The following is a 481,348-nucleotide window of genomic DNA, read 5'->3' as shown; positions in this document are numbered from 1 at the left end:
CTTTATCATGTCCTGTGTAAAAATGGTATTGAAAAATAATATTTTTCTTTTCAAAGATGAACTTTATTTACAAACAAAAGGGACCAGTATGGGGGCCACCTGTGCCCCTAGCCTGGCATGCCTGTACGTAGGTGACTTTGAGGAACGCAATATATTTAATGAGATGGCCCCATTTTTTGAGAACGTTTTGTGCTGGCACCGTTACATAGATGATATCATTTTCATATGGAACGGTTCCAGCACAATGCTATCTGAATTTCTAGAATGGATAAATCTGGGTGATCCTAATCTCAAATTCACAGCTCATTACAGCAACCAGAGTGTTGAATTTTTAGATATTAAGATCAAGGAGATTAACAGGGAGCTTCAGGTAGAACTTTTTACCAAGCTCACGGACAAAAACACCCTCCTACAGTATAATAGCAACCACCCCCATTCACAGAAAGATAATATCCCCTTGGGGGAATTTCTTAGACTGCGAAGAAACTGCACTAGCATCTCAGATTTTTACCTACATGCAGAGACCATGAAGGCAACATTGAAAGCAAGAGGATATCCTAATAAATTGATCAAAAATTCATTGAAGAGGGCCAGGTTCTATAATAGAGATAGCTTATTTGAGTCCAAGATCAGTAAAAACAATCTAACAACAGGAAAAGTGATCTTTGTAACTCAATTCTCCAATATAAGCAACCAAATCAAAAACATTGTGAACAGAAACTGGAAGATTCTGAATTATGGCACAGAAATAAAGTTACCAAAACCCCTTTTCTCTTTTAGAAGAAATAAAACAATCAGAAACTCACTAGTGAAAACCTATCCAAGAGCAACAGAAAAGCAAATCACCTTAGGGGGTGAGAAAGCAAGAGGCAATAATAAATGTGGAACATGCTCTATATGTGCCCAGTGCCTGGAAGGTAAAAACATGATGTTTGCCGGCAAATATTTAAATACAACAACATTAAACAACTGCCGTAGCAAAAATATTGTCTACCTCCTAACATGCCCTTGCGGATTGGGCTATGTAGGGGAAACCAGTAGGGAACTTCGTGTGCGTCTCCTAGAACACAAGTCCGCTATTAGAACGAAAAAGGACAATGCTCCCCTAGTAGATCATTTCTGTAAATTGAACCATAATTGTAATGATTTTAAATGGTCCATACTGGAGAAAATTACAATGAGTAGACGAGGAGGTGATATGGATGCAGTGAGAAAGAAAAGAGAACAGTGGTATATATGCTACCTGAATACAGTGGAAAAGGGATTGAACTCTAGAGAAGACTGGATGAAGTTAATTATGAAATATTGAAAAGTTAAATACCTATAGGCATAATCAGACAGGATACAGTCACTAGCATATCTGGACAGTAATCGAAGATAACATAACTCTACTAAAAATGCCACAGGACAAGATAGAATATTTGAATTTCTCTCATTCGACTACATCAGGATGTTTGTACAAATTTTGAGTGACAATTTCAAACAGGAATAAAGTGTAAAATCAGAGTGATGTACCTTAAAGATGTTATCTTTTATTTACCTTATTGGAACAATGTGTGAAGATTGTAATTATATTCTGCCACTATTATGACTATGTACTAAGCTGTTTTATATAGAAATGCACACCGCACATACGCGGGTTTTTACAACGTATTTGTGTATTTTGGGCAAAATTGGATAACGCATCGTAATTGCAATTATATCTTTTGGATAGCATGAAGAATACGCATTAAGTTGTTGCATTACAAATGCATTTCGAACAGTATCTGGTTCTTATATTGTATGTGTGGATTCGATCGACAATGTTATGATATTGACATTCTGACTGAGATTGGATAGAGATACAGAAAATATAATTATGTAGCACATATATGGAGCCCTTCAGCGAGTATATTGGAATAGCGTGTGGTAAACTGTGATTATGTTTCAACTTTGGGAGTATCAACAAAATATAATTGTTGTACACAAAAATGTAGATCGAATAGTGATTAAAACTCACATTATATGTGTGCACTTTAACAATAAAGTTGGGTTATTGACAACAGGTATACATCCGGTGTATACGCAAACGGGAGGCCGTTACAACAAGACGCGAGCAACCAGCCTAATATGAATGGTTAGATTTAAAACACCGTCATCACGTAGTTACAGATGACCCAATAGGAACGCTGAGAATGAGTTCGCGATGCGGTGATGTATTCACTTATTTACCCAAAGACCAATAAGATAGATAGATCAAAAACACCGAGATCACGTGGGGACAGACAACCCAATAAGAACGCGTATAATTAAGTAGGGATGCGTTAATGCGATCACCTATCGAATACGCACATAGGGAAACTCACACCACGTGTCTTATCTACCCAATTAAATGACAGGACAGATAAGCTAAATACAGAAGGAAAGAATACGCTAACGGGAATCACTGTAACCGAAAATAGAGACCGCCGCGAACCCGCGATAGATCAACGCAAAGGTAAGGAGTGGTGATACAGCATGGATGTTTTGTTAAGAGTAGAGTATCTGTGTCTCCACCCTACGAGAGGCGACAATCTCATTAGATAATGTACGTTTGCTTTGTTTTAGACCCACCCGAGAAATAAGGAATAATTTGAACCTTGCGGTGTTGGGCCCCGAGGTGGTATGGTCACTCGGTATCACTAATACGTATCCAAGGAAAAGAAAACCGGCAATAATTAACCGGTCCGATTATACATGTGAGGTAACTTTCAATTACAAACCGCATGAGATAACAATCAAAAAACCACTGTGAGACTATCTATAACAGTTGTTTTTAAAGATATTGAAATGTGTATTGCAATTAGGTAATTTTTTATACCCCTATTTTGATACGCAGATCACTATAGCACGGGAAGACGTTTTTATTCAATATTTCGGGCATATCAGAAGACCGTATGAGAGAACAGAGGACTTTATTTATCTGTCCACCCATACATATTGAATAACAGATATTTTCTCCATCAATAAAGAAGGTGAGCTAGAAGCAATCCTGAAACCTATAGTTACATCTTATTAACTTAGACAATGTCTGCAATGGATAAAAGTGGATTCAGGACAGTTGCAAGACCATGCTATATATCATAAGATGCTTCGGGTATAATAAGATTAGAGGACATTTGAGAATGAGTATATTAATAATAAGATAGGCTTTAAGATCCATTGCCTCCCCTGATATAATAAAACATGATGGCACCCGGATATGATGAATAAGGGTTCACCTAAGTATTCAGGGAATAATGCTAACGAACAAGTTACTAACCTTCGGTAACGATGTATCTGTAAGAAACATTAGTTAGTTAGATTCCTCACCTTAGAATATCCCCAGGCGTCAGACTGGATCCGGAAGATTTTTCGTCAGCAATACCCCTTGCGCGTCGCTAGGCGTCGTCTGCGGCTCCGCGTCCGTCGTCGGCGTCGTGCGCCGGAATGACGTCGTCGGAGTACTTAGACGCCGCCCTCGCGCGCTGACGTCAGTTCTTGTACATAGCCTTCCGCGCCAGGAACGCAGAGCCATGCAAAGACCGACACTGGTGCCAAAAATAAAATCTAGGGGCCTGAAAGGACAACCTTAACCCTAGATGTCAGTTCGCAGAACGGGGAGGATGGGTGGGTCGGTGAGGAATCTAACTAACTAATGTTTCTTACAGATACATCGTTACCGAAGGTTAGTAACTTGTTCATCTGAAAGAAACACGTTAGTTAGATTCCTCACCTTAGAATAGATACCCAAGCAATACCATCCCCGGTGGTGGGTCTGCGAACCAAGATCACACCAGAAAGTCCTGGAGGACAGAACGGCCAAAGAAGCCATCCCTCCGGACTTGGCTGTCAAGGCAATAATGCCTGGCAAACGTGTGTAGCGAAGCCCACGTCGCCGCCTGACAGATGTCCTGCAAAGGGACTCCCCGTCCCAAGGCAGTAGTAGCCGCCGTGGCCCGAGTAGAATGGGCGCGCAGCCCAACAGGAGGGTCCTTTTTAGCCAAGGAATAGCAGATTTTTATACACAAAACGACCCACCGAGAGATGGTTCGTTTGTGCACAGCTTTCCCCTTCTTAGCGCCCACGTACCCAACAAAAAGCTGGTCGTCCACCCGGAACTGTTTTGTGCGGTCCAGATAAAAGGAGAGCGCACGTTTTGGGTCCAGACGGTGGAGCCTCTCTTCCTCTTTGGAAGGATGCGGAGGCGGAAAGAAGGTGGGCAAGGTGACAGACTGCCCAAGGTGAAATGGAGTCACCACTTTAGGAAGAAAGGAGGGACGAGGCCGAAGGACAACCTTGTCCGGATGAACAGATAGAAAAGGAGGCTTTGAAGATAAAGCCTGGAGCTCACTCACCCGTCTAGCCGAGGTGATGGCTACCAGAAAAGCAGTCTTTAGAGTTAGAAGACGAAGAGGGCAATTGTGAAGAGGCTCGAAGGGAGCGCACATCAGGAATGTCAAAACCAGATTCAAGTCCCACTGAGGCATTACAAAAGGGACAGGAGGGAACGTGTGTGTAATGCCTTTGAGAAAGCGTGACACTACAGGGGACTTGAAAAGAGAAGGCTGATCAGGAAGCCGCAAGAAGGCGGAGAGGGCAGCAAGATAACCTTTCAGGGTGCCCAGGGCAGAGCCCTGCCGGGCCAGAGAAAGAAGGAAGAGGAGAACCTCAGAAAGAGGGGCGGAAAGGGGATCCACAGCCTTTGCTGTGCACCATGCCACAAATTTGTTCCACCGGCAGGCGTATACCGACTTTGTGGAGGGACGCCTGGCTGCCAGAATGATATCACAGACTTCAGGAGGCAAGTCAAATGGCATCAACTGCCGCCGCTCAATCTCCACGCATGGAGGTGGAGGCTGGACAGGTTCGGGTGGAGGACCGTCCCCTGCTGCTGCGACAGAAGATCCTCCCGAAGGGGCAGACGTATCGGGGGATCGGTCAACAGACTGAGTAGCTCGGGATACCAGTATCTTCGTGCCCAATCCGGAGCCACCAAGATGACTTGGGCCCGGTCGCGCCTGATCTTCTTCAGCACTCTGGGCAGAAGTGGTATAGGCGGAAAGGCGTACAACAGACCGCAACTCCACTCGTGACGAAAAGCGTCGCCGAGCGAGTGCCGCCTTGGAAATTCCAACGCGCAGAACTGCTGACATTGCGCGTTCTCTTCGGTGGCGAATAGATCTAACCAAGGCTCTCCCCACTGCTGAAAGAGGCCTTGCACCACTTCGGAGTTCAGACGCCATTCGTGATCCATCATGCACCGGCGGCTGAGTTCGTCTGCTCTGGCGTTCAGAGAGCCCGCCAGATGTTGAACCACCAGGGTGACGCCCTGGTGTTCCAGCCATGTCCAGAGGCGCAGAGCCTCCTGACAAAGGGTCCACGACCCCACCCCGCCCTGTTTGTTGCAGTACCACATGGCGGTGGTGTTGTCCGTGAACACCTGCACGACACTTCCCCTGACAGAGGGAAGGAAGGCTTTCAGTGCAAGCCGGATCGCTCTCAACTCCAACAGGTTGATGTGGAGACGAGACTCCGCCGGAGACCAGAGGCCTCTGATCTCCGCCTCTCCCATATGGCCACCCCATCCCAGGAGGGACGCATCCGTCACTACGACATGCTCCGGTTGGGGAAGGGAGAGGCTCTTGCCCTTGACCCACTCGCGGTCCGTGAGCCACCACTGCAACTGCTGTGCATTACCCTCCGAGATCAAGACATGGTCGGACAGGTTGCCGTGATGCTGGGCCCACTGAAACTTCAGGTCCCACTGCAGAGCCCGCATGCGCCGCCTGGCGTGATGCACTAGTAGGATGCAGGAGGCCATCAGCCCCAGAAGCCGCAACACTAGCCTGACCGAAACCCGGGATAGAGGCCGAAAGATGGGAATCAGGGCCTGTATATCCCGGACCCGCTGTTCCGGAGGATGGACCCGGAACTGCGCCGAATCGAGAACCGCTCCGATGAAGAGGAGCTTCTGAGAGGGACTCAAGTGTGACTTCGGCACGTTGATGGAAAACCCCAGCAAATGCAGGAGATCCGCCGTAGTCTGGAGGTGGGAGACGACTGCCTGGGGCGAGCCCGCCTTCAACAACCAGTCGTCGAGATAGGGGAAGACTGGGACCCCTGATCTGCGCAGATGAGCTGCGACCACCGCCATCACTTTCGTGAACACCCGAGGGGCACTGGTGAGGCCGAAGGGGAGCACGGTAAACTGAAAGTGCTCTTGGCCCACCGTGAACCGCAGGTAACGCCGGTGGGCCGGCAGGACGGGGATATGGAAATATGCGTCCTGCAAGTCCAACGCTACCATCCAGTCTCCAGGGTCTAGGGCAGCTAAAACCTGAGCCAACGTTAGCATCTTGAACCTTTCCTTTCGGAGGAAGGCATTGACGTTCCGGAGGTCCAAGATAGGGCGCAGGCCCCCCTTGCCCTTCTTGGGAACCAGAAAGTAGTGGGAATAACAACCACGACCTACTTCTGGACTCGGAACGCGCTCGACGGCCCCCTTGGCCAAGAGAGCCGAAACTTCCTCGCGGAGAAGATCCAAATGATCCCCCGAGATACGGTGGTGCTGTGGTGGCATGGCTGGAGGGGTCGTCTCGAAGGGGAGGGAGTAGCCCCTTCGGACGATTTGCAGCACCCACCTGTCCGATGTTATGGACCGCCAGTGGAGCAGGTGATGGCGAACTCTGCCGCCCACTGGCGTGGTATGGGCCTGAAAGCTCGGACTAGGAAGGCTTTGAGGCGGATGCTGCCGGGGTGGATGTGGGCTGACCACGTCGTCCTCCATTTCCGCCACGGCGGAAGCCACGTCCGCGACCGCGCGCAGGTTGGTTCTGCGGCTGGTGGCTTTGCGGACGTGAGGAGGCGCCCCTTCCTTGGCCACGAAAGGGGCGAAAAGCGGAGGTGTGCGCCCGCGGAGCCGAGAGGCCCAAGGACTTGGCCGTAGCCCGGGAGTCCTTAAAACGGTTCAGCGCACTGTCCGCCTTCTCACCAAACAGGCGAGTGCCATCAAAGGGCATGTCCATGAGGGTGTTCTGGACATCCCCGGAAAATGACGTGGACCGCATCCAGGCGTGGCGGCGGAGCGCCACCGTGGTGGAAATCGCCCGACCTAGCGAGTCCGTGGTGTCAAGCCCACATCTTATGGCGTGCCGTGCTGCATCCCTCCCATCGGCCAAAGCCTGGGTAAGACGCGTCCGGACCTCCTCCGGACACAGGGGCAGCACGTCCTCCACCGTATCCCACAGGGAATGGGAATAACGGTCCAAGAGACAGGCGGTATTTAAGGACCGCAGGCCCAAACTAAGGGACGAGAACAGTTTCTTGCCAAACTGCTCGAGTCTCTTGGAATCCCGGTCCGGCGGAGCGGTCGGGAAGGAGGACTGGGAAGTAGAGGCCTGGATAACCAGACTCTCGGGGGTGGGGTGTTGGGACAGGAAACTGGGGTCGCCCGGAGCAGGGCGGTGGCGCCTGGCAACGTTCCTATCCACAGGAGGAACTGTGGAGGGCTTGGACCAGGTGCCCTGCAGAACGTCAGTGAGGGCCTCGTTGAACGGCAGCAGAGGCTCAGTGGAGCTTGCTGAGGTTTGAAGCACCTCAGTGAGGATGTTGGTCCTCACAGCCACGGCAGGCAACTCGAGCCCAAGGGCCTCAGCCGCCTTGCGCAGCACCACAGAAAATGCTGCACCCTCCTCCGAAGCCACGGTCGGAGGAGAAGTGAATCCAGCGTCTGGCGAGGTGTCCAGTCCGCTGGCCTCCCCCAGTTCATCTGCCCAGTCCTGAGAAAGCTGTGACTGAACAGCCAGAGGGTCCTCGAACCCCTCCCAGTCGCCCCCTTCTTCCGATTCCTGATAAACAGGAGGAATGATCGGAACCGGACTGTAGAGATGGTAGGTCTCAAGCGGCGTCGGATGCGGCGTCGGCGGACGCCGTGCCGGCGTCGGGTCCGGATGAGGGCTAAACCGGGGCGTCGGCGTCACAGGCGTCGGCGTCGGTGGCGCCGGTGACGGCGTCGGTGGTTCAGGCGTCGGCGCCGGTGGAGGAGTGACAAGGTCAACCGGCGTCGACTGGGGCCCAGGCAAGGGCCCCGCGGGGACCTGCGGCGTCGAGACCGGAGTCGTCGACGGCGCCGGGGCCGGAGCCGCCGGCACGCGAGGTCGCCCAGTCGAGTCCGCGGGGCCCGAAGGCGCGCCAGCGGGCGTCGACGGCGGGGCCAGGCTCCTCATGGCCGAGAGGAAGGCACTGATCTCCGCCGGCGCCGCGTCAGCCCCAGGGACCGGAAGGTATGGGGGCGGACGCGGCACCTGCGGCTCCGCCGGAGCCGCGGGGGTGGAACCACTTGGACCCTCAGCCGAGTCGCGCGACCGGCGAGGGGAGTCCGAAGAGCGATGTCGCCGCTTCGACTTCTTAGAGTGTTTAGACTTACCCGACGACTTGGAGCCCGACGAGCGATGGTGGCGTCGGCTAGGGCTCCGCGAGCGATCCTTGGACCTCCTCCTGGACCGGGATCGCGCACGACGCGGAGCCGAGTGGCGAAGCTCCAGAAGCTTGCGGGACCGCTCCCGCCTAGCCTTCGAAGTCAGGGCCTGACAGTCGTTGCACGACTCCGCGTCGTGGTCGAGGCCTAAGCAGTAGAGGCACCGGCGGTGGTGATCGGTCACCGACATCAGTCGATGACAATCTTCACAAGCCTTGAACCCAGGCATCCTACCGGCACCAGATGTCGACAGACAAGGATCAAAAATGATCAAAAAGATTTAGTCAAAAAAGACTAAAAGGGGTAGCTCTCCCGGATCTGCGCTTACTGGCGCGGAAAAAAGAAGAACTGACGTCAGCGCGCGAGGGCGGCGTCTAAGTACTCCGACGACGTCATTCCGGCGCACGACGCCGACGACGGACACGGAGCCGCAGACGACGCCTAGCGACGCGCAAGGGGTATTGCTGACGAAAAATCTTCCGGATCCAGTCTGACGCCTGGGGATATTCTAAGGTGAGGAATCTAACTAACGTGTTTCTTTCAGATACCATTTGTTAAAAGTAATGGTTGTTATTTATAATTAAGTATATATCTATTCCTTTTAGGAATAAAAGAAACCTACCCAAGAATACAGGAGACAGCAACTAATTTTTGTCTTGATAAAGATGGCAGTAACTTGGTAAAAGCCATCGAAACGCGTCGACGCCTTTTACTGGAAACACAATCCTGAGACCAGCACAGAGTTATAAGCATAAAATTGAAACTATAAACTGTACTGCTGAGCCCAATGGATGTGTATTGGTGAAGTACATAATCAGTGTCTTACGTATGTTTTTGTCTCCATGATGCTGGTCATCTTTGGAATCTTGTAATATTGTAACTCTGTAACATTGTTTTTATCTTTTTATTGAATGATCTGTATAATGTTTTTAATGATTGTGTCACAATGAATATGTTATGATAGCCTTTTATGAATATAGGATCACAGAAAAATATTTGTCAAAATAAAAACCCTTTCTTTATATATTAGAGCAGTCAATAATTTTTTGTCCACTATAAGGAATTTGTTTGAGCAAGGGAATTCTCTCTCTTTTACGTTGGATGACTTCTGTGCAGCATATCTAAATGATATTGCTGTCTTTAGCTCCACCTGGGAGGATCATCTGATCCACCTGACAAAAGTACTAGAGGCCCTGCAAAAGGCAGGCCTCACTATCAAGGCTAATAAGTGCCAGATAGGGCAGAGTAAAGTTGTATAATTGGGCCACCTTGTAGGTGGAGGCCAGGATCAACCAATGGAGAGTAAGATCCAGACCATCAAGGACTGGTCCCCTCCAACAACCCAGACTCAGGTCCGAGCTTTCTTAGGCCTGACTGGGTACTACAGGAATTTTGTTAAGAACTATGGGTCCATAGTGACTCCTCTTAATGATCTGACATCCAAGAAGATGCCCAAAAAGGTTCAGTGGACAGTAAACTGTCAAAAGGCATTTGAAGACCTGAAGAAGGCCATGTGCTCTGCACCTATCTTGAAGAGTCCTGACTACTCCAAAGAGTTTATTGTCCAAACAGATGCTTCTGAGTTGGGGGTGGGAGCTGTGCTTTCACAACTTAATGTAGATGGTCAAGACCAGCTCATTGCTTTTATTAGCAGAAGGCTGACCCCTAGAGAGAAACGTTGGTCAGCTATTGAGAGGAAGGCCTTTGCTGTGGTGTGAGCCCTGAAGAAGTTGAGACCATACTTATTTGGAACTCACTTCAAGATTCAGACCGACCATAAGCCCCTCTTATGGCTAAATCAGATGAAGGGTGAAAACCCCAAACTACTCAGGTGGTCCATTTCCCTACAGGGGATGGACTTTACAGTGGCGCACCGCCCAGGGACTGACCATGGTAATGCAGATGGTCTCTCCCGGTACTTCCACTTAGATCATGAAGACACAACTGGTCAAGGTTAGTCTAATGTCCCTGCGTTTGGGGGGGGTTGTGTAGGAGAGTAGGGTCTGCTATCCTATGGTCACCCCAAATTTTTTGCTTTTGCTTCACTGGTTTTATGACTTAGTGTGGCTGTGGGCCTGCTAATCAGACCCACAGCCCTGCTGTTCTCACCCTAAATTAATGCCAATGCAAACTAGGTGCATTACCAATTGGAACTGGTTCACCTTACAGACCCTGTAACAGTGTACCCCTGGTACCCAGGGCATAGGTGTATCCAAGGCCTACCAGGGGCTGCAGCATGTATTATGCCACCCCTGGCCTGGCCTCACTATTTGACACAACTGGCTGATCACTCAGCTGGGGTAAGTTGGTGTAATCACCTCTTACTTAGATATAGTATATCTATATCTAACATATATGGACACATGGTAACCTATCAGTCACTCCTATGGCAGGCCTTAACAATACTGGAGGCAGAGTGCTTGGCTTCATGTGAGTTGGTGCTCTGGCATGAGCTGAGCCTGTCTGCAGCTTTCGGAACAACGTCCTTTAGCTGTTTCCATGATATTGCCATACCATATACTCTTAAGTGCATTATGGACCTCACGGTCAAATGCTAACTCTGGTTTGGCTTTATCAAAACATGTCGAGTAAGGTGTCATACGATTTGGAATACTACCCCCTCGCCAATTCTGGCGACGGGGGTAGCATTCCACCCTTCTAGAGGGACACGACATGTACCTAACCTAAAACCCGGGTAAAGTTAGACTGAGCCTCAGCATCACAAAATGGATGCTGCCACCACAGACACAAGTCTGCCCTCCAGCTGCTGGGAGTCCTTACAGCTTGGGAGGTTTGGACAAAGGGTTTCCTGTCAGGGGAGGTGCTTGCACCACCCCAGACAGGATTTTGTGTAGTGGGTTAGGGAGGGCTGAATAGATTGAGACATGCCTAGGGCACACAAGGTGTCCCCGTGCATATGCCAGTTCAAACTGGAGCTGGGGCTCTCCATCCCCGGCCCTGGCGCGAAACTGAGCAAATGAGAGGGGGTGTAACCACCCCCCTTTCCGGTCCCACCCAGAGGAGGGACCTAGCAGGTAATCCAGCCCCTAGATTTGGAATAAGAGTAGGAGCTGTGTCCCAGGACTTTAGATCATCCTGAAACTCGACTTGAAGAAGAAGAATCACTGGACTTCGACATTCTGCTGCACAGAAGACTGAAGAGAATCTCCCTTGTGGTCAAGGAGGGACCACCCTGTGAACACAGGCACCATCCAGCAACTCAACAACTGCTTTGCCGCCGCCTCCCGCCGGAGACCGAGCCCAGAGTCCGACAAGACCCAGACTCCCAGACATCTCAGAGTCTGATCCACAGTCCCTGCAAAGAAGAGACCCGTGGAGGCACCGAGAGACGTGGGACCGGCCATCTTGAAACGTCCACGACAAGCTGACTGCGCAGCACCCGAGGCATCCTCATCGTGTGCATAGGGCCCTGAGAAGCCCCAACACCGAGCAGCATTTGCACCAAAGACCAGCCCTCCAGCATCCACGATATCTGCGTGGGGCCCTTTTGCTTTTTGCCATTCGACGCGTCATCCCGGTTACTGGCCCGTTGGCTAGTGGCCATCTTGGCGACGAAATCTACGAACAACATTGCTGGTCTGGTTGCTCCAGACTGGCCCTTGCTCCTGTGAAAAGGAGCCGCCCCTCTGACCTTGCTGGTTAGAGCACCAAGCTTTCATCGACTCCTGCGCGGCTTGCATTAGCCAAGGCCTGTTTGCTCCCATCGAGAAGCCGACACCGCCATCAGCTAGAGCCTTCGTGGGACAGCTCGTGAGTGACTCCTGGACGTCGTCGACATCTTCACTTCCACGTGGCTGCAGAGACAAGCTTCACTTTTTCACCTGTTGGCACCCGACAATGCCTGGTTCCTTCCTGGTTCCACGCCGGTCACTGGCTAGTGACTCTGAACAGTGTCCCCTCTGCTTTCAGGTCTTCTACTCTTCAGACCCACCCTTGGATCCACCGGAACCCTTCTCGCCTGGCCGCCTGCAGCATCTTCATCTTCAGGCTCTATAGACCTGCACGACGAAACCCGACGCACTTTGACACCTATGCACCCGCTTCCTGTGGGTGAGGTAACGCTGGCACTCCGGTGCTCCTGTGTAGAGAAACATCTCTAGTGTCTAGGTTTCCAGTTGTTAGGTTCTGGTCCATCCGGAAGACTCCCTTTGCTTTAACTTTGTGACTTTTACGCACCCATTGAATCCAATAGGTGCACGTGTGTAACTTTCAACACTGCACACGCATCCTGTGGGCCTCCTTGTCACTAACTACTGTTAGCTCCTTGTAGTCCCAGCAATTCTCAAGGCCCTAGGCCTTCTTACTTTTCTATACGTGGTTCTTATACCACTATTTTAGTATATGGTTTAGCGGGCCACCCGGGCCCATCCATAATTGTGCAACTTTTGTATATTTAAACATTGCCTTGTTTTAACGAATGTGCTTCTGTGCTCATAAAGAGTATAGGGGATACTTTTAGTAAATAAATACATATATATTTTGAATATATATCTGTGTGGTGTCCTTTCATTTGGTATTCAAGGAGGTTACATATGGTAAAACAGCTGGCTTCACATGCCCTCAAGAGTTTAGCCTACAGACTGCACTGTCCACGCTACCACTAGGATAGCTGGTCTAAGTAGGTTGACTTCCACCACCACCATAAGGGTTGCTTGGCATGGTACAAGGTGATCACTAGAACTAGTGAGCAGTATATACCAGGCCAACTTCTCACACCTGGGAAAAAATGTTATGCGTCAACGGCGTGGAAAAGAAGAGAAATGACGTCGGCACGCCGAGTTGTGTGTAGAGCCATTCCATTGTGACGTCCTCGTCAACATGGAAGAGTTGAGGAGACATTTTTCCATGGAATGCTGCGCATTGGGTAACTTAAAAGGTGAGGAAGCCACAGGCAGTTGTTTCCATCAGAAATAGTTTTTTATTCTAACCAAAAGCAATCTTTGTTGTACACAGCATGCCACCTACAACCCAGACCAGGCTGACTGCATGTTTATGCAAGGTGTGTCACGAGCAGTGAGGATACAATAAGTCATCTTCACCCCCATCGGGCCGGTCGCGTTCATTCTGCACCTTAAAACACCAAAGGCAGTGGTACATCATAAGAACTGATTTCAATTACAAAGAACAATAGAGAGCGACAGGTGTAAAAAATTAAAATATAAACCTCTCAATCCCCCCACCATCCTCCCCTATCCTTCAGAGAGATGCCATGAAAGGTAAAATGTGTGTGCTCTGCCTGTTCAATCTTCCATGCCCCTCTTCTTAGTTTGTCAGTGGCCCCTCTGTTACCTCAGGCCAGGGGGGTCTGGGAGAAGTCTTAAAATACGCAGGTGTGTCGGGCACGTCAATTCCCTGAATTCTGTAGAGAGAATTTAGATTACTGGAGCCCACTGTGAGAAGTTGGCCTGATATATGATGTCACTAGTTCTAGTGTCCACCTTGTATCAGTCCAGACAACCCTTATGGTGATTGGTTGTAAAGTCAACCTTATAGACCAGCTATTCTAGTGGTAGCATGGACAAGAGCAGTCTTAGGCTAAACTCTGTATGGCATGTGAAGCCAGCTGTTATACCATTTGCAACCCCTTGAATACCAAATGAAAGGACACCATGACAGATATATTATAAAAATAGAATGTATTTATTCTAGTCAAAATACCCTCAGCACTCTTTATGAGATTCGAGGTAAGTACAACACAGTCTTATTTAAGCATACATAGGTCACACAGGTAAGTAATACAGTTAGGCCCTAGGGGCCACGCAAACCATATACTAAGTAAGTGATATAAGAACCACTGTCACGAACACAGGTTAGGCCTAGGCCTAGGGAATCGCTGGGGCTACACTATCCTATCAGTTGCTAGGCAGTGGGAGGCCCACGGAATTCAGGTGCAGAGTGGAAACACTCACGCGTAATGCGTTAAAGTCGATAGAAATAGTAATGTATAGAAATTAAGAGTTTTAGGACACTTCGGAAGGAACTAGGAGTTAGAGACTTGGAAACAAGACACTAGGATAGTCAATAGCCTTGTGAGCACCGGAGTACTCAAGTTACCTAGCCCACGGGCTGCGGGTGCAAAGGTGTGAACTTGCGTCGGGTTTTGTCATCGACTCCTATGGATGCCTGAAGAAAAGATGCTGACAGGCAGTCAGTGAAGAGTGTCCGGTGGATTCCAAGGATGGAATTAAGAAGGAGGATACCTGCAAGCAGAGGGGACAGAGTCTAGGTCACCAGCCAGGAGCCGGGAAGGAACCAGGAAGGAACCAGGCGATGTCGTGAAGATGCAGGTGAAGAGGTGAAGCTTGTCGCAGCAGCCGCGGGTACCAGGAGACGTTGAGGACGACCAGAACCAGGAATCGAGCTGTCTCACGAGGGCTCTTGCTGTTGGCGGCGTCGATGTCGAGTTGGGACACAACAAGCCTTGGGAAGCGCAACCCACGCAGAATGAAGGATTCGCTTCTGTTGCAGGCCAGCAAGGCCTGAGGTGCTTCTCTTTCACAGGGAAGCAAGGTCCAGTCTGGAGGAGCCAAACCAGCGGTGGAAAGTCAAGGGTTCGTCGTCACTGAGGTCACTAGCCAACGGGCAAGCAACCGGACAGACGCGTCGAGCAGGAAAATGCAGAAAGGCCCCACGCAGAACTCGTGGAATGTGGAGGGCTGATCTTCGGTGCAGATGGTGCTCGGGGTTGGGGCTTCTCAATCCCCAGAGCACAACTTCGAGGATGCCTCAGAAGCTGCGCAGGAAGCAAGTATCCAATTTTCCCAGGTAGCCGGTCCCACGTCTCTCGTCGCCTCCACGGATCTCAGCTTTGCTGTGGATGTGGATCAGCAAGCAAAACAACAGGGTTATACCCAATTGACCCTTTATATACCTGGGTATGGGACGTAGTTATATACAGAAAAAGAGTGGTATAAAGGAATTAATACATACATTATTTTTGTAAAGAGCACATTTAATTACTCTCTCTCTAGTTTATCAATCTAGCTAGAGTATATCAAAGCATTTTTAGCAGTCTACATAAATAATGGCATCTAGTCAAGAGGAAAAATAACACTGCATATATACATAAGAATATTTTTTGTACATACACACAGAAATAACATAACACAAAACAAGCTGGGGGTCGCGTAACTAGTTAGCATGGAGGAGTCTCGTTCGTTATCGGAATTAATGTGGATCAGGGTCGGAGAAATCTGGAAGTCAAGGCGCTGGTCGGGCTCTGCAGACGGTTCCTCCTAGAACTTTAGGCAAAGCAAACGGCAGGTCGCTTGATGGTGCCTGTTTGCACAGGGTGGCCACTCCTTGGCCAGAAGGGAGATTCTTCAGTCTTCTTCCGTAGTTGAATGTCGAAGGTCCAGAGTTTCTGTTCAAGTTTCAGTTATCAGGATAATCCAAAGTCCTAGGGACTCAGCTCCCACTCTTATACTAATCTGGGGGGCTGGGTTACCTGCTAGGTCCCTCCTATGGGTGGGACCAGGGAGGGGAGTGGTTACACCCCCTTCCCATTGTCCAGTTTCGCGCCAGGACTGGGGCTGGAGTGCCCCAGCACCGGTTTGAACCGGACTATGCATGGGACACCTTGTGTGCCCCAGGCAGTGTCTTGTTTCATTCATCCCTCCCTGCCCCAATACACTAAATCCTGTCTAGGGTGGTGCTAGCACCTCCCAAGGCAGGAAACCTATTGTCCAAGCCTCCCTCGCTGGAAGGACTCCCAGCAGCAGGAGGTCAGACTTGTGTCTGTGGCAGCAGCATCCATTTTGTGATGCTGGGGCTCTGGTTAACTTTAACCGGGTAGGAGGTCTTCAACATGTCTTCTCCCTCTAGGAGGGAGGAATACTATCCTCATCGCCAGAAATGGTGTGGGGGTAGTATTCCAAAGTGTTAGACACCTTACACGACATGTTTTGATAAAGCCAAACCATAGTTACCATAACCGCGAGGATTATAAGGCACTTTAAGAGTATATGGTAGGCGATATCATAGAACAGCTATAAGGACATGGTTCCAAAAGCTGCAGACAGGCTCAGCTCATGCTAGAGCACCATCTCACATGTTACCAAGCACTCTGCCTTCAGGATTGTTAAGGCCTGCCATAGGAGTGACTGATAGGTTACCCATGTGTCTATATATAAGGTAGGTATAGGAATACTACACATAAGCAAGGGGTGGTTACACGACCTTGCCCCAGCTGAGTGATCGGCCAGTTGTGTCATAATGGAAGGCCAGCCAGGGGTGGCATAATACATGCTGCAGCCCCTGGTAGGCCTAGGGTACACCTATGCCCTGGGTACCTAAGGTACAGGGCCCTAGAAGGTGATCCTTACCAATTGGGTTATGTACCTAAAGTACATAGTGTGAATTTAGAGAGAGAACAGATGGGCTGTGGGTCTGATTAGCAGGCCCACAGCCACATCTAAGTCGAAAACCAGTGAAGCAAAAGCAAAAAGTGGGGGCGAACATAGAAAGCAGACCCTACTCTCCTACACAACCCCCCCCCAAACTTAGGGACATTAAACTAACCTTGACCAGTTGAGTCTTCATGTTCTAAGTGGAAATATCTGGAGAGTCCATCTGCATTGGCATGGTCAGTCCCAGGTCTATGTTCCACTGTTAAGTCCATCCCCTGTAGGGAAATGGACCACCTACGAAGTTTGGGATTTTCACCCTTCATCTGATTTAGCCACAAGAGGGGCTTATGGTCTGTCTGAATCTTGAAGTGAGTGCCAAACAGGTATGGCCTCAGGTTCTTCAGGGCCCAAACCACAGCAAAGGCCTCCCTCTCAATAGCTGACCAACGTTTCTCTCTAGGGGTCAGCCTTCTACTAATAAAAGCAATGGGCTGGTCTTGACCATCTCTATTCAGTTGTGAAAGAACAGCTCCCACACCCAACTCAGAAGCATCTGTCTGGACAATGAACTCTTTGGAGTAGTCCGGACTTTTCAGAATAGGTGCTGTGGACATGGCCTGCTTCAGGTCATCAAATGCTTTCTGACAGCTTACTGTCCACTGAACTTTCTTTGGCATCTTCTTAGAGGTCAAGTCATTAAGTGGTGTCACAATGGACCCATAGTTCTTAACAAACTTTCTGTAGTACCCAGTCAGGCCCAAGAAAGCTCTGACCTGAGTCTGGGTAATTGGAGGAGTCCAGTTCTTTATGGTCTGGATCTTTCTCTCCAGTGGTTGAACCTGACCCCCACCTACTAGGTGGCCCAGGTACACAACCTTGCTCTGCCCTATCTGGCACTTAGTGGCCTTGATAGTGAGGCCTGTCTTTTGCAGGGCCTCTAAAACATTCCTCAGGTGGACCAGGTGATCCTCCCAGGTGGAGCTAAAGACAGCAATATCATCAAGATAAGCTGCACAGTAGTCATCCAGGCCTGTAAGGACTTGATTCACCAATCCTTTGGAAAGTGGCAGGTGCATTCTTCAAGCCAAAGGGCATTACCACAAATTCATCTCTCTCTTACCATCTTGGGTGTGAGGTTTTGGCACCAGAACTACAGGACTAGCCCAAGGGATCTTTGAAGGTTCAATGACTCGATGCTCCAACATCTTTTGTACCTCAACTTGTATGCAGTCCCTGACATGGTCAGGTTGCCTGTAGATTTTACTCTTCACAGGCACTGTTACCAGTGTCCACCTCATGGGTGCACCAGTTTGTCTGACTTGGGGTCAGAGTGAACATATATCTGTATGCCTGTAGAACTTGTCTGCAGTCCTGTTGCTCATGGACAGTGAGGCTGTCAGAAAAGACCACACCATCAACTGAACCATCATCAGGGTTCTGAGTCAGCAGGTCTGGGAGAGGGTCACTCTCTTCCTCCTGCCCCTCATCTGTAGCCATGAGTAAGCCCATGTCTGCCCTGCCAACATATGCCTTTAACCTGTTGACATGAAGCACCCTGTGGGGGCTTCTGGGAGTCCCAAGGTCCACCAAGTAGGTGACTTCTCCCTTCTGTTCAACAATAGTGTGGGGTCCAGACCATTTGTCCTGGAGTGCTGCTGGGGCCACTGGCTCCAACACCCACACTTTCTGTCCTGGCTGGTACACAGTCAGCACAGCCTTTTGGTCATTCCAAGCTTTTTGGAGTTCTTGGCTTACCTCAAGGTTCTTAAAAGCCTTCTTCATATACTCTGCCATCCTGGAGCGGAAGCCAAGTACATAATCCACTATGTCCAGTTTGGGTTGTCTGAGAGGTCTCTCCCATCCTTCCCTTACTAGACACAGGGGTCCCCTTACAGGATGCCCAAACAAAAGCTCAAAAGGGCTGAAGCCAACCCCCTTTTGCGGGACCTCTCTGTAAGCGAACAGAAGGCAGGGTAAAAGGATGTCCCACCTTCGCCTAAGCTTGTCTGGTAAACCTTTTATCATCCCTTTTAGGGTCTTGTTGAATCTTTTCACAAGCCCATTGCATTGTGGGTGATAGGGTGTAGTGAATTTGTAGTTTACACCACACTCCTTCCACATTGCAGTTAAATATCCTGACATGAAGTTGGCACCTCTGTCAGAGACAACGTCCTTTGGAAAACCCACTCTGGAGAATACTCCAAGTAGGGCCCTTGCCACAACAGGAGCTGTTGTGGTCCTTAGTAAGGGTGGGCGTAGTGGGGCTACGTGAAGCAGCGCATAGTGTGCCCAAATCTACGCACACTCGCGCGCTACGCATAGCCCCACTACGCGCCACCCGGCTCCCGCTTCCCGCCCGCCCTCCTTTTAAATCAAACCCCGCATGTAAAATAAATAAGAAGTAAAGAAACTTACCTGAAGCGCGGCGTCTCCGGGGCTCCCTTTTCCATTTCCAATTTCTTCTGACAAATGCGCATGCGCGGACGGCTGCGCATGCGCATTTCTCGCAAGAAATGCACATGCGCGGGCGTTCGCACATGCACATTTGTCAAAAGAAGTTGGAAATGAGGAAGAGGGAGCCCCGGAGACGCCGCGCTTCAGGTAAGTTTCTTTACTTTTTATTTATTTTACATGCGGGGTTTGATTTAAAAGGAGGGCGGGCGGGAGGCGGGTGGCGGCGGCAGGCAGCTACGCTTCGCCCTGCGTGTGTGTAGCGCTAGCCTGCTTCGCCTACTTCGAAAACTGCGAAGCAGGCAGCGCTGCGTACACTACGTGGGTGAAGCGTAGTGTCTCGCCCAGGGTTAGTCCTTAGGGGTATAGCTTCTGGATACCTGGTGGCATGGTCCACTATCACCAGTATGAATCTGTGCCCAGATGCTGTTTGGGGGTCCATTGGTCCTAAAATGTCTATCCCCACTCTCTCAAAGGGAACCCCCACCACAGGTAGTGGTATGAGGGGGGCCTTTGTGGTGCCACCTGATTTGCCACTGGCTTGGCAGGTGACACAGGAGCGACAAAACTCCTTGGTATCTTCTGACATGTGAGGCCAGTGAAAGTGAGGGACAAGTCTGTCCCAGGTCTTATTCTGGCCTAAGTGTCCTGCAAGGGGAATATCATGGGCCAAGGTAAGAAGGAAGCCTCTGAAACTCAATGGTATGACCAACCTCCTGGACGTACTAGGCTTGGGGTCTCTAGCCTCTGAGTACAGCAGCCCTTCATCCCAATACACTCTATGGGTACCTTGAGCATTCCCTGCAGCCTCAGCAGCAGCCTGCTGTCTGAGGGGTTCAAGAGAAGGACAGTCTAATTGTGCCTGCCTCAGATCTGCCCTTGAAGGTCTCCCTGTCCCAAGAAACTCAAACTGGTCAGGTTCCATTTCTTCTTGGACAGTTCCTTCAGGGCTCTCAGAATCGTCCTCCTGTGAGGACTGACTCTCTACCTGAGGCAGGGGGGAAGGCACAGCCTTAACCCTACTGCTCTTTCTCTTGGGTTGTGTCTGGTCCATTGTCCCAGGATCCAGCACTTGTTCAGTGTTGCACTTTTTGGCCTGTTACCTAGTCACAGCAAGGACATGTGCATCTATTCCCAGCATTTCTGCATGGGTCCTATACTCCACTTCAGCCCACACTGAAGTTTCAAGGTCATTTCCCAACAGACACTCTACAGGAAGGTCTGAACTCACCACAACTTTCTTGAGGCCAGTTACCCCTCCCCAGGAGAAGTTAACAATTGCCACACTATGGGAGGTAGTGGCATTGCTAGCGTTGGTCACTAGGTAATTCTCACCTAGCATGATCTGTCCAGGGTCCACAAAGGCAGGTGTCACCACTGTGACACTAGCACCTGTGTCCCTGTAGGCCTGAGCCATTCTCTGGTTGATCAAAGGAGTCTGTCTGTACTTGCCCAGGTTACTGGGACCCACAGTAGAGGACAAAGCTATGTCCCCATCACAGACCAGAACAGCCTGAGTGGGTATTCTGACCAGGCCAGAATCCACTTCAGTTCCTAGGGTTAACCCTATTACACCCTTTTGCTGGGAACCACCACTTAAAGCTGGACTAGGGGGTACAGTTGCCTTAGGGGCAATGGTGTTTGGGGGCCTGTTCTTTTTGGTGCACTCACTAAACCAATGGGAATTGGACTTACAATAGTTACACCAAGGTTTCTTTTGGCCATCTTTCTTTTTTATCATTTTTGGGACCACCCTCCCCCTGAGCCTTTTGGGGGCCTGGTGAAGACTTCTGGTCTTTTGATTTCTGCTCATTACCCTTCTGGTCTGCCTTTTTCTGATCACCGCCCTGGTTCTGGTTTTTCTGCTTAACTCTAGTCCTGACCCACCTATCTGCCTTCTTTCCCAATTTCTGGGGAGAAGTTAGGTCAGAGTCAATCAAGTGTTGATGCAGCAGCTGGTTTTGACAGTTGTTAAGGATGTGTTCTCTCATGATCAAATTATAGAATCCTGTATAGTCCTTAACCTTACTACCCAATAACCAGCCTTCCAAAGCCTTAGTGGCACAATCTACAAAGTCAGTCCAGTCCTGAGTCTGTGTCTTCTGGGTATCCCTGAACAACAACCTGTATTGTTCTGTGGTTAGGCCTAACCCATCAATCAGAGCACTCTTCAGGACAGTGTAATTGTCAGCATCCTCATCACTAACTGTGAGGAGCTTGTCTCTACCTTTCTCAGAGAAGGAGAGCCACAAGATAGCTGCACACTGACTTTGGGGTACCTGCTGTACTTTGCAAGCCCTCTCCAAAGCAGTTATCCATTTGTGGATGTCATCCCCACACTTGTAGGGAGGGACAATCTTGCTCAGGTTTCTATTATCATAGGCCCTGTCTCTATCCTTAGGGATATTGCTGCCACCAGTGGGTCCTAACCCACTTAACATTTGCTCTCTGGCCAGAGCAAGTCTCTCATTGGCAAGGGCAAGTTCTTCCCTTTCAATCCTCAGATTGACTTCCCTCATTCTGGCCTGATGCTCTTTTCTCTGTGGAGAAGTCATTCCTCTGTGAGAAGAGGCATTGGAGCTATTAGAGACATGGGAGTGGATAGATTCCCTGGAAGGGGATCTTCCTCTCCTGCTTCTCTGGTTAAGTCCACTTGAGGGCCTGAATGGGGGGACCCCATTCAGACTCCCATGTAGGCTTAAGTTAGCCTGGCTAAGTCTCCTAACTTGGACCTGGCTGTCTACCTCATCTCCTGAAGTCCCTGCTGACTCATCTTGATCAGGATTGTGAGGGGAGTCTTCTGTGGAGGGTAGACCCTCATTGGTACCTAAGGCACCATCCTGGGAGGCTCTCTGAGCATCATACTCTTCTAAGATCTCCACTAGATAAATGAGGGTAGGGTTTGGACCCTGTTTTAACTTTCTGGAGGTACACAATTGTCTCATCTCCTGAAAAGTTAGGGTATCATATCTAGAGGGTATCTTTCTAGGATATCCCCCTCCTGAGAGAGAATCAACTTGATCTCCTCTCAGAGACATGAACTAGTGACGGTGTGGTGTGTGCACCTACCTTTAGGAAGGTGGATATCTGACTATGGTTACCCCCAACTTTTTGCCTAGTGTCTAGCTGGTTTTTCGACTTAGTTGGCCTGAGATCCTGCCATTCAGGGTCTCAGGCTGTCTGCTCTCTCTTTAAAATGGACTCCATGTACCCTAGGTACATACCCAATTGGTAAGGATCACCTTATTGGACCCTGTACAGTGTACCCTAGGTACCCAGGGCATAGGTGTACCCTAGGCCTCCCAGGGGCTGCAGCATGTATTATGCCACCCCTGGCCTAGCCTTCCAATCAGACACAACTGGCTGATCACTCAGCTGGGGCAAGGTCATGTAATCACCCCTTGCTTAGATATAGTATACCTATATCTACCCTTAAAATAGACACATGTGTACCTATCAGCCACTCCTATGGCAGGCCTTAACAATCCTGGAGGCAGAGTGCTTGGTAACATGTGAGATGGTGCTCTAGCATAAGCTGAGCCTGTCTGCAGCTTTCGGAACCATGTCCTTATAGCTGTTCTATGATATAGACTACCATATACTCTTAAAGTACCTTATAATGTTAAACGGTTATGGTAACTATGGTTTGGCTTTATCAAAACATGTTGTGTAAGGTGTCTAACACTTTGGAATAATACCCCCATACCATTTCAGGTGATGAGGATATTATTCCTCCCTTCTAGAGGGAGAGACATGATAAAATCCTACTTTGCTGTTTAACTCTGACCAAAGCCTCAGCATCACAACATGGATGCTGCTGCCACAGACACGAGTCTGATCTCCTGCAGCTGGGAGCCCTCCCAGCCAGGGAGGCCTGGACAATAGGTTTCCTGCTTGGGGAGGTGCTAGCACCTCCCCAGACAGACTTTAGTGTATTGGGGCAGGGAGGGCTGAAAAGAATGAGACATGCCTGGGGCACACAAGGTGTCCCATGCATAGTCCAGTTCAAACCGGCGCTGGGGCACTCCAGCCCCAGCTCTGGCGCGAAACTGGACAAAGGAAAGGGGGTGTAGCCACCCCCCTTCCTGGTCCCACCCATTGGAGGGACCTTGCAGGTAGCCCAGCCCACTAGCCCAGTATATCAGTAGGTAGCTGAGCCCTGCTAAATTAGATTATCCTGAATCTGCAACTTGTGCAGAAACTCTGGACCTTCGACATTCGACCTCAGGAAGAAGACTGAAGAAATCTCCCTTGTGGCCAAGGAGTGACCACCCTGGGCAACCAGGCACCATCCAGCGACCGCTGCTTGCTTTGCGACTGATCCTACGAGGGACGACTGCAGAGACTGACCAGCGCCAAGACTTCCAGACACCTCTGACCCAGATCCACATCTCCAGCGAAGCTGAGACCCGTGGAGACGACGAGGGACGTGGGACCGGCGACTTGGGAAAAGTGGCTAGTACCTGACTAGCGCAACTTCCGAGGCTCCCTCGAGGCTGTGCTTGGGGAATTGAGAAGCCCCCATCCCGAGCACCATCTGCAAAGAAGATCAGCTCCCCACACTTCACGTGTTCTGCGTGGGGCCCTTCTGCACCTGAGTTGCTCGACGTGTTGTCCGGTTGCTGGCCCGTTGGCTAGTGACCTCTGCGACGACGAACCTTTGTTTTCAACTTGCTGGTCTGGCTCCTCCAGACTGGCACCCACTCCTCTGTGAAAGAGAAGCACCCCAGACCTTCCTGGTCTGCACCAGAAGCAAGTCCTCCATCCTGCGTGGGTTCCGCTTGCCAAGGCTTGTTGGGTCCTGACTCGACTTCGACGGCGCCGACAGCAAGAGCCTTCATGGGACAGCTCACCTCCTGGTCCTGGTCGTCCTCGACACCTCCTGGTACCCGTGACTGCTGCGACAAGCTTCACCTCTTCACCTGCATCTTCACGACATCACCGGGTTCCTTCCTGGTTCCATGCCAGCTCCTGGCTGGTAACCTAGACTCTGTCCCTTCTGCTTGCAGGTTCCTTCCTTCTTGATCCCCTCCTTGGGATCCACCGGACACTCTTCACTGACTGCCTGTCAGCAATTTTCCTTCAGGCATCCATAGGAGTCGACGACGAAACCCGACGCAAGTTCACACCTATGCACCCGCAGCCCGTGGGCTAGGTAACTTGAGCATTTCGGTGCTCACAAGGGTATTGACTATCCAGGGTCTAGTTTCCGAGTCTCGACTTCCTAGCTATACCAGAAGTGTCCTAAAACTGCTAATTTCTAATAACTTGCATTTCTATTGACTTTTACGCATTACGCGTGAGTGTTTCCACTCTGCACCTGAATCCCGTGGGCCTCCCACTTCCTAACCTTTGGTAGTATAGCGTAGCCCCAGCGATTTCCTAGGCCTAGGCCTATCCTGTGTTCGTGACAGTGGTTCTTATACCACTTACTTAGTATATGGTTTGCGTGGCCCCTAGGGCCTAACTGTATTACTTACCTGTGTGACTTAATGTATGCTTAAATAAGACTGTGTTGTACTTACCTCGAATCTCATAAAGAGTGCTGAGGGTTTTACTAGAATAAATACATTCTATTTTTATATATATCTGTTGTGGTGTCCTTTCATTTGGTATTCAAGGGATTGCAAATGGTATAACAGCTGGCTTCACATGCCATTCAGAGTTTAGCCTAAGACTGCTCTTGTCCATGCTACCACTAGGATAGCTGGTGTATAAGGTTGACTTTACAACCAATCACCATAAGGGTTGTTTGGACTGATACAAGGTGTACACTAGAATTAGTGACATCATATATCAGGCCAACTTCTAACATTGGTGAGCAGCGGTTGGGATCTGAGCTTGCTGTTGTAATACCATTGTAATCTTAAAATACTAAATTGAAAGATCACATAAGATATTGTTAGGTACATATAACATAGATTATAAATACTTAAGTCCTACTGGACTTAGTTGTTGTAGGTTGAAGGGCCGAGCACACCCTGACTACAACTACTAGAGAGGTTTAGTAGATACAACTAGTGTAGGTAGGTGCACACACCACACCCTCACTAGATCATGTCTCTGGGAGGAGATCAAGTTGATTCTCTCCCAGGAGGGGTAGATCCTAGAAAGATCCCCTCTAGATATGATACCCTAACTTTTCAAGAGATGAGACAGTTGTGTACCTCCAGAAAGTTAAAACAGGGTTCAAACCCTTCCCTCATTCAGCTAGTAAAGATCCTAGAGGAGTATGATGCTCATAGGGCCTCCCAGGCTAGTACCCTAGGTACAGGTGAGGGTCTACCCACTACAGATGAGTCAGATGAGACTTCAGAAGATAAGGTAGACAGCCAGGTCAAAGTTGGGAGACTTAGCCAGGCTAACTTAAGCCTACATGGGAGTCTGACTGGGGTCCCCCCATTCAGACCCTCAAGTGGACTTAACCAGAGAAGCAGGAGAGGAAGATCCCCTTCCAGGGAATCTATCCACTCCCATGTCTCTAATAGCTCCAGTGCCTCTCCTCACAGGGGAATGACTTCTCCACAGAGAAAAGAGCATCAGGGCAGAATGAGGGAAGTCAATCTCAGGATTGAAAGGGAAGAACTTGCCCTTGCCAAAGAGAGACTTGCTCTGGCCAGAGAGCAAAAGTTAAGTGGGTTAGGACCCACTGGTGGCAGCACTATCCCTAAGGATAGAGACAGGACCTATGAAAATAGAAACCTGAGCAAGATTGTCCCTCCCTACAAGTGTGGGGATGACATCCACAAATGGATTAACTGCTTTGGAGAGGGCTTGCAAAGTACAGCAGGTACCCCAAAGTCAGTGGGCAGCTATCTTGTGGTTCTCCTTCTCTGAGAAAGGTAGAGACATGCTCCTCACAGTTAGTGATGAGGATGCTGACAATTACACTGTCCTGAAGAGTGCTCTGATTGATGGGTTTGGCCTAACCACTGAACAATACAGGTTGTTGTTCAGGGATACCCAGAAGACACAGACTCAGGACTGGACGGACTTTGTAGATTGTGCCACTAAGGCTTTGGAAGGCTGGTTATTGGGTAGTAACTAGGTTAAGGACTATACAGGATTGTATAATTTGATCATGAGAGAACAAATCCTTAACAACTGTCAAAACCAGCTGCTGCATCAACACTTGATTGACTCTGACCTAACTTCTCCCCAAGAATTGGGAAAGAAGGCAGATAGGTGGGTCAGGACTAGAGTTAAGCAGAAAAACCAGAACCAGGGCGGTGATCAGAAAAAGGCAGACCAGAAGGGTAATGAGCAGAAAGCAAAAGACCAGAAGTCTTCACCAGGCCCCCAAAAGGCTCAGGGGAGGGTGGTCCCAAAAAGGATAAAAAGAAAGATGGCCAAAAGATACTTTGGTGTAACTATTGTAAGTCCAATTCCCATTGGTATAGTGAATGCACCAAAAAGGACAAGCCCCCAGCCACCATTGCCCCTAAGGCAACTGTACCCCCTAGTCCAGCTGTAAGTGGTGGTTCCCAGCAAAAGGGTGTAATAGGGTTAACCCTGGGAACTGAAGTGGATTCTGGCCTAGTCAGAATACCAACTCAGGCTGTTCTGATCTGTGATGGGGACCTAGCTTTGTCCTCTACTATGAGCCCCAGTAACCTGGGCAAGTACAGACAGACTCCATTAATCAACGATAGGATGGCTCAGGCCTACAGGGACACATGTGCTAGTGTCACAATGGTGACTCCTGCCTTTGTGGACCCTGGACAGATCATGCTAGGTGAGAATTACCTAGTGGCCAACGCTAGCAATGCCACTAACTCCCATAGTGTGGCCATTGTTAACTTCTCCTGGGGAGGGGTAACTGGCCTCAAGAAAGCTGTGGTAAGTTCAGACCTTCCTGTTGAGTGTCTGTTGGGAAATGACCTTGAAACTTCAGTTTGGGCTGAAGTGGAGTATAGGACCCATGCAGAAATACTGGGAATAGATGCACATGTCCTTGCTGTGACTAGGTCACAGGCAAAAAACATGCAACACTGAACAAGTGTTGGATCCTGGGACAATGGACCAGACAGAACCCAAGAGAAAGAGCAGTAGGGTTAAGGCTGTGCGTTCCCCCCTGTCTCAGGTAGAGAATTAGCCCTCACAGGAGGATGATTCTGAGAGCCCTGAAGGAACTGTCCTAGAAGAACTGGAACCTGACCAGGTTGAGTTTCTTGGGACAGGGGGACCTACAAGGGCAGATCTGAGGCAGGCACAATTAGACTGTCCTTCTCTTGAACCCCTCAGACAGCAGGCTGCTGCTGGGGCTGCAGGGAATGCTCAAGGTACCCATAAAGTGTATTGGGATGAAGGGCTGCTGTACTCAGAGGCTAGAGACCCCAAGCCTGGTGCGTCCAGGAGGTTGGTCATACCATTGAGTTTCAGAGGCTTCCTTCTTACCTTGGCCCATGATATTCCCCTTGCAGGACAGTTAGGCCAGAATAAGACTTGGGACAGGCTTGTCCCTCACTTTCACTGGCCTCACATGTCACAAGATACCAAGGAGTTTTGTCGCTCCTGTGTCACCTGTCAAGCCAGTGGCAAATCAGGTGGCACCACAAAGACCCCTCTAATACCACTACCAGTGGTGGGGGTTCCCTTTGAGAGAGTGGGGATAGACATTGTTGGACCAATGGACCCCCAAACAGCATCTGGGCACAGATTCATACTGGTGATAGTGGTCCATGCCACCAGGTACCCAGAAGCTATACCCCTGAGGACCACAACAGCTCCTGTTGTGGCAAGGGCCCTACTTGGAGTGTTCTCCAGAGTGGGGTTTCCAAAGGAGGTTGTCTCTGACAGAGGTGCCAACTTCATGTCAGGATATTTAACTGCAATGTGGAAGGAGTGTGGTGTTAACTACAAATGCCTTACCCCCTATCACCCACAATGCAATGGGCTTGTGGAAAGGTTCAACAAGACCCTAAAAGGGATGACAAAAGGGTTACCAGACACCTTTAACTCTGCCTTCTGTTTGCTTACAGAGAGGTCCCACAAAAGGGGGTTGGCTACAGCCCTTTTGAACTTTTGTTTGGGCATCCTGTGAGGGGACCCCTATGTCTAGTAAGGGAAGGATGGGAGAGACCTCTCAGACAACCCAAGCTTGATATAGTGGATTATGTGCTTGGCCTCCGCTCAAGGATGGCAGAGTACATGAAGAAGGCTTCTAAAAACCTTGAGGCAAGCCAAGAACGCCAAAAAGCTTGGCACAACCAAAAGGCTGTGCTGACTGTGTACCAGCCAGGACAGAAAGTGTGGGTGTTGGAGCCAGTGGCCCCAGCAGCACTCCAGGACAAATGGTCTGGACCCCACACTATTGTTGCACAAAAGGGAGAAGTCACCTACTTGGTGGACCTTGGGACTCCCAGAAGCCCCCATAGGGTGCTTGATGTCAACAGGTTAAAGGCATATGTTGACAGGGCAGACATGGACTTACTCATGGCTACAGATGAGGGGCAGGAGGAAGAGAGTGACCCTCTCCCAGACCTGCTGACTCAGAACCCTGATGATGGTTCAGTTGATGGTGTGGTCTTTTCTGACAGCCTCACTAACCATCACCAACAGGACTGCAGACAAGTTCTACAGGCCTATACATATGTTCTCTCTGACCCCAAGTCAGACAAACTGGTGCACCCATGAGGTGGACACTGGTGACAGTCTGCCTGTGAAGAGTAAAATCTACAGGCAACCTGACCATGTCAGGGACTGCATAAAGATTGAGGTACAAAAGATGTTGGAGCTGGGAGTCATTGAACCTTCAGAGAGCCCTTGGTCTAGTCCTGTAGTTCTTGTGCCAAAACCTCACACCCAAGATGGTAAGAGAGAGATGAGGTTTTGCGTGGATTACAGAGGTCTCAATGCTGTCACTAGGACAGATGCCCACCCAATACCTAGGGCAGATGAGCTCATTGACAGATTGGCAGCTGCCAAGTTTTTGAGTACATTTGACCTGACAGCAGGCTACTGGGAAATCAGACTAGCTGAGAGTGCAAAGGCCAAAACTGCTTTCTCAACCCCAGGAGGACATTATCAATTTGTGGTAATGCCCTTTGGCTTGAAGAATGCACCTGCCACTTTCCAACGGTTGGTGAATCAAGTCCTTACAGGCCTGGATGACTACTGTGCAGCTTATCTTGATGATATTGCTGTCTTTAGCTTCACCTGGGAGGATCACCTGGCCCACCTGAGGAATGTTTCAGAGGCCCTGCAAAAGGTAGGCCTCACTATCAAGGCCACCAAGCGCCAGATAGGGCAGAGCAAGGTTGTGTACCTGGGCCACCTAGTAGGTGGGGGTCAGGTTCAACCACTGGAGAGCAAGATCCAGACCATAAAGACTGGACTCCTCCAATTACCCAGACACAGGTCAGAGCTTTCTTGGGCCTGTCTGGGTACTACAGAAAGTTTGTTAAGAACTATGGGTCCATTGTGACACCACTTAATGACATGACCTCCAAGAAAATGCCAAAGAAAGTTCAGTGGACAGTAAGCTGTCAGAAGGCATTTGATGACCTGAAGCAGGCCATGTGCACTGCACCTATTCTGAAAAGTCCAGATTACTCCAAAGAATTCATTGTCCAAACAGATGCTTCTGAGTTGGGTGTGGGAGCTGTTCTTTCACAACTGAATATAGATGGTCAAGACCAGCCCATTGCTTTTATTAGTAGAAGGCTGACCCCTAGGGAGAAACGTTGGTCAGCTATTGAGAGGGAGGCCTTTGCTGTGGTTTGGGCCCTGAAGAAGCTGTGCCCATACCTGTTTGGCACTCACTTCAAGATTCAGACAGACCATAAGCCCCTCTTGTGGCTAAATCAGATGAAGGGTGAAAATCCCAAACTTCTTAGGTGGTCCATTTCCCTACAGGGGATGGACTTTACATTGGAACATAGACCTGGGACTGACCATGCCAATGCAGATGGACTCTCAAGATATTTCCACTTAGAACATGAAGACTCAACTGGTCAAGGTTAGTTTAATGTCCCTAAGTTTGGGGGGGAGGGTTGTGTAGGAGAGTAGGGTCTGCTTCCTATGGTCACCCCCACTTTTTGCTTTTGCTTCACTGGTTTTCGACTTAGATGTGGCTGTGGGCCTGCTAATCAGACCCACAGCCCAGCTGTTCTCTCTCTAAATTCATACTATGTACTTTAGGTACATAACCCAATTGGTAAGGATCACTTTCTAGGGCCCTGTACAGTGTACCTTAGGTACCCAGGGCATAGGTGTACCCTAGGCCTACCAGGGGCTGCAGCATGTAGTATGCCACCCCTGGCTGGCCTCCCATCATGACACAACTGGCTGATCACTCAGCTGGGGCAAGGTCGTGTAATCACCCCTTGCTTAGGTATAGTATTCCTATACCTACCTTATATATAGACACATGGGTAACCTTTCAGTCACTCCTATGGCAGGCCTTAACAATCCTGGAGGCAGAGTACTTGGTAACATGTGAGATGGTGCTCTAGCATGAGCTGAGCCTGTCTGCAGCTTTCGGAACCATGTCCTTATAGCTGTTCTATGATATCGCCTACCATGTACTCTTAAAGTGCCTTATAATCCTCGCGGTTATGGTAACTATGGTGTGGCTTTTTCAAAACATTTCGTGTAAGGTGTCTAACACTTTGGAATACTACCCCCACAACATTTCTGGCGATGAGGATAGTATTCCCCCCTTCTGGAGGGAGAAGACATGTTGAAGACCTACTACCCGGTTAAAGTTAACCAGAGCCCCAGCATCACAAAATGGATACTGCTGCCACAGACACAAGTCTGACCTCCTGCTGCTGGGAGTCCTTCCAGCGAGGGAGGCTTGGACAATAGGTTTCCTGCCTTGGGAGGTGCTAGCACCACCCTAGACAGGGCTTAGTGTATTGGGGCAGGGAGGGATGAAAGAAACGAGACACTGCCTGGGGCACACAAGGTGTCCCATGCATAGTCCGGTTCAAACCGGTGCTGGGGCACTCCAGCCCCAGTCCTGGCGCGAAACTGGACAAAGGGAAGGGGGTGTAACCACCCCCCTCCCTGGTCCCACCCATAGGAGGGACCTAGCAGGTAACCCAGCCCCCCAGATTAGTATAAGAGTGGGAGCTGAGTCCCTAGGACTTTGGATTATCCTGAACTGAAACTAGACATGAAACTCTGGACCTTGGACATTTGAACAAGAAGACTGAAGAATCTCCCTTGTGGCCAAGGAGTGGCCACCCTGTGCAAACAGGCACCAACAAGCGACCTGCCATTTGCTTTGCTCAAGTTCTACGAGGAACCGACTGCAGAGCCCGACCAGCACCTTGACCTCCAGACTTCTCTGACCCTGATCCACATCCACAGCCAAGCTGAGATCCGTGGAGGCGACGAGAGACGTGGGACCGGCTACCTGGGAAAATTGGCGAGTAGCTTCCAGCGCAGCTTCTGAGGCATCCTTGAAGTTGTGCTCTGGAGATTGAGAAGCTCCAACCCCGGGCAGCATCTGCACCAAAGATCAGCCCTCCACACTCCACGAGTTCTGCGTGGGGCCCTTCTGCATTTTCCTGCTCAGCGCATCTGTCCGGTTGCTTGCCCGTTGGCTAGTAGCCTCAGTGACGACAAACCCTTGACTTTCCACCACTGGTTTGGCTCCTCCAGACTGGCCCTTGCTTTCCTGTGAAAGAGAAGCACCTCAGACATTCCTGGTCTGCACCTGAAGCAAATTTCCTTTTCTGCGTGGGTTGCCTTTGCCAAGGCTTGTTGACTCCAATCGGGACGTCGACTCCGCCAGCAGCAAGATCCTTCATGGGACAGCTCGTATCCTGGTTCTGGTTGTCCTCGACACCTCCTGGTCCACGCAGCTGCAGAGGCAAGCTTCAAGACATCACCTGTGTTCTGCACGACATTGCCTGGTTCCTTCCTGGTTTCACACGGTCACTGGCTAGTGACCCAGACTTTGTCCCCTCTGCTTGCAGGTGTTCTTCCTTCAAGATCCACCCTTGCATCCACCGGACATCTTCCTCCTGGCTGCCTGCCAGCATCTGTTCTTCAGGCATCCATAGGATCCAGCGACGACACCCGACACATCTTCACACCTATGCACCCGTCTCCTGTGGGTGAGGTAACGCGAGTGCTCCGGTGCTCCCGTGGATATTGACTATCCAAGTGTCTAAGTCTCTAGTTGCTTCCTCCTAGTTACTTCGGAAGTGTCCTTATTCTTCCTATTTCTAATTGCTACATTCCCATTGACGTTAATGTAACCCGCGTGTGTGTTTCCACACTGCACACGCTTCCCGTGGGCCTCCCACTTCCTAACTATTGGTAGGGTAGTGTAGCCCCAGCGATTCCCTAGGCCCTAGGCCTACTCCCTGTTCGTGACGTGGTACTTATATCACTTTCTTAGTATAGGGTTTGCGTGGCCCCTGGGCCTAACTGTATTTTTCCTGTGTAACTTAACGTATGCTACTTAAGAGATTGTTGTGCTTAGACCTCTGAACTCATAAAGAGTGCTGAGGGTATATGTTAGAATAAATACATTCTAATTTTATATATATCTGGTGTGGTGTCCTTTCATTTGGTATTCAAGGGATTATACTGGTATAACAGCTGGCTTCACATGCCATACAGAGTTTAGCCTAAGACTGCTCTTGTCCATGCTACCACTAGGATTGCTGGTCTATAAGGTTGACTTTACAACCAATCACCATAAGGGTTGTTTGGACTGATACAAGGTGTACACTAGAACTAGTGACATCATATATCAGGCCAACTTCTTACAACCACTACTCCAAATCTGAGTGCAGTGCGGAAAAGAAGAAACTGATTACTGCGCACCGGAGGGGACTTATGTGACTCTACTTACATCATATCAAAAGATGAAGTCATCAAGGAGCCATGAGACGCCGTCCCCCGGTACGCAGAGGTACTGCTGAAAAATGGCCGGATTCAGACTGGCGCCTGGGGAGAATTCAAATGTCAAGGAATCTGCGGCTAGATGTCTCTATCGGATCTACTAGGTCATTTGGTCGTGTTTCATATGGTAGACCACAATAAACTACTGACTATCCTAGAGCAAAGAATGAGTTTCTGATGGCAAGCACTAAACTAGGTTGCTTAACTTATGTCCAACCGAAGCAAGAGTGTGAAAATAGGCAAATTCACATCGGAGGTAAAATCAATTCCATGTGGAGACCCACAAGGTTCCGTTCTATAACCTACTCTTTTCAACCTGCACCTAGAGCTCCTGTGCATGTTACTAGATGATGCAAGCTTTGGAATGCACTAATAAGGAGACGAAACACAATCATATCTGAAGCTATTGTCACTTCATGACATTAATTCCAGAGATGCATAGAAAAACCAACATTCTTGATGACAGAAAACAATCTAACTCTAAACCCACAGAAAACAAAATTCATACCAGTCACCAAGATCAAAAAAAATAAAGTGGGCCCAAAACTAATCCTCAAACTAAAAGCTGAAGGTTTCTCCAGATTATTTTCGACACGCAAAATTGCTAAGCTTTACAATGGACTTCTACTCACCCCAATTCCTTACATCGACAAAAGACAGCACAATCAGCAAACGCCTATCTGTATTTCTTCAAATAAGAAAAAAGAACCTCCTCTCACTAAATCAAATAAAGACAGTGGCATATATATTATTAATTTTCTGACTTGATTGTGGCAAAGCCATACTGGCGAGTATTCCAACAGTCACTCCTGCATCAATCAAGGCAGTACTCCAATCCACAGCAAGATTACTCTCAGATAAGAATACATGTGAGCATATTTCACATATTTAATGAGAACTTCATATACTACCACTAGAGTCCAAGTTCGATTTTAAACTTGACTGCTTAACCTACAAAGCTATATAGGAAATAAGACCAAGCTACTAACCAACCTGCTGACAATTTCAGGCGGCTACAGATCCCCTTGAAGCAAACTCTCTTTAAATTGGAAAATCTCTATATTCTGAATTACAAAAGCACTGAATCAACATTTCTTAGGAACTGCACTTGGAACTTCCTCCCAGTTCAGTTAAGGACACAGCCCAGCATTCTATGTTTTTTAAAAGGGCACTCCAGGTTCAATTATCGAAGATGTATCTGGGTAGATATCAAACATAGGTCCACTACCACCATACTCCACCTCATCCCTTCAGGTACCCCAACATCCTTCTACTCACCATATATCTGATGAACTGTTAATTGATTACATAGTTTCTATTACATTTCTGGCTCCAGTAAGCATTAACAGTCCTAACCCAATCAAGCTTTAATTTCACTATTTCCTATCTGCTATATTGTTCAGATAACACAACACTATATGCAATTTGCCTTTTGCTACTCATTCCTAGTTTATCTGTAAAATATAGTTATATGTAAGTAACATTAATACCATTCAGTGGAGTTGTGCTATAGAAAAGTGTTCAATAAATTAAAGAAAGTATAAACTAACGAACATAGCAAAATAGTTTTATGAATAGGACATTTGTAGGTGTATAGTTTCTTATTTATCAATATGCATCTAAAATGAATCGTGATGATCATATTCTGAATTTGTATGCTCTCATACGTGATACCATTATTACACAAAAATCTGTACGAAAATGAATATAGTTTTTACCATAGGTATGAATAGATGACTTTCAAAGCAATTTTCTTCTTTGATTACACGTTCATTTCTGAAATCGTCATCATCTTGTAGTTCATCTTCTTCATTTCCTTTCGCCTCTTTTAAACTGTGATCAATATCATGGGCTACTAATCGAATAATAATATCTTGCTTGTTTTGCGCATCTTTTAAAAGTTCTACTTTCCCAATGTCGGGATTAATAAGATCCAGAAATGAATTTCTGTACACAATCTAAAAAGAAATTACAAAACTATAATTGTACAAATACTTCAAAAGTTCAACATTTGCTATATGTAGCTATTCAGCTTCTTCATTTCATAATCAACACGACACTGAGAGGAATCAAGGCGATATTATTCATTTAATCTCAGATACATGCAAAACATTTTTAAAATATAAATGATCTTGACATAAGCTACCTCATATGTAGGTCAAGTGCCAATTTAAACATTTCTAAATGAAGTTGTTCCTTGGATACATTGAGACAAAAATCTGAAGCATGGCTTCTAAAAGCGGTACTTTTCAGCTATTTTAGGTTTCTCACTTACACTACAATTTTTTCCAAAGAGTACTCCTCAATGTGTAAGTCCTGTGAAGATGCCCAATGTTTAAATTAGATGTTTAACAGTAAAACTTAGACTCAGATCATCCAGGATGCACTCCCATCCATAGTTATAGATAGCTATAAGCCTATCATTCAAGGCTATGAAACGATAGGCACCAGTGGAAAAGACCAGGAAAACAGGACAAACTCAAGGGTCTAGCTTAGTTGGCAAGATTAGTTTTAGATGTTTGCAAAGATCTCCTCGCCCTTACATCCGTGCTCATTGCGCAATCCTACCCGACTCGGTCGGCAGTTTGTGATCCACAGCCAGGTGGGCTTGTGTCCGTGCCTCCTATCTGTGTGCCAGCCTCTCATCTGTGGTCATCGGCAGCTGGGGGTATAGCTTTGCTTGTGACAATGAAGTTGAAGTTAGCTTCTTATCCAGTCAACATCTTATTCACATGCTGAAGTTAGCTTCTTATTCGGCCAGCATTTTATTTCCAGGCAACATTTGATATAAAATACAACCTTAAATGATTCAGCTAACTCCATTTTATCTGACTTTGCATTGCCATAACATGAATATGTTGGGGTGCCGTTCGCAGTAGCTGGTTGTGTGGACTTTGACCCTCAGGATTTGCCTTCATTCCGCTGGGACTGTGAGGACCAGCAGCCTCAGTTTTCTTCACAGCTGGTGCCTCTTCCCGCTGGGCTCCCTCCCACCTGCCTGCCGCTTGATAACAGCTCACGGCCCCCGCTTCGCGGGGGCCGTTCGCAGTAGCTGGTTGTGTGGACGTTGACCCTCTGGATTTGCCTTCATTCCACCGGGACTGCGAGGACCAGCAGCCTCAGTTTTCTTTACAGCTGGTGCCTTTTCCCGCTGAGCTCCTTTCCACCTGCTTTACGTATATAACCACGCCCCGTTCTCGCATCGCGGGACGCGCGCGCGGGTGCCGGGCGAAGCCCGGGCCAAGGGCGGGCCCATTTGAGCCCGTTCGAGAACGGAGATAACGGGACGGGCCACCCTATTAACATCTGCTTAAGGTTAGTGCAATTGTGATATAGTGATATGGGACTAAAACATGCCTAACCTTGCTAGGAAATCAATTTCGGGAAGCCTAACCGTGGGTACTCTGGACCGGTTTCTTGTTAGAGCTTCGTCTGTGCTGGCCCAGGAAATTGAACTTACAGAAACAAGACTATCATTGGACATTGCACTTAGCAAAAGATCGTCCCTGGGAAGAATATCCCAGGCTAGTTCCCCCACATTTCCCTGGTGCCTGTGAATGATAATGTATTAATCTCTGGGGTAAGGGAGAAGAATCCTTCCTTAAATGTTGAAGGATGTCGGGCTAATTTGCAGGTGTCTATTGCCCTTATCACTACTTCCCCTATAACCACTGTGTCCGCACCCTTGAGTATTAGTAATTCTGGAATATTATCGCCGCCTCCCTGTGTTAGGACTAGATCTGCCTACAGTAATAAGGTCGGGGAGAATTATCAAGTAGCAAGTAAGACACATAAAAGGAAGTGGAGTGGGGCACAAACACAAACAAAAGGTAGGAAAGCAAAAATCTTGAAAACTAATGGTGTTCTGGCCCCAATCCCTTCAAGTAGCCCTATTTAATGTCCTGCTACTGTCGGTATTGATGCGGACAGGGATGCATCGAGTTCGGCAGTAGATGTATTGATAGATGAAGCAGGGCCTATCTTTTGGAGTAAGTTGGAGGCTATTTTTAAAAAAACTTAACTCCCGATATATGATAGACTGGATGTTATCGAAAGTAGGCTTGTTTGCTTAGAACTTGCTGTTGCATCGGGCCAATTGCGGGGAGGTTTGCGGGCAAATGGAGCAAACTGTATTGATAAGACTGTAGATGAGAATATAGGAGTGGTTGAAATGTCAAGTAATGTACAGGAAGGTATAAAAGATAATATTATTGCTAGGGAACATGCCCCTGTATTGTTACCAATTAATAGGCCTTCAGGTCCTAATTCTAACCCTCCCCGCTCTGGTGAAGTAGTGGAAGCAGTGGAAATGCCACGTATTGCAACCCAGGTACAAGTGGGGAGGGCTACCACTATCCCTCTACCAACATATCCCCCAGAAAGTCTACCTCGAATTGACCTTCCCCAAGAGTCTACCCCGTATGTGGTAGTTCTTGTGGGGGTCCCACAACTGGCCCAGGGGAAGGGAGAGACATACATGGATCTTAAGAACAAATGTACTTTCTGGCTTAATACAAATCGCCCGCTTCCCCCCAATGTATCTGCAGAAATATTGTTTGTAAGAAGAGTAGATTGGGTAGGGGTACGGAGCAAGTCCAAAGATGGCGATTGTATAATTATTAATTTTAGAGACAGAAGGGTTGCCGAATACATATGCAAATGGTTCTATGAAGACACAAATACTGGGATACAGTCATTGCCTCTGAGTTATTTTTATCCAGTAACAGTCCCTCCGCCTAGGAAGTTGATGCCAACTAGAGGGAATTGGAATAGGAATAATGTTATGGGCTTCCACAACTTTAATAGATTTGAGGTATTGTCGGGACTGGAGGATTGGGATTGACGTCAGTCCCCAACCCCTGAGAACTGCCTATGTAACATGAAGGAGAATGTTGACCCTACATTTGAAGTTATATCCTTAACAGTTGACGCCGATCAAGGTAGATTAGAGAATGTTACCCAGTTAGTCCAGGATTATGATGTATTAGAGCCCCCTCTATTTGTTAATGAATGTATGGAATGTTTTAGGGGTAATGTTAATACTGAAAAACCTCTTAGGAGATCTACTGGCTCTCCCCCCTTGTTATTGGTTTCCTGGAATGTGGCGGGATTGGGGTCAAAACTGAAGATGGATGACTGGGCTACTTTCATAGACATATACGATATCTGTCTCTTTCAAGAGACGTGGTTGGTGGAACATGCTTTTCGTGAGGGATATGTGAACTTTTGTGTGCCAGCGGATAGAAAGGAAAGGGGGCGACCGATGGGAGGATTAGTTATTTGGGTTAAACAGAAACTAGGTTGCAAAATACGTCAACTACCGATTCTCAACAAAGACATATTGGCGGTGAGGCTCTGCTTCCCATCAGGTGGTAATTTAGACATTTACAATGTGTATGCTAGAGGCCTCCCGGGAGGGAAGAAATCAACGGTAGTCTCCGCTTTGGGAGATTTAATTGAGGCTTTACCAGCTAACACATTGCCGCTCATTGCAGGGGACTTTAATGTTACATTTGAACCCCTGGGTTACGAGGACCAAAATATATCAGAGGAGGAAGACTCGAGATGGGGTGTTCCTCAGCTTGATCTGGTTCCTATAAAAAAATGGACCGAAGCGGCTATCCAACTTAAGGGTTTTTGTTTGGGGAACCATTTGAGAGCTGCTAATGGACGCACACATTCAGATAGGCGGGGTAGCAATACGTATGATAATGGCTGTAGGGCTAGCCGGATAGATTACATGCTTGTCCATTTAAGATTATGGCATTGCCTAAGGGACATGGCTGTTATCATGCGCTTAGAGAGTGACCAAAACCCACTTACCTCTTCTTTTGAATTGGCAGTAGTTAGATTAGGAACGGCCACCGGTGAGAGAATAGCTCCAGAAGTAGTCCTAGCAAATGATGAGCGCCATTTAAAGTGGAGCAGGGTTGTTGAGCATCCTGAGACCTTGCTTTTAATTAGGGAAGAAGTAGCTAAGGTATTGCTACTCCTGGGACCCCACGAGCTAACCCCCGAATTTCAGCTTAGTACCATTCAGGTACATGGTACACTTTTTGATAAACCCAAGGCCCACTTTTGTAAACCGGGTCAGGGAAAAATGAAAAATAAGAAGAAGGAAGAAAGTTGGTATAATGCGGTTTGTAAGCAAACCAGATCGAATCTGGGCATTGCAATAAAAAAACGGGACTCCACTCAGGTAAGAGAGGCGAGGAAGCTGTATAGGGAGGCTCAGAAGGAGGCAAAGAAAGAATGGGACAGATGTAAGTGGCAGGAGTTGAAAGAAGCTTGTAAAGCTAAGAACCCAAAATTGTTTTGGGATATATTTAAATGGGACAGGGGAGGGTGTTCTGAACGTGTACAGAATAATGCAGCCCATCATCAGTGGCTTGAATTTTTCAAACCACAATATGCATGTGACAGAAGGTATGAGTGTGGAGACATCATTCCAAACACGTTTTATAAAGATGCTACTTTTAGCTTGGAAGATGTGGATAGGGCTCTTGAGGCTGTTACTGAGGGACGGGCTCCAGGAATGGACTGTATCCCCGCAGACGTTTTCTTAAATGATAAGCAAATGTGGCAGAAGTATATAGTTTTATTGGCTAATGCAATAGCCCAGGGCGGGGTCATTCCTCCTTCCTGGAAGGGGGCAGAAATCGTGCCAGTCTATAATAAGGGGGATAAGTCAGTTGCAGGCAATTACAGGCCTATTAGCCTGATTGACTCTATGAAAAAAATGATGGGCAGGTTAGTTCTTTTTAAGATACAAGTCTGGATTGATGAAAACAACATCTTGAGTCCATTACAGGCGGGTTTTCGTAAGAAAACTAGCACAATAGATCACGTTTTTCGATTGGTAAACCTGTATTGGCGATCTGTGGTCCTGGGGAAGGGGTCCTTATATGCAGTGTTTGTGGATCTGAGAGCAGCTTTTGACCTAGTTCCACGGGCCAAATTATGGCAGGTCCTGAAAGACCTTGGGATGGCTCCAGAGCTATTGACTCTGATTGTCCGCTTGCATGAGAACACTTTTGCACAGGTGCGGTGGGGGCTACAGGGGGGGGTTACTGAAGCCTTCCCCGTTGAACGAGGAGTGCGGCAGGGGTGCGTAATGGCGCCCACCCTGTTCTCACTCTTTGTCAATGGGGTGGTGGATTACCTCTCTCTGTGCCCCACGGATGCCCCGGCGCTGGATGGCATTCGCATCCCTGTCCTCATGTTTGCGGACGATACCTTAATCATCTCTAAGACTCCCAGTGGCCTGCAGAAAGCTGTGTTTCGTTTCGAGGATTTTTGTTGCCGGCATGGGCTGGAAATAAATACAGCCAAAACCAAGTTCATGGCATTTAATGAACATAGATCCTTTAGAGGCAATATAGTTATGGATAATTGTCCCCTAGAACAGGTGGATGCTTTTACCGACCTGGGGGTAACTTTGCAAAGGGGCATGTGCTGGAATCGTCATATTGATATCGCTGTTTTAAAGCACCAGCAACAAGGTGAGTGTCTACTGCAGAAATTCAAAAGCTCACAAACAAACAAAACCTATTCGCCCAGCTCTGGAGATCTATGGGATGAAGGTATTGAGTTCGGTCTTATATGGAGCCGAACTCTGGGGCTTTGAAAACACAACTCGGTTGATCAAGGTGGAAAATGAGTTTCTAGTTGACAGGTGTCCCGCAAAGTACCCCTTTAATTCCTTTATTATGGGATCTAGGGAAAAAAGGGGTCAAAGACTTAGTAAAATTGCACCCACTGTTATATTGGTGTAGAATATGGACTACGGAGGAATTGATGCATTATGCTCGGGGCCTTATGGATATCATCAATAACGACCCCTTCCATAAAATAAAATGGCTGAGGGAGATCAGATCACTTTTAGGGAATATGGGAATGTCTGAATTGTGGAATAATCCCCAAAATGCAAGTTTCCCATCTCAAAAGATTATGAAAGCAAGATATTGGGAAATGATGCATTATGCATCCATGAAGGAAAAGCTTTCTACAAATCTTACGGGTCGGTTTTTTGTATTTAAAAATGCACCTGATTTTGAAGAATATTGGGATGCAATTGAAAGACCCTATGACCGTAAATTATACTTTAAATAATACTATAAATTATACTGAAAAATTAATATTAGAACATCTGAGAGCCATCCACAACAAAGACATGACATATGCAATCTCGAAACATATCCATACGCAACATAGGACCAACTGGGAGGACATCCGTTATTTTGGAATCGCAACTGTACCCATACATGAAAGAGGTGGCAATCGCACCATGAAACTGAGAAAATTGGAATCACGCCTCATCATTCGTTTTAAAACAAAGACCCCATTTGGTCTAAATGGGGCCGAAGAATTATATGTACATTTGTAAACTGTAAAATTCGTGGAAATATGGATACTAAATCCAATATAAATATCTCCCCTGACCCATGTAATCGCAATAGAAGAGGAAACACAGGCGATATACCTTGAACAACATCGGGTATCTGATTATTCAGATACATGTAGGGGAGTACGTGTTTGAGTCTAAACATGATACTAATCACTTGCAATCATTGAATCACGCCATTATAAACTGAAATATATTAACGACAAAATGTACTACCAAATATATAATTCTTGTATAAAACTATGATTCAAATATGTACTACTAATACCATAATGCTTTGCACTGGGAAAAATGAAACAAACACTATTTAAAGAAGAAACTAAAAACGGACTCACTATACCGTGAGAAAGAACATTTCTTGTTCGAAACGTTGGTGGGTGGTGAATGGTGGCGGGATTTGCGCTTAAAATAAATTAAGCTATCACGATCATTCTCTGGAGTGCGGTGCATCCTTTTGTTGGAAGAATTAACGACGAGGTATTGTCTGACCTCGACACCGGCACACGCTAAACTAGAGTGCATCAGCTACAGACTATTCATTTTAAACATATTAATTATGCTGATAGCACCCGGTGTCTAATTGAAAACTTCGTGGCAACCATCTGAGACAGAGAGGAGACAGAGGAAAACTATTAAACGAAGAAATCATTGACAAGTCGACAACGATTCCTTCGGAGCCTCTGAGGAACGGAATTCCTCTTTGCGATTAATTGGTGACACGAAGCAACATTTACAGAAACGTGCGAGCAGTTCCGAACCCGGAGTGGGAACATCGAGAAAGCGGAGCCGGAGGACGCCGCCGAACCGACGAACTCACCAGGTAAAGAACATGCTGGTAGCGCGATACTGTTTAATTTGAACTTAAAAGAACCATCTGCTTGATAGCATTGACGCCGTAGCGTAAAAATCTTTCAGTATTAACAATATACGTTGAAAGAACCAGAGAATGAAAAGAAGCGAAGCACAGGGCCCACAGACACAATACCACCTTAAAGTGAGCTAACAGACTTTTTTGAATCATAGAACTAATGGAGGCACGAGCTGCAAAAAGATCGCTAAAAGCCGAAACTCTTTTCACAAAAGGTACAGGAGAGCGAACTTATCAAAGAGACAGTAATGAAAAAGATCAATCTACAAAAAACATCAAACAACTTTTTTTCCATTTGGAAAAACTTCTCAAAAAAGAAATTTCTAAAAGCTGGGAAATTATAACATTGGAGAAATACATCGAGGACAACCGGATTCCCAGAGGCCTAAGAATCTTCACATTACCAAATCACCCTGACACACGCCCAGAAATGCTCGAAGAATGGGCAAATAATAGCATGAGCTGCTCAAGAAATATGGTTCTCATAGTAATTAAATATGCTAAACAAGACGTGGAAGAACTACACAGAGAAATAAAATCAGTAGAAGAAGAAATAACTGTATTAAACCAAGAAGATGAAGGCAATAAATTAAGGAAAGAAATGGAAAAGAATTTAGATAAATATGAAGAAGAAGTGGAACTACGGAAACAAAGAAAATTCAAACGAGACGAACTAGACTACGAAACAGGCTCAATTCTAACATTTGCAAAACGCTTCGATGGCCTAAAAAAACAACTACATGCAGGGAAACTTACATTGACAGAATCTGGTAAACCACCCATAAGCGAATCAGAATCAGACCTGAGTGAAGAAGAACAAACACCAAGAATTGGAGGCCGCACGACTTTTTTAGACGAGATGAAATTAATCTACTTGGATCAAAGAACTCCGAGAATAAGAGGAAGAGGACGTGGTCAGGGGAGAGGGAGAAACAACAGCCAAACCAGGGAAATAACCGAAGGAGAAATATACGCAGAGGAAAAGGAAAAAACAAAGGACTACCCCCTGCGAAACAGAATGGCAAAAAAACAGGCAAAATGAACAGCATCAAAAAGAAAGAGAATTTGATAATAAACCTCTCCGAACATACACTGACCGAAGTAGAAAAAAGTGTTTTAAACAAGGGCTTATCATTCTGCCCAGAAAAACATCATGACTTTGTCGAAATGAGAATAGATTTGTATAAATATACTAGAAAATTGAAACAAAAAAAAAGTTCTTTGCAAAACAAATACAAACAACAGAACAAGATCTATCAACAACCAGTACAAAGGACAATACTCTGTCAATCCAGGACACTACGAATCTTAAAAATATCTATGACCTGGCTTTCAATCAATGCGATGAAGAAATGACAGAGACACAAATATTGGATGACCTCAACATAGATACCAACAAACACTTAAGATCTGGAATGAAGCCAAAGTCTAAATTCTGTCCGATTCTGAGTCCAGGAAACAGAATTGATCAATTCCACGATTTAGTCGTAAATGAACTGGAAAAAATGGAAAATACCACATCACTAACTAAAAAAGAAAACCTAACAAAAAAAGAGCTCCTGGCATTAGAAGATCTGATGAAAAATGAAAAAATAACTATCAAACCAGCGGACAAAGGAGGAAATGTAGTGGTCCTAAATACATCAGACTACATCAAAGAAGCAATGAGACAACTGAGAGATGAACAAAACTATGCTCAATTGTTGACAAATCCCACCAATGATCTAACCTTAGATCTAGAAAGAAGAATCAAAATGTGGAAAACCAATGGACTTCTAAATGACGATGAAGCTCGCTTTTTACTGAATGAAAGCCCTGTGATGCCAACTATATATTTTCTTCCAAAAGTCCATAAAACATTCATCAATCCACCAGGCAGACCAAAAGTGTCAAGTTGCCAATCCCTATATCAAAACATCTCTATCTATGTAGACAAATACTTGGCACCAATAGTTAAGAACCTCAGTTCATACATTAAAGACACTGGGGATTTTCTTAGAACATTGTCTAACATGGGATGGCAAAAAGGCTTCCAATTAGTTACTATTGATGTAGTATCCCTATATACATCCATTGACCATGAAATCGGATTAAAAGCAGTAGAATACTTCTTACGACAGAGAAACATCCAAGAAAAGAAACATACGGAAATGCTATTAGGAATGGTGGAACTATGCTTGAGAAATAATATCTTTTTGTTTAACCACAAAATCTACAATCAAAAATGTGGTACTGCCATGGGAATTTCTTTTTCACCGAGCTACGCCAACCTGACCATGGGATGGTGGGAGAAATTTGTGGCATGCAAGAAGAAAATGAAGAACACACAGCCAAAATAGAACTGTGGCTAAGATATATTGACGATCTTTTTATGATTTGGAATGGAAGTACAAGTGAATTCAAACAATACTTTGACATCCTTAATACAAATGAAGTGGGATTAAAGTTCACCTACTACATCAGTTCCAAACTAATCCAATATCTTGATGTGCAGATTTACATTGAAAATGGGCAGATACAAACCAAAGTATAACGCAAACAAACAGCCACCAATAGCATTCTCCATGGTAAAAGTTTCCATCCAACTAGTCTAATAAGAAGTATTCCATATGGAGAATTCATAAGAATGAAAAGAAACTGCTCAACAGATGACATGGCTTTAACAAAACTTGAAGAAAGTAAAGAACGATTCTTGGAAAGAGGATACAAATATAGGGATGTAAAACAAGGTCTAACACGAGCTAAATCAGTCTCTCGAGAAGAAACTCTCATCAATAAGAGCAAAAAATAAACAGAAGACACCACTAGACTGATTATAACATACAGTAAGGAGAGTTTCAAGATCCGCAAAATCCTCCAAAAATATTGGAATGTCCTAGAAAAAGACCCAGATATTGGAAACTTATTAGGAGAAAAACCTAACATAACCTTTCGCAAAGCTCCTTCCCTAAAAGACAAACTTGTTAATAGCCACTTCATGTCTAAAGAAACTACAACGTGGTTATCAGCCAAACAAAAAGGATTCAAACATTGAGGGAAATGCAAGGCTTGCAAAATCGGAAAATCAGTATCAAATATCAAAGACTCTAGAGGAAAAACTTTCAATATCATCGAAAGAATAACATGCGATACAACCTATGTTGTATATATGATTAAATGCACATGTGGAATGCGCTATATTGGAAGTACCATCTGTCCACTGAAAAAACGAATATTAGAACATCTGAGAGCCATCCACAACAAAGACATGACATATGCAATCTCGAAACATATCCATACGCAACATAGGACCAACTGGGACGACATCCGTTATTTTGGAATCGCAACTGTACCCATACATGAAAGAGATGGCAATCGCACCATGAAACTGAGAAAATTGGAATCACGCCTCATCATTCGTTTTAAAACAAAGACCCTATTTGGTCTAAATGGGGACGAAGAATTATGTGTACATTTGTAAACTGTAAAATACGTGGAAATATGGATACTAAATCCAATATAAATATCTCCCCATACCCATGTAATCGCAATAGAAGAGGAAACACAGGCGATATACCTTGAACAACATCGGGTATCTGATTATTCAGATACATGTAGGGGAGTACGTGTTTGAGCCTAAACATGATACTAATCACTTTGGCAATCATTGAATCACGCCATTATAAACTGAAATATGTTAACGACAAAATGTACTATCAAATATATAATTCTTGTATAAAACTATGATTCAAATATGTACTACTAATACCATAATGCTTTGCACTGGGAAAAATGAAACAAACACTATTTAAAGAAGAAACTAAAAACGGACTCATTATACCGTGAGAAAGAATATTTCTTGTTCGAAACGTTGGTGGGTGGTGAATGGTGGCGGGATTTGTGCTTAAAATAAATTAAGCTATCACGATCATTCTCTGGAGTGCGGTGCATCCTTTTGTTTGAAGAATTACCGACGAGGTATTGTCTGACCTCGACACCGGCACACGCTAAACTAGAGTGCATCAGCTACAGACTATTCGTTTTAAACATATATATATATATATATATATATATATATATATTCACTGAAAAAACCATAGGTTTCAGACATGTTATAGTTAGCGGAAATTTTACTGATAAAAAACCAATGAAATTCCCCCGTTATAGTTAGTGCAGGCAACTATAACTCACGCGACCGCAATCCTCTGCTGATGCTAATACTGTATTTAGACACTTATTTGCCCATGTCTTCTTCCATAAATTTTTAGCTATACATATATTACAAATATTTTTTTTTCATAAAGACACATATGTCATCAGCAGAAGATTGCGGTCGCGTGAGTTATAGTTGCCTGCACTAACTATAACGGGGGAATTTCATTGGTTTTTTATCAGTAAAATTTCCGCTAACTATAACATGTCTGAAACCTATGGTTTTTTCAGTGAATTTGCAAGGTTTTTTAAATGCTAATTCCTAACTATAACGTGTGTGAAACCTATGGTTTTTTCAGTGAATTTGTACGGTTTTTTAAATGCTAAGTTATTTTACGCCATTCGTGGCGTGCACGCCCACTTAACGCAGTTCGTTCCGTGCGCGCACGGTGCGCTACGCGCACCGCGTGCCCACGTTACGCACCGTGCGCACATGGAGGACATATTATGCGCTTCCTTGTGATAGGTAATCTGTTAAATTTAATTTGTAAGTGATGACAATAATATGCCATGCACAGAGAGTGTTTTTTTTTTTTTATTAAAATTTTTAGCGTAAGCGCACCGTACGCGTACGGTAAGCGTAATCGGCGAAATTTTCAAAAAATAAAAATTTACCGTTTTTGGCCTTGGGGGATCTTTGAGGACTCAACTAACATGGCTATGTGCATGGGCGCTGTCTAAACAGCCCCTTTATATGTTTTTTGCCTTTGTTTACAGCCCCCCCCTCAGAGTGCGAGAGAGAAAATGGCGGCCGCCGCTTCCTGGTTTCGACCGATTCGAATGTTTACTTAGATGTAACAGCCAATCAGAATCGCGCTCGCGCACGCCACCGTACGCGTACGGTAAGCTTACGGTAAGCGTACCGTAAGCTGGCTCAGATATATATATTGATTTAAAGGCAATTTTCTCAGAATCTACTGAACAGATTTACACCAAACCTACAAAAGGCACTTCCTTGACCTGAGGACTACCTCTCTGCCAAATTTCTAGTAATTCTGTTCAGCCGTTCGGGCTGTAGCCCTGTCTAAAGGTCCTATGGAAAAATGCATGGGAAAAACGCGTTTTGGGACCCCCCTTTTATCTCAGCCCCCGCTTGACGAATCCCCCCGATACTTTCAGGGTAGGAGCGGAGCGTAGCGCCCCACCTATTTTGAGAAATTCGCGAGGATTCGTCGACCGGCGCCAAAGTTATTCAAAATAGAATGTTGCGGATTTCCTATGGAAACAGGGTCCTAACTATAACTACCTACTGGCGACCGCCAGTAGGATATATATATATATATATATATATATATATATATATATATATATATATATTATCTACTGGCGGTCGCCAGTAGATAGTTATAGTTACAACCAAGTTTCCATAGGAAATCTCAAAATTCTATTTTGAATAACTTTGGTGCCGGTTGACGAATCCTCGCGAAACTTTCAAAACTAATGGGGCGCTCCGTTCAGCTCCTACCCTGAAAGTCTCGGGGTGATTCGTCAAGCAGGGGCCGAGAAAAAAGGGGGGTCCCAATACGCATTTTCCCCATGCATTTTTCCATAGGACCTTTAGACATAGCTACAGCCCGAACGGCTGAACAGAATTACTTGAAATTTGGCAGAGAGGTAGCCATAAGGTCAAGGAAGTGCCTTTTGCAGGTCTGGTGTAAATCTGTTCAGTATTTCCTGAGAAAATAGCATTTAAAAGCATATCAATATCTATACGCGCGCACCGTGCGCGCACTGTGCGCACACCCTGCCGTGCGCGAGCGCAATTCTGATTGGTTGTTAGATGTCGGTAAACATTCGAATCGGTCGAAACCAGGAAGTGTCGGCCGCCATTTTGTCTCTCGCAGTCTGAGGGGGTGAAAAACAAAGGTGGAGAACGTGAAAAGGGGGCAGAGTGGACAGTTCCTGACCCCCCTAGCCTTGGTCAGGGGGTCACAGAAGGACCCCCAAGGGAGAAAAAAACAATTTTTTTTTTTTTAAATTGCGAGGTGCGCGCACCCTGCGCGCACTGCGAACCGTGGGTGCTCGGTGCGCGAAGCGCACCGAGTGCCCACAGAGCGTGCACGGTGTGCGAAACGCACCGTGCGCGCACGGTGCGCGCTCGGTGTAAAACCTGAAAAAAAAAAAAAACATAACTTAGCATTTAAAAAAACGTACAAATTCACTGAAAAAAACCATAGGTTTCACACACGTTATAGTTACGAATTAGCATTTAAAAAACCTTGCAAATTCACAAAAAAACCATAGGGTTCACACATGTTATAATTAGCTGGACATTTCACTCGTAAAAAACCAATGAAATTCCCCCGTTATAGTTACTGCAGGCAACTATAACTCACGCGACCGAAATCCTCTGCTGATGACGTTAGATATTACATCACTGATGACATATGTGTCTTTCTGAAAAATAAATATTTGTAATATATGTATAGCTAAAGATTAATGGAAGAAGACATGGGTAAATAAGTGTCTAAATACAGTGATGTAATATCTGACGTCATCAGCAGAGGATTTCGGTCGCGTGAGTTATAGTTGCCTGCAGTAACTATAACGGGGGAATTTCATTGGTTTTTTACGAGTGAAATGTCCAGCTAACTATAACATGTGTGAAACCTATGGTTTTTTAAGTGAATTTGCAAGGTTTTTTAAATGCTAATTCGTAACTATAACGTGTGTGAAACCTATGGTTTTTTCAGTGAATATATATATATTTACAAATACATAACCAATAAAGACATGGAGAAATAGCAACAGACCAGGCTTTTCTCACTATTAAAACATAAGCATGATTAAGACATATTAAAAACATTCATGTCAAACAGTTAAAGCATTGTTTGGTAGAAACAGGTGGACAACGGGGAGGCGGGTGGGACCGTGAGGAATGCATAGGCAGATATTGTATCCACCAGAAAAAGTGATTCCTCACCTTCTGAATAGAGTCCCAAAGCCATACCTCTCCCGGAGGAGGGTGTCCACCTGACTAGACAAAAAAATCTTGCAAAACAGAACGAGCAAAATGACCATCCCTCCTAACCTCTGAATCCAAGCAGTAATGCTTTGCAAAGGTGTGGAGGGAGGCCCAAGTTACTGCTTTACAAATATCAACAACAGGAACACCTCTAGCCAAAGCAGAAGAAGTAGACTTAGCTCTGGTGGAATGAGCTCTGATACCTTCAGGAGAGTCTTTCTTGGCCAAGGCATAGCAGATCTTAATACACACGATGTTCCACCTTGAAAGTGTCCCCTTGTGCACAGCTCTGCCTTTCTTTCGACCAATGTAGCCCACAAAGAGCTGGTCTTCCAGTCTCAGATCTCTTGTTCTGTCCAAATAAAAGCTGATAGCTCTCTTAGGGTCCAAACGATGAAGTCTCTCCTCCTCCTTGGAAGGGTGAGGGGAGGATAAAGGGTAGGTAAAGTAATGGACTGTCCCATATGGAAAGGAGTAACCACCTTGGGAAGGAAAGCAGCCCTGATCCTTAGAACCAACTTATCTGCATGAATGGTCAAGAATGGAGGCTTTGAACTAAGAGCCTGAAGCTCACTTACCCTCCTAGCCGAAGCAATGGCAATCAAGAAAACGTTTTAAAAGAAAGAAGCCTCAAAGGACAAGTATGAAGAGGCTCAAATGGAGAACCCATTGAAAAGGTAAGAACGAGATTCAAATCCCACTGAGGCATAATGAAAGGAGTGGGAGGAAACGTATTTGTAAGGCCCTTAATGAACCTCATGACAATGGGGGACATAAATAAAGACGGCTGGTCTGGCAAACATAAAAAAGCCGACAAAGCCGACAAATAGCCCTTAACAGTGGGCACAGCACACCCTGCTGGGCCAAGAACAGCGAAAACTGAAGAACATCCGACAAGTTGGCCTTTAAAGGATCAATGGATCTCTCTACACACCATTTAACGAATCTAGACCATCTGGAAGAGTAAACAGACTTGGTGGAGTGTCGCCTAGATGATAAAATAACATCCACTACATCCGGTGGGAGAGAGAATGAACTCAGGTTGCCCCGTTCAGTCTCCAGGCATGAAGGTGCGGGTTCTGGAGGTGGGGATGTAGAACCTGCCCCTGCGACTGCGAGAGAAGGTCTGCCCAGAGAGGAAGACGGAGCGGAGGGTGCGATGAGAGGTGAAGAAGATCTGTATACCACACCATTCTTGGCCAATCCGGGGCGATCAATATGACTTGGGCCCGAGGGATCAAGGGTATCGGAGGAAACGCGTAAAGGAGTTGTGAGCTCCAATCCAATTGAAACGCGTCCCCCAGTGCTCCCTGCATCAGAAACTGGAGACTGCAGAACAACGGGCAGTGCGCATTCTCATGGGTGGCAAACAGGTCCAACCGAGGAGACCCCCACATCCGGAAGATGTAATGGACCACCTCCGGATGAAGACGCCACTCGTGATCGGCCGAGTAATGCCGATTGAGATTGTCCGCACGAACATTCAGCACACCGGCTACATGATTTGCAAACACACAAATCTGATGGTTCTGAGCCCAGGACCAGAGCCGCAGAGCCTCTCGACAGAGACGATACTACCCTACACCTCCCTGTTTGTTGATGTACCACATCGCGGTAGTGTTGTCCGTCAGGACCTGAACCGACTGACCGCAAAGGGAAGGAAGGAAAGCCTTTAGTGCCAAACGTATCGCCCGCAATTCCAAAAGTTTGATGTGAAGCAACCTTTCCTCTGGAGACCAAAGACCAAAGACCTCAAGAACCCCCAGATGAGCACCCCACCCTAGAGTGGAGGCATCCGTGATCACTGTGGCCACCAGTGGAGGAAGCTGAAAGGGCTTTCCTTGAGACAGGTTGCCCTGCACAACCACCAAGTCAACTCCGCTGCAGCTTCTCTGGAGATTCTGACCTTCTCCCCGAGATCTCCATTGTGTTGATACCACTGCCTGCCGAGGCACCACTGGAGGGCCATCATGTGCCAGTGCGCGTGACTGGCCAACAGTATGCAGGAAGCAAACAGACCGAGCAGGCGTAGAACCTTCAGGACTGGAACAACCGCTCCATCGTGAAACAAAGGAAATATTTCCTGAATGTTGAGAATCCTCTGCGGAGGCGGAAATGCCTGACACACAGTAGTGTCCAGTATTGCCCCTATGAACAGGCAGCACTGAGAAGGCACCAGGTGAGATTTGGGTACATTTATTGAAAAACCCAACTTGAACAACAGCTGCATTGTTGCTTGCAAATGGCACATCACTAACTCCGGATAGACTGCTTTCAACAGCCAGTCGTCCAGGTAGGGGAAAACAGTAATCCCAGACCTTCTGAGATGAACAAGTTACTTACCTTCGGTAACGCTTTTTCTGGTGGCTACAGTATCTGCCTGTGGATTCCTCACCTTGTGAATATCCCCTGCGCCAGAATTCCACAGAACTTTTTTCCCCAGCTCTCTACACCAACGTGGACAACGTCATAATGCATCGGCACCGCTCGCCACTCCGTATGACGTCACCAGAGCCATAAGAGAGCCACGTCGGCGTGATGATGTCAGTTCCACCCATTTTTTCCGTGCCTCCGAGGCGCACAGGTGGACCAACGACAGATTCAAAGTATACACAGTATACAATATACAATCAAATATACACAGTACATAAACAAAAGGAAAGCTAAACAAAATAAGCATTTCCTACAAATGTACCAGAAAGCATAACAACATCTCAAACAAGACAACTTTTAAGGTATACAAAGGTGGACAACGGGGAGGCGGGTGGGCCAGTGAGGAATCCACAGGCAGATACTGTATCCACCAGAAAAAGCGTTACCGAAGGTAAGTAACTTGTTCTTCTGATGGATACATCTGCCAGTGGATTCCTCACCTTGTGAATAGATTCCCACAGCAGTCCCCACTCCCGGAGGAGGGTGTCCACTTTCCTAAACCGGAAAGTCTTGCAAGACAGAGCGCACGAAGTGGCCCTCCCTCCTCATCTCAGAGTCCAAGCAATAATGCTTCGCGAAAGTATGGAGGGAGGCCCAAGTCGCGGCTTTACAAATATCTGCCACAGGAACACCCCGGGCCAAAGCAGATGTAGATGATTTAGCTCTAGTTGAATGAGCCCTAATACCCTCAGGAGGAACCTTCCCAGCCAGGGCATAGCAGATCTTGATGGCAAGGATGAACCATCTTGACAGAGTGCGCTTGTGCACCGCTCTTCCTTTGGAATGCCCAACATAACCCACGAAGAGCTGATCTTCCAGACGAAAGTCCTTCTTTCTGTCCAAGTAAAAGCTTACAGCTCTCTTTGGGTCCAGGCGATGAAGCCTTTCCTCCTCCTTGGAGGGATGAGGAGGTGGATAAAAAACAGGGAGAGTAATAGACTGTCCCAAATGAAACGGAGTAACAACTTTAGGCAGGAAAGCAGCCCTGGTCCTAAGTACCATCCTTTCAGCATGTAATGTGAGAAAAGGGGGTTTAGAACTAAGAGCTTGAAGCTCACTCACCCTCCTTGCCGAGGTTATGGCTACAAGAAAGACCGTATTAAAGGACAACAGCCTCAAAGGACAGATATGAAGGGGCTCAAAAGGGGAGATTGAAATAATGACGGTTGATCAGGTAGACATAGAAAAGCCGATAAGGCCAAAAGATAGCCCTTGACTGTGGCCACAGCACAGCCCTGCTGAGCCAAGGAAAGGGCAAATTGGAGCACCTCAGAAAGATGTGCTTTTAAAGGGTCAATGGATCCCTCTCCACACCATTTTACAAACTTGGACCGCCTGTAGGAGTAAATGGACTTGGTGGAGTGTCGCCTGGCCGATAAAATAACATCCACCACATCAGGTGGGAGAGAGAAAGAACTCAGGTTGCCCCGTTCAATCTCCTGGCATGAAGGTGTAAGCTCTGGAGGTGGGGGTGTAGAACCTGCCCCTCCGACTGCGAGATGATGTCTGCCCTCAGAGGGAGACTGAGCGGAGGGCACGAGGAGAGGTGGAGAAGATCTGTGTACCACACCCTTCTTGGCCAGTCTGGGGCGATCAAAATGACTTGGGCCCTGTCTTGGCGAATCTTCCTCAGAACCCGAGGAATCAAGGGTATGGGAGGAAACGCGTAAAGGAGTCGTGAGCCCCAACTCAACTAAAACGCATCCCCCAACGCCCCCTGCATCGGAAACTGGAGACTGCAGAATGACGGGCAGTGCGCGTTCTCGCGGGTGGCAAACAGGTCCACCCGAGGGATTCCCCACGTCCGAAAGACCTAACGAACCACCTCCGGATGGAGCCTCCACTCGTGGTCGGCGGAGAACTGCCGACTGAGACTGTCCGCATGCACGTTCAGCACCCCGGCCAGATGATTGCCATCAGACAAATCCGATAGTCCTGAGCCCAGGACCAAAGACGCAGGGCATCTCTGCAGAGACAATGCGACCCCACTCCTCCCTGCTTGTTGACATACCACATCGCGGTAGTGTTGTCCGTCAGGACTTGAACAGACTGACCGCGAAGGGAAGGGAGGAAGGCCTTGAGTGCCAAACGAATCGCCCGCATTTCCAAAAGGTTGATGTGAAGCAACCTCTCCTCCGGAGACCAAAGACCCTTGATCTCCAGATCCCCCAGATGAGCACCCCACCCTAAGGTGGAGGCATCCGTTATCACCGTGGTCACCGATGGAGGTAGATGGAAGGGCTTTCCTTGAGACAGATTGCCCTCCACGCTCCACCAAGATAGATCCGCTGCAGCTTCTCTGGAGATCCCTAAACGACTCCCTGAGATCTCCGTTGTGCCGATACCACTGCCTGCGGAGGCACCACTGGAGCGCCCTCATGTGCCAGCATGCATGGTTGACCAACAGAATGCAGGAGGCGAACAGACCGAGCAGACGAAGGACCTTCAGAACAGGAACAACCGCTCCATTGTGGAACAAAGGGACCATCTCCTGAATGTCGAGAATTCTTTGAGGTGGAGGAAATGCTCGACACACAGTAGTGTCCAGTACCGCCCCTATGAACAGGTTGCGTTGAGAGGGCACCAGGTGAGATTTGGGCACGTTTATCGAAAAACCCAATTCGAACAACAGCTGAGATGTTTACCTGCAGATGATGCTGCACCATCTCTGGGGACTCTGCCTTCAGAAGCCAGTCGTCCAGGTAGGGGAAAACCGGAATCCCCGACCTCCTGAGATGGGCCGCTACCACTGCCATCACCTTCGTGAAGACTCGAGGTGCGGTAGTAAGACCAAACGGGAGGACCGCAAACTGGTAATGTTGCGACCCAACCGTAAAACGGAGATACTTCCTGTGCGACTTCAGGATTGGGACATGGAAGTACGCGTCCTGCAAGTCGAGCGACACCATCCAGTCTCCTTGCTGCAACGCTTGAAGAACCTGGGCAAGGGTCAGCATCTTGAACTTCTCCTGTTTCAGGTAAAAGTTCAAGACTCTGAGGTCCAGTATCGGACGCAAACTGCCGTCCTTCTTGGGAATCAGGAAATACCGGGAGTAGCATCCATGACCCCTTTCTTGCTCCGGAACCACCTCTATCGCACCTTTTTGAAGCAAAGCTAGCACCTCCTTCTGCAGAAGAAGCAGATGGTCTTCCGAGCAGTAACCTTGGCAAGGAGGGTAAAGGGGAGGAAACCCCTCGAAAGGGAAGGGCGTACCCAGTCTCCACGAGGTTCAAAATCCAAAGGTCTGTAGTAAGAGATTTCCGACCCCGCAGAAAGTGGGACACCGGACCCCCCACAGGTCTTACATGATCCAGGATGGGGGATCTAGGGCTGCTTCCCTGAAGCCTCATTGGGAGCAGAGGAGGAGGAAGAAGAAGAGGGGTTGCGTCCAGAACCTCTCCGACCCCTTTGTCTCCCTCTATAGGATCTATAGAGGGGATTCTGCTGTTGTTGCTGCTGCTGCTGAGGCTGTCGGAAGGAGCGAAATGAAGACCTTCCGAAACCCCTAAACTTTTTAAATCCAAAACCTTTAGCAGGAGCTTGCAGACCCAAAGATTTAGCTGTTACCCTGCTGTCCTTAAATCTCTGTAGGGCGGAGTCAGCTTTTTCTCCAAATAATTTTTGTCCATCAAACGGCAAATCCACCAATGTGGCCTGAACATCCGTAGAAAAGCCAGATGAACGGAGCCATGCCTGCCTTCTTGTGGCTATAGACGAGCCCATTATTCTTGCCACTGAATCTACTGTATCAAGCCCCGATTGAATCACTTGTCTTGCAGCAGCTTGAGTATCTGCGACCACCTCCATGAAGGACGCCTTATCACCCTCACGCAGCTTAGGGGCTAAAGACTTCATTGAGTCCATTAAGGCATGCACATAACGACCCAGCAAGCACGTGGCATTGGTAGATTTAAGTGCCATACTTCCTGATGAAAAAGTTTTCTTAGCTGCCTGGTCCACCTTTTTGGACTCCCTGTCCGCAGGAGACTGAGGGAACGCTCCCGAAGCATGCTTCGAGCAGGACGCCTGCACAACTAGGCTCTCTGGAGACGGGTGCGTAGAAAGAAAATCTGGATCCCCAGGTGCCACCCTGTATCTTCTCGCCACCTGCCTGGAAACCGCTGGAGAAGAAAGTGGTTTACGCCATACCTCCAAAACAGGCTCCAAAATAGCCTCATTAAAAGGCAGTAAAGGCTCAGAAGTCGAAGTAGGTGAATGCAACACCTCTGTCAGCAGGTTAGATTTATATTCCGCACAGGGTAACTGCAGAATCCAACAACTCTGCGGCCTTCTTTATAACCATATGGCAAGGAACCAATTCCTGAGGTGGAGAGGATCTAGATGAAGTATGTTCCCACTCAGGGGTCGTATCCAGGCCACTAGCCTCTTGTATCCCTTCAAACTCATTAGAGGACGTGTCCACTTCACCTTCCTCTACCTCTACTCTATACCTTTCCTTATCCAAGACCCTTTGGGCCTCCCTTCTCGAACGAATCCGTGGAGCCGGCGTGGTCGGCGTGGTACGCGGCGTCGGTGGAGCCAGAGGTGTAGGAGTCGGCGGCGCCGGACGCGGCGCCGAGGGAGTCGTCAACGGCGTCGAGGAAGGCTCCGAAGCATGATGATCCAGCGGAAGTAGCGATGGATCCCCAGACGGTGCCGGAAACTGCCACGAAGGCGCCATCGGCAGAAAGGGCATAAACGGGGCCTGAGCATAATGCTGCGGTACCCCTAGAGTATACGCCATAGGACCCACGGGACCAGTCGGTGCACCGGATGGGAAGGCAGCCCGATGGAAGATTCCATACATTGCATTTAAAAAATGCTAAGAATCCGTACCCGGAGCCGGGAACTGCGGATAAGGAACCGATCCTGGATCCATCTGCGGAGTACCTGGCAATGGCGCCGCAGTGTCCTCTACCGGAGCCGTAGGATCCTCAGGCCCTGGAGAAGGCTCCTTCCTTTGTTCCTGCTCATCTTCAGAAACAGACGACTCCACTGTAACCGGAGACGGCGCAGGTGATGGCGCCGGTGACTGCGCCGAGGACAGCGCCGGTGACCGCGCTGGAGTCCGCTTCGGCGAAGGAGATCCTTCTGGAGACTTAGAAGGAGAAGGAGACAAATCCTTACTTCGGCGTCGAGGCGAAGTCGATCTCGACGCCTTGTTCTTCGAAGACCGGTGCCGAGAGGAATGCTTCCTTTTCTTATGATGCTTTTTCGACTTCGATGAACGTGAAGTCGACGACTCCGGTCTCGACCTCTCCTTCTTTCTACCTCTCTTCTCCTTTTTGGCCTTGGCCATAAAAAGCTGCGCCTCCCTTTCCTTCAACGCCTTCGGATTCATCCTCCTGCAGCTTGAACAATCTTCGACGTTGTGGTCAGATGAAAGGCACCACAAACAATCATCATGGGGGTCTGTCATAGACATGTGGCCCCCACATTCCCTACAGGGCTTAAAACCCGACTTCCTCGTCAAAGACATAATAGATTTTCTCTAACAGTAACACCGAACAACTACAAAGTAGCAGGAGAGTACTGGAAAAACCGGTGCGCGTCGACGGCGCGGAAAAAAGGGAACTGACGTCATCACGCCGACGTGGCTCTCTTATGGCTCCGGTGACATCATACGGAGTCGCGAGCGGAGCCGATGCATTATGACGTCGTCCACGTCGGCGTAGAGAGCTGGGGAAAAAAGTTCAGTGGAATGCTGGCACAGGGGATATTCACAAGGTGAGGAATCCACTTGCAGATGAATCCATCAGAAGTGCTGCTACCACTGTCATCACCTTCAGAAAGACTCGAGGTGCGGAAGTGAGATCGAACGGAAGAACCGCAAACTGATAGTGTTGCGATCCTACCGTGAACCGGAGCTACTTCCGATGCGACTTCAGAATGGGAAGATGAAAATACGCATCCTACAGATCAATGGACAACATCCAGTCTTCCTGTTGCAGAGCAAGAAGAACCAGAGCCAAGGTCAATGTTTTGAACTTTTCCTGCCTGAGGTAAAGAGTCAAAATCCTGAGGTCCAAGATCGGCCTTAATCGACCGTCCTTGGGATCGGGAAATACCGGGAGTAGCATCCCTGACCCCTTTCCTGCTCCGGAACCACCTCTATCGCACATTTCTGTAACAAGGTAAGAACTTCCTGCTGTAAAAGCAGTAAGTGGTCCTCTGAGCACCAACCCTGGCGAGGACGGCAAGGAGGAGGAAACTCTAAAAAAGGGAGGGTGTACCCATTCTCTACAAGATTTAAAACCCAACGATCTGAAGTGATCGATTTCCAATCTTGTAGAAATTGGGACACCCGACCTCCTACCGGACCAACATGTTCTAAGATGGAGTATCTAGAACTGCTTTCCTGAAGTACCATTGGTGGCGGGAGGAGAAGTGGAAGAAGAGGAGGATTGCTGCGGAGAGGCTCCCCTAAGACATCCTTTTATTTTCCCTCTGTAAGATTTCAACAAAGGATTCCGCTGCTGCTGCTGGCTCTGTTGAAACTGTTGGCAGCCACAAAAGGAAGCACCCCTTCCAAAACCACGATACCGCTTGTAGCTGTATCCCCTGGACTGTGTCTGAAGGCCTAGAGACCTTGCAGTTGCTCTGCTATCCTTAAAACGCTGCACGGCAGAGTCAGCCTTAATTCCAAACAGTCTCGACCCATCAAAGGGCAAATCCAGCAGGGTAGCTTGAACATCAGGAGAAAATCCGGACGATCCAAGCCAAGCTTGTCTTCTTGTTGCCACAGAAGACCCCATCACACGAGCCACAGAGTCAGCAGTGCACAAACCCAATTGTATTACCTGACGGGCCGCAGCTTGAGAATCAGAAAGGTCCTCCAAGAAATTATTCCGATCCTCTTCAGGCAACCTTGGAGCTAGCTGCTTGACTGAGTCCATCAGAGCATGGATATACCTCCCATGGAGACAGGTAGCATTAGTGGACTTTAGAGCCATACTCGCAGAAGAAAATACCTTCTTTGCCGCTTGCTCCATTTTTTTTTAATCCCTATAACCAGGTATGGTAGGGAAAGAACCAGAAGATTGCTTCAAACAAGAAACCTGGACCACCAAGCTTTCCGGTGACGGATGCGAAGACAGAAAAGCCATATCCCCAGGATCAGGCCTGTACCTTCTTGAAATGGAATGAGAAACTGCAGAAGCAGACAAGGGCTTCTGCCAAACCTCCAAAATAGGCTCAGTCAAAGCTTCATTAAAAGCAGAGGTTCAGAGGCTGTAGAAGGCATATTAAGAACCTCAGTCAGGATATTAGATGTTACCTAAGCTGAAGGAAGTTGCTTATCAAGCAACTCAGCTGCCTTCCTTATTACCACATGATAAGGGGCAATGTCTTGCAATAATCCAGCCTTTGGAGATGAGAGATCAAACTCAGGAGAGGTATCCAACCCACTGGCCTCCTGTAAGCTCTCAAACTCGCCCACAGACTCAACAATCTCTCCTTCCTCCTGATCCTGTGCATATTCCTCCTCCTCAAGGAGCCTCTGCGCCTCTCTCCTAGAGCGCTGTTTAAGAATCGGCGTCAGCGCCACCAACCGCGGCGCCGGTGAGGACATCAACGGCATCGATGGAGGAGCCCCAGTTTCAAATCTCGGCATCGATCGAATCCGAGTCGGCGCCGACTCGACAGCAGAAGGAGTCCGAGGAGCCGGAGTGGAAGATCTCGGTGCTGGAAAATGCCAAGCCGGAGTCGACGGCAAAAATGGCACAAAGGGTGCTTGAGCATAGAGGTGAGGCACACCCAAGTTAAAGGCCAAAGGACCCACGGGACCCGAAGGCGCACCAAATGGAGTAGAGGCCCTGGCAAACATGCCAAACATCGCATTAAGAAAATGATAGGGTCTGATCCAGGAACAGGAAAAGGAGGATATGGATCCGTACATTCCTGAACAGGAACCATCTGAGGCTGAACTGGAGCCTGCGGAGCTGGAGACGGGGCGTCGGAGACATACCAGGAGCCGGAGAACCTTCAGGCGACGAAGAGCCCGTCGATGCCAGCGACCTTGGAGCAAAAGATGGAACCGCCGTCACCCGTGGAAATGGAGTTCGAGAAGGAGATACAAAGTCCTGCCTTCAAAGTCGCTTAGCTGGAGAAGGCAACCTCGACCTCAAAGCCCTGACCTTTGACGAACGGGCCGAGAGTCATGTCTCTTCTTAGACTTCTTATGTTTTCTTGATTTCGAAGTGTGAGAAGACAACAACTTCATTCGTTTACGACCCCTCTTCTCCTTTTTGTCTCTGGCTATAAACAGCTTAGCCTCATGCTCCTTGATGGCCTTTGGATTAATCTCTCTGCAGGTTTGGCATTCATCAACGTTGTGATCCGAAGACAAACACCAAAGGCAATCATCGTGCGGGTCAGTGATGGACATGTGACCACCACACTCCCTGCAGGGTTTAAATCCGGACTTCCTAGAAATAGCCATTAGAAATCCTCGAGGATACAACGTTTTTACTCTATAGAAAATGGAGAGTCCTTAGAAAAATCATTACGCGTCGACGGTGGGAAAAAAAGGGAACTGACGTCAGCACGCCAACGAGGTCCTCTTATGTCTCCGGTGACGTCATACGGAGTAGCGAGCGGAGCCGTGCTATTATGACGTCCTCGTCAACGTGGGAGAGCTAGGAAAGAATTTCCGCTGAATGCTGATGCAGGGGGTATTCAGAAGTTGAGGAATCCACAGACAGAAGTATCCATCAGAAATACACAGTATATGAATGAATAAAAAGGGAAAACAGGAAAAGCCAAGATCAAGACATTTCCTAACAACACGTAATAGAGCAAACAAATGACATAGAAGTACAAGAATGTCATGCACAAAAATCTTTTCGGTATAAGAAGGTAGACAATGGAGAGGAGGGAGGGTCAGTGAGGATTCCACAGGGAAATAATGAATCCACCAGAAAAAGCGTTACCGAAGGTAAGTAACTTGTTCTTCTGATGGAAACATCAGCCTGTGGATTCCTCACCTTTTGAATTGAATCCCCAAGCAGTCCCCCTCCTGGCGTAGAGCGTCCACCTACTCATACCAAAAAGTCCTGCAGCACAGACCATGCAAAATGTCCATCCCTCCTCACCTCTGAATCCAAGCAATAATGCTTCACAAAAGTGTGGAGGGAAGCCCATGTCACAGCCTTACAGATGTCTGCACCAGGGACACTTCTAGCCAAAGCTGAAGATAAAGACTTTGCCCTAGTAGAATGAGCTCTAATACCTTCAGGTGTCTCCTTCTTGGCCAAGGCATATCATATCTAGATGCACAAGATGATCCATATGGAAAGCGTTCTCTTATGGACAGCTTTGCCCTTCATACGTCCCACGTAAAGAACGAACAGATGATCGTCCAGCCTCAAGTCCTTGGTTATGTCCAAGTAGAAGCTCACTGTCCGTCTAGGATCCAGGCGGTGAAGTCTCTCCTCCTCCTTGGATGGGTGAGGGGGAGGATAGAAAGTGGGTAAAGTGATGGTCTACCCTAGATGAAAAGGAGTGACCACCATAGGCAGGAAGGCAGCTCTGGTCCTGAGAACCATCTTGTCTGCATAGATGGTTGTAAAAGGAGGCTTAAAACTAAGAGTCTGAAGCTCACTTACCCTCCTGGCAAAGGTAATAGCAATTAGAAAAACAGTCTTGAATGTGAGAAGCCTCAACGGCAACTATGAAGAGGCTCAACAGGAGAACCCATCAGGAAAGTCAGAACCAAATTCAATTCCCACTGAGGCATAATGGTGGAAGTGGGCAGAAACGAATTAGTGAGGCCCTTAATAAACCTCAAAACTATGGGAGACTTGAACAACGAAGGCTGGTCAGGCAAACAAAGGAAGGTAGATAAGCCGACTAGTAACCCTTAACAGTAGCCACAACAAAACCTTGCTGGGCCAAGGAGAGTGAAAAGCTAAGAACATCAGATAAATATGCCTTCAAGGGATCAATCAACCTCTCTCCACACCACTTCACAAATCTGGCCCATCTACAGGAATAAACAGATTTGGTGGAGTGTCTTCTGGCCGATAAAATAACGTCCACCACATCCGGTGGGAGAGAGAAAGAACTCAGGTTGCCCAGTTCAAACTCCAGGCATGAAGATGCAGGCTCTGGAGGTGGGGCTGTAGAACCTGCCCCTGCGACTGCGAGAGGAGATCTGCCCTGAGATGGAGATGGAGATCGAGCTGAGGGTGCGATGAGAGATGAAGGTCTGTGTACCACACACTTCTTGGCCAATAAGGAGCGATCAATATGACTTGGGCCCGTCTTGGCGAATCTAACTCAGAACTCAAGGAATCAAGGGTATGGGAGGAAACTTGTAGAGGAGTTGAGAGGCCCCAATTCAACTGAAACACATTCCCCAATGCTCCCTGCATTGGATACTGGAGACTGCAGAATGACGGGCAGTGCGTGTTCTCATGAGTGGCAAACAGGCCCAACTGAGGAAACCCCCACATCCTGAAGACGTGATGGACTACCTCTGGATAGAGACACCACTCATGATCGGCAGAGTACTGCGGACTGAGACTGTCAAAACGCACATTCAGTACTCAAGCTCCCCACCCCAAAGTGAAGGCATCCATTATCGCTATGGCTACCGGTGAAGGAGGCTGAAACGACTTCCATTGAGACAGGTTGCCTGGAACACTGTGATGGAATTGAAATGTAGTTTTGCTATTTTACTCGTGTTTTACCCTATATTATGTTAGCATTTATATGGCTAATACGATTTATTTACATATTGTGTGTAAGACGTAATCAGTTAAAACAGATGTCACGTTAGTTGGGTTGACATCTGTGCTACCATTTTAGTTAGAGAAGACGCCATGTTCTGCTACAATCGAAACTGTTGTTTGCTCATTTACGAGAAATGGTCCTTGGTAAGTCTAGTTTTTTCAATGCTCATGTTAGCTCGTTGGTGCATGCCTTTTCTCTAAGATCAAGGCCTTCTCCCTCCTGTCTAGAGGGGAGGATAGGCCAGAGGACCTTGAAATGTAGATAGCTTGTACCAGTCTGCGAAATCAAGACTTATGTTCTGTATCCCCATTGTATTATGACAGCTACCAGTGTTTTTCCATTGTAGGCGGGTCTTTGTGGACTCCGCAACATACATAATGTAACTAAAGTCAGTCCCTTGACAGCCATCATAGGTGGCTGGTCAGATTGGACTCCACTGCAGGGTAATTAGTGAATAAACCAGTTTGCTTGTATTCTCTACTGCGTCATCAACTCTTCATTCTCGGAAGGCTAGAAGAGGTCAAGAGTGACCCGGGTGCCCTAATTGGGCCACTTTCTTCAAACGTACCATAACAGATCTGCCGCAGTGTCTCTGGAGATTCTGACCACCTACCTGAGATCTCCGTTGTGCTGAAACCACTACCTGCGGAGGCACCACTGGAGCGCTCTCATATGCCAGCATGCATGGTTGAGCAACAGTATGCAGGAAGCGAACAGACCGAGCAGGCATAAGACCTTTAGGACTGGAGCTTCCATTCCTTCTTGAAGTAACAAAGCCATAGCCTAGATATCTAGGATCCTCTGAGGAGGCGGGAAAGCATGATTCACAGTAGTGTCCACCAGTAATGGCTCTATGAACAAGTTGCACTGGGAGGGCACCAGGTGAGATTTGGGAACATTTATCAAAAAACCCAATCTGAACAACAGCTGAGCTGTTATCTGCAGATGATGCAGCACCAACTCTGGAGACTTCGCCTTGAGCAGCCAGTCGTCTAGATAGGGGAATACTGAAATCCTCGACCTTCTGAGATGAGCTGCAACCACCGCCATCATCTTTGTGAAGACTCACAGTGAAGAAAAAAGTCCGAACAGAAGGACCGCAAAAGAACAAGTTACTTACCTTCGGTAATGATATATCTGTAAAAACATTAGTTAGTTAGATTCCTCACCTTAGAATATCCCCAGGCGTCAGGCTGCATCCGGAAAGATTTTTCGTCAGCAATACCCTTGCTCTTCGCTAGGCGTCGTCTGCGGCTCCGCGTCCGTCGTCGGCGTCGTGAGCGCCAGGATGACATTGTCGGAGTACTTAGACGCCGCCCTTGCGTGCTGATGTCAGTTCTTCTACATAGCTTTCCGCGCCAGGAATGCAGAGCCATGCAAGAGACCGACACTGGTGCCATGAATCTAGGGCCCTGAAAGGGATGACCTTAACCCTAGATATCAGTTCGCAGAACGGGGAAGATGGGTGGGGCGGTGAGGAATCTAACTAACTAATGTTTCTTACAGATATATTGTTACCGAAGGTAAGTAACTTGTTCATCTGAAAGAAACACGTTAGTTAGATTCCTCACCTTAGAATAGATACCCCAGCAATACCAACCCCGGTGGTGGGTCTGCGAACCAAGATCAAACCAGGAAGTCCTGGAGAACGGAACGGCCAAAGAAGCCGTCTCTCCGGACTTGGCTGTCTAGACAATAATGCTTGGCAAACATGTGCAGCGAGGCCCACGTTGCTGCCTGACAAATGTCCTGCAAAGGTACTCCCCATCCCAGGGCAGTAGTAGCCGCTGTGGCCCGAGTGGAATGGGCCCTCAGCCCCACAGGAGGTTCCTTCTTAGATAAGGAATAACAGGCCTTAATGCACAAAACGACCCACCGAGAGATGGTTCGCTTGTCCACTGCCCGCCCCTTCTTAGCGCCCACGTAGCCAACAAAGAGTTGGTCGTCCCCCCGGAACTGTTTCGTGCGGTCCAGATAGAAGGACAGCGCCCATTTTGGGTCCAGACGGTGGAGCCTCTCTTCCTCTTTCGAGGGATGCGGAGGCGGAATGAAGGTGGGCAATGTAACAGACTGGCCGATGTGAAAAGCAGTTACCACCTTAGGGAGAAAGGAAGGACGAGTCCTGAGAACAACCTTGTCCGGATGGACAGAAAGGAAAGGAGGCTTAGAAGATAGAGCCTGGAGCTCACTCACCCTTCTAGCAGAGGTGATGGCAACCAGGAAAGCAGTCTTAAGAGTCAGAAGACGAAGGGGACAATTATGAAGTGGCTCATAGAGAGCGCACATCAGATAGGTCAACACTAGGTTCAAATCCCTCTGAGGCATTATGAAAGGGACAGGAGGAAACATGTGAGTAATGCCCTTAAAGAATCAAGAAACAACAGGGGATTTAAAAAGAGAAGGCTGATAAGGAAGCCGTAAGAAAGCAGAAATAGCTGAAAGGTATACCTTGAGGGTGCCCAGAGCAGAGCCCTGCTGGGCCAGGGAAAGAAGAAAGAGGAGAACCTCAGAAAGAAGGGCGGAAAGGGGATCCACAGCCTTTGCTGTGCACCATGCCACAAATTTGTTCCAACTGCAGGCGTATACCGATTTAGTGGAGGGACGCCTAGCAGCAAGGATAACATTACAGACTTCAGGAGGCTAGTCAAATGGCATCAACTGTCGCTGCTCAATCTCCACGCTTGGAGGTGGAGGCTGTACAGGTTCGGGTGGAGGACCGTCCCCTGCTGCTGCGACAGAATGTCCTCCTGAAGAGGCAGTCGAATCGGGGCAGAAGTGGTATAGGCAGAAAGGCGTACAACAGACCGCAACTCCACTCGCGATGAAAAGCGTCTCCGAGCGAGTGCCGCCTGGGAAATTCCAACATGCAGAAACTGATGACATTGCGCGTTCTCTTCGGTGGCGAATAGATCTAACCAAGGCTCTCCCCACTGCTGAAAGAGTCTTTGCGCCACATTTCCTGTAATCAGGTGAGTAAAACTGTTTTTGTTATTTAGTACAATTTTAAAAGGATTTCTTAGGTTTTCCAACTCCACACTAAGAAACTTTTCATAGAAAAAAAAGTCCATGTTATCCTATGCAGGAAAATAGTGTTATTGGTTAGCAGGTAAATGTTTTGTTGTGGGAGTTGGTATTCTGGAGTTAGACTCAGGGGTCCCCAAGGGTCAAGGATGCACTCTTCTTACACCCTCAGCAGCACTAGGGCGGCCGGGTACAGAGTGCTGAGGCCCAATGTTATCCAATCGGGGATAGGGGGCCTCCTGTTGGTGGCTGCTGACGAGCAGGCCACTGGGTTGTGGGAGCAAAGCTCCTGGGCTTAAGCTCACAGCAAATGGGGGTTCAAGCCAGTACAAAAGGTGTGCCCTCAGTGGCACTCGGGCGGCCGGGTGCAGAGTGCTGTTTTGGCGTCAGGAGCCCTGTAGCTTTCAATGGGGAGTCTCCGGTTTGCAAACACACTGCAGGCTCGGGACGAAGGTCTTCTGGGTGCGACCACCACTTGGACAGGTAAGTTGGGATGTTCGGGGTTGGTTAGGCACTGTCGGTTGGGCCATCCAAGGCCGTGGGGCGTCGGGTGAAGGGTTGCCTTTGAGGTTCAGATCTTCTTACCAGCTCCTGGTAATTGTCAGGGGGACCTTCCGGTTTGAGGCTACAGGCGTCAGCTGGAGACTAGAGACAAGTCAGGGGTCACCAGATCTCTGGTCAGGATCACTGGGTAGAGCTCCTCTTGGTGTTGGGCCCCACGAACTCGGGCCTGGGCGGCGGGTACAGAGTGGTGCAGACCCGCGGATCCTTGCGGAGCTGGAGTCTGTCGTTAGAACAAATCCGGTGTTCACGGGAGACAGAGTCTTTGGGATGGAAGGCAGGCAGGTCCTCTGGGTTTCTCAAGGTTGCTGGCTGCTGGACATATCAGGATTTTGCTGGAGCACTGTTGGACCTGTCAGCCCTAGAGTGGTCTCCCCTTCTATTTTTGATCATGCCTCATTTTTTCCACCCTCAATTTTATGTTGGACTAGGTCCCCGGGCGCCTTTTCATTGCCAATCAGTGTTAAGGTGCAGGTGCTCCCTTCTCCCAAGATGGCTGCCACAGACCCCTGCTACTGCAGAGTGGTCTTTCATAGTAGCACCCTAGCTGCCAGGAGCTGGCTGGAACCCCACAACAATGTTGCGACACCAGCCCGCCTTTTTGTCCCATAGGTAGAGTGGGGAAGCTCCTGGAATGTGCTGGAACCTTCTAGAAGAGAGGTGGGGTTTTACTTTTGCCGCCTTGGCTAGAGGTCACCTGACCTAGGGCTACTTAAGTTAGTTGGCCAGTGGGGTAAAGCAGAGCTGGAAGAATCCACCAGGAGTGTAGGCGGTAGGGCCTAGCCAGGGACTTATGCCTCTGAGAGTGACAGGATTTAGGTGCTGCCTCTTAAGTGAGTGAGGGACCCTGTGAAACCCACTGATCTTGCCCAGCAGTAGGAGGACCCAGAGAACCTCTGCCCAGCCTGACTAGGAAGGACCTAGTCGCCAACTCATTCCCTACCCCCCTTTCTGTAACAGAACCTCTTAAGGGCGCCAGATACATCTGCGCCAACCAGACTTCATCTAACATCGGAGAACAGAAACTGAATGCTGAGACTGCGTGTCCAGATTGAACTCTAAATTTATATGCCAAGCGCTGAGACTGCGTGTCCAGATTGAACTCTAAACCTGATGCCAAGCCGATTGGAGAGCCTCCGGGGATTGACCAGGTATTAGCGCTGTGACCCCTGCGCTCCCTGACCTGGCCTGGGACCCCCGGCAGCGTGCTCCGCTGAGCGTGGAGCTTCCCCCCTTAATTTGAGCCCCCCTCTGTGACGTGGGAGCCAGCGCGCTCACCGCGGCGGCCCGGAGGCCGGAAGAAGTGCCCTGCAGAGTCACGAGGCCCGTGGAGAAGCCCGGGGCCCCGTCGCTGCCGTCGCAGCTGTGAGAAAAGGTGCGCGAGGCCGTGGACGAGATTCCCCCCATCGCCGCTGGCGCGGACGCCTTCCGACGTCGTGAGCAAGATAAGCCTGGAGGCTGGGAGTGACCCCGGTGCGCCCCCTACTGGTTGGGAGCCTCACCGCACCCCGAGCCTGAGTTCCCCCTCCGTGGGAGTCCCCCCTGTCATCGCGACGGAGAGACCCCGCCGAGGGATCCTTTCCTTGTGCCCCCTTGAACAGTACTGAAGCGTGGTGCCCTACGAACTGCACCGGAGCCGGGAGACTCGCTCCTCAAGTCCCGTTGCGCTCCCCGCTGGATGCTCCGGCCTGAAGTACTGAATCCTAATGATTACGAGCAGCGCTCTGTCCCTCCGGTCCCGTGTTGAAGTATTGAATGCTCTGGGTTACGAGTAGTGCCCTGCTCTACATGCTCCGCTTCAAAGTATTAAGTGTCATTGATTATGAGTGGCGCTTTGTTTTACATGCTCCGTTTCAAAGTATTAAGTGTCATTGATTACGAGTGGCGCTTTGTTTCACATGCTCCGTGTCAAAGTATTAAGTGTCATTGATTACGAGTGGCACTTTGTTTTACATGCTCCGCTTCAAAGTATTAAGTGTCATTGATTACGAGTGGCGCTTTGTTTTACATGCTCCGTTTCAAAGTGTTAAGTGTCATTGATTACGAGTGGCGCTTTGTTTCACATGCTCCGTGTCAAAGTATTAAGTGTCATTGATTACGAGTGGCGCTTTGTTTTACATGCTCCGTTTCAAAGTATTAAGTGTCAGTGATTACGAGTGGCGCTTTGTTTTACATGCTCCGCTTTGAAGTATTCAGTGTCATCCATTACGAGTATTGCTCTGTGCTAGATGCCCCATTCAGAGGTAGTCACCGCTTAGCGCGCACAGCGCTATAATCACCCCTAGAGCGCTATAGGTAACTAAACCTACTAGTGGTTAACGCGGTGGGGAAAGTGAATTGCATGTACATCTCCTGCAGTGCCAGTATATTACCTGAATTGCATGTATAGATTATGAACTGCATTTACATCTCCTGTGCGGCATGTATTTCTTGATGGATTGTATTACAACGCAAGCATTGCACTGATACCTCATGAACTGCATCTAACTAGCTCTACTTGGATAAACTTGAATTGTTTGCATAATTTATACCGTGTGGCGTCATTTATTGTGTGCGTTCCCCGTCCATGAGAGGTGCGTGTTGTATGGTTGCTTTACACACAGACCTTTGGTGGCCCGACCGCTCGTGTCACATTACCGCCCGATAGGGCCTGGAGACCCCAGGTCCTACATTGTTGGCGAGCGGTGGGATCCTAGGACCTGTGACCATACAGCACCCTTCCGTGAGGCGGAGGGCGCCACAATTAAACGCCTATTTGTTCCAGAGCTCTGAAACCGTTGATTGCTGCATTATTATTTCCACTGTCCAGACTGAGAGTGCAAGAGTCCTGGTTAGCTGATAACTGTTACCTATACCCTAGGAAATTTTCTCCTTAGTGTCTAGGTCCCCACCTGCCAGAATGGAATTACGGTTAGCTGACCTCGAGGGGTACACTGTAAAGCAACTGAGGGTGTTCGGGCAGGGGATGGGGGTGCCTGGGATGCGGAAGGCCAAAGGACCGGAACTCTGCACCGCCATTAGGGCATGGGTAGAAGCCCACCCAGAAGGGAGAGGGGATGAGGGACAGGAGGCACCAGATGCACCTCAGGAGGAGAGCGCCCAAGAAGTGATCGACATATTAAATGTAGATGTGTCTGAAAATGTGCCCCCAGGGAGACGTTCTGGGGCCAGTAGTAGGACAGGGTTTAGTAGGAGCGCGTCTCCAAAGGAGTATGAGGACAGAAGGGAAGAGAGGCAGTTAAAGTGGGAGCTGGCCAGATTGGAACAAGAAAAGGGATTGGCCAAATTGGAACAAGAAAAGGAATTAGCCAAATTGGAACAGGAAAGGGAAAACAAGAGATGGGCAATGGAGGAAAAGAAGCTGGCGCACGAGCTTCAGCTAAAAGAGCTGGAGTTACGCGCCCTCCAATTGAACGTGTCCAACAAGGACAATGGTGGCAGCATACCTAAGGAACCTCACGAGTCAAAATTCTACCTACCTAAGGAAGTAATTGCCAATTACACAGTGGGGGACGACATCATAAAATGGTTGGAGGCATACGAGGTAGCCTTGACTGCCCATGGGGTACCCGAGAGTAATTGGGGAGGTGGTTTATACCGGTATATAGCTCCCAATGTTAGGGACACCCTGTTATATTTGGCCAAGGCGGATCAGGTCAGGTATGCCCCCATGAAAGAGGCCTTGTTAAAAAAGTTTGGTCTTAACCCCGAGAGGTACAGGCAGAAGTTTTGTGGCAGCCATAAGCTGTCCACCCAGACATGGGTAGATTTTTTTGATTATGCGAGGAAGGCACTAGATGGTTGGGTGCGTGGCAGCGAGGTGCAGGACTACCAAGGGTTGTACAATCTTTTTTTAAGGGAGCACCTCTTGGATAAGAGCTTTCCGGAGCTGTGCCAACATCTGGTGGACCACAAGTTGATGGATCCCCGTGAGCTTGCGGAGGAGGCAGATATTTGGGTGAGCACCCGGGTGTCTCACAAGGGCCCCGGGGGAGATGGCTCGAAAGGCGGACAGGGTTTCCCCCAGAAGAAAGAGGGGGGAGATAAAAAGGTGGAGTTCTCGAAAGGCCCCCAAAATAAGTTTGGGAAGGGAGTAGGAACCCCACCCCCGTCCAATTCCACAAGACCCACTTACCCTGACAGGAGTCAGCAGCCAAGGATTGTGCGGTGCTACGAATGTGGGGAGATTGGACACTACAGGGGAGATCCCAAGTGTCGCAAGCGACCCCCAGCCCCAACGGGTGGGAAAAGTCCCGGGGTGAGTAGTATAGTGCTTGGGGTGGAGCTGCCCTTAGATAGGGAAGGGGAGTGGACAGGCCTGATGCTGGTTTCACTCGGGGATAGAGAGGTGGTCCCCGTAGTGTCCCTGCCCCAAAACACTGCTAAGTATCAGCAGAGGGTGAGAATTAATGGGGAGGAGGTGGAAGCTCTGAGGGACACAGGGGCCAGCATGACCACTGTCGTGCGGCGGCTGGTGTCCCCAGACCAAGTAGTCCCCGAGGAGTTCCATCCGGCCGTATTGGCTGACGGCAGTTTGAGTCACTATCCAGTGGCTCGTGTTCCATTTGAGTGGGGAGGAGTCAAAGGCCTACTGAGAGTTGCTGTGAGCCCTGCCTTGCCTGTGGGGTGCTTGCTAGGGAACGACCTGGAGCACACCAAGTGGAAAGATGTCGAGTTTCACGCTCACACCGAGATGCTGGGATTACCAGGGTGGACTTGCGTAGCCACGCGGTCCATGGCTGCCCGGCATGGAACTCACCCTGGGTTGGAGCCTGGAATCATGGCCCAACCCAAAGCCAAAGATGGAAAGAAGAAGGTGGTAGAGGACATGCCCCGTGAGATGGATGGGGAGGCCGCAGAGGTGCCCCCGGAGTCCGCGGAGGTAGATGTTGTTCCTGTGGAGGACTTGCCGACCCTTGCTGACTGGCATGTGGAAGGAGGGCCTACCCGGGAAGAATTTTGTCAGGCACAAAGGACGTGCCCCACGCTTGAAGGCATGCGGCGACAGGCCAAAGCCCAAGTGGCCAGTCAGGAGCTGGGAGGTTATCATGTGTATTGGGAGGATGGTCTCCTATACAGTGAGCCCAGGGTGCCGGTACATGGATCTTCGAGGGCCATAGTGGTCCTGCAATGTTACCGGGCCTTCCTGCTGGAGTTAGCGCACGAGATACCCTTAGCCGGACACCTGGGTCAGGACAAAACCTTTGCACGGTTGGTCCCCCATTTTTATTGGCCCAGGATGAGGATTGCCTCAGACACCTTTTGTAAGACCTGCAAGTCTTGTCAGGCCAGTGGCAAGACTGGGACTAAGTTGAAGGTCCTGTTGGAACCGCTCCCCGTGGTCGGGACCCCTTTTGAGAGGGTCGGTATCGATATTGTTGGGCCACTGGACCCTCCGACCGCAGCGGGACACCGGTTCATCTTGGTTTTGGTGGACCACGCCACAAGGTACCCAGAGGCTATTCCTCTGAGGACCATCACTGCACCGGTGGTGGCGCGGGCACTGTTGGGAATTTTTACCCGAGTGGGATTCCCCAAGGTCGTGGTGTCGGACAGGGGCACGAATTTCATGTCGGCCTACATGCAGGCCATGTGGAAGGAGTGTGGGGTGACCTACCGGTTCTCCACTCCTTACCACCCCCAGACTAACGGACTTGTAGAGCGCTTCAATAAGACATTGAAGGGGATGATCCGAAGCCTTCCAGAGGGCTTGAGGCGTAAATGGGACGTCCTCCTCCCCTGCTTGTTATTCTCCTATCGGGAGGTACCGCAGAAGGGAGTCGGGTTCAGCCCGTTTGAGTTGCTCTATGGCCATCCCGTTAGGGGTCCCCTCAGTTTAGTGAAAGAGGGGTGGGAGAAGACTTCGCAGAAGCTTCCCCGTGACATTTTCAGCTACATGCTGGCGTTCCGCAGCCAGATGGCCAAGCTGTGGAAGGCAGCCACAGAGAACCTGGAGGCTAGCCAGACCGTGATGAAGGAGTGGTATGACCGCAACGCTCGGACGGTCGAGTTGGACGTTGGACAGAAGGTGTGGGTTATGGAACCTGGGGAGCTTTGTGCCCTCCAGGACCGGTGGACTGGCCCGTACGACATTGTGGAGCGACGAGGCCAGACCACGTACGTTGTAGATGTGAAAACCCCCCGTCAGCCCCTCAGGGTGCTCCACGTCAACCGCCTGAAGCCGCACCATGAGCGATCAGAGCTTGCTCTCCTTATGGTGATGGATGGGAGCGAAGAGGAGGAGAGTGAAGCTCTTCCTGACCTTCTAGCGGTACAAGAGAAGGATGGTTCGGTGGAAGGTGTAGTCCTCTCCCCATCCTTGACCCCAGAGCAACAGAGGGACTGTCGCCATGTCCTGGGACAGTTCGCCTCGTTGTTCTCCCTCACGCCTGGAATCACTCATTTGTGTACCCATGATGTGGACACAGGGGACAGCCCCCCGGTGAAGAACAAGTCTTACCGGCTCTCTGACCAAGTGAAGGATAGCATCCAGCGTGAGGTGGCAGAAATGCTGGAGCTGGGGGTGATAGAACCTTCCAGCAGCCCGTGGGCTAGTCCAGTAGTGTTGGTGCCGAAAGCGGCCCCACCGGGTACAACGCCAGAGCTTCGGTTCTGTGTGGACTACCGGGGGTTGAACTCTGTCACGAAGACAGATGCTCACCCCATCCCACGTGCAGATGGGCTGGGAGCAGCCCGGTACCTCAGCACCATTGACCTGACATCCGGATATTGGCAGATTGCCATGGCCGATGGAGCAAGGGAGAAGACAGCGTTCTCCACCCCCGAGGGCCACTACCAGTTCAGAGTGATGCCCTTTGGGCTCAAAAATGCTCCGGCCACATTCCAGCGGTTAGTGAATCAGGTACTATCTGGCCTGGAGTCCTTCTCAGCGGCCTACCTGGATGACATAGCTGTCTTCAGTAGCACCTGGGAGGACCATCTGCAACACCTCCAGGAGGTATTGCAGGCGCTGCAACGCGCTGGCTTAACCATTAAAGCCAGCAAGTGCCAGATTGGACAGGGATCTGTCGTGTACTTGGGACACCTGGTGGGCGGAGGTAAGGTGCAACCCCTCCAGGCCAAAATAGAAACCATCTTGACTTGGGAGCCCCCCAAGACCCAAACAGAGGTCCGAGCTTTCTTCGGCCTCACTGGGTATTACCGCCGGTTCGTCAAGGGATATGGTACCATCGTAACCCCCTTGACGGAATTGACCTCAAAGAAGCAAACCTCGCAAGGTCATATGGACAGCTGCATGTCAAGAAGCCTTTGACACGCTGAAACATGCGATGTGTACTGCTCCAGTACTAGCAACACCAGATTTCAGCAAGGAATTTATTGTGCAGACCGACGCCTCAGAGCACGGCATAGGTGCGGTGCTCTCGCAACTCAATACCGAGGGCCAAGATCAACCAGTGGCCTTCATATCCAGAAGACTCCTCCCTCGGGAACGGCGATGGAGCACCATTGAGAGAGAAGCCTTCGCGGTGGTCTGGGCTCTGAAGAAGTTGAGGCCATATCTCTTTGGAACTCACTTCCTTATTCAGACCGACCACCGGCCCCTTCGCTGGCTCATGCAGATGAGGGGCGAAAACCCCAAGTTGTTGAGGTGGTCCATTTCCCTACAGGGGATGGATTTTCGGGTGGAACATCGGCCCGGAGTTGACCATGCCAATGCTGACGGTCTCTCCAGGTTTTTCCGCCTTAGCGATGAGAACTCCCTAGAGGTTGGGTAGCTCTCCCCTCTTTCGGCTGGGGGGGACGCGTGTTGGACCTGTCAGCCCTAGGGTGGTCTCCCCTTCTATTTTTGATCATGCCTCATTTTTTCCACCCTCATTTTTATGTTGGACTAGGTATCCGGGCGCCTTTTCATTGCCAATCAGTGTTAAGGTGCAGGTGCTCCCTTCTCCCAAGATGTCTGCCACAGACCCCTGCTACTGCAGAGTGGTCTTTCATAGTAGCACCCTAGCTGCCAGGAGCTGGCTGGAACCCCACAACAATGTTGCGACACCAGCCCGCCTTTTTGTCCCATAGGTAGAGTGGGGAAGCTCCTGGAATGTGTTGGAACCTTCTAGAAGAGAGGTGGGGTTTTACTTTTGCCGCCTTGGCTAGAGGTCACCTGACCTAGGGCTACTTAAGTGAGGGAGGGAACTTTTTGTAGTTAGTTGGCCAGTGGGGTAAAGCAGAGCTGGAAGAATCCACCAGGAGTGTAGGCGGTAGGGCCTAGCCAGGGACTTATGCCTCTGAGAGTGACAGGATTTAGGTGCTGCCTCTTAAGTGAGTGAGGGACCCTGTGAAACCCACTGATCTTGCCCAGCAGTAGGAGGACCCAGAGAACCTCTGCCCAGCCTGACTAGGAAGGACCTAGTCGCCAACTCATTCCCTACCCCCCTTTCTGTAACAGAACCTCTTAAGGGCGCCAGATACATCTGCGCCAACCAGACTTCATATAACATCAGAGAACAGAAACTGAATGCTGAGACTGCGTGTCCAGATTGAACTCTAAACTTATATGCCAAGCGCTGAGACTGCGTGTCCAGATTGAACTCTAAACCTGATGCCAAGCAGATTGGAGAGCCTCCGGGTATCGACCAGGTATTAGCGCTGTGACCCCTGCGCTCCCTGACCTGGCCTGGGACCCCCGGCAGTGTGCTCCGCTGAGCGCGGAGCTACCCCCCTTAATTTGAGCCCCCCCTGTGGCGTGGGAGCCAGCGCGCTCACCACGGCGGCCCGGAGGCCGGAAGAAGTGCCCTGCAGAGTCACGAGGCCCGTGGAGAAGCCCGGGGCCCCGTCGCTGCCGTCGCACATGTGAGAAAAGGTGCGCGAGGCCGTGGACGAGATTCCCCCCATCGCCGCTGGCGCGGACGCCTTCCGACGTCGTGAGCAAGGTAAGCCTGGAGGCTGGGAGTGACCCCGGTGCGCCCCCTACTGGTTGGGAGCCTCACCGCACCCCGAGCCCGAGTTCCCCCTCCGTGGGAGTCCCCCCTGTCATCGCGACGGAGAGACCCCGCCGAGGGATCCTTTCCTTGTGCCCCCTTGAACAGTACTGAAGCGTGGTGCCCTACGAACTGCACCGGAGCCGGGAGACTCGCTCCTCAAGTCCCGTTGCGCTCCCCGCTGGATGCTCCGGCCTGAAGTACTGAATCCTAATGATTACGAGCAGCGCTCTGTCCCTCCAGTCCCGTGTTGAAGTATTGAATGCTCTGGGTTACGAGTAGTGCCCTACTCTACATGCTCCGCTTCAAAGTATTAAGTGTCATTGATTACGAGTGGCGCTTTGTTTTACATGCTCCGTTTCAAAGTATTAAGTGTCATTGATTACGAGTGGCACTTTGTTTCACATGCTCCGTGTCAAAGTATTAAGTGTCATTGATTACGAGTGGCGCTTTGTTTTACATGCTCCGCTTCAAAGTATTAAGTGTCATTGATTACGAGTGGCGCTTTGTTTTACATGCTCCGTTTCAAAGTATTAAGTGTCATTGATTACGAGTGGCGCTTTGTTTCACATGCTCCGTGTCAAAGTATTAAGTGTCATTGATTACGAGTGGCGCTTTGTTTTACATGCTCCGTTTCAAAGTATTAAGTGTCAGTGATTACGAGTGGCGCTTTGTTTTACATGCTCCGCTTTGAAGTATTCAGTGTCATCCATTACGAGTATTGCTCTGTGCTAGATGCCCCATTCAGAGGTAGTCACCGCTTAGCGCGCACAGCGCTATAATCACCCCTGGAGCGCTATAGGTAACTAAACCTACTAGTTGTTAACGCGGTGGGGAAAGTGAATTGCATGTACATCTCCTGCAGTGCCAGTATATTACCTGAATTGCATGTATAGATTATGAAATGCATTTACATCTCCTGTACGGCATGTATTTCTTGATGGATTGTATTACAACGCAAGCATTGCACTGATACCTCATGAACTGCATCTAACTAGCTCTACTTGGATAAACTTGAATTGTTTGCATAATTTATACCGTGTGGCGTCACTTATTGTGTGCGTTCCCCGTCCATGAGAGGTGCGTGTTGTATGGTTGCTTTACACACAGACCTTTGGTGGCCCGACCGCTCGTGTCACGTTACCGCCCCATAGGGCCTGGAGACCCCAGGTCCTACAATCACGTTCAAGGTGGGGACAGGCCGGTAGAGCTGGGGCCAAGTCAGTCTCCTCTTGTTAGCTTTGGCACAGCTGTTCGGTCCTTCTTCTTCTTTTCTTCTTCTGGTTTCTTGTCTGAAGAAGCAAGTTTCAGGGGTGTCCCTAAATACTAGATTTAGGGGCATTACATGTAGGTAAAGGTTGGGACCAATAGGTCCCTTCCCTGGGGTTGGTACGCCTCATATTAGGCCAGCACTCCAGTGGGAGGGGGGCATAAGCCTTTCCCTGTTTGGCTGGGTCCCCCCATCTGCAAGATGGTGGGGACTGAGAGTTGTGCTTCACCTCGCCTCCCCCACCTGAGGGGTGGAGTTGGCAGAGGTGGACAAACCTCTCTCCTTCATTTGTTTTCCCTGCCGGTTCTCCTGCCCAAAGTGGGGGTCAGAACCAGTGGGGACCAGTTGCTGAAAGCAGCAAGTAGCCTGGGGAAGCTCACAAGGACGGTAAGCCTTTGAAGCTTCTCCTTCGTAGACCCTGCCCATCCTGGGGGAGGAGGCATGGCACCTGGTCCCAAGATGTGCTTTGTTTCAGGCCCCCGAGAGCAGCAGGCTTTCGACCCAGGGGTCTAGAAAAATGTCTGGTGGTGGCAGCCGATTAAAGCAGCCACTCAGCCGGGACAAAAGTGGTAGGTCTTTTTTCAGGGGGCATCTCTAAGATGCCCTCTGTGAGCATTTTTCATTATATCCCACACTGACATCAGTGTGGGTTTAATGTGCTGAGAAGTTTGATACCAAACGTCTTAGTTTTCAGTGTCGCCATTATGGTGCTGTAGAGTTCGCAATGACAGACTCCCAGCACGATATACTCTTAATGGCAATACTACAATGTCTATGAATGGACTTAGACCCTGTAGGGGTACAGGACTTACCGGTACCCACACCACTGGTATAGTGCACCCAGCTAGAGGGGTGACTGATCTTTGCGAGGGCAGTGGGTTGTAGGCATGGCACACAGAGATGTGTGCCATGTAGACTCTTCACTTTGTTCTGCACCAAAACACTCAGCCTGCAAAGATAGCGTGTGAGTGTAATGGTACAGGGCCTCTAAGGGCAGCCCTTAGAGGTCTTCCCTGGTCATAGTGCCCTTTACCAGGGGCTGACCTGTGGCCAGGAATGCCAATTGGGTTTTGTTTTCAATGCAGTTTTAAGGAAAGAACATAGGCCCTGGGTACCTGATTGGCAGGAGCCCAGGGCACACTCAGTCAAAGCACATCAGCAGTTCAGCAAAAAGTGGGGGCAACCATGCAGAAAGAGGGCTCTTTAACAGACTCGCCATCTTTGACAACTGTGACCCTAGCACATCAACTGTTTCAACTTTTATGTCTTCCGTTCTTTCTCCTCAGGTCCAAGCGTTAACAACGATTGTGCCTGTTACCTCTGTTGCTTCTCCCTCTATGGTTTTACATCCTCCGACGCCTTTGAATGCTGAGACGCCAGTATGTGGCTTTGAGGATAAAGATTGGATGAAATTCAAGGAGCGAAAACGCCCGTTAGTGCGATTTGGGTTGGGGATGAAGAGAATCAAGTAATAGTTGACCAGGCTGCGCGGTGGGCTCGTAATGCGATTTATTGTGTTGAGGATGTTTGTGAAGTTATGCAAGATTTTGAACCCTTTATACATCAACATGCCCTTAAGCATATGTCTGCTACATTGATTTGTCTTTGGCAAACACACATTGGGACAGAAGTGCCTCAAATTGTGTTTGATATTAGAGATCATGTGTATGCTACTGATTTGGAGCCAGGCCAAGTATTTGGGAAAGTTACAACTCTAGTTGCCTACAGGGGTAGACTACATGAGAGGAGCCCTACTCAGATAACTCAGTTTCCGATGCGGGAGGTCCATCCCATATATCACCTAGAAATACCTGAGTTAACGGATCAGCGTGGTAATGTCACTAGACCGGCTGTAGCGGCCCGTTTTCAGGAGTAATGGGCTCATACTCCGTGGAAAAGGAGTGAGGTTTTGGCCCTTAAGACTCATTTTCCTGACCCTAGGAAGAATCCTACAGCTTATTATAAAGAATTAACAGAGGATGCCTCTTCTACTGTAATGACTCTTGCTGATATTGAAATGTTTTTTGGTGTTTTTGTTCCAGTTGATGTTTGGAGACAGGTTCATACTCAAGAACATGTCGGGGAGTTGGGTGGTACATGGGATGTGATTAAAGGATGGGATCAGGAAAGGAAGCCAGGTGATAAACCCCGAGCCGAGATACTTGCTTTGCCAGGTCATATTATTACAGACATGCATTCACTTATTCCACCCAAGAGGGTAAGCTGGGACAAATTGACAGCTTGTCAACAGAAGAAGAATGAGAGTGTGTCTGATTTCTTTACCCGGTTTGAAGATACGTTTTTGGACTATAGTGGGAAGGATATGTCTATTGAGGGAGGAGTTTTATTGGCTGTTGATAGGTTTCTAACCTTCTCCCTGAAATGATGACTCGTTTACAGGCGTCTGGGAGGCCCAGTATTATGAACACTGAGATCAGGAGGAAAAGGATAGGACTTATAAGAAACACAAGGGTTTAAAAACAAAGGTGTTGTTGCAGCAAACGTTTAGGCGAAACAGTAGGGGACAGGGTGGTCCTTCCAGACAGCTTCCACGTACCAGTAGGCAGCCCTCAATGACACCCTTAGGGCCAAATCAGTGTGCGTATTGTAAGGAGGAAGGTCACTGGCATAGCCAGTGCCCTGTGCTTTTAGAGAAAGTTGCAGCTCCTAGAGGGCGAGGTTCTGGTGGGAGAGGTTGTGGGACTGAGAGAGCTCAGAATGCTACGGTTTCACAGGGTCTCTCTGATAATAATTACTTTGATGACCCGCGTGATGGACATTATTATAATGATGAAGACGATATGGAGGAGGTGACAGGTATGTCTTTAGCTAGGACAGCCAGGGACAGGGTGAGGGACCAGTTAAGATACCCGTATATCAGCGTGGTCCTTATGTCACAGCGGATTTGCAAGGGTCGACTAAGGAATTTTTGGTGGACACAGGTGCAACAAAGTGTTCTTTTTCTCGACATATGGTCCCTGGAGCGGCTCTGTCTAGCCACAATAATGTTTCAGTAGGTTTTCAGGTGTACAGGTTGTAAGCCCTATTTCATGCCTCCTTGCATTGACTGTTGGTCCTTTCACTGTGAAATCTCCATTTTTGTAGCCATCCACATGTGGTGTGAATTTGATGGGATGGATTTGTTGAAGAAGTTGCATGCTACTATCTATTGCTCTCCTGCAGGTGTCTATATTACTATGGGTCCGGATGTGTGTACTAAACAGTGTTTGTCTCAGGATGCACCCCTCCCAGCTGCATTTTCTGACGTCCTACCCACTCCATGGGCTACAGGTGACACTGATGTAGGACTGTTGCATATACCACCAGTTTCTATACAAGTTAAAGAGAATGCTGTATTGCCTTGCATTCCTAAGTATAAGATACCATAGACAGATTAACGGGCTCTTCTTCAGATTATTCAGGAGTTGATACAAAAGGGAGTAGTTGAAGAAACCAATATGTGTAATAATCCTATTCTTCCTATTCTTAAAAGGATACCCTCAGGCTGGAGGTTGATCCCTGAGCGCATCAGTACCTTTGTTAAAACGCCCATTCCACAAACTCAAAAAGATGTGTGCGCTTTTATAGGTATTACTTCCTGCTGTCGTCAATGGATACCTAACTATTCACTACTAATTAAACCTTTGCTTTCATTAACAACGGAAGAAGTGCATGAGCCTTTCCCTTGGATGTCTGAATTCCAGTAGTCCTTTGAGCAATTGAAAATGCTCTTTGTTCGGCTCCAGTGCTTGGCCCACCTAACTATGGCAAACCGTTTGTGCTCAATGTCCACGAGATGGCTGGCTGCGTGCTTTCTGTCCTAACACAAAAGTTTGGGGATAAGCAGAGGCCATGTGCTTATTTTTCTGCTGTGCTTGATCAAGTCGCAAGGGGACTCACGAGTTGTCCGAGAGCGGTCGCGGCTGTGGCCACTTCAATCAGACAATCGGCTGGATTCATGCTTGAAACTGACCTGACAGTTATGGTACCCCATGCTGTGGATACACATTTGAATAGACAAAGACACAGCACCTCACCAGTGCACGTCTCATGGGCTATGAATTGACACGCTTTGCTCGGCATATTGCGATTAAAAGATGTGCCACTCTGAATCCAGCCACGTTACTACCCCTCCCTTCTGAGAACGATGCAGTCGATAAACATGATTGTATCTCCCGGACGGAAGAAGAGACAGGTAGACCTGACTGATGTGCCCTTATCTGACCCCAAGGAGAACTATATGTCGATGGCTCTTGTTTTAAGTTATCAGATGGCACCACAACTGCAGCTTATGCTTTCAATACATTGCACACGGTGGTAGAGACATCACAGGTCCCCTATCAGTCAGCTCAAGCTGTTGAGCCTGCTGCTCTTATTTGAGCTTGCGAATTGAGCGAAGGGCTGGTTGTCAACATTTATACTGACAGCCAGTATGCCTTTGGGGTCGCCCATAATTTTGGGCGACTTTGGGCTGAGAGAGGGTTCCTTACTACTCATGGCACCAATATTCAACATGGGCACCTCATATTGAGGCTTTTGTCCACTTTAATGCTCCCCAAGAATTTGTGCATAATTACATGTAGTGCCCACAGGAAGGTTACTGATGATGTGGGATGAGGAAATGCTTTTGCAGATCAGGTAGCTAACGAAACGGCCTGAACAAAGATGAAACGCATTGTTGTAGCAGGTCCAACTAGATAGGTTCTGAAGTTGGCATGTTTGAGAATACCTTTGAAAGTGTAAAGGGGATACAAAGTGAAGACACAATAGAAGAGACAGTTGAATGAGGAAGGATGTTGGATCGATAAATCAGGGAAGCAGAGATGGATGTTGCCAGATGCATATGTTCTTCCTGTGGTTACAATGACACATGGTCCAGCTCATATTAGTGCTAAAGCATTTGTAAGCTGTTAGCCCCTGTGTGGCAGAATAGCAATATCTCTAGGGCAGCTACACATTTAGTGAAATATTGCATGGTCTGTATGATGTGCAATCCAGGGAAGGGTACCCCGACACCACCTGGTAATTTTGCACCACACACTTTTCCTTTTTGAAGTCCTGCAAATGGACTATAGTGAACTAATGAGATGGAATAATCTTAAGTATGTTTTGGTGGTTGTATGTGCATTTAGTACATGGGTTGAGGCTTACCCCACTAAAGAAAATACAGCCATTACGACTGCAAAGGTACTCCTGAAGGAGTTCTTTCCCATTTCGGCTTGCCCCGAGTTATCTGGAGCGACAGTGGAAGTCATTTTAATGCAAAAGAGATTCAATTGATTTGTGAGGGTCTTCATGTGAAACAAAAATTTCATGCTGCCAATCATCCACAGTCAGCGGGTTTGGTTGAGTAGTACAATGCTACTCTCAAACTGAACTTGGCAAAAATTCAGGAGACCACAGGGTTAAAGTGGCCAGATGCTTTACCATTAACTCTTTTGTCAACAAAAACGACAGGACATTCTAGGACAGGATTGTCTCCTTATGAGGTCGTGTTTTTGACGCCCGGCAAACGTCTAAGCGTCCCGAATCCTCATAGGTTCTCTGATATTGAGTACCCTGTGTTGCTTGATTATCTTGGCCAGTTAACAGAAAGTTTGTGTTCTATTCATTAACAGGTGCGGGACTCCCTATCTTTTGCACCAAAGGGACCCGGCCATGATATCCAGCCTGGTGACTTTGTCCTGCTGCGTAACTTCCAGAGGAAGAAAAGTTTGGAGCCATGCTGGAAAGGTCCTGAGCATGTTTTGTTGGTGACGCCTACTGCTGTGAAGGTTGCTGGCCGTAAGAACTGGGTCCCCGTGACACACTGTCCCTTGCCATTACCCTACTGCCAGTGGGTCAAAGACGGAATTGGGGACATGGAGTGGTGCCAGGTTTGTCCCTTTCAGAGATGCCCAGCTAACATTTATGCAAACGGATAGAGAGAATGAGGATGTGTTGAATGAGGCTGTTCCACCAGAGATACGAGGTATTTAAAAGCCTTTGTTCTCTGATCATACAGTGCCTGCTACTACCAGGTACAATTTGCGCCCTCATCTGAGGGATACTGAGTCTAAGGCGAAAAGAGATTAGGGATGGACTACATAAGACCGGTTGTACTGAGTTATAGTACCAACAGAATTAGCTGTAATTAGTGAAGGATTTTTGCTTACTTTATTCTAGTTGTTTGAACATTAGTTAGGGAAGGCCGAAGTATACCTTGAAAGTATAACCTTTTGATTGACGTGGGATACATTAAAAGTGCTTAGGACAGAGCAAGCTCCACCGCCGGTGCTCAAGAGCACCAAAGTATTGATGGACAATAGAAGCCTGTTAACAGTGATGCTCTGACGGACACTGTGAACTTGTATATTTTCTTTGCATTTTATCCCCTTTTATCATCCGTTATGCATCCCTTTGGTAGACAGGTTACTGAGGAAGAGCAGCCAGTGATTCTTGTTTGCCCAGCATGATATGGTGTGGGCACGCAAACAGAAAATAACATCTGTTGCTCTTGTGGTTTTGTTGCTAATAATATTGTGTGGGGTGTCATGGGTTTTGGAAAATGATCAGGATGTGCCTTTATGTAACAAGGGTAAGGTTATTCCCCCGACAAGAAATAAAGCACAAGTTCCTTACCTTCGGTAACGATATATCTGTAAGAAACATTAGTTAGTCATAGATTCCTAACCTTAGAATTACCCCCAGGCGTCAGACTGGATCCGGAAAGATTTTTCATCAGCAGTACCTCTATGCGTCAGAAGGTGGCGTCGGTCGGCTCAGCGTTCGTTGTTGGCGTCGTGGTCACCGGGATGATGTCGTGGCAGCTACTTAGACACCACCCTCACACGCTGACGTCAGTTCTGTACACGACTTTCCGCACCAGAAACGCAGAGCCATGCAAGACACTGGCCACTGGTGCACAAAACTAGGGCCTTGAAAGGATGTCCTTAACCCTAGAAATCAGTTCGCAGAATGGGGAGGATGGGTGGGGCGGTAAGGAATCTATAACTAACCTATGTTTCTTACAGATATATATTGTTACCGAAGGTAAGTAACTTGCGCATCTGAAAGAAACACATTAGTTATAGATTCCTTAGAACAGAACGTCCAAAGAAGCCGTCTCTCCGGACTTGGCTGTCCAGGCAGTAGTGTTTTGTGAACGTGTGCAGCGATGCCCACGTAGCCGCCTGACAGATGTCATTTAGAGGCACTCCTCTTCTCAAGCCAGAAGAGGCTGCAGTCGCCCTGGTGAAGTGTGCGTGTAGCCCGACTGGAGGCTCCTTTTTGGCCGGAGAGGAACAAGCCTTAATGAACAAGTTACTTACCTTCAGTAATGATATATCTGTAAGAAACATTAGTTAGCTAGATTATCCCCAGGTATCAGGCTGGATTCCGAAAGATTTTTCGTCAGCAGTACCCTTGCGCGTCGGTAGGCGTCATCTGCGACTCCGCCTCCGCCGTCGTGATCGTCGGAATGACGAAGTCGGAGAACGTAACGGCCAAAGAAGCCATCTCTCCGGACTTTGCTGTCCAGGCAGTAATGCTTGGCAAACGTGTGCAGCGAGGCCCACGTTGCTGCCTGACAAATGTCCTGCAGAGGGACTTCCCGTCCCAAGGCAGTAGCAGCCGCTGTGGCCCGAGTGGAATTGGCCCTCAGCCCCACAGGAGGATCCTTCTTAGCCAAGGAATAACAGGCCTTAATACACAAAACGACCCACCGAGAGATGGTCCGCTTGTGCACTGCTCGCCCCTTCTTAGCGCCCACGTAACCAACGAAAAGTTGGTCGTCCACCCGGAACTGTTTGGTGCGGTCCAGATAGAAGGAGAGCGCATGTTTTGGGTCCAGACGGTGAAGTCTCTCTTCCTCTTTCGAGGGATGCGGAGGCGGAAAGAAGGTGGGCAAGGTAGCAGACTGCCCGATGTGAAAGGCAGTAACCACCGTAAGAAGAAAAGAAGGGCGAGTCCTCAGAACAACCATGTCTGGATAGACAGAGAGGAAAGGAGGTTTAGAAGAAAGAGCCTGGAGCTCACTCACTCTTCTGGCAGAGGTGATGGCAACCAGGAAAGCAGTCTTGAGAGTCAGAAGAGGACAGTCAGGAAGAGGCTCAAAAGGAGCGCACATCAGATATGTTAACACCAGATTCAAGTCCCACGAGGCATTACAAAGGGGACATGAGGAAACAAGTGAGTAATGCCTTTTAAGAATCTATTTACAACAGGGGACTTGAAAAGAGAAGGCTGATCAGGAAGCCGTAAGAAGGCAGAAACAGCTGAAAGATATCCCTTGATGGTGCCCAGAGCAGAGCCCTGCTGGGCCAGGGAAAGAAGAAAGAGGAGAACCTCAGATGGAGGGGCGGAAAGGGGATTCACAGCCTTTGCTGTGCATCATGCCACAAATTTGTTCCACCTGCAGGCGTATACCATTTTAGTGGAGGGACGCCTGGCTACCAGAATGACATCACAGACTTCAGGAGGCAAGTCTAATGGCATCAACTGCCACCTCTCAATCTCCACGCCTGGAGGTGGAGGCTGGACAGGTTCGGGTGGAGGACCGTCGCCTGCTGCTGCGACAGAAGGTCCTCCTGAAGAGGCAGTCGAATCGGGGGATCGATGGACAGACTGAGTAGCTCGGGATACCAATATCTTTGTGCCCAATCCGGAGCCACAAGGATGACTTGGGCCCGGTCGCGCCTGATCTTCTTCAGCACTCTGGGCAGAAGTGGTATAGGCGGAAAGGCGTATTACAGACCGCAACTCCCCTTGCAACGAAAAGCGTCTCTGAGCGAGTGCCGCCTTGGAAATTCCAACGCGCAGAACTGATGACATTACGCGTTCTCTTCGGTGGCGAATAGATCTAACCAAGGCTCTCCCCATCGCCGAAAGAGGCCTTGCACCACGTCCGAGTTCAGACGCCATTCGTGATCCATCATGCACCGGCGGCTGAGCTCGCCCCCCCTGGCGTTCAGAGAGCCCACCAGGTGTTGAACCACCAGGGTGATGCCCTGATGTTCTAGCCATGTCCAGAGGCGCAGAGCCTCCTAACAAAGGGTCCACGGCCCCACCCTGCCCTGTTTGTTGCAATACCACATGGCAGTGGTGTTGTCTGTGAACACCTGCACTACACTTCCCCGGACACAGGGAAGGAATGCCTTCAGTTCAAGCCGAATCGCTCGCAGCTCCAATAGGTTGATATGGAGCCAGGACTTCGCTGGACACCAGAGGCCTCTGATCTCCGCCTCTCCCATGTGGCCCCCCCATCCCAGGAGGGACGCATCCGCCACCACTACGTGCTCCGGGTGAGGTAGGAGAGGGATCTGCCACTGACCCAATCGCGGTCCGTGAGCCACCACTGCAATGGTCTTGTAGTGCCCTCCAAGATCAGGACGTGGTCGGACAGGTTGCCCCGATGTTGAGCCCACTGGAACTTCAGGTCCCACTGCAGAGCCCGCATCCGCCACCTGGCGTGATGTACCAGTAGGATGCAGGAGGCCATCAGACCCAGCAATCGTAGGGCCATCCTGACAGAAACTCGGGATAAAGGCTGAAAGATCGGTATCGGAGCCTGAATATCCCGAACCCGCTGTTCGGGAGAATAGACCCGAAACTGCGCCGAGTCCAGAACTGCTCCAATGAAGAGGAGCTTCTAGGAGGGACTCAGATGTGACTTCGGCACGTTGATGGAGAACCCCAGAGGATGCAGGAGGTCGGCTGTAGTCTGGAGGTGGGAGACGACTGCTCGGGTGAGCCCGCCTTCAACAACCAGTCATCGAGATAGGGGAAGACTGGGACCCCTAATCTGCGCAGATGAGCTGCGACCACCGCCATCACTTTCGTGAACACCCGAGGGGCACTGGTGAGGCCGAAGGAGAGCACGGTAAACTGAAAGTGCTTGTGGCCTACCGTGAACCGCAGGTACGCCGGTGGGCCGGCAGGACGGGGATGTGGAAGTAAGCGTCCTGCAAGTCCAACGCTACCATCCAGTCTCCAGGATCTAGGGCAGCCAGAACCTGAGCTTAGGTCAGCATCTTGAACTTCTCCTTCCGGAGGAAGGCGTTGACGCTCCTGAGGTCCAAGATAGGGCGTAGGCCCCCTTTGCCCTTCTTGGGAACCAGAAAGTAGTGGGAGTAACAACCCCATCCTACTTCTGGGCAAGGAACGCGCTCGATGGCCCCCTTGGCCAAGAGGGCCGTAACTTCCTCCTGCAGAAGCTGCAAGTGATCCCCTGACATGCGGTGGTACTGCGGTAGCATGGCTAGAGGGGTCGCCTCGAAGGGGAGGGAGTAGCCCCTTCGGACGATTTGCAGCACCCACCTGTCCGAAGTGATGGTACGCCAGTCGAGCAGATGATGCCGAACTCTGCCTCCCACTGGCGTGGAATGGGCCTGAAAGCTCGGACTAGGAAGGCTTTGAGGCAGATACTGCGGGAGCAGATATGGACTGACCGGCTCTCTGTCCCCCTGCTCCACCACGGCAGAGTCCACATCCGCGACCGCGTTGAGGCTGGATCTGCAGCCTGTGGCAGGACGAACATGCAGGGGCACCCCTTCCTTGGCCACGAAGGGGACGAAAAGCGGAAGTTTGCTGGCCCTGGGACCAAGGACTTGGCCGTAGCCCTGGAGTCCTTAAAGCACTCCAGCGCGCTATCCGCTTTGTCGCCAAAAAGGCGACGGCCATCAAAGGGCATGTCCATGAGGGTGCTCTGGACATCCCCTGAAAAGTTCGTGGACCTCAGCCAGGCGTGACGATGAATCGCCACCATCGTTGCAATCGCTCTACCCAGGGACTCCGTGGTGTCAAGTCCACATCAAATGGAGTACCGTGCTGCATCACGCCTGTGAGAAGTTGGCCTGATATATGATGTCACTAGTTCTAGTGTACACCTTGTATCAGTCCAAACAACCCTTATGGTGATTGGTTGTAAAGTCAACCTTATAGACCAGCTATCCTAGTGGTAGCATGGACAAGAGCAGTCTTAGGCTAAACTCTGTATGGCATGTGAAGCCAGCTGTTATACTATTTGCAACCCCTTGAATACCAAATGAAAGGACACCACAACAGATATATTATAAAAATAGAATGTATTTATTCTAGTCAAAATACCCTCAGCACTCTTTATGAGATTCGAGGTAAGTACAACACAGTCTTATTTAAGCATACATAAGTCACACAGGTAAGTAATACAGTTAGGCCCTAGGGGCCACGCAAACCATACACTAAGTAAGTGGTATAAGAACCACTGTCACGAACACAAGTTAGGCCTAGGCCTAGGGAATCGCTGGGGCTACACTATCTTATCAGTTGCTAGGCAGTGGGAGGCCCACGGGATCAGGTGCAGAGTGGAAACATTCACGCGTAATGCGTTAAAGTCGATAAAAATGGTAGTATTTAGAAATTAAGAGTTTTAGGACACTTCGGAAGGAACTAGGAGTTAGAGACTTAGAAACTAGACACTAGGATAGTCAATACCCTTGCGAGCACCGGAGTACTCAAGTTACCTAGCCCACAGGCTGCGGGTGCATAGGTGTGAACTTACGTCGGGTTTCGTCGTCGACTCCTATGGATGCCTGAAGGAAAGTTGCTGACAGGCAGTCAGTGAAGAGTGTCCGGTGGATCCCAAGGATGGAATCAAGAAGGAAGGGTACCTGCAAGCAGAAGGGACAGAGTCTAGGTCACCAGCCAGCAGCCGGGAAGGAACCAGGCGATGTCGTGCAGATGCAGGTGAAGAGGTGAAGCTTGTCGCAGCAGCCACGGGTACCAGGAGGTGTCGAGGACAACCAGGACCAGGAGGCGAGCTGTCCCACGAAGGCTCTTGCTGACGGCGGCGTCGAGGTCGAGTTAGGACCCAACAAGCCTTGGCAAGCGGAACCCACGCAGGATGGAGGACTTGCTTCTGGTGCAGACCAGGAAGGTCTGGGGTGCTTCTCTTTCACAGAGGAGCGGGTGCCAGTCTGGAGGAGCCGGACCAGAAAGATGAAATCAAAGGTTCGTCGTCGCAGAGGTCACTAGCCAACGGGCCAGCAACCGGACAACACGTCGAGCAACACAGGTGCAGAAGGGCCCCATGCAGAACACGTGAAGCATGGGGAGCTGATCTTCTTTTCAGATGGTGCTCGGAATGGGTCTTCTCAACTCCCCAAGCACAGCCTCGAGGAAGCCTCAGAAGTTGCGCTAGTCAGTTACTAACCACTTTTCCCACGTCGCCAGTCCCACGTCCCTCTTCGCCTCCACGGGTCTCAGCTTCGCTGCAGATGTGGATCTGGGTCAGAGGTGTCTGGAAGTCTCGGCGCTGGTCAGTCTCTGCAGTCGTCCCTCGTAGGATCAGTCGGAAAGCAAGCAGCGGTCGCTGGATGGTGCCTGGTTGCCCAGGGTAGTCACTCCTTGGCCACAAGGGAGATTTCTTCAGTCTTCTTCCTGAGGTCGAATGCCGAAGGTCCAGAGTTTCTGTTCAAGTTGCAGATTCAGGTTAATCTAATTTTGCAGGGCTCAGCTACCTACTGATATACTGGGCTAGTGGGCTGGGCTACCTGCAAGGTCCCTCCTATGGGTGGGACCAGGAAGGGGAGTGGTTACACCCCCTTTCCTTTGTCCAGTTTTGCGCCAGAGCTGGGGCTGGAGTGCCCCAGCGCCGGTTTGAACTGGATTATGCATGGGCCACCTTGTGTGCCCCAGGCAGTGTCTAGTTTCTTTCATCCCTCCCTGCCCCAATACACTAAGTTCTGTCTGGGGTGGTGCTCGCACCTCCCAAGGCAGGAAACCTATTGTCCAAGCCTCCCTTGCTGGAAGGACTCCCAGCAGCAGGAGGTCAGACTTGTGTCTGTGGCAGCAGCATCCATTTGGTGATGCTGGGGCTCTGGTTAACTTTAACCGGGTAAGTAGGTTTCAACATGTCTTCTCCCTCTAGAAGGGAGGAACAATATCCTCATTGCCAGAAATGGTATGGGGGTATTATTCCAAAGTGTTAGACACCTTACACGACATGTTTTGATAAAGCCAAACCATAGTTACCATAACCGTTTAAGACTATAAGGTACTTTAAGAGTATATGGTAGGCTATATCATAGAACAGCTATAAGGACATGGTTCCGAAAGCTGCAGACAGGCTCAGCTCATGCTAGAGCACCATCTCACATGTTACCAAGCACTCTGCCTCCAGGATTGTTAAGGCCTGCCATAGGAGTGGCTGATAGGTACACATGTGTCTATATATAAGGTAGGTATAGGAATACTACACCTAAGCAAGGGGTGATTACATGACCTTGCCCCAGCTGAGTGATCAGCCAGTTGTGCCATAATGGAAGGCCAGGCCAGGGGTGGCACACTACATGCTGCAGCCCCTGGTAGGCCTAGGGTACACCTGTGCCCTGGGTACCTAAGGTACACTATACAGGGGCCAATAAGGGGACCCCTACCAATTGGGTTATGCACCTAAAGTACATAGTATGAATCTAGAGAGAGAACAGCTGGGCTGTGGGTCTGATTGGCAGTCCCACAGTCACATCTAAGTTGAAAACCAGTGAAGCAAAAGCAAAAAGTGGGGGTGAACATAGAAAGCAGACCCTACTCTCCTACACCGCGGACTCGGCTGGGGGCCCTGGGCCTATGACATCGGTGGCTGCAGCCTCGGCGCCACAGGGTCACCCTGGATCCAGACCTGATCTGGATCAGTGCCGGTCGACCTTGTTACGCCTCCCATGGTGTCGATTCCACCGGCACCATGTCCGCCACCGGCGTCGGCTGTGTCCCCAGCCGATGTCGACCCTGGCCTCCACCTCGAGGTAGACACGGAGTCGGACCGGCTTCGGATCCGACGCTGATGGGTACTTTTGTGCCCCTGTTCTACCCTGCACTTTGAGACCAGATTGGCAGCCAGAGGAGGGTGAGGAGGACTGGGAGGGGTCTGGAGATCCGTTAACAGACCAGCTGGTGTATGAGCAGGACCGGAGAGAGGAACTGAGGGAAGCCAGTGGTTTGGATACCTCACCAGACCTTGGCATGTTGTCTCCTCCTACCATGGCTACAGAGGAGGTAGCGTCACACGCAGTAGTGTTGGGTAGGGTGGCCGATGCTCTCTGTGAGAAGTTGGCCTGGTATATGCTGCTCACTAATTCTAGTGATCACCTTGTACCATGCCAAACAACCCTTATGGTGGTGGTTGAAGTCAACCTTGATAGACCAGCTATCCTAGTGGTAGCGTGGACAGTGCAGTCTGCAGGCTAAACTCTTGAGGGCATGTGAAGCCAGCTGTTTTACCATATGTAACCTCCTTGAATACCAAATGAAAGGACACCACACAGATATATATTCAAAATATATATGTATTTATTTACTTAAAAGTATCCCCTATACTCTTTATGAGCACAGAAGCACATTCGTTAAAACAAGGCAGTGTTTAAATATACAAAAGTTGCACAATTATGGATGGGCCAGGTGGCCAGCTAAACCATATACTAAAATAGTGGTATAAGAACCACGAATAGAAAGGAAGGAAGGCCTAGGGCCTTGGGAATCGCTGGGACGACAAGGAGCTAACTGTAGTTAGTGACCAGGGGGCCCACAGGATGCGTGTGCAGTGTTAAAAGTTACACGCGTGCACCTATTTCAATGGGTGCGTAAAAGTCACAAAGTTAAAGGAAAAGGAGTCTTCCGGATGGACCAGAACCTAACAACTTGAAACCTAGACACTAGAGATGTTTCTCTACCCAGGAGCACCGGAGTGCCAGCGTTACCTCACCCACAGGAAGCGGGTGCATAGGGGTCAAAGTGCATCGGGTTTCGTCGTGCAGGTCTATGGAGCCTGAGGATAAAGATGCTGCAGGCGGCCAGGCAGGAAGAGTTCAGGTGGATCCAAGGATGGATCTGAAGAGTAGACGACCTGTAAGCAGAGAGGACAGTGTTCAAAGTCACTAGCCAGTGACCGGCGTGGAACCAGGAAGAAACCAGGCGATGTCGGGTGCCAACAGGTGAAGAAAGGAAGCTTGTCTCCGCAGCCACGTGGAAGGGAAGGGATCGACGACGTCCAGGAGTCACTCACGAGCTGTCCCACGAAGGCTCTAGCTGATGGCGGTGTTGGCTTCTTGATCGGAGCAAACAGGCCTTGGCTAATGCGAGCCACGCAGGAATCGATGAAAGCTTGGTACTCTAACCAGCAAGGTCAGAGGGGCTGCTCCTTTTCACAGGAGCAAGGGCCAGTCTGGAGCAACCAGACCAGCAGTGTTGTTCATAGATTTCGTAGCCAAGATGGCCACTAGCCAACGGGCCAGTAACCGGGATGACGTGTTGAGTGGCAAAAAGCAAAAGGGCCCCACGCAGATCTCGTGGATGCTGGAGGGCTGATCTTTGGTGCAAATGCTGCTCGGTGTTGGGGCTTCTCAGGGCCCAAAGCACAGCATTGAGGATGCCTCGGGTGCTGCGCAGTCAGCTTGTCGTGGACGTTCCAAGATGGCCGGTCCCACGTCTCTCGGTGCCTTCACGGGTCTCTTCTTTGCAGGGACTGTGGATCTGGCTCAGAGATGTCTGGGAGTCTGGATCTTGTCGGGCTCTGGGCTCGGTCTCCGGCGAGAGGCGGCGGCAAAGCAGTCGTTGAGTTGCTGGATGGTGCCTGTATTCACAGGGTGGTCACTCCTTGGCCACAAGGGAGATTCTCTTCAGTCTTCTGTGCAGCAGAACGTCGAAGTCCAGTAGTTCTTCTTCTTAAAGTCGAGTTTCAGGATGATCTGAAGTCTTGGGACACAGCTCCTACTCTTATTTCAAATCTAGGGGCCGGATTACCTGCTAGGTCCCTCCTCTGGGTGGGACCAGGAAGGGGGGTGGTTACACCCCCTTTCCTTTCTCCAGTTTCGCGCCAGGACTGGGGCTGGAGAGCCCCAGCTCCGGTTTGAACTGGCATATGCACAGGGACACCTTGTGTGCCCCAGGCATGTCTCAATCTATTCAGCCCTCCCTAACCCACTACACAAAATCCTGTCTGGGGTGGTGCAAGCACCTCCCCTGACAGGAAACCCTTTGTCCACACCTCCCAAGCTGGAAGGACTCCCAGCAGCAGGAGGGCAGACTTGTGTCTGTGGTGGCAGCATCCATTTTGTGATGCTGAGGCTCTGTTTAACTTTACCCGGGTTTCAGGTTAGGTACATGTCGTGTCCCTCTAGAAGGGTGGAATGCTACCCCCGTCGCCAGAACTGGCGAGGGGGTAGTATTCCAAATCGTATGACACCTTACTCGACATGTTTTGATAAAGCCAAACCAAAGTTAGCATTTGACCGCGAGGTACATAATGCACTTAAGAGTATATGGTATGGCAATATTATGAAACAGCTAAAGGACGTTGTTCCGAAAGCTGCAGACAGGCTCAGATCATGCCAGAGCACCATCTCACATGAAACCAAGCACTCTGCCTCCAGGATTGTTAAGGCCTGCCATAGGAGTGACTGATAGGTTACCATGTGTCCATATATGTTAGATATAGATATACTATATCTAAGTAAGAGGTGATTACACCAACTTACCCCAGCTGAGTGATCAGCCAGTTGTGTCAAATAGTGAGGCCAGGCCAGGGGTGGCATAATGCATGCTGCAGACCCTGGTAGGCCTTGGATACACCTATGCCCTGGGCGGCGATGTTTGATTCTTTCCGCCTATGGCGAAAGGAAGCCAAACAGAAGGAAATTAAATTAGCAAAAAGAAATAAGAGAGAAAAAGGTATGTTGATGATGCAAGCAGCTGTACAATTTAAGGATAATGAGGAGGAACAAATGAATGAGCAGTTACATAGGCAACGTAAACTAGGGATCGATAAATGTTACCCAGTTTTACCGCACCCTCAACAAAATGTGTTAAAAGAAAAGGAGAAAGATCCCCTAATGTCACATTTGCTGAGTTCGCCACCTCCGTATGCGCAGAGTGCTACAGCACCTCCGCAACCCTTGAATGCACAGCCTCCAGTTAATGTGCCGCAAGCTTTCCTGCAGCCGCCAGCTCCTCCTCAGCCGGCGCCTACTATTGTGGCGCAGCCCCCTCAAGGGCCGCCGACTTTGCTGCCTGCATCCCCTTTGCCGTCTGCGACTTTGCCTGCCCCATCAACTGCCTCCCTTGGCGCTCTTCCTGATGCTATCCTTGCATCTGCATCTACACCTACTGTGCTTCCCTCTGTCTTTCCCCCTGTTCTTGCCTCACCCTCTCCTTCTACACGACGGAGAATAGCTAGTGCAGTTACTAGTTTCATATCGCCTTTATTTGGGTCGTCTAGTGCGACCCCTGACTTAAAGCGTAAGCAGCTGCGTAGTCAGCGGCCTGGTTCTGAAGAGAAAGAAGTATTAGACCGCATGGCACATAGATGGATTGTTTACCCTTCGAGATGTGATGTGGAGTCTGTCATGAGTGTCTTTCGTCAATTGGAGGCACCAAAGCAAAGATATGTTTTTGATCAGATGTGTGAATTCCTCGGTGAGGAATTGGAAGATCATGGTCTAGACTCAAGCCCGCCAGTTTTGTGTCGCTTACGGTTTGAATTTGACAAAGGCACGATTGTGGGCCCCAACGTTGATAGAGCAGTTACGACATTGTTGTCCTTCAGGAATGGGGATTGTCATCAGTCACTGTTCGAACAAGAGTTCGCTGTAGGGAAAAAGGGAAAAGTGCGACAATACCCTATGAGAGAAGTCCCTCCGGTATGGAAGGAAGCCGTTGCGGCTGATGCCGGTCGTGGTATTGCTGCTGCACCAGCTCATTTCCAGCGTGTTTGGGGGCATGCCCCTTGGAAACGATCTGAAGTAATAGCGCTTAAACAGACATTGCCTGATCCCTGTAAAAACCCTGCAGGATATTATAAGGAGTTGTCACAGACGGCAGGATCATGTATCATGAATCTAGCTGATATAGATATGTTGTTTTGAAATGTTGTTCCACAGCCTTTGTGGGGATTAATTCGTAATGCAGATCATGCTGCAGAGTTAGGTGACACATTGTAGGAGAGTAGGGTCTGCAATCCTATGATCACCCAGATTTTTTTGCTTTTGCTTCATTGGTTTACGACTTTCCCCGGCTGCGGGCCTGCCAATCAGACCCACAGCCTAGCTGTTCTCTCTCGAAATTAACACATGTACATTAGGTGCATCCACTAATTGGAACTGGGCCGCCTTATCAGTCCCTGTATCAGCATACCACAGGTATCCAGGGCATCGGTGTACCCAGGGCCTACCAGGGGCTGCAGCATGTATTGTGCCACCCCTGGATGGCCACCCAAATCTGACACAACTGGCTGCACGACAGCTGGGGCAAGGTGGTGTAATCACCCGTTGCTGTAGGTGTAGTATTCCTATACCTAACCCTAAAATGGACGCATGGATTCCTGTCAGTCACTCCTATGGCAGGCCTTATCAATCCTGAAGGCAGAGTGCTGGGAATCATGTGAGATGGTGCTCTGGCGCGAGCTGAGCCCGTCGACGGCTTGCGGAACCAAATCCTAATAGCCGTTCCATGGTGACGCGGGCCAACTCCTTTAAAATGCATTATAACCCTTGCGGTTATTTGCTAACTTTGGCATCGCCTCACCAACACATGTCGAGTAAGGTGTCATACGAATTGGAATACGAACCCCTCGCCAATTCTGGCGACGGGGTTTGCATTCCCCCCTTTTAGAGGGGCACGACATGGAAGTAACCTTGAACCCCGGTTAAAAGTTGACTCAAGCCTCAGCATCACAAAATGGATGCTGCCACCAGACACAAGTCTGACCTCCTGCTGCTGGGAGACCTTCCAGCGAGGGGAGCTTGGACAAAGGGTTTCCTGTCAAGGGCGGTGTTAGCACCATCCCAGACAGGGTTTGTGTATCCCAGGTAGGCAGGGCTGAAAGGAAGGTGATTGCAAGTGGCACCCCGGTGCTCACTGTGCATAGCCCAGCTCAAACCAGTTTCGGGGGCACACCAGCCCCTGAGCTGGGGCGAAGCCGGACAAAGGATAGGGGTGTAACCACCCCCCTCCTGGTCCCACCCATAGGTAGGACCTAGTCACGGGCCAGCCCCTTTTTCCTAGAATAAAGGTGGGAGCGGGTCCCCTTCCCAAATTGGATAATTCTGAATCTTGAACTACTTTCCACGAAAGGAACTCTTGACTATTCTGAAGACTCTCCCTTGTGGCTAAGGAGTAGCCACCCTGCACCAGCAGGCACCACCTAAGCGCTTGCGGTTTGCTGTACGTCTCTCCCACGGATCAAGACTGCCCAGCTCGACGAGACCCGGGTTCCCTGCCATCTCTGACCTCTACCTACATCATAAGCCCAGCTGAGATTCGTAGGTGTGACGAGACCTGCGGGACCGGCCATCTTCAGAACCTGCACGACGCTTATCTAGCACGCCCACCGAGGGACCCTCGAGTGAGTGCACCTAGGGTTTGAGAAGCCCTAACCCTGAGCGGCTCCAGCACCGAAGTCTGCCTCCCCAGCATCCACGAGATCTGCATGGGGGCCCTTCTGCTCCTTGCTGCTCACCGCGTTGTCCGACCACTCGCCGACCGGCTGGTGGCCCTCTTCACGACGCACTACGACAGACTTTCATCCCTGGTCTGGTTGCTCCAGACTGGCTCTTGCTCCCCTTCAACAGAGGAGTACCTCGGACCCTCCTGGTCCACTCCCGACACCATCTTGACTCCACCGCGTGGGTTTGCCACTGCCAAGACCTGCTGTCCCATTCTTGGGCCCAGCATCATCGACAGCAGACACCTTCGTGGGACAGCTCGCCCTCCATCCTGGTCGCCGCCGCGCCTCCTGGTCCGAGGAACAGCCGAGTCCGACGTCATCCACTCACCTGGTCGAGGTGACTTCAGCCAATACCTTCCTGGTACCCACACGATCGCTGGCTAGCGGTTGAGAACTGAGTCCCCTCTGCTTTCAGGTTTCCTTCATCACCGATCCAGGCTTGGATCTCTCTGAACATCGACACTGGTCGCCTGCCAGCAACTTCTTCTTTCAGGCTCCTGAGACTACAACGAGGACTCCCGACATCTTGCTGAACCCCACGCAGCCGCAGCCTCTGGGCTAGGTAACTCGAGCATCTCGGTGCTCCACCGTAGGTTCACTCTACAAGTGTCCAGTTCCTTTTTCGTTTAGTCCCACTGATCGGATTCCTCCGGAATCAGTGACTTTAAACTATCTAACCTTTCCCATTCCACTTGCAGTGTATATGGTTTCGTGCCCTCCGGGCACTTGTGTAAATTGTGCAACCAGAAGTATTTTCATAAGAGTTTTGTAGTGTGCTTAGCTCTCTGACTCATAAAGAGCCAGGGTAGTCTTGTTATAAATAAATATCCTTTATTTTCATAACAGCTTGTGTGGTGTCCTTTCACTTGGTGTTCAAGGGGTATATGTGATGGTAAACAGCTGGCTTAACACGCCCTCTAGAGTTTAGCCTAAAGACTGCTCGTATCCACGCTACTAGGATAGCTGGTCTATAAGGTTGACTTACAACCAATCATCAATAAGGGTCGTTTGGAATGATACACAGTGATCACTAGAATAGTGAGCACTACATATCAGGCCAACTTCTCACACACATGGGCTAATATTATTATTGCTAATGATGGACAAGATGGTGGTGCCAAGCCTGACCCTTTGGTAGCAGAACTCCCTGCTAGAATCATTGCTTACATGAAGACTTTAATGCCCGCGATGCATGTGAATTGGGATAAATTGTCTGCGTGTAAGCAGAAGAAAGATGAAACAGTGTCTGATTTCTTCACCAGGTTTGAGGAAACGTTTATTGACCACAGTGGTCAAGATATGAGTACGGAAGGTGGTCAACGATTATTTGTTGATAAATTTGTGCATAATTTGCTTCCCGAGTTGTGTAAGAAGTTAAAAGATTCAGAGAGTTCTTGGGCTGTTTCCCCATCAGCGCAAATACTGGCTACTGCACAGTATTACGAAAATAGAGATAAGGATGAGAAACATAAAGCAGACAAGAAAACGAAAGAATTAAAAACAAAGGTTCTTTTACAGCAAGCTTACCCGCCACGGGGCGGCCAGAGTAATTATCAGCAACAGCCACAGTTTCAGAGAAACGTGCAAAGGTACGAGTATTCTCAACCACGTGTTCCTGTAGGCCCTAATCAATGGTCATATTGCAAGGAAGAGGGTCATTTCAAGTATAGTTGTCCTATTCTGTTACAGTGCGCTAATGGTGCTTTTAGCACCAGAGGTAGAGGTGGTCAACAAGCTCCTAGAGGTAGGGGACGCGGGAATGTTCCCCAGAACGCGCGTCCTCTTCCATCTCAAAATATGATTAACAGTTTTGATCAGCAAGCCAATGCAACTGGTAGGACAGCTCAGTACTATAACAATGACTATTATGCAGAGGATGAAAATGTAGAAAGTAATGATCACTAGGATAGCCGTAGACAAAGAGAGGGAGTTGTTTCAGTGCCAGTGGATCAGAGTGGACCGTATGTCAAGGTGACTACAGCGGGTGTGTCAGAACCTTTTCTGTTGGATACTGGTGCTGCAAGAAGTTCAATTATGCATTCAAAACTCCCTGGCGCACCTTTGTCTTGCGACACAAATGTTTCAGTAGGTTTTTCTGGCGCCCCGGTTAGGAACCCGATCTCTAGTCCTATGCCCCTTTCTGTTGGACCTTGTGAGCTGAAAGCACCCCTTATCCTAACGACAGGTTGTGGTGAAAACCTGTTAGGATTAGATTTGTTGAAGAGATTACATGCGACATTATATTGTTCCCCCTCGGGAGTACAACTTACACTTGGTAGGGAAGTGATTTCTCCAATGTATTTGTCAAGGAATGAATTGCCAGCTGAATTGTTGTCTCTTCCGGATGCTCTTTGGGCTTCTGGTCTTAATGATGTGGGCCTTTTGGAAATACCGCCATACGTGGTAACTTTGAAAGCCAATGTTAAATTGCCATGCATTCCCCAGTACAAGATCTCTAATGAAGGTGAAAAAGCGTTGCTAGCGATTATCTATGATCTGATTGAAAAGGATGAAATTGAAGAGACAAGAGGTAACGTTTGCAATAGCCCTGTTTTGCCTGTTTTAAAACGTACTGACCCTTCACAACCACCTGTTTACAGATTTGTGATCGATCTTAGAGAGGTAAATAAGATTGTTGTGCCACAGTTTCCAGTTGTCCCTGATATAACTGCTTTGTTAACTATGATTCCAGCTTCCGCTGCTTGGTTCTCAGTGATTGATTTAAAGAATGCTTTCTTTAGCATCCCGATTGCAGAGGAAAGTAGGGACATTTTTGGTTTTAGCCTAGGAGGTCGTAGCTTCCGTTTTAAACGCGCTCCTCAAGGCTACTGTGAAAGCCCATCAATATATAGCCAAGCTTTAAAAGCACAGCTTGATGCAATTGTTTTACCTAGTGGTGCCACCCTTATCCAGTATGTTGACGATTTACTAATCGCAGCGGATACTGAGGAGATTTGTAAAGAAGCTACGGTGTCATTGTTGCGTCATTTGTCTGCCTTCCATCACAAAGTGTCTCTCTCAAAACTGCAATATTGTCGACAAGAAGTGACCTACTTAGGTGATCTCTTTTTGAAGGAGGGAAGGAAACTGACCCCAGAAAGAATTCAGGCCATTGCAAAATTGAGCGTGCCAAGTACACAGAGAGAAGTGCGTGCTTTCTTGGGTATTACTTCCTACTGTAGGCAGTGGATCCCGAGTTTTTCTTTGCTGGCAAAACCTTTAATAGCATTGACATGTAAAGATACACCGAATCTCGTCCCATGGTCTGAAGAGTGTCAGAAAAGTTTTTCTGAATTGCGTGAGGCATTATGTTCAGCTCCTGTGTTGGGCACTCCCGACTACAGCAAGCCTTTTACATTGTATGTTCACGAGAAAGAAGGTTGTGCATTGTCAGTGTTGACACAGTCTTTTGGAGACAAACAGCGCCCATGTGCGTATTTTTCATCGACCTTGGATCCGGTAGCTAAGGCCTTGCCAAGTTGTTTGAGAGCCACAGCGACAGCAGCTGTCTCTATTCGACAGTCTGCTGGGTTAGTAATGAATAACACGTTAATTGTGATGGTTCCGCACGCAGTGGAGGAGGAAAAAACATGAAAAAGGGGGTGTTCCCTTAAATGACAAGGAAAAAAGTTTAACTATCAAAAACAGTATACCCACACACCACAACAAGAATAAATTTATTCAAAACAGTTTTTAATTTTCATTTTTATATATATATATATAGATATCAACATGATTTTTTATAATAAATAGAGTAATTCTATTTGAACAATACAAAACATTTAGGAAGAATATACATAATCAAAAACATGCAAAAACAGTCTGAAACCTAGGACACGCAGTGACACTTCAAAAAAAGACACCAATTAGATCCACTCATACATCCAAACATCCCTTTTATACAGTCAAATTCATACACAAACATTCACGTCCATATCACTATGCATAAGGACAAGAAAAGCGCCGACGCGCGTTTCGGACAAGTGCCAAATAGAGGCTTCCTTCATCAGGGCGCACTTGAGATATTACACAGGCAGACAAAATAATGTCTGTGACACGGTCCTGAGAAGCGGTCCTAGTAGCAGCAAGGCTGTGGGTGGGTATTCTAGCTACCCTACAATCACGGGGCCCCTTTAAGTATGTAAAAGGTCAGCAGATTGTAAAAACATGAATATGTGGATAGAAATCCCAGGATTCCACCGGTCAAGATTTCGCACTTTTAGATAGGCCCACAGGGGATCCAGGCGTAAGAGGGAACCAGGTTTAAAAGCAAATCAACGAAAACATTCCAGGTATCTCAAAAGGAAAGATAAACGCTGATAAAATACAGGAGGTAGTACCGGAGCCAACAATGAAAAACGACCTCAATGCAAAAGAAATGAGCAATCCTTTAATTGCGGTGAGACGAAGACGGGAGACATCATGATATTGAGAAACTTCAGACCCGGGGAATAGGGGGCCTGAAGCGGCCCGGCGGTCCAAGTATAAATGGTGTCCTAGATAGAAGAGAACGCGGGACTCCTTCAAACTCCAGCAAAAGGGTTTGTCGATGCACGCAGTGGACACGTTGTTGAACAGGACCAAGACACAGCACTTAACTAGTGCTCGATTGTCAGGTTATGAGTTGACACTATTAGCGAGTCATGTACACATAAAAAGATGCAACACATTGAATCCAGCTACTTTATTGCCGATTGCAGCAGACACAGATGAGATTGAACAGCATGATTGTCTGTTCAGAACAGAAGAGGAAACAAAAGGGAGAGTGGATCTTAAAGATACTGCCTTGACTGAGTGTGATGGTACCTTATGGGTGGATGGTTCATGCTTCAAGCTTCCGAATGGTGATACGACTGCTGCATATGCTGTCACGACTTTGCACACGGTTGTTGAAACCGCACGTATACCACATAACTCGGCTCAAGCAGCAGAGCTAATTGCAGTTACGAGAGCATGTGTGTTGTCGAAAGGTATGAAGGTGAACATGTACACCGATAGTCAGTATGCGTTTGGCGTGGCCCATAGTTTTGGGCGTGTGTGGAAAGAACGTGGATTCCTGACTTCGCATGGAACCAAAATTCAGAATGGTCAGTTGGTGAATGATCTCCTTGAGTCACTGACCTTGCTGCTACAAGTTGCGATTGTAAAATGCAGTGCACACAAGAAAGTTACAGATGATGTCGGTCGTGGTAATGCATTTGCTGATGAAGTTGCGAAAGAAACAGCAAAGAATGTAAATAATCGAATGTATGTTGCAGGCCCTGCAAGATGGGTTGGTGATGTTGGAATGTGTGAAGACACGATAGAGAGCGTGAAGTCCCTTCAAGCTGAAGCCACAGAGAAAGAATTGAGCAAGTGGAGAGAAAATACGGGTAAATTGGATGAAAAAGGTTGTTGGGTCGATTTGTCAGAACATCAGCGCTGGTTGTTACCCGATGCGTATGTGCTTGCAGTGGTGACAATGGCCCATATTAGTGTAAAAGGGATTTGCAAGTTGTTGGCTCCAGTATGGCAAAATGCTGGAATTCCCAAATGTGCAGAGAATGTGGTCAAGAATTGCATGGTGTGTCCGAAATACAATCCTGGTAGGGGAACCCCACCTCCAACGTATCCGTTCGAGGTTTTGCAGCTAGATTTCATCCACATGGAAAGGTGCAACAATTTAAAATATGTACTCGTTGTTGTCTGTGCCTTCTCAAAGTGGATAGAAGCATACCCCTTAAAAGACAATACTGCCTTATCCACAGCTAAAGCCCTCGTCAAAGAATTTTTCCCTAGATTTGGAATGCCAAGAATGGTCTGGAGTGATAATGGGAGTGAATTTGTGGGTCGAGTGATGAAAGAAGTATGTGAAGGGCTAGGCATTACACAGAAATTTCACGCTGCAAATCACCCCCAATCAGCTGGATTAGTAGAGTGCTATAACGGCACCTTAAAACTTAAATTGGCTAAGATCCAGGCGAGCTCTGGTCTTAAATGGCCTGACGCTCTGCCTTTAGCACTCCTGTCAACCAGAATGACTGTGCACTCACGAATGGGACTTAGTCCGTATGAGATAGTGTTTGGCCGCCCGGCCAACATATGGGGAGTGACAAGGCCCACAAAATTCAGCGAAATCGAACATCCAATACTGCTTGACTATCTGTATGAATTGACGGCTAAATTGCGTGTTTTACACCAACAGGTGCACGATACTCTGCCTCAGGCCTCTGATGCTCCAGGACATCCCATCGATCCTGGAACGTGGGTGCTGGTGAAGAATTTTCAACGGGCAAGGAATGATGAGCCCCGTTGGACTGGCCCCCATCTCGTCCTTCTTTCTACAAGATCGGCTGTTCGAGTGAAAGGAAAGAAGAACTGGATCCACGGCGTCCACTGTAAAAGAGTCCCTTTGCCTTTGCCATATGACCGGTGGGTCCAGGAGGGGATCGCTGATTCTGAAACTGAGACCGTGCCTCGTTTTCTGCCTTTTAGCGATGCGCGTGTGAAAGGAACAAGCTCTGAGCAAGACAGTGACAATATTCTGCAAGAAGCTGTGCCACCATCAATCCGATTGGATACTACAGAGCCTGAACTTTTGTTTCAAGATCAGACCATACCCGGACGAGAACGCTATAACTTGAGGCCTAGAACTATGGACAAATAAAAAATCTTTTTCTTTGATATTTTTGACAGTACAGCTCTCTCTCATCTGAGAAACTTTCTTATTTTTGGTTTTTCTTTTTCGAACCACCATCCGGGTTCAGCTGTAGGGTCGCGGTGCCAAGACTTTGGGGTACAAGCCGGAGACGTTAGGTCAACGGTTCTGGTTAGTCTGGGGCGTTCTCTGGACTGACAGGTGTATTCCTAAGCAGAAGAAACTCACCCGCCGCGAACAGCACGATTAGAGGATGGAGTTTTTCAAGATGGAGAGACCCGCTGAGGAAATGAAATTTAAGAAAAAAATATGTAAAATAATAAAGAGCAAACGTTTTGTATTATTATGTCTGTTTGCACTAGTTAGTATGATGATGTTTACTGTGGGATATGTATTATTGTCCTCTCAAGTGCCATTTGCACCCACTGTACAGCCTATACCTCCTCCTACTGTCTCCTTACACTCTTTCCACCCTCTGCCTGAACACGAACAAGCTAGACGGTCTGAGTTTGTAAACAACTCGTTTATTCAACTCCTGCACCAGCACCAACTAGTTATGAATACCACAAATTGCTGGGTGTGCGGTTTAATGCCACATACAATTAATAAGGGTATCCCATATCTAGTGCTGCCATTTAGCTATAATGGATCATCATGGGCATTCCAGACTATGTTTCTTTTTGCATTAGATGCCTACTCCCCGCGACAACCGCGTTCCATCAGACCTAGCACAAACAATAAGGCCTTAATGAAAGGAGTTGCTGATATGAGCAGAGATATCGACGCATACTCATCTATTCCCAAGGATGAATTGCGAGCTTATGTAGGTTGGAACGCGACGGGGTATAGCATTAGTCTGGGCGAAAAACAGCGCAAAATTTCATCCCCAATTTGGGTCGTACCCCACATAGGTCGGCTCTGTTTACAAGGTAATGGTCAGAATCCAAGAGCTCAACTGGGGAAAAGTGACTGTACTGAAACGTACACTTTTCCATCACAATTTTCCCCTGCGTTTTTGGCTGCCAAGGGTACATATTTTGTCTGCAATGACCGAGCATATACATGGTTGCCCCCTGATTTCTCGGGCACATGTTATATTGCAAACTTGCTACCGCCAACATTTACTGCTGCCTCTGATTATCACAAAACCAGAGTTGTGAGAGGCGTTGTTAGTCAGGAGGATACTGCCGGTCAGGAAGCGGGAGACTTCTTTTTGGGTTTCCTGCCGTTTTGGGGACCGATGGTCAATAGTAGGAACCTGAGACAACTGACTCGTGCGGTTGAATCCACTGTTAATGTAACGGCTGGTGCCCTTGGTAATTTGACAGCTGAGCTCCAAGCGGATCGCCTCATGACTTTGCAGAACCGTATGGTTCTAGACGTTATACTTGCAGACCGTGGTGGGGTATGTAAGGTCATCCAATCTAGCTGTTGCATTTTCATACCAGATAACGCTCCAACAGTTTATCAAGCCATCTCCAAACTGCATAAAATATCTGAATCTATTCACGTGGATAAAGGAGATTGGTCACTGATGGGGTGGTTCTGGGAACTGATATCTGCCTGGGGATGGAAGATTCTGATGGTCATTGGAATGATCTTAGCCATTCTTTTCCTGTTCTGTCTGTGTGTACAGTGTGCTCCTCCGATATGTGGCCTCTGTGCTACATCGTGTGTAAGGAAACCTGTATCGAGGGACGAGCTAAGCAATAGGATGATGCTACAGCAACATCTCCATGACCTTATGAATATAGACCTGGACTCGGATTAATATGAGTATAGTTATTGCCTATGTAAGGGCAAAAGGAGGGTCTGTGGTACTTTAAATTTTGGGACCACGTAGGAGGCATGACCCTACCCTGCCTATTTCGGTATCAGCGAACCGCGAATGGCCAATGCGGTATGTACAAGTGTTTTGCATAACGTTTCATCGATAAATTCACTTTGTATACGATATTACACATTGACTTCGTGGGTTCCATTTTAGAGCGGTAGCCATCTTATGGTTGCCCTCACATAGGCTGCACATTAAGGACATGCACAGGCCTTCAGAACACATGTACCTTCTATTGACTTCTCTGTGACCTGTGCGAACTGGCTCCACTGCCCGAGGTCAGTCCGGTCTCACAAGCTCCCCTTCCTACGGCCACCTGTGATTAGCATCAGGGTTTGACACACTATACAGCCTTTCATCCCACACAAGCCCCCAACTAATCTCTTTCACACCTGACTCTGCTTCCTGCTTTATGGCCTGTTTTACGAGGAGGAGGTGCCCGTGTTTATTGGGGTCTGCTGATATCTGATGAGGGATCTGAGCCTCGCTGGGTAAATAATTGTGGGCTGGCTGAACTGGAATGTGGGATGGTCATCATGACTCTGCCTTTTCGTTTGTAATGAACAAGTTACTTACCTTCGGTAACGCTTTTTCTGGTGGATACAGTATCTGCCTGTGGATTCCTCACCTTGTGAATATCCCCTGCGCCAGCAACATTCGGAAACTTTTGTAGCAGTCCACGCCGATGTGGTCGAAGACGACGTCACAGAGACACGGCTCCGCTCGCGACTCCGCTGACGTCACCGGCTCCATAAGAAGACCTCATCGGCGTGATGACGTCAGTTCCGCCCCTTTTTTCCGTGCCTTCGAGGTACACGGACGGACTGACAGCAATATGTACATAAACAGTATACACAGTACACAATATGCATATCAACACACACAGTGTGGAGAAGAAACATCAAAGCACTAGAAATAACATAATGCCCTTGACAGTCATAAACACATTTGAAACCATCAATAGAATAACAGTCACAGAATCACTGGTATAGAAGGATGGACAACGGGGAGGCGGGTGGGTCAGTGAGGAATCCACAGGCAGATACTGTATCCACCAGAAAAAGCGTTACCGAAGGTAAGTAACTTGTTCTTCTGATGGATACATCTGCCAGTGGATTCCTCACCTTGTGAATAGATTCCACAGCAGTCCCCACTCCCGGAGGAGGGTGTCCATCCCCCTATACCAGAAAATCCTGAAGGACGGAACGAGCAAAATGTCCGTCCCTCCTCACCTCGGTGTCCAAGCAATAATGTTTTGCGAAGGTGTGGAGGGAGGCCCAAGTTGCCGCCCTACAAATGTCCTCCACAGGAACACCCCTAGATAAAGCAGACGTAGAAGACTTTGCCCTGGTAGAATGAGCCCTCAAACCCTCCGGAGGCTCCTTAACAGCTAGGGAGTAGCAGATCTTGATGCATAGCACAATCCATCTGGAAAGGGTGCGCTTGTGCACCGCACGACTCTTTCTGCAGCCAGCAAAGCCCACAAAGAGCTGGTCATCAATCCTGTAGTCTTTTGTCCTGTCCAGGTAAAAGCTCACTGCCCTCTTAGGGTCCAAGCGGTGAAGTCTCTCCTCCTCCTTGGAAGGGTGTGGGGGAGGATAAAAGGAAGGAAGGGTAATGGATTGCCCCAGATGGAAGGGAGTTACCACTTTAGGCAAAAACGCAGCCCTGGTCCGGAGCACCATTCGATCAGCATGCACAGTCAAGAATGGGGGTTTTGAACTAAGAGCTTGAAGCTCACTTACCCTCCTTGCCGAGGTGATTGCAATGAGGAAAACCGTTTTAAAAGACAACAGCCTCAAGGGACACTTATGTAAGGGCTCGAAGGGAGAACCCATAAGATAAGTCAGTACAAGGTTTCAGTCCCATTGAGGTACAATAAAAGGAGTAGGAGGAAATTTATTTGTGAGGCCCTTGAGAAACCTAAGCACAATAGGTGATTTAAACAAGGACGGCTGATCCGGCAGGCATAGGAAAGCCGACAAAGCCGATAAATATCCTTTAACTGTAGCCACAGCAAAGCCTTGCTGAGCAAGAGAAATGGCAAACTGCAAAATGTTAGACAAACAAGCCTTCAAGGGATCAATTGACCTCTCTCCACACCAGAGAACGAATTTAGACCATCTATAGGAGTATATGGATTTGGTGGAGTGTCGCCTGGCCGATAAAATAACATCCACCACATCTGGCGGGAGAGAGAAGGAATTCAGGTTGCCCCGTTCAATCTCCAGGCATGAAGGTGTAAGCTCTGGAGGTGGGGGTGTACAACCTGCCCCTCCGACTGCGAGAGGAGGTCTGCCCTCAGAGGGAGACGGAGCGGAGAGCACGAGGAGAGGTGGAGAAGATCTGTGTACCACACCCTTCTTGGCCAATCCGGGGCGATCAATATAACTTGGGCCCGGTCTTGGCGAACCTTCCTCAGAACCCGAGGAATCAAGGGTATGGGAGGAAACGCGTAAAGGAGTCGTGACCCCCAATTCAACTGGAACGCGTCCCCTAACGCTCCCTGCAACGGATACTGGAGACTGCAGAATGACGGGCAGTGAGCATTCTCGTGAGTGGCGAACAGGTCCACCCGAGGAGTTCCTCACATCCGAAAGACGTGACGAACTACCTCTATATGAAGCCTCCACTCGTGGTCGGCGGAGAACTGCCGACTGAGACTGTCGGCACGCACGTTCAGAACTCCGGCCAGATGATTTGCCATCAGACAAATCTGATGGTCCTGAGCCCAGGACCATAGACGCAGGGCCTCTCTGCAGAGACAAAGAGACCCCACACCTCCCTGTTTGTTTATATACCACATCGCGGTAGTGTTGTCCGTCAGGACTTGAACAGACTGACCGCAAAGGGAAGGGAGGAAGGCCTTGAGCGCCAAACGTATCGCCCGTAATTCCAGAAGGTTGATGTGCAGCAACCTTTCTTCCGGAGACCAAAGTCCCTTGATCTCCAGATCCCCCAGATGAGCACCCCACCCTAGAGTGGATGCATCCGTAATCACTGTGGTCACCAATGGAGGTAGATGAAAGGACTTCCCTTGAGACAGATTGCCCTCCACGCTCCACCAAGACAGATCCGCTGCAGCTTCTCTGGAGCTCCTCACAGACTCCCTGAGATCTCCCTTGTGCTGATACCACTGCTTGCGGAGGCACCACTGGAGCGCCCTCATGTGCCAGCGTGCATGGTTGACCAACAGAATGCAGGAGGCGAACAGACCGAGCAGGCGAAGGACCTTCAGAACTGGAACGACCGCTCCGTTGAAAAATAAAGGAATCATCTCCTGAATGTCGAGAATCCTTTGAGGAGGAGGGAATGCCCGACACACAGTAGTGTCCAGTACCTTGGGCACATTGATTGAAAAACCCAATCTGTACAACAGCCGAGTTGTATCCTGCAGATGGAACAGCACCTTCTTCGACGACTCCGCCTTGATCAGCCAGTCGTCTAAATAAGGGAAAACCAAAATCCCCGACCTTCTGAGATGGGCTGCCACCACCGCCATCACCTTTGTGAAGACTCGAGGTGCCGAAGTAAGACCAAACGGGAGGACCGCAAACTGATAATGTTGCGACCCTACCGTAAACCGGAGATACTTTCTGTGCGACTTCAGAATGGGGATGTGAAAATACGCATCCTGCAAGTCGAGCGACACCATCCAGTCCTCCTGATTCAGCGCCTGAAGAACCTGCGCAAGGGTGAGCATCTTGAACTTTTCCTGTTTCAGGTAAAAGTTCAGGATTCTGAGGTCCAATATCGGACGCAATCTGCCGTCCTTTTTCGGAATCAGAAAATACCGGGAGTAGCATCCCTGACCCCTCTCCTGCTCCGGAACCACCTCTATCGCACCTTTCTGAAACAACTTCAGGACTTCCTCCTGCAGGAGAAGACGGTGGTCCTCCGAGCAAGCCCCTTGGCAAGGAGGATAATTGGGAGGGAATTCCCGAAAGGGAAGGGCGTACCCATTTTCCACAAGATCCAGAACCCAGAGATCTGTAGTTACAGATTCCCAATCTTGTAGAAAATGGGTAAGCCGGCCCCCCACAGGACCAGCATGATCCGGAATGTCGAATCTAGGGCTGTTTTGCGGTGGTGAGAGGGGCTGAGGAAGAGGAAGAGGAGGAGGAGAGTTGACGGCCACGTGGGCAACCTCTAAGTCTTCCTCTATAACCCTTGGACAGAGAGCCTTTCTGCTGCTGCTGCTGCTGCTGCTGGGTTGGTCTGTAGGAACGAAAACTCGCCCTTCCAAAGCCTCTGTATCTTTTGAAAGTACCTCGCGGCTGGGATTGAAGGCCCAACGACCTAGCCGTAGCCTTACTCTCTTTGAAGCGTTCGAGAGCCGCATCAGCCTTCTTGCCAAACAACCCAGACCCATCAAAAGGTAAGTCCAATAAAGTTGACTGTATATCAGAAGAGAATTCGGAGGACTTAAGCCATGCACCCCTCCTGGTGGCAACTGAAGAACCCATGACCCTGGCAACTGAGTCTGCTGTATCCAGGCCACTCTGAATAACCTGGCGAGCAGCCGCCTGGGCATCCGATAGAACTTCATTGAAGCCCCCTCTATCCTCCTCTGACAGTTTTGGCGCCAACTTTTTAGCCGAGTCCATAAGCGCATGAATATAGCGCCCCAACAGACAAGTCGCATTTGAAGACTTTAACGCCATACTGGCTGATGAAAAGACCTTTTTGGCCGATTGGTCCACCTTTTTTGCCTCCCTGTCTCCTGGGACTTGAGGAAATGCCCCTTTCAACCTTCCCGAACAAGCCGCCTGAACTACTAGGCTTTCAGGTGAAGGGTGTGATGACAAAAACTCAGGATCCCCTGGAGCCACCCTATACCTTCTTGCGACTATCTTGGAGACTGCAGGAGCTGAGAAAGGCTTGCGCCATACATCCAGCACAGGTTCCAAAATTGCTTCGTTGAAAGGCAACAGAGGCTCTGAGACCGCAGTCGGGGAGTGCAACACTTCGGTTAAAATATTGGACTTGAATTCGGTGGATGGCAATTGAAGGTCCAACAACTCAGCAGCCTTTCTAATTACTGCATGATAGGGTGCTGCGTCTTTAGAGAGTTCGTCTGATGCTGGAGTGATCTCCCACTCTGGAGACAAATCTAGTCCACTTGCCTCCTTCAACTCGTCGAACACCTCATCGGATTCGACTAATTCCCCCTCTTCAGCCTCTTCCATCAGAAAGCGTCTCTCCTCTAGCACTCTCTGCGCTTCCCTTCTCGAACGGATCCGTACCTGCGGCGTCGGCGGCGCCGTGTTCGAATCCGATGGCGCCGGCAGCGGCGTCGAACGCGGATCAGCTGGAGCAGCCGGCGTCAAACGAAGTCGAGTCGGCGCCGGTGAAGAGGGAAGCGGCGTCGATGTTCTCGGCGCCGGCAGCTGCCAAGACGGCGTCGCTGGGAAGAATGGCATAAACGGTGCTTGAGGGTAAACCTGCGGCACTCCCAAATTGAAAGCCATCGGACCCATCGGACCCATAGGTGCACCCGAGGTATACATGGCCCGTGAAAACACCCCATACATTGCATTGAGATAATGCGAGGGGTCCTGATCTGGAGTAGGGAAAGCCGGATACTGGTCAGGTAACACCGGACTCGGGTCTGCCGGCGCTGACGGTGGAACTTGCGGCGTCACAGACTCACCCGGAGCCTGACGATCCTCATCCTGGCCCGGGGTCGGAGACGGAGCCCGAGGACTAGCTGGAGCCGGAGATGGAACCGGCGTCGGAGATGACACTGGCACCGGAGAACCAGCCGGAGCCGGCGAAGTCACCGGAGAAGAAGGCGCCGGAGGCGAAGTCGGGACTGGAGAAGGAGACACTGACTCCCTACGACGTCGAGAAGGCGACCTCGTCTTCGAAGTCGCTCCTTTATCGGAATGGTGATGTGAAGAGTGCCTCCTCTTTTTCTTATGCTTCTTGCTCTTTGAAGCATGACCCGAAGTCGACTTGGAAGCCGACCTCGACCTCGACCTGGAACCAGACCTTCTTCTTCCTCTTTTCTCCTTTTTCTTCATTCGGGCGATAAAGAGCTTTGCTTCTCTTTCTTTAAGAGCCTTCGAGCTCATCTTCCTGCAACTCGAACAACCTTCTACATCGTGGTCTGAGGACAAACACCAAACACAATCGTCGTGCGGGTCGGTGATAGACATATGTTTGCCACATTCACGGCAAGGCTTAAAACCAGACTTCCTTGTCGACATTTTTAAAAAAAGACAGAGAAATCCAGAAAAACACACAAAGTAACCAGAACAGCTACTAGTAACGATTCCCGAAATCCGTTGGCGTCGTCGGCGCGGAAAAAAGGGAACTGACGTCATCACGCCGATGATGTCTTCTTATGGAGCCGGTGACGTCAGCGGAGTCGCGAGCGGAGCCGTGTCTCTGTGACGTCGTCTTCGACCACATCGGCGTGGACTGCTACAAAAGTTTCCGAATGTTGCTGGCGCAGGGGATATTCACAAGGTGAGGAATCCACTGGCAGATGTAACCATCAGAAGAATACATATGAATGACCATATCGTAAAACGAGGAATGTGTGCCTGAAGCATGATATTTTGTATATAAGGAGAAGACTGGTTTTGTAACTTTGAGCAGTCTCCTGAGAACATACTCGTGTGTACTTCTAGGATACCTGTTACTGACTGCAGTCATAATAAAATCGATCTTTGACGCCACCACAAGACTCTGTGTTTCTGTGGTCCAAGACAGGAAGAACTCGAAGTCATAGGGTGCTACCCCTGGCACCGCTGGGGTCCTAAAAACCCCAGTACTTCAGCAAAAGCAAAGATTTGGGGTGACCATAGGATAGCAGACCCTACTCTCCTACACTCTCCACCTCGAGCTACCTACGGTGGCAGTCAGGACTAACCTGCTGACAGAGGTGCTTCAACCAGCAGTGAATTCTTCGGAGCCTGTGCTGCCATTTAATGAAGCCCTGACAGACATCCTTTTGGGCACCTGGTCCAGGTCCAACACAAGGGCTCCTGTGGACAGGAGGATTGCCCAATGCCACCGCCCAGCCACGGGCGACCTCACTTTCCTCTCCCAACACCCTACCCCTGAGAGCTTGGTAGTCCAAGCCTCCACGTCCAAGGGCATATTCTCTACTGCTCCCCCGGACAGGGAATCCAAGAAGCTGGATCATCTTGGACAGAAGATGTTTTCTTCCTCCAGTTTGGGACTGTGGTCTGTAAACACATTGGGCCCGATTCACAGAACAAACTTAAGACTAAATCCTAAACTTAGTACCATTCTGGTATTCACAGAATGCACCTAGTACTTCTGCTATTCACAGAATGAACTTACTACTTTTGCTATTCACAGAATGAACTTAGTACTTTTGCTATTCACAGAATGGATTTACGACTCCTAAACTTACGTCCGCACTCGGGCCGGAAATTCCGGCCCGGAGGCGGAGCTTCCGGCCCGGAGGCGGGGCTTCCGGCCCGGAGGCGGAGCTTCCGGGCCGGAGGCGGAGCTTCCGGCCCGGAGGTGGGGATTTCGGCCATAGCTAAATCGGCTGGAATCCCCACCTCCGGGCCGGAAGCTCCGCCTCCGGCCCGGAAGCTCCGCCTCCGGCCCGGAAGCCCCGCCTCCGGGCCGGAAGCTCCGCCTCCGGCCCGGAATTTCCGGCCCGAGTGCGGACGTAAGTTTAGGAGTCGTAAATCCATTCTGTGAATAGCAAAAGTACTAAGTTCATTCTGTGAATAGCAAAAGTACTAAGTTCATTCTGTGAATAGCAGAAGTACTAGGTGCATTCTGTGAATACCAGAATGGTACTAAGTTTAGGATTTAGTCTTAAGTTTGTTCTGTGAATCGGGCCCTGCATGTCTATTGGGCCGTTACACCCACTCCGTGTGGGACACGGTTGCGCAGGTGCTGCCTCAGTGCCCGGAGGAGGCCCGGACTGTGCTCTCTCGAGAGACGCAGCAAAGTTTACCATCCGCTGTGGGCTGGATACTGCCGACGCACTTGGCAGGACGATCTCCACGTCAGTAGCCCTTCGATGCTACGCCTGGTTGCGTTCGACTGGTTTTTCCAGAGATGTCCAATCCACACTTATGGACATACCCTTTGATGGCCGTCACCTTTTCAGCAACAAGGCAGGCAACGTGCTAGAGTGCTTTAAGGACTCTCGGGCTACGGCCAGGTCCTTGGGCCTCTCCACCACCTGCCCTGCGCAGTCTGCCTTTTGCCCCTTGTGAGAAGTTGGCCTGGTATATGATGTTCACTAGTTAAAGTGACCACCTTGTACCATGCCAAGCAACCCTTATGGTGTGGTTGTAAGTCAACCTTTTCGGACTAGCTGCCCTAGTGGTAGCGTAGGCTAAGCAGTCTTTGAGGCTAAACTCGTTAAAGCGTGTTAAGCAAGCTGTTTTACCATATGCAACCCCCTTTTATACCAATGAAAGGACACCACACAGATATATATTCAAAATATATATGTATTTATTACTCAAAGTATCCCCTAGACTCTTTATGAGCACAGGAGCACAAATCGTTAAACAAGAAAGTATTACAATATACAGAAGTTGCACTTTATATGGATAGGCCCTGGTGGCCGATCAAACCATATACTAAAATAGTGGTATAAGTACCACAACCAGGAAAGGGAAAAGGCCTAGGGCCTCTAGAATCGCTGGGCCTAAAAGGAGCTAACTTCAGTTAGTGACCAGGAGGTCCACGGGTCGCGTGTGCAGTGAGGAAAGTTACACGCGGGCTCCCATAGGTTTTCAATAGGTGCGTAAAAGTTCAAAAGTTACTGCTAGAAGGGTCTTCTGGATGGACTACGAACTTAAGACTTAAAACACAGACACTAGAGATGTTTCTCTACACTTGGGCACCGGAGTGCCAGCTTTACCTCACCCACAGGAAGCGGGTGCATAGGTCTCGAAGTGCGTCGGGTTTCGTCTATCTGTTCAATGGAGCCTGATGAGAAAGATGCTGCAGGCGGCCGGTCCAGAAGAGATGCGGTGGATCCAAGGGTGGATCGGAGTTGTAGAAGACCTGAAAGCAGAGGGGACAGTGTTCACAGTCACTAGCCAGTGACCGGCGTGGCACCAGGTAGGTACCAGGCGATGTCGGGTGCAAACAGGTGATGAGGTGTAGCTTGTCTCCGCAGCCACGTGGTCCCTGAAGGTCGACGATGTCCAGGAGTCGGTTCACGAGCTGTCCCACGCAGGCTCTCGCTGTCGGCGGTGTCGGCGACTCGAAGGAAGCAAACAAGCCTTGGCAAAGGCAGGAGTTGTGGAAAGTGAAGAAAGCTGATTGTTCTGACCAGCAAGGTCAGAGGGGCTGCTCCTTTGGAGAGCAGCAGGGGCCAGTCTGGAGCAACCAGACCAACGTCGTAGATTTCAAGGTTCGTCGCCAAAATGGCCACTAGCTAACGGGCCAGGGACCGGGCAGGCGCGTCGAGATGCAAAGTGCAGAGGGGCCCCACGCAGATCGTGGAGATGCTGGTGGGCTCACCTTTGGTGCAGATGCTGCTCGGATGTCGGGCTTCTCAGGACCCAAAGCACAACTTGGAGGGAGCCTCTGTTGTCGCGCTTGCAGCTTGTCGTGGGTCTTTCAAGATGGCTGGCTCCACGTGTCTCGGTGCCTCCACGGGTTCCTTCTTTGCAGGGACTGTGGATCGGGTGGTGAGAGGTCTGGAGGTCCAGGTCTTGTCGGGCTCTGGGCTCGGGCTCCGGCAGGAGGCGGCGGCAAAGCAGACATCGAGTAGCTGGTTGGTGCTTGCGTTAGCAAGATGGTCACTCCCTGACCATAGGGGAGATTTCCTTCTGTCCTCTGTGCAGCAGAGCATCGAAGTTCCCGTCTTCTTCTTTGTAGTAAGTTGATTCCAGGATGTCTGAAGTCTTGGGACACAGCTCCTACCTTTAAGCGGATTCTAGGGGCCAGACTACCTGCTAGGTCCCTCCCTAAGGGTGGGACCAGGAAGGGGGGTGGTTACACCCCCAATCCTTTGTCCAGCTCGCCCCAGGTCCGGGGCTGGTGTGCCCCAGGACCGGTTTGAACTGGCATATGCACCGAGGCTCCTTGTGAGCCTCAGGCATGTCTGATTCCATTTAAGCCCTACCTGACCAATACACAAAATCCTGTCTGGGGTGGTGCACGCACCTCCCCCGGCAGGAAACCCTTTGTCCACGTCTCCCAAGCTGGAAGGACTCCCAGCAGCAGGAGGGCAGACTTGTGTCTGTGGTGGCAGCATCCATTTTGTGGAGCTGAGGCTATGTCTGATTTTACCCGGGTTTCAGGTACTGTACATGTCGTGTCCCTCTAGAAGGGTGGAATGCTAACCCCGTCACCAGAATTGGCGAGGGGTTAGTATTCCAATTCATATGACACCTTACTCGACATGTTTTGATAAAGCCAAACCAAAGATAGCATTTAACCGCGAGGTTCATAATCCACTTAAGAGTATATGGTATGACGATATCTGGAAACGATAGAAGGAAGTTGTTCCGACCACTGCAGACAGGCTCAGCTCATGCCAGAGCACCATCTCACATGGAACCAAGCACTCTGCTTCAGGATTGTCAAGGCCTGCCATAGGAGTGACTTATAGGTTACCAGGTGTCCCATTTAAGGTTAGGTATAGGTATACTACACCTAAGTAAGAGGTGGTTACACCAACTTACCCCAGCTGAGTGATCAGCCAGTTAGGTCAAATTGCTAGGCCAGGCCAGGGGTGGCACAATACATGCTTCAGCCCCTGGTAGGCCTTAGATACACCAATGCCCTGGGTACCTAGTGTACACTGGTACAGGGGCTCACAGGGTGATCCAATTCCAATTGGTTATGCACCTAGGGTGCATAGTGTCAATTTAGTAGAGAGAACAGCAGGCTGGGGGTCTGATTAGCAGGCCCACAGCCTCAGTATGTCAAAAACCAGTGAAGCAAAAAGCAAAAATTTGGGGTGACCATAGGATAGCAGACCCTACTCTCCTACACACCCCCCCCCCACCAAACGCAGGGACATTAAACTAGCCTTGACCAGTCTCGTCTTCATGTCCTAAGTGGAAGTACCTGGAGAGACCATCTGCATTCCCATGGTCTGTACCTGGCCGGTGCTCCACTGTAAAGTCTATCCCCTGTAGGGAAATGGACCACCTAAGCAGTTTGGGGTTTTCACCCTTCATCTGATTTAGCCACAAGAGGGGCTTATGGTCGGTCTGAATCTTGAAGTGAGTGCCAAACAAGTATGGCCTCAGCTTCTTCAGGGCCCACACCACAGCAAAGGCCTCCCTCTCAATAGCTGACCAATTCTTCTATCTGGGGGTCAACCTTCTGCTAATAAAAGCAATGGGTTGGTCTTGACCATCTACATTGAGTTGTGACAGCACAGCTCCCACACCCAACTCAGAAGCATCTGTTTGGACAATAAACTCTTTGGAGTAGTCAGGACTTTTCAGGATAGGTGCAGAGCACATGGCCTTCTTCAGGTCATCAAATGCCTTTTGACAGCTTACTGTCCACTGAACCTTTTTGGGCATCTTCTTGGATGTCAGATCATTAAGAGGAGTCACAATGGACCCATAGTTCTTAACAAACTTCCTGTAGTACCCAGTCAAGCCCAAGAAAGCTCGAACTTGAGTCTGGGTGGTTGGAGGGGACCAGTCCTTGATGGATTGTATCTTACTCTCCAGTGGTTGAACTTGGCCTCCACCTACAAGGTGGCCCAAGTACACAACCTTACTCTGCCCTATCTGGCACTTAGTAGCCTTGATAGTGAGGCCTGCCTTTTGCAGAGCCTCAAGTACCTTCTTCAGGTGGATCAGGTGAAACTCCCAGGTGGAGCTAAAGACAGCAGTGTCATCAAGATATGCTGCACAAAAGTCATCCAACCCAGTAAGGACTTGATTCACCAACCTTTGGAAGGTGGCAGGTGCATTCTTCAAACCAAAGGGCATCACCAAAAATTGATAATGCCCACCTGGGGTTGAAAATGCTGTTTTGGCCTTAGACTCCTCAGCTAACCTGATTTGCCAATAGCCAGCTGTCAAATCAAATGTGCTCAAAAACTTAGCAGAAGCCAGTTTATCTATGAGCTCATCTGCCCTTGGAATAGGATGTGCGTCTGTCCTAGTGACAGCATTGAGTCCTCTGTAATCCACACAGAACCTCATCTCTCTCTTGCCATCTTTGGTGTGAGGTTTGGGGACCAGAACCACTGGGCTAGCCCAGGGGCTCTCTGAGGGCTCAATGACACCCAGTTCCAGCATTTTGTGTACCTCAGCCTTTATACAGTCCCTGACGTGGCCAGGTTGTCTGTAAAGTTTGTTCTTTACAGGGAGACTGTCACCAGTGTCCACCACATGGGTACACAAGTCAGTTTGACTAGGTATCAGTGAGAACATATGCTGAAATGAGTGTAGAATCTGTCTACATTCAATCTGCTGATGCTCAGTGAGGTTGCCTCCAAGGGTCACTCCTTCAACTGAACCATCTTCAGGGTTCTGAGACAACAGGTCTGGGAGAGGGTCACTCTCTTCCTCCTGTCCCTCATCTGTAGCCATGAGCAAGTCCATGTCTGCCCTGTCAACATATGCTTTTAACCTGTTAACATGGAGTACCCTGTGGGGACTCCTGGGAGTGCCTAGGTCCACCAAGTAGGTAACCTCTCCCTTCTTTTCCAGGATTGTATGGGGTCCAGACCATTTGTCTTGGAGTGCTGCTGGGGTCACTGGCTCCAACACCCATACCTTCTGTCCTGGCTGAAACTCAACCAAGACAGCCTTTTGGTCATGCCAAGCTTTCTGTAGGGCCTGGCTTGCCTCAAGTTTTTTGGATGCTTTCTCCATATACTCAGCCATCCTGGAGCGGAGACCAAGTACATAGTCCACTATGTCTTGTTTAGGCTTTTTGAGAGGTAACTCCCCTCCTTCCTTCACTAAACACAGTGGGCCTCTTACAGGGTGCCCAAACAACAATTCAAAGGGGCTGTAGCCAACTCCTTTTTGTGGGACCTCTCTGTAAGCAAACAGAAGGCAGGGTAGAAGGATGTCCCATCTTCGCCTGAGCTTTTCAGGTAATCCTTTGATCATACCCTTTAGGGTCTTGTTGAATCTCTCAACAAGCCCATTGCATTGTGGGTGATAAGGGGGGGTGAACTTGTAGTTGACACCACATTCCTTCCACATAGCTGTCAAGTATCCTGACATGAAGTTGGTACCTCTGTCAGAAACCACCTCCTTAGGAAACCCCACTCTGGAGAATACTCCCAGTAGGGCCCTGGCCACAACAGGAGCTGTAGTGGTCCTAAGGGGAATTGCCTCTGGATACCTGGTGGTATGATCCACTACCACCAGTATAAATCTGTGCCCAGATGCAGTGGGAGGATCCATGGGACCCACTATATCTATTCCCACTCTTTCAAAGGGGACCCCCACCACAGGTAGTGGTATTAGGGGGGCCTTTGTTGTGCCACCTGATTTGCCACTGGCTTGGCAGGTCACACAGGAGCGGCAAGACTCCTTGGTATCTTCATTCATGTGAGGCCAGTGAAAGTGAGGGACAAGCCTGTCCCAAGTCTTGTTCTGGCCTAAGTGTCCTGCTAGAGGGATATCATGGGCCAAGGTAAGAAGGAAGCCCCTAAATTGCAGAGGTATAACCAACCTCCTGGTTGCACCAGGTTTTGGGTATTTAGCCTCTGAATAAAGGAGCCCATCATCCCAATACACTTTATGGGTACCTTAAGCATTCCCAGCAGCCTCAGCAGCAACCAGCTGTCTGAGAGGTTCAAGAGATGGACAGGATAACTGAGCCTGCCCCAAGTCAGCCCTGGAAGGTCCCCCTGTCCCCAGAAACTCAACCTGATCAGGTTCAAGCTCTTCAGGGACAGTTCCTTCAGGGTTCTCTAGATCATCTTCCTGGGAAGGCTGATCATCACTTGGAGGCAGGGGGAAGGCACAGCCTTAACCCTCCTGTTCTTCTTCTTGGTAGGTGCTTGGTCCATTGTTCCAGGATCCAAGACCTGTGGTTCAGTAAGGCACTTTTTGGCCTGTGACCTGGTCACAGCAAGGACATGTGGTGATATACCTAACATCTCTGCATGTGTCCTGTACTCCACTTCTGACCATCAAGAACTCTCTAGGTCATTGCCCAACAAACATTCTACTGGGAGGTCTGCACTAACCACAACCCTTTTGAGGCCAGTCACCCCTCCCCATGAGAAGTTAACAATAGCCACACAATGTGAAGTAGTGGCATTGCTGGCATTGGTCACCAGGTAATTCTCACCTGGTATGTACTGTCCAGGGTCCACAAAGCCTGGTGTCACCATAGTGACACTGGCACATGTGTCCCTGTAGGCTTGAGCCACTTTTGCATTTATTAAAGGAGTCTGTCTGTACTTGCCCAGGTTACTGGGGCTCACAGTCAGGGACAAATCCATTGTCCCCATCACAGATCAAGACTGCCTGTGTCAGGGTTCTGTCTAAGTCAGATTCTCCTTCAGTTCCCATAGTGATTCCCACTACACCCTTTGTCTGGGGACCAACACTGCTAACAGTAGTACTGGGAGCCGGTGCCTTAGGGGCAACAGTGTTGGGGGCTCCACCCTTCTTACAATCACTAGTCCAGTGAGTTGTATTCTTGCAAGATTTGCACCAGGGTTTCTTTGGACCTTCTTTCTTCTTCCCTTTAGGTTGTTGGGACCCACCCTCGTTAGTACTAGTTTGGGGCCCTGTTGAAGACTTCTGGTCTTTAGATTTCTGATCTCCACCCTTTTGGTCTGTTTTCTTCTGATCACCCCCTTGGCCCTGGTTCTGGTTCTTTTGCTTAACCCTGGTTCTGACCCATTTGTCTGCCTTCTTTCCCAATTCTTGGGGAGAGGTCAGATCTGAGTCAACCAAGTGTTGATGCAGTTGCTGGTTCTGACAGTTATTTAAAATCTGTTCTCTCATCATCAAATTGTACAATCCTGTATAATCAGATACCTTACTTCCCAGCAACCAACCCTCCAAAGCCTTAGTGGCACGTTCAATGTATTCAGACCAGTCCTGAGTCTGTGTCTTCTGGGTATCTCTGAACATTAACCTGTACTGTTCAGTGGTTAAGCCTAACCCATCAACTAGGACACTCTTCAGGGCTCTGTAGTTCCTGACATCCTCCTCTCTAACAGTGAGGAGTCTATCTCTGCCTCTACCTTCAAAGGAGAGCCATAAGATTGCTGCCCACTGGTCTTCAGGAACCTGCTGCACTTTGCAGGCTCTCTCAAGAGCAGTCATCTACTTGTGGATATCATCCCCACTCTTGTAGGGGGGCACAACCTTGGACAGGTTCCTATTGTCAAAGACCCTATCTTTGTCCTTAGGGACAATGCTGCCACCAGTGGGTATAGACCCACTCTCTCTAGGTTGCCTAGCCTTGTTCAGTTTCTCTTCCATCAGGGCTACTTCTAGCTCCTGTCTCCTGATCCTCAGCTGAGCTTCCTTCATTCTGGCCTCATGCTCCCTCCTCTGAGGGCTGGTCATCCCCCTTCTGGAGCGACCTTGAGAGCCTCTAGAGGCATGAGAAGCATTAGAGTCACCTGAGTGATTCCTCTGCCTCCCAAGCCCCTGGTTAAGTCCTCTAGGGAGATCCAATGGGGTGATCCCATTGTCAGTCCCCAGTAGCCTTAAGTTAGCTGGGCCACGTATAACACTTGGCACTGGGCTAATTCTCCCTTCATCCCCACTACCATCTGTATCAGTACCCTTATCACTTTCATCCTCTGTAGTATGATTCTCATCTAAGGGGTGACTATTGGAAAGGGGTACCTCAGTAGCATCTTCAGAAGGGGGGCCTCCTGTTCCAGTCCCTAAGGGGCCTAACTGGGAGGCTTTCTTGAGAGCTCTCTGATCTTCATCAGCTTGTAAGAGTTCTCTGAGTTCAGCAGAGGTAGGGTTCTTGGGCTGTTTAAGGCCCCTGATATTTGCCAACTGCCTGAGCTTATTTTGATTTAGGGTAGCAAAGATGGTTGGTGCCCTCTGGGGGTCACTCTCGACAGAGATGGGTACATTGGACCCCTCTGCCCCAGCCATTGCTCTTAAGTGTGGGTGGATGTGTTGCAACTACCTACACTTGGGTTTTCCTACTAAACCTATCTAGTAGTTGTAGTCAGGGTGTGCTACTCCCTTTGCTCTACAACAACTAAGTTCAGTAGAACTTAAGTATATCTAATCTTGTTTTATATGTACCTAAAGGTACCTGTATGATCTTTCAATTGGTAACAAAGAGATTACAGAGGTAAAACACAGCAAGCTCAATTCCAACCGCTGCTCATCAATGTGAGAAGTTGGCCTGGTATATGATGTTCACTAGTTAAAGTGACCAACTTGTACCATGCCAAGCAACCCTTATGGTGTGGTTGTAAGTCAACCTTTTCGGACTAGCTGCCCTAGTGGTAGCGTAGGCTAAGCAGTCTTTGAGGCTAAACTCGTTAAAGCGTGTTAAGCAAGCTGTTTTACCATATGCAACCCCCTTTTATACCAATGAAAGGACACCACACAGATATATATTCAAAATATATATGTATTTATTACTCAAAGTATCCCCTAGACTCTTTATGAGCACAGGAGCACAAATCGTTAAACAAGAAAGTATTACAATATACAGAAGTTGCACTTTATATGGATAGGCCCTGGTGGCCGATCGAACCATATACTAAAATAGTGGTATAAGTACCACGAACAGGAAAGGGAAAAAGCCTAGGGCCTCTAGAATCGCTGGGCCTACAAGGAGCTAACTTCAGTTAGTGACCAGGAGGTCCACGGGTCACGTGTGCAGTGAGGAAAGTTACACGCGGGCTCCCATAGGTTTTCAATGGGTGCGTAAAAGTTCAAAAGTTACTGCTAGAAGGGTCTTCTGGATGGACTACGAACTTAAGACTTAAAACACAGACACTAGAGATGTTTCTCTACACTTGGGCACCGGAGTGCCAGCTTTACCTCACCCACAGGAAGCGGGTGCACAGGTCTCGAAGTGCGTCGGGTTTCGTCTATCTGTTCAATGGAGCCTGATGACAAAGATGCTGCAGGCGGCCGGTCCAGAAGAGATGTGGTGGATCCAAGGGTGGATCGGAGTTGTAGAAGACCTGAAAGCAGAGGGGACAGTGTTCACAGTCACTAGCCAGTGACCGGCGTGGCACCAGGTAGGTACCAGGCGATGTCGGGTGCAAACAGGTAATGAGGTGTAGCTTGTCTCAGCAGCCACATGGTCCCTGAAGGTCGACGACGTCCAGGAGTCGGTTCACGAGCTGTCCCACGCAGGCTCTCGCTGTCGGCGGTGTCGGCGACTCAAAGGAAGCAAACAAGCCTTGGCAAAGGCTGGAGTCGTGGAAAGTGAAGAAAGCTAATTGTTCTGACCAGCAAGGTCAGAGGGGCTGCTCCTTTGGAGAGCAGCAGGGGCCAGTCTGGAGCAACCAGACCAGCATCATAGATTTCAAGGTTCATCGCCAAAATGGCCACTAGCCAACGGGCCAGGGACCGGGCAGGCGCGTCGAGATGCAAAGTGCAGAGGGGCCCCACGCAGATCGTGGAGATGCTGGAGGGCTCACCTTTGGTGCAGATGCTGCTCGGATGTCGGGCTTCTCAGGACCCAAAGCACAACTTGGAGGGAGCCTCTGTTGTCACGCTTGCAGCTTGTCGTGGGTCTTTCAAGATGGCTGGCTCCACGTGTCTCGGTGCCTCCACGGGTTCCTTCTTTGCAGGGACTGTGGATCGGGCGGTGAGAGGTCTGGAGGTCCAGGTCTTGTTGGGCTCTGGGCACGGGCTCCGGCTGGAGGCGGCGGCAAAGCAGACGTCGAGTAGCTGGTTGGTGCTTGCGTTAGCAAGATGGTCACTCCCTGACCATAGGGGAGATTTCCTTCTGTCCTCTGTGCAGCAGAGCGTCGAAGTTCCCGTCTTCTTCTTTGTAGTAAGTTGATTCCAGGATGTCTGAAGTCTTGGGACACAGCTCCTACCTTTAAGCGGATTCTAGGGGCCGGACTACCTGCTAGGTCCCTCCCTAAGGGTGGGACCAGGAAGGGGGGTGGTTACACCCCCAATCCTTTGTCCAGCTCACCCCAGGTCCGGGGTTGGTGTGCCCCAGGACCGGTTTGAACTGGCATATGCACCGAGGCTCCTTGTGAGCCTCAGGCATGTCTGATTCCATTCAAGCCCTACCTGACCAATACACAAAATCCTGTCTGGGGTGGTGCACGCACCTCCCCCGGCAGGAAACCGTTTGTCCACGTCTCCCAAGCTGGAAGGACTCCCAGCAGCAGGAGGGCGGACTTGTGTCTGTGGTGGCAGCATCCATTTTGTGGAGCTAAGGCTATGTCTGATTTTACCCGGGTTTCAGGTACTGTACATGTCGTGTCCCTCTAGAAGGGTGGAATGCTAACCCCGTCGCCAGAATTGGCGAGGGGTTAGTATTCCAATTCGTATGACACCTTACTCAACATGTTTTGATAAAGCCAAACCAAAGATAGCATTTAACCGCGAGGTTCATAATGCACTTAAGAGTATATGGTATGACGATATCTGGAAACGGTAGAAGGAAGTTGTTCTGACCACTGCAGACAGGCTCAGCTCATGCCAGAGCACCATCTCACATGGAACCAAGCACTCTGCCTTCAGGATTGTCAAGGCCTGCCATAGGAGTGACTTATAGGTTACCAGGTGTCCCATTTAAGGTTAGGTATAGGTATACTACACCTAAGTAAGAGGTGGTTACACCAACTTACCCCAGCTGAGTGATCAGCCAGTTGTGTCAAATTGCTAGTCCAGGCCAGGGGTGGCACAATACATGCTTCAGCCCCTGGTAGGCCTTAGATACACCAATGCCCTGGGTACCTAGTGTACACTGGTACAGGGGCTCACAGGGTGATCCAATTCCAATTGGTTATGCAACTAGGGTGCATAGTGTCAATTTAGTAGAGAGAACAGCAGGCTGGGGGTCTGATTAGCAGGCCCACAGCCTCAGTATGTCAAAAACCAGTGAAGCAAAAAGCAAAAATTTGGGGTGACCATAGGATAGCAGACCCTACTCTCCTACACCCCTTTTGTGGCTACAGAAGGGGTGCCCAGTTACTTCCTGCCCAGAGCCACAGGCTGGCGCAAGCTGTTCAGCCCCAGCACGGCTGGGGACGTGGGAACCACCGCAGTGGTTCTGGAGGCCAGCGGGTGGGCCAGTCCCCCACAGCCCCCTCTGCAGCACCCTCCAAACCCTCCTAGCCCGACCTTTCAGGGCCATCAAACGCCAGTGGGTGTCAGGATCCGTCATCACCTTCCCCACTGGCGCACCATCACGTCAGACAGGTGGGTTTTTCAAATAGTCCGAAGGGGCTACTCCCTCCCCTTCGAGACTACCCCCCCAACCATGCCACCTCAGTAGCTTTGCATGTCAGGGGATCACCTGGCCCTTCGCCAAGAGGAAGTTTCGTCACTCTTGGCCAAGGAAGCCATTGAGTGCATGTCTGCCTCAGAAGTAAGTTGTGGTTGCTTTTCCCAATACTTTCTGGTGCCCAAGAAGGACAAAGGCCTGCATCCTACCTTGGATCTCAGGAACGTCAACCACTTCCTCCGGAAGGAGAGGTTCAAAATGTTGACGCTCGCTCAGGTCTTGTCTGCCCTCGACCCTGGAGACTGGATGGAAGCGTTGGACTGGCAGGATGCCTATTTCCACATCCCCATCCTGCGGGCCGACCGGCGTTACCTACGGTTCACAGTAGGCCACGAGCATTTTCAGTTTACAGTGCTACACTTTGGCCTTACAAGCGCCCCTCGGGTGTTCACGAAAGTGATGGCGGTGGTCGCAGCACATCTGCGAAGATCAGGGGTTCCAGTCTTCCCCTATCTCGACGATTGGCTGTTGAAGGCGGGCTCGCCCCAGGCTGTCGTCTTCCACCCCCGACTACAGCTGACCTCCTGCATTCACTAGGGTTCTCCATCAACGTGCTGAAGTCACACCTGACCTCCTTTCAGAAGCTCCTCTTCATCGGAGCGGTTCGGGACACGACGCAGTTTCAGGTTTATCCTCCCCAACAGCGAGTCCAGGATATTCTGGCTATGATTCCAATCTTTCAGCCTCTATCCCGGGTATCGGTCAGGATGACCCTCTGGCTGCTGGGTCAGATGGCCTCCTGCAACCTGCAGGTGGATCATGCCAGCTGGCATATGTGGGCTCTGCAGTGGGACCTGAAGTTCCAGTGGGCCCAACATCAAGGGAATCTGTCCCAATGCATCCAGATCTCGGAGGGCACTGCACACCAATTGCAGTGGTGGCTTACGAACCAGGTTGGGTCGAAGGCAGATCCCTCTCCCATCCTCGACCAGAGTTCACAGTGGTGACCGATGCATCGCTCCTGGGATGGGGCGGCTACATGGGGGAGGCGGAGATCAGAGGCCTCTGGTCTCCGACGGAGTCTGGGCTCCACATCAACCTTCTGGAGCTTTGGTGACTCAGTGCATGACAAGGGTGTTGGGAAAACGAGTAGAACCCAAGATAAAACTTTGTCTTTTAAATTTTCGGGACCCCACACCGACTTGAATGGGGCAGAGAAAACTTGGGCGACACTCAGAATGATAGTGGCTAAGTGGAATGTGGCACAATTGTGGAAAGCACCCGATACTCCACCACTGGGCACATGAAAGAAAGACATGGACTGGTGCATGGTGAGAGAGAAAACTGTATATGAGTCACGTGGTTGCCCCAGGAAATGGCAACATGTATGGGGAAATGGAACATGTATAGAGGGAACATCTGTGAGCCACCTCAAGTAATACAACAGCCTGATTCTGACATTGATTAACAATTGTATTACAGGGCTATGCAAACTTTTACCAAGCCAGAAGCTGGAGACAGTCACACAATGCATGATAAAGTGTAAGGTTGATGTTGTACATAATGCTTGAATTTGTACCTGAATTGTTTTAGCTTGTTATCAATAAAAAGACTCTTAAAAAAATATATATTCTGGAGCTTCGGGCGATTCGTCTTGCACTCAAGGCATTCCTTCCCTCTCTCCGGGGAAGAGTAGTGTAGGTGTTCACGAACAACACCACCGCCATGTGGTACTGCAATAAACAAGGCAGGGTGCGGTTGTGGACCCTATGTCAGGAGGCCCTCCGCCTCTGGACATGGCTGGAACATCAGGGCATATCTCTGGTGGTTCAACACCTGACAGGTTCTCTGAACACCAGAGAGGACAAACTCAGCCGTAGGTGCGTGATGGATCACGAATGGCATCTTCACTCGGAGGTGGTGCAAGGTCTCTTTCAGCAGTGGGGAAAGCCTTGGTTAGATCTATTCACCACCAAAGAGAAGGCACAATGAACAAGTTACTTACCTTCGGTAACGATGTATCTGTAAGAAACATTAGTTAGTTAGATTCCTCACCTTAGAATATCCCCAGGCGTCAGACTGGATCCGGAAGATTTTTCGTCAGCAATACCCCTTGCGCGTCGCTAGGCGTCGTCTGCGGCTCCGCGTCCGTCGTCGGCGTCGTGCGCCGGAATGACGTCGTCGGAGTACTTAGACGCCGCCCTCGCGCGCTGACGTCAGTTCTTGTACATAGCCTTCCGTGCCAGGAACGCAGAGCCATGCAAAGACCGACACTGGTGCCAAAAACAAAATCTAGGGGCCTGAAAAGGATAACCTTAACCCTAGATGTCAGTTCGCAGAACGGGGAGGATGGGTGGGTCGGTGAGGAATCTAACTAACTAATGTTTCTTACAGATACATCGTTACAGAAGGTAAGTAACTTGTTCATCTGAAAGAAACACGTTAGTTAGATTGCTCACCTTAGAATAGATACCCAAGCAATACCATCCCCGGTGGTGGGTCTGCGAACCAAGATCACACCAGAAAGTCCTAGAGGACAGAACGGCCAAAGAAGCCATCCCTCCGGACTTGGCTGTCAAGGCAGTAATGCCTGGCAAACGTGTGTAGCGAAGCCCACCTTGCCGCTTGACAAATGTCCTGCAAAGGGACACCCCGTCCCAAAGCAGTAGTAGCCGCTGTGGCCCGAGTAGAATGGGCGCGCAGCCCAACAGGAGGGTCCTTTTTTGCCAAGGAGTAACAAATTTTGATGCACAAAACGACCCACCGAGAGATGGTCCATTTGTGCACAGCTTTCCCCTTCTTCGCACCCACGTATCCAACGAAAAGTTGGTCGTCCACCCGGAACGGCTTTGTGCGGTCCAAATAAAAGGAGAGCGCACGTTTTGGGTCCAGACGGTGGAGCCTCTCTTCCTCTTTGGAAGGATGCGGAGGCGGAAAGAAGGTGGGCAAGGTGACAGACTGCCCAAGATGAAATGGAGTCACCACTTTCGGAAGAAAGGAGGGACGAGGCCGAAGGACAACCTTGTCCGGATGAACAGACAGAAAAGGAGGCTTTGAAGATAAAGCCTGGAGCTCACTCACCCGTCTAGCCGAGGTGATGGCTACCAGAAAAGCAGTCTTAAGCGTCAGCAGACGAAGAGGACAATTATGAAGAGGCTCAAAGGGAGCACACATCAGAAAAGTGAGAACAAGATTCAAGTCCCACTGAGGCATTACAAAAGGGACAGGAGGGAACGTGTGAGTAATGCCTTTTAGAAAGCATGTAACCACAGGGGACTTGAAAAGAGAAGGCTGATCAGGAAGCCGCAAGAAGGCAGAGATGGCAGCAAGATAACCTTTCAGGGTGCCCAGAGCAGAGCCCTGCCGGGCCAAAGAAAGAAGAAAGAGGAGAACCTCAGAAAGAGGGGCGGAAAGGGGATCCACAGCCTTTGCTGTGCACCATGCCACAAATTTGTTCCACCGGCAGGCGTATACCGACTTTGTGGAGGGACGCCTGGCTGCCAGAATGATATCACAGACTTCAGGAGGCAAGTCAAATGGCATCAACTGCCGCCGCTCAATCTCCACGCATGGAGGTGGAGGCTGGACAGGTTCGGGTGGAGGACCGTCCCCTGCTGCTGCGACAGAAGATCCTCCCGAAGGGGCAGACGTATCGGAGGATCGGTCAACATACTGAGTAGCTCGGGATACCAGTACCTTCGTGCCCAATCCGGAGCCACCAAGATGACTTGGGCCCGGTCGTGCCTGATCTTCTTCAGCACTCTGGGCAGAAGTGGTATAGGCGGAAAGGCGTACAACAGACCGCAACTCCACTCGTGACGAAAAGCGTCGCCGAGCGAGTGCCGCCTTGGAAATTCCAACGCGCAGAACTGCTGACATTGCGCGTTCTCTTCGGTGGCGAATAGATCTAACCAAGGCTCTCCCCACTGCTGAAAGAGACCTTGCGCCACTTCGGAGTTCAGACGCCATTCGTGATCCATCATGCACCGGCGGCTGAGTTTGTCTGCTCTGGCGTTCAGAGAGCCCGCCAGATGTTGAACCACTAGGGTGACGCCCTGGTGTTCCAGCCACGTCCAGAGGCGCAGAGCCTCCTGACAAAGGGTCCACGACCCCACCCCGCCCTGTTTGTTGCAATACCACATGGCGGTGGTGTTGTCCGTGAACACCTGCACGACACTGCCCCTGACTGAGGGAAGGAAGGCTTTCAGTGCAAGCCGGATCGCTCTCAACTCCAACAGGTTGATGTGGAGACGAGACTCCGCCGGAGACCAGAGGCCTCTGATCTCCGCCTCTCCCATATGGCCACCCCATCCCAGGAGGGACGCATCCGTCACTACGACATGCTCCGGTTGGGGAAGGGAGAGGCTTCTGCCCATGACCCAATCGCGGTCCGTGAGCCACCACTGCAACTGCTGTGCAGTGCCCTCCGAGATCAAGACATGGTCGGACAGGTTGCCGTGATGCTGGGCCCACTGAAATTTCAGGTCCCACTGCAGAGCCCGCATGCGCCGCCTGGCGTGATGCACTAGTAGGATGCAGGAGGCCATCAGCCCCAGAAGCCGCAACACTAGCCTGACCGAAACCCAGGATAGAGGCCGAAAGATGGGAATCAGGGCCTGTATATCCCGGACCCGCTGTTCCGGTGGATAGACCCGGAACTGTGCCGAATCGAGAACCGCTCCGATGAAAAGGAGCTTCTGAGAGGGACTTAGGTGTGACTTCGGCACGTTGATGGAAAACCCCAGCAAATGCAGGAGATCCGCCGTAGTCTGGAGGTGGGAGACGACTGCCTGGGGCGAGCCCGCCTTCAACAACCAGTCGTCGAGATAGGGGAAGACTGGAACCCCTGATCTGCGCAGATGAGCTGCGACCACCGCCATCACTTTCGTGAACACCCGAGGGGCACTGGTGAGGCCGAAGGGGAGCACGGTAAACTGAAAGTGCTCTTGGCCCACCGTGAACCGCAGGTAACGCCGGTGGGCCGGCAGGACGGGGATGTGGAAATATGCGTCCTGCAAGTCCAACGCTACCATCCAGTCTCCGGGGTCTAGGGCAGCTAGAACCTGAGCCAAAGTCAACATCTTGAACCTTTCCTTCCGGAGGAAGGCATTGACGTTCCGAAGGTCCAAGATAGGGCGTAGGCCCCCTTTGCCCTTCTTGGGAACCAGAAAGTAGTGAAAATAACAACCACGACCTACTTCTGGACTCGGAACGCGCTCGACGGCCCCCTTGGCCAAGAGGGCCGAAACTTCCTCGTGGAGAAGATTCAAATGATCCCCCGAGATACGGTGGTGCTGCGGTGGCATGGCTGGAGGGGTCGTCTCGAAGGGGAGGGAGTAGCCCCTTCGGACGATTTGCAGCACCCACCTGTCCGATGTGATGGACCGCCAGTGGAGCAGGTGATGGCGAACTCTGCCGCCCACTGGCGTGGAATGGGCCTGAAAGCTCGGACTAGGAAGGCTTTGAGGCGGATGCTGCCGGGGTGGATGTGGGCTGACCTCGTCGTCCTCCAGAACCGCCTCGGCGGAAACCACGTCTGCGCGCAGGTTGGTTCTGCGGCTGGTGGCTAGGCGCACGAGAGGAGGCACCCCTTCCTTGGCCACGAAAGGGGCGAAAAGCGGAAGATTGCGACCGCGGGGCCGAGAGGCCCAAGGACTTGGCCGTAGCCCGGGAGTCCTTAAAGCGGTTCAGCGCACTGTCCGCTTTCTCGCCAAACAGGCGAGTGCCATCAAACGGCATGTCCATGAGAGTGCTCTGGACATCGCCCGAAAATGACGTGGACCGCAGCCAGGCGTGACGTCTAAGCGCCACTGTGGTGGAAATGGCCCTACCCAGCGAGTCCGTGGTGTCAAGCCCACAACGTATAGCATGTCGCGCGGCATCCCTCCCATCGGCCAGAGCCTGGGTAAGTCGTGTCCGGACCTCCTCCGGACACAGGGGCAGCGCGTCCTCCACCGCATCCCACAGAGAGTGGGAATAACGGTCCAAGAGACAAGCGGTGTTCAAAGACCGCAGGCCCAAACTAAGGGAAGAGAACAGCTTCTTGCTAAACTGTTCTAGTCTCTTGGAATCCTGGTCCGGCGGGGCGGTCAGGAAAGAGGATTGGGAGGTGGAGGCCTGGATAACCAGGCTCTCAGGGGTAGGGTGTTGGGACAGAAAACTGGGGTCGCCCGGAGCAGGGCGGTGGCGCCTGGCGACGTTCCTGTCCACAGGAGGAACTGTGGAGGGCTTGGACCAGGTGCCCTGCAGAACGTCAATGAGGGCCTCATTGAATTGCAGCAGAGGCTCAGTGGAGCTTGCTGCAGACTGAAGCACCTCAGTAAGGACGTTAGTCCTCACAGCCACGGCAGGCAGCTCGAGCCCAAGGGCTGCGGCCGCCTTGCCCAGCACCACAGAGAAAGCAGCGCCCTCCTCCGAAGCCACAGTCGGAGGAGAGACAAATCCAGTGTCTGGAGAGGTATCCAGGCCACTGGCCTCCCCCAGTTCATCTGCCCAGTCCTGTGACAGTTGAGCCTGAGCGGCCATAGGATCCTCGGATCCCTCCCAGTTGTCCCCATCATCCGACTCCTGGTATAGAGGAGAAAGTAACGGAGCCGGGCGGTAGACGTAATGTGTCTCTAGCGGCGCCGTTCTCGGCGTCCATCGACGCCGGACCGGCGCCGGGCCCGGAGTGGGACTGAACTGGGGCCCGACGTCGAGCGGAGTCGACGTCGGCGTCGGGGTGGTACCGGTGTCGACGCCGGCGGAGGAGGCGTGACGAGGTCGACCGGCGTCGACGGGGACTCGAGAACGGGTCCCTCGGGCGCTTGCGGCGTCGAGGCCGGAGCCGTCAACGGCGCCGGGGCCGGAGCCACCGGCAGGCAAGGCAGCCCAGTCTTGTCCGCGGGGCCCGAAGGCGCACCAGCGGGCGCCGACGGCGGAGCCAGGTTCCTCATGGCCGAGAGGAAGGCACTGACCTCCGCCGGCGTTGCGTTAGTCCCAGGGACCGGAGGGTATGGGGACGTGCGCGGCACCTGCGGCTCCGCCGGAGCCGCGGGAGTGGAACCACCCTGACGCTCGGCCGAGTCGCGCGACCGGCGAGGGGAGTCCGATGAGCGGTGTCGCCTCTTGGACTTCTTGGAATGCTTCGACTTACCCGAAGACTTGGATCCCGACGACCGATGGTGACGTAGGCTGCGGCTCCGTGACCGATCCTTGGACCTCCTCCTGGACCGGGATCGAGAGGTGCGCGGAGCCGAGTGGCGAATCTCGAGAAGCTTACGGGACCGCTCCCGTCTAGCCTTCGAGGTCAGGGCCTTGCAGTCCGAACACGACTCCGCGTCGTGATCGAGGCCCAAGCAGTAAAGGCACCGGCGGTGATGGTCCGTAACCGACATCAATCGGTTACAGTCCGTACAGGCTTTAAACCCAGGCATCCTACCGGCACCGGTGTCGAGACACGATCAAAAAGGATCAAAAAAGTTAGTCAAAAATTGACTAAAGGGGTAGCTCTCCCGGATCTGCGCTTACTGGCGCGGAAAAAAGAAGAACTGACGTCAGCGCGCGAGGGCGGCGTCTAAGTACTCCGACGACGTCATTCCGGCGCACGACGCTGACGACGGACGCGGAGCCGCAGACGACGCCTAGCGATGCGCAAGGGGTATTGCTGACGAAAAATCTTCCGGATCCAGTCTGACGCCTGGGGATTTTCTAAGGTGAGGAATCTAACTAACGTGTTTCTTTCAGATGTAAGCATATCAGCGCGTTGGAATTTCCAAGGCGGCACTCAATAGGCGATGCTTTTCATTCTGAGTGGAGTTGCGGTCCTCTATACGCCTTTCTGCCTATACCACTTGTGAGAAGGTGGCCTGATATATGCTGTCCACTAGTTCTAGTGGGCACCTTGCATCAGTCCAAACAACCCCTTATGGTGAATGGTTAAAGACAACCTTATATGAAAGCTATCCTAGTGGTAGCTATGGAGAGCAGTCTTCAGGCTAAGTCTTGAAGGAATGTAAAGCAGCTTATTTTACCAGTCTATAATCACTTGAATGATCAAATGAAAAGACAACCACACCAGGTATATATTCAAAATATATGTATTTAAGATAAATCACACCCCTCTAGTCTCTTTATGAGACTGGAGTTCGAAGTACTTCAGTTACAAGTGTTTAAGCATCAGTAAAAGCACAAATACACTTTTGGGCCCTAGGGGCGTTCCAAACCATATACCAAAAAAGTGGTATAAGAACCACGACTGGAATAGGCACTAGGCCTATTGCCTCTACAATCACTGGGACCCCAAGGAACCACCCAAGGTAGTGACACAGGGGACCCACGGGAGCTGTATGCAGTGTGAAAACACAACCGCGGGTTCCTATTATCTTCTATAGGCAATGTCGCGGTTGGAATTTTAAAGATTAGGGACAAACCCTTTTGGACTTAAGAAGTTCTAGAGCTAGCACCCAAGAGAGCACCGGAGTACTCGAGTTACCTCACCCAGGGGAGCCGGGTGCATAGGTGTCTTTTGGTGTTGGGTCGCGTCGTCGATTCCAAGAAGTGTCTGAAGAGATCCAAGCCTGGATCTAGGATGTAAGGAACCTGAAAGCAGAGGGGACAGAGTCTGGGTCACTTGCCAGTGACCTAGGGCAGGATGGACCAATGCCCACAGATGTCGGGTGCTTCAGGTGAGTTGATGGGTGTCTTGACTCTTCAGCCACGAGGTCCAGGAGGCGTCGACGAAGTCCACGAGCTGGATTCAAGCTGTCCCACGAAGTCTGTCGAGTGCTGCGGTGTCGGCGACCAGAATGGACCCAACAAGCCTTGGCAACGGCAAGTCACAGGAATGCAGAGAAAGGACTGCGGTGCAGACCAGCAAGGTCTGAGGGACTCACCCAGCAAGGCTAAGTCAGGGCACATCTGGAGCAACCAGGAACGCCCAATCAGAAAAGGAGTCACCTTTGTGGGGACCTACTAGCCGATGGGCTAGTGATCGCGAAGGACCCTCGAGCGGTCGCACTGGAAGCTGGCCCACGGGTCACTCGTGGAGTGGAGGCCAACAATCTTCGGTGCAGGAGGTGCTCAAGGCTGGGGCTACTCAGAGCCCAAAGCACAACATCAAGGAGGACCAGGAAGATAGTGTTGCTGCAAGAGTTCACGGTGTCCAGGGGCCACGGTTCCACATCACCCACGATAGCCACGGGCCTCAGCTTTGCTGTGGACTCAGGGTAGCCTCGGGGAAGTCTGCAAATCCACCTCTGGGGATGCAGAGACTTCGGCGTCCGGTGGGAGCTTCAGAATTGCAGACCAGTCAGTTGCTTCTTTGGTGCCTGCCAAGCAGGGGAGTCACTCCTTGACCCCAAGGGAGATCTCTTCAGTCTTCTAGTCAGGATAGAACGTCGAAGGTCCAGGATGTACGTTGCAGAGTTTTGTCCAGGGTAATCTACAGTCCAAGGGACTGGATTCCTATACTTATACTAAGTTTAGGGGATGGACTACCTCTAACGCCCCACCTATGGGTGGACCAGGAAAGAGGGGTGGTTACACCCATTTCCTTTGTCCAGTTTCATGCCAGAGCAGGGGCAGTCAGCCCCTGCAACCGGTTTGAACTGGAGTATGCACAGGGACACCAAGTGTGCCCCCAGTGCAGGACTTCAAAGCACCAGAGAGTGCTCCCGCCCAGCCCCAATACACATCAGCCTGTCAAGGAAGGGCCCACCCGGGTCGTTCTCAGATTCTTGTCGAGCAGCCAAAAGGGAACTATTAAAAGCAGTAAAAACCAAGAATAGAACCCTAGTATGTGCAGCCAGGGGCAACTATAAGAGGGTACTAATAAAAGCAAAGGCAAATTGGGAAGACCAGTTTTGGTGCGATCTCAAAGCCGCAAGCACAAGGAAGGATGCAAAGGGTTTTTGGCACCTTTTGAGATCCAGGGAGAAACCTGCGGACACAATGATTACGTGCAATGTTCCAGAGAATGCATGGGTCGACCACTTCACCAAACTCTACTCAATGGCTCAGGAAGCGGGGGTTAGCTTGAGTGCTCGTCACCCTTACGACTCTGCCCAATTTAAGGATGAGCTTCAGTTTACACCCAAGGAAGTGGAGGGGGCAATAAACAATCTGGTCCCCAACAAAGCAGCAGGTCTGGACGGCATCCCCGGAGACCTGCTACGCGCCAATCCAGAACATTGGGGAAAACTCATTTCTGCCCTATTAAATTTTAATTTTGAAGGGGCAACTTTTCCGACTTCATGGAAGGGTGCTGAGGTCGTCCCTATTTTTAAGAAAGGCTGTTGGAACGACCCAGCTAATTACCGTCCAATAAGTCTTTTAGATACCTCACAAAAGGTGGCTGGAAAGGTAGTTCTAACCAGGATATTGCAGTGGGTGGAGGATAAGGGCATTCTCTCTGACTTTCAGGCAGGGTTCAGAGCAGGCACGGGGACAATAGAGCAATCCTTTCGACTAATGATGCTCTATTGGAAGGTTGTTCTTTTGGCCAAGGGCAGCCTATACCTCGCCTTTATAGACTTGCGGACTGCCTTTGACCTAGTTCCCCGTAGCCAACTCTGGAGAGTGCTAAACGAACTGGGTATCCCACCCTACCTGTTAAACCTGTTAATAAATCTTCACGCGGACAACTTTGCACAGATCAGGTGGGGTAGCCAGGGGCAAAAAACAGCATGCATCCCTGTAAATAGAGGGGTACGCCAGGGATGTGTTCTTGCTCCTACCTTGTTCTCCCTATATGTTAATGGAGTGGTGGAGCACCTGCTCCAACACCCAGCAGATGCACCATCCCTGGCTGGTAGAAGAATACCCACCCTTCTATTTGCAGATGACACCCTCCTGATCTCAAAATCCCCGGCAGGTTTGCAGAGTCTGTTAACTAACTTCAAGTCCTTCTGCGATGCAAGAGGGTTAGTTATTAACACTGCAAAGACCAAGTATTTGGTCCTCAATCCCCCTAAAAAACTGGCTAAACCACCGACCTTAGATTCTGTCGCGCTGGAGAGAGTCTCTGAGTTCGATTACCTGGGTGTCCGACTCTGTGACTCTATGAGCTGGAATTGCCACCTTCAAAAGATGTTGCTGACACATAAGAGGGTGGTGGGTGCCTTGCTCAAGGAACACCGCGCTTCATCCTTAAAACCCATCGCTGCTGTTCTGGACATTTACAAGGCAAGGGCTGCTAGCGCTGCTCTATATGAGGCCGAACTCTGGGGGGTTCAAAAGGTAGATCTTCTTTCCCGTTCGGAAAATAAATTCCTTAAAGATCTAATGGGGCTTCCTTATAGCACCCCAACCCTCCCCCTGTTTCTAGATACAGGAATTCGCCCATTGAGCGACCAAGCAAAGCTTCACCCTCTCCTCCTATGGGCAAGAATATGGAGAACACCAGAATTATCCAGCTACGCAGACGGCCTAACCGACGTGCTGGGTTCATCAGCCTGGGCCAAAATTCCTTGGCTGAGGGAAGTCAAGCGTCTTCTCTTCAACCTTGGCCTCGGCGTAAACTGGACCAATAGAACTGCTCCTCCTAAGTTAGAGTTGAAAAAGATCTTCTGGGCCTGGGTAGCTGGTACTAGAAATAGTGATGCCAATTTGTGTAGGACATCTATGGACTTTCTCCTGATCAAGGAAGTGTATTTCTGTGAACCCTACCTGGACATTATTTCAAACCGCAAAGATAGGGCCTTGTACTTCCAATTCAGAGTAGGATTACTCCCCGTTGGTGATCTGACATCTAAGTGGAAGGTTCCAACCCAGACAACTTCCTCCTGCCCTTTCTGTGAAAATAGGCTTGAGTCTGTACCCCACCTATTGTTTGAATGCCCGGCTTATGCAGCCCCCCGGAGCAGATGGCTCAAGCCCCTTTGCAGAGAACTTGGAACCAGGTTCCACACAGAGGCCATGCGAATATTAAAAAACGACCCACGGCCCCTTTTTGCCTGTGGGTTAGCCAAGTTCCTAGGTTGGGCTTGGCGCATTAGATCAACTAGGCTTTCCTATCTTGTTTAATCTGTTTTTTATCTAAATATTTTGGCTTTTACATAAATTATTGACACCAGTAGCGGTTCTGAAATGTTTGGCTATCTTTTAATGCACTGATGTCTTTTAAATATTTTAATGTGTACCTTGTGTATGTATGCTTTTAAGATATATCTATATCGAAATAAAGCCTTCTTGACTGACTGACATCAGCCTGTCTGCGGAGGTGGGGACACCTCCCCACGACAGGAAACCTATTGTCCAGGCCTCCCTGCCGGAGTTTCGGTCAGCAGAAGGAGGCCAGACCCGTGTCTGTGGCAGAGGCATCCATTTTGTGATGCCAGGGCTCAGGAAAGTCCTACCGGGCTTAGCCAGTGTGAACATGTCTCTCCCTCTAGAAGGGTGGAATGCTACCCCCGCTTCCAGAACTGGTGGGGGGGGGGTAGTATTCCAAAGCGTTTGACACCAAACACGACATGTTTTGATGCAGCCATCCCAAAGTTAGCATTGACCACGAGGTTATAATGCACTTAAGAGTATATGGTATGGCTGTATCACAGAACAGCATAAGGAAGTATTTCCGAAAGCTGCAGAGGGGCTCAGCTCATGCTTGGGCACCCTCTCACATAAAACCAAGCACTCTGCCTTCAGGATTGTCAAGGCCTGCCATAGGAGTTGCTTATAGGTTTATATGTGTATGCATAGGGTAGTGATATAGGTAGCCTATACCACAGTAAGGGGTGCAATCACACCCTTACCCAGGCTGCAGTAGCAGACCTGTGGTGTCATTTTGGAGTGCTTCCCAGGGGTGGCATAATATATGCTGCAGCCCCTGGTAGGCCTCTGAGGTACCTATGCCCTAGGTACATAGTATACCATATACTAGGGGTTTATAAGGCACTCCAGAATCCAATTAGATATGTACCTAATGTACATGGAAACCATTTTATAGAGAAAGCAGATAGACTGGGGCCCTGAATAGCAGGATCCCAGTCCAACTAAGTCATAAACCAGCAAAACACCAGGAAAAAGTGGGGGCAACCATATAGTCAGATTCTACCTTCCTACACCACTTCTGCCCAGAAGTGCTGAAGATGATCAAGCGCGACTGGGCCCAAGTCATTCTTGTGGCTCCGGATTGGGCACGAAGAGTCTGGCATCCTGAGTTGCTCAACATGGCCATCTATCCTCCAATCAGACTGCCTCTTCGGGAGGATCTTCTGTCGCAGCAGCAGGGGACCCGAACCTGTCCAGCCTCCACCTCCTTGCATGGAGATTGAGCGGCGGCAGTTGATGTCGTTTGACCTGCCTCCCGAAGTCTGCGATGTTATCTGGGCAGCCAGACGTCCCTCCACTAAGACGGTATACCCCTGCAGATGGAACAAATTTGTGGCATGGTGCACAGCAAAGGCTGTGGATCCCCTTTCCGCCCCGCTTTCTGAGGTTCTCTTGTTCCTCCTTTCTTTGGCCCAGCAGGGCTCTGCTCTGGGCACTCTCAAAAGCTACCTCTCGGCCATTTCTGCCTTCCTTAGGCTTCCTGATCAGCCTTCTCTTTTCAAGTACCCTGTTGTAAATAGTTTCCTTAAGGGCGTTACTCATCTCCTTCCTCCTGTTCCATTCGTAATGCCCCAGTGGGACTTGAACTTTGTGCTTACTTTTCTTATGTGCGCTCCCTTTGAGCAGCTGCATAACAGTCCTGTCAGGCTTCTTACTGTGAAAACTGCCTTTCTGGTGGCCATCACCTATGCACGCAGGGTGAGTGAGCTACAAGCTCTTTCTTCCAAGCCTCCCTTTCTGGCTGTCTATCTGGACAAGTTTGTCCTCAGAACTAAACCTTCCTTTTTTCCCAAGTTGGTTACTTCTTTCCATATTGGCCAAACCATCACTTTGCCCACCTTCTTTCTGCCTCCGCATCCTTCAAAAGAGGAAGAGAGGCTCCACCGGCTGGATCCAAAACGTGCACTTTCCTTACACTTGGATCGCACAAAACAATTCCGGGTGGACGACCAGCTCTTTGATTGGTTAAGTGGGAGCTAAGAAATTCGGGCCATACACAAACAAACCATCTTCAGGTAGGTCGTTCTGTGCATCAAAGTTCAAAGCCTGATATTCTTAGGCAAACAAGGAGCCTCCAGTGGGACTGCGTGCCCATTCCACCAGGGCGACAGCAGCTACCACTGCTTTGGGACGAGGATTCCCCCTAAATGACATCTGTTAGGTAGCTACATGGGCATCGCTGCACAAGTTCACCAAACACTACTGCCTGGACAGCCAAGTCCGGAGAGACGGCTTCTTTGGCCGTTTTGTTCTCCAGGACTTTCTGGTGTGAACTTAGTTTGCAGACCCACCTCTGGGGTGGGTATTGCTGGAGTATCTATTCTAAGGTAAGGAATCTATAACTAACTGTTTCTTTTTAGATGAACAAGTTACTTGCCTTCGGTAACGATATATCATTATTATTATTATTATTATTACAGCTTATAAAGCGCTCGGCTACCTCCAATGGAAATGTCCCGGTGCAAGTAGTGCAAAAAGACCTGTGGAAGGCAGTCAGGGAAAACCGGGAACATTATGGAAGATCGAAGAGCCATGTTTTTAAAGCTTTCTTAAACTTGGGCTCTGAAATGGTTTTCCTCAGATGTATAGGCATAGAGTTCCAGAGTGTAGCGGTTTTAACCAAAAAGGCCCGACCACCGGTCCTGGCCTTTACTAACCGTGGGATAGCCAGAAGATTCTGGTCATTTGATCTGAGTACTCTGTTCTTACTAAATTTTTGAAGTCTCAGCCTCAAATACTGCGGACCTGTGTCATTCATTGCTCTCTGTGTCAAAGTAAGTGCTTCATATTCTATTTTTCTTTTCACAAGCAACCAATGTAGACTACGCAAATGCGGGGTGATGTGATGACGCAATGGCACATTACGAACAAGCCTTGCCACCGCATTTTGCATAATCTTTAGCCTTCAGAGCAAATACTCAGGAAGACCTAGATAGAGGCTGTTTGCGTAGTCCAACTGGGAATCAATCAATCAATCAATCAATCATAGCATTTATAAAGCACGCTACATACCCGTGAGGGTCTCAAGGCGCTGGGGGGGGGGGGGAGCTGCTACTGTTCGAAGAGCCAGGTCATGAGAAGTCTCTTGAAGGTTAGAAGGTCTTCGGTTTGCCGCAGGCGGATGGGGAGGGTGTTCCATGTCTTGGCGGCGAGGTGGGAGAAGATCTGCCGCCGCTGGTCACTCTTCGGATGAGGGGGACGGTGGCAAGGGCGCAGTCTGCGGAGCGGAGCTGGCAGGTGGGGCTGTAGAGGCTGAGTCGGCTGTTGAGATACGCAGGTCTGGTGTTGTGGAGTGCCTTGTGTGCGTGGGTGAGGAGTTTGAATGTTATCCTCTTGTTGATGGGGAGCCAGTGCAGGTCTCTCAAGTGGGGTGTGATGTGGCTGCGGCGAGGGATGTGGAGGATCAGGCGTGCAGAGGCGTTCTGGATGGGTTGGAGCCGTTTCAGGAGTTTGGCCGGGGCTCCTGCGTAGAGTGCATTTACGTAGTCCAGTCTACTGCTGATGAGGGCCTGGGTGACCGTCCTTCTTGTTCCGGTGGGGATCCACTTGCAGATCCTGCGAAGCATGCGGAGGGTGTTGAAGCAGGAGGAGGAGACGGCGTTTACCTGCTTTGTCATGAAAAGGGTGGTGTCGAGGATGACCCCTAGGAGGCGTGCGTGGTCGGCGGGTGTAGGGGGTGCTCCTAGTGCAGTCAGCCACCAGGAGTTGTCCCAGGCCGAAGGGGTAGATCTGAGGATGAGGACCTCCGTCTTGTCCGAGTTCAGCTTCAGTCGGCTGTTTCTCATCCAGTCAGCGACGGCCTTCATTCCTTCATGGAGGTTGGTTTTGGCGTTCTTTAGTGAGGGAGAGGATCAGCTGGGTGTCGTCGTCATAGGAGATGATGTTGAGGTCATGCTGTCGTGCGACGCAGGCGAATGGTGCTATGTAGATGTTGAACAGTGTCGGGCTGAGGGATGAGCCTTGGGGTACGCCGCAGATGATCTCGGTGGCTTCAGAGCGGAAGAGGGGGAGGCGGACGCTCTGCTTTCTGCCGGAGAGGAAGGAGGTGGTCCAGTCCAGGGCCTTCTCTTGGATTCCAGCGTCATGGAGGCGTGTTCGTAGTGTGCGGTGGCAGACCGTGTCGAAGGCGGCTGACAGGTCCAAGAGGATGAGGGCCGCGATTTCTCCGTTGTCAAGCAGGGTCCAGATGTCATCTGTGGCGGCGATGAGGGCAGTTTCGGTGCTGTGGTTGCTGCGGAACCCGGACTGGGACGGGTCCAGGATGCTGTTTTCCTCAAGGAAGCTGGTCAGTTGTTTGTTGACTGCCTTTTCGATGACCTTCGCCAGGAATGGGAGCAGGGAGATGGGTCAGAAGTTCTTGAGGTCCTTGGGGTCCGCCTTGGGTTTCTTGAGTAGGGCGTTGATCTCTGCGTGCTTCCAGCTCTCCAGGAAGGTCGAGTCTCGAAGGAGATGTTGATGGTTTTCCGGAGATGGGGTGCGATGGTGTTGCTGGCTTTGTTGAAGATGTGGTGTGGGCAGGGGTCCTCCGGGGATCCGGAATGGGCGGTGTTCATGATCTTGATTGTGTCGTCGTCGTTAATGTTGGTCCAGGCGAGCAGGCGGTTGGTGCGGGTGGTGGCTGTTGGAGCAGGGGTCTTAGCAGTTGCCGCGGTGGTGACGGCATCGAAGCTGTTGTGGATGTCTGCGATCTTGCGATGGAAGAAGGTGGCTAGCGAGTCGCACAGGTCTTGTGACGGTGGGATGTCGTTGGTGTTGAAGCTGGGGGTTGGAGAGTTCCTTCACGATGATGAAGAGCTCTTTGCTGTTGTGTGCGTTGTTGTCTAGGCAGTCTTTGAAGGTGGTCCTTTTGGCGGATCTGATGAGGTGGTGGTGTCTGCGGGTGGCGTTCTTGTGGGCTGTGTAGCTTTCCGGTGTTGGTTCACGGATCCAGTTTTTTCCGAGTTTTTGGCAGGTTCGCTTGGAGGCCTGGAGGTCTTCGGTGAACCAGCTGGCTCTCTTGCTGGTGTAGGTGTCGGAGGGCTTCTTGAGCGGGGCGAGGGTGTTGGTGCAGTCGTCAATCCACTGTCTGAGGCTACGGGCTGCGGCGTCGGAGTCGGTCGGGTCTGCGGGTGGGCTCTGGGTGAGGGCGGTGGTTAGCTGGTCCTCGGTGACTTTGCTCCAGCGGCGGCGAGATATCTTCTAGGTGCAGTGGTGTGTGGTAGGTTTCCGGAAGGTGAAGTGGATGCAGCGGTGGTCGGTCCAGTGGAGTTCGGTGGTGCGGTTGAGGAAGACGTGGGAGCTTGCTGAGAAGATGGGGTCCAGCATGTGGCCGGCAGGGTGGGTGGGTGTTGTGACGAGTTGTCTGAGTCCAAGGTTGGCGAGGTTGCCGATCAGGGTGAAAGAGTTGGAGTCGTTGTTGTTCTCGAGGTGGAAGTTCAGGTCCCCGAGGAGGATGTAGTCCGTGGAGGCGCGGGCGTGCGTGCTGACGAAGTCGGCGATGGAGTTGTTGAACTGCACTCGGGTCCGGGGGGTCTGTAGACGAGGGTTCCTCTGAGGGTGGTGTTGGGGTCGGTGTGAATCTGGAAGTGCAGGTGTTCGGCGGTGCTGAGGGTGTCGTCGGTGTTGGTTGATACTTTGAGAGTGTTCTTGTGAACGATGGCGATTCCTCCTCCTACTCCATTGGTGCGGTCCTTGCGGGTGATCTTGTTGCCTTCCGGGATGGCTATGGTGATGTCAGGTGCCGATGAGGGGTTCATCCAGGTCTCCGTCAGGAAGGCGACGTCTGGGGTTTTGGGATTCCAGTAGGTCCCAGAGTTCCACGGCGTGCTTGCGTGCAGAGCGGGTGTTGAGGAGGATGCATCTGAGGTAGTTGGGTTCTTTGGTAGGTGGGTTGGCGGGCCGGATGTTGGTGATGCTGCAGTTCCGGCAGGAGAAGGGTCCTTGGGTCCGTTTCGGGGCAGCCAGGCAGCAGGTGCGTGATCGTCCGGCATTGAGTGCATGGAGGGTGCTGGAGTCGTAGCAGAGGCGGGCGTCGTGGCGTTCGCAGGGGCCAGGGGTCCTGGCACTGGGCGCGGTCCACGCATGGACGGGCGCAGACGGGCCTGCCTTAGGCGTGCCTTCGGCACGCCAGTGAGGCGCCTGCTGAAAACATGAGCAATTTACACTTTACCAGTTAGTTGTACATCAAATTTGAAGCCCAAATTCCTAGCAGAGGCAACAGGAAGAGGGGGTGGATTTAACTCAACGACCACCAAAGTTCTGAGAGAGGAGTGGTGGTCTGGTTGAAAAACAAGACCTCCGTTTTATCTGTATTCAACTTTAAGCAGCCCTCCGTCATTCATGAGGAGATATTACGAAGACACTGCTTAAAGTTGACAAAGGCCGTCACACTGTAATCTCTGAAAGAGAACACCAGCTGTGTATCATCAGCGTATGAGACGACCTTCACCCCGCATTGCTCAATAATTGCCGCAAGAGGAATGAGGTACACATTAAAAAGCGTTGGGCTCAGAGCGGAGCACTTCGGGACCCCACACACAAGAGGGCTAGAGGTGGAGGTATGAGGATGCAGTGTCACCTGCTGTGTACGCCCCTCTAAAAGTGAGTGAAACCAGGCCCAGACCGTCCCCGTCACCCCTAAGATTTTGAGTCCATTTAGGAGAATCCTGTGTGAGACCGTATCAAAAGCTGCGGAAAGATCCAGTAGCACCAGTGTTGGACTTGGCCCTTTTTTGCAGGGTCATCCCTGAACTTTTTGCCTTCCTCCTGCATTTTTTCTGATCTATTGTTAGCTTTTGTATGACTCTGGGCACTTTACCACTGCCGTTCAGTGCTAAAGTACATATGCTCTCTATTGTCAATTGATGTATGGATTAGTGATTGGCTTATTTGGTTTACTTGTCAGACCCTAGTACAGTGCACTGTGTGTGCCCAGGGCTTGTAAATTAAATGCTGCTGGTGGGCTTGCAGCACTGGTTGTGCCACCCACCAAAAGCAGCCTGGAAAGTGTGTCTCAGGCCTGCCATTGCAGAGTCTATATGCAGTCTGGTACTGCCATGCTGACTGGGCAAGTGCAGCCCCTTGCCAGTCCCTAAACCTTCCCTTTTCTTCATATCAGACACCCCTATGGTAGGCCCAAGGGCAGGCTGCATTGTAAGTATAAGGTAGGACATGCCCTGATGTGTGTGCCATGTCCTGATAGTGAATTACAGCCATTTTCATTTTTCACTATTACAAGGCTCCCCCTGTTGCCCATAGGCCAGAATGGGCAATTTGATTATAAATCCTATAATCCTAACTGACCCAGGGAACATGGTAGAAATTCGAGTTTAGTATGCCTGAACTCAGAATGATAAAATACATCTTTTAGTGGAGTTGGTTTTAACATTCTGTGTTTGAAAATACCACTTTTAGAAAGTAGGTATTTTCTTGCCTAACTATCCAAGCCTGCCTCTGCTAGGTTGCGTATTCCATGTCTGGTTTGTGAGTGACAGGGTGAGTCAGCACAGGGCTGAATAGAGAAATCTGCATGTAGATGGGTGGGAGGAGTTGCACCTGGGTCTGAATAGGGCTGTGCTTCCTTCCACAATGTTGACTCCACCTCCTGTGGTGCGTGTGATGTCCCTGGCCCACACTGTCAAAGGAAAGAAGGAGTCCTGTAAACCTAAGTGCTCCAAGACTGACCAGAACTGGTTTGGACTAGGCAAAGGCCTCTCTGCCTTCAGAGAACAAAGAGAATATGAGTATAAATACTGGGGCCCAGACCCCAAGACTTTAGATCACTTCTGGGAAACAAGAAGAACCTTTGCTGAGGGGAGGAACCAGAGAGAGAGACTACCGGAGGAGACTATCCCTCTGCTGTGTGGTGTTTGAGGATTGGCCTGCAGTGGTTACCTGATTGCCAAAGAAAGGAGAAAGGACTTCGTGCTACTTTCATCAACTTGTACGAAGATCTCCAACGGCTTGAACTAGAGCTTGCCTCCTGCTGAAGTCTCAGGGACAACAGACTTCACCCACCAGCTTTTCCCTGCCCCTTCCCTTGCTGGGAATTGAAGTGCCTACTGTTGAGCTGGGCCTTCTGAGAGACTGCGTGTCGCTGGGAGCTGGAAGCGCGACTCAAGACGAAGAAGTGTGTCGCCGCCGCAGCAGTTGTCATCGCATCACCGGAGAAGAGTGTCTCCGTCGCAGCAGACGCCGTCGCATCACCGGAGAAGCATGCCGCCACTGCCGCTGTTGCCATTGCATCACCCGAAGCGCCTCGCATCACCGGGGAAGAGTGTCGCCGACGCAGCAGATGCCGTCGTATCACCAAGGTGCCCCGCATCCCTGGAGAAGAGTTTCGCCGTCGCAGCAGACGCTGTCCCATTGCCAGAGAAGTGTGTCGCAGGGCCTGTCGCGGCTCAAGAAGATTCACCGAGTAGCCGCATGGCTGTCGGGCGTGCACGCATCGCCCCTTTGTTGACGCAACATCAAGAAGATGTCATCTTTGTTTCATTGCACCGGATCTTCATCGCATCACGGCGTGGCTAGCCGCATCGCCACAGAAGAGCAGTAAGAAACCGATGCATCACCTCCCCGCGCAGAGAAGAACCGACGCATCACCTCCCCTCTCGTAGAGAACCGACGCATCACCGTCCCATACGCAGCAGTAGTAAACCTACGCATCACCGACCCCCGGAGTAAGGAACCGACGCATCCCCGTTCTTGCGTGTAAGGAACGGACGTATCACCTTCCCTGCAACTCTTTTGTTGTATAGCGTTACGCATCCAAAGGTACATTGAACATAAAGTGTCGCATTTACCATCTTAAGAGAACTAAGCTATTTCTACCATTTTTAAAGTACAGAATTGTGGATTTTTGTCGTTTATGGTCTTGTGTTAAATCTATATAAAAGATACCTATTTTTATAATACAACCTGTGTGGCGTCCCTTTGTAGTTTTGTCACTATATTACTCTATGTGTTCACAAATGCTTTACACACTGCCTCTGAGATAAGCCTGTCTTCTCGTGCCAAGCTACCCAGGGGGTGAGCAGGAGTTATTTTAGGAGTGTACCCCCTTACCCTGACTAGACGCAAGGGTCCCTATTTGGTCAAAGGTACCTACCTCTGCCAACTAGAGACCCCCAAATCTAACATTGGTGGCAGCGGTGGGATTTCTGGACTTGCATTTGTGACTCTTATACAGTGATTGGTGGACACTACTAGTGAGTGCAGACCAAACGCAACCACATACATTTCGGTAGATTGTTTTTCCTGGGATTTCCTATTTTTGCCTAGATCTGCCAAGTTTAGCCACCATGAGTAAAGCAGCATCCATCGCATCCATTGATTTTGATTGGGAAGAAACTAGAAAGCTACAATGTGAAACAGCTAAAGCACTTCTGCAGGAGATTTAAAGGTGCTATGACCGGTCTCTCCAAGAAGGATGAGTTCCAAAAGGCGCTGAGGGCCTGGGTGGAAGCAAGGAATACCCCCGAGAATGTAGAGGGGGCTAAAGATGCAGATGAGCAGCTGGAAGGGCCATTGGGTCAAGGGGGGAGGAGAGCACTTTCCCCAGTAGGTAGCAGTGTTTCTTCCAAGGGCCTGTCCCCAGGAGAGCTGGAGGACAGAGAGAAGAGTAGGATGCATTAGATGAAGCTGACAGCCATGGCCCGTATAGGGTGTGCCACCGGGCAGTGACGTGGGGCGGGGGAGGGTGGCCAAATGTGATGCAGCGAGCGCAACAAAATTCGTCTTTTTTTCCGGTACTTACCTGAAATCGTCCGTATGCCGCATTTTACAACCCTCCACCCTGCCCCTCCCCCGCCCCACGTCACCGCCCAGTGGCACTCCCTATACGGGCCGTGGCTGGGAGCTGACCAAGCTCAAGTTGAGTGGGCAGTTAGAATTGGAGTTACAAACTAGGAAATTGGTCTAGAGGAAAAGAGGATGCAAATGGAGCATGAGATGAGAATGAGGGAGCTTGATATACAGCTTGAGAGACTTGAGGCCATGAGTGTCTCAACCCAGCAACAAGAAATGTGTGTAGCTCAGAGAATGAGCTTTGGTTAGTTGGAGGTGCAATCCAGCTCAGATGGTGGCGGCAATATTGACTTATTTAGTGTTGAGGGAGTAGTACACACACCCAGAGATGTGGCGCCTGACTTGGAGGGGGTTGATTTATGCCAGGAGGTTCAAGGACGTGAGGTAGCTCCAGTGGTTCACAGTGTCCCTGAGATAGATTAGGGAACTGGCCAAGATGTCCATGGTCCTAGTGTGCATCCGCTGCACGGCCGCGTCATCCGCCCCTGATATCCTGGGCGTGCGCGGTAACAGCCAGAGAAACCAAAAGAGCTGGACCGCTAAACTGTGTGCAAAAAGGTGTCTAGGAAATATGCCCCTGGAGCATTGAACACAGCTCCACAATATGCCTCCCAATACAATGTGCAAACTGGCGCGAAATAAGTAAACAGTATATTTCACAGATAAAAGGTTAACATAAGTAAAAAGACCCCTCGAGCCCTGCCACGGCTTTTAAGAGTCAAAAGCACTATATCTGTAAGAAACATAGGTTAGTTATAGACTCCTTACCGCCCCACCCATCCTCTCCGTTCTGCAAACTGACTTCTAGCGTTAAGGCCATTCTTTCAGGGCCCTAGATTTGTGCACCAGTGTTCAGTGTCTAGCATGGCTCTGCGCTTCTGGCGCAATTGAGGGCGGCGTCTATGTAGCAACTGTGACATCATCCCGGCGACCACGACACCAACGACGAACGCGGAGTCGACCGACGTCACCTTCCGACGCGCAGGGGTACTGCTGATGAAAAACTTTCCGGATCCAGCCTGACACCTGAGGGAGATTCTAAGATAAGGAATCTATAACTAACCTATGTTTCTTACAGATATATCATTACCGAAGGTAAGTAAATTGTTCGTTAGTCAGGCGATTGGGACTTCCAGTACAACGGGGTTATGGTCTGACAGGACCCTTGGGGAAACCTCCACCTGCGCCTCTTAAATAGAGATGGTGACACCAAAAAATAGTCCAGTCTCGCAAACTTGCTGTACGGAGCGGAATACTAAGTATAACCTGGGTCCTGGGCTTTCAGACTTAGCCAAGCGTCACCCAGACCTATCTCTTTTATGGTTTTAATCATTTAATTGAATTTTGTTGTGAAGGATAACAATACGCCCACCTACAACCACAGGCCGGCGGGGAACTTGCCGATGCTATCATATTTTATTGAATCGAAAACATAGATGAACGAAGGAAAGAGGCAAGGGGGGAGTCGAAAAAGAACAGAGTATAGCCAAGAGTAGAGAGAGATCCGTAGGGAAACAAAGAGACGGGGAACCACCCAGACCTATCTCTTTTAAAAGAGTATTCAGGGAGCACGTAGTTTGCGGTTTGCGGCTCATGCTGGTGATTATGGTCCCCTCAGAAGCTATTCTAGAACCATTTACATTTAGATCCCCACAGACCACATAGGGTGCTGGCCAGGAGGGTAATTCGGTAGCTAAAAAATCAAGTACCCCAGGGTCATCTAATACCGGTACATACACTGAACAGAGTGTAAGGACACCGTCCCCCACTCTGCATTCCATTATCACCCACCTACCATTCTTATCAGCTAATTTTCTCCCCGGTATGACGAAATCTCCTTTCACTAAAATCGCTACCCCCTTAGTCCTAACTTCCTGCGTTGTATAGCAAGCGACTTTTAGGCCCAGTGTATTCAATAGGTGGGGGCATGGCAAACTGCTGGGCATGGAGGACTTGAGCTAAAAGAGCTCCGTTCCATACCCTGACACTTTGCACAATATCCTGTACTTGCCTGGTCCTACGTGAGTAAGTCACACATAGTGACCACACCGTCATCCGCTTCAGTCAACACGCATACACAGACGTCACCCAATGATTACACTGACACTTTATTTGTGGGTGAAGAACTGCTGCAGGTTTATTTCATACAACATAGTATGATAATAAAATTGGGTTATCTTACGGGCGATCCAGGGCAGGCAGCCCCTTGCTGCTCCGCCCGCCTGGTGAGCCAGCACACACGGTGGGTCGATGCCCGGCAGTGTGGCACATAATTATTTACAGATCATCCACTGGGTCACGTGATCTGTCTCCTACTCCCGCCCCTTCCGACAGGGGCGGAGCGTGTTGTGGCACACCCCCGGTTGGTCAGGCCCCCCAACCGCCCGAAGGACTAACGGGGCGCCGTCGCGGTCTTCCCAGAACCCCCTTCGGCTCCTGGACCTTGGCTCGGGCACCCTTACTGTGCCGGACAGGGGTACCCTTACTGTACCGCCTGTCGCAGAGGTACCCTTACTGTACCCGTCTGCATCCAGATCGCCCTGTAACTCCGCCTGCAACGCAAAAAGAAAACATTAAACATTCCAATAACGCGCTGAGCCTGACACGTGGGGTAAGGGGAAAGGGTGGGATAACACGTGTCCAGGCTGGAGCGGCGCGCAGGGAACAGAGGAGGAACTGGGCGAGAGGGCCTCCTAAGTAGAGGGGGCAAGCCTCGCCCCCCGCCCCCAACGGCCCGCCTCCAGCTCCACACTATTGGGGGGTCATAACCTTAGTGGGCGTAGCCTCGCGCGCGAGGCAGCAGGGGGGAAGGCTCCGACGGGCGGCCACTAGGGTGCTGCCCTGCTGATGTCCCACTGCTTGGGACGTGGGCAGCGGCATAGTGACCACACCGTCATCCGCTTCAGTCAACACGCATACACAGACGTCACCCAATGATTACACTGACACTTTATTTGTGGGTGAAGAACTGCTGCAGGTTTATTTCATACAACATAGTATGATAATAAAATTGGGTTATCTTACGGGCGATCCAGGGCAGGCAGCCCCTTGCTGCTCCGCCCGCCTGGTGAGCCAGCACACACGGTGGGTCGATGCCCGGCAGTGTGGCACATAATTATTTACAGATCATCCACTGGGTCACGTGATCTGTCTCCTACTCCCGCCCCTTCCGACAGGGGCGGAGCGTGTTGTGGCACACCCCCGGTTGGTCAGGCCCCCCAACCGCCCGAAGGACTAACGGGGCGCCGTCGCGGTCTTCCCAGAACCCCCTTCGGCTCCTGGACCTTGGCTCGGGCACCCTTACTGTGCCGGACAAGGGTACCCTTACTGTACCGCCTGTCGCAGAGGTACCCTTACTGTACCCGTCTGCATCCAGATCGCCCTGTAACTCCGCCACAGCTCTGGGGAGGCTTCCGTCGCTGCCAGAGCCCCCCTTCCTCCCTTCGCTGTTATAGGTGCCCTGCCCCTGCGAGCCAGCTTTAAGTGGGCTAAATTATGGGTCCTGTTCTGTAATCCATAAATGACGGCATTAATTTGCAACATCACCCGGAAGCCCAGGGCAGACTAACAAAGGATGTCTTTTGGCCCCACTGCCGTTCAGCTTAGACGTGAATGGTGCTCCCAACTTTCTGAGCGATGCCACCACAGATCTTCCTAACGAAATTATGGGAAGATCTGGCACCTACATCTGGAGCCAGAATCGAACCATAGCTGAAATTCCTCATTCCATCGATTCCCTTCATGACCTCCCACGAAGAAAGTTTAATTTCCCCTTCGTCTACAAAGGTGATGTATTGATAGCGTCATGGTTCCCGGATTGCTGCTGCTGCGAAGATTGCATGATTTCTCGGCAGAGCCAAACATAGAACGTAACTGCTATATGGACGCCTTTTATCATGACTCCCGATAAAGCCACTATGACTGACTGAGCTGCCGAAGAATACATCTCTCAGCTCGAGGACCCAAATTTGTGAACGTTTCCCAACTCCCTGGCTCCAAGGAAAGGCTGAGCGAGAAGAGCAACACCTAAATCTGTTTCTCAGACTGGAAAAATATGGCATCGGTAACAAGGCATTGGTGAACTAGGCGCTTATGGACCTGCAATCCTGTTAAGAATTTCCAATTGGCCAAATATGGGGCCTTCCTGGTTTAGAATTGTGTTCCCAACAGCTACAGCACAATAAGCAGGGAGAAGGTAATGTGTGAGTTCACCGCTTTCCCTACGTATATAATTATATATGGGGGCAACAGCCTCTGTCTGTGTGCTCTCACCCGGCACACGGGAAACATATGCTCACTGTCCCTGGCTGCTTCATGTCACTGTCTCTGAATGGTCACTGCTACAAACCTTAGCTGGTGACAGCGCTGTTGGCAAGTGATTCGACAATCGATAAAACTGCTAACTCTGCCATGTTTACATTTTCGGCCATTGACTCCCTATGTTTGCTTCCCTTCACATTGTATTATCCTATTGTTTACTACAAACTGACCCATATCTTAGCAACATCTCCTCGCTTTAGCCTTTCTACTTGCAAATTAAGTTACATAAATTGGACGATAGAGTCTTATAATCGTCCCGCTGTTCATCCTAATCTTTTCTTGCTCTCCACTGGGACAGCGTATCCAATTTCCTCGCTTGTTGAATAGAAGCTAGCTTTTAGACTTTATTGCTGCTGAAAGGAGCTAATAGGTTTGCCTACCGTCCTGGTTATACCTTTATTGCTGCTGAAAGGAGCTAATAGGTTTGCCTACCGTCCTTGTTATACCGGTGTTGCTGCGCTATAAGTAATTCGTGGCACCAACATAGTGGCTTGAAAAGACTTCTTATTTTATCAAATAATATGTTGTGTTAATAATAATAAGTTATGATTTCGTTCACATCTTCATAGCTGGCAGTGTCTCTATCTTGCCAATACCTGGGTCACGTCTGCCTTAAATGATGACAATACATCTGGCTTTTCCGCTAGCCTTGCCCATTAACCTGTCAAATGGCAGTGGAAGGCAGCACATCTCTGGTCATGCTCATTTCAGAAGGTGTTAAGCCCTTTCCAGTACTAGTCAGTTTAAGTGCAAAATTCAATAGGTATGGTCGCTCTGCTCTGTCAATTATTACCATGTAGATGAGGGCCTGCCCTTCTGGGGTGTCAGGTTGAAGTATGCACAGGTAATTGCCACTCATTCTGGGGTGTCTGGTTGAAGTATGCACAGGTAATTGACACTCTCCCACGTGCAGTGCTGTGAAACGTTCGAAGTAGTTCATCAAATTCAGCCAGTCACCCCCCTAGGTGGAGGCTTGCACTCCCAAACTTCTGCTAGTGTAAAACCCGGTCACAACTCCAGTTCAGAGGAATTTAGTAATTCACGACACTGGCGACCCCAGGGGCCTAATACTGGACTGGGCTGTGTATATGCGGCCCAATATCACCATGACAATTTAGCTTCGAGTGGATGGGTGTTAACCGAGCCTGGCTGAAGTGCAAAACCTTTGACAATCACTCCTGACAAGATCAAGCCAGCCTTACTTCCTTTCCCAGTTCGACACAGGTCGAAGAAGAATGCCCCTTCCAGAAAGGTCATGGCCCTATCCATGAAGCCTATCCATACAGCATTGTACCGGAAATCTACAGCATTGCTTTGTAAAGCTTTTTCTGGTTCCACAATTGTTTGTGGTTGATATGCTCTCCCTCAGTTTGAACAAAATCTTAGCTAATCGTACGCCTGCCAATTCCCAGGGCTGTCTGGCTTAATGCTTTACGCCTGGAATTGCCCCACCAAACGTAGCCTTGCACTGAAACTTAACTTGGTTGTCTCAACTTTCCTTTTAGAGCTGGAACACCCCCCGTGCTCACTAAATGGACCCGCTCCTTAGTTTCCAGCACACATTGCACTTAAATGTCATCTGGCCCTGGTGCCTATCAAACAACAGTGACAGCCTCTGTCACCTACCTGGGTGTCTAGGTTACAGTTAGTTATGTGAAGTTTCCCCCATGTCAGTGCCACTATGAGTGACAGTTGAAGGCGGCCCACATAAGCATGTTGGCGGGGCAGAGTTGCGGGCATAAGCATACCTCTTATAGACTGTCGGCAGCGACCCGTGTTTAACTGTTACTAATATGGCAATGACCGTTCTACGTTAGGACTATCCCGACTCTGGTCCGACCTACCCAAGGACTGATGCACTTGGGAGCGCGAGGCCGTAGGCAATAGGGGTGGGTGTCGAGACAACAACAACAATGACAAACGACCCAAGCCCCCTTTCAGCAAAAGGTTGGAAACGAGCTACACGTGGACACGTGTGGTCAGGATCGTACTGCGCGACCCTCGCTGTAATTAGCACTCTCATATTGCGCGAACTCGACCCGAATGGTATGGCAGCGCTGTGCATGATCAACATATTTACACACATATTCGGGCACGGGAGTGAGATCATGAGCCGCCAGGTCCTCAACCCTCGGGAACCCAGGCATACCAGGTCCAGCAGCTCGCATACATAATCGGGCACGGCAATATTCATTGATTTACCCAGCGTCGCAACCCAGCGTGAACTCGATCCGAAGGTAATGGCGCGCCGTTCATGAGCACTGTATATACATGCATCATCGGGCACGTGGATATTAAATTATCTGCCCAGAGTCCCAGCGTGACCCGCCCGAAGGTGTTGGAGTGCAGTACATGAGCCATAGGTATTAACATACCTATTCGGGCACGGTTGATTGGTGATTAGCTCAAACCGTAACGAGCGCGAAATTATTCGAGCGCCGGACACAAGCACCGACCGAATAACCCATTCGGGTGCATGGGGAGTCGTAATGCCCGTAATCCTCTAATGCGCGCGAATGTGGGCACAAGCAATTCTTGTGAATAATACGTGCACTTGTATCATGTGTCTGCCTTATAGCAAGCCAGCACATAAATGTTGCATATTGTATAGCGCGAACTCGACGCCAAAGGTATTGCACCGCTTCACATGAGCACTGTATTTACGTTACACATACCGGCACGGGAAGCGTGAGAGATTCGAACCATAGAACACGAACCCCATTCCAGGTCACGCGAGCACCGCACCATATTAACCCTTGAGGTGCGTGGGGGGATTAGTAATACCCGTAATCGCCTGATGTGAACAGTGCATGTACTGGTATCATGTATCTGCCTTATCGGAAGCCAAAAGCAGACGCCCGACCAGGGACATGAAACCCTGGACCCTCAGATTAAAAGTCTGATGCTCTACCGACTGAGCTATCCGGGCCCTTAGGAATTACATGATGCATATTTATATAGTGCGAACTCGACCGGAAGGCATTTGGAGCACCTTACATGAGCACCGTATTTACATTACATCTTCACGCAGGGGGTGCTTCAGAAATTCGTACCATATTACCCGCTCCCCAAACCGGATCACGCGAGCACCGCACCAGATTTTCCATTGAGGTGCGGGGGGTTTATTAATGCCCATAATCGCGTATGTGAACAATGCACGCACTTGTGTCATTTATCTGCCATATAGGAAGTCAGCAATACATGTTGCAGAACTATATAGCGCGAACTCGACCTGAAGGTGTTGGAGCGCTTTACCTGAGCACCCTATTTACATTACACATTCCAGCACGGGGAGCTTACAAGATTCGTACCATACTAAACGATCCCCGTGCCAGGTCCATTGCGCCTGCCGCACGCAGCCCACTGCATGCCCCCCCCTCCCTCAATGGCAGCATCGCCGACGGGAGGGGGGCGATACCCTTTACCAGGGAGCGCCACAGGTGTTGCACCGCCCGCGATCAGCGGGGACTCAGGCAGCTCCCAGCCTTGCAGTGCTGGTGCATTGGGGCTGTGAACCCACGCTAGTCTCCTACCGGCTCCCACGGCACAGGGTACGCGGCTTCAAGCCGGCCGCACCCCCCTCGGAAGGGAGGTGACTTAGTGTCATGGGAACCTAATACGCCTAGCGCAACAATGCCTACATCAGAGAAGAGTTTGAAATTTGTCAGCGTATGACACTTTGGCAGCATACAAGTTTCGAGCCAAGCCTCCACCAGAAACCCCCAACTTGCAAGGAAGTGGCGACAATTTCATGGGCCCATACGATGAATGCAACGCGCATTCGTGGGCCCCGTTGTTTCCTTCACGCATCGCGCTAATGACTGGGGGAATTGGAGGGCTATTATGTATTCAACGAAGAATCTGTGTGTCGCATAGCATGCCGCCTGTTTTATTTATATAGCGCGAACTCGACCCGAAGTTATTGGAGCGCTTTACCCCGTATTTACATTACGCATTCAGGAACGGTGACGTTAAAACAGATACTTGCTTTATATTCTAATGCTCTGCCGGCTGAGCTACATCAAGCAGAAACTAAGCACCGTATTTACATACACATCCGGGCACGGGGGTTAGAAGATTTGCCCCGAGTCACAGCGCGAATCCCAGCCTAAAAGTCTTAGCCCCGGGTCATTGCTGCGTGGTGCGACCCGAAGGTAATCGGACCGCTGTGCGTGCCCCTGTTTTTAATACAACTCAAGCCGCAGGGAGATCCAATGCTTTACCCCAGGATCCCAGCGCGATCTCGTCCGAAAAGTGCCTGGGCACGGTTAGAGGGAGATTATTGCCTCGCCCAGCGGACCGTTTCCGGGCGCGGGGAAACTAAGTGCTTTGCACAGAAACCCAGTGCGAGCTCACCCGAACGTATTAGGCCGCTGTGCATGAGCCCCGTTTTTACCTATATGCTCAGGCACTGAGAGGAAATCGGGTATCATAGCGCTTTACGCAGCCCAGTTGCGGACGCCATTTCTTTTTGTTCGGCACAGGGAGATTAAGTGGTTTGCCCAGGATCACTGGGTTGTTCAGCGTTATTGCCGAGACTTGAAACCAGGTCCCCACATTCAATGATGACCGCCCGAGCCCTTAGGCCAACCCTCTCACTACATGAATCACCCAGTCACTGCGCGGGCTAGACCCAAAGGTCCTCGGAGCGCTGAGCCTGAGTACCATATTTAAAATACCTTTCAGGGCAAGGAAAGATTAATTGGTTTGCCCAGGATACTACAGCGCGCAACCGACCCAAGGCGCTTCACATGAGCACCGTATTAACATTACACCCGGCACGGGGAGCTCAGTAGCTTATTACCAATGCTTACCTTAAACATCGCGGTATTGGAGCGCTTTAGATGAGCACCGTATTACATTACACCCGGCACGGGGAGCTCAGTCCCCTATTACCTACTCGTGCTCACCCTCCACATCGAGGTATTGGAGCGCTTTACATACGCACCGCGTGTCCATTACAAAAGGACAAATTAATGCCGACTGAATCACAAAGCCGACAATGCTCCCCGACGTTAGCTTCACAATTAACTCAATTCCAGGGCACTTGGGGCAAATGTCAAGACAGCGGCCTTGTACCGTGGTCGCAGTGCGTCCTCGCGCTGTGGGAGATATGCCGCAACGGAAAGGTGCGTCTATGAAAGAGGCCGAGCCGATAAACTCAAAGGCAACGCAACTGCACTTCTTTCGCTACGTGAACATAAGCAGGCAGCAGTCTGACTCGACCCGTGCCTTTGAAGTGAATATTTTTTTTGGGAATAATAACCCTGCCACTTAGACCGCTATGCCATTCTCCTTTCCCCACTGGTAGTGGTTAGGTTGTTTGTGTCCAAGGTGTAGACACACTCACCGTAACACGTGTTTGAAGAGTTTACGCCGGGAAAACAAAAAGGGGGGGGGGGGGCTCAGTACCATAGTACGACAATACCGCCAACTGAGCCCGGACACTAGCGACCGCACCCCCGACACAGTTAATGAGAATGCGCAATTTGGAGCGCTGGACCCAACACAGTTAATGAGAATGCGCAATTTGGAGCAAATTTGGGAAAATTTGTTCTCGAGTTTGCTCCGGGACCGGGGATCGATCCAGGACCTTTAAGGTCTTTAGGCCAACGCTCTTCCTACTGAGCTATTTCTGCCCCATCGGCCCGGGCGCAAGCCACCGCACTCCCGGCCCAGTTTAAGAGAAAAGCCCACTTGCATGCGCGGGGCAGGTCGATGCTTACACCCGAAACCTAAAATCGGAAGCCGGTGCATATTTAACTAATGCCTACCCGACCCGACGTAATTCGTGCCACACCGCGTGAGTTCAACAATTCAAATCTGTTCTTCCCGCCTAAGCTGATGCTCGCAACCCGGTCTCACAGGCCGAACGCGAGTGCTCTGCTAAATAGCCACACTCCCAGACGGTGGGAAAAAACCGCGCGCTCTTTGGGCCCAAAAACCCCACCCCCCCAACAACCCCCATCTTGCTTCCCCTCCGCCCGTGGCGAGCCTCGCCACAGGGCCCCGTCAACCTGGTCATGCCCAGGGACAGGGCCGGGGCGGAGTGGGTGCTGCAAGACTTACCAGCACAAGAAGCGTGGAGGCGACGAGGATCGAGAGCCGTAGGGCCGGAGGCGCACGAGGACGACACGGACGACGGACCGATGCGAGGTAACGCGTGTCCAGGCTGGAGCGGTGCGCAGGGAACAGAGGAGGAACTGGGCGAGAGGGCCTCCTAAGTAGAGGGGGCAAGCCTCGCCCCCCGCCCCCAACGGCCCGCCTCCAGCTCCACACTATTGGGGGGTCATAACCTTAGTGGGCGTAGCCTCGTGCGCGAGGCAGCAGGGGGGAAGGCTCCGACGGGCGGCCACTAGGGTGCTGCCCTGCTGATGTCCCACTGCTTGGGACGCGGGCAGCGGCATTCCCAGGCGGCGGAACACTTCTGGAGCCACCGGCTGCAATTGGGGCTTCATAGCTTCGGTGAATCCTGCACTTTTCCGCAATGATCCTGAATGGCGCGGGAGCTGTGGAGTGACGGAGGGCGGAGCCGCGTCTGGTGCAAGGGGTTCCCGCTGGAGCTCGCGGCTCCCGCTGTGCCTGCAGCAGACGCAAACGGTCTCGGAGGGTGAAGAGAAGGTGCTGTTACTGGCCGGTATTAACGAGGGGAGCGCTGGTGACGGAGGGCTCACTGCCCGATTTACTGCGCCATAGAGTCTGCCGTGAAGACAAGATGGCGGACACAGGCGGCTGCGGGCTCAGCTTGCGCATGTAATGGCGGACACACGATGTACTGCGGTGAGTGCCCGGGCGCTTGATGTGATCACTAGCGCTGTGTAGCGTGGATGCTATGCATGACCCTCCCTATCAGGGACACACCCTGGACGAACGTTTCACAAGACTGTGAAGAGGAGGCTTGACGGGGGAGTTTATACAGGGACACCAATGCTCCTGGGCCAAACGCTGCTGCAATTCCTAATGTGTGTGGGGCGAGTCTGACTGCATAGGAACCCATCGGGGTGAACTGTGCTCGCTGCCCCAGTATAGGTGCATGAGTTAGGAGGCTACCGCTGGGACCGGAGACTTGCATTGATACCGTGGCAGCCGCTGCACATTGATGGCCCCCGCCTCCATACTCCGTGGACGAACGCGCTGGCGGCGGTGGCAGTCCCTACCTACTTACTATCCTGGCTGTGGAGCGTACCCAGGATCAGGCTGGGGGTGCGCTTGCATTTCCACCGATGTGACCGGCCCACTGACCACCATCTGCGGGGGGCCGGCGTTGCTGACAGCGTGCGCTAAGAGAACGTGCCCGGTGCATTGCGGGGAGTTGTGACCCGTGGTGCACCACTGCGGGCATAGCTTGGTTGAGCCTTTGAAATGAAAGCATCTGTGGGACTATAGCTGTGAGGTGCAGTGCCCTGGTGGCACCATAAGTGAACATCCTGGAGCAGAGACGTACATGCGGACGCCGTGGCACAATGGGATGTACTAAAAACAAAGCAGACACGGCCGCCAATGAAGATGCGCAGTTTGCATTCGACAGTGACCCCTTCAATGCTTCGGATATCGATGTGATACCTCACACGGGAACAGACCCCCACGCTGCTAAGCTGGAATTAATTTTAAAAGAGATACGCGACTCACGAACTGCGCTTGAGACGCAAATGGGGATAATGTCCACCAATCTGCGTTTACTGCAGGCGGACCACAAAAAGCTTGCCGACAAAGTCAAATTGAATAAATTAGCTCTGGACGATCTTATACCTCAGCAGACTATGCATACCTCCCAGCTAGAACAATTCGAGCGCCAACTGAAGGGCTTGCAGGATAGAGTGGACGACGCAGAAAGGAGGTCCCGCCGCAACAATGTCTGCATCCTCAGAATACCGGAGCGCTGCGAGGGATCCAACCCCACCCAATTTGTAGAGGACTGGTCGAGAGATCATGTGGCGAAGGAGGGCCTAACGGCCCTATATAGTGTGGAACGAGCGCACCGGGTGCCACCTAGACCACCTCAGCAGGGCGCACCTCCCCGCCCACTAATAGCACACATACTGCACTGCAAAGACCGTGACACAATCCTGCGGGCCGCCAGAGAGAATGCTCCAATACATTTTGAGAATAGAACAATTTCCCTCTACCCGGATTTTACCCCGACGGTTCAGAAAGCTAGAGCCACTTTTCAAGAAGTAAAGAGGAACCTGCGAGCGCGCAACTTGAAATATGCACTGCTTTTCCCAGATCGACTAAAAGTTGTTTACGGTCAAAAATCCATCTTTGACAGCTCGGAGGAAGCAGCGGACTGGCTCGAGATAACTTTCATACCGGAGACCTCACAGACCTCACTTCCGTCGGGACAACTACATCGAACCTCTCAGATGCAGACTACTGGAATTCACCGGCTGGGAAATGGCAGTGGTGTGGAAACTACAGACGCTGGCCCAACATCGGAACAGATCACGTCCAGCCAGAAAAATGCACTTCTAACAGCAGCGGCACTGGCCGCTCACGATGCTCAAACTGCAGCGGCTTCAGTGCACTCGTCGGATGCGGCCACGGTGCGCTCCGACTCTGAGACTAGTCTAACACTGTTCCCCTCGATCACCGTGCAAATTGCAAGAGACTTCTAGTGTTATGTTCCGGGATGATCTGGAGTGGTAACGTATAAGCTGCTATGCAATGTACTTTACTGATGGTGACTGCTTTAGTAGGTCTAGTGTAACTAAGCTGTATAGGGGAATGTATCAATGTAACAAGTTCATTTTTCTAATGGGCAATGTGATGGTTGTATGGACTATAGCAGTTAACGCCTTCACCCTCCAGGCAATTGTGTTATGGCATTTATTGTTTGGAGTCCATGTTGGACTTTCATTTCAAGTTTGGTCCTCTGCTGTTTTATGGGGGAACCTAGTATTGCGGAGTTTATAAGTTAACACGTGCTCGGCCCGTATGCAGCTAATATTTGCAGGGCTTAGATTTCCACATGCCACATGGCAACCATGTTACCTGCATCAAGATGGCATCACATAATAAATACACCTACTTCACCTGGAACGTGAGGGGCATGGGTTTGATTCATAAGAGGCAACGTGTCCTAGCACAACTAAATAGAAGGAAGGTTGCTATAGCTTTCCTGCAGGAAACTCACCTTAATGCTGATGAGGCAGCCAAGTTATAGAAAAAATGGAGGGGACAACTGTTCGCCACGACATACTCAGCTTTTGCCAGGGGGGCGGCGATATGGTTGCAAAATAATGACCCTTTCAAGTTACTAGAGCAAAAGATAGACATTAACGGCAGGTATGTGCTGCTCCATGGTTTATTGGATGGGGCTCATGTGGTTATGGGATGCGTATATGCTCCAAACACTGATCAAGATAGGTATCTAGCTGCACTAGGTGTAGCCTTGGTGGACTGGGCTAACTATCCCTGGGTGTTAGGGGGCAACTTTAACGCTGTACTGGACATTGAGCAAGACAGGTCTCACCCCCCCTTACACGCAACAGAAAGCAAAAGACAAGCTGAGGCACTCAGAAGGTGGGCAGAGGGTTGGGAACTGCGTGACGCCTGGCGAGCAAAAAATCCAGAGCATAGGGAATATTCCTTTTATTCACCACCACACAGACTGCATACTCGGATAGATAGGTTTCTGTGTTCTGGGATCATGTTGGGTTCCATTACTGCCGTGCTCCACATGGGCAAGACCTTGTCGGATCATAACCCGGTGGAATTAACCCTTCAATGGGGTAAGATCCCTACTCTGATACCCACCTGGAAACTGCAACCCATGATGCTGGAAGATCCACTCTTCCGTCATACCCTCTCGGAGGCGATTGCCCATTATTTCTCAGAGAACGCGGGGTCTGCTAGTACTCGCCAGCTGGAATGGGACGCCTTTAAAATGGTTATAAGGGGAGTGGCCATTAGCAAGAAGACAGGAGTTTGGCTAGCTCTAATTGAGTAGCTCACTGAACTTGACGGTAAGTTGGCTACATTGGAAGGGGAAGCGCTGGGAACAAATGAGCAATTGATGCAGCTATGGGAGGCCAACATACAATACGCGGAGCTCCTTGAGGAGCTGCGCGTTGTGGATCACCGGCTATATGCACAGAAACAGCATACACAGGTGGACAGGTCAGGACCACTACTGGCACGACTGGTTAGGAATGCTCCCTTACCCTCACCTATATTGGAAATTCGAAATAGTGAGGGTGATGTAGTTAACACGCAACTAGATATCAACACCGCATTTAGGGACTACTACGAGCACCTATATGGACCACCAACTGGACATACTAACACAGACTTTGAACCCTTCTTTGATGGGTTTATGCTTACCAAAGCTCACGCAACAGCAGAGTGACGAACTAACACGACCTATAACAGGGGTGGAAATCCGACAGGCGGTCAGAGCTCTACCACGTAATAAGACCCCCGGGAATGATGGCCTGCCGGTTGAATTTTATGTGGTATACGCCGACTTGCTGATACCTCATCTACAGTGCATTTATCACGAGTCGTTGGGAGCAGATGGGCTCCCTGCTACTACACTGCAAGCATTGGTGGTTTCCTTACTGAAGCCTGGGAGGGACGGATTGAACCTTTCGAATTATAGGCGTTTATCACTCCTTAACTCGGACTATAAAATCTTGAGCAAATTGTTGGCTAACCGTCTCTGTCAGTTTATCCCCAAACTAATACACACTGACCAATGTGGGTTTGTGCCCGTTAGGAACACAGCACTTAACATCAGACGCCTACACCAAATTATGTTGGGCACGCTTGACACGGGAACTAAGGAGGGTTGCATATCGCTTGATTTATGGCAGGCGTATGACTCCTTGCACTGGGACTATATGTTCTATGACCTCTCACGATTTGGTAAACCAGAAGAATATATTGCGTGGGTGCGATTATTATACACGAACCCCACTGCACGGGCGCACACGGGACAGCATATCTCGCGGCAATATACTCTTGCTCGGGGTACCCGACAGGGATGCCCATTGTCACCGCTGTTGTTTATCCTGGCTCTGGAACCCCTTCTGCATAGACTCCGTTCTTTCTCAAGCTGTAGGGGGATAACACGAGGTCATACATCACACGTTGTCTCCGCTTACGTGGATGACCTCATTCTCTATATCAAAGACATGGATATGGACCTTCGTCCAATGCCCTCCACCTTTGTGTCATTCCAGGAACTTTCTGACCTGGCTATCAATGCTACCAAGTCTTATGCCTATTTCTTTGATGGTCCTGCACGGAGCGGTCGGTTTATGTTTGGCCCCTGGACCTTTCATATAGCGGCCAATACCTTTCTATATCTCGGAATACAGGTCTATTGCGACGCCGCGGATCTCCTGGATGGCAACTTGACGCGCGCAATTACTGCTCTTAAATCTCAGGTCTGCTTCTGGACCTCGCTTCCCCTCTCAGTGGCAGGCCGGGTAGCCACAACTAAAATAGTGCTGTTGCCGAGGCTGCTTTATTATTTCACCAACTTGCCTATACTTGTACCCACGAGGATTTTTAAATCATTGAACTCTTTACTGATAGAGCTAGTCTGGGGAACGGGATGCAGACGTATCAGCCTGGCAAAGCTACAATTGAGAACGAAACGGGGGGGCAGGGAGTACCGGACTTACGCCCATATTGCTATGCTAGCCAGCTGCAATGGCTGGCATACTGGCTTGCAGGACGTAATTTGCAGAATTTAACATGTGACCGCGAGATAGGGATAGGGGGTCATCCACAGGCTCTTGCTACCTCAGGCCTTGCTACCAGCATCGACACCTCACTTACTACGGATAGCCGTTACATACTGGAAGAACGCAGTGAGGTACACTGGACGGACACCACCATATGCTCCCACCATCCCACTGTTGGGTGTCCACACACGAACGGGGCTGGTCACTAGCCGTGCTTTACTGGCGTGGACCGACGCGGGCATTACCACGATGGGAGAGTTCTTTTCCAAGGGTATATTAATGACGCATGAAATATTTGTACGCGAGCATAGTGCCCCCGATACACTGTTCCTACTGCATGCACATATATCCAGATATATACGCACTACATGGTCACCAGGGGGTACCGAACCTGCCACAAACACGCTACTTACCATGCAATACCTAATGGGACATGGGGCAAGCCTGACGAAATGGTTGACTTACGGGATTCGTACTGAAACAGTGATCTCACTGCGATCACTACGTGACAAATGGGAAGGGAACGTAGGCCGCAAATTTACGGACAAGGAATGGAACACCATACTGGGCTACCCTAAGAAGGTGTCTCGTAACCCTAAATTTAAATTTATCCAATTGATGTTACTCCACAGAGCCTATCTAACCCTGCGTAGACTATGTGCTATGTTTCCAGGCGCAAGTGATATATGCCCGTGCTGCTACGCACCTAACGCGGGGCTGATACACATGGTGCGGGACTGTCCGTGACTGGGACACTACTGGACGAATGTATGCAAGATAATGACGGATATTGCTCCAGTGCGTAATAAAAACACATTGGAATATTGTATACTGGGACTAGGGCCCCGTGGGAAGAAGGGTAATCCTGTGTATAGATTTGCTAATCTTGCGCTCCTACTAGCCAAAAGGACCATTACCACACTGTGGAAGGCCGCTAGGGTTCCATCTCTACAGGACTGGCATACGGAAACGGGCAGGTGGGGAAAGGCGGAAGGGGCTGAATTAAAACGAGAAGATTAGAGGCCTACGAAAAACACCGATATCGATGAGTTGGAATGCAATGATGGAGGAATATGCAGCGATAGATATATTATCCTACTGAGGGGCAATGCTATCACCTGTTGGGGCTGGGGACCACAGCCGAAGATCGCGCTGGTTCCTTGCAGTGCCAGGGGGATCCATACTACACTATAGCAGGCATGCAGGATACACATAGGACTGACTGTGGAATCGGGACACACACAGGATCGGAAATTGGGCATGTGATTGGGCCACTATTGGAAATTGTTGGCTGAGCGTGTGAGAAGGGGGAGGGGTGGGTAAGTGTTGTTCGGGTGATATAGTTGTAAGAGGAAATTACAGATTTGAGCAACCAAGATATGATATACCGGACCTTTCTGATGTAGGCGAGTGCGTTGTAAATTAGCAAAATGTTTTGCTATCAGGGACTCATTCCACAAATTCAAGACTTCTACGCAATGTTGTCTCAGGTCTCTCCTAGACACTCTGCAATACAACTGTGTACTCTTCTGACTGTGTTGTAACCATATGTAACTATGCCATGCACAAGTACGTTCATATCTCGCATTACAATGTTTGGATAATTGCTGAGTAAAGTCAATAAAAACAAATTATTTTTAAAAAAGTGTATTCGATAGGTTGCTGTCATTCCGGGCTATGTGAGTTTCCTGTAAACAGTAAAAGTCTGCTCACAAAACTTTTACGGCATAGATCATTCACCCCTCTAGCTGGGTGCACTATACCAGTGGTGAGGGTACAGGTGCATGAGCTCTGTACCCCTACAGTGTCTCAGTCCATTCTTGGACATTGTAAGTGCATTGCTGCCATTAAGAGTATATGGTGCTGGGGGTTGTCATTACGAACTCCACTACACCATAATGGCTACACTGAAAACTGAGAAGTTTGGTATCAAACTTCTCAGCACATTAAACCCACACTGATGCCAGTGTGGGATTTATTGACAAAATGCACACAGAGGGCATCTTAGAGATGCCTCCTGAAAACTAAACTACCACTAGTGTCGAGGCTGAGTGGCTGCTTTCAGCTGCCACCACTAGACATGTTTCTGGACCCCTGGGTCGAGAGCCTGCTGCTCGCTGGGGCCTGAAACAATGCACATCCTGGGACAAGGTATCAAGCCTCCTCCCCAGGATGGGCAGGGTTCACGAAGGGAAAGCTTCAAAGGCTTGCCGCCTTTGTGAGCTTCCCCAGGCCACTTGCTGCTTTCAGCAACTGGTCCCCACTGGTTCTGGCCCCCACTTTGGGTGGGAGAACCGGCGTAAAAAACAAGTGAGGAAGAGAGGTGTGCCCACATCTGCCAACTCCACCCCTCAGGTTGGGGAGGCGAGGTGAAGCACAACTCTCAGTCCCCCGCCATCTTGCAGATGGAGGACTCAGCCAACCAGGGACTGGCTCATGCACCCCTCCCACTGGAGGGTGGCATAATAGGGGGTGTACTCACCCCAGGGAATGGACCCATTGGTCCCTGCCTTTTACCTACCTGTAACGCCCCTAAATCTAGTATTTAGGGGCACCCCTGAACCTTGCTTCCTCAGACAAGAAGAAACTACAATGAGAAGAAGAAGAAGGACTGAACAGCAGTGCAGCAGCTAACAAGAAGAAGACGCCCACTGACCAGCCCTACCGGCCAGTCTCCACCTCGAACCTGGTCCTGCAAAATCCCAGTGTGTCCTGCAGCCAGCAACCTCGAAAACCCCGGAACCCGCAAATCCACATCACTCTGCACCCGCCGTCCACGGCCCGAGCTCGAGTGGGCAAACACTACGTGGAGGTCACCCCGGCGATCCTGACCCGAGATCTGGCGACCCCAGACCTGCCGCAAGCCTCCAGCCGACGTCTGCAGCCTAAATCCAGAAGGTCCCCCCAACCGCGACCAGGAGCTGGTAAGAAGATCTTACCCCAAAAGGCACCCCTGCACCCGACACCCCACGGCCTTGGGTGGCCAAACTGACAGTGCCTAACCAACCCCTAACTTCCCAACTTAACTCTCAAAATGGTGGTCACACCCAGAAGACCTTTGTCCCCAAGCCTGCAGTGCCTTTGCAAACCGGAGGTTTCCCTTTGAAAACAACAGGGCACCCGAAGTCAAAACAGCACCCTGCACCCGGCTGCCCTGTAGACGCTGAGGGTGCACCTTTGGTGTTACTTTGTTTCCCCATTTGCCCTGAGCTAAAGTCAAGGAGCTTTGCACCCACAACCCAGTGGCCTGCTTGCCAGCAGCCACCAACCGGAGACCCCCTATCCCCCTTTGGATAACATTGGGCCTCAGCACTCTGCACCCGGCCGCCCTAGTGCCGCTGAGGGTGTAACTAGAGTGCATCCTTGACCCTGGGGGACCCCTGAGTCTACCCCCAGAACCTCAACTCCACTACGAAATACTTACCTTAAAACCAATAGTGGAGTTTGAAAACCTAAAGAAATTCTTTAAAATTACACTAACTAACAAAAATGATTTTACTTACCTGTTTGCAGGAAATGTCCCAGAGTAGTATCCAGGAATACTACTCTGAGTAAGAAAAGTAATTTCAAAAGTAACTCACCAGTAATTTTACTGAAAAGCCCATTCAAGTCTATGTACTGTATTTACAAAGTATTGCATTTCTCTGAAACCATACTATTAGTCAAAACAAAGTGCATATACAATTTCAATTCAAACTGTTTACAAACTGCATTACTACTGTAAAGTATTTATTGCTTACCTGTGCCAGGCTTGCTTGGTTCTAAAAAATAAAATAACTAAAAGAATATTCTTATACAATTATATAAACAATTGTTCTGAAGTTCAGTCTTTGAGTGTGTGAATTCATTTGCTGACTGTGTACCAGAAATACTTAACACTGTCCTCTGATACTGCCTTTCTGCTCGACCACACTACCACAAATAGAGAGTCAGGTGCTATCTAACACACACACACACACACACACATATATATATATATATATATATATATATATATATATATATATATATATATACATATATATATATATATATATATATATATATCTCAAGGGGTAGCTGTGTAGAGCAGCTAAGGTTTATCCAGGAGGGGTGTTAAGCAGTGAGTAGGAAAAATACTTTATATTTGTGCCAAAATTTTATATAGCGCAAACTTGACCCGAATCGGGTATCAGAGCGCTTTACATAGCACCAGTTGCATTACATGAGGACACATTCATTTTTCACTTGGTGTACTTAGTACCTGGAGGTGTCAATTACACACAAGGAATACTTAGAAAAGAGATAAGTAGCATAGAAAAACACTGGGGGGAAAAACCATACACTAAAATAGTGGAAAGCGGAAGGATTACCAAAACAGGTCTAGTACCCAAGGTTGGAGAACCCCAGGGGAAGCGGCTAACCACCCAAGGTGAGTAGCCAGGGACCCCAAGGCACCCAGGTGCAAAGTGGTAACACAGGATCAGATGTACATAGGACAACACTGGGTAAATCGCGGTTGGAAAAATAGAGTTCTAGGATCCTTCCTGAAGGAAAGCAAAGGAAGCGCTTGGATCAAGGATGGTAGGAGAGTCACCCAACCCGTGGATATACAGAAGATGCGGATACCTGCACTAGGGAGCCCGGGTGCATTGGGGTGACGTGATGTGTGAAACCTCCATAGACGCCAATGGAGGGTTGTGAAAGTACAGCAGCTAGAGTGTCTCGTGGACCAGGCCGGTGGAACCAGGATGAAGAATTCAGATGAGATGAACCTGAAAGCAGAGAGGGCAGAGTCCAAACCACCCGGGGTGACCAAGAGGCACAGGAACACAATACCAGCCCTGGTTGAAGGTTCTTGTTGTCGCACGGTGAAGAGGAGATAGCAAGTGTGGAGACCAGGCTACATTGACGAAGCCCAGGAGCCTTACATGATCTGTCCCACGTCGGTCGACGAGTGCATGAAGGTCAGTGACTGGCAGGACAGCCAATAAGCCTTGGCAAATGCAAACAACGGTTCACGGCCCTCCTCAAATAGGTGAGCCAGCTGGAATCGGTGGAGTCCCTTAGGGACACCTCTGGCAGTAGGCGCAGGAGGTTGCAAGAAAGACCCAGCAATACACAAGAGATGAAGGCCCACGATGCAGAGGATGCAGGCAGGGTGACATTCATGGAGCTGTGCAGTGTTGGAGGCAGGGGCTACTTGGAGCTTCAAGGTCTTAGATGAAGAGAGACAACAAACCTTGGTGACGACAAACAGGCGCGCTGCACAGGTTGGCGGTCTATGTCAGATGGAGAGGGATTACAGTCTCCCAAATCTGAGGGAAGACTGATCAGGCCCCTTGGAAACCGATAAAACACCACCTGTGTTGCTGAGCTGGGCGATGTCCGTGGGACAACAGGCTCAGCAAACCGGTCGTTGAGTTGCCTGCGGAAGCCGGGAAGTGACTCCTTCATTTCAAGGAGATCCCTCCAGGCTGGGATGCGGTGACTCGGAGGATGCATGGCCACGGAGTTGAAGATCTTTGGAAAAGCACAGGGACGAAGATGCAGGAGGAATCTTCCTACCGGGAGCGTTCTTGTATTGGGTCGTGGCTTGAAGAATAGCAGAGTTCTATTGTCAATCAGCAGAAGGGCCTTTGACCAATCTTCAGACGACAGGCAGTCGGGTCCAGAAGTTGTTGTCGGGACGAATTTAAGGATCCACCTTCAGTCGAGCCCTTAAGTAATCCTAAAAAGGGGTAGGACCTCTTCTCTGATGACCCACCATTAGAGGGGGTCAGGGACGCTACTGAGATGTCCTAGCTAGTCAGATGCTCCCAGGGGCCAAGATTTAACATGGCAGAAACAAGTGACCACTTGGAGGAGCTCTGGGGCACCTTCCTAGGGAGGAGCTGGACAGGGGGTGGTCACTCCCCTGTCCTTTGTGTAGTTTTGCAACAGAGAGGGAGCCAAGGGCTCCTGAAATGGGATAACTGGTTTATGGAAAGAGGGCACCAAATGTGCCCTCCAATGCAGTCTGGTGCTTGGAAGTGCCCCCAACCTACCTGCTGGTCACACCTCTCCTTCTTTTCAAATCCTTTGTACAGCTTCCCCTGCTCGAGTGAAGCAGATCAGCAGGGGGGCAAAACACTGTCTATGGGCTGGCAGTCAGAGCCTTTAAGGCTACACAGGTAGGTATTGGGGGGCTCCACTAAGGAGCCCCCAGTACATGGTATCATGCTACTAACACTGGAATCGGTATAGTTGCATGGTTCCAACATGTGTGATACCAAACATGACCAGGTTCGGGGAAGTCATTATGAAGTTAGACATCCCAACTTGCCAGTATCCACTACATACCTTATAATGGCTATCCCGTCCTTAGAAAGTTCAGAACATGGAGTCTGGGGTTTGTAGGGGTACCTTTGCTAAGGCAGGGGTACCACCCACATACTTAGAACCATGCACCCTGCCCTTGGATAGAAGGGCCTACCTTGGGGTGACTTATAGGTTTTAAGTGCAGTGACCGGGATATAAGGGAATTCTTATATCCGAAGTGAACAGGTGCATGCACCTTGTCACACAGACTGAAATAGCAGCTCTGCAGACACAGTTTACATGGACTGCTATGGGTGGCACAATACATGCTGCAGCCCAAAGGAGACCTCTGCTGTACCAATGTCAAGGGTGCCTCAGTACCATATACTAGGGACTTATGATTGTGCCCCAGTATTCCAATTGTGGTGTGTACAAAGTACTTACTGGTAAATTTAAAGGCAAGAGCACTGTCACTGGGGTCCTGGATAGCACGATCTCAGTGACCTACAGTCAAAAGACACTGACAAAAAGTGGGGGTATCATTGCAAGAAAGATCCTACTTTCCTACAAACACCCTTAGAATGCCCCTATCAAATTGCGATATGTAATGCATTATAAAAACTATTCAGCGATTGGCAAACACTTACCGAAAAAAAAGTCATTCAACTCTCGCAAAACCCTATGTGTGACCTAGCGAACTGCAGGGCTGCAACCACTAAATGGTTCCATAAAAATTGCCCATAGTTTCTTAGCACACTGTTTTGGAGAATGTCTACATTTTTGCAAGATTGACAAATTTGGAAATAAGTCTCCAAATCTGAGTTTAAAGGGGCAGAATGAATAGAACACTTGTCAGCCTGCTGGGGTGGGGTTTATATGCACCCGCTCCATCACTTCCACAGTGATAGGGAGTCACCGCCAGAACTGCACAACGCCACCTGCTTCTTTGTGTGATTACTAATAAGGAAAATCTCAGGATCTAGTCTGGAACCTGGAAATATTCTAAAGGAGAGAACTTTGCAGTTAGAAGTATCCATCAAAAAAAGGTAACTTTATACTTTTTACTTTCAACTTTTAGACATTTTCCATACTATGTGTTTATTTCCTACACATGTCTTTGAAAACTGAGGAGATTTTCCAAATTTCAGTACTTTAATTACCACTTGCACATGGATCTTTCAGGTTTAAACTATGCATGCTCAAAGGCTTAAAAAATATGTTAAAAATAGTAGTGAATCACTGTCCTTTTCATGCTGAGTGGGGGTTTCCTCTGCCACCCTTTCAGTACATTGTAAAAATACCTATCAGTTTAATAAGTTAAAAGCTATGACTGCAGGACACACTGACAAGTGAATATACAATGTCTTTGTACATTTTGTGCATTTATTTTTGCTTCATGCGTTGTGAATCTGGTGGAAATATGCAAGTGTAAGTTATAACTTTTTAGGTAAGCCATATTTACATGTCAAAAAAAACATTTGTAAATTGAATTTTTTTCCATTGCCTGTACAACAATGTCATATACAACTTTTCCAGTACACAGCCATCTTAAACTACAGAAAGCCTCATGTCAAATTACTATGACAATATGATTCAACCCTCTCAATGTGTGTGCCACATTATCAGAAAAAGCTCACTGAGACAATACTCTGACAAAAAAACAGCATGGGTCAGATAATTTGTTGTTGGCTTACGTCTCTTTGAGTTACACATAAACCCTGGAAGTATGGGTGTGGAGAGTGCTGAAGCACCCCCAAAATAACCATAGTGGAGTTTAGAAGGTGATTTAGCAATAAATATTAAAATGTGTTTTTTTTGTGTCACATTTGCTGTGCTTTACAGACAGAGGTCATGTATCAGGCTATTGCCTCATTTATATCTCAGCGGTTCGACTACCAAATGTATAAAGGGTCGCCACACTGGCGACCATTTATAAAGCATTAACAGTCATGGAAGTTCCTGTCAAGGCAATCCGCTGTTTGGTGCAGGACTGAGTCAGCATTACACAACCGTATATCAAACAGTATTTTTTTTATTTCCGAAAAGAAAACCCCGAAACAGAATTTTCTTTTTGAAAAATAAAAAAGTGATGATGCCCTAGTCATGGGAGTCAACTCCCATGACATGAGGGAGCATTATTTAGTTTTTGCTGTCCCTCACTGCCAGGGTTTGCATGGTGGTGACGGACAGCAAAAAACATGGGTACAGGCCGCCCATTCTGATTTGGCGGGTGTACATGTAGCCATTTATCTGACAGCCTTCACCCTGTTGGAGAGGTTTAGCTTTGGTGGTGACGGAGTAGTGACCGTTGTAGCCAAACCAAAGGTCCAACTGCCTTTACAATCAGTGGGTTGTATATATACGCCATCGCTGTTTGGAGAGAGTATACATACCGCCAACATATAAATGAGACCCTATGTCTTCTTAGAAATTGCTGCTAATACTTATAACATTGAGACTGGTGTTTACTTTCTCTGACTGCAAAGTGAGAGGATTTTTTAAAGTGGACTATGTGACAATCTTGCTAGGGTATATGGTAGGGTATAGGGAATGTGAAAGGAGAGGCTATGGGGTAGCATTTATTTAAGACACAGCAAAGTTTAAATACCAGTAAATGAACTGTAAAAATATTTCAGAATATATCAGCAGATAAGAAATCATAAATTCAGCTCATTTAAAAAAAAATCCGAAGTATAATGGAAACAAAGATTTTTATAAAATCAAAACAAATCAAGACTCTTTATGTGTTATTGTCCAGTTGATATGTTTTCACTGAATCTCATTTTGCACACATAATTGAGTGTGCGCTATATAATTTTATCAGTAAAACTTGACATCTGTTCAAATTTAGAGACCATTTCAATGGAAAATGTGCTGCCTATAAATGACAGTGTGATACCACACTATGGTTTAGTGATATAATTGAGTGCTTCACAATGCACCACCAGTTTCATTCTCCCCTTTACCACTCTTTTGCTGAATATATTTACTATGCTGATCCTTTGTGTGACAGTTAGATTTTTTGCAGTCACTATGGCTTCAGTGGTGTAACACTGATGATCTACCAGACTAGTTTTAAAGATTCACATGTAAAAAATAAAGTGGGATAGTAATTTCAAATATATAATGCTAAAAATTAAACAAACAAACTTACCAGGTTTAAATATAGCTTTGTTTTTCTCACTTACCTCTCTTGGTCTAACATTTAATCTTCCTGATCTGTCCAAGAGGCTTCGTTTCCCCTCACCATTTTCTTTTTCTGATTTAGGAGATGTTGATTTAGCAAGAGTCACTGGTTTTACACTTTTCCCAGACACTGATGCTTTTCTTACATCTGATAGACTTAATCCTGTGCAGTTTAAAAACTGTTTCTTTAGAGTTTCGATGGGCTCAGTTTTTATAGAAATAACTCCTAGATGTTCGGAAACAATAAATGGATCTATTTTCATTGGCTTCATTTTAATATGTGGTGTTATTTTAGTTAGTGCATCTTCTATTTTCTCTAGGTCTCCAGGTGCTTGTTTGACTGCAGTTATGTCCCCAGTTGATTTTGCAAAGCTTGTTTCTGGTAATCCTGTAAGTAAATATGCTGCCACACCTGAAAGGATTCTTTCAATGATGTTGTCTTTTTCAACGCTTCTAAATAAATCACATAAACTCTGAGAAACAATGCAAGGTTGGTAGTTGGTCATTTCTCTTGCAAGTAATTTAGATATTTGTTTAAGGAACAGATTGTTAGTTATATTTTTACAAAGTTGCCCTTCCGATCCATAGATTTTCAAAATAATGTTATAAATATAGTCAATGACTGAATCACTAAAGTCGTCACTTTCTTCTTGAGAATGACACAATTCTTCAGTTGTGGTGTTTGTGTCTGGCAATTGATTAAACATTTCTATGAAAAGGGAATTTGTCATTTCTGTCACTACTTCATATAAAATACTCTTTGAGAACACGTTTCTAGTTTCTGTACATGTGACATAATTTGGCAATATTAAAATCTTCAATAGCAGTTTTGCGATGATCTCTTCTAACAATGTGGGTGATAATTTCATTCTTTTACTGGAAGAAAGAGCTTTTCTGCAGATATTGTTCTGAACTTTTTCATAAAGTTGTTCTGCGTTGAGAGTTGAAAATGACTGAGGACCAGTTTTAATAGATGTTGGATCTAGTTGGTATTCAGCAATTTCTGCACACATCAAGCATACCATTCTTTTAACAAACGTTTTATCTGTTAATGTGATTCTACGATCAATAAGTTGAGAACCAAATTCTTCTGAGATATTGTTAAAAACAGACTCAACAATTTGAAAGATAATGTTTTCATCTACTGGTTGTAAATGTTCTTCACTGTGCATAGTACCAATATTTGCAGATGACATTTCCATCAATATCAAAAATATGAATTCTCTGGTCACTTCACTGACTTCATCCACAGGTGTCAATTTGTAGTTAACACACATTGGATCTGTGAAAGTCTGTAAAAGTTTTGATATAATTCTAGAAATAATTTCTTCTATAAATGGAGAATAATAAATGCCACCTGGCAATGGAATTGTCTTTGGTCTCTCAGAGGTTAACTGAAAACCACAATTGATATCATCAGAAGATAAATAATCTGATGCTGGTGTGGAGAACGAAGAAGATTCTTCTTTATAGTCAAATGTGTATATTAAATATGTTGATGCTTCCGTAATTATTACATTTATCATATAATCAACAATTAATTCATTGTCAGTTTCAATTGCTTTCTGCAATGCTAACTGAGATCCAGCTTTCACCATTACACAACTATATATGATATTCACCACATTTTCAACATCATTCTGGCAAAATATTTGACTTTCTGTTGTATTGCTTTTAACACAGATGCCATTCTTGGAACATTCCGTTTTCAATAAACACATTAGTGTTGTGACTTTGTTATCAAAAACTGATTTTGATAACCTACTTTTGCTTCTTGCTTTGGCAAAACTAGGAAATGGGGGGAAGATTTTGATTAAAATACCAGTGATAATGGCTTCTGCTAATGAAGATGGTAGCATGTACGTGGTAGAAAAGGGTGGGATTTCCTTTCCATTATTTTGTATACCTCTTTGAAGGTTCTCAACAATATTTTCACGATTTAAATTGATATGGACAGTCAATGACCATTCTCCAGAAACACACAATTCAATATTGCCATTAAAAAGCTTTGCTAATAACATATCTGATATTGCTCTGGACAAATTATTATTGGAGTTTGACACATTAGCATTAATGAGCATGTCAGAACCACATTCCAGCAAAAGGTCATTGAAAAGAGAATTAACTATGCTATTAACATTTTTGCTATTTACTAACTGAGAACCTCCTTCATCACTTGTATTTACAGTCACAAGAGCCCCATTCATATCCACTAAGATTAAATCCAATAAATCATTTATCATTTCCTTTAATTCCTCGTCTGTTTCTGAGGAAAAGGGTAGAATCTTTAATATAAGTCCTGAAATTATCTCCTCTAGAAATAAATTATAATATGAATTGTCATGGTCTGAAAGTTGTTGCCTTTTTTGATTGCATTCGGTTAAAACACTCCTAAAATTGTGTGTGGAATGAGTTGAACCAGAGGCAGACTGGCAAATAGCTGCTCCTTCAGTTTTAAAAAGATGATCATAATTTGTAGTCATTTCTCTGACTATAATACTGCTTAAATTGTGAACATACGTTTGACTGTCTGTTCTCCTTTCTGCAAGAATTTGCATGGTAGAACCAGGACTCTTTAAAATGTATTCATGAATTGTTTCAACAATATTTTCAATCTCTTTGTCTAAATAAAAACACTGTTCTTCATAGACATCTCTAGTGATCAAAATGTCATGCTTAGAAAATTCAAGACTTGTTTCATTTATTAGAAGAACAGCTATTTCACTTAAACTAGATTTTGCAGAGCCACATTTTATTTTTGTGCTTGTTTCCAAGCCAGATAGTGATGGGAACATTTTTGATACAAGTTTGGTAACTACAGATTCTATAATTGTGAAAGATAATATTTTGGTGCCTGACATAAAATGCCCTGTTTCTTCCAGACAACTCCTATTTAATGGTAATTTTTGATGTTGATGTCTGAAAATCCTGAAATCATGTGTATCCTTAATAATTGCATTCGAATTTGTATTTCTGTAGGTCAGGTTATTTATTTTTCTATCCAAAGGTGAGTGCATATTAATTAATAATATGTCTTGAATGATTAAACTTGCAATTTTTTCAACAAGAAATGGGCTCATATTTGTTATACATTTCTGCATTGCTATTTTACTTTTGCAATGTTTCAAAATATTACAAACTGAGTCAACTACTGTATTAACAGATACTTCATAGGGCCACCATACATCAACAGAAGAAGATACAATCCATATGTGATATTTAGAGATAGCCACAATAACTGCATTTGTTAATTTTGCCAATAATGCGGTATCATTTGATAAACTGTCTTTATCTTCTGTGTGGTCTGTTATATTCTCCGAAATATGAGCCAATTTAGAGAGCAGGTGAGTGACAATTGTTATTAAAAATTCACAGGACACCATACAAACATACGATGCAGATATCTGTTTATGTGTGATAAGAATTGCAGAGTTACTTAATATGTTTTTAATTATACCGGTAAAGTCTAAAGCTGAAGGAGTGTACCAAGACAAATCTTTAGACAGACATGGCTGTAAATGATAATTAGAAATTTCTATAATTACAAGACAGGCTATTTTTTCACCTAGATTGTTTATTTCATTCTCGTTATCAAAAAATGAAATTCCAGACTCACATCTTTGAAACAGGGTATCATAAACCGTACATACTACCTTCTCCACAACATCATCATTTATTTGTGGGTAATAATCCTTCTTCAGAGCTTTTTTAGAAAGCACAATTTGCTGTTTGGCAAACTCAAGCAATAATACTCTGAGCAACTGCATGACTATTTCTTGTGTTTCATTTTCCGAAAGAGTTTTGTTTTCCATATAGTCAGCATTTTCATTATACAAGTGGATTATTTTGGAGAGAAGACCAACCAAAATGTCTTCCAAAAATATGACTGAGTATACTTTGGTAACATGAGTTAAATGTTGGCTCCTGGTTTCATTTTTTGATGCACTAACATTTCTTATTTTTTTACATGTGTAAGAAGCTGTTACTTTAGAATTCAGATGTTTGTTTGTTTGAGCTTCTCCTCTGTCAGAGGTAAACTCGCTAAGAATGTTTTGAACAATATGTTCACTGTTTACATTCATATACCAGAAAGAAGATTGAAGCCCATAAAAATAGCATTCAAGATGGTATGTGTGTATTTCAAGAAAAAGTAACTCAGACACTTCTTTAGCAATTCTATAACTATAGCCAGTTATACATTGCAATAGCACTTCTTCATCCTTAGAGAGTTGCAAAATGTTACAGTATATTGAGTCTGCTATTTCCTCAACAACATCACTGATTTCATAGAAAGGCTGCTCTACAGAACCACCTTCTGCCCCTGAAATATTTTTCTGTGCAATCTCCATAAGAACTGTTTTTACAAACTGTCTTATATTTTCATTGCAGTTTGGTTGCATGTCAGTTACAGAAAACAGAATTATTTTCCTCAACAATGTTTTCAGAATTTCCTCTACCAGTACTGATGCTTGTCTTTGCTTGCAAGTCATACTGATATTATTCTGTATTTTATTAAAAATATTGTTTGTTTCCGAGGTGGAACCCGATACAGTAGACATATGTCTATTATCTTGCAACTGCCGCTGGTAGTCAGACATAACTGAAGTTATTAAAATGGCTATTCTTTCAGCAATAATATCACTTTTATCTGATATATCCTTGTAAAGGGCAATTTGAGTCCCAGATTGACACACTGTTTTATTGTAAACGGAATCAATCACACAATCAACCAGATCTGCACTTAACGGTTTTAAAAAGTGCACTTCACTTCTATTACACTGTATTTTCATTTGTTTTTTAAGTATATTGATCATCACAGTATCCATTAATTTGGCAACTTTTTCACAGAAACTAATTTTTGTTGCATTGTTTTCAATGTTCTCATTCACAGGAAACCGTGTAATCAAAAACATTTTGGATAAAAGTTTTCTTTTAATTTCTTCCATTAAGGAGTTAGTTAAAACACAAATGTGAAAACAAGGAAATAATTCATGATGAAAACTGTGCTTAATTTTTTCAACATGGAAATCAGTAAGGGAATTTGTTTGTGTTTCAAATTCTTCTCTTTCTCCCATTTTATAGCTACATTTAAAATCACCAACATTTAATTCATGCTGACCAATGCAAAAGTAACATTCATTTATCCCTTCTTTATACACATTTGTAGAACCTGAGTAATCTCTCAATTGTTGAGGCTCCCATGATTCAATTGTATTACCTTTTGATTCTATTTCATTTAATAGCTGTTGGGGGACAGATTTTAACGTAGGAGTAATAGCCACACTAGCTATTTCATTTCTTAAGGTACATGTTTTCTGCTTTATTTCAGATGCAGATCTTTCATTCAATTCTCCGCATAATAGCATATTATTTTCTAAATGTAACTCGGCATCATTACATTTTGAAACACTACTGCCTGGGTCAGATGTAAGGTAATGTTCATTCTCTTTGAAGATTAGCCGCGAGGGTGATGGCAAAGATGTTGATTCTGTTGATCTTACATTGGAAGAGTTTTTGTTATCAGAAATCACGTTTTCCATTGGTTGTTCAAGGTTATGATACAATATATCCATCACAGAATTTCCTAAGCTTTGTGAAAAATCATCAAGTACGGAACTAGTTTCCTCATCCAGTACACTATTATTATCTATATGAAGTGTATTAAACCGTTGCCAATTGCCTTCTGTGACTGGAGGTGAATTACAATTAAAAGAATTACTCAGAAGAGTGGTAGATGTAAAAAGGCATTTTTGTAACATTTTTCTAACAAGTTTTTCAGAAACAACTTTCAGAAGTGTAATGGACGGTTCTGAAAATCCCATAATGCTAAGTATTTTGGAAGCATGGGATAATTCGTGATGAGATGAATGTCCTTTAAATGGAGTAGCACCATCAAGGGATGATATATGTGTGCTCATTTGTGCTTCAGTTTCAAAATTGTCCATATTTATATTTCTGCTCTGTGATTGGTCAGACAAAAAAGAATCCACAATTATATTAAAAACCTTTTCAACCATCTGATCTGAGTCACTGCATTTTATATTCTGATCTTCCGAAGAACCAAAACATGTTTCTTGACTTGAGCTTGTGATATCACCAGTAGAAGTTAAAAATGATAGTAATGCGGACTCTGTTTTACAGACTTCCCTTTTCTGATTACTAACATTTTTAGTGTTAGATGTTGAAATACCAGGATAAATTAGTGTATCAACAGACACAGGTGTTTCAGATCTAGAACTCTGACATTTATAATTGAGTTGTGATTTCCAGTTTTCTTCTCCTTCTGCATTAACATCTCCTCCATTTCTGATCACTGGTACTTCTAATTGACAGTTCTCAAAAATATGCACAGCTTCAAATGAATCCATGTATTTTATCTCAGTGATACCACTTCTATTTTCAGGATTTAATTCATTGCTGTCTCTAAGTTCACTCTGTGATGTCTTTCTTGGGTTCACAGAAAAATCTAAAATATCTCTAATTGTTTCTGTTGATGTAATTTCACTGCACAAAGATGCTGTTGCTGCATCGATTTTCACATAACAATTGTTTGGAATTTCTGCTGCATTGTACAAATCAGGTACAACCCTAAAGCTTCTATACAGCATTTCAACTACTGTGCTTACTAAATTATGAGATATTTTATCAAAATCATGAGACATTTTATCATATCTAAAAATGTACTTCTTTTCCCTCTCTTCTACACTTTCTTCAATATATTCCTCCAAAATACAGCTGTCCAATAAAATCCTAATAATGGCTTTTGAAACAGTTGATGAAACGTATTCTGCATTATCTGAAAATGCATGCGTATGCATTCCTTTTTTGTAGTTCAGCTCTGATAATTTCAAATTCAGAGGAATTAATTCAGCTTGACTGAAGTGTTTTATAACCTTCGGTTTATAATCTGATGAAAGTTTATCACAATCTGCTTTTAGAATAAAAACATTGCCAAGAACATTAGAAGTGATGGAGGCAGCCAGATCATCAGAAAATGCTCTTGTAAGATTAATGGATTCCTTTTTTTCTGGATGATTGAATTCATTTAACCATTTTTCTTTTACGCATTCAAAATCATGTTTAACACCAGTATTATTGATTGATGGTTCAAACAAAATACATATTTTAGTTTCACCAACACCTAAAAGTAAAAATATATGTTAATCAGAAGAACGTGCTATAAATTAACAAAAGCAAACGAGACTGGTCCATGAAAAGAAATAATTTCAGCAGTTGATTTAGCAAACATTTTCTAACTGTGTTAAAAACATTCACTTGTATCTTTGCCTTCAACCCTGTATAACACTTCTTTGCTTTTCAGCGCAGCTCTCTGTTGCACACTACACAAAGAAAAAGTTACTTACCTTCGGTAACGATGTATCTGTAAGAAACATTAGTTAGTTAGATTCCTCACCTTAGAATATCCCCAGACATCAGGCTGGATCCGGAAAGATTTTTCGTCAGCAATACCCCTTGCGCGACGCTAGGCGTCGTCTGCGGCTCCGCGTCCGTCGTCGGCATCGTGCGCCGGAATGACGTCGTCGGAGTACTTAGACGCCGCCCTCGTGCGCTGACGTCAGTTCTTGTACATAGCTTTCCGCGCCAGGAACGCAGAGCCATGCAAGAGACCGACACTTGTGCCAAAAAAGTCTAGGGCCCTTAAAAGGATAGCCTTAACCCTAGATGTCGGTTCGCAGAACGGGGAGGATGGGTGGGTCGGGGAGGAATCTAACTAACTAATGTTTCCTACAGATACATCGTTACCGAAGGTAAGTAACTTGTTCATCTGAAAGAAACACGTTAGTTAGATTCCTCCCCTTAGAATACATACCCCAGTAATACCAACCCCAGTGGTGGGTCTGCGAACCAAGATCACACCAGAAAGTCCTGGAGAACAGAATGGCCAAAGAAGCCATCTCTCCGGACTTGGCTGTCCAGGCAATAATGCATGGCAAACGTGTGCAGCGAGGCCCACGTTGCTGCCTGACAGATGTCCTGCAAGGGGACTCCTCGGCCCAGGGCAGTAGTCGCCGCTGTGGCCCGGGTGGAATGGGCCCTCAACCCTACAGGAGGATCCTGTTTAGCCAAGGAATAACAAGCTTTTATACACAACACGACCCACATTGAGATGGTTCTTTGTGTACCGCCCGCCCCTTCTTAGCACCTATGTAGCCAACAAAGAGTTGGACGTCCACCCGGAACTGTTTGGTGTGGTCGAAATAAAAGGGCTGTGCTCGTTTTGGGTCCAGACGGTGGAGCCTCTCTTCTTCTTTCGAAGGGTGCGGAGGCGGAAAGAAGGTGGGCAAGGTGACAGACTGCCCGATGTGAAAGGCAGTCACCACTTTCGGAAGAAAGGAAGGACGAGTCCGGAGGACAACCTTGTCCAGATGGACAGAAAGAAAAGGAGGCTTAGAAGATAGAGCCTGGAGCTCACTCACCCATCTAGCCGAGGTGATGGCTACCAGGAAAGCAGTCTTAAGAGTCAGAAGATGAAGGGGACAATTATGAAGAGGTTCAAAGGGGGCGCACATCAGATATGTCAAGACCAGGTTCAAATCCCACTGAGGCATTACGAAGGGGACAGGAGGAAACATGTGAGTAAGGCCTTTGAAGAAACGAGAAACAACGGGGGATTTGAAAAGAGAAGGCAGATCAGGAAGCCGTAAGAAAGCAGAGATAGCAGAAAGATAACCTTTTAGGGTGCCCAGAGCAGAGCCCTGCAGGCGTATACCGTTTCTGTGGAGGGACGCCTGGCTGCCAGAATCACATCACAGACTTCAGGAGGCAAGGCAAATGGCATCAACTGTCGCCGCTCAATCTTTACGCATGGAGGTGGAGACTGGACAGGTTCGGGTGGAGGACTGTACCCTGCTGTTGCGACAGAAGGTCCTCCTGAAGAGGCAGTCGTATTGGGGGATCGATTGACAGACTGAGTAGCTCGGGATACCAGTACCTTCATGCCCAATCCGGAGCCACCAAGATTGTAGGAGAGTAGGGTCTGCTTCCTATGGTCACCCCCACTTTTTGCTTTTGCTTCACTGGTTTTCGACTTCGATGTGGCTGTGGGCCTGCTAATCAGACCCACAGCCCAGCTGTTCTCTCTCTAAATTCATACTATGTACTTTAGGTACATAACCCAATTGGCAAGGATCACCTTATAGGGCCCTGTACAGTGTACCTTAGGTACCCAGGGCATAGGTGTACCCTAGGCCTACCAGAGGCTGCAGCATGTATTATGCCACCCCTGGCTGGCCACCCATCATGACACAACTGGCTGATAACTCAGCTGGGGCAAGGTCGTGTAATCACCCCTTGCTTAGGTATAGTATTCCTATACCTACCTTATATAGAGACACATGGGTAACCTTTAAGCCACTCCTATGGCAGGCTTTGACAATCCTGGAGGCAGAGTGCTTGGTAACATGTGAGATGCTGCTCTAGCATGAGCTGAGCCTGTCTGCAGCTTTCAGAACCATGTCCTTATAGCTGTTCTATGATATCGCCTACCATATACTCTTAAAGTGCCTTATAATCCTCGCGGTTTTGGTAACTATGGTTTGGCTTTATCAAAACATGTTGTGTAAGGTGTCTAACACTTTGGACTACTACCCCCACACCATTTCTGGCGATGAGGATAGTATTCCCCCCTTCTAGAGAGAGAAGACATGTTAAAATCCTACTTACCCGGTTAAAGTTAACCAGAGCCCCAGCATCACAAAATGGATGCTGCTGCCACGGACACAAGTCTGACCTCCTGCTGCTGGGAGTCCTTCCAGCAAGGGAGGCTTGGACAATAGGTTTCCTGCCTTGGGAGGAGCTAGCACCACCCCAGACAGGACTTAGTGTATTGGGGCAGCTAGGGATGAAAGAAACGAGACACTGCCTGGGGCACACAAGGTGTCCCATGCATTGTCCGGTTCAAACCGGCGCTGGGGCACTCTAGCCCCAGCCCTGGTGCGAAACTGGACAAAGGGAAGGGGGTGTAACCACCCCCCTCCCTGGTCCCACCCATAGGAGGGACCTAGCAGGTAACCCAGCCCCCAGATTAGTATAAGAGTGGGAGCTGAGTCCCTAGGACTTTGGATTATCCTGAACTGAAACTAGACACGAAACTCTGGACCTTCGACATTCGACGACAAGAAGACTGAAGAATCCCCCTTGTGGCCAAGGAGTGGCCACCCTGTGCAAACAGGCACCAACAAGCGACCTGCCGTTTGCTTTGCCCAAGTTCTGCGAGGAACCGACTGCAGAGCCCAACCAGCGCCTTGACCTCCAGACTTCTTCGACCCTGATCCACATCCACAGCCAAGCTGGGATCCGTGGAGGCGACGAGAGACGTGGGACCGGCTACCTGGGAAAATTGGCGAGTAGCTTCCAGCGCAGCTTCTGAGGCATCCTCGAAGTTGTGCTCTGGGGATTGAGAAGCCCCAACCCCGTGCACCATCTGCACCGAAGATTAGTCCTCCACACTCCATGAGTTCTGCGTGGGGCCCTTCTGCATTTTCCTGCTTGACGTATCTGTCCGGTTGCTGGCCCGTTGGCTAGTAGCCTCAGTGACGACGAACCCTTAATTTTCCACTGCTGGTTTGGCTCCTCCAGACTGGCCCTTGCTTCCCTGTGAAAGAGAAGCACCCCAGACCTTCCTGGTCTGCACCTGAAGCGAATTTCCCTTTCCGCGTGGGTTGCCTTTGCCAAGGCTTGTTGACTCCAATCGGGACGTCGACTCCGCCATCAGCAAGATCCTTCATGGGACAGCTCATACCCTGGTTCTGGTAATCCACAACGCATCCTGTTCCATGCAGCTGCAGAGACAAGCTTCAAGACATCACCTGTGTTCTGCACGACATCGCCTGGTTCCTTCCTGGTTCCACACGGTCACTGGCTAGTGACCCAGACTTTGTCCCCTCTGCTTGCAGGTGTTCTTCCTTCAAGATCCATCCTTGGATCCACCGGACATCTTCCTCCTGGCCGCCTGCCAGCATCTGTTCTTCAGGCATCCATAGGATCTAGCAACGACACCCGACACATCTTCACACCTATGCACCCGTCTCCTGTGGGTGAGGTAACGCGAGTACTCCGGTGCTCCAGTGGATATTGACTATCCAAGTGTCTAAGTCTTTAGTTGCTTCCTCCTAATTACTTCGGAAGTGTCCTTATTCTTCCTATTTCTAACTGTTACATTCCCATTGACTTTAATGTAACCCGCGTGTGTGTTTCCACACTGCACACGCTTCCCGTGGGCCTCCCACTTCCTAACTATTGGTAGGGTAGTGTAGCCCCAGCGATTCTTTAGGCCCTAGGCCTACTCCCTGTTCGTGATGTGGTACTTATACCACTTTCTTAGTATATGGTTTGCGTGGCCCCTGGGCCTAACTGTATTTTCCTGTGTAATTTAACGTATGCTACTTAAGAAATTGTTTGTACTTAGACCTCTGAACTCATAAAGAGTGCTGAGGGTATATGTTAGAATAAATACATTCTAATTTTATATATACCTGGTGTGGTGTCCTTTCATTTGGTATTCAAGGGATTATAATGGTATAACAGCTGGCTTTACATGCCATACAGAGTTTAGCCTAAGACTGCTCTTGTCCATGCTACCACTAGGATAGCTGGTCTATAAGGTTGACTTTACAACCAATCACCATAAGGGTTGTTTGGACTGATACAGGGTGTACACTAGAACTAGTGAGATCATATATCAGGCCAACTTCTCACATTGGTGGCAGCGGTGGATCTGAGCTTGCTGTTGTGAAACCATTATAATCTTGAGATATCAAGTTGAAAGATCACATTAGGTACTGTAAGGTACATATAAAACAAAATCTTAGAATACTTAAGTTCTACTGAACTTAGTAGTTGTAGGTTGAAGGGCCTAGCACAACCTGACTACAACCACTAGAGAGGTTTTAGTAGATACAACTAGTGTAGGTAGGTGCACACACCACACCCTCACTAGATCATGTCTCTGAGAGGAGATCAAGATGATTCTCCCTCAGGAGGGGGATATCCTAGAAAGATACCCTCTAGATATGATACCCTAACTTTTCAGGAGATGAGACAATTGTGTACCTCCAGAAAGTTAAAACAGGGTTCCAACCCTACCCTCATTTATCTAGTGGAGATCTTAGAAGAGTAAGATGCTCAGAGAGCCTCCCACGATGGTACCTTAGGTACAAATGAGGGTCTGCCCTCTACAGAAGACTCCCCACACAACGCTGATCAAGATGAGTCAGAAGGGACTTCAGGAGACGAGGTAGACAGCCAGGTCCAAGTTGGAAGACTTAGCCAGGCTAACTTAAGCCTACATGGGAGTCAGAATGGGGTCCCCCCATTCAGACCCTCAAGAGGACTTAACCAGAGAAGTAAGAGAGGAAGATCCCCTTCCAGGGAATCTATCCACTCCCATGTCTCTAATGGCTCCAATGCCTCTTTTCATAGCGGAATGACTTCTCCACAGAGAAAAGAGCATAAGGCCAGAATGAGGGAAGTCAATCTGAGGATTGAAAGGGAAGAACGTGCCCTTGCAAAAGAGAGACTTGCTCTGGCCAGAGAGCAAAAGTTAAGTGGGTTAGAACCCACTGGTGGCAGCACTATCCCTAAGGATAGAGACAGGGCCTATGACAATAGAAACCTGAGCAAGATTGTCCCTCCCTACAAGAGTGGGGATGGCATCCACAAATGGATAACTGCTTTGGAGAGGGCTTGCAAAGTACAGCAGGTACCCCAAAGTCAGTGGGCACCTATCTTGTGGCTCTACTTCTCTGAGAAAGGTAGAGACAAGCTCCTCACAGTTAGTGATGAGGATGCTGATAATTACACTGTCCTGAAGAGTGCTCTGATTGATGGGTTTGGCCTAACCACTGAACAATACAGGTTGTTGTTCAGGGATACCCAGAAGACACAGACTCAGGACTGGACTGACTTTGTAGATTGTGCCACTAAGGCTTTGGAAGGCTGGCTATTGGGTAGTAAGGTTAAGGACTATACAGGATTGTATAATTTGATCATGAGAGAACAAATCCTTAACAACTGTCAAAACCAGCTACTGCATCAACACTTGATTGACTCTAACCTATCTTCTCTCCAAGAACTGGGAAAGAAGGCAGATAGATGGGTCAGGACTAGAATTAAGCAGAAAACCCAGAGCCAGGGCGGTGATCAGAAAAAGGCAGACCAGAAGGGTAATAAGCAGAAAGCAAAACACCAGAAGTCTTCACCAGGCCCCCAAAAGGCTCAGGGGGAGGGTGGTCCCAAAAAGGATAAAAAGAAAGATGGCCAAAAGAAACCTTGGTGTAACTATTGTAAGTCCAATTCCCATTGGTATAGTGAATGCACCAAAAAGTACAAGCCCCCAACCACCATTGCCCCTAAGGCAACTGTACCCCCTAGTCCAGCTGTAAGTGGTGGTTCCCAGCAAAAGGGTGTAATAGGGTTAACCCTGGGAACTGAAGTGGATTCTGGCCTAGTCAGAATACCAACTCAGGCTGTTCTGATCTGTGATGGGGACATAGCTTTTTCCTCTACTGTGAGCCCCAGTAACCTGGGCAAGTATAGACAGACTCCTTTAATCAACCATAGGATGGCTCAGGCCTACAGGGACACTGGGGCTAGTGTCACAATGGTGACACCTGCCTTTGTGGACCCTGGACAGATCATGCTGGGTGAGAATTACCTAGTGACCAACGCTAGCAATGCCACTACCTCCCATAATGTGGCAATTGTTAACTTCTCCTGGGGAGGGGTAACTGGCCTCAAGAAAGTTGTGGTAAGTTCAGACCTTCCTGTAGAGTGTTTGTTGGAAAATGACCTTGAAACTTCAGTTTGGTCTGAAGTGGAGTATAGGACCCATGCAGAAATGCTTGGCTCCTCTACTGTGAGCCCCAGTAACCTGGGCAAGTATAGACAGACTCCTTTAATTAACCATAGGATGGCTCAGGCCTACAGGGACACAGGTGCTAGTGTCACCATGGTGACACCTGCCTTTGTGGACCCTGGACAGGTCATGCTAGGTGATAATTACCTAGTGACCAACGCTAGCAATGCCAAAAGGTTTGGCAATTGTTAACTTCTCCTGGGGAGGGGTAACTGGCCTCAAGAAAGTTGTGGTAAGTTCAGACCTTCCTGTAGAGTGTCTGTTGGGAAATTACCTTCAGTTTGGTCTGAAGTGGAGTATAGGACTCATGCAGAAATGCTGGGAATAGATGCACATGTCCTTGCTGTGACTAGGTCACAGGCAAAAAAATGCAACACTGAACAAGTGCTGGATACTGGGACAATGGACCAGACACAACCCAAGAGAAAGAGCAGTAGGGTTAAGGCTGTTCCTTTCCCCCTGCCTCAGGTAGAGAATCAGCTCTCACAGGAGGAGGATTCTGAGAGCCCTGAAGGAACTGTCCTAGAAGAACTGGAACCTGACCAGATTGAGTTTCTTGGGACAGGGGGACCTTCAAGGGCAGATCTGAGGCAGGCTCAATTAGGCTGTCCTTCTCTTGAACCCCTCAGACAGCTGGCTGCTGCTGAGGCTGCAGGGAATGCTCAAGGTACCCATAAAGTGTATTGGGATGAAGGGCTGCTGTACTCAGAGGCTAGAGACCCCAAGCCTGGTGCGTCCAGGAGGTTGGTCATACTATTGAGTTTCAGAGGCTTCCTTCTTACCTTGGCCCATGATATTCCCCTTGCAGGACACTTAGGCCAGAATAAGACTTGGGACAGATTTGTCCCTCACTTTCACTGGCCTCACATGTCAGAAGATACCAAGGAGTCTTGTCGCTCCTGTGTCACCTGCCAAGCCAGTGGCAAATCAGGTGGCACCACAAAGGCCCCCCTAATACCACTACCTGTGGTAGGGGTTCCCTTTGAGAGAGTGGGGATAGACATTGTTGGACCAATGGACCCCCAAACAGCATCTGGGCACAGATTCATACTGGTGATAGTGGACCATGCCACCAGGTACCCAGAAGCTATACCCCTGAGGACCACAACAGCTCCTGTTGTGGCAAGGGCCCTACTTGGAGTATTATCCAGAGTGGGCTTTCCAAAGGAGGTTATTTCTGACAGATGTGCCAACTTCATGTCAGGATATTTGACTGCAATGTGGAAGGAGTGTGGTGTTAACTACAAATTCACTACCCCCTATCACCCACAATGCAATGGGCTTGTTGAAAGGTTCAACAAGACCCTAAAAGGGATGATAAAAGGTTTACCAGACAAGCTTAGGCGAAGATGGGACACCTTTTAACCTGCCTTCTGTTTGCTTACAGAGAGGTCCCACAAAAGGGGGTTGGCTACAGGCCTTTTGAACTTTTGTTTGGGCATCCTGTAAGGGACCCCTATGTCTAGTAAGGGAAGGTTGGGAGAGACCTCTCAGACAACCCAAGCTTGATATAGTGGATGATGTGCTTGGCCTCCGTTCAAGGATGGCAGAGTATATGAAGAAGGCTTCTAAAAACCTTGAGGCAAGCAAAGAACTCCAAAAAGCTTGGCATGACCAAAAGGCTGTGCTGACCGTGTACCAGCCAGGACAGAAAGTGTGGGTGTTGGAGCCAGTGGCCCCAGCAGCACTCCAGGACAAATGGTCTGGACCCCACACTATTGTTGAACAGAAGGGAGAAGTCACCTACTTGGTGGACCTTGGGACTCCCAGAAGCCCCCACAGGGTGCTTCATGTCAACAGGTTAAAGGCATATGTTGACAGGGCAGACATGGGCTTGCTCATGGCTATAGATGAGGGGCAGGAGGAAGAGAGTGACCCTCTCCCAGACCTGCTGACTCAGAACCCTGATGATGGTTCAGTTGATGGTGTGAGCTTTTCCGACTAACCTCACTAACCATCAGCAACAGGACTGCAGACAAGTTCTACAGGCCTATAGACAAATGTTCTCACTGACCCCCAGTCAGACAAACTGGTGCACCTATGAGGTGGACACTGGTGACAGTCTGCCTGTGAAGAGTAAAATCTACAGGCAACCTGACCATGTCAGGAACTGCATAAAGATTGAGGTACAAAAGATGTTGGAGCTGGGAGTCATTGAACCTTCAGAGAGCCCTTGGGCTAGTCCTGTAGTTCTTGTGTCAAAACCTCACACCCAAGATGGTAAGAGAGAGATGAGGTTTTGCGTAGACTACAGAGGTCTCAATGCTGTCACTAGGACAGATGCCCACCCAATACCTAGGGCAGATGAACTCATTGACAGATTGGCAGCTGCCAAGTTTCTGAGTACATTTGACCTGACAGCAGGCTACTGGCAAATCAGACTAGCTGAGAATGCAAAAGCCAAAACTGCTTTCTCAACCCCAGGAGGACATTATCAATTTGTGGGAATGCCCTTTGGCCTGAAGAATGCACCTGCCACTTTCCAAAGGTTGGTGAATCAAGTCCTTACAGGCCTGGATGACTACTGTGCAGCTTATCTTGATGATATTGCTGTCTTTAGCTCCACCTGGGAGGATCACCTGGTCCACCTGAAGAATGTTTTAGAGGCTCTGCAAAAGGCAGGCCTCACTATCAAGGCCACTAAGTGCCAGATAGGGCAGAGCAAGGTTGTGTGCCTGGGCCACCTAGTAGGTGGGGGTCAGGTTCAACCACTGGAGAGCAAGATCCAGACCATAAAGGACTGGACTCCTCCAATTACCCAGACACAGGTCAGAGCTTTCTTGGGCCTGTCTTGGTACTACAGAAAGTTTGTTAAGAACTATGGGTCCATTGTGACACCACTTAATGACTTGACCTCCAAGAAAATGCCAAAGAAAGTTCAGTGGACAGTAAGCTGTCCGAAGGCATTTGATGACCTGAAGCAGGCCATGTGCACTGCACCTATTCTGAAAAGTCCAGATTACTCCAAAGAATTCATTGTCCAAACAGATGCTTCTGAGTTGGGTGTGGGAGCTGTGAGAAGATGGCCTGATATATGATGTCACTAGTTCTAGTGTGTGAGAAGTTGGCCTGATATATGATGTCACTAATTCTAGTGTACACCTTGTATCAGTCCAAACAACCCTTATGGTGATTGGTTGTAAAGTCAACCTTATAGACCAGCTATCCTAGTGGTAGCATGGACAAGAGCAGTCTTAGGCTAAACTCTGAATGGCATGTGAAGCCAGCTGTTATACCATATGTAATCCCTTGAATACCAAATGAAAGGACACCACAACAGATATATAAAGAAATAGAATGTATTTATTCCAGTCAAACCCTCAGCACTCTTTATGAGATTCGAGGTAAGTACAACACAGTCTTATTTAAGCATACATTAAGTCTCACAGGTAAGTAATACAGTTAGGCCCTAGGTGCCACGCAAACCATATACTAAGTAAGTGGTATAAGAACCACTGTCACGAATACAGGATAGGCCTAGGCCTAGGAAATCGCTGGGGCTACACTATACTACAAAAGGTTAGGAAGTGGGAGGCCCACGGGATTCAGGTGCAGAGTGGAAACACTCACGCGTAATGCGTAAAAGTCGATAGAAATGCAAGTTATTAGAAATTAGCAGTTTTAGGACACTTCCGGTATAGCTAGGAAGTCGAGACTCGGAAACTAGACCCTTGGATAGTCAATACCCTTGTGAGCACCAAAATGCTCAAGTTACCTAGCCCACGGGCTGCGGGTGCATAGGTGTGAACTTGCGTCGGGTTTCGTCGTCGACTCCTATGGATGCCTGAAGGAAAGTTGATGACAGGCAGTCAGTGAAGGGTGTACGGTGGATCCCAAGGAGGGGATCAGGAAGGAAGGAACCTGCAAGCAGAAGGGACAGAGTCTAGGTCACCAGCCAGGAGCCGGGAAGGAACCAGGAAGGAACCAGGCGATGTCGTGAAGATGCAGGTGAAGAGGTGAAGCTTGTTGCAGCAGCCACGGGTACCAGGAGGCGTCGAGGACGACCAGGACCAGGAGGTGAGCTGTCCCACGAAGGCTCTTGCTGTCGGCGGCGTCGAAGTCGAGTCAGGACCCAACAAGCCTTGGCAAGCGGAACCCACGCAGGATGGAGCACTGGCTTCTGGTGCAGACCAAGAAGGCCTGGGGTGCTTCTCTTTCACAGAGGAGCGGGTGCCAGTCTGGAGGAGCCGGACCAGCAAGGTGAAAACAAAGGTTCGTCGTCGCAAAAGTCACTAGCCAACGGGCCAGCAACCGGACAAGCAACTCAGGTGCAGAAGGGCCCCACGCAGAACACGTGAAGTGTGGGGAGCTGATCTTCGTTGCAGATGGTGCTCGGGATGGGGGCTTCTCAATTCCCCAAGCACAGCCTCGAGGGAGCCTCAGAAGTTGCGCTAGTCAGGTACTAGCCACTTTTCCCAAGTCGCCGGTCCCACGTCCCTCGTCACCCCCACGGGTCTCAGCTTCGCCGGAGATGTGGATCTGGGTCAGAGGTGTCTGGAAGTCTCGGCGCTGGTCAGTCTCTGCAGTCGTCCCTCGTAGGATCAGTCGCAAAGCAGCGGTCGCTGGATGGTGCCTGGTTGCCCAGGGTGGTCACTCCTTGGCCACAAGGGAGATTTCTTCAGTCTTCTTCCTGAGGTCGAATGTCGAAGGTCCAGAGTTTCTGTACAAGTTGCAGATTCAGGTTAATCTAATTTAGCAGGGCTCAGCTACCTACTGATATACTGGGCTAGTGGGCTGGGCTACCTGCAAGGTCCCTCCTATGGGTGGGACCAGGAAGGGGAGTGGTTACACCCCCTTTCCTTTGTCCAGTTTCGCGCCAGAGCTGGGGCTGGAGTGCCCCAGCTCCGGTTTGAACTGGACTATGCATGGGACACCTTGTGTGCCCCAGGCAGTGTCTAGTTTCATTCAACCCTCCCTGCCCCAATACACTAAATCCTGTCATGGGCGGTGCTCGCACCTCCCAAGGCAGGAAACCTATTTTCCAAGCCTCCCTCGCTGGAAGGACTCCCAGCAGCAGGAGGTCAGACTTGTGTCTGTGGCAGCAGCATCCATTTTGTGATGCTGGGGCTCTGGCTAACTTTAACCGGGTAAGTAGGTTACAACATGTCTTCTCCCTCTAGAAGGGAGGAGTAATATCCTCATAGCCAGAAATGGTATGGGGGTATTATTCCAAAGCGTTAGACATCTTACACGACATGTTTTGATAAAGCCAAACCATAGTTACCCTAACCGTTTAAGATTATACGGCACTTTAAGAGTTTATGGTAGGCTATATCATAGAACAGCTATAAGGACATGGTTCCGAAAGCTGCAGACATGCTCAGCTCATGCTAGAGCACCATCTCACATGTTACCAAGCACTCTCCCTCCAGGATTGTTAAGGCCTGCCATAGGAGTGGCTGATAGGTACACATGTGTCTATATCTAAGGTAGGTATAGGAATACTACACCTAAGCAAGGAGTGATTACACAACCTTGCCCCAGCTGAGTGATCAGCCAGTTGTGTCATAATGGAAGGCCAGGCCAGGGGTGGCATAATAGATGCTGCAGCCCCTGGTAGGCCTAGGGTACACCTATGCCCTGGGTACCTAAGGTACACTGTACAGGGGCCAATAAAGTGATCCTAACCAATTGGGTTATGCACCTACAGTACATTGCATACATTTAGAGAGAGAACAGCGGGGCTGTGGGTCTGATTGGCAGGCCCACAGCTACATCTAAGTCGAAAACCAGTGAAGCAAAAGCAAAAAGTGGGGGGGAACATAGAAAGCAGACCCTACTCTCCTACACAACCCCCCCTCCCCATACTTAGGGACATTAAACTAACCTTGACCAGTTGAGTCTTCATGTTCTAAGTGGAAATATCTGGAGAGTCCATCTGCATTGGCATGGTCAGTCCCAGGTCTATGTTCCAATGTGAAGTCCATCCCCTGTGGGGAAATGGACCACCTAAGAAGTTTGGGATTTTCACCCTTCATCTGATTTAGCCACAAGAGGGGCTTATGGTCTGTCTGAATCTTGAAGTGAGTGCCAAACAAATATGGCCTCAGCTTCTTCAGGGCCCAAACCACAGCAAAGGCCTCCCTCTCAATAGCTGACCAACGTTTCTCTCTAGGGGTCAGCCTTCTACTAATAAAAGCAATGGGCTGGTCTTGACCATCTACATTCAGTTGTGAAAGAACAGCTCCCAAACCCAACTCAGAAGCATCTGTCTGGACTATGAACTCTTTGGAGTAGTCTGGACTTTTCAGAATAGGTGCACTGCACATGGCCTGCTTCAGGTCATCAAATGCTTTTTGACAGCTCACTGTCCACTGAACTTTCTTTGGCATCTTCTTAGAGTTCAAGTCATTAAGTGGTGTCACAATGGACCCATAGTTCTTAACAAACTTTCTGTAGTACCCAGTCAGGCCCAAGAAAGCTCTGACCTGAGTCTGGGTAGTTGGAGGAGTCCAGTTCTTTATGGTCTGGATCTTGCTCTCCAGTGGTTGAACCTGACCCCCACCGACTAGGTGGCCCAGGTATACAACCTTGCTCTGCCCTATCTGGCACTTAGTGGCCTTGATAGTGAGGCCTGCCTTTTGCAGGGCCTCTAAAACATTCCTCAGGTGGACCAGGTGATCCTCCCAGGTGGAGCTAAAGACAGCAATATCATCAAGATAAGCTGCACAGTAGTCATCCAGGCCTGTAAGGACTTGATTCACCAACCTTTGGAAAGTGGCAGGTGCATTCTTCAAACCAAAGGGCATTACCACAAATTGATAATGTCCTCCTGGGGTCGAGAAAGCAGTTTTGGCCTTTGCATCCTCAGCTAGTCTGATTTGCCAGTAGCCTGCTGTCAGGTCAAATGTGCTCAAAAACTTGGCAGCTGCCAATCTGTCAATGAGCTCATCTGCCCTAGGTATTGGGTGGGCATCTGTCCTAGTGACAGCATTAAGACCTCGGTAGTCTACGCAAAACCTCATCTCTCTCTTACCATCTTGGGTGTGAGGTATTGGCACAAGAACTACAGGACTAGCCCAAGGGCTCTCTGAAGGTTCAATGACTCCCAGCTCCAACATCTTTTGTACCTCAACTTTTATGCAGTCCCTGACATGGTCAGGTTGCCTGTAGATTTTACTCTTTACAGGCAGACTGTCACCAGTGTCCACCTCATGGGTGCACCAGTTTGTCTGACTTGGGGTCAGAGAGAACATATGTCTGTAGGATTGCAGAACTTGTCTGCAGTCCTGTTGCTGATGTTCAGTGAGGCTGTCAGAAAAGACCACACCATCAACTGTGCCATCATCAGGGTTCTAAGTCAACAGGTCTGGGAGAGGGTCACTCTCTTCCTCCTGCCCCTCATCTGTAGCCACGAGTAAGCCCATGTCTGCCCTGTCAACATATGCCTTCAATCTGTTGACATGAAGCACCCTGTGGGGGCTTCTGGGAGTCCCAAGGTCCACCAAGTAGGTGACTTCTCCCTTTTTCTCAACAATAGTGTGGGGTGCAGACCATTTGTCTTGGAGTGCTGCTGGGGCCACTGGCTCCAACACCCACACTTTCTGCCCTGGCTGGTAAACAGTCAGCACAGCCTTTTGGTCATGCCAAGCTTTTTGGAGTTCTTGGCTTTCCTCAAGGTTTTTAGAAGCCTTCTTCATATACTCTGCCATCCTGGAGCGGAGGCCAAGTACATAATCCACTATGTCCAGTTTGGGTTGTCTGAGAGGTCTCTCCCATCCTTCCCTTATTAAACACAGGGGTCCCCTTACTGGATGCCCAAACAAAAGCTCAAAAGGGCTGTAGCCAACCCCCTTTTGTGGGACTTCTCTGTAAGCAAACAGAAGGCAGGGTAAAAGGATGTCCCATCTTTGCCTAAGTTTGTCTGGTAAACCTTTTATCATCCCTTTTAGGGTCTTGTTGAATCTCTCCACAAGCCCATTGCACTGTGGGTGATAGGGTGTGGTGAACTTGTAGTTCACACCACACTCCTTCCACATTGCAGTCAAATATCCTGACATGAAGTTGGCACCTCTGTCAGAAATGACCTCCTTTGGAAAGCCCACTCTGGAGAATACTCCAAGTAGGGCCCTTGCCACAACAGGAGCTGTTGTGGTCCTCAGGGGTATAGCTTCTGGATACCTGGTGGCATGGCCCACTATCACCAGTATGAATCTGTGCCCAGATGCTGTTTGGGGGTCCATTGGCCCTACAATGTCGATCCCCACTCTCTCAAAGGGAACCCCCACCACAGGTAGTGGTATGAGGGGGGGCTTTGTGGTGCCACCTGATTTGCCACTGGCTTGGCAGGTGACACAGGAGCGACAAAACTCCTTGGTATCTTCTGACATGTGAGGCCAGTGAAAGTGAGGGACAAGCCTGTCCCAAGTCTTGTTCTGGCATAAGTGTCCTGCAAGGGGAATATCATGGGCCAAGGTAAGTAGGAAGCCTCTGAAACTCAATGGTATGACCAACCTCCTGGACGCACCAGGCTTGGGGTCTCTAGCCTCTGTGTACAGTAGCCCTTCATCCCAATACACTCTATGGGTACCTTGAGCATTCCCTGCAGCCTCAGCAGCAGCCTGCTATATGAGGGGTTCAAGAGAAGGACAGTCTAATTGTGCCTGCCTCAGATCTGCCCTTGAAGGTCCCCCTGTCCTAAGAAACTCAACCTGATCAGGTTCAAGTTCTTCTAGGACAGTTCCTTCAGGGCTCTCAGAATCATCCTCCTGTGAGAGCTGATTCTCTACCTGAGGCAGGGGGGAAGGCACAGCCTTAACCCTACTGCTCTTTCTCTTGGGTTGTGTCTGGTCCATTGTCCCAGTATCCAGCACTTGTTCAGTGTTGCATTTTTTTGCCTGTGACCTAGTCACAGCAAGGACATGTGCATCTATTCCCAGCATTTCTGCATGAGTCCTATACTCCACTTCAGACCAAACTGAAGGTCATTTCCCAACAGACACTCTACAGGAAGGTCTGAACTTACCACAACTTTCTTGAGGCCAGTTACCCCTCCCCAGGAGAAGTTAACAATTGCCAAACTATGGGAGGTAGTGGCATTGCTAGCGTTGGTCACTAGGTAATTATCACCTAGCATGATCTGTCCAGGGTCCACAAAGACAGGTGTCACCATGTTGACACTAGCACCTGTGTCCCTGTAGGCCTGAGCCATCCTATGGTTGATTAAAGGAGTCTGTCTATACTTGCCCAGGTTACTGGGGCTCACAGTAGAGGAGCCAAGCATTTCTGCATGGGTCCTATACTCCACTACAGACCAAACTGAAGTTTCAAGGTCATTTCCCAACAAACACTCTACAGGAAGGTCTGAACTTACCACAACTTTCTTGAGGCCAGTTACCCCTCCCCAGGAGAAGTTAACAATTGCCACATTATGGGAGGTAGTGGCATTGCTAGCGTTGGTCACTAGGTAATTCTCACCTAGCATGATCTGTCCAAGGTCCACAAAGGCAGGTGTCACCATTGTGACACTAGCCCCAGTGTCCCTGTAGGCCTGAGCCATTTTCTGGTTGATAAAAGGAGTCTGTCTGTACTTGCCCAGGTTACTGGGGCCTATAGTAGAGGACAAAGCTATGTCCCCATCACAGATCAGAACAGCCTGAGTAGGTATCCTGACTAGGCCAGAATCCTCCTCAGTTCCCAGGGTTAACCCTACTACACCCTTTTGCTGGGAACCACCACTTACAGCTGTACTAGGGGGTACAGTTGCCTTAGGGGCAATGGTGGCTGGGGGCTTATCCTTTTTGGTGCACTCACTAAACCAATGTGAGTTTGACTTACAATAGTTGCACCATGGTTTCTTTTGGCCATCTTTCTTCTTATCCTTTTTGGAACCACCCTCCCCCTGAGCCTTTTGGGGGCCTGGTGAAGACTTCTGGTCTTTTTGTTTCTGATCGTTACCCTTCTGGTCTGCCTTTTTCTGATCACCGCCCTGGTTCTGGTTTTTCTGCTTAACTCTAGTCCTGACCCACCTACCTGCCTTCTTTCCCAATTCCTGGGGAGAAGTTAAGTCAGAGTCAATCAAGTGTTGATGCAACAGCTGGTTTTGACAGTTATTAAGGATTTGTTCTCTCATGATCAAATTATACAATCCTGTATAGTCCTTAACCTTACTACCCAATAACCAGCCTTCCAGAGCCTTAGTGGCACAATCTACAAAGTCAGTCCAGTCCTGAGTCTGTGTCTTCTGGGTATCCCTGAACAACAACCTGTATTGTTCAGTGGTTAGGCCAAACCCATCAATCAGAGCACTCTTCAGGACAGTGTAATTGTCAGCATCCTCATCACTAACTGTGAGGAGCTTGTCTCTACCTTTCTCAGAGAAGGAGAGCCACAAGATAGCTGCCCACTGACTTTGGGGTACCTGCTATACTTTGCAAGCCATCTCCAAAGCAGTTATCCATTTGTGGATGTCATCCCCACACTTGTAGGGAGGGACAATCTTGCTCAGGTTTCTATTATCATTGGTCCTGTCTCTATCCTTAGGGATATTGCTGCCACCAGTGGGTTCTAACCCACTTAACTTCTGCTCTCTGGCCAGAGCAAGCTTCTCCTTGGCAAGGGCAAGTTCTTCCCTCTCAATCCTTAAATTAGCTTCCCTCATTCTGGCCTCATGCTCTTTTCTCTGTGGGGAAGTCATTCCCCTGTGAGAAGAGGCACTGGAGCTGTTAGAGACATGGGAGTGGATGGATTCCCTTGAAGGGGATCTATCCCTCCTGTTTCTCTCGTTAAGCCCACTTGGGGGTCTAAATGGGGGGGCTCCATTCAGACTCCCATGGAGGCTTAAGTTAGCCTGGCTAAGTTTCCCAACTTGGACCTGGCTGTCTACCTCATCTTCTGAAGTCCCATCTGACTCATCTGTAGTGGGTAGACCCTCACCTGTACCTAGGGTACTAGCCTGGGAGGCCCTACGAGCATCATACTCCTCTAGGATCTCTACTAGCAAAATGAGGGTAGGGTTTGAACCCTGCTTTAACTTTCTGGAGGTACACAATTGTCTCATCTGAAAAGTTAGGGTATCATATCTAGAGGGGATCTTTCTAGGATCTACCCCTCCTGGGAGAGAATCAACTTGATCTCCTCCCAGAGACATGATCTAGTGAGGGTGTGGTGTGTGCACCTACCTACACTAGTTGTATCTACCCTTATGGTGATTGGTTGTAAAGTCAACCTTATAGACCAGCTATCCTAGTGGTAGCATGGACAAGAGCAGCCTTAGGCTAAACTCTGAATGGCATGTGAAGCCAGTTGTTATACCATATGTATTCCCTTGAATACCAAATGAAAGAACGCCACAACAGATATATTTTAAAAATAGAATGTATTTATTCTAGTCAAAATACCCTCAACACTCTTTATGAGATTCGAGGTAAGTACAACACAGTCTTATTTAAGCATACATTAAGTCACACAGGTAAGTAAGACAGTTAGGCCCTAGGGGCCACGCAAACCATATACTAAGTAAGTGGTATAGGAACCACTGTCACGAACACAGGTTAGGCCTAGGCCTAGGGAATCGCTGGGGCTACACTATCCTATCAGTTGCTAGGCAGTGGGAGGCCCACGGGATTCAGGTGCAGAGTGGAAACACTCACGCGTAATGCGTTAAAGTCGATAGAAATAGTAGTATTTAGAAATTAAGAGTTTAAGGACACTTCGGAAGGAACTAGGAGTTAGAGACTTGGAAACTAGACACTAGGATAGTCAATACCCTTGGGAGCACCGGAGTACTCAAGTTACCTAGCCCACGGGCTGCGCATGCATAGGTGTGAACTTGCATCGGGTTTCGTCGTTGACTCCTATGGATGCCTGAAGAAAGTTGCTGACAGGCAGTCAGTGAAGAGTGTCCGGTGGATTCCAAGGATGGAATCAGGAAGGAGGATACCTGCAAGCAGAGGGGACAGAGTCTAGGTCACCAGCCAGGAGCCGGGAAGGAACCAGGAAGGAACCAGGTGATGTCGTGAAGATGCAGGTGAAGAGGTGAAGCTTGTCGCAGCAGCCACGGGTACCAGGAGGCGTCGAGGACGACCAGAACCAGGAGTCGAGCTGTCCCACAAGGGCTCTTGCTGTCGGCGGCATCGATGTCGAGTTGGGACACAACAAGCCTTGGCAAGCGCAACCCACGCAGAATGAAGGATTCGCTTCTGTTGAAGACCAGGAAGGTCTGAGGTGCTTCTCTTTTGCTGGGAAGCAAGGGCCAGTCTAGAGGAGCCAAACCAGTGGTGGAAAGTTACAGGTTCGTCGTCGCAGAGGTCACTAGCCAATGGGCAAGCAACCGGACAGACGCGTTGAGCAGGAAAATGCAGAAGGGCCCCACGCAGAACTCGTGGAGTGTGGAGGACTGATCTTCGGTGCAGATGGTGCTCGGGGTTGGGGCTTCTCAATCCCCAGAGCACAACTTCGAGGATGCCTCAGAAGCTGCGCTGGAAGCAAGTAGCCAATTTTCCCAGGTAGCCGGTCTCACGTCTCTCGTCGCCTCCACGGATCTCAGCTTTGCTGTGGATGTGGATCAGGGTCAGAGAAGTCTGGAAGTCAAGGCGCTGGTCGGGCTCTGCAGTCGGTTCATTGTAGAACGTTGAGCAAAGCAAACGGCAGGTCGCTTGATGGTGCCTGTTTGCACAGGGGGGTCACTCCTTGGCCACAAGGGAGATTCTTCAGTCTTCTTCCGTAGTCGAATGTCGAAGGTCCAGAGTTTCTGTTCAAGTTTAGTTATCAGGATAATCCAAAGTCCTAGGGACTCAGCTCCCACTCTTATACTAATCTGGGGGGCTGGGTTACCTGCTAGGTCCCTCCTACGGGTGGGACCAGTGAGGGGGTGGTTACACCCCCTTCCCTTTGTCCAGTTTCACGCCAGGACTGGGGCTGGAGTGCCCCAGCACCGGTTTGAACTGGACTATGCATGGGACACCTTGTGTGCCCCAGGCAGTGTCTCGTTTCATTCATCCCTCCCTGCCCCAATACACTAAGGCCTGTCTAGGGTGGTGCTAGCACCTTCCAAGGCAGGAAACCTATTGTCCAAGCCTCCCTCGCTGGAAGGTCTCCCAGCAGCAGGAGGTCAGACTCGTGTCTGTGGCAGCAGCGTCCATTTTTTGACGCTGGGGCTCTGGTTAACTTTAACCGGGTAGTAGGTCTTCAACATGTCTTCTCCCTCTAGAAGGGGGGAATACTATCCTCACTGCCAGAAATGGTGTGGGGGTAGTATTCCAAAGTGTTGGACACCTTACACGACATGTTTTGATAAAGCCAAACCATAGTTACCATAACCGCGAGGATTATAAGGCACTTTAAGAGTATATGGTAGGCGATATCATAGAACAGCTATAAGGACATGGTTCCGAAAGCTTCAGACCGGCTCAGCTCATGCTAGAGCACCATCTCACATGTTACCAAGCACTCTGCCCTCAGGATTGTTAAGGCCTGCCATAGGAGTGACTTATAGGTTACCAGGTGTCCCATTTAAGGTTAGGTATAGGCATACTACACCTAAGTAAGAGGTGGTTACACCAACTTACCCCAGCTGAGAGATCAGCCAGTTGTGTCAAATTTGTTAGGCCAGACCTGGGGTGGCATAATACATGCTTCAGCCCCTGGTAGGCCTTAGATACACCAATGCCCTGGGTACCTAGTGTACACTGGTACAGGGGCTCACAGGGTGATCCAATTCCAATTGGTTATATACCTAGGGTACATGGAGTCCATTTTAAAGAGAGAGCAGCTAGGCTGAGATCCTGAATGGCAGGATCTCAGGCCAACTAAGTCGAAAAAACAGCTAGACACTAGGCAAAAAATTGGGGGTAACCATAGTCAGATATCCACCTTCCTACACAACCCCCCCCCCCCCAAACGAAGGGAGATAAGGCTGACCTTGACCAGGTAAGCCTATATTGCCTAAGTGGCCATATAAGGAAGAACCAGCACTGGCATGGTTACCCCCTGTCTCATGGTCCACTAAGCAATCCCTCACCCTAAGGGTATCAGAGGGTCTCCACCATAGGGAATCTCTACCTTTGGTGTGTCTTGGCAAAGTAAAAGGCTGGTGTTGAGATGGAGTACTGAAGTGAGTGTCCTCAAAGTGAGGCCTCAGCTTCCTCCAATCATCCTCCACCATGGATGCCTTTCTTTCCTTCACTGAGTTGCAGTGTGCTCTCAGGGTCAGCCTCTGGCTACCTAAATCTGGAGGCTGGGTCCCTTTTGTGGGCTTACTGGAGGGACAGGTCAGGTTTGGGGCCCTAAGGTCCCAGGTTTGCCTGTACCCAACAGAATCCCTCTGGGGGAGGTCCCTAACTACCTGTAGAGGGGATCCCTCAGGAATGTGTTTAACCATCACCTGGCTAGGGCTACTAGCCAGGCAATCCTCATTCTTTTGATGGGGGGTTCTTGTGGACAGGGGCCCTCTTGGGGTCCACTGGCCTCCCCGACCTCTGCAGCCCTGGGCTGACTGAGGCAGGGTAGAGAGAGGCAGGCTACCTGCACCAGACTGGGTCCCACCTTGGAAGGGGCCACTGACCTCAGAGGCTCTGCCAGGCCAGGCCTGGCTACCTCTGGGGCAGTTCCTTCACAAGGGGTGAGGTCAGATCCCTGAGGAGGCTGACCTTTTCATAATGTCTGGGGAGAGGGAGACTTTTCTTCCTCCCCACTACTCTCTGTTTGTGTGGAGTGATCCATAGTTTCAGGCTTCACTACACCTATGTCAGTCTGAGTATAGGCTGAGACCATTACAGCCTTGCCAACCCTTTCAGGGGGGCACTTAGTTTGTGTTTGAGCTGTGACTGTCACAGCTCTGCCAGTCTCTACAGGGAAGTCTGTCTGTGCCTGGGCTGTGGCTACCACTGCCCTTCCAACCTTTCCAGGGAGGAAATCTATTTGGACAGGGGTTGTGAATGGCACAACCCCACTACCCTTTTGTGAAAGGCCTACCATTTAGAATGGGTGTCTTGTTCAACTCCAGCCCAAGCTGAGAGTTCTAAGTCATTCCCCAGTAAGCAGTCTACAGGCAAGGTTGGGGACACTGCCACCCTTTTAGGGCCAGTGACACCTCCCCAGCTGAGACATACCTCTGCCATGGGATGACTGTTCTGTTTGCCATCAATGTTAGTTACCTGGTAGGAGAAACCAGGCAAAAGCTGCTCAGAGGGAACTAGCCAATGGGCCACCATCGTGATGCTAGCTCCAGTGTCTCTGTAGGCCTCAGCTTTTGTACCATTGATGTAGGGCTCCTGTCTGTACCTACCCAAAGTGTTGGGACAGGCAGTGAAGTTGGCAAACCCCATGCCACCATCACAGACAAGAGTAGTTGCTGTAGGGGAATTGGCTAAGCCAGGGTCCCCCTGTGTTCCCCAAGTAAACCCACCCAAATTTCTGGGGGCACTCCTACCACCTGGGGGATTACTGCTGACAGTAATAGGTGGTGTGGCAGGAGTAATTGGAGGAACAGTTTTGTTTTTAGCCTTTGGGCAACTGCTGTCAGTTTTCCAATGCCCAGGAATTTTACATTCATTGCAGTAAGGCTTTTTAGCTGTGGTAGAGGAGGGAGCTTGGGACCCACCACCCTGTGTGGAGTTTTGGGGCCCTGAGGAAGATTTCTCTTTTGCTTTATCCCCACCCTTCTCTTGAGGCTTGGTGGTATCTTTCTTTTGGTCACCACCCTGGTTTTAGGCCTGATCCTGGTCCTGACCCATTTATCTGCCCTCTTTCCCAATTCTTGGGGAGAGGTCAAATCTGAGTCTACCAGGTGTTGATGGAGAAGCTGGTTTTGACAATTACTTAAAATCTGCTCTCTCATCATCAAATTATACAATCCTGTATAATCAGACACCTTACTTCCCAGCAACCAACCATCCAAAGCCTTAGTGGCACATTCCACATATTCAGACCAGTCCTGAGTCTGTGTCTTCTGGGTATCTCTGAACATTAACCTGTACTGTTCAGTGGTTAAGCCTAAACCATCAACCAGGACACTCTTCAGGGCTCTGTAGTTTCTGACATCCTCCTCTCTAACAGTGAGGAGTCTATCTCTGCCTCTACCTTCAAAGGAGAGCCATAAGATTGCTGCCCACTGGTCTTCAGGAACCTGCTGCACTTTGCAGGCTCTCTCAAGAGCAGTCATCCATTTGTGGATATCATCCCCACTTTTGTAGGGGGGCACAACCTTGGACAGGTTCCTATTGTCAAAGACCCTATCTTTGTCCCTAGGGACAGTGCTGCCACCAGTGGGTATAGAACCACTCTCTCTAGGTTGCCTAGCCTTACTTAGTTTCTCTTACATCAGAGCTACTTCTAGCTCCTGTCTCCTGATTCTCAGCTGAGCTTCCTGCATTCTGGCCTCATGTTCCCTCCTCTGAGGGGTGGTCATCCTTCGTCTGGAGTGACCTTGAGAGCCTCTAGAGGCATGAGAAGCATTAGATTCACCTGAGTGATTCCTTTGCCTCCCAACCCCTTGGTTAAGTCCACTAGGGAGATCCAATGGGATGATCCCATTGTCAGTCCCCAGTAGCCTTAGGTTAGCTGGGCCACGTATAACACTTGGCACTGGACTAGTTCTCCCTTCATCCCCACTACCTTCTGTATCAGTACCCTTATCACTCTCATCCTCTGTAGTATGATTCTCATCTAAGGGGTGACTATTGGAAAGGGGTACCTCAGTAGCATCTTCAGAAGGGGGGCCTCCTGTTCCAGTCCCTAAGGGGCCTAACTGGGAGGCTTTCTTGAGAGCTTTCTGATCTTCATCAGCCTGTAAAAGCTCTCTGAGTTCAGCAGAGGTAGGGTTCTTGGGCTGTTTAAGGCCCCTGATATTTGCCAACTGCCTGAGCTCATTTTGGTTTAGGGTAGCAAAGATGGATGGTGCCCTCTGGGGGTCACTCTCGACAGAGATGGGTACATTGGACCCCTCTGCCCCAGCCATTGCTCTTAAGTGTGGGTGGATGTGTTGCAACTACCTACACTTGGGTTTTCCTACTAAACCTATCTAGTAGTTGTAGTCAGGGTGTGCTACTCCCTTTGCTCTACAACAACTAAGTTCAGTAGAACTTAAGTATATCTATCTTGTTTTATATGTACCTAAAGTTACCTGTATGATCTTTCAATTGGTAACAAAGAGATTACAGAGGTAAAACACAGCAAGCTCAAATCCAACCGCTGCTCACCAATGTGAGAAGTTGGCCTGGTATATGCTGTTCACTGGTTAAAGTGACCACCTTGTACCATGCCAAGCAACCCTTATGGTGTGGTTGTAAGTCAACCTTTTCGGACTAGCTGCCCTAGTGGTAGCGTAGGCTAAGCAGTCTTTGAGGCTAAACTCGTTAAAGCGTGTTAAGCAAGCTGTTTTACCAAATGCAACCCCCTTTTATACCAATGAAAGGACACCACACAGATATATATTCAAAATATATATGTATTTATTACTCAAAGTATCCCCTAGACTCTTTATGAGCACAGGAGCACAAATCGTTAAACAAGACAATTATATAATATACAGAAGTTGCACTTTATATGGATAGGCCCTGGTGGCCGATCAAACCATATACTAAAATAGTGGTATAAGTACCACGAACAGGAAAGGGAAAAGGCCTAGGGCCTCTAGAATCACTGGGCCTACAAGGAGCTAACTTCAGTTAGTGACCAGGAGGTCCACGGGTCGCGTGTGCAGTGAGGAAAGTTACACGCGTGCTCCCATAGGTTTTCAATGGGTGTGTAAAAGTTCAAAAGTTACTGCTAGAAGGGTCTTCTGGATGGACTACGAATTTAAGGTTCAAAACACAGACACTAGAGATGCTTCTCTACACTTGGGCACCGGAGTACCAGCTTTACCTCACCCACAGGAAGCGGGTGCATAGGTCTCGAAGTGCGTCGGGTTTCTTCTATCGATTCAATGGAGCCTGATGACAAAGATGCTGCAGGCGGTCGGTCCAGAAGAGATGCAGTGGATCCAAGAGTGGATCGGAGTTGTAGAAGACCTGAAAGCAGAGGGGACAGTGTTCACAGTCACTAGCCAGTGACCGGCGTGGCACCATGTAGGTACCAGGCGATGTCGGGTGCAAACAGGTGGTTAGGTGTAGCTTGTCTCCGCAGCCACGTGGTCCCTGAAGGTCAACGAGGTCCAGGAGTCGGTTCACGAGCTGTCCCACGCAGGCTCTCGCTGTCGGCGGTGTCGGCGACTCGAAAGAAGCAAACAAGCCTTGGCAAAGGCAGGAGCCGTGGAAAGAGAAGAAAGCTGATTATTCTGACCAGCAAGGTCAGAGGGGCTGCTCCTTTGGAGAGCAGCTGGGGCCAGTCTGGAGCAACCAGACCAGTGTCATTGATTTCAAGTTAGGTCACCAAAATGGCCACTAGCCAACGGGCCAGGAACCGGGCAGGCGTGTCGAGATGCAAAGTGCAGAGGGGCCCCACGCAGATCGTGGAGATGCTGGAGGGCTCACCTTCGGTGCAGATGCTGCTCGGATGTTGGTCTTCTCAGGACCCAAAGCACAACTTGGAGGGAGCCTCTGTTGTCGCGCTTGCAGCTTGTCGTCGGTCTTTCAAGATGGCTGGCTCCATGTGTCTCGGTGCCTCCACGGGTTCCTTCTTTGCAGGGACTGTGGATCTGGCTGTGAGAGGTCTGGAGGTCCAGGTCTTGTCGGGCTCTGGGCTCGGGCTCCGGCGGGAGGCGGCGGCAAAGCAGACGTCGAGTAGCTGGTTGGTGCTTGCGTTAGCAAGATGGTCACTCCCTGACCATAGGGGAGATTTCCTTCTGTCCTCTGTGCAGCAGAGCGTCGAAGTTCCCGTCTTCTTCTTGTAGTTAAGTTGATTCCAGGATGTCTGAAGTCCTACCTTTAAGCGGATTCTAGGGGCCGGACTACCTGCTAGGTCCCTCCCTAAGTGTGGGACCAGGAAGGGGGGTGGTTACACCCCCAATCCTTTGTCCAGCTCGCCCCAGGTCCAGGGCTGGTGTGCCCCAGGACCGGTTTGAACTGGCATATGCACCGAGGCTCCTTGTGAGCCTCAGGCATGTCTCATTCCATTCAAGCCCTACCTGACCAATACACAAAATCTTGTCTGGGGTGGTGCACGCACCTCCCCTGGCAGGAAACCCTTTGTCCACGTCTCCCAAGCTGGAAGGACTCCCAGCAGCAGGAGGGCAGACTTGTGTCTGTGGTGGCAGCATCCATTTTGTGGAGCTGAGGCTATGTCTGCTTTTACCCGGGTTTCAGGTTCTGTACATTTCGTGTCCCTCTAGAAGGGTGGAATGCTAACCCCGTCGCCAGAATTGGCGAGGGGTTAGTATTCCAATTCGTATGACACCTTACTCGACATGTTTTGATAAAGCCAAACCAAAGATAGCATTTAACCGCGAGGTTCATAATGCACTTAAGAGTATATGGTATGACGATATCTGGAAACGGTAGAAGGAAGTTGTTCCGACCACTGCAGACAGGCTCAGCTCATGCCAGAGCACCATCTCACATGGAACCAAGCACTCTGCCCTCAGGATTGTTAAGGCCTGCCATAGGAGTGACTTATAGGTTACCAGGTGTCCCATTTAAGGTTAGGTATAGGCATACTACACCTAAGTAAGAGGTGGTTACACCAACTTACCCCAGCTGAGTGATCAGCCAGTTGTGTCAAATTTGTTAGGCCAGACCTGGGGTGGCATAATACATGCTTCAGCCCCTGGTAGGCCTGAGATACACCAATGCCCTGGGTACCTAGTGTACACTGGTACAGGGGCTCACAGGGTGATCCAATTCCAATTGGTTATGTACCTAGGGTACATGGAGTCCATTTTACAGAGAGAGCAGCTAGGCTGAGATCCTGAATGGCAGGATCTCAGGCCAACGAAGTCGATATATACACGAAAAAACCCTCCATGCAGAAAAGGTAAGAGGCCACTGCGGGGAATCTTAGAAACCTTTTAATGAAACAGCAAAAGCATATTGCATTTCGGCATTAGTAGCCTTCCTCAGATGCCGCTGCTGCCAGGAACAAATGTGTCTTCACCCACGCCTTTGTAGTATCCTGCATAGCCCCCATTGAGGGGAGTATTCCGACCCCAATTCACATGGGCGCTCTCCCACTGCAGTCCAAGATTGACTACAGTACCCAGAAGGCACTATTGCCGACTGGATGTTGCGTGGGGAAGGAAAGAAAAAATAGAAACCCAAATAGGCATGTACTGTTCAGGGTAAAGGCGCAGTATGTTAAACAATGGAGAAGTCCCGCCTTAAAATTATGTCATCAGGCTCCCTTGGGTCCCCTTGACGTTCAAGCCCCTGCTGCAAGTTTCAGTCAGGCAGCAAGTCGAAATCACTGTGGACTCGGCTCCTCGTGTAGTCACGATCTGCACCTGGCATCAATCCCTTACTTTGCTTCCACTCGAGGCGGGCAGTAGTTATTCCAGTGCCTTGGATGAAGAGAGCAAGCTGCAACAGCTGGTGCCAGCACTAGTCCCACCACTTAGAAGAACAGGGCCTCTTTCACGCCACTGGCAGGCGCGCACAAATCCAAACGAAAAACCCCTCCATGCATAAAAGGTAAGAGGCCACTACGGGGAATCTTGGAAACCTTTTAATGAAACAGTAAAAGCACAATGCATTTCAGCATTAGTAGCATTCCTCAGATACTGCTGCTCCCAGGAAAAAATTTGTCTCCATCCACGCTTTTGTAGTATCCTGCATAGCCCCCATTGGAGGGAGTATTCCGACCCCAAGTCACATGGACGCTCTCCCACTGCAGTCCAAAATTGACTACAGTACCCAGAATGCACTATTGCCGACTGGATGTTGCGTGGGGAAGAGAAGAAAAAATAGAAACCCAAATAGGCATGTACTGTTCAGGGTAAAGGCGCAGTATGTTAAACAATGGAGAAGTCCCGGTTTAAAATGATGTCATCAGGCTCCCTTGAGTCCCCTTGACGTTCAAGCCCCTGGTGCAAGTTTCAGTTGGGCAGCAAGTCGAAATCACTGTGGACTCTGCTCCTCGTGTAGTCACGATCGGCACCTGGCATCAATCACTTACTTTGCTTCCACTCGAGGCGGGCAGTAGTTATTCCAGTGCCTTGGATGAAGAGAGCAAGCTGCAACAGCTGGTGCCAGCACTAGTCCCACCACTTAGAAGAATGGGGCCTCTTTCACGCCACTGGCAGGCACGCACAAATCCAAACGAAAAACCCATCCATGCAGAAAAGGTAAGAGGCCACTGCGGGTAATCTTGGAAACCTTGGAAACCTTTTAATGAAACAGCAAAAGCATAATGCATTACCTCCTCGTCCAGTCTTCCTCGCCACAGTATTCACCAATGAGCCTCCGGCTCCACACAGAACTCCAAGTAACTTAGAAGAGCAGCGCTCTAGTCTCCCCTCCCTCCTCCAACATGGCCCCCAGTGGCTTCAGCCAATCCCATAAAGGGATACAAACCAGCCAGCCCGATCTGTTCTTTTTTTCTGCACTTCTCCGAGTGCTGCGTTGCCTGTGTTGACCGGTGGTGTCATCAGGTGAGTGGGGCTGGGTTCCTGCTTCAGCGGTCCCGTTATGCCCTTGGGTATTTAGTTTGGGGGTAGTAGTGTGTTTTTCCTCGATTGTTTTGTTTAAATTGTTGTGTTGTACCTCCTGCTACTGCCTTTGAAGCCGCTGGTCCTGCTTTAGCGGACTTTCAGTGGCGTTCGTCTTGTTTTTTTGCCTGTGTCGTTCGGTGACACTGACGATCCCTCGTGGTCTGCTTCGTTTCCCGGCCGCGCGTCCTGCTCAGCGGACGTAGCGCGGCCGGATGCCTTTGATCTGGGGGCCCGAGGCTCCCGGTCTCATTAATTACCTGCTATTCATGGCGCGTGTGCGTGCTGTGGGGGCGGGTGACTCCCGTAGGCATTTCTTTAACGGCTTCTTCGTGGTGAGTTCCTTGTGGTTCACATCTGTCTCGGTCCTCGCTTGCTGGGTATGTGACCATGCGCGCGGCTGTTTCTCCTCCCTTTATGGTTGGTTTGTCTGCTTACGGGTTCTGGCTGGTTTGGTTACCTAGCAACCCCGGGGCCTTTTAAGCCTGGTGTGTGTCTTCTCCTCTGCCTGTGTTATCTTCGTGCGTTCACTGGTGTGTTGCTGTTATGGAGAGTGGTTCTGTTCCTGAGTCTGCTCCTGGGGCTTCTGGTTCTGGTATCCAGATCCCGTCTATGGATGTGTTACAGCAGCTGATCAATTCTGCTGTGGCTGCTGCTCTGCAAAGTCAGACGCCTGTTCCTCCTGCGAAGCGGGCTAAGGTGGATGTGGCTGAGTCTGCTGATTCTGACATAGAGGAGGGTGTTGATGTCAGAGGTCGTTTTGTGCAGGGTGCCGACCTGAAGGAGGTGCTGGGTCACATTAGAGAGAACTTGGTGTTTCCTACTTCTGTTGTTCCTCTGGATGACGATCTCTTTGCGCAATACCAGCGTCCTGCGCCTGATTCTTTGCCTTTACACTCTTCGGTCTTGAAGGTCCTGGAGAATGAATGGAAAGATGTGGACAGAGGCTCCTTTCCACGCTTTTTGAGTAAACGGTACCCGCTGCAGGACTTTGATGTGAAATTCCCTTCTTCGGTGAAGGTTGATTCATTGTTGGCCAGCATGGTGTCTCATGGAACTGTAGTGTCTGAGGATTCTTCTCCTGCTGACCCGGTTGACCGTAAAGTGGATGGTGCGGTGAAACGCACTTTTGCGGCTGCTAATTTCTCTATCAGGGCGGCTGCCTATGCGTCTTACACTATACAATCCTTGCTGAAGGATTTTCAGTCCCTGTCTGAATTGTTGGACCAGGGGGTGGATGTTTCTTCTACCCTGGCGATGATGGAGCAACAGGTTCGGTTGCTTTCGGATGTCTCCTTTGACTCTTTAGGGGCTGCGGCTTCCGCAGCTGGGTCTTCGGTGGCTGCGAGGCGTCAGTTGTGGCTTCGTTCGTGGAAGGCTGATGCTGCGCAGAAAAATCTCCTGATGAAGATTCCTTTTTCTGGGGTTAAACTTTTTGGGTCCCTGATGGATGACATGGTTAAGAAGACGGCGGAGGACCGTAAGCTACTGGCTCCTGAGCGAGCGGGTCACTTCCGTTCATTTGGTTCTCAGAGAGCTTTTGGCCCTTCTCGGAGGGGTCGTGCTGGTCAGCCCTTTCGTGGGAGGGGGCGTGGCCGGGGTGCTCCTTCCTTTGGAAAAACCCGGTTCTCCGGTTCCTCTTCCTCCTCCACTCCTGCACCTAAGTCGTGACTGGATCGCTCCTGGTATGGGTCCGGTTGGGGGTCGCCTCCGTTTCTTCCTGGAGTCTTGGAGACGGTCTGTTTCGGACAAATGGGTGCTGCAGGTGGTTTCAGAGGGTTTGCGGATTGGATTTATCCTGACTCCCCCAGACTATTTCAGGGCTACTCCTTGTCCCAGAGATCCTGTAAGGAGATTGGCGCTTTTGGACGGCGTCGACTCACTGGTGGTAAAGGGTGCGGTGGTTCCTGTTCCCATCGATCAGTTGGGGTTGGGCGTGTATTCCATCCTGTTCCTGGTGTCGAAGCGCACTGGAGATCTTCGCCCTGTGATGGACCTGAAGTGGGTGAATACTTACATCCCTCACAAAAAGTTCAAGATGGTTTCCCTTCCGTTGATCCTTCCTCTGATTTCTCAGGGCGACTTCCTTGCATCGATAGACTTGAGGGATGCTTATCTCCATGTCCCGGTTCATCCGGATTCTCAGAAGTTTCTCCGGTTTTGCGTGATGGGTCAGCATTACCAATTCCAGGTACTGCCTTTTGGACTCTGCTCTGCTCCCAGGGTCTTTACTAAGGTTCTGGCTCCTCTTATTGGCCTTTTGCATGGGGAGGGCATTAGTGTGTTTCCTTATCTGGACGACATTTTAATTTCTGCTTCTTCTCTTCCCAAGGCGGAGTTGCATGTCAAGAGGGTGTGCCATGTCCTGGAACGTCATGGGTTCCTCGTGAATGTACCGAAGTCCTCCCTGGTTCCTGCACAGGAATTGACTTTCATTGGGGCTCTGTTCAGGACTCAGTTGGGTATGGTGTTCCTTCCTCCTCCCAGGATTCTGTCCCTGATGTCTGCTGTTCGTGCCCTGTTGGTGGGACTGTCTCATCCTGTGAGCCTATGGCTGAGGGTTCAGGGTCTGATGTCGGCGTCGTTGTTGACGGTGCCGTGGGCTCGCCTTCACATGTACCCGGTGGTATCGCACATTTTGTCGCATTGGGACCCCTGTTCCCTAGATATGACTATTTTGATTCCTATGTCGGAAGAGGTTCGGGTGGTCCTGGGTTGGTGGTTGGTCGAAGGTCATCTGTCCAGGGGCCGCCCATTTCTGATTGTTCCCACCCGCGTGGTCACTGCAGATGCCAGCCTGCTGGGGTGGGGTGCTACTCTGGGGGATTCAACGACTCAGGGGGTTTGGCCTCAGTCGGTGTTGTCATGTTCCTCCAACTACAAGGAGCTGAAAGCCGTCCTTCTGGGTTTGTTGGATTTCTCGAGTCTGGTTCAGGGTCACCATGTGCAGGTTCGAACGGACAATCAGGTTGTGATGTCCTATATAAACCATCAGGGAGGGTGCAGAGTTCAATCCCTCAGTTGCCTCAGCCGTCGGATTTGTGGTTGGGCGGAGTTGAATCTGGAGTCCCTGTCTGCCGTTTATCTTCCTGGCACGGAGAACACTGTGGCGGATTGTCTGAGCAGGGTGTTTCCCTCCATGGGCTCTTTGTCCCTGACGCCTGTGATTTTCAGGAGGTTGCGGCGGATGTTTGGTTGTCCGATTGTCGACCTCTTTGCTTCCCAGGACAATTTCAAGATCCGTTGCTATTGCACAATTATGCCTTGCCGGGATGCTTGGAGGGTGGATGCCCTGTCGTTCCCTTGGCCGAAGGGTCTCTTGTATGCCTTTCCTCCTGTTCCCCTGATTCCGGCGGTCTTGCAGAAGATCAAGAGGGAGGGATCCTTTGTGCTTCTCATTGCTCCGGGTTGGATGCGTCGCCCTTGGTATCCCCTGCTGTTGGAATTAGCTGTGTCTCCGGGGTGGGCCTTGCCATTCAGTCCTTACCCTCTGTTGGGCCCTCCTCTTCCTCTGCCTGTGTTCCGGTCCTTGGGTCTGCGGGCCTGGCTCTTGAGAGGGATTCGTTGATGCGAACTGGCTGTTCCTTGGCTGTAGCTGGGGTCATTCAGCAATCCAGGAGACCTTCCACCCTTAAGTCCTATGCTAAACACTGGGATAATTTTGTTTCTTGGTGTCTGGGTCGCGATCTGTCGGTGGCTTCTTTGGATCCGGCTCGCATTTTGGATATTTTGTATGATGGGTTTGTGCTAGGCTTGGCCATTTCGACTCTTCGGGCTCAGTGGGCTGCGATTCAGGCGTTCCATGTCCTTCCTTTGATTTCTGTTTCACCTTTGGTTGCTAGACTTTTTAAGTCTCTATCTTTCCAACGCCCCGTCCTATTATGTGTCCTCCACCTTGGGACCTGCCTTTGGTTTTGCGCTCCTTGCAATTGGCTCCGTTCGAGCCTTTGGAGTCGGTGGAGTTGAAGTTTTTGACACTCAAGGTGGTGTTTCTTGTGGCGATTGCTTCTGCCAGACGTATGGGGGAGCTGGGTGCATTCCTTCGTTCTGCTCCCTTTTTGTTGGTTTTGCCGGACAAGGTGGTGTTGCGCCCTCATCCTACGTTCATTCCAAAAGTGGGTTCTTATTTTCATAGGTCTTCTGAGGTGGTGCTTCCATGTCTTTGTCCTGATCCTTCCTCGGATGAGGAATCCCTGTTGCACCTCTTGGATGTTCGGCGTGCTTTATTGATATATTTGTCGCGCACGTCTTCGTTTTGCAAAGTGGACAACTTGTTTGTCAATTATGGTTTGTCACGTCGGGGTCTGAAACCCTCCCTCTCGACGATCAGTCGCTGGATTAAGGAGGCCATTTTGTTGGCGTATCCTTCGGTTGCTGAAGTTCCCTCCCTTCCTGTTCAGGGGCGTTCCACCCGCTCTGTTGCTGTGTCTTGGGCCTCCTTCAAAGGGGTGTCCATGGAGGATGTTTGCCGGGCTGCTACTTGGTCTTCACCTCATACATTCATGTCCCATTACCGCCTCCAGGTTGGGGGTGGGGGTTCTGTTTCATTTGCATCTTCTGTGTTGACTGTGGGGATGCCTTGAGGGGTTGTATTTGATTGCTGTACCTCTGTATATTAAATCTGGTTTCACTGCACGTTGCTGTGGTCTTTTCCTTACATGAAGCTGATTGCTTTGGTATCGGCTCATTGGTGAATACTGTGGCGAGGAAGACTGGACGAGGAGGTAATGCCCGGATTACTTACCGGTAATCTTCATTACTCCGAGTCCTAGTCTTCCTCGCCACAGTATAGTTTCCCTTCCCTCCCGGCCCTGGTGGTGGCTTCATGTCTGCGGCTTTGATTATCAGATCGGGCTGGCTGGTTTGTATCCCTTTATGGGATTGGCTGAAGCCACTGGGGGCCATGTTGGAGGAGGGAGGGGAGACTAGAGCGCTGCTCTTTTAAGTTACTTGGAGTTCTGTGTGGAGCCGGAGGCTCATTGGTGAATACTGTGGCGAGGAAGACTAGGACTCGGAGTAATGAAGATTACCGGTAAGTAATCCGGGCATTTCCTCAGATGCCGCTGCTCCCAGGAAAAAATGTGTCTCCACCCACGCTTTTGTAGTATCCTGCATAGCCCCCATTGGAGGGAGTATTCCGACCCCAAGTCACATGGACGCTCTCCCACTGCAGTCCAAAATTGACTACAGTACCCAGAAGGCAATTTTGCCGACTGGATGTTGCGTGGAGAAGGGAAGAAAAAATAGAAACCCAAATAGGCATGTACTGTTCAGGGTAAAGGCGCAGTATGTTAAACAATGGAGAAGTACCGGTTTAAAATTATGTCATCAGGCTCCCTTGGGCCCCCTTGACGTTCAAGCCCCTGGTGCAAGTTTCAGTCGGGCAGCAAGTCGAAATCACAGTGGACTCGGCTCCTCGTGTAGTCATGATCTGCACCTGGCAGCAATCCCTTACTTTGCTTCCACTCGAGGCGGGCAGGAGTTGTTCCAAGGCCTTGGATGAAGAGAGCAAGCTGCAACAGCTGGTGCCAGCTCTACTCCCGCCACTTAGAAGAACAGGGCCTCTTTCACGCCACTGGCAGACATGCACAAATCCAAACGAAAAACCCCTCCATGCAGAAAATATATATATATATATATATATAAATCTGATCATTTCCAATGATTTTTCAAAGTACTCTAATGGAATTGTTATGTATGGCTTTCATTGAAATTCATAATTCCTTGCTAAGACATCACAACGGTTGTTAACAAAGCTGGTTGCAGGAAAGTGGGTTTCTGTGGTAGTAACCCCGCCCCCTTTTTGCCAGATATTTAATGTACTTTGACTTGATGTGCCCTCGGTCCAGGCCAATCAGGTTTCCATGGCCTGTGTTCTTTCCCGAAACTCTACCTTTGGATCCACAATTGACACATCTCTGGTCACAGGTAAGCCTCTTGTAAAAGGTATGTGTGTACCAAGGGCACTGTGACCAGGGAAGGCCTCTAAGGGCTGCAGCACCTATTGTGCCCCCCCCCCGAGACCCTGAACCTTGAAACCCACACATTGCCACTGCAGGATGTGTGTTTTGGTGCAAAGAAAAGTGAAGAGTCGACATGGCACATATCCCTGTGTACCATTCCTGCAACCAACTGCCTGTGGCCTAGGTAAGTCCCTCCTATAGCAGTACATGCAACTAAGACACAGGTCCTGTGTGCTGGGTGCCTATCCCTGGATATACGCCACGCCTTTGATACTCTGAGTTGGTTTTATATGCTGGCGGTCTTGACCAAGTTCGGTCTACCTCCAGAATACTGTAACTGGATAAAATTACTCTATACCAATCCAAATACCACAAAGCAAGGGTTTTATGTACAGGAAGAAAATGGCGCACACATTCAATATACGCAATATTAATACAAAAAACAGTAAGGTATGGTGCTCAACAGGGAGGGGACAGCCCTCAACCCCTCAATCCGTATGGGAAAACCCACACTTAAAACATGAAACAACAGTCCCGTGCACTCATACAGATATCAGTTCCACAAAGTCTGTGTGTCATTGGTATGACATGAAAAATGCTGATGCTTCGCAATTTTTGTGTATCCTTTAATGGGTCATCAGGCGAGAACACAAAAGGCCAGCCGACACGTGTTTCGTCAGAGAGAAAGTCACACTCTGACTCTTCAGGGCTAAAAGACCGGAAGTAATCCAAAATATCAAGAAATGTATGATGCTCATGCGTCCCATCAAAACACGGATAGTCGTTCAATCTGCCTTGTATAGCTTAAGGACTTCATATATCGCTATGGTTTACAATCCTACAGAGAAGAGATAATTATCCCCGTGAGTCACGTCCATGCAGAATATGTACTTCACAGATCCTTCGAATGTATCTCAATCTATTTTCCTAAATCACAAGGTGCTTAGTATCACTAGGAGACACGTGTGCGTGTCTACCTCAACATCTCTCCGACACGGGTACGTGTCCTGGCGCTTCCCTACTCTATACCAATCCTACAGCCTGCGCAAAAACCGGTTCCATTATATGACCAGCGTAGATTTATTGTGGCATGCAACAGGGTTGTCCCCTGTCGCCTTTATTGTTCGTCCGGGCACTCAAGCCCCTAGCCCAATATCTACGGCAGTCTATTGTCCCCTATGGTATTCCCATACAAGGTACAATACATTCGGTGTCACTCTACGCAGATGACCTGTTATTATATTTCCGGGACTTAAATGAGACATACACGTAGTAGCAGACGTATTTTCACAGTTCGGGGAGCTATGCCTCCAAGTCCACACCATATTCTTTCAATAATACATATGATGCCTGTGAGAAGTTGGCCTGATGTATGATGTCACTAGTTCTAGTGTACACCTTATATCAGTCCAAACAACCCTTATGGTGATTGGTTGTAAAGTCAACCTTATAGACCAGCTATCCTAGTGGTAGCATGGACAAGAGCAGTCTTAGGCTAAACTCTGAATGGCATGTGAAGCCAGCTGTGATACCATATATAATCCCTTGAATACCAAATGAAAGGACACCACAACAGATATATATATAAAGTAAAGTGTATTTATTCTAGTCAAACCCTCAGCACTCTTTATGAGATTAGAGGTAAGTACAACACAGTCTTATTTAAGCATACATTAAGTCACACAGGTAAGTAATACAGTTAGGCCCTAGGGGCCACGCAAACCATATACTAAAGAAGTGGTATAAGGACCACTGTCACGGAAATAGGATAGGCCTAGTCCTAGGGAATCGCTGGGGCTACACTACACTAGCAACAGTTAGGAAGTGGGAAGCCCACGGGATTCAGGTGCAGAGTGGTAACACTCACGCGTAATGCGTAAAAGTCGATAGAATTACTAGCAGTTAGAAATTAACAGTTTAAGGACACTTCTGAAGCAGCTAGAGAGTCGAGACTCGGAAACTAGACCCTAGGATAGTCACTACCCTTGTGAGCTCCGAAGTACCCAAGTTACCTAGCCCACGGACTGCGGGTGCATAGGTGTGAACTTGCGTCTGGTTTCGTCGTGGACTGAAGGAAAGTTGCTGTCAGGCAGTCAGTGAAGAGTGTCCGGTGGGTCCCAAGGCTGGGATCAAGAAGAGAAAACACCTGCAAGCAGAAGGGACAGAGTCAAGGTCAGTAGCCAGTGACCACGTGCAACCAGGAAGGAACCAGGCGATGTCGTGAAGATTGCAGGTGAAAGTGAAGCTTGTCGCTGCAGCCACGGGGACCAGGAAACGTCGAGGATGACCAGGACCAGGAGGCGAGCTGTCCCATGAAGGCTCTTGCTGTCGGCGGCGTCGAAGTTGAACTAGGACTCACCAAGCCTTAGCAAGCGGAACCCACGAAGAACGGAGGACTTGCTTCTGGTACAGACCGGGAAGGTCTGGGGTGCTTCTCCTTTGCAAGGAAGCGGGAGCCAGTCTGGAGGAGCCAAACCAGCAGTGAAGATTTCAGGATGCGTCGTCACAGAGGCCACTAGCCAACGGGCAAGCAACCGGACAGACGCGGCAAGCAGGAAAATGCAGAAGGGCCCCACGCAGGACTCGTGGAGTGTGGGGGGCTGATCTTCGGTGCAGATGGTGCTTGGGGTTGGGGCTTCTCAATCCCCGGTGCACAACTTCGAGGGTGCCTCAGAAGCTGCGCTGGAAGATACTAACCACTTTTCCCAGGTAGCCGGTCCCACATCTCTCGTCTCCTCCACGGATCTCAGCACGGCTGTGGATGTGGATCAGGGTCGGAGAAGTCTGGAAGTCAAGGCTCTGGTTGGGCTCTGCAGTCGGTCCCTCGTAGAACTTCAGCAAAGCAAAGGGTAGTCTCTTGATGGTGCCTGTTTGCACAGGGTAGTCACTCCTTGGCCACAAGGGAGATTCTTCAGTCTTCTTCTTTTGTCGAATGTCGAAGGTCCAGAGTTTCTGTTCAAGTTGCAGGTTCAGGATAATCTCATCTCCTGGGGCCCAGCTACCACTCCCGTCCAAATCTGGGGGGCTGGGTTACCTGCTAGGTCACGCCTTATGGGTGGGACCTGGGAGGGGGTGGTTACACCCCCTTCCCTTTGTCCAGTTTCGTGCCAGGACTGGGGCTGGAGGGCCCCAGCACCGGTTTGAACTGGACTATGCATGGGACACCTTGTGTGCCCAAGGCATGTCTCATTCCTTTCAGCCCTCCCTGCCCCAATACACTAAAGTCTGTCTGGGGAGGTGCTAGCACCTCCCCAAGCAGGAAACCTATTGTCCAAGCCTCCCTTGCCGGGATCACTCCCAGCAGCAGGAGGTCAGACTTCTGTCTGTGGCAGCAGCATCCATTTTGTGATGCTGAGGCTTTGGTTAGAGTTAAACAGCAAAGTAGGATTTTAACATGTCTCTCCCTCTAGAAGGGGAGAATAATATCCTCATCACCAGAAATGGTGTGGGGGTATTATTCCAAAGTGTTAGACACCTTACATGATATGTTTTGATAAAGCCAAACCATAGTTACTATAACCGTTTAAGATTATAAGGCACTTTAAGAGTATATGGTAGGCTATATCAAAGAACAGCTATAAGGACATGGTTCCGATAGCTGCAGACAGGCTCAGCTCATGCTAGAGCACCATCTCACATGTTACCAAGCACTCTGCCTCCAGGATTGTTAAGGCCTGCCATAGGAGTGGCTGATAGGTACACATGTGTCTATATGTAAGTTAGGTATAGGAATACTACACCTAAGCAAGGGGTGATTACACGACCTTGCCCCAGCTGAGTCATCAGCCAGTTGTGTCATAATGGAAGGCCAGGCCAGGGGTGGCATAATACATGCTGCAGCCCCTGGTAGGCCTAGGGTACACCTATGCCCTGGGTACCTAGGGTACACTGTACAGGGTCCAATAAGGTGATCCTTATCAATTGGGAATGTGCCTAGGGTACATGGAGTCCATTTTAAAGAGAGAGCAGACAGCCTGACACCCTGAATGGCAGGATCTCAGGCCAACTAAGTCGAAAAACCAGCTAGACACTAGGCAAAAAGTTGGAGGTAACCATAGTCAGATATCCACCTTCCTACAATGCCCACCTTTTGGACTTTGGTCAATTGCAGTTTAGAGTACAGCCAGTGACCTTTAAATATTTAGGGATTTACATTTACAGGACTGCCATAGACACAATAGCTGAAAACGTAGTACGGACCGTCAACTCCCTTCGGTCCCAAGTCTCCTTCTGGAATACTTTACCGCTCACGGTGGCAGGCCGTCTTGCGTTCTCTAAAATGGTTAAGCTGCCCAGGCTCCTTTATCAATTTGTAAATCTTCCGGTTATCCTTCCAGCATGGATCTTTAAAACACTAGACACCCTATTAATCTCTTTACTTTGGGGATTGAGCAGACATAGATTGGCACGAGCCAAGATGCGGCTTCCCAGCACTGCAGGAGGGATGGGAGCGCCTGATTTTAAAGCATATTGCATAGCTAGGCAATTGCAAAGGCAGGATTATTGGCTAGCGGCCACAATTTATTTGAGATAGCGTACTCTTTAGATCATCTTGGACGTGGTACCTTACAGACATTGCTCTGCTCGGGGACAGATAAATTGCAAAACCCTCCCTTTCTTTTACACATAGCGCTTCACTATTGGAAGCAGGCTCATAAATATACAAAAATATCCAATCCATATGCCCTGAATATCCCACTTTGCGGCTTACCCACAATGCGAGGACTAGTAAGAAGGACACAAATTCGAGTTTGGACACAGCAGGTGATTGAGACAATTGGAGATTTTTTTCAAGACAGCAACCTGATGCCACATGAAGAGTTTGTACGCACCAATGCAGTACCTGACACTCTGTTCCTTACCCATGCCACGATTGCACACTACATTCGCAAATACTGGCTGGTGGATCAAAGAGAACCTCCCACCTTTCATCTGCTGAAATCCCTTCACATAATGGGATAAGGCCGTCACCTTGTTCGTTGGTTGTATCATGGGCTGAGAGAACATTTGAATATCCCCTTGGGACCTCTTAGGCAAAAATGGGAAACAGTTTTATCACGTGACTTATAAGATAGGGAATGGACCCTAATAGTAGAACATCCTAGAAAGGTATCTCGTAACTGCTGTTTGAAAATAATACAATTATTTATTGTGCATAGAGCTTACCTCACCCCGAAAACGCTACACCAAATGTATACTGCCGCCTCCCCGAACTGCCCCAGATGCCCTGCACAAGACGCTGACTTTATTCTTATTTATTTTTTAAAACAGATTTTTACTGAGTTTCAGAAAACATACATTTAATCCTGCAGTCCCTGGCCTGCTCAAGGGAGGAAGTCAGCATGCAGTGCAATAGATATCGTGACAAGCTGATTACAAAGTCTCATCCAACCCCCTACAAGGCACTCGTGGTACAGCTCAGTCCGTCTGCATGCTTGATTCAGCCCAATGATATGAAGCTACAAATAGAACCCCTGACCCCCTCCTCTCCCACGTCCGAAACACCCCAAGAGGAACCCCCCACCTCAACCACCCCCACAAGCATGTCGTCAGTTACTTAGATATGCAGGAAGGCAAACAAGTCTCCCGTATCACCTATCAGTCTCCCTATCTCTCAGGCCGAGGTAGTGAGGGGATCAGAGACACAGGGAGAAGCTTCGTATCACGATCACAGGAGTCCCAGCTCACACTGTCCTTCAACAGATGGGAAAGGTTGCTCAAGGGGCCCATGCCACATCCCTCTCATCAAGGGTATCCTCGTCTTCTATAGCTGGATGCTTCGCCAGTTCCAGGAGTGCCACCCATGCCCGGGCCATTTCCAGTGACTTCTCGCTCCCATTACGCTGAGACATTTCACCAGCTACGTCTTCCAGCACACTAGCTAGGCCCCTGCCTCGCTTTCCAGTGGGAAGTAAGTTCTCTCTAGAATTGAATGAGCTGGAAGCGCACATTCCAAGATCATTTCCACGGCCGCTCTACAATCACCTCCCAAGGTTTTTCTGCAATGGGCTCCCCCAGATCCGCCTCCCACTTGAGTCGCAATGCCGTCAGGGGCTGCCGCAGATCCTGGGTGATCCGGCGGTAGAGACAGGTCACTGCTTTAATGGTGCCCGCTGCCATCACTACATATTGACAAGCGAGAGACGTATCTGACTCCAATAGACCCTTTCGCCCGTGCTTTCTAATAGCCACTGTCAGGGCCGCGTGCAAGTGAAAGTACCCCAGCGGGAGATCATGTCGCTCCCGGAGGTCATTAAAAGGGAGAAGGTTACCATCCTCATAAAGGTCACCTATTGCCGTAACACCCGCCTCTTCCCAGGCAAGCAACTGGTTCCAATCTCCCCCATGAGGCAACGCCGCACACATCCTCAGCGGGATCTTGGGCGCATAAGGAGTCTTAACGTGTGCCCTCCTGGCCAGGCGTGCCCAACACTGGCTCACCGTGCGCAAATCCGGTGGCAGTAAGTCACCTCTCAACAGGCCCGTAACAGCACACAGGACAAATGGTGCCAGCTCGGATCCGACCCAGCCTGGTCCTCCGGGCGCCGAATATGGCCCGCCACCAACTTCGTAAGCCATTGAAGCTGCGCGGCCTCCCTCTGCCCTGGGCCGCTGCAGAGTGGTCAAAGCAACCCTCTGTCTCCCAACCCCCAAATAAATCCCGTAATCAAAGTATTAAGCTGGGCAAAGAGTTTACCCGGGATCCAAACAGGGAGCGTCCCAAAATAATATAGAAACCTGGGCAGGATGACCATTTTCACCAAGGCAACCCTGCCTGCAACAGATAGGGGAAGAGTCCCACAAAAATCAAAACAGGTCTTCGCTCCGCGCACCGCCCGCCCCACATTGCCCTCCAAAAGATCATCAGGAGCATGGTAAATTCGAGTCCCCAAGTATGGCAAACACTGACATTCCCACAGAACGTCCCCTGCCCTCGGATGATCTATTCTGTCTGGTCTAGTAGGAAACAAACACGACTTGGTCCAATTTACCCGGAGTCCCCCCACCCTCCTCAGCCTTATCACCCTCCACGTGCGCCTTATCCGTGTAGGCCTTAAAATCGAAACAGTGCAATCTCTCTATTTGAACTGCTAGTTCTTCACGAGCTTCAAGCAACGCTGCCTGTCGGTCTGGACGCTCTGGGCGCTCCCTCTCCGAATTGCGCACCTTCTGTTCTGCTTTAAGCACGTCCTGCAGCAGCACTTTGCGCACTCCCACTACCTCTCCTATGCAGTGCCCCCTAACTACCGACTTAAAAGCATCCCATTCGACCACCAGCGAAGATGCCGTGTTAGCATTAACCCTAAAATATTCATTGATGGCCGACCCAATAGTAGCACGGAACACTGGGTCTTCTAGTGTGTCAGGTCGAAGCCGCCAAGTGGGGATAGCAGGGCGATCTCGCAGCCAGTGTAGAATTGTCAGTAGTGGGTTATGAGCAGACGATGTGCTAGATAAGTATTCACTATGTGTCATCGTCCCGTGGACATTTCGGGAGCTAAGGATTGAATCTAACCACATATGTAGGTCATGTAACTATGAGAAATAAGAATATCCCCTGTCAAACGGGTGGTGCGCCGTCCAAGTATCAGTCAACCCCCACTGTTGTTGCCAATCCTGCCACACCGCAGCCACCTATGGATCGGGGAATCCGCAAGGGGGGATGAGAGCGATCCAGGAAGACATCCGTGATTCAATTGAAGTCGCCACGCAGGAGTACCGAGCCAGTCAGCAAGGGGAGCCAATTTCCCAGAGAGGTGTATGCCTAAACGTAGGTCCCGGGCTCACTGTGCCACTGGAATAAAGCTATCCTGGCCTAAGAGGGGTGAAACCCCGAAACCGGTCCTAGGATGCTTGTTTCCGGTCCAGAGAGGACCTGGCTTGGCAGTTCAGGCTGGACTGTTCCCATGAGGCACAGGGTCAAGACTGATTTGCATATGGCCAGGTCTAAACTGGGGTGGCATGGTGAGCAAAAGAACGATGGATTTAACCCAGATCTCTTGACTAGGGGAGAATGTTTTTATTTGTTCTGCATTCCGTCCATCAATTGTGTGTCTTTTGCTATCCCGCCCTAAGTGCGCCGGGTTTGCCTAGACGTAGGTCCCGGGCTCACTGTGCCACTGGAATAAAGCTATGCTGGCTGAAGAGGGGTGAAACCTCGAAACCGGTCCTAGGATGCTTGTTTCCGGTCCAGAGAGGACCTGGCTTGGCAGTTCGGGATGGACTGTTCCCATGAGGCACAGGGTCAAGACTGATTTGCATATGGCCAGGTCTAAACTGGGGTGGCATGGTGAGCAAAAGAACGATGGATTTAACCCAGATCTCTTGACTGGGAGAGAATGTTTTGATTTGTTCTGCATTCCGTCCATCAATTGTGTGTTTTTTGCTTTCCCACACCAGGGTCAAAGGCAGGACCCCCCGCCACTCATCAGAGGCGCCTCCCAACTCACAAGTCGCGGCAGTGAAAGGCGATCTCACCGCGGCCAGCGCTGAAGCGGGAGCAAGAATCTCGCCGTGTTCCATTAATCAGGCACCCACGTCATCGGGGGGAGCCCCCATCAAGGCACCAGGTATTCCGCTGCAGGATGGGGGATTAGGGGCCCCCGTAGTATCGCATGATCAATGGCAATGGAAGGAGGCCACGGACGAGCTCCGAGGTCCGCTTCCGACTACATCGGCGTCAGGCCACGCCCCCACAAGACGCTGACTTTATACATATGGTATGGTTCTGTCCGGCGTTACATGCGTTTTGGAGTGAGATCATATAGAATCTGTCAGTTTTAACAGAACGCACAGCCTGGGATACTGTAGAGGCATGTCTATTGGGTCTTTTCCCACTTCCCAAGAAATCTAAGCTGCTGCGCCGCTTCGCGGGATTAGCCCTGATGATTGCAAAAAGGCTGATTACACAGCGTTGGGAATCTCTCACGCCACCACGTGGGGGCAAATGGAGGGAGGAGGTCATCCGTTGGGCTACAGCACAGAGGGAGGCACTACAGCGGGAAGAACACAGGGGAATACGAAAACGTCCAATATCCCTTGACTGGGCGTACTTGATAGAATTATTTAGAACAGATATAGAGGAAGCCTCAGAGGATTCATAACTTCCGCAAATACTTAGTGGTTCGGTTACTTGATTCCTCCTCACATAGCGGCTCAATTATTAGTAGATGTCCTTTATGTGGATGGCCCATCCCCTCCCTCTTTTTTTTCTTTGCCCCTTGCATTACTACAGTCCTCCCCCTTCCCCTTTTCCTCTCTACCACAATCGGTTGTACTTATCACATGGTACCATTTACCGGAGGGAAAAATGTGGTAATTATACAGCGGCAATTGTTTTGTTTTGTTTTGATGTGGGTTGGGTTTATAGGGGTGGGATAGGGTAGTTGGTGCTGCATTGGGTTTTAGTCAATATATACTTTAGATATACAAATTATGTTGTAATGCTTTAACGAAAATGTACGGGATTCAATCTTGTTTGAATAATATGACTATGTATATATGTCAATAATGTGCGAATTGAATTGGTAGTATGAAACATATATAATTGATAAATCGCACTAAAAGAAAAAATGCATATGTGAAATAATATCTAAAAATGTAATGTCACACCTAAAGCAAGATGCACTAGACTACAGGTGAGGGTTCAGTTGCATAAACACTGTACCCCCACAATGTCTAAGTCCATTATTAGACATAGTAAGTGCAGTAAAGCCATAAAGAGTATATGGTCTGGGAGTTGGTCATTACGAACTCCACAGCTACATAATGGCTTTACTAAAACCTGGGAAGTTTGATAGCAAACTACTCAGCACATTAAACCCACACTGATGCCAATGTGGGATTTAATGTACAATGCATACAGAGGGCATCTTAGAGATGCCCCCAGAAAAACGATCAACCCTGGGTTGGTTTCTGAATGACTGCCCGCCACTTACCACCACCAGACAAGTTCGATACCTAGGCATATCACTCCGAGTAGTTGATGTAACTAAAAAGTAATCCAAAGTAATGTCAATGTATATTGAACTGCTTTGAAAGCAAATACAAACCTGTAACGATTCCAATTGCAACCACAACTGTATTTCTGTGTACAGACTTGCATTTGAAAGTATATCTTACCTACCTGTGACAAGGTCTACTTGGTTCTAGAAATTAAACAGACGTATACCTTTTGTATACTTGCCTATTTGGTCTGATTCAGTCTCTGAGTCTGTGCCATCAGTTCTTGTTTGAGAGAATACAATAAATGTTTAACACACCTCCTCATAAGCCTAACTTCTCGACCACATTACCACAAATAGAACTGTAAGTAATTATCTAATTTAGCCTCTGTTATACCTCTGGGGATCCACTTGACTCTCTGCACACTATACCTCACTTTGGTATAGTATACACAGAGCCAGCTTCCTACATCATGGGTGGGGTTTAAGGCTCTGCAAATATTGGACTAACTTAGTCAACATCTGATCACAAGACAAGAATCAAAAAATTGACTTCAGTACAACTCAGTTTTTGAATTGAGTATTTTACAAATTTCTAAAAAGTCAGGATAGGGACTTGGATTAAGTCCCTAGAGAACAAGTTACTTACCTTCGGTAATGATATATCTGTCAGAAACATAGGTTAGTTATAGATTCCTTACCTTAGAATTACTCCCAGGCGCCAGACTGGATCCGGAAAGTTTTTCGTCAGCAGGTCCCTCTGCCCGTCAGAAGGTGGCGTCGGTCGACTCTGCGTTCGTCGTCGGCATCATGGTCGCCGGGATGACGTTGCGGCAGTTACATGGACGCTGACCTCGCGCGCAGACGTTGGTTCTGTATACGACTTTCCACGCCACAAGTGCAGCGCCATGCAAGACACTGACCACTGGTGCACAAAACTAGGGCCCTGAAAGGATGTACTTAACCCTAGAAGTCAGTTTGCAGAACCAGGAGGATGGGTGGGGTGGTGAGGAATCTATAATTAACCTATGTTTCTTACAGATATATCGTTATCGAAGGTAAGTAACTTGTTCATCTGAAAGAAACAGTTAGTTATAGATTCCTTACCTTAGAATAGATACCCCAGCAATACCAACCCCGGAGGTGGGTCTGCGAACCAAGTTCACACCAGAAAGTCCTGGAGACTAGAACGGCCAAAGAAGCCGTCTCTCCAGACTTGGCTGTCGAGGCAGTAGTGTTTTGTAAACGCGTGCAGCGATGCCCACGTAGCTGCCTGACAGATGTCATTTAGGGGGACTCCTCGTCCCAAAGCAGTATTCGCTGCCATCGCCCTGGTGGAATGGGCTTGTATCCCCACTGGAGGCTCCTTCTAAGCCAAAGAATAGCAGGCTTTGATGCACAGAACGACCCACCTGGAGATGGTCTGTTTGTGCACGGCCGACCTTTCTTAGCGCCCACGTAACCAACAAAGAGTAGGAAAAACCGCAACGGTGGAGCCTCTCTTCCTCTTGTGAAGGATGCAGAGGCGGAAAGAAGGTGGGCAAAGTGATGGTTTGGCCAATGTGGAAAGAAGTAACTACCTTGGGAAGAAAGGAAGGTCTAGTTCTAAGGACGACCTTGTCCGGATGAACAGCCAGAAAGGAAGGCTTGGAAGACAGAGCTTGCAGCACAGTCACCCAGCGTGCAGAGGTGATGGCCACCAGAAAAGCAGTTTTCAAAGTGAGAAGCCTGAGAGGACAGTTATGTAGTGGCTCAAAGGGAGCGCACATAAGATATGTCAGAACTAAGTTCAAGTCCCACTGGGGCATTATGAAGGGAACAGGAGGAAAAAGATGAGTAATGCCCTTAAGAAATCTATTTACAACAGGGGACTTGAAAAGAGAAGGCTGATCAGGGAGCCTGAGGAAGGCTGAAATGGCCGAGAGGTAGCCCTTAAGAGTGCCCAGAGCAGAGCCCTGCTGGGCCAAAGAAAGGAGGAACAAGAGAACCTAAGATAGAGGGGCAGAAAGGGGATCCACAGCCTTTGCTGTGCACCATGCCACAAATTTATTCCATCTGCAGGTGTACATCTTCTTAGTGGAGGGACGCCTGACTGCCAAGATTACATCACATACTTTGGGAGGCAGGTCAAACAACGTCAACTGCCACCGCTCAATCTCCACGCAAGGAGGTAGTGGCTGGACAGGTTAGGGTGGAGGACCGTCCACTGCTGCTGTGACAAAAGATCCTCCCGAAGAGCCAGTCGGATCAGAGGATTGTAGGAGAGTAGGGTCTGCAATCCTATGATCACCCCAGATTTTTGCTTTTTGCTTCATTGGTTTACGACTTTCCCTGGCTGTGGGCCTGCTAATCAGACCCACAGCCTAGCTGTTCTCTCTCTAAAATTGATGCACATGTACCTTAGGTGCATTTACCAATTGGAACTGGGCCACCTTATCAGTCCCTGTACCAGCATACCTTAGGTATCCAGGGCATAGGTGTACCCAGGGCCTACCAGGGGCTGCAGCATGTATTATGCCACCCCTGGATGGCCACCCAAATCTGACACAACTGGCTGCATGACGGCTGGGGCAAGGTGGTGTAATCACCCTTTGCTTTAGGTATAGTATTCCTGTATCTAACCCTAAAATGGACACATGTATTCCTATCAGTCACTCCTATGGCAGGCCTTATCAATCCTGAAGGCAGAGTGCTTGGAATCATGTGAGATGGTGCTCTGGCATGAGCTGAGCCCGTCTGCAGCTTGCGGAACCAAGTCCTAATAGCTGTTCCAGGATAACGCGTACCATATACTCTTAAAGTGCATTATAATCCTCGCGGTTATTTGCTAACTTTGGTCTCGCATTATCCAAACATGTCGAGTAGGGTGTCATACGAATTGGAATACTAACCCCTCGCCAATTCTGGCGACGGGGTTAGCATTCCACCCTTCTAGAGGGACACGACATGTATGTAACTGTGAACCCCGGTTAAAGTTGACTCGAGCCTCAGCATCACAAAATGGATGCTGCCACCACAGACACAAGTCTGACCTCCTGCTGCTGGGAGTCCTTCCAGCGAGGAGAGCTTGGACAAAGGGTTTCCTGTCAGGGGCGGTGCCACCACCATCCCAGACAGGGTTTTGTGTATCCCAGGTAGGCAGGGCTGAGAGGAAGGTGACTGCAAGTGGCACCCCGGTGCTCACTGTGCATAGGCCGGCTCAAACCAGTTCCAGGGGCACCCCAGCCCCTGAGCTGGGGAGAGACCGGACAAAGGAGAGGGGTGTAACAACCCCCCCCTGGTCCCACCCATAGGCAGGACCTAGTCACGGGCCAGCCCCTCTTCTTAGGATAAATGTAGGAGTGGGCCCCCTTCCAAAATTGGATAATTCTGAATCTTGAACTACTTTCCACGAAAGGAACTCTTGACTTTTCTTGAAGACTCTCCCTTGTGGCTAAGGAGTAGCCACCCTGCACCAGCAGGCACCATCTAAGCGCTTGCGGTTTGCTGCACGTCCATCCTCCGGATCCAGACTGACCAGCTCGACGAGACCCGGATTCCCTGCCATCTCTGACCTCTACCTGCATCATCAGCCCAGCTGAGATTCGTGGGTGTGACGAGACCTGAGGGACCGGCCATCTTCAGAACCTGCACGACGCTTACCTAGCACGACCACCGAGGGACCCTCGAGTGAGTGCTCCTGGGGTTTGAGAAGCCCTAACCCTGAGCAGCTCCAGCACCGAAGTCCAGCCTCCCAGCATCCACGAGATCTGCGTAGGGGCCCTTCTGCTCTTTGCCGCTCACCGCGTTGTTCGGTCACTTGCCCGTTGGCTAGTGGCCCTCCTAACAACGCACCACGACATTTCCGCCGCTGGTCTGGTTGCTCCAGACTGGCCCTGGCTCCCCTCCAATAGAGGAGCGCCCCGGACCCTCCTGGTCCACTCCAGACGCCATCTTGACTCCACCGCGTGGGCTTGCCTTTGCCAAGGGTTGTTGCCCCAATCCTGGGTCCAGCATCACCGACAGCAGACACCTTCGTGGGACAGCTCGCCCCTTCTGCCTGGTCGCCGACAACGCCTCCTGCACCGAGGGACAGCAGAGTCCAGCGTCACCCACTCACCTGATCGCGGTGACTACCTCCGGTGCCATCCTGGTGCCAACCCAATCACTGGCTAGTGATTAAGAACTGAGTCCCCTCTGCTTTCAGGTCATCTGCATCACCGATCCAGGCTTGGATCCCTCCGAATATCGACACTGGTCGCCTGCCAGCAACGCCTTCTTTCAGGCTCCATAGACTTCAACGAGGATTCCCGACGTCTTTTGAACCCTATGCAGCCGCAGCCCCTGGGCTAGGTAAACCGAGCATTCCGGTGCTCCAACGTAGGATCACTCTCTAAGTGTCCAGATCCTTTTTCGTTTTCAGTCTAGCTGGTCGGATTCGTCCGGAAACAGTAACTTTAGAAACGCTAGCATCCATAGACTTCTTCCCGCATCCCGCGTGAGAGTGCACACTCTGCACCCGATCTCCCTAGGCCTCCTGCTCCTGACCTTAGAGTCCAGTAGTGTAGTCCTAGCGATCCTGAAGCCTCTGGATCTGTTTACTTACCTGCTAGCAATTCGCATTCCACTTTTAGTGTATATGGTTTTTCGTGCCCCTCGGGCATTTGTGTAAATTGTGCAACTTGAAGTATTTTCATAAGAGTTTTGTATTGTGCTTAGCTCCCTGACTCATAAAGAGCCAGGGTAGTCTTGTTATAAATAAATATCCTTTATTTTCATAACAACTTGTGTGGTGTCCTTTCACTTGGTGTTCAAAGGGTAACTGTGGTGGTAAAACAGCTGGCTTAACACGCCCTCTAGAGTTTAGCCTAAAGACTGCTCTTGTCCATGCTACTAGGATAGCTGGTCTATAAGGTTGACTTACAACCAATCATCAATAAGGGTCATTTGGTATGATACACAGTGATCACTAGAATAGTGAGCACTATATATCAGGCCAACTTCTCACATTGGTGAGCAGCGGTTGGGATTTGAGCTTGCTGTGTTTTGCCACCCACGTATCCTAAGAACATCAGTTGAAAGATCACATAAGTACCCAGGTACATATAACTTAACTTAGAATACTCTGAGTTCTACTGAACCAGCTGTTGTAGTGTAACAGGGCCTAGCACACCCTGACTACAGCTCTCAGCAAGGGATCAGTAGGTAAACACATAGTGTAGGTAGGTGCATCACTTACACCTCACTAGAAAGCATGTCTAACCACGGAGAGTCTTCGGAGACTCCCCTAGTGGTCATTGACCCTCCACAGGTCACGTCAAGATATGCAGCTCTTAGCTTCCAGGAGATGAGACAACTGTGTCACACCAGGAAGCTAAACCAGGGTTCTAACCCTACCATCACATTTCTGATAGGTCTCTTAGAGACTTATGATGCTAGGAGGGCCTCTAACACAGGCCCCCCTAATCCTGATGGGAACATGCCCCCCTTAGAGGGAACCCTTGGTGACCCTGACCTTGGTCTCCATGGTGAGGAGGAAGAGGAAGAGGAGTTAGCAGGGGACGAGGCAGACAAAGGTCCAGTAGTAGTCAGTAGGCTCACAAGGGCCAACTTAAGCAGGCATGAGAATGGGACTGGGGGAGCCCCAGGCCCACTCTCAGGCAGGCGTAACATTGGGAATGGACGAGTCAGGTCTCTCTCCAGAGGCTCTAACAGATCTGTTCGAACCCATGTCTCTCAGGCATCTTCTCGGGGAGGAATGACATCCCCTCAGAGAAGGGAGCATGAAGCTAAGATGAGGGAAGTCAATCTGAGGATTGAGAGGGAAGAACTTGCCCTTGTCAAAGAAAGACTTGCCTTTGCCAGAGAGCAGAAATTGAGTGGGGCAGACCCCACTGGTGGCAGCATTATCATTAGAGAGAAAGACAGGGGTTTAGACACTAGACACCTGAGTAAAATAGTGCCCCCCTTTAAACAAGGCGATGACATCCACAAATGGATGACTGCTTTGGAGAGGGCCTGCACTGTCCAGTGCGTCCCCCCAAGTCAGTGGGCAGCTATACTGTGGCTCTCCTTTGAGGGTAAAGGTAGAGACAAGCTCCTCACTACTAGAGCTGAGGATGCTAACAACTACCAAGTCCTGAAGAATACACTGATTGATGGGTTTGGCTTAACAACTGAGCAGTACAGGTTGCTGTTCAGGGACACCCAGAAGATTCAGTCTCAGGATTGGGCTGACTTTGTCGATTGTGCCACTAAGGCTTTGGAAGGCTGGTTGCTGGGTAGCAAGGTTACTGATTACACAGGATTGTATAATCTTATCATGAGAGAACAGATTTTAAACAACTGTCAGAACCAATTGTTGCATCAGCACCTTGTTGACTCGGATCTGACCTCTCCCCAAGAATTGGGAAAGAAGGCAGACAGATGGGTCAGAACAAGGGTCAAGCAGAACCAGACTCAGAACCAGGGTGGTCAGAAGAAAGCAGACCAAAAGGGTAGTAACAAGAGTGAACAAAATGACCAGAAGTCTTCGACAGGCCCCCAACAAACCAAAGAGGGTGGGGGTCAGGCTTCACAGCAGAAAAAGAAGACTCCAGAAGGCCAGTCAAAAAGGTGGTGCCAATACTGTAAAAGTAAGACTCACTGGTTTAGTGAGTGCACCAAGAAAGGAGGGCAAACTCCTGCCACTGCAGCCCCTAAGGCACCTGCACCCCCTAGTACAGCCAGCAGTGGTAGTGCACCTCCCAATGGTATAGTTGGGTTAACCTTGGGAACTGAGGGGTGTGACGACTTAGTTGGCACACTCACTCAGGCTGTCCTTGTCTGTACAGGGGATATGGATATATCCCCTGATGCCAGTCCCAATACTTTGGGCAAATACAGGCAGACACCTTTGATCAATGGAAAAGTGGCTCAGGCCTACAGGGACACTTGTGCCAGTGTCACAATGGTGACACCTAACTTTGTGGACCCTGGACAGATCATGCTAGGTACAGATTACCTGGTGACCAATGCTAGCAATGTCACTACCCACCATAGTATGGCAATTGTTGATTTCTCCTGGGGAGGGGTAAGTGGCCAAAAGAAAGTTGTGGTTAGTTCAGACCTCCCAGTAGAATGTTTGTTGGGCAATGATTTGGAAATATCACAATGGTCAGAAGTGGAGTAAAGGACTCACATGGAAATGTTAGGCTTGCCAGCACATGTCCTCGCTGTGACTAGGTCACAGGCCAAAAGATGCCCCACTGAACAGGTGCTGGATCCTGGAATAATGGACCAGACACCTTCCAAGAAAAGGAGCAGTAAGGGTAAGGCATCGCCTTCCCCCTTGCCCCAGGTTGTGGATCAAGTCTCAGAGGAGGCTGACCTTAAGGAACTGAGGGAAACTGAGCCTAAAGAGCTTGAACCTGATCAGGTTGAGTTTCTGGGCTCAGGGGGACCCTCCAGGGAAGACCTAGGGAAGGCACAGTTAGACTGCCCCTCACTTGAACCCCTCAGACAGCAGGCTGCTGCTGAGGCTGCAGGGAACGCCACAGGTGCCCACAGGGTATACTGGGATGAGGGACTCCTGTACTCTGAATCAAGAGACCCCAAGCCTGGTGCAACCAGGAGGCTGGTCATTCCCTTGTCTCAGAGGGGCTTCCTTCTTACCTTGGCCCATGAGATTCCCCTTGCAGGACACTTAGGCCAGAATAAAACGTGGGACAGACTTGTCACACACTTTCACTGGCCTCACATGAATGAAGATACCAAGGAGTTTTGTCGCTCCTGTGTCACTTGCCAAGCCAGTGGTAAGTCAGGTGGCACAACAAAGGCCCCCCTTATACCACTACCGGTGGTGGGGGTACCCTTTGAAAGAGTGGGGATTGACATTGTCGGTCCAATGGAACCCCAGACAGCATCAGGGCACAAGTTTATACTGGTGGTGGTGGACCATGCCACCAGGTATCCTGAAGCTATTCCCCTTAGGACCACTACAGCACCTGTTGTGGCAAGAGCCCTAGTTGGAGTGTTCTCCAGAGTGGGCTTCCCTAAGGAGGTGGTCTCTGACAGAGGTGCCAACTTCATGTCAGGATATCTGACTGCAATGTGGAAGGAATGTGGTGTCAACTACAAGTTCACCACACCCTATCACCCACAGTGCAATGGGCTTGTTGAGAGATTCAACAGGACCCTCAAAGGGATGATTCATGGACTACCTGAAAAGCTCAGGCGTTGATGGGATGTCCTGATACCCTGCCTCTTGTTTGCTTACAGAGAGGTCCCACAGAAGGGGGTTGGCTACAGCCCTTTTGAGCTTCTGTTTGGGCATCCTGTAAGAGGACCCCTTTGTTTGGTAAAGGAAGGATGGGAGAGGCCTCTCAAAAAGCCTGCATCAAACATTGTGGACTATGTACTTGGTCTCTGCTCCCGGATGGCCGAGTGCATGGAAAAGGCATCCAAAAACCTTGAGGCCAGCCAAGGATTACAAAAAGCTTGGCATGACCAAAAGGCTGTCCTGACTGTGTACAGGCCTGGACAGAAGGTGTGGGTGCTGGAGCCAGTGGCCCCAGCAGCACTCAAAGACAAATGGTCTGGGCCCCACACAATCATTGAGCAAAAGGGAGAGGTCACCTACCTGGTGGACCTTGGAACTCCCAGGAGCCCCCTCAGGGTGCTCCATGTGAACAGGCTCAAGGCATATGTCGACAGGAAGGACATGGGCTTGCTCATGGCCACAGATGAGGGACAGGAGGAGGAGAGTGACCCTCTCCCAGACCTGCTCACTCAGAACCCTGATGATGGGTCAGTAGATGGTGTTATCTTTTGTGGCAGCCTCTCTGAACATCAGCAAAAGGATTGCAAACAAGTTATTCAATCCTTTAGACATATGTTCTCTCTGACACCCAGTCAAACCAATTGGTGTACCCATGAGGTTGACACTGGGGACAGTCTGCCAGTCAAGAGTAAAATCTACAGACAGCCTGATCATGTCAGAGACTGCATCAAGACAGAAGTGCAGAAAATGTTGGAGCTGGGAGTCATTGAGCCCTCAGATAGCCCCTGGGCTAGTCCAGTAGTTCTAGTGCCAAAGCCTCACACCCAGGGTGATAAGAAAGAGATGAGGTTTTGCGTAGACTACAGAGGCCTCAATGCAGTCACTAAGACTGATGCCCACCCAATACCAAGAGCAGATGAACTTATAGACAGATTGGCTTCTGCCAACTACCTAAGTACATTTGACCTGACAGCTGGGTATTGGCAAATCAGGTTAGCTGAGGATGCCAAGCCCAAAACAGCATTTTCTACCCCTGGTGGGCATTATCAGTTTGTGGTAATGCCCTTTGGTTTGAAGAATGCACCTGCCACCTTCCAAAGGCTGGTGAATCAAGTTCTCACTGGGTTGGATGACTTCTGTGCAGCATACCTTGACGATATAGCTGTCTTTAGCTCCACCTGGGAGGATCACCTGGTCCACCTGAGGAAAGTGTTAGAGGCACTGCAGAAGGCAGGTCTCACTATCAAAGCCACTAAGTGCCAGATAGGGTAGACACAGGTTGTATACCTGGGCCACCTTGTAGGTGGAGGCCAGGTTCAGCCATTGGAGAGCAAGATACAGGCCATCCAGGACTGGGCTCCTCCAACCACCCAGACTCAGGTTCGAACTTTCTTGGGCCTGACTGGATATTACAGGAAATTTGTCAGAAATTATGGATCCATTGTGACCCCACTTAACGACCTGACAAGTAAAAAAATGCCAAAGAAAGTTCAGTGGACAGCAAGCTGTCAAAAGGCATTCGATGACCTAAAGCAGGCCATGTGCACAGCACCTATCCTAAAGAGTCCAGACTACTCCAAAACATTCATTGTCCAAACAGATGCTTCTGAGTTGGGTGTGGGAGCTGTTCTATCTCAGCTGAATTTTGATGGTCATGACCAGCCCATTGCTTTTATTAGCAGGAGGCTGACCCCCAGAGAGAAGAATTGGTCAGCCATTGAGAGGGAGGCCTTTGCTGTGGTTTGGGCCCTGAAGAAGTTGAGGCCATACTTGTTTGGCACTCACTTCAAGATTCAGACCGACCATAAGCCCCTCTTGTGGCTAAATCAGATGAAGGGTGAAAACCCCAAACTACTTAGGTGGTCCATTTCCCTACAGGGGATGGAGTTTACAGTGGAGCATAGACCTGACACTGATCATGGCAATGCAGATGGGCTCTCCAGGTACTTCCACTTAGAGCAAGAAGACTCACCTGGTCAAGGTTAGCTTATTGTCCCAAAGTTTGGGGGGGGGGTCATGTAGGAGAGTAGGGTCTGCAATCCTATGATCACCCCAGATTTTTGCTTTTCGCTTCATTGGTTTACGACTTTCCCTGGCTGTGGGCCTGCTAATCAGACCCACAGCCTAGCTGTTCTCTCTCTAAAATTGACGCACATGTACCTTAGGTGCATTTACCAATTGGAACTGGGCCACCTTATCAGTCCCTGTACCAGCATACCTTAGGTATCCAGGGCATAGGTGTACCCAGGGCCTACCAGGGGCTGCAGCATGTATTATGCCACCCCTGGATGGCCACCCAAATCTGACACAACTGGCTGCACGACGGCTGGGGCAAGGTGGTGTAATCACCCTTTGCTTTAGGTATAGTATTCCTGTATCTAACCCTAAAATGGACACATGTATTCCTATCAGTCACTCCTATGGCAGGCCTTATCAATCCTGAAGGCAGAGTGCTTGGAATCATGTGAGATGGTGCTCTGGCATGAGCTGAGCCCGTCTGCAGCTTGCGGAACCAAGTCCTAATAGCTGTTCCAGGATAACGCGTACCATATACTCTTAAAGTGCATTATAATCCTCGCGGTTATTTGCTAACTTTGGTCTCGCATTATCCAAACATGTCGAGTAAGGTGTCATACGAATTGGAATACTAACCCCTCGCCAATTCTGGCGACGGGGTTAGCATTCCACCCTTCTAGAGGGACACGACATGTATGTAACTGTGAACCCCGGTTAAAGTTGACTCGAGCCTCAGCATCACAAAATGGATGCTGCCACCACAGACACAAGTCTGACCTCCTGCTGCTGGGAGTCCTTCCAGCGAGGAGAGCTTGGACAAAGGGTTTCCTGTCAGGGGCGGTGCCAGCACCATCCCAGACAGGGTTTTGTGTATCCCAGGTAGGCAGGGCTGAGAGGAAGGTGACTGCAAGTGGCACCCCGGTGCTCACTGTGCATAGGCCGGCTCAAACCAGTTCCAGGGGCACCCCAGCCCCTGAGCTGGGGAGAGACCGGACAAAGGAGAGGGGTGTAAACACCCCCCCCTGGTCCCACCCATAGGCAGGACCTAGTCACGGGCCAGCCCCTTTTCTTAGGATAAAGGTAGGAGCGGGCCCCCTTCCCAAATTGGATAATTCTGAATTTTGAACTACTTTCCACGAAAGGAACTCTTGACTTTTCTTGAAGACTCTCCCTTGTGGCTAAGGAGTAGCCACCCTGCACCAGCAGGCACCATCTAAGCGCTTGCGGTTTGCTGCACGTCCATCCTCCGGATCCAGACTGACCAGCTCGACGAGACCCGGATTCCCTGCCATCTCTGACCTCTACCTGCATCATCAGCCCAGCTGAGATTCGTGGGTGTGACGAGACCCGAGGGACCGGCCATCTTCAGAACCTGCACGACGCTTACCTAGCACGACCACCGAGGGACCCTCGAGTGAGTGCTCCTGGGGTTTGAGAAGCCCTAACCCTGAGCAGCTCCAGCACCCAAGTCCAGCCTCCCAGCATCCACGAGATCTGCGTGGAGGCCCTTCTGCTCTTTGCCGCTCACCGCGTTGTTCGGTCACTTGCCCGTTGGCTAGTGGCCCTCCTAACAACGCACCACGACATTTCCGCCGCTGGTCTGGTTGCTCCAGACTGGCCCTGGCTCCCCTCCAATAGAGGAGCGCCCCGGACCCTCCTGGTCCACTCCAGACGCCATCTTGACTCCACCGCGTGGGCTTGCCTTTGCCAAGGGTTGTTGCCCCAATCCTGGGTCCAGCATCACCGACAGCAGACACCTTCGTGGGACAGCTCGCCCCTTCTGCCTGGTCGCCGACAACGCCTCCTGCACCGAGGGACAGCAGAGTCCAGCGTCACCCACTCACCTGATCGCGGTGACTACCTCCGGTGCCATCCTGGTGCCAACCCAATCACTGGCTAGTGATTAAGAACTGAGTCCCCTCTGCTTTCAGGTCATCTCCATCACCGATCCAGGCTTGGATCCCTCCGAATATCGACACTGGTCGCCTGCCAGCAACGCCTTCTTTCAGGCTCCATAGACTTCAACGAGGATTCCCGACGTCTTTTGAACCCTATGCAGCCGCAGCCCCTGGGCTAGGTAAACCGAGCATTCCGGTGCTCCAACGTAGGTTCACTCTCTAAGTGTCCAGATCCTTTTTCGTTTTCAGTCTAGCTGGTCGGATTCGTCCGGAAACAGTAACTTTAGAAACGCTAGCATCCATAGACTTCTTCCCGCATCCCGCGTGAGAGTGCACACTCTGCACCCGATCTCCCTAGGCCTCCTGCTCCTGACCTTAGAGTCCAGTAGTGTAGTCCTAGCGATCCTGAAGCCTCTGGATCTGTTTACTTACCTGCTAGCAATTTGCATTCCACTTTTAGTGTATATGGTTTTTCGTGCCCCTCGGGCATTTGTGTAAATTGTGCAACTTGAAGTATTTTCATAAGAGTTTTGTATTGTGCTTAGCTCCCTGACTCATAAAGAGCCAGGGTAGTCTTGTTATAAATAAATATCCTTTATTTTCATAACAACTTGTGTGGTGTCCTTTCACTTGGTGTTCAAAGGGTAACTGTGGTGGTAAAACAGCTGGCTTAACACGCCCTCTAGAGTTTAGCCTAAAGACTGCTCTTGTCCATGCTACTAGGATAGCTGGTCTATAAGGTTGACTTACAACCAATCATCAATAAGGGTCGTTTGGTATGATACACAGTGATCACTAGAATAGTGAGCACTATATATCAGGCCAACTTCTCACATTGGTGAGCAGCGGTTGGGATTTGAGCTTGCTGTGTTTTGCCACCCACGTATCCTAAGAACATCAGTTGAAAGATCACATAAGTACCCAGGTACATATAACTTAACTTAGAATACTCTGAGTTCTACTGAACCAGCTGTTGTAGTGTAACAGGGCCTAGCACACCCTGACTACAGCTCTCAGCAAGGGATCAGTAGGTAAACACATAGTGTAGGTAGGTGCATCACTTACACCTCACTAGAAACCATGTCTAACCACGGAGAGTCTTCGGAGACTCCCCTAGTGGTCATTGACCCTCCACAGGTCACGTCAAGATATGCAGCTCTTAGCTTCCAGGAGATGAGACAACTGTGTCACACCAGGAAGCTAAACCAGGGTTCTAACCCTACCATCACATTTCTGATAGGTCTCTTAGAGACTTATGATGCTAGGAGGGCCTCTAACACAGGCCCCCCTAATCCTGATGGGAACATGCCCCCCTTAGAGGGAACCCTTGGTGACCCTGACCTTGGCCTCCATGGTGAGGAGGAAGAGGAAGAGGAGTTAGCAGGGGACGAGGCAGACAAAGGTCCAGTAGTAGTCAGTAGGCTCACAAGGGCCAACTTAAGCAGGCATGAGAATGGGACTGGGGGAGCCCCAGGCCCACTCTCAGGCAGGCGTAACATTGGGAATGGACGAGTCAGGTCTCTCTCCAGAGGCTCTAACAGATCTGTTCGAACCCATGTCTCTCAGGCATCTTCTCGGGGAGGAATGACATCCCCTCAGAGAAGGGAGCATGAAGCTAAGATGAGGGAAGTCAATCTGAGGATTGAGAGGGAAGAACTTGCCCTTGTCAAAGAAAGACTTGCCTTTGCCAGAGAGCAGAAATTGAGTGGGGCAGACCCCACTGGTGGCAGCATTATCATTAGAGAGAAAGACAGGGGTTTAGACACTAGACACCTGAGTAAAATAGTGCCCCCCTTTGAGGGTAAAGGTAGAGACAAGCTCCTCACTACTAGAGCTGAGGATGCTAACAACTACCAAGTCCTGAAGAATACACTGATTGATGGGTTTGGCTTAACAACTGAGCAGTACAGGTTGCTGTTCAGGGACACCCAGAAGATTCAGTCTCAGGATTGGGCTGACTTTGTCGATTGTGCCACTAAGGCTTTGGAAGGCTGGTTGCTGGGTAGCAAGGTTACTGATTACACAGGATTGTATAATCTTATCATGAGAGAACAGATTTTAAACAACTGTCAGAACCAATTGTTGCATCAGCACCTTGTTGATTCGGATCTGACCTCTCCCCAAGAATTGGGAAAGAAGGCAGACAGATGGGTCAGAACAAGGGTCAAGCAGAACCAGACTCAGAACCAGGGTGGTCAGAAGAAAGCAGACCAAAAGGGTAGTAACAAGAGTGAACAAAATGACCAGAAGTCTTCGACAGGCCCCCAACAAACCAATGAGGGTGGGGGTCAGGCTTCACAGCAGAAAAAGAAGACTCCAGAAGGCCAGTCAAAAAGGTGGTGCCAATACTGTAAAAGTAAGACTCACTGGTTTAGTGAGTGCACCAAGAAAGGAGGGCAAACTCCTGCCACTGCAGCCCCTAAGGCACCTGCACCCCCTAGTACAGCCAGCAGTGGTAGTGCACCTCCCAATGGTATAGTTGGGTTAACCTTGGGAACTGAGGGGTGTGACGACTTAGTTGGCACACTCACTCAGGCTGTCCTTGTCTATACAGGGGATATGGATATATCCCCTGATGCCAGTCCCAATACTTTGGGCAAATACAGGCAGACACCTTTGATCAATGGAAAAGTGGCTCAGGCCTACAGGGACACTTGTGCCAGTGTCACAATGGTGACACCTAACTTTGTGGACCCTGGACAGATCATGCTAGGTACAGATTACCTGGTGACCAATGCTAGCAATGTCACTACCCACCATAGTATGGCAATTGTTGATTTCTCCTGGGGAGGGGTAAGTGGCCAAAAGAAAGTTGTGGTTAGTTCAGACCTCCCAGTAGAATGTTTGTTGGGCAATGATTTGGAAACATCACAATGGTCAGAAGTGGAGCAAAGGACTCACATGGAAATGTTAGGCTTGCCAGCACATGTCCTCGCTGTGACTAGGTCACAGGCCAAAAGATGCCCCACTGAACAGGTGCTGGATCCTGGAATAATGGACCAGACACCTTCCAAGAAAAGGAGCAGTAAGGGTAAGGCATCGCCTTCCCCCTTGCCCCAGGTTGTGGATCAAGTCTCAGAGGAGGCTGACCTTAAGGAACTGAGGGAAACTGAGCCTAAAGAGCTTGAACCTGATCAGGTTGAGTTTCTGGGCTCAGGGGGACCCTCCAGGGAAGACCTGGGGAAGGCACAGTTAGACTGCCCCTCACTTGAACCCCTCAGACAGCAGGCTGCTGCTGAGGCTGCAGGGAACGCCACAGGTGCCCACAGGGTATACTGGGATGAGGGACTCCTGTACTCTGAATCAAGAGACCCCAAGCCTGGTGCAACCAGGAGGCTGGTCATTCCCTTGTCTCAGAGGGGCTTCCTTCTTACCTTGGCCCATGAGATTCCCCTTGCAGGACACTTAGGCCAGAATAAAACGTGGGACAGACTTGTCACACACTTTCACTGGCCTCACATGAATGAAGATACCAAGGAGTTTTGTCGCTCCTGTGTCACTTGCCAAGCCAGTGGTAAGTCAGGTGGCACAACAAAGGCCCCCCTTATACCACTACCGGTGGTGGGGGTACCCTTTGAAAGAGTGGGGATTGACATTGTCGGTCCAATGGAACCCCAGACAGCATCAGGGCACAAGTTTATACTGGTGGTGGTGGACCATGCCACCAGGTATCCTGAAGCTATTCCCCTTAGGACCACTACAGCACCTGTTGTGGCAAGAGCCCTAGTTGGAGTGTTCTCCAGAGTGGGCTTCCCTAAGGAGGTGGTCTCTGGCAGAGGTGCCAACTTCATGTCAGGATATCTGACTGCAATGTGGAAGGAATGTGGTGTCAACTACAAGTTCACCACACCCTATCACCCACAGTGCAATGGGCTTGTTGAGAGATTCAACAGGACCCTCAAAGGGATGATTCATGGACTACCTGAAAAGCTCAGGCGTTGATGGGATGTCCTGATACCCTGCCTCTTGTTTGCTTACAGAGAGGTCCCACAGAAGGGGGTTGGCTACAGCCCTTTTGAGCTTCTGTTTGGGCATCCTGTAAGAGGACCCCTTTGTTTGGTAAAGGAAGGATGGGAGAGGCCTCTCAAAAAGCCTGCATCAAACATTGTGGACTATGTACTTGGTCTCTGCTCCCGGATGGCCGAGTGCATGGAAAAGGCATCCAAAAACCTTGAGGCCAGCCAAGGATTACAAAAAGCTTGGCATGACCAAAAGGCTGTCCTGACTGTGTACAGGCCTGGACAGAAGGTGTGGGTGCTGGAGCCAGTGGCCCCAGCAGCACTCAAAGACAAATGGTCTGGGCCCCACACAATCATTGAGCAAAAGGGAGAGGTCACCTACCTGGTGGACCTTGGAACTCCCAGGAGCCCCCTCAGGGTGCTCCATGTGAACAGGCTCAAGGCATATGTCGACAGGAAGGACATGGGCTTGCTCATGGCCACAGATGAGGGACAGGAGGAGGAGAGTGACCCTCTCCCAGACCTGCTCACTCAGAACCCTGATGATGGGTCAGTAGATGGTGTTATCTTTTGTGGCAGCCTCTCTGAACATCAGCAAAAGGATTGCAAACAAGTTATTCAATCCTTTAGACATATGTTCTCTCTGACACCCAGTCAAACCAATTGGTGTACCCATGAGGTTGACACTGGGGACAGTCTGCCAGTCAAGAGTAAAATCTACAGACAGCCTGATCATGTCAGAGACTGCATCAAGACAGAAGTGCAGAAAATGTTGGAGCTGGGAGTCATTGAGCCCTCAGATAGCCCCTGGGCTAGTCCAGTAGTTCTAGTGCCAAAGCCTCACACCCAGGGTGATAAGAAAGAGATGAGGTTGTGCGTAGACTACAGAGGCCTCAATGCAGTCACTAAGACTGATGCCCACCCAATACCAAGAGCAGATGAACTTATAGACAGATTGGCTTCTGCCAACTACCTAAGTACATTTGACCTGACAGCTGGGTATTGGCAAATCAGGTTAGCTGAGGATGCCAAGCCCAAAACAGCATTTTCTACCCCTGGTGGGCATTATCAGTTTGTGGTAATGCCCTTTGGTTTGAAGAATGCACCTGCCACCTTCCAAAGGCTGGTGAATCAATTTCTCACTGGGTTGGATGACTTCTGTGCAGCATACCTTGACGATATAGCTGTCTTTAGCTCCACCTGGGAGGATCACCTGGTCCACCTGAGGAAAGTGTTAGAGGCACTGCAGAAGGCAGGTCTCACTATCAAAGCCACTAAGTGCCAGATAGGGCAGACACAGGTTGTATACCTGGGCCACCTTGTAGGTGGAGGCCAGGTTCAGCCATTGGAGAGCAAGATACAGGCCATCCAGGACTGGGCTCCTCCAACCACCCAGACTCAGGTTCGAACTTTCTTGGGCCTGACTGGATATTACAGGAAATTTGTCAGAAATTATGGATCCATTGTGACCCCACTTAACGACCTGACAAGTAAAAAAATGCCAAAGAAAGTTCAGTGGACAGCAAGCTGTCAAAAGGCATTCGATGACCTAAAGCAGGCCATGTGCACAGCACCTATCCTAAAGAGTCCAGACTACTCCAAAACATTCATTGTCCAAACAGATGCTTCTGAGTTGGGTGTGGGAGCTGTTCTATCTCAGCTGAATTTTGATGGTCATGACCAGCCCATTGCTTTTATTAGCAGGAGGCTGACCCCCAGAGAGAAGAATTGGTCAGCCATTGAGAGGGAGGCCTTTGCTGTGGTTTGGGCCCTGAAGAAGTTGAGGCCATACTTGTTTGGCACTCACTTCAAGATTCAGACCGACCATAAGCCCCTCTTGTGGCTAAATCAGATGAAGGGTGAAAACCCCAAACTACTTAGGTGGTCCATTTCCCTACAGGGGATGGATTTTACAGTGGAGCATAGACCTGGCACTGATCATGGCAATGCAGATGGGCTCTCCAGGTACTTCCACTTAGAGCAAGAAGACTCACCTGGTCAAGGTTAGCTTATTGTCCCAAAGTTTGGGGGGGGGTCATGTAGGAGAGTAGGGTCTGCAATCCTATGATCACCCCAGATTTTTGCTTTTCGCTTCATTGGTTTACGACTTTCCCTGGCTGTGGGCCTGCTAATCAGACCCACAGCCTAGCTGTTCTCTCTCTAAAATTGATGCACATGTACCTTAGGTGCATTTACCAATTGGAACTGGGCCACCTTATCAGTCCCTGTACCAGCATACCTTAGGTATCCAGGGCATAGGTGTACCCAGGGCCTACCAGGGGCTGCAGCATGTATTATGCCACCCCTGGATGGCCACCCAAATCTGACACAACTGGCTGCACGACGGCTGGGGCAAGGTGGTGTAATCACCCTTTGCTTTAGGTATAGTATTCCTGTATCTAACCCTAAAATGGACACATGTATTCCTATCAGTCACTCCTATGGCAGGCCTTATCAATCCTGAAGGCAGAGTGCTTGGAATCATGTGAGATGGTGCTCTGGCATGAGCTGAGCCCGTCTGCAGCTTGCGGAACCAAGTCCTAATAGCTGTTCCAGGATAACGCGTACCATATACTCTTAAAGTGCATTATAATCCTCGCGGTTATTTGCTAACTTTGGTCTCGCATTATCCAAACATGTCGAGTAAGGTGTCATACGAATTGGAATACTAACCCCTCGCCAATTCTGGCGACGGGGTTAGCATTCCACCCTTCTAGAGGGACACGACATGTATGTAACTGTGAACCCCGGTTAAAGTTGACTCGAGCCTCAGCATCACAAAATGGATGCTGCCACCACAGACACAAGTCTGACCTCCTGCTGCTGGGAGTCCTTCCAGCGAGGAGAGCTTGGACAAAGGGTTTCCTGTCAGGGGCGGTGCCAGCACCATCCCAGACAGGGTTTTGTGTATCCCAGGTAGGCAGGGCTGAGAGGAAGGTGACTGCAAGTGGCACCCCGGTGCTCACTGTGCATAGGCCGGCTCAAACCAGTTCCAGGGGCACCCCAGCCCCTGAGCTGGGGAGAGACCGGACAAAGGAGAGGGGTGTAACCACCCCCCCCCCCTGGCCCCACCCATAGGCAGGACCTAGTCACGGGCCAGCCCCTTTTCTTAGGATAAAGGTAGGAGCGGGCCCCCTTCCCAAATTGGATAATTCTGAATCTTGAACTACTTTCCACGAAAGGAACTCTTGACTTTTCTTGAAGACTCTCCCTTGTGGCTAAGGAGTAGCCACCCTGCACCAGCAGGCACCATCTAAGCGCTTGCGGTTTGTTGCAAGTCCATCCAGACTGACCAGCTCGACGAGACCCGGATTCCCTGCCATCTCTGACCTCTACCTGCATCATCAGCCCAGCTGAGATTCGTGGGTGTGACGAGACCTGAGGGACCGGCCATCTTCAGAACCTGCACGACGCTTACCTAGCACGACCACCGAGGGACCCTCGAGTGAGTGCTCCTGGGGTTTGAGAAGCCCTAACCCTGAGCAGCTCCAGCACCCAAGTCCAGCCTCCCAGCATCCACGAGATCTGCGTGGAGGCCCTTCTGCTCTTTGCCGCTCACCGCGTTGTTCGGTCACTTGCCCGTTGGCTAGTGGCCCTCCTAACAACGCACCACGACATTTCCGCCGCTGGTCTGGTTGCTCCAGACTGGCCCTGGCTCCCCTCCAATAGAGGAGCGCCCCGGACCCTCCTGGTCCACTCCAGACGCCATCTTGACTCCACCGCGTGGGCTTGCCTTTGCCAAGGGTTGTTGCCCCAATCCTGGGTCCAGCATCACCGACAGCAGACACCTTCGTGGGACAGCTCGCCCCTTCTGCCTGGTCGCCGACAACGCCTCCTGCACCGAGGGACAGCAGAGTCCAGCGTCACCCACTCACCTGATCGCGGTGACTACCTCCGGTGCCATCCTGGTGCCAACCCAATCACTGGCTAGTGATTAAGAACTGAGTCCCCTCTGCTTTCAGGTCATCTCCATCACCGATCCAGGCTTGGATCCCTCCGAATATCGACACTGGTCGCCTGCCAGCAACGCCTTCTTTCAGGCTCCATAGACTTCAACGAGGATTCCCGACGTCTTTTGAACCCTATGCAGCCGCAGCCCCTGGGCTAGGTAAACCGAGCATTTCGGTGCTCCAACGTAGGTTCACTCTCTAAGTGTCCAGATCCTTTTTCGTTTTCAGTCTAGCTGGTCGGATTCGTCCGGAAACAGTAACTTTAGAAACGCTAGCATCCATAGACTTCTTCCCGCATCCCGCGTGAGAGTGCACACTCTGCACCCGATCTCCCTAGGCCTCCTGCTCCTGACCTTAGAGTCCAGTAGTGTAGTCCTAGCGATCCTGAAGCCTCTGGATCTGTTTACTTACCTGCTAGCAATTTGCATTCCACTTTTAGTGTATATGGTTTTTCGTGCCCCTCGGGCATTTGTGTAAATTGTGCAACTTGAAGTATTTTCATAAGAGTTTTGTATTGTGCTTAGCTCCCTGACTCATAAAGAGCCAGGGTAGTCTTGTTATAAATAAATATCCTTTATTTTCATAACAACTTGTGTGGTGTCCTTTCACTTGGTGTTCAAAGGGTAACTGTGGTGGTAAAACAGCTGGCTTAACACGCCCTCTAGAGTTTAGCCTAAAGACTGCTCTTGTCCATGCTACTAGGATAGCTGGTCTATAAGGTTGACTTACAACCAATCATCAATAAGGGTCGTTTGGTATGATACACAGTGATCACTAGAATAGTGAGCACTATATATCAGGCCAACTTCTCACAAGGATTGATTGCCATGTTGAGCAGCTCTGGATAACACTCTTCATGCCCAATCCGGAGCCACAAGAATAACTTGGGCCCGGTCGCACTTGATCTTCTTTAGCACTCTGGGCAGAAGTGGTATAGGTGGAAAGGCGTATAGAAGACCAGAACTCCACTCGCAACGAAAAGCGTCGCCTAGCAAGTGCCGCCTTGGAAATTCCAACGCACAGAATTGCTGACATTGCGCTTTCTCTTCGGTGGCGAATAGATCTAACCAAGGCTCGCCCCACTGCTGAAAGAGACCTTTAACCACCTCCCAGTGAAGACGCCATTCGTGATCCATCATGCACCTGTGGCTGAGTTCGTCCGCCACGGCGTTCAGTGAACCTGCCAGGTGTTGAGCCACCAGCGATATGCCCTGAAGTTCCAGCCATGTCCAGAGGCGAAAGGCCTCTTGGCATGTGGAAGAGGTGTGGCGCAGTGGCCAGGGTGCCTGACTCTGGATTACGGGGTTCACAGTTCGATTCCCGGCACCGGTGGCAGGTTAGCCCAGCACCATGTGACTCTGGGCAATAGCGCGCTTAATCTTCCCAGTGCTGGGACACCACTTCGTAGGTAGCTGTGCGCTTTACAAATACTGGTATTTCATTTAATTTCATTTCCACGACCCCACCCTGCCTTGTTTGTTGCAGTACCAAATGGCGGTGGTGTTGTCCGTGAACACCTGCACCACTCTTCCCAGGACAGAGGGAAGGAATGCTTTGAGTGCAAGACGGATCGCCCGAAGCCCCAGAAGGTTGATGTGGAGCCCGGACTCTGCCGGAGACCAGAGGCCTTTGATCTCTGCCTCTCCCATGTGGCTGCCCCATCCCAAAAGGGATGCGTCTGTCCCCACTGTGTGTTCTGGTTGGGGAAGGGAGAGGGGTCTGTCATTGACCCAATCCTGGTTTGTGAGCCACCACTGCAATTGTCGTGCAGTGCCCTCCGAGATCTGGATGCAACCAGACATATTCCTCTGTTGCTGCGCCCACTGGAACTTCAGGTCCCACTGCAGAGCCCGCATATGCCACCTGGCATGATCAACCAGTGGGATGCAGGAGGCCATGAGGCCCATCAGCCTCAGGGTCGTCCGGACCGAAACCCAGGATAGGGGCTGAAAGATCGGAATCATAGCCCGAATATCCCAAACTCGCTATTCGGGAGGATAAATCCGAAACTGTGTTGTGTTGTGTCCAGAACCGCTCCGATGAAGAGGAGCTTCTGAGAGGGGGTCAGGTGTGACGTCAGCACATTGATGGAGAACCCCAGTGAATGCAGTAGGACGGCCGTAGTCTGGAGGTGGGAGACAACAGCCTGGGGCAAGACCGCCTTCAACAGGCAGTCGTTGAGATAGGGGAAGACTAGAACCCCTGATCTGCGCAGGTGAGCAGCGACCACCGCCATCACTTTCGTGAACACCCAAGGGGAGCTGGTAGGCCAAATTGGAGAATGGTAAACAGAAAGTGCTTGTGGCCCACTGTGAACCGCAGGTAACGCCTGTGGGTCGGCAGGACGGGGATGTGAAAGTAAGCATCATGCAAGTCCAACCCTACCATCCAGTCTCCAGGGTCGAGGGCAGACAAGACCTGAACGAGCTTCAACATCTTGAACTTGAAGGACCCAGGCCTTTGTCCTTCTTGGGTACCAGAAAGTAATGGGAATAGCAACCACGACCTGCTTCTGGGGAAGGAAAGAGCTTGATGGCACCCTTGGCCAAGAGTACCAAAACTTCCTGTTGAAGAAGGGCCAGGTAATTCTCTGACATGCAATGGTACTGACGTGGCATGGAGGGGGTGTAGTCTCAAAGGGGAGGGAGTAGTCCCTTCGGACTATTTACAAAACTCACCTATCTGACGTGATGGTGCGCCAGTGGGGGAGGTGATGGCGGATCATGACTGTGAGAAGTTGGCCTGATATATGATGTCACTAGTTCTAGTGTACACCTTGTATCAGTCCAAACAACCCTTATGGTGATTGGAGACATTTGGAAGACTCCGTGATTCTGGGCTGTGAGGAAACCCCGTAACGTCACGGGAACCGCGTTGGGATTGGTGCAGGCGCGGGAGTGTTGCCCGGCAACTAGGAGTGTCCCAAAAGCAAGGCCGCGCCGAACACCGGAAGGGCTTTCCCTCTCCTCTGCCGTGCAGCCGCACCTGGAACCGAGTGCCCGGAGGACAGAGGAGCTCCCCGCCGGTGCCTGCCTCGCCCCCAACCCCAGGTAACACGTAGCGGTGTGCGCTAGGCCGCTGTGTGCGTGGGCGCCTCAGGCGGGTTGCAGGCTAGCCGGGCAGTGGTGTGAGGGTCGGAGACTGCCGGCACGTAGTAATAAGGCTGCGGGGGACTGCCGCAACTTACTAGCGGCCCACCGAAGGCTGGGGCAACTTCCCTTCAAGTAATAGCGGGACAGCGATAACCGGCATACTGTACTCAACTGCTGGGGACTGTGCTGCATGATTGCAGGCCGTTCCCTTGGAGCCTACTTGGTTTGGGGGAACTTGCTTGCACTGGGACTGCGGGCCGGAGATGGGTGGAACACTAAGGCGATAACAGGCCCCCACTCTGAGTGACTATCACGACCCGTACCTGTTCACCCCACATCGGAGCCGAGAATTACCGTATTAACCCTAGTAGGAGCCCAGAGGCGTTTTCTGCACTGTTTTGCCCTAAAGAGCAAGTTACTTACCTTCGGTAACGATGTATCTGTAAGAAACATTAGTTAGTTAGATTCCTCACCTTAGAATATCCCCAGGCGTCAGACTGGATCCGGAAGATTTTTCGTCAGCAATACCCCTTGCGCGTCGCTAGGCGTCGTCTGCGGCTCCGCGTCCGTCGTCAGCGTCGTGCGCCGGAATGACGTCGTCGGAGTACTTAGACGCCGCCCTCGCGCGCTGACGTCAGTTCTTGTACATAGCTTTCCGCGCCAGGAACGCAGAGCCATGCAAAGACCGACACTGGTGCCAAAAATAAAATCTAGGGGCCTGAAAAGGATAACCTTAACCCTAGATGTGAGTTCGCAGAACGGGGAGGATGGGTGGGTCGGTGAGGAATCTAACTAACTAATGTTTCTTACAGATACATCGTTACCGAAGGTAAGTAACTTGTTCATCTGAAAGAAACACGTTAGTTAGATTCCTCACCTTAGAATAGATACCCAAGCAATACCATCCCCGGTGGTGGGTCTGCGAACCAAGATCACACCAGAAAGTCCTGGAGGACAGAACGGCCAAAGAAGCCATCCCTCCGGACTTGGCTGTCAAGGCAATAATGCCTGGCAAACGTGTGTAGCGAAGCCCACGTCGCCACCTGACACCCCGTCCCAAAGCAGTAGAAGCCGCTGTGGCCCGAGTGGAATGGGCGCGCAGCCCAACAGGAGGGTCCTTTTTTGCCAAGGAATAACAAATTTTGATGCACAAAACGACCCACCGAGAGATGGTCCGTTTGTGCACCGCTTTCCCCTTCTTAGCACCCACGTATCCAACGAAAAGTTGGTCGTCCACCCGGAACTGCTTTGTGCGGTCCAGATAAAAGGAGAGCGCACGTTTTGGGTCCAGACGGTGGAGCCTCTCTTCCTCTTTGGAAGGATGCGGAGGCGGAAAGAAGGTGGGCAAGGTGACAGGCTGCCCAAGATGAAATGGAGTCACCACTTTCGGAAGAAAGGAGGGACGAGGCCGAAGGACAACCTTGTCCGGATGAACAGAGAGAAAAGGAGGCTTTGAAGATAAAGCCTGGAGCTCACTCACCCGTCTAGCCGAGGTGATGGCACCAGAAAAGCAGTCTTAAGCGTCAGCAGACGAAGAGGACAATTATGAAGAGGCTCAAAGGGAGCGCACATTAGAAATGTGAGAACAAGATTCAAGTCCCACTGAGGCATTACAAAAGGGACAGGAGGGAACGTGTGAGTACTGCCCTTTAGAAAGCGTGTAACTACAGGGGACTTGAAAAGAGAAGGCTGATCAGGAAGCCGCAAGAAGGCAGAGATGGCAGCAAGATAACCTTTCAGGGTGCCCAGGGCAGAGCCCTGCCGGGCCAGAGAAAGAAGAAACAGGAGAACCTCAGAAAGAGGGGCGGAAAGGGGATCCACAGCCTTTGCTGTGCACCATGCCACAAATTTGTTCCACCGGCAGGCGTATACCGTCTTTGTGGAGGGACGCCTGGCTGCCAGAATGATATCACAGACTTCAGGAGGCAAGTCAAATGGCATCAACTGCCGCCGCTCAATCTCCACGCATGGAGGTGGAGGCTGGACAGGTTCGGGTGGAGGACCGTCCCCTGTTGCTGCGACAGAAGATCCTCCCGAAGGGGCAGACGTATCGGAGGATCGGTCAACATACTGAGTAGCTCGGGATACCAGTACCTTCGTGCCCAATCCGGAGCCACCAAGATGACTTGGGCCCAGTCGTGCCTGATCTTCTGCAGCACTCTGGGCAGAAGTGGTATAGGCGGAAAGGCGTACAACAGACCGCAACTCCACTCGTGACGAAAAGTGTCGCCGAGCGAGTGCCGCCTTGGAAATTCCAACGCGCAGAACTGCTGACATTGCGCGTTCTCTTCGGTGGTGAATAGATCTAACCAAGGCTCTCCCCACTGCTGAAAGAGACCTTGCGCCACTTCGGAGTTCAGACGCCATTCGTGATCCATCATGCACCGGCGGCTGAGTTCGTCTGCTCTGGCGTTCAGAGAGCCCGCCAGATGTTGAACCACTAGGGTGACGCCCTGGTGTTCCAGCCACGTCCAGAGGCGCAGAGCCTCCTGACAAAGGGTCCACGACCCCACCCCGCCCTGTTTGTTGCAATACCACATGGCGGTGGTGTTGTCCGTGAACACCTGCATGACACTGCCCCTGACAGAGGGAAGGAAGGCTTTCAGTGCAAGCCGGATCGCTCTCAACTCCAACAGGTTGATGTGGAGACGAGACTCCGCCGGAGACCAGAGGCCTCTGATCTCCGCCTCTTCCATATGGCCACCCCATCCCAGGAGGGACGCATCCGTCACTACGACATGCTCCGGTTGGGGAAGGGAGAGGCTTCTGCCCATGACCCAATCGCGGTCCGTGAGCCACCACTGCAACTGCTGTGCAGTGCCCTCCGAGATCAAGACATGGTCGGACAGGTTGCCGTGATGCTGGGCCAACTGAAACTTCAGGTCCCACTGCAGAGCCCGCATGCGCCGCCTGGCGTGATGCACTAGTAGGATGCAGGAGGCCATCAGCCCCAGAAGCCGCAACACTACCCTGACCGAAACCCAGGATAGAGGCCGAAAGATGGGAATCAGGGCCTGAATATCCCGGACCCGCTGTTCCGGTGGATAGACCCGGAACTGCGCCGAATCGAGAACTGCTCCGATGAAGAGGAGCTTCTGAGAGGGACTCAAGTGTGACTTCGGGACGTTGATGGAAAATCCCAGCAAATGCAGGAGATCCGCCGTAGTCTGGAGGTGGGAGACGACTGTCTGGGGCGAGCCCGCCTTCAACAACCAGTCGTCGAGATAGGGGAAGACTGGAACCCCTGATCTGCGCACATGAGCTGCGACCACCGCCATCACTTTCGTGAACACCCGAGGGGCACTGGTGAGGCCGAAGGGGAGCACGGTAAACTGAAAGTGCTCTTGGCCCACCGTGAACCGCAGGTAACGCCGGTGGGCCGGCAGGACGGGGATGTGGAAATATGCGTCCTGCAAGTCCAACGCTACCATCCAGTCTCCAGGGTCGAGGGCAGCCAGAACCTGAGCCAAAGTTAACATCTTGAACCTCTCCTTCCGGAGGAAGGCATTGACGTTCCGGAGGTCCAAGATAGGGCGTAGGCCCCCTTTGCCCTTCTTGGGAACCAGAAAGTAGTGGGAATAACAACCACGACCTACTTCTGGGCTCGGAACGCGCTCGACGGTCCCCTTGGCCAAGAGGGCCGAAACTTCCTCGTGGAGAAGATTCAAATGATCCCCCGAGATACGGTGGTGCTGCGGTGGCATGGCTGGAGGGGTCGTCTCGAAGGGGAGGGAGTAGCCCCTTCGGACGATTTGCAGCACCCACCTGTCCGATGTGATGGACCGCCAGTGGAGCAGGTGATGGCGAACTCTGCCGCCCACTGGCGTGGAATGGGCCTGAAAGCTCGGACTAGGAAGGCTCTGAGGCGGATGCTGCCGGGGTGGATGTGGGCTGACCGCGTCGTCCTCCAGAACCGCCTCGGCGGAAACCACGTCCGCGCGCAGGTTGGTTCTGCGGCTGGTGGCTAGGCGTACGTGAGGAGGCACCCCTTCCTTGGCCACGAAAGGCGGAAGTTTGCGATCGCGGGGCCGAGAGGCCCAAGGACTTGGCCGTAGCCCGGGAATCCTTAAAGCAATTCAGCGCACTGTCCGCTTTCTCGCCAAAAAGGCGAGTGCCATCAAAGGGCATGTCCATGAGAGTGCTCTGAACATCGCCCGAAAATGACGTGGACCGCAGCCAGGCGTGACGTCTAAGCGCCACTGTGGTAGAAATTGCCCTACCCAGCGAGTCCGTAGTGTCAAGCCCACATCGGATAGCGTGCCGTGCTGCATCCCTCCCATCGGCCAGAGCCTGGGTAAGTCGTGTCCGGACCTCCTCCGGACACAGGGGCAGCACGTCCTCCACCGCATCCCACAGAGAGTGGGAATAACGGTCCAAGTGACAGTCGGTGTTCAAAGACCACAGGCCCAAACTAAGGGAAGAGAACAGCTTCTTGCCAAACTGTTCCAGTCTCTTGGAATCCCGGTCCGGCGGAGCGGTCGGGAAGGAGGATTGGGAGGTAGAGGCCTGGATAACCAGGCTCTCGGGGGTAGGGTGTTGGGACAGAAAACTGGGGTCGCCCGGAGCAGGGCGGTGGCGCCTGGCGACGTTCCTGTCCACAGGAGGAACTGTGGAGGGCTTGGACCAGGTGCCCTGCAGAACGTCAATGAGGGCCTCATTGAATTGCAGCAGAGGCTCAGTGGAGCTTGCTGCAGACTGAAGCACCTCAGTGAGGACGTTGTCCTCACAGCCACGGCAGGTAGCTCGAGCCCAAGGGCTGCGGCCGCCTTGCGCAGCACCACAGAGAAAGCAGCGACCTCCTCCAAAGCCACAGTCGGAGGAGAGACGAATCCAGTGTCCGGAGAGGTATCCAGGCCACTGGCCTCCCCCAGTTCATCTGCCCAGTCCTGTGACATTTGAGCCTGAGCGGCCATAGGATCCTCGGATCCCTCCCAGTTGTCCCCATCATCCGATTCCTGGTATACAGGAGGAAGGAACGGAGCCGGGCGGTAGACATAATGTGTCTCTAGCGGCGCCGAACGCGGCGTCCATCGACGCCGTAGTGGCGCCGGGCCCGGAGCGGGACTGAACTGGGGCTCGACGTCGAGCGGATTCGGCATCGGCGTCGGGGGTGGTACCGGTGTCGACGCCGGTGGAGGAGGCGTGACGAGGTCGACCGGCGTCGGCGGGGACTCGGGAACGGGTCCCTCGGGCGCTTGCGGCGTCGAGGCCAGAGCCGTCAATGGCGCTGGGGCCGGAGCCGCCGGCAGGCAAGGCAGCCCTGTCGGGTCCGCGGGGCCCGAAGGCGCGCCAGCGGGCGTCGACGGCGGAGCCAGGCTTCTTATGGCCGAGAGGAAGGCACTGACCTCCGCCGGCGTCGCGTCAGTCCCAGGGACCGGCGGGTATGGGGACTTGCGCGGCGCCTGCGGCACCGCCGGAGCCGCGGGGGTGGAACCACCCTGACCCTCGGCTGAGTCGCGCGACCGGCGAGGGGAGTCCGAAGAGCGGTGTTGCCTCTTGGACTTCTTGGAATGCTTCGACTTACCCGAAGACTTGGATCCCAACGACCGATGGTGACGTCGGCTGCGGCTCCGCGACCGATCCTTGGACCTCCTCCTGGACCGGGATCGAGAGGCTCGTGGAGCCGAGTGGCGAATCTCGAGAAGCTTACGGGACCGCTCCCGTCTAGCCTTCGAGGTCAGGGCCTTGCAGTCCGAACACGACTCCGCGTCGTGGTCGAGGCCCAAGCAGTAAAGGCACCGGCGGTGATGGTCCGTAACCGACATCAAGCGGCTACAGTCAGCACAGGCTTTAAACCCAGGCATCCTACCGGCACCGAAGTCAAGACAGATCAAAAAGGATCGAAAAAGTTAGTCAAAAAATGACTAAAGGGGTTGCTCTCCCGGATCTGCGCTTACTGGCGCGGAAAAAAGAAGAACTGACGTCAGCGCGCGAGGGCGGCGTCTAAGTACTCCGACGACGTCATTCCGGCGCACGACGCCGACGACGGACGCGGAGCCGCAGACGATGCCTAGCGATGCGCAAGGGGTATTGCTGACGAAAAATCTTCCGGATCCAGTCTGACGCCTGGGGATATTCTAAGGTGAGGAATCTAACTAACGTGTTTCTTTCAGATTGTAAAGTACTGTTCTCCAAAGCGGAATAGGCTCATCAATACTTCGAGCAGGACATAACCTACCACGCTTGAGGAACTGTTGTTTGCCCCAGTACTTCCCACCTAAGAGACAGCGACTACCAGGTATTGGTGACAATCTTAGACACATTACTTTTTGGAAACCTTATTGCTGTACGTGGAATATTCTTGCCATATTTTTGGATCTCGCCCAATTTTAGATAAAGATTCTTTTATTTTTGTCTAAAAATCGGTGTGGTGCCCTTTTGTGAGTGCTTTGGGACGCTTTTTCTGCGGACATAGTCAAGGAGAGGGCAGAGCTGACTTCACCTCACTTCACTGACCTGACAGGAGCCCCGACGCTGTGGTCGCCCCCGCCGCTGAGCACTTGCCATCGCTCAGCCGCGGAGTGGGGCGGACTACGGCTCCCAGCCTGCCGAGGGACACAGACCGCTTCCTGGTTCGACGCGCCTGGAGGCGCTTAAAAGGAGGCAGTTACCTCCGCCTCGCGGACGCGCGCGGGCGGTGCCGGGCGGAGCCCTAGGCCGGAAAAGGCCGGGCTGGGCCCCCCTCCTGTCACCCTCGGAACGGTCTCCTCAAGTAAGGCAAATCGAACTATCCGTATTGGTATTGGTATTGGTATTGGTATTTCCTTAATGATTGTGACTTAGTTAAATTGTGCTACCTGCTACAGTTTTGCTCAAGGCTCCGTGGGTGTTTCATAACTCCCCCTATACCAATTTGTTTGTCCCTCTTTTTTCCAAATACTACGAACAATGAGTATATCGGGTAAAACTCCCCTCGTAAAAAAGACTGTTAAAGGCACTTTGGATCATTTTGTGATTAGAACCGTCCCGGACATGGACAAGGAGGACTCTCTCGCTGAACGGCGTGCTGACAGGCGACGTTCGATTGACCATATTAAGAATATGCGCACGTCCCCGCACTCAACACGACCAAGCACGTCGGTCCATGACAGCATCTATATCACCCCAACAGTATGTGATTCTTCTACTATTGAAAGCACTCCATTGCTTTTCCGGGACAGAACCAATCTAATAGACCCTATTGTTGATTCTATAGCTGATTCTATTAATGAAATAAATTAAATAAGTGTCATTATCTCTACCTCTCCCTGTAATCTTCCCTCGCTTGTTGAGCCTCGAGCCCCTACTTCGCCTCCTGTGGTAGAGATAGCCCAAAAAAAGAAACGCACCCAGAAGCTCAATCTTGATATTCGCCAAGGTCCCCCGCCAACAAAAAGAAGGAGAAAGTGGGGAGGTAGAACGTTAAGGAGCAAACTAAGTAGGCCTACTCAAACTCCAAATCTAAATTCCAACCAAACTTCTGATCCTGTTAATAACCACGCACAATACACCCCATTATTGCACACGACATCTGCCCTGCCTACCCCTCAACCCATTCCATCAAAGGAGACTCCTACTACCAATATTACTGGGACTATTGAGCAAATAGTACGTTCTTTTATTCTCCCAGTAATGGAGAGACTGGACAGACTCACTGTCCAATTAGGCTCCCTAGACCAAGTAGTCAGGGAGAACATAGTAGCACATAAGGCTCAACCTAATAGTGTTCCATCATCTGTATCCCTGGTAACGGCAGTACCAACCCCTACATTTGTCACTCCAAAGAAAGGGTTACTACCATCTTCGACATCTGCCCTATCAAAGCCTGCCCTTGTCCCCGTGGAAAAGAGATGTGTAAAAAACAATAATCGATCTTCCCCCCCCAAAAGGGAGGGGTAAAGAACACGAATTCCTCTAAACCAAAATCCTCCCAGCTAAGTCCATCCCGTGTATCACAACTACCATCTGAATCCAGGGCGAATAACACACAGGGGGGTGGGAACCCTATAAACCTAAAATTTGCCCCTGATCTAGGTGTTCAAACAAAACTAGATGTATCAAGAGAGCCGAGGACTAGGCTAGTAGACCTCCCCCCGGAAGCAGCTCCGTATGTAGTCATTCTGACAGGTGTTCCACCTTTAGAGGAAGGTAAGACGGAAAATTTTACACAACTAAAAAACAAAGTGCTCTTCGGGCTCCGTCAAAACCGGCCGCTCCCTCCGTATTTCAATGGTGAAATTATTCATGTCAGGCGACTGCCATGGCTGGGCTGTCGAAGGAAAAACCTATCTGGTGACATTATCATTGTTAATTTTTCAGACCGTAGAACTGTAAGATACATCTTAGACGAATTTCAGGATTTTGGGTCAGGGGGTATTGTGACACGCGATTTGATTTTTTTCTATCCGAGATCCGCAGTAGAATTTGTACCTAATCTGGTACTATTAACTAGTTACCCTAATGAGCGTCTTATGGTCACCCATAACAACTGTCTGTTTAACAGGAATGGCTATAGGGGCTACAATTCATTCTATTGCCCCAAACCCTTCCAAGCTCCCTACGGATTTGACCATTTATCAGGTCTGGACACAAATGACTGACTGGTTCAATCACCGCAGTTTTCAATCTGTCAGCCTCACTCATCTCCTGAAATAGAGAAACAAGTACCCCAATTCCCTTCCCCCTTTAGGGCCATGGAAGAGCCCCAACCCTCATTCCAGGCTATATTAAATTCTCAATTAGACCTAGGCTCTCCAAGGGCTATGACACAATCCCTTTCTGACGATATCATAACTGGGGGGGGTTCGGCTAAACCAGACCTATCCCTCAAATTAATATTCTGGAATGTCGCAGGTTTGCGCTCTAAGGCAGATTATCCATCATGGCTCGTTACCATCAAAGATCATAATATTATCTGCTTACAAGAAACATGGCTAACTACTCCTATCCACCTGCAAGGTTATAAAACCTTCAACTCATTTGCCCAACCCTCATTATGTCGAAGAGCGAAAGGGGGCTTAGTAATATATCTCTCTAATGAACTTTTAATCATCGATACCAAAATCATTAGCAGCAATCCCTATTCCCAGATCCTTAAGTTATTACTCACTAAAACACATGTGTTCTATATAGTTAATTTTTATAATAATCTGACATCAAAGGACATACTCCCAGTCTTGGAAAATATTTCCCCACTTCTAACAGAGGAGCGTCTTAATAACCCCAGAATTAGTACTAGCATAGTCTGGGGAGGGGACTTCAATTTAAATCTCTGTAAGGGAGGTGATACAAATAATTGTGGTATTGTTGATGATCTGGGTTACAATATAACGCATTTTCCTCATACAAAACTAGGGAACACTTTGACTGAGATAATATTTAATCTTGATCTCGGTTTTGCAAACGATCTTGTCTCACCCCCAGTTCCTTTTACTCCCACGTTTAACGGCAGGGGACTATTCAGTCTGATTGACTTTGTTTTGGTTTCGCAATCTTCTAAGGAGCAGATACGTAGCTTTCGAACAGGTACCGATCCTAGTAGTGATCATTTCCCCAACATCCTCATGATCACCACTCCTGATTTGTCAGAACTCCCCAGTAAGCGTACCCTTTTAACACAAGAAACACTAAGGGTAAATAAACTAAATGGCTACGCAATTAAATGGGATAAAGTGGATGCCGAAAAGATTTCCTCAGCAGTGCTGAGTCGTACACTCCCACATATCGAAGTATGTTTAAACGTACAATTTGTCCCCGAACAGGTATTGGCCAGCTTTTCTGTCATTACATCCGAAATTAAGAGAGAGTTGTTCCGTAAAACTAAGGGTGTTAATCAAACAAAAAAAGGCTGGTTTAATCCCGCAACAAGGAGCGCCTACCTCTCACTAAAGAAAGCTCTGACCAATACCGTAAGGGACAAAGGGGAAGTGATAAGACTAAGAAAATGCTATAAGCAAGCACTCAAATCCTGTAAGGTGGATATCAAGAAGGAACTATGGGCTAAGCTACATCAGAGCTGTTCACTTAAGGACTCAGCCACCTTCTGGAAAACAGTAAGAACACCCTTTTTAACCGACCAACAAGAGATCCCACGGATTGAGGTAGCAGTGGGTGAGGCAGCTTGGGTTGATCATTATTCTAGGATTTTCGGTATCCTGGAGGATCCTCCGACAGAACCCCCCTCAGAAAGTTTGGAGATGCTGGCCACTCAAAATCATAGAAGACCCTCCCTCTCCTCTAACCTTAACCTTCATTTTGACCATACCGAGGTACTCACGGCATTGCAAGCCTCTAAATGTGGCAAAGCCCCAGGCCCTGACGGGGTCCCCGTGGACCTATTTAAAAACAACTTAGAATTATGGTCCCCCATTCTTACAAAGGTTTTCGAAGCAGCCATCAAAATTGGCCCACCAGAGTCTTGGACAGCTTCCATTCTTCTTCCTATTTTTAAGAAGGGCGACCGTAATAGCCCCGCCTGTTACCGTCCAATTTCCCTTTTGGACTCTACAGGAAAGGTGATGGGTCGGTTACTTCTTGAAAGACTCCAAGACTGGCCTGAAAGCAATCAAGTGGTCTCTGACCTTCAGTATGGCTTTCGAGAAGGACTAGGGACAGTGGATCAGGCACTAAACCTTTCATTATTGATAGGTAAATATGTACTGGCTAAAAAGGGGAGGTTGCATTTAGCCTACGTCGATCTTTCGGCGGCCTTTGATTGCGTCTCCCATACCAAACTTTGGAAACTCCTTCTAACTATGGGGGTTGATACCCCTTTGGTGAGTTTCATTCAGAGTCTCTATACAGGGGCCTCAGCAAAAGTACGGTACGGTTTTGGGGGGGAAGTCACAACATCATTTCCAGTAGCTAAGGGTGTCAGACAGGGATGCGTACTGGCACCCTTTCTTTTTAACCTATATACGAACGGTTTGGAGGCTGCGATGTTGATAGGAAGCCAGGATTTGCCCATGATTGATCATCGTCCAATACCCGCGCTGCTTTATGCAGATGACGCGGTGATCATGGCCAGGACCCCGCGTCAACTCCAACTACTTCTTGATAGATACTGTGACTTCATGGCAAGCCTAGATCTAAAAGTAAATATAAAGAAAACGTTTGTCATGCATCTGGGGAAACGTCTCAAATATTCCGGCGGTATCCAGATAAATAATACCATCCTGGAGACCGCAACTTCCTATCCCTATTTAGGTATTTTGATAGACAATTCCTCTAGTTGGGGTCCAGCCCTTCTGGCCAGAAAGATGGGGTTTCTTAGAACTACAACAGCCTTGGTCACATTTGCGCAAAAACTAGGCCAGCGTCCCCCGCGGGAGTTGATTCAGATCTATAGGGCTAAGTGCCGCTCAGTGGCAATGTATGGGGCCGGGGTTTGGGGCTACGTTAACACGGAAATTATCCAAAAAGTAGAAAATGGCTTTTTCCAGTATCTTTTGGCTACTCCCAAAAGTTCGCCAACCCATGGTTGCCATATGGAGTTGGGGAGGATTACATTTCCGACCTTATTGCTATCCAACCAATTCTCCTATGGCATCGCATTTGGGAAACTAAAGAGTGTAAAATGACTCGTTTGCTTATCTCTGATTGTCTTACTCTGGAAAAGTGGAAAAACATTCCATGGTTGCTTTATGTCCATAATCTTTTGAGAGACGTAAACCTGGAGACTTTTTTCAAGTTCCCTGAGACTATAATTGAAATGTCACGTGAAAAACTGAAAAATGTGTGCTTATCACATTTACGTGAGCTTCGTTTAACAACTGAGATTCTCAAACTCACAAACCTCCATCTTGTTTCAGTACAAGTCTCATTTGGGATCCAACCGTATTTACTATCTAGTGTTAACTCTTATGAAAAATATCTCCTAACACGATTTCGGTTTAATACTTTCCATCGGCTGATAACATTCCCAAAGACAAAAGATTGGTCTAGTAACCTAACCCTTTGTCCTTGTAATGAACAATCAGAACAATCTCCATTGCACGTAGTCTTTTTTTGTAGCTATTATGAATTCCCACGTAAGAAGTGGATCATTCCCTTATTAAAACTCATAGGTTTACGCCAGTGTCGCCCGGCCCTTCTTGCTTTACAATGTTTGGACACTGAGTGTAGCATTTTGCCAATAGCCCGTTTTTAGGTCTCGCGAGCCAAAGGCTCGAAGAGACATTTTATATGTGGGATTTTCAAAGTGCTACCCACACTTTTGGCTGGCCTAAACCTTGAGTGCACGAGATCACATGCACGTGCACAGCTGCTCCTCTGCTAATTGCATTCCCCCCTCCCTTCTCACCCAGTCCTTTGATGCTCTGCTCGATTACTTTCACTTTCGCCGCTTTGACCCTTGCATTCCCCCCTCCCTTCTCACCCAGCCCTTTATTGATCAGCTCCAAACTCCGATACATTGCTCTCAAGTGACCATCTGTCAGAGGAAACAAGCAGCAGGCACTTAAATGACCTCTATACATAATTATGCTTTATTATATGCCACATCATTTTACACCACTCAATGCAACACAATTCCACGCCATGCTACACAATTCTATGTCACATAATTCTACTCCACATCACATAATGCCACTCCACATCATGCCACATAATTTGACAGAACACCACATAATTCAACAAAGTGTAACATAATTCCACTCCTCCCTACATGACTCCACTCCACACAATGGCATTCCACATCACACAATTGCACTCCAAGTTACACATCTGCCCTTCATGCCACACAATTGCTCTCCATGCTGCACAATTCCATGTCTCACAATTCGACTCCACACCACAGAATCCCACGCAACCAAGTTCCACGCATCATAATTCAACTCCACACCACATAATTTCATGCCATATATTACCCCTCCAAGTCACATAATTCCACTCCACCTATTTTCAATCCACTCCATACCACATCATTTCACCCCATGCCACATAATTCCACACCACTCAAGGCCTCGCAGTTCCATGCAACACAATTCCACATCTCATAATTCCACTCATGCCACAAATTTCCACTCACACAATTCCATGCCACATAATTCTACTCCATACCACATAATTCCACTTCAGTGCACAACATATAATTCCACATCATGCCACATACTATGCCACATAATTTCACTCCCTACAACATAATTCCACTCTGTATCACATAATGCCTCTTCCCTTTCGTGCCACATAATTCAGATCAACATATTTCCACTCAACTCAATTCCTTGCCATGCGACACAATTGCACATCACATAAATCCATGCCACATAATTCTACTATATGCCACACACTTTCACTCCACACCACATAATTCCACACCACGTCACATAATTCCACTCCACATCACTTAATCCCACTCCACACAATTGCACTCCATGTCACACAGTGGCACTCCTCACAATTCCATGTCTCAAAATTTCACTCCATGGCACACAATTGCACGCCATACAATTTCACACCACACAATTCCATGCCAAAAAATTCTGCGCCACTTAAAGCCAATCCATGGCATGTAATGCCATGCCACACAATTCAAATCAACATAATTCGGCTCCATGCCACATAATTCCACGGCACGTAATTCCACTCAACACCACACAATTCATTACCATGTCACATAATTCCACTCCATGCTATATGATTTCCACTCCACTCAGTGACACTCCATGTCACCCAATTGCACTCCACATCAAACAATTGCATTTCACGCCACACAATTCCACGTTGCACAATTCCACTCCAGTCAACACAATTACACTCCATGCAACACAATTCTGAACCACACAATTCAACTCCATGCCACCTAAGTGCACTCCACCCTCATATTTCAAATCCAAGCCACATAATTCCACTCCATGTCGCATAATTCCAATCCTCTCAATGCCGCACAATACCATGCCAAACAATTCCATGCAACACAATTCTTCTCCACATAATTTCACGCCACCTAATTCTACTCTACACCACATAATTCCACTAGTCAACACCCCACAATTCCATGCCACACAATTCAACTCCATCCCACATCATTTCACTCCATGCAACATCACGACTCCACATCATGCTACATAATTCCACTCCATGAGACATAATTCCACTCCATACCACATAATTCCACATTGTACCACACTGTACCACCTAAATTGAATCTCCCCAAACCAACATAATTTCACACCACACAATTCCACACCAGACAATTCCATGCCAGACCATTCCATGTAACATCTCATAATTCTACTCCACGGAGCATAATTCCACTCCTTACCACCTAATTCTATGCCACACCACTTGATTTCACACCATGTCACATAATTCCACTTCACGGCACTGAATTCCTCTCCACACAATTGCACACCACGTCACATAATTGTAGTTCACGCCACACAGTAACATGTCTATCTCAGTGAATGCAAAAAAATTCCACTCCACATAATTCCATGCCACATAAAGTGCTCTCCACTTCTCATAAATCCACACCACATAATTCCATTCCATGGCACACAATTGCATGCCACATAATTCCATACCTCACCCCATAATTCCACACCACATCACATAATTCCACTCCACCCACATACTTCCTCTCCGCAGAATTGCACTCCATGTCACACAATTGCATACCACGCCACACAATTCCATGTCTCACAATTTCCCTCAACACCCCACAATTCTAGGCCACACCACACAAATCCACACCAATTAATTCCATGCCATACCACATAATTACACTCCATGGAACGTAATTCCATGCCACATAATTCCACTCCACTATTAATGAATCCACTCAATAACATAATTCCACTTAGCGGCACATAATTCAAGTCCACCACATAATTTCATTCCATGCCACATATTTCCACTCCATTCAATGACACATACTTCCATTCCTCTCAACACAATTCCATGCCACACAATTCCATGCCACACAATTCCACTCCACACAATTCCACACCACACCATATAATCCTACTCCACGCCATGCCAACTAATTCCACACCACATCCCTTAATTCCACACCATGCCACATAATTTAACTCCAGGTAACATAATTCATTTCCATACAATTGCAGTCTATGCCACACCACGCCAAAGAATTCCACATCTCACAATTCAGCTCCATGCCACACAGTTCCAAGCCACTCAACATACTTTCATGCCACATAATTTCACCCCACACATCATAATTTCACTCTGCATATTTCCACTCTACTTGACAACACGTAATTCTACTCCCCTCTACATTGGCTGAACAAGCATTTGCAATGCAATAGGTCTCGCATTTACGCAAGTTTGAGCTACTCACATTACAAATAACAATGCCTTTTATTTTTGTTTTCTTTTTTAAAACTTAAATAAAAGGCAGTGTCATTTACAATGCCAATAGCTTAAACTCGCATGAATGCGAGACCTATTGCATTGCAAATGCTTGTTTAAAGGTTTGTGTTAAATACCGTGCAAACTATGATTAACTATAAAATGTTTGAGTGAGATTGGGATCCAAACTGAAAGAAATAATGTGTAAAAATGTGTTTTTCCTATTATTCAAATATAAGATTTACTGTGATTTATATTAATTCTTTTAAGCTTTTTTAAAAAATTCTGTTTTAAATTATTTGTATACTTTTATGGACACAAAATTTGTATCCGAATAAAGTTTTAATTGATTGAAATTGAAATTGATTGGTTGTAAAGTCAACCTTATAGACCAGCTATCCTAGTGGTAGCATGGACAAGAGCAGTCTTAGGCTAAACTCTGTATGGCATGTGAAGCCAGCTGCTATACCATTATAACCCCTTGAATACCAAATGAAAGGACACCACACCAGATATATATAAAATTAGAATGTATTTATTCTAACATATACCCTCAGCACTCTTTATGAGTTCAGAGGTCTAAGCACACCAATTTCTTAAGTAGCATACGTTAAGTTACACAGGAAAAATACAGTTAGGCCTAGGGGCCACGCAAACCATATACTAAGAATGTAGTATAAGTACCACATCACGAACAGGGAGTAGGCCTAGGACCTAGGGAATCGCTGGGGCTACACTACCCTACCAATAGTTAGGAAGTGGGAGGCCCACGGGACGCGTGTGCAGTGTGGAAACACACACGCGGGTTACATTAAAGTCAATGGGAATGTAGCAATTAGAAATAGGAAGACTAAGGACACTTCCGAAGTAACTAGGAGGAAGCAACTAGAGACTTAGACACTTGGATAGTCAATATCCACTGGAGCACCGGAGTACTCGCGTTACCTCACCCACAGGAGACGGGTGCATAGGTGTGGAGATGTGTCGGGTGTCGTCGCTGGATCCTATGGATGCCTGAAGAACAGATGCTGGCAGGCGGCCAGGAGGAAGATGTCCGGTGGATCCAAGGATGGATGTTGAAGGCAGAACACCTGCAAGCAGAGGGGACAAAGTCTGGGTCACTAACCAGTGACCGTGTGGAACCAGGAAGGAACCAGGCGATGTCGTGCAGAACACAGGTGATGTCTTGAAGCTTGTCTCTGCAGCTGCGTGGACCAGGAGGCGTCGAGGACAACCAGAACCAGGGTACGAGCTGTCCCACAAAGGATCTTGCTGATGGCGGAGTCGACGTCCCGATTGGAGTCAACAAGCCTTGGCAAAGGCAACCCACGCGGAATGGGAAATTCGCTTCAGGTGCAGACCAGGAAGGTCTGCGGTGCTTCTCTTTCACAGGGAAGCAAGGACCAGTCTGGAGGAGCCAAACCAGCAGTGGAAAGTCAAGGGTTCGTCGTCACTGAGGCTACTAGCCAACGGGCAAGCAACCGGGCAGACGCGTCAAGCAGGAAAATGCAGCAGGGCCCCACGCAGAACTCGTGGAGTATGGAGGGCTGATCTTCAGTGCAGATGGTGCTTGGGGTTGGGGCTTCCCAATCCCCAGAGCACAACTTCGAGGGTGCCTCAGAAGCTGAGCTGGAAGCTACTCGCCAATTTTCCCAGGTAGCCGGTCCCACGTCTCTCGTCGCCTCCACGGATCTCAGCTTGGCTGTGGATGTGGATCAGGGTCGGAGAAGTCTGGAGGTCAAGGCGCTGGTCGGGCTCTGCAGTCGGTTCCTCGTAGAACTTGGGCAAAGCAAATGGCAGGTCGCTTGTTGGTGCCTGTTTGCACAGGGTGGCCACTCCTTGGCCACAAGGGAGACTCTTCAGTCTTCTTGTCGAATGTCGAAGGTCCAGAGTTTCGTATCTTGTTTCAATTCAGGATAATCCAAAGTCCTAGGGACTCAGCTCCCACTCTTATACTAATCTGGGGGGCTGGGTTACCTGCTAGGTCCCTCCTATGGGTGGGACCAGGGAGGGGGGTGGTTACACCCCCTTCCCTTTGTCCAGTTTCGCGCCAGGACTGGGGCTGGAGTGCCCCAGCACCGGTTTGAACCGGACTATGCATGGGACACCTTGTGTGCCCCAGGCAGTGTCTCGTTTCTTTCATCCCTCCCTGTCCCAATACACTAAGTCCTGTCTAGGGTGATGCTAGCACCTCCCAAGGCAGGAAACCTATTGACCAAGCCTCCCTCGCTGGGAGGACTCCCAGCAGCAGGAGGTCAGACTTGTGTCTGTGGCAGCAGCATCCATTTTGTGACGCTGGGGCTCTGGTGAACTTTAACCGGGTAGTAAGTCTTCAACATGTCTTCTCCCTCTAGAAGGGGGGAATACTATCCTCATCGCCAGAAATGGTGTGGGGGTAGTATTCCAAAGTGTTAGACACCTTACACGACATGTTTTGATAAAGCCAAACCATAGTTACCATAACCGCGAGGATTATAAGGCACTTTAAGAGTATATGGTAGGCGATATCATAGAACAGCTATAAGGACATGGTTCAGAAAGCTGCAGACAGGCTCAGCTCATGCTAGAGCACCATCTCACATGTTATCTTTTTTTTTTTTTTAAATCTTTTTATTATTATCAGGACAAGAGGTCATTTCGTCAGTTCAAGATACATAGCAAATTATAAAATAACAAATCAAATGACATTGGATTGGGAACGGCAGAAACACAAAATTGAAAATTTAACATCGAAAATACTCATTCGAACATTGCAGGTACATTTTAAAGTAAAAAAAAAAACAAATAAAATTTGTTTTAAAAACAGTAAACGAAAGAAGAGTAAGCTTTCCTTTTTTTCCCCTTCCCCTTTCTTCCCTCTTCTCTACTTTTTTTTTTCTTTTCTTTTCTTTCCCCCCTTCCTTCTTCTTTCCTCCTCTTCCTTCTCTTCCCTTCTTTTTTTCCCCCCTTTCCTCCTTTCTTTCTCTTTTTCTTTCTCTTCCCCTTTTCGTTACTTTTTTTCTTCCTTCCCTTTCCCCTTCTTTTTTTCCCTTCTTCCCCCACATTTTTCACATAAACGATCGTCCCCAAATTCTTTCTATCTTCTGCAGAGATTTAGCACCTCTAATCTTGGCGACAGAAGATTCCATAATATATGTTTCTTTAACAAGAATCCACCACTCCATAACATGGGGCTGATTACTTAAGATCCAAGCTCTAGCTATTATCAATCTAGCACATCCAATTAAAATATTGATGAGGTCTGCTTGTGGATTGTTTGACATCGGTATGCCAAGCAATACACTTGTTGCATTAAGGATTATTGGTTGGAGAAGTATCTGGGCTAAACCCTGGCTCACTTTCGACCAGAATTCAGTAAGTCCAGGGCACGTAAACAGCATGTGTTCCAAACTTGCGGCTAAAAGATCACATTTGGGACATCTAGTCCGTTCACTATTCACATTGTTACAGGACCACTTTGAGATTCTTTCTGGAGTATAGTATAGTTGACAAATGGTTTTATATTGTTGGATCCTCAAACTAGAAGAGTGAATAGAGTGATTGAAGCTGCAGAGAGCGGCAGAGATCTGATTAGCAGTGATGTTTATACCTAATCTTGCTCTCCATTTCTCTGCTATTTTCCCATAATCATCTAATTTATAAGAATTTAAACTTCTGTATCCCACACTAATAAGTGATCTAGCCTTAATAGAATAGAAGCATTTCCAAATATCAGAGTCTAAGATGTTTGACATCTTCATTTTGCGTATCAGATAATCATAAATTTGGATGTATTTGAAACGTGAAGTTTCAGGTAATTTATAAAGTGTTTTAATGTCTCAAATGCCATAAAGCCGTCATTACCGTATAAATCACCCAGTGTTTCTATTCCAGCCATGTTCCAAGCTTTAAATGTCCCATCATGAAATATTCCTGGCAAGCCAGGGTTCGCCCATAAAGGTAGTTGAGGATGAAAAAGCGTAGTATTACATTTAGTTAAGATAAGTTGCCAGATTTTAACACTGTCTCTAATAGTCCTAAACTTCACTCGCTTGAAGTAGTTTGGATCGTTCACTTTAGCTAGAAACATATTGGAATCCTCACCCAACATAAATTGATAACAAAAATATTGTTGCCTGTTCCGAATAAACAAACTACGGAGACGGCTAAGGAAAGCTAAAAAAAAATATAATCTAAAATCAGGAAAGTTCAGCCCTCCTTGGTTAAGCGGCAATTCAAGCAAAGTAATTGATCTTCGAGCCTTCTTATAGCCCCATATAAAACTACTGAGGATCCCGTCTAACCGTTTAAAGTAAGTATTATTAACCAAGAGTGGTATGGACCTGAATAGATACCAAAATTTGGGTAGTATACTCATTTTGATTAAATTAATCTGACCAGAAATACTAAGTGGTACCTTATGTCACTTTTTTAGAGTAGTGGCAGTTTCTTTAATAAGAGCCTCATTGTTAGACCTGTCAGCCCTTTGGGTGGTCCCTCCTCATCATTATTTATTTTGTCCCACTTTTGCCTCAAACCCTGTTAGTATTTTTCCTTTTTGGGAACCACCAGACTTTTTAGTGTTGATGCAGGGTCAGGGAGCCATTTTCCCTACCCCTGGAACTTCTGTCTGAGGGCCTGAGACACAAAATGGTGGCCACCCATTGTCACCTGTGACACCACTGGAACCTACTAGTACCTTCCAGAACATTCTGTCGTACTTTAATATTCGGGACCGCGTAGGGGACAGGGCCCTACCCCTGTCTATCTTGGTATTAGCGAACCGCAAATGGTAAATGCGGCATGTACGAGTGCTTTATATATCGTTCTAGCTATGAATGCACTGTGTACACGTTATTCTGCTTCAACTACGCGGGTTCCATTTTGGAAGCAGTGGCCATCTTGTCATTGCCCTCACATAGGCTATAATGGAGTAAATACGGGCCTCTCAGTACATGGGCTTTCCCTCTGACTTCTCTGTGACCTGGGCAGCTGGCTCTGCTGCCCCGGGTCAAACCGGTCTCACGAGCTCCCCTTCCTCCGACCACCTGTGATTAGCATCAGGGCTTGACCCTTCATAAAACCCTTTCATCCTACACAATCCCCCGGCTAATCTCTTCCACACCTGCTTGCCCTGCTTTATGACTTGTTTCCCAAAACAGGAGATGCTCATGTTTATTGGGAGGTCTATTAAAGGTCTATTGACATACGATGTGGGATCTGAACCTTACTGTGTAAATCATTGTGGGCTGGCCGAACTGGAATGTGGGATGGTCATCATGACTCTGCTTTTTCGTTTGTAATGTATACCTTTATATGGCCATATCGTAAACCAAGGAATGTGTGCCTGGAGCATGATATTTTGTATTTAAGATGAAGTCCGTTCCTATGATTTTCAGCAGTCTCCTGAGAACATACACGCTGTTGTACTTCTAGGATACCTGTCATTGGTCTGCAGCCAATAAACGAATCTTTGACTTCACCCAGAAGACTCTGTGTTTCTGTAGGTCCGGAACAGGGTGAACCCAGAAGTCATAGGGTGTGTGCCCCTGCACCGCTGGGTCTAAAATACCCAGTACTTCAGTTTGGCGCCCAACTCGGGACGATTTCAGCGGTACCAGTCCAAGCCAGAGGTTCGTGAGGAGCTTCGTGTGGAAATTCTGGAGGAAGGCCGCCACTTCATCGACCCCTGCATGTCGACGTGGTCCAAAAGTTTTTTCTGCGAGGTTCTCCGCGTCCCGACGGCTACGAAGGACTGCTGCCCTGATTAATCGACCTGTTTTGGACCCTTGACGAGTTTTGAGAGAGCGAAACAATCGAGAGAGTCTTCTGGTGACGCCATCGATCAGCAATATTCAGTTAAGTATTATTGGAGCGTCTCCTATCTGTTTTTGGTATCCTTCGGGATCGTTTGATTTGGTAATTTGGTACTTTGGAGTTTGCAAACGCCAAAACCAGAGGACTCGTGTATTCACGAGAATATCGTAATCGATAATCCTTTGACGTTTGGATCTAGACTAGTGAGCAAAGATGCCTGGTTCTGGACTATTTGGTAGATTATTCTGTTTGGGTTGTGGAAAAGATTTCCAGCTAGAGGAATCATGTCCGGTTCCTCCGGTTGGAACTCCAACTTATGAGCTCTATGTAAAACATGGCGTAGGCCCCATTGCATATAACGAAGTGTGGATCCACTACACCAGGAAAGATGGTGTTTTAAAATGGCCCCAAAATGGTAGTTTTGATACCGATATTTTAGATAATTTGGAAATTAAATTGTTTAAGAAGAAAGCCCGGCCGGCGATGTTTGACTCTTTCCGCTTATGGCGAAAGGAAGCCAAACAAAAGGAAATTAAGCTAGCGAAAAAGAATAAGAGAGAGAGAGGTATGTCAGTAATGCAAGCAGCTGTACAATTTAAAGACAATGAAGAGGAGCAAATGAATGAGCAATTGCACAGGCAGCATAAGTTAGGGATTGACAAATGTTACCCAGCTTTACCACATTCTAAACAGAATGAGTTCGAAGAAAAGGAGAAAGATCCCCTGATGTCACATTTGTTGAGTTCGCCACCCCCGTATGCTCAAACTGCCACGGCGCCTCCCCAGCTTGTAAATATGCCGCCTGCAGTGCATATACTGCAAGCCTTGCCGCTACCGCCAGCTGCTTTGCAGCCGGTTCCTATCCCTGTAGCGCAGCCCTCTCAAGCACCGCCAGTTGTGCTTCCAACTGCCCCCGCACTTCCTGCGACTTTGCCTAATACAGCAACTGCCTCCCCTAACACTCTTCCTTCCACTACTCCAGTACCTGTCTCTACATCCTCTTTTCTTCCCTCTGTTTTTCCCCCTGTTCTCGCCTCAGCTTCTCCTTCAGCGCGACAGCGCTTAGCTAATGTGGTTACTACATTAATGTCTCCTCTCTTTGAGTCATCTGGTGCGACTCCTGGTTTACAGCGTAAGCAATTGCGTAGCCAATTGCCTAACCCCGATGAGAAAAAGGTAATAGATAACATGGCGCGTAGATGGATTGTTTTTCCTTCACTGTATAATGTGGAATCAGTTGTTAACGTTTTCCATCAATGGGATGCCCCAAAACAGAGATATGTGTTTGAGAAAATGTGCGAAATTCTCTGTGAAGAATTGGAGGATAGTGGTAAAAATCCGAACCCGCAGGAGTTGTGTAGAGTGAGGTTCGATTTTGGAACTGGTACAATTGTGGACCGCAAAGTAGATAAAGCAGTTGCGGTTGTATTGTCCTTTAGGAATGATGATTGCCAACAGTCATTGTTTGAACAAGAGGTCCTTGTGGGGAAAAAGGCAAAAGCGCGACAATACCCTATGAGAGAAGTTCCCCCGGTATGGAAGGAAGCGGTTGCAGCTGCCGGTGGTAACCCCGCTGTGGCAGCGCATTTCCAGTGTGTTTGGGTGCATGTTCCATGGAAGCGCTCTGAGGTGTTAGCGCTTAAGCAATCCTTGCCTGATCCCCGTAAAAACCCAGCAGGTTATTATAAAGAGTTGTCACAGACGGCAGGGTCATGCATTATGAATCTGGCCGACATAGACATGTTGTTTGGTAATGTTGTTCCACAGCCTCTATGGGGATCAATTCGTAATGTAGATCACAATGCAGAACTAGGGGATACATGGGCTAACATTGTTGCTGCTGATGCTAGACAAACTGGTGGTGCGAAACCAGAACCTTTAGTAGCTGAATTGCCTGGTAGAATCATCACGTATATGAAGACGATAATGCCTGCGATGCGCGTAAATTGGGACAAGTTATCTGCATGCAAGCAGAAGAAAGATGAGACAGTGTCAGACTTCTTTACTAGGTTTGAAGAAACGTTTATTGATCACAGTGGGCAGGATATGAGTACTGAGGGTGGCCAACGGTTATTTGTGGATAAGTTTGTGCAGAATTTACTTCCTGACCTGTGTAAAAAGTTAAAAGATTCAGAAAGTTCTTGGGCTGTTTCTTCTTCAGCGCAAATACTGGTTACTGCACAGTATTATGAAAACAGAGATAAGGACGAGAAAGATAGAACAGAGAAGAAAACGAAGGAACTGAAGACAAAGGTCCTTTCACAGCAGGCCTATCCGCCACGTGGAGGTCAGAATAATTATAGGCAACCCCAAGGTGTTTATCACCAACCCCAACAGTTTCAGAACAACCAGCAAATGAACGGGTATTATCAACCACGTGTCCCTGTAGGCCCCAACCAATGTTCATACTGCAAAGAGGAAGCTCATTTTAAATACAGTTGCCCTAAATTAATGCAGCGGAACGGTAATGCGTATGGCGCAAGAGGTAGGGGTGGTCAGCAAGCTCCTAGAGGCAGAGGGCGTGGAAATGTTCCCCAGAACGCGCGTCCTCTGCCGCCTCAAAGTACCATCAATAGCTTTGATCAGCAAGCTAACGCGATTAGTAATACGGCCCAGTATTATAATAATGATTATTATGCAGAGGACGGTGATGCAGAAAATAATGATTACTAGGACAGCCATAGACAGAGAGAGGGAGTTGTTTCAGTGCCAGTGGACCAGAGTGGACCGTATGTTGAGGTGACTACAGCAAATGTAACGGAGCCTTTTCTGCTAGACACTGGTGCTGCAAAGAGTTCAATCATGCATTCAAAACTCCCTGGCGCACCTTTGTCTGGCGATATAAATGTTTCAGTAGGTTTTTCTGGCGCCCCAGTTAGGAACCCGATTTCTAGTCCCATGTCACTTTCTGTTGGACCTTGTGAGCTGAGAGCACCCCTGATTCTGACAACAGGTTGTGGTGAGAATTTGCTGGGATTAGATTTGTTGAAAAGATTGCACGCTACACTGTATTGTTCTCCTTCAGGAGTACAACTTACATTAGGCAAGAAAGTGATTTCCCCAATGTATTTGTCTAAAAATACAATGCCACCTGAATTGTCATCCCTTCCGGATGCCCTTTGGGCTACTGGTCCCAATGATGTGGGCCTCTTGGAGATACCGCCATATGTGGTGACTTTAAAGGCTAATGTCAGACTGCCACGTATTCCCCAGTACAAGATCTCTAATGAAGGGCAGAAAGCATTGTTGGACATTGTCAGCGACTTGATTAATAAGAGTGTGATTGAAGAGACAAGAGGCAACGTTTGCAATAGCCCGATTTTACCTGTCTTAAAACGAACGGACCCTTCACAGCCACCTGTTTACAGGTTTGTGATTGATCTTAGAGAGGTTAATAAGATTGTTGTGCCACAGTTTCCGGTTGTCCCCGATATAACCGCCTTGTTAACAATGATTCCAGCCTCTGCTGCATGGTTTTCAGTGATTGATTTAAAGAATGCTTTCTTTAGTATCCCAATTGCAGAAGAGAGCAGAGATATTTTTGGTTTTAGTCTGGGAGGCCGAAGCTTCCGCTTCAAACGCGCTCCACAGGGCTACTGTGAGAGTCCATCAATATATAGTCAAGCTTTGAAAGCGCAGCTTGATGCACTTGTTTTACCTAGTGGCGCTATCCTGATTCAGTACGTGGACGATTTACTGATCGCCGCGGATACTGAGAAGATTTGTAAGAAGCCACATTGTCACTGTTGCGCCATTTATCCGCTTTCCATCACAAAGTGTCTCTCTCTAAGCTGCAATATTGTCGACAAGAAGTGACCTACTTAGGTCATCTCTTATCGAAGGAGGGAAGAAAACTGACCCCAGAAAGAATTCAGGCCATTGCACAGTTGAGTGTGCCAAAAACACAGAGAGAAGTGCGTGCTTTCTTGGGCATCACTTCATACTGTAGGCATTGGATCCCTAGTTTTTCTTTATTGGCAAAACCTTTGTTAGCCTTAACATGCAAAGACACACCGAATCCTATCCCATGGTCTGAAGAGTGCCAGAAAAGTTTTGTGGAATTGCGTAATGCATTATGTTCAGCACCTGTGTTGGGTACCCCCGACTACAGTAAGCCTTTTACATTGTATGTTCACGAGAAAGATGGATGTGCGTTGTCAGTGTTAACACAGCCTTTTGGCGACAGACCGCGCCCATGCGCATATTTTTCATCTACCTTGGACCCTGTAGCGAGGGCATTGCCAAGCTGTCTGAGAGCGACAGCTGCTGCAGCGATGTCTATCCGACAATCTGCTGGTTTGGTAATGGACAACACATTGATCGTTATGGTTCCACACGCTGTAGACACATTATTAAATAGGACCAAGACACAACACTTGACTAGTGCGCGGCTATCAGGTTATGAACTTACACTGTTAGCTAATCACATACACATAAAGAGATGCAATACGCTGAATCCAGCCACATTGTTGCCAATTCCAGCAGACTCAGATGAGATTGAGCAACATGACTGTCTGTTCAGAACAGAAGAAGAGACGAAAGGGAGAGTAGATCTAAAAGATACTCCCCTGACTGAGTGTGATGGCACTTTATGGGTAGATGGTTCATGTTTTAAGCTCCCTAATGGTGACACGACTGCTGCATATGCTATCACGACTTTGCACACGGTCGTGGAAACTGCACGAGTGCCACATAATTCGGCCCAAGCAGCAGAATTAATCGCCCTCACGAGAGCATGTGTGTTGTCCGAAGGAATGAGAGTGATATACACAGATAGCCAGTACGCCTTTGGCGTGGCTCATAATTTTGGGCGACTGTGGAAAGAGCGTGGGTTCCTGACGTCGCATGGAGTTAAAATTCAGAATGGCAAGTTGGTAAATGATCTCCTTGAGTCACTGACCCTACCGTTGCAAGTTGCGATCATGAAATGCAGTGCGCACAGGAAAGTCACAGATGATGTTGGACGTGGGAATGCGTTTGCTGATGAGACCGCGAAAGAAACAGCACAGAATGTGAAGACTAGAATGTATGTTGCAGGCCCCGCAAGATGGGTTAATGATGTGGGAATGTGTGAGAACACAATAGAGAGTGTGAAGTCGCTTCAAGCTGAAGCCACAGAGGAAGAGTTAAGCAAGTGGAGAGAAAGTATGGGTAAGTTGGATGAGAATGGTTGTTGGATTGATCTGACAGAACATAGGCGATGGTTGTTGCCTGATGCATATGTGCTTCCAGTGGTTACTATGGCACATGGAATGGCACACATCAGTACGAAAGGTATATGCAAGTTGTTGGCTCCAGTATGGCAGAATGCTGGGATTCCCAAGTGTGCAGAGAATGTGGTCAAGAATTGCATAGTATGCTTGAAGTACAACCCTGGTAGGGGAACCCCAACTCCGGCTGGTCACTTTGCACCCCCATCATGTCCATTTGAAGTTTTGCAGCTGGACTTTATTCACATGGAAAGATGCAACAACCTGAAATATGTACTGGTGGTTGTTTGTGCTTTCTCAAAATGGATAGAGGCTTATCCTCTGAAAGATAACACTGCCCTATCCACAGCCAAAGCCCTTGTGAAGGAGTTTTTCCCTAGGTTTGGGATGCCAAGAATGGTGTGGTGTGATAACGGAAGTGAGTTTGTGGGTAAAGTGATGAAGAATGTATGTGAAGGGCTAGGGATAAAGCAGAAATTCCATGCTGCAAATCACCCCCAATCAGCTGGATTAGTAGAACGCTACAATGGAGCCTTAAAGCTCAAGCTGGCCAAAATCCAGGCGAGCACCGGTCTTAAATGGCCTGACGCTCTGCCTTTAGCACTCCTGTCCACCAGAATGACCATACACTCACGAGTGGGACTTAGCCCTTATGAGGTCGTCTTTGGCCGCCCGGCTAATGTATGGGGCGTGCCAAGACCGGCGAAATTTAGTGAGATAGAACATCCAGTACTGCTCGATTACCTGTATGATTTGACTGTTAAACTGCGTGTTTTGCACCAACAGGTACATGATACTCTTCCCCAAGCCTCTGAACCTCCTGGACACCCTATCAACCCTGGTACGTGGGTGCTAGTCCGAAATTTCCAGCGCAAGAGCAACGACGAGCCTCGCTGGATCGGCCCTCATCTTGTTCTTCTTTCGACAAGATCAGCAGTGCGAGTGAAAGGGAAGAAGCACTGGATTCATGGTACCCACTGCAAAGTAGTCCCCTTGCCTCTGCCATATGACCAGTGGGTCAAGGAGGGTATCGCCGACTCAGAGACAGACATTGTACCTCGTTCCGTACCATTCAGTGACGCACGCTTAAGAGGCACAGTTTCAGACCAAGAGAGTGACAATATTCTGCAGGAAGCTGTGCCACCATCAAATCGACTGGACACCACTGAGCCTGAACTTTTGTTTCAAGACCAAACAGCACCTGGCCGTCTCCGCTATAATTTAAGACCAAGGCCCATGGACAAATAAAGATTTCCTTACTATTTCCTCTTTTTGACATTTTTGCTCTCCCATCTAAAGGACTTTCTTGATTTTTGTTTTTCGAACCACCATCCGGGTTCTGCCGCAGGGTCGCGGTGCCAAGACTTTGGGGTACAGGCCGAAGACGCTAGGTCAACGGTTCTGGTTGGTCTAGGGCGTTTCCCTGGACTGACAGGAGTACCCCTCAGCAGAAGAAACTCATCCGCCGCGAGCGGCCCGAGTAGAGGATGGAGTTTTTTAAGAGGGAGAGACCGATTGAGGAAATGAACTCTAACGCAAGGATGTGTAGAATTGTAAAAAGTAAATGTTTTGTCTTTTTGTGCCTTTTTACACTGTGTAGTATAATAATGTTTATTGTAGGATTTGTGTTCTTCTCCGCTCAAAAGCCCATTGCACCCACTGAACAGCCTATATCTCCTTCTACTGCCTCCTCTCACTCTTTTCACCCTTTGCCTGAGCACGAACAGACCAGACGATCAGAGTTCGTAAATAACTCGTTTATCCAGCTCTTGCACCAGCACCAACTGGTAATGAATACGACCAATTGCTGGGTGTGTGGGTTAATGCCCCATACCATTAACAAGGGTATTCCCTACCTGGTGCTGCCGTATAGTTACAATGGATCGTCATGGGCATTCCAAACCATGTTTCTCTATGCTCTAGATACATATTCCCCTCGCCAACCGCGTTCCATCAGACCTATCACCAATAATAAGGCTTTGATGAGAGGAGTTGCGATATGAGTAGGGATATTGATGCATACTCATCCATTCCCAAAGAAGAGTTGAGACCTTATGTAGGATGGAACGCGACGGGGTATAGTATTAGTCTGGGTGAAAGACAGCGAAAAATCTCATCTCCAATCTGGGTCTTACCCCACATGGGTCGGTTCTGCTTACAGGGTAATGGTCAGAATCCTAGAGCTCAACTGGGAAGGAGTGACTGTACTGAAACGTACACCTTCCCGTCACAGTTTTCCCCTGCGTTTTTGGCTGCTAAGGGCACATATTTCATCTGTAATGACCGAGCATATACATGGCTGCCCCCTGATTTCTCGGGCACATATTATATTGCGAACTTGCTACCGTCGACATTTACTGCTGCCTCTGACTATCACAAGACCAGAGTTGTGAGAGGTGTGATTAGTAAGGAGGATACTGCCGGTCAGGAAGCGGGAGACTTCTTCCTGGGTTTCCTGCCGTTTTGGGGACCTATGGTCAATAGTAGGAACCTGAGACAGCTGACTCGTGTGGTTGAATCCACAGTCAATGTAACGGCTGGTGCCCTTAGTAATCTGACAGCTGAGCTCCAAGCGGATCGCCTTATGACTCTGCAGAACCGCATGGTTCTAGACGTTATTCTTGCAGACCGCGGTGGGGTATGCAAGGTCATCCAATCCAGTTGCTGCATTTTCATACCAGATAATGCTCCAACAGTGTATCAAGCCATCTCCAAGCTCCATAAAATATCTGAAGCCATACACGTGGATAAGGGAGATTGGTCACTGGTGGGGTGGTTCTGGGAATTGATATCTGGCTGGGGTTGGAAAGTTCTGATGGTCATTGGAATGATCTTAGCCATTCTTTTCCTGTTCTGTCTGTGTATACAGTGTGCTCCTGCGATATGTGGCCTCTGTGCTACCTTATGTGTAAGGAAACCTGTATCGAGGGACGAGCTAAGTAATAGGATGATGCTACAGCAACATCTCCATGACTTTGCGAACATTGACCTAGACTCGGATTAAGATGAGTATAGTGATTGCCTATGTAAGGGCAAAAGGAGGGTCTGTCGTACTTTAATATTCGGGACCGCGTAGGGGACAGGGCCCTACCCCTGTCTATCTTGGTATTAGCGAACCGCAAATGTTAAATGCGGCATGTACGAGTACTTTATATATCGTTCTAGCTATGAATGCACTGTGTACACGTTATTCTGCTTCAACTACGCGGGTTCCATTTTGGAAGCAGTGGCCATCTTGTCATTGCCCTCACATAGGCTATAATGGAGTAAATACGGGCCTCTCAGTACATGGGCTTTCCCTCTGACTTCTCTGTGACCTGGGCAGCTGGCTCTGCTGCCCCGGGTCAAACCGGTCTCACGAGCTCCCCTTCCTCCGTCCACCTGTGATTAGCATCAGGGCTTGACCCGTCATAAAACCCTTTCATCCTACACAATCCCCCGGCTAATCTCTTCCACACCTGCTTGCCCTGCTTTATGACTTGTTTCCCAAAACAGGAGATGCTCATGTTTATTGGGGGGTCTATTGACATACGATGTGGGATCTGAACCTTACTGTGTAAATCATTGTGGGCTGGCCGAACTGGAATGTGGGATGGTCATCATGACTCTGCTTTTTCGTTTGTAATGTATACCTTTATATGGCCATATCGTAAACCAAGGAATGTGTGCCTGGAGCATGATATTTTGTATTTAAGATGAAGTCCGTTCCTATGATTTTCAGCAGTCTCCTGAGAACATACACGCTGTTGTACTTCTAGGATACCTGTCATTGGTCTGCAGCCAATAAACGAATCTTTGACTTCACCCAGAAGACTCTGTGTTTCTGTAGGTCGGAACAGGGTGAACCCAGAAGTCATAGGGTGTGTGCCCCTGCACCGCTGGGTCTAAAATACCCAGTACTTCAATTCTAGAACCCTGTGACAGTGTGAGGCAGGTTTAGAATGTTGGGAAGCCAGCTCAGAGTTGGCAGTTGGAGTTGGCAGTTGGCACCTGACTGGTGAAGGGAGAGGACAGAGAAACAGAAGGAGGAAGGAGTGAGGCAGCAGGGGTGGAAACCAGTGCTTGGAGTGGGGTCCAGAAACCCACCCTTGATGCTAGTCCCTACTGACCAAGCCCAGCCTAGTGCCCTGTGTGGGATAAAGACCAGAAAATCATCTTAAGGACCTGAACAGCCGGAACAGGCCTTAAAGGAGAAGAACAACAAGTTCCTAACCTGGTTGGTGGAATCCTCCTGGAGACCCGACGTCGAGAAGCCTGGAGACCTGGAGCCCGAGGTGGAGAAGCGGTGCTGACAGAAGGCAGACGTCGTACCCGGAGCTGCTAAAGGTTGAGTGAGGGCGCCGACGGAGGTCGTGGAGAGACACCGGAGGTCGGGTAGAAGTCACCTGAGATCGAGGTGAGGCGTCGACGGGGGAGTGAAGTCCGCCCTCCGGAGTCGCCGGAAGCTGAAGTGAAGCGCGCAGGAGGTCGGGAGTGGAGATCGCACTCCGGAGTCGCCTGAGGTCGAGGCGAAGCGCGCAGGAGGTCGGGAGTGGAGATCGCACTCCGGAGTCGCCTGAGGTCGAGGCAAAGCGCGCAGGAGGTCGGGAGTGGAGATCGCACTCCGGAGTCGCCGGAACCCGAAGTGGAGTCGACGGAGGTCGGGAGTGGAGGTCGCACTCCGGAGTCGCCCGGAAGCGGGGGAACCGTGACCCTGTGACGCCGGAACAAGACATCGAGCCGAGGCCGCCCAGCGACATCAATCCGGAGCCGCCTCACGGCATCGACCCGGCGTCAGGTAAAGCAGATCGACGCAACATCGAACCGAGGCCGGCCCGCGACATCGAATCGGAGCCGCCTCACGGCATCGACACGGCGTCAAGTGGAACAGATCGACGCGACATCTAACCGGAGCCGCCCAGCGACGTCGACCCGGCACCGAGCGGAGCCGATCTTCGTGAAAAGGGCAGTAAGTGTTAGAAAGGGCATCTGAGGCCCTGTGGAGCCCTATAAGACCATTCTTGGGGCTAGAGGGGTGTTAGGACCAACCTGAGAGTGCTAGGGGGTGAACTGAGACTGGTGCAGGGACCTGTGTGAGGGACTGTGTAATTGGAAGAATCAGAACCTTAGGTTTCCCTCATTCTACCTCAGCTTAGGCCCCAGCCTTGACCACTCTAGGTAGGACATCCCCAGGCCACCCCAGTGACCACAAGCTGTACTTAGGCATGGTAAAATCAATCTACCTCATAAATGTGATCTGATTTGCAATTGTTATTGATTGCTTATATTATTTATTGAAGGAGTGTTATTTATTGTCTGATTGTATTTATTCCTACCTGGTATTTATTGTCTGACAGTATTTATTTGCCCTATGTATTTATCACACCTCTATTTATTCCTTGTGTAGTTATGACCTAATCCTATTTATTGCACATGCAAAGTGTTATTATTTAATTGACCTGCTATTTCTGAAGAAAATCCTTTTGTATTGTATTTGTGTCATAACCCTGCAACTAAGAGAAAATTAAGATAAACACAAAGAGATTCTTTCATAAATTTTTACGGTGTAGAGTCGTTTTTGGAACGGATGAACGCATGGTTATTGTGAGGGTGTGACGTACGCTTAACACGGTGCCTGACCCCCGACCGCTCGAGTCAAGCTACCCCTTGTGTGTTGGGAAACACCGGGTGACTGCTAACCTCGGTTGCCCGGGGTTTTCTAACATAATTGGTGTTCAGCGGTGGGATAGAGCTGTGCTTGCGTCCACTCGACAATAACTGTGGGTAGTCCATAGGCCTACACCGGGAGTTTTCTCACAGCGGACTTCCTAATTCTGAGTTTTGTTTTTCCAAATTTACTCTGGTGGTGGGAGGAGGTATTATAAAAGGTACCCCCCTGCATAGCTTCTGTAAACACCTGTCTTCTGATCTGAGTGGGCAAAATGGAGTTTGTGTTAGAAGATGTGGAAACTTATACTGTGGCCCAACTCAGAGAGTTTTGTCAGAGAGAGGGGGTGTTTTGTCCCCAAGGTGCAAAGAAGGGTGAGCTCCAGACCAGCTTGAGGGCTTGGGGGGAGGCACGACGAGAAAGTAAGGCTGAGCAGGAGGACAGGGATGGAGAGCCTGATAACGAGGGGGCTGGGTTGTACCAACCTGAGGTGGGGAACCTAGTAGCGGGGCCCAGAACCATTTCCAGGAAGGGCAGCACTGTCTCTAGCGGGGGCTTATCTGAAGCAGAGTTAACTGACCGGAGGGAGAAAAGACAGCTCACATGGAAGTTAGCGGAGCTGGAGAAAGAAAAGGAGGGACAGAGGATGGCTCACGAGTTGAGGCTGAGGGAACTAGATCTCCAGATCCTACAAGTCGGGGCACACACTGTTCCTAATGGTGGCAGCAAAGACAAAGAAATCACCAGGGAACCCAAACCCTATCTGCCAAAAGACATAGTAGCTAGCTATAGTGCAGGGGATGATATTGCCAAGTGGCTAGCGGCCTATGAGGTCTCTTTAAGGGCCCATGGGGTGCCAGAGAAGTACTGGGGAGGGGGATTGTACAAATACATGCCTCCAGCTGGTAGGGATGCATTATTGGCCCTAGAGCAGGATGAGCAGACCCACTACCCCACCATGAAAGTGGCGCTCGTAAGAAAGTTTGGACTAACACCCGAGAAGTACAGACAGAAGTTCCGGGGTAGCCACAAACTGGGCACACAAAATTGGGTGGATTTCCTGGACTATGCAAAGAAGGCATTAGAGGGTTGGATTCAAGGCAGTGAGGTGAGGGACTACGAGGGGTTGTTTGATTTAATGTTGAAGGAACACCTGCTCGAAAAATGTTTCCCTGAACTGCGTCAACACCTGGTGGATAGCAAGCTGACCAATCCCCGGAAGCTTGCTGAGGAGGCGGACATTTGGGCTAGTACCCGGGTGTCCACAAGGGGGACTGGAGGGGATACTCAAAAGGCCGGACAGGGCGCCCCCCAGAAGAAAGAGGGAGGTGAAAAGAGAAAGGAGTTCTCTAAAGGCCCCCAAAATAACTTCCAAGGAAAGGGAACAGGTTTCACCCCTAGGGCTAACCCACCCAGAAACCCTAATCCTGGCCAGAGTCAGCAGCCAAGGGTTGTCCATTGCTTCGAGTGCGGTGGCGTCGGACACTATAAGGGAGATGCGAAGTGCCCGAAGAGACCACCCCCTCCCATTGGAGGAAAGGCCCCCGGAGTAGCTAGTGTAGTGCTCGGGGAGGAGATGCCCTTAACTAAGGGAAGGGAGTGGGCGGGTGTCACCTTAGTGTCCCTGGGAGAACGGGAGATGGTTCCTAAGATCCAGGTGCCCGCAAATACCGTAAAGTATGGGCAGTGGGTCACCATCAACGGCCAAAGAGGGGAGGCTCTGAGAGACACAGGAGCCAGTATGACTATGGTACGTAGTCAACTGGTGTCTCCAGAGCAGGTAATTCCCGATGTACTCCACCCAGCCGCGATGGCTGACGGCAGAACCGGCCACTATCCGGTGGCCGAGGTTCCCTTTGAATGGGAGGGGGTTGCAGGTTCACTTCGAGTTGCCGTAAGCCCTGCCGTGCCAGTCGATTGTCTGCTGGAGAATGACATGGAGCACAATGCTTGGAAGGAGGTGGAATACCGGACTCATGCTGAGATGCTGGGTACACCTGACTGGGCCTGTGTTAGCACAGGGTCCGCGACTACCCGGAGAGGGAGTTCGTGTCGGCTGGAGCCTGGAACAAAGGCCCAGCCAGCTGCCGACCAAGGGAAGAACCGAGGACAGGAGGAGCCTGCCTCGGCATCCGCGCCCCGTGTGACGGATAGGCCACCGCAGGTGGTGGACCAGGAGTCCGCGGTGGGGGATGTTACCAAACTGGAGGACCTACCCATCCCGGCCGAGTGGCACGTGGAGGGAGGGCCGACCAGGGAGGAATTCTGCAAGGGCCAGAGGGAGTGCCCTACCCTTGAGGGACTGAGGCGACAGACCGAAGCCCAGGCAGCAGGGAACGTTGAGGGGGACTACAACCTTTACTGGGAGGATGGCCTCCTCTTCAGTGAACCCAAGGCACCCCTACATGGTTCGTCACGAGCCTTAGTAGTCCCTCAACGTTACCGAGCCTTCCTTCTGGGGTTGGCTCATGAGATCCCCTTGGCAGGACACCTGGGGCAAGACAAGACATTCGCCCGTCTTGTCCCACACTTTTATTGGCCTCAAATGAAAGTGTCGTCCGACACCTACTGCCGGACATGTGTGTCTTGCCAAGCCAGTGGGAAAACAGGGGTGAAGCTGAAAGCTCCCCTGGAACCACTTCCTGTCGTTAGCACCCCCTTTGAAAGGGTGGGCATCGACATTGTGGGTCCGTTAGATCCGCCTACTACAGCTGGTCACAGGTTTATCCTGGTTCTGGTGGATCATGCCACACGGTACCCAGAGGCCATACCTCTAAGGACCCTTACTGCACCTGTTGTGGCTAGGGCCCTGATGGGAATCTTTACCCGAGTGGGTTTTCCCAAGGAAGTTGTGTCCGACAGGGGGACCAACTTCATGTCAGCGTACATGCGGGCGATGTGGAAGGAGTGTGGAGTGACATACCGGTTCACCACTCCGTACCACCCCCAGACCAATGGTCTGGTGGAGAGGTTCAACAAAACCTTGAAGGGCATGATCAGAAGTCTGCCTGAAAGCCTGCGGAGGAAATGGGACGTCCTCCTACCCTGTCTATTGTTTTCCTACAGGGAAGTGCCACAGAAGGGAGTGGGCTTCAGCCCCTTCGAGCTTCTGTATGGGCACCCTGTGCGTGGACCTCTCAGCCTGGTGAGAGACGGATGGGAAAGAACTCCCAGGAAGCTTCCCCAGGACGTGGTGAGCTACATGCTGGCCTTCCAGAGCCAAATGGCTAAGTTGTGGAAGCAAGCTTCTGACAACTTGGAGGCCAGCCAAGCAGTAATGAAGGCGTGGTATGACCACAACGCTCACCCGGTGGAATTGGAGCCTGGCCAGAAGGTGTGGGTGATCGAACCAGGAGAGCTTAGCGCCCTCCAGGATCGCTGGTCAGGACCCTTTGAGGTATTGGAGAAGAAGGGTAAGGCTACCTATTTGGTGGATCTTAAGACCCCTCGTCAGCCCCTGCGGGTGCTGCATGCCAATCGCCTCAAACCCCACCACGAGAGGCCCGAAGTCATTTTGATGATAGTGACTGACGGAGCAGAGGAGGTGGAAAGCGAGCCTCTCCCCGACTTATTTGCGTCTCAAGAGAAGGATGGGTCGGTGGAGGGAGTGATTCTCTCCCCATCTCTTACTCCTGAACAGCAGGAGGACTGCCGCCAGGTCCTGGGACAGTACTCTTCGTTGTTCTCCCTTGTTCCGGGTAGGACTCACCTGTGCGTCCATGATGTGGACACAGGAGACAGCCCACCTGTGAAGTCCAAGATCTACCGGATGTCGGACAAGGTGAAGGCCAGCATTCACAGTGAAGTCACTAAGATGCTGGAGCTAGGAGTGATCGAACCTTCCAGCAGCCCCTGGTCCAGTCCGGTGGTGTTAGTACCAAAAGCTGCACCACCGGGTGCCCAACCGGAACTGAGGTTCTGTGTGGACTACCGGGGACTGAACTCAGTAACCAAGACTGATGCTCATCCGATCCCGAGGGCGGATGAATTGATTGACCGGCTGGGAGCTGCCCAATATCTAAGTACCTTTGACCTTACTTCGGGGTACTGGCAGATCTCTCTGACTGATGGAGCAAGGGAAGGGTCAGCCTTCTCCACGCCCAATGGCCACTACCAGTTCTGTGTGATGCCCTTTGGGCTCAAGAACGCACCTGCCACGTTTCAGCGTCTGGTGAACCAGATCCTCACTGGAATGGAGAGTTTCTCTGCTGCTTATCTGGATGACATAGTCGTCTTCAGTAACAGCTGGGAGGATCACTTGCATCACCTGCAAGCTGTTCTCCAGGCCCTGAGACAAGCTGGTTTAACGATCAAGGCCAGCAAGTGCCAGATCGGGCAGGGGTCGGTAGTGTACCTTGGACACTTGGTGGGTAGGGGAGCGATGCAACCCCTCCAGGCGAAAATCGAGGCAATTATGGCCTGGGAACCCCCCAAGACTCAGACTGAGGTCCGAGCTTTTCTGGGCCTCACGGGATATTACCGTCGCTTCGTGAAGGGGTACGGTACCATTGTGGCCCCCCTCACGGAGCTTACGTCCAAGAAACAACCTCGACGGGTAGTCTGGACGGAGGCTTGCCAGCAGGCCTTTGTGAGACTGAAGCAAGCCATGTGCGAGGCCCCGGTCTTAAGGGCCCCAGATTTTTCCAAGAAGTTCATTGTCCAGACGGATGCATCAGAACATGGCATTGGGGCAGTGTTATCGCAACTCAATGAAGAGGGTCTGGATCAACCCGTGGTCTTCCTATCCCGGAGACTACTTCCCAGGGAACAGAAGTGGAGTGCAATAGAGCGTGAAGCCTTTGCAGTGGTATGGGCTCTGAAGAAGTTGCGGCCATACCTGTTTGGCTCGCACTTCCTGGTTCAGACCGACCACCGACCCCTTCGTTGGCTGATGCAGATGAAGGGGGAGAATCCCAAGTTGCTAAGGTGGTCTATCTCCCTACAGGGAATGGACTTTCAGGTGGAACATCGGCCTGGAGTGGACCACGCCAATGCAGACGGTCTCTCAAGGTATTTCCGCCTTAGTGATGAGAACTCCCAAGGGGTTGGGTAGCTCTCCCCACTTTCAGCTGGGGGAGACGCGTGTTAGACCTGTCAGCCCTTTGGGTGGTCCCTCCTCATCATTATTTATTTTGTCCCACTTTTGCCTCAAACCCTGTTAGTATTTTTCCTTTTTGGGAACCACCAGACTTTTTAGTGTTGATGCAGGGTCAGGGAGCCATTTTCCCTACCCCTGGAACTTCTGTCTGAGGGCCTGAGACACAAAATGGTGGCCACCCATTGTCACCTGTGACATCACTGGAACCTACTAGTACCTTCCAGAACATTCTAGAACCCTGTGACAGTGTGAGGCAGGTTTAGAATGTTGGGAAGCCAGCTCAGAGTTGGCAGTTGGAGTTGGCAGTTGGCACCTGACTGGTGAAGGGAGAGGACAGAGAAACAGAAGGAGGAAGGAGTGAGGCAGCAGGGGTGGAAACCAGTGCTTGGAGTGGGATCCAGAAACCCACCCTTGATGCTAGTCCCTACTGACCAAGCCCAGCCTAGTGCCCTGTGTGGGATAAAGACCAGAAAATCATCTTAAGGACCTGAACAGCCGGAACAGGCCTTAAAGGAGAAGAACAACAAGTTCCTAACCTGGTTGGTGGAATCCTCCTGGAGACCCGACGTTGAGAAGCCTGGAGACCTGGAGCCCGAGGTGGAGAAGCGGTGCTGACAGAAGGCAGACGTCGTACCCGGAGCTGCTAAAGGTTGAGTGAGGGCGCCGACGGAGGTCGTGGAGAGACACCGGAGGTCGGGTAGAAGTCACCTGAGATCGAGGTGAGGCGTCGACGGGGGAGTGAAGTCCGCCCTCCGGAGTCGCCGGAAGGTGAAGTGAAGCGCGCAGGAGGTCGGGAGTGGAGATCGCACTCCGGAGTCGCCTGAGGTCGAGGTGAAGCGCGCAGGAGGTCGGGAGTGGAGATCGCACTCCGGAGTCGCCTGAGGTCGAGGCGAAGCGCGCAGGAGGTCGGGAGTGGAGATCGCACTCCGGAGTCGCCGGAACCCGAAGTGGAGCCGACGGAGGTCGAAAGTGGAGGTTGCACTCCGGAGTCGCCCGGAAGCGGGGGAACCGTGACCCTGTGACGCCGGAACAAGACATCGAGCCGAGGCCGCCCAGCGACATCAATCCGGAGCCGCCTCACGGCATCGACCCGGCGTCAGGTAAAGCAGATCGACGCAACATCGAACCGAGGCCGGCCCGCGACATCGAATCGGAGCCGCCTCACGGCATCGACACGGCGTCAAGTGGAACAGATCGACGCGACATCGAACCGGAGCCGCCCAGCGACGTCGACCCGGCGCCGAGCGGAGCCGATCTTCGTGAAAAGGGCAGTAAGTGGTAGAAAGGGCATCTGAGGCCCTGTGGAGCCCTATAAGACCATTCTTGGGGCTAGAGGGGTGTTAGGACCAACCTGAGAGTGCTAGGGGGTGAACTGAGACTGGTGCAGGGACCTGTGTGAGGGACTGTGTAATTGGAAGAATCAGAACCTTAGGTTTCCCTCATTCTACCTCAGCTTAGGCCCCAGCCTTGACCACTCTAGGTGGGACATCCCCAGGCCACCCCAGTGACCACAAGCTGTACTTAGGCATGGTAAAATCAATCTACCTCATAAATGTGATCTGATTTGAAATTGTTATTGATTGCTTATATTATTTATTGAAGGAGTGTTATTTATTGTCTGATTGTATTTATTCCTACCTGGTATTTATTGTCTGACAGTATTTATTTGCCCTATGTATTTATCGCACCTCTATTTATTCCTTGTGTAGTTATGACCTAATCCTATTTATTGCACATGCAAAGTGTTATTATTTAATTGACCTGCTATTTCTGAAGAAAATCCTTTTGTATTGTATTTGTGTCATAACCCTGCAACTAAGAGAAAATTAAGATAAACACAAAGAGATTCTTTCATAAATTTTTACGGTGTAGAGTCGTTTTTGGAACGGATGAACGCATGGTTATTGTGAGGGTGTGACGTACGCTTAACACGGTGCCTGACCCCCGACCGCTCGAGCCAAGCTACCCCTTGTGTGTTGGGAAACACCGGGTGACTGCTAACCTCGGTTGCCCGGGGTTTTCTAACACTCATAATTAAGGATAATTATTTCATTAATTTTAGAAGAAATTTTGACACCAATGTGAGAAGTTGGCCTGATGTATGATGTCACTAGTTATAGTGTACACCTTATATCAGTCCAAATACCCTTATGGTGATTGGTTGTAAAGTCAACCTTATAGACCAGCTATCCTAGTGGTAGCATGGACAAGAGCAGTCTTAGGCTAAACTCTGAATGGCATGTGAAGCCAGCTGTGATACCATATATAATCCCTTGAATACCAAATGAAAGGACACCACAACAGATATATATATAAAATAAAGTGTATTTATTCTAAGCAAACCCTCAGCACTCTTTATGAGATTAGAGGTAAGTACAACACAGTCTTATTTATGCATACATTAAGTCACATAGGTAAGTAATACAGTTAGGCCCTAGGGGCCACGCAAACCATATACTAAGTAAGTGGTATAAGGACCATTGTCACGGAAATAGAATAGGCCTAGGCCTAGGGAATCGCTGGGGCTACACTACACTAGCGTTAGTTAGGAAGTGGGAGGCCCACGGGATTCGTGTGCAGAGTGGAAACACTCACGCGTAATGCGTAACAGTCAATAGCAATAGTACAGTTTAGAAAACGGTAGATTTAGGACACTTCCGGAGTAGCTAGGAAGTTGAGACTTGAAAACTAGACACTAGGATAGTCACTATCCTGATGAGCACCGGAGTACCCAAGTTACCTAGCCCACAGGCTGCGGGTGCATAGGGGTGAAGATGCGTCGTTTTCGTCGTCGACTCCTATGGATGCCTGAAGAAAGATGCTGACAGGCAGTCAGCGAAGAGTGTCCGGTGGATCCCAAGGCAGGGATCAAGAAGAGAAGAAACCTGCAAGCAGAAGGGACAGAGTCAAGGTCACTAGCCAGTGACCACGTGGAACCAGGAAGGAACCAGGCGATGTCGTGAAGAGTTGCAGGTGAAGGTGAAGCTTGTCGCTGCAGCCAGGAGGACCAGGAAGCGTCGAGGACAACCAGGACCAGGAGGCGAGCTGTCCCACGAAGGCTCTTGCTGTCGGCGGCGTCGAAGTTGGACTAGGACTCACCAAGCCTTGGCAAGCGGAATCCACGAAGAACAAAGGACTTGCTTCTGGTGCAGACCAGGAAGGTCTGGGGTGCTTCTTCTTTGCAGAGAAGCGGGAGCCAGTCTGGAGGAGCCAAACCAGCGCAGAAGATTTCAGGGTGCGTCGTCACAGAGGCCACTAGCCAGCGGGCAAGCAACCGGACAGACGCGGCAAGCAGGAAAATGCTGAAGGGCCCCACGCAGGACTCGTGGAGTGTGGGGGGCTGATCTTCGGTGCAGATGGTGCTTGGGGTTGGGGCTTCTCAATCCCCGGTGCACAACTTTGAGGGTACCTCAGAAGATGCGCTGTAAGTTACTAGCCACTTTTTCCAGGTAGCCGGTCCCACGTCGCTCGTCGCCTCCACGGATCTCAGCTATGCTGCAGATGTGGATGAGGGTCGGAGAAGTCTGGAAGTCAAGGCTCTGGTCGGGCTCTGCAGTCGGTTCCTCGTAGAACGGTCGCAAAGCAAAGGGTAGTCTCTTGATGGTGCCTGTTTGCACAGGGTAGCCACTCCTTGGCTACAAGGGAGATTCTTCAGTCTTCTTCTTTCGTCGAATGTCGAAGGTCCAGAGTTTCTGTTCAGTTTTGCAGGTTCAGGATAATCTAAAGTCTTGAGGCCCAACTCCCACTCTTATACTAATCTGGGGGGCTGGGATACCTGCTAGGTCACGCCTTATGGGTGGGACCTGGGAGGGGGTGGTTACACCCACTTCCCTTTGTCCAGTTTCGCGCCAGAGCTGGGGCTGGAGTGCCCCAGCGCCGGTTTGAACTGGACTATGCAAGGAACACCTTGTGTGCCCCAGGCATGTCTCATTCCTTTCAGCCCACCCTGCCCCAATACACTAAAGGCTGTCTGGGGAGGTGCTAGCACCTCCCCAAGCAGGAAACCTATTGTCCAGGCCTCCCTGGCTGGGATCACTCCCAGCTGCAGGAGGTCAGACTTGTGTCGTGGCAGCAGCATCCATTTTGTGATGCTGAGGCTTTGGTCAGAGGCTAACAGTTGAAGTATGATTTTAACATGTCTTTCCCTCTAGAAGGGGGGAATAATATTCTCATGTCCAGAAATGGCATGGGGGTATTATTCCACAGTGTTAGACACCTTACACGACATGTTTCGATAAAGCCAAACCATAGTTACCATAACCGTCTAAGATTATAAGGCACTTTAAGAGTATATGGTAGGCTATATCATAGAACAGCTATAAGGACAAGGTTCCGAAAGCTGCAGACAGGCTCAGCTCATGCTAGAGCACCATCTCACATGTTACCAAGCACTCTGCCTCCAGGATTGTCAAGGCCTGCCATAGGAGTGACTGATAGGTACACATGTGTCTATATGTAAGTTAGGTATAGGAATACTACACCTAAGCAAGGGGTGATTACACGACCTTGCCCCAGCTGAGTGATCAGCCAGTTGTGTCAAAATGGAAGGCCAGGCCAGGGGTGGCATAATACATGCTGCAGCCCCTGGTAGGCCTAGGGTACACCTATGCCCTGGGTACCTAGGGTACACTGTACAGGGGCCAATAAGGTGATCCTATCCAAATGGGTTATGCACCTAAAGTACATAGTATTAATTTAGAGAGAGAACAGCAGGGCTGTGGGTCTGATTAGCAGGCCCACAGCCACATCTAAGTCGAAAACCAGTAAAGCAAAAGCAAAAAGTGGGGGTGAACATAGAAAGCAGACCCTACTCTCCTACACAGCCCCTTAACCTTCCCTTGGCTTCCTGTAAGCTCCCCTTATGATAGGGTGTATTGTATGTGTAAGGTAGGATATGCCCTGATGTGTGTAGCATGTCCTAGTAGTGAATTACACCCAATTTCGTTTTTCACTACAGTAAGGCTACCTGTTCTCCATAGGCCAGAATGGGAGGTCTGGGTTATTACATTCTATAGTCCTAATTGACCCACAGAACATGGTAGAAAAACGAATTTAGTATGCCTGAGCTCAGAATATTAAAATACATCTTTTAGTGAAGGTTATTTTTATATTCTGTGTTTGAAACTACCACTTTTAGAGTATAGGTACTTTCTTGCCTAAGCCTTCCAGTTGCTCTGCTATTATGTGTATTGGCTGTCTGGATTTGGAGGGACAAGGCAGGCTGAGTCAGACCTGGGTTGAATAGAGAGATCTGCCTTGGAGTGAGGGGAGGGGTAGCTCCTGCACCTGAATAGGACTGTGCCTGGCAAGGTGAATTCTGGCTCCAACTCCCACTGTGCGTCTGAGGGCAGACCCCTGTAGGAGAGTAGGGTCTGCTTTCTATGTTCACCCCCACTTTTTGCTTTTGCTTCACTGGTTTTCGACTTAGATGTGGCTGTGGGCCTGCTAATCAGACCCACAGCCCAGCTGTTCAATCTCTAAATTCACACTATGTACTTTAGGTACATAACCCAAATGGTAAGGATCACCTTCTAGGGCCCTGTACAGTGTACCTTAGGTACCCAGGGCATAGGTGTACCCTAGGCCTACCAGGGGCTGCAGCATGTATTATGCCACCCCTGGCTGGCCTTCCATTATGACACAACTGGCTGATCACTCAGCTGGGGCAAGGTCGTGTAATCACCCCTTGCTTAGGTGTAGTATTCCTATACCTACCTTATTTATAGACACATGGGTAACCTATCAGTCACTCCTATGGCAGGCCTTAACAATCCTGAAGGCAGAGTGCTTGGTAACATGTGAGATGGTGCTTTAGCATGAGCTGAGCCTGTCTGCAGCTTTCGGAACCATGTCCTTATAGCTGTTCTATGATATCGCCTACCATATACTCTTAAAGTGCCTTATAATCCTCGCGGTTATGGTAACTATGGTTTGGCTTTATCAAAACATGTCGTGTAAGGTGTCTAACACTTTGGAATACTACCCCCACGCCATTTCTGGTGATGAGGATAGTATTCCTCCCTTCTAGAGGGAGAAGACATGTTGAAGACCTACTACCCGGTTAAAGTTAACCAGAGCCCCAGCATCACAAAATGGATGCTGCTGCCACAGACACAAGTCTGACCTCCTGCTGCTGGGAGTCCTTCCAGCGAGGGAGGCTTGGACAATAGGTTTCCTGCCTTGGGAGGTGCTAGCACCACCCTAGACAGGCCTTAGTGTATTGGGGCAAGGAGGGATGAATGAAACGAGACACTGCCTGGGGCACACAAGGTGTCCCATGCATAGTCCAGTTCAAACCGGTGCTGGGGCACTCCAGCCCCAGTCCTGGCACGAAACTGGACAAAGGGAAGGGAGTGTAACCACCCCCCTCCCTGGTCCCACCCATAGGAGGGACCTAGCAGGTAACCCAGCCCCCCAGATTAGTATAAGAGTGGGAGCTGAGTCCCTAGGACTTTGGATTATCCTGATAACAGAAACTCTGGACCTTCGACATTCGACTACGGAAGAAGACTGAAGAATCTCCCTTGTGGCCAAGGAGTGACCACCCTGTGCAAACAGGCACCATCAAGCGACCTGCCGTTTGCTTTGCCTAAGTTCTACGAGGAACCGACTGCAGAGCCCGACCAGCGCCTTGATTTCCAGACTTCTCCGACCCTGATCCACATCCACAGCAAAGCTGAGATCCGTGGAGGTGACGAGAGACGTGGGACCGGCTATCTGGGAAAATTGTCTACTTGCTTCCAGCGCAGCTTCTGTGGCACCCTCGAAGTTGTGCTCTGGGGATTGAGAAGCCCCAAGCCCGAGCACCATCTGCACCGAAGATCAGCCCTCCACACTCCACAAGTTCTGCGTGGGGCCCTTCTGCATTTTCCTGCTCGACGCGTCTGTCCGGTTGCTTGCCCGTTGGCTAGTGACCTCTGCGACAACGAACCTTTGGCTTTCCACCGCTGGTTTGGCTCCTCCAGACTGGCCCTTGTTTCCCTGTGAAAGAGAAGCACCTCAGGCCTTCCTGGTCTGCAACAGAAGCGAATCCTTCATTCTGCGGGGTTGCGCTTGCCAAGGCTTCTTTGATCCAAACTCGACATCGACGCCGCCGAAAGCAAGAGCCCTCGTGGGACAGCTCGCCTCCTGTTTCTGGTCTACCTCGACGCCTCCTGGTACCCGTGGCTGCTGCGACAAGCTTCACCTCTTCACCTGCATCTTCACGACATCGCCTGGTTCCTTCCTGGTTCCTTCCCGGCTCCTGGCTGGTGACCTAGACTCTGTCCCCTCTGCTTGCAGGTACCCTCCTTCTTGATTCCATCCTTGGGATCCACCGGACACTTCACTGACTGCCTGTCAGCATCTTTTCTTCAGGCATCCATAGGAGTCGACGACGAAACCCGGCGCAAGTTCACACCTATGCACCCACAGCCCGTGGGCTAGGTAACTTGAGTACTCCGGTGCTCACAAGGGTATTGACTATCCTAGTGTCTAGTTTCCAAGTCTCTAACTCCTAGCTCCTTCCTAAGTGTCCTAAAACTCTTAATTTCTAAATATTACTATTTCTATCGACTTTAACGCATTACGCGTGAGCGTTTCTACTCTGCACCTGAATCCCGTGGGCCTCCCACTGCCTAGCAACTGATAGGATAGTGTAGCCCCAGCGATTCCCTAGGCCTAGGCCTAACCTGTGTTCGTGACAGTGGTTCTTATACCACTTACTTAGTATATGGTTTGCGTGGCCCCTAGGGCCTTAGTGTATTACTTACCTGTGTGACTTATGTATGCTTAAATAAGACTGTGTTGTACTTACCTCGAATCTCATAAAGAGTGCTGAGGGTATTTTGACTAGAATAAATACATTCTATTTTTATATATGTGAGAAGTTGGCCTGGTATATGATGTTCACTAGTTAAAGTGACCACCTTGTACCATGCCAAGCAACCCTTATGGTGTGGTTGTAAGTCAACCTTTTCGGACTAGCTGCCCTAGTGGTAGCGTAGGCTAAGCAGTCTTTGAGGCTAAACTCGTTAAAGCGTGTTAAGCAAGCTGTTTTACCATATGTAGCCCCCCTTAATACCAATGAAAGGACACCACACAGATATATATTCAAAATATATATGTATTTATTACTCAAAGTATCCCCTAGACTCTTTATGAGCACAGGAGCACAAATCGTTAAACAAGAAAGTATTACAATATACAGAAGTTGCACTTTATATGGATAGGCCCTGGTGGCCGATCAAACCATATGCTAAAATAGTGGTATAAGTACCACGACTAGGAAAGGGAAAAGGCCTAGGGCCTCTAGAATCGCTGGGCCTACAAGGAGCTAACTTCAGTTAGTGACCAGGAGGTCCACGGGTCGCGTGTGCAGTGAGGAAAGTTACACGCGGGCTCCCATAGGTTTTCAATGGGTGCGTAAAAGTTCAAAAGTTACTGCTAGAAGGATCTTCTGGATGGACTACGAACTTAAGACTTAAAACACAGACACTAGAGATGTTTCTCTACACTTGGGCACCGGAGTGCCAGCTTTACCTCACCCACAGGAAGCGGGTGCATAGGTCTCGAAGTGCGTCGGGTTTCGTCTATCTGTTCAATGGAGCCTGATGACAAAGATGCTGCAGGCGGTCGGTCCAGAAGAGATGCGGTGGATCCAAGGGTGGATCGGAGTTGTAGAAGACCTGAAAGCAGAGGGGACAGTGTTCACAGTCACTAGCCAGTGACCGGCGAGGCACCAGGTAGGTACCAGGCGATGTCGGGTGCAAACAGGTGATGCGGTGTAGCTAGTCTCCGCAACACCGTGGTCCCTGAAGGTCGACGACGTCCAGGAGTCGGTTCACGAGCTGTTCCACGCAGGCTCTCGCTGTCGGCGGTGACGGCGACTCGAAGGAAGCAAACAAGCCTTGGCAAAGGCAGAAGTCGTGGAAAATGAAGAAAGCAGATTGTTCTGACCAGCAAGGTCAGAGGGGCTGCTCCTTTGGAGGGCAGCAGGGGCCAGACTGGAGCAACCAGACCGGCATTGTAGTTTCCAAAGTTCGTCACCAAAATGGCCACTAGCCAACGGGCCAGGGACCGGGCAGGCGCGTCGAGATGCAAAGTGCAGAGGGGCCCCACGCAGATCGTGGAGATGCTGGAGGGCTCACCTTTGGTGCAGATGCTGCTCGGATGTTGGGCTTCTCAGGACCCAAAGCACAACTTGGAGGGAGCCTCTGTTGTCGCCCTTGCAGCTTGTCGTGGGCCTTTCAAGATGGCTGGCTCCACGTGTCTCGGTGCCTCCACGGGTTCCTTCTTTTCAGGGACTGTGGATCGGGCGGTGAGAGGTCTGGAGGTCCAGGTCTTGTTGGGCTCTGGGCTCCGGCTCCGGCAGGAGGCGGCGGCAAAGCAGACGTCGAGTAGCTGGTTGGTGCTTGCGTTAGCAAGATGGTCACTCCCTGACCATAGGGGAGATTTCCTTCTGTCCTCTGTGCAGCAGAGCGTCGAAGTTCCCGTCTTCTTCTTTGTGGTAAGTTGATTCCAGGATGTCTGAAGTCTTAGGACACAGCTCCTACCTTTAAGCGGATTCTAGGGGCCGGACTACCTGCTAGGTCACTCCCTAAGGGTGGCACCAGGAAGGGGGGTGGTTACACCCCCAATCCTTTGTCCAGCTCGCCCCAGGTCCGGGGCTGGTGTGCCCCAGGACCGGTTTGAACTGGCATATGCACCGAGGCTCCTTGTAAGCCTCAGGCATGTCTGATTCCATTCAAGCCCTACCTGACCAATAAACAAAATCCTGTCTGGGGTGGTGCACGCACCTCCCCTGGCAGGAAACCCTTTGTCCACGTCTCCCAAGCTGGAAGGACTCCCAGCAGCAGGAGGGCAGACTTGTGTCTGTGGTGGCAGCATCCATTTTGTGGAGCTGAGGCTATGTCTGATTTTACCCGGGTTTCAGGTACTGTACATGTCGTGTCCCTCTAGAAGGGTGGAATGCTAACCCCATCGCCAGACTTGGCGAGGGGTTAGTATTCCAATTCGTATGACACCTTACTCGACATGTTTTGATAAAGCCAAACCAAAGATAGCATTTAACCGCGAGGTTCATAATGCACTTAAGAGTATATGGTATGGCGATATCTGGAAACGGTAGAAGGAAGTTGTTCCGACCACTGCAGACAGGCTCAGCTCCTGCCAGAGCACCATCTCACATGGAACCAAGCACTCTGCCTTCAGGATTGTTAAGGCCTGCCATAGGAGTGACTTATAGGTTAACATGTGTCCCATTTAAGGTTAGGTATAGGTATACTACACCTAAGTAAGAGGTGGTTACACCAACTTACCCCAGCTGAGTGATCAGCCAGTTGTGTCAAATTGTTAGGCCAGGCCAGGGGTGGCACAATACATGCTTCAGCCCCTGGTAGGCCTTAGATACACCAATGCCCTGGGTACCTAGTGTACACTGGTACAGGGGCTCACAGGGTCATCCAATTCCAATTGGTTATGCACCTATAGTGCATAGTGTTAATTTAGTAGAGAGAACAGCAGGCTGGGGGTCTGATTAGCAGGCCCTAGCCTCAGTATGTCAAAAACCAGTGAAGCAAAAAGCAAAAATTTGGGGTGACCATAGGATAGCAGACCCTACTCTCCTACAATATATATATGTGGTGGTGTCCTTTCATTTGGTATTTAAGGGATTGCAAATGGTATAACAGCTGGCTTCACATGCCATACAGAGTTTAGCCTAAGACTGCTCTTGTCCATGCTACCACTAGGATAGCTGGTCTATAAGGTTGACTTTACAACCAATCACCATAAGGGTTGTTTGGACTAATACAAGGTGTACACTAGAACTAGTGACATCATATATCAGGCCAACTTCTCACAACCCCCTCTTTCTGAAAGGAAGGATGCAGCCTGGTAAACAAAGTGCTCCAGGGCTGGGCAGAACTGGTTCTGGCTGGGTTCAGAGACTTGTGACCCCTAAGAACAAAGACTTTGGGGGTATAAATATTTGTGCCCAAACCCCAACAATTTGTATTGCTCCTGGAGAACAAGAAGAACCTCTGTCCGTGTGACTACAGGAATCTGCAGGAGAAGGACTGTCCTTGTGCTTGTGTGCTGTTTCTGGGACTGGCCTGCAGTGGTTACTACTGGACTTGGAAGAAGAGGAAAAGGACTTTGAAGGAACTTTTATTTTGTGGCTACAGCAATCACCCAAGGGCTAGAAGAGAGCTAGCCTCCTGCAGGAGTCTCAGGCACATCAGACTCCACCACCAGCCTCCTGTGTCCTCCCAGAGAGGATTCCTATCTGCAGGTGAGGCTCCTGTGAGTTCCAGGGCCTCTGGTTCTACTGCTGAGAAAAGAGTGCTGAAAATCGTTGCTAATCCCCGTTAGCGGGCCGCTGCAGCTGGTGAGCGTGAAAAAAATCGTCGCTGTGCTGTCGCTGAGCGCTCGCTAACCCCGAAGATTATCGCATCATCCATCAGCGGGCCTGAAAACGCCCGCTATCCCGAAGATCGTCGCATCACCCGTCTGCGGGCCTGAAAACGCCCGCTATCCCGAAGTTCGTCGCAGCACCTGTCTGCGGGCCTGAAAACGCCCGCTATCCCAAAGATTGTCGCATTGCTTTTTAGCTGGCCCCAAAGCGCTCGCTAACACCAAATCATCGCATCAAGCTCATTTCAACGCGGACGCTGAGCGTTCGCCATTTTCCCCGCATCGCATCAGGATCGTCGCTCCCTCGCGGAGCGCCATTTTCTTTCATCGCAGCAAGATCGCACACGCAACAGGCTCGGTGCATCAGCCTCCCTTAGCGGCAAGGATTTTATCGCATCACCGGCTTAGCGTGAAAAAGTTTGTCGCTTTGTCCTGCCCGCAATCCAGCGCATCATCCTCCCTTGCGGTAAGGATCCAACGAACAAGTTACTTACCTTCGGTAACGATGTATCTGTAAGAAACATTAGTTAGTTAGATTCCTCACCTTAGAATATCCCCAGGCGTCAGGCTGGATCCGGAAAGATTTTTGTAGCAATACCCCTTGCGCGTCGCTAGGCGTCGTCTGTGGCTCCGCGTCTGTCGTCGGCGTCGTGCACCGGAATGACGTCGTCGGAGTAGTTAGACGCCGCCCTCGCGCGCTGACGTCACTTCTTATACATAGCTTTCCGCGCCAGGGACGCTGAGCCATGCAAGAGACCGACACTGGTGCCAAAAAATCTAGGGCCCTGAAAGGGAGAACCTTAACCCTAGATGTCGGTTCGCAGAACGGGGAGGCTGGGTGGGTCGGTGAGGAATCTTTATTCTAACTAACTAATGTTTCTTACAGATACATCGTTACCGAAGGTAAGTAACTTGTTCATCTGAAAGAAACACGTTAGTTAGATTCCTCACCTTAGAATAGATACCCCAGCAATACCAACCCCGGAGGTGGGCCTGCGAACCATGATCACACCAGAAAGTCCTGGAGAACAGAACGGCCAAAGTGGCCATCTCTCCGGACTTGGCTGTCCAGGCAATAGTGCTTGGCGAACGTGTGCAGTGTAGCCCACGTCGCCGCCTGACAGATGTCCTGCAAGGGGACTCCCCATCCCAGGGCAGTTGTCGCCGCTGTGGCCCGGGTTGAATGGGCTCGCAGCCCAACAGAAGGGATCTTTTTCGCCAAGGAATAGCAGAGTTTAATACACAACACGACCCATCACAAGATGGTGCGCTTGTGCACAGCTTTACCCTTCTTCGTCACCTACATATCCAATAAAAAGTTGGTCGTCCACCCGGAACTGTTTTGAGCGGTCCAAATAAAATGACAGCGCACGTTTTGAAGGATGCGGAGGCGGAAAGAAGGTGGGCAGCGTGACAGATTGCCCGATGTGAAAGGGAGTCACGACTTTAGGAAGAAAAGAAGGACGTGTCCGGAGGACAACCTTATCCGATGAACCGAAAGGCAGGGAGGCTTAGCTGACAGAGCCTGGAGCTTACTCACCCACCTAGCGGAGGTGATAGCCACCAGGAAGGCAGTTTTCAGAGTCAGTAGACGAATGGGACAGTTGTGAAGGGGCTCAAAGGGAGCGCACATCAGAAAAGTGAGAACAAGGTTCAAGTCCCACTGAGGCATTACGAATGGAACAGGAGGGAACATATGAGTAATGCCCTTAAGAAAACGTGAGACAACAGGGGACTTGGAAAGAGAAGGCTGATCAGGAAGCCTTAAGAAAGCAGAGATTGCAGCAAGATAACCCTTCAAGGTGCTCAGAGCAGCGCCCTGCTGGGCCACAGAAAGAAGAAAGAGAAGAACCTCAGAAAGAGGGGCAGAAAGGGGATCCACAGCCTTTGCTGTGCACCATGCCACAAATTTGTTCCACCTGCAGGCGTATACCGTCTTTGTGGAGGGACGCCTGGCTGCCAGAATGACATCACAGACTTCAGGAGGCAAATCAAATGGCATCAACTGTCGCCGCTCAATCTCCACGCATGGAGGTGGAGGCTGGACAGGTTCGGGTGGAGGACCATCCCCTGCTGCTGCAACAGAAGGTCCTCCTGAAGAGGCAGTCGTATCGGGGGATCAATGGACATACTGAGTAACTCGGGATACCAGTACCTTTGTGCCCAATCCGGAGCCACCAAGATGACTTGGGCCCGGTCGCGCCTGATCTTCTTCAGCACTCTGGGCAGAAGTGGTATAGGCGGAAAGGCGTACAACAGACCGCAACTCCACTCGTGACAAAAAGCGTCTCCGAGCGAGTGCCGCCTTGGAAATTCCAACGCGCAGAACTGCTGACATTGCGCGTTCTCTTCGGTGGCGAATAGATCTAACCAAGGCTCTCCCCACTGCAGAAAGAGACCTTGCGCCACGTCCGAGTTCAGATGCCATTCGTGATCCATCATGCACCGGCGGCTGAGTTTGTCTGCTCTGGCGTTCAGAGAGCCCGCCAGATGTTGAACCACCACGGTGATGCCCTGATGTTCCAGCCATGTCCAGAGGCGCAGAGCCTCCTGACAAAGGGTCCACGACCCCACCCCGCCCTGTTTGTTGCAATACCACATGGCGGTTGTGTTGTCCGTGAACACCTGCACGACACTTCCCCGGACAGAGGGAAGGAAGGCTTTTAGTGCAAGTCGGATCGTCCTCAGCTCCAATAGGTTGATATGGAGCTGAGTCTCCGCCAGACCAGAGTCCTCTGATCTCCGCCTCTCCCATATGGCCCCCCCCATCCCAGGAGGGACGCATCCGTCACTACGACATGCTCCGGTTGGGGTAGGGAGAGGAATCTGCCGCTGACCCATTCGCGATTCGTGAGCCACCACTGCAGCTGGTTCGCAGTGCCCTCCGAGATCAAGACAGGGTCGGACAGGTTGCCTCGATGCTGGGCCCACTGAAACTTCAGGTCCCACTGCAGAGCCCGCATCCGCCACCTGGCGTGAGGTACCAACAGGATGCAGGAGGCCATCAGCCCCAGAAGCCGCAGCACCAACCTGACCGAAACCCAGGACTGAGGCCGGAAGATGGAAATCAGGGCCCGAATGTCCCGGACCCGCTGTTCCGGCGGATAGACCCGGAACTGCGCCGAATCAAGAACCGCCCCAATGAAAAGAAGCTTCTGGGAGGGACTCAGGTGCGACTTCGGCACATTGATGGAGAACCCCAGCGAGTGCAGGAGGTCGGCCGTAGTCTGGAGGTGGGAGACGACTTGCTGGGGCGAGCCCGCCTTCAACAGCCAGTCGTCGAGATAGGGGAAGACCGGAACCCCTGATCGGCGCAGATGAGCTGCGACCACCGCCATCACTTTCGTGAACACACGAGGGGCACTGGTGAGGCCGAAGGGGAGCACGGTGAACTGAAAGTGCTCCTGACCCACCGTGAACCGCAGGTAACGCCGGTGGGCCGGCAGGACGGAGGTGTGGAAATAAGCGTCCTGCAAGTCCAACACTACCATCCAGTCTCCAGGGTCTAGGGCAGCCAGAACCTGAGCTAAAGTGAGCATCTTGAACCGGTCCTTCCGGAGGAAGGCGTTGACGCTCCTGAGGTCCAAGATCGGGCGTAGGCCCCCTTTGCCCTTCTTGGGAACCAGAAAGTAGTGGGAATAACAACCACGACCTACTTCTGGACCAGGAACGCGCTCGACGGCCTAGAGGGCCAAAACTTCCTCTCGTAGAAGATGCAAATGATCCCCCGACATACGGTGGTTCAGCGGTGGCATGGCTGGAGGGGTCGTCTCGAAGGGGAGGGAGTACCCCTTCGGACGATTTGCAGCACCCACCTGTCCGACGTGATGGAGCGCCAGTGGAGCAGATGATGGCAAACCCTGCTACCCACTGGCGTTGAATGGGCCTGAAAGCTCGGACTAGGAAGGCTTTGAGGCGGATGCTGCCGGGGTGGATGTGGACTGACCGGCACGTTGACCTCCAGTACCGCCTCGGCGGAATCCACGTCCACGACCACGTGCAGGTTGGTTCTGTGGCTGGTGGCCGGGCGGACGTGAGGAGGCGCCCCTCCCTTGCCCACGAAAGGGACGAAAGGTGGAAGTTTGCGGCCGCGGGGCCGAAAGACCCAAGGACTTGGCCGTGGCCCGGGAGTCCTTGAACCAAGCCAGCGCACTGTCTGCCTACTCACCAAAAAGGCGAGTGCCATCAAAGGGCATGTCCATGAGGGAACTCTGGACATCCCCCGAAAATGACGTGGACCTCAGCCAGGCGTGACGCCGAAGCGCCACCGTTGTGGAAATCGCCCGACCCAGTGACTCCGTGGTGTCAAGCCCACACCGTATGGCGTGCCGTGCTGCATCTCGGCCGTCAGAAAGTGCTTGAGCGAGTCGTGTCCGGGCCTCCACCGGACACACGGGCAGCACGTCCTCCACCGTATCCCACAGAGAGTGGGAATAACGGTCCAAAAGGCAAGCGGTATTTAAAGACCGCAGCCCCAAACTCAGGGACGAGAACAGTTTCTTGCCAAACTGTTTCAACCTCTTGGATTCCCGATCCGGAGGAGCGGACGGGAAGGAGGATTGGAAGGTTGAGGCCTGGATAACCAGACTCTCGGGGGTGGGGTGTTGGGAGAGGAAATTGGGGTCGCCCGGGGCAGGGCGGTGGCGCCGGGAAACGTTCCGGTTCACAGGAGGGACTGTGGAGGGCTTGGACCAAGTGCCCTGCAGAACATCAATGAGGGCCTCATTAAACTGCAGCAGAGGCTCAGTGGAGCTTGCTGTCGGTTGAAGGACCTCTGTGAGTACGTTAGTCCTCACGGCCACAGCAGGCAACTCCAGCCCTAGGGCTTCGGCCGCCTTGCGCAGCACCACTGAAAAGGCTGCACCCTCCTCCGAGGCCACAGTCGGAGGAGAGATAAAACCAGCATCCGGGGAGGTATCCAGACTGCTGGCATCCCCCAATTCCTCTGCCCAGTCCTGAGAAAGTTAGGCCTGAGCGGCCATAGGGTCTTCAGACTCCTCCCAGTCACCCTTGTCATCCGATTCCCGATAAACAGGAGAAATGATCGGAGCCGGGCAGTAGATGAAGCGTTCACCAATCGGCGCCGGGAGCGGCGCCGGGTGGCGCCGCGCCGGCGTAGGGCCCGGACCGGGGCTAAACTGGGAAACGACGTCGTCCGGGGACGGCGCCGGAGGTGGAACTGGTGTTGGCGCCGGAGGCGTCGTGAGGTCGACCGGCGCCGACCGAGATCCAGGCCTGGATCCCTCGGGGACTTGCGGCGTCGGGGCCGGAGCCGCCGGCACACAAGGTCGCCCGAAGGCGCACCTACAGGCGTCGACGGCGGAGCCAGGCCCCTCATGGCCGAGCGGAAGGCACTGACCTCCGCCGGAGTCGCGTCAGTCCCAGGGACCAGCAGGTATGGGGACGGACCCTGACCCTCAGCCGAGTCGCGCGACCGGCGAGGGGAGTCCGAAGAGCGATGTCGTCTCTTGGACTTCTTGGAGTGCTTCGACTTACCCGAAGACCCCGACGAGCGATGAAGATGGCTGCGGCTCCGCGATCGGTCCTTGGACCTCCTCCTGGACCGGGACCGAGAGCGGCCGAATACCGAAGCTCGAGAAGCTTACGGGACGGCTCCCGCCTAGCTTTAGACGTCAAGGCCTGGCAATCGAGGCACGACTCCGCGCCATGGTCGGCCCCCAGGCAATAAAGGCACCGGCGATGGTGATCCGTCACCGACATCAGGCGATGACAGGCGTCACAGGCTTTGAAACCAGGCATCCTACCGGCACCAGAGTCGAGTCGATAGACCAAAAAAGTTAGTCAAAAAATGACTAGGGGTAAGCTCTCCCGGATCGGCGCTTACTGGCGCGGAAAAAAGAAGAACTGACGTCAGTGCGCGAGGGTGGCATCTAAGTACTCCGACGACGTCATTCCGGCGCATGATGCCGACGACGGACGCGTAGCCGCAGACGACGCCTAGCGACGCATAAGTGGTATTGCTACAAAAATCTTTCCGGATCCAGCCTGACGCCTGGGGATATTGTAAGGTGAGGAATCTAACTAACGTGTTTCTTTCAGATGCATCACTGGTTAGCGTGAGGAAATTTATCGCTACAACTCCTTAGCGACATTTTTGTTGCTTTGCTACGGAATCCAGATACTTTGTGAGTAAAAGGGTCGCAGAGACCACTGCATTGAACTGAACATCATTTTTTGCACCTTGAACTATTTTTGCAGCATTTTTAAAGTAACCCTATTTTTCTAGTATTGTGGATTTTTACTGTTATTGGTCTTGTGATTATGTCTATATAAATATACCTATTTTTTATAACTACTTGAGTGGTGTCCATTTGTAGTGTTCCTCATTGTATTACTGTGTATGGTCATAAATGCTTCACACACTGCCTCTGAGATAAGCCTAGCTGCTCGTTACCACGGGGTTGAGCAGGGGTTATCAAAGGGTGTAGGCTGCTTACTCTGACTTAGGAAGAAGGGTCCCTACTTGGACAGTGGCCAGCCATTGCCAACTAGAGACCCCCACGTACTTATTACGTACCAATTACTTACCTACTGTGTGAGCATGAGAACAGTGTGCAACAAGTATAGAAAGAAGAAAAAACCAATCCATGGTGACCCAACAGCAGCACGAAAGACAGCGTCCGCACCGCGGACCAGAACACGTATGACAGAAAAGAACATGGCAGTAGCCCAAAAGGTAGCCCCACAAGGGAAAGGGGACATCCCCCCAGGGGACAGAGAACCCAAAGGACCTGCAAGCAAAGCAGCAGGCAGAGGAGACCGCAGCCTCATGCAAAAGCACAAAAGGGAAAGAAGGCCGGAGCGGACAAGGACCCACAACAGACCCTCAGACAACCCTTTCAAAGCACACCGAGACCGCGCAGAGCGAGGAACCCAGGCACCGCCCAGAGAGCAAGGGAGGAGAATCCTCAGGAGCAGGGGAACAGATAAGGCACAAGAATCCATCCACACAAAAACAGCCAGAGCACGCATCCGTCAGGAAGGAGGCGAGCTGGATAGCCGAAGAGGGCAAGTCACCCAAGAGAGACGAGGACAGAAAACAGGAGGGCAAGTCACCAGGAAGCACAAGCCACCAAGGAAGCCTAGAGCAGAAGACCCAACCTTAAAGGGGCCAGGGCCCCAAAGAGGCAAGCCACCCAAGGGAGGCTGGAACAGAAACCCAGCAGGACGGGCCCTCGCAGAACGGGGAGGAAGGGCGGGTCGTGAAGGAATCTGCGGCTAGAATCGACACCACTACCGAAGGTAAGTAATTGGTACAGCTGATAGAGATTACTAGCCGCAGATTCCTTAACGTAGAATAGATACCCTAGCCATACCCAGAGGGGAGGAGGGACTGCGAGAGGAGCCCCCCCCCCAGCCTAAAGGAACAAAGAGCCCCAACAGGGGAGCCAGCAAGAGGCAAGGAGGACAGAACCGTCCCACAAGGTAAGGGGCCGCAGAAGGCTGGAGGAATGAAGAAGACTCCCCAAGAAGCCAAGACAAGGGCCAGCAACAGAGAGCACGACCCCCACACCCCACGAAGAGATAGCGGAGCGGAGAGGCGCCCCACAGGAAAAGACAAGAAGAAAAGAGCAGAGGCACACACTGCTGCCCACGGAGGTGGAGCACAGCCCCGACAGCGCACAGACGGACCTCGGCAGAGGCCAAAAAAGGTGCACAGAGCACTCAGAGCGCAAGGCGAAGCCGAGGCAAAAGAGCTCAAGAAGAGGACCCAGGAAGGGGTGGCCCAGCGGTACAACCCGGGACGGACACGTAACACCGACCTACCGAAGCCGACATAATGGAACACCAGAAGGAAGGCAGCAGCGCCAGAAGAAGCCAGGCCAACCGTCCCATCAACAACCAAGACGGAACCATCAAGGAAGGGCCCACAGGTGGCACGACCGAAGGTCGCCATGGATCTCGAGCCAGAGAAAGAAAAAGCAAAAAGAAAAAGGCTGCCCTAGGCAGCATACAGCGACCTTGTGGAACACAAGTAACCCGAGAGGGCAGGTGCCGCTGCCCAACAGAGAAGAGGACTATACAATAGCCAACCAGTACCCCACCTGGAGTAGAACACGTCCCCCAAAGAACACCAGGGGAAAAAACCTCTTAGGGGCAAAACCCCACGGCAGAGGAAGAATCAAAAAGGGCCCGCAGACAGCACCTTAGGCGGCTTACCAGGCAGCCAAGTCGCACAAAAAAAATTGAAGGGCCGCACCAGCGGCCGAGGGCAACGAGAGGACAATCAGACCTCAAAGGCCCACTCCAACCTAAACCAAATACATACGCAAGGCCGAAGGGCCCACCGAGAGCAGAAGGGCCAATAAAAGGGCACCAAGACAGGCTTCACCAGAACCAGACTATAATGAAAAACAGCACCCCAACGGAGCAAGGGATAACATCTCCCAAGGAACACACAGAACGACCACCGAAATCAAGGAAGAGGAGGAGGAGGAGGACGGAGGCCTGCAAGAAGCCGCTGAATCGCAGAATCTGCGTGAGCGTTAAACAGAAGCACTCTGTCAAAGGGCAAATCAACCAAACGCTCCTGGATATTTTCTGGGAAGACCCCATCGCGCAACCAGGCATGGCAGCGGAGGGCAACCGAACACGCCATAGCATGGGCAAGACAGTCCGCGATATCCAAAGCTAAACGTAGAATATACGATGCCAACTCGTGACCATCAAGCACATGGCTCCGCAAGTCCGCCACAGCGTCCTCTCCGGAGATGCAGGGCAGAAGGGCCTCCGCGGTATCCCAGAGGGCAGAGGTAGCTCTAGCCAGAATACAGAGCGTGTTGAGCGCACGCAGAGCGGCACTCGAAGAGGGAAAAACATTATGCCCCCAAGAGTCTAACCAACGGTCCTCCCGCGACAGTGGGAGCAACACCAAGGGAAAAGTCAAAAAGGCAGCCTGAAGAACAGGGCCCTGGGCGGAGGGATGGGAAGAAAGGCAAGCGGGCCCATGAGGAGCCGGCCGGTGGCAAGGAAGCAGCGGCGGAGGCACCGGATCCCCAGAAGCAGGGCGTCCCCATGCCCCCAAGAAGGAATCGCTGAGCGAGGCTTCAAAAGGAAGCAAGGGCTCCCCCCACCGGAGCCCTGGTGGAGGACCTCCAACAAATGATCAGGAGGCACCTGCGTGATCGGAAAGCCCACCTGTAAGATCCCAGCGGCCCTGGCGATAGCCCGGACAAAGGCGACGTCCGCTTCAGAGGGACCCTGCAAAGGCGAGAGCAAGTCGTCTGTGGGCGAAGGCTGCAGGGTGAGCCGCCGGTCCCCATGCCCCGCTGTAGGGAGGAGAGGCTCGCCCAGAAAGGACGGGAACCCCACTGACGAGTGAGGAACCTGAGGGTCCTTCCGGAGAAGAAGTGACAGCCGCAGGGGCAGCCCCACGCAAGGGGCGGAACAGCAGTCCCGGGACCAGCGGCCGCGGGGACGGGGTAAAGCGAGCCCCAGAAGGCGCCGGAGAGAAAGTAACGCGGCGCCCGGACTCCGGCGAGGAGCAGATCAAAAGACGGCAATCGTCCGGAGACGAAGGAACGTCGGGGGAAGAGTCGACGTGCCAACGCCGAACTGGCGCCGGAGAGACCTCGACGGGAGCCGGGGCATCCATCACCGGGGCCGGAGCGTCCGGTGTTGGCGCATCCCCCCGAGGGGCAGACCCACCTCCAAAATCACCTGTTGCGCAGGTAAGGTTGAACTAGGCGAGGCCAAGGAGCAGCGCCGAAACGGCACCGGCAAGACCCCGGAGGGGTCCAACGCCGGCGGAGAGGGACGTTGCGAGGCAATCTCCGACCCGGCCTCAACCCGCGGAGCCATCCGGCCCGGGGAAGAAAGATGCTGGTGCCGGCCCGGAGCCAGCTCGGCCTCCAGGAAGGCAGCCGCCTGTCCAGAAGGCCGAGGGGAACCCGGGGACGAGCTCCGAGTCCCGGCGAACCCCAGCGACGCCACAGGGAATCCCGCAGGGCTTTGCGGCAAAGCGGGAGTGCCATGGGTCTAGGAGGGGAACCCCGAAGGGCTGCAGCTCGGCGACACCACATCACCCGCTTCTGAAGCCGCACCTGGCAGCGCCGGGGACGGATCCGCTGGCGACTTCACAGCCGGCCCCGCGTGAGGCGAGGGGACTGCGTAAGTCTCAGGGGGAGGGGTGGGGCGGAGGGAGGCCTGCAGAGCCGTAGCGTAGGCCTCCATCTGAGCCCTGGACACCCCTGCGCCAGGGAACGGCGGATAGGGGACCGACATCCGAGGACGCACGTCCCAAGAGGAACCTGCGCCCCCGCCAACCGAGGACCAGTCCCCGGAGACAGACTTACCCACCGGCGAGCGACGGCCAGGGAGCCGCCGGCGCAGCCGAAAGTGGTGATTCTTGGACCCCTCCGGGGACAGACGCGGGGACAAGACCAACCTGGACAGGCGGGCCGAAAGCAGCTTCATCCGGCTCTTCCGCCTGGATTTGGGCTTGAGCTGCTGGCAGGCGTTGTGAGAAGTTGGCCTGATATATGATGTCACTAATTCTAGTGTACACCTTGTATCAGTCCAAACAACCCTTATGGTGATTGGTTGTAAATTCAACCTTATAGACCAGCTATCCTAGTGGTAGCATGGACAAGAGCAGTCTTAGGCTAAACTCTGTATGGCATGTGAAGCCAGCTGTTATACCAAATGTAATCCCTTGAATACCAAATGAAAGGACACCGTAGGAGAGTAGGGTCTGCTTTCTATGTTCATCCCCACTTTTTGCTTTTGCTTCACTGGTTTTCGACTTAGATGTGGGTGTGGGCCTGCCAATCAGACCCACAGCCCTGCTGTTCTCTCTCTAAATTTACACTATGTACTTTAGGTGAATAACCCAATTGGTTAGGATCCCATTATTGGCCCCTGTACAGTGTACCTTAGGTACCCAGGGCATAGGTGTACCCTAGGCCTACCAGGGGCTGCAGCATGTATTACGCCACCCCTGGCCTGGCCTTCCATTATGACACAACTGGCTGATAACTCAGCTGGGGCAAGGTCGTGTAATCACTCCTTGCTTAGGTGTAGTATTCCTATACCTACCTTATATATAGACACAAATGTACCTATCAGCCACTCCTATGGCAGGCCTTAACAATCCTGGAGGCAGAGTGCTTGGTAACATGTGAGATGGTGCTCTAGCATGAACTGAGCCTGTCTGCAGCTTTCGGAACCATGTCCTTATAGCTGTTCTATGATATAACCTACCATATACTCTTAAAGTGCCTTATAATCTTAAACCGTTATGGTAACTATGGTTTTGCTTTATCAAAACATGTCGTGTAAGGTGTCTAACACTTTGGAATAATACCCCCATACCATTTCTGGCAATGAGGATATTATTCCTCCCTTCTAGAGGGAGAAGACATGTTGAAACCTACTTACCCTGTTAAAGTTAACCAGAGCCCCAGCATCACAAACTGGATGCTGCTGCCACAGACACAAGTCTGACCACCTGCTGCTGGGAGTCCTTCCAGCGAGGGAGGCTTGGACAATAGGTTTCCTGCCTTGGGAGGTGCGAGCACCACCCTAGACAGGATTTAGTGTATTGGGGCAGGGAGGGTTGAATGAAACTAGACACTGCCTGGGGCACACAAGGTGTCCCATGCATAGTCCAGTTCAAACCGGCGCTGGGGCACTCCAGCCCCAGCTCTGGCACGAAACTGGACAAAGGAAAGGGGGTGTAACCACTCCCCTTCCTGGTCCCACCCATAGGAGGGACCTTGCAGGTAGCCCAGCCCACTAGCCCAGTATATCAGTAGGTAGCTGATCCCTGCTAAATTAGATTAACCTGAATCTGCAACTTGTACAGAAACTCTGGACCTTTGACATTCTACCTCAGGAAGAAGACTGAAGAAATCTCCCTTGTGGCCAAGGAGTGACCACCCTGGGCAACCAGGCACCATCCAGCGACCGCTGCTTTGCTTTGCGACTGATCATACGAGGGACGACTGCATAGACTGACCAGGGCCGAGTCTTCCAGACACCTCTGACCCAGATCCACATCTCCAGCGAAGCTGAGACCCGTGGAGGCGACGAGGGACGTGGGACCGGCGACTTGGGAAAAGTGGCTAGTACCTGACTAGCGCGACTTCCGAGGCTCCCTCGAGGCTGTGCTTGGGGAATTGAGAAGCCCCCATCCCGAGCACCATCTGCAAAGAAGACCAGCTCCCCACACTTCACGTGTTCTGCGTGGGGCCCTTCTGCACCTGAGTTGCTCGACGTGTTGTCCCGTTGCTGGCCCGTTGGCTAGTGACCTCTGCGACGACGAACCTTTGTTTTCATCTTGCTGATCCGGCTCCTCCAGACTGGCACCCGCTCCTCTGTGAAAGAGAAGCACCCCAGACCTTCCTGGTCTACACCAGAAATAAGTCCTCCATCCTGCGTGGGTTCCGCTTGCCAAAGCTTGTTGGGTCCTGACTCGACTTCGACGCCGCCGACAGCAAGAGCCTTCGTGGGACAGCTCACCTCCTGGTCCTGGTCCTGGTCGTCCTCGACGCCTCCTAGTACCCGTGGCTGCTGCAACAAGCTTCACCTCTTCACCTGCATCTTCACGACATCGCCTGGTTCCTTCCTGGTTCCTTCCCGGCTCCTGGCTGGTGACCTAGACTCTGTCCCTTCTGCTTGCAGGTTCCTTCCTTCTTGATCCCATCCTTGGGATCCACCGGACACTCTTCACTGACTGCCTGTCAGCAACTTTCCTTCAGGCATCCATAGGAGTCAACGACGAAACCCGACGCAAGTTCACACCTATGCACCCGCAGCCCGTGGGCTAGGTAACATGAGTACTCCGGTGCTCACAAGGGTATTGACTATCCTAGGGTCTAGTTTCCAAGTCTCGACTTCCTAGCTATTCCAGAAGTGTCCTAAAACTGTTAATTTCTAATAACTTCCATTTCTATCGACTTTTACGCATTACGCGTGAGTGTTTCCACTCTGCACCTGAATCCCGTGGGCCTCCCACTTCCTAACCTTTGGTAGTATAGTGTAGCCCCAGCGATTCCCTAGGCCTAGGCCTATCCTGTGTTCATGACAGTGATTCTTATACCACTTATTTAGTATATGGCTTGCGTGGCCCCTAGGGCCTAACTGTATTACTTACCTGTGTGACTTAATGTATGCTTAAATAAGACTGTGTTGTACTTACCTTGAATCTCATAAAGAGTGCTGAGGGTTTGACTAGAATAAATACATTCTATTTTTATATATATCTGTTGTGGTGTCCTTTCATTTGGTATTCAAGTGATTACATATGGTATAACAGCTGGCTTCACATGCCATTCACAGTTTAGCCTAAGAATGCTCTTGTCCATGCTACCACTAGGATAGCTGGTCTATAAGGTTGACTTTACAACCAATCACCATAAGGGTTGTTTGGACTGATACAAGGTGTACACTAGAATTAGTGACATCATATATCAGGCCAACTTCTCACATTGGTGAGCTGCGGTTGGGATGAACAAGTTACTTACCTTCGGTAACGCTTTTTCTGGTGGATACAGTATCTGCCTGTGGATTCCTCACCTTGTGAATATCCCCTGCGCCAGCATTCCACGGAACTTTTCTTCCCCAGCATTCCACGTCGACGTGGGCGACGTCACAATACATCGGCTCCGCACGCGACTCCGTACGACGTCATCGGAGCCATAAGAAGCCCACGTCGGCGTGATGACGTCAGTTCCACCCATTTTTTCCGTGCCTTCGAGGCGAACAGGTGAACCAACGACAACTCCAAGTATACACAGTATACAGAATACCAATACATATACATAGCATACAAAAACAAAGGAATGCTAATCAAACAAGCATTTCCTACAAATGTACAAGACAATATACAAACATTTCAAACAAGACCTATTCCATGGCATACAAAGGTGGACAACGGGGAGGCGGGTGGGTCAGTGAGGAATCCACAGGCAGATACTGTATCCACCAGAAAAAGCGTTACCCAAGGTAAGTAACTTGTTCTTCTGATGGATACATCTGCCAGTGGATTCCTCACCTTGTGAATAGATTCCCACAGCAGTCCCCACTCCCGGAGGAGGGTGTCCACCTTTCTATACCAGAAAGTCTTGCAAGACAGAACGCGCGAAGTGGCCCTCCCTCCTCATCTCAGAGTCCAAGCAATAATGCTTTGCGAAAGTATGGAGGGAGGCCCAAGTCGCGGCCTTACAAATATCTGCCACAGGAACACCCCGGGCCAAAGCAGATGTTGAAGACTTAGCTCTAGTAGAGTGAGCACGAATACCCTCAGGAGGAGTCTTACCAGCCAAGGCGTAGCAGATCTTGATGGTCAGTATAATCCATCTTGACAGCGTGCGCTTGTGCACCGCTTTACCTTTAGAACGACCAACGTAGCCAATAAAAAGCTGGTCATCAATACGAAAGTCCTTGGTCCTGTCCAAATAAAAACTCATAGCCCTCTTCGGGTCAAGGCGATGGAGTCTTTCTTCTTCTTTGGAAGGATGAGGGGGTGGATAAAAAACAGGGAGGGTAATAGACTGCCCCAAATGGAAAGGAGTAACAACTTTTGGCAGGAAAGCAGCCCTGGTCCTGAGAACCATCCTTTCAGCATGTAAGGTAAGAAAAGGAGGTTTGGAACTAAGAGCTTGAAGCTCACTCACCCTCCTTGCCGAGGTTATGGCCACAAGAAAAACCACCTTAAAGGACAACAGCCTCAAAGGACAATTATGAAGAGGCTCAAATGGGGACCCCATTAAAAAGGTCAAGACAAGATTAAGGTCCCACTGAGGCATTACAAATGGAGTAGGAGGAAACATGTTTGTAAGGCCCTTGATGAACCTCAGAACAACCGGAGATTTAAACAACGAAGGTTGATCTGGAAGGCACAGAAATGCCGATAAGGCCGAAAGGTAGCCCTTGACCGTGGCCACAGCACAGCCCTGCTGAGCCAAGGAAAGAGCAAACTGAAGCACATCAGAAAGATGAGCCTTTAAAGGGTCAATGGATCTCTCTCCACACCACTTTACAAACTTAGACCACCTGTAGGAGTATATGGACTTGGTGGAGTGTCGCCTGGCCGATAAAATAACGTCCACCACATCAGGTGGGAGAGAGAAGGAACTCAGGTTGCCCCGTTCAATCTCCAGGCATGAAGGTGTAAGCTCTGGAGGTGGGGGTGTAGAACCTGCCCCTCCGACTGCGAGAGGAGGTCTGCCCTCAAAGGGAGATGGAGCGGAGGGCACGAGGAGAGGTGGAGAAGATCTGTGTACCACACCCTTCTTGGCCAGTCCGGGGCGACCAAAATGACTTGGGCCCGGTCCTGGCGAATCTTCCTCAGAACCCGAGGAATCAAGGGTATGGGAGGAAACGCGTAAAGGAGTCGTGAGCCCCAACTCAACTGAAACGCGTCCCCCAACGCCCCCTGCATCGGATATTGGAGACTGCAGAATGACGGGCAGTGCGCGTTCTCTCGGGTGGCAAACAGGTCCACCCGAGGTGCCCCCCACGTCCGAAAGACGCGACGAACCACCTCCGGATGGAGCCTCCACTCGTGGTCGGCGGAGAACTGCCGACTGAGACTGTCCGCACGCACGTTCAACACCCCGGCCAGATGATTTGCCATCAGACAAATCTGATGGTCCTGAGCCCAGGACCATAGTCGTAAGGCCTCTCTGCAGAGACAAAGAGACCCTACTCCTCCCTGTTTGTTTATATACCACATTGCGGTCGTGTTGTCCATCAGGACTTGAACTGACTGACCGCGAAGGGAAGGGAGGAAGGCCTTGAGTGCCAAACGAATCGCCCGCAATTCCAGAAGGTTGATATGAAACAACCTCTCCTCTGGAGACCAAAGACCCTTGATCTCCAGATCCCCCAGATGAGCTCCCCACCCTAGGGTGGAGGCATCCGTTATCACTGTGGCCACCGATGGAGGTAGATGGAAAGGCTTTCCTTGGGACAGATTGCCCTCCACGCTCCACCAAGACAGATCCGCTGCAGCTTCTCCGGAGATCTTGATCGACTCCCCGAGATCCCCGTTGTGCTGATACCACTGCTTGCGGAGGCACCACTGGAGCGCCCTCATGTGCCAGCGTGCATGGTTGACCAACAGAATGCAGGAAGCGAACAGACCGAGCAGGCGAAGGACCTTCAGAACTGGAACAACCGCTCCACTGTGGAATAAAGGGACCATCTCCTGAATGTCGAGAATCCTTTGAGGAGGAGGGAATGATCGACACACAGTAGTGTCCAGTACTGCCCCTATAAACAGGTTGCGTTGAGAGGGCACCAGGTGAGATTTGGGCACATTGATTGAAAAACCCAAGTCGAACAACAGCTGAGCTGTCACCTGCAGATGACGCTGCACCATCTCCGGGGACTCTGCCTTCAGAAGCCAGTCGTCCAGGTAGGGAAAAACCGGAATTCCCGACCTCCTGAGATGAGCAGCCACCACTGCCATCACCTTTGTGAAGACTCGAGGTGCAGTAGTAAGACCAAACGGGAGGACCGCAAACTGATAATGTTGCGACCCAACCGTAAAACGGAGATACTTCCTGTGCGACTTCAGGATTGGGACATGGAAGTACGCGTCCTGCAAGTCGAGCGACACCATCCAGTCTCCTTGCTGCAACGCTTGAAGAACCTGCGCAAGGGTCAGCATCTTGAACTTCTCCTGTTTCAGGTAAAAATTCAAGATTCTGAGGTCCAGAATCGGACGCAATCTGCCGTCCTTCTTGGGGATCAGGAAATACCGGGAGTAGCATCCCTGACCCCTTTCCTGCTCCGGAACCACCTCTATTGCGCCCTTCTGAAACAAGGCTTGAACTTCTTTCTGCAGGAGAAGCAGGTGGTCCTCCGAGCAATAACCTTGGCAAGGAGGGTAAGGGGGAGGAAACTCCCGAAAGGGAAGGGCGTACCCAGTCTCTACGAGGTTCAAAACCCAAAGGTCGGTTGTAACAGCTTTCCAACCCCGTAGAAAGTAGGACACCCGACCCCCCACAGGCCTTACATGATCCAGGATAGGGGATCTAGGGCTGCTTCCCTGAAGCCTCATTTGGAGCAGAGGAGGAGGAGGAAGAAGAGGGGTTACGACCAGAACCTCTCCGACCCCTTTGCTTCCCTCTATAGGAGCGATAGAGGGGATTCTGCTGCTGTTGTTGCTGCTGCTGTTGTGGCTGTCGGAAGGAGCGAAAGGATGACCTTCCGAATCCCCTAGCCTTACGGAAAGTTGAACCTTTAGCAGGAACCTGCAGACCCAAGGACTTCGCCGTCAACCTACTGTCCTTAAAACGTTGAAGGGCAGAATCTGCCTTCTCCCCAAACAACTTTTGTCCATCAAAGGGCAGATCCACCAGCGTGGCCTGGACATCTGCAGAAAACCCTGAGGAACGGAGCCAAGCTTGTCTCCTTGCGGCAATGGACGACCCCATAATCCTCGCCACAGAGTCCGCCGTATCCAGCCCAGACTGGATCACCTGCCTGGCAGCTGCCTGAGTGTCCGCCACAACCTCCATGAAGGACGACTTATCCCCCTCAGGCAACTTAGGGGCCAAAGTTTTTATAGAGTCCATCAGGGCATGAACATAACGCCCCAGCAAGCATGTGGCATTTGATGACTTCAACGCCATACTTCCTGAGGAGAAAGTCTTTTTGGCCGCCTGATCAACTTTCTTTGACTCCCTATCAGCAGGAGATTGGGGAAAAGCACCCGAAGCATGTTTAGAACATGAAGCCTGCACCACTAGGCTCTCCGGAGAAGGATGCGTGGATAAAAAATCCGGGTCTCCTGGCGCAACCCTGTATCTCCTTGCCACCTGCCTGCAAACTGCCGGAGCTGATAGAGGCTTCTTCCACACCTCCAACACTGGTTCCAAGAGAGCCTCATTGAAAGGTAACAAAGGCTCCGAAGCCGACGTCGGGGAGTGCAACACCTCTGTAAGCAGATTGGACTTGTATTCCACAGAGGGCAGCTGCAGATCTAACAACTCCGCGGCCTTCTTGATCACAACATGGTAGGGCGCCAATTCCTGTGGTGGAGAAGACCTTGCAGAAGCATGCTCCCACTCCGGGGTGGTATCCAAACCACTTGCTACCTCTATACCTCCAAACTCATCTGAAGAAGAGTCGACTTCACCTTCTTCCACCTCAGCCCGATATCTTTCCTCCTCCAAAACCCTTTGGGCCTCCCGCCTCGATCGGATCCGGGGAGCCGGCGTCGTCGACGTCGTACGCGGCGTCGGTGGAGCCAAAGGCACCGGCGTCGGAGGCGCCACAGGTGGAGTCGGCGGCGCCGGATGCGGCGTCGATGGAGTCGGCCTCGGCATCAAAGAAGGCTCCGAAGATTGACCATCCATCCGAGGTCGAGCCGGATTCCCAACCGGCGCCGGAAACTGCCAAGAAGGCGCCATCGGCATAAAAGGCAGAAAAGGAGCCTGAGCGTATTGCTGCGGCACTCCCAGAGAAAACGCCATCGGACCCACGGGACCTGCTGGTGCTCCGGATGGGAAGGATGCTCTCTGAAAAATGCCATACATGGCATTCAGAAATCCTGAAGGATCCGTACCTGGAGCCGGGAATTGGGGATAAGGAACTGCCCCTGTATCCTCTGTAGGAGAGTAGGGTCTGCTTTCTATGTTCACCCCCACTTTTTGCTTTTGCTTTACTGGTTTTCGACTTAGATGTGGCTGTGGGCCTGCTAATCAGACCCACAGCCCTGCTGTTCTCTCTCTAAATTAATACTATGTACTTTAGGTGCATAACCCATTTGGATAGGATCACCTTATTGGCCCCTGTACAGTGTACCCTAGGTACCCAGGGCATAGGTGTACCCCAGGCCTACCAGGGGCTGCAGCATGTATTATGCCACCCCTGGCCTGGCCTTCCAGTTTGACACAACTGGCTGATCACTCAGCTGGGGCAAGGTCGTGTAATCACCCCTTGCTTAGGTGTAGTATTCCTATACCTAACTTACATATAGACACATGTGTACCTATCAGTCACTCCTATGGCAGGCCTTAACAATCCTGGAGGCAGAGTGCTTGGTAACATGTGAGATGGTGCTCTAGCATGAGCTGAGCCTGTCTGCAGCTTTCGGAACCATGTCCTTATAGCTGTTCTATGATATAGCCTACCATATACTCTTAAAGTGCCTTATAATCTTAAACGGTTATGGTAACTATGGTTTGGCTTTATCAAAACATGTCGTGTAAGGTGTCTAACACTAGGGAATAATACCCCCATGCCATTTCTGGACATGAGAATATTATTCCCCCCTTCTAGAGGGAAAGACATGTTAAAATCATACTTCAACTGTTAGCCTCTGACCAAAGCCTCAGCATCACAAAATGGATGCTGCTGCCACGACACAAGTCTGACCTCCTGCAGCTGGGAGTGATCCCAGCCAGGGAGGCCTGGACAATAGGTTTCCTGCTTGGGGAGGTGCTAGCACCTCCCCAGACAGCCTTTAGTGTATTGGGGCAGGGTGGGCTGAAAGGAATGAGACATGCCTGGGGCACACAAGGTGTTCCTTGCATAGTCCAGTTCAAACCGGCGCTGGGGCACTCCAGCCCCAGCTCTGGCGCGAAACTGGACAAAGGGAAGTGGGTGTAACCACCCCCTCCCAGGTCCCACCCATAAGGCGTGACCTAGCAGGTATCCCAGCCCCCCAGATTAGTATAAGAGTGGGAGTTGGGCCTCAAGACTTTAGATTATCCTGAACCTGCAAAACTGAACAGAAACTCTGGACCTTCGACATTCGACGAAAGAAGAAGACTGAAGAATCTCCCTTGTAGCCAAGGAGTGGCTACCCTGTGCAAACAGGCACCATCAAGAGACTACCCTTTGCTTTGCGACCGTTCTACGAGGAACCGACTGCAGAGCCCGACCAGAGCCTTGACTTCCAGACTTCTCTGACCCTCATCCACATCTGCAGCAGAGCTGAGATCCGTGGAGGCGACGAGCGACGTGGGACCGGCTACCTGGGAAAAGTGGCTAGTAACTTACAGCGCAGCTTCTGAGGTACCCTCGAAGTTGTGCACCGGGGATTGAGAAGCCCCAACCCCAAGCACCATCTGCACCGAAGATCAGCCCCCACACTCCACGAGTCCTGCGTGGGGCCCTTCAGCATTTTCCTGCTTGCCGCGTCTGTCCGGTTGCTTGCCCGCTGGCTAGTGGCCTCTGTGACGACGCACCCTGAAATCTTCTGCGCTGGTTTGGCTCCTCCAGACTGGCTCCCGCTTCTCTGCAAAGAAGAAGCACCCCAGACCTTCCTGGTCTGCACCAGAAGCAAGTCCTTTGTTCTTCGTGGGTTCCGCTTGCCAAGGCTTGGTGAGTCCTAGTCCAACTTCGACGCCGCCGACAGCAAGAGCCTTCGTGGGACAGCTCGCCTCCTGGTCCTGGTCGTCCTCGACGCTTCCTGGTCCTCCTGGCTGCAGCGACAAGCTTCACCTTCACCTGCAACTCTTCACGACATCGCCTGGTTCCTTCCTGGTTCCACGTGGTCACTGGCTAGTGACCTTGACTCTGTCCCTTCTGCTTGCAGGTTTCTTCTCTTCTTGATCCCAGCCTTGGGATCCACCGGACACTCTTCCCTGACTGCCTGTCAGCATCTTTCTTCAGGCATCCATAGGAGTCGACGACGAAAACGACGCATCTTCACCCCTATGCACCCGCAGCCTGTGGGCTAGGTAACTTGGGTACTCCGGTGCTCATCAGGATAGTGACTATCCTAGTGTCTAGTTTTCAAGTCTCAACTTCCTAGCTACTCCGGAAGTGTCCTAAATCTATCTATTTCTAAACTGTAACATTGCTATTGACTTTTACGCATTACGCGTGAGTGTTTCCACTCTGCACACGAATCCCGTGGGCCTCCCACTTCCTAACTAACGCTAGTGTAGTGTAGCCCCAGCGATTCCCTAGGCCTAGGCCTATTCTATTTCCGTGACAGTGGTTCTTATACCACTTACTTAGTATATGGTTTGCGTGGCCCCTAGGGCCTAACTGTATTACTTACCTGTGTGACTTACTGTATGCATTAATAAGACTGTGTTGTACTTACCTCTAATCTCATAAAGAGTGCTGAGGGTTTGCTTAGAATAAATACACTTTATTTTATATATATATCTGTTGTGGTGTCCTTTCATTTGGTATTCAAGGGATTATATATGGTATCACAGCTGGCTTCACATGCCATTCAGAGTTTAGCCTAAGACTGCTCTTGTCCATGCTACCACTAGGATAGCTGGTCTATAAAGTTGACTTTACAACCAATCACCATAAGGGTATTTGGACTGATATAAGGTGTACACTATAACTAGTGACATCATACATCAGGCCAACTTCTCACATTGGTGAGCAGCGGTTGGGATCTGAGCTTGCTGTTGTAATACCATTGTAATCTTGAGATACTAAATTGAAAGATCACACAGATATTGTCTAGGTACATATAACATAGATTATTATACTTAAGTCCTACTGGACTTTGTAGTTGTAGGTTGAAGGGAGTAACACACCCTGACTACAACTACTAGAAAGGTTTAGTAGATACAACTAGTGTAGGTAGGTGCACACACCACACCCTCACTAGATCATGTCTCTGAGAGTAGATCAAGTAGATGCTCTCTCAGGAGGATCAGGTCTGCAAAAGATCCCCTCTAGATATGATACCTTAACATTCCAGGAGATGAGACAGTTGTGTACCTCCAGAGGAATAAAACAGGGTGCAAACCCTACCCTCCTTCAGTTAAGACAACTCCTAGAGGAGTATGATGCTCAGAGGGCATCTCAGGAAGGTGCCCTAGGCACAGAGGAGGGTCTACCCACCACAGAGGAGTCAGATGGGGCTTCAGATGGGGAGGTAGACAGCCAGAGCCAAGTAAGGAGACTTAGCCAGGCTAACTTAAGTTTACATGGGAGTTTGCATGGGGTCCCCCCATACAGACCCACAAGTAGGCATTCACAGAGAAGCAGGAGGGACAGATCCCCTTCAAGGGAATCCATCCACTCCCATGTCTCTAACACCTCTAATGCTTCCTCTCACAGGGGAATGACTTCACCTGAGAGAAAGGAGCATGCAGCCAGAATGAGGGAGGCTAATCTGAGGATTCAGAGGGAAGAACTTGCCCTTGCCAAAGAGAAGCTTGCTCTGGCTAGAGAACAAAAGTTAAGTGGGTTAGAACCCACTGGTGGCAGCAACATTCCTAGAGATAGAGACAGGCACTATGATAATAGAAACCTGAGCAAGATTGTCCCTCCCTACAAGTGTGGGGATGACATCCACAAATGGATAACTGCTTTGGAGAGAGCTTGCAAAGTACAGCAGGTACCCCAAAGTCAGTGGGCAGCTATCTTGTGGCTCTCCTTCTCTGAGAAAGGAAGAGACAAGCTCCTCACAGTTAGTGATGAGGATGCAGATAATTACACTGTCCTGAAGAGTGCTCTGATTGATGGGTTTGGCCTAACCACTGAACAATACAGGTTGTTGTTCAGGGATACCCAGAAGACACAGACTCAGGACTGGACTGACTTTGTAGATTGTGCCACTAAGGCTCTGGAAGGCTGGCTAATGGGAAGTAAGGTTAAGGACTATACAGGATTGTATAATTTGATCATGAGAGAACAAATACTTAACAACTGTCAAAACCAGCTACTGCATCAACACCTGATTGATTCTGATCTGACGTCTCCCCAAGAATTGGGAAAGAAGGCAGATAGATGGGTCAGGACTAGAGTTAAGCAGAAAAACCAGAACCAGGGCGGTGATCAGAAAAAGGCAGACCAGAAGGGTAATGATCAGAGACAAAAAGACCAGAAGTCTTCACCAGGCCCCCAAAAGGCTCAGGGGGAGGGTGGTCGCAAAAAGGATAAAAAGAAAGATGGCCAAAAGAAACCATGGTGCAACTATTGTAAGTCCAACTCACATTGGTTTAGTGAGTGCACCAAAAAGGATAAGCCCCCAGCCACCATTGCCCCTAAGGCAACTGTACCCCCTAGTTCAGCTGTAAGTGGTGGTTCCCAGCAAAAGGGTGTAGTAGGGTTAACCCTGGGAACTGAGGAGGATTCTGGCCTAGTCAGAGTACCTACTCAGGCTGTCCTGATCTGTGATGGGGACTTAGCTTTGTCCTCTACTGTAGGCCCCAGTAACCTGGGCAAGTACAGACAGACACCTTTTATCAACCAAAGAATGGCTCAGGCCTACAGGGACACTGGAGCTAGTGTCACAATGGTGACACCTGCTTTTGTGGACCCTGGACAGATCATACTAGGTGAGAATTACCTAGTGACCAACGCTAGCAATGCCACTACCTCCCATAGTGTGGCTATTGTTAACTTCTCCTGGGGAGGGGTAACTGGCCTCAAGAAAGTTGTTGTTAGTTCAGACCTTCCTGTAGAGTGTTTACTGGGCAATGATCTTGAAACTTCAGTTTGGTCTGAAGTGGAGTATAGGACCCATGCAGAAATGCTGGGGATGGATGCACATGTCCTTGCTGTGACCAGGTCACAGGCCAAAAAGTGCAACACTGAACAAGTGCTGGATCCTGAAACTATGGACCAGTCACAATCCAAGAGAAAGAGCAGTAGGGTTAAGGCTGTGCCTTCCCCCCTGCCTCAGGTGGTGGATCAGCCCTCCCAGGAGGATGATTCTGAGAGCCCTGAAGGAACTGTCCTAGAAGAACTTGAACCTGATCAGGTTGAGTTTCTTGGGACAGGGGGACCTTCCAGGGCAGATCTGAGGCAGGCTCAATTAGACTGCCCCTCTCTTGAACCCCTCAGACAGCTGGCTGCTGCTGAGGCTGCAGGGAATGCTCAAGGTACCCATAGAGTGTATTGGGATGAAGGGCTACTGTACTCAGAGGCTAGAGACCCCAAGCCTGGTGCATCCAGGAGGTTGGTCATACCACTGAAGTTCAGGGGCTTCCTTCTAACCTTGGCCCATGATATTCCCCTTGCAGGACATTTAGGCCAGAACAAGACTTGGGACAGGCTTGTCCCTCACTTTCACTGGCCCCATATGTCAGAAGATACTAAGGAGTTTTGTCGCTCCTGTGTCACCTGCCAAGCCAGTGGCAAATCAGGTGGCACCACAAAGGCCCCCCTCATACCACTACCTGTGGTGGGGGTCCCCTTTGAAAGAGTGGGCATAGATATTGTAGGACCAATGGACCCACAAACAGCATCTGGGCACAGATTCATACTGGTGATAGTGGACCATGCCACCAGGTACCCAGAAGCAATTCCCCTGAGGACCACAACAGCTCCTGTTGTGGCAAGGGCCCTGCTTGGAGTATTCTCCAGAGTGGGCTTTCCAAAGGAGGTCATTTCTGACAGAGGTGCCAACTTTATGTCAGGATACTTGACTGCAATGTGGAAGGAGTGTGGTGTTAACTATAAGTTCACCACACCCTATCACCCACAGTGCAATGGGCTTGTTGAGAGATTCAACAAGACCCTAAAGGGAATGATAAAAGGATTACCAGACAAGCTTAGGCGAAGATGGGACATCCTTTTACCCTGCCTTCTGTTTGCTTACAGAGAGGTCCCACAAAAGGGGGTTGGCTACAGCCCTTTTGAGCTTTTGTTTGGGCATCCTGTAAGAGGACCCCTGTGTTTGGTGAAGGAAGGATGGGAGAGACCTCTCAGACAACCCAAACTAGACATAGTGGATTATGTACTTGGTCTCCGCTCCAGGATGGCAGAGTATATGAAGAAGGCTTCTAAAAACCTTGAGGCAAGCCAAGAACTCCAAAAAGCTTGGCATGACCAAAAGGCTGTACTGACTGTTTACCAGCCAGGACAGAAAGTGTGGGTGTTGGAGCCAGTGGCCCCAGCAGCACTCCAAGACAAATGCTCTGGACCCCACACTATTGTTGAGAAAAAGGGAGAAGTCACCTACTTGGTGGACCTTGGGACTCCCAGAAGCCCCCACAGGGTGCTTCATGTCAACAGATTGAAGGCATATGTTGACAGGGCAGACATGGGGCTACTCATGGCTACAGATGAGGGGCAGGAGGAAGAGAGTGACCCTCTCCCAGACCTGTTGACTCAGAACCCTGATGATGGCTCAGTTGATGGTGTGGTCTTTTCTGACAGCCTCACTGTCCATCAGCAACAGGACTGCAGACAAGTTCTGCAGGCCTACAGACATATGTTCTCTCTGACCCCAAGTCAGACAAACTGGTGCACCCATGAGGTGGACACTGGTGACAGTCTGCCTGTGAAGAGTAAAATCTACAGGCAACCTGACCATGTCAGGGACTGCATAAAAGTTGAGGTACAAAAGATGTTGGAGCTGGGAGTCATTGAACCTTCAGAGAGCCCTTGGGCTAGTCCTGTAGTCCTTGTGCCAAAACCTCACACCCAAGATGGTAAGAGAGAGATGAGGTTTTGCGTGGATTACAGAGGTCTCAATGCTGTCACTAGGACAGATGCCCACCCAATACCTAGGGCAGATGAGCTCATTGACAGACTGGCAGCTGCTAAGTTTTTGAGCACATTTGACCTAACAGCAGGCTACTGGCAAATCAGACTAGCTGAGAGTGCAAAGGCCAAAACTGCTTTCTCGACCCCAGGAGGACATTATCAATTTGTGGTAATGCCCTTTGGTTTGAAGAATGCACCTGCCACTTTCCAAAGGCTGGTGAATCAAGTCCTTACTGGGTTGGATGATTATTGTGCAGCTTATCTTGATGATATTGCTGTCTTTAGCTCCACCTGGGAGGATCACCTGGTCCACCTGAGGAATGTTTTAGAGGCCCTGCAAAAGGCAGGCCTCACTATCAAGGCCACTAAGTGCCAGATAGGGCAGAGCAAGGTTGTATACCTGGGCCACCTAGTTGGTGGGGGTCAGGTTCAACCACTGGAGAGCAAGATCCAGACCATAAAGGACTGGGCTCCTCCAACTACCCAGACTCAGGTCAGAGCTTTCTTGGGCCTGTCTGGGTACTACAGAAAGTTTGTTAAGAACTATGGGTCCATAGTGACACCACTTAATGACTTGACCTCCAAGAAGATGCCAAAGAAAGTTCAGTGGACAGTAAGCTGTCAAAAAGCATTTGATGACCTGAAGCAGGCCATGTGCAGTGCACCTATTCTGAAAAGTGTAGACTACTCCAAAGAGTTCATTGTCCAGACAGATGCTTCTGAGTTAGGTGTGGGAGCTGTTCTTTCACAACTGAATGTAGATGGTCAAGACCAGCCCATTGCTTTTATAAGTAGAAGGCTGACCCCTAGAGAGAAACGTTGGTCAGCTATTGAGAGGGAGGCCTTTGCTGTGGTTTGGGCCCTGAAGAAGCTGAGGCCATACTTGTTTGGCACTCACTTCAAGATTCAGACAGACCATAAGCCCCTCTTGTGGCTAAATCAGATGAAGGGTGAAAATCCCAAACTTCTTAGGTGGTCCATTTCCCTACAGGGGATGGACTTCACAGTGGAACATAGACCTGGGACTGACCATGCCAATGCAGATGGACTCTCCAGATATTTCCACTTAGAACATGAAGACTCAACTGGTCAAGGTTAGTTTAATGTCCCTAAGTTGGGGGGGGGGGGGGTTGTGTAGGAGAGTAGGGTCTGCTTTCTATGTTCACCCCCACTTTTTGCTTTTGCTTTACTGGTTTTCGACTTAGATGTGGCTGTGGGCCTGCTAATCAGACCCACAGCCCTGCTGTTCTCTCTCTAAATTAATACTATGTACTTTAGGTGCATAACCCATTTGGATAGGATCACCTTATTGGCCCCTGTACAGTGTACCCTAGGTACCCAGGGCATAGGTGTACCCCAGGCCTACCAGGGGCTGCAGCATGTATTATGCCACCCCTGGCCTGGCCTTCCAGTTTGACACAACTGGCTGATCACTCAGCTGGGGCAAGGTCGTGTAATCACCCCTTGCTTAGGTGTAGTATTCCTATACCTAACTTACATATAGACACATGTGTACCTATCAGTCACTCCTATGGCAGGCCTTAACAATCCTGGAGGCAGAGTGCTTGGTAACATGTGAGATGGTGCTCTAGCATGAGCTGAGCCTGTCTGCAGCTTTCGGAACCATGTCCTTATAGCTGTTCTATGATATAGCCTACCATATACTCTTAAAGTGCCTTATAATCTTAAACGGTTATGGTAACTATGGTTTGGCTTTATCAAAACATGTCGTGTAAGGTGTCTAACACTAGGGAATAATACCCCCATGCCATTTCTGGACATGAGAATATTATTCCCCCCTTCTAGAGGGAAAGACATGTTAAAATCATACTTCAACTGTTAGCCTCTGACCAAAGCCTCAGCATCACAAAATGGATGCTGCTGCCACGACACAAGTCTGACCTCCTGCAGCTGGGAGTGATCCCAGCCAGGGAGGCCTGGACAATAGGTTTCCTGCTTGGGGAGGTGCTAGCACCTCCCCAGACAGCCTTTAGTGTATTGGGGCAGGGTGGGCTGAAAGGAATGAGACATGCCTGGGGCACACAAGGTGTTCCTTGCATAGTCCAGTTCAAACCAGCGCTGGGGCACTCCAGCCCCAGCTCTGGCGCGAAACTGGACAAAGGGAAGTGGGTGTAACCACCCCCTCCCAGGTCCCACCCATAAGGCGTGACCTAGCAGGTATCCCAGCCCCCCAGATTAGTATAAGAGTGGGAGTTGGGCCTCAAGACTTTAGATTATCCTGAACCTGCAAAACTGAACAGAAACTCTGGACCTTCGACATTCGACGAAAGAAGAAGACTGAAGAATCTCCCTTGTAGCCAAGGAGTGGCTACCCTGTGCAAACAGGCACCATCAAGAGACTACCCTTTGCTTTGCGACCGTTCTACGAGGAACCGACTGCAGAGCCCGACCAGAGCCTTGACTTCCAGACTTCTCCGACCCTCATCCACATCTGCAGCAGAGCTGAGATCCGTGGAGGCGACGAGCGACGTGGGACCGGCTACCTGGGAAAAGTGGCTAGTAACTTACAGCGCAGCTTCTGAGGTACCCTCGAAGTTGTGCACCGGGGATTGAGAAGCCCCAACCCCAAGCACCATCTGCACCGAAGATCAGCCCCCCACACTCCACGAGTCCTGCGTGGGGCCCTTCAGCATTTTCCTGCTTGCCGCGTCTGTCCGGTTGCTTGCCCGCTGGCTAGTGGCCTCTGTGACGACGCACCCTGAAATCTTCTGCGCTGGTTTGGCTCCTCCAGACTGGCTCCCGCTTCTCTGCAAAGAAGAAGCACCCCAGACCTTCCTGGTCTGCACCAGAAGCAAGTCCTTTGTTCTTCGTGGGTTCCGCTTGCCAAGGCTTGGTGAGTCCTAGTCCAACTTCGACGCCGCCGACAGCAAGAGCCTTCGTGGGACAGCTCGCCTCCTGGTCCTGGTCGTCCTCGACGCTTCCTGGTCCTCCTGGCTGCAGCGACAAGCTTCACCTTCACCTGCAACTCTTCACGACATCGCCTGGTTCCTTCCTGGTTCCACGTGGTCACTGGCTAGTGACCTTGACTCTGTCCCTTCTGCTTGCAGGTTTCTTCTCTTCTTGATCCCAGCCTTGGGATCCACCGGACACTCTTCCCTGACTGCCTGTCAGCATCTTTCTTCAGGCATCCATAGGAGTCGACGACGAAAACGACGCATCTTCACCCCTATGCACCCGCAGCCTGTGGGCTAGGTAACTTGGGTACTCCGGTGCTCATCAGGATAGTGACTATCCTAGTGTCTAGTTTTCAAGTCTCAACTTCCTAGCTACTCCGGAAGTGTCCTAAATCTATCTATTTCTAAACTGTAACATTGCTATTGACTTTTACGCATTACGCGTGAGTGTTTCCACTCTGCACACGAATCCCGTGGGCCTCCCACTTCCTAACTAACGCTAGTGTAGTGTAGCCCCAGCGATTCCCTAGGCCTAGGCCTATTCTATTTCCGTGACAGTGGTTCTTATACCACTTACTTAGTATATGGTTTGCGTGGCCCCTAGGGCCTAACTGTATTACTTACCTGTGTGACTTACTGTATGCATTAATAAGACTGTGTTGTACTTACCTCTAATCTCATAAAGAGTGCTGAGGGTTTGCTTAGAATAAATACACTTTATTTTATATATATATCTGTTGTGGTGTCCTTTCATTTGGTATTCAAGGGATTATATATGGTATCACAGCTGGCTTCACATGCCATTCAGAGTTTAGCCTAAGACTGCTCTTGTCCATGCTACCACTAGGATAGCTGGTCTATAAGGTTGACTTTACAACCAATCACCATAAGGGTATTTGGACTGATATAAGGTGTACACTATAACTAGTGACATCATACATCAGGCCAACTTCTCACATCCTCCTGTGGAGTCACCGGCGTCGGCTCCTCAGAATCCTCCACCGGAGCCGCGGAGTCACCAGGCACCAGAACAGACTCTTCCTGCTCCTGCTCCACATCAGATTCCACCCGACCCGGAGTCGAAGCCTTGGACGGCGCCGGCGACGGCGTCGGGGAACGAGCTGGAGTCCGCTTCGGAGAGGGAGACTTCTAAGACTTATCAGGAGAAGGCGAAGGAGACAAGACCTTGCTCTGACGTCGACGAGGCGAAGCCGACCTCGACCTCTTAGACTTCGAGGACCGACGCCGAGAAGAATGCTTCCTCTTCTTATGGTGCTTCTTCGACTTCGACGACCTCGAAGTCGAAGGCTCTCGCCTGGACTTCTCCTTTTTCCTCCCTCTCTTCTCCTCACCGATCTTCTTCATGAAGAGCTTGGTCTTCCTCTCCTTCAGCGCTTTAGGATTCATGCTCCTACAGCACCCGCACTCATCCACGTCATGATCAGAGGAGAGACACCATAAACAGTTCTGATGCGGGTCCGTCATGGACATCAGGCCTCCGCACTCCCTACAGGGCTTAAAGCCCGACTTCCTCGTCGAAGACATACCGATTTTAACAAAAATACACCACTAGATTACAAAGTATCTAGAGAGCACTGGGAAAAAACCGTTGCGCGTCGACGGCGCGGAAAAAAGGGAACTGACGTCATCACGCCGACGTGGGCTTCTTATGGCTCCGATGACGTCGTACGGAGTCGCGTGCGGAGCCGATGTATTGTGACGTCGCCCACGTCGACGTGGAATGCTGGGGAAGAAAAGTTCCGTGGAATGCTGGCGCAGGGGATATTCACAAGGTGAGGAATCCACTGGCAGATGTATCCATCAGAACTGAGCTTGCTGTTGTAATACCATTGTAATCTTGAGATACTAAATTGAAAGATCACATAAGATATTGTTAGGTACATATAACATAGATTATAAATACTTAAGTCCTACTGGACTTAGTTGTTGTAGGTTGAAGGGCCTAGCACACCCTGACTACAACTACTAGAGAGGTTTAGTAGATACAACTAGTGTATGTAGGTGCACACACCACACCCTCACTAGATCATGTCTTTGAGAGGAGATCAAGGTGATTCTCTCCCAGGAGGGGTAGATCCTAGAAAGATACCCTCTAGATATGATACCCTAACTTTTCAGGAGATGAGCCAATTGTGTGCCTCCAGAAAGTTAAAACAGTGTTCAAACACTACCCTCATTCAGCTAGTGGAGATCCTAGAGGAGTATGATACTCATAGGGCCTCCCAGGCTAGTACCCTAGGTACAGGTGAGGGTCTACCCACTACAGATGAGTCAGATGGGACTTCACAAGATGAGGTAGACAGCCAGGTCAAAGTAGGGAGACTTAGCCAGGCTAACTTAAGCCTCCATGGGAGTCTGACTGGGGTCCCCCCATTCAGACCCCCAAGTGGGCTTAACCAGAGAAGCAGGAGAGACAGATCCCCTTCAAGGGAATCCATCCACTCCCATGTCTCTAACAGCTCCAATGCCTCTTCTCAGAGGGGAATGACTTCCCCACAGAGAAAAGAGCATGAGGCCAGAATGAGGGAAGCTAATCTGAGGATTGAGAGGGAAGAACTTGCCCTTGCCAAGGGGAAGCTTGCTCTGGCCAGAGAGCAGAAGTTAAGTGGGTTAGAACCCACTGGTGGCAGCAATATCCCTAAGGATAGAGACAGGACCTATGATAATAGAAACCTGAGCAAGATTGTCCCTCCCTACAAGTGTGGGGATGACATCCACAAATTGATAACTGCTTTGGAAAGGGCTTGCAAAGTACAGCAGGTACCCCAAAGTCAGTGGGCAGCTATCTTGTTGCTCTCCTTCTCTGAGAAAGGTAGAGACAAGCTCCTCACAGTTAGTGATGAGGATGCTGACAATTACACTGTAGTGAAGAGTGCTCTGATTGATGGGTTTGGCCTAACCACTGAACAATACAGGTTGTTGTTCAGGGATACCCAGAAGACACAGACTCAGGACTGGACTGACTTTGTAGATTGTGCCACTAAGGCTCTGGAAGGCTGGTTATTGGGTAGTAAGGTTAAGGACTATACAGGATTGTATAATTTGATCATGAGATAACAAATCCTTAATAACTGTCAAAACCAGCTGTTGCATCAACACTTGATTGACTCTGACCTAACTTCTCTCCAGGAATTGGGAAAGAAGGCAGATAGGTGGGTCAGGACTAGAGTTAAGCAGTAAAATCAGAACCAGGGCGGTGATCAGAAAAAGGCAGACCAGAAGGGTAATGATCAGAAACAAAAAGACCAGAAGTCTTCACCAGGCCCCCAAAAGGCTCAGGGGGAGGGTGGTTCCAAAAAGGATAAGAAGAAAGATGGCCAAAAGAAACCATGGTGAAACTATTGTAAGTCAAACTCACATTGGTTTAGTGAGTGCACCAAAAAGGATAAGCCCCCATCCACCATTGCCCCTAAGGCAACTGTACCCCCTAGTCCAGCTGTAAGTGGTGGTTCCCAGCAAAAGGGTGTAGTAGGATGAACCCTGGGAACTGAGGGGGATTCTGGCCTAGTCAGGATACCTACTCAGGCTGTTCTGATCTGTGATGGGGACATAGCTTTGTCCTCTACTATAGGTCCCAGTAACCTGGGCAAGGACAGACAGACTCCTTTTATCAACCAGAGAATGGCTCAGGCCTACAAGGACACTGGGGCTAGTGTCACAATGGTGACACCTGCCTTTGTGGACCCTGGACAGATCATGCTAGGTAAGAACTACCTAGTGACCAACGCTAGCAATGCCACTACTTCCCATAATGTGGCAATTTTTAACTTCTCCTGGGGAGGGGTAATTGGCCTCAAGAAAGTTGTGGTAAGTTCAGACCTTCCTGTAGAGTGTTTGTTGGGAAAGGACCTTGAAACTTCAGTTTGGTCTGAAGTGGAGTATAGGACCCATGCAGAAATGCTTGGGATAGATGCACATGTCCTTGCTGTGACCAGGTCACAAGCCAAAAAGTGTAACACTGAACAAGTGCTGGATCCTGGGACAATGGACCAGACACAACCCAAGAGGAAGAGCAGTAGGGTCAAGGCTGTGCCTTCCTCCCTGCCTCAGGTGGTGGATCAGCCCTCACAGGAGGATGATTCTGAGAGCCCTGAAGGAACTGTCCTAGAAGAACTTGAACCTGATCAGGTTGAGTTTCTTGGGACAGGGGGGCCTTCAAGGGCAGATCTGAGGCAGGCACAATTAGACTGTCCTTCTCTGGAACCCCTCAGACAGCAGGCTGCTGCTGAGGCTGCAGGGAATGCTCAAGGTACCCATTGAGTGTATTGGGATGAAGGGCTACTGTACTCGGAGGCTAGAGACCCCAAGCCTGGTGCGTCCAGGAGGTTGGTCATACCATTGAGTTTCAGAGGCTTCCTTCTTACCTTGGCCCATGATATTCCCCTTGCAGGACACTTAGGCCAGAACAAGACTTGGGACAGGCTTGTCCCTCACTTTCACTGGCCTCATATGTCAGCCCTGCTGTTCTCTCTCTAAATGTACACTATGTACTTTAGGTGCATAACCCAATTGGTTAGGATCACCTTATTGGCCCCTGTACAGTGTACCTTAGGTACCCAGGGCATAGGTGTACCCTAGGCCTACCATGGGCTGCAGCATGTATTATGCCACCCCTGGCCTGGCCTTCCATTATGACACAACTGGCTGATCACTCAGCTGGGGCAAGGTCGTGTAATCACTCCTTGCTTAGGTGTAGTATTCCTATACCTACCTTATATATAGACACATGTGTACCTATCAGCCACTCCTATGGCAGGCCTTAACAATCCTGGAGGCAGAGTGCTTGGTAACATGTGAGATGGTGCTCTAGCATGAGCTGAGCCTGTCTGCAGCTTTCGGAACCATGTCCTTATAGCTGTTCTATGATATAGCCTACCATATACTCTTAAAGTGCCTTATAATCTTAAACGGTTATGGTAACTATGGTTTGGCTTTATCAAAACATGTCGTGTAAGGTGTCTAACACTTTGGAATAATACCCCCATACCATTTCTGGCAATGAGGATATTATTCCTCCCTTCTAGAGGGAGAAGACATGTTGAAACCTACTTACCTGTTTAAAGTTAACCAGAGCCCCAGCATCACAAAATGGATGCTCCTGCCACAGACACAAGTCTGACCTCCTGCTGCTGGGAGTCCTTCCAGCGAGGGAGGCTTGGACAATAGGATTCCTGCCTTGGGAGGTGCGAGCACCACCCCAGACAGGAGTTAGTGTATTGGGGCAGGGAGGGATGAAAGAAACTAAACACTGCCTGGGGCACACAAGGTGTCCCATGCATAGTCCAGTTCAAACCGGCGCTGGGGCACTCCAGCCCCAGCTCTGGCGCGAAACTGGACAAAGGAAAGGGGGTGTAACCACTCCCCTTCTTGGTCCCACCCATAGGAGGGACCTTGCAGGTAGCCCAGCCCACTAGCCCAGTATATCAGTAGGTAGCTGAGCCCTGCTAAATTAGATCAACCTGAATCTGCAACTTGTACAGAAACTCTGGACCTTCGACATTCGACCTCAGGAAGAAGAATGAAGAAATCTCCCTTGTGGCCAAGGAGTGACCACCCTGGGCAACCAGGCACCATCCAGCGACCGCTGCTTTGCTTTGCGACTGATCCTACGAGGGACGACTGCAGAGACTGACCAGCGCCGAGACTTCTAGACACCTCTGACCCAGATCCACATCTCCAGCGAAGCTGAGACCCGTGGAGGCGACGAGGGACGTGGGACCGGCGACTTGGGAAAAGTGGCTAGTACCTGACTAACGCGACTTCCGAGGCTCCCTCGAGGCTGTGCTTGGGGAATTGAGAAGCCCCCATCCCGAGCACCATCTGCAAAGAAGACCAGCTCCCCACACTTCACGTGTTCTGCGTGGGGCCCTTCTGCACCTGAGTTGCTCGACGTGTTGTCCCGTTGCTGGCCCATTGGCTAGTGACCTCTGCGACGACGAACCTTTGTTTTCATCTTGCTGGTCCGGCTCCTCCAGACTGGCACCCGCTCCTCTGTGAAAGAGAAGCACCCCAGACCTTCCTGGTCTGCACCAGAAGCAAGTCCTCCATCCTGTGTGGGTTCCCCTTGCCAATGCTTGTTGGGTCCTGACTCGACTTCGACGCCGCCGACAGCAAGAGCCTTCGTGGGACAGCTCACCTCCTGGTCCTGGTCGTCCTCGACGCCTCCTGGTACCCGTGGCTGCTGCGACAAGCTTCACCTCTTCACCTGCATCTTCACGACATCGCCTGGTTCCTTCCTGGTTCCTTCCCGGCTCCTGGCTGGTGACCTAGACTCTGTCCCTTCTGCTTGCAGGTATCCTATATATATGTATATGGGGAGCTGGTCTTCTTTGCAGATGGTGCTCGGGATGGGGGCTTCTCAATTCCCCAAGCACAGCCTCGAGGAAGCCTCAGAAGTCGCGCTAGTCGGTTACCAGCCACTTTTCCCAAGTCGCCGGTCCCACATCCCTCGTCGCCTCCAGTGGTCTCAGCTTCACTGTAGATGTGGATCTGGGTCAGAGGTGTCTGGAAGTCTCGGCGCTGGTCAGTCTCTGCAGTCGTCCTTCGTAGGATCAGTCGCAAAGCAAGCAGCGGTCGCCAGATGGTGCCTGGTTGCCCAGGGTGGTCACTCCTTGGCCACAAGGGAGATTTCTTTAGTCTTCTTCCTGAGGTCGAATGTCGAAGGTCCAGAGTTTCTGTTCAAGTTGCAGATTCAGGTTAATCTAATTTAGCAGGGCTCAGCTACCTACTGATATACTGGGCTAGTGGGCTGGGCTACCTGCAAGGTCCCTCCTATGGGTGAGACCAGGAAGGGGAGTGGTTACACCCTCTTTTCTTTGTCCAGTTTCGCGCCAGAGCTGGGGCTGGAGTGCCCCAGCGCCGGTTTGAACTGGACTATGCATGGGACACCTTGTGTGCCCCAGGCAGTGTCTAGTTTCTTTCATCCCTCCCTGCCCCAATACACTAACTCCTGTCTGGGGTGGTGCTCGCACCTCCCAAGGCAGGAAACCTATTGTCCAAGCCTCCCTCGCTGGAAGGACTCCCAGCAGCAGGAGGTCAGACTTGTGTCTGTGGCAGCAGCATCCATTTTGTGATGCTGGGGCTCTGGTTAACTTTAACCGGGTAAGTAGGTTTCAACATGTCTTCTCCCTCTAGAAGGGAGGAATAATATCCTCATTGCCAGAAATGGTATGGGGGTATTATTCCAAAGTGTTAGACACCTTACACGACATGTTTTGATAAAGCCAAACCATAGTTACCATAACCGTTTAAGATTATAAGGCACTTTAAGAGTATATGGTAGGCTATATCATAGAACAGCTATAAGGACATGGTTCCGAAAGCTGCAGACAGGCTCAGCTCATGCTAGAGCACCATCTCACATGTTACCAAGCACTCTGCCTCCAGGACTGTTAAGGCCTGCCATAGGAGTGGCTGATAGGTACACATGTGTCTATATATAAGGTAGGTATAGAATGAATATTTATTTATTTGTTGATTAATTAAAACCATTACAAGAAAGGACAAAAATAAATACAAACCAAACACATTACCTAATTGAACATTCCAGGATACAATACATAAAGTTGACCACAATCAATTAACTTTTTCCAGTTCGGGATAATTCAACATTATTATTTAATTTTTAAAATAGTTTACAGGACGTGGCAGTTTTCGGGGATAAAGTGCACGTGTGCCATTCGATAAAAATAATAAACAATATAAATGGAACATTTATCTAAAAGTGGTACTCTAAAAACAAACAGTTAGTACATTATCTAAAAGTAGTACTATAAAAGCAAACAATTAAAGTGCCATAAAGATAATTCATCATCACCTTAAAAACAGCAACATCATCATTTCACAGCCTTAACAAATTCAACATATACTTTGGGTGTCAACCTTACATAATTTCTTTTCCACTGTAAGTATAAATTTTACAAATTGGTGTATAATATAGACGTTGACACCACTTAGGCAAAATATTAATGCCGATCTACAAGTCCTAAATCCCATTTCTTTAAAAATAGGTTTTAAAATTATTTTCCGTTCCTTCATCATTTTTGGGCATAGTGTTACCATATGCAGCAAGGTTTCGTCATACTGCCCACACAGCCGACAAATATTTTATGCCCATTTGGACTCCCATTTAGGGGTTCCATCTTTGGTTGGATAAATTCCAAACCTTAGTAACATAAATTTCTTCTTAATTAAGGGTTTTTGGTGATGAAAAAGTAAATAAGGTTGGGCCATCATTTTGTCGAAACAATTGGCAATAGACCAAAAGTGTTTTTTTTTTCTCAGCTCATATTTATCCGACAATTCTGACATCAAGGCATCGGTTGAATTAATTATTTTTTTATAATCCATTTTACTCCTTGTTTCGTCTTCCAATTTGGGACATTCGAATTTTAGGAGACACTCAGCTAAATAATCCTGCCAGCTTCTAGAGTATTCACTGGTCGAAATCTCGCTCCAACACATATTGGCCAGCGTGCCCTCCTTGGCTCGAGATAATGCCAATAGTGTTTTTACAAATGATTCTAAGGTAGGTATAGGAATACTACACCTAAGCAAGGAGTGATTACACAACCTTGCCCCAGCTGAGTGATCAGCCAGTTGTGTCATAATGGAAGGCCAGGCCAGGGGTGGCACAATACATGCTGCAGCCCCTGGTAGGCCTCGGGTACACCTATGCCCTGGGTACCTAAGGTACACTGTACAGGGGCCAATAAAATGATCCTAACCAATTGGGTTATGCACCTAAAGTAAATAGCATACATTTAGAGAGAGAACAGCTGGGCTGTGGGTCTGATTGGCAGGCCCACAGCCACATCTAAGTCGAAAACCAGTGAAGCAAAAGCAAAAAGTGGGGGTGAACATAGAAAGCAGACCCTACTCTCCTACAGGCGTCACAGTCCGTGGAGTCGTGGTGTTCGCCCAAACACCACATGCAGATGGGGTGGGGGTCCGTCACCGACATCGGACGCACACACTTATCACAAGTTTTAAAGCCCGAAGGCATTGCACACAGTTCTCCAATAAAAACGTTAGGGAAGGCCTGAAAACAGGCGAGCAGAGTAATCCAGATCCGCGTGGCACGCAGAAAAGAAGAAAACTGATGTCAGCGCGCCGGTGGGGGTTATGTGACCTCACTGACGTCATGCCCATGTACGACGTCAGGGCGGCATCCCGTGGTGCCGCCCTCCGGCGTGCAGAGATGCTGTGGGAAAAAGAGTTTTCCAGATCCAGTCTCACTCCTGGGAATGATTCTATGTTAAGGAATCTGCGGCTAGTAGTCTCTATCAGATCTCTTGTTTACTAATTTTTGCCGACGACCTTGCTGCTAAATGTGGGGCTTGGTCGGGGGTGGGCATCTCCACTAGCTGGGGAGGCCCTGGTCAGCATAACAAAAAGCAGGAAGCCTTTGAGGATCACCGCCTTTCTATGGTGTTCCTGCTTGGGGGTAGGTGAGAAGCACCTCCACCCGGAGAAGGCTTTGGTTCTGACCCACAAGAGCAAAATGCCCTCAACTCAGGGAGTCAGAAACACATCTAGAGATGGCAGACTGGTACAGACCAGTCAGGCACACAGTAGTGGTTTTGATAGGTTTGCAGGGGCACCTCTGAAGGCATTTACTAATGAATCCAAGACTGGCATCATTGTGGGCACATTAATCTGAGATGTTTGGTAACAAATATCTTGGAATTCAGTAAAGCAATCATGAAGCTGTGGAACTTGTAGTGACAAGCTCCCAGTCCATGTAGTCAGCATGGCTTCAGCGTACACATATAATGTCTAAGAATGATGTTAGACTCTATAGGGGCTTATCTGCTCATGCAGTTATGCCCTCACAAGAGGTATAGTGCACCCTGCCTTGGGGCTGTAAGTCCTGCTGCATGGGTGACTTATCTATGCCTCTTGCAGTGCTGGAAGGCGTGGCAAACAGGGATGTGTGCCAGGTCAACTCTTCATTCTTTTCTGTACCAAAACATGCAGGCTGCAGTGGCAGTGTGCACGTGTTTGGCGAGGGGTCCCTTAGGGTGGCACAATACATGTTGCAGCCCTTAAAGATCCCCTCTGCTCACAAGACCCTTGGTAACACTAGTACCTTTTACAAGGGACTTACATGTGTGGCAGACGTGTGTCAATTGTGGAAAAAAAGGTACAGTTTTGGGAAAGAACACAGACACTGGGCACATGGTTAGCAGGAACCTAGTGCACATTCAGTCAAAGATACATCAGAATAAGGCAAAAAGTAGGGGGGTACTGCAACAGAAACCCACTTTCCTAAAAGATTGATGGTCCACAGGTCTGGAATAGGACGAAGACCTTTGTTCTTTTTGGGTATAGAAAAGTAGCGGGAATAACAACCACTGCCTACTTCTGAAATCGGAACACTTCCTATAGCCCCCTTTGCCAGTAGAGCTGTAACTTCCTTTTTGAGCAAAACACAATGATCTTCTGTCAGCCGTTCTTGAGATGGTGGCAAAGGAGGAGGAAAAGATAGAAAAGGGAAGGAGTGACCTTCCCCAATGACCTTTGGAGGTGATGTTGACTTCTCCCTCTAACTGGACACCCATTGTAACAAGCTACTCACCTGAAAACCTGGTGATTTCGATGGGGCGATGCTGGATCCCTGGACTCCTTCCAGGGGGTCAGTGCTCGACACCAGGGTGTAACACTGTATCAATCACAGACCACACGGGGAAAGGGGGTTGGGATTCGGAAAGACACAAGATGCTGTGATTCTCCCCCCGGTGACTGCAGTGAAGATCATAAGGCCCCACATCCGTTCCTGTGATGCACCTGGTCAGGAAGTACCTGCAAGGCACAAGGGTACAGGCAAGTACATGTTGCTGAGGTTGTTTTTCTTTCTTTATATTATATAGCCCATTAGTAGTAACCCATACCTTACACAGGCATTTACAAGGTACTGTCTTTCCGATGACTGAGTCTTCTAAACTTTCCTTTGGGTTGGGGATTGGATCTCACCAAGGTTCTCATAGTATGGTATGGTTGAATACTTAAGATTTCCTAACACAGCGTTCTAAAATAGTTCTGTGATTTGCTTTGTCACAAGCAGTAGTACGCTTGGCAAGTTAACCTTTTGAGACCAGCCAGCTTAAAAACTAGAGGAAAAGCACTCAAGGAGGGTCCTGAATAACTGGAGTCTGATAGAGCCCTGTCAGATGAGGTTAATGAGTGTTTACAAAATTTTGTCTCAAGAAAAGGATTTGTTCAAGAAGGTTACTGAGTTCAGCGTATATATGTACATATGAATTATAACAAGAGTGCCTTGAAGCTGGAAATGTATTTTTGTTTTCTTTAATCTCTTTCCTTCTTGTCTTTTCAGAATTCCTGATTCAGCCAGAAGCTGTTGAGTGCAGTGGGAAGCAGGAGAAGCTGGAGCACTGTTCTGGAGAAGTGCTGAAGAGGAGTTGGTCACAGGAAACAGGTGAGTGAATAGAAGGGAGACCAAGCAAAACTAATGGGCTAAGGCGGTCTATTTATAGCAACTGCTAGCTGCCTATTAGAGCACATCACCAGGAAAATACAAGAATTTGCTACCAGCTGGGTCATGCTTTTAAGTGGTGGTTCTAATCAGCAGGAAACACTGTCAGCATCATGGAATGTTCAGACCAGCTCCAGAAAATGTTTGAGGCTAATTGACAGGAACCTCCAGCAACTGCCATAACAGAAAAAGCAATTAACTTCTATTGAAAACAGGTACACCCACTGGGTTAATGGAAGGTTGGAGCCTACTAAATGGTTCGGCTGCTCACTAAGTTTCCAGACACCCAAACATCAAATTTGAGAAGGCCAATGATTTTCACTGCATCACCTGATTGAAAAGAACACACAACTACCCGTACTTGAGAATATATATGCCTAACAGGAAGGAGGGTAATTATCATTTAGAATGTCTGGCTGTTGCTAGGACTGTGATACACATGATCTTGCAGACCCCAATTAGGTATGTTTAGACCCTGCAGCTCCTGGAGGGATTGGTGGCGTACAACTTCTGGCTACTATTCCCAAGGGGTCGGAATGCACCACGTCCTTGCACAACTTGGGAAGCCTGTGCAGAACGGTGTATGGGGTATGGCTGACTTGGTTGAAAACCCCTTCCATTGCCATGAAAGGGGTGAAAGGCAGCCGGGGGGTAAGGAGTCACCGAGAGGGCCAAGGACCTGGCCGTAGCCCGAGAATCCTTAAAGCGCTCCAGCGCAGAGTCTGCCTTTTCTACAAAGAGATGAGTCCCATCAAAAAGCATATCCATGAGGTTGAAGCATGCCTATGAGGTTGGCCTGGTCATCCCCTAGAATCCAGATGTTCTTAGCCAGGCGTGACTTCGTAAGGCCATCATCGAAGAAACAGCTCTATCTAGCGAGTCAGTCATATCCAAACCACACCTAACGGTGAACTTTGTTGCATCTCTCCCATCTTTCACTGCCTGAGAAAGCACAGCCGGGGCCTCCTCTGGGACCTGTGGCAGCACTTGTGCAACTCTTTCCCAAAGGGTTTGTGTGAAAAAACCCAAAAGACATGCAGTGTTCACCAAACACAATGCCAGGTTGGGGGAAGTAAACATCTTCTTCCCAAGTCCATCTTGCCTCTTGGCTTCCCTGTCCGGTTGGGCTGAAGGGAATGCACCGAGTAATGTTGAGGCTTTGACCAACAAGCTCTCAGGGGTAGGATGTTGACTGAGGCAACCGGTGTAGGGCAATGGCATGCTATAGTTCTGTTCACAGGAACCCTATACTAGGCTTGGACCATGAAAATAGAAGTACGTTAATGCCTCATTAAAGGGTAAAAGGGGTTTAGATGAGGGAACCCCAGGCTGAAGAACTTCAGTCAAGAGATTAGTCTTGACTTGCAACGATGGCAGCTCCAAGCCAAGAGCCTCTGCTGCCCTCCCTACCATCATAACATAAGAAGCCCCTTCCTCCGTAGCCACAGTAGTTGGAGAGAGCATACCAGTATCTGGAGAGCTGTCCAGACCACTGGCCTCAGCAAGCTCCTATTACCAGTCCAAATCCTCACCAGGATTGTCTAACAGTTTTTCTAAAGGGTCCAAAGACCCTTCTCCCTCTTCTCCCATGCCTGAAACCTCTTCAAAATATACAGGCAATGACGCCAGTGTCTGGGCTCCTTAGGCGTCAGAGTCAATGTCAACCTACATTGATTTTTATTTTGTTTGTAAACAGATTTTATTCATCAAATTTCAAGTACACAAGTAAGACATTAGGGGTTAGAGTGTAGAACGTGTGTCCAATAACAGATGTCGATAAGTATGGCTGTTGGGCGCACATTCCTGGTGCAGAGTCCACCATGTGTGGCCCATGTGGAAGCTGTTAACATGGTATGTTGTTCGATTCCGAGTTCTCAGGGAAGCTCTGCGTCGTTATGGTAGGAGATCGGCATCTCAATAATTTGTCCCAGTTCGAACTCATTGACATCACAACAAACAATAAGAATAACAAACCTTCCCTTCCCCTCCCCCCTTATACAACTCCCCCCACCCCCACCCCTCCACGCATGTCGCTCAGTCATCAATAGCTCTGTGGAGAATCGTACCCAGTAATGTCAACCTACATTAATCCGACTCAGAGTCATCAGGAATCAGAATGGGGCTGGCATGTTGGCACAACCGGCACCGATCCAGATCAGATCCATGAGACCTCCCAGGTGCCGAGGCCGCAGCCGTCAGCGCAGAACCTGATGGGGCCTCTCTTGACCCCACAGGGCCCGTAGGTTTACCAGAGGGGTTGACCCACTCAAATACTTGTAAAACTCTTTAACTTGAGTGAGGGTCGCTCCGGTTCCAGGAAACCGCGGAAGGCGCAGAGTCGAACCTGGCTCCAGCTCTGCAGAACAGTGCCTGGAATGTCGATGTTCCTCCCTCGTCTTGTCAATCCTCGATGGACAAGTTGAAGGCGAAATCTACTTAGACTTCTTTTTCTTGTGCCTCTTCTCTGAGTGTTCTGAGGACCTCGAGTGCGAAGAAGAAGACTTGGGGCTCCTGGAGTTGTCCAGCAACCTTCGCTTCCTCGATCGGTATCAGGACCTCCAAGGAGTTGCGCTCAATGAAGTCGCCCGCCGGGTCGCAAGGAGCTTCATGCCTTTGGCACCATGGCCTGGCAGTCTGAGCACAATGTCAATTTGTGGTCGCGCTCAAGATACCATAAGCGCACAAGGTGCAGGGTCGGTGACCAACAGGATGTGGTGACAGGTGCCACACAGTTTAAAACCTACCTTTCTAGAGGTAATTCCGTCACCACAAAAATAAAAGATTCTCAACAAAATTTTGAAAAAAGTGTGTCAAAAAGTGAGAGAGGTGTAGCTCTTCTCCAGATCAGCACTAACTGGCGTGGAAAGAAAAGAACTGACGTCAGCGTGCCTGTGTAGGTGACTGTGATGTTCCATCCGGCGCCAACGACATCGATGTCTCCATGAGAAGCACCACGGAGCCACCCGGCGGCACGCAGGGGAAGGTTTCTGGAACCATTCAGACACCTGGGAAATTCAAAGATAAGGAATCTGCAGCTAGAAGTCTCTGTCAGATGTCAGTACAGCGACGAGAGCTTCTCATGGCTCTGATGATGTCACACGGAGTTGGTGCAGAGCCATGGCAGTATGACGTCCTCATTGATGTGGGAGAGCTATAAGAAACGTTTCTGGGAAATGCTGGCGCATTGGCATATACAAAAGGTGAGGAATCCACCAGTAGATGTATCCATCAGAATCGTAGATATTTTGACTTTTACCAAAGGCTGATCTACAGGTAAACATGGTGAGATCCCACAAGTGGAACAGAATGAATTGAAGAACAAAACAATTTCCACAAGGTACACAGTTGTAAATGCTTAACTGCCTCATGCTCATATGATTATAGGAAAAGAAATACATAGCTTAGTCATTAATATCCTGTGTATCAGTGATTACTTTGTCTCACCTCTTGCGTTGATGCAGACCAGCTGCTGAAGAACAGACGTAACAATTGTATTTGCCAATGACATAATTTCTGATGGATGTAGTCCTTCACAGTCAACTGACTTCTTCAGAGGATTTTCAGTCTGAGAGAGATGATTTTCAAAGTTACACAAAACAGTGTCTGCAATATTTTCTGCAATCATGTCTATTTTCAGTGGTGAAACAGTTGCTTGATAACGGATGCCCTGTTCCATAACTGGTGAAGCCATCTTATTACTTTCTACCTTACTGTGAAGTGTGCAGTCTGAGACCATTCTATTTTGGGGTTCTGTGTGATATGTATGGAGACCAGCCTCTGCTGATTCACTTGTTGACAAACCAGAGTATTGTCTTTGCTGGGAGACATCATAGATACTTCCTTTGGAAATGACTGACCAATGCTTGTTTTCATGGTTTGACGTTAAGTTACTGACTTCTTCTTTCATTTGGGAGTCTAACTTTAATGATCTTAGAAGTGATGAAATATGTTTTTCTACTTTGTATTTATTTTCTTTTTTGAAATGCACTGTTTCAGCAACATCTTTAACACATGAGGACAGGCCATGAGTATAAATGTTTGAACCAGTGGGCACAGAAGCCAAAGATTTTGTTATGGAGCCAGATATGGGTTTGATACAAGATTCTGGTGCTTTTGAATTTCTAAAACTATGTTCTGAAGGACATACTTCTTGTTGTTCACTTTCTTCTTTATAGTGCCTTACCATTTCAGAAATAATTTGGGGAGCATTATGTTCCCTGACATACGAACTGGGTACATTTAAGGAAACGTCCTGTAAATGACTGTTGCAGAATGGTGGATTAGGTGTTGTAGTTTCTCTGCCAGACTTATTGATAGCTTTAGTTTTCACCATGATATCTAACTCTACTAAGCTGTCTACATGTTTCTCATGTATGACTCTTAGTTGCTTGCCTAGCTGTTTGTACAACCCTGGTTCTGAGAAATTATCAGGAAAATGTTCTTTTGTATCAAAATTAATAGGAGGATTAGTAAAAGATTTGTCATAAAGTTCACTTTTTGAAGGCATAGGACTGAAACTTGACTCTTCTGAAACACACTTATCAATAATATCTGGAATAGTTTGAATATCTGACTCTCCAAGTCTATAAAATGAAGAGATATGTTGGCAAGAAACAAACTCTTGCTCTTCTTTTTCTTTCAGACATTTAGCTGTTTGAGTTACTTGTTTAGAAATGGAGTGCGAGTTATTTGAGCTCAATGTCATATCCTTTATGCACGATTTGAAATGAGATTGGTTACAAGCTAAATTATTGCATGCAGATATTTTTTGTGGACTATCCAAGCTGGATGAAAAATGTTCATACGGGGTGATCTCAGTTTTTTCTTCTACTGTTCTAGCATTAACTTTTTCGCTGACATGATATGAATCTCCAACATTTTTCTTAAAACGTAACACTGGACTAGCGTGGATATATCTACCAGAAGGTGATGGCTGAATTAAGGAAATATTTGAAAGACACTCAGTAATGGTGCTCTGTTCTTTATCTAATACTGAGGACCTAGGAGCTAATGTAGGATATTCACATCTAACATGCTTATGAAAATGCTGTTTTTCTTCACCTGTATCTAACACGGTTTCAGAGACATGTTTACTATTACATGCTTGGTTGTTTTCATCTTCAAATGTAAGACTGCTTGCAAAAATATTTTGTACAGTGGGTACAGATGTTGGTGTATTCGTCAGTGGACCGGATAGAGTCTTTGCCGATGTACGTGGTCCTGGCTGGAGCTCCAATTCTAATCTGTCGAAGGCAACTGATGGGTCATCCTCCAGAGAATAATTCCCTATTCCATTGTATTGCCTGGATTTAGAATTGTGTTTATTAACATTTACTTTAAGACCAATGGATGAAATATCATGCAGGTAGTTACGGGAAGATGGTGAATTCTGGGTCACCAAAGTACACATAGACTTTGCAGTAGTGTTCTTTTTGTGTGGTCTGGCTAACTGCTTTCTTCTTTCGGATGAAGCTTTAGTAGTAATGTCTAATTTGTCTTCACTTTCCAACTCCAATACCTCAACAGTTGATAAGAGATGTACACAAGGAACAAACTTTTCTTCTACCATATCTTCTTCCGTGTAGATTTTGGTTCTGGGGAAGTACTTTGAATCACAGTGCAGTTCCCTATTTGGTAATGGTGACATACTTGAGGACATAACAAACACATTTTCTCTAGACTTTGTCACTGCTTTTTTTATATCAGATGCACATTTGGGGTTTTGGTCCAGTACGGGTCTATTATGAAAGTCTACTATCTTTAAAACTGATGACGGTTGTTTAGATAGTACAGCTGTTACAGCTGTTCGATTTTTGTGATCACCTTCTGCACACGTTGTCTCAGGAATATGCTGTGAAAAATAGCTTTGCGGAAAACTGCAGGTGGTGCTTTTATTGTTATTAGTTGAGAACATATCAAGAGTGTAATGATCAAAGGAAGATTGTATAGAGGATACCGTTTTTGTGGTAGACTGGTTCATGCTACTTGACGTGGCTTTTGAGTACAACTTTTGAGGCAATGGAAGAGGTTCAGATGAAAATACCATTTGTTTTCCATGGTTTTCTTCTGAATAAGATATCGATCTGGGCACATACTGGAAATCAAAATAATTATCAGAAATATATAATTCAGGTTTTCTGGAGAATGCATCTTTCACATAATCTGTAGAGAAATATTGCATGGAAACCCCAGATTCTGGTATAGATCCAGCAAGAATATCTGATTTAAATGTGCTGCTAATTTCTACAGAATCATCAAGTGATGGAATAAATTTAGACTGTAACACTTTCTGCTTTTCCATTTTCTTCAAAAAAGGTACGTCTCCTGAAACATGTTGACCTGCAGAATCAAGTGTGGAGCACTTTAATTTAAAACTGTGAGACAGACTGTCATATGAATGGCTTTTAGGTGATCCTGACCAAAGAGGAGGTGAATTCAATGTAGATGTTTCATTGCCTAATTCTGGTTTATTCTCCTCATCCAATACAATACCAGATAAAGATGAGTGCCCATGTGAATCTTCTTTGTACTTATTTACTTCGTCTGAATCAAAAAGCAGTCCAGAAACATTCAAAGAATTACTTCTGCCCTCTTTTGTATATAATTTGTTGATTATCATTCCTTCATCCTGAGAAGGATACTTGCAAATACTATCTGCAACTAGCAATAATATATTTGGAGAAAGTGCATGTTCTTTTATTTCAGTGATAACGGTGTTGTAAAATGAACTGCATAGCTTTAGAATGTCACTGATTAGTTCACCTGCAACAATATATTCTGAAATGGTGCTCTCTGGGGTGATCTTCTCCAAGCTAATTTGTTCTTCAATTTCTTTCTTGACTTTTGTAAGAATGCAACTGACTATCAGGGTAGCATATACACTCATTTGAGCTTGAAACGGTTCATTGTTTTGTATTTTAGTTTTTATGATGGTATTAGTTAGTTTTCCCATAATGGAGAAGTCATGTAATAGCTCTGATTTAGTGTCAGGTGTGTTATTTCTTTGTTCAGACTTACTGTTAATTGTCCAAGGTGGTAATCTTGATAAAGGGGCTACTTGCGCAGAAATACACTGTCTTGATGCATTTTCATTGGTAGAGACAATATACTGAGTTGCATTTTCTATTTTGTCACGACAATGATGCTTAGCAGCAGGATTTAACTGGAATGTAACAAAATACTGCAATTTACATGTAACATTTTTGATAGTGTCTACAACAAGTCTGTCAACATCAAACATCACATTTCCTGCTCTATTATTATTAATATTACAATACTGTAGTTTATGCAGCGAAGTGCAACTTGACAAAATAGATGCACTAGCCTCATTTTCTTTAGAGTCACAGGCTGTTTTATTATTATTGAAGTTATAAGACAGTAGTTCAGCAACAGAGGAGCTATTAGAGGACACAGATTCATCTAAATCCATTTTCCTCTGTAGGTATGTTTCAACAGCAGCTCTGACAGAGTTATGATCTGTGGCATTACTCAAATCCTCTCTAACAGATTCCACTGGTACATTTGCTCTGAAACAAAAATATAGTTTTTCTAGAACAGTTTCTACAATTTCATTTGCTACTAACTTGGTTTCTGACTTAAAAATTGAATCTGAATCTGACACCTCAGATAATGACTCAGCAGTGACATCAACTGGTGGAAAATTGTATGTGAACTTGCTACTGATTTCCTGGAAGGAGGGCTCTTTGAAAAACGAAAGCAATGAAACAGATTGATCTAGAGATTGTATTTTCTGAAGAACTGCACTAACAACATTTTCAGCTATCTGAAGAATGTCATGTTTTTCATTCTCTATGGCATTTCCCAGTGGATTACCAGATAGCTGACTGCATGTTTCCTCTATGGGAACAAAGGCATCTGGTTTAGTAAAACTGTCAAAGTAAACACTTTCAGATTTCTTAGTATTGGAAACATCACACTCTTTATTTTCAAAAGAATATAACTCTTGATTAAAGTCTTTTTTTAATTCATCATTAAATGCAGGCTTGATGATGGCTTTTTGGTCTAAGTGGTAATGCATTACAGGAGCTTTAATTGGCAAATCCATGTTTGATAGTCCTTCAGGTGTGTTAAAAATCCTTTCTGCCATTCTGTTTTGCCGGAAATATTTAAGCTCATAATCAGAGTCAAATAGTGATTTGTTTATGTCATTGGAATTATTGCCGATGGGAGAGATATCTGAAATGCTTAAAGTCTGATCTAGAGGCAAATTCGATTCTTGCAAAGATATTGCCTTTTTCTGAAGTGCATTTGGATACCTCGATTCACCACACAATTCCAGTAAAATGGTATCAACTATGTTACTCGCATTTTTGGTTTCATTAAAAGGTAAATTGCTCTCACTACAAGACCTTCCGTGAAAGTTTTTTTTCTTTATTTCTTGTTTAATCATTCCAAGGATGTGAGTAATGACATCTTTTGCATACAGTTCTAATTCATGTTTCGATAAATGATTCTGAGCAAGACCGGATTCATAATAGTCTCCTAAAATGTGTGCTGGTACAAATAAGGAATGTTTGTTGGTTATAAAGTCAGCTGGAATATCTTCATTGCGGGTCACAGGTTTGGTATATGCAGCACTGCTAGATAAGTTCTGGAATTTTGGTGTTGACAAGTGCTTTAGTTTATTACTGTGCTGTGCATTAAAATAAAATGAACTTTGTGGATTATCTTTCACATGCAACTCAGATCTAGGATCTGGTTCAAATTTAGGTGAAGCAAAACATGCTATTTTTCCCATTACTGATTGGACTAACTCATCACTAAGAGAAGCAAATTCCAGTGAATGAGCTCCTTCACCAGCAAGTTGTAAGGAAGACAGTGTACCTGCTACCTGCTGAGCATTTGAATTGCTGGTGAAACAAAGTTTTCTTGTTGGTTTTTGCAGCAACATTGCTTCGTCATCTTTGTTTCTTGCATCAGCTGAATCTTTCAAGTAACACTCTCTATTTGTTAATATTTCCTCATTACGATAAATGTGCTCAGTAACCGTTTGTGTTCCCTTGCTTCTGCATTCACTTTCATTGATAGCCAAATATACTTTTTCAAGTACAGTTTCAACTATATCATTAGCTACAGACTGAACACGCAATTTGGAAGCAGCAGATGCTAGACCGCCAATTGCTTTATTTTCTTCTGAAAATTGATCCTTGTTAAAGCATAAGGGAGAATGAGGCTGGTGTCTAGCATCTATCATTAGTCTCTGATGCACCTCATTTAAAACATTTTCAACTGGGTTTAGTAATTGAGATGAGTTTGAAATGTCACTTGATATTTCTGGGTAATCCTGTAAATTTGTTAGAGTGCTATTTTTGACAGATGTTTCAACATTTTCAAAAGCTTCTTTGTTTATATCAACTATTCCATGAGCTTTAGCTGTAGTGACAACTGCAGATTTTTTGAAATTTTCATTAGCTAGAGCATCCAAAATGTTGTCTACGAGATCACTTGCAGCGACATTGTGTTCAAGTGAAATATTTACACCTGAATATATATGCTGAACCTCTTGATCCAAATCATTTTTGATGGCTCTCAAAATTGTGCTAGTCAATTGTTCTGCATAGGTACTTAATGTATTTTTGGACATGTGTATTGCTGAAATTTCTTCATCCTCTTCTCTAACATGCTTGTAAATGTTTATGTTATTATTGGGCTCCTTTAAGTCTGAAGGCATTGTTTGGTGGAATCTAGCTTTCTGAATCTTTTGATTGGTAGAACATTTTGGATTGTGGCACTGTCTTATTTCCTGAGTCACACTTTTAGTTAGCAAAGTATCTATACCTAGGTTATCATCACTATATGGCAAATCTAATTTTTGTGTAGCAAAGGACTCCAACCTCATGAAAACGGTTTGAATGATTCTTTCAGCAGCAGCATTAAGGTCAGATGCAAATCCTTCCATTACTGAATCTTCGAAAATCTTATGTGGACTATCGGTTGAGGTCAAACAATGTTCCTTGGATGGGGATGATTCCTTTGCAAGTGCACCCACAGTAAAAATCGTTTTCAAATTTTCAAGCACTATTTCTACCATATCATGTGCAAAGATATTTATGTCTGATTTTGATAGCAGTGGTATCTGCATTGTTTCTACTGCAAAGTCAGTAGTCGCTTTGGACAGAAGCACATCTTTTGAAGGATTTTGTCTGTTCTCCAACAAGGACTGATCATTATTCAAATCAGCTGTTACTCTTTGAAACATATCATTGAGAATAGTTTCCACATAGTCAGCAATTTGGAATTCAAGTTGTTCTTTGTATTCAGCTTTTTTCCGAATCATTTTTTGCAAAACACTATCTTGATGCTGATGTACATAAGTTTGCAATTTAAAAGATAAGTCTTCTTTTACTAAGAGCGGCAATGATTTGTCTTTCTCCAAGCCCAGCACATTTTTGGTTTCTTCCACATCTATAACTTCACATTCTTTAACATCAACAATTGGTTGCTTGCTGAAAGGTTGCACCAACACACAATCTGTCTGGTCAATCAATTTTACTGTTAAATCAGAAACATTTGTAGGGTCTTTTTCATTTAAAACATGAGTGACAGGTAGTGGAATTTTGCTTTTTGTATCAGATGTAACATTATCTAAAATGGTATCAACTACTTTAGCAGTTGCGAAATGCTCATACAATGAGGAATTGTTCACCCAGGAGACCACACATTGAATTTCTTTATCTAATCTACTTTTTAGAATAATCAAGATTTCATAGGTTATCTCTGCTGCACAATGTTTTAATTCCTTTATTTCAGACACAATCATAGATGAAAGAGCTGTTTTAATTTTATGTTTTGATAATGATGTACTATACTGGCAATAATCTGCTCTAAGTCTTGAATGTTTATGTATGTGTGAACTTTTATGAAACTTGTCTTTTACATTTTTGATTTCACTGACAACATGTAAAGCAGATTCCAGCTTATAAACAATAAATGACTCTAACTTGGTTATTATGGCATTATTTAGATCCTCAACAATGACTGAAAACTCCTCAGGTGGCTCATGCTGCATTTTTGCCATGACCTTGCTTCTCTGCTTCTTAGGTGAGGACAAACTCAAAGTACATTTAGTCTTACTTACGGAAGCATCAACTAATGAATCAGAGTTTGATGAGGAATGAGAATCACTAGTTTTTATTTCAAAGAGTGAGGCAATCAATTTATTTTTGTCCTTGTTTTTCAAATCATGTACTTCAAAGAAATCAAAAAGAATTTGTTTTCTTGTAAGTCCTGCCTTTTCCGTAGAGACTATGTAAGGTAGCCTCTGAAGCACAATATTGACGATTTCGTTGGCAAAGTAAGTAATGTCAGACTTTGAAATAGGCATTTCTATGCGAGGCACATTTAATAACGTACATACACCCTTAGATAGTGGTAAAATATATTCATGTTGGGTAAAAAGTTCCTGCCTTCTTTGATGTGTAAAACAATATGGTAAAAAATTTACATCTGCTATTAGTTGTTTAAATATTGCATTTAGGAGATCTTCAACTGCATTATGTAAAGTTAATTGTTCTGTTTCACTGAACTCAGGATTTCTTTGCATCATCCTTCCCAGGAAGCCTTCTTTTATAATGCTATGAGGATATGGCATGGCCAATGAAGGATTTATTGGGTAGGTTTTAATTGGCTTCTGACATACTGCACCACGTTTCCTCTTTTTATTGGAATATCCCACAATTTGCTGTTGATTTTCTTCACCTTGTTTCTTTTTTTCCAATAAAAGGCCAGCTTTAGCAGAAGTTAGAATGAGGGACTCTTTAATCGTAGCAGAAACTAAGTAATGCACATCATATAGTTCTTGCTCTATAAGGTAATCCCTATCTAACTGTGTACTCAATTCTTTTTCAGGAAGTTTGTAAATAGATTTCACAGAGTCTAAAATTGAACTAACAACTCGACTTGTGAGTATATTCTCATGAAAAGATGAAATGCTTGGTGGTGACAATATGGTTTGCACTTTCCTGCCCAATTTATGCTTAATGTCTTGTAAAATTGTATTGGCGACTTCCTTTGCATAAGAATTTAATTTAGCATATGCTAGATTACCTTTTGAGAATTCCTTCAATTTCCAAGTTTTTATGTTACTGGCAGATTCATTAAGATTTACTACACATTCTGAGTTTTCTAGTTTGGCAGGCTCAAACATTTCGTATGATGATAAGTGCTTCTTTTTTTCACCCAACTCTTCATGAAACGTGGAAAGAGGAATTGAGGAGGATGGTTTTGGTTGAGACTGATCTTCTGGGCAAAAGAGAGATTCAACTTTTGTTGTGGCAAAATATGTTAGTTCTTTGAAGACCGTTTTGGCAATATCTTCACTAATGATGGATGAACTGGATGTGAGCTGTGTTCCAGCTGTTAGGCTTGTGGAATACAAAGAAATGTCATCTTTTCTAAGTGACTCTTTTTGTGTTTTTGATGGATTTGTGCCTTCTTCACTGTCACCTTCTATAATAACAGTTATATCTTTATGAAGCTGTGCATCTTGTTCTTGCCTACTTACATCATTCAAAATTAAAGTATTTGCTTCATCTGTAATAATATTGCTCGCTAATGAACAATGATTGTAGTTAGAATCACTTGACAAGTTAGTTTCTTCAATATCTTCATTTGTAACTACAGCAGAAAATAATTTCTGAAATATAATTCTAAGAATGCCTTCTGTTACTACTGCTAATTCAGATTCAGAAACAAAGGCGCCTTGTGTTTGATCATTTAATTTAATAAATGCTTCTGAAACTAACTGTTTGTAAGATTTGCTTACTTTACTAGGATGTGTAAGAGGTAGGGCCAGAAGAAGCAGATCTGTAAGTATCCCATGAAAGAATTCATTTAGAATCACTTGAACAAATTGAATTATTTCAGATGATTGTTGATTCTTGATGTCCACTTCAATTTTTTTGAAAGCCGTTTCTAAAATACACCCTTGTATATTAGTTGAAAGTTTTGGAATTGAAATTTTCTGTGCATATTGATCTAAGTGGTAAATAGTATCTCTCTCTGAAACCGAATCAATGAGATTTTGAATTGATTTTTTTCCTTCATCAGAATTAATAATACCCAAGACGATACTCTGACTACTGCCTTCTAATTGTTCCTGAATAACTTTCAAAATAAGATGAGAAATCTTTTTTGCATTTAGATGCAATTTAGACTGTAAAGGGTATTTGACTGCTTTAATTTGCAGAGGGAAATCAAAGTGCTGGTTTAAATAACAGGGCAGGTTCTCATTTGTATTTTCAGCTGGACATGAAGCTAATCTAGCCGAACTAATTTGTTCTTCTGGTAGAGAAAGATTCACATCAACTTGTTCCGCTGTTGGAAAAGAAATTTCACTGAGGGATTTTCTTTTTTCTGTGGGATGAAAACATTTAAGTTTTGAGATAGCAAATCCCTCCAACCGACAGAGAACTGTTTTAAGAATTTCTTCAGCTATTCCTGGGAACTTTGAGTGAGACAAGTTTGTTGTGGGCTTCATTTCTAAAGATTCTGTCTGCCAAAAGGATTGGTCCTGGCCACCAGTTAATCCCTTTTCAAATACATTGCATTGTTCTGGTGTAGATATGTCGTAATTGCCTTCCTTACTGTTCATTGGAGAACTGACAGAGAGAGCGTGCATGCCAATCTGTGTGATATTGACATTTCCAGAGGAAATGTCATTTTTTTTCTCACAAGTCACTGAAATAGGTTTATTCATCTTAATTGCTTCATTGCAAGCAAGGACTGCTGCACATAGCGTTTCAAAAACATCTTTTACAATTTCTTTTGAAATATAATCAATTTCAGATTTCAGGAGGTCATTGTTTACATTGTCAATTTCAGTCTGTAGTTCATCACTTTTCAGTAAATAGGGTTCTGAACATATCTGTGTAGGTTTCCTGGAATATGTAGCAAAATATGTGTCATAAGGATGTTCTAGACTTGCCATTATTCTCAAGAACATGTCATGTACAATCTCACTGACATTGTGTAGCATCCAATGTTTGGTTTTCTCGCTGCCTTCTCTAAGAATCTCTTTAACTATTCCATGCAGTACACATTCTCTTGAATTACATACTTGTGATGAAGAATATATTCCCCGGTGACTGAGAAAAGTGTATTGGTCCTTGCATTTTTCATTGGCTATAACCTCAAAAACATTACTGACAAATGTACTTATGAAGTTGCTATCACTGTGCAAAGGTTTGCTGATACTCAACTCTGTTTTTGCTTGTAAAGACTTACTTGGTGGTGCAGGACGTTCTTTAGGGACATGTTTCATAGCAGTATCTGTGGTATCGGACTCATCAACATTTTTCTCCTTTGTTTTTAAAATTTTATCTTTTTGTATTAGATCAGTAATATGTAATTCATTATTGATGGCACTTAAAAGTGTGCTAGCTACTTTTTGGGCATATACATGTAATTCTGATAACAGATCAGCATTTGGTAAAGTGTCAAATGACATTTGTAGAGTATTATTTTCTTCTGTGGTTTGTTTCTGTTGGATGTTTTCACTGTGGCCTCCAAAAATATAACTTGACTTTAACTTCAAATTCACAAAATGCTCTAGTTTAGTTACAATTATTTGAATAATTTCTTCCGAAATGCTCTGTTCTTTAAATGTCAAAGCACTTGATGAAGATTCGTATATATAATTTGGCGCTTCTGTGCAAAGTGCGTTATATTCTTGTGCTGCCAATATGGGCAGTTGCTTCACATTTGTAGGAATAGTAGGTCCTTTTTCTTCTCTTAAAATATCTGGTACTTGTTTATGAGGCATAACTTGAATTTTATCTTCTTTTTTTATATCTGTCAATACTGTTTGGTTATCTGCAATAGACATTCTAAGTTTTGCACCACTATGTGCATCACTTATAGAAGTGACATGAAGCAATGTAAGGACAGTCTCCAAAATATCATGCACAATGAACCCGACTTCAGATGGTGAAATTAGATTATTTTTGATCATTTCATTATGCCATTTCAGACAAGAGACGTTTAAATCAGATTTCTGTTCAGGAAGTAAAGTTTCTTCACTACTGACCAATGGACTATATTTGCACATATCTTTCAGAAGTTGTGACACAACTTCATTGATAACATTTTCAGTGACTTTTAATATTTGACAAATCTCTTCTTGACTATTTGCAAACTGATGTTGCATATATAATCTAGCCAAAAAACAATCTTTTGTGTTTAAGGTCTGATTATATGTTTCAGGTTTTGCGTCAAGAAAATCTGTCTCACTTGATAAATACTGCTTGCTAAATTTAGGTCTTTTTCTGGAATTTTGATCAAGAATTTCAACATGTAATTCTTCGGAAAAATTCTTTTCAGGATCTATTTTTTTCTTTACTGTTGTTTTATTATTTCCTGTAGATATTGTTGCAATGTCTTGATGATCTTCCTCTGAATATATTACCATTCCAGGAACATTAGCAGGCAAAATTGTCATCCGCTGTTTCTCTTCTAACTTTGTTACTTTGCAAAGAGGAATTTGCTGCGTCAGTTTTTCAATACCAAGCGCATCTTCTTTGTGGGATTTTTCTACTAATACTTTATCAGTAGATGGACTTTCATATGTGTTTGCTTTGCCATTGTCTCTAAAAGAATCAGGATCCAGTTTGTTTAACATTTCAATAGGAAATCCACTGGGAGCAATATCTTTTTTAGAAGAACATGCTTGGTGGTGTGCTGTCTCCTGTATTTTGTTCACATCAAGGTCACTTACAATAAAATTTAGCACAGAAGAAATTAATTCCTCAACCCGGAGATATACCTTTGATTGTGCATTTTCTATTTTCAATGCTGCTTTATGTATTTCTTCTTTTACAACCTGTTTTGCAAAATCTGACTTAATAGATTCTTCAGCATAGAATTCAACTGCAGGTGACGTAATGGTATTTGGCATTATAGCCTGATTACTTGTATTGCTTTCAAATGGTTTACAATGTTGAGTGGAAGCTTCAGTTGGTAATTCTATATCATTTAGTAGCCCCTGTTTAACATTAGCAAAATTTTCCAGTTTTACTAAAACCATGTCAACTATCTCATCTGCACTTTCCGTCACGTAAGAGGGCTTTTCAGACATCTCAGCAAGAAATGTTTTATATGATACAATATATTCAGACTGGTTTTTAGCATTGAGATAATCCTTTGTTAATAAACCAGTGTATTCATCTAACACAACACAATGCAATTTATCAAGAATATTATCAACAATGTCATCAGCGGTTGATATAACTTCAAGTTTTGATTTCAAGTTTTCCAGTCCTGTCTTTTCTGTAATATCACACAGAGGCCCACCTTTTGATGCTCCTTGTATTTGGCAAGTGTTTTCTATATTTGTGCAGGTTTGATTATTGGTCTTGGTCACCTCAGCTCTGCAAGAGTTTTGCTCACTTATATCTGTTGTTATTTTTCTAAAAACAACATCTAAAACATCTTCAGCTGTGTTGGTTAAGTCAAATTTCAAATCCTGAAAGACCTTAGAAATATGATCTCTCTCCGAGGATGATTTATCACTTGGAATAACATTTACTTGATCGAAATGTACAATATCATTTTCCAGTCCTTTATGATATTGATGTGATGGAGAAGGTCCTGTTAAGCAACTGTCTTTTTTTAGCCCTTCTGAAACAGCATTTGCTTTTAAATTCAAAACTTGTATTTCTTGTCTTCTAACTTCAGGTTGAAGTTCAATTGCATCAGTGTCCAATATAAGTGGGGGAATCTCAAGTTGTGTATCCACCGTGGGCTTGATTGATGGTTTTGTCGAAGTATCCATCTGATCTTCTTGGAAGAATATAGCTACACTGTCTGATCCAGGTAGTCCTGTACGCTTGGGGGAGTCCGTTGGAATCTCAGTTATATCAACAATATCAGTAGATTGTAATGACGTTTTTTTAAAGAGCATATTATCCATCGATGTTTCTCTTTTTACTTCATGAATAGAAGCCACTTCATTTTCAAATGATTTATCTTGGTATTTCAGTTCTGAATCTGTTAAACTGACTTTCGCAGAGCTTGACATTGGAAGAGTTTCTGATATCTTACTGCTTTCTTCACTGTGTGGACTAGACATACTAAAGTCAACAGATGGAATTCCTGATTCTTCTGATAATGTGTAGACTTTAGAATGTAGTTTTTCCTCATACATTGTAAGTGCTGGATATAAAATACTCATCACAGTGCCCACTACCCAGGTCACTACATTCTGAGCAATACGTTTTAGTTCTTCAGTAGATACCTGATATAAAAAGAAAGAAAACAGAAACATCAATTTAACATTTTAGAACACTGTGTAATGCTACAAATATTAAAGCAATATATTGTACATATCAAAGGATTCACTACAAATCCCTTTCTTTATAGGAAAGACTGAACAAAAATGTTCTGTGGCTAAATGTTTTTTGCTCATTATGTGCTGCTGATTATGCCCATAAAGCCCAAAACAAGAACAAGGACTGATGCAAATCAAAGCCTGCCCTTAGTTAAAACGTAAAAGTTACTTCTTCGGTAGCGCTATATCCGGTAGAGACACAGTCTAGCCGCAGATTCTTCAATTTTGAAGTCTAGATGAACAAGTTACTTACCTTCGGTAACGATGTATCTGTAAGAAACATTAGTTAGTTAGATTCCTCACCTTAGAATATCCCCAGGCGTCAGGCTGGATCCGGAAAGATTTTTGTAGCAATACCCCTTGCGCGTCGCTAGGCGTCGTCTGCGGCTCCGCGTCCGTCGTCGGCGTCGTGCACCAGAATGACGTCGTCGGAGTACTTAGACGCCGCCCTCGCGCACTGACGTCAGTTCTTATACATAGCTTTCTGCGCCAGGGACTCTGAGCCATGCAAGAGACCGACACTGGTGCCAAAAAATCTAGGGCCCTGAAAGGGAGAACCTTAACCCTAGATGTCGGTTCGCAGAACGGGGAGGCTGGGTGGGTCGGTGAGGAATCTAACTAACTAATGTTTCTTACAGATACATCGTTACCGAAGGTAAGTAACTTGTTCATCTGAAAGAAACACGTTAGTTAGATTCCTCACCTTAGAATAGATACCCCAGCAATACCAACCCCGGAGGTGGGCCTGCGAACCAAGATCACACCAGAAAGTCCTGCAGAACAGAACGGCCAAAGTGGCCATCTCTACGGACTTGTCTGTCCAGGCAATAGTGCTTGGCGAACGTGTGCAGTGAAGCCCACGTCGCCGCCTGACAGATGTCCTGCAAGGGGACTCCCCGTCCCAGGGCAGTTGTCGCCGCTGTGGCCCGGGTGGAATGGGATCGCAGCCCAACAGGAAGGACCTTTTTTGCTAAAGAATAGCAGAGTTTAATACACAACACGACCCATCGCGAGATGGTCTGCTTGTGCACAGCTTTACCCTTCTTCGCACCTACATATCCAACAAAAAGTTGGTCGTCCACCCGGAACTGGTTTGTGCAGGCCAAATAAAATGACAGCGCACGTTTTGGGTCCAGACGATGGAGCCTCTCTTCATCTTTTGAAGGATGCGGAGGCGGAAAGAATGTGGGCAGCGTGACAGATTGCCCGATGTGAAAGGGAGTCACGACTTTAGGAAGGAAAGAAGGACGGGTCCGGAGGACAACCTTATCCGGATGAACCGAAAGGAAGGGAGGCTTAGCTGACAGAGCCTGGAGCTCACTCACCCCCCTAGCGGAGGTGATAGCCACCAGGAAGGCAGTTTTCAGAGTCAGTAGACAAAGTGGACAGTTGTGAAGGGGCTCACAGGGAGCGCACATCAGAAAAGTAAGAACAAGGTTCAAGTCCCACTGAGGCATTACGAATGGAACAGGAGGGAACATATGAGTAATGCCCTTGAGAAAACGGGAGACAACAGGGGACTTGAAAAGAGAAGGCTGATCAGGAAGCCTTAAGAAAGCAGAGATTGCAGCAAGATAACCTTTCAAGGTGCCCAGAGCAGAGCCCTGCTGGGCCAAAGAAAGAAGAAAGAGGAGAACCTCAGAAAGAGGGGCAGAAAGGGGATCCACAGCCTTTGCTGTGCACCATGCCACAAATTTGTTCCACCGGCAGGCGTATACCGTCTTTGTGGAGGGACGCCTGGCTGCCAGAATGACATCGCAGACTTCAGGAGGCAAGACAAATGGCATCAACTGTCGCTGCTCAATCTCCACGCATGGAGGTGGAGGCTGGACAGGTTCGGGTGGAGGACCGTCCCCTGCTGCTGCGACAGAAGGTCCTCCTGAGGAGGCAGTCGTATCGGGGGATCGATGGACATACTGAGTAGCTCGGGATACTAGTACCTTCGTGCCCAATCCGGAGCCACCAAGATGACTTGGGCCCGGTCGCGCCTGATCTTCTTCAGCACTCTGGGCAGAAGTGGTATAGGCGGAAAGGCGTACAACAGACCGCAACTCCACTCGCGACGAAAAGCGTCTCCGAGCAAGTGCCGCCTTGGAAATTCCAACGCGCAGAACTGCTGACATTGAGCGTTCTCTTCGGTGGCGAATAGATCTAACCAAGGCTCTCCCCACTGCAGAAAGAGACCTTGCGCCACATCCGAGTTCAGACGCCATTCGTGATCCATCATGCACCGGCGGCTGAGTTCGTCTGCTCTGGCGTTCAGAGAGCCCGCCAGATGTTGAACCACCAGGGTTCAGCCATGTCCAGAGGCACAGAGCCCGCCCTGTTTGTTGCAATACCACATGGCGGTGGTGTTGTCTGTGAACACCTGCATGACACTTCCCCGGACAGAGGGAAGGAAGGCTTTTAGTGCAAGTCGGATCGCCCTCAGCTCCAATAGGTTGATATGGAGCCGAGTCTCCGCCGGAGACCAGAGTCCTCTGATCTCCGCCTCTCCCATATGGCCCCCCCATCCCAGGAGGAACGCATCCGTTACTACGACATGCTCCGGTTGGGGTAGGGAGAGGGATCTGCCGCTGACCCAATCGCGATTCGTGAGCCACCACTGCAGCTGGTTCGCAGTGCCCTCCGAGATCAGGACATGGTTGGACAGGTTGCCTCGATGCTGGGCCCACTGAAACTTCAGGTCCCACTGCAGAGCCCGCATCTGCCACCTGGCGTGAGGTACCAACAGGATGCAGGAGGCCATCAGCCCCAGAAGCCGCAGCACCAACTTGACCGAAACCCAGGACAGAGGCCGGAAGATGGGAATCAGAGCCTGAGTGTCCTGGACTCGCTCTTCCGGCGGATAGACCCGGAACTGCGCCGAATCGAGAACCGCTCCAATGAAAAGGAGCTTCCTGGAGGGACTCAGGTGCGACTTCGGCACATTGATGGAGAACCCCAGCGAGTGTAGGAGGTCGGCCGTAGTCTGGAGGTGGGAGACGACGTGCTGGGGCGAGCCCGCCTTCAACAGCCAGTCGTCGAGATAGGGGAAGACTGGAACCCCTGATCTGCGCAGATGAGCTGCGACCACCGCTGTAAGAGAGTAGGGTCTGCTTTCTATGTTCACCCCCACTTTTTGCTTTTGCTTCACTGGTTTTCGACTTAGATGTGGCTGTGGGCCTGTCAATCAGACCCACAGCCCTGCTGTTCTCTCTCTAAATTTACACTATGTACTTTAGGTGCATAACCCAATTGGTTAGGATCACCTTATTGGCCCCTGTACAGTGTATCTTTGGTACCCAGGGCATAGGTGTACCCTAGGCCTACCAGGGGCTGCAGCATGTATTATGCCACCCCTGGCCTTCCATTATGACACAACTAGCTGATCACTCAGCTGGGGCAAGGTCATGTAATCACTCCTTGCTTAGGTGTAGTATTCCTATACCTACCTTATATATAGACACATGTGTACCTATCAGCCACTCCTATGGCAGGCCTTAACAATCCTGGAGGCAGAGTGCTTGGTAACATGTGAGATGGTGCTCTAGCATGAGCTGAACCTGTCTGCAGCTTTCGGAACCATGTCCTTATAGCTGTTCTATGATATAGCCTACCATATACTCTTAAAGTGCCTCATAATCTTAAACGGTTATGGTAACTATGGTTTGGCTTTATCAAAACATGTCGTGTAAGGTGTCTACCACTTTGGAATAATACCCCCATACCATTTCTGGCAATGAGGATATTATTCCTCCCTTCTAGACGGAGAAGACATGTTGAAACCTACTTACCCGTTTAAGATAACCAGAGCCCCAGCATCACAAAATGGATGCTGCTGCCACAGACACAAGTCTGACCTCCTGCTGCTGGGAGTCCTTCCAGCGAGGGAGGCTTGGACAATAGGTTTCCTGCCTTGGGAGGTGCGAGCACCACCCTAGACAGGATTTAGTGTATTGGGGCAGGCAGGGTTGAATGAAACTAGACACTGCCTGGGGCACACAAGGTGTCCCATGCATAGTCCAGTTCAAACCGGCGCTGGGGCACTCCAGCCCCAGCTCTGGTGCGAAACTGGACAAAGGAAAGGGGGTGTAGCCACCCCCTTTCCTGGTCCCACCCATAGGAGGGACCTTGCAGGTAGCCCAGCCCACTAGCCCAGTATATCAGTAGGTAGCTGAGCCCTGCTAAATTAGATTAACCTGAATCTGCAACTTGTACAGAAACTCTGGACCTTCGACATTCGACCTCAGGAAGAAGACTGAAGAAATCTCCCTTGTGGCCAAGGAGTGACCACCCTGGGCAACCAGGCACCATCCAGCGACCGCTGCTTTGCTTTGCGACTGATCCTACGAGAGACGACTGCAGAGACTGACCAGCGCCAAGACTTCCAGACACCTCTGACCCAGATCCACATCTACAGCGAAGCTGAGACCCGTGGAGGCGACGAGGGACGTGGGACCGGCGACTTGGGAAAAGTGGCTAGTACCTGACTAGCGCGACTTCCGAGGCTCTCTCAAGGCTGTGCTTGGGGAATTTAAAAGCCCCCATCCCGAGCACCATCTGCAAAGAAGACCAGCTCCCCACACTTCACGTGTTCTGTGTGGGGCCCTTCTGCATCTGAGTTGCTCGACGTGTTGTCTGGTTGCTGGCCCGTTGGCTAGTGACCTCTGCGACGACGAACCTTTGTTTTCATCTTGCTGGTCCGGCTCCTCCAGACTGGCACCCGCTCCTCTGTGAAAGAGAAGCACCCCAGACCTTCCTGGTCTGCACCAGAAGCAAGTCCTCCCTCCTGCGTGGGTTCCTCTTGCCAAGGCTTGTTGGGTCCTGACTCGACTTCAACGCCGCCGACAGCAAGAGCCTTCGTGGGACAGCTCACCTCCTGGTCCTGGTCGTCCTCGACGCCTCCTGGTACCCGTGACTGCTGCGACAAGCTTCACCTCTTCACCTGCATCTTCACGACATCGCCTGGTTCCTTCCTAGTTCCTTCCCGGCTCCTGGCTGGTGACCTAGACTCTGTCCCTTCTGCTTGCAGGTTCCTTCCTTCTTGATCCCATCCTTGGGATCCACCGGACACTCTTCACTGACTGCCTGTCAGCAACTTTCCTTCAGGCATCCATAGGAGTCAACGACGAAACCCGACGCAAGTTTACACCTATGCACCCGCAGCTCATGGGCTAGGTAACTTGAGAATTTCGGTGCTCACAAGGGTATTGACTATCCAAGGGTCTAGTTTCCGAGTCTCGACTTCCTAGCTATACCAGAAGTGTCCTAAAACTGTTAATTCCTAATAACTTCTATTTCTATAGACTTTTACGCATTACGCGTGATTGTTTCCACTCTGCACCTGAATTCCGTGGGCCTCCCACTTCCTAACCTTTGGTAGTATAGTGTAGCTCCAGCGATGGCCTAGGCCTATCCTGTGTTCGTGACAGTGGTTCTTATACCACTTACTTAGTATATGGTTTGCGTGGCCCCTAGGGCCTAACTGTATTACTTACCTGTGTGACTTAATGTATGCTTAAATAAGACTGTGTTGTACTTACCTCGAATCTCATAAAGAGTGCTGAGGGTTTGACTAGAATAAATACATTCTATTTTTAAATATATCTGTTGTGGTGTCCTTTCATTTGGTATTCAAGGGATTACATATGGTATAACAGCTGGCTTCACATGCCATTCAGAGTTTAGCCTAAAACTGCTCTTGTCCATGCTACCACTAGGATAGCTGGTCTCTAAGGTTGACTTTACAACCAATCACCATAAGGGTTGTTGAACAAGTTACTTACCTTCGGTAACGATGTATCTGTAAGAAACATTAGTTAGTTAGATTCCTCACCTTAGAATATCGACAGGCGTCAGACTGGATCCGGAAGATTTTTCGTCAGCAATACCCCTTGCGCGTCGATAGGCGTCGTCTGCGGCTCCGCGTCCGTCGTCGGCGTCGTGCGCCGGAATGACGTCGTCGGAGTACTTAGACGCCGCCCTCGCGCGCTGACGTCAGTTCTTGTACATAGCTTTCCGCGCCAGGAACGCAGAGCCATGCAAAGACCGACACTGGTGCCAAAAATAAAATCTAGGGGCCTGAAAAGGATAACCTTAACCCTAGATGTCAGTTCGCAGAACGGGGAGGATGGGTGGGTCGGTGAGGAATCTAACTAACTAATGTTTCTTACAGATATATCGTTACCGAAGGTAAGTAACTTGTTCATCTGAAAGAAACACGTTAGTTAGATTCCTCACCTTAGAATAGATACCCAAGCAATACCATCCCCGGTGGTGGGTCTGCGAACCAAGATCACACCAGAAAGTCCTGGAGGACAGAACGGCCAAAGAAGCCATCCCTCCGGACTTGGCTGTCAAGGCAATAATGCCTGGCAAACGTGTGTAACGAAGCCCACGTCGCCGCCTGACAGATGTCCTGCAAAGGGACTCCCCGTCCCAAAGCAGTAGTAGCCGCTGTGGCCCGAGTAGAATGGGCGCGCAGCCCAACAGGAGGGTCCTTTTTTGCCAAAGAATAGCAAATTTTGATACACAAGACGACCCACCGAGAGATGGTCCGTTTGTGCACAGCTTTCCCCTTCTTAGCGCCCACGTACCCAACAAAAAGCTGGTCGTCCACCCGGAACTGTTTTGTGCGGTCCAGATAAAAGGAGAGCGCACGTTTTGGGTCCAGACGGTGGAGCCTCTCTTCCTCTTTGGAAGGATGCGGAGGCGGAAAGAAGGTGGGCAAGGTGACAGACTGCCCAAGATGAAATGGATAGTTAGTAACGAAGGCACAAGGGCACCCAAAGCAATTGGTCAGGGACCTTGGGAAGTTGCGTATTATAAGAGACAATGGTCCCTGAAAGCAAAGGAGTATATCAAGCAATAATCAATATAGCCACAATAGGTACTATATTATAGCCTATGTCCAGCCGGACAAGGCAGCTTTAATAAGCAAAATGTCTTTCAATGATCAAACAAAATGTAAGCAAAGTATTGGTGGGACACAAGCCTGTCTCCTATGGCTTACATATCAAGAGGACATACATTTTTGAAAAAACAAACAGGCAATTGAAGCGATGTTTCTATAACGAGAATAACAGGTAGTGAAACATCCTGGTATAAAGCTAGTCACCTTCACGACATTTTATACACACAAGTAGTCATAGTGTAAGGTGAACAACATAGTCGACGACGTTTCGATCCTTACTGGGGGGGTGTTAGGATCATCATCAGGACTGATTAGTATAATTGCCTATAAAAATGCCTGAATTAACAACAATTAACACAAAAACCAACATGGTACAATAAAGAAAGGGGGAAGAATGGGGGGAAAAATTGGAAAAAAACATAATAGTTAAGGTTAAATAAATTAAAACAGAACATAAGACAGTTTATGTCAGAACACGAGCTAATCATGATCAGAATGACTTTGTGAATTATCGGGCACGGAGCGATAGGGAAAAATACAGTGGAACATGCTTCGTGGCAGGTCGTGTCAGTGATGAAAGGTAGTGGTTACCGCGAGTGTTAAGGGATCTCGTCGGTGGAGAAGTACGTGGTCGTTGTCATGCTTAAATGGAGGGCGTGTCTGAGACCGAGAATTGTGAATACCGCAGGTGAGAAATGGCGGGTTCTCTACAGTGGAAACTGTATCGATTGAGCATTGCGTGAGTGGCGAGTGTCCGAACAAAGGAACAATTTACCTCATGCTGTCAAGGATTACAGCAAGAATGATATGTCGGCTTGGTTATTGAAACTAAGCGACTATTAAAAGCACGGAATCGGTCTGTAATGAAAAATTAGAAGGTCAAAATCAGGACCGAGGAGTGCGGAAGTACTGTGCAGAAAGGGTAAAGGGCTTACCTAGGTCCGCGATGGTAAATGTCAACGCGGTAGCGAAAATCTGCCGAAAAAATATAAGGCAAATTAGGGGGAGAGACCACATCGTGATTAGGTGGTTGGGAGCCGGCGGTTGAAAAACGAGAATCATACCTTAATGTGATGATGGAGACGCGTTCCTGGGGAATCAGCGGGGCAACGTATCGGTCAATGCCGGATGGGTTGTGGTGAGGGAGTGCCTAAGCCGAGGAGTAACAAATTTTGATGCACAAAACGACCCACCGAGAGATGGTCCGTTTGTGCACAGCTTTCGCCTTCTTAGCACCCACGTATCCAACGAAAAGTTGGTCGTCCACCCGGAACTGCTTTGTGCGGTCTAAATAAAAGGAGAGCGCACGTTTTGGGTCAAGACGGTGGAGTCTCTCTTCCTCTTTGGAAGGATGCGGAGGCAGAAAGAAGGTGGGCAAGGTGACAGACTGCCCAAGATGAAATGGAGTCACCACTTTCGGAAGAAAGGAGGGACGAGGCCGAAGGACAACCTTGTCCGGATGAACAGACAGAAAAGGAGGCTTCGAAGATAAAGCCTGGAGCTCACTCAACCGTCTAGCCGAGGTGATGGCTACCAGAAAAGCAGTCTTAAGAGTCAGAAGACGAAGAGGACAATTGTGAAGAGGCTCGAAGGGAGCGCACATCAGGAATGTCAAGACCAGATTCAAGTCCCACTGAGGCATTACAAAAGGGACAGGAGGGAATGTGTGAGTAATGCCTTTTAGAAAGCGTGTAACCACAGGGGACTTGAAAAGAGAAGGCTGATCAGGAAGCCGCAAGAAGGCGGAGATGGCAGCAAGATAACCTTTCAGGGTGCCCAGGGCAGAGCCCTGCCGGGCCAGAGAAAGAAGAAAGAGAAGAACCTCAGAAAGAGGGGCGGAAAGGGGATCCACAGCCTTTGCTGTGCACCATGCCACAAATTTGTTCCACCGGCAGGCGTATACCGTCTTTGTGGAGGGACGCCTGGCTGCCAGAATGATATCACAGACTTCAGGAGGCAAGTCAAATGGCATCAACTGCCGCCGCTCAATCTCCACGCATGGAGGTGGAGGCTGGACAGGTTCGGTTGGAGGACCGTCCCCTGCTGCTGCGACAGAAGATCCTCCCGAAGGGGCAGACGTATCGGGGGATCGGTCAACATACTGAGTAGCTCGGGATACCAGTATCTTCGTGCCCAATCCGGAGCCACCAAGATGACTTGGGCCCGGTCGTGCCTGATCTTCTTCAGCACTCTGGGCAGAAGTGGTATAGGCGGAAAGGCGTACAACAGACCGCAACTCCACTCGTGACGAAAAGCGTCGCCGAGCGAGTGCCGCCTTGGAAATTCCAACGCGCAGAACTGCTGACATTGCGCGTTCTCTTCGGTGGCGAATAGATCTAACCAAGGCTCTCCCCACTGCAGAAAGAGACCTTGCGCCACTTCGGAGTTCAGACGCCATTCGTGATCCATCATGCACCGGCGGTTGAGTTCGTCCGCTCTGGCGTTCAGAGAGCACGCCAGATGTTGAACCACTAGGGTGACGCCCTGGTGTTCCAGCCACGTCCAGAGGCGCAGAGCCTCCTGACAAAGGGTCCACGACCCCACCCCGCCCTGTTTGTTGCAATACCACATGGCGGTGGTGTTGTCCGTGAACACCTGCACGACACTGCCCCTGACAGAGGGAAGGAAGGCTTTCAGTGCAAGTCGGATCGCTCTCAACTCCAACAGGTTGATGTGGAGACGAGACTCCGCCGGAGACCAGAGGCCTCTGATCTCCGCCTCTCCCATATGGCCACCCCAGCCCAGGAGGGACGCATCCGTCACTACGACATGCTCCGGTTGGGGAAGGGAGAGGCTCCTGCCCATGACCCAATCGCGGTCCGTGAGCCACCAGTGCAACTGTTGTGCAGTGCCCTCCGAGATCAAGACATGGTCGGACAGGTTGCCGTGACGCTGGGCCCACTGAAATTCAGGTCCCACTGCAGAGCCCGCATGCGCCGCCTGGCGTGATGCACTAGTAGGATGCAGGAGGCCATCAGCCCCAGAAGCCGCAACACTAGCCTGACCGAAACCCAGGATAGAGGCCGAAAGATGGGAATCAGGGCCTGTATATCCCGGACCCGCTGTTCCGGTGGATAGACCCGGAACTGCGCCGAATCGAGAACTGCCTCGATGAAGAGGAGCTTTTGAGAGGGACTCAGGTGTGACTTCGGCACGTTGATGGAAAATCCCAGCAAATGCAGGAGATCCGCCGTAGTCTGGAGGTGGGAGACGACTGCCTGGGGCGAGCCCGCCTTCAACAACCAGTCGTCGAGATAGGGGAAGACTGGAACCCCTGATCTGCGCACATGAGCTGCGACCACCGCCATCACTTTCGTGAACACCCGAGGGGCACTGGTGAGGCCGAAGGGGAGCACGGTAAACTGAAAATGCTCGTGGCCCACCGTGAACCGCAGGTAACACCGGTGGGCCGGCAGGACGGGGATATGGAAATATGCGTCCTGCAAGTCCAACGCTACCATCCAGTCTCCGGGGTCTAGGGCAGCTAGAACCTGAGCCAAGGTTAACATCTTGAACCTTTCCTTTCGGAGGAAGGCATTGACGTTCCGGAGGTCCAAGATGGGGCGTAGGCCCCCTTTGCCCTTCTTGGGAACCGGAAAGTAGTGGGAATAACAACCACGACCTACTTCTGGACTCGGAACGCGCTCGACGGCCCCCTTGGCCAAGAGGGCCGAAACTTCCTCGCGGAGAAGATTCAAATGATCCCCCGAGATACGGTGGTGCTGCGGTGGCATGGCTGGAGGGGTCGTCTCAAAGGGGAGGGAGTAGCCCCTTCGGACGATTTGCAGCACCCAACTGTCCGATGTAATGGACCGCCAGTGGAGCAGGTGATGGCGAACTCTGCCGCCCACCGGCGTGGAATGGGCCTGAAAGCTCGGACTAGGAAGGCTTTGAGGCGGATGCTGCCGGGGTGGATGTGGGCTGACCACGTCGTCCTCCAGATCCGCCACGGCGGAAACCACGTCCGCGACCGCGCGCAGGTTGGTTCTGCGGCTGGTGGCTGGGCGGACGTGAGGAGGCGCCCCTTCCTTGGCCACGAAAGGGGCGAAAAGCGGAGGTGTGCGCCCGCGGAGCCGAGAGGCCCAAGGACTTGGCCGTAGCCCGGGAGTCCTTAAAGCGGTTCAGCGCACTGTCCGCCTTCTCACCAAACAGGCGAGTGCCATCAAAGGGCATGTCCATGAGGGTGGTCTGGACATCCCCGGAAAATGACGTGGACCGCATCCAGGCGTGGTGGCGGAGCGCCACCGTGGTGGAAATCGCCTGACCCAGCGAGTCCGTGGTGTCAAGCCCACATCGTATGGCGTGCCGCGCTGCATCCCTCCCATCGGCCAAAGCCTGGGTAAGACGTGTCCGGACCTCCTCCGGACACAGGGGCAGCACGTCCTCCACCGTATCCCACAGAGAATGGGAATAACGGTCCAAGAGACAGGCGGTGTTTAAAGACCGCAGGCCCAAACTAAGGGACGAGAACACTTTCTTGCCAAACTGCTCGAGTCTCTTGGAATCCCGGTCCGGCGGAGCGGTCGGGAAGGAGGATTGGGAGGTAGAGGCCTGGATAACCAGACTCTCGGGGGTGGGATGTTGGGACAGGAAACTGGGGTCGCCCGGAGCAGGGCGGTGGCGCCTGGCAACGTTCCTATCCACAGGAGGAACTGTGGAGGGCTTGGACCAGGTGCCCTGCAGAACGTCAGTGAGGGCCTCATTGAACGGCAGCAGAGGCTCAGTGGAGCTTGCTGCGGTTTGAAGCACCTCAGTGAGGATGTTAGTCCTCACAGCCACGGCAGGCAGCTCGAGCCCAAGGGCTGCGGCCGCCTTGCTCAGCACCACAGAAAATGCTGCACCCTCCTCCGAAGCCACAGTCGGAGGAGAAGTGAATCCAGTGTCTGGCGATGTATCAAGACCACTGGCCTCCCCCAGTTCATCTGCCCAGTCCTGTGAAAGCTGCGACTGAACAGCCATAGGGTCCTCGAACCCCTCCCAGTCTCCCCCGTCTTCCGATTCCTGATAAACAGGAGGAATGATCGGAGCCGGACTGTAGAGATGATAGGTCTCAAGCGGCGCCGGACGCGGCGTCGGTCGACGCCGTTGCGGCGTCGGGTCCGGAATAGGGCTAAACTGGGGTTGGACGCCGTCCGGAGTCGGCACCAAAGGCGGCGGCGTCGGCGGCACCGGAGGTGTAGGCGTCTGCGCCGGCGGCGCCGGTGACGACGTTGGTGGTTCATGCGCCGGCGCCGGTGGAGGAGTGGTTAGGTCAACCGGCGTCGACGGGGGCCCAGGCATGGGCCCCGCGGGGACCTGCGGCGTCGAGACCGGAGTCGTCGACGGCGCCGGGGCCGAAGCCGCCGGCAGGCAAGGTCGCCCAGTCGAGTCCGCGGGGCCCGAAGGCGCGCCAGCGGGCGTCGACGGCGGGGCCAGGCTCCTCATGGCCGAGAGGAAGGCACTGACCTCCGCCGGCGTCGCGTTAGTCCCAGGGACCGGAGGGTATGGGGACGGGCGCGGCCCCTGCGGCTCCGCCGGAGCCGCGGGGGTGGAACCACTTGGACCCTCGGCCGAGTCGCGCGACCGGCGAGGGGAGTCCGAAGAGCGATGTCGCCGCTTGGACTTCTTAGAGCGTTTGGACTTACCCGACGACTTGGAGCCCGACGATCGATGGTGGCGTCGGCTAGGGCTCCGCGAGCGATCCTTGGACCTCCTCCTGGACCGGGGTCGCGCACGACGCGGAGCCGAGTGGCGAAGCTCGAGAAGCTTGCGGGACCGCTCCCGCCGAGCCTTCGAAGTCAGGGCCTGGCAATCGGAGCACGACTCCGCGTCGTGGTCGGGGCCTAAACAGTAGAGGCACCGGCGGTGGTGGTCGGTCACCGACATCAGTCGATGGCAATCCTCGCAAGCCTTGAACCCAGGCATCCTACCGGCACCAGATGTCGACAGACAAGGATCAAAAGTGATCAAAAAAGATTTAGTCAAAAAAGACTAAAAGGGGTAGCTCTCCCGGATCTGCGCTTACTGGCGCGGAAAAAAGAAGAACTGACGTCAGCGCGCGAGGGCGGCGTCTAAGTACTCCGACGACGTCATTCCGGCGCACGATGCCGACGACGGACGCGGAGCCGCAGACGACGCCTAGCGACGCGCAAGGGGTATTGCTGACGAAAAATCTTCCGGATCCAGTCTGACGCCTGGGGATATTCTAAGGTGAGGAATCTAACTAACGTGTTTCTTTCAGATTGGACTGATACAGGGTGTACACTAGAATTAGTGACATCATATATCAGGCACACTTCTCACATTGGTGAGCAGCGGTTGGGATCTGAGCTTGCTGTTGTAATACCATTGTAATCTTGAGATACTAAATTGAAAGATCACATAAGAATTTGTTAGGTACATATAACATAGATTATAAATACTTAAGTCCTACTGGACTTAGTTGTTGTAGGTTGAAGGGCCTAGCACACCCTGACTACAACTACAAGAGTGGTTTAGTAGATACAACTAGTGTAGGTAGGTGCACTCACCACACCCTCACTAGATCATGTCTCTGAGAGGAGATCAAGGTGATTCTCTCCCAGGAGGGGTAGATCCTAGAAAGATCCCCTCTAGATATGATACCCTAACTTTTCAGGAGATGAGACAATTGTGTACCTCCAGAAAGATAAAACAGGGTTCAAACCCTACCCTCATTCAGCTAGTAGAGATCCTAGAGGAGTATGATGCTCATAGGGCCTCCCAGGCTAGTACCCTAGGTACAGGTGAGGGTCTACCCACTACAGATGAGTCAGATGGGACTTCAGAAGATGAGGTAGACAACCAGGTCAAAGTTGGGAGACTTAGCCAGGCTAACTTAAGCCTCCATGGGAGTCTGACTGGGGTCCCCCCATTCAGACCCCCAAGTGGGCTTAACCAGAGAAGCAGGAGAGACAGATCCCCTTCAAGGGAATCCATCCACTCCCATGTCTCTAACAGCTCCAATGCCTCTTCTCACAGGGGAATGACTCCCCCACAGAGAAAAGAGCATGAGGCCAGAATGAGGGAAGCTAATCTGAGGATTGAGAGGGAAGAACTTGCCCTTGCCAAGGAGAAGCTTGCTCTGGCCAGAGAGCAGAAGTTAAGTGGGTTAGAACCCACTGGTGGCAGCAATATCCCTAAGGATAGAGACAGGACCTATGATAATAGAAACCTTAGCAAGATTGTCCCTCCCTACAAGTGTGGGGATGACATCGACAAATGGATAAATGCTTTGGATAGGGCTTGCAAAGTACAGCAGGTACCCCAGAGTCAGTGGGCAGCTATCTTGTGGCTCTCCTTCTCTGAGAAAGGTAGAGAGAAGCTCCTCACAGTTAGTGGTGAGGATGCTGACAATTACACTGTCCTGAAGAGTGCTCTGATTGATGGGTTTGGCCTAACCACTGAACAATACAGGTTGTTGTTCAGGGATACCCAGAAGATACAGACTCAGGACTGGACTGACTTTGTAGATTGTGTCACTAAGGCTCTGGAAGGCTGGTTATTGGGTAGTAAGGTTAAGGACTATACAGGATTGTATAATTTGATCATGAGAGAACAAATCCTTAATAACTGTCAAAACCAGCTGTTGCATCAACACTTGATTGACTCTGCCCTAACTTATCCCCAGGGATGCGGAAAGAAGGCAGATAGGTGGGTCAGGACTAGAGTTAAGCAGAAAAAGCAGAACCAGGGCGGTGATCAGAAAAAGGCAGACCAGAAGGGTAATGATCAGAAACAAAAAGACCAGAAGTCTTCACCAGGCCCCCAAAAGGCTCAGGGGGAGGGTGGTTCCAAAAAGGATAAGAAGAAAGATGGCCAAAAGAAACCCTGGTGCAACTATTGTAAGTCAAACTCACATTGGTTTAGTGAGTGCACCAAAAAGGATAAGCCCCCAGCCACCATTGCCCCTAAAGCAACTGTACCCCCTAGTCCAGCTGTAAGTGTTGATTCCCAGCAAAAGGGTGTAGTAGGGTTAACCCTGGGAACTGAGGAGGATTCTGGCCTAGTCAGGATACCTACTCAGGCTGTTCTGATCTGTGATGGGGACATAGCTTTGTCCTCTACTATAGGTCCCAGTAACCTGGGCAAGTACAGACAGACTCCTTTTATCAACCAGAGAATGGCTCAGGCCTACAGGGACACTGGGGCTAGTGTCACAATGGTGACACCTGCCTTTGTGGACCCTGGACAGATCATGCTAGGTGAGAACTGTAGGAAGGTGGATATCTGACTATGGTTACCCCCAACTTTTTGCCTAGTGTCTAGCTGGTTTTTCGACTTAGTTGGCCTGAGATCCTGCCATTCAGGGTCTCAGGCTGTCTGCTCTCTCTGTAAAATGGACTCCATGTACCCTAGGTACATAACCAATTGGTAAGGATCACCTTATTGGACCCTGTACAGTGTACCCTAGGTACCCAGGGCATAGGTGTACCCTAGGCCTCCCAGGGGCTGCAGCATGTATTATGCCACCCCTGGTCTGGCCTTCCAATCAGACACAACTGGCTGATCACTCAGCTGGGGCAAGGTCGTGTAATCACCCCTTGCTTAGATATAGTATGCCTATATCTGCCCTTATATATAGACACATGTGTACCTATCAGTCACTCCTATGGCAGGCCTTAACAATCCTGGAGGCAGAGTGCTTGGTAACATGTGAGATGGTGCTCTAGCATGAGCTGAGCCTGTCTGCAGCTTTCGGAACCATGTCCTTATAGCTGTTCTATGATATAGCCTACCATATACTCTTAAAGTGCCTTATAATCTTAAACGGTTATGGTAACTATGGTTGGGCTGTATCAAAACATGTCGTGTAAGGTGTCTAACACTTTGGAATAATACCCCCATACCATTTCTGGTGATGAGGATATTATTCCTCCCTTCTAGAGGGAGAGACATGTTAAAATCCTACTTTGCTGTGTAACCTCTGACCAAAGCCTCAGCATCACAAAATGGATGCTGCTGCCACAGACACAAGTCTGACCTCCTGCTGCTGGGAGTGATCCCAGCCAGGGAGGCCTGGACAATAGGTTTCCTGCTTGGGGAGGTGCTAGCACCTCCCCAGACAGCCTTTAGTGTATTGGGGCAGGGTGGGCTGAAAGGAATGAGACATGCCTGGGGCACACAAGGTGTTCCTTGCATAGTCCAGTTCAAACCGGCGCTGGGGCACTCCAGCTCCAGCTCTGGCGCGAAACTGGACAAAGGGAAGTGGGTGTAACCACCCCCTCCCAGGTCCCACCCATAAGGCGTGACCTAGCAGGTATCCCAGCCCCCCAGATTAGTATAAGAGTGGGAGTTGGGCCTCAAGATTTTAGATTATCCTGAACCTGCAAAACTGAACAGAAACTCTGGACCTTCGACATTCGACGAAAGAAGAAGACTGAAGAATCTCCCTTGTAGCCAAGGAGTGGCTACCCTGTGCAAACAGGCACCATCAAGAGACTACCCTTTGCTTTGCGACCGTTCTACGAGGAACCGACTGCAGAGCCCGACCAGAGCCTTGACTTCCAGACTTCTCCGACCCTCATCCACATCTGCAGCAGAGCTGAGATCCGTGGAGGCGACGAGCGACGTGGGACCGGCTACCTGGGAAAAGTGGCTAGTAACTTACAGCGCAGCTTCTGAGGTACCCTCGAAGTTGTGCACCGGGGATTGAGAAGCCCCAACCCCAAGCACCATCTGCACCGAAGATCAGCCCCCCACACTCCACGAGTCCTGCGTGGGGCCCTTCAGCATTTTCCTGCTTGCCGCGTCTGTCCGGTTACTTGCCCGCTGGCTAGTGACCTCTGTGACGACGCTCCCTGAAATCTTCTGCGCTGGTTTGGCTCCTCCAGACTGGCTCCCGCTTCTCTGCAAAGAAGAAGCACCCCAGACCTTCCTGGTCTGCACCAGAAGCAAGTCCCTTGTTCTTCGTGGGTTCCGCTTGCCAAGGCTTGGTGAGTCCTAGTCCAACTTCGACGCCGCCGACAGCAAGAGCCTTCGTGGGACAGCTCGCCTCCTGGTCCTGGTCGTCCTCGACGCTTCCTGGTCCTCCTGGCTGCAGCGACAAGCTTCACCTTCACCTGCAACTCTTCACGACATCGCCTGGTTCCTTCCTGGTTCCACGTGGTCACTGGCTAGTGACCTTGACTCTGTCCCTTCTGCTTGCAGGTTTCTTCTCTTCTTGATCCCAGCCTTGGGATCCACCGGACACTCTTCACTGACTGCCTGTCAGCATCTTTCTTCAGGCATCCATAGGAGTCGACGACGAAAACGACGCATCTTCACCCCTATGCACCCGCAGCCTGTGGGCTAGGTAACTTGGGTACTCCGGTGCTCATCAGGATAGTGACTATCCTAGTGTCTAGTTTTCAAGTCTCAACTTCCTAGCTACTCCGGAAGTGTCCTAAATCTATCTATTTCTAAACTGTAACATTGCTATTGACTTTTACGCATTACGCGTGAGTGTTTCCACTCTGCACACGAATCCCGTGGGCCTCCCACTTCCTAACTAACGCTAGTGTAGTGTAGCCCCAGCGATTCCCTAGGCCTAGGCCTATTCTATTTCCGTGACAGTGGTTCTTATACCACTTACTTAGTATATGGTTTGCGTGGCCCCTAGGGCCTAACTGTATTACTTACCTGTGTGACTTACTGTATGCATTAATAAGACTGTGTTGTACTTACCTCTAAACTCATAAAGAGAGCTGAGGGTTTGCTTAGAATAAATACACTTTATTTTATATATATATCTGTTGTGGTGTCCTTTCATTTGGTATTCAAGGGATTATATATGGTATCACAGCTGGCTTCACATGCCATTCAGAGTTTAGCCTAAGACTGCTCTTGTCCATGCTACCACTAGGATAGCTGGTCTATAAGGTTGACTTTACAACCAATCACCATAAGGGTATTTGGACTGATATAAGGTGTACACTATAACTAGTGACATCATACATCAGGCCAACTTCTCACATTGGTGAGCAGCGGTTGGGATCTGAGCTTGCTGTTGTAATACCATTGTAATCTTGAGATACTGAATTGAAAGATCACACAGATATTGTCTAGGTACATATAACATAGTTTAAAATACTTAAGTCCTACTGGACTTAGTAGTTGTAGGTTGAAGGGAGTAACACACCCTGACTACAACTACTAGAGAGGTTTAGTAGAAACAACTAGTGTAGGTAGGTGCACACACCACACCCTCACTAGATCATGCCTCTGGGAGGAGATCAAGTAGATGCTCTCTCAGGAGGGGCAGGTCTGCAGAAGACCCCCTCTAGGTATGATACCTTAACATTCCAGGAGATGAGACATTTGTGTACCTCCAGAGGAATAAAACAGGGTTCCAACCCTACCCTTAGACAGCTAGTGGAGCTTCTGGAGGCCTATGATGCTGAAAGAGCTGCCAGGGATGGTGCCATAGCTGTAGATAAGGGTCTACCCACCACAGATGAGTCAGATGGGACTTCAGAGGAAGAGGTAGACAGCCAGGGCCAAGTAGGAAGACTTAGCCAGGCTAACTTAAGTTTACATGGGAGTTTGCATGGGGTCCCCCCATACAGACCCACAAGTAGGCATTCACAGAGAAGCAGGAGGGACAGATCCCCTTCAAGGGAATCCATCCACTCCCATGTTTCTAGCATCTCTAATGCTTCCTCTCACAGGGGAATGACTTCACCTGAGAGAAAGGAGCATAAAGCCAGAATGAGGGAAGCTAATCTGAGGATTCAGAGGGAAGAAATTGCCCTTGCCAAGGAGAAGCTTGCTCTGGCTAGAGAGCAAAAATTGTGTGGGTCAGAACCCACTGGTGGCAGCAACATTCCTAGAGATAGGGATAGGTCTTATGACCATAGAAACCTAAGCAAGATAGTCCCCCCATATCAGAATGGGGATGACATCCACAAATGGATGACTGCTTTGGAGAGGGCCTGCAAAGTACAGCAGGTACCCCAAAGTCAGTGGGCAGCTATCTTGTGGCTCTCCTTTTCTGACAAAGGTAGAGACAAGCTCCTCACAGTCAGTGATGAGGATGCAAACAATTACAAAGTCCTGAAGAGTGCTCTGATAGATGGGTTTGGCTTAACCACTGAGCAATATAGGTTGTTGTTCAGAGACACCCAGAAGACACAGACACAGGACTGGTCTGATTTTGTGGATTGTGCCACTAAGGCTTTGGAAGGTTGGTTAAATGGCAGCAAGGTGCAGGACTATACAGGATTGTACAACTTGATTATGAGGGAGCAGATCCTTAATAATTGTCAGAACCAGCTTCTCCATCAACACCTGGTAGACTCAGATTTGACCTCTCCCCAAGAATTGGGAAAGAGGGCAGATAAATGGGTCAGGACCAGGATTAGGCCTAAAAATCAGGGTGGTGACCAAAAGAAAGATACCACCAAGCCTCAAGAGAAGGGTGGGGATAAAGCAAAAGAGAAATCTTCCTCAGGGCCCCAAAACTCCACACAGGGTGGTGGGTCCCAAGCTCCCTCCTCTACCACAGTTAAAAAGCCTTACTGCCATGTGTGTAAAACACCTGGGCATTGGAAAACTGACAGCAGTTGTCCACAGGCTAAAAACAAAACTGTTCCTCCAACTACTCCTGTCACACCACCTATTACTGTCAGCAGTAATCCCCCAGGTGGTGGGAGTGCCCCCAAAAATTTGGTTGGGTTTTCTTGGGGAACACAGGGGGATCCTGGCTTAGCCAATTCCCCTGCAGCAGCTACTCTTGTCTGTGATGGTGGCATGGGGTTTGCCAACTTCACTGCCTGTCCCAACACTTTGGGTAGGTACAGACAGGAACCCTACATCAATGGTAGAAAAGCGGAGGCCTACAGAGACACTGGAGCTAGCATCACTATGGTGGCCCATAGGCTAGTTCCCTCTGAGCAGCTTTTGCCTGGTTTCTCATACCAGGTAACTAACATTGATGGCAAACAGAACAGTCATCCCATGGCAGAGGTATGTCTCAGCTGGGGAGGTGTCACTGGCCCTAAAAGGGTGGCAGTGTCTCCAACCTTGCCTGTGGACTGCTTGCTGGGGAATGACTTAGAACTCTCAGCTTGGGCTGGAGTTGAACAAGACACCCTTTCTAAAATGGTAGGCCTTTCCAAAAAGGGTAGTGGGGTTGTGCCAATCACAACCCCTGTCCAAGTAGCTTTCCTCCCTGAAAAGGTTGGAAGGGCAGTGGTAGCCACAGCCCAGGCCCAGACAGACTTCCCTGTAGAAATTGGCAGAGCTGTGACAGTCACAGCTCAAACACAAACTGAGTGCCTTCCTGAAAAGGTTGGCAAGGCTGTAATGGTCTCAGCCCACACTCAGACTGATATAGGTGTAGTGAAGCCTGAAACTATGGATCACTCCACACAAACAGAGAGTAGTGGGGAGGAAGAAAAGTCTCCCTCTCCCCAGACATTAGGAAAAGGTCAGCCTCCTCAGGGATCTGACCTCACCCCTTGTGAAGGAACTGCCCCAGAGGTAGCCAGGCCTGGCCTGGCAGAGCCTCTGATGTCAGTGGCCCCTTCCAAGGTGGGACCCAGTCTGGTGCAGGTAGCCTGCCTCTCTCTACCCTGCCTCAGTCAGCCCAGGGCTGCAGAGGTCAGGGAGGCCAGTGGACCCCAAGAGGGCCCCTGTCCACAAGAACCCCCCCTTCAAAAGAATGAGGATTGCCTGGTTAGTTGCCCTAGCCAGGTGATGGGTAAAAACATTCCTGAGGGATCCCCTTCACAGGTAGTTAGGGACCTCCCCCAGAGGGATTCTGTTGGGCACAGGCAAACATGGGACCTTAGGGCCCCAAACCTGACCTGTCCCTCCAGTAAGCCCACAAAAGGGACCCAGCCTCCAGCTTTAGGTAGCCAGAGGCTGACCCTGAGAGCACAGTGCAACTCAGTTAGAGAAAGAAAGGCATCCATGGTGGAGGATGATTGGAGGAAGCTGAGGCCTCACTTTGGGGACACTCACTTCAGTACTCCATCTCAACACCAGCCTTTTACTTTGCAAAGACACACCAAAGGTAGAGATTCCCTATGGTGGAGACCCTATGATATCTTTAGGATGAGGGATTGCTTAGTGGACCATGAGACAGGGGGTAACCATGCCAGTGCTGGTTCTTCCTTATATGGCCACTCAGGCAATAGAGGCTTACCTTGTCAAGGCCAGCCTTATCTCCTTTCGTTTGGGGGGGGGGTTGTGTAGGAAGGTGGATATCTGACTATGGTTACCCCCAACTTTTTGCCTAGTGTCTAGCTGGTTTTTCGACTTAGTTGGCCTGAGATCCTGCCATTCAGGGTCTCAGGCTGTCTGCTCTCTCTGTAAAATGGACTCCATGTACCCTAGGTACATAACCAATTGGTAAGGATCACCTTATTGGACCCTGTACAGTGTACCCTAGGTACCCAGGGCATAGGTGTACCCTAGGCCTCCCAGGGGCTGCAGCATGTATTATGCCACCCCTGGTCTGGCCTTCCAATCAGACACAACTGGCTGATCACTCAGCTGGGGCAAGGTCGTGTAATCACCCCTTGCTTAGATATAGTATGCCTATATCTGCCCTTATATATAGACACATGTGTACCTATCAGTCACTCCTATGGCAGGCCTTAACAATCCTGGAGGCAGAGTGCTTGGTAACATGTGAGATGGTGCTCTAGCATGAGCTGAGCCTGTCTGCAGCTTTCGGAACCATGTCCTTATAGCTGTTCTATGATATAGCCTACCATATACTCTTAAAGTGCCTTATAATCTTAAACGGTTATGGTAACTATGGTTGGGCTGTATCAAAACATGTCGTGTAAGGTGTCTAACACTTTGGAATAATACCCCCATACCATTTCTGGTGATGAGGATATTATTCCTCCCTTCTAGAGGGAGAGACATGTTAAAATCCTACTTTGCTGTGTAACCTCTGACCAAAGCCTCAGCATCACAAAATGGATGCTGCTGCCACAGACACAAGTCTGACCTCCTGCTGCTGGGAGTGATCCCAGCCAGGGAGGCCTGGACAATAGGTTTCCTGCTTGGGGAGGTGCTAGCACCTCCCCAGACAGCCTTTAGTGTATTGGGGCAGGGTGGGCTGAAAGGAATGAGACATGCCTGGGGCACACAAGGTGTTCCTTGCATAGTCCAGTTCAAACCGGCGCTGGGGCACTCCAGCCCCAGCTCTGGCGCGAAACTGGACAAAGGGAAGTGGGTGTAACCACCCCCTCCCAGGTCCCACCCATAAGGCGTGACCTAGCAGGTATCCCAGCCCCCCAGATTAGTATAAGAGTGGGAGTTGGGCCTCAAGACTTTAGATTATCCTGAACCTGCAAAACTGAACAGAAACTCTGGACCTTCGACATTCGACGAAAGAAGAAGACTGAAGAATCTCCCTTGTAGCCAAGGAGTGGCTACCCTGTGCAAACAGGCACCATCAAGAGACTACCCTTTGCTTTGCGACCGTTCTACGAGGAACCGACTGCAGAGCCCGACCAGAGCCTTGACTTCCAGACTTCTCCGACCCTCATCCACATCTGCAGCAGAGCTGAGATCCGTGGAGGCGACGAGCGATGTGGGACCGGCTACCTGGGAAAAGTGGCTAGTAACTTACAGCGCAGCTTCTGAGGTACCCTCGAAGTTGTGCACCGGGGATTGAGAAGCCCCAACCCCAAGCACCATCTGCACCGAAGATCAGCCCCCCACACTCCACGAGTCCTGCGTGGGGCCCTTCAGCATTTTCCTGCTTGCCGCGTCTGTCCGGTTGCTTGCCCGCTGGCTAGTGACCTCTGTGACGACGCTCCCTGAAATCTTCTGCGCTGGTTTGGCTCCTCCAGACTGGCTCCCGCTTCTCTGCAAAGAAGAAGCACCCCAGACCTTCCTGGTCTGCACCAGAAGCAAGTCCCTTGTTCTTCGTGGGTTCCGCTTGCCAAGGCTTGGTGAGTCCTAGTCCAACTTCGACGCCGCCGACAGTAAGAGCCTTCGTGGGACAGCTCGCCTCCTGGTCCTGGTCGTCCTCGACGCTTCCTGGTCCTCCTGGCTGCAGCGACAAGCTTCACCTTCACCTGCAACTCTTCACGACATCGCCTGGTTCCTTCCTGGTTCCACGTGGTCACTGGCTAGTGACCTTGACTCTGTCCCTTCTGCTTGCAGGTTTCTTCTCTTCTTGATCCCAGCCTTGGGATCCACCGGACACTCTTCACTGACTGCCTGTCAGCATCTTTCTTCAGGCATCCATAGGAGTCGACGACGAAAACGACGCATCTTCACCCCTATGCACCCGCAGCCTGTGGGCTAGGTAACTTGGGTACTCCGGTGCTCATCAGGATAGTGACTATCCTAGTGTCTAGTTTTCAAGTCTCAACTTCCTAGCTACTCCGGAAGTGTCCTAAATCTATCTATTTCTAAACTGTAACATTGCTATTGACTTTTACGCATTACGCGTGAGTGTTTCCACTCTGCACACGAATCCCGTGGGCCTCCCACTTCCTAACTAACGCTAGTGTAGTGTAGCCCCAGCGATTCCCTAGGCCTAGGCCTATTCTATTTCCGTGACAGTGGTTCTTATACCACTTACTTAGTATATGGTTTGCGTGGCCCCTAGGGCCTAACTGTATTACTTACCTGTGTGACTTACTGTATGCATTAATAAGACTGTGTTGTACTTACCTCTAAACTCATAAAGAGTGCTGAGGGTTTGCTTAGAATAAATACACTTTATTTTATATATATATCTGTTGTGGTGTCCTTTCATTTGGTATTCAAGGGATTATATATGGTATCACAGCTGGCTTCACATGCCATTCAGAGTTTAGCCTAAGACTGCTCTTGTCCATGCTACCACTAGGATAGCTGGTCTATAAGGTTGACTTTACAACCAATCACCATAAGGGTATTTGGACTGATATAAGGTGTACACTATAACTAGTGACATCATACATCAGGCCAACTTCTCACAAGAACTACCTAGTGACCTAGCAATGCCACTACTTCCCATAGTGTGGCAATTGTTAACTTCTCCTTGGGAGGGGTAACTGGCCTCAAGAAAGTTGTGGTAAGTTCAGACCTTCCTGTAGATTGTTTGTTGGGAAATGACCTTGAAACTTCAGTTTGGTCTGAAGTGGAGTATAGGACCCATGCAGAAATGCTTGGGATAGATGCACATGTCCTTGCTGTGACCAGGTCACAGGCCAAAAAGTGTAACACTGAACAAGTGCTGGATCCTGGGACAATGGACCAGACACAACCCAAGAGGAAGAGCAGTATGGTCAAGGCAGTGCCTTCCCCCCTGCCTCAGGTGGTGGATCAGCCCTCACAGGAGGATGATTCTGAGAGCCCTGAAGGAACTGTCCTAGAAGAACTTGAACCTGATCAGGTTGAGTTTCTTGGGACAGGGGGACCTTCAAGGGCAGATCTGAGGCAGGCACAATTAGACTGTCCTTCTCTTGAACCCCTCAGACAGCAGGCTGCTGCTGAGGCTGCAGGGAATGCTCAAGGTACCCATAGAGTGTATTGGGATAAAGGGCTACTGTACTCAGAGGCTAGAGACCCCAAGCCTGGTGCGTCCAGGAGGTTGGTCATACCATTGAGTTTCAGAGGCTTCCTTCTTACCTTGGCCCATGATATTCCCCTTGCAGGACACTTAGGCCAGAACAAGACTTGGGACAGGCTTGTCCCTCACTTTCACTGGCCTCATATGTCAAAAGATACCAAGGAGTTTTGTCGCTCTTGTGTCACCTGCGAAGCCAGTGGCAAATCAGGTGGCACCACAAAGGCCCCCCTCATACCACTACCTGTGGTGGGGGTTCCCTTTGAGAGAGTGGGGATAGACATTGTAGGACCAATGGACCCCCAAACAGCATCTGGGCACAGATTCATACTGGTGATAGTGGACCATGCCACCAGGTATCCAGAAGCTATACCCCTAAGGACCACAACACCCCCTGTTGTGGCAAGGGCCTACTTGCAGTATTCTCCAGAGTGGGCTTTCCAAAGGAGGTCATTTCTGTCAGAGGTGCCAACTTAATGTCAGGATATTTGACTGCAATGCGGAAGGAGTGTGGTGTGAACTACAAGTTCACCACACCCTATCACCCACAGTGCAATGGGCTTGTGGAGAGATTCAACAAGACCCTAAAAGGGATGATAAAAGGTTTACCAGACAAGCTTAGGCAAAGATGGGATATCCTTTTACCCTGCCTTCTGTTTGCTTACAGAGAGGTCCCACAAAAGGGGGTTGGCTATAGCCCTTTTGAGCTTTTGTTTGGGCATCCTGTAAGGGGACCCCTGTGTTTAGTAAGGGAAGGATGGGAGAGACCTCTCAGACAACCCAAACTGGACATAGTGGATTATGTACTTGGCCTCCGCTCCAGGATGGCAGAGTATCTGAAGAAGGCTTCTAAAAACCTTGAGGCAAGCCAAGAACTTCAAAAAGCTTGGCATGACCAAAAGGCTGTGCTGACTGTTTACCAGCCAGGGCAGAAAGTGTGGGTGTTGGAGCCAGTGGCCCCAGCAGCACTCCAAGACAAATGGTCTGGACCCCACACTATTGTTGAGAAAAAGGGAGAAGTCACCTACTTGGTGGACCTTGGGACTCCCAGAAGCCCCCACAGGGTGCTTCATGTCAACAGATTGAAGGCATATGTTGACAGGGCAGACATGGGCTTACTCATGGCTACAGATGAGGGGCAGGAGGAAGAGAGTGACCCTCTCCCAGACCTGTTGACTCAGAACCCTGATGATGGCTCGGTTGATGGTGTGGTCTTTTCTGACAGCCTCACTGATCATCAGCAACAGGACTGCAGACAAGTTCTGCAATCCTACAGACATATGTTCTCTCTGACCCCAAGTCAGATAAACTGGTGCACCCATGAGGTGGACACTGGTGACAGTCTGCCTGTGAAGAGTAAAATCTACAGGCAACCTGACCATGTCAGGGACTGCATAAAAGTTGAGGTACAAAAGATGTTGGAGCTGGGTGTGAGAAGTTGGCCTGATGTATGATGTCACTAGTTCTAGTGTACACCTTATATCTGTCCAAACAACCCTTATGGTGAATGGTTGTAAAGTCACCCTTATAGACCAGCTATCCTAGTGGTAGCATGGACAAGAGCAGTATTAGGCTAAACTCTGAATGGCATGTGAAGCCAGCTGTTATACCATATATAATCCCTTGAATACCAAATGAAAGGACACCAAAACAGATATATATACAAAATAAAGTGTATTTATTCTAGTCAAACCCTCAGCACTCTTTATGAGATTCGAGGTAAGTACAACACAGTCTTATTTAAGCATACATTAAGTCACACAGGTAAGTAATACAGTTAGGCCCTAGGGGCCACACAAACCATATACTAAAGAAGTGGTATAAGGACCACTGTCACGGAAATAGAATAGGCCTAGGCCTAGGGAATCGCTGGGGCTACACTACCCTACCAACAGTTAGGAAGTGGGAGGCCCACGGGATTCAGGTGCAGAGTGGAAACACTCACGCGTAATGCGGTAAAGTCGATAGAATCACTAGCAGTTAGAAATAAGCAGTTTTAGGACACTTCTGGTATAGCTAGAAAGTCGAGACTCGGAAACTAGACCCTAGGATAGTCAATACCCTTGTGAGCACCGGAGTACCCAAGTTACCTAGCCCACGGGCTGCGGGTGCATAGGTGTGAACTTGCGTCGGGTTTCGTCGTGGACTTCTATGGATGCCTGAAGGAAAGTTGCTGACAGGCAGTCAGTGAAGAGTGTCCGGTGGATCCCAAGGCCGGGATCAAGAAGGAAGGATACCTGCAAGCAGAGGGGACAGAGTCTGGGTCACTAGCCAGTGACCACCTGGAACCAGGAAGGAACCAGGCGATGTCGTGAAGATTGCAGGCGAAGAGGTGAAGCTTGTCGCAGCAGCCACGGGTACCAGGAGATGTCGAGGACGACCAGGACCAGGAGGCGAGCTGTCCCACGAAGGCTCTTGCTGTCGGCGGCGTCGAAGTCGAACTAGGACTCACCAAGCCTTGGCAAGCGGAACCCACGAAGAATGGAGGACTTGCTTCTGCTGCAGACCAGGAAGGTCTGGGGTGCTTCTCTTTGGCAGAGGAGCAGGAGCCAGTCTGGAGGAGCCAAACCAGCAGTGAAGATTCAAAGGTGTGTCGTCGCAAAGGCCGCTAGCCAACGGGCAAGCAACCGGACAGACGCGGCAAACAGGAAAATGCAGAAGGGCCCCACGCAGGACTCGTGGAGTGTGGGGGGCTGATCTTCGGTGCAGATGGTGCTTGGGATTGGGGCTTCTCAATCCCCGGTGCACAACTTCGAGGGTACCTCAGAAGCAGCGCTGGAAGATACTCGCCACTTTTCCCAGGTAGCCGGTCCCACGTCTCTCGTCGCCTCCACGGATCTCAGCTCGGCTGTGGATGTGGATCAGGGTCGGAGAAGTCTGGAAGTCAAGGCTCTGGTCAGGCTCTGCAGTCGGTCCCTCGTAGAACTTCAGCAAAGCAAGGGGTAAGTCTCTTGATGGTGCCTGTTTGCACAGGGTAGCCACTCCTTGGCCACAAGGGAGATTCTTCAGTCTTCTTCTTTCGTCGAATGTCGAAGGTCCAGAGTTTCTGTTCAAGTTGCAGGTTCAGGATAATCTAATCTCCTGGGGCCCAGCTACCACACTTATACTAATCTGGGGGGCTGGGTTACCTGCTAGGTCACGCCTTATGGGTGGGACCTGGGAGGGGGGTGGTTACACCCTCTTCCCTTTGTCCAGTTTCGCGCCAGGACTGGGGCTGGAGTGCCCCAGCACCGGTTTGAACTGGACTATGCATGGGACACCTTGTGTGCCCCAGGCATGTCTCATTCTATTCATCCCTCCCTGCCCCAATACACTAAGGCCTGTCTGGGGTGGTGCTCGCACCTCCCAAGGCAGGAAACCTATTGACCAAGCCTCCCGTGCCGGGATCACTCCCAGCAGCAGGAGGTCAGACTTGTGTCGTGGCAGCTGCATCAATTTTGTGATGCTGGGGCTCTGGTTAACTTTAACCAGGTAAGTAGGTTTCAACATGTCTTCTCCCTCTAGAAGGGAGGGATAATATCCTCATCACCAGAAATGGGATGGGGTTATTATTCCAAAGTGTTAGACACCTTACACGACATGTTTTGATAAAGCCAAACCATAGTTACCATAGCCGTTTAAGATTATAAGGCACTTTAAGAGTATATGGTAGGCTATATCATAGAACAGCTATAAGGACATGGTTCCGAAAGCTGCTGACAGGCTCAGCTCATGCTAGAGCACTATCTCACATGTTACCAAGCACTCTGCCTCCAGGATTGTTAAGGCCTGCCATAGGAGTGGCTGATAGGTACACATGTGTCTATATATAAGGTAGGTATAGGAATACTACACCTAAGCAAGGGGTGATTACACAACCTTGCCCCAGCTGAATGATCAGCCAGTTGTGTCATAATGGAAGGCCAGGCCAGGGGTGGCATAATACATGCTGCAGCCCCTGGTAGGCCTAGGGTACACCTATGCCCTGGGTACCTAAGGTACACTGTACAGGGGCCAATAAAGTGATCCTATCCAAATGGGTTATGCACCTAAAGTACATAGTATTAATTTAGAGAGAGAACAGCAGGGCTGTGGGTCTCATTAGCAGGCCCACAGCCACATCTAAGTCAAAAACCAGTAAAGCAAAAGCAAAAAGTGGGGGTGAACATAGAAAGCAGACCCTACTCTCCTACACTGGGAGTCATTGAACATTCAGAGAGCCCTTGGGCTAGTCCTGTAGTCCTTGTGCCAAAACCTCACACCCAAGATGGTAAGAGAGAGATGAGGTTTTGTGTGGATTACAGAGGTCTCAATGCTGTCACTAGGACAGACGCCCACTCAATACCTAGGGCAGATGAGCTCTTTGACAGATTGGCAGCTGCCAAGTTTTTGAGCACATTTGACCTGACAGCAGGCTACTGGCAAATCAGACTAGCTGAGGATGCAAAGGCCAAAACTGCTTTCTCGACCCCAGGAGGACATTATCAATTTGTGGTAATGCCCTTTGGTTTGAAGAATGCACCTGCCACTTTCCAAAGGTTGGTGAATCAAGTCCTTACAGGCCTGGATGACTACTGTGCAGCTTATCTTGATGATATTGCTGTCTTTAGCTCCACCTGGGAGGATCACCTGGTCCACCTGAGGAATGTTGTAGAGGCCCTGCAAAAGGCAGGCCTCACTATCAAGGCCACTAAGTGCCAGATAGGGCAGAGCAAGGTTGTATACCTGGGCCACCTAGTCGGTGGGGGTCAGGTTCAACCACTGGAGAGCAATATCCAGACCATAAAGAACTGGACTCCTCCAACTACCCAGACTCAGGTCAGAGCTTTCTTGGGCCTGACTGGGTACTACAGAAAGTTTGTTAAGAACTATGGGTCCATTGTGACACCACTTTATGACTTGACCTCTAAGAAGATGCCAAAGAAAGTTCAGTGGACAGTGAGCTGTCAAAAAGCATTTGATGACCTGAAGCAGGCCATGTGCAGTGCACCTATTCTGAAAAGTCCAGACTACTCCAAAGAGTTCATAGTCCAGACAGATGCTTCTGAGTTGGGTGTGGGAGCTGTTCTTTCACAATTGAATGTAGATGGTCAAGACCAGCCCATTGCTTTTATTAGTAGAAGGCTGACCCCTAGAGAGAAACGTTGTCAGCTATTGAGAGGGAGGCCTTTGCTGTGGTTTGGGCCCTGAAGAAGCTGAGGCCATACTTGTTTGGCACTCACTTCAAGATTCAGACAGACCAAAAGCCCCTCTTGTGGCTTAATCAGATGAAGGGTGAAAATCCCAAACTTCTTAGGTGGTCCATTTCCCTACAGGGGATGGACTTCACAGTGGAACATAGACCTGGGACTGACCATGCCAATGCAGATGGACTCTCCAGATATTTCCACTTAGAACATGAAGACTCAACTAGTCAAGGTTAGTTTAATGTCCCTAAGTTTGGGGGAGGGGGTTGTGTAGGAGAGTAGGGTCTGCTTTCTATGTTCACCCCCACTTTTTGCTTTTGCTTCACTGGTTTTCGACTTAGATGTGGGTGTGGGCCTGCCAATCAGACCTACAGCCCTGTTGTTCTCTCTCTAAATTTACACTATGTACTTTAGGTGCATAACCCAATTGGTTAGGATCACCTTATTGGCCCCTGTACAGTGTACCTTAGGTACCCAGGGCATAGGTGTACCCTAGGCCTACCAGGGGCTGCAGCATGTATTATGCCACCCCTGGCCTGGTCTTCCATTATGACACAACTGGCTGATCACTCAGCTGGGGCAAGGTCGTGTAATCACTCCTTGCTTAGGTGTAGCATTCCTATACCTACCTTATATATAGACACATGTGTACCTATCAGCCACTCCTATGGCAGGTCTTAACAATCCTGGAGGCAGAGTGCTTGGTAACATGTGAGATGGTGCTCTAGCATGAGCTGAGCCTGTCTGCAGCTTTCGGAATCATGTCCTTATAGCTGTTCTATGATATAGCCTACCATATACTCTTAAAGTACCTTATAATCCTAAACGGTTATGGTAACTATGGTTTGGCTTTATCAAAACATGTTGTGTAAGGTGTCTACCACTTTGGAATAATACCCCCATACCATTTCTGGCAATGAGGATATTATTCCTCCCTTCTAGAGGGAGAAGACATGTTGAAACCTACTTACCCGGTTAAAGTTAACCAGAGCCCCAGCATCACAAAATGGATGCTGCTGCCACAGACACAAGTCTGACCTCCTGCTGCTGGGTGTCCTTCCAGCGAGGGAGGCATGGACAATAGATTTCCTGCCTTGGGAGGTGCGAGCACCACCCTAGACAGGATTTAGTGTATTGGGACAGGGAGGGTTGAATGAAACTAGACACTGCCTGGGGCACACAAGGTGTCCCATGCATAGTCCAGTTCAAACCGGCGCTGGGGCACTCCAGCCCCAGCTCTGGCGCGAAACTGGACAAAGGAAAGGGGGTGTAACCACCCCCCTTCCTGGTCCCACCCATAGGAGGGACCTTGCAGGTAGCCCAGCCCACTAGCCCAGTATATCAGTAGGTAGCTGAGCCCTGCTAAATTAGATTAACCTGAATCTGCAACTTGTACAGAAACTCTGGACCTTCGACATTCGACCTCAGGAAGAAGACTGAAGAAATCTCCCTTGTGGCCAAGGCGTGACCACCCTGGGCAACCAGGCACCATCCATCGACCGCTGCTTTGCTTTGCGACTGATCCTACGAGGGACGACTGCAGAGACTGACCAGCGCCGAGACTTCCAGACACCTCTGACCCAGATCCACATCTACAGCGTAGCTGAGACCCGTGGAGGCGATGAGGGACGTGGGACTGGCGACTTGGGAAAAGTGGCTAGTGTGAAAAGTTGGCCTGATGTATGATGTCACTAGTTCTAGTGTACAACTTATATCAGTCCAAATACCCTTATGGTGATTGGTTGTAAAGTCAACCTTATAGACCAGCTATCCTAGTGGTAGCATGGACAAGAGCAGTCTTAGGCTAAACTCTGAATGGCATGTGAAGCCAGCTGTGATACCATATATAATCCCTTGAATACCAAATGAAAGGACACCACAACAGATATATATATAAAATAAAGTGTATTTATTCTAGTCAAACCCTCAGCACTCTTTATGAGATTAGAGGTAAGTACAACACAGTCTTATTTAAGGATACATTAAGTCACACAGGTAAGTAATGCAGTTAGGCCCTAGGGGCCACGCAAACCATATACTAAGTAAGTGGTATAAGGACCACTGTCACGGAAATAGGATAGGCCTAGGGAATCGCAGGGGCTACACTACACTAGCAACAGTTAGGAAGTGGGAGGCCCACGGGATTCAGGTGCAGAGTGGAAACACTCACGCGTAATGCGTATAGTCGATAGAAATAGTACAGTTTAGATATAAACAGTTTAAGGACACTTCTGAAGCAGCTAGAGAGTCGAGACTCGGAAACTAGACCCTAGGGTAGTCACTACCCTTGTGAGCACCGAAGTACCCAAGTTACCTAGCCCACGGGCTGCGGGTGCATAGGTGTGAACTTGCGTCGGGTTTCGTCGTGGACTTCTATGGATGCCTGAAGGAAAGTTGCTGACAGGCAGTCAGTGAAGAGTGTCCGGTGGATCCCAAGGCTGGGATCAAGAAGAGAGGAGACCTGCAAGCAGAAGGGACAGAGTCAAGGTCACTAGCCAGTGACCACCTGGAACCAGGAAGGAACCAGGCGATGTCGTGAAGATTGCAGGTGAAGGTGAAGCTTGTCGCTGCAGCCACGAGGACCAGGGAATGTCGAGGACGACCAGGACCAGGAGGCGAGCTGTCCCACGAAGGCTCTTGCTGTCGGCGGCGTCGAAGTTGGACTAGGACTCACCAAGCCTTGGCAAGCGGGACCCACGAAGAACGGAGGACTTGCTTCTGGTGCGGACCAGGAAGGTCTGGGGTGCTTCTCTTTTCCAAAGAAGCAGGAGCCAGTCTGGAGGAGCCAAACCAGTGGTGAAGATTTCAGGATGCGTTGTCACAAAGGCCACAAGCCAGCGGGCAAGCAACCGGACATACGCGGCAAGCAGGAAAATGCAGAAGGGCCCCACGCAGGACTCGTGGAGTGTGGGGGGCTGATCTTCGGTGCAGATGGTGCTTGGGGTTGGGGCTTCTCAATCCACGGAGCACAACTACGTGGGTGCCTCAGAAGCTGCGCTTGAAGATACTAGCCACTTTTCCCAGGTAGCCGGTCCCACGTCTCTCGTCGCCTCCATGGATCTCAGCTCGGCTGTGGATGTGGATCAGGGTCGGAGAAGTCTGGAAGTCAAGGCTCTGGCCGGGCTCTGCAGTCGGTCCCTCGTAGAACTTCAGCAAAGCAAAGGGTAGTATCTTGATGGTGCCTGTTTGCACAGAGTAGCCACTCCTTGGCCACAAGGGAGATTCTTCAGTCTTCTTCTTTCATCGAATGTCGAAGGTCCAGAGTTTCTGTTCAAGTTGCAGGTTCAGGATAATCTAATCTCCTGGGGCCCAGCTACCACTCTTATCCAAATCTGGGGGGCTGGGTTACCTGCTAGGTCACGCCTTATGGGTGGGACCTGGGAGGGGGGTGGTTACACCCCCTTCCCTTTGTCCAGTTTCGCGCCAGGACTGGGGCTGGAGTGTCCCAGCACCGGTTTGAACTGGACTATGCACGGGACACCTTGTGTGCCCCAGGCATGTCTCATTCTATTCATCCCTCCCTGCTCCAATACACTAAGGCCTGTCTGGGGTGGTGCTCGCACCTCCCAAGGCAGGAAACCTATTGTCCAAGCCTCCCTTGCCGGGATCACTCCCAGCAACAGGAGGTCAGACTCGTGTCTGTGGCAGCAGCATCCATTTTGTGATGCTGGGGCTCTGGTTAACTTTAACCGGGTAAGTAGGTTACAACATGTCCTCTCCCTCTAGAAGGGAGGGATAATATCCCCATCCCCAGAAATGGGATTGGGGTATTATTCCAAAGTGTTAGACACCTTACACGACATGTTTTGATAGAGCCAAACCATAGTTACCATAACCGTTTAAGATTATAAGGCACTTTAAGATTATATGGTAGGCTATATCATAGAACAGCTATAAGGACATGGTTCCGAAAGCTGCAGACAGGCTCAGCTCATGCTAGAGCACCATCTCATATGTTACCAAGCACTCTGCCTCCAGGATTGTTAAGGCCTGCCATAGGAGTGGCTGATAGGTACACATGTGTCTATATGTAAGTTAGGTATAGGAATACTACACCTAAGCAAGGGGTGATTACACGACCTTGCCCCAGCTGAGTGATCAGCCAGTTGTGTCATAATGGAAGGCCAGGCCAGGGGAGGCATAATACATGCTGCAGCCCCTGGTAGGCCTAGGGTACACCTATGCCCTGGGTACCTAGGGTACACTGTACAGGGGCCAATAAGGTGATCCTATCCAAATGGGTTATGCGCCTAAAGTACATAGTATCAATTTAGAGAGAGAACAGCAGGGCTGTGGGTCTGATTAGCAGGCCCACAGCCACATCTAAGTCGAAAACCAGTAAAGCAAAAGCAAAAAGTGGGGGTGAACAAAGAAAGCAGACCCTACTCTCCTACAGCTAGTACCTGACTAGCGCGACTTCCGAGGCTCCCTCGAGGCTGTGCTTGGGCAATTGAGAAGCCCCCATCCCGAGCACCATCTGCAAAGAAGACCAGCTCCCCACACTTCACGTGTTCTGCGTGGGGCCCTTCTGCACCTGAGTTGCTCGACGTGTTGTCCGGTTGCTGGCCCGTTGGCTAGTGACCTCTGCGACGAACGAACCTTTGCTTTCATCTTGCTGGTCTGGCTCCTCCAGACTGGCACCCGCTCCTCTGTGAAAGAGAAGCACCCCAGACCTTCCTGGTCTGCACCAGAAGCAAGTCCTCCATCCTGCGTGGGTTCCGCTTGCCAAGCCTGTTGGGTCCTGACTCGACTTCGACGCCGCCGACAGCAAGAGCCTTCGTGGGACAGCTCACCTCCTGGTCCTGGTCGTCCTCGACGCCTCCTGGTACCCGTAACTGCTGCGACAAGCTTCACCTCTTTACCTGCATCTTCACAACATCGCCTGGTTCCTTCCTAGTTCCTTCCCGGCTCCTGGCTGGTGACCTAGACTCTGTCCCTTCTGCTTGCAGGTTCCTTCCTTCTTGATCCCATCCTTGGGATCCACCGGACACTCTTCACTGACTGCCTGTCAGCAACTTTCCTTCAGGCATCCATAGGAGTCAACGACGAAACCCGACGCAAGTTCACACCTATGCACCCGAAACCCGTGGGCTAGGTAACTTGAGCATTTCGGTGCTTACAAGGGTATTGACTATCCAAGGGTCTAGTTTCTGATTCTCGACTTCCTAGCTATACCAGAAGTGTCCTAAAACTGTTAATTCCTAATAACTTCTATTTCTATCGACTTTTACGCATTACGCATGAGTGTTTCCACTCTGCGCCTGAATCCCGTGGGCCTCCCACTTCCTAACCTTTGGTAGTATAGTGTAGCCCCAGCGATTCCCTAGGCCTAGACCTATCCTGTGTTCGTGACAGTGGTTCTTATACCACTTACTTAGTATATGGTCTGCGTTGCCCCTAGGGCCTAACTGTATTACTTACCTGTGTGACTTAATGTATGCTTAAATAAGACTGTGTTGTACTTACCTCGAATCTCATAAAGAGTGCTGAGGGTTTGACTAGAGTAAATACATTCTATTTTTATATATATCTGTTGTGGTGTCCTTTCATTTGGTATTCAAGGGATTACATATGGTATAACAGCTGGCTTCACATGCCATTCAGAGTTTCGCCTAAGACTGCTCTTGTCAATGCTACCACTAGGATAGCTGGTCTATAAGGTTGACTTTACAACCAATCACCATAAGGGTTGTTTGGACTGATACAGGGTGTACACTAGAATTAGTGACATCATATATCAGGCCAACTTCTCACAACCGCCATCACTTTCGTGAACACCCGAGGGGCACTGGTGAGGCCGAAGGGGAGCACGGTGAACTGAAAGTGCTCCTGACCCACCTTGAACCGCAGGTAACGCCGGTGGGCCTGCAGGACGGGGATGTGGAAATAAGCGTCCTGCAAGTCCAACGCTACCATACAGTCTCCAGGGTCTAGGGCAGCCAGAACCTGAGCTAAAGTGAGCATCTTGAGCCGGTCCTTCCGGAGGAAGGCGTTGACGCTCCTGAGGTCCAAGATCGGGCGTAGGCCCCCTTTGCCCTTCTTGGGAACCAGAAAGTAGTGGGAATAACAACCACGACCTACTTCTGGACCAGGAACGCGCTCGACATACGGTGGTTCAGCGGTGGCATGGCCGGAGGGGTCGTCTCGAAGGGGAGGGAGTAGCCCCTTCGGACGATTTGCAGCACCCACCTGTCCGACGTGATGGAGCACCAGTGGAGCAGGTGATGGCGAACTCTGCCTCCCACTGGCGTTGAATGGGCCTGAAAGCTCGGACTAGGAGGGCTTTGAGGCGGATGCTGCCGGGGTGGATGTGGACTGACCGGCACGTTGACCTCCAGTACCGCCTCTGCGGAATCCACGTCCCAGTGCAGGTGGGTTCTGCGGCCGGTGGCCGGGCGGACATGAGGAGGCACCCCTTCCTTGGCCACGAAAGGGATGAAAGGCGGAAGTTTGCGGCCGCGGGGCCGAAAGACCCAAGGACTTGGCCGTGGCCCGGGAGTCCTTGAACCGAGCCAGCGCACTGTCCGCCTTCTCACCAAAAAGGCGAGTGCCATCAAAGGGCATGTCCATGAGGGAACTCTGGACATCCCCCGAAAATGACGTGGACCTCAGCCAGGCGTGATGCCGAAGCGCCACCGTGGTGGAAATCGCCTGACCCAGCAAGTCCACACCATATGGCATGCCGTGTGCATCTCGACCGTCAGCAAGTGCTTGAGTGAGTCATGTCCGGGCCTCCACCGGGCACAAGGGCAGCACGTCCTCCACCGTATCCCACAGAGAGTGGGAATAACGGTCCAACAGGCAAGCGGGATTTAAAGACCGCAGTCCCAAACTCAGGGACGAGAACAGTTTCTTGCCAAACTGCTCTAACCTCTTGGATTCCCAATCCGGAGGAGCGGACGGGAAGGAGGATTGGGAGGTTGCGGCCTGGATAACCAGACTCTCGGGGGTGGGGTGTTGGGAGAGGAAACTGGGGTCGCCCGGAGCAGGGCGGTGGCGCCGGGCAACGTTCCGGTCCACAGGAGGGACTGTGGAGGGCTGTGACCAAGTGCCCTGCAGAACGTCAATGAGGGCCTCATTAAACTGCAGCAGAGGCTCAGTGGAGCTTGCTGTCGGTTGAAGGACCTCAGTGAGGACGTTAGTCCTCACGGCCACAGCAGGCAACTCGAGCCCTAGGGCTTCGGCCGCCTTGCGCAGCACCACTGAGAAGGCTGCACCCTCCGAGGCCACAGTCGGAGGAGAGATGAACCCAGCGTCCGGGGAGGTATCCAGACCGCTGGCATCACCCAATTCCTCTGCCCAGTCCTGAGAAAGTTGGGCCTGAGCGGCCATAGGGTCATCATACCCCACCCAGTCACCCTCGTAATCCGATTCCCGATAAACAGGAGGAACGATCGGAGCCGGGCAGTAGATGAAGCGTTCACCCATCGGCGCCGGCAGCGGCGCCAGGCGGCGCCGCACCGGCGTCTGGCCCGGACCGGGGCTAAACTGGTGAACGACGTCATCCGGGGACGGCGTCGGAGGTGGAACCGGTGTCGGTGCCGGCGAAGGAGGCGTCGTGAGGTCGACCGGCGCCGACCGAGATCCAGGCCTGGATCCCTCGGGGACCTGCGGCGTCGGGGCCGGAGCCGTCGACGGCGCCGTGGCCGGAGCCGCCGGGACGCGAGGTCACCCATTCGAACCTGCGGGGCCCGAAGGCGCGCCGACAGGCGTCGACGGCGAAGCCAGACCCCTCATGGCTGAGAGGAAGGCACTGACTTCCGCCGGAGTCGCGTCAGTCCCAGGGACCGGCGGGTATGGGGACGGACGCGGCTCCTGCGGCTCCGACGGAGCCGCGGGGGTGGGACCACCCTGACCCTCGGCCGAGTCGCGTGACCTGCGAGGGGAGTCCGAAGAGCGATGTCGTCTCTTGGACTTCTTGGAGTGCTTCGACTTACCCGAAGACCCCGAAGAGCGATGAAGATGGCTGCGGCTCCGCGATCGGTCCTTGGACCTCCTCCTGGACCGGGACCGAGAGCGGCGCGGAGCCGAGTGCCGAAGCTCGAGAAGCTTACGGGACCGCTCCCGCCTAGCTTTCGATGTCAAGGCCTGAGAGTCGGGGCACGACCGCGACGTGGTCGGCCCCCAGGCAGTAAAGGCACCGGCGATGGTGATCCGTCACCGACATCAGGCGATGACAGGTGTCACAGGCTTTAAAACCAGGCATCCTACCGGCACCAGAGTCGAGTCGATAGACCAAAAAGAGTCAAAAAGTTTGTCAAAAAATGACTAGGGGTAAGCTCCTCCCGGATCGGCGCTTACTGGCGCGGAAAAAAGAAGAACTGACGTCAGCGCGCGAGGGCGGCGCCTAAGTACTCCAACGACGTCATTCCGGCGCACGACGCCGGCGACGGACGCGGAGCCGCAGACGACGCCTAGCGACGTGCAAGGGGTATTGCTACAAAAATCTTTCCGGATCCAGCCTGACGCCTGGGGATATTCTAAGGTGAGGAATCTAACTAACGTGTTTCTTTCAGATCTGGACATTTTTCAGCAGTACCTCTGCGCGTCAGGGGACAGCGTTGTACGGCTCCGCGTTGACTTCGTCTCCGGACATGACGTCAGTGGGGCCATAAAAGTCCCCTCCGGCGTACAGACGTCAGTTTCTTCTGTGAAGCCGTCCGTGCCAGAACATGGACCCACTACAGAAACTGGTTGTGGAAACAATATGCCGAAAAAGATAAAAAATCTTTGAAACATTAATAAAGAAACCACATCAAATGGTATATTTATACTAGATGTGAATTTTATATAACACCCCCCAAAAAATCAACAAACACAGGGCTACATGAAACTCTACGCCCTGGTGAATAACCCCTATATTAGAGAAAAACTATGCCCTCTATAAACCATTCTGCAGTGGTAAGAAAAGACAGAACCTACAACAACAAGAACAGGTTGTGTGTTAAATCACACAATTACGTGTAAATTGACAGCAGCAATGTAAAGGTATGGAGGCAGCAAGACTTCCATAGAAAGAACAAAGACATTAATACTACTTGCTGGTGTGTGATCCAGAGGAAAGAGAGAGAGATAACACACCCCTACTCTACCAACCACATACATTTGGAAGTGGGTGTTATTTCAGCATCTAATCAAAAGCTAAGTGGCCATGTCAAGCGATTTGTTTACTCCCAAAATAGATTGAGATAGTGATCACTGGTATACCAACTCATCACTGAAAGGGAATAACCCTTACCTCAAAGGTCATTCGCAGAGCGGGGAGGATGGGCAGGGCTGTAAGGAATCTGCGGCTAGACTGTGTCTCTACCAGATATAGCATGCTGAAGGTAAGTATCTTTTACAACTAATAAAGACATCTAGCCGCAGATTCCTTTACTTCGAATTACATACATAGCTATACCATACTGGAGGAGGGTCTGCAAACAAATTCCACAAAAGTTCTCAAGGAGAACTTGGCAGTCAACTAAAGACTGACCAAGAGCATGTGGGATATAAAAAAGAGCTGTCTCCTAATAGAACCTATGACTTCTGTCATGGAGCATACAAATAAAAGCAACTGTACAGGCCCGAGAAAATCGGTCCTTGAAGGGTAAGAGTTAAAAAGGCTTCAAGAATTATCTAAGCTTTAAGAGTCCTCTGGCAGAAGACAGACATGACCCCTTTACCCTTAAAACAGAAGAGAGAAGACTAGAGGACCAAAAGGGTCAAATGCCTGATAGAAGACACATAACCTCTGCTGCTTCTGAGGATAAGAAACATAAAAAGAGATGTCCTACTGGAAACCTAATAGCACCTTCAGCACCCACTACCCAAAGGAAATATGAACAACAACCCTTTGTCATTATTACTATAGTGGAGACAACATGAAGGATCCACAATCATTTAATGACACAAAAGATGCATATATAGACATAAAGAACAAGTTACTTACTTTCGGTAACGCTTTTTCTGGTGGATACAGTATTTGCCTGTGGATTCCTCACTTTTTGAATTACTCCTTGCACAGCATTCCAAGGAAACTTTTTTTGAAGCTCTCCCATGTCGACGAGGACATCACAATGGCACGGCTCCGCTCACAACTCCGTATGACGTGACCAGAGCCATAAAAAGACCTTGTCGCATGCTGACATCAGTTCCACCCATTTGTTCCATGCATTTGAGGTGAACGGGTGGACCGACAACAAAATTGGAGTATAGACAGTATACAATGTATACACAAATACACACAGTATATAGAAAAATAGGAAAAGCTAAAGAAACAAAGCATTTCCTAATCACCAACAGTAAAGCAAGCAAAAGACATAGGAAAACAACCATGTCAAATATAGAAATACTCATTCTATGATTTATTTTTTACGCATAAGAAGGTGGACAATGGGGAGTAGGGTGGGTCAGTGAGGAATCCACATGCAGATACTGTATGCACCAGAAAAAGCGTTACCATAGGTAAATAACTTGTTCTTCTGATGGATACATGTGCCTGTGGATTCCTCACTGTGAGAAGTTGGCCTGATGTAGGATGTCACTAGTTCTAGTGTAAACCTTATATCAGTCCAAACAACCCTTATGGTGATTGGTTGTAAAGTCAACCTTATAGACCAGCTATCCTAGTGGTAGCATGGACAAGAGCAGTCTTAGGCTAAACTCTGAATGGCATGTGAAGCCAGCTGTTATACCATATATAATCCCTTGAATACCAAATGATAGAACACCACAACAGATATATATATAAAATAAAGTGTATTTATTCTAGTCAAACCCTCAGCACTCTTTATGAGATTCGAGGTAAGTACAACACAGTCTTATTCAAGCATACATTAAGTCACACAGGTAAGTAATACAGTTAGGTCCTAGGGGCCACGCAAACCATATACTAAAGAAGTGGTATAAGGACCACTGTCACGGAAATAGGATAGGCCTAGGCCTAGGGAATCGCTGGGGCTACACTACACTACCCAAGGTTAGGAAGTGGGAGGCCCACGGGATTCAGGTGCAAAGTGGAAGCACTCACGCGTAATGCGTATAATCGATAGAAATAGTACAGTTCTGAAATAAGCAGTTTTAGGACACTTCTGGTATAGCTAGAAAGTCGAGACTCGGAAACTAGACCCTAGGATAGTCAATACCCTTGTGAGCACCGGAGTACCCAAGTTACCTAGCCCACGGGCTGCGGGTGCATAGGTGTGAACTTACGTCGGGTTTCGTCGTGGACTTCTATGGATGCCTGAAGGAAAGTTGCTGACAGGCAGTCAGTGAAGAGTGTCCGGTGGATCCCAAGGCCGGGATCAAGAAGGAAGGATACCTGCAAGCAGAGGGGACAGAGTCTGGGTCACTAGCCAGTGACCACGTGGAACCAGGAAGGAACCAGGCAATGTCGTGAAGATTGCAGGCGAAGAGGTGAAGCTTGTCGCAGCAGCCACGGGTACCAGGAGACGTCAAGGATGACCAGGACCAGGAGGCGAGCTGTCCCACGAAGGTTCTTGCTGTCGGCGGCGTCGAAGTCAAACTAGGACTCACCAAGCCTTGGCAAGCGGAGCCCACGAAGAATGGAGGACTTGCTTCTGGTGCAGACCAGGAAGGTCTGGGGTGCTTCTCTTTTGCAGAGGAGCAGGCGCCGGTCTGGAGGAGCCAAACCAGCAGTGGAAAATCAAAGGTGTGTCGTCGCAAAGGCCGCTAGCCAACGGGCAAGCAACCGGACAGACGCGGCAAGCAGGATAATGCAGACGGGCCCCACGCAGGACTCGTGGAGTGTGGGGGGCTGATCTTCGGTGCAGATGGTGCTCGGGGTTGGGGCTTCTCAATCCCTGGTGCACAACTTCGAGGGTGCCTCAGAAGCTGCGCTGGAAGATACTTGCCACTTTTCCCAGGTAGCCGGTCCCACGTCTCTCGTCGCCTCCACGGATCTCAGCTCGGCTGTGGATGTGGATCAGGGTCGGAGAAGTCTGGAAGTCAAGGCTCTGGTCAGGCTCTGCAGTCGGTCCCTCGTAGAACTTCAGCAAAGCAAAGGGTAAGTCTCTTGATGGTGCCTGTTTGCACAGGGTAGCCACTCCTTGGCCACAAGGGAGATTCTTCAGTCTTCTTCTTTCGTCGAATGTCGAAGGTCCAGAGTTTCTGTTCAAGTTGCAGGTTCAGGATAATCTAATCTCCTGGGGCCCAGCCACCACACTTATACTAATCTGGGGGGCTGGGTTGCCTGCTAGGTCACGCCTTATGGGTGGGACCTGTGAGGGGGGTGGTTACACCCCCTTCCCTTTGTCCAGTTTCGCGCCAGGACTGGGGCTGGATTGCCCCAGCACCGGTTTGAACTGGACTATGCATGGGACACCTTGTGTGCCCCAGGCAGTGTCTCGTTTCTTTCATCCCTCCCTGCCCCAATACACTAAGGCCTGTCTGGGGTGGTGCTCGCACCTCCCAAGGCAGGAAACCTATTGTCCAAGCCTCCCTTGCCGGGATCACTCCCAGCAGCAGGAGGTCAGACTTGTGTCATGGCAGCAGCATCCATTTTGTGATGCTGGCGCTCTGGTTAACTTTAACCGGGTAAGTAGGTTTCAACATGTCTTCTCCCTCTAGAAGGGAGGGATAATATCCTCATCACCAGAAATGGGATGGGGTTATTATTCCAAAGTGTTAGACACCTTACACGACATGTTTTGATAAAGCCAAACCATAGTTACCATAACCGTTTAAGATTATAAGGCACTTTAAGAGTATATGGTAGGCTATATCATAGAACAGCTATAAGGACATGGTTCTGAAAGCTGCAGACAGGCTCAGCTCAAGCTAGAGCACCATCTCACATGTTACCAAGCACTCTGCCTCCAGGATTGTTAAGGCCTGCCATAGGAGTGGCGAACAAGTTACTTACCTTCAGTAACGCTTTTTCTGGTGGACACAGTATCTGCCTGTGGATTCCTCACCTTGTGAATATCCCCTGCACCAGCATTCCACGGAACTTTTCTTTCCCAGCACTCCACGTCGACGTGGGCGACGTCATAATGCATTGGCTCCGCACGCGACTCCGTACGACGTCACCGGAGCCATAAGAAGCCCACGTCTGCGTGATGACATCACTTCCACCCATTTTTTCCGTGCCTTCGAGGCGAACAGGTGAACCAACGACAGCTCCAAGTATACACAGTATACAGTATACCAACATATATACACAGCATACAAATAAAAGAAATGCTAAACAAACTAGCATTGCCCACAAATGCACAAGAAAATATCAAAACATTCTCACAAGACCTCTTTCATGGTATACAAAGGTGGACAACGGGGAGGCGGGTGGGTCAGTGAGGAATCCACAGGCAGATACTGTATCCACCAGAAAAAGCGTTACCGAAGGTAAGTAACTTGTTCTTCTGATGGATACATCTGCCAGTGGATTCCTCACCTTGTGAATAGATTCCCACAGCAGTCCCCACTCCCGGAGGAGGGTGTCCACCTTCCTATACCAGAAAGTCTTGCAAGACAGAGCGCGCAAAGTGGCCCTCCCCCCTCATCTCTGAGTCCAAGCAATAATGCTTTGCGAAGGTATGGAGGGAGGCCCAAGTCGCGGCTTTACAAATGTCTGCCACAGGAACACCCCGGGCCAAAGCAGATGTAGATGACTTAGCTCTAGTTGAATGAGCCCTAATACCCTCAGGAGGGGTCTTACCAGCCAGGGCGTAGCAGATCTTGATGGCAAGGATAATCCATCTCGACAACGTGCGCTTGTGCACCGCTCTTCCTTTGGAATGTCCAACATAACCCACGAAGAGCTGATCGTCCAGACGAAAGTCCTTCGTTCTGTCCAAGTAAAAGCTTACAGCTCTCTTTGGGTCCAGGTGATGGAGCCTTTCCTCCTCTTTGGAAGGATGAGGAGGAGGATAGAAAACAGGGAGAGTAATGGACTGCCCCAAATGAAACGGAGTGACAACTTTTGGCAGGAAAGCAGCCCTGGTCCTGAGAACCATCCTTTCAGCATGCAAGGTTAAAAACAGGGGTTTAGAACTAAGAGCTTGAAGCTCACTCACCCTCCTTGCCGAGGTTATGGCTACAAGAAAGACCACCTTAAAGGACAACAGCCTCAAAGGACAGCTATGTAGAGGCTCAAATGGGGACCCCATCAGAAAGGCTAAAACAAGATTAAGGTCCCACTGAGGCATTACAAATGGAGTGGGAGGAAACATGTTTGTAAGGCCCTTGATAAACCTCAGAACAACCGGAGATTTAAAAAGTGACGGTTGATCTGGAAGGCATAGAAAAGCCGATAAGGCCTAAAGATAGCCCTTGACCGTGGCCACAGCACAGCCCTGCTGAGCCAGGGAAAGAGCAAACTGAAGCACATCAGAAAGATGGGCTTTTAAAGGCTCAATGGATCTCTCTCCACACCATTTAACAAACTTAGACCACCTGTAGGAGTAAATGGACTTGGTGGAGTGTCGCCTGGCCGATAAAATAACATCCACCACATCCGGCGGGAGAGAGAAAGAATTCAGGTTGCCCCGATCAATCTCCAGACATGAAGGTGTAAGCTCTGGAGGTGGGGGTGTAGAACCTGCCCCTCCGACTGCGAGAGGAGGTCTGCCCTCAGAGGGAGACGGAGCGGAGGGCACGAGGAGAGGTGGAGAAGATCTGTGTACCACACCCTTCTTGGCCAATCCGGGGCGATCAATATAACTTGGGCCCGGTCTTGGCGAACCTTCCTCAGAACCCGAGGAAGCAAAGGTATGGGAGGAAACGCGTAAAGGAGTCGTGAGCCCCAACTCAACTGAAACGCGTCCCCCAACGCTCCCTGCATCGGATACTGGAGACTGCAGAATGACGGGCAGTGCGCGTTCTTGTAAGTGGCAAACAGGTCCACCCGAGGAGTTCCCCACATCCGGAAGACGTGACGAACCACCTCCGGATGAAGCCTCCACTCGTCGTCGGCGGAGAACTGCCGACTGAGACTGTCCGCACGTACGTTCAGCACCCCGGCCAGATGATTTGCCATCAGACAAACCTGATGGTCCTGAGCCCAGGACCATAGACGTAAGGCCTCTCTGCATAGACAAAGAGACCCCACTCCTCCCTGCTTGTTGACATACCTCATCGCGGTCATGTTGTCTGTCAGGACTTGAATCGACTGACCGCGAAGGGAAGGGAGGAAGGCCTTAAGCGCCAAACGAATCGCCCGCAATTCCAGAAGGTTGATGTGAAGCAACCTTTCCTCTGGAGACCAAAGTCCTTTGATCTCCAGATCCCCCAGATGCGCACCCCACCCTAAAGTGGATGCATCCGTTATCACTGTGGCCACGATGGAGGTAGATGGAAGGGCTTTCCTTGTGACAGATTGCCCTTTACGCTCCACCAAGACAGATCCACTGCAGCTTCTCTGGAGATCTTGATTGACTCCCTGAGATCCCCGTTGTGCTGATACCACTGCTTGCGGAGACACCACTGGAGCGCCCTCATGTGCCAGCGTGCGTGGTTGACCAACAGAATGCAGGAGGCAAACAGACCGAGAAGGCGAAGGACCTTCAGAACTGGAACAACCGCTCCACTGTGGAATAAAGGGACCATCTCCTGAATGTCGAGAATCCTTTGAGGAGGAAGGAACGCTCGACACACAGTAGTGTCCAGTACTGCCCCTATAAACAGGTTGCGTTGAGAGGGCACCAGGTGAGATTTGGGCACATTGATCGAAAAACCCAAGTCGAATAACAGCTGAGATGTCACCTGCAGATGACGCTGCACTATCTCTGGGGACTCTGCCTTCAGAAGCCAGTCGTTCAGGTAAGAGAAAACCGGGATCCCCGACCTCCTGAGATGAGCAGCCACCACTGCCATCACCTTTGTGAAGACTCGAGGTGCGGTAGGAAGGCCAAACGGGAGGACCGCAAATTGGTAGTGTTGCGACCCAACCGTAAAACGGAGATACTTCCTGTGCGACTTCAGGATTGGGACATGGAAGTACGCGTCCTGCAAGTCGAGCGACACCATCCAGTCTCCTTGCTGCAACGCTTGAAGAACCTGCACAAGGGTCAGCATCTTGAATTTCTCCTGTCTCAGGTAAAAATTCAAGATTCTGAGGTCCAGAATCGGACGCAATCTGCCGTCCTTTTTGGGGATCAGAAAATACCGGGAGTAGCATCCCTGACCCCTTTCCTGCTCCGGAACCACCTCTATTGCACCCTTCTGAAGCAAGGCTAGAACTTCTTTCTGTAGGAGAAGCAGATGGTCTTCCGAGCAATAACCTTGGCAAGGAGGGTAAGGGGGAGGAAACTCTCGAAAGGGAAGGGCGTACCCAGTCTCTACGAGGTTCAAAACCCAAAGGTCGGTTGTAACAGATTTCCAACCCCGTAGAAAGTAGGACAACCGACCCCCCACAGGTCTTACATGATCCGGGATGGGGTATCTAGGGCTGCTTCCCTGAAGCCTCATTTGGAGCAGAGGAGGAGGAGGAAGAAGAAGGGTTGCGCCCAGAACCTCTCCGACCCCTTTGCTTCCCTCTATAGGACCTATAGAGGGGATTCTACTGCTGTTGTTGCTGCTGGTGTTGGGGCTGTCGGAAAGAGCGAAAGGATGTTCTTCCGAATCCCCTAGCCTTTTGAAAAGCTGTACCCCTAGCAGGAGCCTGCAGACCCAAGGACTTTGCCATCAATCTGCTGTCCTTAAATCGTTGAAGGGCAGAGTCTGCCTTTTCCCCAAACAGTTTCTGTCCGTCGAATGGCAGATCAACCAAAGTGGCCTGAACATCTGCTGAGAATCCAGAGGAACGGAGCCAAGCCTGCCTCCTTGCGGCTATAGACGACCCCATAATTCTCGCCACCGAGTCCGCTGTATCCAGCCCAGACTGGATCACCTGCCTGGCAGCCGCCTGAGTGTCCGCAACAACCTCCAAAAAGGACGACTTATCCCCCTCAGGCAACTTAGGGGCCAAAGATTTAATAGAATCCATCAAGGCATGAACATAACGCCCCAGCAAGCATGTGGCATTAGATGATTTCAGCGCCATACTTCCTGAGGAGAAGGACTTCTTGGCCGCCTTATCAGTTTTCTTTGATTCCCTATCAGCCGGAGACTGAGGGAAAGCACCCGAAGCGTGTTTTGAACATGAAGCCTGCACAACTAGGCTCTCCGGAGAAGGATGCGTAGACAAAAAATCCGGATCTCCTGGTGCAACTCTGTACCTTCTTGCCACCTGTCTGCAAACCGCCGGAGATGAAAGAGGTTTCTTCCACACCTCTAACACCGGTTCCAAGATGGCCTCATTGAAAGGCAACAAAGGCTCCGAAGCTGACGTCGGAGAGTGCAACACCTCCGTAAGCAGGTTAGACTTGTACTCCACAGAGGGTAGCTGGAGATCTAACAATTCTGCAGCTTTCTTAATCACCACATGGTAGGGTACCAATTCCTGTGGAGGAGAAGATCTTGCAGAAGTATGCTCCCACTCTGGGGTGGTATCCAAACCACTTGCTTCTTCTATCCCTTCAAACTCATCCGAAGAAGAGTCGACCTCACCTTCTTCCACCTCTGCTCGATATCTCCCTTCCTCCAATACCCTTTGGGCCTCCTGTCTCGACCGAATCCGGGGAGCCGGCGTCGTCGACATCGTACGCGGCATCGGTGGAGCCAGAGGTACCGGAGTCGGAGGCCCCATAGGTGGAGTCGGCGGCGCCGCACGCGGCGCTGATGGAGTCGGCCTCGGCGTCGAGGAAGGTTCCGAAGACTGATGGTCCATCCGAGGTCGTGTCGGATCCCCAGACGGTGCCGGAAACTGCCAGGAAGGCGCCATCGGCATAAAGGGCAGAAAGGGGGCCTGAGCATAATGCTGCGACACCCCTAGCGTATACGTCATCGGACCCACGGGACCAGTTGGTGCTCCGGATGGGAAGGCCGCCCTATTAAAAATACCATACATGGCATTCAGAAAGTTTGAGGAATCTGTACCTGGAGCCGGGAATTGGGGATAAGGGACCGACCCTGTGTCCCTTTGTGGAGTCACCGGCGTCGGCTCCGCAGTATCATCCACCGGAGCCGCAGAGTCATCCGGCACCGGAGCAGCCTCTTCCTGTTCTTGCTCATCCAAAGGAACATCAGACTCCACTTGACCCGGAGTCGAAGCCTTAGACGGAGCCGGTGACGGCGTCGGGGAACGAGCTGGAGCCCGCTTCGGCGAGGGAGACTTCGGAGACTTAGAAGGAGAAGGTGACAAGTCCTTGCTCCGATGTCGACGGGGCGAAGCCGACCTCGACTTCCTGGAGTTCGAGGACCGACGCCGAGAAGAATGCTTCCTCTTCTTGTGGTGTTTCTTCGACGACCTCGAAGTCGATGACTCTCTCCTCGACTTCTCTTTTTTTCTCCCTCTCTTCTCCTCACCGATCTTCTTCATGAAGAGCTTAGTCTTCCTCTCCTTCAGTGCTTTAGGATTCATGCTCCTACAGCACCCGCATTCTTCCATATCGTGGTCTGAAGAAAGGCACCATAAGCAGTCCTGATGCGGATCCGTCATGGACATCAGGCCTCCACATTCCCTACAGGGCTTAAAGCCCGACTTCCTAGTCGAAGACATACTGAATTTTACACAGTAACACAGCTAAACTACAAAGTAGCTAGAGAGCACTGGAAAAAACCGTTGCGCGTCGACGGTGCGGAAAAAAGGGAACTGACGTCATCACGCCGACGTGGGCTTCTTAAGGCTCCGGTGACGTCGTACGGAGTCGCGTGCGGAGCCGATGCATTATGTGCTGGGAAAGAAAAGTTCCGTGGAATGCTGGCGCAGGGGATATTCACAAGGTGAGGAATCCACTGGCAGATGTATCCATCAGAATGATAGGTACACATGTGTCTATATATAAGGTAGGTATAGGAATACTACACCTAAGCAAGGGGTGATTACACGACCTTGCCCCAGCTGAGAGATCAGCCAGTTGTGTCATAATGGAAGGCCAGGCCAGGGGTGGCATAATACATGCTGCAGCACCTGGTAGGCCTAGGGTACACCTATGCCCTGGGTACCTAAGGTACACTGTACAGGGGCCAATAAGGTGATCCTATCCAAATGGGTTATGCACCAAAAGTACATAGAGAGAACAGCAGGGCTGTGGGTCTGATTAGCAGGCCCACAGCCACATCTAAGTCGAAAACCAGTAAAGCAAAAAGCAAAAAGTGGGGGTGAACATAGAAAGCAGACCCTACTCTCCTACACAACCCCCCCCCCCCAAACTTAGGGACATTAAACTAACCTTGACCAGTTGGGTCTTCATGTTCTAAGTGTAAATATCTGGAGAGTCCATATGCATTGGCATGGTCAGTCCCAGGTCTATGTTCCACTGTGAAGTCCATCCCCTGTAGGGAAATGGACCACCTAAGAAGTTTGGGATTTTCACCCTTCATCTGATTTAGCCACAAGAGGGGCTTACGGTCTGTCTGAATCTTGAAGTGAGTGCCAAACAAGTATGGCCTCAGCTTCTTCAGGGCCCAAACCACAGCAAAGGCCTCCCTCTCAATAGCTGACCAATGTTTCTCTCTAGGGGTCAGCCTTCTACTAATAAAAGCAATGGGCTAGTCTTGACCATCTACATTCAGTTGTGAAAGGACAGCTCCCTCACCCAACTCAGAAGCATCTGTCTGGACTCTGAACTCTTTGGAGTAGTCTGGACTTTTCAGAATAGGTGCACTGCACATGGTCTGCTTCAGGTCATCAAATGCTTTTTGACAGCTTACTGTCCATTGAACTTTCTTTGGCATCTTCTTGGAGGTCAAGTCATTAAGTGGTGTCAAAATGGACCCATAGTTCTTAACAAACTTTCTGTAGTACCCAGTCAGGCCCAAGAAAGCTCTGACCTGAGTCTGGGTAGTTGGAGGAGACCAGTCCTTTATGGTCTGGATCTTGCTCTCCAGTGGTTGAACCTGACCCCCACCTACTAGGTGGCCCAGGTATACAACCTTGCTCTGCCCTATCTGGCACTTAGTGGCCTTGATAGTGAGGCCTGCCTTCTGCAAGGCCTCTAAAACATTCCTCAGGTGGACCAGGTGATCCTCCCAGGTGGAGCTAAAGACAGCAATATCATCAAGATAAGCTGCACAGTAATCATCCAACCAAGTAAGGACTTGATTCACCAACCTTTGGAAAGTGGCAGGTGCATTCTTCAAACCAAAGGGCATTGCCACAAATTGATAATGTCCTCCTGAGGTCGAGAAAGCAGTTTTGGCCTTTGCATCCTCAGCTAGTCTGATTTGCCAGTAGCCTGCTGTCAGGTCAAATGTGCTCAAAAACTTAGCAGCTGCCAGTCTGTCAATGAGCTCATCTGCCCTAGGTATTGGGTGGGCATCTGTCCTAGTGAAAGCATTGAGACCTCTGTAGTCCACGCAAAACCTCATCTCTCTCTTACTATCTTGGGTGTGAGGTTTTGACACAAGAACTAGCCCACGGGCTCTCTGAAGGTTATATAACTCCCAGCTCCAACATCTGTTGTACCTCAACTTTTATGCAGTCCCTGACATGGTCAGGTTGCCTGTAGATTTTACTCTTCACAGGCAGACTGTCACCAGTGTCCACCTCATGGGTGCATCAGTTTGTCTGACTTGGGGTCAGAGAGAACATATGTCTGTAGGATTGCAGAACCTGTCTGCAGTCCTGTTGCTGATGGACAGTGAGGCTGTCAGAAAAGACCACACCATCAACTGAGCCATCATCAGGGTTCTGAGTCAACAGGTCTGGGAGAGGGTCACTCTCTTCCTCCTGCCCCTCATCTGTAGCCATGAGTAAACCCATGTCTGCCCTGTCAACATATGCCTTCAATCTGTTGACATGAAGCACCCTGTGGGGGCTTTTGGGAGTCCCAAGGTCAACCAAGTAGGTGACTTCTCCCTTTTTCTCAACAATAGTGTGGGGTCCAGACCATTTGTCTTAGAGTGCTGCTGGGGCCACTGGCTCCAACACCCACACTTTCTGCCCTGGCTGGTAAACAGTCAGCACAGCCTTTTGGTCATGCCAAGCTTTTTGGAGTTCTTGGCTTGCCTGAAGGTTTTTAGAAGCCTTCTTCATATACTCTGCCATCCTGGAGCGGAGACCAAGTACATAATCCACTATGTCAAGTTTGGGTTGTCTGAGAGGTCTCTCCCATCCTTCCTTTACTAAACATAGGGGTCCTCTTACAGGATGCCCAAACAAAAGCTCAAAAGGGCTGTAGCCAACCCCCTTTTGTGGGACCTCTCTGTAAGCAAACAGAAGGCAGGGTAAAAGGATGTCCCATCTTCGCCTAAGCTTGTCTGGTAAACATTTTATCATTCCCTTTAGGGTCTTGTGAATCTCTCAACAAGCCCATTGCACTGTGGGTGATAGGGTGTGGTGAACTTGTAGTTCACACCACACTCCTTCCACATTGCAGTCAAATATCCTGACATGAAGTTGGCACCTCTGTCAGAAATGACCTCCTTTGGAAAGCCCACTCTGGAGAATACTCCAAGTAGGGCCCTTGCCACAACAGGAGCTGCTGTGGTCCTCAGGGGAATAGCTTCTGGATACCTGGTGGCATGGTCCACTATCACCAGTATGAATCTGTGCCCAGATGCTGTTTGTGGGTCCATTGGTCCTACAATATATATGCGCACTCTTTCAAAGGGAACCCCCACCACAGGTAGTGGTATGAGGGGGGCCTTTGTGGTGCCACCTGATTTGCCACTGGCTTGGCAGGTGACACTGGAGCGACAAAACTCCTTGGTATCTTCTGACATATGAGGCCAGTGAAAGTGAGGGACAAGCCTGTCCCAAGTCTTGTTCTGGCCTAAGTGTCCTGCAAGGGGAATATCATGGGCCAAGGTAAGAAGGCAGCCTCTGAACTTCAGTGGTATGACCAACCTCCTGGATGCACCAGGCTTGGGGTCTCTAGCCTCTGAATACAGTAGCCCTTCATCCCAATACCCTCTATGGGTACCTTGAGCATTCCCTGCAGCCTCAGCAGCAGCCTGCTGTCTGAGGGGTTCAAGAGAGGGGCAGTCTAATTGTGCCTGCCTCAGATCTGCCCTTGAAGGTCCCCCTGTCCCAAGAAACTCAACCTGATCAGGTTCAAGTTCTTCTAGGACAGTTCCTTCAGGGCTCTCAGAATCATCCTCCTGTGAGGGCTGATCCACTACCTGAGGCAGGGGGGAAGGCACAGCCTTTACCCTACTGCTCTTTCTCTTGGTTTGTGACTGGTCCATAGTTCCAGGATCCAGCACTTGTTCAGTGGTGCACTTTTTGGCCTGTGAGTGTGACCTGGTCACAGCAAGGACATGTGCATCTATCCCCAGCATTTCTGCATGGGTCCTATACTCCAATTCAGACCAAACTGAAGTTTCAAGATCATTGCCCAGTAAACACTCTACAGGAAGGTCTGAACTAACAACAACTTTCTTGAGGCCAGTTACCCCTCCCCAGGAGAAGTTAACAATTGCCACACTATGGGAGGTAGTGGCATTGCTAGCGTTGGTCACTAGGTAGTTCTCACCTAGTATGATCTGTACAGGGTCCACAAAGGCAGGTGTCACCATGGTGACACTAGCCCCAGTGTCCCGGTAGGCCTGAGCCATTTTCTCATTGATAAAAGGAGTCTGTCTGTACTTGCCCAGGTTACTGGGGCCTATAGTAGAGGACAAAGCTATGTCCCCATCACAGATCAGAACAGCCTGAGTAGGTATCCTGACTAGGCCAGAATCTTCCTCAGTTCCCAGGGTTAACCCTACTACACCCTTTTGCTGGGAACCACCACTTACAGCTGAACTAGGGGGTACAGTTGCCTTAGGGGCAATGGTGGCTGGGGGCTTATCCTTTTTGGTGCACTCACTATACCAATGTGAGTTGGACTCACAATAGTTGCACCATGGTTTCTTTTGGCCATCTTTCTTTTTATCCTTTTTGGGACCACCCTCCCCCTGAGCCTTTTGGGGGCCTGGTGAAGACTTCCGGTCTTTTTGTTTCTGATCATTACCCTTCTGGTCTGCCTTTTTCTGATCACCGCCCTGGTTCTGGTTTTTCTGCTTAACTCTAGTCCTGACCCATCTATCTGCCTTCTTTCCCAATTCATGGGGAGAAGTCAGATCAGAATCAATCAGGTGTTGATGCAGTAGCTGGTTTTGACAGTTGTTAAGTATTTGTTCTCTCATGATCAAATTATACAATCCTGTATAGTCCTTAACCTTACTTCCCACTAGCCAGCCTTCCAGAGCCTTAGTGTCACAATCTACAAAGTCAGTCCAGTCCTGAGTCTGTGTCTTCTGGGTATCCCTGAACAACAACCTGTATTGTTCAGTGGTTAGGCCAAACCCATCAATTAGAGCACTCTTCAGGACAGTGTAATTATCTGCATCCTCATCACTAACTGTGAGGAGCTTGTCTCTACCTTTCTCAGAGAAGGAGAGCCACAAGATTGCTGCCCACTGACTTTGGGGTACCTGCTGTACTTTGCAAGCTCTCTCCAAAGCAGTTATCCATTTGTGGATGTCATCTCCACACTTGTAGGGAGGGACAATCTTGCTAAGGTTTCTATTATCATAGGTCCTGTCTCTATCCTTAGGGATATTGCTGCCACCAGTGGGTTCTAACCCACTTAACTTTTGCTCTCTAGCCAGAGCAAGCTTCTCATTGGCAAGGGCAAGTTCTTCCCTCTCAATCCTTAGATTAGCTTCCCTCATTCTGGCTTCATGCTCTTTTCTCTGGGGGGAAGTCATTCCCCTATGAGAAGAGGCATTAGAGATGCTAGAGACATGGGAGTGGATGGATTCCCTTGAAGGGGATCTGTCTCTCCTGCTTCTCTGATTAAGCCCACTTGGGGGTCTGTATGGGGGGACCCCATGCAAACTCCCAAGTAAGCTTACGTTAGCCTGGCTAAGTCTTCTAACTCTGACCTGGCTGTCTACCTCCTCATCTGAAGTCCCATCTGACTCATCTGTAGCGGGTAGACCCTCCCCTATACCTAGGGTACCAGCCTGGGAGGCCCTAAGAGCATCATACTCCTCTAGGATCTCTACTAGCTGAAGGAGGGTAGGGTGTGCACCCTGTTTTAACTTTCTGGAGGTACACAATTGTCTCATCTCCTGAAAAGTTAGGGTATCATATCTAGAGGGGATCTTTCTCAGACCTGCCCCTCCTGAGAGAGAATCTACTAGATCTCCTCCCAGAGACATGATCTAGTGAGGGTGTGGTGTGTGCACCTACCTACACTAGTTGTATCTACTAAACCTCTCTAGTAGTTGTATTTAGGGTGTGTTAGGCCCTTCAACCTACAACAACTAAGTCCAGTAGGACTTAAGTATTATAATCTATGTTATATGTACCTAAACAATATCTGTGTGATCTTTCAATTTAGTATCTCAAGATTACAATGGCATTACAACAGCAAGCTCAGATCCCAACCGCTGCTCACCAATGTGAGAAGTTGACCTGATGTATGATGTCACTAGTTCTAGTGTAACCCTTATATCAGTCCAAACAACCCTTATGGTGATTGGTTGTAAAGTCAACCTTATAGACCAGCTATCCTAGTCGTAGCATGGACAAGAGCAGTCTTAGGCTAAACTCTGAATGGCATGTGAAGCCAGCTGTTATACCATATATAATCCCTTGAATACCAAATGAAAGGACACCACAACAGATATATATATATATATAATAAAGTGTATTTATTCTAGTCAAACCCTCAGCACTCTTTATGAGATTTGAGGTAAGTACAACACAGTCTTATTCAAGCATACATTAAGTCACACAGGTAAGTAATACAGTTAGGCCCTAGGGGCCACGCAAACCATATACTAAAGAAGTGGTATAAGGACCACTGTCACGGAAATAGGATAGGCCTAGGCCTAGGGAATCGCTGGGGCTACACTACCCTACCCAAGGTTAGGAAGTGGGAGGCCCACAGGATTCAGGTGCAGAGTGGAAACACTCACGCGTAATGCATATAATCGATTGAAATAGTACAGTTCTGAAATAAGCAGTTTTAGGACACTTCTGGTATAGCTAGAAAGTCGAGACTCGGACACTAGACCCTAGGATAGTCAATACCCTTGAGAGCACCGGAGTACCCAAGTTACCTAGCCCACGGGCTGCGGGTGCATAGGTGTGAACTTGCGTCGGGTTTCGTCGTGGACTTCTATGGATGCCTGAAGGAAAGTTGCTGACAGGCAGTCAGTACAGAGTGTCCGGTGGATCCCAAGGCCGGGATCAATAAGGAAGGATACCTGCAAGCAGAAGGGACAGAGTCTGGGTCACTAGCCAGTGACCACGTGGAACTAGGAAGGAACTTGGGGATGTCGGGAGATTGCAGGTGAAGAGGTTGAGGAACTTCGATTTTCGATCACGATCGAATCGACCCGCCATTTTGTGACCCGCCGCCATTTTGTGTTGCCATCACTCAGGCAGCACGGCGAACAAAGTCTATTCTGCTTTTCCCGTAGCTTGGTGTCGAATTACGTCCTCGGCCTTTATTTACGAAGCTGGTGTTTGGACTAGCCGAGTACACTAATCCTTGTATGGCTTTTCTAATCCCTGTTTCAACTATCTGTAGGCTCACACTATTCTTTCCCGATCATATCTTATCGACTGGCCTTCACTGTCTCCTGCTAGCATTCTCTTGTGTCATGACTGTCCTCCCACACACACAAACGTATCTCACCACCTGCACGTTAGTTGTAATCTGTTAATGAATTAGTTCGGGGTGGAATGACAAACACAGTTGGAGGAGAGGTCTCTTCGAGTCATCTGATATTTCTATTTTCGAACCTTTCTTACTGGTTCCGCTTTGTTTTCCACTTACCCTATTGGCTCTTTTCTTCTATGCTTGGAGCGTGTGTCTTGTTAATAATTATGTATTGTATGATATTTAATCTGATGCGCCACAGAGTGAAGTGGCAGTCTCCTGAGAACCTACTTCGTGTACTTCTAGGATAACTGTACTAGCTGCAGCTAAATAAATCCAATCTTCGAACGCCGACAGAGTGTCCCGTGTCTCTGTGTAGCGAAGCAGGTGAACTCCGAAGACAGAGGGCGTACCCTGCGCAGCCAGGTCCAAAAGGTTCTGGTTCTTCAATTGGCGCCCAAGGTGGGGCGGCTTCAGTGGTACCGGTTCTGCTCGAAGGTGGTGAGGAACCTCGCAAGAAAATTCCGGAGGGTTCGCGAGCCACACTAAGCGACCCCTGTATGTCGAAAGTGGTCCGAAGGTCTTTTGCAGCGCGGTTACTCCTTCCTGACGGCTACTGGCGACCGCTGCCCTGACTGCTGCCCTGCTTTGGCCCATTCCTTTGGTGATGTATGGTAAAGCGAGACGATAGACGGGCCTCTGTTGGTGGAAGAAGACGTCCTTAGTTAAGTTAAGTATTTTCGTGGGTCGCGCCCACAATTTTGGTTCTTTGTTTGATGTCCTTAGGTTTCTTAGATTTAGTCATTGCATAGACTAAAGCTGAGGGTAAGTGCATTTGTGCTGCGTAAACTGAGTTTTACTCCCTTGAAGTTTGTGAACAGTCCAGAGACATTGCGAAATGCCTGGTCTGACTAAGTTTGGAAGAATTTGTTGTCTTGGTTGTAATAGGGACTCCCGATTTGAGGACTCTTGCCCGATTCCTTCGGTTGGAACTCCCACATATGAGCTCTATTCGAAACATGGTATCGGCCCCATTGCCTTTAACGAGACATGGACTCGATACACGAAGAAAGATGGTGTTCTCAAATGGCCAGAAAATGGTAGTTTTGACCCTGATGTGCTAGATAATTTGGAAGCAGTTTTGTTCAAAAGAAAAGCCCGGCCGGCAATGTTTGACTCTTTCCGCCTTTGGCGTAAGGAAGCCAAACAGAAAGAAATTAAACAAGCAAAACGAGATAGGAAAGCACAGGGTATGACAATTATACAGGCTGCCCAACAGTTCAAGAATGATGAAATTGACAATGCGACTGAAATTTCAGAAAGACAACATCGTATGGCAATAGATAAATGCTATCCGGTGTTGCCTGTTTTCCCTTCTGATAATAAGAAAGATATAGAAGAAGATCCCCTAATGTCCCATTTATTGAGGTTGCCTCCGCCCTATGCGCAAAATGCCAATGTACCTCAGCCGTTACAGCCTGCTCAGCTGCTAGTGGTACCTCCGCCAGTTCCGGCTCTTCAGCATTTGCCTCCTCCAATATTACCGCCCTTGCCGGTTTTACCATTAGTCTCAACTTCTTTGCCTTCATCTCCTGATCTTAGCTCTCCTTTGCCTTCTGCTCCTCCTGTAATTTCTAGTTCTTCTCCTGTTAGTTCTCCTAATACTCTGTCTCCAGTTCTAATGTCCAATTCACCGTCTGTGCGTAAGAGTCTCACAGATTCTGTCACTAGTATTCTATGTCCTTTCTTTGGAGCTTTTAATGTGTCTCCGGCTTTTGCTCGAAGACAATCTCGCAGTCAGTTCCCAGATTTTGAGGAACGAGAGAAGCTAGATTCTCTTACACGAAGATGGATCAAGAAGGGTCCACAATATAGTGTGTCTGATATTATGCCTACCTTTTTGCAATGGAATGCGCCTACGCAAAGGTATGTTTTTAATGTAATGTGCGATATCCTCCTTAAAGAATGGGAAGATGTGAGTTCGAGTCCGATCTCACAAGATTTGTTAGATGTTCAAGCCGATTTTGAGAAAGGACTTATTGTAGGTTCCAAAGTCGAGGACGCTGTAAGGACACTCATCTCTTATAGATCCTTATTGTTCTCTCAGATTTTTCTTGATTCTGATCCGTCGGTTAAACTGACGTCGAAAAATTATCCTATGAGAGAGGTTCCTCCAGTATGAAATGAAATGAAATGAAATGAAAAAGGATTTCTAAAGTGCATGGCTGCCCTCGAGCGTCCCAGCGCTAAACAATACACAAAGCCACTACCCCAGGACACCAAGAGGAACCTACAGAGGGAAAAGGTAAGTCTTCAATCCTTTACGGAATTTTGCCAAATTTGGTTCTTTACGCAGGGCCAGCGGTAAGGCATTCCATAATTGACCCGCATTACTGGAAAACCGGCGGCCACCCGTTTTCACCTTTTTACCTTGGGTATCACTACCAAGTTCCCATCATCAGAGCGAAGGGCTCGCGCAGGTTTATAGGAGCGGACCAAATCTCTTAGAATGGGGGACCCGATCCTTGCAAAGCTTTTAACACTATACAGAGGGATTTGAATTTAATGCGTGCATGGAAGGAAGCAGTTGCGGGAGTAGGTGGCAATGCACCTATTCCAGCTCATTTTCAACGTATATGGGTACATGTGCCATGGAAGAGGTCTGAAGTTTTGGCCCTTAAGCAGACTCTACCAAATCCTCGTAAGAACCCTGCAGGTTATTACAACGAATTATCGCAGAAAATCGATGCTTGTATTATGAATCTAGCAGATATTGATATGCTATTGGGTAATGTAGTCCCACAGACAATATGGGCTAAGATTCGTAGAGAGGATCACGCACAGGAACTGGGTGCTACTTGGAATGTTATAGCTGATACAGATAGAGACCAAGTGGGTGGCGCAAAGCCTGACGCTTGATCTCAGAGCTTCCTGGTAGAATCATTACGTTAATGAAAACTATGATGCCTGCATTGAGAGTGAATTGGGATAAGCTAGCAGCATGCAAACAAAAGAAATATGAAAGTGTCTCTGATTTCTTTACTCGTTTCGAAGAGACATTTATCGACCACAGTGGTCAGGACATGGCTACTGAGGGTGGACAGCGATAATTCGTGGACAAATTTGTATTCAATTTGCTTCCCGAGCTGTCACACAAATTAAAGGATTCAGAAAGTTCTTGGGCTGTTTCTTCTTCTGCCCAGATATTGGCTACTGTACAATATTACGAGAATAGGGATAAAGAAGAAAAAGAAAAGAAAGAGAAAAAGACGAAAGATTTAAAAACGAAGGTTCTCTTGCAGCAAGCCTATCCTCCACGTTATGTTCAGCCTCAGACTCAGCAGCCACCGCAGTTTCAGAGATTGTATCAGAAACCTGAGACATACATTCCGCGACCTTTGTTAGGTCCTAATCAATGTGCCTATTGTAGGGAGGAAGGTCATTTTAAGAGCAGTTGTCCGGTTTTATTGCAGCGCAATGGAGCGTTATCTGCTCCACGAGGTCGCGCTGGCCTCCAGTCAGCAAACAGAGGTAGAGGTCGAGGTATGTTAACTCAAGAACAGCGTGCCCTTCCTTCTCCCTATTCCATGAACCACTTTGATCAGCAGAATGTGAGATCTACTCGGTATTATAATGAAGACCATTATGTTGAAGGCGAGAATGAGAGTCTTCATGCTAACTAGGACAGCCATGGACAAAGTAAGGGAGTTGTGCCAGTCCCAGTAGATCAAAATGGTCCTTATGTCAACGTCACTACAATGGGTGTATCAGAGCCATTTCTTCTAGGTACTGGAGCAATGAGAAGTTCTATTATTCATTCTAAACTCCCTGGGGCACCTTTGTCTGGCTTAACAAATGTTTCTGTAGGATTCTCTGGCGCCCCTGTTCGCAAACCGGTTTCTTGTCCTTTGCCTATTTCAGTTGGTCCTTATCATTTGGAAGCTCCACTTCTGTTGACAAATGGTTGTGGTGAGAATCTGTTGGGTCTAGACCTATTGAAAAGAATGCATGCTACAATATATTGTTCTCCTTCAGGCATACATCTTACTCTAGGTCAGAAGTTGATCTCCCCAATGTATCTGTCTAAAGATCAGTTTCCTCCTGAGCTGCTTACTCTTCCAGCAGCACTTTGGGCCACGGGTCCGAACGATGTGGGTTGTCTTGAGATACCGCCTTATGTTGTCACTCTCAAGCCCAATGTTGAATTACCACGTATCCCACAATATAGAATCTCTGCTGAAGGTGAAAAAGCGCTTTTGGAAATCATTCATGACTTAATTCGGAAGGGTGTGGTTGAAAAAATGAGAGGTAACACATGCAATAGTCCCATTCTTCCTGTTCTTAAACGTACTGATCCTTCTCAGCCTCCTGTGTACCGGTTTGTGATTGATCTGCGAGAAGTAAACAAAATTGTGATTCCACAATTTCCTGTTGTTCCAGATATCACTGCCTTGTTGACTATGATACCTTCCACAGCGATTTGGTTTTCTATTATCGATCTAAAGAATGCCTTCTTCAGTATTCCCATTGCATAAGAAAGTAGGGACATTTTTGGTTTCTCTCTTGGAGGCCGAAGCTTCCGATTTAAGCGCGTACCCCAAGGATACTGTGAAAGTCCCTCCATTTATAGCCAAGCTTTGAAATGTCATCTGGATACTTTTCACTTGCCGTCTGGTGCTGCTCTTATCCAATATATGGACGACTTGTTAGTCGCCGCTGATTCAGAAGATATCTGCAAAGATGTCACTGTTGCACTGTTACATCACTTGTTTAAGCTGAATCACAAGGTTTCACCTTCCAAACTGCAATATGTTTGTCGAGAGGTTACCTACTTGGGTCATCTCCTATCAAAGGAGGGACGACGATTGACACCAGAACGAATTCAGGTGATTGCACGAATGTCTGTACCATCCACACAAAGGGAAGTACGTGCCTTTCTGGGTATCACTTCTTATTGTAGACAGTGGATCCCCAACTTCTCTTTGATTGCCAAACCTTTGTTGGCACTCACTTTAAAAGATTGAAACACACAGGGGGTGTTATTACTATGTCAGGTCTCTAATGGGCGCACTGGGGATCACGTAAGTAAATGGGCCTGAGTAAATCTGTAACGGTGCCACAGAAGAGGGAAAAATACCCCTAAAACCCTCAGATGGTGGACCAAGGTCCACTCATATAAACAAAATACCAATTGTGCACACGTTATGAGTGTAAAATGCGTATTAGCATGAAATGTCAACAACACTTATAGAACAAAACAATTGTTAAAGCAATGGGCCACAGGAAACAGGGTTGTGTTCGGTTTCGCTGTTTATGTTAGCTTTAGGAGATCCAACCAGCCAACACGTGTTTCGTCAAAGGGCATAAACCCCAGACTTCTTCAGGGCTGGAGAAAAAGCATACATGAAGTACGTATCACTAACATATTCCTAGAACCATATTACAGACATGTCATTTATAGTGACTCATTTGGTGTTTTGGTGGGAAAAGACACCATGCAAAACAGAAATTACATCCTGTTATTGGATCCAGCAATTCCTATAAGGTGATAGTACACGATACTAAATGTGATAAAACCAATAACATCCACAAAAGTTTAGAGAAAAGGATTCTATGAGAAAAATTATGATAAAATATCGGAAATAAAATATCCGCGAATTTGGATTTAAATTGCCAGCCTGACAAACACCAGGCAGTGATGTGAGAGTCTGCATGCATTAAGTCGCAGATTCTGAGACAAAAGTGAGCCGTCAGTGTGATCCAAGGTAACCACAAGTCACAAAAAGTGAAGAGAACAATTGAAACTCCATTGAATATCGACAAGAAAGATACGATCTATTCGCGTCATGTAAAGGAGGTGTACTCGTGATAACCCAAATCCGTATGTACGCATGCGGGTGGTTTATTGAAAAACCCCTACCTTCAATGCGTGTCGCAGGTGTGTCAGACCTATTCATCATAAAGAAGATTAGTAATCATTGCAAAAAAAGTCACTCGAGTACAAGGCTAATGTATCTCAACTCGCCTGTAAACCAGTTGAGGCTTACCTTAGAACCGGTGATAATTCCGACCCGGTAGGTCTTAGAAGGAAATACAAGTCGTGTGTGTCCACCCAAACATATGGCTTCTTCAAATACAGTCCGTAATTGCCACTTCTATCTATGGTGCCGAAGGTTAAAAAAAGGGGAGAAAAGTGCATCTATCAGTTGGGAACTAAGCCACCAAAGTAAAGCCTACCACACGAGGTTCTAAAAAGATCAAGCGAGCTGCTTCTTACCAAGGACGAGTACATCCCGAGAACGGGAGCTTCAATCCGTCGTGTGGGTGGCCGGCCGTGTTGTCGAAGTGCGCATATCCGGAAGTGCCTAATAACGCGTCTGTCCGGAAAAAAGACTAGAACGTGTGCGCCAGTGTAACGTGTGTGTCGATCGTACATCGATCGTGATTAGTGCAAGTGCTCATGCGTAACCAATCATGTCACGCATCCCGATTTATGTACAAGTAGCCCGCAATTTATACTTGAAGGATAGGGATTCGAAGAAGTGCAATAGACATTAATTTATAATTAAAATATGTTATTAAGCCGAAACAAGACTAGACCGTGTACGTCAGTCCGAAAGGAACGTGTGTATCGATCATACATCGATCGTGATTTGTGCAAGTGCGCATGCGTAACCTTTCATGCCACGCATCCCGATTTTTGTCAAGTTGCCCAAAATCTAATTAGAGGGTAAGGAAAGGAAGAGTATAATAATTGTACATTCATAATTTACATACGTTATTCAGGCTAGTAAACACATACAGGAATCTACAAACTAGATGTTCTGTAAGACATCTATTGACCTTAATTCAAAAACAGAATACATGAATCTTGAGGGCGGAACAGATTAAGCAACATAAGTAAATATCATTCGATGTTGATCATGTGATAAGAGGTAAAATGTTAACCACGGGAGTTAACCCGATTACTGATAGGAACAATCTCACTTTAGGGATCAGTCCCTTCACAGTGTGAGATAAACCCATAGGAAAAGTCAAGTCATTAGCAGAATTCTGCTCAACATAGGAGATGAACACACCTGTCAATGCAAAATTACTTACAGTCATGTTGACAAATATTCACCATATATGTGGTGGTTATTCCAAGTTCTTCTTAGAGAATAATATGAGACATGGGAAATCAATCCTGGTACATGCTAGTTCAGTCACATTTAGAAGTTCAATTCCGGCAGTTAATTCTCTCTTTGTGGGTCAATACCAGGCCCATGAGAGGCAAGCAAAACTGGATTCTCACTTATTGTACTTCAGATATTCAGTTACCCAGGAAATAATGCATCTCGCTATCGCTGTTGAAACCTAGGTCATGAGTACGTAAACGCATAATCCAAAATGCTTCTAGTCTCCTCAGGTTAAGTTCCCTATTACCCCCTCTGGGGTTTTGTTTGCAGATGTCAATACCGTAGAACTTAAACTTTTTGTTTACACCTTGTGTGGGACATTCCCAAATATGCAGGGCCATGGGGTATCTTGTGTCCTTATGTTTCAGAGCCCTAATGTGTTCCCCAATTCTTTCTTTCAGACTTCTAATGGTGCTGCCCACATATTTGCCCCCACATGCGCATTCAAGTACATAGACAACATATTTACTGTTACAGTTTATGTTCTCTCTTATGTCGAAAGTTTTGTTGGGGCCTTCGAAAACCCTCTTCTTGTCATCTGCCCATCTACATGTACCACAACACCCGCATTTAAAAAAAACTATCGATCTTGCAGTCAACCAAGTATCTTGGGTTGCCTTGTAGGTGTAGCTGGGACTGAGACGGGTTCGAAGTGTTTTACCTCTGCGGTAAGTAATCTGTGGTTTGTTACGTACAGATTTGGTGAGATAACTGTCACTGGTCAGGATATGCCAGTGTTTCTTCATGCTTTTTAGAAGAGCCCTACTGTAGGTGTCATAGTTAGTGATCAATCTGACCACTGTGTCTGTGCTTTTCACCCCTTTATCTAGGATAGTATTGATTTGATCTGTGTGCCTGATTCTTCTTGCTGCTCTTTGTATAGTTGTTTTCTGATATCCCCTTTGTGTGAATCTGGCACTCATGTCGTGTAGACAGGAGCTGAAATCTGTGTCCATGCTACAGTTACGTCTGGCCCTGGTGAATTCTCCAAACGGAATAGCATTGATCTGATGTGGTGGATGTGCACTATTGGCGTGTAGAATAGCATTGCACGCCGTGTCTTTCCTATACAGTCTAGTATGTAGGTGGTTGTCCTTAATGAAAATCTCCATGTCCAAAAAATTGATGCATGTCTTACTTGAGGCCTGTGTGAACTGCATATGAAGGTTATTCGAGTTCAGATATGTGTGGAATTCTACCAGAGCCTCTGGAGTGCCTGTCCAAATCATCAGACAATCATCGATGTAGCGTCCCCAATAGAGTATGTGATCCTGGAACCTGCCACCTCCAGGTCCCCATATCCAGTCTTCTTCTAGTTTACCCATGAACAAATTAGCAAAGCTTGGGGAGAATTTAGAACCCATGGCGACTCCTTTTCTTTGTCTATACCATTGTGAATTGAATAAGAAGACATTATTGTTAAGAATGACACCCATCATATTGATCAGCATCTCCGTGTGTTTCCATAAAGAAGCAGCTATTCTAAAAAGAAAGGTTTCTAGGGTCTTGATACCCAAATCAAGTTCTATGCTCGTATAGAGCGACACAACATCCATGGTCACTAAGGTCATACCTTCCTCCCATCTGAGATCTGATAGTATGTTCACAATATGTTTCGTATCTCTAATATAAGACGGTAAATTCCTGACTAGTGGAGACAGGAATATATCCACGTATTCTGCCAATCTCTCCGTAGGGCCCCCAATACCCGCCACTATAGGTCGACCCGGCGGAAAGGCAAGCTGTTTATGTACCTTGGGTAATGTATAGATGCATGGGTAGTTTGGTCTGAACACTTTAAGATAAGTCATTTCTTCTAGGGTGAGCAGACTATCATTATACCAATTAGTAAGATGCTTGTTGACCAATAACGTTAGGGGACCTATCGGGTTATATTGCAGTTGTTCATAGCATGTTGTGTCACTGAGTTGTGTCTGTAGTTCTGTATTGTAATCACATTTGTTCATCACCACTACGTTGCCTCCTTTGTCCGCCTCTCTGATTACCAAATCCCTGTTGGTTGCAAGTTCTTTCAAAGCCACCCGTTCACCTTTAGACAAGTTATCTGAGTATCTGATTCTCTTTTTCTGATAGATCTTATCTTCGAATTTGTTTAGGTCAGACAGAACTAATTTGTGAAACGTATCGATCGAGTTGTCAGCTGTCAGTGTAGGTATCCACTTAGATTTAGATCTAAGTCCACTAGTAAGTGAGTAATCAGTTTGTACATCTAACTCCTGTAGGAGTGTTTCCATATGTTGGGGTGTTTCTTCAGTGTCTGCTAATGAGAGCAGTAATTGTGTATTCATTGCATCTTGTATGCTGAAATTTACATTCAAAGACTCTATAGGTGTATGCGCCGTATCTTTATTAGGAACAGGGTTCAATTCAAAAAATCTTTTTAATTTCAGATTTCTAATGAATTTATACAAATCCACCTTAGTATTGCAAACATCTCCCTCGATATTGGGGTTGAAACTCAATCCCTTCTTTAACAGTTTCACCATATCATCATCCAGTGGCAAAGAAGAGAGGTTCATTACACCAATTTCATCTGTTGCGTTCATTATTGTTTCCTGTTCTGTCCTGACCTCAATTTGGTCCGGTAGTCCTCTTTGTCTCCCTGCCCTTTGACCTCTACGGGTTTTTCGTTTGTGGGTTCGCGAGTTGGCGGTAATCTGTTTCCCTTCCTGATTCTCAACATTTCTCGTAAAAAAGAGGAAGAAGAGGGAGTCCCTGCAGTTTCTAACTCGCTGTCACTAGTAATGGGTGTATTTAATGAGGAAGTGCTTGAGGAGGTTGAGATAACCCCTTGTTTCTTATTCATCCCTGCGTCCTTCCCTGTCTGGAAAAGGAAATCATATTTTCTTGCATACGTGTATACCCGTCCATCTCTATAATCTATCTCATCGCGTTTTAGTTTTCTCGCTTTTCTTTCTTTGATTTCATTCTGATGTTTTGCGAGAACGTCATTGAGTATTGTGTAATTCTTATCCGTAGCTTCCTTGAGGTCTAGGGCTTGTATTTCTAATTCTAAAGTCTCAATGTCTTTTTGCAGTTTGATCAATTTCCTGTCTGTGTTTTCTATAAGAATTTTCATAAGTGTTTGGGATTTATCAGTTAAGGTATCTTCCCATTTTGTCAAGAGGTCTTCATCCAAACCGTCGTATGTGGGAAAGATTTGGGATCTGAGGCCCCTGGGGACCCTATTCAGGCGCAAGTACTGCTTTAATGTGGCGCCATCCCACCATTTCGAATTTTCAGATTTTTTAAGTCTTTCTAATCTTACGAATTTGTCACGTAAGCCTTCCTTACGCGTTGGTGCATCAGTCCTGGCACTTGCTGCCACTGATTGACCTTTAGCCAGATTGTCGAAGAGTTCTTCCGCAATCTTATCTCTGTCGCTAGTCATGATGTAATCTCGTGGATGCTGCTCCAACCTGACCTTAAACAATTGAAACAAACAGGGGGTGTTATTACTATGTCAGGTCTCTAATGGGCGCACTGGGGATCACGTAAGTAAATGGGCCTGAGTAAATCTGTAACGGTGCCACAGAAGAGGGAAAAATACCCCTAAAACCCTCAGATGGTGGACCAAGGTCCACTCATATAAACAAAATACCAATTGTGCACACGTTATGAGTGTAAAATGCGTATTAGCATGAAATGTCAACAACACTTATAGAACAAAACAATTGTTAAAGCAATGGACCACAGGAAACAGGGTTGTGTTCGGTTTCGCTGTTTATGTTAGGTTTAGGAGATCCAACCAGCCAACACGTGTTTCGTCAAAGGGCATAAACCCACACACTTCTTCAGGGCTGGAGAAAAAGCATACATGAAGTACGTATCACTAACATATTCCTAGAACCATATTACAGACATGTCATTTATAGTGACTCATTTGGTGTTTTGGTGGGAAAAGACACCATGCAAAACAGAAATTACATCCTGTTATTGGATCCAGCAATTCCTATAAGGTGATAGTACACGATACTAAATGTGATAAAACCAATAACATCCACAAAAGTTTAGAGAAAAGGATTCTATGAGAAAAATTATGATAAAATATCGGAAATAAAATATCCGCGAATTTGGATTTAAATTGCCAGCCTGACAAACACCAGGCAGTGATGTGAGAGTCTGCATGCATTAAGTCGCAGATTCTGAGACAAAAGTGAGCCGTCAGTGTGATCCAAGGTAACCACAAGTCACAAAAAGTGAAGAGAACAATTGAAACTCCATTGAATATCGACAAGAAAGATACGATCTATTCGCGTCATGTAAAGGAGGTGTACTCGTGATAACCCAAATCCGTATGTACGCATGCGGGTGGTTTATTGAAAAACCCCTACCTTCAATGCGTGTCGCAGGTGTGTCAGACCTATTCATCATAAAGAAGATTAGTAATCATTGCAAAAAAAGTCACTCGAGTACAAGGCTAATGTATCTCAACTCGCCTGTAAACCAGTTGAGGCTTACCTTAGAACCGGTGATAATTCCGACCCGGTAGGTCTTAGAAGGAAATACAAGTCGGGTGTGTCCACCCAAACATATGGCTTCTTCAAATACAGTCCGTAATTGCCACTTCTATCTATGGTGCCGAAGGTTAAAAAAAGGGGAGAAAAGTGCATCTATCAGTTGGGAACTAAGCCACCAAAGTAAAGCCTACCACACGAGGTTCTAAAAAGATCAAGCGAGCTGCTTCTTACCTAGGACGAGTACATCCCGAGAACCGGAGCTTCAATCCGTCGTGTGAGTGACCGGCCGTGTTGTCGAAGTGCGCATATCCGGAAGTGCCTAATAACGCGTCTGTCCGGAAAAAAGACTAGAACGTGTGCGTCAGTGTAACGTGTGTGTCGATCGTACATCGATCGTGATTAGTGCAAGTGCGCATGCGTAACCAATCATGTCACGCATCCCGATTTATGTACAAGTAGCCCGCAATTTATACTTGAAGGATAGGGATTCGAAGAAGTGCAATAGACATTAATTTATAAATAAAATATGTTATTAAGCCGAAACAAGACTAGACCGTGTACGTCAGTCCGAAAGGAACGTGTGTATCGATCATACATCGATCGTGATTTGTGCAAGTGCGCATGCGTAACCTTTCATGCCACGCATCCCGATTTTTGTCAAGTTGCCCAAAATCTAATTAGAGGGTAAGGAAAGGAAGAGTATAATAATTGTACATTCATAATTTACATACGTTATTCAGGCTAGTAAACATATACAGGAATCTACAAACTAGATGTTCTGTAAGACATCTATTGACCTTAATTCAAAAACAGAATACATGAATCTTGAGGGCGGAACAGATTAAGCAACATAAGTAAATATCATTCGATGTTGATCATGTGATAAGAGGTAAAATGTTAACCACGGGAGTTAACCCGATTACTGATAGGAACAATCTCACTTTAGGGATCAGTCCCTTCACAGTGTGAGATAAACCCATAGGAAAAGTCAAGTCATTAGCAGAATTCTGCTCAACATAAGAGATGAACACACCTGTCAATGCAAAATTACTTACAGTCATGTTGACAAATATTCACCATATATGTGGTGGTTATTCCAAGTTCTTCTTAGAGAATAATATGAGACATGGGAAATCAATCCTGGTACATGCTAGTTCAGTCACATTTAGAAGTTCAATTCCGGCAGTTAATTCTCTCTTTGTGGGTCAATACCAGGCCCATGAGAGGCAAGCAAAACTGGATTCTCACTTATTGTACTTCAGATATTCAGTTACCCAGGAAATAATGCATCTCGCTATCGCTGTTGAAACCTAGGTCATGAGTACGTAAACGCATAATCCAAAATGCTTCTAGTCTCCTCAGGTTAAGTTCCCTATTACCCCCTCTGGGGTTTTGTTTGCAGATGTCAATACCGTAGAACTTAAACTTTTTGTTTACACCTTGTGTGGGACATTCCCAAATATGCAGGGCCATGGGGTATCTTGTGTCCTTATGTTTCAGAGCCCTAATTTGTTCCCCAATTCTTTCTTTCAGACTTCTAATGGTGCTGCCCACATATTTGCCCCCACATGCGCATTCAAGTACATAGACAACATATTTACTGTGACAGTTTTTGTTCTCTCTTATGTCGAAAGTTTTGTTGGGGCCTTCGAAAACCCTCTTCTTGTCATCTGCCCATCTACATGTACCACAACACCCGCATTTAAAAAAAACTATCGATCTTGCAGTCAACCAAGTATCTTGGGTTGCCTTGTAGGTGTAGCTGGGACTGAGACGGGTTCGAAGTGTTTTACCTCTGCGGTAAGTAATCTGTGGTTTGTTACGTACAGATTTGGTGAGATAACTGTCACTGGTCAGGATATGCCAGTGTTTCTTCATGCTTTTTAGAAGAGCCCTACTGTAGGTGTCATAGTTAGTGATCAATCTGACCACTGTGTCTGTGCTTTTCACCCCTTTGTCCAGGATAGTATTGATTCGATCTGTGTGCCTGATTCTTCTTGCTGCTCTTTGTATAGTTGTTTTCTGATATCCCCTTTGTGTGAATCTGGCACTCATGTCGTGTAGACAGGAGCTGAAATCTGTGTCCATGCTACAGTTACGTCTGGCCCTGGTGAATTCTCCAAACGGAATAGCATTAATCTGATGTGGTGGATGTGCACTATTGGCGTGTAGAATAGCATTGCACGCCGTGTCTTTCCTATACAGTCTAGTATGTAGGTGGTTGTCCTTAATGAAAATCTCCATGTCCAAAAAATTGATGCATGTCTTACTTGAGGCCTGTGTGAACTGCATATGAAGGTTATTCGAGTTCAGATATGTGTGGAATTCTACCAGAGCCTCTGGAGTGCCTGTCCAAATCATCAGACAATCATCGATGTAGCGTCCCCAATAGAGTATGTGATCCTGGAACCTGCCACCTCCAGGTCCCCATATCCAGTCTTCTTCTAGTTTACCCATGAACAAATTAGCAAAGCTTGGGGAGAATTTAGAACCCATGGCGACTCCTTTTCTTTGTCTATACCATTGTGAATTGAATAAGAAGACATTATTGTTAAGAATGACACCCATCATATTGATCAGCATCTCCGTGTGTTTCCATAAAGAAGCAGCTCTTCTAAAAAGAAAGGTTTCTAGGGTCTTGATACCCAAATCAAGTTCTATGCTCGTATAGAGCGACACAACATCCATGGTCACTAAGGTCATACCTTCCTCCCATCTGAGATCTGATAGTATGTTCACAATATGTTTCATATCTCTAATATAAGACAGTAAATTCCTGACTAGTGGAGACAGGAATATATCCACGTATTCTGCCAATCTCTCCGTAGGGCCCCCAATACCCGCCACTATAGGTCGACCCGGCGGAAAGGCAAGCTGTTTATGTACCTTGGGTAATGTATAGATGCATGGGTAGTTTGGTCTGAACACTTTAAGATAAGTCATTTCTTCTAGGGTGAGCAGACTATCATTATACCAATTAGTAAGATGCTTGTTGACCAATAACGTTAGGGGACCTATCGGGTTATATTGCAGTTGTTCATAGCATGTTGTGTCACTGAGTTGTGTCTGTAGTTCTGTATTGTAATCACATTTGTTCATCACCACTACGTTGCCTCCTTTGTCCGCCTCTCTGATTACCAAATCCCTGTTGGTTGCAAGTTCTTTCAAAGCCACCCGTTCACCTTTAGACAAGTTATCTGAGTATCTGATTCTCTTTTTCTGATAGATCTTATCTTCGAATTTGTTTAGGTCAGACAGAACTAATTTGTGAAACGTATCGATCGAGTTGTCAGCTGTCAGTGTAGGTATCCACTTAGATTTAGATCTAAGTCCACTAGTAAGTGAGTAATCAGTTTGTACATCTAACTCCTGTAGGAGTGTTTCCATATGTTGGGGTGTTTCTTCAGTGTCTGCTAATGAGAGCAGTAATTGTGTATTCATTGCATCTTGTATGCTGAAATTTACATTCAAAGACTCTATAGGTGTATGCGCAGTATCTTTATTAGGAACAGGGTTCAATTCAAAAAATCTTTTTAATTTCAGATTTCTAATGAATTTATACAAATCCACCTTAGTATTGCAAACATCTCCCTCGATATTGGGGTTGAAACTCAATCCCTTCTTTAACAGTTTCACCATATCATCATCCAGTGGCAAAGAAGAGAGGTTCATTACACCAATTTCATCTGTTGCGTTCATTATTGTTTCCTGTTCTGTCCTGACCTCAATTTGGTCCGGTAGTCCTCTTTGTCTCCCTGCCCTTTGACCTCTACGGGTTTTTCGTTTGTGGGTTCGCGAGTTGGCGGTAATCTGTTTCCCTTCCTGATTCTCAACATTTCTCGTAAAAAAGAGGAAGAAGAGGGAGTCCCTGCAGTTTCTAACTCGCTGTCACTAGTAATGGGTGTATTTAATGAGGAAGTGCTTGAGGAGGTTGAGATAACCCCTTGTTTCTTATTCATCCCTGCGTCCTTCCCTGTCTGGAAAAGGAAATCATATTTTCTTGCATACGTGTATACCCGTCCATCTCTATAATCTATCTCATCGCGTTTTAGTTTTCTCGCTTTTCTTTCTTTGATTTCATTCTGATGTTTTGCGAGAACGTCATTGAGTATTGTGTAATTCTTATCCGTAGCTTCCTTGAGGTCTAGGGCTTGTATTTCTAATTCTAAAGTCTCAATGTCTTTTTGCAGTTTGATCAATTTCCTGTCTGTGTTTTCTATAAGAATTTTCATAAGTGTTTGGGATTTATCAGTTAAGGTATCTTCCCATTTTGTCAAGAGGTCTTCATCCAAATCGTCGTATGTGGGAAACATTTGGGATCTGAGGCCCCTGGGGACCCTATTCAGGCGCAAGTACTGCTTTAATGTGGCGCCATCCCACCATTTCGAATTTTCAGATTTTTTAAGTCTTTCTAATCTTACGAATTTGTCACGTAAGCCTTCCTTACGCGTTGGTGCATCAGTCCTGGCACTTGCTGCCACTGATTGACCTTTAGCCAGATTGTCGAAGAGTTCTTCCGCAATCTTATCTCTGTCGCTAGTCATGATGTAATCTCGTGGATGCTGCTCCAACCTGACCTTAAACAATTGAAACAAACAGAGGCTCTGGTAGAATTCCACACATATCTGAACTCGAATAACCTTCATATGCAGTTCACACAGGCCTCAAGTAAGACATGCATCAATTTTTTGGACATGGAGATTTTCATTAAGGACAACCACCTACATACTAGACTGTATAGGAAAGACACGGCGTGCAATGCTATTCTACACGCCAATAGTGCACATCCACCACATCAGATCAATGCTATTCCGTTTGGAGAATTCACCAGGGCCAGACGTAACTGTAGCATGGACACAGATTTCAGCTCCTGTCTACACGACATGAGTGCCAGATTCACACAAAGGGGATATCAGAAAACAACTATACAAAGAGCAGCAAGAAGAATCAGGCACACAGATCGAATCAATACTATCCTAGACAAAGGGGTGAAAAGCACAGACACAGTGGTCAGATTGATCACTAACTATGACACCTACAGTAGGGCTCTTCTAAAAAGCATGAAGAAACACTGGCATATCCTGACCAGTGACAGTTATCTCACCAAATCTGTACGTAACAAACCACAGATTACTTACCGCAGAGGTAAAACACTTCGAACCCGTCTCAGTCCCAGCTACACCTACAAGGCAACCCAAGATACTTGGTTGACTGCAAGATCGATAGGTTTTTTTAAATGCGGGTGTTGTGGTACATGTAGATGGGCAGATGACAAGAAGAGGGTTTTCGAAGGCCCCAACAAAACTTTCGACATAAGAGAGAACATAAACTGTAACAGTAAATATGTTGTCTATGTACTTGAATGCGCATGTGGGGGCAAATATGTGGGCAGCACCATTAGAAGTCTGAAAGAAAGAATTGGGGAACACATTAGGGCTCTGAAACATAAGGACACAAGATACCCCATGGCCCTGCATATTTGGGAATGTCCCACACAAGGTGTAAACAAAAAGTTTAAGTTCTACGGTATTGACATCTGCAAACAAAACCCCAGAGGGGGTAATAGGGAACTTAACCTGAGGAGACTAGAAGCATTTTGGATTATGCGTTTACGTACTCATGACCTAGGTTTCAACAGCGATAGCGAGATGCATTATTTCCTGGGTAACTGAATATCTGAAGTACAATAAGTGAGAATCCAGTTTTGCTTGCCTCTCATGGGCCTGGTATTGACCCACAAAGAGAGAATTAACTGCCGGAATTGAACTTCTAAATGTGACTGAACTAGCATGTACCAGGATTGATTTCCCATGTCTCATATTATTCTCTAAGAAGAACTTGGAATAACCACCACATATATGGTGAATATTTGTCAACATGACTGTAAGTAATTTTGCATTGACAGGTGTGTTCATCTCTTATGTTGAGCAGAATTCTGCTAATGACTTGACTTTTCCTATGGGTTTATCTCACACTGTGAAGGGACTGATCCCTAAAGTGAGATTGTTCCTATCAGTAATCGGGTTAACTCCCGTGGTTAACATTTTACCTCTTATCACATGATCAACATCGAATGATATTTACTTATGTTGCTTAATCTGTTCCGCCCTCAAGATTCATGTATTCTGTTTTTGAATTAAGGTCAATAGATGTCTTACAGAACATCTAGTTTGTAGATTCCTGTATGTGTTTACTAGCCTGAATAACGTATGTAAATTATGAATGTACAATTATTATACTCTTCCTTTCCTTACCCTCTAATTAGATTTTGGGCAACTTGACAAAAATCGGGATGCGTGGCATGAAAGGTTACGCAGGCGCACTTGCACAAATCATGATCGATGTATGATCGATACACACGTTCCTTTCGGACTGACGTACACGGTCTAGTCTTGTTTCGGCTTAATAACATATTTTAATTATAAATTAATGTCTATTGCACTTCTTCGAATCCCTATCCTTCAAGTATAAATTGCGGGCTACTTGTACATAAATCGGGATGCGTGACATGATTGGTTACGCATGCGCACTTGCACTAATCATGATCGATGTACGATCGACACACACGTTACACTGACGCACACGTTCTAGTCTTTTTTCCGGACAGACGCGTTATTAGGCACTTCCGGATATGCGCACTTTGACAACACGGCCGGTCACCCACACGACGGATTGAAGCTCCGGTTCTCGGGATGTACTCGTCCTAGGTAAGAAGCAGCTCGCTTGATCTTTTTAGAACCTCGTGTGGTAGGCTTTACTTTGGTGGCTTAGTTCCCAACTGATAGATGCACTTTTCTCCCCTTTTTTTAACCTTCGGCACCATAGATAGAAGTGGCAATTACGGACTGTATTTGAAGAAGCCATATGTTTGGGTGGACACACACGACTTGTATTTCCTTCTAAGACCTACCGGGTCGGAATTATCACCGGTTCTAAGGTAAGCCTCAACTGGTTTACAGGCGAGTTGAGATACATTAGCCTTGTACTCGAGTGACTTTTTTTGCAATGATTACTAATCTTCTTTATGATGAATAGGTCTGACACACCTGCGACATGCATTGAAGGTAGGGGTTTTTCAATAAACCACCCGCATGCGTACATACGGATTTGGGTTATCACGAGTACACCTCCTTTACATGACGCGAATAGATCGTATCTTTCTTGTCGATATTCAATGGAGTTTCAATTGTTCTCTTCACTTTTTGTGACTTGTGGTTACCTTGGATCACACTGACGGCTCACTTTTGTCTCAGAATCTGCGACTTAATGCATGCAGACTCTCACATCACTGCCTGGTGTTTGTCAGGCTGGCAATTTAAATCCAAATTCGCGGATATTTTATTTCCGATATTTTATCATAATTTTTCTCATAGAATCCTTTTCTCTAAACTTTTGTGGATGTTATTGGTTTTATCACATTTAGTATCGTGTACTATCACCTTATAGGAATTGCTGGATCCAATAACAGGATGTAATTTCTGTTTTGCATGGTGTCTTTTCCCACCAAAACACCAAATGAGTCACTATAAATGACATGTCTGTAATATGGTTCTAGGAATATGTTAGTGATACGTACTTCATGTATGCTTTTTCTCCAGCCCTGAAGAAGTCTGGGGTTTATGCCCTTTGACGAAACACGTGTTGGCTGGTTGGATCTCCTAAACCTAACATAAACAGCGAAACCGAACACAACCCTGTTTCCTGTGGTCCATTGCTTTAACAATTGTTTTGTTCTATAAGTGTTGTTGACATTTCATGCTAATACGCATTTTACACTCATAACGTGTGCACAATTGGTATTTTACTCACTTTAAAAGATACACCTCAGCCCCTTCCTTGGACTAATGAGTGCCAAAGGAGTTTCACTGATTTACGCACTTCTCTGTGTTCTGCTCCTGTACTGGGTACCCCAGATTACACTAAGCCTTTTACGCTGTATGTTCACGAGAGAGAAGATTGTGCATTATCAGTCTTGACACAGCAATTTGGAGATAGACAGCGGCCATGTGCCTATTTTTCAGCTACATTAGATCCCGTAGCTAAAGCATTGCCCAGTTGTCTCAAAGCCACAGCAGCCGCAGCAATTTCTATCCGACAGTCTGCTGGAATGGTGTTAGATAACACTCTCATTGTCATGGTGCCACATGCAGTGGATACTTTGCTAAACAGAAGTGCACGTTTAACTGGTTACGAGCTGACGCTTTTAGCTAGTCACGTACACATCAAACGATGTAATACCTTGAATCCAGCTACTTTGCTGCCCCTTCCAAATGAGGAGAGTGTTAAGGATCAGCATGATTGTTTCTTCCGTACTGAGGAAGAGACAAATGGAAGAATTGACCTGAGAGACACACTGTTAGAGAATCCAGATGGGACTCTATGGGTAGATGGTTCTTGTTTCAAGATGCCTAATGGAGATACGGTTTCAGCTTATGCTGTAACTACCTTACATACGATTGTGGAAACTGCACCATTAGACACAATTCAGCGCAAGCAGCAGAGTCGATAGCACTGACGAGAGCTTGTGTATTATCAAAAGGGAAAAGAGTGAACGTGTACACTGACAGTCAGTATGCCTTTGGTGTCGCGTTCAATTTTGGGCGTCTCTGGAGGGAGAGGGGTTTCTTAACTTCACATGGCACTAAGATACAGCATGGCCAGTTAGTGACTGATCTCCTTGAGTCACTTGCTTTACCCATCCAAATAGCGATAGTGAAGTGCAGTGCACACAAGAAGAATAAGGATGATGTTGGACGGGGAAATGCATTTGCTGATGAAATAGCATAGAAAACAGCGAGAGATTCAACGAGTCGAATGTATATGGCAGGTCCTGCGAATTGGGTCAGAGAGAGAGGAATGTGTGAGAATACAGTGGAAAGCGTGAAAGCGATTCAGAAAGAGGCTTCAGAAAGAGAGTTGTGCAAGTGGAGAGAAAGTACAGGAATGTTAGATGAGATGGGTTGTTGGGTAGAATTATCCGAACATCAACGTTGGTTGTTACCGGATGCATATGTACTCCCAGTGGTTACTATGGCTCATGGTCCAGCTCACTTAAGTACAAAAGGCATTTGTAAACTTTTGGCCCCAGTTTGGCAAAACGAGAACATCCCAAAATGTGCAGACAATGTTGTAAAGCATTGTATTGTTTGTCTGATGTACAACCCAGGAAAGGGAACCCCCACTCCAGCAGGTCACTTTGCTCCTCCGACATACCCATTTGAGGCGTTGCAAATCGATTACATTCACATGGATCGATGCAACAACCTCAAATATGTTCTGGTGGTTTAATGTGCCTTTTCGAGGTGGATAGAAGCATACCCTTTGAAAGTTAACACAGCTTTATCCACAGCTAAAATCCTTCTAAAAGAGTTATTTCCCAGGTTTGGTTTGCCGCGCATTGTCTGGAGTGACAATGGGAGCGAATTTGTTGGCCAAGTCATGCAGAAAGTTTGTGCAGGTCTTGGAATCAAGCAAAAGTTCCACGCGGCAAATCATCCACAGTCAGCGGGTTTAGTAGAATGTTACAATGGAACCTTGAAGTTGAAATTAGCGAAGATTCAAGCAAGTACAGGACTTAATTGGCCTGATGCTTTACCGTTAGCTCTGCTATCCACCAGAACTGCAGTACACTCTCGTCTGGGACTGAGCCCTTACGAAGTGGTGTTTGGCCGTCCGGCCAACGTATGGGGAATACCTCGTCCTAAAAAGTTTTCAGACTTGCCCTATCCAATGTTGATTGACTATCTACATGACCTTACAACTAAATTGCATGTCCTTCATCGACAGGTTCAGAGTGCCTTGCCGGAGGCTTCCACAGACCCAGGTCATTCCATCCGACCAGGTGACTGGGTCTGCACCCGAAACTTTCAGAAGAAAAAGAATTTGGAACCCAGATGGCGGGAGCCCCGAATGGTCCTATTAACGACAAGGACAGCAGTTAAAGTTGAAGGAAAGAAAAATTGAATTCACGGTGTGCATTGCAGGAAAGTACCTTTGCCTTTGCCTTTTGATCAGTGGGTTCGTAGAGGGGTTGGTGACTGTGAAGGTGAAACAGTTCCACGATTTGTACCCTTTAGCGATGCACACCTGAATGGGACATTGTCTGAGAAAGAGGACAACGACATTTTACAGGAAGCAATTCCATTGCATCGCCGCTTGAATACGACTGAACCAAGAACATTGTTTCGAGATCAGAGTGTTCTGGGGAAGGAGCGTTATCACCTCAGGCCCAGACGAAAGAACAATTAAAACTTCTTCTCCCTTGTGTAGTGTTCTGTTTAGGTTGCAGGGTCACGGTAGGAGTCTAGGTCATGACCTGAGTAGTGACAATAGGTCTGCAGGATCCTCAGTGTCATAGGACGGTAGAGCATCGTGACTTCAGTGATTGAGGAAGATTGCCGTGAGCCTCCACTAGTGAAAATGGAAACTACACCAAGTAATAAAGAGAGAAGAAATGAAAAGAAGAAAGCATCTTGTAAAATAATGTTCAGTCATTATAGTATAACTCTATGTGTTTTTATATCATTATGTATTGCTTTGGCGATTATTGGTTGGATAATTTATGCGTTTCAGCCAAGAAATACCTCTCCTTCTTCCTCTTTGCCTTCTTCTACTATCTCTCCACACCTCTTTCATACGTTTCCTTCACATGAACTTGTCAGAAGAACCGAGTATTACAACAATTCCTTTGTCCAACTATTGCACCAGCATCAATTAGTGGTTAACACAACTGATTGTTGGGTATGTGGTCTTATGCCACATACTACTGAGAAAGGAATACCATATCTAGTTCTTCCTTTTTCTTATGAGGGTTCTGCTTGGGCATTCTTTGTCATTTTCTCCAATGCTTATCAAAGCAAATTTAGACGGTCCGTTGCTTCACAAATTAATTATCCGGATTTTAGTCATAGTTCCTTGATTAAGGGTATGGTAGTTATGGCTAAAATCATGGAGAACAGCAAGATTTCCATCGACGAAAGGAAAGCATACACCAATTGGAACGTCACCCAATATATGTCGAGTCTTAATAATAAAATGGGAAAGTAGACATCTTCACCAATCTAGACTATACCGCATCAAGGTAATTTCTGTTTAAAAATAAACGATCGCTCTTCTGACACTGCACTAAAGAGTAATTGCTCCTACACGTACATTTATTCCTCTCAAAACTCGCCTCCTCTAGTACCGTCTCAAGGCACCTATTTCCTTTGCTATGATAGAGCTTATACTTGATTACAAACAGGTTTCTCTGGTACCTGCTACATAGCTTTCCTTCTTCCTCCTACTTACACTGCTTCTGCCAATTATCACCGAACCCGTCTCAGCCGAGGAATCATTGACTCAAAAGACACCGCGGGACAAGAAGGAGGAGATTTCCTTAAAGGTTTTCTTCCCTTCTGGGGTCCAATGGCCAACAGCAGAAATATAAGGCAATTGGTCCGTGTCGTAGAGACTACAATAGACATCACTGTAGGAGCCTTAAGTAATATCACGGCGGAACTACAGGCGGATCATCTTATGACCTTGCAAAATCGAGTTGCCTTAGACTTTATTCTTGCCGATCGTGGTGGAGTATGTAAATTGATCGGGTCAAGCTGCTGTATTTTCATTCTCCGAGTCTATTCATCAGGACGAAGGAGATTGGTCTTTAACGGAATGGTTTTGGGGACTACTGTCCAAATGGGGTTGGAAAGCATTGACATTCCTTGGAATAATCTTGACTATTGTATTTTCTTGTTGCCTTTGTATGCACTGTGGTCCCGCTATCTGTGATCTTTGTGCTACTATGTGCATCCCAAAACCCAAACCTCAAGTAACAGAAAACATAAGGATGATGTTACAGCAACAGCTCGATGATCTCATGGCTATTGATGTGGATTCAGATTAACGTGAGTCTATCTTGCCTGAGTTCTGGCAAAAGGAGGGTCTGAGGAACTTCGATTTTCGATCACGATCGAATCGACCCGCCATTTTGTGACCCGCCGCCATTTTGTGTTGCCATCACTCAGGCAGCACGGCGAACGAAGTCTATTCTGCTTTTCCCGTAGCTTGGTGTCGAAATACGTCCTCGGCCTTTATTTACGAAACTGGTGTTTGGACTAGCCGAGTACACTAATCCTTGTCTGGCTTTTCTAATCCCTGTTTCAACTATCTGTAGGCTCACACTATTCTTTCCCGATCATATCTTATCGACTGGCCTTCACTGTCTCCTGCTAGCATTCTCTTGTGTCATGACTGTCCTCCCACACACACAAACGTATCTCACCACCTGCAAGTTAGTTGTAATCTGTTAATGAATTAGTTCGGGGGTGGAATGACAAACACAGTTGGAGGAGAGGTCTCTTCGAGTCATCTGATATTTCTATTTTCGAACCTTTCTTACTGGTTCCGCTTTGTTTTCCACTTACCCTATTGGCTCTTTTCTTCTATGCTTGGGGCGTGTGTCTTGTTAATAATTATGTATTGTATGATATTTAATCTGATGCGCCACAGAGTGAAGTGGCAGTCTCCTACTTCGTGTACTTCTAGGATAACTGTACTAGCTGCAGCTAAATAAATCCAATCTTCTAACGCCGACAGTGTGTCCCGTGTCTCTGTGTAGCGAAGCAGGTGAACTCCGAAGACAGAGGGCGTACCCTGCGCCGCCAGGTCCAAAAGGTTCTGGTTCTTCAAGGTGAAGCTTGTCGCAGCAGCCATGGGTACCAGGAGACGTCGAGGACGACCAGGACCAGGAGGCGAGCTGTCCCACGAAGGCTCTTGCTGTCGGCGGCGTCGAAGTCGAACTAGGACTCACCAAGCCTTGGTAAGCGGAACCCACGAAGAATGGAGGACTTGCTTCTGGTGCAGATCAGGAAGTTCTGGGGTGCTTCTCTTTTGCAGAGGAGCAGGCGCCAGTCTGGAGGAGCCAAAACAGCAGTGGAAAATCAAAGGTGTGTCGTCGCAAAGGCCGCTAGCCAACGGGCAAGCAACCGGACAGACGGGGCAAGCAGGAGAATGCAGAAGGGCCCCACGCAGGACTCGTGGAGTGTGGGGAGCTGATCTTCGGTGCAGATGGTGCTTGGGGTTGGGGTTGGGGCTTCTCAATCCCCGGTGCACAACTTCAAGGGTGCCTCAGAAGCTGCGCTGGAAGATACTCGCCACTTTTCCCAGGTAGCCGGTCCCACGTCTCTCGTCGCCTCCACGGATCTCAGCTCGGCTGTGGATGTGGATCAGGGTCGGAGAAGTCTGGAAGTCAAGGCTCTGGTCAGGCTCTGCAGTCGGTCCCTCGTAGAACTTCAGCAAAGCAAAGGGTAAGTCTCTTGATGGTGCCTGTTTGCACAGGGTAGCCACTCCTTGGCCACAAGGGAGATTCTTTAGTCTTCTTCTTTCGTCGAATGTCGAAGGTCCAGAGTTTCTGTTCAAGTTGCAGGTTCAGGATAATCTAATCTCCTGGGGCCCAGCTACCACACTTATACTAATCTGGGGGGCTGGGTTGCCTGCTGGGTCACGCCTTATGGGTGGGACCTGGGAGGGGGGTGGTTACACCCTCTTCCCTTTGTCCAGTTTCGCACCAGGACTGGGGCTGGAGTGCCCCAGCACCGGTTTGAACTGGACTATGCATGGGACACCTTGTGTGCCCCAGGCAGTGTCTCGTTTCTTTCATCCCTCCCTGCCCCAATACACTAAGGCCTGTCTGGGGTGGTGCTCGCACCTCCCAAGGCAGGAAACCTATTGTCCAAGCCTCCCTTGCCGGGATCACTCCCAGCAGCAGGAGGTCAGACTTGTGTCGTGGCAGAAGCATCCATTTTGTGATGCTGGGGCTCTGGTTAACTTTAACCGGGTAAGTAGGTTTCGACATGTCTTCTCCCTCTAGAAGGGAGGTGAAGAACCAGAACCTTTTGGACCTGGCGGCGCAGGGTACGCCCTCCGTCTCCTGGGTTCACCTGCTTCGATACACAGAGACACGGGACACTCTGTCGGCGTTAGAAGATTGGATTTATTTAGCTGCAGCTAGTACAGTTATCCTAGAAGTACACAAAGTAGGTTCTCAGGAGACTGCCACTTCATTCTGTGGCGCATCAGATTAAATACTATACAATATAGAATTATTAACAGAACACATGCCCCAAGCAAAGAAGAAAAGAGCCAATAGGGTAAGTGGAAAACAAAGCGGAACCAGTAAGAAGGGTTCGAAAACAGAAAGATCAGATGACTCGAAGAGTCCTCTCCTCCAACTATGTTTGTCATCCCACCCCCGAACTTAATTTATTAACAGATTACAACTGACTTGCAGGTGGTGAGATACGTTTGTGTGTATTGGAGGATGGGCATGACACAAGAGAATGCTAGCAGGAGACAGTGAAGGCCAGTCGATAAGATATGATCGGGAAAGAATAGTGTGAGCCTACAGATAGTTGAAACAGGGATTAGAAAAGCCAGACACGGATAAGTGTACTCGGCTAGTCCAAACACCAGCCTCGCAAACAAGGCCGAGGACGTATTTTGACACCAAGCTACGGGAAAAGCAGAAAAGACTACGTTCGCCGTGCTGCCTGAGTGGTGGCAACACAAAATGGCGGCGGGTTACAAAACGGCGGGTCGATTCGATCGTGATCGGAAATCGAAGTTCCTCAGACCCTCCTTTTGCCAGAACTCAGGCAAGATAGACTCACGTTAATCTGAGTCCACATCAATAGCCATGAGATCATCAAGCTGTTGTTGTAACATCAACCTTAGGTTTTCTGTCACTTGAGGTTTGGGTCTTGAAATGCGCATAGTGGCACAAAGATCACAGATAGCGGGACCACAGTGCATACAAAGACAACAAGAGAATATGATTGTCAAAATTACTCCAAGGAATGTCAATATTTTCCAGCCCCATTTGGACAGTAATCCCCAAAACCATTCCGTTAAGGACCAATCTCCTTCGTCCTGATGAATAGACTCGGAGATTATATGCAACTTGGAAATAGCTTGGTATACTGTCGGAGCGTCATTAGGAATGAAAATACAACAGCTTGACCCGATCAATTGACATACTCCACCACGATCGGCAAGAATAAAGTCTAAGGCAACTCGATTTTGTAAGGTCATAAGATGATCCGCCTGTAGTTCCGCCGTGATATTACTCAAGGCTCCTACAGTGATGTCTATTGTAGTCTCCACAATACGGACCAGTTGCCTTATATTTCTGCTATTGGCCATTGGACCCCAGAAAGGGAGAAAACCCTTAAGGAAATCTCCTCCTTCTTGTCCTGTGGTGTCTTTGGAGTCAATAATTCCTCGGCTGAGACGGGTTCGGTGATAATTGGCAGAAGCAGTGTAAGTAGGGGGGAGAAGGAAAGCTATGTAGCAGGTACCAGAGAAACCCGTTGGCAACCAGGTATAGGCTCTATCATAACAAATGAAATAGGTGCCTTGTGACGGTACTAGAGGAGGTGAGTTCAGAGAGGAATAAATGTATGTGTAGGAACAGTTACTTTTTGGTACAGTGTCAGAAGAGCGTTCGTTTATCTTTAAACAGAAGTTACCTTGATGCGGTACAGTCCAGATTGGTGAGGATTTCTCCTTTTCCCATTTTATTATTAAGACTCGACATGTATTGGGTGACGTTCCAATTAGTGTATGCTTTTCTCTCATCAATAGAAATCTTGCTATTCTCCATGATTTTAGCCATAACTACCATACCCTTAATCAAAGAACTATGACTGAAATCCGGATAATTAATTTGTGAAGCAACAGACCGTCTGAATTTACTTTGATATGCATTTGAGAAAATAACAAAGAATGCCCAAGCGGAACCCTCATAGGAGAAAGGGAGGACTAAATATGGTATTCCTTTTTCAGTAGTATGTGGCATAAGACCACATACCCAACAATCAGTTGTGTTAACCACTAATTGATGCTGGTGTAATAGTTGAACAAAAGAATTATTGTAATACTCGGTTCTTCTGACAAGTTCATGTGAAGGGAAAGTATGGAAAAGGTGTGGAGAGATAGTAGAAGAAGGCAAAGAAAAGGAAGGGGAGGTGTGTCTTGGCTGCAAAACATAAACTATCCAACCAATAATCGCCAAAGCAATACATAATGATATCAAAACACATAGGGTATACTGTAACGACTGTACATTATTTTACAAGATGCTTTCTTTGTTTCATTTCTTCTCTTTTCAACACTTGGAGTAGTTTCCATTTTCACTAGTGGATGCTCACGGCAATCTTCCTCAATCACTAAAATCACGATGCTCTACCGTCCTATGACACTGAAAGATCCTGCAGACCTATTGTCACTACTCAGGTCGTGACCTAGACTCCTACCGTGACCCTGCAACCTAAACAGAACACTACACAAGGAGAAGAAAATTTCAAATGTTCTTTTGTCTGGGTCGAAGATGGTAGCGCTCTTTCCCAGGAACACTCTGATCTTGAAACAATGTTCTTGGTTCAGTCGTATTTAAGCGACGATGCAATGGAATCGCTTCCTGTAAAATGTTGTCGTCCTCCGTCTCAGACAAAGTCCCATTCAGGTGTGCATCGCTAAAGGGCATGAATCGTGGAACTGTTTCGCCTTCGCAGTCACCAACCCCTCTGCGAACCCACTGATCGAAAGGCAAGGGCAAAGGTACTTTCTTGCAGTGCACATCGTGAATCCAATTTTTCTTTCCTTCAACTTTAATTGCTGTCCTCGTGGTAAGAAGGACCATTCGGGGCTCCCGCCATCTGGGCTCCAAATTCTTCTTCCTCTGAAAATTGCAGATGCAAACCCAGTCACCTGGACGGATGGAGTGACCTGGATCTGTGGAAGCCTCCGGCAAAGCACTCCGAACCTGTCAATGAAGGACATGCAATTTAGTTGTAAGGTCATGCAAATAGTCCATTAACATTGGGTAGGGCAAATCTGAGAATTTTTTAGGACGAGGTACTCCCCATATGTTGGCCGGACGGCCAAACACTACTTCGTAGGGGCTAAGTCCCAGACGAGAGTGTACTGCAGTTCTGGTGGATAGCAAAGCTAACGGGTAAGCATCAGGCCAATTGAGTCCCGTACTTGCTGGAATTTTCGCTAACTTTAGTTTCAGGGTCCCATTGTAGCATTCTACTAAACCTGCTGATTGGGGATGATTGGCCGCATGGAACTTTTGCTTGATTCCAAGACCTGCACAAACTTTCTGCATGACTTGGCCAACAAATTCGCTCCCATTGTCGCTCCAGACAGTGCGCGGCAATCCAAATCTGGGAAAGAACTCTTTAAGAAGGATTTTGGCTGTGGATAAAGCTGTGTTGTCTTTCAAAGGGTATGCTTCTATCCATCTCGAAAAGGCACATACTACCACCAGAACATATTTGAGGTTGTTGCATCGATCCATATGAATGTAATCGATTTGCAACACTTCAAATGGGTATGTCGGAGGAGCAAAGTCACCTGCTGGAGTGGGGGTTCCCTTTCCTGGATTATACGTCAGACAAACAATAGAATGCTTTACTACGTTGTCTGCACATTTAGGGATGTTCTCATTCTGCCAAACTGGAGCTAACAGTTTACAAATACCTTTTGCACTAAGGTGAGCTGGACCATGAGCCATAGTAACCACTGGGAGTACATAAGCATCTGGTAATAACCATCGTTGATGTTCTGACAATTCTACCCAACAACCCATCTCATCTAACATTCCCGTACTTTCTCTCCACTTGCTTATCTCTCTTTCTGTAGCCTCTTTCTGTATCGTTTTCACGCTTTCCACTGTATTCTCACACATTCCTCTCTCTCTGACCCAATTTGCAGGACCTGCCATATACATTCGACTCATTGAATCTTTCGCTGTTTTCTTTGCTGTTTCATCAACAAATGCATTTCCTCGTCCAACATCATCCGTTATCTTCTTGTGAGCACTACACTTCACTATCGCTATTTGGACAGGTAAAGTAAGAGACTCAAGGAGATCAGTTACTAACTGACAATGCTGTATCTTAGTGCCATGTGAAGTTAGGTAACCCCTCTCTTTCCAGAGACGCCCAAAATTGAACGCGACACCAAAGGCATATTGACTGTCAGTGTACACGTTCACTCTTTTCCCTTTTGATAGTACACAAGCTCTCGTCAGTGCTATCAACTCTGCTGCTTGCGCTGAATTGTGTCTAACACGCGCAGTTTCCACAATCGTATGTAAGGTAGTTACAGCATAGGCTGAAACCGTATCCCCATTAGGCATCTTGAAACAGGAACCATCTACCCATAGAGTCCCATCTGGATTCTCTAAAGGTGTGTCTCTCAAATCAATCCTACCTTTTGTCTCTTCCTCAGTACGGAAGAAACAGTCATGTTGATCTTCAACACTCTCCTCATTTGGAAGGGGCAACAAAGTAGCTGGATTCAGAGTATTGCATCATTTGATGTGTACGTGACTAGCTAATAGCGTCAGCTCGTAACCAGTTAAACGTGCACTCGTGAGATGCTGTGTCTTCGTTCTGTTTAGTAAGGTATCCACTGCATGTGGCACCATGACAATAAGAGTGTTATCTAACACTATCCCAGCGGACTGTCGAATAGAAATCGCTGCGGCTGCTGTGGCTTTGAGACAATTAGGCAATGCTTTAGCTAAGGGATCTAACGTAGCCGAAAAATAAGCACATGGTCGCTGTCTATCTCCAAATTGCTGTGTTAAGACTGATAATGCACAACCTTCTTTCTCGTGAACATATAGCGTAAAAGGCTTAGTGTAATCTGGGGTACCCAGTACAGGAGCAGAACACAGAGCAGTACGTAAATCAGTGAAACTCTTTTGGCACTCGTCAGTCCAAGGAAGGGGCTGAGGGGTATCTTTTAAAGTGAGTGCCAACAGGGGTTTGGCGATCAAAGAGAAGTTAGGGATCCACTGTCTACAATAAGAAGTGATTCCCAGAAAAGCACGTACTTCCCTTTGTGTGGATGGTACTGACATTTGCGCAATTGCCTGAATTCGTTCTGGTGTCAATTGTCATCCCTCCTTTGATAGGAGATGACCCAAATAGGTAACCTCTCGACAAACATACTGTAGTTTGGAAGGTGAAACCTTGTGATTTAGCTTAAATAAGTGATGTAGCAGTGCAACAGTGACATCTTTGCAGATATCTTCTGAGTCAGCGGCGACTAACAAGTCGTCCATGTATTGGATAAGAGCGGCACCACTCGGCAAATGAAAAGTATCAAGATGACATTTCAAAGCTTGGCTGTAAATGGAGGGACTTTCACAGTACCCTTGGGGTGCGCGCTTAAACCGGAAGCTTCGGCCTCCAAGAGAAAAACCAAAAATGTCCCTACTCTCTTCTGCAATTGGAATACTAAAGAAGGCAGGGCCCGATTCACAGAACAAACTTAAGACTAAATCCTAAACTTAGTACCATTCTGGTATTCACAGAATGCACTTAGTACTTCTGGTATTCACAGAATGAACTTACTACTTTTGCTATTCACAGAATGAACTTAGTACTTTTGCTATTCACAGAATGGATTTACGACTCCTAAACTTACGTCCGCACTCGGGCCGGAAATTCCGGCCCGGAGGCGGAGCTTCCGGCCCGGAGGCGGAGCTTCCGGGCCGGAGGTGGGGATTCCGGCCGATTTAGCTATGGCTGAAATCTCCACCTCCGGACCGGAAGTTCCGCCTCCGGCCCGGAAGCTCCGCCTCCGGGCCGGAAGCCCCGCCTCCGGGCCGGAAGCTCCGCCTCCGGGCCGGAATTTCCGGCCCGAGTGCGGACGTAAGTTTAGGAGTCGTAAATCCATTCTGTGAATAGCAAAAGTACTAAGTTCATTCTGTGAATAGCAAAAGTAGTAAGTTCATTCTGTGAATACCAGAAGTACTAGGTGCATTCTGTGAATACCAGAATGGTACTAAGTTTAGGATTTAGTCTTAAGTTTGTTCTGTGAATCGGGCCCGCATTCTTTAGATCAATAACAGAGAACCAAGTCGCTGTGGAAGGTATCATAGTCAACAAGGCAGTGATATCTGGAACAACAGGAAATTGTGGAATCACAATTTTGTTTACTTCTCGCAGATCAATCACAAACCGGTACACAGGAGGCTGAAAAGGATCAGTACGTTTAAGAATAGGAAGAATAGGGCTATTGCATGTGTTGCCTCTCGTTTCTTCGACCACACCCTTCCGAATGAGATCATGGATGATTTCTAAAAGCGCCTTTTCACCTTCAGCAGAGATTCGATATTGTGGAATACGTGGTAATTCAACATTGAGCTTGAGAGTAACAACATAAGGCGGTATCTCAAGACAACCCACATCGTTCGGACCTGTGGCCCAAAGTGCTGTCGGAAGAGAAAGCAACTCAGGATGAAACTGATCTTTAGACAGATACATTGGGGAGATCAACTTCTGACCTAGAGTGAGATGTACGCCTGAAGAACAAGTTACTTACCTTCGGTAACGCTTTTTCTGGTGGATACAGTATCTGCCTGTGGATTCCTCACCTTGTGAATATCCCCTGCGCCAGCAACATTCGGAAACTTTTGTAGCAGTCCACGCCGATGGGGTCGAAGATGACGTCACAGAGACACGGCTCCGCTCGCGACTCCACTGACGTCACCGGCTCCATAAGAAGACCTCCTCGGCGTGATGACGTCAGTTCCGCCCCTTTTTTCCGTGCCTTCGAGGCACACGGACGGACTGACAGCAATATGTACATAAACAGCATACACAGTACACAATATGCATATCAACACACACAGTGTGGAAAAGAAACATCAAAGCACTAGAAATAACCCAATGTCCTTGACAGTCATAAATACATTCGAAATCAACAATAGAATTACCGTCATAGAGTCACTGGAATAGAAGGATGGACAACGGGGAGGCGGGTGGGTCAGTGAGGAATCCACAGGCAGATACTGTATCCACCAGAAAAAGCGTTACCGAAGGTAAGTAACTTGTTCTTCTGATGGATACATCTGCCAGTGGATTCCTCACCTTGTGAATAGATTCCACAGCAGTCCCCGCTCCCGGAGGAGGGTGTCCATCCCCCTATACCAGAAAATCCTGAAGGACGGAACGGGCAAAATGTCCGTCCCTCCTCACCTCAGAGTCTAAACAATAATGTTTTGCAAAGGTGTGAAGGGAGGCCCAAGTTGCCGCCCTACAAATGTCCTCCACAGGAACACCCCTAGACAAAGCAGAGGAAGAAGACTTTGCTCTAGTGGAATGAGCTCTTAAACCCTCCGGAGGCTCCTTACCAGCTAGGGAGTAGCAGATCTTGATGCATAGCACAATCCATCTTGAAAGTGTGCGCTTGTGCACCGCACGACCCTTTCTGCAGCCAGCAAAGCCCACAAAGAGCTGGTCATCAATCCTGTAGTCCTTAGTCCTGTCCAGGTAAAAGCTCACCGCCCTCTTAGGGTCCAAGCGGTGAAGTCTCTCCTCCTCCTTGGAAGGGTGAGGGGGAGGATAAAAGGTAGGAAGGGTAATGGACTGCCCCAGATGGAAGGGAGTTACCACCTTAGGCAAAAACGCAGCCCTGGTCCTGAGAACCATTCGTTCAGCATGCACAGTCAAGAATGGGGGTTTTGAACTAAGAGCTTGAAGCTCACTTACTCTCCTTGCCGAGGTGATTGCAACGAGGAAAACCGTCTTAAAAGACAACAGTCTCAAGGGACACTTATGTAAGGGCTCGAATGGAGAACCCATAAGATAAGTCAGTACAAGGTTTAAGTCCCACTGAGGCACAATAAAGGGACTAGGAGGAAATCTATTCGTAAGGCCCTTGAGAAACCTAAGCACAATAGGTGATTTAAATAAGGACGGCTGATCCGGCAGGCATAGGAAAGCCGACAAAGCCGATAAATATCCCTTTACAGTGGCCACAGCAAAGCCTTGCTGGGCAAGAGAAAGAGCAAACTGCAGAATGTTAGACAAACGAGCCTTCAAGGGATCAATCGACCTCTCTCCACACCAGAGAACGAACTTAGACCACCTATAGGAGTATATGGATTTGGTGGAGTGTCGCCTGGCCGATAAAATAACATCCACCACATCTGGCGGGAGAGAGAAAGAATTCAGGTTGCCCCGTTCAATCTCCAGGCATGAAGGTGTAAGCTCTGGAGGTGGGGGTGTAGAACCTGCCCCTCCGACTGCGAGAGGAGGTCTGCCCTCAGAGGGAGACGGAGCGGAGGGCACAAGGAGAGGTGGCGAAGATCTGTGTACCACACCCTTCTTGGCCAGTCCGGGGCGATCAATATAACTTGGGCCCGGTCTTGGCGAATCTTCCTCAGAACCCGAGGAATCAAGGGTATGGGAGGAAACGCGTAAAGGAGCTGCGAACACCAACTCAACTGAAACGCGTCCCCCAACGCCCCCTGCATCGGATACTGGAGACTGCAGAATGACAGGCAGTGCGCGTTATCGAAAGTGGCAAACAGATCCACCCGAGGAGTTCCCCACGTCCGAAAGACGTGACGAACTACCTCCGGATGGAGCCTCCACTCGTGGTCGGCGGAGAACTGCCGACTGAGACTGTCCGCACGTACGTTCAGCACCCCGGCCAGATGATTTGCCATCAGACAAATCTGATGGTCCCGAGCCCAGGACCAAAGACGCAGGGCCTCTCTGCATAGACAAAGAGACCCCACTCCTCCCTGCTTGTTTATATACCACATCGCGGTAGTGTTGTCCGTCAGGACCTGAACAGACTGACCGCGAAGGGAAGGGAGGAAGGCCTTGAGCGCCAAGCGTATCGCCCGTAACTCCAGAAGGTTGATGTGAAGCAACCTTTCCTCTGGAGACCAAAGACCCTTGATCTCCAGATCCCCCAGATGCGCACCCCACCCTAAGGTGGATGCATCCGTTATCACTGTGGTCACCGATGGAGGTAGATGAAAGGGCCTTCCTTGAGACAGATTGCCCTCCACGCTCCACCAAGATAGATCCGCTGCAGCTTCTCTGGAGATCCTCACAGACTCCCTGAGATCCCCTTTGTGCTGATACCACTGCTTGCGGAGGCACCACTGGAGCGCCCTCATGTGCCAGCGTGCATGGTTGACCAACAGTATGCAGGAAGCGAACAGACCGAGCAGGCGAAGGACCTTCAGAACTGGAACAACCGCTCCGCTGAAAAACAAAGGAATCATTTCCTGTATGTCGAGAATCCTTTGAGGAGGAGGGAATGCTCGACACACAGTAGTGTCCAGTACCGCACCTATGAACAGGTTGCGCTGAGAGGGCACCAGGTGAGATTTGGGCACGTTGATCGAAAAACCCAATCTGTACAACAGCCGAGTTGTATCCTGCAGATGACACAGCACCTTCTCCGACGACTCCGCCTTGATCAGCCAGTCGTCCAAATAAGGGAAAACCGAAATTCCCGATCTTCTGAGATGGGCTGCCACCACTGCCATCACCTTTGTGAAGACTCGAGGTGCCGAAGTAAGACCAAACGGGAGGACCGCAAACTGATAATGTTGCGACCCTACCGTGAAACGGAGATACTTCCTGTGCGACTTCAGAATGGGGATGTGAAAATACGCATCCTGCAAGTCGAGCGACACCATCCAGTCCTCCTGATTCAGCGCCTGAAGAACCTGCGCAAGGGTGAGCATCTTGAACTTCTCCTGTTTCAGGTAAAAGTTCAGGATTCTGAGGTCTAGTATCGGACGCAATCTGCCGTCCTTCTTCGGGATCAGAAAATACCGGGAGTAGCATCCCTGACCCCTCTCCTGCTCCGGAACCACCTCTATCGCACCTTTCTGAAACAACTTCAGGACTTCTTCCTGCAGGAGAAGACGGTGGTCCTCCGAGCAAGCACCTTGGCAAGGAGGGTAAACTGGAGGGAACTCCCGAAAGGGAAGGGCGTACCCATTTTCTACAAGATCCAGAACCCAAAGGTCTGTAGTAACCGATTCCCAATCTTGTAGAAAATGGGTAAGCCGGCCCCCCACAGGACCAGCATGATCCGGAATGTCGAATCTAGGGCTGTTTTGCGGTGGTGGGAGGGGCTGAGGAAGAGGAAGAGGAGGAGGAGAGTTGACGGCCACGTGAGCGACCTCTAAGTCTTCCTCTATATCCCTTGGAGCTTTGCTGCTGCTGCTGCTGCTGCTGGGCTGGTCTTTAAGAACGAAAACTCGCCCTTCCAAAACCTTTGTACCTCTTGAAAGTACCTCTCGGCTGGGATTGAAGGCCCAACGACCTAGCCGTAGCCTTACTCTCTTTGAAGCGCTCGAGAGCAGCATCAGCCTTCTTCCCGAACAGACCAGACCCATCAAAAGGTAAGTCCAACAAGGTCGACTGGACATCCGAAGAAAATTCGGAGGACTTAAGCCATGCACCCCTCCTGGTGGCAACTGAAGACCCCATGACCCTGGCAACTGAGTCTGCTGTATCCAAGCCACTCTGTATAACCTGGCGAGCAGCCGCCTGGGCATCCGACAGTACTTCACTGAAGCCTGCCCTATCCACCTCCGACAGCTTCGGTGCCAACTTTTTAGCTGAATCCATAAGCGCATGGATATAGCGCCCCAATAAACAAGTCGCATTAGAAGACTTTAATGCCATACTGGCTGAAGAAAAGACTTTCTTGGCTGATTGGTCCACCTTCTTGGCCTCTCTGTCCCCTGGGACCTGAGGAAACGCACCTTTTGAACATCCAGAACAAGCAGCCTGAACGACCAGACTTTCAGGTGAAGGGTGTGATGACAAAAACTCAGGATCCCCCGGAGCCACCCTATATCTCCTTGCAACCACCTTGGACACCGCAGGAGCCGAAAAAGGCTTGCGCCACACATCCAACACAGGCTCCAATATTGCTTCATTAAAAGGCAACAGCGGCTCTGACACCGCAGTTGGAGAGTGCAACACCTCAGTCAAGATATTGGACTTGAACTCAACAGATGGCAATTGAAGGTCCAACAACTCTGCAGCCTTTCTGATTACAGCATGATAAGGAGCCGCGTCTTTAGAAGGTTCATCTGAAGGAGGAGTGATCTCCCACTCCGGAGACAAATCCAACCCACTTGCCTCCTTCAACTCGTCAAACACCTCATCGGATTCGACCAATTCTCCCTCTTCAGCCTCATCCATAAGATAGCTCCTCTCCTCCAGCACTCTCTGCGCCTCCCTCCTGGAACGGATCCGCACCTGCGGCGTCGGCGGCGCCGTGATCGAATCCGACGGCGCCGGCAGAGGCGTCGAACGCGGATCAGCTGGAGCAGCCGGCGTCGAACGAGGTCGAGCCGGCGCCGGTGAAGAGGGAAGCGGCGTCGATGTTTTCGGCGCCGGCATCTGCCAAGACGGCGTCGCTGGGAAGAAAGGCATAAACGGTGCTTGAGGATAAACCTGCGGCACTCCCAGATTAAAAGCCATCGGACCCATCGGACCCATAGGTGCACCAGAGGAATACATGGCCCGTGAGAACACCCCATACATCGCATTGAGATACTGCGAGGGGTCCTGACCTGGATTAGGGAAAGCCGGATACTGGTCAGGTAACACCGGACTCGGGCCTGCCGGCGCTGACGGTGGAACTTGCGGCGTCACAGACTCACCCGGAGCCTGATCATCCTCATCCTGGGCCGGAGTCGGAGACGGAGCCGAAGGACCTGCAGGACCTGGAGAAGCCATCGGCGCCGGAGAGGACGCCGGCACTGGCGAATCAGCCGGAGCCGGAGAAAACACAGGAGAAGATGGAACGGGAGGCGAAGCCGGAACAGGAGAAGGAGACACTGACTCCCTTCGACGCCGAGCAGGTGATTTAGACTTCGACGTCGAGGCCTTGTGATGAGACGAATGCCTCCTTTTCTTCTTATGCTTCTTGCTCTTTGAAGCATGTCCCGACGTCGACTTGGAAGCCGACCTCGACCTCGACCTGGATCTTCTTCTACCTCTTTTCTCCTTTCTCTTCATCCGGGCGATAAAGAGCTTTGCCTCTCTTTCCTTAAGAGCCTTTGAGCTCATCTTCCTGCAACACGAACATCCTTCAACATCGTGGTCCGATGACAAACACCAAACGCAGTCGTCATGCGGGTCAGTGATGGACATGTGTTTGCCACATTCATGGCAAGGCTTGAAACCAGACTTCCTTGCCGACATTCTCGAAGAAAGACAGAGAAACTTCGGAATAAACACAAAGTAACAGGTAAAGCTACCAGTAACGATTCCCGAAATCCGTTGGCGTCGTCGGCGCGGAAAAAAGGGAACTGACGTCATCACGCCGAGGAGGTCTTCTTATGGAGCCGGTGACGTCAGTGGAGTCGCGAGCGGAGCCGTGTCTCTGTGACGTCATCTTCGACCCCATCGGCGTGGACTGCTACAAAAGTTTCCGAATGTTGCTGGCGCAGGGGATATTCACAAGGTGAGGAATCCACTGGCAGATGTATCCATCAGAAGGAGAACAATATATGGTAGCATGCATCCTTTTCAATAGGTCTAGACCCAACAGATTTTCACCACAACCATTCGTTAACAGAAGTGAAGCTTCCAAATCATAAGGACCAACTGAAATAGGCAAGGGACAAGAAACCGGATTGCGAACAGGGGCGCCAGAAAATCCTACAGAAACATTCGTTAAGCCAGACAAAGGTGTGCCAGGGAGTTTAGAATGAATGATAGAACTTCTCATTGCTCCAGTATCTAGAAGAAACGGCTCTGATACACCCATAGTAGTGACGTTGACATAAGGGCCATTTTGATCTACTGGGATTGGCACAACTCCTCTACTTTGTCCGTGGCTGTCCTAGTTGGCATGAAGACTCTCATTTTCGCCTTCAACATAATGGTCCTCATTATAATATTGAGTGGATCTCACATTCTGCTGATCAAAGTAGTTCATGGAGTTAGGAGAAGGAAGGGCACGCTGTTCTTGAGTCAATATACCTCGACCTCTACCTCTGTTTGCTGACTGGAGGCCAGCACGACCTCGTGGAGCAGATGATGCTCCATTACGCTGCAATAAAACCGGACAACTGCTTTTAAAATGACCTTCCTCCTTACAATAGGCACATTGATTAGGACCTAACAAAGGTCGCGAAGTGTATGGCTCAGGTTTCTGATACAATCTCTGAAATTGCGGTGGCTGTTGAGTTTGAGGCTGAACATAACGTGGCGGATAAGCTTGCTGTAAGAGAACCTTCGTTATTAAATCTTTCGTTTTCTTTTCTTGCTTTTCTTTTTCTTCTTTGTCTCTATTCTCATAATATTGTGCAGTAGCCAATATCTGGGCAGAAGAAGAAACAGCCCAAGAACTTTCTGAATCCTTTAATTTGTGTGACAGCTCGGGAAGCAAATTGAATACAAATTTGTCCACGAATAATCGCTGTCCACCCTCAGTAGCCATGTCCTGACCACTATGATCGATGAATGTCTCTTCGAACCGAGTAAAGAAATCAGGGACACTTTCATCTTTCTTTTGTTTACATGCTGCTAGCTTATCCCAATTCACTCTCAATGCAGGCATCATAGTTTTCATTAACGTAATGATTCTACCAGGAAGCTCCGAAATCAAAGCGTCAAGCTTTGCACCACCCACTTGGTCTCTATTTGTATTAGCTATGACATCCCAAGTAGCACCCAGTTCCTGTGCATGATCCTCTCTACGAATCTTAGCCCATATTGTCTGTGGAACTACATTACCCATTTGCATATCAATATCTGCTAGATTCATTATACAAGCATCGATGAACAAGTTACTTACCTTCGGTAACGATGTATCTGTAAGAAACATTAGTTAGTTAGATTCCTCACTTTAGAATATCCCCAGGCGTCAGACTGGATCCGGAAGATTTTTCGTCAGCAATACCCCTTGCGCGTCGCTAGGCGTCGTCTGCGGCTCCGCGTCCGTCGTCGGCGTCGTGCGCCGGAATGACGTCGTCGGAGTACTTAGACGCCGCCCTCGCGCGCTGACGTCAGTTCTTGTACATAGCTTTCCGCGCCAGGAACGCAGAGCCATGCAAAGACCGACACTGGTGCCAAAAATAAAATCTAGGGGCCTGAAAAGGATAACCTTAACCCTAGATGTCAGTTCGCAGAACGGGGAGGATGGGTGGGTCGGTGAGGAATCTAACTAACTAATGTTTCTTACAGATACATCGTTACCGAAGGTAAGTAACTTGTTCATCTGAAAGAAACACGTTAGTTAGATTCCTCACCTTAGAATAGATACCCAAGCAATACCATCCCCGGTGGTGGGTCTGCAAACCAAGATCACACCAGAAACTCCTGGAGGACAGAACGGCCAAAGAAGCCATCCCTCCGGACTTGGCTGTCAAGGCAATAATGCCTGGCAAACGTGTGTAGCGAAGCCCACATTGCCGCCTGACAGATGTCCTGCAAAGGGACACCCCGTCCCAAAGCAGTGGTAGCCGCCGTGGCCCGAGTAGAATGGGCGCGCAGCCCAACAGGAGGGTCCTTTTTTGCCAAGGAGTAACAAATTTTGATGCACAAAACGACCCACCGAGAGATGGTGCGTTTGTGCACAGCTTTCCCCTTCTTAGCACCCACGTATCCAATGAAAAGTTGGTCGTCCACCCGGAACTGCTTTGTGCGGTCCAGATAAAAGGAGAGCGCACGTTTTGGGTCCAGACGGTGGAGCCTCTCTTCCTCTTTGGAAGGATGCGGAGGCGGAAAGAAGGTGGGTAAGGTGACAGACTGCCCAAGATGAAATGGAGTCACCACTTTTGGAAGAAAGGAGGGACGAGGCCGAAGGACAACCTTGTCCGGATGAACAGAGAGAAAAGGAGGCTTTAAAGATAAAGCCTGGAGCTCACTCACCCGTCTAGCCGAGGTGATGGCTACCAGAAAAGCAGTCTTAAGCGTCAGCAGACGAAGAGGACAATTATGAAGAGGCTCAAAGGGAGCGCACATTAGAAATGTGAGAACAAGATTCAAGTCCCACTGAGGCATTACAAAAGGGACAGGAGGGAACGTGTGAGTAATGCCTTTTAGAAAGCGTGTAACTACAGGGGACTTGAAAAGAGAAGGCTGATCAGGAAGCCGCAAGAAGGCAGAGATGGCAGCAAGATAACCTTTCAGGGTGCCCAGGGCAGAGCCCTGCCGGGCCAAAGAAAGAAGAAACAGTAGAACCTCAGAAAGAGGGGCGGAAAGGGGATCCACAGCCTTTGCTGTGCACCATGCCACAAATTTGTTCCACCGGCAGGCGTATACCGTCTTTGTGGAGGGACGCCTGGCTGCCAGAATGATATCACAGACTTCAGGAGGCAAGTCAAATGGCATCAACTGCCGCCGCTCAATCTCCACGCATGGAGGTGGAGGCTGGACAGGTTCGGGTGGAGGACGTCCCCTGCTGCTGCGACAGAAGATCCTCCCGAAGGGGCAGACGTATCGGAGGATCGGTCAACATACTGAGTAGCTTGGGATACCAGTACCTTCGTGCCCAATCCGGAGCCACCAAGATGACTTGGGCCCGGTCGTGCCTGATCTTCTTCAGCACTCTGGGCAGAAGTGGTATAGGCGGAAAGGCGTACAACAGACCGCAACTACACTCGTGACGAAAAGCGTCGCCGAGCGAGTGCCGCCTTGGAAATTCCAACGCGCAGAACTGCTGACATTGCGCGTTCTCTTCGGTGGCGAATAGATCTAACCAAGGCTCTCCCCACTGCTGAAAGAGACCTTGCGCCACTTCGGAGTTCAGACGCCATTCGTGATCCATCATGCACCGGCGGCTGAGTTCGTCTGCTCTGGCGTTCAGAGAGCCCGCCAGATGTTGAACCACCAGGGTGACGCCCTGGTGTTCCAGCCATGTCCAGAGGCGCAGAGCCTCCTGACAAAGGGTCCACGACCCCACCCCGCCCTGTTTGTTGCAATACCACATGGCGGTGGTGTTGTCCGTGAACACCTGCACGACACTTCCCCGGACAGAGGGAAGGAAGGCTTTCAGTGCAAGCCGGATCGCTCTCAACTCCAACAGGTTGATGTGGAGACGAGACTCCGCCGGAGACCAGAGGCCTCTGATCTCCGCCTCTCCCATATGGCCACCCCATCCCAGGAGGGACGCATCCGTCACTATGACATGCTCCGGTTGGGGAAGGGAGAGGCTCTTGCCCTTGACCCAATCGCGGTCCGTGAGCCACCACTGCAACTGCTGTGCAGTGCCCTCCGAGATCAAGACATGGTCGGACAGGTTGCCGTGATGCTGGGCCCACTGAAACTTCAGGTCCCACTGCAGAGCCCGCATGCGCCGCCTGGCGTGATGCACTAGTAGGATGCAGGAGGCCATCAGCCCCAGAAGCCGCAACACTAGCCTGACCGAAACCCAGGATAGAGGCCGAAAGATGGGAATCACGGCCTGAATATCCCGGACCCGCTGTTCCGGTGGATAGACCCGGAACTGCGCCGAATCGAGAACCGCTCCGATGAAGAGGAGCATCTGAGAGGGACTCAGGTGTGACTTCGGCACGTTGATGGAAAATCCCAGCAAATGCAGGAGATCCGCCGTAGTCTGGAGGTGGGAGACGACTGCCTGGGGCAAGCCCTCCTTCAACAACCAGTCGTCGAGATAGGGGAAGACTAGAACCCCGGATCTGCGCAGATGAGCTGCGACCACCGCCATCACTTTCGTGAACACCCGAGGGGCACTGGTGAGGCCGAAGGGGAGCACGGTAAACTGAAAGTGCTCTTGACCCACCGTGAACCACAGGTAACGCCGGTGGGCCGGCAGGACGGGTGTAGGAAGGTGGATATCTGACTATGGTTACCCCCAACTTTTTGCCTAGTGTCTAGCTGGTTTTTCGACTTAGTTGGCCTGAGATCCTGCCATTCAGGGTCTCAGGCTGTCTGCTCTCTCTGTAAAATGGACTCCATGTACCCTAGGTACATAACCAATTGGTAAGGATCACCTTATTGGACCCTGTACAGTGTACCCTAGGTACCCAGGGCATAGGTGTACCCTAGGCCTCCCAGGGGCTGCAGCATGTATTATGCCACCCCTGGTCTGGCCTTCCAATCAGACACAACTGGCTGATCACTCAGCTGGGGCAAGGTCGTGTAATCACCCCTTGCTTAGGTGTAGTATTCCTATACCTACCTTATATATAGACACATGTGTACCTATCAGTCACTCCTATGGCAGGCCTTGACAATCCTGGAGGCAGAGTGCTTGGTAACATGTGAGATGGTGCTCTAGCATGAGCTGAGCCTGTCTGCAGCTTTCGGAACCATGTCCTTATAGCTGTTCTATGATATAGCCTACCATATACTCTTAAAGTGCCTTATAATCTTAAACGGTTATGGTAACTATGGTTGGGCTGTATCAAAACATGTCGTGTAAGGTGTCTAACACTTTGGAATAATACCCCCATACCATTTCTGGTGATGAGGATATTATTCCTCCCTTCTAGAGGGAGAGACATGTTAAAATCCTACTTTGCTGTTTATCTCTAACCAAAGCCTCAGCATCACAAAATGGATGCTGCTGCCACAGACACAAGTCTGACCTCCTGCTGCTGGGAGTGATCCCAGCCAGGGAGGCCTGGACAATAGGTTTCCTGCTTGGGGAGGTGCTAGCACCTCCCCAGACAGCCTTTAGTGTATTGGGGCAGGGTGGGCTGAAAGGAATGAGACATGCCTGGGGCACACAAGGTGCTCCTTGCATAGTCCAGTTCAAACCGGCGCTGGGGCACTCCAGCCCCAGCTCTGGCGCGAAACTGGACAAAGGGAAGTGGGTGTAACCACCCCCTCCCAGGTCCCACCCATAAGGCGTGACCTAGCAGGTATCCCAGCCCCCCAGATTAGTATAAGAGTGGGAGTTGGGCCTCAAGACTTTAGATTATCCTGAACCTGCAAAACTGAACAGAAACTCTGGACCTTCGACATTCGACGAAAGAAGAAGACTGAAGAATCTCCCTTGTAGCCAAGGAGTGGCTACCCTGTGCAAACAGGCACCATCAAGTGACTACCCTTTGCTTTGTGAAACGTTCGACGAGGAACCGACTGCAGAGCCCGACCAGAGCCTTGACTTCCAGACTTCTCCGACCCTCATCCACATCTGCAGCAGAGCTGAGATCCGTGGAGGCGACGAGCGACGTGGGACCGGCTACCTGGGAAAAGTGGCTAGTAACTTACAGCGCAGCTTCTGAGGTACCCTCGAAGTTGTGCACCGGGGATTGAGAAGCCCCAACCCCAAGCACCATCTGCACCGAAGACCAGCCCCCCACACTCCACGAGTCCTGCGTGGGGCCCTTCAGCATTTTCCTGCTTGCCGCGTCTGTCCGGTTGCTTGCCCGCTGGCTAGTGGCCTCTGTGACGACGCTCCCTGAAATCTTCTGCGCTGGTTTGGCTCCTCCAGACTGGCTCCCGCTTCTCTGCAAAGAAGAAGCACCCCAGACCTTCCTGGTCTGCACCAGAAGCAAGTCCCTTGTTCTTCGTGGGTTCCGCTTGCCAAGGCTTGGTGAGTCCTAGTCCAACTTCGACGCCGCCGACAGCAAGAGCCTTCGTGGGACAGCTCGCCTCCTGGTCCTGGTCGTCCTCGACGCTTCCTGGTCCTCCTGGCTGCAGCGACAAGCTTCACCTTCACCTGCAACTCTTCACGACATCGCCTGGTTCCTTCCTGGTTCCACGTGGTCACTGGCTAGTGACCTTGACTCTGTCCCCTCTGCTTGCAGGTTTCTTCTCTTCTTGATCCCAGGCTTGGGATCCACCGGACACTCTCTCCTGACTGCCTGTCAGCATCTTTCTTCAGGCATCCATAGGAGTCGACGACGAAAACGACGCATCTTCACCCCTATGCACCCGCAGCCTGTGGGCTAGGTAACTTGGGTACTCCGGTGCTCATCAGGATAGTGACTATCCTAGTGTCTAGTTTTCAAGTCTCAACTTCCTAGCTACTCCGGAAGTGTCCTAAATCTATCTATTTCTAAACTGTAACATTACTATTGACTTTTACGCATTACGCGTGAGTGTTTCCACTCTGCACACGAATCCCGTGGGCCTCCCACTTCCTAACTAACGCTAGTGTAGTGTAGCCCCAGCGATTCCCTAGGCCTAGGCCTATTCTATTTCCGTGACAGTGGTTCTTATACCACTTCTTTAGTATATGGTTTGCGTGGCCCCTAGGGCCTAACTGTATTACTTACCTGTGTGACTTACTGTATGCATTAATAAGACTGTGTTGTACTTACCTCTAAACTCATAAAGAGTGCTGAGGGTTTGCTTAGAATAAATACACTTTATTTTATATATATATCTGTTGTGGTGTCCTTTCATTTGGTATTCAAGGGATTATATATGGTATCACAGCTGGCTTCACATGCCATTCAGAGTTTAGCCTAAGACTGCTCTTGTCCATGCTACCACTAGGATAGCTGGTCTATAAGGTTGACTTTACAACCAATCACCATAAGGGTATTTGGACTGATATAAGGTGTACACTATAACCAGTGACATCATACATCAGGCCAACTTCTCACATTGGTGAGCAGCGGTTGGGATCTGAGCTTGCTGTTGTAATACCATTGTAATCTTGAGATACTAAATTGAAAGATCACACAGATATTGTCTAGGTACATATAACATAGATTATTATACTTAAGTCCTACTGGACTTTGTAGTGGTAGGTTGAAGGGAATAACACACCCTGACTACAACTACTAGAGAGGTTTAGTAGATACAACTAGTGTAGGTAGGTGCACACACCACACCCTCACTAGAATCATGCCCCTGGGTGGAGATCACACTGATGCTCCCTCAGGAGAGGAGAATCCTAGACAGGTTCCCTCTAGGTATGATGCATTCACATTCCAGGAGATGAGACAAGTGTGTACCTCCAGAGGAATAAAACAGGGTGCAAACCCTACCCTTAGACAGCTAGTGGAGCTTCTGGAGGCCTATGATGCTGAAAGAGCTGCCAGGGATGGTGCCATAGCTGTAGATAAGGGTCTACCCACCACAGATGAGTCAGATGGGACTTCAGATGGGGAGGTAGACAGCCAGAGCCAAGTAAGGAGACTTAGCCAGGCTAACTTAAGTTTACATGGGAGTTTGCATGGGGTCCCCCCATACAGACCCACAAGTAGACCTTCACAGAGAAACAGGAAGGACAGATCCCCTTCAGGGGAATCCATCCACTCCCATGTTTCTAGCATCTCTAATGCTTCCTCTCACAGGGGAATGACTTCACCTGAGAGAAAGGAGCATAAAGCCAGAATGAGGGAAGCTAATCTGAGGATTCAGAGGGAAGAAATTGCCCTTGCCAAGGAGAAGCTTGCTCTGGCTAGAGAGCAAAAATTGTGTGGGTCAGAACCCACTGGTGGCAGCAACATTCCTAGAGATAGGGATAGGTCTTATGACCATAGAAACCTAAGCAAGATAGTCCCCCCATATCAGAATGGGGATGACATCCACAAATGGATGACTGCTTTGGAGAGGGCCTGCAAAGTACAGCAGGTACCCCAAAGTCAGTGGGCAGCTATCTTGTGGCTCTCCTTTTCTGACAAAGGTAGAGACAAGCTCCTCACAGTCAGTGATGAGGATGCAAACAATTACAAAGTCCTGAAGAGTGCTCTGATAGATGGGTTTGGCTTAACCACTGAGCAATATAGGTTGTTGTTCAGAGACACCCAGAAGACACAGACACAGGACTGGTCTGATTTTGTGGATTGTGCCACTAAGGCTTTGGAAGGTTGGTTAACTGGCAGCAAGGTGCAGGACTATACAGGATTGTACAACTTGATTATGAGGGAGCAGATCCTTAGTAATTGTCAGAACCAGCTTCTCCATCAACACCTGGTAGACTCAGATTTGACCTCTCCCCAAGAATTGGGAAAGAGGGCAGATAAATGGGTCAGGACCAGGATTAGGCCTAAAAATCAGGGTGGTGACCAAAAGAAAGATACCACCAAGCCTCAAGAGAAGGGTGGGGATAAAACAAAAGAGAAATCTTCCTCAGGGCCCCAAAACTCCACACAGGGTGGTGGGTCCCAAGCTCCCTCCTCTACCACAGTTAAAAAGCCTTACTGCCATGTGTGTAAAACACCTGGGCATTGGAAAACTGACAGCAGTTGTCCACAGGCTAAAAACAAAACTGTTCCTCCAACTACTCCTGTCACACCACCTATTACTGTCAGCAGTAATCCCCCAGGTGGTGGGAGTGCCCCCAAAAATTTGGTTGGGTTTTCTTGGGGAACACAGGGGGACTCTGGCTTAGCCAATTCCCCTACAGCAGCTACTCTTGTCTGTGATGGTGGCATGGGGTTTGCCAACTTCACTGCCTGTCCCAACACTTTGGGCAGGTACAGACAGGAACCCTACATCAATGGTAGAAAAGCTGAGGCCTACAGAGACACTGGAGCTAGCATCACTATGGTGGCCCATAGGCTAGTTCCCTCTGAGCAGCTTTTGCCTGGTTTCTCATACCAGGTAACTAACATTGATGGCAAACAGAACAGTCATCCCATGGCAGAGGTATGTCTCAGCTGGGGAGGTGTCACTGGCCCTAAAAGGGTGGCAGTGTCTCCAACCTTGCCTGTGGACTGCTTGCTGGGGAATGACTTAGAACTCTCAGCTTGGGCTGGAGTTGAACAAGACACCCATTCTAAAATGGTAGGCCTTTCCAAAAAGGGTAGTGGGGTTGTGCCAGTCACAACCCCTGTCCAAGTAGCTTTCCTCCCTGAAAAGGTTGGAAGGGCAGTGGTAGCCACAGCCCAGGCACAGACAGACTTCCCTGTAGAAATTGGCAGAGCTGTGACAGTCACAGCTCAAACACAAACTGAGTGCCTTCCTGAAAAGGTTGGCAAGGCTGTAATGGTCTCAGCCCACACTCAGACTGATATAGGTGTAGTGAAGCCTGAAACTATGGATCACTCCACACAAACAGAGAGTAGTGGGGAGGAAGAAAAGTCTCCCTCTCCCCAGACATTAGGAAAAGGTCAGCCTCCTCAGGGATCTGACCTCACCTCTTGTGAAGGAACTGCCCCAGAGGTAGCCAGGCCTGGCCTGGCAGAGCCTCTGATGTCAGTGGCCCCTTCCAAGGTGGGACCCAGTCTGGTGCAGGTAGCCTGCCTCTCTCTACCCTGCCTCAGTCAGCCCAGGGCTGCAGAGGTCAGGGAGGCCAGTGGACCCCAAGAGGGCCCCTGTCCACAAGAACCCCCCCATCAAAAGAATGAGGATTGCCTGGCTAGTAGCCCTAGCCAGGTGATGGGTAAAAACATTCCTGAGGGATCCCCTTCACAGGTAGTTAGGGACCTCCCCCAGAGGGATTCTGTTGGGCACAGGCAAACCTGGGACCTTAGGGCCCCAAACCTGACCTGTCCCTCCAGTAAGCCCACAAAAGGGACCCAGCCTCCAGCTTTAGGTAGCCAGAGGCTGACCCTGAGAGCACAGTGCAACTCAGTTAGAGAAAGAAAGGCATCCATGGTGGAGGATGATTGGAGGAAGCTGAGGCCTCACTTTGGGGACACTCACTTCAGTACTCCATCTCAACACCAGCCTTTTACTTTGCAAAGACACACCAAAGGTAGAGATTCCCTATGGTGGAGACCCTATGATATCTTTAGGATGAGGGATTGCTTAGTGGACCATGAGACAGGGGGTAACCATGCCAGTGCTGGTTCTTCCTTATATGGCCACTCAGGCAATAGAGGCTTGCCTTGTCAAGGCCAGCCTTATCGCCTTTCGTTTGGGGGGGGGTTGTGTAGGAAGGTGGATATCTGACTATGGTTACCCCCAACTTTTTGCCTAGTGTCTAGCTGGTTTTTCGACTTAGTTGGCCTGAGATCCTGCCATTCAGGGTCTCAGGCTGTCTGCTCTCTCTGTAAAATGGACTCCATGTACCCTAGGTACATAACCAATTGGTAAGGATCACCTTATTGGACCCTGTACAGTGTACCCTAGGTACCCAGGGCATAGGTGTACCCTAGGCCTCCCAGGGGCTGCAGCATGTATTATGCCACCCCTGGTCTGGCCTTCCAATCAGACACAACTGGCTGATCACTCAGCTGGGGCAAGGTCGTGTAATCACCCCTTGCTTAGGTGTAGTATTCCTATACCTACCTTATATATAGACACATGTGTACCTATCAGTCACTCCTATGGCAGGCCTTGACAATCCTGGAGGCAGAGTGCTTGGTAACATGTGAGATGGTGCTCTAGCATGAGCTGAGCCTGTCTGCAGCTTTCGGAACCATGTCCTTATAGCTGTTCTATGATATAGCCTACCATATACTCTTAAAGTGCCTTATAATCTTAAACGGTTATGGTAACTATGGTTGGGCTGTATCAAAACATGTCGTGTAAGGTGTCTAACACTTTGGAATAATACCCCCATACCATTTCTGGTGATGAGGATATTATTCCTCCCTTCTAGAGGGAGAGACATGTGTTAAAATCCTACTTTGCTGTTTATCTCTAACCAAAGCCTCAGCATCACAAAATGGATGCTGCTGCCACAGACACAAGTCTGACCTCCTGCTGCTGGGAGTGATCCCAGCCAGGGAGGCCTGGACAATAGGTTTCCTGCTTGGGGAGGTGCTAGCACCTCCCCAGACAGCCTTTAGTGTATTGGGGCAGGGTGGGCTGAAAGGAATGAGACATGCCTGGGGCACACAAGGTGCTCCTTGCATAGTCCAGTTCAAACCGGCGCTGGGGCACTCCAGCCCCAGCTCTGGCGCGAAACTGGACAAAGGGAAGTGGGTGTAACCACCCCCTCCCAGGTCCCACCCATAAGGCGTGACCTAGCAGGTATCCCAGCCCCCCAGATTAGTATAAGAGTGGGAGTTGGGCCTCAAGACTTTAGATTATCCTGAACCTGCAAAACTGAACAGAAACTCTGGACCTTCGACATTCGACGAAAGAAGAAGACTGAAGAATCTCCCTTGTAGCCAAGGAGTGGCTACCCTGTGCAAACAGGCACCATCAAGTGACTACCCTTTGCTTTGTGAAACGTTCGACGAGGAACCGACTGCAGAGCCCGACCAGAGCCTTGACTTCCAGACTTCTCCGACCCTCATCCACATCTGCAGCAGAGCTGAGATCCGTGGAGGCGACGAGCGACGTGGGACCGGCTACCTGGGAAAAGTGGCTAGTAACTTACAGCGCAGCATCTGAGGTACCCTCGAAGTTGTGCACCGGGGATTGAGAAGCCCCAACCCCAAGCACCATCTGCACCGAAGACCAGCCCCCCACACTCCACGAGTCCTGCGTGGGGCCCTTCAGCATTTTCCTGCTTGCCGCGTCTGTCCGGTTGCTTGCCCGCTGGCTAGTGGCCTCTGTGACGACGCTCCCTGAAATCTTCTGCGCTGGTTTGGCTCCTCCAGACTGGCTCCCGCTTCTCTGCAAAGAAGAAGCACCCCAGACCTTCCTGGTCTGCACCAGAAGCAAGTCCCTTGTTCTTCGTGGGTTCCGCTTGCCAAGGCTTGGTGAGTCCTAGTCCAACTTCGACGCCGCCGACAGCAAGAGCCTTCGTGGGACAGCTCGCCTCCTGGTCCTGGTCGTCCTCGACGCTTCCTGGTCCTCCTGGCTGCAGCGACAAGCTTCACCTTCACCTGCAACTCTTCACGACATCGCCTGGTTCCTTCCTGGTTCCACGTGGTCACTGGCTAGTGACCTTGACTCTGTCCCCTCTGCTTGCAGGTTTCTTCTCTTCTTGATCCCAGGCTTGGGATCCACCGGACACTCTCTCCTGACTGCCTGTCAGCATCTTTCTTCAGGCATCCATAGGAGTCGATGACGAAAACGACGCATCTTCACCCCTATGCACCCGCAGCCTGTGGGCTAGGTAACTTGGGTACTCCGGTGCTCATCAGGATAGTGACTATCCTAGTGTCTAGTTTTCAAGTCTCAACTTCCTAGCTACTCCGGAAGTGTCCTAAATCTATCTATTTCTAAACTGTAACATTACTATTGACTTTTACGCATTACGCGTGAGTGTTTCCACTCTGCACACGAATCCCGTGGGCCTCCCACTTCCTAACTAACGCTAGTGTAGTGTAGCCCCAGCGATTCCCTAGGCCTAGGCCTATTCTATTTCCGTGACAGTGGTTCTTATACCACTTCTTTAGTATATGGTTTGCGTGGCCCCTAGGGCCTAACTGTATTACTTACCTGTGTGACTTACTGTATGCATTAATAAGACTGTGTTGTACTTACCTCTAAACTCATAAAGAGTGCTGAGGGTTTGCTTAGAATAAATACACTTTATTTTATATATATATCTGTTGTGGTGTCCTTTCATTTGGTATTCAAGGGATTATATATGGTATCACAGCTGGCTTCACATGCCATTCAGAGTTTAGCCTAAGACTGCTCTTGTCCATGCTACCACTAGGATAGCTGGTCTATAAGGTTGACTTTACAACCAATCACCATAAGGGTATTTGGACTGATATAAGGTGTACACTATAACCAGTGACATCATACATCAGGCCAACTTCTCACAACGGGGATGTGGAAATATGCGTCCTGCAAGTCCAACGCCACCATCCAGTCTCCAGGGTCTAGGGCAGCTAGAACCTGAGCCAAAGTTAACATCTTGAACCTCTCCTGCCGGAGGAAGGCATTGACGTTCCGGGAACCAGAAAGTAGTGGGAATAACAACCACGACCTACTATTGGGCTCGGAACGCGCTCGACGGCCCCCTTGGCCAAGAGGGACGAAACTTCCTTGTGGAGAAGATTCAAATGATCCCCCGAGATACGGTGGTGCTGCGGTGGCATGGCTGGAGGGGTCGTCTCGAAGGAGAGGGAGTAGCCCCTTCGGACGATTTGCAGCACCCACCTGTCCGATGTGATGGACCGCCAGTGGAGCAGGTGATGGTGAACTCTGCCGCCCACTGGCGTGGAATGGGCCTGAAAGCTCGGACTAGGAAGGCTTTGAGGCGGATGCTGCCGGGGTGGATGTGGGCTGACAGCGTCGTCCTCCAGAACCGCCTCGGCAGAAATCACGTCCGCGACCGCGCGCAGGTTGGTTCTGCGGCTGGTGGCTAGGCGCACGTGAGGAGGCACCCCTTCCTTGGCCACGAAAGGGGCGAAATGCGGAAGTTTGCGACCGCGGGGCCGAGAGGCCCAAGGACTTGGCCGTAGCCCGGGAGTCCTTAAAGTGATTCAGCGCACTGTCCGCTTTCTCACCGAAAAGGCGAGTGCCATCAAAGGGCATGTCTATGAGGGTGCTCTGGACATCGCCCGAAAAGGACGTGGACCGCAGCCAGGCGTGACGTCTAAGCGCCACTGAGGTAGAAATCGCCCTACCCAGCGAGTCCGTAGTGTCAAGCCCACATCGGATAGCATGTCGCGCTGCATCCCTCCCATCGGCCAGAGCCTGGGTAAGTCGTGTCTGGACCTCCTCCAGACACAGGGGCAGCACGTCCTCCACCGTATCCCACAGAGAGTGGGAATAATGGTCCAAGAGACAGGCGGTGTTCAAAGACCGCAGACCCAAACTAAGGGAGGGGAACAGCTTTTTGCCGAACTGTTCCAGTCTCTTGGAATCCCGGTCCGGCGGAGCGGTCGGGAAGGAGGATTGGGAGGTAGAGGCCTGGATAAGCAGGCTCTCGGGGGTAGGGTGTTGGGACAGAAAACTGGGGTCGCCCGGAGCAGGGCGGTGGCGCCTGGCGACGTTCCTGTCCACAGGAGGAACTGTGGAGGGCTTGGACCAGGTGCCCTGCAGAACGTCAGTGAGGGCCTCATTGAATGGCAGCAGAGGCTCAGTGGAGCTTGCTGCAGACTGAAGCACCTCAGTGAGGACGTTAGTCCTCACAGCCACGGCAGGTAGCTCGAGCCCAAGGGCTGCGGCCGCCTTGCGCAGCACCACAGAGAAAGCAGCACCCTCCTCCGAAGCCACAGTCGGAGGAGAGATGAATCCAGTGTCTGGAGAGGTATCCAGACCACTGGCCTCCCCCAGTTCATCTGCCCAGTCCTGTGACAGTTGAGCCTGAGCGGCCATGGGATCCTCGGATCCCTCCCATTCACCCCCATCATCCGATTCCTGGTATGCAGGAGGAAGGATCGGAGCCGGGCGATAGACAAAATGTGTCTCCAGCGGCGCCGAACGCGGCGTCCATCAACGCCGTAACGGCGCCGGGCCCGGAGCGGGGCTGAACTGGGGCTCGACGCCGAGCGGAGTCGGCGTCGGAGGTGGTACCGGTGTCAACGCCGGCGGAGGAGGCGTGACGAGGTCGACCGGCATCGGTGGGGACTCGGGAACGGGTCCCTCGGGCGCTTGCGGCATCGAGGCCGGAGCCGCCGGCAGGCAAGGTTGCCCAGTCGGATCCGCGGGGCCCGAAGGCGCACCAGCGGGCGTCTACGGCGGAGCCAGGTTCCTCATGGCCGAGAGGAAGGCACTGACTTCCGCCGGCGTCGCGTCAGTCCCAGGGACCGGCGGGTATGGGGACTGGAGCCGCGGGGTGGAACCACCCTGACCCTCGGCCGAGTCGCGCGACCGGCAAGGGGAGTCCGAAGAGCGGTGTCGCCTCTTGGACTTCTTGGAGTGCTTCGACTTACCTGAAGACTTGGAGCCAGACGATCGATGATGACGTCAGCTGCGGCTCCGCGACCGATCCTTGGACCTCCTCCTGGACCGGGATCGAGAGGGGCGCGGAGTCGAGTGGCGAAGCTCGAGAAGCTTACGGGACCGCTCCCGTCTAGCCTTCGAGGTCAGGGCCTTGCAGTCCGAACACGACGCCGCGTCGTGGTCGAGGCCCAAGCAGTAAAGGCACCGGCGGTGATGGTCCGTAACCGACATCAAGCGGTTGCAGTCAGCACAGGCTTTAAAACCAGGCATCCTACCGGCACCGGAGTCGAGACAAGATCAAAAAGGATCGAAAAAAGTTAGTCAAAAAGTGACTAAAGGGGTAGCTCTCCCGGATCTGCGCTTACTGGCGCGGAAGAAAGAAGAACTGACGTCAGCGCGCGAGGGCGGCGTCTAAGTACTCCGACGACGTCATTCCGGCGCACAACGCCGACGACGGACGCGGAGCCGCAGACGACGCCTAGCGACGCGCAAGGGGTATTGCTGACGAAAAATCTTCCGGATCCAGTCTGACGCCTGGGGATATTCTAAGGTGAGGAATCTAACTAACGTGTTTTTTTCAGATTGTCTGTGACAGTTCTTTATAATAACCTGCAGGGTTCTGACGAGGATCTGGTAGAGTCTGCTTAAGGGCCAAAACTTCAGATCTTTTCCATGGTACATGTACCCATATACGCTGGAAGTGAGCAGGAATAAGAGGATTAGCACCTGCTGCTGGAACCTCTTCTTTCCATACTGGAGGAACCTCTCTCATAGGATAATTTTTCGACGTCAGTCTAACCGACGGATCAGAATCAAGAAAAATCTGAGAGAACAATAAGGTTCTATAAGAGATGAGTGTTCTTACAGCTTTCTCAACCTTGGAACCTACAATAAGTCCTTTTTCAAAATCAGTTTGGACATCTAATAAATCTTGTGAGATCGGACTCGAACTCACATCTTCCCATTCTTTAATGAGAATGTTGCACATTACATTAAAAACATACCTTTGTGTAGGTGCATTCCATTGCAAAAAGGTAGACATAATATCAGACACACTATATTGTGGACCCTTCTTGATCCATCTTCGTGCAAGAGAATCTAGCTTCTCTCGTTCCTCGGAATCTGGGAACTGACTACGTGATTGTCTTCGAGCAAAAGCCGGAGACGCATTAAGAGCTCCAAAGCAAGGAGATAAAATACTGGTGACTGAATCTGTGAGACGCTTACGCATAGATAGTGAATTAGACATCAGAACTGGAGACAGAATATTAGGAGAATTATCAAGAGAAGAACTAGAAATTACAGGAGGAGCAGAAGGCAAAGGAGATGATGGCTGAGAAACTGGTAATACCGGCAAGGGCGGTAGTACTGGAGGAGGCAGATGCTGAAGAGCCGGAACCGGCGGAGGTACTACCAGCAACTGAGCAGGCTGTAACGGCTGAGGCACATTAGCATTTTGCGCATAGGGCGGAGGCAACCTCAATAAATGAGACATTAGGGGATCTTCTTCTATATCTTTCTTGTTATCAGAAGGAGAAACAGGCAACACCGGATAACATTTATCTATCGCCATACGATGTTGTCTTTCTGAGATTTCAGTCGCACTGTCAATTTCATCATTTTTGAACTGTTGGGCAGCCTGTATAATCGTCATACCCTGTGCTTTCCTATCTCGTTTTGCTTGTTTAATTTCTTTCTGTTTGGCTTCCTTACGCCAAAGGCGAAGAGAGTCAAACATTGCCGGCCGGGCTTTTCTTTTGAATAAAACTGTTTCTAAATTATCTAGCACATCGGAATCAAAACTACAGTTTTCTGGCCATTTAAGAACACCATCTTTCTTCGTGTATCGAGTCCATGTCTCGTTAAAGGCAATGGGGCCGATACCGTGTTTCGAGTAGAGCTCATATGTGGGAGTTCCAACCGAAGGAATCGGACAAGAGTCCTCAAGTCGGGAGTCCCTATTACAACCAAGACAACAAATTCTTCCAAACTTAGTCAGACCAGACATTTCACAATGACTCTGGACTGTTCACAAACTTCAACGGAGTAAAACTCAGTTTTACGCAGCACAAATGCACTTACCCTCGGCTTTAGTCTTTGCAAAAACTAAATCTAAGATACCTAAGGACATCAAACAAAGAACCAAGATTTGTGGGCGCGACCCACGAAAATACTTAACTTAATTAAGGACGTCTTCTTCCACCAACAGAGGCCCGTCTATCGTCTCGCTTTACCATACATCACCAAAGGAATGGGCCCAAGCAGGGCAGCAGTCAGGGTAGCGGTCGCCAGTAGCCGTCAGGAAGGAGTAACCGCGCTGCAAAAGACCTTCGGACCACTTTCAACATACAGGGGTCGCTTAGTGTGGCTCGCGAACCCTCTGGAATTTTCTTGCGAGGTTCCTCACGACCTTCGAGCAGAACCGGTACCACTGAAGCCGCCCCACCTTGGGCGCCAATTGAAGAACCAGAACCTTTTGGACCTGGCGGCGCAGGGTACGCCCTCCGTCTCCTGGGTTCACCTGCTTGGATACACAGAGACACGGGACACTCTGTCGGCGTTAGAAGATTGGATTTATTTAGCTGCAGCTAGTACAGTTATCCTAGAAGTACACAAAGTAGGTTCTCAGGAGACTGCCACTTCATTCTGTGGCGCATCAGATTAAATACTATACAATATAGAATTATTAACAGAACACATGCCCCAAGCAAAGAAGAAAAGAGCCAATAGGGTAAGTGGAAAACAAAGCGGAACCAGTAAGAAGGGTTCGAAAACAGAAAGATCAGATGACTCGAAGAGTCCTCTCCTCCAACTATGTTTGTCATCCCACCCCCAAACTTAATTTATTAACAGATTACAACTGACTTGCAGGTGGTGAGATACGTTTGTGTGTATTGGAGGACGGGCATGACACAAGAGAATGCTAGCAGGAGACAGTGAAGGCCAGTCGATGAGATATGATCGGGAAAGAATAGTGTGAGCCTACAGATAGTTGAAACAGGGATTAGAAAAGCCAGACACGGATTAGTGTACTCGGCTAGTCCAAACACCAGCCTCGCAAACAAGGCAGAGGACGTATTTTGACACCAAGCTATGGGAAAAGCAGAAAAGACTTCGTTCGCCGTGCTGCCTGAGTGGTGGCAACACAAAATGGCGGCGGGTTACAAAATGACGGGTCGATTCGATCGTGATCGGAAATCGAAGTTCCTCAGAGGGATAATATCCTCATCACCAGAAATGGGATGGGGGTATTATTCCAAAGTGTTAGACACCTTACACAACATGTTTTGATAAAGCCAAACCATAGTTACCATAACCGTTTAAGATTATAAGGCACTTTAAGAGTATATGGTAGGCTATATCATAGAACAGCTATAAGGACATGGTTCCGAAAGCTGCAGACAGGCTCATCTCATGCTAGAGCACCATCTCACATGTTACCAAGCACTCTGCTTCCAGGATTGTTAAGGCCTGCCATAGGAGTGGCTGATAGGTACACATGTGTCTATATATAAGGTAGGTATAGGAATACTACACCTAAGCAAGGGGTGATTACACGACCTTGCCCCAGCTGAGTGATCAGCCAGTTGTGTCATAATGGAAGGCCAAGCCAGGGGTGGCATAATACATGCTGCAGCCCCTGGTAGGCCTAGGGTACACCTATGCCCTGGGTACCTAAGGTACACTGTACAGGGGCCAATAAGGTGATCCTAGCCAAATGGGTTATGCACCTAAAGTACATAGTATTAATTTAGAGAGAGAACAGCAGGGCTGTGGGTCTGATTAGAAGGCCCACAGCCACATCTAAGTCGAAAACCAGTAAAGCAAAAAGCAAAAAGTGGGGGTGAACATAGAAAGCAGACCCTACTCTCCTACACTCACCTTTTGTATTGAATCCCACAGCAGTACTGCTCCCAGAGGGGGGTGTCCACCTACTCATACCAAAAAATATTGCAGCACAGAACTTGCAAAAAGGCCGTCCCTCCTAACCTCCGAATCCAAGCAGTAAATCTTCGCTAAGGTGTGGAGGGAGGCCCAAGTTGGCACCTTGCAGATGTCCACAACAGGAACACCTCTAGCCAAAGCAGAAGAAGATGACTTAGCTCTGGTGGAATGAGCTCTTATACCTTCAGACGGCTCCTTCTTGGCCAGGGCGTAGCTGATCTTGATACACAAGATGATCCACCTGGAGAGTGTTTGCTTGTGGACAGCTTTGCCTTTCATTCGCCCAATGTAGCCTACAAAGAGCTGGTCATCCAGCCATAGGTCCCTGCTTCTGTCCAGATAAAAGCTGACAGCCCTCTTAGGATCCAGGTGGTGAAGTCTCCTTGGAAGGGCGAGGGGGAGGATAGAAGGTAGGTAAGGTAATAGACTGCCCTAGATGGAAAGGAGTGACCACCTTAGGCCGGAAAGCAGCCCTGGTCCTGAGAACCATCTTTTCTGCATAAATGGTTAAAAATGGAGGTTCAGAACTAAGAGCCCAAAGCTCACTTACCCTCTTGGCTGAGGTAAAAGTGATCAGAAAGACCATCGAAAGAAAGAAGTCTCAACGGACAACAATGAAGAGGCTCAAAAGGAGACCACATCAGGAAAGTAAGTACTAGATTAAAATCCCACTGAAGCATAATGAAGGGAGTGGGAGGAAACCTATTGGTGAGGCCTTTAATGAGCCTCATAACAACGGGGGACCTAAATAAAGATGCCTGGTCTGGCAAACAGAGGAAAGCTGACAAGTAACCCTTTACTGTAGCAACAGCACAACCCTGCTGAGCCAAGGAAAGAGAGAAACCAAGCACATCAGAAAAATGGGCCTTCAAAGGATCAATGGACCTCTCTCCACACCATTTCACAAATTTGGACCACCTAGAGCAGAACATCCGTCGGTGCTTCATTGAACTGCAGCAGAGGCTCCGAGGAGCTTACTGGCGGTTGAAGCACTTCTGTGAGGAGATTAGTCCTCACGGCCACAGCAGGGAGCTCCAGCCCGAGGACTTCGGCCGCCTTGCGCAGCACCACAGAATATGTAGCACCCTCCTCCGTAGCCACGGAGGTAGGAGAGATGAAGCCAGTGTCAGGGGAGGTGTCAAGACCACTGCCATCCCCCAGTTCTTCTGCCCAGTCCTGAGATAACTGGCACTGCTGTGCCTGAGGGTCCTCAGACCCCTCCCAGTCATCCCCGTCATCTGACTCCTGGTATACAGGTGGAAGGGTCAGAGCCGGGCGGAAGATGAACCTGTCATCCATCGCGCCGGATACGGCACCGGGCGGTGCCGCTCCGATGCCGGACCCGGACTAAACCTGGGGATGGCGTCGTCCGAAGGCGGCCCTAGGGGTGGCACCGGAGGGGTCGGCGCCGGCGGAGGGGTCGTAAGGTTGACCGGCGTCGACCGGGATCCAGGCCTGGATCTCGCGGGGGCCTGCGGCGTCGGGACCGGAGTCGACAACAGCACCGCTAGGCCTCCCAGTCGAACCTGCGGGGCCCCGCGGAGTCACGTCAGACCCAGGGACCGGAGGGTATGGGGTCGGACGCGACTCCTGCGGCTCCGACGGAGCTGCGCGGGTGGTGCCACCCGAACCCTCTGCCAAGTCCCGCGACCGGCGAGGGGAGTCAGAAGAGCGATGTCGCCTCTTCGACTTCTTTTTACTGTCCTCCGACTTACCGGAATGCGAGGACTTCGACCCCGACGAGCGGTGATGGCTGCGGCTCTGCGACTGGTCCCTCGACCTCCTCCTCGATCGGGACCTTGAGAGGCGCGGAGCCGACTGCCGGATCTTGAGCAGCTTGCGGGACCGCTCCCGCCTAGCCTTCAAGGTCAAGGCCCGGCAGTCGAAGCACGACTCAGCATCATGGTCGGCCCCAAGGCAATAGAGACGCCAGCGGTGGTGATCCGTGACCGACATCAGTTGGTGACAGGCGTCACATGGTTTGAATCCAGGCATCCCTACCGGCACCAGAGTCGAGGTCGACAAGAAATGGAACCAAAAGAGTTCAAAAAGTTTAGTCAAAAAGTGACTAAAAGGGTATGCTCTTCCCGGATCGGTGCTTACTGGCTCAGAAAAAAGAAGAACTGACTTCAGTGAGCGAGGGCGGCATCTAAGTACTCCGACAACGTCATCCTGGTGATCACGACGCCGACGACGGACGCGGAGCCGCAGACGACGCCTAGCGACGCACAAGGGTATTGCTGACAAAAAATCTTTCCAGATCCAACCTGACGCCTGGGGATATTCTAAGGTGAGGAATCTAACAAATGTGTTTCTTTCAAATAGATTTGATGGAGTGTCTCTTGGATGATAAAATAACATCCATCACATCCGGTGGGAAAGAGAAAGAATTCAGATTGCCCCATTCAATCTCCAGGCATGAAGGTGCAGGCTCTGGAGGTGGGTGTGTAGAACCTGCCCCTGCGACTGCGAGAGGAGATCTGCCCTCAGAGGGAGACGGAGTGGAGGGTGCAATGAAAGGAAAAGTAGATCTGTGTACCACACCCTTCTTGGCCAATCTGGGGCGATCAATATAACTTGGGCCCGGTCTTGGTGAATCCTCCTCAGAACCCGAGTAATCAAGGGTATGGGAGGAAACACGTAAAGGAGCTGCAAACCCCATTCCAACTGAAACACGTCGCCCAATGCTCCCTGCATCGGAAACTGGAGACAGCAGAACGATGTGCAGTGTGCGTTCTCTTGAGTGGCGAAAAGGTCCAACCGAGGGAATCCCCACTTCAGGAAGATATGATAGACTACCGGATGAAGTCTCCACTCGTGGTCGACCAAGAAATGCCGACTGAGACTGTCCGCACACATATTTAGCACTCTGGCCAGATGATTTGCAAATACACAAATCTGATGGTCCTGAGCCCAAGACCAGAGTCGCAGAGCCTCTCTGCAGAGACGATATGACCCTACACCTTTCTGTTTGTTTATGTACCATATCGCGGTAATGTTGTCCTTCAGGACCTGAACCGACTGACCGCGAAGGGAGGGAAGAAAAGCCTTGAGAGCCAAACGTATCGCCCGCAATTCTAGAAGGTTGATGGGAAGCAACCTTTTCTCCGGATACCAAACACCTTTGATCTCTAGATCCCCCAGATGAGCACCCCACCTTGGAGTGGAAGCATCCATGATCACTGTGTCCACCGGTGGAGGAAGTTGAAAGGGTTTTCCCTGCGACAGATTGCCCTCCACACTCCACCAAGACAGATCTGCTGCAGTGTCTCTGGAGATCCTGATCATCTCCCTGAGATCTCCGTTGTGCTGATACCACTTCCTGCGGAGTGCCCTCATGTGCCTGCGTGCATGATTGACCAACAGTATGCAGGAAGCGAACAGACCGATTCAGACCACATTCATCGAAGAGCACAACATCCTCGACTCCTCCCAATCCGGCTTCAGAAAAAAACACAGCATGGAAACCGCCATCCTTGCTGCAACAGATGACAGCCGCACCCTACTGGACAAAGGAGAAACAGTAGCCCTCATCCTCTTCGACCTCTCAGCAGCATTCGACACAGTCTCCCACAACACCCTAATATGCAAACTCCACGACACAGGGATCCAGGACAAAGCCCCCGACTGGAACCTCTCCTTCCTCTCTGGCAGAACGCAGCGGGTCAGACTCCCCCCTTTCCTCTCGGACCCTACTCCAACCACCTGCGAAATCCCTCAGGGGTCCTCCCTCAGCCCCACACTCTTCAACGTCTACATGGTTCCACTCGCCCCCATCGTCAGAACCTTTGGACTCAACATTGTGTCATACGCAGACAACACCCAACTTATCCTCTCCCTATCCAACAAACCCAACACCGTCAGACACAACTTTCGAGAAGGCATGGAAGCCTTCGCCAAATGGATGAAAAACAGCTGCCTACAACTAAACAACAAGACAGAAGTACTCATCATGGGCCCAAACGCCGACGCCTGGAACAACACCTGGTGGCCCTCCTCCCTCGGAAACCCACCCACCCCCACGGACCACGCACGCAACCTGGGAATCATCCTGGACTCCGAGCTCAAAATAGACCGCCAGATCGAAGCCGTCTCGTCCGCCTGCTTCCACACCCTCCGCCTCCTATGTAAGACCTTCAAATGGATCCCCCTCGAACACAGAAAGACTGTCACTCACGCCCTGATCACCAGCACACTCGACTATGGTAAAACCACTGGGCTCTCAGAGGGTTCAATGACCCCTAACTCCAGCATCTTGCTGACCTCAGCTTTGATGCTTTCCTTGACTTGGTCCGACTGTCGATAGATTTTGTTCTTGACTGGTGCACTGTCACCAGTGTCCACATCATGGGTACACCAGTTTGTTAGACCAGGGGTCAGGGAAAAGAGGCTAGCATACTGTTGCAAGACTTGCTTGCAGTCAGTCTGCTGTTGGGCAGAGAGGGTGTCTGAAAAGATCACACCATCTACTGACCCATCTTGTGGGCTGTAGGAGAGGAGGTCAGGAAGAGGTTCACTCTCTGCTTCCTGTTACTCATCAGTCACCATCAGCATGGTGATGTCAGCCCTGTCATTGTAGAGCTTAAGGCAGTTCACATGGATAACCCTTCTGGGTGTCCTGCTAGTGCCCAGGTCAACTAAATAGGTGATCTCACTCTTTCTTTCTAGGATAGGGTAAGGGCACTCCATTTATCTTGGAGGGCCCTTGGTGCCACTGGCTCCAAAACCCACACCTGTTGCCCAGGTTGAAATTCAACCAGTGCAGCTTTTTGGTCATACCAGTGCTTCTGGAGCTCCTGGCTGGCCTCAACGTTCTTGGATGCTTTTTACATGTACTCAGCCATTCTGGACCTTAGGCCAAGCACATGTACACTATGTCTTGTTTGGGCTCTTGAAGAGGCCTCTCCCAGCCCTCTTTTACAAGACAAAGTGGTCCCCTTACAGGATGACCAAACAGAAGTTCAAAGTGTGAGAAACCTACTCCCTTCTGTGGTACGTCCCTGTAAGCGAAAAGCAGGCATGGTAACAGGACATCCCATCTCCTTTTGAGTTTTTCAGGGAGACCCATGATCATACCTTTCAATGTCTTGTTGAATCTCTCAACAAGGCCATTGGTTTGTGGGTGGTAGGGTGTAGTAAACTTGCACTGCACTCCACACTCCTTCCACATGTGTGTCAGGTAAGCAGACATGAAGTTGGAACCTCTGTGTGACAGTGTAAAGCATTTGTTGCACACACTCAGCCAGCAAATGGTCTCACACACTCAATAACTAAATTCAAGTTGCAGGTATAGTATGTTCTCACTACTTTTGTAATCCAGTACTGGGTGCCTAGACACAGTACTGGGACCTTTATCCAAAACAGGTAAGTAATTACGTTTTCAGAAATTATATGATTTTTAAAGAATATTTAAAGATTGCGAAAATTGACACTTAGAAGAAATTTCACAGAAAAACAATCAATGATTTCCTACGGGAGAAAATTGGGTTACTGGTAAGTACAGTTGTAAGTATTTTTCAGAGTCAGTGCTGGGCACCAAGATCCAGCACTGGGAGCTCACCTAAGAGCAGGTGAGTATTTTTGTTTTCGTTACTCGGCTGATTTTTGGTGAATATTTTAAGTTTTGAAAAGTCCACACTTCGAAGAAATTTCAGGAAAAGCCAGTCAATGTTACCCTATGGAGAAAATTGAGTTATCGGTTTAAAGGTAAGTACTCGACTGGCAGAGTTAAGGTTCTGGGCATAGACTCAGGGGTCTCCCAGGGTCAGGTAGGTACAGTTAGTTCACCCTCAGCAGCACAAGGGCGGCCATGTGCAGAGAGAGTTAGGCCCAATGTTATCCTATGAGAGGTAGGGGGGCCTTGGTTGGTGGCTGCTGACTAGCAGGCCACGCGGCTGTGGGAGCTGGGCTCCTGGTCACTTACTCAGGGCAAGTGGGGAAGTAGATAGGTGTAGAGTTTACACTGCCAGGGACACTCGGGCGGCTGGGTGCAGGGTGCTTTTGAGCCTTCGGGCGTTCAATTGATTTCAATGGGAAATCTCCGGTTTAGAAAAAGACTGCAAGCTCGGGGACGAATATTCCTCAGGTGCCACCACCACTTCGAGAAGTAAGTTGGGTAGTCGGAGGATAGGTAGGTACCCCGGGATTGGGCACAGGGGGCCGAGGGGCGCCGGGTGCAGGGGTGCCTTTTGGTGTCTGGAAATCTTACCCCTGTTGATCGCGGTTGGGGGGGCACCTGGTTCTGAGGCTGCAGGCTTCTTCAGGAGTGTCGAGGGAGGTCCTTGGGTGCCGAACTCGGGGTCACAGTCGCCGTGGGGTCATCCTCGTGGTCTTTGTTCACTCCGGCACAGGCCAGGCTTGGCGGGTGCAGAGTGGGAAGGGTTCGCGGTTCCGGGCTGCTGCCAGGGATTAGAAGTAGATTTTGAGTAGAGCCTCTACTCATGGGAGTCCCAGGGGTTTAGAGTCAAAAGGTAGCCAGGTCCTCTGGGGTTTGTGAGGTTGCTGGCCACAAGAGATGCCAGGTTGGAGCAGGAGCAGGTTCGAGGGTCAACAGGCCGGTAGGGCTGGGGCCAAAGCAGTTGGTGTCTTCCTTTTCTTAGCAGCTGCCGGGCAGGTCTTCTTTCTTCTAGCTCTTCTTCGGATTTTGGAATCTGGAATCTGGGGAAGGAAGGTTCAGGGTGCCCCTAAATACTAGATTTAGGGGCGTTACAGGTAGGTGAAGGGCAGGGACCAATGGGTCCCTGTCCTGGGGTGCATACACCCCCTATGCTGCCTCTCTCTTGTGGGAGGGGGGCAGTACCCTAGTCCTGATTGGGCAGGGCTTCCCATCTTCAAGATGGCGAGAGCCCAGAGATGTGCTTCACCTCGCCTCCCCCACCTGAGGGGTGGGGTTGGCAGGCTGGCACATCCCCTGTCCTTATTTGGGGTTTCCAGCCAAGCTTCCCGCCAGAACGGGGGGTTGCAGTGGCCTGGGGAAGCTCACAGAGGCGGCATGCCTTTGAAGCTTCCCCCTGCTCATCCTGGGGGAGGAGATTTAGCACCTTGCCCAGGATGTGCATTGTTGCAGACCCAGGAGAGCAGGGGCTCTCCTACCCAGGGGTACAGCAACATGTCTGCTGTGTGGCAGCCTAGGCAGCCTCAGAACAGACGTGGATTGTAGGTTAGGTTTCAGGGGGCATCTCTAAGATGCCCTCTGGGGTGCTTGGTACATTAAATCCCACACTGGCATCAGTGTGGGTTTAATGTGCTGAGAAGTTTGATACCAAACTTCTCAGTCTTCAGTGTTGCCATTATGGTGCTGTGGATTTCGTATTTACTCTTATACTCTTATACTCTTAAATGGCAGCACTGCACTTACAGTGCCCAGGAATGGACCTGGGTACTGTAAGGGCACAGGGCTCCTGCTCCTGTGCCCACACCATTGGCATAGGGCACCCAGCTAGAGGGGTGGCTCATGTATGCCATGGCAGTGTAGGTGGTGGGCATGGCACACAGGGATGTGTGCCATGTCGACTCTTTGTTTTGTCTTGTACCCAGACACTCAGCCTGCAAGGGCAGTGTGTGTGTGTAAGGGTACAGGGCCTCTAAGGGTGGCACAATAGGTGCTGCAGCCCTTAGAGGCCTTCCCTGGTCATAAGGCCCTGGGTACCTAGGGTACCATTTACCAGGGGCTGACATGTGGCCAGGGTTTGCCAATTTGTGTTTTGTGTTTTAGGGAAGGAACATAGGCCCTGGGCACCTGATTGGCAGGAGTCCAGGGCACACTCAGTCAAAGTACATTCAGCAATTCAGCAAAAAGTGGGGGCATACCATGCAAGAAAGATGGCACTTTCTCACACTCACGCCCTGATCACCAGCACACTCGACTACGGTAACGCACTATACGCCAGAATCAACAAAAACCTCACCCGCAAGCTACAGAACATCCAGAACGCCGCTCCAAGACTGATCCTCAACCTGCCAAGACACTGCCACATCTCCCAGCACCTGCGCACACTACAGTGGCTCCCCATCGAGGCAAGAGTCACCTTCAAGATGCTCACCCAGAACAATCAAGAATAACTAGACTAATTGCTAGTTGGGTTGAAACATATTTTCATATACCTCACACTGTGTCTAAGTGTATGTCTTGAATATATGTTCATTTGTTATGGATGAACAAGTTACTTACCTTCAGTAATGCTTTAGCACAGGCACAGGAGAGAGTTCAGCAACCTGATCAGGCGCGGCGTCGGAAGCTGGACAATCCATCGGCGCCAGAGACTGCGCCAGAGTTATCTTTGGCGAAGGAGACTTCTCCGGAGAAAAAAGAGGAGAAGGAGAGGGCAAAGGAGAGACCAAGTCCTTACTGCGACGTCGAGGCGAAGGCGACCTCGAAGCCCTAATCTTTGTCAACCGGCGCCTAGAGTCATGCTTCCTCTTCTTCTTGTGTCTTCTCGACTTCGACAAGTGAGAAGTCGACGACTCCGGCTTCGACTTATCTCTTTTTCGACCTCTACCCTCCTTCTTCGCCTTGGCCATGAACAGCTTCACTTCCCTGTCCTTTAGGGCCTTAGGATTCATTTTCCTGCAGCAGGAACAGTCTTCCATGTCGTGATCCGACGAAAGACACCATAAACCATCTTCATGGGGGTCAGTGATGGACATGTGACCCCCACATTCCCTACATGGCTTAAAACCTGACTTCCTCGATGAAGACATGAGTACTTTAGAAACAGTAACCCACAAGGAAACTACAAAGTAACTCTACAATCAAGGAGAGTGCTGGAAAACCGTTACGCGTTGACGGCGTGGAAGAACAGGTTACCTACCTTCGGTAACGCTTTTTCTGGTGGATACAATATCTGCCTGTGGATTCCTCACCTTGTGAATATCCCCTGCGCCAGCATCCACGGATTTCTTTCCCCAGCTCTCTACGCCGACGTGGACGTCATGATACCTCGGCTGAGCTCGCGACTCTGTATGACGTCACCGGAGCCATAAGAGAGCCACGTCGGCGTGATGACGTCAGTTCCACCCATTTTTTCCGTGCCTCCGAGGCGAACAGGTGGACCGACAACAGATTCAAAGTATACACAGTATACAACATTCGAACAAATATACATAGTACATATACAAAAAGGAAAGCTAAGGAACAAAAGCATTTCCTATAAGTGTACCAGATAAAACAACATGTCAAGCAAGGCATCCTTTAAGGTATACAAAGGTGGACAATGGGGAGGCGGGTGGGCCAGTGAGGAATCCATAGGCAGATATTGTATCCACCAGAAAAAGCGTTACTGAAGGTAAGTAACTTGTTCTTCTGTTGGATACATCTAACAGTGGATTGCTCACCTTGTGAATAGATTCCCACAGCAGTCCCACTCCCGGAGGAGGATGTCCACCTTCCTATACCAAAAAGTCCTGCAAGACAGAGCGCGCAAAGTGGCCCTCCCTCCATATCTCAGAGTCTAAGCAATAATGCTTTGCGAAAGTATGGAGGGAGGCCCAAGTCGCGGCTTTAAAAATGTCTGCCACACGAACACCCCTGGCCAAAGCAGAGGTAGAAGATTTAGCTCTAGTTGAATGAGCTCTAATACCCTCAGGAGGAACCTTACCAGCAAGGACGTAGCAGATCTTGATGGCTAGGATGATCGACCTGGACAGAGTGCACTTGTGCATAGCTTTTCCTTTAGAGTATCCAATATAGCCCACGAAGAGCTGATCATCCAAATGAAAATCCTTCGTTCTGTCCAAATTAAAGCTCACAGCTCTTTTAGGGTCCAATCGGTGAAGTCTTTCCTCCTCCTTGGAAGAATGAGGAGGTGGATAAAACACAGGGAGAGTAATCGACTGCCTCAGATGAAAGGGAGTAACTACCTTAGGTAGAAAAGCAGCCCTGGTCCTAAGGACCATCCTTTCAGCAAGTAAGGATAAAAACGGGGGTTTCGAACTAAGAGCTTGAAGCTCACTTACCCTCCTTGCCGAGGTTATAGCTACAAAAAAGACCGTTTTAAAGGACAATAGCCTCAAAGGACAGCTATGAAGGGGCTCAGAAGGCGACCCCATCAAAAAGGTTAAGGCAAGATTAAGGTCCCACTGTGGCATTACAAAAGGAGTAGGTGGAAACCTGTTAGTAAGACCTTTGATAAATCCTAAAACAATGGGAGAATTAAATAACGACGGCTGATCTGGAAGACACAGAAAACCCTATAAGGCTGATAAATAGCCCTTAACTGTGGCCACAGCACAACCCTGCTAAGCCAAGGAAAGAGCAAACTGAAGCACATAGGAAAGATGGGCCTTTAAAGGGTCAATGGATCTCTCTCCACACCATTTTACAAACTTAGACCACCTGTAGGAGTAAATAGACTTGGTGGAGTGTCTCCTGGCCGATAAAATAACATCCACCACATCAGGCGGGAGAGAGAAAGAACTCAGGTTGCCCCGTTCAATCTCCAGGCATGAAGGTGCAGGCTCTGGAGGTGGGGGTGAAGAACCTGCCCCTCCGACTGCAAGAGGAGGTCTGCCCTGAGAGGGAGACGGAGCGGAGGGTGCGATGAAAGGTGAAGTAGATCTGTGTACCACACCCTTCTTGGCCAATCCGGGGCGATCAAGGAGATGTGAGCCCGAACTCAACTGAAACGAGTCCCCCAACGCCACCTGCATCGGAAACTGGAGACTGCAGAATGACGGGCAATGCGTATTCTCGTGAGTGGCAAACAGGTCCACCCGAGGTGTCCCCCACGTCCGAAAGACGTGATGAACCACCTCCGGATGGAGCCTCCACTCGTGGTCGGCGGAGAACTGTCGACTGAGACTGTCCGCACGTACATTTAGCACCCCGGCCAGATGATTCACCATCAAGCAAATCCGATGGTCCTGAGCCCAGGACCAGAGCCGCAACGCCTCTCTGCAGAGACGGTATGACCCTACTCCCCCCTGCTTGTTGACATACCACATTGCGGTACTGTTGTCTGTCAGGACTTGAACCGACTGACCGCGAAGGGAAGGGAGGAAGGCCTTGAGCGCCAAACGTATCGCCTGCAATCTAGAAGATTGATATGAGACAATCTTTCCTCTGGAGACCAAAGACCCTTGATCTCCAGATCCCCCAGATGCGCACCCCACCCTAAGGTGGAGGCATCCGATATTACTGTGGCCACCGTTGGAGGAAGATGAAAGGGCTTTCCTTGAGACAGATTGCCCTCCACGTTCCACCAAGACAGATCCGCCGCAGCTTCTCTGGAGATCCTGATCAACTCCCTGAGATCTCCGTTGTGCTGATACCACTGCCTGCGGAGACACCACTGGAGTGCACTCATGTGCCAGTGTGCATGGTTGATCAACAGAATGCAGGAGGCGAACAGACCGAGCAGGCGAAGGACCTTCAGAACTGGAACAACCACTCCATTGTGGAATAAAGGGATCATCTCCTGAATGTCGAGAATTCTTTGTGGAGGAGGAAATGCTCGACACACAGCAGTTTCCAGTACCGCCCCTATGAAAAGGTTGCGTTGAGAGTGCACCAGGTGAGATTTGGGCACATTGATCGAAAAACCCAAGTCGAATAATAGTTGAGATGTTACCTGCAGATGACGTTGCACCATCTCTGGGGACTCTGCTTTCAGAAGCCAGTCGTCCAGGTAGGGAAAGACCAGAATCCCCGACCTCCTGAAATGAGCAGCCACCACTGCCATCACCTTGGTGAAGACTCGAGGTGCAGTAGTAAGACCAAACGGAAGAACCGCAAACTGGTAGTGTTGCGACCCAACCATAAAACGGAGATACTTCCTATGCGACTTCAGGATTGGGATGTGGAAATACGCATCCTGCAAGTCGATCGACACCATCCAGTCTTCTTGCTGCAACGCTTGAAGAACCTGTGCAAGGGTTAGCATCTTGAATTTCTCCGGTTTCAGGTAAAAATTCAAAACTCTGAGGTCCAGGATTGGACGCAATCTGCCGTCCTTTTTGGGAATCAGGAAATACCGGGAGTAGCATCCCCGACCCCTTTCTTGCTCCGTAACCACCTCTATCGCACCTTTTTGTAGCAATGCAAGAACCTCCTTCTGCAGAAGAAGTAGATGGTCCTTTGAACAAAAACCTTGGCAAAGAGGGTAAGGGGGAGGAAACTCCCGAAAGGGAAGGGCGTACCCATTCTCCACGAGGTTTAAAACCCAAAGGTCCGTTGTGACCGATTTCCAACCTCACAGAAAGTGGGACACCCGACCCCCCACAGGCCTAACATGATCTAGGATGGGGACTCTAGGGCTGCTTCCCTGAAGCTTCATTGGGAGCAGAGGAGGCTGAAGAGGAGGAGGGATTGCAACCAGAACCTCTCCGGCCCCTTTGTCTTCCTCTATATGATCTATAGAGAGGATTTTGCTGCTGCTGTTGCTGCTGTTGCTGAGGTTGACGGAAGAAACGAAAGGATGACCTCCCAAATCCTCTATACTTCCTGAAGCCAAACCCCTTTGCCTGCTTCTGCAAACCCAAAGATTTTGCAGTAACCCTGCTATCTTTAAATCTTTGCAAGGCGGAATCAGCTTCTTCCCCAAAAAGCTTTTCCCCATCAAAGGGTAAGTCGACTAGGGTGGCCTGAACATCAGCAGAGAAGCCGGAAGAACGAAGCCAAGCCTGCCTTCTAGTGGCTACAGAAGATCCCATAATCCTAGCCACGGAATCAGCTGTATCTAGGCCCGACTGAATAACTTGCCTAGCGGCAGCTTGAGTGTCCGCAACAACCTCCATAAAAGAGACCTTCTCCTCATCAGGCAGTTTAGGGGCTAACTGCTTCACCGAGCCCATTAAAGCATGAACGTAGCGCCCCAATAAGCAAGTGGCATTAGTTGACTTAAGCGTCATGCTTCCAGATGAAAAGACCTTTTAAGCTGACTGTTCGATGTTTTTAGAGTCCCTGTCAGCTAGTGCTTGAGGGAAGGCACCTGAATATTGCTTCGAACAGGAAGCTTGCACTACAAGACTCTCTGGTGAAGGGTGCGAGGAAAGGAAGCTCGGGTCCCCCGGAGCCTCTCTATACCTCCTTGCCACAGCTCTGGAGACTGCAGGTGAAGAAAGTGGCTTGCGCCAAACGTCCATAACAGGCTCTAAAATAGCCACATTAAAGGGCAACAAAAGCTCAACGATGGAAGAAGGTGAATGAAGGACTTCAGTCAAAAGGTTTGGCTTGTATTCTGCAGAGGGCAACTCTAAGTCCAACAACTCTGCAGCCTTCCTGATGACTAAATGATAAGGAGCCAACTCTTGTGGAGGAGAAGATCTGGCAGAAGAATGCTCCCATTCGGGAGTAGTATCTAGTCCGCTTGCTTCCTGAATGGCTTCAAATTCATCAGTGGAGTCACCAACTTCACCTTCCTCCACTTCTTTCCTATATTGCTCCTCCTCCATAATCCTCTGAGCCTCTCTTTGAGAACGGATCCGAGGGCACGGCGTCGGCGGCGCCGTACGCGGGGTCGGCGGCACCGAACATGGAGTTGGCAGCGCCGGAGGAGTAGGCGGCGCCGGACGCGGCGCAGATGGAGTCGGCGCCGAGGGAGGCTCCGATGAAGGCAAGCGATCCATTCGAGGCCGGGAGGATGGATCTCCAGACGGGAACTGCCATGAAGGAGCCATCGGCAAGAAAGGCATAAAAGGTGCCTGAGCATAATGTTGCGGCACGCCCAAACTAAATGCCATTGGACCCACGGGACCAGAAGGTGCGCCGGATGGGAAGGCAGCTCTTTGGAAAACCCCATACATTGCATTAAGGAAATGCGTCGGATCCGCACCCGGAGTCGGGAAATGCGGGTATGGGTTCGAACCTGAATCCGGTCGAGGAGTAGCTGGAGCCGGAGCCGAAGTATCCTCAACTGGAGCCGCAGGTTCACCTGGCACTGGCGATAGATCTTCCACCTGCTCCGGCTCGGCGTCGGAAGCTGGAGAGTCCACTGGCGCCGGTGACTGCGCCGGAGACTGCGCCGGAGTCAACTTGGGCGAAGGTGTCTTCTCCGGAGACACACGGGGAGAAGGGGAAGGCGAAGGAGAAATTAATTCCTTACTTCGAGGTCCAGGCGACGGCAACCTCGAAGCCTTACTCTTCGACGATCGGCGCCGAGAGCTATGTTTCCTCTTCTTTTTGTGCCTCCTCGACTTCGAAGAGTGCGAAGTCGACGACTCCGGCTTCGACTTCTCTTTCTTCCCACCTCTCCTTTCCTTTTTCGCCTTGGCCATGAAAAGCTTCACTTCCCTCTCTTTCAGGGCCTTGGGATTCATCTTTCTACAGCTGGAACAGTCGTCCACATCATGGTCCGATGAAAGGCACCATAAACAATCTTCGTGGGGGTCAGTGATGGACATGTGATCCCCACATTCCCTACATGGCATGAAACCTGACTTCCTCGGCAAATCCAGAAACAGTAACCCACAGGAAGACTACAAAGTAGCAGGAGAGTGCTGGAAAACCGTTACGCATCGACGGCGCGGGAAAAAAAGGAACTGACGTCATCACGCCGACGTGGCTCTCTTATGGCTCCGGTGACGTCATACGGAGTCGCGAGCGGAGTCGTGGAATTATGACATCCACGTCGGCGTGGAGAGCTGGGGAAAAAATTCCGTGGAATGCTGGCGCAGGGAATATTCACAAGGTGAGGAATCCACTGGCAGATGTATCCATCAGAAATAATGTGTTGTGACATGTAAATATATTTCTTTGTTTTCACCTCACGTCATTAATTTGATAACAATTGTAGTTATATAGTGTATATCTGTGTGTGCATATATATGTGTTGTTCTCATCTTTGAGTACACAACTTTCACGAAATTGCTATACAATCATACACTTATTTAGAAGTACATGAGTTTCTTTTGTTTTGGACTTGGTTTGGACTTTCATCACTAAATGATAGTCTCATCTGAGTATAGGGACCAATTGTAAAAATAATTGTTGACGCTTTCTAAAGCTACTTAGTGGCAGAACCACTGTTCACTTACTATACGAATCCCCAGGTTCTGCACATATCTGGGATACCACATTGCTTAATTTTGATATATGAGAAACACAGCAACACGTAGAAACACGTATGCTCCGTATATCATCATACATAACATCCCTGAAATGAGAGATTTGGTAAAAATGACACCGCCCCAAGAAAAAATCAGGGGAAGTGAGGAGCTGCCACCACAATAACCGTATATATGATTTGACAGACGAAAATTGCTGTCTGTCAATTGGCAAACAAGAAAAAACAATCACTATAAGGGTGAATGCACCAATTCATGATGACTTGGGGCAAGGTGGCCCAAAAGCAACTGTTGTCAAAATACCGCACCACGGCATGGAGCAGGGAGAAGTATACCACCCCACAACGTGGAGCACTGAAAGGTATACTGTACCACAACTTGGAGCATGGGTGTATAGTGACTGTGTTGCGGTATTAAAATCATGTTTATACTAGATGCTGTTACTCACCCTAAAGGAAGAACTCACAAGCAATAACATTCGAAGAATGCAAAATGTGAAATATGAACTACAGAAGGATCCAACCTGATAAAAGCTCTTTAAAGCTCAGATGCACTCAAAGAAATACATAGGAAGCGAAACAGATCGCACAGAAGCCACTGGTTTGGAAACAACTATAAATGCGTGAAAATGTAACAGAACCTTGCGAAAGGCTATCACAAGAAGAAAATAGAGTCCTTGCTCACTACAATAATTCTTAGAAGAACATAAAGTGAAGACCAAGGAGGACACCATGGTATAACAGACAGACTTTACAGTGAAGAAAGACTCTAACAAGGTAGAATTCCTGTAGAGCTATACAATAGCAAACCAGTACTCTACATAGAATGAGTCATATACCAATTAAAAGGGGTATAGACTCTTTAGCCGAGCTCTTTATTAGAGATAATGGAAAATAAATTAAACCAGCTACCAAGACTCAAACCCGGAGGGTAATAGTCTACCATAAGTCAGAAGTGGTGCTTACACTTCAACACTACTAATGCCATGAAAGCCATAACACAAGACTCAAGCAGTGAACATCATAGAACAATATAAACAAGACCTGATGAGGTCCAATCACAAGTTGCCAGCCATTAGGCGCTGGAATGCAGACTCAGCATGGCTATCGAATAAATTGAGGCCATCAAAAGGTAAGTCCTTTAGGCTCTCCCGAATATTCTCGGGGAAAGTAGAATCACGCAGCCAAGCATGACTCCTTAGAGCTACAGATCTAGCCATAGCCCTAGCTATGGAATCCGTAGTGTCTATTGCCGACTTGATAGTGAACTTAGCCATTGCACGACCATCCTGTTCCAGCTGAAAGAGTTCAGCTCTAACCTCTTCGGGAAGAGAAGGAGGTTGTTGGTTGAATGAATCCCATAGGACAAAGGAAGCCCTTCCAAACACACAGGACATATTCAAAGACCTTAGGGCCGAACTAGTGGAGGCAAACAAATTTCGGCCATGCGTCTCCAACCACTGAGACTCCCTACTCAGTGGAAGCAAGGGAAGAGTTTCCAAATTCAGCTAAGCCAAAGTTGCCTGCATGACAAGCCCTCTAGCCTTAGGGTACTGAGAAAGACAAATAGGGTCATCTGGAGCAGGCTTGGCCCATGTCCCCAAAATAATGTTGTCCTTGATGGAGCAGATCCAATAAGGCATCAGAGGACAGAGTCACCACAGGAAGCTGCAGCTTTAAAATTCAGCAGCCCATTTAACGAACCCAGCAAAAGTTGCACTAGCCTCTGCTGCTATTCTAGGAGGTGAAAGTAAATCTTAGATATGGGACAGTTAAAGACTGACGTCCCCACCAAAATTCAAAGAACCTCCTACATGAGGCTGGAAAGGGGCACCCAAACGCCCAATACTACCAGTATCTGCAGGCTCGTCCTGCAACACTGGGGAAATAGCAACTGAAGAAGCCTCATACTCAATTTGTAGAGGAGATGGAGCAGGTGCCACAGTGGCAAGAAAAGGTGTATCCGGCGCCGACCGACGTCAAGACGGCGTCGTAATCAACGTCCACCACTAGGGATGTCTCCGGTGCCGAACGATGTCGGGACGGTGTATCGATGGCCACCACTAAAGGTGTTGTCGGCGTTGCACAGCGTCAAGGCAGTGCCAATGTACCCTCTGCGGACGCCACTGATGTCACTGCAGGAAGCTGCACCGGGCTGTTTCCAGATGTCATAGCGACTCCAGTTACGGGGCCAGGGTTCTTGATCGGTGCAGAGGGATAACACGCTGGCAAACGCCCAATCAGAGTCCCCTCCACCTCTTTGGAGCCCAGAAGCACTCCAGGGAGCGGTGCTGGCCCAAAAAAGGCTTGCAAAGCCTGGAAATACACTTCCATTTGGGCCCTAGTTGTCCCCTCACCAGGATATGGTGGAATACTCGAGCCGACTCCTGTGCAACCGCCTCCGGTAGGGACCGGAAGGAACTGGCATTAGCGTCATGACTTTGCGAAGTTGAGGGCCTCCGTGACTTCAAACCCCACAACACAACAACAGTTCCTCAACAAGTGACGTGCACAGGAACGGCTTCTCAACCTACCCCGATCAGGGTGCTTAGAACTTGAGGGAGATCGGCGTCACTTGGATTCCAAACGGGACGGCCAGACCGCCAGCAACTTCATCCAACATTCTAGCAGCGACTTAGGCTTCATCCTTCGATAAGTGTTGCACTCTTCGGAGTCGTGGTGCTCTCCCAATCACCACATACAAATGGTATACGGATCCTTCGCTGACATATGCAGCGTACAGGTATTGCACGTTTTAAAAGCCAAAGGCAACTGCGCACTGTTACAGACGCGAAAGGCGTTGAGTAGGCCAAAAAGCAAAAAAAACCTGATGAACCGCTTCTCCTAGATCCGCATTACAGTGCGAAAAGAAGAAACTGACGTCCGCGTGCCGGAGGAGACTTATAAGGCTCCACTGATGCCATGTCCGGGAGAGACGTCATCACGGAGCCCGACAACGCCGTCCCCCAGAGTGCAGAGGTACTGCTGCAAAATTTCCAGATCCAGATTGGCGCCTGGAGAGAATTCAAAGTAAGTAATCTATGGGTAGATATCTATCAC

At 49.2% G+C, this 481,348-nt stretch overlaps 1 protein-coding gene across 1 annotated transcript; it reads right to left on the bottom strand.

Moving 5' to 3' along the window:
• Positions 1-34,841: 34,841 nt before the first annotated feature.
• On the bottom strand, positions 34,842-416,004 carry LOC146805549 (fibrous sheath-interacting protein 2-like). The gene is made up of 8 exons (XM_085623808.1): positions 414,126-416,004; positions 413,274-413,365; positions 347,493-351,044; positions 339,360-347,438; positions 337,238-339,311; positions 173,872-178,105; positions 171,081-173,808; positions 34,842-35,120 (listed from the first exon to the last, which is right to left on the bottom strand). The coding sequence occupies exons 1-8, from the start codon at positions 416,002-416,004 to the stop codon at positions 34,842-34,844; spliced, it is 22,917 nt and encodes a 7,638-aa protein (XP_085479934.1).
• Between the last annotated feature and the right edge of the window lie 65,344 nt (positions 416,005-481,348).

Source organism: Triturus cristatus, chromosome 8 (assembly GCF_964204655.1).
Source record: "Triturus cristatus chromosome 8, aTriCri1.1, whole genome shotgun sequence".
Lineage (NCBI taxonomy): Eukaryota > Metazoa > Chordata > Amphibia > Caudata > Salamandridae > Triturus > Triturus cristatus.
Note: the sequence above shows the minus strand (reverse complement) of the source record. Positions and strands in the feature narration are given on the sequence as shown.

Excerpts from the sequence above, each read along its gene's own strand:
- LOC146805549 (XM_085623808.1), bottom strand. The coding sequence starts at position 416,004 with ATGAACCTCTCTTCTTTGCCACTGGATGATGATATGGTGAAACTGTTA. Across the intron at positions 178,106-337,237 it reads GGTCTGCATCAACGCAAGAG|AAAAAAAGGAATCCATTAAT; the intron begins GTGAGACAAAGT and ends TCAATCATCCAG. Across the intron at positions 35,121-171,080 it reads TAAATGTTAGACCAAGAGAG|ATTGTGTACAGAAATTCATT; the intron begins GTAAGTGAGAAA and ends ATTTCTTTTTAG.